The sequence below is a fragment of the Daldinia decipiens genome (genome assembly GCF_022478715.1).
Source record: "Daldinia decipiens strain CBS 113046 unplaced genomic scaffold F4813scaffold_2, whole genome shotgun sequence".
NCBI lineage: Eukaryota > Fungi > Ascomycota > Sordariomycetes > Xylariales > Hypoxylaceae > Daldinia > Daldinia decipiens.
The window spans coordinates 7365-462412 of NW_026054545.1; the positions used below are offsets into that span (position 1 = coordinate 7365).

Sequence of the window (455048 nt, forward strand, 5' to 3'; positions counted from 1 at the left end):
CTACTTTCAAAGTCATTTGATGTTTCAACACCGAACCCTAAAATGTTGAAACAGTTTGTGCAACAGTTTATTTATACAGTCTGTTTCTACGTCTGAAGTAGATACCTACCTAGGTAGATACCTAAGGTTACCTAAGGTATATGTTGGGCCTATGACTACTTGTAATGTTCTATAACTAGGCCCTTACATACCTAAAGTACGCATATCCAGCACATCGATGGGTAAGAGATGCAGATACATGGGTATGGATATCTAGGTGCTGTTTAACAAACACGAGGTTCCAATCATAGAATAAGTAAGTATAGAGGATTAGGTAGTTATTTTAATAATCAATGTTGATAGATGATTATACTTGTCTTAGTCCAAGTAATACCATAATAGCAAATAGAAGTATGTCTTCCTTTCTCAGCTCGAATATAGCGAATATCATGAACTATCATAGGTAAGGATCGAAAGAAGATAAAGAATTTCATGGTCATCCCCTAAAACAAGTCATAGTATCACACCCGTGAAATAAACCTCATATTACCATCTCTACGACCGCTATAAGATATCACGTTTATTTCCTAAGTTTTAAGGCCGTCGCAGGAGGCAAGTAGACCTGCTTTTTAGTGACCAACAGTCCTGTCAAATCAATGCCTCTTCTACATATGAACGCCGGGCTTCATGACAATCATCCTCGACCCGTCCCCGTAATCGATTCCTTCATCTACTAGGACTAGGCCTAGGTTCTCATTCCTCCATCGTCTTGACGCATTCCCATTCGCCTCGCAAGTTCTCCTTCCATAACGAAACCTTATTGTCGCCGCCGCTAACGGCCAATACGTTCCCGCTAAGACTCCAGCTGACGCGCCACACCTCTGCGTCGAAGTTCAAGACCTTAGACGACCACTGTCCCTGGCTAGCATTATCGCTCGTCCAGATTCGTACCGTCTTATCTTGCGACGCCGATGCAATATAGCTCTTCTGCAGTACTGTTGGGCTCCATGCCACATCTCGTACCCAGTCTGTGTGCCCTGCCAATGGCTCCCGCTCCTGCTTGTATCCTTGCGAGGCAGGATCGTAGGCCCACAGCTTAAGCACGTTATCGCAGCCTCCCGTGACGAAACGGCGCTGGCCAAGAGCACCCGGGCCTGGAGGTGCGGAAGAGACGATGCTACCAGGCGTTGTGGCAGGTGCCCAGGAAACCGAGTTGACACCAAGGCCGTGTGCCGGGAACGAAACGTGGGAGAAGTTGTTGTCCTTGAACTCGAGCACGGACACGTTTCCGTCAGATGACGCGCACGCCAGAAGACAGCCTGATTCGTGCGGTGACCATGCGACCATATTCACCGAGGCTTTATGGAGAGCAAAGTCGAAGATTCTTTGCCATTGGTTCGATTGTTCGCGCCAGATAAAGACCTTGCCGTCGTAGCCTGCCGAGGCGAGGATGTTGCCGTACTTAGGATGCGCCCACGAAACACACCACACTGCGCCTTCGTGACTATACCCACGATTGTTAGGGGTTCTGTTATTTTGTCAGGGAGAAACAATCCATACCCTTTTAACGTCTCAGTCAGCCGTTGAGATTCGCCTTCGATCTCGAATATCTTAATCGTCTTGTCCGAGGAACATGTTGCAAGCCGTCGGCCATAGTAGTCGAGGACAGCATCATGCTAAAGGATGTTAGCGAAAGCTTTAGTACGACCGTAACAGGGCGTTGAGGGTAGAGCTATCGTATCGAGTAGATTCGAGGCGCAGTATGCATTTTGCTCGATGTTTTACATACAATCATGTCATCGTGGCCAGAGTTGGTTATTACTTGCGCCTGTAGTAGAGCAAATGTCAGTAAGTTACAGACTAACAGCTACAGATTTGACTAGCCAACGTACCATCTTGAAAAGAGAAACCTGTAGAGAATATAAAGCTCGGGACTCGAACAAGGAGGGCCGTGTTGTTGTTATCTGATTTAGGTCTTGATAGGATCACCTTGGCTTTGAATCTTTGATGTTCAAGCTGGCTGTCAAGTCGCCTATACCTTCAACTTGGCAGCTGAGGTAAACAAGTGGTACACTACCTACAATCCGTACACCAAAGATCAATGGCACGCATTCAATGTTACTGGTTGGTTGCTTGGTTGGTGGAACAGTCCAGATTTCATTAAGCTGAGCTCCACTTCAGCGCTTTTTCGGATTAATATTTTTCATTTTTCAATGGCGTAGAACAAGGGCCCCGGCAAGACTGGAAGGGTTCCACTGGCATGCACATGGCGGGGTCCTGTGGGGATTTTGCTTGTAGGTACGTACCTGCGTTAGTAAGGATCTTGAGCCGATAAGAGAAGAATTGACATCATGGTTGGGCCGGTCGGTACGGATTACATGTATATTGAACCGTGTCTGCCGAGGCTAAAGCTTACATCGCAAAGAAACTCCGAACGGTACCTTTCCTCGTGATGCTGATTTGAATCACTTCAAATTCAACATCTACAATTTGCGAGAAAGAGTTGTCATTATTTCTTCAACTTCGTCTCTTCCCCCAACGTGTATTATTAGTATACCTGCGCGCCTGTCTATATTGCGCAACTTCCCTAACAACCTGACTCAGTAACCTAGGATATCAAGGTTCTGACCAACTCAGAACGCTATTTTCGTCTGTTCCTTTGTCTACGAAATACCTGGCAAACATCTTTTAGGTCACCACCGCTTTCAAGTTCCACGCGCACGCACATACACACACACACACATACATGCCGAAATCTTCGCCAATTCCTCAACTCTCTTCTTTCCTCAACTAAACTCGACCTTCATTCAAAAAGTTAGCGACTAGCCGAGTACCACACCCTCAACCACAACCTCAACCACAACCAAACCTCCATATCACATCGCCACCTTGTACCATTCCATCAGAATGGCGGACAATCTCTGCGGTCCTTCGACTGCTCCCAAATCGCTATCCCGACACTTTGAACAGGACCGTTCTCTACAGCAAGACCGATTCGCTTCTTCTGCCGGACCCTCGAGCGGCGTTCACGATGCGACGCAGGTTAGTATTCATCTTAGCTTAGCTGATTCAACGTCTTCGTCTAACACTATCACAGCGCTTCCGCAGCCTTAACTTGGGCGACAACAGATTCACGTCGGAATTCTCGGAATTCCAGAATGCATCCTTCATTGATCTCTCCCCTGACGTTAGAAATTGGAACCATAATCACCAATTAGTCCCTTACCCATCCTTTGGTAACGACGATGCCTTCTCGCCCATTGATCGCGCCAACGTTTCAACGCGCCCTAGAGTTGCCGCCGAGCGCTTCAATACCTCCTCCCGAACTGGCGCTGCCGCCGCCGCCGCCTTCCCTACCATGCCCATCATGTCTACCCCTGTAGGCCCTCCCACCACGACTCATGTCCCGAACCTCATCGCTCAACGTCGTACAGACTGGGCCAACGAGTTCAATCAGAGGATGGCCGGTCGCAATTTCAACCAGATGAACCAAAGCTTCGGTCCTCCCGGACAGGCATTTAGACCTACGAACATCTATGATGAAAACATGTTACGACAGCGTATGGCCATCCGCCCTGATCAGGTCCCCGGCTTCAAAGACGATCTCGACTTTGACGCCGAGCTACGCGCCTGGGCAGCTGCCAACAGTCCCGAGACGCAAGCTCAAGCCAACGCGTGGCTTCGTGTCGAGGATGCCTCTGCAGACAGCCGTGTCCGCAACACCCAGGCTACTACGCAGTCGGCTGATTCTCATCAACTTACCATGCAGAATCTGACTGCTCTCGAGCAAGAGTCTGTTCCGGCAGCCGAGCACACCCGGAGCAATTTAGCCGAATCAACAGCTGAGATGGAGAAGCAGGCTCAGTCTCGAGGAAAAGAGGACTCGGAACTAGCCATGGCCGCGCAGCAGATCCTAGATTCCGTCTCGGGGGACAAGTCTGATAAGTTTAAGAACTCTGGCTTCATTCAGATGATGCAGAAGATTGCGGCGCAGGAACTAGTCGTTCGGGATAACAACTTAGTTGAATCTTCCCAGACGATCGCTAACTAAATTGATATTGATTGCTAATACCGACACCGAGGCGCCGCCACTAAAAGAAAAGGTGGCGTTGAAGCCCGTTGCTGTCGAAGACTCATTTTCATGAGTAGAGCTAGGACTGATTAAGGAGCGAGATGCTTTACAGGCACGCGTTGATTTTTACCAGTATGTAGAAATAACATACATTATGATACCCTACAGTGTTGTATTCTATTACTAGCTGTGCATGTTTCCCTACTGCGAGTCGTAATTCATAATTTCCTGTAATAAGCATATACATAGGTTTGTCTGTACTTCCCATCTCTTCTAGCTAGCGCTATGATATATAGGCCACGTTCACTCCTTAATTCTACCCTTATGCTTAAAGGAGAAACTTGTCTATGACATATTCAAATATCACTTTTGCGCTACCGATGCTCAGGAGCCGTAGTACTCGGGGTAAGGGAACGGAAAAGAAGGCGTTGACGCCAGCCCGAGTTCCCAGGATCCCGAATAAGGGGTAAATATAATCCCCGTATAACCCATTCACCCCTTCCCCCATTGCAGAGGCTGGTAGCCAAACAAAAAAGCACAAGAGAATCCATACCAATAAAAAGGGTGGCTGTGCTCATAATAAGAATCCAATGAAAGAACACATACCAACCCGGATCGCAGCCTTTCGTCATATCCGCATCGACCGCCCCGGGTCCGACCGTGCCGCAATAGTTCACATACGCCTACGAGACAAGGCAACCAATGCGGAGCCCGCGGACCTCACCGGCGGTAAGGCGTCCACCCAAAATTCAAATACAAGTACAATATTCGCCACGCGGGTGCGGGCGTCCTAAGGCGGCTGTCTCGCGATTCCCATCCCCGGTTAGTTGCCGTGATTCCTGCAGGCGGCTTACGTGAACACTGGAGAATAAAATAAAACGAATGCCGGGTACCTACGTATGATATGTATTTTAGAGTCGGACTTACGGGAGTTGAATGCATGTATGTCGATGTTGCATACATATACTTATATGCACAAGATCTACTATAGGTACATGCCTACGCTTGGTATGATGTCGAAGAGGTTATGAGCAGCTGACGAGAGCCGCTACGTAATACGGACGGCGTGTGAAGCGGCGTTAAGGTAGCCGGCCATATCGAGCATTTCCACGGACGTAGGCCACAACGTAGTAATATGCAATGCCTTCGTAACCCGACATTGTTAGGCCTATAAGCACGGATGAATTCGTAGAGCACTAACGCGGCTCTGCGCACCTTATAGGATTAGATCGGAGCTCTGCCTAATATGCAGAGAGGCAACGTGGCCTCGTTAAAGAACCCATCTTGGTTTGGCGTTGTGACGAGTGAACCAAGAGTTAGGAACGAAAGAGAAGACCTGTATATGCAGGACTGGGGGTCCTACGTACCTAGGTAGGGCTGACAAGGCGTGCCGTGTCGGCCTGGGAAAGATGCGGATGCGGTCCTTTTTCTCCTGTGATGTCGTGAAATGTCTCAAACATGTAACCTAGACTACCAATGGTTTTATCTCATTTGATATTCGGAACGCATACCATAGGTATGTAATAGAAACGGGTCCTCAAGAACCGGAAAGCAACGGCGTAAAAGACTGCGCCCTGCGTCTTGTAGAAAGGATGGAAACGCACAAACGCATCTCAGCCTGCTATCCACCAATATGCAACCCTACTGTGGATAACCATGCAAGACAGGGTCCCTAAAGTAGGCAATCTTGGTGAGATTTCCGTAAGACACTGGTTTACACAGTATACGAGTCTCTCCGTTTTTGTTCCTTTGCCGTTTCAAATAACCTTTTAATCGCGGGATATTCGTACGTCGGCTCTCCGCGCCGTAAAACACGATATAACCACTTTCGGTATGAGGTGCGGTTAAGAAACGGAAAGAAGGCAGGACATGGCGAGAACCATCCTTGCTGAATAATCTGCCTGCCACTGTTATGTACGATAGTGATTATGTGATTATGGTATAGTCGATAATGTAGTCTAGGTGTAGTCTATAATGTAATGTATGTAGTCGAATGCACGAAGGGTCAAGCGTGAAATCGAGTACCTTATGAGTCATAATCCGAACGACAGGGCTAAGAAATACTGAAACTGCAACTACTATTGTATGTATGTAGGCGTTGGAATTGGTTGATCCGATTGCTTAAAATGCTCCTGTCGCTGATCTATTACCCATGTCGCTGAACCATGGCCTATCCTAATTCAGATTCGATTTCGCCAGAGACAGGGCGCCCATGAACACTGTGGGGTTGAAAAGATGCAAGAATGGAATGGATGGATATTTTAATTTTTCGATGCAGCCCGCGTTGCGCCCGCGTCTGCGAATCTTCAAGTATTCCGTATACGCAATTGGGTTGACGACTGCGCATATGCGAAAAACGTACCTAACAATGGATCCGCGATGCCATGTAAATCCGTATCAAGCATCGACCATATGTTGGTTCTTAAATCTCCTGCGACTGCATCGATGGATCATCGTCAGTGGAGCCAGTGAGATAGTAATTTTGAAATAAAGTGAAGAAAAAGAAAAAAAAGTTAGCGGAGACGGAAATAAGCGAATTGATCAGCATAACAACCGTTCAATGAAAAGCTGACCATTCAAGACTTTAAAAGAAGAATACGGTGCCATATGCTGAGAAGAGGTAGTGTACCGCATGTGATAGATTAATAATGAACAATCGTAAAGTCGAGTTCGAGACCGAAGGCCGCCCGACTTGTATGAGGTAGGTAGGTAGACTTCCATGTATGTACCTAAAGTACTAATGGAATTCAAAGACTCGTAATTGCGATGTAGCTAAGCGTTTAGCTCGATGTTGCATCCAATATCTCCATTCCGGGCCCAATTAAATGTTCCATCTAATACCTACACGATGGATACGTACGCGCTACAATATGTGTAAAGCGGGTTTCTCGAGACATTTTGTCGTCGGTGAATATCACGAGGAGGATAATCTCTGCTTCCTATGGACAAGAAGACTTTAGAAGACCTTTCCTCATTGAGCTGGCCGACGAGCAAAGAGCCAATGGAATTCATTTGCGACACGTAGGAGCGAAAGGACAAGAATAGGAATATCGTAATCCGTCACAAGCCTTAGCTTCAAATGGTTTAGAGTCTTGGCGATGCAGCCCCGAGAAACCGGTAGGACGGACAGAGAGATCCACGGATTTAATTAAAATAGGAATTAAGAACTAAAAACGGTGTTAGCATATGTAAACTTCCATCAGTTGCGGCAAGGTTCATATCTACATACATACGGAGCAGAATTACAGCAGGAAATACGGAAGAAGGCTGTGCGCTAAGTTGAAGGGGGAACATTAGGTGGCAGGGGTCGTTAGTGCAGAACGGAGCTGTGGATCCATCAAGTATGAGTCACACGCTCTCAAGCGAAAGTATTTTGTTCTTTCCTAACTGAACATGTGTTCTATCCGTCAAGCTTGCCCTAGAAGTCGCTTGCAATCAAAATTGTTAATGGTTAGCAAGTGACTGTCAGATCTAACTAGCCGCACCCAGGTACCCTTGGCTCCATATGTACCCACGCGTTACGCCTAACAAGTAACGCTAAGACCCCCCTGCGCCCCTCCCCGTTTATTCCGTTTCTTGACAAAGTTGCAAAGTTGCGAAGGTGCGAGGCACGGGTTTTTGTCTTTTGGCTTTGGCTCTTGGCCTAGGTTAAGGGATTGTTGCCTGAAAAATTACTAAAGTCTCACCTCTCCCACCGAAATTCAGGCACGAACCTTTTTTTCTTTTCTCCCCTCTTCTATTCTATATCCCCCTCCGCACAATTACAGAACCATATCATAAGCAGACAATAAAGCATTCATCAAGATGCGCTAAGCAAACCGGACCTCGTGTCTTCTCTCTTTCTCATGTGCTCCCCGTAGCAACAGTCAAAATTCAGTCTCAAAGGAATAACAACCATCTCCCCACTCAACCCTTCTTCTCAGCTCTCCCTTTCCAGGAAGAACTGAACTCAAACGAAGCTATTCACGGCTCTCCGAGTTCCCTCACTACCGCCAACATTCCTCAGCAAGACTCTCTAGTCTTCACCACGGATTCTCAACAGCAAACATGGCTTCCCTCCAGTTCCCCGAGCCTGCCGGCACAATCCGCGCAATCCAACTTCCCACCGCCGCAACAGGACTTCGTCTTGTTCGATCAACCTCCGCCTCAGAGACAGAACGTTAACCGCTCTGTATCCTCGCCTGCCCCAGTAGCAGTATCAGCCTTTGGATCTCTCAACGTCAACCCTAGCCGCTCTCCGCACATTACACACGGTTCTTCACCTTCAATCCAGAATCAGCGAGTGGCTCAGATTATCCGGGCAACAGGACATCAGACTTCTTCCTCTACGGCATTTACCAATCGGTTTAATTCTTCTGTGCAAAATCAGAGCCTACAACAGTATTACGCATCAGTTTCTCCTTTACCCTCTACCGCGGCGGCGAACCAAAATCGTGCTGTTCGCCCACCCGTACCTCTTTTCACGCAGGGCGGCGGTAATCAGCAGGCGGCCAGGATGGATCTTCAAGGTAATTACTCAACCTCTTTCTCAAATTGCATCCCTGTCTTACACAACCCAGACGCTCTTAGCCTTGAGGACCTCACGGCCTTCCAGGGGCCAACGACTGCCTACTCTTCCCCTGGAATTCCCGGCTACGACGTGAGTGCGAGCTCTGCCTCTAGCACTGCTAGCAACATGGGGACAATTTCACCCCAAGATTTGTTCCTCGACCCCACCACGTCTGCCCCGAACTCCACCGCGATCACGAATTTGACGTCACCTTCCATGTATGACGGGTCTCCTGAACTTCAAGATTATGATTTTGAATTGTCCCCGAATCTCGGTGGTAACAACGATTTCGACCATGGCTTTAGTAGGGCATGGCCTTCTTTGTTTCCTGAGGATAACCCAGTTGTCAATGCTGCCCCTACCGCTGACGAATTGTCACCGGCACAGCAGTCTGATGAGCTAGAGGTGGCGGAACCCGCTTCTAAGCCTCGTCGCAAATCTGGTAACTCACCGTCGTCCGGGAATCATGGCAGACACTCTTCAGTGTCTGGTGTGAACCCTCGTCGTCGGGATAAACCACTTCCTCCTATCATAGTTGATGATCCGAACGATTCGGTTGCGATGAAGCGAGCACGAAACACACTGGCAGCTCGTAAGTCTCGTGAGCGTAAAGCGATACGGTTTGAGGAACTTGAAGCGAAGATCGCTGGTCTAGAGAAAGAGCGTGATTTTTGGAAGAGGAGATGCGAAGCACTAGAATCTCAAACTGGTTAACATTGGTAACATGATGGGATGTGTGTTGCGCGAAACGAACTGGAGGGTAGCCCAATGATGGCGACCCATCCACTTTCAACGAGGCAGCAGTATCAAGTTGGTACTATCGGCGCAATCAGGTAAGACGCCATCTGCCGTGGATATATATTATAGTGAGTTCTTACATGTCGTTTCTGAGCATATTTTTTTTTGGAGTTCCCGCAGTTGAGGAACCAATTAAAACAGGTGGTCGGTATTTCCTAGTGTCTGTTTTCAATAGTCAAGTAGTCTCCGCCACTTCCCATTGGGCTTTTTGGGGCCAGATATCAATACAGCGATTTCAGTATATATGTTGATCATGTCCTTTCGAATGAAGTTAACCAGTGCATTCCGTACCATCGTGATTCGTTCCACATCGTATTAATCTAAGTATCGATCGATCTAAGATCACAGGTAACGTTTCCTAGACTTCGGTTGCTTATTTTATACTTGTATGCCTAGGCGTAGTAGTGTTTGCTCGCTTGCGTCTGCCCTCCGGGCGGGTTGTTGTAGTTTTCTTGTGGAAACGGAAGCAAAATAAGTCCAGCTTGGTCTATACCATGTAGGCGTGTATCTGCTACGTACATGTTTACGTAGATTCATTCGCTTCAGCGAGCAGTTTGTGGCTAGCAATCTTCTGAACAGTTTATTTGCTTCCTTTTGCTCTATTCCGCAGACGTACTGCCGGTTTGTAATTGGGTTTGCTAAGATGGGCTGAAATATACTACATAGTGAGGCAACAAGTAGATGATCTAGATTATTTCTTGGTGACGTTTTGAGACACTTTAGCTTGTGTCGAGTCTGGTGTCTTAGAAAGGGTCAGTGTATAGAGTCCGTCTATAGTTATATAAAAGACACTACATAGGCAGCTTTGGTTTATTTATGCAGAGAATTGATAACATATAATCATAGGTATTCTATCTGAGGCCGTTGGTTTGAGATTGCAGTTTCATTATACAATATTAGAGAAGATTCCTAGCTATTGTTCAGTGATTCCAGGTATAGCACTCGAAAGCGTTATATGTATCCCCCTTAAAACGGTTGGCATATTGCACTTGACCCCTATACAACAAGATACCTACATTGATACATATATACAACACCACTACCCTATGTCAATGTTATCAGTAAAAGGGATATCCAGGGGTTTTAAGGAGGCAAGTGACTGGAGAGGATGGCGTTGTAGCTACAATATTATCTTCTAGACCAGTGTGACCCCTTTAGATGTCACAGAATCAGTTGAATAAAGGGCCAGGCTTTCCCGTCTAAGATAGTAGACAAGAACCATAGTATTGGGCATTGTGTACGGTTTAATGTAATAAAGTCCATAAAGCAAGCTACCTATGAAAAGAACAAGCTAGCTGTTTTATTTCTCATCCGGAAGCGAGCAGGGCGTCCGATGCTGAAATACTTACTCGAAAGGGGAAAAAAAGATAAAAAGCGAAAAAAAGCAATAGAACAACAAAAAAAGACTAAAAAGCAGGCCCCAAAGGTCCAACCCCGGCGCATTTGAACTTAGCAAGAAGGCCTATCTCGCCGCCCTGCGCCGTGCTCGAACCCGGAAACGCCATCGAAAAACCCCGGCGGGCGGATTTTATCTACGCCGTCATACCTAGAAAACCGCTAAGCCACGGCCTCGTTGGGTTGCGTATCTAAAGGTCAGGAGTGAAGGAGGGTTTTGTTAATTGGTCTTTTAAGGATGTTGCGGATTGCTTGGGGAAATGCGTGCTGGTATGTACGTGCTTGGGTTGGTGGTTGGTTGCCTGGGGACGGCGAGGTTGGTGAGGGGCGTGTTTAGGTGGGCTTCGCGCGCGGTTTTGGGTGCTGTGCTGAGGTAGAGGTAGAGGTAGAGGTAGAGGTAGAGGTAGAGGTAGAGGCGTGACGGGAAGAATACGTGAGATGCTGCCAATACTACCTCACTCCTATCTATATGTTAAATACTTCCAAGCTTCACCCCTTCGTAGGTAGTTTAGACACCGCATGTTCACGTAAACAGGCAGTCCCATTGCCAATTTGTACTTATATATTTCTCTATACTTTCCACTTTGATTCGATATCTCAAACGTGTAAGTAATATATATCATCATATCTAAATCATGCTTTTATGCCTTACGATTAGGAAGAGTGTCCCTAACCATATTTCAAACAATACTACGGAAAGGAGGAGATCAGAAAACAGTCTACACTTCTCGTGTGGCAATGATTTAGCATCTCCTATTATTGCTTCAAGAACTTATACAAGGCCATCTCCCAAATGCTGTCGGGGGCGGGCTAGCTAACGGAGATCTTAATAGTATATGTCTTTTGTAAGCCAACTGCTTCTTTCTAGATATATGGGTATAATTACTATCTCTTATGTAGTTGTAGAAGACTATTGATACCTGAAGCTGAAGGTAGACGGATTACACCGTGTCCGTCTCGGAATCAATAACACATGGGATACCAATAGCTAAGCACACAATCGGTATTTTAACATCTCATCATATCTCATTCATATATACCCATCTACCTAACCTATACCCCTTACACACCCCCTTTTATCCTATTCAACAACCCCCTAATGCGCCTTAACCACACCAGCCGCATCCGCCTGCGCCGCAATCCTCTTCTTGTACGCCTGTACATCTCCAGGGAACTTCCAAACCGTCCCATTTTCACAAACCCACAAGCTCGTGCACACCGTCTGCAACATCGTCACGTCGTGAGAAACCATGAGCACGCCTCCTTGGAACTCGCGCAGCGCCTCGGACAAGGCGTCCATGGCCTCGATATCAAGATGGTTAGATGGTTCGTCAAGAACAAGAATGTGCGGCTGCGTGAGGGCCAGACACGCGAACGCAACCCTCGACTTCTGACCTCCAGATAATACGGCCATCTTTTGCAGACCGGTTGTGCCCGTAATGCCGAATGCGCCGAGTGTCCGGCGGTACTCCTCGTCCGTACGGCCAGGGTATTCTTTAGACATGAAGCTGACGGCGCTCACGGTGAGGTCGAGCGCGTCCACGTGGTGCTGTGCGAAGAAACCGATGCGCAGGCGCGAGTTCTGCTGGATGAGACCCTTGGTTGCCGATAACTTGCCAATAAGTAATTTTAGGATGGTGGTTTTACCTGCACCGTTAGGCCCAACAATACCGATACGTGAGTCCAGTTGCACGTCCAAGTCCACGTTACGTAGTAGGATATTGTCTTCGCTGTACCCGAATGTGACCCCTGACATTTGCACGATTGGCGGCGAAAGCTTCTCCACCTCTGGGAACCGGAACTTGACACTGTATTCTGTCTCTGGCGGTTCGAGAATAGGCATACGCTCCAGCTTCTTGATACGCGACTGTGCTTCGGCAGCCTTGCCAGCGTTGTACCGGAACTTGTCGATGAAGGCCTGCAGATGGGCGCGCTGCGCCACGTTGTTTTCGTACTCTCGCTTTGCGGTCTTCTTACGCTCCTCTCGGGTGGCGTAGAAGGATTCGAAGTTAGCTCCTCTGTAGTAATCCAGCCTCATCGAGTGCTGGTGTATAATATCTGTCGCGACTTCGTTTAGGAAAGCCCTGTCGTGACTGACTACCAAGACGGTGCTCGGATATGTGAGTAGATAGTTGGAAAGGAAAGTAATCGAGGGGACGTCCAACATGTTGGACGGTTCGTCGAGCAGTAATAGATCAGGCTCGCAGAAAAGGGCTCTGGCAAGGGCTAGACGCATACGCCAACCACCGGAGAACGTCTTGGTTGCGAACTGCTGGCGCTCGGCGGAGAATCCCAGACCGGCTAGAATACTAGCAGCTCTGGACTCTGCCTTGTCTGACTCCATTTCGGCCAACTTGGCCTGGATTTCTCCCAACTTCTGGTCAAGCGCTTCTCGGTCAAGGTCCAGCTTTGCAGCATCTACGGCAGTATCTGCCATAGACGATCGCTGTGACTCGATTTCGGCAAGACGAGCTGTTATCTCCTAGAAACAAAACATTAGCGACTGCTACTAGAGTCATGGAAAGGACAACGTACTGTTTGCTCTTTGAGTAACACCTTCCGCCAAACGTCGGCATCCAAGACGGCCTGTAAAGCGGATGTGTCATCACCGGAGATCTGACGTATATTAGCATATAGGGCGTATTATTTAGCTGAGATGGGTGACATACCTCTTGTTCGACGTGGAGAATAGAAATATGCGTAGGCACTGGTAACTCTCGTCTTGAGAGCGCTCTGAGCAGCGTAGATTTACCAACACCGTTGTGACCAACTAAACCGTAGCGGTGCCCGTATGCCAATGTTAAGTCCGTATCCGCCAAGATACGGGTACCACCAATGCCGACATCAATATTTTCAATTTTGATATCTTTCGTTTTGCCGGCGCCGCTGCCAGAGCCAAGTTGTAAGGGGTTGACAGCCATGTAGAACTCCTCATAGCTCTGAGCATCCTCGGCTTGGTTGATCAGTTTAGATGCTTCATACTCAACCGTCTTGAACTGCTTCTTGCTCTGCTTGGCGGCGATTTTGCGCTCTGCCTTCTCAAGCTTCTTCCGGTCAACCTTAGACTCTACCTTACGAGCGTTGGCAGATTCAAGATCGACACTCCCGGTAGCCACAGCTAGAGTCGAGGACATATTTCGCTGAGCACCGACCTGGATGGCCTGGTCTAGCCGCTTCACGGCGGACGGACCCCGTCTCTCACCATTGCTGCTGTTGACTTCCTCGTACTTGTCAACCCACTTGGAGACTATGGATCGAATCTTGTCCTGGTTGGACCCAGCCGAATCACCGGAGGCAGACAAAAGGAGCTCAGTGACAGCAGCAGCGGCCTCGGCTAGCGGAGACAGGCCAGAGGATTCCTCGTCGCCGACCCACGCGGTGGATGCATGTCTAAGATAGCCTACCGAATATTCGGAGACAACGGGATCGATATCCGGAATAGCGGCTCTGATATCGGCCTCCATTTTAAGAGACGGGATGGGACGGGAAATTAGCGTGGAGGAATTATCGAGGAATTATCGAGGAATTATCGATCCCAGCGAATGGTAGTCCGTGGTACTTCTCGAACGGGACTCAATTTGCGAAGACCTCAGCCTGGTTCGTTCCCCCCCCCCTGGGATCTGGAATTAGGTAGAAGAAACACGGGCTTCTAACAACGTTGGATCCCTGGTTGTAAGATTTAATTTCCAAGGTACGGCGGGAATATCCGATCCAGTATCTTGTATACCTAGTTGCGGATGTTCCTTTTGCTGCCCCGAGCGACGGTCACGGATTGAAAGCTTGGACTACGACGATCCGTATGTATGACCATATGTATGACCATATGTATGAATAGGCACAATTGTCACAAAATGAAGTCTGAAATGTATGGATTAAGAAAGAGTGGACCCGGATACAGCGACACAGTAAGCAAATAGTCATTGATATATTAATAACACTGTACTAAGTATATCGCCCATATAAATATGTAATTCATGTGCATAGGTACCTAGGTACCTACATTATGTAATTAATTTTATTCCATGCGTTTGTTTGTACCTATGTAACTAACCAATATACAAGTACACAGGTACATCACATGTAGAAGCGGCCGACTTTCATGTAAGTGTCCGTGACATGAAGTATGAATTCAAATTTTCTCGATCGTTTGAATAAGAAAGTCGATCAATAATAATATTCGGCTAATTAGTCAGAGTCATGTTTGAATCAACCGGCGCTACAACGTTGACCTTTAAGATCACGACGCTTCAGCCATACCAAGTGCCTTCAGGGGTATCCCCTTGCCATAGTACGATGCTGGAAACCTATCTTATTCTTCCCACTCAGTCGACGGCTAGGTCCGATTGATATATGCTGGGATGACTTGATATGATAGGCTACCGACGTGAGGGGATAGGATCCGGCTATATCTCAAAGAGTGCTTAACCAAGAAATCCCAGCCAATAAATCAACACATCGGCAGCAAGGAGACGAGAAGCGCAAGGCTAGCCCTAAAAGCTTAAGAACAAAACAAAACAAAGTCCTAACTCTCGGAGTTTACTATGCTAAGATATATATACCTATGTAGGTATGTATATATATATTGTGTTGTCAGCGCCACAGTGATCGGCGAAGCTTAGTACTGCTGCGTCAGCGTCGCAACTGGAAAAGGCTTGTCGGATCGATCTCGTCCTAATAGTGTGTGTACCTACGCGCGTGCCAATAGGATATTCTGTCTATCTTGTCCCGGTTGCCGTGCGGAGTGAAGCCAAGCGAAGCGAAGCCAAGCGCGTGGGATGACGCGACGCACCAACCGCAGACGCGCTCTGGGGATCGGAAATCGTAATCCTACCGGGTGAAGCTTGAAACGCGGCGCCATTCCGTCGCGCCCAACATCCCCGAATCTTATTGGCTGTTCTACGCACTTGGCTATCGCAAGCCACTGTGGGATTCTCCAGCTGGCCAATGTCTCGTCGTGCCCTATCATTTCCCCTGTGGGCAGTTGCGAAGCCTTGAGGGGCTTATTTGAGTAATGGTAATGCTGGTATGCGACTATTATGCTGGTCCCTATTAGGTTGGATGTCCGGGGTAGGACGAAGCTGGAACTATTATACCTTTAATGGGTGCAACGTATCGCATTACACGCTTTTCGTAAGTATATATACTACGATATCTTCATTTTCTTCTATTGAGTCGTAACGAAATGTGTGATATCGGTAATATGTGCCCCCTTTTTCTCGCTGAAAGAGATACGGCAAGCGACACACACGAGTAGGATTGTTATACGATTTTCTTGCCACGCCATAGGTGTTGCGTTTTTAATATACATATCCCCGAACACGTCTGCTCGTGTGGGGGTTACATTTCGCCTCTTGGGGGGGATTCAACGTCATATCATCAAGCAATAATCGATTTGAGACATAGCCGTAAGTCAAGCTTTAAGCATCCGGCTTGTATTGTCTTGCTTAAGCATGTGAGGCTTGTTTAGGGTGTTTGCTATGGCGACCGAGTACGAGCTGTGGCGGCTCATCGCCAACAAGTAGGGTATTGGCAAGTAGGCATTCTGAGTTAGCGAACCGCCAGTCATGTCCTTGCTTTTGTTCGACATGGCACCAGCTTGTTCATAGCATGATCTCTCCGGCCCGCGCTTAGATAACGGGTCTCAACACGGCATAACGCCGCCGTACCTGGGAGGATTTGGTTTCACTTCTGTTCTGTTGGGTGGCTCGCAGGTGACGTGATGCTGCGGATAACTTTTGATTAGCCGGCGTCGGTACGCCGCCCGGTTGCATTGTTAGGAAAAATGAAGAAGGTAGCTGGGCTCGGCCGTAGGTCGACGAGTGACCTACCTCCATATCTACTGGTATAAGCCAAGAAACCTCAGCAGTATATCTTAACCCGTTGCCGTGTACATGTAACTCGATATTTCTGCACCGAGAAAATATGAGGTCAGAATCAGGCTTTGGCGTTTGGTTGACAAATTTTGATCCAAGGGTCTCCCGTCTAATACTAACGAGTAAGAGGCATCTCGATATGCTCGTAGATAATTTCCGAGAGAAAACTACTAACTAACCTAGTCACTTAGCACTTTACTAACCGTAAGCCGTTTATTCTCCACAGCGATCTCGAGAAATCGGATGATTTCTACCGAGTGCTAGACTGGATAATCATATTTATGGACTGATGTATTCGTTTCTTGTTTTACTGTTTCCATGTATACAGTTTCTTCCTACATAATGTTGCAAAAGAGGGCGGACACTGGCGTTTATATAGACCAATTATAAGAAAAACTCCTTAGTTGTCTCTTATACCTGGTGTAAGTAACTTCTTATTGTTATTGCTGCTGTTATTGTTGCTGTTAGTGTTCTTGATTTCGGTCCCCCGCTTGTGGAGTATGTGGCTCGACTTGGCTTCATGTTGGTAGACCCAAGTTCATGGTGTTTTTGTCAAACTGGCCCACATAATGCGGCATTTTGCGATTATATACATACGAGCCGGCTGTCCCATCAGAGGCGTACTTAAGTGATATATCATGCTACACTTGCTCTCTTCCTTTTACCGAGTTTTCGGTCTCAAATCAGGTTCTTACAAAAATGGGGTTGAGCAGGTTTTACTTATAAGCCACATCACGTCAAAATATCTTCAGCGTGCCAGCAGTCGGACTCGAAAATTAATGGCCGGGTCTTGGCATTTTCCTTTGAAAACAACACCATATATTATATGCAAACAAAAAGCATTGTAATGCGAAATAAAAAATTGAAAAAATATTTACAGGTTATTTAGCCATTTTAACTGTCCTTTGTACTTTTTGTAATTTTTATCCTTTAAAACTGGTCAAATTATATATATTAATATTAAGTGTTCAAATGCCAAGACCCGGCCATTAATTTTCGAGGCAGGCTGGCCAGGTACACGACGGGTCAATGGCATTGATATGTAGGAGGTGAGGGGTAACTCGAGGGAAAGACTAGGTACCTAACTGGTAGCTATTTTAAGGATGAATGGATCTCCACATCTCCAGCTTTCATCATCACACGGCTGATGTAAGTGTTTTTGTATGTATTCCGTATTTATTTACAAATCCAACTGAGGTATAGTATTGTTATGCTAGTAGCTATGTAGATAGTGCTATTCACTACCTAGTCTGTAGCGAACAGTCTCGATCCTTGCCCGTTAATAGGTCGTTTCACGCGCTCAGCATTTTACTAGGTTAGCTAGGTAGATAGCAGATATCTACCTACCTAGGTAGTATTTTCTTGGAAGAGGTCAAGTGCCCAGAGGAAAAGGGGGAAAGGCGAGCTACATTGTAAATATATGTGCTTCGGGTGTCAAATGTTTGCATCCGTTCCGTTGTGGTCTGAATAATTTAGAGGGATTCGAAAGCTTCCACTATCACTCTTGCACCGCCTAGGAGAAAGGCGGGCTCTGGAGTTTTGCGTGGTTGATAGACCGAGGTAAAGGAATAAGCGACACTACATAGGCACTACATGGACATAATAAGACGGCTGTAATTCGTGATAGGAGCCGTCGGATCGTGACGGCACGGCAAGACGCCTTATCCATGACAAGCAAGCAGGGCCTTGTCTCGTGTTTCAACCTCGATTGGCTCTAATGTTCATGGGCTACTATTCTACAATACACAACTGGGATGCGCCGCAATCTACTTAGGTAACACTCGTATGCGTGTCTCGCCACCCAGCAGCTTTTCTGTCGTTGCTATCTATCCTTTGAAATAACTGAGAATTATAAGTAGGATTAGGTATTGTGATACGTGGATAAAAGAAGCCTTTCCACGTTTGTCTTCATTTGCAGACTTCCAGTAAGCCTCTCCGGGGGTAGGAATACATAATGGTAGGCCGGAGAATTACGAACAAGGCGAACCACGAGCAGAGTTTTCCCTAGCCGGATGGATACACAAAAGGCGATGGCAATTAGATCAATATGTAGGTGTAAATGTGATGTGTAATTATGGGATGACAGGATGTGCCAGACGCTATTGATAATTGGCGGTACGACCTGCTTGTTCCCCATGGGCACAGCTTGCTCATGTCGTGATTCGTGGCAGCAGGCGATGGTAGACGGTAGACGACTAGCTACTGGTCGCAATAGTATATGGTTGGGTACGGGGTTTCTCAGAAAGGAGTACAAGCATTTACACTGAAGCGGCAAGCGTCAGTATGGATGTTAGTACGGCACCGACGGCGAATATTGCGAATATTGCGAATTTAAAAAGAGTGACGGTGAGGCCTAACTGCTGAGATGGTTTGCGTTTGGTGGTCATCAACTACCTAAGCGTGTTAGAGTAAGAAATGCGAGATATCTCGCAAGTTCTTCTGCTTTCCGGATTTAATGTATGCCGGACGTACAAAGCCGGGCGAGCTCGAATATTTAGGGAGATGTCCTTATTATATTATGACAAGTATGATAAGCCTGCCTTGCTTGTAAGACTTGGAATAAGCACTTGTGCAACTAAGGTGCAGTTCTTGAGAGTTAGTTAATATATATTATGGGGTTATGTTTTCTTATACTTATGTATGTATATCTTTTTCTTCAAGAATCTAGGTTAAGTATGTCAGTATGTCAGTATGTCAGTATGTCAGTATGTCAGTATGCCATTATGCCAGTGAGATAAGAAAATATTGCGTGTGTAATGTATTACTTAAAGGTAACTCGAAGCACACGATGTACACGATGTATCCGACTATTGTATATAGTAGCAACTGTAGCATAAATCAAGAAAATGTCGTATACTTGCAGTAGTCTGCACAACTAGCGGTACCTAGGAGGACTTGTTATACATACCTAACCTACAGACTTGTTGTTATACACGAACCGAACATCTGGAACTACCGTACTTAGACACAAGGATCATATATGTAACTAATGCATCACCATTTAGGGCTGTAATTTCTAACCGCGGAGTGCTTACATGGCGTTGTTCATGGTATCGTTCATATTATCGTTCATAGTATCGTTAGCTCGCTATCCCGAAATGCCGGTTGATGCAAGTTCTAGAGAGGGTTATAAGAGATTTGATTAAGAGGCTTTTCAAGAATCAACACCGACCAACACAACACCGACCAACACCGAAGCCTGCTTAGGATCCAGCTGGGACTGGCATGTAAGCTTAGCTTAGCTTGGAAGCCGTTCAGTGCCGTAGTACGTTTCGTCGTTTACCTAGGTAGGAATCAGTACACTAGCTAAGGCCAATGAGAGACGACTACAGGTCTCGGATAGTGAAATGGCGCTAGCAAGTTGCATTGGTCCCATCCAAGACTCTCTACTAACAACAAGGGCGACAATAATAAATAATAACAACATCATCGTCATCATCATCATCATCATCATCATCATCACCATCAAGCAACATGCGGAGTTTCGCGCCTGAAAAGTGGGCAAAGGAGAAAGTCCATTTTGCTCTTTGGGGTATGATTTTGATAAGGGTAAGAGAAAGAGAACAAATATATTGTATGATATTATGCATGTACCTATGATTTCGATGCCCAGAAAAGAAAGCCAAGGAGAATTAACTTAAGCATAAATAAATTTAAGTCAAGGTCATCTTACGTAACATGGGATATACATAGGTAGGTACCAGATATGTAGGTACCTAGGTAGATACATGCTTTTTTGATGCTTCCATTTACATGAATAATATTATTAACAAATCGTATTGTTAACGTTGAATCTCCTTATGTAAGTCTTTCGCGTTTGTTGGATCCATAGCATTAAACATCTTAAACAGAGCCTTGTTCTTATGCTTCTAGCTTCGAATATCCCAAACAATTCGTTATGCACTGTTGGCCGGGCCATGTATCGTACTGTGCGTGCTAGGAAACCCGCATTGCATATTGCAGGACAGACACTTACAGGCCTTGCCCTTGGCACACGGCCTCGCCGTCTGTTTTGCTGGTTCTGTTAGGAGTCTCAGACGATTATGACACTGCTTCGCACGGTATGCACTGTACGAACTATACCTTAGGTATGTACATAGCGTGTCGTGTAACCGGTACATCGGTACATGATGCGCGCTCTTTCGAAAAATAGCACCCGCATTTACATACATACATAACATGTAGTATGGCCTGGAGAAAGCCTGGCTTCCATGGCCGTTACACGCCCCGAGTATACTGATAACCTAATTAGGTAATATACATGGAAGGGTACTCGAAGATGGGTATCTGGGGATACCTTATTTAAGGTACATGACAGGGTCAGCATATGTACCTACTTTTAGACTTTCTCATTTTACTGGGGAATCCGTGGCTTTAATCTCAGATCGTCGAGTGTACTTGCAGTAGGCAAATGTACTTCAAGTACATACCTCTTACATACTTGCAGCTGCCAGCCGGGGCCGCTTGTAGTATCCAGCTCCGTAAACATCCCAGGGACTTTATTTTTTTCGGTAATCAAAAGAACCCAATCCTCGCTCACCAATGTCTTCTTTTTCTCGTTCCAAGCAAGATTCAGGCTTAGTCCCATAATAATTACTACAGTACCTTGCTATACAATACCTTGTATGTTTCTGTTGCTGCAGCTTACCCTCCTGCCGGGATTGAGAGGTTTTCTATGCTCTCTTATTATTGTTCTTCTTCTTGTTGTAGTTGGAGGAGAGGTTTCTTCCTTCTTCTGTTTTGCATAGGGAGAGAGATATGCTATTAGGAGTTGTAGCAATAACGACGACTACGACTACGACTAATTCCAAACCAGCAGCAGCAGCAGCAGCAGCAGCAACAGTAGCAGCATCTTAACTGCCTTAATTTTATTATTTTCAACGCATTTACTTTTATTTTGAGGGGAGAGGCTGCAGTCTTTACCTTATATCAGAACTATCAGAACTATATAATTTGGAGTCGACCAATTTGTCCAATCGCTCTTCACTGGGCCATCCGTAGGGGCACCCAAAGTAAATATTGGCCCATCCCATACGCACAACTGCCAAATCGTCGCGCCAGGCCACCAGACCTTCGACCGCCGACCTGCTATTTTCAGTGTATACGCATTCGATACAGAAGTTTTATAAAAAACTAGAATTTTTTGTATCCCCGGGTCTCTTGAACACCAAATATCCATGTCTCGATGAACAATGGTCACGAGAGCGTCACTGAGAGTCGACTTTTCTTCCCTCCGCCTCTCGACAGAAGGCAGCTCTCCTCTGTTCTCCTAACGCCTGTATTTCAAGATGCAGACCGTTCCGAGTGTAAGTCTAACCTGTTTGCCCATGTAATTCACCAACTACATTCAACCCCTTGTAAAGGACCAGTGTATTGCAGATATCTCCTGAGTCACTCGTTGCTATGCGAGACTACTCGATTTGTCGTCCCTCGACTCTCCTTAGCGTTGCCCCGGCGCCCCTCTGGTTTGCTGGTTTGCTGGTTTCCTACCTCTTGTCAGGCTTATAATTGGGACCGTTACTGACGTGAATTAGCTCATTGGAGCCGGTACTGCGGTTGCCACCGCGGCAACGGGTCTGGCACTTGGTGAACTGACAGATGAGCAGCCTCAGCGCCCAAACACGAGCAAGAGAAGGTCAATGATAACCGACAGAGACTTCCTAAGCGTGTTTTCATCTCGACCTGGGACAACGAGCTCCGCCATCCCTGCTACCTTTAATAATGACTTTATGCAAGACTCGAGCCAACAATCCTCATTATTGAGTACGACGAACCGATCGCGAAATCCTCGACATTCTTCACACACCCAAATAATACATTCCAAGTCTTCCTTCGCGAGACACTCATCTACTAGACAAGGCGAATTTGCACCTGCGACGCCTATCGTCGAAGATTCACGAGATTCCCTGTCCTCGAACGGTTCTTGGATACGAAGATTATCTATACGACCGCTCTCCCAGCACGGAAGCTTTAGGTCGAGCGTCGGCCCCGACTCGCCATCTATAACCTTTTCCCACGGCTCTGCGGCGCCGATTCTGTCGCCTGTGGGACATCCACCTCCTCAACCACCTCGGAATAAACTGGTCAAGCGTGCATCGGCTGTCAACGGTGGAAATACGGGTCCTTTAGTGCGGCGAGGGTCAAAAACACAGATGACGCTGCGCAGACCGGCTACGAGTCACCAGCGATCCGCTACATTACATCAACAGATCAACAGCGAAACCTTACAGCCGTTACCAGATATAACCCTTGACCAGTGTAGTCGTCCTAGGGCCCAGACGCTGACCAGTCCAGTTGAGCCTAATTTCGGTGCCAACAATAGGCCATCGAGGTGGAAGTCGTTTTGGCATTCTCGAATATTTCGAAGCCCGGCTAAATTATCGCCGCTGAGAGGTAACGACGGCGCTGGTGCACCCGGTATAAAGCGAATCTGTGTAGATCAACAAACTCGTCGACGAGTCTACTTAGTGGCGCCAGAGTCTCTCGCCATAGGTTCATCCACTTTGGAGGTTCCAACCGGTGACCTTCCTGCATCAGAGAACCAGTCTAACACCGACAGCAGTCCGCAGTCCTCGACCAAGTCCTCAGAGTCCCCCGAAGGCACGCCCGCTAAACAACCTCGACGCTCTATTTCGATGCACTTCAGTCCAACTTCGAACTGGATACCGAAGACTGGGAGTATACGACGACGTAAGCGTGGGGAGACTGTGGGTGAAACTAAACGGCACGTGTCTGCCCCAGCCGCAACAGGCACGGACTCCTCAGCTTTCTCCGATATGGCTGGTCATGGAGAGCTTTCGAAGGATGCCGAAGACCTGGATCACTCCGGCACAGAGTTACCTGTTGCACTTCAGCCAGCAATCCGCAAGCGAAATATTTCGTCTCCTCTGCCGCCCATAACAAGGCTTTCGAGTTTCCATATTGATTTGAATAAATTCGGCTCATTGTCACCAGACCTGCAGTCCCAATTTAGCGAATCAGCAACCAATACAGCGATAACCCCAAGAACTGTTTCTAATACATCACAGGCTCGGACATTGGAACGGGCCTCTACAACTGGTAGCTCTGAATACCATCGCGGCTTTACATCTGGTGATGATGACGACACAGATTTTAAGACGGATACGCCATTTGACTCGATACGGACGGCAGCATCAGGATGCCAAAGAGGCGTCGATAGCCCATTAGAGTTAATGTTTGACGAGTCGCCCCCAAGTACTACTAGCCATAACAGCAAACCGAAACGATTGTCGATCCAAGATATTCTAGGTCCGTCTTTTAATGGCGGGAATAAGATTATGGAGGAGGATGAGAGCATTTCTACGCCTGTTCGGGGAGTATATAGTGCAGCCGAATCACGATTTCTTGCAGCGGATATTGAAAGCCGGGATGGTTTTGACTCTATGCCAGCTTCTCCCAATTTCACTACACGCAGAGATCTTTCTCGATTTTCGCTAGACGACGATGACGACCTGGACTGGAACAAGGAGGAGGATAATGGAATATATAACCACCTATCTCCTCCCAGTTCCATGAATTCTAGAAAAGGTGGCCCAAATGCTCGAACTGCATTGTCCAATATCAACGGCAATGCGAGGCCCAAGGCACGGATCGATTCCACGAGCGAACGACCTAGGAGCACCGTTTTTGACTGGGCTGAGCCTGTGGCCCATGAGAAGCACGACGGTATTGGTAATCACATGAGACCAAAAACCGTTCATGGTAAGCAGGAAATCGATATTAGAGGCGGGCGTACTGCGAGCCGTAGGGGTCCTACTCCCGCTCATGTGAGAAGTCAAAGTGTTCCCCTCGTTCCGGAATTGTTTGAGACCGCGACCTCGACTCCTAAGTTTGGAACCTGGGGGCTAGGCCAGAAGAACGCGAGCGAAGACTGGGATGATGACTTTGAATTTGAGGAAGAAGATATCGATGGATTACTTGTCGGGAAAAACGAAGAGTCGAAGGTCTCAATGGTTGTGCCTGCGTCGATCCAGGCTACACAGCCTACAATCAAGGCTCACTCTGGACAGATCAGGGAGCTTTCGCTTCTAGTTAACGATCTAAAGCGATTGTGTCGACTTGGTCGTGACATGGACATGCTTGGTGGATCGTCTGTAAAGCTTTGGCGAGAGGCTGAGGGCATCATTGCCCTAGCGTCGCCCGACGAAGATCCAGCAGAGGTTGCCGATTTTAAACCCGATTCTTCTAGCACGCCTACGCGATTCGTCGACCAGGACTTTGAAGGGGCTATGCATGATTCAAACGGACCTGCTAGGGTAACAGAGAGCCAACGGAATGCGGTCGTTCGCGATCGTCCTGCTGGCCGCCGTCGATCTGTCTTCTCACCAGAGGATGATATCTTCGGCACTTGGGATCACGCAGATGAGCCGGTCCCTGATCGACCGAAGACCCCCGAGAACCAAGTCGTCAGCCCCGAATTCGGATCGACCAGTGTTGCTAGATCTGTTATGGAATCTATGCAGCCTCGACATTCAAGGACGAACCTGGGCCGCGAGTCATCTGGAAAACTGAACTTTGATACGAACAGTCTCAAAGAGCTGGTCAGGCGTGCGAGCGATTTGAGAGATGGTTTATCCGATATCGTTCGCAAAGCAGATCACCTTACTCAGAGCCCTGTACGAACTCCGAAGCACACAAGGCCAGACGGAAGCCCTGCATTTACGCGAGTTTTTGACGACCCGACGTCTAGTCCTTCGAGGCGGATACCCCATAGCCAAAGCAGCAGCTCGATTCTTAGCAGCGGCTCAGTTGGGGCGTCTCCGTCTAATGGACTAAACCAGCGCATGCAGATGATGACGGTTAGCTAAAAAGCCCGTACTAAGAGTTCGCTCATTCGACAAACTCCCCGATCCTCCCCATTCTCGAGCCCTCGTGGTCTAATTACAATGGGGAACTGTGTATATGTGAAGACGCATGTCTGATTTGCATAGCGTATGGTCGGTTATCAGTTTTTCTTTTATTGCAAGATTACATACAAAGGAGACCTTGCATTTCCGCTTAATTACATCGAGGAAACGCCAAACGAGATGTCTGTTGGCCTGATGTCGGTTATCAACCCGACCTGAGTACCTGTGCTTAGGTTTTCCTACTTTATTCATGTTCCCTAGGTCTGAACCTGGATATACACCTTAATGCGGATTCCTCGAAGGATTATTAATATTGGCCGATGTTTTCCACCACGACTCCGAATGCATTGGCGTTGGTACGTCTGCGAATGACGATATATTACACCTATAGACTCACGGAGTATTATGACGAATAACGACAGCTGCATACCTGGACCATGCTCGCACAATTCGGCGGTTCGATCAGCCGCAGTGCACGAGATGGATCTTTCAAGGGATCTTAATTCCATACGTAGATAGGGACTGTAGGTAGAGGCCTAATCCCAATAACGCAGCGAACAATTTCGACGGGATTTGACAAGTTGCCTCCGCCTCGCATTACGCATAGCCTTTCCCCAGGCAGATGAAAAAGGGGGTGGTACCGAAACCGGGATAACCTCCAATGATATATGCGTTCTCGTTTGTCTAAGACATGCCATGAATTTTTGAACGTCTCGACCTTGCGATGTCCACGGTGCCAGAAAACAGCTCGGTGTGACGAATCACTTTGTATTTGATTTCAGCATGGATGAAAGAAAAACGAATTGATTAGTTCTTTTTTGTTTCTTTTTTCCGTAGTTTTTAAAAGGTTATGGCATTGGCATGGCACTACGGTCTGGCACAGGCATACGGCATCAGGAGTGCATTCATTGTACAGGTAGACAAGGTCGGCTTGGGTTATGGCAGGCTGGCTGGACAAAAACAAGTAGAAAAATAGGAAATACCGGGCGATCGATTTGGTCGACCTTGTTAGGAATTCCGCTGCGGTCCTCCCATCTTTGATATTCGAGATATGTCCCGCTTATGTATCACTCCAGAGTGTTTTTGGTATGATATGATAGGATCGTATTGTCACTATGGGGTTTAAACCCACTCATCGTAGGGACAACCACGTCCTATATAGGTGCCTACACCGCCAGATATCGTGGCAAGGATGCTGAAGTTGAAAATTGATTGCATAGCTACATACCTACCTATCTCATGTACGTGTTCATTAGATACTAATTTATAATCGAGGAGAATCTAGGCAACAGAATAGACAATTGGTTCATTATCGTTGCTTCTGAGATGCTCACATCTAGTTGAATAATTCGCCACACGTATAAATATACCTAATTTGAGCTAATGTTACTTAAAAAATCTTAGGCAGCAGGATAACTACCTTAGGTACCCAAGTGACTGTATCACGTATGCCGTATGCCCCCATATTGATGCCACCGCGTTAGTTGAAGTAGTGTTAGTATCAGTGTTAGTGTTGTTGTTGTTGTTATTGATGATAAGGAGATGGCGGGTCTAGAAAGATGGTTGCCAAGCGCCCGCAGCTACGGTACACAATACATGGTAAATTACAAGTAATTAGACTAGCGCGTATGTACCTTGTACTTTCTCCGCCTCCATACCGGGATGTGGTCCGTGCGTTATTATCCCCTTAAAGCAAATGCAGCAAGCGCAGTGGGAAAGCAGTAACCTAGCAGAGTGGGCAGCATTGAGGAAAAGAGGGGCACCCCCTTGTTAGGTTATTGGAGCGATTGGAGCGATTGGAACAATTGGAGCGACCCTTTCCGTTTTGGAAATCTACAAGCAAAAAAAGCTGCCCTCAACTTTCTTCCACTCAAAACCGCAAGGCACAACACAACTCTCTCTCCCTCAAACCACACACCGCTCCTCTTAGTTTTCCTCCCTTAAACTTCTACGACTACCATTCTCAGGAACGCATCCTTTTCTTACCTCTTCCTTGCTTGCCAGTTTCCCTCAGCCGTGTTCGTTACTATCATAATCAACCACCGTCAAAATGCGTGAGATTGTAAGTCATATCAAATTCTTGTTTACCCCTAACCGAAGCCCAGTTCTCAGTAGAGAGAAACCCCTGAACGCGTCCGAAAAAAAAAACCTCCAAACCCCCCCCTTAGTTCTGCCCCTCATACACACAACACTACCGCATCTACATTTCATATTGCAACTACATCAAATTGTACAGCAACGTGTCGGAAAATTCAAAGCTAACCGTGTTTCTTCAATAGGTTCATCTTCAGACCGGCCAATGTGTAAGTAACAGCGATGATGGAAGAACCCATGGATATAAAATACAGCGGGGCTTACATGAAGATGATAGGGTAACCAAATTGGTGCTGCTTTCTGGCAAACCATCTCCAGCGAGCACGGTCTCGACAGCAATGGCGTGTATGTATTCGAGTTATCTATTCCTATTACCGAGAATCAAGAATATCAACTAATCATCAATCAACAGTTACAACGGTACTTCCGAGCTCCAGCTCGAGCGCATGAGCGTCTACTTCAACGAGGTAGGAATTTATAAGAATAGGAATAAATAAATGGAGATAATTGCTAATTGTCTCCATGCGTGCAGGCTTCCGGCAACAAGTATGTTCCTCGTGCCGTCCTCGTCGATCTCGAGCCCGGTACCATGGACGCCGTCCGTGCTGGTCCCTTCGGTCAGCTCTTCCGACCCGACAACTTCGTCTTCGGTCAATCCGGTGCCGGAAACAACTGGGCCAAGGGTCATTACACCGAGGGTGCCGAGTTGGTTGACCAGGTTCTCGATGTCGTCCGTCGTGAGGCTGAGGGTTGTGATTGCCTCCAGGGTTTCCAGATCACCCACTCCCTCGGTGGTGGTACTGGTGCCGGTATGGGTACCCTGTTGATCTCCAAGATCCGCGAGGAGTTCCCCGACCGCATGATGGCCACCTTCTCCGTCATGCCCTCACCCAAGGTTTCCGACACCGTCGTCGAGCCTTACAACGCCACCCTCTCCGTCCACCAGCTGGTCGAGAACTCCGATGAGACCTTCTGTATCGACAACGAGGCTCTGTACGACATCTGCATGCGCACGCTGAAGCTGTCCAACCCCTCGTACGGTGACCTGAACCACTTGGTCTCTGCTGTCATGTCCGGCGTTACTACTTGCTTGCGTTTCCCTGGTCAGCTGAACTCTGACCTGCGCAAGCTTGCCGTGAACATGGTTCCTTTCCCTCGTCTCCACTTCTTCATGGTCGGCTTCGCCCCCCTGACCAGCCGTGGCGCTCACTCTTTCCGTGCCGTCACCGTCCCCGAGTTGACTCAGCAGATGTTCGACCCCAAGAACATGATGGCTGCTTCTGATTTCCGTAACGGTCGCTACCTGACGTGCTCAGCCATTTTGTATGATGATATCCCTTGTAAATATTTATACGTTACTTGTTTGCTAACTTGAATTCTCTAGCCGTGGCAAGGTCTCGATGAAGGAAGTCGAAGACCAGATGCGCAACGTTCAGAACAAGAACTCGTCCTACTTCGTTGAGTGGATCCCCAACAACGTCCAGACCGCTCTCTGCTCGATTCCTCCTCGTGGCCTCAAGATGTCTTCTACCTTCGTCGGTAACTCGACCGCTATCCAGGAGCTATTCAAGCGTGTCGGCGAGCAGTTCACTGCTATGTTCCGACGAAAGGCTTTCTTGCATTGGTACACTGGTGAGGGTATGGACGAGATGGAGTTCACCGAGGCCGAGTCCAACATGAACGACTTGGTCAGCGAATACCAGCAGTACCAGGATGCCGGCGTCGACGAGGAGGAAGAGGAATTCGAGGAGGAGGCTCCGTTGGAGGAGGAGTAAGCGCTCCGTCATATACCCCATATCCATAAGCGGCAACCTACGGAATGGTGGCACGGCACGGATGGGTGACTAAGGCATGTCACGGTTTTGTGGTTCCCGCTTCCCTATACTATTCTCACGCCCCCCTTCGTTACCCAGACGTTCAATGGATATAGTAGTACCTTAATAAGAAATTGATCAACCGTGGTCAATTGAACTGTCTGCGGGGCTTGTTAGATATACCTCTTTGGTGTGCGTCTGGAGAGAAAAGGAAAAATTATTCATTAGTAGTAACAAGAACAATAATTGATCGTCTTGTACTAATTACTTGCTATTCTTGGCCTGAGTTTTTAGTAGGGCTTGTAATACAGTTCTATTCTGACTTGTGAAGAAGAGTTGATGTGTATGATGTTTACATGACTGACTTGAAGGATTAATCCAGTCTTGAGCAGTTGGGTATTAATGTTGATATGGCTCTCATACCAACACAAGAGTCTTCTAGTTGAACTAAAAAGAATAACCGTTTGGTTATCTAACATAGTGCTTACAGGTGCGTAAATGCCTTGGATTCTCCCGGTTTATTATTAATTACAAGTCTGCTATCGAGCACTTCCATGACGCGAGGCGATCTCGGGAGAGAAAGGCGATTCTAGGCTTTCCAGATGCTTATACGGAATCCTTAGATCCTTAGGAGCTATCACTAAACACCGAAATTTTAAATTTTGAATCCAACATCCTTAGTTATTTACGCTTGGAATAACTTATATCCCATCTCCTTCCGTCTTGGTTGACTATAAACTCCGCGTCGTGATAACTTATCGGGGTGTCTTATTCCCGATTACTGTGCTGAATAATAGAGACGCGGAGGGTGGAGGACGAAGGACGAAGGACGAAGGACGAAGGACGAAGGACGAAGGACGAAGAACGGCGTAGCAGGATGGAATTGTGCTGGTCTATGTAGGGTGCTGCCTTGCTATATGCGGGTGTGTAGATAGATAAATAGAGCTCGTTGCTATTGTTGTTATAAGTCGCGGACCGCTCACTACCCAAACTTACCCAGAGTATTATAAACTGAACTACTCAGAGGCAGAGAGAAAAAGAGAGAGATATCTTTTACGACCATGGCTTCCTCTACCACCACCACCACCACCAACGACAACTCCCAGCCCAAGCCGTCTCACTTCCCCTTGGCCGGGGGTGACAACGACGGCTGGTCCACCGAGGACGAAGCTACGGCGACGTGCTACTGCGGCGCCGTGCAGCTGTCCTTTGTAAGTCTACCCAAGCCCATCCACCTTGCCCATCTCGACATGGTTTTACCTATAATACATCTCACTCTAACACTACCAAGCCAACCCACGGCCCGGGTCTAGTCGACGTGTTCGTGTGCAACTGCTCCGACTGCCGGAAGATCACGGCGTCGATGTTCACGACGGGCTTCATCGTCGAGGACACGCACTTGAAGCACGTGCGCGGGCGGGAGAAGCTGAAGACGTACGGACAGGATAGGACTATTGCTTCTGGACACACGTGCGTGTTTATACCGACAGCCTGCCTGATTACTTGCATGGATAGATACCTACCTAGGTAGATATTCGGGCCAGACTGACAACTCGCCACAGCACGACCAACTACTTCTGCAGCACCTGCGGCTCCCTCATGTACCGCGTCAGCGCCGGGCTTCCGGGCCACAGCGCCCTGCGCCTCGGCACCGTGGACGACTTCGCGCTGCACGAGACGAAGCTGAAGCCGCGCGTGGAGCAGTACGTTAAGGACCGGGTTGGTTGGCTGCGCGGTGCGGAGGGCGCGAGACAGGTGCAGGGGAGCGCTTATTAGGTGGATGAGTGTATCGTGGAAAGAGAGGGCGTTGGTGGGATGGGATGGGATGAGATGAAATGAGATGAGATGAGATGAGATGACGAAAAAGAAAAGAATATGAAATAAGACGTATATCATATATCTACCTGGTTACCTTTTAATGCATCCCCCTAAAAGCCAAACTCATACTCATATTTCCAGTCAAGGACATCTCCGAGTCGTTCACCTTTACAAAAAGCCTCACAAATCAGACAATAAACCCAAATACCGAACGTAGTCCGTAAATAAGCCGATACATCGATGATCCACGCATAATACTATAACATAATAACATAATAATAATAATAATAATCATACTAATAAGAATAATAATACTCATAATAATAATAATAAAAGCCCAACATCTTTTGTTCTAAGCTAATACTCGTATAAGACGAGACGGCAAAACATGTATAAATAAACGAACATGGCCGGAGATGCAGAATTCCTCGGGCAAAGTTGACCAGCGTTGAGTAATAACAACAACAGCGATAATACAGACCCAGCAAAAAAACCACAGCAACGAATCAAGCCGCCGCTATCTTTCTCCGCGGCCATCGGGGCCCTTTTCATTGGTCAATCGCGTGCTGCCTTATCGAAAGGTCCCCCTTTTTATCAGGTAGGTATCTGTCTGTCTATCGACATACGATGGAGCAGAGCAGCATACCTAGGGACCTAGGAGTCTAGGGCCTAGGAGTCTAGGACCTAGGTAGTAAGTGGCCGGACGAGAATAGCGCGCCGTGTTCTTGAAATCCTGGATACATTAGGTAGGTAGCTATAGGTTTAACCAGTTAAGCTCCTGTATGATATAGCAGTAGCTACTGGGAATATCCAATGGGAATCCTGGGCGTCTTGGCTGTAGTCAGCTTTTCTTACCTACCTAGGTACCAGCGATAGCATTCGGAGATGCACATATCTCGCTGAGCAGCGTATACATATGTCTGTCATACCATGGGATGTGATCCCGTCGTCTATTTTGTCGTTGGACAACCCGCCTGCTTTGCCAAAGTCTATCCTGTTCCGTAATACCTCATCTTCCATTCTTAAATATCCTTGATCGTGTTAGCGACGCCGACGCCCCTTTACATATTGTAACACGGCATATGCAAGCATAAGCAGAGTTGGGGTTTGTGACGTAGTGGTCGACGAATCCATCCTATCTGCTTCAACTTCAACATGGCCGTCGACAAGAGGAAAACCCTGGTTGTTGTCGGCCTGGGAATGGTCGGCATCGCCTTCGTGTGAGCGACTACTTGTCTTAAGAACTCGGCATCGTATCAAGTTTCTAACCGCCCAATCTATAGAGAAAAACTCCTGAAGCTCGATGCTAGGACTCGCGAATATGATGTTATTGTCATCGGCGAAGAACCCCACCTTGCATACAATCGAGTTGGTCTCACGAGCTTCTTTAGCCACCGGAAAGTCGAGAACTTGTATCTTAACCCAAAGGAATGGGTGAGTCTCTGCTATAAGGCGAACCCTTCGTCTAGATACGTTGCTTATAAGAAATCCAGTATGCGTTGCAAGCTCCAGACAACAAATTAAGCTATCACTTGAACACCTTGGTCACTAGCATCAGTTCTACAAACAAGACGGTATCCTGCGCCAACGGTGACGTAGTCTCATACGATATCCTGGTTCTAGCAACCGGTTCCGATGCCGTTCTTCCAAGGCATACTCCGGGCCACGACGCCAATGGGGTCTTCGTCTACCGGACCATCGAAGACCTAGAAAAACTCATCACCTTCGGAGAGTCTCGTAAAGGGACAGTCGGAGCCGTGGTCGGCGGTGGCTTGCTCGGCCTCGAAGCGGCGAATGCCATGATGGATCTGCAATGCTACGAAAAGGTAAAACTAATCGAGAGGAACCGATGGGTTCTAAGTCGACAGCTGGATGCTGATGCTGGTAACTTGGTCGTTGAAAAAGTTATAGCCTTGGGGCTTGATATATTGCTAAGCAAGAGGGTGGGAAAGATAAACACAGACGAGGAAAATAATGTAACAGGTGTTATATTCGAGGATGGCGAACAGATGGACTGTTCTACTATTTGCTTTGCCATCGGTGTACGACCGCGGGATAGCTTAGCAAGAAGCGCTGGTATCAAATGCGCTGATCGGGGTGGTGGGATTCTCGTCAACGACGACTTGAGTACGAGCATTCCCGATATCTACGCCATCGGAGAGTGCGCGAGCTGGAAAAACCAGACGTTCGGTCTCATCGCCCCTGGTGTCGAGATGGCTGACGTGCTATCATTCAACCTAACACAAGCCAAGCTTCACCAACCGAGAGCTTTTAAGAGACCCGACCTGAGCACCAAGCTGAAGCTCCTCGGAGTTGACGTCGCCAGTTTCGGCGACTTTTTCGCCGATAGAGATGGCCCCAGTTCCTTACCAGCCAAAGCAGCGAGGAAAAAGACGGACGACCAGAGCGCCATCAAGACAGCCGTCAGCGGGCCTCCTCCGCCGCCGGTCAAGGCTCTTATATACAAAGATCCGTTCGCCCAGGTATATAAGAAATACCTATTCACCCCCGATGGAAAATACCTGCTCGGCGGGATGATGATTGGAGACACCAGCGATTATATAAAATTAGTGCCTATGGTTAAGAACCAGAAAGAACTCGCTGTTCCCCCAGCCGAGCTCATTCTCGGCGCGAAGAAAGAAGGCGATGACGGTGCCGACGACCTTGATGATGACACGCAAGTCTGCTCTTGCCACAACGTCACGAAAGGGGATATAGTCAAGAACGTCAAGGACGGCACGTGTAAGACGATAGGGGATGTTAAAGCTTGCACCAAGGCCGGTACGGGTTGCGGTGGTTGCGTGCCCCTGGTCACGAGTATTTTCACCAAGACTATGACCGACATGGGCGCCGAGGTAACAAACTACCTGTGCGCGCACTTCGACTACTCCCGTGCCGATTTATATAACATCGTCATGGTCAAGAAACTAAAGACTCTTCCCGATGTGATGCGAGAGGCAGGAAACGACAAGAACTCGGACGGCTGCGAAGCCTGCAAGCCCGCCGTAGCAAGCATCTTTGCGTCGTTATGGAACAAGCACGTCATGGACAAGACTACGCACGGTCTGCAAGACACCAACGACAGATTCTTGGGCAACATCCAGCGAAACGGTACATTCTCGGTGGTCCCTCGTGTTTCTGCTGGCGAGATCACGCCGGAAAAGCTGATCATCATCGGAGAGGTCGCGAAGAAGTACAACTTATATACCAAGATCACCGGTGGACAGCGGATCGATATGTTCGGTGCTAAGAAGCAGGATCTGCTTGACATATGGACTAGACTAATAGAGGGTGGTATGGAAAGTGGACACGCCTATGCTAAATCGTTACGTACTGTTAAGAGCTGCGTTGGAACGACGTGGTGTAGGTTTGGTATGGGAGATAGTGTGGGCATGGCGGTGCGCATAGAGGAGCGGTATAAGAGTATACGAAGTCCGCATAAGATAAAAGGGGGCGTCAGCGGTTGCGTGCGCGAGTGCGCCGAGGCTCAGAACAAGGAGTAAGCATCTCACCTAATATCGCAAGTTACCATACTAACGGCTCGACAGTTTCGGGCTCATTGCCACAGAAAAAGGATTCAACATCTTCGTCGCGGGCAATGGCGGCGCGAAGCCCAAACACTCTGAACTCCTCGCCAAGGATGTCCCGCCGTCAGAAGTCATCCCGATCTTGGACAGGTACCTGATGTTCTACATCCGCACAGCAGATAAGCTACAGCGTACGGCGCGATGGCTAGAGAATCTACCAGGCGGCCTACGTTACCTAAAGGAGGTTGTGCTGGAGGACAAGCTGGGTATTTGCGCTTCGCTTGAAGCCCAGATGCAAGAGCTAGTGGATTCCTTTTTCGATGAATGGGCCGAAGCCGTGCGGAACCCGATCATCGCCTCCAAGTTCAAGCAGTTCGCCAACACGGACGACACGGTCGAGACCGTGGAGACGGAGAAGGACCGCGGGCAGACACGTCCCGTGTACTGGCCCAAGGACGCAGCAGCCGAGGACTTCGCCGGCCTAAAGGACCGCTGGTCATCTACCGCCTGGCAGCCTGTCATCGAGGCTAGCTACTTTGCTGGTGCCGATGCCACGCCCAACGGAATCAGTGCGAATATCAAGCGCGGCGATACCCAGCTTGCGCTTTGGCGTGTTAGGGGGAAGTATTACGCAACGCAGCAAATGTGTCCGCACAAGCGGTCCTTTGCGTTGTCGGACGGGCTCATCGGGCAGGACATCTCCCCGCCATCACCTCCGCCATCACCGCCCTCATCCCCTTCATCCGATCCTACCTCTACTAAAAAAGAGCCATGCAACGACCCCAAAGCACCATGGGTCTCATGCCCATTCCACAAGCGCAACTTCGACCTGGGCTCCGGAGCATGCCGCAACGACTCTTCCATGTCTATCGCTACGTTCGCCGTGGAGGAGCGCATCGACGGTATGGTGTATCTAAAGCTGCCCCCAGTTGAGGAGCTAGATGCGGCGCTGGGAACTACAAAGTGGATGGTGCGGAAAGAAGACGGAGGGTTGGGTCAGTTCGGCGAGCTCGACCGCCGGATCGGATTCAAGGGGCGCCGGGGGAAGAAGCCGGAAACGACGGGTGACGCAGAATTGTCGATGCGGAAACCTGTGAAAGTGTTGCCGAGCGGTGGGGGTTGTGGTACTGCGCCGGAATGGTAGTCATGTTGTCTATCTCATGTTTGTATATATTTTATCTGTACGCGTGTTATGTATAGAGCATCTTTGGATACCTACCTACCTATACATACGGCCAAGACGACATTGCCCGAAGTTTATGGCATGGTTTTCAGCTGTTGGAGAACGCAATCTCGCGTTATGATGTTGGTTTAGTTGTATGACCAACGTTCGACTGTAGGCGAGCTTCAGCTGTAGGATGGGGCTGAAGCAGGGCTACACTACACAGCACACGAAGGATGGCAGTAGCCTCTATTCTTTCTTCTAAGATTACTCTTTACAGTGTCGGGTGCGGCGTAGTAACGATGATAGTGACCTATTAACTGCCTATTTTGGTCACAAGATTAAATTACCTGTATGTAGGGTAGAAGCTTGGGCCCGACTACCCCAAAGTCCATCGCGATGGGAATGGTGTTCCTTTGTTTCTAGAACACGAGATGGACTGTGCCCGCGCGGGATTGGTTTCAGAAGTCGCGTGCGCGAAGCCATGGAACGGCGCATTGGTCTTCTTTCATCCTTCTAGAACAACTCCCCACGATCCTACTTGGACATTTGGGTTCGGCTTTGCGTCGTCCACGGGGGGACAGTCATGAAGGCTCTCAGACGGAGTATCATTCTGATACTGAATCGGGAGAGTACGGGAAAGCACCTGCTATATATAGCATATATAGCGTTGCCAACCTTTACTTTGGACTCCATGGTACGGCATGACCGAAAGAGTAACAATTCGGAAAGACTTACACGTGGCGGCTGATTTTTGATATCTTGCCGGCCACGAGGCAACTAAAGCCGAGGAGCCGTGGAGCCGTGCAATCCATGCGCATGAGCACGAGCACAAGCACGGAGCACAACGTTCGACAGCTGCTTAATCCAGTGCTCAAGGAGCAATCGAAAATTGATAGGTTAGATACTTATCACCTTGACAAGCCGGGTTGACATTGACAACTTCCAAGCTTCCCAACTGCCCAGTTAGTAGTGTATGTAATAGTGTATGTACATAGACAAAAGCAAGGACAAGGACAAGGACACGGATAGGATGTCTGGATGTTCAAATTTGCCGTTGATCATTCATGGCCGATCGGAGCTAGCCCGTTTCTGCATGTTGGTTCCAGTGACGTGCGTGGATACGGGGGTTGGAGATGACATTCTGGAATAGTTCCATGTCTTGGTAGCTTTGAGACTGTTTCAGGTGGATTCCGCCTCGCGATAATCGTATACGTAGTAATGGATGTAGAGCGCGCAATTGTTTGCAATTGTTTGGAATTGTTTGGATCCTGAGTAGTTAGTATATACCTACGTTAGGTTAGATACGCAGCGGCGGGATTTGAGTGCTAAGGCTTAAGGAATTCTGACCATGATATTCCGTAACTAGACCAAAATAATATAGGTATACTATTTTCTTGGAGTATGTATGTAATCTGCTGAGGCTTACGGGGTGAAGTCCAAATAAGTTACGTGCGTTAGGATGCATCATTAGGATGCATGGTAAATGGTCTGATGGTGAGAATCGCAGATGCGAAAATAAGAGATGGGATAGGGGGGAGCAGGGGAAAAGATAGACTAGCCACGCAGGAAGCCACAAAGAGCGGATATCTCCTATGGTTTCCTTCCTATGGATATCTCCAGACTGAAACACTGTTCGACATTAGAACCTTGCCTATTGAGGCTAGGTCAAGATGCATGTATGTACTCTATCTCCGTGGCAAGTGCGTGGCCTCCCTGCCTCCCTACCTCCCTGCCTCCTGGACCTCAAGATGAAGGTGGAGTTAGGAAAGCCACACGTTCGAACGCACGAGGCAGCAAGCATACCATGTATGGAAACGCCCGCAGCTGAGCAGCGTCGATCCTGCCATGTTACCTATCAGCAAGTCTACATGAGGCAAAGTCTAAAGTAGGTACCTAGGTAAGGTCTAAGATGTCCCCATAAAAACTCAGGTTTCTCATTCTCATGTCATACGCGAGTTACAGGCAATAATGACTACCTACCTAACCTAAGTGATTGCAGGTACAATACTATGGTGCAAGTCCGGTCCCCTAATCCCCTAATCCCCTAATTACCTGCGCTACCTACATGTAGGTAGCGGGCTGCATGCCCATTTTGTATTACCTAGGTAGGTAGGTACTAGGTAATATACCAGACTTGACTTAGGCTTATCGGTATATTGTCTATGTCGCGATACGACACAGTGCCGTACTGGTATGCACTTGTGAGACGCTGTCCTGTTCTGCCCGGTGCCGTACCAATTGCCAATCGCCGACGGTACATACATACACGGAGTACATACATGGAGTACATACATGGAGTAGGTAGGTACCTACATGCAAGGAAGCAAGTAAGGTTATTGGATTGGATTCGAACCAAACCAATTTAGTGCTTGTCTTCTTTGCTCTTAGTTCAATCTTCTCCCTCTTCTCTCCCTACCTATTACAATTATTACATACATAACATTGAAACCTTTATTGTTGTTCATTGTCAACCACTTTCCCGGGCCCTAGCGCTGCTTATTATTGCTTCTTCTGTTAGACTGGTTGTTTCTCTACAATTACTTACATACCCTCCTAAAAGCAGCTAATAATAACAATAACTTGCCCGGTTTGGCCAGGCTGAGAATACATTCAGACATTCATAACCTAGTCGGGATCTAAAGAGTGGATCTTTCTGACCTCCTGACATCTCATTCTCCCTATCGTTATTTTTATCTCCTTGCGCTTAATAAATGCTTTATCTTTCTTGGTCTTTTCCAATCATCCATTGTTAAATCGCTAAATCGCTAAATCGTTAAATCGTTAAATCGCCATCTGTTCACCGTCTCCCTGCAGCTGAACACGAGTAAAATTGCGGAAGCCGGGTGTTGATCCCCCCCCTCAAGCTTCCCTATGGGCAACAGTCAAGGCAAGCCCGTTGATCTCAACGGCGAAGGTATGTTTCCCCCCTCCAATGTCCAAAAGGGGTACAGGTTCTACCCGCTGTCTCGGAAGTACTGTTTGCCGTGTCGATATAATAGCTAACCGAGTGCCATCTTCCATTGCTTATCAGTGAACCTAAACCATTTCCGATTATTACGAGTCGTCGGTCGCGGTGCTTTTGGTAAAGTGCGAATAGTCGAAAGAAAAGATACCAACCTATCGTTTGCCCTGAAGTACATTCGTAAAGATGAGGGTGCGTCGACTTTTTTTAAACCCTAATCCTTACATATATCCAAACGATGAGAGAGTCAACGGGTGTTGATATTATTTTGCCTCCATAGTCGTACGATCTGAAAGCGTCCGAAATATTATACGAGAACGACGCATGCTCGAGCATGTGAACCACCCTTTCATCTGTAACTTGCGCTATAGTTTCCAAGATATCGAGTATATGTACGCATCAGCTACTACCCTCAACATAAAAACAGCCCATCTAATTCGATTTACACAATAATAGGTACCTTGTGGTTGACTTGATGAGCGGAGGCGACCTGCGTTTTCACATATCGAGAAAGGCCTTCACTGAAGATGCTGTGCGTTTCTGGATAGCGGAATTAGGATGTGCGCTCAGATACATACACGGGCAAGGCATAATACATCGAGATGTGAAGCCAGACAACGTGCTACTAGATGCCGACGGTCATGTTCACTTGACTGATTTCGTGAGTTGCCTTACCTTTACTCCGCCGTTCGCAACCACTAACAATTTGTTATCTAGAATGTTGCCTCAGACGTTATACCCGGAAAGGTTCTCACGAGCAAATCGGGAACTCTTGCGTATCTCGCCCCCGAAGTATATGCAGGTAAAGGCTACGACGTAAGGGCGGATTGGTGGTCGCTAGGCGTATTGTTTTACGAATGTATTTACAACAAAGTACGAATAACCCCCATCTTTTCGAAACTTAACGATCAAGCCGTGTGCTTACTATGATTATAGCGACCGTTTGAGGGCAATTCAGAATCTAGCTTAACGAATGTCATCCTGGCCGCAAACCCGAAATTCCCCGTCACTCAACCTCCAGTCTCACTACCATGCCTATACGCCATCGGTTCTGCTCTAAATCCGAACCCCGACAAGAGGCTTGGTCACACCTGGCAAAGCTTCATAACCGAGTCCTTCTTTCAGTGCATTGATTTTGAGGCTTTAGAAAGAAAAGAACTGGAACCTGTATTTATCCCATCGGCAGACAAGACCAACTTCGATGCTACCTACGACCTCGAAGAATTGTTATTAGAGGAGGCGCCACTGGAGGCCAGGGCGCGGAGACAAAAACCCAGAGAGAGGTTAAAGGATGACGCCACTGAGAAGGAGATCCGGGAAGAGGAACTATACCGTACAATCGAGCGGGAATTTCAGCCGTTCGATTACACTGTGGCAGCTTATAAGAAGTGAGTGTCTTCTACTACCCAGTTACCCTATTCGCTAACCACGTATCAGGCTTACGGCACAGCAGGCGGATGGAACCGGAGATGATAGTCCTGCTATGAGCCCAGCCAATGAAGAGGGTCGAGCCATCAGTACCGACGAGGCCAAACCAGCTCCAACCAATAGTAAAGCTCCGCAGCAATTATACCAACCTTCCCCCGTACAAAACAACTCCCCGTCAGATAAGAGTGTTACGACGAGTAGTAACCGCGGCGCAGCCAAAAGCGCACCTCGACCCCCAGCGCCGCTTCCATCATATCACCGCACATACAGCAAGAGTGTTTCCCAGTCTTCAAATCTACAAGTCAAATCCCCCAGCGGCGGCATATCGGTCACGTTAGAGGATACAGGCAGCTGGTCGGATCTAGCGCGTAGGGATGCGACGTTACCGGCCGATGCTAATGTCATGAGTGAGGATAAGTCGTCTGGGGGTGGTGGCGTCTTTGGACTTTTTGGCCGAAAGAAGAGGGGTCATAGTCCAAAGCCAAAAGAAAGGGGAGTTTTGGGTAAAGAAGGGGCACGACAGATAATTGGTTGATGGCACCTCCGCACTGGATATTATTGGGTGCATCGGCGTCTTTTGGGTTTTGGGAGTGGGCCACTAGGATTGTTATGGGCTTATTACAACTCAATCTCTTCCGCTCATCGTAGGGAGAAATCCTTCACGATGGTTGGCGTGTCGGCTAAGCTAAGTGTCGTTTTCGAGTCATTCCGATATCACTGGCGAACCATATCAGACTCGTCAATTCGGCGGATTACAGTATTTCCAGCGGCCCCGAGTTTTACGGATGCTATGTGCCGCGGATGAAAACGAGCAAACAGCCTCGTTGAAGCAAAAGCTGTGTCAAACTCTTTCAAGGCGAGTTGACAGACTTAACCGACCCTTTCCAACACCCGCTCCATGAGCCCCTTTAAGTGAGCTCACCCTGGGCCATATTATAATACGAAACTATCGACCAGCGGCCATATTCTCCTTGGGAGCTGATTCGAATTCTAGGCGGTTTTGTCCGCAAGATGAATCGAAGTCAGCGCGGCACATGCATTAGGCACTCTCCATTAGAAGACCTCGGAATCGAGGTTTCACAATTTACTTGGGTGGTATCGTTTATAGCACCCGCCGCTAAGAGTTAATCTACGAGGAATACGAGGCGGCAACGTCCATATTCGAGGGTGGTGGCGAGTACAATGCACAAACAACTACAATCGGTGTTCATAATGGTGAAGAATGGGATATCCGACCCCTACGCTTGATATGTAGAGAACATGAAATATGCATAATTATAAATTATTTGTTTTTATCTATTGCCAGTTACCTTTGAAATATGCTGTAATTATCTATAATGTATGACTGTAGATTCGTGTTAGGATTGGTGTAACTGTTGGCACATATATCGAAGCAAATAGCAGTTATGAGTTTAGATTGGTTGGTTGGTTACCTTGCCTACCTTTTCTAAGTCTGAAACTAGAAACTGATTCTCTTAACTGACTAGCATTTCATTAACAGGTATCTATGCATCAGATTCTTGGGGCTGTGGTATCCAAGAATAACAAGCCATCTAACGTTTTAGCTCTCAATAATATGGAATTAATGACCATGCTTCGATTAGAAGAGCCAGAAGAGACGTCAGTACGTATCAATATAAAATATTCGTTAGAGGTTAGAGAATGTGTTTGATGTGAGTCTTCACAAGCATTAGGATCATGGTTGAGCCAATGAAAGATCCGGCTTTCTATGCATGTACGAGGCGTATGGTCTTAGAATGTGTCGACGCTGAGTTATACTTATAAGTGAGTAAGTTTGGCTCATAGCCTCCTTAATAACTGTCAAGTCAACATAACTCTATTACACCACTAAATACAAACAGCTCTCTGAGGGTCGTATAAGAATGAAGTATGAGTATATACCGCTCGACCCAGCGTCGCAGGACATTCGCTTGGTCACTATACTCCCTGGGAAATTCGACGACCCTATCCAGATCAAAATCACTCACGCCCCTCTCATCCCGCCCAACGAAGATGATAAACCAAAGCGGATGTCGCTGGCCTCCCTACGGAGAACTCTTCCTCAGAGCTGGAATGCCCGCGAGACCTTGGAGGGCCGCATTATCTTTCGGAATTACGAGGGGTGGTGTTCTTCCTGGGACCATCCGGATCCTGATTTCCCGCGAGACAGGTATGAACTTCACGGAGACGGGAAACCGAGCGTCAAGTTCGAGGCGCTGTCGTATACTTGGGGTTCTCCCAAGGTTAAGGAGAAAGCAGTAGTCCGGGGCGAGGAGGAAGCGAGAGGGTTGAAAGCGTTGAGGACGCAGCGTCTGCCTATTCAGGCGAACCTCCAGGAGGCGATACGCCACCTCCGGTACGAAGATAGGGGCCGGGTCATGTGGATCGATGCTCTTTGTATCAACCAGGACGACCTAGACGAGCGCAGCGAGCAGGTCAAGCGTATGGGGTTGATATATACGCTCGCTCATAGGGTCGTGGCATGGTTAGGCCCCGGCTCTCCAAACAGCGATGTTGCATTTTCCAAGCTGGCATACCTCGGGCGGCAAATCGAGCACAACAAAGACGGCACGATGGTCTCGGCACCCGGCTGCACGGAAGACAAGTGGTTCTCGAGCAAGAAGGCGCTGCCCTGGGACGCCGCCACATGGGACGCCATCTCCGAGACCTGCTCGCGGGACTGGTTCGCACGTCTCTGGATCGTGCAGGAGATCCATCTCGGCAACGCCGACTCGGTCCTAAGATGCGGGCGCAGCGAGATCCCATGGGCCTTTTTCCGCCGGGCCGTCATCTGCATCCACGCCAAGGACGTCGGCGTCCCCGAGGCGCTCTGGTACAAGACGCAGCAGATCAAATTCCTGTGCGAGCATCTCGCGTCCATGCCGTTCACGGACGTGCTCAAGAACCACCACATGCGCCTGTGTCTGAACGCGCGCGACAGGATCTACGGGCTGCTGAGCCTGGCGCCGCCGGAAATCACCAGGTATATTACCCCGGACTACAAGAAGTCGCCGCTCGAGGTGTTTAGGGGCGTCTTTTTGGCGTTTGTGAAGCACGAAAAGCGCGTTTCGCTGCTTCCGTATGCGAGACGGAGGGACGCGGCTACGACTGCGATGGCAACGACGACGACGACGACGCCGGAGTGGCCGACCTGGTTGCCGGATTGGTCGCGTTACTTGCACATCACGACGGCTCACCACGTCGGGTTCTGCGCCAGCGGGATCTCGGCCTCGCGCGCGAAATACGTCGATCCCGGGCGTCTCGAGGTATCAGCGTTGTACTTCGCCAGCGTGTCGTGCGTCGGCGCGAAAATCAGCACGGAGAATTTCGCAGATTTCCGCACGACGTGCCGGCGTATCGGCCTCGATCGTTTAAAGGGGGCGCCGTATCCGTCCCGCGGGACGTACCGCGACGCGTGGCTGGAGACGCTGGCGCTGGGCAGAGTCGAGGATCGATGCTATGGTATTGGATATCCCAGCCTAGCCGGCCTGGCGGCGATGGTAGCTGCGCCGGAGGGCAGCGAGGCGGACGAGGAGAAGGCGCTGTCGGATGGGTGGAAGATATGGACTACGGGGCGGATTAATGGGTGTTATCTTTTCAGTACGCAGAATGGGTATGTGGGTATGATAAATGGAGAGCTGCAGCAGGGTAAGCATTGGCAGTCGTTTTGGTGGTATTAGATGGGCTGCTGACACGGGGGGTGTTTAGGTGATGAGGTCTTTGTGGTTCTTGGGTGCAATGTGCCTATGCTTCTGAGACCGACGGCGAGTGGTGAATATGAGGTCGTTGGAGACTGCTACGGTGAGGGTTCCTTATTTCAAACAAACTTCTAGGTTACTCCCTTTCTCTTCCCCCCTTTCTATAAAACTCCTGCTAACTCTGGTGGCTGCAGTACACGGCATCAGTAAGTAATCTTTGAGTTATCTCCCGTACCCCTATTCCCCAGGACGCGGACAGAAAACTCCCTCGTCACGCGTCAAGCTAGCTTACATGGCATCTATATGCTATATCCCCAACACCCCATCCTTCTACTCGTGAAGATGACTAACCTCCCCCAGTGGACGGCGAAGCCCTCTTCGGCTCGATCCCCCCACCCTGGACAGCACAGATAGGACCCGGCGAAGACAACCGTGTCCGAGTCATGTATTACAACGAGAAAACCGGAGACATATACAGAGATCACCAGCGGCTACAGGAGGTCCCGGTGCCGACGGGCTGGGAAGAGATCACCGAATGGGAGAAGTCCCAAGCTGACCCTCTGTATTGTAAGAGATTTTATAATAAGGAGACGGGCGAGGTGATCAACTCGGACCCGAGACTCTTTCCGGAAGCGTTTAGGGAGCGTGGGGTCCCTGTTGAGACTATTACGCTTGTTTGATATCCTCGGTCTATTTGATGCAAACAATTAATAATACCTCTTACCAATTTCGCCGCCGAGACCCCTATTCACCTTGCCTATCACCGAAAAACAACTGGCTTAGTAACTATTGTCATCCACGGCTCTCCATTGCATGTACTGCTAGTGTTCTATATAAAGAGAGACAGGTAGAAATTATCTCGATCTGAAAATATGTTCACGCTAGGTCTCGTGTCTCCAGGAAGATCTGCTTCGACCAGTCTTAAATTAACGTAGATGGTATTGACATGGACAAGAAGAACAAGTAAGCAGGCACATCATACACATCTCTCCCAAAACGTCAAAGTCATCGATACCGTCGTCATCATTCCATCCTTGCCTCGTGAGAATACCTCTTACATTCCCTTTACTTATTTGCTACCTAGGTAAAACTCCTAGTACTTAGCCTTGACTACCTCCGTGGTATGGTCATAAGCTGTCATACTCGTTACCCCATACATAAATATGTCATGTCGTCGCCGCCACGTACTATCCTCCCGTATCAGCGGACGAGGGGCACGTACGGTCCAAGGAAATAGGAAAATAGGAAGGAAAATAAAGACGAAAGGAGAACTATATTTCAGTGATTTTCCTGCCTTTCTCTGTCGCAAATGCATGCAACAAACTCCGATATCCGATGAATAATGAGATGGCATGAGATTTAGATATTCGGTTGTCCGGATATCTCGAGATGTGGCGAATGGCTTCGCACTCTCTTTCTCTGTCTCTCTCTTGCCGTAACCCAGGGGTATTTGGTTTACATTGCCCCGCTTTCGCCGTAATCCCTGTCGCGCCGCCTGATGATAAACCTCCTTTCCGCCGTTACCCAATGATCGGTGATGGTGGTGGCACAAGAGTAGGGAGATCTATTTGTTTTTGTGTGAGAGCCCCCTAACCTCCTATGTTCGTAGACACAGAAGAGTTCTAACAGTGGGATACAAAACTACGCGGTACACTTCCCGGCGTCGGCGCCGAGATATTTGGTCATGACTGCCTTGAAATCATGTTCGTCGACCACGGCGCCAGAGCCACCACACTTGGCCTTCTTCTGCAGGTCAGAGCATAATCCATCGAGGTCGAGGTCACCCGATTGTACCCTAGGACAGGCTTGCAGTTTCTCCCTGTTTTGTGATGTCAGTATATATATATATATCATTGCCGATTTATTTACCTGGCGGGATGAAGGGCAAATAGAGAAGTGGGTTAACGTACCAGATGTTATTACATGTGAGCAGCTTGCCATTGGATAGGATAGTGTCATCCGACTCCTTCCTGGCGTCAATTTCAGCAATCAGGTTTTTCTTGTGAGCGTTATTGTTGTTATTAGACGCCGACGGTACATTGTACGGTGTAGTGAAGTCAACGTCGAAGGCGTCGTTGAAAAAGCTGTCGTCAAAAGTAGCACTAGCCAATATATTGTCCTGAGGCTCCCGGTAGTCGCCGAAGAGCTGCGGGTCAAACTGGCCTCCGTTCTGTTGCGACAGCCAATCTAGGCTTGAGAAATCCATATTGCTCAAGTTGTTGAAATCTACTGGTACGGTTAGCTTACAAGCCCTAGGAATTTAGGCAGTACACATTCAAATATGTAGGTAATACGTACGAGTCATGGAGTCGCTTGTCAGCGACGGTTGCTCCTCGCCGATTGTAGTCAAGGTGTCTACCGGCTTGAATCCCAGCGGTGATTGGGTCAGCGGCTCAGGGGAGGTTCCGCACGAGGAACTGGGCCCCATATTAGAATTCGCCGTTGACGAACAAGGCGAGCCGGTATTAGCTCCATTCACACTATAGTGGCTAGAGTCCAGACTAGTTCTCGATGCGCTGGCACCGAATGTGCTATCGTAGGGAGACCCGGAAGACTTGGACGATGTGTCTTTAGATGAAGCGTCCGAGTTCTCCCGGCTCTTCGTGGAGGTGGGGGTAGCCTGGTCCTTGGACTTGTCCGGTGAGTTGGCCTGCTTATTAGGGCTGCTGCTAGATGGTGCCGAATAATACAAAGAATTGGAGCCATTCTTTGAGGGGTTCTGAGGACCAGGGAGAAGGCCAAACTTGGGAAACTCGAATTGGAAGTTGACATCATTGAGATTTTGTATGGCAGCTTGACCGAATACTGAGCTTCGTTTGGGATTAGGGACCGAATGAGGACTGCTCAATAGTGTCAACTTCTTCTTGTACTCGTTAAGCTCCATTGTCAGCTTCTCGATCTGGGAACGCAGCTGAGAGTTCTCGTTGTTTGTCGCCGCCTCCGCCTTTTCAAGTTCCTCCACCTTCGTCTCAAGGTCTTTCAGGTGCTTCTCCTTGCGCTCCCGGAACGCGCGCTGGGCAGCGCGGTTTTGGGCCTTCCTCTTCTATTATATAAAACGTTAGACATTGCACAATCCTTGGGGCTGCCGGGTTAACGCTTGCGACTTACCGAGCTGGGCTCGTTCGTAAGTGGCTTGCGGCCGGGTTTCTTGGGTATTTTTCCCTCGCTCTCTCTCCGCTTGCCACCTCCCTCTTCCATGTCGTCTTCCTCGTCATCATCCGGATGACTTCTCTTGTCGGGACTATCGTTATCGGGAGAGCTGGCTTTGGAATTATCCTTGGGCGAGGTGCCCGGGAGATCTCCAATCATCTTTGCCTGGCCATCATGCGTAAAATCGAAGTCGAAACTAGTATCGGGTCCCAAGTCGTAGTCATAATCCAAGTAGGGACTCTCTTGGATACCATTGGAGATACCGTTCTGGGTATCGATATTCGGGGTACCTTTCTGATTCTGGACCGGTGACTTTGTTGAAGACTCGGGCGAGAGAGACAGCGCATTGTTTGGGCTGTTGCTACCTCCTTGCTGATTTGAAGTAAGAGCGCGGAAGAGCAGGCTCTGCTGCTGGGGCGTGAGGATGAAGTTTTGGAGAGCTTGAGAATGAGCTGAAGCCATTGCGACGAGCCTTTTTTTTTATTTTTTTATAGAGATAAATTTAAAGAAATATGAAATATGATCACGATTTAGAACGGCAATAAGGTATGAGACAAGGTAGATATGAATTGAATATGTTAACGTCTCTTCTTAACGGAGCAAAGACGTTAATTAGCTCGAGTCGACGCTCCTAACGACGTTGGCTTGGAAGCGAAGCTGGACGTAGGATAGCTTGAAGCGCAACGCAGCGATTGCTGCGCTTAATGATTGGCGTAACTCTTCAAAAATCAGACAAGACAAATTCTAGGAGATTTAGGAGATTAGTAGTCCTGAAGGTCTCGGGTATCCACGACCAGTCTCGTACAATGCTTGTAAGTGATGTTAGATGTCTGAAGGGAAAGGACAAATATTCGCCTCCTTGGTCTTGAGGCTGATGATGGAGGGATGGGAAGGGACAAAACAAAACAGCCGTCTTTTTTTTTGTATATTGTTTTAGAAGGACTTGACGTAGTGACCACCACTTGCTTATGCACACCCCCCTTCTCCTTAGACAGGATAGGAACAGCGTGTCTATGTGAGAGGCGTACGATAGTGTAGGTATGTATGTGTATGCAAAGGGCGGATGTGTGACAAGCGTAGATTGAGTGCACGTTTTCACGATGGAAGGAATTCAAGAGAGGGGGGTAGAAGACAGGCAATTTTCCGATTTGTAAGCGCTACATGGTCCAATATAAGAATAAGAATATGTCAAAGACTGTCATTGTGGCGGGGAACCTTTCCTCGTTCTTTGTACTCGGACTTTAACGGAGCTTACCTTGTGGCTGATCGCGCCCTTTGCGTTAGGTACTCTTTACATATGTATGTTACGTCCACACCATAGTGTATTTTCGTCTAGGTACATAGGTACCTAATGTGTTCCTCAGACCTCAGACCTCAGATAGGCGGACATGTTTCTCCTTGTTCCCTGGCACTGTCTCCACCTGAGGAAGCCTCGAGTTCCTTTGATTAGTGTAGGAACTACATAGCCTAGGTGCTAGCCTATAGTGTAATAGCTTGCATAATGTTATGTATGCATACGATACTATGCACTGATAGGAACAAGGCAGGTTTGGTTTCAAACCCAGTGGAGAATACTCGAGAATACTTCGATGTGCCATACATACACTAACCTACATATGTAATGCTGGGAACAGCAGACAAGCAAGCTTTTCGAGCTGGGCCAAATATTGCATGTAATAATGTAATATTGTATGTACATGCTGTGTGCGTACGTAGGTCGCTAGGTAAGGCCGTCTTGGCGTGAGATTTCTCCAATGAGAAGATGGTACAAGTCGACATGAGGACATGGGGACATGGGGGTCCATTGTGGGACAGAAACGGCTCAGCGGCCACGGGCTGTTTGATGGAACCGAGTCACGTTCCAAGTCTCCTTCTTTACTTCTACATAGGTACATAGTACAGTACAGTAGTAGGCGAGTAGGTAGTGTACTATAGTACTAAATATGTACCTATGTAGGTATGTATGCACGAATTTAGCCGTTAAAGTACTTAGCGGAGAGGCGAAGTTGATTTAGTTTCGCTATTCTTCACTGTGCACCTGTGCACCTAACTGATACCCACCCATCGGGCGTCGGACTCGGAATCTAATGGATATTGGTGTGGATGATGACTCGTTTCCAACCTGGTGCCTGGTGATCAGCATAATACCTTCCTAAGACGAGGTAGGATATGTAGCAATATGTAACAATATGTAGCGATATGTAGCCACCGGCCAGCCCAGGCCCAAAGCAGTGGGCAGATCTGGATAGAGAAGTTTGTAGAACAAGATATGTAAATCGTATGGAGATACCAATCAATGCTGGGATGCCTGGATGCCTGGATGCCCGGATGCCTTTTTGCTTAGGGATACCATGCATACAGTATGTACTTGCTAATGGGCGTTGATACCGAGCTGACAGCCTCATAATGCGCACAAGTACTGCATAATACCGTTATAATACAGCGTAGATGGTAACAACCCGGCCCATCCAGTGTATGTACAGCAAGTTCTCTGCAAATAATTTTCGTTGGGGTAAGAATTCTAGAACGAGTACCGCTATTTTGCAGCATAAGCATATAAGCCCTAAACTGAGTTGCGTTTACTAAGAGTTTTTGGTTCGGGGGGTGGACATGTATGTAAGTAAGTTGTCCACTTTGAATAGACAAAAGCAGCAACTCCGATATCGAGCTGACCGCTGGAATAGCACTTGAGACTATGTATGTATGTACTGCAAATGAATGACGGAATGATAAATGCTGCTTTAATATAAAAATGAGAACTATGCAAGATTATATACGTTAAAGCTTACATCAAAGCTCGAAGCAAATATGCGGATTCTTTTTGCGGATTTAAAAGATGTAGGTTTAACTTACATCCTGTACCGAGTATAGAACTAAACTAAAAGTGTGAGCAAAGTACACTAATACATGTGCATAATACCTAGGTACCTAGGCAAGAGCTGGTTCGGGATTAAGCCCACGTGATACATGGTGATCCTTTTATTTGTAGTCTGACTGGCAGGCTATTTAATATCAAGATATTGGAAATCACTACCGCGCTTACATAGAGTTTTCTACCGTTTCTCCTGCCACCTAAAGGTTCTGCGTACGAACATACGTACATGCAATATGCCTGCCATCAATATTGGTCGCGTAGTACTTACATAGGTACATGTATTCAATTACTTGAATAATCGCGGTGAATACATATGACCGCTATTCCCCGCATTTGTTAGCTGTGTGCCTATCCGCTATCCGACGAACGAGCTAAACTATAAGGGGTAAGCGCTTTCAGGTTAGAAAAGTATCTCGTATCTCGTATGCCAAATGTGCGGGACAGGTACAGAACGATGATTCGCAAAGGGGGGGAAAGACCGCGTAGCCTTTCGATACGTCAATCGGCAGATTGGAAACGGTCAGCCTTGTCACTTGTCACCCATCACCCAAATCCTAGAATACCGACATCGACTTCATCATTCGATAGCAACGGCAGTACATTTCCTCAGCCATAACAGTCATAACAGCATCCCTTGCGATTTACGTAGCACCCCTCCATCTCTATTGTGGCAGTTGTGGAAGAGGGGTCTTACGGGATTACTTGTCTGTTAGTCATTCAAGTTTATACATAGTATTTTATACCCCTGATACCACGCCACCATGGATTTCGCATACGACCACATAGTCGAAGAAACCCTCCCAAAGGATAGTAAGGAAAATAGCAACACTAGCAACCAGGCCGCAGAGTCTTCCCAACAGAAACCCGAGCATACTCTCAATGAAGACCTTCAGGAAGCATACCGTGCATTCTCCAGCAGCTCTTGGGGAACATGGCTTGGTGGAACAGTCGGTAACGTTATCAAACAGGTATGTCAGCTGTTGAATTTAACGAGACCTATTGAATAACCTAGTATTTATTCTAGGGCGGGTCTGTATACAGAGAGGCACAGCAAGAGGTCACATCGCTCAGTGTAGATGCTACTCGAAGCTTGGCAAACCTCCGCGCAAGGGCTCTCTCGTTAACTACAACACCTCCCGTCACAGAGAGGGCGCCGCCGTCTGGTGATAAAGATAAAGATCCGGAGAGAACCCCGACAGCGGATAAAGCGTCTAGTTCCGATGAGACGGCTAAGGACTCTGAAACCGTCATATCACGACTGAAGGCCGAGGCCGCAAAACGCTTGAAGGATATCCAACGTGCTGAGGACGCTGCCGACGAGGCGCTCTTAAAGTTTGGTGGGAATATCCGAGACTTCTTCCGTGAAGCTATCATTGTAAAGCCTGCTTCGGAATCAGGCGACTCCAAGGGAACTGCCCGCCGGTTCGAGAGTAAGGATGAGTCCGGAAAGCGAGTAATTCACACTTCGAGATACGATGCACAGCTTCATGTCCTACACACGACCGAGAAGAGTTTTACAGAAGATCCCACCGGCGCCGAATATGCTGCGTGGTCCATGACTTTCGATGTAGAAAGCAAGACGGAGGCTATCAGCGCTGCCCTAGCTAAGTACCCGGACCTACGAGCGAACATGGAAAAGCTTGTTCCCGACAAGGTTCCCTACGCCGACTTCTGGAGGCGATACTGTTTCCTCCGACATAGTATCGAGACAGCTGAAGCACGTCGCCGAGATCTATTGAAGGGTTCGTTAAGATTTGTATTTTCTTTCTACGCTTATCTATATATAGCTAACAAACTGGCATTTAGCCGCCTCCGCCGAAGAAGAAATTGGATGGGGCGAGGAATCCGATGAGGAGGAATCGGAAGAAGAATCGGAGGAAGAGTCCGACGACGATACGGTGCCAGCTAAGCCCGCGCAAAAGCCGACGGTGAAGCCCGCGCGGCCGGCTTCTATCGAGTCTTCTACAACAATTCACCCGCCAGCGGTTACCACTTCGGACAAGAACCGTTTGAAGCCATCCGAACCTCGTAAGTCCAACGATGAGAAATCTCAACCTGACAGCGATACGAGCTACGATGTTGTAGGCGCGGCGTCCGGAAATCCAAGCCAGGCTCCGAACAGTCCCAAGGAGGCTCGGAAAGCGGATAATAGCGACGACAGCGATGATGATGAATGGGAGTAATGCTGCTGCTTGATCCTTGGCATATTGCCGCTCTCTCTGTTGGCATGGACTGTTCGGATTTGGTGCTCTCATAGGCGTTGCTGGTTTTTATTGGATTGGCTTTGAACGCATGATATATTTGTCCGCCTTGCCTTACCTGTTTATATCATTTCAAGCATAATTCGTCTCGAACTTGCTGTGCCATTACCTGCAACTCTACTCCCCTAGAGTCTGCAGCTCAAAATTTGACATGGCATGAACGTGCTCAGCGCTTCTTTCGTGTAACCTTTGTAAAGCCATCCTCGTCTACCTCTGGGGGTGGCTTCTCCTTAGGCGCTGCAACTAGAGCAGGCGCCTCATCCATTTCAACATCGTCATCCTCATCACCTTCGTCGTCCTCGCTTTCCCAGTCGGTCTCCTGATCTCCGGCATCCACCTCCTGAACCTTGACTGTTTTGCCCTTTGTAGCTAGCCATCTGCGCCTTAGTTCCTCGATGAATTCGAAATCTCCGGCGGCGCATTGAGTGCGGACCTTGACGATGCGCTCGGCCACCTCGACCTCGGAGTCATCGTCGACATTCGTTTCGAACTCGTCCCACATTACCTGCAGCAGGGTGGCTTCAACATCCTCAGCGTCTGGCTCAGCGGGGGGGTTTTGACTGGGCTTGCGCGGCTTGGCGAGGTCGACGAAGCTGGGGAACATGTCGACGATCGCACCGGCGAACCAGTCGCGCTTGTCCTCGGAGTCGGAACCGCCTAGTCCGTTTTGCACCGCGACTGTTAGGGAAAGCCATAGGTGTAGCGAGATAGCTACGCCCTGCTCAAATTGGAGCTGTCGGGTTTCTACAAATTTTGGTCCGGTCAGTATTTAGCGTAACAATAAGAAAAGGGAGATATATCAGACAAATCAGGGAATACATAACATACCCGGCGATGGCCCTGCTTCTGTCGACGTCATCTTGTGGGAACTTTTATGGCGGTAATATGCTTTTCGCTGAACCCTGAGCGTCGCATTTACATACGATGGAGGGGTATTCGCAACTTTAGCCCCGGTGTTGATAACAATTTCTTCAAATTTTTTTTTTTAAAATCGATTCTACCGAGCTTGACCCGCATTTGTGTTACGCAACATTGAAAGTACCTAAGGTAGAGATTCGATATTAGATTTACGCTAACCTTTTGTATCAAGCGCATTCCCATTTCAGGGTAGATTCTCCTTTTAGAGTAGCAGCTAACCTCGCTAAGGAACGGAATAGTCAAATGGTGCAGTACTAATCGTCTGAAACAAGCAGCGCAATGACATCACCGAAAATGACCGGCCTGTGAAATTAAGATGCGTATTCGGGCAACTGCCAAGTAAACCAGAGGTTAATCCAGGAGGTAGCTATCCACTTATTACAGGACAGCAGGAATTGCAGGAAATAGACGTCGAGATATGTACATGAACATAACTTAATCTCTTTATGTACCCGCGTATTCCGTAACCCACCCCTAATCTCACCACAATTGCTTTAGTTGCCCGATGCCTTGCCTCAACTACACGAGTCATCACAGCTTATAGAAAGCTGCTTCTTTACAAGCTACCTATACTTGTAATCCAAGCTAAGCTCGTAGACACGCGACCATGAATACGGCTACCGTATCTATGGCGGTTACGCCAACGGTCCTGTCGACCTTTCTGTCTCACGTAGGTGCCCAATGGAATACCTTCCCGTCCTATTTTTCCTTGTTCGAAGTTGCCTATGTATTATGTATTATACATATTCGTAAGGAGAGTTCATGCTAAGACGGTGATAATGTTGTAGTACCTTAATCGTAAACCGTTACGCGAACGGCCAACTGCCCACCTTTCGTACGACGAGGGACTACACCTCATACGATCTTTCCTTTCGTTCGCGTCGCATCACACGGTCGAAGATATCCAAGCCTTCACTTCGCAATGGGTGCCACACCCGCAATGGGTTAAAGTCGATCAAGTAGAGATCCCCGAGTCCAAGCTTGTAGAAGCCGCGAGCGCTTTGCAAGGGCAGTTGGGACCGGATGGTATCAAGAAGGTTGGCGGTCGGAATTGGTGGCAATGGCGGAAACCTGGCAGCCCCCTCAAGGCGGAATGGATCGAGATGAAGGCTGATTATCATGAGCGCAAGAAGACAGGCGACCCAGGCAAGAGAGTCATGCTCTATGTACATGGAGGTGCCTATTTCTTCGGAAGTGTTGATGAGCATCGGTACCAGATGCAGCGACATGCGCGGAAACTGAAAGCCAGGGTCTTCGCGCCCGAATACCGATTATCTCCCCAGTTTCCCTTTCCATGCGGCCTCCAGGATTGCTTAGCAGCGTATTTATACCTGCTTACGACTCAAGACCCAACTACAATTATTCTTGCCGGAGACTCAGCCGGCGGTGGCATGGTCTTAAGCATGCTGGTTACTATGAGGGACAGAGGCATCCCTTTGCCTGCTGGTGCTATTCTTATTAGTCCTTGGGTGGACTTAACACATTCCTTTCCTAGTGTTTCTCAGGATTGCCCTCTGGATTATATTCCTCAGTGTGGCTTTCATCATAAGCCATCCAAGGCATGGCCTCCTCTGAATGCAGATGAGTACGCAGAGTTGGTTGAACAGGTAAATAAGAACAATAAGAAGGGCCAAACCAAAATGAAACCCGTCTCGGTGGAAATGAAGTCTCTCCCTCAAGACCTCGCGCAGCTTAATGCGACAAAGGCAATAGACGGTGCCTCTTCAGGCGCTACTCTTGCTGAAACCTCATACATATCGATTAATCTCGATGGTAAAGAAGTTAAGCTCAAAGAGCAGCTTCAGGTATGTAATGCAAAGCAAGGACCGACAAATGCATGCTGACATTCTCCTAGATGTATACGACTAACGAGCTCTTATCGCATCCTTTGGTTAGCCCTGTTATGCAGCCTACCCTTGGTGGACTACCACCTCTACTTATCATGACGGGTGGTGGGGAAATCCTTCGAGATGAGCAGATATACTTAGCACATAAATGTGCCAATCCATCCCAGTACCTACCTCCGGAGTCTTCGATGCACGAGTCAGCATACGAACAGTTGAAGCGTTTCAAGCCAACCGATGTTCAGCTTCAAGTTTGGGACGATCTGTGCCATGTCGCACCAACTCTCAGTTTCACCAGGCCAGCAAAATTTATGTACCGCTCAGTAGCCCAGTTTGGTGCTTGGGCTTTGGCAAGAGCCCAGAAGACAGGAATCGAGATCCAAGATGATGATGATATCTCTGTCATATCGAACTCCAGTTTAAGTTCAGATAATGAAGCTACAGACACAGTTACTAAGGAGAAAAGTAAGACGGAAAGTGATGCTAACATTGAGGTAGGCAAGGCTGGGGACCCCTTGCCGCCATTCAAAAATCATATGATCCGCCAACGTGTAAGCCGCCATGGAGTTGTTAGGCACCTGGAGCCTGCCTCCGAGCTGGTTGGTTGCACTATAGACCGGGACAGCATAGGCGTTGTCAAGGAGACACCAGTACGAAGGTGGCTTGAAACGCGAGCTCAGTGGAATAAGCGCTACGGTAGCATCCGTACAAAGATACACAAGAAGCGTCTTAAGGAGATGGCCGCAGGTTACGTAGGGTTTGACGGAGAGACACCGCCTCCAGCTGCTCTTGCTAGCAGGCGTAGGGAAGCCGAGGACCCCGCAGATAAGAAAAAGACGAAGAGTGTAGGTCTTGCTCTATGGTCGCTCTGGGGTTCTAAACACGACGAAGCTACAGTGATAAGAGAAGACGAAGCAGATAGAGCCCCAGTAGTCAAAGTTGCTACTACCGAAGAAGGAGAGGGAGCTCGCTCACCAGATGATCTTCAAAAACAAGGGAAGGAGGTAGCCAGGCGAGAACTTGGACATAACCGAACCCGATCAAGGACGAAGATAGTCAGGGACGAGCAGCAAACTGCCGATGATGATATTAACGAAAGTACCTCCATTGATATGCTTATGGCTCAGCGTGAAGAGAAATCGAGACAAGCCGAGGCATTGCCGTCTCCTAGAGGCAGTCTCCTCCTCTCTCCAGATTACTTTTCGCATGACACAGGTGTCGCGGGCAAGCGGCCTACTGTGGGAGGCATCGCTGTACCTTTTAGCCTCAACAAGGAGGCTGATACGGCCAGCATGATCACATTGACTTCAGCCTTCGACCACCCAGATCGGGTTGCGAGTCCAAGGCCATTGAGTCTAGAGATCGATGCTATGGCAACGACCAGTGCCGCAGTTGTCGCTACTGTCACCGGAAAGGCGAGGGATGAAGTGGTTGACCCTAACTTGCTAAAGCAGCAAGGGGCTAATTCTCATGAAATTGTCCCTACAGCCGCTGACATGGACGACGATCCTTGGACCCCTATGGCTGCTTACCCCACGCCAGGTAGCGAGGCCGCCAGTATGCCAGTAACGCCTCTGGTCATTGTGGACGGTCTACAAAGACCACCACTAGAGACGTTCGTCACCGCGCAGGAGGATCTGCCTACCACGAAATGATCCTTTTAAAATTGAGGTGTTGGTGAGAAGGAAAATAACAATATACCCGGTATCCTATCTTATTTGTCCGGTCTTGGATAGTGTATCGTGTTATCTGATTCTTATTTTTATATACCCTCGTTAGCAATAATCTAGTTAGTAATAGTATTCGAAATTGGACTTGAACTTGAACTTTCAATTTGAAATAATCGCGGTATGTGCTTTATAGATATGTGGGTGTATGTGATTTATACGGTACGGATTTTACATGTAATTTCGGCCTAATATCACCATGACTTTCGTACTGTATAAGTCGAAGAGCACGAAGACTCGTCAACCACCACCATACCTATATCCATATCCATAGGTAGGTAACTATGGCGATTTGGGGTTCGATCAGTCTTAACCGTAAGTCGTAAGCACGTCTCTACCGTTTAGGCCCTCCTGGTCAGCCTGTATAAGTAACCGTTTTATTTTATTTCAAAGTTTTGTTTCTTTCAGGCGATAGACCACTCAGTCCAACCCATTCTCTGCCTTCCACCGCTCCAGGTATAGCTCTGGGCTCTTAGGGCCCATGCGGTAGCCTTCGTACCGACCTCTCGTCGGGCGGATCCTGCTCGTGATGAACGGCGTTAACTATTGTAGTACGTTAGTCTTGTATTCCTGGCCACCCTCTGCTCTGCGGTGGTGAGAATTTATAATATATATATTATACACGAACATACCTTGAAAGCCTCAAGCCCTGCGGGCACGACGTACGTCCGCACCTTGTCCCAGTCGATGACGTACCCTCCGAACTTGGTGTGCTGGCCCATGCTGCCTGTTCGCGTGCCCTTGTAGAAGCCCTTCTTGATATCTTTGGTTGTTAGAGGGAGCTTGCGGTAGCGCTTTAGGAGCGCTTGGGTGGGCTGCATCGTGGGTGATTGTCTCTTCGATGGGATATGGAGAGAAGGAGAGCCAGATTGGATTTATATGTCTGTGGCGATGCGCCCAATTGATCGGTGCGGGCGGGGGTATAAGTAAGTGTTGGAAGCTGTTTTGTGAAGTTCGCGATCTTGAAAATCGGCGAAGTGGGTGGGTTTGCATTGGTTTTGGTTAGGTACCCAGGTACTTACTAAGCTTAAGCTTAACTTCCATGGAAGTTGGTTGAAGTTTAAACTGGACCCTGCAAGTTGCAAGTTAGAAAGTTAGAGCTCCCCCACTATCGCGGCAGAAAAAAAAAGTCTAGACACCGCTTTTGTTTTGCAAGAATTCGCATTATCGATTAGAACTTAGAACCCATAAACCTTGAAAGTTACCTATTCTAGCGACTGAGCATAGCTTCGTCTACACTCAATTTTTGAGACGGAATTCCAGTATAGCGCGCGATCTACTACATTGTAGAGATATCTTCAAAATCTGTGAAATCTTAGGCAAATTCGCACTTTTTCAACATGCCAGGCCGGCAAGCCCACGGACGACCCGTCGGCGGCGGCACAACTACCAACGGCAAAAGTAAGAAGAGGTCCAAGTCGAAATCTACTAAGAAGGCCCTGAACGCTTTCGCCATCGCATCCGAGGAATATGCAGACCGTCAGAAGCGTACGCCCCGCAACCGCGAACTTGATATACCGTTAAGTGGTGGTGGCGGCGGCGGCAAGCATGCTAGAGACGAGGATGATGACGAGGATGACGATGAAGACGAAGAGGAGGGACCGCCTAAGAAGATGCGCCGTGGTGCCGAACGTGATGAAGATGTTGAGTACGGGAGCGATAGCAGCGGGAACGAGTGGCGAGTTGGCGTCGATGAAGATGACGACTCAGAGATAGAAAGTGACGACGCTTTTGGGGAAAGCGACCAGGAACGTTTCGAAGACTACGCTTTCCGTGGGAGTAAAAAGAAGCCGAAGAAAAAGGTAATGGGAGATAACTCAGGTACCTCCTCGATAGCTATAACTAACGCGATTTGTAGGACGATGATGAGGATGACGATAGCGATGAGGATATTGGCGATGCTGACGGTGCTTCTCTCGGGTCCGATGCCATTGATCTTGCTGCAGCTCTAGATATGTCTATGTCGGAGGATGATGGGGAGCCTGGAGCTGACGACGAGTCTGGCTCTGACGAAGAAGAATCTGACGAAGACGGTGCGGCGTCCGGCAACGAATCTTCCGATATTGAAGACGATGAGGATGACGACGTATCAGACTCTGGAATCAATGCATGGGTTTCCAAGTTCGGAGGGGTGAAAGATACAGACGATCAAGATGTCGTGCCAACTAAGAAGCCAAAGATTGGGTTGAAAGATTTAGGCTTATTAGGAATTAAAGATCCCCAGTTAAAGAAGTCCCTTAAGCTCATGACCAAGGAGGAGAAATCGAGCAAGCCGCAGAAATTAGAGGTGCCCCTCGCAAGACGCCAGCAGGCAAAGCTGGATCGCACTGTCGCATACGAGAAGACAAACGAATCTTTGGACCGTTGGACCGAAACCGTGAAGCACAACAGAAGAGCGGACCATCTGGTCTTTCCGCTCCCCCAGACGGAGACCGGTCTCGCCAGGCATAATAACACCGAAATCCAACCCCTGAATCGGAAAGCGCCGGGAACAGAGTTAGAAAAGACTATCCTCGCAATTATGGAAGAAAGTGGGCTTGGACCAAGTACCAAGAAAGAGACCAAGCAGATGGAGGACCTAGAATCCGCAGATGCCGAAGGCTTCTCAGGAAACAACCTCAAGGCCCTGTGGCAGGAGAAGCGTCGCGAGAGGGAACTCAAATCCCGAGAGGACGCAAGATCAAAGCGTATTAAGAAGATTAAGAGCAAGGCCTACCATCGTGTGCACCGAAAACAAAGGGAAAGAGACGAAATGAAGGAGCACGAGGCTATGGTTGCCGCTGGGGAGGTCGATTCGGAAGATGAGCGTGAGGCTCAGGACCGCCAGCGAGCCGTGGAGAGAATGGGCGCCCGACATCGAGAAAGCAAATGGGCTAAAATGTCTAACAAGAATAAGCGTGCCGCATGGGATGACGATGTTCGAGTTGGTATAGCCGATATGGCCCGGCGAGACGAGGAGTTGCGTCGCCGTATCGAGGGGAAACCAGCAAAGACAAATGGCGATTCAGACGAGGACTCCGATTACTCGGGCGGCTCGGACGATGTTGATGAGCGGAAGAGACTACTCCAGCAGCTTGACAACGTTTCCGACGATGACGATGCGCCAAAGTCGAAACTGATGAATATGGAATTCATGAAGAAAGCAGAAGCAGCTAAGAGAAAAGCCAATGATGAACTAATAGCCGAAATAAGACGGGATCTAGCCTCGGATGACGAAGCCGCTGCAGACTCGGACGACGAAGGCGCGGATATTGGTCGACGAAAATTTGGCCAGCCATCAGGGGGCAAGTTGGGGAAGTCTAGCGAGAAGCTCATTAAAGCCAGTAAGGATAAGGTAGAAGTTACAGACCTTCAAGCAGCTAGGGACAACATCGCAGCCACAAAGTCCGGTCGGTCAAAGGGGCTCTCAGCCCCAGTGTCACAGGATGTAGATCCAAGTTCCATAGCGGGCGCTTGGAGTCAGCCTACAGTAGCTGGACCGGCAAGGAAACAAAAAAGCAGGAAGACAGGGTCTAGCGCAGAAGTGCTAGAGCTAGGTATCGACTCGGTGGCTATTGCAGCCTCTGCAGCACCGGCCAAGAAACCCAAGCCAAGCAAGAAACAAGCGATCGCAAACGGCAATGACTCCTCGGACGACGAGACAAGCCACCTGCCTATCCAATTCCGCGAGCAAGATCTCATCGAGAAAGCCTTTGGCGGCCTAGACGTAGTAGCCGAGTTCGAGCAAGAAAAAGCAGCAATCGAAGCGGAAGACGACGACAAGGTTATCGACAACACGCTTCCCGGCTGGGGCAGTTGGGTCGGCGACGGCGTCAGCAACCGCGAGAAGAAGCGGCACCAGGGGCGGTTCCTGACCAAGCAGGAAGGCGTCAAGAAGAAGGACCGCAAGGACGTAGGGATGCAGAACGTTATTGTTAATGAGAAGAGGATTAAGAAGGTATGTTATATTGCCTATTCTGGGCGAGACGAAAGCTAATTGTTGATAACCGTAGAACGACAAGTTCATGGCCTCACAGCTGCCACATCCGTACGAGTCTAGGCTGCAGTACGAGCGCGCGCTGAGGCTTCCCGTGGGCCCCGAGTGGATGACCAAGGAGACGTTCCAGGAGGCGACGAAGCCGAGGATTTTGATGAAGCAGGGTATTATCGCGCCTATTATGAAGCCGACGCATTAAGAAGAGCGGTTGTCCTGTATAGCAGGGTTTGTGTAGCCTGGGTTCGGAGGTTGTGTCTATATCTACATGGCATCGTCAGGAATGGAATATCGTGATGTTGGCTCCAAAAATAAAATAGAGCCGCAGGGCTCGTTGGTCTCTGTGCAGGTATGGATGGTATTGGTTCAACATTCATAGATCTGTCACGAGAGCCCTATACAATAACCCATAAATTAGAACCGCAACACCATGAAAAGGGGGTTAAGATACTCGGAAGAGCTATCTTCAATACCCTACCCGTCTTCCTTATGAGCGCGGATTGCTAGTAGACCATACATCCAACGCGGCATCGCGTATTGTAATATCATGCACAATATCAAGCAAGCACTCTCGGGGTTTGTGGTAAATATTCTTCGTGTGCTTTCTTATCGTATAGAATCGTTCTCGGCGGGGTATAACTATGCAACTACCAACTATTTCATTCCATCATACATATCTTCTATCGATCTATCTATCTATCTATTTCATACCTAGCCGCCCGTCCTTTCGGTAGGTAGGTACCTAGTCTGGTCTGGTCTAGTCCTCTTCGTCACTGCTATCCCCAAATATAGCCCTTAGCACATCGTCCTGCGCTCGCTTGCCTTCTACCGCCTCGTTGACTTCGGCGTTGACCACCGCTTCTTCTGTCTTCGGCGGCGGTGCTTCAATCGCCTTTGGCACTGCTGCTATTGCTGCTTCCGTATTGCTACTGGCCTGTATCTGCGCTGATTGCAATAGCTCATCCAACGTCATCGCACCGGTCGTAAACCCAGGCACACCCACACCAGCACCATATGAGCTCTTCGACGCGGCTGTTGCTCCTGCCCCCCTATCCGACTCCGGCTGCTGGACTGGCTGCACGTGCGCCGGAGGTTTCACATTAAACCTCTTGCACAGCAACCTCGTCGGGTAAAAGTCTCCCACAGACCTCGTCATAGAACCGTACATACCCAAGCTTGCAGCCTGCTCCGCGGGATCAACCGGTTTCTGCGGCGGCACGGACAGTAGGTCGCGGTCCGAGGGGACGGCGCCGGAGGAGCCGGCAGCTAGTTTTGAGGTGGATGAAGAAGAGGTGGTGAACCGCGAGGCCATGGCGCCGGTCATGGGCTTGAAAATCAGCGCGCAGCTGCGGAATTCGTGGAGTTCGCGCAACCAATCTTCCACGCTGACGCTGGGGAGTCGGGACGGTGGGTTTGCGTTAAACCCGGCGGCCCATTCGAGATACGCCCTATACCGCGCGCGCTTCGCCTCATCATCTGCATACGGCGCGGCGCCACCGCTTGCGCCGCGAGCTATCGCGGCCGCGGCCGTCATCTTATCGAGCTCGGGGATCTGGCGCAAGAGCTCCTGGCGCTTTTCTTCCTCGCTTAGGGCGTATCCCTCGGGGATCTCGCCCAGGCCGGGAGGAAGATTAGTCTTTCCGGTTGCGGTGGCGAGGCGGTCGCGCGCGGACGAAGATAGGAAGTCGAAGACGGATTTACCGGGGAGTTGGGTCTCGCCTAGGAGTGCGGCGCGGGATTTAGGGTCCAGTCTGGAGGCTTTGGCAGCGTCGGCGGTGGATACGTAGCCTGCTGCTGATGCATCGGATTCGCGCTGCTTGCTGGATTTCCAGTCTGGCGGTATTTCAGGAGGCGGGTACTTGTTGATTTCGGTGCTGATGGTAGATGATAGGTTGTCTGTCTCGATGCCAAAGACGAAGCCGTCAAGGGGTAGGCGGCCGTCGTGGCATTTTCGTAGATTCTTTCCTGCTTGTGCGAGGGCGTTCTTCCGGGATATGAAAACGGGTGCGGAGCGCAATGCCGGGTTAGCTGATGTCGTTATGATCGCTGCTTTCTTCTTCTTTTTATCCCCTCCTATAACTCTATTATATGATATTCGCGGTCCGATCTCGTATGGATCTTCGTCGTCGGATCCCGTGTCATTTAAGACGCCAATACCAATCCCGCCCTTTCCAAATTTACTCGGCTTCTTTTTCTTAAGCGCGCCTGGGCGTATTAGGGGTCCGTTGTGAGAGCCTTCGTCAGAGCTCGAGCCGGCTTCTACTCTTGTGTCCGACTTCATCGGCGTCAACCTAGCTTCTCCCTCGTAGCCCAATCCTTTGCGGTCTAGCTTCCTCGTGAAAGAAATCAAAGCCACGTCATCCGGCGCGAACAGATATGTCTCCCCCCCTTCCTGAGTAGAACCGCCAGGTTTACTACTGATATCGAGTCGAGCTTTTCGACGGACCTTGGGACCGATTCCTTGGCCGTCCTTCCAACCCATCCTTCGTAGAAGCTTAACACCCATCGTGTCCCCTTGAACCCGGAATAAATCGGCAAGCCCACCGCCTCGTCGCATCAAGCCATCTTCATCCGTAGCTCCTAGGCCGGCAAACCCCTGTGCCGTCTGCAGTTTTTGCGCCTCTTCCGCATCAGCTAGATCCTCCTCGTCCATGAAGTCCTCGAGCCGCTGCTGCTTAGGGGCCGGGTCATCCTTGCGGCGATTCGTGCGCGAGGAGACAAAGGTCGAGGGCGTCCATCCTTCCTTTGAGCCAACGGTGTTGAAGTACCCAGCGCTCCAGCCACCCGTGAAGGCGCCGTGGAGACGCTTTCGACCGCGCTCATCCCGCACTTCCTGCTTCCATACCGGGACGTAAGAACCGTCGTCGCGAACTTCGGGACCGAGGGGTGGCAGGGGAGTGCCGAAGAGGACGTAGGGCGATTGCTGAGCTTGGAGGTCGGCTTCGAAGGTGGTGCGGGATCGCTTGAATGACATGAGGCTAATTAGCTGCAAGGGAGAGTAGAAGGCATTCGCGCAGTTAGTAGGCTTGTTGCTAATTCAGTGACGCGGGCAATCGAGAAGTATAGAAGGTAGGTAGGGAACGAAGTTATCAAATCGATGTCCAAGTGTAAGAAGAAGTATTCTACATAGGTAGGTACCTTGGGTACGTAGGTAGGTATGTATACGAACATGTTGAAGTACCTCATGCGCGTTTGTAGATCTATTAAAGTCTCTTATCGATAAACACTTGTTGATAAGAGATAACTATAACTATCGGTTATCCGTCTAAGTTGTTGGACTACACTAGGTTAGGTTACCTTTCAGCTTTCTTCAACTTCTTCAACTTAACCCCTTTAAGATATTATAATGTTATAATCCCAAGTGTTCATCCGTATACAATAACCCCCCTCGTCAATTGGAATCCCTTTCTTCCCACCTTAGAGAGTTTAGATATATGATAAACCTGGCAAAAATGAAATGGGACTATGGGTCCCTAAAAAGGATGAACACGGTGGATGGACACGGTGGATGCTAGCTACTATGAAAAACTAACTACATGTAAATTATATCAAGCTATTAACCCGCAAGTTAAGCTAAGGAACGGGTATCTGGACGATACCGGGTGAACGACCGATAGCTTCGGCAGTAATTTAAACGAGGATTGTAGCCTCTCCACATAGAACACATACACTACCTATGTAACCTAGTAAGTAAGCCGTCTCTCATGTCTAATTATCAACAAGCTCGTACCACTACTACATGTATCGATCTAGAACCACAGTGCAGGATGAATTTTACATAGTACATACGCCTACGAGATATTTCTCAGGAGACGGCTAATAGAATATGCAAACGTGATGAGAAACGTGATGAGAAACGCATGTCAGATCTCATATCGGGCCATCCCTGTACGCGCCGCTGCAGCTTACTCTGTAGTACAAGATCAAAGGAGCTTCCATACCTATTCGATTTTGAGTACCGCTTCAAGGTTATCCTAGCTCATCATCGGATGAGGAGATAATGTAAGGAGCGTATATTACTATCCCTTCCCTTCCCTTCCGACTCTAGAAAAGAATCATATATTCCAGCCACTAATCGTCTATGAATACATTATCCGTATAATAATAGCTGTCTATTATGGGCGGAAACTCCCGTACTTAATATAAACTTAGGCGGGGAAGTCCAAGGAACAGAAAGGAGTTATCTACAATGTTTAACTTACTCGGCCGAGCCCAGATTGATAATACCTAACTATCGTAAATTAACAACTCACATTGAATACACATCACGTGTAAGTAAGTGGCTGTTAATAGACTTCTCAGTCTCGTTCTTTATTCTTATTTTTGCGCCATAACCACCTAACCTACCAATGCACCCAGTTACTATTTAGAGCGATATGTCCAACTTAGACTCATTGTCTATTATCAAATCATGTTAAAGATATTCCCAAGAGGAATTATTGCGGTTTGGAGTGCCCCTGTTCTACCTGAGGGTGCTCGTTAGCTACATGTATTTAAATCCCTGAAAGCTTCGAGATGAAGTTTGTAGATACAAATTATACGATCTGAAGTTGAGATAGTTATCCTTAAGCTTATTATCCAGTTTGAGATGTATTGAGTTGAAGTGAGTACTTAGACAACGTTTAGCAATAACTAGCTTCTTAAACTTGTATATAAATAGTGGTGTGTTCATAAGATTGCCTGGTTAATAAATATATCTTTGAACAGTTACCGAGAACATGATGATACGTAGGACGTCCTGTTGCAATCCGACATAATGGTGCTTTTCTGCGATTACTTCCTTCGGATCCAACTCGCTACACTGTCCAATCAAGCTCTTCCTATGCAATAAGTTAACGGAAACGGCATGGTCGCCAATATCCAGCCTATCATCATCCCCGACTGATCGAACGAAGATGGGATTATTTTCCTGATCTGTTAAGCTTCGATTTTCTGATGCAACCTTGTCGGCCAGTGGGCGGAAGCACTTAGATATTATCGTCATACCCCTCCAATCATCACATTGATATGTGCAAATCAACTTGATCAACCCGCCATATGGTAAGCAGAGGTAAAAAGAGGATCCAGCACTTGAAACAGAAGAGGTTCCCGAACGATAGGGATCGCTTAATAATTAGGTAGTTGTTATGCTATCTTGAAGTTGATGAAACTGTAATAATTCTTGGTTGAGGCTTCAGCTGTGCGAATTCATGTTAAAAGGTACGGCACAGTCGATATTTTAGTTCCAGGGGTTGAGTTTTATTTCGTCATTCTAAGCCACATTATCCACTAACAAGCTCCTTAAGGTCCGCACTAAAGACATTGTCCATACGCGGTAGCGAGATGCGGCTAGAGACTAGGGAAAGCTCGATGCACTCGATGCACTATGTACATATGTGGAAATAATGCATTAGTGAAGCTTCGGTCAAGCCCAGCTTTTGTTCGCCCAAGTCTCTCCAACGAATTATTGAGTTACTTACCTTATATTTCAACGGAGACGACGGGGTCAAATTTATGGGTGTGACACTCATCCTATCTTAATAAGGTGTTTGGTATTTTCTTTTTTTCTTCGTTCCCCCTCATATGATATCCTTTTTAGCGTCGAAACAAGATATCACATCCGCGTACCGTCAATTGTGATCTTCTCTTTCCTTGCCACTGTATCATCAGACGTTGATTGGTCTCGTGTTCTGGGGGCACGCTGGACGCTAGGTACTATGTATTAGATGCAGGGCACGTAAATCCAGGTACTACCTCACACGTATATTTTGTACTTAGGTAGCTTCTGTACTTGAACGGTCGCCGGTCCTAAATTCGCCGGTGGAGGTTGTCTCTTATTTGGCGTTTCTTATTACTACACGTAGGCAGGGTAAGAGGTACCTAACACCTGATACAAGCCAACCTGCCAGCAAGTCCACCTGCTTTAAGACTGGAGCTAACCGTAAGGTACAATACAATAGATACCTCCTATGCATTGTACATACCGTAGCACACCTACAGTGTCAAGTAACTTTGGTCAATATTGGAAGCTGGCAGACCTAAAGGTAGTGTACACTATTAGCGTATGAGACGCTAACGCATTACACATCCCCCGGGGCCAATTAGCAACTCTTTAAAGGGGGGGGGGGGGGGAGGTAGGAAGGTGGGAAGGCAAGAAAAAGAAGAGTAACAAGGACTACGAATTGATGCGAGGCTTCCACCCGTCAAACCGTCAACCGTACCACGTCGCTCCAGCGGTTTAAGCAACCTTGCAATAATTGCGGCGTACCCCAAGCAAGAACCAGAACCAGAACCAGAACCAAAACCAAAACTAGGAAACCAGGGGGTTCTCTCGCCGCTTGCCTGCCCAGGCTATTTGCCATCTGCAGGTTCCATTTGCAGGTTCCATTTCCAGGTTGGTTTACTCCTCTAACTTGCCCACTCTGCCACTGCACATTGCACATTGCCCACTGTTCACTGTCCACTGCCGTCCACTGCCCGCCGTCCGCTGCCCAAATCTCTGGAAACAACCCAGCAAAGAACCAATTTTCGTTATACCTTTTTATGGAGAAGCAGCATCGGCCCTTGGATAAGGCGCTGTCACATCAGCTCGGTCCCCCTTGTACTTGTTATCCAACAATTATACTGTACAATATTGTTGTAGCCGTAGCAATAACAGTACCAAGCAATGTCCACTTCGGCAACTGAACAACAACACCAACATCAGCATCGTCATCACCACCACCGTCATTCCTCCTCCTCCTCATCATCCCCGAGGTCACACCAAACCCAGCCACCCGTGCGCGCTCACTCGGCTCGTTCACGCCCGACAAGCTCTGCTGCTGCTGCTGCTGCTGCTGCTGCTGCTTCGACCTCACAGCACAATTCCGGACAACCTTTAATTCGTTCTACCTCGGCCTCCCATCATCACCGCCATCACAGCCGTCAGACCTCGTCTTCCGGTCGTCCTCTCCCTGACATCCTACCGCAGAAAGACTATGAGACTTCTGACGTAGCTGCTACTCATCATCAGTCAAAGCGAAATTCTAGCAAAGATCGCCCCCCTCTAATCTCGCGTGGCCACGACTCTAAAGCAGTTCACCGTCGAAGCAGCACTCAGTCAACCCACGCTCGGAGCGATATGGCAGGCCCAACTGCTGTCGCAAACAATGCCGGCCCTTCTGCTATCCCGCCTGTTATGCAAGCAGCAGTAGATGCTCGGGCTACAAAGCAAAAGACTTCGAGAACCTCTATCCCTACCCAATCTGGAAAATGGATTCTAGGCAAGACCATCGGTGCTGGTAGCATGGGTAAGGTCAAGCTGGCTCGTAAAGAAGATGGGACAGAGCAGGTTAGTATTCTCATTTTCCTTTCAAACTTCTAATATATCCAAATCCATTCTCTAACTATGATTACGACGTAGGTCGCTTGCAAAATCATTCCTCGAGGCTCTACCGAAGATAACCACCACAGTCGAGCTGATAAGGAGAGGGCTGATCAATCCAAAGAAATACGAACCGCGCGTGAAGCAGCCATTGTGACTCTCCTACAGCACCCACACATTTGTGGTATGCGTGATGTGGTTCGAACCAACTACCATTGGTACATGCTCTTCGAATACGTGAATGGCGGACAGATGCTAGATTATATCATCTCTCACGGAAAATTAAAGGAGAAGCAGGCAAGGAAGTTCAGCAGGCAAATCGCCAGTGCGCTCGACTACTGCCATCGAAATAGCATAGTACACCGAGACCTGAAGATCGAGAATATCCTTATCAGTAAGACTGGCGACATCAAAATCATTGACTTTGGTCTCAGCAACCTCTTTGCCCCCCGTGGTCACCTTAAAACCTTCTGTGGCAGCCTATACTTTGCCGCCCCCGAACTCCTTCAGGCACGGGCTTACACTGGACCCGAAGTTGACGTCTGGAGCTTTGGTATTGTCTTATACGTGCTAGTGTGTGGCAAAGTCCCTTTCGATGATCAGAGCATGCCAGCACTTCACGCAAAGATTAAGAAGGGGCTTGTGGATTATCCTAGCTGGCTATCTAATGGCAAGTGATTTAGTTTCGGTTAGTTTGTCTTACCTTCTAACATGGGTCCAGAATGCCGACATCTCCTTTCTCGTATGCTTGTCACCGACCCGAGACAACGAGCCACTATGTACGAAGTCATGAACCACCCTTGGATGATCAAAGGTTATGGTGGTCCTCCCGAGAACTACCTCCCCGCTCGGGAGCCTCTAACACTCCCTCTCGAACCAGAAGTCATCAATGCTATGACCGGCTTTAACTTTGGCCCCCCAGACCTGATTAAAGCTCAGCTCACTAAAGTTATTGAATCCGAAGATTATAAACGCGCCGTGACGCTTCTGCAGAAGGAGAAGGAGGTGCTACCTGCACCCAAGGATGTAGAGAAGAAGCGTGGATTTGGATTCGACTTCTACAAGCGACATAACTCCGGGAGTAGCCGTGACAATTTGACGACTCCAAGCTCGGATGCGCTTCAGATCGGCGCCGATCCGCTTAATGCATTCAGCCCTCTAGTATCTATATACTACCTAGTAAAAGAGAAACAAGACCGAGACAAGGTAGATGCTGTGCCGAAGTCTCATACGCCGAAGAATGTGGCAGACTCGCCGATGCCAGAAATCGTCCCACCTCCTGAGGCCCACACAAATACGGCGACTTATGAAATGGCTGGAGAAAAGACTACCGGGGGAAGGTCAAGACCTCGTGCCAGAACTCACGGGGAAGATGATGCCCCGGAAGAACTCAAGAAGGTACCACAGGGCACACTTGCACCTCCGGAGATTCCTACAGATCCGCCACCGAAGAAGGAGAGCACTGCTGCTGGTATCCTTAGACGGTTCAGCACTAGGCGTCGTAAAGAACCAGAGAGGCTCGATAAAGACCGCTCGCATCCGCCTGTGGTCCAGGTTCATTCGCCAGCCGATGCGCTGGAATCACCACGGAAGAGCTTTAGCATACGTAGGTCCAGACGCGATCGAGACGAGAATAAACCGACCAGGTTACGGTCCGGGAGCAGCCAGCCACAGCATCGAGATCTGCTCAGCCCGCCTCTTTCTGCTGGTGCTAACTTGTCCGGGAGCAACAAGGGCCTGGGAAGGTCGACGAGTGTGAGCTCGGCAGAGTTTAGAAGACGACCATTCGGATCTGCGAACAAAATCAACAAGGAGCCGCCACCAACTAGCGGGTCCGATCAGTCGGCGGCCACCGATAAAGTTCCACCGGAGCCGAAGACCGCCTTGCACTCACGATCTGCATCTATGAGGGCAAAGCCATTAAGCCATGCTCGTCGTGAGAGCATCCAGGCAAGGAGATTGCGTAGGGAAGGTGCTCGTGCCGCTGATGTGCCCGAAGAGACAGATCAGGAACTTGGTGAAGCAAGCGGAAATTCAGCAGAGCGTCTAGACGATTCAGAGCTAGCAAAGCCGGTTTTTCTAAAGGGACTCTTCAGCGTTTCCACGACGTCAACTAAATCAGTGCCTGCTATCCGTACAGACGTTAAGAGGGTGTTGAAACAACTTGGAGTTGATTATACGGAGATTCGTGGTGGCTTTTCTTGTCGCCACGCACCTAGCATTGATCTCAAAAAGGCATCGGACGCAACGGGTAGCCCGGTCCCGACGCCTAATCACCGCCGTAGGTTCAGCTTTGGTATCAGAACGGATAAAGAGCGCGAGGAGCTCCGAGACATGGATCGTGTTCCACCTACGCCACGGACGCCAGGAAAGGGACCGGCCGATCGAAGCGACTCTACTTCGGAACTCTCCGACCCCGAAAGCATTCACCGGGATGCAAACACCTCGTCGAGAAGAGTGCCGGGCGAAACAACGACCCACGTGCACAGCGACCTAGGCGGAAGTATGTTTTTAGAATTTGAAATCTTCATCGTGAAAGTTCCCTTACTTTCGTTGCATGGGATCCAGTTCAAGCGTATGTCAGGAAATACGTGGCAGTACAAGAACATGGCAGACCAGATTCTGAAGGAGTTGCGCCTATGATTCGAAGACGTTACTGCGAGTATCTTGCTGAGTCAATAATTCTTTGGATTTGCCGGAGGTGGCCGCTAGCAGAAGGTGATCGAAAGGGCCAGGGCGCATGAATTCCTCTTATAATGCGATTATCCTCTATATGCGGCCCCCCCTATAAAACAAGGGCCGTATATTAGTGTTGGGATACATCTTGATTCTCGATTCATTCCTCTTGAAGACTTGAAGAGTGGGTTGTGTTGCTGTCGATAGGGGCTCTTCGAAGACATGCGCTGTACCTAGAGCCCGTTGTAAGGATATGATGGAATTGGCAGGTTTGGCGAATGGACTTCACGACGATTGATGTTTTCCTAATAGCAGATACAGGTAGTAATGTAGACAGTACATCTTCGGCGACGGGTAGATAAATGGGATAGTGGCAGCAGCCGTTTGGGCTGACGTACGGTGTTTAATCACATTATTGTTATCCGCAATGGACGTAATGTAGTAATATTTTTCTTAAAATGGGCATCATTTGTTTGTTTTTGATACTACTCGGTAGCCTTTTATGCTGACTATCAAAATTAGAGATAGTCATTTTATTTTGTAAGACTAATTTGTACATTGTTTGCCTATACTAATACTTGAGCAAGACTGACTCAATGGCGTTTTTGTTTCTCCATTCGATAATTAGCTGTGTCGAGTGAGTTTGCACATAGGTACTCTGTTAGGAGATGATGTTTGCGTGTTGACGTCAGCTACCCAAGCAACATGGAAGAATCTAGGTTAGGTTACAGACTTTCTAAACATGAAATCCTTAGGTGGGGAGTACCGAAAACGATGTTAATAGGTGGGATGACCTGAGGGGGAATAGGGAATAGGGCCTAATGCATCACATATTATGCATCAATACGGCATAGATATCATTGAATGCATTATCTATGTACCTACCTATACATAGTTTATCTGTGGTCCGTGCACAACCCCGCTGCCACGCAACCTTGGAACCTACCACCTGCAAGCTAGGGCTGAGAAGGTACGTACAATACCTATGTACATGGCCAGTGCTTCCTTATAGACCCCCATTCCGTTCGGCAAATTACGACGCGGTGCTTCGTCGCTGGGAACAGCAAAGCCCTGCAACCACTTCAACTTTCTTCAACATTTATCGATATCCAGATCTGAACCTACGACCCATACCACCATATCCTCTCTTCATAGTGCAACACACGCCCTCTCACGTACGGCACCAACCTACTTGATTTTTTAATTCGTGCGGGAACGTTCGTCTACTTGTCCGAAAAGAGGCCATTAACCGTTGCCCAAGCATACCTGACCGTCAGGTTTCTAACCTGGTAGGTAGTCAACTGTCATTCCAAGTTCTAAACGACTTAACGACACCCTAACGACACCCGAATCAGTTAGCCAACGAATTACAGGTTTACCCTCGTCATACAGCAGTTAAGACGAGCTGGTATCTCTAGACGCGAGACAAGCGCGATCAACCCATACCAACCCATACCCATTCGGTTTATTGATTCTGGATCCGGCCAAGAGCGCAGAGAGCCTGACGCAGCAGGAGTTAAGCAAGGAGATAATACTCAAGAACTAGTTACGCCGTACTCAAAGTGATTTGAGCGATCGCGATCGCGATCATCAACCGCCACCATGTTGCCAAACCCGAACCTCTACAGCCATCACCAATACAACCCACACGCCGACCAGTCATGGATGCACCAACAGCAAAGCCACCAGCACCAGGCCCAACAGGCTGCCGCCGCCGCCGCCGCAGCTCAGCAGCAGCATTATAATCGATTAGCAGGTGCTCATAATAATGTGTCTACGAACATCGGCGCGTCAGTTGGTGGTCATGTTCAGGATAACGGCCTAGAAAATGTATCAGAGGATAACCGCCGCACGTTGACCTTCGTCGCCGACCTGCTTAATGAAAGTACGCGCGAGGCAGCTCTCCTTGAACTGAGCAAGAAGCGAGAACAAGTGCCTGAGCTTGCTCTTATATTGTGGCATTCGTTTGGTTCGTGGCTCTCTACATTAAACCTGATTCCAAGGGCTAATTCTAACCCGAATTTGCAGGTGTGATGACTTCTCTTATGCAAGAGATTATCTCGGTCTACAACCTACTTAACCCATCGCAATTGACCGCTGCTGCTTCCAACCGAGTCTGCAATGCGCTTGCACTCCTGCAATGCGTAGCATCGCATAATGATACCAGAACCTTGTTCTTGAATGGTACGTTGATCTTCAGGCAAGATAAGTATATAACGCACTAACAAGATGAAATATAGCCCATATCCCTCTTTTCTTATACCCTTTCCTGAATACTACATCCAAGTCTCGTCCGTTTGAGTATCTCCGTCTAACATCGCTAGGCGTGATTGGAGCCTTGGTTAAGAATGACTCTAGTGAGGTGATCAACTTTCTCCTCACGACCGAGATCATCCCCCTTTGCCTCAGAATCATGGAGACTGGATCTGAACTTAGTAAGACAGTTGCCATTTTCATCGTACAGAAAATCCTACTGGATGATAATGGTCTGAACTATATCTGCGCCACGTATGAGCGCTTCTACGCCGTCGGAACAGTGTTGAGCAACATGGTTGCTCAGCTTGTCGAACAGCAAACCGCTCGCCTCCTTAAGCACGTTGTGCGCTGCTTCCTCCGCTTGAGCGATAACGCACGCGCTCGCGAGGCTCTCCGCCAGTGCCTCCCAGAACCACTTCGCGATGCCACCTTCAGCTCCGTCCTCCGTGACGATGCGGCGACCAAACGTTGTCTCGCCCAGTTATTGATTAACCTCTCTGATAATGTCGTGGAGTCCAATAGCAACCATGGGCTATAAAGCGTGTTTGGGCCTACCGCAGAGTTACATTGTTCAACAGATACCCCCCCCCCCCCCAACGACAACCACTTCCAGGTCTTTGAAAGCTTGGGTCTCCTATTATCTATTCATAATTAATAAGAGTATGAGAATCACGTGGAATGATGTTCTTCCTGACGACACGGCACTTGTCCCGAATCTTTCAAACCGATCACGAAATTCTACTTGGTTTTTTATCGTTGATATTCAACATCGGCACCTCGACTTAGGACTACCATTTGTTTTGCTAATACCGAGACTTTTCACGGAGTTTGCGCGGAGTCGACCGTCTCACATAGCATATCAATTCTCCAGAAGCCTACTCTACCGATATTATCCCAATCTTGAACCATCCACGTAGTCTCGAGGGGGTATTACATATCTTTCCTGATACAATGCCAATATATCAGGCTGTTGTTTTAGGACAATTTTAACTCCCATGAGCCTTGTCCGGTCTGATTTGAAAAATTTATCCCAGTACACGACTCGGAACCTTTCATTCTCAGCACTCATCGGCAAACGTCTAATAATCTGTCGCCACCCATGCGCAGACTGCCGAAATTTGTATTATGCGCCTCCCAGCCCACAATACTATCCCTGGGTAGGCATTCTCTTTCTAGTAACAGATATCCCCTCGCAATAAAGGTTATCATTTCCACCTCTACTTTAACCTAGTAATATACTCATCAAGGGCCAGGGGGTATCCAGAGTTTTATATCGGCTTTTGACAAGAGTTACATCCATATACAACACGGAAAACTACAATGTCGGTGTAGTTACACTATCCATCTAGGACTATTTCCGGAAATGCAGCACAAATCACGGCGATGACTCGGTTTTTATGTACATGTTTACGCAAGGTTGAGCAAGCGATCCAAGCCTCGGTTCAGTGCGGTGCGATATGAGTCTTCTTTCGGATTTTGGACCCCGTCCCCGGTTGTACGTGTATGGATTTCAAATAGGCGGGCGCGGCGGTGTTATACGGCGAATATGGCAATGAAAAGGACTGGCGGCTTGTTACCAATAGATTCTGTAGAGCTCACGTCTAGTAGCTAATGAATTTTGTTAAAACAAGCATTTTTTGTAAAGCATTGTCTCTTCTACTTGTACTTGTACTTGTAATCTTGAGCTCTTGGGCTATCCTTCTATTTTATGTTTCCTTGTATTTGAATGTTGTTGGTGTTTAATCGGGAGTTTGTTGTTTATTGTATGTCGTGGTGTGAAGTTGGGCTTGTGTTGGAAGTTTAGGATTATACATACTTCCAATGGAAATATGTTCAAGTTAGCAGACTAGTGGAGACTTCAGACTTTAAAGTCAGTCAACGAATAGAAATAGTTGTAGAATGCTTGAAAAATGGGTTAGGTTTGTTATATCTCAAATACCTACCGTTACTATTACCAGACATCCTTAAGCAGACGAAAGTATTATTTTCTTGCATTATCTTTTTTGAAGTTTATAAAAGTGCTTAAGATAAATATATAGACTTGTTGTTATCAATGCGTAGGTAATTAAGTTATGCTGTTAACTTATTTGATTCATAGGCAGCTTGGAAGCTTGGTCAGCTCCCCTTTTCCAGCTTTTTGTCACTTTCTGGAGAAGGGGGGCGAAAAGCGGGAGTGTAGTATGTATGAATTTAGAGATACTATTCAACAGCTAAACTTTAGTAGTGGATGTATTTTACTAGTTGGGTTGTTACTGAGTTTTAATATTGTTAATGTATTAATACTTGTGTGGTTGCGCTTGCTGCTATAGTAATTATAGATATCGGATATATTGCAAGCGGCAGTATTGTAATCGTATTAAGAATATGAGTGTAGCTGGTGAATGACCTCTGTTCTCGGGCCGTATACTATCCTAGTATTATTGGAAGATACGATTGTCTCTGGTATCTAATCACTTTGTAGAAATCGCTGTGTTGTGAGTGGTGCTACAAAAGGGGGGTGATTCAAGCATATACCTCTCAATGTAGATACGTAGACGACCGACCAGTCAAGTTACTATATAAGCTGCTGGTGCCTAACCAATGCCTAACCGAGTACTTGGATGTGTCGTAGTGGCGTTTGCGTCTTTTTCCTTTCAAGAGCAAGCCATCTTGTTGTCCTGATACACATAGAATTCATCAACATCAGCAACAGCAACAGCAACAGCACGATGTTGGAAACACCCACAGATGTAACTTTGACAGAACTGGCGGAAGTTCTTCAAGTACTTTTGGATTTAAACATTCCTGTAAGTGCAATACAATTGCTCGTTTACCCAGCTTATGTACTAATGGGTATAGCAAACCACCATAGATAACTTCGGACTGACTTGGCTACGAAGTTACCTACAGGCACAGCGACCATCAACTGAATACCCAAAAAAACCGCCGAAATGTTTCAGGTGCCTCGAAACTGCTACTAGATACACCACAAGTAAGACAAACACTAAGGGCAACGGAGGTCGCCCATACTTCAAATGCGACCCCTGTAATAAATTCCTCGTGTTCGCTGACTACCGTGGCAACTACCCCCGACACGATCCCCAGCGCGGCCCCGAGGACAACATCTGCCATTGCAGTGTTTCCACCAAACGGTTAATAGCAGGACGCGATAAAAATAACCCCGGACAGGTATTCTACGTTTGTAGACAAGGTACATGTGATGCTTATATTCCATGTGTGGAACTGGGTACGAATAGGGCTATCAAGATCGCGCTGGGACTTCAAAGCGAGCTGGCAGAGTTATGTATAATTTGACGATTATATAACAGACCTATAATGGACTTTCGGGTTCAAGAAAGAGCCGGAATGAAAGAAGATGGAGGGGCGACGTTGGATATGCTCAGAGAATGCTTCTACTCTCGAAGATTGTCTATGCTTCTTTTATAAAGAACGAAACGGTACAGATTGTTATTCAGATATGGGAACTCTACGCCGGTGTCATTTCCTTCAGCAGTTGTCGAGGCGTTGATTTGCTATCTTGATCATGGAAACACTCATTGGAGATATGATGGTATCGTCGGTGAAGAAAGGGGGAGCAAGGAAGAGAGGCAAATTGTCCCAAACTGTCTACCTAAAGGTAGCTTGAAATCCGAATATTGCTATTGGAACAGTACGCCTTCTTAGTTATATTATTCTTAACATATTATACTGTTACTTTTCTTATACCAGATAGACAAATGCTATACTGCTCAAAAGAGAATATCATAATATAGAACCTAAGTAGAACGTGAAGTTAGGAACCTACTATAAATAATGTTAGTACCTACCTTAGGTAGGTAGCCTCTGTTTCCAGCCTCGTCATATTTTATCCTAGGACTACAGGGCCTAGTTTTATCTAGAACTAAATTGAATTCTGGAATATTGTTGTACTTGATGGGATTGAGACCAATTACTTACCTAGATATTCGAATAAAGTGTAAAAAGGCTTTGAAGTACCTGAGATACACAAATAATAGGCCAATCAAATCGCTTTGTTGGTTGCGAGCAGCTACCCGGAGGTAGGCTCAGGTATCCAATGGATTTATTACATTAATCCATGCTATAATAGATAGCCTGGCATCTCATTCGTTTGTAACTGTTTGATTGAGAGAAACCTATCCTAGTTACTATTACCATACACAAACAGTATCATCCAGAAACATCGGCAACTATGCATTTAAATACTCTGGAAGACGTTGTTGAATTCCTCTGCGGGCGAGATACAGGTGTAAGTGTATATCTTAGCCATATAATAGCTTATGACGGCTCTGGTTTGCCTCCTTTATGTTCTAATCGGGTACTATCCTATATAGGATTCCGCTTTAGATGCCCGTGAGAGTCAGGCGCCAAACTGGTCTGACCTGCAATATGTCTTGCGAACAATACGCCCTTCAGCTTCATACCCGAGATCACCGATACCATGTCGTCACTGCGGCTTAACTTCTTCCAAGGCCATCACGTCGTCGTCGAATACAAACGGCAACGCGGGACGCCCGTATTTCAAATGTCCAACGATGGGCAAGTTCTTAGTGTTCGCCGACGCGCGCGGAAACGACCTGACAAACCCAGTCTGTAGATGTGGATTGTCAAGCAAGCGGATAATGTCAGGACTCTATACCAAAAATCCGGGAAAGCTGTTCTACGTCTGCAGAAGCGGTATGTGCGAATACAACCGCGAATGCAGGGATGCGCAAGGAGAACATGTCATAGTCGGCTGGGAGATTGTAGACTACCTGGCATGGCTTGAGATAATCTGATGGCTGTACGTTGGACTGACGATGGCGCTCGGATTTGAGAAGGAGCTGAGAAACCGGAGGGAACAGGCACATGGCACATGGAGGGACGGCGTTGGATATGTTCAGAAAAGGCTCTTGCTTTCAGGGGTGGTTTGGCACTTCTCAAGTTCTCTTATGAGTCACGAATTATGAAATGGCGCAGATTGTGTATCATGAAGCAGGAATTTCGCATGGATATCCTTTTCTTTAGTTGTTGATGTTCAAAAAGCAAATAGGCTATCGCATACTCGAAGTTGACTCTCGATATATGAATTCTATGTCGATCGCCCAGCCTAGTTATTATTGATAAGTACCTCCTAAACAAGCTATATCGTATTTTTGACTCACCGACACAAGCTTCAGTGGCTACTCCTTTTGACCGCTTTACTATTTTTCAGCGAGACAAAGAAAGACAGCGTAGGGTGGGTGTGGATGCTTAAGAGATATATAGCTGACAGCTCAGTGTAATAACTGATACTTATATTTTGCTAGTTTCGTTGTTCCTGGGACGATGGTGTTAAAGTTCCTTTTCTGTAATCCGGAACTTCTTACCCCTTTTTGGGGAAGAAAGGGGGGGGGGGATAGAAAACAATCTGATTCGATCAACAAGTTATTTGAACGAGTCATATATGGTTAATATATACTATTATCCGCCTATATGATAGAGCAGCTCTTGGTTTGCGAGATGTAGACGGGTGGTTGAATGACGTCTGGAAAAGGGGGGATGTGAGGGGACTAAGAGGTAATTTGAATTTGTACCTTTGAAGTAAAAGCATACCTCAGACTTCCACCGTAAAGTTTAGAGCTCCCCTAGAATAACGAAGCTGGTTTCACGCTTCTTGCTCTACCTCATGAGAACATTGTCCCGTTCCTACTATACGCAGATAATCCTATATCGAGAACATCATCCAGTATGAGTACCAAGTATAGGCACCTGACTACCGTAGATGAAGTTCTTGAATTATTTCCGGGTATATATAAACAAGTGAGTGTCGGATAACGGCCTGGTCTACTTTATTCTAATTAGGCATATACAGAGAACCACAGATTTTCCGACATATGCGCCGCTATGTCGTCGCTGCAACAAGCGCGCTACTTCTAAGGACACCAAGAAGGACAATCCTAACGGAAATGCTGGACGTCAATACTACGAATGCCTACCTTGCAACAATTATCTCGGGTTCGCTGATGCTCGTGGGAACGATCGTGCGAACTCAGACTGCAAGTGTGAACCTCCCATTTCAAGAAAGCGGCTATTGGTAGGACATTGGGACGAGTCTAATAAAAACTCAAGAGCTGGGCAGGTATTCTACGTCTGCAGGCATGGAAAATCTGGTTTCCATAAGTTTCATGAAACTACAGAAAAGGAATTCGTCGTAATTGACGGTGAGGAACTTATAGCCGAGTTGGGAAGATAGAATATAATCTAACAGTTATCTAATGAACAAAAGATGGAGTTCGAGAAAGAGCTGAGATTAGAGGGATTGGGCGGGTGGAGGGGCGGTGTTGAATACGTCTGACAAGTGCTTTTATTTCCAAGGATCGTATGGGTTTCTCTTGCGGTACAGGTTGTCTATTGAGATGTTGGAAATACCCACCGAAGTCATTCACTTTAGCAGTTGGCGAGGTACTACTTTGTTATATTGTACAGGAAACCGCTCGTCAGATACATGAAGATGTTCTTGGTAAAGGAGACATGGAGCGAGTTAAGTTGTCATTCATTACCTAGGTATCTTGATAACTCTACATAACTTATAACATTGTCATTGAAATGCCATGGTATTCTACTTAGGTTGTAAGCTTTTTCACATTAGCAAGTGAATTTGCACTCTCCAAAAGACGATACTAGATATAATATAGAGCTTTAACCCGAGCACGCTTGGTTGTAGAGTAGACAATGTCAGGATTCTAGAAGAGACATCTAGAACAAAGAACATGTTCAGTATATAGCTGTAGGCTCCAGTAGTTAGGCTAGAACTCCTCTCGGAACAACAAAGTTGTTTCCTAGGTTTTTGGTCTACCTCGTGACACACTGGTCATGTCCTGAGTGTTGTAGAGATACTTGAAACTTATACCTAACTTATACTTAACTTAGTTATACTTGACTTATACATAACTTACACATAAGTTATACCTAACTCATAGTTGCTTAACTGAGTTATACCTAACTTGTGCCTAACTTATAGTTACTTAACTTAGTTAGACTTCACTAACTTGTATTCGAAGGCTAAGCTGAAGACTATGGTAACAGCACAACTTCGAAATTTGGCCATGGACTGAGAGAAACTTACAGAAGAGCGAACGACTTGAATTTATAATTGACATCGCAACGAGTTTACCAACCAGCGTCGAGTTTCAAGTAGCTTGCGTACCCGAATAGACACTTACGCGAACCTCGACAACTCGAGACGTATCATCTCCGCCAAGTCTTAAACGCCCATAAAAATAGAACCTATCTCGTACGATCATACTTATCAATCTACCTGCTTTATCAATCTACATGCACAAAAGAAAAAAGAAAAAAGACCCTGCCTCCTCGGAAATACCTTCCTCGCATCGTCCTTGGCAGCATTATGGCATGCATTTCAGAACCCGTTTCCACCCGCATCTTTCCTACATAGTACCGCCGGAAGCATGAAACCTAACCTACATGCATGCATAGGCAGTTACCTACCTACCTACATACGTACTTACAAGCGCAGTGCAGTGTAGTATGTATGAAGTAATAGCCAAACTACCTAGACAATACGGCACGTGCCCACATCCCCCATACCACCTTGTCTTGGTAGTCGACCTAAGGTTCTGGGCGTTGCAGTTCTGGGCGTTGTATCACGGCGCGCGGCTCCACGAACTTCTCGTTTCAGGAAAGCCCGGGGCCGGGGGGGGGGGGGAGAAGGGCGGAGGGGGGTTAGCTTCGCTGCACTCTGCAGAACCCTGCGGATCTGGTTCCGGGCTGACTACGTGCATGCTCCCGTGCCACTATGCTACTATGCAATGCAAGATTTCGGAGATAGAATTTCTTTACCCAACTTAGCAGTTCGTTGTGGTCTTTGCGGAATATCAGATGACAAAAAGAAGAGAGGAAAAAAATTATATCGAGTTTAACTTGATCTTGGTATTCTTCCTATGCTATCGTGACCATGTAAATGGCGCACTATAATCACAGAGTAACCTCCGAATTCGCTCTGGTAGTACATTTTTCGCTCCAATGAGAATCGTTAATGTGTTCTGTAGACTCCTCATCACTTGAATTAATCCTCCGACTCGGCCTTGCATTGTCGTCGTCTCTGGAATTTCTTTTTGGCAGCATTTCCCCATCTCCTCGACTCGAAGTCTCGCGGACGTCGGTCGTTCTACCTAATTTGAGGGCATCTCTTTAAAGAGATCAAACCCTCAGATGTTCCTATGCTCAAACCAACCAAACGCTGCATAGATGACGGTGCTAAGACAGGTACATGCGGTAAGGACTGTGTTGTAAAAATTACTCTCCATGTACGGAAACAACTTGTGAGAATTTGACAGGGGAGACCTTTTATAACAACGACTTCCAATATCCTAGCTTCCTGCCATGGCCCGTCACCCTATTATTTTCTACCCGCTTGATGGCTCACTTTATGCCATTCTGTTGAAGTAGCGCAACTTAAGTAGCATAATAATACTACTATGATATCGTGGCTTCATGTTTTCGTTTCCCCGGCTCTTCTCGCGACTCTCGAGGTTGGTTCTTCAAGCAAAGGCACCGACAATAGACATGCCGATAGCTATTTCAAGTTAGCTAGGAATAATTGAAGTAGGCTGTGAAAATTTACCTCCTAATATGACAAACATAAAAGCAACCTTCTTCTGCTTCATCGTCAACACTTTGCTGGATTCCTCGGAGAGGAAGTCTTCAGCGAGCAGGTCAACCAGAGCGGCGTAGATCAAAAGACCAGAAGAGCTGCGATATGTTAGCGTTAAAATCTTAACTGACTGGCACAAGAGTTAACATACATGGAGTTGAAGACACCGACGATAATCAAGCCGAAGGCGCTGTTAGGGTCGTAGCTGTTACGCGCAGCCAAGCCGATGGCCTGTCCAATAGGGGCGGTCGTTCCGAAAGCGAACACTAATAGCCAGGGTCGGATACTGCCCTTAGGGTACGGAACAGCGGCGATACGAGAACCAAGACCAAGGCCTTCGAACATTTGGTGGAAAAGGATAGCGATCAGGAGAACGACAAAGCCCTCGATGGTGATAGAAACAGTCATTCCGACGAAGACGGAGTGGAAAAGGATACCACCCTCAAGCAGTGTAATGTTCATGGACATCCTCCGGTAGATCATGGGGTCAACCGGCTGGCCCTCCTCGTCAAACATGCTCTTTTCGGTGACCACTACGTCCTGCTTGGGATCCGACTGTACTGGAAAGTTGCCACCAGATGCCTTGATCATGTTGACGAGCTCGAGACGCTGGCGGACATATTGCTCGTAGAAAACGACGAACCACGGAGGCATTTCAGATCGGGGAAGGTCCAGGTCGTTCTCGCGGTATGAGTATGGGTTGTTCTCGTACATCTCCTTGGCCATCCTCTTCTCGTATTCTGTGTCTTCGACGTCAAAGCCCACCATAGTCGCATCAGATGGCTGCGCACGGTGCTGCGGCTGGGACTGGGGCTGAGGAACCATAACTGGGGGGGGTGCGTGCTCGAAGCCTGCGGCACCGCCGTGGGAATGTCCGCCCATCTTGTTGTTCATCCACATCTCAATCATAAATAGACAAAAGAGGGAACCCATCATGATGACACCAGGAAGCGGGGGGTATTGCTCAGTAAAGAGATCTGGAAGGCATGGGTCTGAAAGACTGAACCAGGCTGTAGGGAGAAGCTGAGATACAGGTTAGATAGAAATATAAAGATGTTGCTTGGCAAGACATACATGGACAAAAGCAGTTGCTATTAGGACACCCGTTCCGAAATGTTTGCAGGCGAAGAACACCTTATCTGGTACCTTCAGCCAGCTGATCTTCTTCGCGGCTACGGGAAAGCCAGCCCCTAAAAATGACTTGTCAATATTGCGCCACGGATTATGAACATCTGAAGTATTGCATACCGAAGATTGATGCAGCTAGGACAAGGACTAAGAGACTGTTAGCTTATTACGATTTAGATTATATCGAATTCAGCACTTACACAGTCCAACCGTGTGTAGAGGAAGATCGTATTCTCCAGCTTCCTTACCACCGCCACAAACGGGCTTTGCATTTCCCATATCTTCCGACATGGTGTTCAAATACCCAAGTTACTCAGTTAACTACCTAAAACAGAGTATACAAAAAGTGAAAGTATAAAAGTCGAAAATCCGGCGACTATAAACCTGTTGAAGAAAAAGGTATAAAAAAGGGATAATATGAAGCCGTCCGGCGACTCCTGGGGGAATATAAATAACATACGAGAGGCTTCAATCCTCACGCCAAGAGAAGAGAATGTAAAAAAAAAAAAGAAGTAGAAGAGAATGGGAAAGATAACGAAGACCCCAACACTCGACCAGGACACTGCAGAAAAGGATGAATATCGATCAAAAGTCTTGGAAGATTCGGCCGGGCCTTTGCTTTAATATGCATTACTACGACAATACTCCGCCCGGACGATCTCGCCTATGTAAGGACAGGACGAACATCCATGGTACTCGATGTTGAAATTGCATGCATCTGCAGTGTCATGGACCCAGAATAGAAATCCTCGCTCGACTATTCTTGACGTTTTTGCTCGCACATACGTACGGTAGCAACCAACTCCTTGAATCCCTTGTCTTAGTCGACTTCATTATCTGTATTGGATGAGAGATCGGCTTGGTCAATGCCGCCAGGGTTGTTTCACAGCAATTGTCTGTATCGTGCAGAAACCCAATAATAGTGCAATCTCTACTGTATGTAGTGGGCATTCAGATGTTGAAGATCACGCCTGTGCTTGTGAGAGCTTGGCATGAGCCTCACCCCGGAGACTCCACCTATAACTTTAGTCTCATTACTTAATAAATTACTGCTATGTATGCTTCCATGGTTACTACATCGCCCCATTGCTGTTAGCTTCGTCCGGATACTCCAAAAAACTAACCAAACTTCGCGATTAAGGCCAAGATGATGTCAAAAATAGTGTGAATAGTGAATGTTGTAGGATTGAAACGAGGCCTACTACTTACTCCAAGATATTTATATTTTATATTGATATATTAGCAATATATCAGTATGTTCATAGTAAGCTTCGTAGTTACATACATACGAGAGCCGGCTTCCCCGATTAACTCTATAGTATGTGTGTGCGGATGCGGAAGAGACGTCGATGGCTGCGGCTGTTATGACTTCAGCGGGTCGGGGGTTTTGTCTGATAGTCGACATTACCTTGTTAGGAATAAGACTCCTTGAGTCGTATATGTATGGAGGAAACAATTAAGACTCTTGGCAGTATCAATAATTGTGGGTTTACTTTAATGCGGCTTGTGTAGTTATCACGGTAAGCTGGAAGGTTGAACGTTGCCTAAAACAGTATGCGGCTTGGCAGACAAGAGTCCGGGGTAAGAATGGCTGGATGGCTGGTCTCCGGCTATGCTATTTGGTGAGCGAGGAGTGTTTGCCATCTAAGCTGTGACAGATAAGACGTGATAGTCACGGCAAAGGTGAAGTCCGTCTGAATCGAAACAAAATTGGGCCAATGGGGCATTGCCGTATTTGATAGTGATCAGCTGTTTACCGATGCGAGAAATCCCTTGCCAAGAGCGTCGTTGTTTGAGACAGGCAAAAATTGCGGTCTAAGCGGAGCATTTGACAAACCGGGGCCGGCATATCGAATCCCTGTTTGGTTTTTCTTTCGCTTTCTGCGCGGGGGTTTGCTGAGGAGAAACCAGCAAAGCTTTCTTGGCAGACGAAATAACCAGGAAGAGTGTTGTATTTCGTCCAGGTGTCAGTGGGGTCTGATGGAGTGCAATGCAACCTATGACCACGGTTGGCTCCCTCACATTTGTATTCGAGCCAGGTCGGATATAATTATGAGCCGGCTTGCAGCGATCGCCCTCTCCCACTGTTATTCAGAAACATTTTCTGTATTGTATCCTAAAGGCTTTTCAGTGCACAAATTTGAAGATGGCGAATCAGGAAGCAGGAAACACCGCTCAGCCATCAGGTCAGTCGTTTTCTTATTATTATCCTCGTCTGATTTTGTTATGAGGCTCCATGGAAACATCCACATCCGAACGCGCAAGCGTTTTGAATCCTTTTATCCCCAATTGGGAATGCGGCGGAGGACTTGAGACAAGCACACCTACTGACATAGAGGTGAAGACAACATTGCTCCAGCAAGCGCCGGTCCCGTTGTTACTCCGTCTGCAGCTGCAGCTGCAGCTGCAATGCCCAAGGAGGCAAGTGACTTCGAGAAGGACGACGGCTTGCCTTCAACATCGGTCGAGGATTCGTCAGCTACGCAGGCCAGTGGGGCGGGAACGTCTTCCGCAGCCGAAGTCAACGCAACTGACCCCTTGAATTTTGGTCGCCATCGACGTGAAAATGTCAGTCGACGCCAGATGAAAATCGACCACCCCAATGGAAATAAGAAAGAGCTTAAGAAGTTCTACACCCGACAGAATGAGCTTATCGATCAATTCCTGGGTGCCGACGATGAGGAGCAGTTGCAGGTGGAGGAAGACGCCCGAGTGGCTCCGAAGATCAAGTTCGCCGTTAATGCCTCGTTTGTGGCGAACTTTTGCCTTTTCGTAATTCAGTTATACGCTGCCGTCTCGACTGGGTCGCTATCGGTAAATGACCCTGGGTGCGAATTGTCCTTTCATGTGAACTTAGTTGATCGTCTGAATAGCTTTTCGCCACTGCTGCTGATGCTTTTGTTCGTAACCCTCTTAAACTGCTAATGAAGTGCTGCTGGTTGACTATAGAGATAGATGGACCTCGTCTCATCTTTTGTAATGCTGATAACTTCACGTATGGCGGCCAGAGCCAGCATCTATAAATACCCAGTAGTGAGTACTCATCAACAGTATGGCCATCAAGGTTGTAAGCTCATAGCCACGTAGGGCCGCACGAGGATCGAGACCATCGGAATTATCCTTTTTTGTGCGCTGATGACTACTGTTGCAATCCAACTTATCGTGAGTTTACTGCCCCCATGGTGTTTCAGCCCGTCGGGATCTGTGGTTCTAATTCATGACCTATAGATCGAGTCGGCACGTACCCTCGGAGGAGGGCCATCCGAATCGAGTGAGCTGCATATCATTCCCATCGTATTCGTGGGTATTGCCAGTAAGGGAATCTATCCAGATGCTTGTATCTTGTAGCTAACAAGGATTTAGTCTTTGCAAAGGGCAGTCTGATGTTTTACTGCCTTACGTACCGCAAATATCCATCAGTCCATGTCTTCTTCGTATGTAGCCCCTTGCTGATTATTAAAGCAATGTTACCATGTTACTGATTAGGTGTAGATCGACCATCGCAACGATATCGTTGTCAATATATTCGGTCTGGTCATGTCAATAGTCGGTGACCGGTTCGTCTGGTATCTAGACCCTATTGGTGCTATATGCATCGCGCTCCTAATTCTTTTCTCCTGGGTTTCCAACGCCTTCGAGCAAGTATGGCTACTTGTGGGCAAGTCGGCTCCAAAGGAGTTCGTGTCTAAGCTCATCTACATAAGCATGACTCACGACCCCCTGGTACAGAAGGTGGACACGGTAAGCCAATGTCGGCCTCAACCTAGTGGAGATAATAATACTAATAAAAGTTTCAGTGCCGGGCATACCATGCCGGACAAAAGTATTATGTCGAGGTTGATATTGTTATGGATCAAAATATCCCGCTGAAGATCTCACACGATGTGAGCCAGTCTTTGCAGAGAAAGCTTGAGGGTACGTATTCGGAGCCGGGCTAATATTAAGTATATAATATGCTGAGAATTTTCTAGGCTTAGGTGATGTTGAACGGGCATTCGTCCATGTTGACTACAACGACGACCACAGCATCCACGAAGAGCACAAGCCCCTCTACGAAGAGAAAAAGCAAGGTCGAACTTTGAAAGATATACTGCTCTTCCGAAAGAAAGAAGGGGAAGAGGAACTTAGGAGACAAGAGATGTCAGGATAAGGCACCTTCGTCAACCACTTTCATTAACCTTTTTACGCTTTGAATCTCGGGAAATGGGTAAAGGGGGGGAAGGGGGAAAGAGGGGGAGGGGAGGGGAGGGATAAGAGGGTTATGAGGGCCATGAGGGACGAAAAAGAAAATAGAGAAGAGCCGCGGTTTACACCACCAAGTAAAGGCGTGGTGAGGCTATTCAGACAGTGCGAACACCGGTACACGATTAGAACTAGTGCAATGATTTCAGTTTCTGTATAATAGAGCGACAAGCGATGAGCGTTTCATATAAACATATACACCATAAATGTAGTAAGAGAATAATAAAACATGCTAATTACGCAAGATCTCAGCCGCGTGGCGCACTCAAAATGAAAAGAGGAATTGAAAAAGTTGAGAAGTGGAAATTGGGTTTAGTTGATACCCAATTACTCATACTGACGTCGTACAAATTGAAGTTACACTAGCATCAATTGAATCTTTTAGCGGGAAGCTAAACGTCTGGTTACATAATACAACACCTAACCTAGTTATGTATCTCGGTATCGTATGATTGGAAATGAAAACCTTCCCATTTGCGTCTTCAACACTGCTCTCTCCGAGGGGAACAATCCTCACAACACCCCCAAAATGTCGCTTCTTCTCCCGGGGATACGCAGGGCGACGGCTAAGCTGACACCTGGTTGCTTCGTCTGCCGCCAATGCCTCCGCCAGCAGCCTCGCGCAGCTGCTTCGTCGCGGGTCTTCCGGGCCCTCCAGGTGCGACAGGCTAGTACCGGTGCTGTCGGCGAGTCGAAAGCTCGGTTTGCTCGGTATTTTACGTCGGCGGCTGTCTCGAGCGAAGCAACGCAAGCTGCGAAGAGGATGTTCCCTGAGACGAGTTCCAAGGGCGTGGCGTATTGGCTGATTGGGAGTGCTGCGAGTGTCTTTGGTATCGTGGTTTTTGGTGGGCTTACACGGTTAACGGAGTCTGGGTATAAACTGCCCCTGCCCCTCTCCTCCTCCTCTTACCACTTTACTATAGATATTGGGATCTGAGACCGTGGGACTGATTGCGCAAAAACAGGCTCAGCATAACAGAATGGAAGCCCGTAACCGGGTCCCGGCCGCCCCTTACCCAGGCCGACTGGGAAGCCGAGTTCGAGAAGTATCGGGCGTCGCCCGAGTTCCGCATGCTGAACTCGCAAATGGACCTCGACGAGTTCAAGAAGATCTACTTCATGGAGTGGACACACCGGCTATGGGGACGCATCATCGGGTTGACCTTCGCGGTGCCGACCGTGTATCTGGTTGCCCGGCGCCGTGTATCCGCCCGCGTCGCCGCCCATCTCGTTGGTATCTCTGCGCTTATCGGTTTCCAGGGGTTTATTGGGTGGTGGATGGTGAAGTCCGGGCTTAAAGACGATTTGTTTGCGCCGGGATCGCATCCTCGTGTATCGCAGTACCGTCTTGCTACGCATTTGGCTATGGCTTTCGTCTGCTACTCCTGGATGCTGCTCACAGGCCTAAGCATCCTGCGCACCCGCCGTCTCCTCGCCGACCCCGCCTCCGCCAGCAAAGTTATCTCCGCCCTGAAGAATCCTGCCATCGCCCCCTTCCGACGCTACGTATCAGCCCTCACCGTACTAGTTTTCACAACCGTGCTCTCAGGCGCCCTGGTTGCTGGCCTCGACGCTGGACTTATCTACAACGAATTCCCCATGATGGGCTTGGGCTTAACCCCGCCAAAGTCTGAGCTCTGGGACAAGTTCTACTCGCGAAAGGAGGATAACTCCGATTTATGGTGGCGCAACATATTAGAGAACCCGAGTCTAGTACAGCTAGACCACCGGATCCTCGCCACAACTACCTTCTGCGCCGTTCTCGCACTATTTGCGTACTCGCGGTCTGGCCGACTTGCCACCATACTGCCTAAGAAAGTAAAGAATGGCACAACGGGCATTGTACATCTCGTATGTCTACAGGTCGCTCTTGGTATCAGCACGCTTATATACATGGTTCCTATTTCGCTTGCCGCCGCGCACCAAGCGGGAAGTCTGGCGTTATTAACCGGAGTCCTCGTCCTTGGCCATCGCCTACGGGTACCAAAAGCGACGATCGCGCAGGTTCAGAAGAGGTTGGCGTCGGCAGCTCAGCCGCGGTAACCCAGCCATATTCTATGCTAGGCTAACGAATGTACGATGCTTAAGACGTTGTTTATTTACTAGACATATACCATGTATTATACGTAGAGTCTCAACTTTTTTTTTCATTCATTTCCACCCTATGGTGTGCCGATCATAGCATTGATGTTGCCTGGAATATCTAGTTAAGTACTTAACTGTACAAACACCGAAGACGGTATACTTTCCAAGCCAATACCTGCATAAACGGGATTTGTCCTTCAACAATATCGAAGGTTCCTCATTATTTGTGAGCTAGAGGTTGTGGTTAGTTACGATATATCAATAGGTGGAGGACTAAGACGAGCAACACATACGAATTCCTTCGACCTTAACATGGGGTTCCTCCGCACCTGCCTCTTCGATATCGGCAGGGAGCTTCTCCTTCTTCTGTTCGGGGTTCATGAAGGGGAACAGCAACACCTCCTTGATAGTGTAGTTGTTGGTGAGGAACATGGTAAGTCGGTCAATACCCATACCCCAGCCGGCGGTCGGAGGCAGACCGTATTCAAGAGCGTTCAGGAAGGTCTCGTCGATCATTTGGGCCTCATCGTCTCCTTGAGCCTTTTGGTTGGCCTGCTCTTCAAAGCGCAGTCTCTGCTCGAACGGCTGGTTTAACTCGGTGTAGGCATTGGCGATTTCCTTCTTGCAGACGAAGGCCTCGAATCGCTCGGTCAGACCAGGCTTGGTGCGGTGGTCCTTGGCCAATGGCGACATAATCTTGGGGTGCTCTGTGATGAAGGTCGGGTTGACTGCGGTCTCCTCGATGAACTCTCCAGTCAATCTATCGAGCATCCTAGCAGTAGTCTGGGGTTCGGGGCAGACAACGTTGACCTTCTTCAAAACTCCCTTGAGCCACTCCCTTGTCTCGTCTGTGTGTAGTTGGTCGCCAGGAGGGAACTTTTCTCCGGTTGCTTCCTCGAGGGCAGGAATCATCTCCACTCTTCGCCACGGGGCCTCCCAGTTAACTGTGTACGTCTCGCCGTGTTGTGTGGTGAATGAGGTTGTGTAGCTTCCGGTAAGATGCTTCACCATACCAGAGACAAGCTCTTCAGTTCTATTCATGAGATCGTTAAAGTCGGCATAGGCCTCGTAGAACTCACAAGTCGTAAACTCCGGGTTGTGGGTCAGATCGGCGCCTTCATTTCTGAATAGACGACCAATCTCGTAAACCTTATCATACTCTCCAACAATCAGCATCTTGAGGGGCAACTCGGGCGCTATTCTCAAGAAGATATCCATGTTATAGTCGTTAAGGTGAGACTGGAAGGGTTTGGCTGTGGCACCACCGGCGATCTGATTTAGGATGGGGGTTTCGACCTCTTCGAAACCGGCATTGTCGAGGTAATTGCGGATGTACTTGATAATCTTCGTACGGGTGCGGTAGGTTTGAGCAGTCTTGGGGTTCATGATGAGATCGAGGTAGCGCTTGCGGTAACGCTGCTCTTGGTCCTTGAAGCCGTAGTACTCGTCGGGCAGTTGGTGCAGACAGGGGGATAAAAGGATCACCTCTGTAGCAAAGACGGAGAGCTCGCCCTCTTCGCCCTTCTCGAGCTTGGTCTTAGGAGCAGTTCTACCGGCGTAACCAACGACTCCAATGATATCACCACGTCTTATGTGGTCATGTTGCTTCTCGAAGGCAGGTGCTCCTTCGCGGATTTCTTGAGCCTGGCACATGATCTGCACCTTGACGCCATTGTTGCCGCGGATATCGTAGAAGAGCAGCTTGCTACCGGAAGCGCGCTTGTTGTATATCCGTCCAGCTACGCGCAGGGTCTTGGACTTGTCATGCTCTCCAGACTTGAGGTGACCGTACTCCTTGACTAGATGGTTCAGGTCATAGTCGCGATGGAACTTGTGAGGGTAGGGATAGGGTTCCTTGGATTCGATAAGCTTGGAGATGGCGCGGGATCGAATTTCGAAGTATTGCTAATTCCAATTAATTAGTAACAGTACTGTGACGGTGCCAATTGACTAACGTTAGGAGTCAACTCCTTCTCATCAGCTTCAGCATTCGTCTTCTTTGCAGATGCAGGCTTAGGCGGCGCAGCTGCGGCCTTCTCTTGCTTCTTAGCGTCTCGCTCGCGCTGCTTTTGTCTCTTCTTCAACTCCGACTTAGACACCTTCTCTCCGGTGACTTCATCTAGATGCAGGTTAGCAACCTCTGCGGTAGGTGCTTGATCCGCCATGGTGACTGAATGTGGTTGTGATATTGTGATATTGTGATATTGTGATATTGCGATATCGTGTAAGTTGGTAGAATTATTCTAAGTCGGCCCCACGTAGATTTTTTTGAGTTGATGGCGGGGTAAATTTTTGCGAATTGAAATTGAGTCACCGCACCGATTTCGCCAATTGCTATTCGCGTCTAAACGCGGGGCATATTGTATATCACGTGGAAGTCACGTGGCATACATTTTTTATCTTTCGCTATTAATTAACGTTTTTCTCTAGGTTGAATTCAACCAAGCGCGAACCTAATTCTGTAATACCTATCATATCCCTGTTCGTATCTTCAATGGATGATCATTTATTTATTTATCTACCTTACCTAACCCTACCCTATCTTCTCCCAGATCTACCTCTAGGATCACATACAAGGGTGCAATTCTAAACTGTAAACTGCAGTCAGAAAACTAGCGTCCGTATCGAATACGTCTTAATGGAACCCAGTCCGAACTGGTTACTGACTTCTTCACAAAAAGTCCTAATCTCCCTTTGGCGTGCCGCGCCGCGCCCAGGGTGTGATCCTTCGGCTCTCAGGCTTCATCATTACCATGTACGGTCCCACCCAGCTGAATATCCTAGCAGCCAGTCAACGGCCAAGAAAATGCCGTGTAGCTTGGGGTAACAGGATGCTCGAGCGGGAATTTGATAAACTCCAGCTGCCAAGACCCAAGCGTTTGGTTCTAGTGCAAGGCTCATCGTCGTCACCATGGAGCACAGTGCAATAGGAATTTAGCGGTCTGATTGAATTACATTTATTTGTCCTCGTACCTAACTCAAGTTCCCATAACTAATAGCAGCTCTAGTGCACCGTGTTTATCAATCTCAAGACAGATGCGATATCTGGCAGTAGGATACTTAGGTAGCTATTCGTAACCTATCCTCATCTTCGTGGCCGATGCTAGACGTAGACGAGAATGCCTTATCCTTTATTGGTCAGCCTAGACTAGCAGATTGATCGGCAAGTGTTGGCGTTTTCTGTAGGAATAGGTATGTATATTCCTTGAAGTCGAGTGCCACAGCGGTAAGCTGGCCACCACCAAATGCAAGAGCTTTGGGTGTGATAACTTTGAGTGCCTTGTATTGTCTATTCCTGCCCTGTCCTGCCCTGCCCTGCCCTCATGGATTGCTAAGTAGTTCCGAGTTGAGGTTAGCCTTACTCTCGAAGCGAGTAAAGCTGATAACTTTGAATGATCTATGGTATTATCGCGTACCAGCCAGTGTGATAAATATTGGCGGATATGCATGACCTACATCTGGGAAACTTGCGCAAAATGTGTGCCTATTATCATATTATCTGCTTCTCAGACCAGTCTCAACCTTAAGACAGCTTTTAGGCCGTCAAAACCAATATGAGTTTTGGTGTAGGCTTCGGTGATTTGGTGCTCGCTTCCAAACTGGCCTGGAATGTATACAAAGCATGTAAAGATTCGGGCGAAAATTTCAAACGTTTGTCAAACGAAGTGGCCTCCTTACACGTCGTACTCAAAGAGACCGAGGACTATATCGATGAATTTCCGGAGCTGGGCACTTCTCGAAAGAATCGTTTAAACATTTTGACCGATGGTTGCAACGCGACGTTAGAGGATCTGCAGAAGCTGCTCAAGTCATATGAGCGACTTGGGACGCAAGCCCAAAGGACTTGGGACCGGATGCGCTTCGGGCTAGAAGACCTTGCTGATATTAGATCTCGCTTGGTGAGCAATGCAACACTCTTGACAGCCTTTAATAGCACTCTGGTCAAGTCCGTAATGCCAAAACGCGCACACGTTTAAATAGCACTAACACTGGTCAAAAGCTCATCGACGACGAGGATCGAAAAGAAGCTAAATAAGTTCATCTGCGAAGTACGTGCCGGATATCGGGAAGGATCCGTTGTTACCACCCCGGACGTTGTCGAGACGATCGAATCTCCCGATGTATGGGCCCAACTGCGGCGTGAACTTGAGGACATCGGCATCTCGCCGGCCATCATGGAAGAAAATCACGAATATATATCGAACTGGATGAAGTCGGTTCTAGCACAGGGGCTCGTTAATGAGGATCCCGTCGCAGAATTAAACAAGACAGTCTCTCCCGACTCTGGCTATGGCGGTAGTATCATCTCGTCGTCTGCTGATATTATTACAGCGAACGAACAGTTTGAGTTGGACATGCGAAAGAAGCAGGCCGGAAGGCCTCTAGACGAGGTTTTCAAACCACTCACCGTCGAATCCACCGCCCCGTCGGTCAGGAAGAAGTCAATCACAGACCCTACCAGACTTATCCGAAAGCTCTTTGTGAAGGATGATGCACTTGTACAAGCGGCCAGTGATGGCGACATCGATAAAGTTGCAAAGTTGCTCAGCATCGGGTGCAACGTGAATGCAAAAGATCGATGGGGGTGAGTGAACCCCGAAGGTGCTGTTTTGAGACACACTGACGTGTATCATGTAGTTGGTCAGCACTCAGCATGTGTGCGTACGGGGGACATCTCGCCATAGCCCGGCTCCTCCTTGAGCACGGGGCTGACCTGTACAACGTCGATGTCGACGGTGACACACCGATGCAGATAGCTACAACCCGCGGTCACTCGGAAGTGGCTATCCTGTTCGATGAAGCACAGGCCGAGAGAGATCGCCTAGCTCGGGAACTAGATACTGAGCCAACAGCGAAATGAACCAGCCACACCTCAGTAGCGCGGCGAAGGATTTATTCGTGATGTAGCTCGGATGATTCGCATACCCGCTAACACTCGAACATAGTTGAGACATTAGGTATAACTTGAGCTTGTTTGTTCAAAGAACAATTCTTTATATGATCATTATTATTGCTTTATTCATGCGTTCCTTCGTATTTCTTACATTCTTCTTTCGGTTGCCACTTTTCAGTCTAAACGGGGGTCACCGTGGTGGCATGATGTATGATTTATGATTTGTCAAGAGTCCGAGAGTTGGCATTGTGTTATTAATGGAACCATGTCTCAGTCACTACATTAGGTCTTATTTTTGTCAAAAAATAACCGCTGCCTAATGTACACACTGTCTAATATGCGAAGCCTGACGTAGCACCTCCATTTATAGGACCCACGAGCTCAACACCGCCAAGCTATTGCAGAGTTGCATCGCCGCATAGGAGCCGCTAAAGATATGCTAGGGAGAAGCAAAGAAGTAGGGAGTTGGTAAGGCTGACAGTTGTAGTTTTGTATGTAATTTACACAGCTGCAGGGGTCTAGAGCTTCAAGAAACATTCCTTCGCCGTCGATCCTTTCAACTTCATCGCCATGCGCAGCCACGATGGGTCATTTCCCGATCAGCATGACTTTCCGCAGGTTAAAGGACCCGTATCATATACAGGATTGGCATACCGGCTCCTTATGTAGAATGTCGTGGCCGTATATTCCACCTTCTACGGCTTTTAGGATTAGTTACCAAAATGTCAGACTCTCTGTCGAGGAGTTGTCTCGGGCAAACCGCGCTCGTCGAGTAACATTATCCAGGCTCTCACTTCCATACTGTTACTCAAGTACAGTATAACATTTTCGAATTCGACTTAGACTAACTAAATGGTGTTTAACTTGTCTTGTACTACCGACTGGCGATGAATAGGTCTATCACATAAGAGTTGATTTGACACAGATATTACACCGACTATTTCCTAGAGGCGGATCTCGCTAAGGTGGACGCAACGCGAAATTGTCATAATGTCGATTCTCGCCATTCCGCAAGACCCCTTCTTACCTCGAGAGCCATCTAGAGGGCCGCTTTTCCTCGACACGCAAGCATGTCTCTGCGCTCTACGGGGAACAACGAATTCAGACAATAATATAGCATGGCAGTGTATAGGAAACCAGACGCAGGGTGTTTATAATGTGACGACTGGGAAGTGGTTTAACAGTATAGGGCCTTCTAAAATACCCGAGGAGCTTCTCATATCAGATGCAACGAATCATCCCGACACTAGCAAGGCTTTCATGGTAGATAACTCTACCCATGCCTTAATCGATCTCAACTCTAGCAAACTTAGCATCTGGGATCGAGCATGCACGGGCGAGAACCGCACGTCTTTCTCTACTTCTTACTATAGGGCTGCGGCGGAACTCGAAAGAGATGACCCACCTGTCGATGCTGCTCCTTGTTGGCGACCCGGAGCTCTTCCGATCACGATCCAGAATGCGTCGAGCTGGGAGACGAGCGGGTGTAATGAGGGTTTTCTATGTAAGTTGGGGGTCCAAATAGTTTTAAGGCATAAGGCAGGCTGATGAGTGAACTAGGCACTAACAACACCGTAAACTCGTTACCACAATTCTGCCCTCCTATAACAGAGTGCCAGATAGCGAGACTGGCGGGTTTCACTTGCAATTACAATGGCAAAAACTTCGGGATGGGCCCTTTCGAGCCCGTTGTTTGCCAACAGGGGTATTACTGTCCGCCCGGGCGTAACGAAATGATTACCTGTCCAGCCGGCTCGTATTGTCAGCCCGGTGCTCCCTCGCCTACACCGTGCAGTGTTGGAAGTAGATGTCCCGAAGGGTCGTCATTCGAAACATTCCTAATCCCGATCCTCGTCTTAATCCTCGTCGACACCATCGTAGCTATACTGCTCGTTTTATATTACATCCGCAAGCGCTTCTGGAGGGCCCGCGAACAGTCCATCGGCAACAAGTTGAAAAGGAGAACTACCTTCGTGGGAAAGGTCACAGGCTATAGGGAGATCTCCGGCGACATAGACAATGACCACGAGATGGTACCGATGCAGGCGACATACATGCCGGGTCAGGATGCGTGGACCGGTTTCGAAGCTGCGCTGGAATTCCCAACGCCGCAGAGTTCTACATTGAACATTACCGAAAGCGGATTCTCGCCGCAGCTGCGAGCATTTGTTGAGTCCATGCGGAGAGCAACCGACGGTGCTCGTTTCGGTCTATCGTTCGCGTATTCCGACCTCAGTTTTCACCCCAAGGGTAACCCAAAGCCAATTCTGCAAAACGTTACGGGGTCTATCGACCGCGGTTCTTTAACGGCAGTCATGGGTGGTTCAGGCGCCGGAAAGAGTACATTTGTAAACGTTCTTATGGGGAAAACCACCAACACCGGCGGTTCGGTTATGATTAACAACGTGCCTGGGAAGATCAAGAGATATAAGAAGCTCATCGGTTATGTGCCACAAGATGATATCGTATTGCCTGAACTGACCGTCTACGAAAATATTCTCCACTCGGCAAGGATACGTTTACCTCAAACTTGGAAGGACGTCGACATAAAAGCTCACGTCAACTCGGTTATCGACTGTTTGGAACTATCTCATGTCCGTGACTCGCTAGTCGGCAGCGTTGGAAAGCCTGTTATTAGTGGTGGTCAAAGGAAACGAGTTAGTATTGGAATGGAACTCGCCGCAGCCCCCATGGCCATCTTCCTCGACGAACCTACCAGCGGTCTTGACGCCACGGCTGCGTCCTCTATTATGCGAACACTTAAAGCGATCGCACGACTAGGTATTTCCGTTATTGTGATCATCCACCAACCGCGCATGGAAATTTTCGAAATGCTCGACGACCTCATCTTGCTAGCAAACGGCCAAATCATCTACGAGGGACCAGAGGCCGGTGTGCAGGAATTCTTCGAAACTGTCGGATTCAGCTTCCCCCCGCACAGCAACTTCGGCGACGTTGTTACGGACATTATTACCGGAAATGGCAGGATATATAAGCGGACTGGAGACATATCGAAGGAAGCACTGATTGCAAATTGGGCGCAATCGAGTAGAAACGCGTCGATTAAGGAAAAGCATGCTTCGGTCAGGTACTCGAGGACGTCTATCGCGGAGAATAATTCAAAAGGCAGAGAACTGCTAAGGAAGCGAGGTGCGCCGCGTTGGAAACAACTCTGGTTATGTCTGTCGCGCGCTATGCTCCAGCAATGGCGAACAAAGTCGGCATTCTGCTTCGAGATGGGACTGGCTACTGTGGCAGGGTTACTCCTTGGATTGGCCGAGAGCTCGAAAAAGGGGGTGCTATTCACTGGGATCTACAATGAGCCGTATGATGTCCTATCCCTAGCAACGGATATCAAGTCGGTTCCCGAGCTCGCGCTTCTGATGGCCATTGCCATTGGTCTCGTGGCCGCTGCACCCGGCGTCAAGGTCTTTTCCGAAGAGATGCTGCTATACCGCCGAGAATCCGAAGCAGGCCACTCGCGCATCGCATATTACCTCGCGAAGAACATCTCCGTTATACCTCGTATGGTGTTCGGTTGCATGCACTTCTCGACGGTGATCCTTCTGCTCTCCGTACCTATTATCCCGTGGGGCACGGCCTTCCTCGCAAACCTCGTGTACTTCTACTGCATCTACGGCCTGGCTAGCTGCATCAGCATGATAGTCCGACGGGAAGACGCGCCTCTAATAGCGACCATGATCAGCCTGATCGTCGGTATCTTATCAGGCGCAGCGCCGCCTTTATCCAGCGCGAAGGATTGGCACCTGGAGTGGTTATGGCGAGCGTCACCGGGTACGTGGCTTGCCGAGCTGTATTTCGGCCAGCTCGTCAACCCATTTCGGTACCTCTACAATGTGGAGTTGGCTGCGCAGCAGGTGGGTTTCCATCTGGACTGGCATTGGCTTAATTTGGTCTATTTACTTGCTATCGGGTCTATATACCGTGTCCTTGCGTATCTTGGTTTACTTGTGGGAAGCCGGTTGCGCGTATAGAAAGGGTATAGAAAGGTAGAAAGGGGTGGATTAATCACATACTGGGTAGGTACTTATATATAGACGGCACGTGGTATAAAGGGAGCATGTTACTGGAAAAGGCCATAAAACTTGGTGATATTTATATATATTACTCCTCCCTAGTCCATAGATTATCATAGATTATCTTGCATCATAGGTAGGTATTTAGCATATTAGTCCAGCGTTTTATAAAGAAGCGTTTCGTTGTTTATATTTACGTATCTCTCCGTTATTGCAGTGGTCGGATGGGCTATAGCGTCTGATCTAAAATAAGGGAGCTGAATCCTAGCCGAGAATTGGTGGCGTTCACGACCTACGGCAGAATTCAAATAAGCGCCAGCGTTTTAGTCCTATAGGCTATAGGCCCGATGGTCTTATAGGCCCCGAGCCACGCGTAGAATAGGCATAATCTGCCTTGCAAGCTGCCTTGGTGATTCTCCATGTTTAATACTCCCCTTTTCTATCTACGATTAAGAATACTTTATATAGTGGGCAGTAACCCTCAAGATTTATATTTCAGTTTAGGCCGGCAGATAATAAGTTAGTAGACCACGCTCGGCCATGGAAAGCCAAAAAAGCGATAAACCGCACATAGGTATCGTAGGTGCAGGTGTCTCCGGACTTCGATGCGCAGATATCCTCTTATCTCACGGCTTCAAGGTAACCATTCTCGAGGCCAGGAATAGGATCGGCGGGAGAGTGAGTGAACCCCTTATCCCTTACAGCTACTAGAGTAAAAACTAAACGAGTCTATTTAGATATGCCAATCAGACGGGTTGGGCTACACTGTTGACATGTGATTAAACTACGCATCCTCGTGTCTTTTAAAAATACGTTTACTGAACCGATTTTCTCGTTGTCTAAGTATAGTGGCCCAAATTGGATTCACACCTGGGACAGCGGCGACGTACACCCAATCCTAAAGCTTGCGGCCGAGACTCAGACGCCTCTTCACCGTTGGAACGGGAAGCAACTCATATATGACTCGTCAGGCAACAAAGTGCCAGAAGAGAAGTCTGAGAGGCTTTCAACTCTCTTGTGGGAGATAATCGAAAAGGCTTTCAAGACTAGTGAGGCAGCTCGGGAGAAGGATAAGGGTAAGAGCATTCCACGAGAAGAGTCTCTGTATGATTTCGTCAGCAAGAGAGCAGCAGAGGAGCTGGAAGATGAGGAAGACCGACAAGTCCTCACCCAAATGAGTGAGATGTGGGGTGCCTACGTTGGCGAGCCTGTCTGGAAGCAGAGTCTGAGATTTGCTTGGATGGAGGAGTGCTGTGGCGGTGGTAAGATTACGCAAAAGGCGCGCATAGTCCCCAAAATCTAACATGATAATAGAAGAAGTCTTCGTCGAGTCGAACTACTCGGCGATTTTAAACAGAATTGCGAAGGCATCAACCGAACAGGCTGAGGTCATACTCAATGCCAAAGTTATATCAGTTAATACTTCGCATCACGATAAGTCTCAGAAGGTTATCCTGGGAATAGAGCACGGGAATGAGCACAAATTTGATCAGGTTGTGATGACGACGCCGCTAGGATGGCTCCAGAAGAACATGAGCTGCTTCGAACCCGCTTTGCCGTCGAGGTTGAGTTCTGCCTTTCACAATCTAAAGCTCTCGCAACTCGAGAAAGTCTTCATTACGTTTCCTTCCGCGTTCTGGATCTCAGATACAACGACTGACTCATTCCCTGCCTACACAAACTGGCTTACACCATCGTATGCGCAGAATACCAATCCACACGGCTGGCCCCAGGAGATCTGGAACCTTGCCGCTTTCGCTGCGCCTAACAAACACCCTACTATCCTCTTCTACCTATACGGCGACTGCTCACGACACATTGTCAACACAATCTATGGCCGACCGAGCGCTGAGAAGTTTGCCTTCCTGAGGGACTTCTTCCAGCCATACTACTCACGGCTTCCCGGCTACGACATTGCAAGCGAGGTCTGCGTTCCAAAAGCAATCCTGGCTACCGAATGGTTTAAGGACGACCTGTGCGGCAACGCGAGCTACTGCAACTTTCAGGTCGGCGTTGAAGAAGCGGATCAAGATATCCTCGCGATCCGGCAAGGATGTGTTGACCGCGGACTGTGGTTCTGTGGCGAACACGCAGCCCCTTTCGAGGAATCTGGTACTGTTGCTGGCGCGTATCTCTCCGGGGAATCTGTTGGCAAGAGGATTGTGGAATTGTATAAAGGTGAACCAAATACGGCAGAGTAAATATTATAGACTCAAAGAGAGCACGATCTTAGTAAGTTAGGATATCTATATATATATATACACGGACTAAACAGGGACAATGGCAAAGTGCCCTAGATCTTGTGACATCTAACCCAGCCAGCATTTCCAGGACACACTTCATCTACAGAGGTATATATGGTACCTAAGTATACGACTCTTCGTCTTGCATCCGCGAGGATATCATCAGCCGCCTTTTCAGCCAACATATACATCCCCACCACAGGAAACAGCCCCCTATATCAACTAAGATTAGCTTTCCACATACACACGCACATAAGAACGAAGACTTACGGGATCTTCGGGAACACTGACGCATCCACGACTCTCAACCCATCCACTCCGCGAACGCGAAATTGACCATCCAAAACAGCCAAGGGGTCGCCATCCGCACCGATCGCACAAGTACACGAAGCATGATGACCCCACGCCTCGTCGCGCGCCCACTGCTTCAAGTCCCCGTCCGACCGTATCTCAGCAGGCCGTCACACGCGCTCAAACGACTCGCCGGTCTCGAGAGGTGGAAGGGCGTCGAAGACTTGGATCGCTAGACGCATGCCGTCCTACAACAACAACAGCAGTTAGCAGTTTCTTCTTTCGGCAGGTAAGATACTAGTCTGGGAGGTTGGGTAGGTTGGTAGGTATGCATGTCTCGGTAGTAGCTCCTCGGTTATATTGATTGATTGAAGTACCAGTCCCCGAGACAGGCCGAGTAATGTAACAAGGGGCAGGGGAGGAGGAGAGAAAACGCGGTGCTACATACCACCACAGCCTGCAGGTCCTTATCTGCATCCGCCGCGCGAGACGGGTCACCCTCGCCGAAGCTGCGGAACGTGATACGGACCGTGTGCTAAGGGGTCGGAGCTTCGCTGCGTCCATGTTTCGTAGCAGGGGTCGTCGGCTGTTGTGATGAATGTGCAGTTTTTGAAGAGCGCGAATTTACTCGACGATGAGACTGTCACACCAGCTTCGTATCGGTCCTGTAGGTTACCGCCGACGCCGGGAAGGTCCTTGATAACCGGGATACCGAATGTTTCTAGCTCCGCGGCGGGCCCGATGCCAGAGAGCTTCCAGATCTGCAGCGTGTTAAAGGCTCCTCCCGAGATGACAACCTCGCGAGTCGCCGAGACGGATCCGGGGGTACCGGATTTTCCGGCTGGACTAGATCGAGGGTCGGCCCGGTACAGGGCCTCGCCATATAGGTAGTCGACACCGGTAGCCTTAGGTTTATCGCCCGTAGTATCGAAGTCCACCTTCGTAACAAGAGTATGCAACGAGATGTCTTAGGGATACTTCTTCGAGCAGTCGGCGTTCTTGGCCGTGGCTATGTCGTAGATCCAATTCCGTGGCGTCGAGCGCTCTCACTCAGGGGAACTAATAGATAAGGGGTCGCCGCACTGGATAGCCCGAGTGTTGCTATCAGCTTCATATTGCCTTGAGGCTAGGTACGATCAATAGAACCATATGCATCACTTTCCAGAGCATAGGCTTCCGGGCGTTTGTTAACGTAAACCCGAAGGATAACATACTGGAGTTTATTGAAGGGTGGTGTTCTATAAAGGGGGTTGATCATGAACTACATATGGTAATACCAAGTCCAGAAGACGAATCTACGAGAGCTAAATTAGAAGGAAGAGACATGATTCCTACAAGATCATTTACGCCCATCTCGCTTCTGGTATGTTTTATACCGCGCCGTCTTATGATTGTGCAAGCGTCAGTATACTTGGGAACTATACTGAAACATTGCGATCCGAGTAGGTAAAATTAGCGATAATTAATTGATATTCCATTAGTATTTTATAGAACGACTGCAGGTTTAACACAAATACGAATTTTTATTGAATTAAATCAAGCATGTCGAAGTGGCCGTTGCCATCATGTATCATCTGAGACAATGGCTGAGATAACGGGCGCTGGAGCTGAACATCCTCATCAAAGGAGTCTTATCATCCTGCTCTCATAGCAGGTGGTTGTTATCATGGGACTTGAAGTGAATAGGTTGAAAAGGGGAAAGGGGTCAGTAGTTCATGATTGATGCATAGCACCGACCTCTTCGGACTGTTCCTCCGGAACAGACATTTCATCGGAACAGCATGCATTGTAGTGTACCTAATGCTTAGGTACCTAGTTACACTGATCTGCACAGCTGACAGGCATGCCGTCTAGATGGAGAAATAATTTGTGAGGGGCTTCGCGCAACGCGAGAGGCCATTGAATAGAATTGTTAAGATGGGGGTTTAGTTATATTAGTGACTCGGGTAACACGAGTTTATATTCTTGGCTATTGCTGGTTTTGTATCATCTCATCAACATCAATCAGGAACTCTCGAGTATCTTAAGAATAATATTCGAGAAAGATTTGCGGATACTGTATAACTAAGGTATTGACGTAGCATAGCCTATAGTATTTCGTGGGGAAACCAAACTAAAGAGATCCATAATCGAGGCGGAGTTATTTGGGCTTCAACAAGCAAAGACTAGGTTAGTGCCAAGTACTTATATCGTTGCGACTAGAGATAAGTATAGTTAGCGCAATAGTATAGCATCTTTGTTGTTTGGCGGAGAGTCCACAGAAGTTGCGTGGCCGTGAAGGAATGTGTAAAGATGTGTGGAGGTTGGTAGGAAGGAAAGGAAAGAAGGATGACGAAAAAGTTAAATTTAGAGTTAATAGGTAGGTACCTACCATACAGTAGTGTACATGGCTCTACCCGCTTTCCCGCCTCCTTGGCAAATCTGCTTAGAGCGGTTATATTTGAAGTTACGGTCTACCTAACCTACGCTTGCTGTTACGAAGTATGCAAATGACTAACCTAGGTAGGTACCAGGTAATTACCTAAACCAAGCCTTTTTCTTCTCTTCTTCTTTTTTCCCTCCGTCTAAGCCCCTCGTGATGGCGGAAACCCCGAGACCGTGTTCAGCCAGATTCGGTCATATGAACACGGAATACGAAGCTTACCCCGGCGGCATCGAATAGTTGCTTACCATCTTGCGACGTGGGCGGCTTCTTGTCTGTTTATTATTCGGCGACCGCCTATGCAAGTCAGCGCATCTATGCATCTTAGTCTTAGGCTACTTGACAAGTACAAAAAAAAAATAAAGATTTGTTTTACAATTCGAATATGGGATGATAGGAATTCCTGCGTTGTTGTATAATAGTGAATAATAAAGGGCTGTGCGTCCAGGTCAGGTTTCGGAATTGTCGCGCGGTCCCAACGGAAGTAAGTATGGAGAGGGAATCGGTGGATTGATTGACACAATCGGGGGCTGTTTCAACCATAGTGTCGGATCGATATCATAGGTCATAGGTAGCACAGCACAAGTCATAGTCGCAGGGCTGCATGCGCCATCTTTAACGCACGACCGATCGGTTCTCGGTCTGTTTGTGGCGTTGCTTGGCGGTCTGGAGGGGCTCTCGTTAAAAAGATGCCAAAAACAACAACTGGTTGATATTTGTTTCGCGCATTACATTAGGTGCCTACTATGTAACAATCTCGCGTGGAAATTACGAATCACAGAAGTACTATACCTCATTGATATTTCTGAAAAATCAACAAAACTACCTAACCTAATACTATTTTATAATCGGGCTGTAAAATGCGAATGCAAAACAAACATGTCACAAATGCAAAAAAGATGATCCAAGTCAAGATCTGCGAAGAAAAAAGAAAGAAAAAATATTTGATTTCGTCCAGGCTCGAACTGGAGACCTTCAGTGTGTTAGACTGACGTGATAACCAACTACACCACGAAACCGTGATGGAATTTTACACAAAAGATAGCAATTATATAATTTCCTTACAATTTACCCTGCCAAAGCTGTGAAGCTGTCAAGCTAAAACTGTCTGCTGCCAGCTAATTATGCGATAGGCTATTCCTGTGTGATCCCTGCACTATAGCGCGCATTTCATTTGTACCTGACATAAATTACACCATTTTAGGGCATGGTCGCTAGAAGGGGGACCCCTTATGCAGGCTGAGATTTGGCGTGGATTAAAAGCTGCAGCTGAACCCTAGGCTGGTCCCAATAGCTGCCGTATAACCGCAAAACGGTTGGTTCCAGAAACCGCCGCGCCGCAGCCAAGAGCCGTATACACACCCAAGGCAATGCATCTTTAAATAACATTAAGGCCAAGGTGAGATGAAAACGGCTATTGAAGTCGATTTTTTGGAGGAAGGATGTACATATGTATTGTTACTTAGGTAAGTAGTAACCTAACCTAGTGTAGTATTGAACAAGAAGGTTGAATATGGGGAATGGGGAATAGGGAATATGGGGCTGTAATACCCTGTAGTCTTGGGAGGTAGTTTTTATTGCTACCTCGGGTTTAGGAATTTGGGAATTTGGGAATTAGGAAGATGGATTCGGGCGTTAGGTATGTACTGGCAACTGCTTTTCTGGGTCCGGATCAATTAATCTAAGATGATGATGGCTCTTTTCATAGAAAGAAACCTTCCATTCAACTCCTGACAAGAATTCAATAGATTCAAACTTGACCCAAGAAACTTATGGAACCCAGAACTTGCGGCACAGCTTATTGCTTGGTTCCGTACATAGTGTCGGCGTTTCATAGCCTTTTGATTTAGTACTGCGTGTACTATGTAAGTGTTAATAGCGGATTTTGTCAAAAGCCGAATATTAGGCCTGTCCAGTGTCAGGTCAGGTCAGCACTGGACTTCGCCGAAGCGACAACGACATCCTATATCCACTTCATCCCCGGCTGAACGGTTACACTAACATGCGCAACACGCATTGATGATTAACAAGATGGCGAGATATGTCATCTATCGCTTTGCTCTTTGACGTTTTTTTCTTCTTCTTTTTGCTCATCTTTACCATATTTAGTCATCTGAGCAATGTGCGCACAAAGGTCACGATCATTGTTTAACCGCGATGCTATAGAAGCTGCAACGTCACTTTCTTGGGATGGCGATGGGGTGATACGATCTGCTCGTTTATTATTTTTTATTTTATTTTTTCCTAGGCATGTATGTATGTACCTACTGTGACCCATGATAACCCCTAGGATATGTACGAACAGGGGATTATTACGATGAGAGATGATGGGGCGCAGCCAAGGGTACCCCCTGTCACTTTCTAGGACCACCAGCATTTTAGAAAATTGATTGGTTCAGATCGTTCAGCAGAGCCACAAATCTGGAGCACTCCCTGCTGGGCAGTCTCGGTTCTAACTGCCTGTGGACTAGTAGACTTGCCGAGTCTGGACTTCCTAGACCCATCCCAGACAGGGGAAAGAAGAGGCCTTACCTACCCAAACAAGCAGGCTCGGGGTCCTAAAATGATCCAAGACAGGCAGTGACTCGTGTACAGAGTAAGAACGAGAAAGGATATTCAATGGCAAGAGCTGGTTACTCGGTTGTTAACTCGTAAATAAAATCATAGCCGCGCCCACTTCCCTGCAACAAGTCCCCCTTTCTTCCATTATTCCCACACCTTCGTTTACCATACAACACATTCCTCTCTACAGCTGTCTGTCTGTCTTACTGTGCAGCGTGGTCCGTTCCACTTCGTTTTATTAAAATCAATTTCTGTCTCTCGTTAAAACAGACCCCTTCAGCTAATACTCAATTTTTTAATAAATCTACTCCGGTCTCCCCTTAACCCTGTGCTCTTCTGCTCATCTTTTCACGATCGCAGAGACTTGAGCAATCGTAGATACCCACTCGCTTCAGCACCGACCAAAATGTTCTCCAAGCTTTTGTCCACTGCCGCGGTGGTCCTGGCAGCCACCCAGCTCGTTTCAGCTCAGACCTATACCGCATGCGATCCCACCAAGAAGAGTGAGTTCGGCTTCAAAATGTCTAGGAGTATCGTTTTGATTGCTAATTGAATATCAGAGTGCCCCGATGACCCTGCTCTAGGCTCTACCGTCACCGTTGACTTCACCAAGGGAGAGAACAGCCTGTTCAAGGTTGCTGATGGTACTAAGCTTACCTACGACGGCAACGGTGCCGTTTTCACCATCAACAAGGAGACTGATGCTCCTACCATCACCAGCAGCAAGTACATCTTCTTCGGCAAAATCGATGTTGTGCTCCAGGCTGCCCCCGGCACCGGTGTAGTTACTAGTTTCGTGCTACAGTCCGACGACCTTGACGAGATCGACTGGGAATGGCTTGGTGGTGACAAGGCTCAGGTCCAGACCAACTACTTCGGCAAGGGTGATACTACCACCTATGACCGTGGTGCCTACCACGCTGTCGCCAACCCCCAGGACGGTACTTACAAGTACTCTATCGACTGGACTAAGGACTACGTCCGCTGGTTCATCAATGACCAGCAGGTTCGCGAGTTGAAGTATGCCGATGCTAAGGGCGGCACTCGATTCCCCCAGACTCCCATGCAGATCAAGCTTGGTACTTGGGTTGCTGGTCGTTCCGATGCTCCCGAGGGTACCGTCCAGTGGGCTGGTGGCAAGACCGACTTCAGCAAGGCTCCCTTCGTCGCTCACTACAAGTCTCTTACCATCCAAGATTACAGCAACGGTGTCAAGAACGCTGAGACGTACTCATGGGCTGACGGCTCCGACGGTTCTTACCAGAGCATCAAGGTCATCACTGGTGACGGCAGCAAAGATGAGACTACCACCAGCAGCTCTGCCGTCTCCAGCTCTGCCCAGTCTACCAAGACTTCTGAGGCCTCTTCCGCCAAGACCTCTGCTAAGAGCACTCTAGCCACCGTCGTCTCTACTGCTAGCGCCTCTGCTACCGCCACCGCATCTGCCTCCGCATCCGCCTCTGCTACCGCCGCCGAGTCTGCGGCTGCCAGTGGTAGCGATACCGTAGCCGCTCCTTCCAGCAGCAGCAGCACCTCTGCCACTGCCCCTCCTGCCAGCGTGCCCACTACCGGCGGTGCCATGAAGGTTGGCTTCAGCACTGCTGCTATCGGCGCTTGCCTGATGGCCGCTTTCATGCTATAAATGCCTTTTATGTCAAATTTTGCGAATAGCGCCCTTTTAGGCATTGGTGAATTGGTGATCTGTGGTTTCCACTACTACGAACCGGCCGTCTTTATTTCTTCTGAACGATCCTTTTGTACATAGCTAGAGCTCGATTGCTCTCCCGTACGCCTTGTAGAAGGCAACGGGAAAGACGATCCGCTTCTTTGCATCCAAATTATTGCTTATAATTACGGTTCACGTGGATTACCCGGGCTTGACGTCCAACAGACTACCGGCCGCTGTGGCGCTTCGGCGAACGGGATGGGTCAGTCATCGGAACGATTAATTGCATGCATATGGAGTTGAAGATACGATACGTAAGCGGAGGTTATTTGGGGACGAGTTATATATATAGGATCGGGCGGAATCTTGCAAGCTTAATGGCTGAGCTGCCATCCAACGCATGATACCAGGACGTACAGACAATATAAATGTTCATTTTGCAATCATTCTTATGTTCTGTATTTGTGATGTTATTGAAACTTGATGTATCAATTATTGACCAAGTTGCAACTTGAGTTTCAACGTTGAATTTTTCACGGAGCTTTTCTGGACGTCAATACATGACTATGACTGTAATTAGAAATCTATCTAAATAAACTCAATAACCTCTTAACTAGGATACTATTGAATCATTCCTTAGCTCGGCCAAGTAAACTCGGGCTTGGACTTCGTCAAGCTCGTTAAATCGAAGTCTTTAATAGGGGTTGCTTGCCTGTCTGCTTGGTTACTGGAGGTTAGTTAGCTCCAGCGTCTCAGCAGGAAAGTCGCCTCATTATGACTTAACTAACCTACATATTTAGGTGCCTGGACACGTAATTGATCTACGACGACGGCGATCCTTGGCGAATAATTAGGTGGATTGCAATACGAATAGATGGGCAAACGGGTACGGTCTCGATATTTGATTCGGGTTTACTTGGTTTCGCCAAGTTCTTGTATTCGCTTGGAATACTTGGCTGGGACATTCGGTAAGCTGGGACGCGTGGAACGAGTTGGGAGGGATTGGCGCAGAGGTGAGTGGTAATTTCATTCTCGGATTATCTACTTGGGACTGGGACTTTGAGGGGCGGTGTGGAATGTTAGTGACTAAGATGTATGTTTTTTTTTCCTATATTGACTGAGACTCCGGCTTGTAATGCAGTTGGTACACATGGTGTTGACATTGTCGAGTCTTATTATTACTGTTGGTAGGGATGTGATAACTTGCGTGTAAAGCTATTCATCGCAGTGAGTGCTAAACTATATTACGGCAATGCGGAATTATTATTAGTCATAGTCGAGGAACTATTTGCATCTATATCATGCCATGTTGAAACCGTAGAAGCCTGATTCAACAGGGCTTGAACAGGGTGTTGATGAGCTCTTGGGATTCTCCCTCGCTCTTCCCTATTAGAGCAGAGTTGCCGGATGAAGAAGCGTATGGCTTGTTTTTAGCGTAGGCATGCTTCTCGTTCAAGTGATACCAGAGAGGGGCTGGTATGTGTTAGCTAAGGGGAAGGAGGTTGGTAGCTATGATATCTGATGATGCATTTCTTACGTCTCATGTCTTATGAGTTGTACCGAGTAAAATATGACATGGCGTACTATATATATACTTGTTAGAAGTGCATCTAATTATCAAAGAACGAAGCGTTTTCCTCTATCAACCTACGTAGGAGCAAGTCCTCTGATGTTTAGGCTGATGTTTAGGCTGATCCAGCCGGGGAAGTAGTCGAGTATCGAACGCCTTAGATATATTTCAAGACACCCCTTGGAAGTTCCTAGACCTTGTCGTTGTTAGAAGATATATTCAAATGATGGTTTAGGAGATGTATGTTTTCTTTGGCTCAATATCCAAGGTTATAATCAGCCTCAGGTCTCCTCTCTCGACATATGCACTGGTCTAGAAAACCTATGGAACTTCTATAACTGTAGGGACTCTAGATTAACATAAGTAGATGATTATTAGAGTAAAGACATAACTCATTTATGAAGAGCTTACGGTTAGGACAAGCTGAGTATACTGTCACAAGGTGGAATTAAACAGTAGGGAAACAACTTCGTTGTTCCGCGAGGAGCTCTAGTCTATCTACGAGGATCTATGTCTATACATACCTACATAGTAAACATGGTCTTTGTCCTAGATGTCTCATCTAGAATCCTGACATATACATCACGAGAAGACAATAGGGAAATAAGTATAATTTTTACTTAGATATGAACTTTATCCCTATTTTCATTTTCACAGTTGACCTTTGCTTAAGTTTACCCCTGAATTTCAATTACGTTCTCACGTAAAATAAGATGGTAGCCCAAGCAATCCTGTTCTGAAACAATTTGGTACCTGATATATTTAAGAAATCAGTGCTGAGTGGCACTTGAGGTATTGAATTAGAACTCACTGGAAAGTAGGTATGGCCTTAAGTTTTGTGAAGCTGTACTGTCTTTATGTTAAGTCGTATCTAACTTGGTAAACCGGCCTTAAACGGTTATTCAGATAACCTCTACGACTGTCGGTCAATGCTATGGATTTTATCAAAAAATGCAATAACTTTTAAATCTGAGGCACGTATATATACAAGCTCTAGGAAACTTGACCGCTAGCCTCCCAAGTCGAACGACTTAGAAATACTTCCCACCGCACCTTATCTTAAGGGATGTCCTCTTTTAGGCTTGCAGCCCAAATTGCACCAAAAGATACCGTTAGTAACATCGAACATGTTGAAAACACTTTACCGAAATGCTGGTTGTCATCAGCAATGAATAGTGCCACGACGACGAAGATGTTCAACGGGATTCGTAGGATACTGTAAACCTTGGCACGAACATCGTCGTCTACTAGACGTCCTTTCAAGTAGCCGGTACAGGGCCAATACATACCAACGCAAGCTTCGAAAAGGCAGAAGAGCCAGAAAGTAGCATCCTCGGTTTTGGGGCCGGCTAATTTGACAAAGCAGAAATTGGCCATTAGGAGAACTCCAATAAGAAGGCGGGAATACTTAAAGAGCCGTTTTTGCATGAGAATGTTGAATATTAATGCTGCTGCCATTGATGACGCCATGAAGCTGGAAAAGATGTAGCCGTAAGGAAGCTCTCCTGTAGACATCTGTACGGACTTGATGGTTGGTGTCCAGTAGAATACGAAAAGATACATAGATCCCTCGAACATGGTCGAAGCAAAGCCGAGAGCTAATATTGATGGTTGTTTCAATGTAGACCAGAGCTTGGATGTCTTGGGTTTGTCTGAAGACTCGGAAGGCTCTGAAGCTTTTGAACCAAAATTTTCGACCTGCTTGCATATTAGTCTTGAGGCTCAAATTAGTAGGTTAGAGAAATATAGTACGTACCCAATGAGCCCAGATGAGCTGGAGGGCTAGCCAAAGTAGAATAGAACTGAGTAGAAATGGTGCCTTTTTGGTACCAGTCGCTCTCACAAGCCCTTCACTGACAATTCCGCTCACAATTGCCGAAAGGCTGTTGACGATACTAGTGGTAGCATAAGTCCTAGATAGGTCGCATCCATGTTCGACTAGTTTACGTTCCCGGAAGTTGGTTACCATCCAGCTATCGAAGACACTGAAGAGGATGCTTGTGCTGATGCCACCGAGGACACGTCCTAGAAAAAGGAATCCTATGGACGGAATGACGGTAAAAAAGCACGACATGGCGTAAAGGAGGCAAAATATCATACATATTCTCTTACGGCCATATCTGTCTGCTAAGGCCCCGACAAAGTATGCACTGATGGCGCTAGATAAGAAACCTGTGGCGAAGAGAGTAGATACTAAGCGTTCAGACACGCCGTGCTCATCGCGGTACAGGGAATACAGGTACGGTCCCTATTAAGGATCCCAAATTAGCTAATGGAAAGTGGCATACGAGAAACTCATTCCTTTCTAACATACTTGAAGCCAGTCAGCGCCCATAACGAGGGCGTAGGCCTTGTACCAATTTGTTTCAGGATGTACATCATATCGCGATATCTGCTTTCGCGATCCGCCAAGCTTCTTCAACTCGTTCCGCCGGGTGGGCTGAGAAGCAAGCAAGCCTGCACAGAGGGTAAGTAAGCCGTAGAAGCTGGTCTCGTAATAGCCCATGTTGACGGTATTAGGTGTACCTGATATACAATCTACCAGGATTCCGTCAACAAATTGGTTATAACTTGACGCTAATTCGATATATTAAGATGTAAGATATAATGTTGAGAAATGATACTACGACTACCTCTCTTTTATTTCAAGAGATGGCGCATATAAACAGCTACGAAATTGACACTTGTTGTTTGAAATTACCCGGAGGTGAGGGTCGAGCGCAACGCAACGGTGCTGCGACGAGATACGTTCGAGAAACTTGAAAATCTGTTCCATATTGGCGGGTATGCTGGATAGGTATACCCGTGGTCTGATTAAACAAAACATCTAACCTAGGGAAGGATGAGACGTAGATCGCATACGAAATGAGACTCTATTCAACCGGTTATGTCCATGTGTGTGCGTAGCGAGGTTGTAGTGAATTGTTAACTACATGTACTATGTAGAGGAAAGGAAACAAACACTGATGAAGAAATGAAGAAACATGAAATGGACCCCGGAAAGCCGAAAGAGGAAATACGGGGAAGCTCTCGGGCGAACCCCACGGGCGTTAGGTACATATGTAGTACATGTATGGATATATAGTACGGATACATACATGGAACATTTATGTACACTACGTGCCCTTGTACCTACCTACACTAGGTAGGTACCTAGGTACATAATGCATTTTATGTAAAGTACCTACATAGGTACCTAGGTACATACCTGAGGTATACCTATGTATGTAAAATGTGCGCAACGTCCCGCTCTCATGTCCGTACCTACCTTTTCATAAACCAAACCCCCCCGCGTCGGGTTGATACATATGTAGCTACCTCATACCTTAGGTACATACTAACCCTCGGAGTGAGCCGGTCTCTTTAGGTAGGTACTTACTTACTACACGTGGTAATTTAGAAACAAAGCCAATCCCGTCTACCGAGGAAAGGGGATTCACCGCCACTCGTCGAAAATAAAGACGTCCCTAGTAATCGGTAATACATTTAATTGCGCCTATTTTAACTAAATCATTTGATATACCGATGTTCGTTTGCTTTTCGAGGCGATACCTACTGCATAGGTAAGTTTAACGCCCTGTACTACTGACGTACGAGGCGTTAGGTAGTGGAATTACTTACATGTACATGAGGTAACCTGCATGATGTAAGTAGAGGTACGGAATACAATTGGATAGATGAGAGATGAGATACGTCCATATCTTAGCTTAACGCCAATTCCGGATCCGATGATCGGCCCGGATAGGTACCTAGGTAGGTATGTATGGACCTACTTCCATAGACTCAAAGCGAATTCTATCGTAGGTGGATATTTCTAGTATCTCTAGTATCTCTAGTTTAGGAACCGGTCGAACCTTAACTGGGTCTAACTTCTAATCTAACTTAAAGTCATTGATGTGAACAGTGCGTCGTAATTATTTCTGGGTAGACATCAATCTTAGATAATTCACTTTTCTTTTTCTCGATCGTCAAATTGTCAAACTGTCAAATCGCCAAATCCATTACTTCGCAACATCCTGCGTATACCCATACCCTTAATATTCGTCTTCACCTTTCCCTTCTGCGCAGTAATTGTTTGGCAGCTACCGTGGTAGCGGTCATAGCTTGCCATCTTAATACATTGCATTGCATACACTGCACGTTACTTGATCTTCCATCCCGCATATTAATACCATCATTTCGTAATAGCTATTCTCATCCAGTTATCCAGCCGACTTGGGATTATCGAACAGCCCAGACAAAAGAAGCATCTAACCTAAGACTTGTCTGTTAAGCCACATCGTTCATTCCCCCGCCGACACATCTCTTGTCAAACCAGGTTCGAGCCAGGTTTGCAGTACAATCAATACGACTGTACATAACGATATAACGATATAACGACATCACGTAAGGACCTACATAAGGACGTAAGGACCGGTACCAAACGACGGTACTTCAGTACATCATACAACCTGCGCATCTTGCGTTGTATTCTACCTGTGTACGACAATACCCCCCCAAGCCATAATAGCCAGTCCTTCTACTACTCTTACCCATCTTTTCTCCAAAAATCTCAGACCTCCGAGACCTTATCCCCGGACACCCCCTCCCCCGGCCGTCTGGCTGTACACCGACGAACACACCCACGCCCACTTGGGCAGCTGAACAGTTCTGGCTGACAGACGGAATCTTGTCATAGGCGCGACTTAGCAAATTGCATGTACTATGGCTAAGGATAATGACAATTCCGCCGCAAATCCCCCCCAATCAAAAAGGCCGCCAGTCAACCGTCATGACAGCGATTCTCAAGTCAGCGATCATGCATCCCACCAACAACACCGATCCAAACCCCCAAAACACGTTGTAGGAGCCACTGGACGCTTTCATCCTCGCGTACCCTCGTCTAAAACTTTACACAAATCCACATCTAAACTGACACGACGGCCCCCTTCTCCTTCTCCCGAGCGCGCGCCTGTAGCCGCCCAATCACACCGTAACTCCAATTCAGATGTTAAACTGCAGCAAGACCCGTCATCCTCCAATATCAGCAAGAATCCCTCGCAGTCGAGTTTGAAGCGCAACCGTTCGCACGTCGAAATAGGAAAGCGACCCAAATCCACAACAAGCATCAAGCGATCTTCGTCCCACAAGGACGTTGATAAGTTAAAAGGCGCAAAGAACCAGGTCCATTTCGATCTCGGTAGCGAACAAGAAGACGAGTGGGTTGATGCGAGCACATCCGCATCGCCATATTTGTCAAGACGCGGCTCAGCTGTTAGTAGCGACGGAAAAGCGCCGCAAAGCAGCGATAATTCACGACCTCAAACTCCTCACGAAGATATATCAATTCACAAAAAGGAATCTTCGCCGCGTCGCGAAACTGCCCAGCACAGCCAATATTTGACTTCGCGACTATTACAACGTACGCCTTCTTCAGGTGCTCCGCCCCAAATGTCCACTGAGACCGTATCCGTGCGTCATCAATCAGGCTCGCCCGAGTCCCAACTCAGCCGCGGCCAAACAAGTCTGTACGGGACACCTAAGAATACCGCTGTGGTAGGTAGTGGGCAGGAAGAGCTAATTTCTCGCTTTGTTAACGGTTCCGGTCCCGGCTCTGGTCCCGGCTCTGGTCCCGGCTCTGGTCCAAATGTCGAGAATGGGGGTTTCTATCCGCCAACGCGAAATCCGAGCCACCGTCCTGAGGGTGTACGGCGACCTCAGTCACTCGGTAACCTAAACCAAAACTATCGAATCTCGATAAGCGACGATGAGACAGACAGTGCTTTAGCTCCTCGGACAAGAAAGACGATGTACAAACCCGCGCCGGCAGAAAAATCGCGGACGCAGCAAAAACTGAACCTCCAACGAGCGAGCTCGTCTATCGAACCACCGCAACCAGTCGGCGGCGTTGGGGTTGTGGGCGTGGGCGTAGGCCCCTTAGCTAGCGGCTATAGCTACGACAACCGGGACCCGCGCATGGGCAAGCTACTTGAGCGTACGGGTATGGAATACCTTGTGGTCAGGCGGTATCAGAATCCGATCGCGCGTTCACTAGCGAGGTTATCGCATCTACCCAGCGCAAAAAAGAATCAGCATATACCTGATCAGAACGGAAGCAACGGAACAGCAAACGGGAAAAGAGCATCAGGCCTAGGTGGTGCAAGCCGTCTTGGATTAAGTCAGAGCCTTACGGATCGTGTGAAATCGAGACCTACCACGCCGTCACAAGGGACATCGATACGAGTGAACGGGGTGAGTTCTGGTTTTGAGGGTGATGAGGAAAGACTCCACGAGCGGATAAGCGGGTCTAGTTACGCGGATGGAGAAGACGACGGCGTCGCAGGCATCTTGCGAAATCTCTGGGACAAGAGCATGGATCTCAGCGCGAGTCAGGACTGATTTGGGTTTATTGGGGAGGCGCTTGATTCCGGGTATAACCTCGAGCCGGCTGGGAACGCGATGAGACTATTTACCTTAAATTACGAGACGATTCATCAAAAGTGGATTATAATTGGTAATGCTATTTTTCCCAATGTCTGTTGCCCGCATTACATGGGATGGGTCATTATGTTCTTCATTGACCATTTTGAGCCGCTCACTTTTCATGTCATGCACAAGGCGTGTAGTGTAGGCTTCTACATCTGAGGCATAGTTCAAAACGGGTTCGGCTCAAGGCTTATTGTTCGGTTTACCCGTCGATCATTGAATATGGACATTCTACATTGCGACTTATCTATGAATTATTCCAAGCTTAGCTGTATTAAAAATACTAAATACGCATTGCGGTTCGACTAACTAGGGGCAATTTATACTGATCGCTCTTAAGAAAGAGACTAGCTACGAATTGGGATATATCTCTTTTATAGGAGGTAGATATCCGCTATTCAATATCATCAATAAACAGGATAGCCCCAGTATGACTTTGGTCGTCTGTCTCCATCTAGAGCCGAGATATCGAGATAAGGGGCTGCAAATTCCGCAAAATGATAACCGTACCTAAGGCAAGCCTGCACTCAAACACATAATCAGCTCAGTACCACACGAATGTCCATGCAACCGTCCTCACGAATTTTCTCGCACTCATTCCTGGAGCGGTATCGAGCCAGTAGGCGGTTGCAAGCGCGTATATACATAACGAGGTCGCAGCTAGGGAGCCTACCCACATGGCGAACAGTAGCTGAGGATCCCTGTGATTAGTAGTAGAAATAAGGACGAAAATATTGCGATGATATCACCGCCTCCCAAGTCCGAAGCGTATGGCGCGGCGAGGAATAAAGTGCTGACTACCTGGGAATATGTGCACGATGATGAGGGAAGGGATTCTGGCGGCTTTGCGGAAGTCGTTGCTGGATAGGGGGTGGTGGGCTGTCATTTTGGTGTCTATACGTTAGAGGTGCGGGTGTGAGTGGATAGACTGGTACCGGGGTGATTATGTTTTTTTTTTCCACGAGTTCTTCGTGAAGATTCTGGTGGTTCCGTTATGCCGTACTTGAGAGATATATTGATCGAGTGGGAGTAGGAGTTGTTTTGATAGTATGTACTATTGTTGTATAGCAGGAAGAACTTTGGCTGATAGGGGTTGGAGATAAGATCTGTATACTTGCCGTGGCAGTTGCTTGGACAAGGACGGGTTTCGAGAGCGGTGACCTATTCTCGGATATAGGAGGTGTTCCCTCGTAAAGTTTCGACGAACTGTTGGTATTTTAGGTAATTATGTCTATGGGAGGAAACCTCAAGGCTGGATACGTAGGTATACTTCAGGTTTATAATGTTTGTACTTGGCTTGAGTCTTTTAGTACCGTCAAGATTGTTAGTTCAAACTCGTTAGACTATTAACACTGAATGGGCTGTTAGGAGTGGTGGCACTGGTGATTAGAGGAATATGCAAGGATGCGAATAAAATATTAAAAATTTTCTTAAAGTACAAGGAACTATGAATTTAGCTAAGACTAACTAAACTAATGATATTGTTAGGAGTTTTCTATCCAAAATATCCCAATGGTCTCTAAGCACCTGGCGGTAACGCTCAGTATGGCTACCTTGAAGATATTATCCTAAAGATGAACAGATTTAATATGAGGTAGTTGTATATAATTTTGTTTATAGTATGATTTGATGCAGATATAGGGGTTGAAGCTTTCGTTTGAAACTTTACATAGTTACTTGATATTTATAGGGGTTTTCATACGAATGGAAAATACAACTACTTGATATCTTTCTGGATGGGAGGACGTTGACGTACTCTCAAATTACACTATCATAATAAGCGGTCCTCTCAAGTAAGTTTGAAGGGCTGTTAATTTGACTATATGCTCGTTTCGGAGAGATGAGCTGGTTATGTTAAGCGGCTGGGTTTAATATGACTCTATTAACTAACTATTATTGTAATGATATAGTTGTAGAGAAAGGGTTGTAGTCAGTAAGTATTTAGTAACACTTAAACTTCCTCTTAAGCGGCATCATACGGTGCTGTTAGTATTGATTCTTCTTTCTTGTAAATATACTTTACTTTGGCTATGTTAACTTTAACCCCTTTTCACATGGTGTAGGATGATAAATTTCCATTATCAACCGGTATCTTAGAAATGGTTCTAGATGAAATTGGACTCAGCTATGAAAGGCAATATATCATGATTTAGGTACTTAAGACACTATTTTCCTGAAGACCTAGCATTTATACATATATTGACTAGGACTATTCACCTTCCGGGCGTATGAAATTCGCGGAGGATAGACAATGTGTTGAGAGAGAGTTTCTGTAAAGTATCCGGCTTGCTTGACCGATCAAAGACTTATCGTAAGCGACTTCAGTTAATCAGACTCGCAAGTTCTCATGTTGCAACTTTCTACGCTCTAAGGGAGAGGTCGGGAATAAACAGAGAGATAGGATAATGGGAATATTTCTCTCAAGCAGGGCTATCCCCTTCACTACCACTCGCTTATTTCATCTCTGCTAATGGCATCTATTATATAATAACATGAGATATATAATAACATGAGATAATGGTATGCCTTGAGACCGATACATACCAATATACATAGTCGTTGAGTAGGTAGTTGATACGAAACCTGGTAAAGATCACAACCAATGACGACAATTGAGACAAGCCATTAGGTCATTCCATCGTTCATTGAATAATTTTCGCTTCTTTAACTGGCTGGAAAAGATTCCGTGTGGTTCGTCTCTCGTTTGATTTCCACAAGCGCGCATGGGGCTAGAAGTCGACATCTCATATCAGTATCTGGTTGCTGAGGAGGCCAAGAAACCCAAGAGATGGCTCGACCGTCTCTGAGTATAGATTTCGGCAGCGGTGGCGCGCGTGGTAAAGTGATCGCGTCTGATGATTTGGAGACGGGGGCTTAGTAGATCCTTATAGGCTGACGGTAACCAACGTTGCCAACGTTAATATGCACCCCACGAACATACCCCTAAGATGATCAGTCATTCTAGGGACTTTACCGATCCAGAAGGTCGCTGTTGCCAATGCGGAAATGACGGACCGGCAGATGTTCCCATGGATTGCTGTTATTGGAAGCATTTGACTAGCATTGGGTTATGACTCGTAGTAGTAGTAGTAGTTGCAGTAGTTATGACATTATTGCACATGTGAGCCTCTTTATTAATTCGTCTTAAATCGACGTGCCATCATGCCATCATATCAGCATGCCAAAAAAAATAATCAGGCTCGAGGCGTTTCGGATTCCCCACCGGCGTCAGTACCTGAGTGCCAAGAGGCTCTGCGGGCATGGGTCGAGGATAAAATCTCTTTACATACATACCTTAGGTACCTAGGTAGGTATTCACCACGACGTACGTCGTACATAGGTATGTAGTAACAGCGCATCACGAGACAGCACAGAGCCGTCCGGTACCTCGGCGGCGATGCAAGGCCTATGGAGTAAACGACTCTTTTAGGTATTAACGTTACATGTGGAGTCAACCTTGTCTCGCCCTTTTTGTTATATGTATGATAGGTATGCTACTAGTATATGTATTTGTATATGGCCACTGCTCATTGTTCATTAATCAGATATGTAGGTAGGTACCTACCTAGGTTATGAGCCCCGCGGCAGAGGATAGGTTAAAACAAATCTGCGCCGGCCTTCGCAAGCCACAAGCGGGATCGCATGCTGGTCAGACCGGGTTGGAACAGGGTTAGAACTAGGTTGACACGCGGGGAGAAAGATCATAGGCCGGAGATAAATAAAGATGGTGGTTGATAGTGGATCGTGGGGGATAAGTCCAGGGCTGTGAAGGTAGATCAGTTTGTTTAAAGGATGCTAGGGATGTTAGGTACCTACTTATTCTCCCTCGCTTTTACTCTTTTACCGACGATGCGGTGATGTCCCAAGAAAACGCCATGCCTTATTAGGCCCGAGACGGTGACATAATTTATTCATGCCTGTAAGACGCTAGCATTAGGTTCATTGGCTCTTCCGACAATGCAACCGAATCCTCCGGAAGCCAATGCTTGCTGACTTGCAGCCGATGGAAGCTCGTGATGAGTGAGAAAAATAAGAAGGAGACAAGATACGCATGTAAGTCTTGGCTGCGTATAGGTGTTAAGATATTTCTTTTTACTCGATGCCGCTTCTATAGTATATTAGGTAATTTACTAAATTTATAAAGTCAGGAGAAATGGAAATGTTGAGGTTATTTGCCTGCATTGTTTGTAGAAAACCATGTAACTATTTGCTATTTGTTTCTCTGTGATAATTTTTATTATTCAATAACAGGCTTTTACCCCGCCATCAGATCTCTTATACATAGAACCACTTAATATAAGCGTAAGAGATAAGCGATATACTTTTTATTTCTTAATATCTTATAACTCTATAATGTCGGCGACAATTTGTAATAAAAGATAAATACGCGGATGCAGTCTCCGACCGGGTCCGAGCTTTGAGCTGTGGCATGTAGATTGCGTAGGTACCTAGGTACCTTATATACATTATATACATGGCACTCTAATCCGTAAAACGTTATCCTTTAACAATTGACAATTCCCATATTCCCATATTGTCCCACTTGTCTGTTGTTCTTCTCACCCAAGGAACCCTGCAACGACTTGGGTTCAGTCGAACGATTACGTTACATATATTCGGGCAGCTAGCTCGTATTCCACCAAAGACATCTTTTCTATTTGGTAATGGTAGTGAACCCGAGCAGGCTTTGGCCTGTCTCTGAGCTTCCCCTAATTTCTAATTTACCTTTCTTTTTTAAACCCTAAAGCATACCTACCTTAGGTAGGTAGATTAGATCAGTGTGCATAAGTACCTAGGTATCCTATACAGAGAAGGTACGCTGGGCTCCGATCCCATGTGTCCCATGTCAATCGCAGCTTCTTACTTGCCAGCTTGCTTAGTACCTACCTACATTGCTACAGCTGCTCAGTTGAGGCTGTCCCTCCTGCATCCAAGTGCCTTCCAAGTACCGTTTACCTTGCACAAGCTAGCACGGGTAGGGTGCATGGCTCTGCATGGCTCTGATCTAACATCATAGAAGCTTTTCCTAAAACTCTCATCATTACAATTTATTTTCTGTCATTCGATCAAAGATAAGATTATCTCTAGGTTATCAATTACTCCATCATAATTCGCCCGTTTGTTTTTGTTCTCAAGCTTAATGACAAGTCATTTGCTTTTCCTGAACCATAATCCAAACCATAAGTCCATAAGCCCACAAGTCCACAAGTCTAATAAATGGAATAGCATCACTGCGGACTACGGATAATCCTGTACAACATCCACCGAGTGTACCATTTGTGTACCATTTATGTACGATTGGGCGTACCAAGTTGGGCGGTAAGCGTCAAAAAAGGCACGCGACTTTGATCGATCGGTCTTCTGTTGTTCTTCGGAATGTGGATTAAGATCAAGAAAGAAGAAATATCCAGTTCCCAATGACAAGGCTAGTTGCAACTTGCAAGGCCTTCTGCTTTAACTAACGTTGTCTGACCCGCCTTCAAAGTCCACCTACCTAGTCTGAACTTCGCTGCATCTTACCCGGCCGGCATTTACATGGTCCACGGTCTACGGCCCATGGCCCATAGCCCATAGTCCATGGTGTCTGTCTCTTATTACTTCATACGACCTCTTGTAGATAACCTTCCTCCTCAATATCAACTCCCTCACCTTAAAGGCACCTTAAAGGGCTCTTCAATGACGAAAGTAGGCCAAGCTTATTTGATACTTGCGTCCATCATCACCTAGTATCACACAGCGTCGGCAACCCGGAGCAATTGTATCGTCATATCGTTAATCTGGCCTATCGCGCGGCGGCCTTCCCAGATTCTAGGCCCCTATCCCTTAACCCTTAATCGGAAGAATCACGAATTGCATGCGCCATTTGGGTCTGCATGCGACCTGTATCTAGCGGTTATTTACTAGAAACCGATAGGTCCCAGCCTTAAGGTATCTCTGATTTCCCCGGTCTTTCATTTCGATAAATCAGATCCCACCAGACCGGACCGGACTGCTGACTGCTGACTGCTGAAGCACGCGGGAACTCGCGTGGGCTTGCTTAATCTGCATCGCCTTGACGCCTTGACGCCTTGACGCCTTGACGCCTTGACGCCTTGACGCCTTGACGCCTCCCGTGCCACTAACAACAACCTTATCTCCCCAACACCCTCCCTTATCCCTTATCACACATACCTTAAGAGGCTTTCCTGGAGGCAGTGGAGAGCTGTCTGCAGAGATCAGCGTTACTTGCTACGATTAGAGGTCGTACTGTGGCAGAAGACCCTGTCTCTTTTAGAAGCTACCACGGACTGCCTAGGTACTCGGCTACCCTAGCATCCCCTTCCCCTCGCTCACTCACCGTCATTGGGCATCTAGGCGGGCCCCGATAGTGATACAGCGAGGCCGACCTCAAAGGAGCAGATAGCGGCGTTGTGTGTAACCCGCCAGCCCGCCCAATATTTTCAGTCATGTCCAACCCTGGCACTGTTCCTAGGACGGCTCCCATTGCCATCGCGCCTAAACCCTCTCAGCTCTTTTCTAGTCGCCATCCTATCAACGACGCATCTCTGAATAGCATGAACAGTAATGATTCAACCGATTCAGATTCAGCTGTAAGTGCAAACTCAACGCCTTGTGAATATTGTCTAAGAAGGCGACTCAAGTGCGTTGTTGGAGATGACGACGACAGCTGCGTATCTTGCCAAGCCCGTGGGATCCCATGCTCTTTAAATCACAGCCCTCAGCCTCGTAAAAGAAAGCTAGCGCGTGACTCGACCGAAGAGAGAAACGGGAAGAGAGGGTGAGTACTCACCGATATTTTCATTAGTTGAACCCCCAACCTTACGTTATTACCTTGCAGCGTGGTCAACCGACGCAAAGGAGAGAGAGAGAAAATCGCTGACATACTATTGGTTAATGTAGCTCACCTGGCAGGTCTGATAACAGAAGACTGCGGCAACGTCAAGCTAGCCTGTCAAGTACAACTGCAAGCACTTCTTTAATCGAAGAGATGGCTAATTTTGGCGCTTCAACTTTACTTAAGCGCACGCTTGGTCTCCAGGAAGACCGGTATAGCCAGTACATTGGTCCGACCACTGACTTTGAGCCGTCCTTGATCAACCTCTCCCCATTCGACCCTCAAGATGAGAGCCTTCTCGCTCGGGGGACTCTTAGGAAAGTTAGCGACAATGACATCTTTTTGATGTTGCCTGATACTGCGACCCCTGGTCACGAGCGTCAATACGACGATATCGACGAACTCGAGCGACTTGTGACTCCCCACGGCCGCAAGTTGATTGATCTTTATTTCGAAGTTGTACATCCCGCATTTCCGATCATCCAGAAGAACGTCTTCTACGAGAAATACGATCGAAACTACCGGGATTTCTCGCCGCCGCTGCTCGCTGCTGTTTACATCCTCGCTATTAATTGGTGGGATTACTCGGAGGAGCTATCCAAATCCCAGAGACCAAACGTGCGAGGAATTGAGAGGGTGATACGATCTTCTCTGGCTGATGCTATGTGGCGCCCGAAGCTCTCTACCGTGCAAGCCGGACTATTACTCTCGCAACGACCCGAGGGTGACCAGTGGGCCCCGACCGCTCAGATCGTGGCGATTGCTCAAGAACTCGGCCTCCACCTAGATTGTACGCACTGGAAGATACCGCCTTGGGAGAAGGGACTTAGGAAAAGACTTGCTTGGGCTTTGTATATGCAAGATAAATGGGGAGCTCTTGTTCATGGACGGCCGTCACATATCTTCAGTTCTAACTGGGTTGTGCAGCCTCTAGCATCAAATGATTTCTCAGAGACAGAATTAGACGAACAGAATCAAGAGGAAAAGATGGATATAGAACGAGGTCGAACGTTGTTTGTTCAAATGATCTATCTTACACAGGTGCTAGCCGAGATCCTCGAGACGTTCTACACGCTCGAGGCTATGCAGAACGTTACGGATGCGGGACCGCAAGGTACTCACCTTGTTCTGGGCCTGGCGAAACCCATACAGCTTAAGCTCAAAGAGTGGTATGCTGCGCTCCCAGGTGTGATCCGTATGGATTCTTCTTTCCAGTCTGGTACCGTTGCCCCCGCCGTTGCATCCACGCGACTGTCGAGCATCGGATATCTGCACCTGGCTTACTTCGCAACGGAAATCACCCTCCATCGCCGGATTATCCGGTCTTTAGAGACAGATTCGCGGGCGGTTGACCCTTACGTCCAGCACATTTGCCGTAGCGCTGCGAAAGCCCGTCTGATATCCGCCATGGACTTTGTTAATCGGCTGACGCCTCAACATCTCAGATCCTTCTGGTACTTCGCCTCAAAGACCAATTTTGCTTTAATTGGCACCTTTGGGTCACTTCTCTGGGCTACCTCTCCAGGACGCGAAGAGGCAGACTGGTACCGACGCAGACTTGGAGAGTATCGCTGGACGCTGAGCGTTAGTAGTAAGCCCGGCGAATCAAAGGGTCTCACTGAATTTGCGATGGGCATGCTTGATATATCGACCGGACTGTTGAAACAACTCCCCGAGAAGCCGGAACTGAGCCGTAGCGGAAGCGCTATCGAATTCGAAGCTGGCAGGCGTCAGAGCATATTCTCCATGGGTATGGGCATCACTCTGGGAGAGCACTATAGCAGCATGGCCGGCGCCGACATCAGCAGCATCCAGAGTCCCGAAAGTCAAATGGATAGTAGCGACGAGGATTATGATACGTTTGCCCCAATGGCTGGGCTGGCAGGTATGGGTGACTGAGGAAGCCACGCAATCATTTATTATCCTCTTTTTCTATTTTCTAGCTTTTTAAATATCATGGTAGAACGGGGGTCTGCGAATGAAGTATGGATAGAAAGGACTGGGATGAGGCAAGGTCACGCCATAGGCACGAAATCTGACGACTAACCGGGTTCGTGGATACTCCATTATATATCCCTTGGGTACGGACAATATCTTGGAGAGGGGTTTTTATCATACTATTTCCTTATTTCATTTGATCCTGTTTCATATCTTGTCGTCTCTGATACCCTATCTAGAGATCATCTGCTTTGCATTTGTTAGGGGCCGTTCGATATTGTCGTTACTGGATACCCTGCATCGCGAATCGGGTTCGCCGGCTGGGTCGGGGTGCTGTCCTCGACGGAAAAGCAAAATGCATTTGCGAGGTTGGATGGATGGATGGATGAATGAATGAATGAATGAATGGATCACGGACGGATGGTTTTGGGAAGACTGTTATGTAGCAGTGAGCAATCAATTGGACTTGTTGACTTCATATCCGTACTGGCCGAGATACTGTGTGATCCCTGTGGTAAGCTTACTCGACTTTCGCTTTTCTTGAGATTTGCTGACGACAGATTAGATATATGCATTTTCGGTCACATAGAGAGATCTTTTGGTAAAGATGTGATCGTGCGGCATATATCTCCTAGTGACAGACAAGTGTTGCATTATTAAAATGTTATTCGAAGTTTTCTAGGTTAACCTCTCACCACTACAGCCCCTTTCGAGGATTTTTATATGCTGACATTATAGTTTATTTAAGTCGCAAACAGTATATATCAAGCTTATTGTAAATGTGTTTTTAACATCGAAATATGTACTTGGCGCAGTTTTAATCAAAAACATCTGCTGCTAAACTATATACAAGAAGGGGTTGGGTTCTAACAATTACACTATCCGAATTCCCGGTTATTGTCTTACATGATCTAATATAAATCGCTGATATGCGCCTCTAGGTTCGAACTGAAGAAAACAAGGAGAAGAGGAAGGAGAAGGTGATGGATTTCAATCAGGCGGCTCTACGGACCAGAGCTGATGACCAACGGCACACCCGGCAGCGTGCCGCGATCGAAGCTGCACACGTTGGCGCAATGGGAGTACCGCGAGGGCTCGGCAGTATTATTATATATGATTTCGATCCACTGGATTTGCAACTGAGCGCTCTGCCCAGAAGCCATGGAGCCGCTCCAGCCGCTGCCGTCAGACCAGGCGTTGAAGAGGATGGTGGCGGGGTCGACGGGCGCTTGGAACTGGTTGGTGTTGACGAGCTTGCCGTCGACGTACCAGGTGCTGGTGCCGGGGGTCCAGTCGTAGCGGTGCGTGCGCCACGAGGTCCACGCGCCGGGGATCGTGACCTGGTGCGTGGCGTTGGGCCGCATGACGCCGTCGACCGTGGACGGCTGGTTCGTGTAGTGCACCTGGTTGGTCGCGTCCGAGGTCAGCATCTCGATGTCGGCTTCCTGCACGTTGGCCTCGTTGGCCGAGTCCCGGTACGTGAACATGGCTGTGACGCCGCCGGCGGCGCCGCGCGTCCGCGAGTACATGCGCATCGACAGGTACTTGTAGTTGGGCGAGATGGACTGGATCTCGGCCGAGGACTGGAAGTTGCCGGCCGGGTGGCGGTACGTGCGCAGGGTGAGGTAGGTGCGGGAGGCTGGGTTGGCGTCTGTGTTGCTCTCGATGTAGACGTCGTTCTTGGAGTAGGTGTTATAGATGGTGCCCGAGTCGATCCAGTTCTGTATCGACCACGTGTTGGTGAAGTTGGTGCTGTTGAAGTAGGCGTTGGTGACCGGGGCGTTGGTAGAGCCGTCCCGGTTGTTGATGGGCGGCGGGACTCGCGGGTTCGCTATGTTGCGGAAGTCGAAGAACTTTTGGTTGGCGAAGTACTTGGGGGACGAGCCGTTGGTGAGGTAGCAGTGGCAGTTGGGGGCTGCGGCGGCGGCGGCTGCTGCTTGAGGGGTTAGGGACGATAATATCGTTAGGACGGCTGCCCAGAGGGAAGTCTGAGAGGCAATCATGGTTGTTTGGGATCTTGCGTGCTGCCTCGAGGAGAAATATGTATGGAATTACTAATTAAGGGGCAACAGAATGCCTAACCTAGGGTTGTTGAGAGGAATGTTCGAAATTATCGATATATACTCAGAGCAACCATTTTGAGACTCTTATATATATACCTTAACTTGCTCCCTAGTCTACGACGGCCATCCCGTTGTAGTAGGTTGGCCATATTAGTGACGTCTATTCGACCTATGACACCGCCCTGAGAACTAGATCGAGACATTTCGAAGCGGGCGATATTCTAGGGCGATCTGACCTACCTAACTACGATACTAGAAGCTACATTCTACGACTATAGAGCCTTCTTCTGGCCCTAGTTTATGATATATGCGCTTTTCGTGCGGCGATTGGCGATGCGAGTCAGTCGTTATGGCCACCGGGCAAGAATATCATGGCTAATACCGGCGCGCTAGGGATAGCTCATAAAACAGCCGTAGCGGCGATTTTAGATTCTTCACATCTGCGAGGTAGGAGGTTCGGTCTCTTATTATCTCAGGATGTCCCTGTTTGGCCATCCCTTTGTGGGCTGTTTTTTACGGCATGGAGGGATTGTTGGTGTTAGGAGAAACAACATTCAATGACGAACGACATACAGGGATAGCCGCGTGTACTATATCGATTTCTCATACTAAACGCTACATGAAGATTTACTTACTCACGCGTGAAGCTTGAATCCTTCGTCGGCTCTTCCCTTCAGAAGCATCCTTCCCTACCCGTCTCTCATAGCTGAAATAGGCTGCTGTGTCTCACATCCCAAACACCTAGTTGCGATACCCGCCGAAGCCGTTTGCGTAGGGATGGACAACATTGCATGAAGCAAAATGATGCCGGTTACGGAATATTACGGCCAGCCGTACCGGGCCAGCCTCAGGGCCTTTTTACTATGTAGCAATTTAGCCCTACGGCCAGAACAATATCACCCAACTATGCATCTACACATGATCGAAATTTCTCTAGCACCGCTCTACTAGAAAGAGTTACTCTCGAGTCTTGACTACAAGCTTTGCCTAGGCGGTAGGCGGATCATGCTTGGCGACTGCATAATTCTTCCGCTATTGTGATCTCGCGACTCGTCATACGTCAGGGACTTCTCGACAACAGCACTAAAAGCACGACGAAGAGTCCAAATTGGTACTAAGAAGATTCCAAGCGCTGGAATATTTTCCAATTACATAAGAAAGTCCTCCGCTAAACCTTGAAGTGAAAAGAAGGACGCCGAATTGCGAGTCTAACGCGGCTCTAGTTGAAGAAAGATAGTTGGGTTATTTTAGACTGCGGGCTCTAAAATAATTGCCCGGCTGGTTGAGTGGGTGAGTTTTTTGGTAGGAATTGCCATTTAGGACAGCTGCAAGTGGCGAAGTTATTAACTTCGGGTGTCTGTATACGGTAAGAAGATCGAGAATTATATCCAATGATCCTGAGGTAGATATTCGAGTATAACGGCACATATATTCAGGGGGGACTTTACTCATAGGCTGACTGCAAATACCTAAAATTGGGACGTTAAGAGAAATAGATTAGAGGATGTCTTCTTGCAATTTTATGGAAGCAACCTTTAGACATTCCTCTATTAACTATTGCATTACCCTTGCTTGCGATCGCTACCCCTTTCTGTCGCCAGTATTTCATCGCCTGCTTACCTGTCTTATACCCCCCCGAATTCTGCCTTATGGATAGTAAATAGTCGGTAATGCCGGTGAAAGGATGCTCTAGGCGAGTTGATGGCACCCGCAGATATCACCTTCTCCTTGCTGAATAACTACCTAATTAGGCTCTTCACAGAGCGACACATTGCATCTCGTCCCGCCTAGCCTAGCAGCTTACTCTTATCACCGTCGTCCAGCCGCCTGCTGGAGAAGCATTTTCTGTCTTTGGGCCTCGGCGGCCAACATGTTTTGGTTCCGTTGCTGCTCGAGCTTCTGCCGACCAATTTTTTGCTGGAAACTGAGCTCTAGCTGCTGCTTGCGCTGCTGCTCGGATTGGCTGATGAACATAGAACGAGCTTTAGACTGCTCGGTCATGACATTCTTCTCCGCTTGCTGATCTACCTGCCTTCGATGCAGCAGTGCGATGTTGTCCCGTTTCAGAGCGGCCTCTTCACTCTCCCATCGTAGCTTATCCTGATGCTCCTGCTCGCGCTTTCGTCTCTTCTCCGCTTCCGCCCGTATCCTTCTATCCTCTTTTTCAATGTCGTCCGGAAGCCCAATGGCGCCTTGTGGCTGTTCCGCCCCTAATTCTGCATAGTACCGGTCTACGCAATGTTTCGTTCTCAAAAGCCCCTCTAGCTGCTGATAGCCGCTGGTGTGTGACTGGTAAAACTTCATGTACATGGTGGGCGAGAAGAAAAGACGCGTCCCGTTTTGGTCCCAGTCTATGAAAACGTTGTCCTCGTGGTTAATGATAGGCCACATGACAACGTCAAGAAGGGCAAGGGTGACGGCGTATGAATTTTCGAGTGCGAGGAATAGCGGATTTTTGCCTTGCCATTTGTCATAGGGGTTGAGCTTTCCTGCCTTCAACGCTAGAAGTGTTGGTTCTATCTCGGAGGCGCTTCTCATCCCATCACATTTGTACGCTAACTCCTGAATCGGGGTTCGACCGTCGTGCTCAGGCCTGCTGCTGGGAAAGTTGGTACTATACCCTGCCTTTATGAGCGCAGCTACAACATCATCATGGAGCTCTCTAGCCGCTTCGTGGAGACTGCCGTCAGTATGTCTGAATTTTGCCTTCAGCAAGGGCTTGACGGTCTCCAAACTGCCAGCTTGGGCGGCGCAGTATAAGGCTGTCCTGTCCCAATGGTCACGAGCAAGAGTATTGGCGCCCGCTTTGATGAGCTTTTCCACCACATCTCGGCGGCCGTTTATTGCGGCCAGGATCAAAGGTGTTGCCCTGGAAAGAGGTGCTGCAGCTTGCACGTTTGCTATCATCAAATGAGTCATTTGGTCGCAGGGTAGGGACTGGGGATTGTTCTCACCTTTCGCGTCAATCAGTGCCTCGATGGCAAGAGATGATACCGGACTGTCAGCTTTCAAAGACCACATGAGCACGCCGACTGGTTCGGCATGCTTGAATAAGACGGTGTCGCATTTAGCCTCCAGGTCACATCCTAGCTGCGCTAGATGCTTCACGAGCTTCACCGATTCCGGATGTGCAATCAGGCATTCGATGATAGGCGGGGATCGACCAGGTAAAACAGCAGAAAAGTCGGGACGACATTCTGCATTCTGACCGAGAATGAGTGTATTGATCAGACTCAGTACTGTATCCTCGTCTACCTCGACCGCAACCGCTTCAGCAAAAGCATATGTTAGGGTCTCTCGAGTCGCACCGCTGGTAGCGAGCTTCTTCAACAAGCTCACGTTTCCAGCTTTAGCTGCAATCTTGAGTGCTTCCGCCTTGCTGTAATTTACGTCGGCCTTCCCAGATCCTAGTATCATGTCGATGAGGACCTCCGAAGAGCGTCCTGAGACGTAAGCCTGGATCGCTCGGATAAGAGCAAGCATTACTGTCTCGCTACTTGGACCCCATTCTAGTAGGAGCTCAACGAGCCAGATGTTGCGGTCGTCGGGAGCATGCCAGTCATCCGAATGCTCTATTAGACCCTTCAAAGCCTGGTCAACGGCAGCTGGACTGACTGACGTCGACAACAGTTCAATAGCGTCGCTCTCAAACAGCCTCACGGCCTGACAGAACGCCTCGTCAACCAATGGACCGGACGCCCCGTGTTCGAGGAAGAATTGGACAATCTCCAGACCCTCTGCTTTGAAGAGATGATCCCCTCCCGAGATAGCTTCAGCTAATCCGGCGTTAATGGAAGGGATTGACACTCCCGATTGAACTAAAAGCCCTAGAATGTCAAGGTGTTGGAATCTCGCAGCTAATGCAAGTGCTGTAGCCTTCAGATCATCGATAGCCGAGGTATCTTCCCTGGCGCCGGCAAGTATCGACTCGATTATTCGCATTCTCAATGCAGGATCGCCTACTCTCATCGTAGGCTCTAAAGCACTCCTGAGCGATTTTACATGCGGGCGATAGGAGATGAGTAATTGGAGGATTCTCGCCCATCCTTCTGCCGCCGCAAGCGCGAGGGGACGGCCGTCACAGGAGTTGACATCCGCACCCCCTTTTGTTAGAAGGAGGTCGACTAGTTCATATCGAGACTTCTCGTCGCCAACCATCGACACACGATCGAGGCTCCGAACCAGCATATCATTCAAATGGTCGCCGCGTAGACCTGCTAGTATCAGGGGTTCAACCGTTCGGCGTGCGACTTGAATGTCGCCAATTTTTCCGACCTCGTGGAATGCTGTTGATATCGACGATTGGGAAGGATTACCGCAGAAAAGAATGCGTAACAGTTCCGGTTTCCCGTTGCCAAGCGCAAATCTCAGAGCTTCAGCATCGTTGTACTCCACCGAGGCGCCATATCTCACAAGAGTCTCGGCCAATTCGTGTTGCTCCCTCCGTATCGTATGGACGAGCGTGAGAGCCGTTCCTGGTCCTTGTGCACCCGCCTTAAGACATTCTTCAAGGACCCTAGGTCGCCCGTAATTATATGACTGTAGTACGGCCTTGTCGAGCAATTCGGGATGCGGCGATTTTGCTTGATGAGATATTATGATCATGGCGATGGCCTCCCAACCATCCTCGATGGCTGCCGTCAGGGCCGCCCCGTTTCCGAAGTTCACGTCGGCGCCATTATCCAGCAGAATCTGAACCATAGATCCGGAACCAAGCTTTGCAGCCCGAACAAGTCCATCATCACGACATTTCTGGCATGCACCCTTGAATCCGGAAACCAACGGCTTTACCACCCCGTTAACACCAGAGTCAACCGAGCGGAGGAATTGTTCACACAGGGGCCCTGCGTCGGCGCCCTTTATGCGAAGCATCGTGACTTTCTCCTCATCGTTCTGGTTCATAGCGATGGGCAATGCTCGATCTAAGGCTAGCTCATCGGCTTCCATTATGAGGGGACGCAAAATGCCTGAGGAGCAGTTCAGAGTTGCCCTCTCCAGCAAATTGCTACGGATATATTCTTGGTTCCTCCCCAGCATCTTTTTGAGGAGGTTTGAGCTCTTTCGTCGCTCGAAGCAGACACTGGCATCGTTGTCAAGCAGCGCCTGGACCAATCCGGGGGTAGCGTTCGGCACAGTTCCGTCAGCAACCCTAGAGAGTGCTGCAGTGGCTTCTTTATACCCGAAAACACCAGATTTTCGAGCCGAACCGGGGTCAGAGCAGTGTTCAAGCATGAGTCTATCGGCCCACTCGTAATCTTGCTCTGAAGGTTCCCACGCGAACTCGTTTGTATTCTGGCTAGGTCGGGCGAGTGGTTCTGAAGAGAAATAAGACGCTGCGGTCGAAATAGTAGACATGGTGGTATTTGAGTAGTGTGAAAACAAAGTCGACGACGAGCTCGGTGGCGGAGAGCCGCAAGCAGACCCTAATTCGGGGCTCAAAAGTGTTGCCATGGTTGCGTGATCTTTTACACCAAGTATCTTGGATTTCATCAAAAGTCAAGTAATGATCAAGAAGTTCAGGTATGCTGGGAAAATTCCTCTTAGTGGTGTTAGGGGACAAGGCATTACTAGATACCTAACCTAGGTAGGTTGGTCAGGTGTTTTGCTCTCCTACCATTCCAGCATCTAAGGGCTGACCTACCGAGGTTTGGCCCCCTACATTAAAATAAAAGGAGGCAAACCACGAGCTGAAGCAAGACTGTCCATTTTGAGACGAGGCTCTGCCCCTGGTCAAGAGGTCAGTGGAACAGAAGCATGCATATAGGAAGTTCAGAAATAGAAGGCTGCACTAACCGGGGTATGCAGTTGATACCAGTTAGTCCGTTTCTAAGCCTCTCAGCATGACGCAAATTCCACCAATTGATAGGTGCATTATTGAATACTTGAGCGTCATGTACCTTAGCTCGGCCCCGAACGGGGGTCAATGGGGGTCAATGGGGGTCATTACAACATACCTATTTGCAGGCTACGACTGTCAGAATACAACAGCCTTGTATACTCTGAGACGTGGAGGTTCGAATCCTAAATTTAGACAATTATCTGCTTGCAGACCATTTTCCGAAGTCATCCGGTAGAATTATACTCCAAGCATCATCTACCTCTAAGATGTAAGGTAGGTAGGAGTACGTAGTTCCCGGTCCCGGCGAGCTTGGTATTATACATGACAACACCAAGGCCAAACCATTTATCTATCAACTTATCAAATATATGTCTACCGAGGCAACCTTCAACTTCATGAAACCTCCCTTGCTCATATACCTCTCAAGCAGCGACCAATCAATATGACAGAGTCACCGACTCCTACCAGTGCGCCAGGAGCCGCTCTTCCAGGTTCAGCCGAATGGTTGTCGACCCATTTGACTGGCCTCGGCTTTGGATGCAAACACTTACAGAAGTATTCCATCCGTAACGAGCAGAGCGGGCTAGTTTTTCCTAGTCGTCTTGGGTTCTTCTATGCTGCCACCGAAAGCAATATAAGAATCAGCTTCCTTGACACGAAAAAGCTTTGCATCAACTGCCTGGCCTCAGTTGTGCCAGACGGGTACAATTGCTGGTTGACCTGTATGTGCCCACCAACGGGACCACAGCTTGGCAGCTCTCCCCTACTACGACTCAACGCTTCCCCATCTTCAGACAACTTCCCGTTATTCTTTCAAGCGGGGACTGAGGGGCTATTCGATCTTCACGGCGTGCCTCGAGCCGCAGTAAAGTTAGGTCTTCAGGCCACTGCCCCTGTCATAGTTCCCATACCTCAGATTCCCGGACTCAAGGATGCTTGGGACTGGATTCAATGCCAGCGGAAACCATTCTATATCGATCAATTGCATCTCACCAAAGGATGGAGCAGCCTTGCACAAAGGGCAGCAGAGCGCGATTGCATCATTGCACAGAAGCATGGGATCGCATATACCCCAGTCGTCCATATAACTTGCCCTAAACCCGCCACTGATACGTCCCATCCGTCGGATGAAAGCATTCCTCCCGCCGATAAGTCAACGGGGGGTGCTTCCACCAACAAGCGCAAAGTGACGATGAAACCACCGCATCGAAAAGAGCCCATGAAAGCGCCAGATCCAGATACTAGTCTTCTCGAAACCTCCACCAGTATATTGATCAAGAAGCCTCCTAAGGTAGAGAATCCTCTGTCGAAATCTCTTTTGAAGTCCCAGACAACTTCAGACCAAACCAAGGTCATCAATGTACCCACAGCTTCGTTTGGCGATGTCACGACGGGATTAGTGGCGAATGCGGCGATAGAAGCTGGTCCCAAAAAGCCGAAAAGTGACGCCAATAGGGTTCATGTACTGGAACCCAGGGGAACAATCGATCAAGACTTCCCAAGTCATGAGGTCCGGTCACAGTCTTCGAAATCTACCACTAAAGTCGAGAAGAACGGACTTTCGACCATGGATAAAAACACCGAACGGGCTATACCGAACTCGCTATCAATGAAGAATTGGTGCCGGCATGGTCCTATTCCTTTTGACAGCCCTATTTCCACACCGAAGTTATCAGACTTCATGCGCCGAGCGGAGGCTGCCGACGAAGAGACAAGGTCGGTAGCCCATCTTCCACTAAGACACATGCGTGGAAAATCTACCAAGGTCGATGACAGCACCCCACTAGCAGGTCCAGGGTCGACTGCCACAACAGTCGGCTCGGCGATATTCTTGGCTCTGCGCGGTGAAAAGGGGGGTGCAACGCCGGTAGCGAGCTCAAAGTTCATTAAGTCCACCATCCAGGCCTCATCGGCGGAGACTGTGCGACAGCATCAGCAACAGAGAAGTGAGATGCACAATAGCGACAGGGAGATTCCGAAGTCAGTCAAAGAAAAGTACACGCAAGACACATTCAAAAAAGAGAAGTCTGTAGCCACCAAGGTCAAATCCATCGACCCCTACCCTCCCGAGGTGTCCAAGAGTCCCAAGAAAAAGAGTGAGAAGGTTCAAAACCAGAGAAGGCCAAAGCATCGTGGAAGATCTCACCATAAAAAGAAAGAACACCAAGATAAGAGTGAAGATTCGGATGGGCCTGGGACATTTGACTTGTTGGGAACCGCCATAAAAGTCGAAGCTAAAGAAGCAAAAGACCGCATAAAAGAGAAGCTTGATAACCACAACCGCAAGAAAAAGAAGAATCCTACGGAAGACAACCATTCAAGTGAGATAAATGGCCAAAACCTAGACCAGAATCAAAGCGACCAGGCCCCAGAAAACCAGAATCCAGATGGCCAAACCCCGGAGGATGAGGACTCAGTTGACCAAAAACCAATCAACCAAACTCCAAGCAACCAAACTTCAGGGGATCAGAACTCGGACTGCCAAAATCCTGGTATCCAGAGTCCTGACAATCAGAGTTCTGACACGCAGAATCCAGGTAACCAAACCCCAGGGGACCAAACTCCGGGGGATCAGAATCCAGACCCTCAAAACCCAGGGGATCATATACCAAACGACATGAACCCAGGTAACCATCCCCTCTGGGATCATAATCCGAACGACAAGAATCCAAACGACCAGAAGCCAGGCAACCAGGAGGCAGAGAATCCAAGCCCAGATGACCAACATCCACACGGCCAGAATCTAGGCAGCCAAACTCTAGAGGATCGAAACTCGGACGACAAGAATTTAGACTCTCAAACTTTAAAGGAATCTCTCAAGGAGGGCGATTCTAAGGAAGCGGACGTCAATGAAAAGGGGTTACAATTGGATAACCAACAACACGCTAGGGACGAACAAAAGCCAGGGAATGGCGGAACCGATTTTGATCAAGATAATTTTGGAAACCAAGGACGAACCCCTGACCCCACGCCCACGCGGAGACAGGAAGCTGAAGCTCCTTCACCGCTCCAACCTCCGAATCATGAGTTGCGATCCCCAGGCAAAACTTCCATACCCGATACTCCTTCTAGCAGTGCCAGCACTGAAAACATGGCACTGGAAGCCTCGCAAAGGGTAGGACACTCAGCCTCGACGACCGAAAGTACTCATGACAGAGACGAAAAAAGGGACAAATTACCGGGACATTCGCCAAAGGAATTCGAGAACGGAATCATCCCACCTCAATCTTCCAAAGATAATCTTTCCACCCAAGCGTCAACTGCTCCCCAACTCACTCCAAATCGTAATCTGATATCAGTTGACAAGACTGGAGAGACGCCACTTGCGCATGGCTCGAATGCCAGCATCATCTCGTCTAATCCGAACAAGCATCTTACATCAACTAACAATAACTTCCCGGTCGCCGGAGCTACTGCGGCAGCAGTTGGTTTAGCTGTCGGCGCGGGGCTTGTGACAGCTTCCGGACTTCTGGATGAAGGGAACGATAGAGATCCAGATCCCGCATTACCAACGGCTAATGGGGCCGTAGATAACAGCGTATATGACAATGACGCTGACAACTACACCTACAACCACGACAACCCCATCGCTTCCGAAAACATAGCTGATGAGGCTGACGATCCACACCAATATTACTTTGAATTTGACGAAAACCCCGACGACTATCATCACCACTCTGAATCCGAGAATGATAACAAGGAGATACCATTCAATAGTACCGACACCGACGCGTCGAATGCTTTCATCAATCCGAAGAAAGATAGCAACAACGACTCCGAAGATGAACGTAACGCTCCTTACCATAACGGTTCCGGTTCAGATTTGGAATCGGACACCGGCGGCAATGACTCCGAAGATGGCGAGTTGTCCAATGATCATGATGGTCTGGGCCAATACGCCGACGACGCATCTAATAACAGTTCATTCTATAATGACAATGATGACGGAAACGGATTGAAGGAATATAACTCGGATTATGAAGACAACGAAAGCGAAAAAGAAGAGGATGGTGAGATTGAAGAGGAGGAAGAGGAAGAAGAGGAGGAAGAGGAAGAAGAAGAAGAAGAGGAAGAAGAGGATGGTGAGATTGAAGACGAGGAGGAGGAGGAAGAGGATTATAGTGAAGGCGAGTATTCTGGCGGTGGATATTCAGACTAATTTTTTTCTCCCTATGAGCCTCCGAATAGTGGCATGGCGGGAAGGAGGCAACACGGCGATTAGTACAGAGGTTCGATAGATTGATGTTAACAATATGGGGGCGATGGAATATTGGCTTCGAATCTGCGGAGACAGGTCAAGATTAGATGAAAGGAGAATATAGAAAATATATTGCCTTAATAATGATATGAGTACGTAATACTTCCACTTAGCCCTTATAATTATAATGTAAATACCTCCTGCCTTCCTCTTATGCTACTTATGCTACTTATTACATTGTACCGGCAGTACATGTGCTTATCCGAGAATCCGGGGTAGAATTGTAGACCGGCAATTGGCTAGATTGCATTGGTTGCAAGGGGTAGTATCACGTGTATACTCCACATATATATTAAGGCTAGATCCTCCCCTATTCCGTACACAACTTAGACAATACAAAATCAATATAATACCATTATATTGTAATAGGTAAGAGTTCTTTACCAGGTAGGTAGCTTTACAACCTTGATATCAGCTATGAAGCTCCCATACTCCCCCTAGTGCTTTCACCTGCCGCCTTTAAAATCCCTCGCGCCCGTATCCGCTACTCCGTCATGGCAGCGTCCAATCAATCATGGGAAATTGCGGCCACCTATAACTGGTCTACCCGGCGAATCATTTATGCAACTTTATGAATGGTCTATAATCGCCCTTCTCGTTACTAATATATAAAACTAGAGCCAAGGTGTAGGTGTAAAATACAAGTGTAAAGCAAAGCAACGCAACGCAATTCCCTCCGTTTTATCCCCAAGCTCCTTCATATATGTTCCGTTCTACACTGCCAGCACGGCAGGGGGGGCACTAAGGGCAGCGGGGGTAGACCGTCGCCTCGTGCCCTTCGTTTCTTCTCTTAACTCCTCTAGCATCCGGCTTGTCATGACGGTATCGCGATGTGTCTTGCCCAGCACCTTCTCCTGCACCTTGCGCGTGGCTCGGAGCAGCTTCTCGGCGTCGCCGAGCAGGCCCTGGAGTTTGTAGTTCGCAGCCAGCCGGCAGGCCGTCTGGAGCGTGGCCGGGTCGTCGCCCCCGAGTAGCCGGACCTGGGCGTCGAGCACGTTCTGTATCTCGGTGCCCGCCTCCTCCACGCGGCCCATCCCCTCCAGCATCAGCGCCACGTTCTGCCGCGTCATGAGCGTCTCCGGATGGTCGAGCCCCAGCGCGTTCCGCTGGCCCGTGAGCACCACCTCGAACGCCTGCTGCGCCGTCTCCAGGTTCCCCTGCTTGCAGTATATCAGGGCCAGGTTCGTGAGCACTTTCAGGAGCTCCGGGTTGCCCGGACCCAGGTGGCGCTCGCTGACTTGGGATGCCTGGTGATATAGCGCTGCCGCCTTCTCGTATTCATGCCGGTCATCGTGCGCGAGCGCGAGGTTGTAGAGATGACGGGCCGAGTCTATGCTGTCCTCTCCGTATGTTTTCACGGACCAGTCTAGCGCGCGCTTGTAAATAGCCACCATCTCCTCCGAGTCACGGCTCTCCCCGTTCGCTAGTCTAGAGGAGGCGAAATCGTTTGCCGCACGGAGCGCATCCGGATGATCTTTTCCAACCCTCTTTTCCAGTTCTTGTAATTCCTTTCTCGCAGCAGCAGCAGCAGCAGCAGCGTCGTGATCACTTGACCCTCCCTTCGGTCGTTTCGACTTGGATGATTTTATCTGGCCCCTGGCTTTGTCGATTGCCGCCTTTGTCTGCTCGAAGAGTCCACCCCCCTTGTTTTTCAAGTCACCCGAAAGGGAGAAACCTCGTTCAAGATACTCAAGCGCATAGTCGGGCCTCTCTCGCTCCATGAGGTATTCGGCAACCCTCAATAGTAACGTCGCTAGGTAGAGCTTGCCTTGTGCTTCGGCAGGCTGGAATTCTAGCGCGGCGAATGTGGAGGGTAGGAGAGCCTCGAAGATGCTCGACTTCGCGTCGACAAACTTTTCATACAAAACCGATAAAGTTTGCACCTGCACCGACGCCTTTTCTCCGCTTTGGTCGAGCCATGTCTGGATGCACTGTCTAATGATAGGTGTCACAGTGAAATGCACCTGGTTGGTAGATGGCTCGACCATGCCGTAATCAACTAGCCGTGGAATCTGCTTGAAAAGTTCCGACCTCTCGAAAAATACACTAGGAACGCTTTGCACATTGAGGGTACCCATGAGCAGCAACAGACGAGCATCCTCTGGGTGCCGCTCCTGTATCATATCGAAAAGTAGCCGCCAGGAGCACATCAAGCTCGATCCTACTCCATCCGACGACAAGGCCCGAAGTTTACTCTTATAAGCCTTCCAGCCGGTGCCATCTTCCTTTTCTCGGATCTTGCGGTATAGGTAGGCCAGGACCAGCGTACCAGCTGACCCCCCGAGAGTCTTGGAAACCTCGATACTATCCTTACGCCTAGCTTCGTCCGTCGTACGTTTTCCGAGAAGGACATATGAGGCGTCATCGTCATTGAGTCGGGAGATATCGACGATGTATTGGCCTTTGTTCTTCACCATTTTCTTGGCCAGTAGGTTCGATCGAGTGGTGATCAGAACCCTAGCGTAGTTGCTGCTAGGAACTAAGCCCAAGGGGGACTTTCCGAGGCCGGATGATCCTGTGGGATTCAGAAGGCACTCATCGTCTAAGCCGTCCAATATCATGAGCCAATGGCCGCTCACGTCCTTTTTCAAGGCGTTGTGGACTTCTTCCACAATTTCAGCATCTGTCATCGTCTCCTTTGCGAGGCGAAGAGTTTCGGCAATACATTTGTACGAATGTTGAAACTGGGCGGCGCTGGCGGCATTTACCCAATGGACATGACAGCCGGGATGCTCTTCAAAGTACTTGTGAGCATATTCCACCGCAACATGAGTCTTTCTATCCAGTGCCATATTGGTTAGCCCTTAACGTTTCTCGTCGGGTGAACTGGGAGTTCTCTTACCCATTCCCTGAGCCGCCCAGCAGAACTACATTTATCGTAGACCTAAACCTCTCCTCGATTGTTTCCAAGATCTTCCCCCGAGGCGCGAAATGTGTCTCCTTCGCAATAGGTGCCGGTAGGGACGGCATACGAGGCTTAGGACCTGATAATGCAGATTCTATGGACATTGCTCCTGTGAAAAACTTTGTATTAGTGACCACGTCCGAGAGATGCATCATTACCGGGTGAACTTTTCTTCTTACTCAGATTCCGCTTCTTCATCGTCTCCTTAGAACCTTCTGCCATTATTCTGATCTCTCTGGAAACTGATTTATAGTTGTCGTCGCTGCTATCTTCGAACTTGTTCATGCCGGAGTGGTCTAAGCTGAGGCTCTCTTTCAAGATGCCTGTGAGTGTCGCTGAAGACTCGCTCACGACGAATTCCTAGAACACTCGTTAGAGCCATGCGAAGATCGGTCTTAAGGAAACGCGTGATCTTACAGGCGGTGCGCCAGAAACCATACATGTAATAGAGCCGACCTTGCTCGCCTTTGACTCGTAGAAGCAATAAAGCTTTGGCCCATTCTCATTCGCGCTGACCTTCCTTGTGAAATCATGGACTATGGACACAAGCATATCATTATCCTGGGCCATTGTTTTTAGGGCATTATCTTGAATTTGGGTGGTTGATATAACGATGAGGTCGTATATTTGACCTTGCGTTTGGAGCTCGGATTCATTGCGAACGCCATGATGAGGAGTTCCCAGGAAGACGATCCCGGTCACTGAATCGGCTATACCAGGATAGTCCTCGTGATGGAATGTCGCCGCTGTATATACCTGGTAAGGACCATAAGGTTAGTAAACAACTTCAACCCAGATGCGTGAAAAGCGGTTGATCTAGGCAGTGCATACCTGCTGAATAACCAGCCCACCAAAACAGTGGCCAACAAAAATGATGGGCCGGTGAGGGCAATGCGTTCTCGCGTCGCAGAGGGCTTTCAAGAGTTTAGAGGCAACTGCTGGGACGGATTGCCTGATAGCATCATCTCCGAACCAGTACGATTCGTAGTTGTAGGCCATGATACGAGCGTTGGGGACTTTAGTTGGAAGCATAGCTGGATCCTTTAGCCAATGCTTTTTGGTCCCGGTGTGTACCCAGGCATCTTTCGGGTGTATACCGATGCCATGGACCGCAACGATACTACAACCCACGCTGTCATTAGAAGTTTAAAATGGTTAGTTACATGATAGGTAGCTATACGCACTCGACGTCGGTATCTTCGCCTTCGGCAGGCGTTACAAGGATCTTAAGACCTATATCTCGTGGCTGGATCTTCTTTGGCCTGGGAGCCGTCACGGCCAGGACTGGGTTGGCTGGTTTGGTACTCATTGTGGAATTCGTCGATGTTGATTCGCAGTCAAGTTATAAGTCATGACCATGCTACTGAGGTAAAAAGAAAAAGAAAAAACGAAAAAAAGAGAAGAAAAAACCAGCGAGCTTGAAGAGACTGGCATTGATTTACGGTCGACTCGACATGATTTTATGGCATGTAAACCGATATCCTACCCTCATATGGAGTTTGTTTCCAGAAGATGCGGCTTATTGAAGAAGAGAATAGGAGGTACATACTTTCGAAGTACTGTACCCCCAACTGTTCCCCCATATTCCCCCATATTCCCCCATCCCCATCCCTCGTCGCCACTCATAGGATAGGTATGCAAGCTTTACATGTTTAGAACTGCCACGTAGCTATGAAATATGAAGAGGCTATGCATGGTGACTGCATTAATAAGGTAACTGTCGAATTTACAGCCTTATAGCCTCACTTCCCCTGTCTTGGCGAGACAACTTTGCATCTCTTTGTGGAACATATGTAGATGCAGGCTGACAGTGTCAGCCTGACATTTGATATGTGATATAAATTCCTGATAACAGTCACATCGCGAATCTCATCCTTCGGGTTTACTACCGTTTCCGTCATGTGCATGCGTTATGCATGCGCTATTGATTCTGTCTTACCCCCAAAAGTGCAGTATGTATGTATGTGACCGCATTGCAGGCGGGGAAGATTTCTCGGCCCTTATTCGTCTATACCAAGTTGAATACAGTTTCGTATACTCATGCGCCATCGATGATGCCTTGCCTGAAAGTGCAATATAGCTACTATCTTTAGATGGGCATGCCAAATCTGACAAAACCATCCTACAGGAATTAACACCCCATTGCCTTGGCAATTCAGAATGTTAACGAAGCGTTGTTTGTTACTAAATCAGCGGCTAAATATATCTCGTCGTCTAAAAGCAACTAAATGTCGGCAAACGCAGCCTGTTACAGACCTCCTACCCCGATAAGAAGCTCACGTGGTGAAGGTCAAGAAGTAGTAATAGTAGTAGCGTTTACGTCTATTAGTGCTATAGCTAGGTAGCTAGAACGAGCGCATCAATGGCGCTGTTAAGACGTCTAGAGTACCTCCTTCTTATAGGGAGAGACAGAGCTAGAGTTTCGCCTGACATGAGAGATCCTCTACTTCCTGCCTATAGCATTATTCTACCTGGTTAGCGCCGGCGCCAGGTAGCTAACTTTTGATCAGGGGGAAAACCGTCGAACACGCTTTCTTATAATGGAGATGGAATCACCCTCAGTGCCTAGCATTGCCCAAGGAAAAACCTGAAGTCGAACCATTTAGTTAACCACGAAAGTCAAAAAGTGAATTAGTAGATCAGATATAAAATCCACAATTCAATGATTCACCTAGAATATATTGAAGATAACATGAGTATAAAAAGGGAAGGTCTTTTTGTATATTTTAGGTAGTTATTCGGTTTACAGCTATTAATTTAACCCTAATATTTAATATTTAACACATACTTAAAAAAAGACATTAAGCTTTTATCGCATATAATAAGTAATAACATTTTATGACATTACAAGTTAGGTACCTTTTAGTCAAGTGGATAATCTAACAGCTTTTTTAACGATTATTTAATTATTATTTACTAATATGGCGTGGGATTACGTAATTGCCAGCTATACTGAAAATAACTAAGCTCATTAATATTAACTTAACCTAATCAACATCATTTTATCCCCTCACTACCTTTGACTTATATTGTTGCTATTTACTTAAAATCAAAACTTAACTAGCATTGTATTTTAACGTATTTAAGTATAAGTTCGTCACACAGCTTTATATTTACAACAATCGAATTTAATCTAAAAGTAAATACATAACTACCTTAGGTACCTAAGTTTAAATAAGCCACGAAGAGGGTTGCAAGAGGGCACTTTTCAAGGCATATCCGGATTCCAGCCTCTTTAGTTTGTTGGAATTCAAGCAGGCGGGTACCAGAGATATGGGAATAACAAATGAAAGCCGGTCCATCAATCGCCGAAGTTGGTGTTCACGAATCGCCGATCAGCAGCAGAGCTTGTAGTTCTTGATGTTGATCGATGGCTTGAGGGAAGCTTCGCCACCGGAGGCACGACGCTGCACGAACAGGCCTGCGATGCATAGCTGGAGGACAACAGACACGCCGACAACTACCCATTGCAGCTTCTGTAGCAGGGTATTCTGTGTGACAAACACGCCTTCTTGAATCGTGCCGGTGTTATCCTGGGCGGGAAAGATCAGCGCCCTGCATGCTTGCCACGTTGTAGTAGCCACAATGAAGCCAATGGTGAGGCCGTAGGAATTCAGCAGCGCGGTAACGGCAAAGACGGCTTTGTATGTCTTGCTGTGGTTCGAGGATGCGAGCAGAATCCAGAAAGAGACGATGCTGAGAAGGTAGATGATGATGAAGCTGATGGGCACACCAGCTGGGAAGACCTTGCGCCGCAACTGCTCTGCTACGGGGAGGATCTTGCTGAGCGATTCTTCGATGGCGGGGACTCCGGTGTTGTCATTTTCCTCTCTCATCTCTTCCGCGAACTGTGATACTAGGGGCTCATCGTCGTCGTATTTAAGATGTTGGACGCAGGCGGTTTTGGTGGTGTTGGAATGGACATCGTCGGCATTGGTATTGGTAGAGACGCAGGTACCTTTACGATAAACCGATATTAGCGACTGAGTTGTAAGAAGGCCCTGTAGCACAGCAGAAAACTCACCAAAATATCCTAGTTGAACCTGTACAGGAGTCGTGTCATTGCTGTGAACTTGAACGATGTACAACGAGTTACCGTAAAGGCAACCCGCAGCAATGTAGACTATGACCAGGTTAGCTACCTAGGCTATGACTAAACTTAATGAGGTCGAGGGTTTCTTACTACTGATAACCGCAATAATAATCCACAGCATGAGCGAGACACAAAATAGGGGCAGCAAGCTCTTAGGCTTCTGACCTTTCGTCGGTCTATTGCCGGCTCTTTTGTATGCTCTCTTCGGGGCCATATTTAGCTGTAAAGGTAGTAATCTCTACTAAAAAAGTTCAAAAGTGATTTGAGATAGAGCAAGAAAGCGTTTAGCAAAATAGTGAGAGAATGATGTACACGAACGATGTATACCTACGTATCAGGTATGTTATACGTATCTAAGGCAAATAACTGCGATGGCCTCACATTTATAATTACTGGCTGCTTTGAACTTTGAACACTCCCCGCCAGACTTGCACTAATATTATCCCCTAATCAACTCTATACCGAGTCATATTCATGCATCCATCCCATAATAGTAAATATGCGCTCCAGGCAGGGCTGTGAGATGACCATGCATTATGCACATTGGAAACCCCTTTTCATCAGGCGCGGGGGCGTATGGCGGCATTTGATCTTTTGGTTTATTGCACTTTCAACTAGAAGAACCTCAAAAATGATACTCTATGTGTAACCATCGCAATGCAACGCCATGCAGGCTGCAGCCTTTCTCCTTGTGAGCTTAGAGTCTCGAAGGATGATTTTTTTTTTCTTTTTTGCCAAGGAGAGCTGGCAAAGCATGTCAGCAACCTCGCAGATCACTAAATAAAAGGCACCTAAGCCTCAGATGCAAGCTATGTTACCTCGCACAATGTAACAGCACTATTACTTCTCGAGTTGGTTAGGTAGGTATGTACCTAGGAGGTAGGCATTTATCTTGCCCAGAACGTAAGATTCGGAAACAGGTTAGGAATACCAGTTTCAGAATAATGAGACGAACAGAATAGCGAGGAAAGAAGATATGTTCTGGATAAGATACTACCTTTGAGGCCCAATACAAATTTCATCTTCACACACACACACACACACACAAAGTACCTAACCCAAGGTTCTACATGAAGTCTATTGGTCTATTGGATCATTGGAGATCGTCCTCAATTTTACGTTTAAAACCGCTAGGTTTGTAAATATAACAGGATGAAAGGCGGCGGGAAAAGGGAAAGTGAGTAAATATTAAAAGTACTATTAAAGTGGAATAAATGTTATATTAAGAAAGGTTTATAATTAATGGGCTTCGCCCACTAATTTTCAGTATAGCCAGTTAGTAATTATGTAATCCCTCCCACAGTACGAAGGTTGGGTATTTTGTATGTTTTTTGAATTATCGATACTGTATTAGCCACACGTTAAGCTAAAAGTTGGATAGTGGCCTATCCACTGTATTCGGGTGGCTTACCACTATATTTATAGCAATACTAGCCATTATAGTTTAAATAAAACCGTGCAGTCTTTTTTTATTCGCACGTGGCTTTGCCAAGCTTTATAGATGTGCGAAACTTTTGGCCCCAACCTTCGTACAGTGAAAAGCAACCTTTCCTCAACTCTCCAACAACTAGTTTTCTCGGCACATCATCTTCTATATATCAATATTCGGAACGCTCATATGCCTGATCAAGATATCGTACATTTAAAACTACATAGATCGTAGATCCCGCGACTTGGGCTCGTTATGTACATATCTTTCACCTGCACCCAACAGCCGGAGCCCGGGTTTGAAGCCTGTCGCGGTGGTCTCCCCTCAATCTTGCGGGATCTTTCTCGACTTAATCATCTTCAAAATCTCCCTAAGGACTGACCTGTAGTTATCGTCGTCGGAACCTTGGAATTTGTTCATCTGGAAATGATCTAGGGGTAAGGGCTCCTTCCCGTGCCCGTCCAACGTGCCAGACATCTCCCCTACGACGAATTCCTGGGCCCAGAGTTAGGAAATAGTCCAAACAGATAGATTCGATGAACGATGAAATATTACTCACCAATGGGTGGTTATCAAGACCTATAACGCGCCCAATATGACTCCCTTTCTGCTCGTAGAAGCAGCATAATTTTGGCGCGTTGTCCCGTCGGAGTTCAACAATTCGAGTGAAATTGTGCACTGTATTCACGAGGATATCGTTATCCTGGGCGATGGTTCCCATGAGCCCGTATTGGACCTGCACCTTAGCCTCGATAATGGCCTTATATATCTGGCCCTGGGTCCCGAGTGCAGAGCTGTCTGGGACGCCGTGGTGAGGAGTACCCAGGAAGATCATTCCTACAATGGAATCCGCAATTCCAGGATGGTCTTGATGATGCAGTGCGGCTGTATTGTAGGCCTATGAATGATTATTAGGTGTTAGATTGTGCAGCAAGATATCAGCTTCTCTCACCTCCTGAACAACAAGGCCTCCAAAACAATGCCCTATGAGAAGAACTGGACGACTCATGCAATCCTCCCTTTTATCAACAAGGGAACGTAGCAGCTTGATAGCTACACCACTGAGCGACTGCTTGATGGCATGTTCGCCGAACCAATGCGATGCATAATTGTAGGTCATAATGCGTGCTTTAGGGAGTGCTGCAGGTAGCATTGTTGGGTTAGTGAGCCAATTGACTTTGCTCCCTCTGTCTTCCCAAGTGTATTGAGGCTTGGCGCCCACCCCATGAATGGCTACGATGCTATAAACGTATCGGTCAGTTGTCTCGTCGATCTTAACAGACTCTTAACACTTACTCAACATCGCAATCGTCGGGTTCAACTAGAATTTTCAGCCCTATCTGCTGCGGCGTGATAGTCCAGGCACCCTTATCTTCTATTGCCCTTTTAGAAGCAGCCGGCGTGGATAGGTCACCACCCATGGCTCCGCGACCCTTATCCTCTGTCTCTTGATCCCGTGCCTGTTGGACGGTAAGGGTTGACTGGTTAGTACCCATGGCTCCTTGAACTTGCGAAGGATTGACCTTAGACTCTCGAACAATTAGACTCTCGAACAAAAATGAATAGTCACAGGAGAAGTGAAGCAGTTGTATAGAGACGAGGAGGAAAGTTATGTCCGTGTTAATTGGAAAGTAGCAGCATGAGTCATCTCATATAGCCCTTTAAAGGCTACTAGTATCTTAGAATATCTACCAGATATCCAAATCAGTACATTGCTAGCAAGGCTCTACTCAATGCACTTCGCCTCTTTCTTCCACTATGAAGTTGCTTAAACGGGCTTCACCGAAAATGGAATATGGAGGTGGCGTTCTGGCGTCCGGGGGGATTGGGGGCTTAATTTAGGCCACTATATTGCTACCTCACAACAGCTGTTTCATTGGCGGCGGGGATGCTGACAGGCGCATGGCGATGAGGAAATTCCAGATCTGACAATGTAGCCCTACAATTGTTTCTAACTCGACCACGTGTTCGCTCCTCTTAGAACTCTACTCAGGTAGATGCAGTAAGGAGAGATGTAGTATGATTCAACCTGACCGACACGGCCTGGCTTAGGGTTTACTCGCACCTAACTTCGATTGAAGAACTTCAGCTCCCACCTATCCGTGACAGATTGTTGAGCTCCAGTGCTCAAGCCCGGAGTTGTCTTCAGTCTATCTAGAAATTACTACTTGGTATTTAAATATCTACCTTGTATATATGATCGTTCTTAGGTTATTATTCCTGCCATGGTTCGCATAACGACATAACTGCTATAGAAACCGCGTGATCTAAGTCATCAATTAAGTATATGAGATGGCCGATGCAACCGATGTGGCGTCTGCTATTGTGGGAGCTCTCAGCCTAACTATACAAGTGGCTCAACTCACTCAGGACTATATCTCGAGAGTATCAAGTCTGCCCAACAATCTAAGTCTGTACCTTGCGGAGCTCGTGTCTCTTAAAGCGCTGCTTTCGGAGATCCAAGATTCATTGCTGGTCCAATCCTTTACACCAAGCTATATTACTTCCGCACACGTTTCTTTGTCTGCAGAACTCGTGCTTATTCGTGCTGAGTTGGAGGATCTAGATCACAAACTTCGAGATGCACAGCTTTGGAAGGCTTCATTTATGGCCAGGAAGCTCCTCTGGCCGTTCAGTGAGGACGAGACCCTTCACTGGGCTAGTCGTCTCGGTCTCTGCAAAGAGCGAGTCCAAGCAATGGCACTTATAACGGGACTGTAAGGATCGCATTCCCCGCCTTCGCTGTCTTTATTAACGAGAATATACCAGACGGCTCCAGCTATCAACCTTGAGCGAAATCAGGGAGCTGAAGAAGAAGACTGAAGCAGCTGAACAAGGTTAGAGAACCATAATTCCCGAGGTTTCACGATTTGACTATCTAACAACTCATTCGTTTTACTGACTAGCTCGTGAAAAGCAGCTGATTCTGGACTGGATATCCACGGATGATTGGCGGCGAAGACATGCGGACCTTACCTCAACACATCATCCTAACACAGGACAGTGGATATTCGATACAAGTGAATTCCAAGACTGGATGAGCAACAACTCGCAAGTTCTATGGTGTTATGGTGCCCGTGAGTGCTATACGGTTTCTCATCCTGGATAAAGCTGACTCGTAACTAGCGGGTGTCGGCAAAACTCAACTCATGTATGTCGATGCTCGTGTCAGTCTATAGTTGCACCAAGCTGACTCTTTATAGGGCATTGATTGTTGACCATCTGGGCAAGATTGGAAGCAAAGTGTCTTACTTTTACTGCGACTATCGTACTTCTGGTCATAAGAGCATCGCCACCGAAATCGCCGCAGCGATCCTACGACAACTTGTTGAGACGGAGCCTACCATACCTGCAGCCCTCAAGAATACTTACCAAAGCTTAGATAGCGGCCGCAAGAAGCTCAAGCTAGACGACATCACCACCTTAGTCAGGCATATCTACTCGAAACAACCCGACTATTTTGTTATCATAGACGCCCTTGATGAATGCCACTCCCAGAAAAAGCAGGTCTTACAAGTCCTGAGAAAGATTGCCGATGCCTCGGCTCGGGTACTAATATCAAGCCGGCCGCATATCAGAGAAATTTCTCGTGCCTTTAACTCCTATTCCCAGCTTGAGATAAAGACTAACCCCTCGGATATCAGAACCTTCGTGGAATACATGGTAAACACGGGCGGCGAGCTATCAGATTTCGTACCAAGAACCTTACGGCAAGAGATTGTGCAGCGAGTAACAGACCAGTCGTCACCTATGTATGGCCCTTCCTCCAGAAAAACACAAATAAGTTGAAATCACTTACATCGAGCACAGGTTCCTCATATCTGCGCTGCAGTGCAATCGTCTCATCCATGCTTCACGCTTGTCCGAAATTAAGAAGGCAATTTGTGAACTACCCATGGGGCTCGATGCTCTGTACAAGGAGTCAATGGACAGAATTGAACTCGAGCCCCCTGATAGGAGATCCATTGCCATGAGGACTCTATCCTGGATATATCACTCCAAGCGTCAACTCTCCACGGGGGAATTAATACATGCGCTCTCCATAGAGCCTCATGAAGATATCCCCCTATATGAGGATGTAGTGCCCCGAAAGGTCGTCTTGGACGTATGTGCCGGCCTGGTTGTGATCAACGCTGAGCACGATACTTTTCGTTTTGTGCATCAGTCGCTCCACGAATATTTCATGAGAACCAGCGAGACTTGGTTTCCGACAGCACGATTGGATATCACCAAGGCATGTCTCACATACCTGCGTCTATTATCCCCAGAAAGGGGTATTGTGGATTTAGTCTCGTCGTATCCGTTTTTAAAATATGCGGCACAGCACTGGGGAGGACACGCGAGGGACGAATACAGCGAAGGCCTTAATAACATCGTCCTAGCTGTCTTTAAGAACAACTCCACGGTGACCATGGCATCGATTATCCTGGACGACGAAAATGGTACACCCATGTCCTCAAGCCCCAACACTGCCATCCAACTTTGCGCTCGGCTTGGCGCACTGCCGATCATGAATGTTCTCATCCAAAACGGCCTCCAACCACACGGAGCGGATTCCAGGGGAAGGACTGCTCTACACTGGGCCACCAGAGGAGGCTTCGTGGATGTTGTTCACCATCTTCTCCAGTCGGGAATAAAAGCAAATCTTAGGACGGAGAGCGGCATGACTCCACTCCAATGGGCTGCCAAGCATGGTCACACGAGAGTGGTCGAAGAACTGCTCTCTGTGGTTCATCCAGACGAAACAACCCTCGACGGAAGAACAGCGCTGCATTGGGCATGCAGTCGGGGACACCTCTCCGTTGCCAAGCTCCTACTCTCCGACGCACGGGTCGACATAGCTCGCCAATGTCAAAACGGCTGGACAGCCTTACACTGGGCGGCGTGTAGTGGAAACCGTGCCGTAGCTGCCCGTGCAATTCAAAGAGATACAGACGGCTCGAATGGGCCGGCTGGACTTCTCCCTGGCTCCTATCCTATGAACGGCGGAGAGGCTCAACGGCACGAGCAGGTAGTCAGCCTGCTACTTAAATCTGGAGCAAACTCCAATGCACGAAACAAAGACCAACAGACCGCTTTACACTGGGCCGCGGCTTCAGGCAACACGACAATCGTCTGCATGCTTCTCGAGTATGGATCAGATATTGGGGCCCGAGACGTCCATGGCTTCACGCCATGGTATTTTGCCAAAGAAAACGCCGTGGATGACGAGGTTATCAAAATGCTGGACATGTCACACAACTGATAGTTACGTGTTATTAGGGCCTTGATATGAGGCCACATTGATGATGTTCTGATCGTTGGGAGATCGTGGGATCGCGTTATTCACCGCTAATTATATGAAATTAGGGAATCTAGGTCACCTAACAGGGCTGATACGGTTGACCATAGGACTGACAGTAATAAAACTCTTGTAAATTCCATCTTTGAAAAGGAAGAATAATATGCTTTCGGTATGCTTCCTGCAAGATATTGCGTACAATACAACTTTGTACTCGCGTATTTCTACTCAAAATTCATTTGCATACCCGCGAGGATTCGGGTCGGCCCTAGTATGTCTTCTCACTACTGCACAACGATTGAGTTAATCTATTCGGCACCGACTAGATTTATGTATGCGTGTAAATTGCGTAGGTCGCTACTACGGGTACTAAAGATTTCCCTTTCTGGGAATAGAGGGAGGAGGCAAATGTGCTCCAGCTGAATGCACACGTTGTAGTCCTGTTGCTAAAATCGTGCAATGGTGGACAGGTATGTATCATATAAGATTGGGAGATGAGGAGTAAGGAATGGTGAAGATGCTAGTAGCAATATATAATTTGCTACTCATATACGTTATAATTATTCCAGTCCGTTTATGTACTTAATCTTTTAAGGAAAGTTGTATTTTGAATTTCATGCACGATCCTGGGCACTGTTATAAGAGGACCCAGATATGTCCTTGTATAATCGGGACTATATTGGCTATACAGCAGGCCTTGTCACTTGATTGTTGATTCAGAACATGGGTGGCTGATCGTACTTCTCGGCCTGCAACTGAGTGCTAGCTGCCACCGCTGCGTTACAACCGCTCGAGATGGCGCCTGGTATCACCTTATATGGCGTAATGCAATCACCGGCGGCGAAAACACCACGAACGCTAGACTAGTGCACTGGTGCGTCTGCCTGGATATCACCCATGGGCGTAAGGGTGATCCCAAGCTGGCTGACGAAGGGGCCCTGAACACTGGTTTGAGGGTTGTGAACCAAGAACTTCTCCTCTTTGCTGGACCCGTCCACGAATTCTACAATAACTGAATTGGCTTGGGCGTTCTCTCGGAGACGTCTGATTTGGCGAGGCTCCACTTTGAACTTGGAATTGGCGATGGGGCTGAGCTGAGCTGCCATTTCATCGTTGCCATGTGTATACAGGGTGACGCTGTCACTATGCTGAGCCGCGTTTTCTGCCATATGGACAGCCATAGCGGCAATCGAGATGGGAGAAACGGCGAGCACGCCGGATTATGATGCACCGCGATCTTCATAACCATGACAAAATAGGCAGTGAAAGCTAAGAGGTCTGCTATCAGCAAACAGTCGATATCCAACGGGGAGAAAACCTTGCTCACATTCGCTTGGCCCATAGCTGTGCATAACCTTCGATGTCTGGATAGGTATCGGACGATCCGACGGCAAGTATCACTTTACGAACGTTCCACTCCTTCCCCTGGCCGTCCCAGACCCTGAAGTGGGAGTCGCTCTCCTTTTCGACTTTGGTCACTTCGACGTCGACGAACTGGATATTAGCGGAATAACTGGCCACGATGTCATTTCTTGTGGCGCTGCGGAAGTCTTTGGGGTTCCTATTCTCCCAACCTGGGACCATGTGCATCTGGGATGCCTTCGCGTTTCGACAAGTTTTGGAATCGAAAACGACGGCAGTGTGTAACTGACGGGCTAGTGTTGCTGCGGCAGCCCAGCTATGTAGTCCAAACCGTGCTGCCAAGTGCTGACGTACCTGTGGGTGTGACGTTTATCACACTGGTCCAAAATCTCAGTTCGTCGATCTTTGTGGCTGTGGCACAGAGTATCCTATAAGGCGAGCTGCGCTCTCATCTTCAGTCCATAGTTCCCGATTTGGACACCTTGCTCCTAAACTCAGGTGTCGGTGACTTAATATCTACGCTACCTGCAGAGAGCCAGGGGGCAGCAATTGTGGCTTACAGCCGCTCTCTCATACTGACACTTTACATTTCGCTAGCTTTGAGTTGCGCGTCTGCCGTGGGGGCTTTGGGGATTCGATGGGGCTCTATGAAGAAAGGCGCGAGTGAAGCTCTTAATGGTACAGAAGTTCAAACGATCGTACAGCAGATAATGGCAGAAATAAAGAGTGAAGAGCGCCAGATGAACAAAACTAATGAAAACAAGTGATTCAGCAATGCCAAGTATTAGATAATGCATCTGTTTGTTAGAGATGGATATATATGTTCTGAATAGAGTCATTCGATATCTTGGTTAGTTATTAGGTTGCCTCCCTTAACCAACTTAGAAAATTTGTATCATCTAGTTACATTTCCCTATAGTTACATTATATCCATGGTATGTATACATCTCCATATGTTTGACGCCGAGCCGATAAACGGCGTATTATAAAATCCCGATTCGCTAGCACGCCATACAGCCGCCGGATCACGCCTATCTCCCACCTATGTCTACACTGATTGTCTCTTATGTTTGACTACGATGAAAAGAGAAAAGGGGCTCTTGGAGGTTATAAATCTAGGTACATAACCTAGGAACTAAAACGAGTATAGAGGAATAACAAATCACAAAATGGCGAACCTCTCCTCCCTGCTCGAAGCTCGGTACGGCACCACCAGCAGCGGCAGCGCTGCTCCTCCTACGGCCCCCACCGCCGCCAACTCAACCCTAGAAACTCTCCTGCAGCACAAATCCGTCCGCAATTTCCTCCCGGACCCCCTAGCCCCAGGCACCCTCGAGCTCCTTACGGCCGCGGCCCAAAGCGCCGCCACATCATCCAACCTGCAACCCTGGAGCGCCGTCGCCATCACCACGCCCTCCCTCAAATCCCAAGCCGCCACACTATGCGGCGACCAAGCGTTCATCCGCGCCGCGCCGCTGTTCCTCGTCTTCTGCGCGGACCTCGCGCGCCTAACCGCCACGTGCGCACAGCACGGCACTCCCGGGACCGGTCTCGAGTTCCTCGAGATGTACACCATGGCCACGATCGACGCATCGCTTGCCGCGCAGAACGCGTGCGTGGCCGCCGAGTCGCTCGGGCTGGGCGCGTGCTACGTAGGCGCGGCGCGCAACCGGTCGAGGGAGCTGGCTTCCCTGCTTTCCTTGCCGCCGCGCGTAGTCGCGCTATTCGGGTTGGCGGTCGGGCGGCCGGACCCGGGAGCGCCACCGGCGTCGGTCAAGCCGCGGCTGGCGCAGGGTGAGGTGATGCATCGGGAGACGTGGGAACAGGCCGGCGGCGGTGGGGTGCAGCAGCAACAGCAGCAGGAGGAAAAGGCGGCGAACCTGGCGGCGTATGATGAGGCGCTGGCCGACTTTAATGCGAAGCAGGGGCGCGGCGATGCGCCGGCGTGGACTTATCGGTCGGCGCATCGCATAGCAACGGTAGAGTCGTTGCACGGAAGGGACATCTTCCGCGAGGTGCTAGAGGAGCGAGGTTTTGAGCTGAGGTAGGGAATAGACCGAGGCAGATGAAGTTGGTAAGCTATGACACTCGATATATAGATTCCCTGAATAGATCCTTGACAGTTATCATCATGATTTGGGCATGGAATCGCAACAATTTCATCGCACGTTAGGTAGCGACGAGGGGGAAGCCCTGGAAAGCCCCTGATTTGCATTCATACAAGGTATCTATATCCCATCCCTATCAACCACACTGATAGCATTCTCGCGCTATACTTGCTTCTCGATTCGTTCCTAAGATCCTTCCGATGGTACGCAATCTTCACCATTTCCCCTCCCGATACCGCAGTTGTAGGACCTACGTAAGAATTGATTGTGATGGTGTAGGTTTTCGTCAACTGTTAGTGCGTTTAGGTATATTATACTCGACTATGACCTTTTAGTTGTTGCCCCTTTATGCTCTGGCTGCCAAAACTAGAACCACATACTAGTTGTATTCGGGTTCAATAATAGTGTGTTCTCTCCTTATTTTATATTTACACCCTAGGTTGTCATAGGAGCTTTTGCTTGAGCTGATTCCTCTAACCTCCCCTATAAGAACTTTTATCACATTAACTAAAGTAGAACATAGAACCGTCGACCGTGTGTTACACAATTAACTGATTAGAAGTGTGTAATTTTTCTCTAGTAATAACTATTAAACGATATCAATATTATAGGATGTGACATTAACACAATGTGGCTAGCCTGCTCTCAAACATGTGCCCCTAACTAAATCCATTCGGTCTGGCCATACGATTATAAATCAAAAACCGGCCGATACTAACTTCTTTATGTCCGCTATATATAAAGTCGGGGTTGAGATGAGGAGTATACCCGGCCGGCACCGGCCCAAGGGCTATTGCGTGATTCTGGAGTAGTTGTCGCCATCGGGGTTACCATACCGGTGTGTCCGTATAAAACACCATACCTGTACGTATTTTCTTAGATCTTATCTGATATTTAGAATACTGGAATCTCCGGACGTGATAATCAAGATGCCTACAGAATTCATCAGTTTGACGTTCCCGAACCCATCCACGGAGCTCAACCCGCTCCCGAACCCGGCTATTGACCCGGACTTCCTAAAGCGGTATGCCCGGAACCTGGATGATTATGAATTCAACTATACTCTTGTGCCGTACCACTCGTCGTACTTTGACCCTTTCACCATCGGCGCTACTATCGCCGCTGCGACTAAAAATCTAAAAGTTATCATTGCGCTTCGCCCAAACACATTATACCCCACGGTAGCGGCCAAGGCGCTAGCCACTCTAGATCAGCTCAGCCGAGGCCGAGCCGTAGTGCACTTCATCGCCGGTGGCAGTGATGTTGACCAGGCAGCAGAGGGTGACTTCCTGAACAAGGAAGAGCGCTATGCTCGACTTGAAGAGTACATCAAGATCCTGAAGCGCGCATGGCAGTCCGCTGATCCCTTTGACTGGGACGGCAAGTATTATCAGTTTAAGGGGTTCAGCAACCAAGTGCGCCCCGTGAACGGAACCAGTATCCCTATTTCAGTCGGCGGGTCGTCAAACGAGGCGTACCGCATCGGCGGAAGTCTGGCTGATATTTTCGGTCTCTGGGGAGAACCTCTTAAGGAAACCAAGGAGCAGATCGACCGCATCTATGCTGAGGCCGAGAAGGCGGGACGCACTGACCGGCCGCGCATTTGGGTTACGTTCCGGCCCATCGTCGCCGAGACGGAAGAGCTAGCGTGGGCCAAGGCGCATCGCATACTCGACGCCCTAACCGACAACCGGGCTGATGGCAAGAGCCGGGTGCCCGCCGGTGCTCCTCCGCCGCAGAACGTTGGTTCGCAGCGGCTCCTTGACATCGCGAAGCGCGGCGAGGTGCAGGACCGTGCGCTATGGTATCCGACTGTGACGGCTACTAACGCGCGCGGCGCATCGACAGCGCTTGTGGGTTCGGTACAGACGATAGTTGACTCGCTTCTTGACTACGTTGATTTAGGGGCTGAGTTGATTTCTATCCGTGGTTATGATAATCTAAACGATGCCATTGACTACGGACGTTACGTGTTACCTAAGGTGCGCGAAGCGTTGAAGGAAAGGGAGAGTCGCTCTAATGGAGCCAATTGATAGCGGCAGAATATATTAATATATCATGATGAGATAGTTGCTACTATTGCTATTCAGTATCTATCTTAAATTCTGAACCCTTAAAGGGTCAAGTGACACATGTTCTGGCTACAAGTATATACATTAGGTATACAAGTTTCAGTTGCAGATATCAACAACTCAAATATGTACCTATATGTAGGGATATATTCATCATATAACACGTAATTATAGTCTAGGTGTTGAGTAGGGTCTCTTATGGCAACCTATAACAAGAGCATGTAGCCTTACATGTCTTTATGCATATTAGTATTTGTCGATCTTGAATTTGAACTGAACACTTACTTCGGTACGAGAAACTAATGGTGGTATTCATCGCTTGTACCACTAGGATTATCGCTTCGCATCTCAAGTCCATCCTCGAGAGAACGCCCTGAAGGTTTTTGGTGTTATTACACGCTGCTGGACCTAATATAGAGGTGGTTATGTTTTATTGAATCGTAGACTCACCTGATTCACGATGCCTCTGAGCCTGATGGCGATAACATTCCCAGGCAGTCATGGCCGTGATTAAGAATGATAACGACATGCTAACAATAGCCACAATGGTTGCAATAGGAAGAGCCATGAGGTTAGCCGCACAACGAGAGTGTAATAGAATAGCAGGAGTTCGAGGCAACAAATGGGCTGGCTGTTGAATTATCTTTGTTCAAGTGAAGCATAAGGGAAATAAAGTGCTGGTCTCCATCATTTATGATGAAAAGCCTCTTCACTAAGTGTCTTCTGTATGAAGTTTATTGGCAAGATGCAAAATGGGAGAAAACCCGATACATAGTCATCAAAATTTACATGTCCAATTACATACCTTCCCGGTTGAAAGGTAATAGAGATGTAGTAGAAATGATCCCTGTCGTCATAGCTATCCCCTTTAGCATCTAGACTTAATATTTTGACAACGCAAGCACTTGGGGCGCAAATAACGTACTTCCTGGTTAATGGTGGCTGAGGGTTCTCATCAAAATGTTAAGTACCACCAAGTCAGATTGATATTTAGATATCAGCCAATGACTGCCTTGATATCTTCACCTGTTTACATGTAGTCTTGCATAGAAGTGTTACACAAATATCACCTCACCATACGTGTCTTGCATAGACCTGATAGCAGTGGCTACCATTTTCCCATCGCAAAATGCTACAAAGTCCTGACCTCTTGGCAGCAAAATGCTATGAACCAATCAAGAGGCGATTTATCTGCAGGCTGAGGGAGCCTTATGTTTTCTAATTGCCATCTTACCGTAGCTCGGATGTCTATATATACCTCACACGAGGCAATGTCTGATAACATTATCCATCATTGACAGCTACTTCATATTTTGCCTCGGCCTGTTTTTCTCAGTCTCGCTCGCCGAACTACAATGTCCTCCAAGATCACAGAGGCTCAATAGGCTGCTACAAAGCCAGATATCAAGTACCTCTATCTTACCCTCAATAAATCATTAAAGGATGTAAGGACGGAGATGATCCAGAGGAACTTCGAAGCTACGTAAGTGACAAGTCTTAAATTGGAAGCATGAAATTGACCATGAAAAGCGAAAGCCAGTATCGCACCCAGTTCAAGAAATGGGGTCCGAAATGGATCAAGAACAGCAAGGTCGAAGATACGGAGATGCTTTCAATTTTGATACATCAGAGAAAGAGTAATGGAAAAGAAAGCAATGTCTTCGAATGGGGCAAACTGCTAGATAAGGGGGAAGTAAAGAAGAGAGTCGCGAAAAGTACTCCAAACACTCTCCGACGATTAGAACTTATTGGTGAGTTGAATATACTTGTTGGGCATATGGATCTTGATGCTTATCAGAGATGAATAGGAAACCATCAAAAACTTCCAGCACAATTCGTTGTCCGGACGCCAATGGAGGACTGCACTTTCTCATTCACTCATGATCTTCCATTTTTCCAATTCGAAAGGTCTATCTGCGATAGAATGTCGACTTCTGATCTTGCTCCCAACGTAATGGCCAATGCCCAACTTCTCACAGACCAACAAAAAACCCCCGCAAACGCCCTGATTTTACGACAGAAGAGCATCGAGGATATCTCCCAATACTATAGTTCCAGGGGCGAGATATTTTTCACCACAAACACCACAGCTCTGAATACCTTGAATTGTATCATCCCTTGTACAATTCACCAGACAACTATCCTTGGTCCACCATTATACCGCCAAATCCTACACTCCGCCGGGAACAACTTCTCCGGGCTTAGCTCCTTTCCCGTTGAACAAATCTTGCAGATCCTTAGGGAAACCACTAGTACGGATCTCTACTCACTGATTCTTTCTCCGTCAAGACATTCCAGCCGCTATTCTGCTCGTTCTATCGCACAGAGTCTTCTTAAAGGGGCTATCGAAACAGGAGATTCGGCAACTGCAACAGCCATACTTTCGAACAAGTCTTTGGCAATTAATGTCAATCAACAGATTTGCTTCTTCGAGACAGATAAATACACACTCATTGAAAGAGCCTCAATGTTAAATCATAAAAACGTTATTAAGGCTCTACTAGACAATGGTGCAGATGTAAACAAGACATACCATTGCCTTCAGTGCGATGTTTATCCCCAACAGTTTCGGTGCAATTCGCATGGTGCATTAGAATGTGTGCTTAGGAGGGACTACGAATTCGGAGTTGATGTTGAGGTTATCCAGATGCTACTCAGAGCGGGAAGTTTCGTCGATTTGGCGACGGTTGGCGAACTCCTCAGACTGAGGCAAGATGATATTGCCTGTCAAATCGTCTCCAAGAATCTACTATTAATAGGAAATGGACTAGTTCGTCAACTAAGGCATGCTATCGGGTGTATCGATGATGATATCCAAGTGCGTCTTTTGCACATTTTACATCGCAATGGCATAGATCTCACGCACAAGGATATATTCATGACAGTCATCCAGGCAAGAATCCAGGCAAGATCCTTCGAGACGCGTTGGGAATTAGCTGAGACATTATTAGACTACGGTGCGATTCCGGACAAGACCATTCTGCGTTGTCTTATCCGGGGGGATATATATTCATACGAATTTACCGAAGATATATCTGGAGCCTCCCCCACAGAATGCATACAGACTCTCAAAACTCCAGGAAAGATGGCGGTTCAGAATAAGCTGCGTTCAAATAGTGATGTCTTGGCATACCAAGAGTCACCACGACACCTCGATGAGATGTGTACCCGATGGATAGCGGCAGTCGATAAGATTGACACAGGGCTTATCATAGAGCTGATCAAGGAATTGAAAAAACTGAATATTCCATTCACGACCTTCAAATTTCTCTATCACGCTCTCATGGAAGTATCAAGGATTGGAGATTACGAGGCCGCAAGAATGGTACTTGGTCACATAACGCAGCTTGGCCTACCAATAGGTGACCAGGTCTTTCAGGATGCGCTCTCTGAGGCTATTCGAGGAGGTAATGAAAGTCTTGTGCAATTAATTCTTGGGTTTGACTACGACCCATTTTCTGCGGTATTATAAGATTATCATAGGGTAGCAGCTACTCACTATATGCTCAACACCCCTTCCAACTCGAAGTCTCTCTATCCTCCTATTGAGAATACATCACTGCTATTTTGCGATACTAAATATCGATGTCCAGTGGTGTTTGCGGCTTCACTAGGTAAAGAGACGATAGTTCGGACTTTGCTAGAGTCGGGACGATATGGCGATATCAATATTGCCATAGAAGCAAATGATATATGGCTAACATCATTGCTATTCGAGGAACATTTAGATGTGTTCAACTCATATAGCCTTGAGAAGGCCATTCTATGTCGGAACCTCGATATGGTTAGGCTACTCATTTCCTACGGCGCAGATCCCCATGTATCATGTAGGGTCATTCGAAGAGTTCAATCGGAATACAGACCAATGTTCGAATTACTCTTAAAAGCTAACGATACATTTCACGGGGAAGGACGGCAGTCAATGTCGTGTGCGTTTTGTAGTGCTATTCGGAGTCGTGACGAGATTGAAGTAAAATACTTATTGGATCATGGAGTTGATCCAAATAAATTCCTCGCTCACGGAGTATGTTATACTAGGATATTTGACACTCATCAGGAGGCTTTGAGCCCGTTTGGCGAAGCGATTGGTTTAAGCCAAACTGGGAGCTTGTCTTTGGTAGAGCTATTCTTGAATGCTAGGTGCGACCCTAACGGTATAGTCGCGAAGTCGGTATCCTATTCAATGCGTAGGCTTACTAGAATCTCAGCAATCACAGCTTTCCTTGTAGCTATTTGTACAAGAAACATTCAGATGGTGGAATTATTCATGCGGAATGGTGCTATTATCAATCCAACCATGACCAGCCCTATAAAACGTACGCCGTTGCAGCAGGCGGCTCAGATTGGATGCTTTGAGATGGTAGAGTTGCTGCATAACTTTGGCGCCGACATTAATGCACCGCCGGCCGTCAATGGCGGCGCGACTGCCCTCCAACTGGCTGCAATCGGTGGCTATAACCGTATAGTCTGCTATTTGCTCAGTCACAAAGCCAAAGTCGATGCTCCGGCGGCTATGATGAACGGGATAACAGCTCTCGAAGGAGCTGCCTTTAATGGGAGGACGGATACAGTACATATACTCTTAAAGGCGGGCGCGGCGTCGTACGGTAAAGACCACTCGCAGCTCGAGAAAGCAATGGAAATGGCACGCAAGCAGGGCCATTTCCCGACAGCCGATTTAATCCAAGACTGGCCGAATCTACAAGACGATGGAGAGCTACGAATGCTTGATGATATGGAGGATGATATCGGAGATAATGAAATAGACGAATTCATTAATTGGGACGGATAATGCTGTGCCTAGGTAGGTACCTAGATAAACATCTGGAAAGGCTATCGTGTTGAAAGTTGCTGGAGTGTTGACGATGATTTTGTTGGTTCCGGCGTACAATGGGTTTTAGTTGGTGGATTCTTCAAAAACGCAGCGGAGAACTTTTGCTAAATATTCTGTATCTCAATATTTTTTACATTCAATCCTTAAGACCATTCATCTCCCGTTTCCATGAAATGGACTCGCTGAATCTGTCGTTCTCCCCAGAACGTTGCCCCTTTACCAGCTTCTCGCACTACCTGATACAATACTCATCTCCCCCGCACGTGTTGTGGATGTGTTGACGCCGTATATATACCAGTCAGATCCGTCGATTTTCTGGAGCGAACCTTTCGAGGATGAGCCGTCTTTCATCCTGCTTTATGGGTAGAATAGCAGTGACGCGCCTATGGACGGTGGTATTTTTCTTGATATGGTGATATATAAAGCCGTATGGCATGAATGTGATTTTCTGAATTTTCTACCCGCCCACCCATGGTTGCCGTTGGAAGTGTTACTTCAGAAGCCACTTGGGGAAACGGGTAGGTTTTATTGGGACACCAGACAGGATTCTATGGCTATGGCTATTAGACCCTGGACGCAGAACGATGTTGAAGAGGCTCTTACGGCCTGGAACCGACCTCTTTCCCTCTTTCCAGTATTGAGCTATGCATATCCTCTGGAACTGGGAACTCCTCACTGACTTGAGCCTTTGAGTTCCGAGTCGTTGACTCCATTTAACATTAGCTCTTTCGCTGCTGAATTCCTTACTAGAGTGTAATGGCCTGGATTCTCATTCATGGCGCCCGGGATGAGCACTTTTACGCTGGAATCATTCGCCGCTACATATGCAACAGAGGCATTTGAGTTGACGCGCTAGGCACGTTGATTGGGGCACTCTGAAGATGAGGTTTGCCTGGGCCTGTCTTGAGATACTAAACATGCCGAGGTTCTTCGTCATTGGGCATCGCTGGTTGAAGGTGAGACTTGGTCTGTAGACTCAAGTGGTGTTTGCACTGATCATGAGTGGCTCGCCGCGAATATGCATGTGGAATGTTCCGCCTAGTCTAGATTGATATCTTAGAATGCTATGCCAGCAATTATGAGACTGCATCTTGAGGAGCGAATTGTCGCTGGGCGTCTTTCAGGAAACACAAGAAGTCCATATGAACATCCCAAAACAGGCCGAATGGACTATTAAATGCAATAGAGGTCCGCCTAGAACCGGCTTTTCCTTGTTTGTTCCCTCTATATTTTGACTAATACGAACATAAGCTCGATAGCATGGCCAGATGTGATATGTTCCCAACGCGGGTGCGAGTAGGCGACTCGTGTTAGTGAAGCCAGGCTCGAAAAGAACAATAAGACATATGAGATTAGTTGATAATAGCAAGCCACCGTACTGGCGCAGGATGAGCTTTGCTGCCGTGTTGCATCCGGGCAGTTGTTTTTCTGGATTGAATATGAATGACAGAGCCGCTGCCGTCTCAACGAGGACATGTACGGCGAAGGGTAACTTGGTTAGAATCATTGCTACGGGTGGATTTTGGGCTGTATGTGATAAGTCGTCAGATAGTGGGCAGATGTTAGTTGAAGTACGTTTTGTTATGTACCTATGTACCTAGATGTAAATCTTAAAGCCGATTCTTCCTGACTTTAGAAGGGGCATTGACGCACGTGCATTCGAACAATACATGTGAAAAGGTTCTACGGATTGCGCTAGGTATGTACGAGCATATCCCCTGCATAAGCCCTGTCTTACATGTCATTTGCAAGGTGTCTAGATCTTAAGCGACATATACATTTGGTTGGGAATCTGTATTTATCTAGGTATGTACTATTTATGTATGTGCATTAGGTATAATCCACCCTAGCGTATCTAGGATACGAAGTGCTCAACATTAATACCTAGTGCTTATTACGATGTTACCCCAGAGTTGTTTCGAGTCTACAGCTCATCCTAAAGTCATCCTTGACTATCAACCCAAAGTCTAACCCGATTTGGCGAAAGCTGGGACCTTGAATCCAACATTCTGATTGGTTGCATTTGACGGGGTTCGCTTTGGGGTGAGCTTTGTACGACTTTAGGGTAAGTTTTTGGCGTTTTTAATCATTAGAATAGGGCTAAATGCCCTGTAATTACAGCGCATTATAACTACTAAGTTCCCTATATTATAGCGCTAAGCACTTAATATTAAGTTTTTAACGCGCTTTATCTAATCAATTCCTAATCGATTAGGAATTGATTAGATATGCGCTTACCTATTTTTTATCTTTTACTTATTTTAAAATAAACTTTTTATATTTAAATAAAATAAAATAAAAATTAACAGTTAATCGATTATATTAAATTTATTTATATTTCAATAAGTCTTATAATGCTGTATAAAAGCGTATATTTACATACCTAAATATAATGTTAATGAAATGGTAGTTGAGTTTTGGGTGCGCTAGTACTATTATGGTGTAAAATGGTCCACATATGCCTAATTGGGTTAGACTTTGGGTTGATGGTCAAGGATAACTTTGGGATGAGCTGCGCCCTCAGTTGTTTCTTATAAAAAAAAACAAAAAAAAGTATTGCTGTGCCGTCTCATCTCAAAGTAGGACGGGGCACGAGGGTTGTACATAAGAATTACCTAAGGCTCTATTTCCTTCTTTATATGTATAAATGTCCGGGTATCAACGAGGCAACCGGAGGGACTACGTAACTGCCTCGTTCTAGACCGGAGGTCACATGGATATATGTAATTACGGAAGGTAAATTTCTACGTACAATACCTAGGTAGGTACAAACATATGTACGGGCGGAGGAGCGCAATTCGCACGATGCGGGCCAAAATAAACATCTTAGATAATCTTATATCCCGTTCAAGATCGTCAAATCCGCAGTCTTATTGCCTTATATAGTACATATGTATAACTTAGGTAGGTATTCAATACATAATAGTTAGTTATCAATTGTGAAAATACTTCTTTCATCTCGTCCAGGTTTACGAGCTGGACCATGCTAATAACCACTAGCCCTCAACGTATGATGTACGTATGTAAGGTACTTTGCAGGTAGGTAGGTCCAGATAACTAAGCTAGGTACGAACTTGGCAACTGCTTGCCTTCCAAGGTTGTTACCTCGCTGCTACCACCCGCTATCCTCTGTGTCATAGTCGTTTCAAACTCGGACGTCATACCCTAATAGCCCTGATAGTGACCCTGATCAACCATTATACCCTTTAATTGTGCCTCGGGCTACGCTAGACATATTACCTGGGTACCTAGTGTATCAGTAGCACCTGTCGGACGAAACCCCAGACGCTTTAAAGTTCTATTATCAGTACTTACCCAATGATCGACTCTCTCAACTTTCTTCCTCTTTTATTTTAACCTATTATGTGTAAATCATTTACGTATATACCTGTGATATTTGTGGTTAGATTTCTTGGCGTCTCGTACTCTCTTTTTCTTCCATCAACTAGTTTATTAGCTTTTTAGTCTAGCCAGGGGATAACTTACACAATATCTTCGTTCTATATTCTACTAAGCCGTCGGCGCTTAGCGTGACCGCGTTGAAGACACGTTACCGAGGCTGGAATCTTAACCTACGTTCTTCCACTACCATTCGGTTGTTTTTACATCACGATAGATCTCAATACCTAATCGAACAAGAGACGTTGACGCACGACTAAGGGCAATGGCATCGTCCAATACGTTCGGGGAGCTGGGTCTCTCCATCATCGGCTTAGGAGCTCGATACCCTCCATACTCCCTCAAACCAGATGAGGTAGACAAAATCGCAACAAAATACTATCCTGACTCTCCTGCGTAGGTTGCCCCCGGAAATGAATGGTTTTATGTGCTGATAGACGGTTGCTTAAGCATGCAGAAGGTGCTCTCAATAAATAAATACACAGGTATCGACACGCGCTCATCTATTGGCACCTCAGATCATCCTTCAGTAAACCTACCTGAAGCACCATCAATAGCAGAACTCCACAGAATTTTCATGTCAGATGGTGTTCCGCTCGCCATTGAGGCTTCTAGGAAAGCAATTCTAGAAGCTGGCATCAATCTATCCGAGATTACTCATATAGTTTCAACAACATGTACTGACAGTGCCAACCCCGGATTTGATCATTTCGTTGCGAAGGGGTTGGGTATTACCCACCAAGTAGAGAAGGTCTTGTTGCATGGAGTTGGTTGTGCAGGTGGATTAGCAGTACTACGCACGGCTGCTAATTTAGCTTTGGGTCACGCAATGAGACGGAAAGCTGCTAGGATTCTATGTGTTGCTCTTGAAGTGAGCACAACGATGGTTCGCAGTGAGCTGAACAGCATTGATGAGCTCCAAGAAACGCGCATTGGGGCTTGTTTGTTTTCCGATTGTGCGTCCGCCTTGGTTCTCAGTAACGGAATCGGACAGCCAACAGCCGAACCAATATACGAATTACTTGGGTGGGAACACAAGATCATCCCCGAGACCGAGACCGATCTTGGCTTTGACGTAGACGCGGTTGGTTGGAAGGTTGTACTCTCACCTCGAGTTCCGAAGCTAGCAACCGAAATACTGCGCCCGAGTTTCATCGACCTGCTGGAAAATGTTTCTGGTCTCCCTGCCGAATGCAAAGAGGCATCCGACTTCGATTGGGCGATGCATCCAGGTGGCTTGACCATCTTAACGGGCGCTGAAAAAGTAATGGGTATCTCGTCAGAGCACATGCGCGCGAGTTACGACAGATACATGAATCACGGGAACTCCAGCTCGGCAACCATCTTCAGCGTGATGGACCGCCTGCGGAGTAAAGATATGGACGCAATGGCCCCCGGTGGCCAGGTCCGAGATCATGTGGTGGGGTGTGCCTTTGGCCCGGGAATCTCTATCGAGATGTGTATGCTTAAACGCAACATGAGACACCGCGGGGCTGATGCCGTCCTCGAGACAGATAGCGAGGCTAGTAGGAGTGAGGCTGACGAGGAAACCGACTGGGCAAGCATTGAATCTCGGGAGTCGATTCCAGGCACGCCTGGTTCCGCGAATGCTCAAGCTGAACGAAAACCTACACTAGGTGACGATATATTCATAAAAGAAGCGATTGCCAGCGTCGAATTGGATTAAGAACGATAAGGTCTACACCAGCAAATGACGTTAAATTATACCCACAGCGTATTTTGTTTACGTCTAATACACTATTTTCTTTACTACTCAAAATACCTACGCACAAGCGATGTTGTACTTTGCAGCGAAGCACAGAAGTGCCTTTCGACCAAAAGCTTGGTATATTAATTAAAACGGCTTTAAGAAATTAAAGCTTTAGAGGAACATAGCTCACATAGAATATATAAATACGGTAAATGCACATATTAATCTAGAAGATAAATTCTTCAAGTGTATAATTAGCCTAAGACGATGACTGAGTAAAAATATGAATGTAACGACTATGATTGATCGATATCGCTTGCAGGTCAATCGCAGGGGGGCATTCCAAGTGTCTCTTTTCAGTTGCTTTGGAGGGTTAGCTTGATGATACGACTGCCCCATCACCAAATGATAAGAAATTGGAGGAAGCTTGGCTGCTGGAACATTGTTATCAACTTTAATACTACATAGATACCTACCAACGTTGGTTGAATAGGTAGGTATTATATTTTGATGTTGATGGTTTCTTTGTTCAACAGGGCAGTGTCGCTCATTAAATTTTGGTACCTCATCCCGCTGCTTAATGGCCATGATGGCTCACCTCCGTGGAGTTGGGCTGACGTCTCTGATCGCCTGGTTGTCAACATCAATTGTCACCACATGCGGGCAGAATACTGACAATTCACCTGGCCTGCCGATGGTCATTAACACTTGGGGTGGTCCGTTTACTGCAGCTACGGATGCGGCGTACTTATCTCTCTTGAAGACGGAGACATCAGCTCTCGACGCTGTTGAACTTGGGTGTTCTACCTGCGAGGCTAACCAGTGTGATGGGAGTGTGGGCTATGGCGGCTCTCCTGATGAGAATTGCGAGGTAAGACAGCGTATAGCTACCTACCTACCCTTCGTCCGTCAAATGCCTGCCGTGCTAGCCAAACTAATATGAGTAGACAACTCTCGACGCAATGATAATGGATGGCACAAGCATGAAGTCAGGAGCCGTCGCCGCTCTTCGGCGCGTCAGGGAAGCAATCTCAGTCGCGAGGGCGGTGTTGGAACATACAACGCACACGTTACTTGCTGGTGACTTCGCGACTGATTTTGCCGTCTCAAATGGGTTTACTGTGCAAAACCTGACGACGGAGAACTCTGCCGCATCTTGCGAGCAATGGAAAGCCGAGAACTGCCAACCCAACTACCGCATCAATGTATCACCCGACCCTTCGAGTTCTTGTGGCCCTTACACACCACTTACTCTCGACTCAAACTCAACCGCATATGCATCGTCATTAGAACCGCGAAGTAAGCCCGAGGGGCACGACACGATCTCTATGATCGCGCTGCACTCCTCGGGCATCATGGCAGCGGGAACCTCTACCAACGGTGCCGGCCGCAAAGTACCCGGCCGCGTCGGCGACGGCCCAATCACGGGTAGTGGATCTTACGTCGATGGAGATGTTGGCGGGTGCGGCGCAACGGGTGACGGAGACGTCATGATGCGCTTTCTACCCTGCTATCAGGCCGTCGAGAATCTGCGGCAGGGTATGAGTCCGCAGCAAGCGGCCGAGGACGCTGTTCGGCGGATGCTGCGGAAGTACCCGGATGTGCAGAGCGGTATTGTGGTCGTGAATAGTAAAGGCGATCACGGTGGTGCTGGGTCAGGCTGGACTTTTACATATGCGTATCGTGGGGGCAGGATGAATGAGACGGTAGTGGTGAGTGTGCCGCCTATTACTGCTGAAGTGGGTGATTTGAGACGGTGATGAGTATATATGTACCTAGGTTTACGACATTAAGTAAATTACGATTATTATGAATCAGCTTATTATATGATGAATAAGGACGCTGGATTCTAAGATTTTTTTTATATGTTGTCTGTCTTTAATAGTTACACGGGAGTTTTTATAAGGTACCTAGGTACCTACGGTCCCACGGTATTGTACAACTGAAGCCAACTGGAGTAAGTGCGATGGAGGTGGACACCACCTAAAACACTTGAGTTCTAGGTACCTACTACCACTAGGACCCCGCAGTCTTCGAACCTACAGCACTATATTGAAGTCACCTAATCTTTACACAGTCTACCTAACTTGGTCCTTCTTCTCTCATAACTCATTGTCATCATCGTCATCATCATGCAATTGATCCAATACTGCGATATGGTTCTCTCATCCCTTAAAGCTTCCACGAACGCCTATTTTACCAGAATATTTCACATACAGCCTTACCTACGCCACAGCTTCCAGTGTTTGCAGGTTACCTTCAACAGTGTCGCCATCCAAATACAGCTTCCTCAACTCATCTTTCCACTCATCAAGAGACATCCACCTCTTCTCCACAGGCTTGGCGTCGGGAAGAGGTACTGAAGCCTTTGGAATTCCTTTATAAAAGCTTGCGTCGAAAGCGGGCACTTCGACAAAGGCATGCTCCTTCGTACACTTCAATCCTTTCTTCTGTAACCCGCCCTTCTTATGCAGCTCGTAACATTCGCTGTCAAGTTGAATTTGGCCTAAGCAGTCTGCACAGGTGTATAGAGGCACATCGACCACAGTCCACTGCTTGTCGCAGCCGTCACAGCTCACATACCAAGACGGCTTCTCAGGAGCTGTGGCGACATTGTCGTTGATAGCTTTTGATGGCGTAGGCGGCTCGAGCAGTACGCTACTAGGATTATCGCCTCCTTTAATCACACCGTCAATGGCCGCAGAGCTAGAGATACCGTTTATAACTGTGCCGTTTGGTGTATTAACATGATTGGCCGCCCAATCCTGCCATTTGACCAGAGCCTCATGCTGCGCCAAGTTGCGCAGATGCCACAAAATTCGAACACGTCTCGTATCCTCGATAGTAGTTAATAGGCGCTCTAGCAACCAGTATGCCATTTCATCGTTCTCCTGGTCTTCATCCGAAAGAAGTTCGATGCTTGTTCGTACTATCCTCTGCGTCCACTCCTTGGCAAGTTTTGAGCCGCTCTTACGCTTATGGTGGTATCGTACCAGGCAGCATATATTAACGTTGCTCCCCCAAATATTTAGCCTCTCGTTTGTGACATCTGGAAGCAAGTCGGCAATACGAGACCCGTAAAAGTCAACCTTGTCAACAACTAAACCAGGCTGGAACGCTTTACGCAAGTAGCTCTCGGCGAGAGAGTTGGTCATATCGTCTATATCATACCGAGATAAAGCATCGCTGGGGTGAAGCTTAACATCTTCAAGGGCCTTCTCCTGGATGGCGACAACTTTATCTTCCTGTAGTCCGTCGGCGGCGTTCGCAAGCGTCTTTGCAAAGCCGTGCCGGAGAAGGAACAGGAGATCGTGGTTTTCTCGTTTTACGCCCATATCTAACGCCAGGGTGAAGAAAGCCTCAATGACGTCCCAGCGGTTGGTTTCATCCGCAGCTTGGGCTAGCTTGTTAGGATCTGAATCGGTTGTCAGCTCATAGACGAATGCGTAAACCAACTCGTCGAAGTACTCGGCCCAAGTCTCGCTGGTCTTGTTCAACGTCTCGATAAAAGCAATAAACTCGGAAAATGCCCCGTGTTTCTGGTATCGAGTAAGGACCTCGGTATAGTCCGTGAAGCGGACGTAGTCGTACTCGAGACTCTCCCTATGGGTGCGTGCAGCAAGTTGATAGTCCCGAGACAGGTCCCACAGGCGATCTCCTAAATCCAACGTAATACGTGCTAGCAATGCTGAGTTAGAATCGTCCATAATCCAGTCTGGATCTCGAGCACGAATATTGTCAATTTCTTGTTTAGCCCGCGATAGTAGCTGCACTGCTTCTTCGTCGCCAGTGTTCGGCTGCTTTGCGATGAAATGAACCGCGTGCCAATTCCGAGGGTCAAGATCGACTGCCTTCCGTGCTCGGGATTGATAAATCTCGATGGCGCTGGCTTCGGAAGCACATAATTGAAATACAATTAATGCACCATGAGTCTCCCAACTCGACTCCGCTTCCGGCGTATCATTTGACTTTTGAAGCACTTCCGTTGCAAATGTCTCAATCTCATTTACTTGTTCAATAGTGAATTGTGCGCTTTCAAACTTGTCGGCGATGTGCACGTTGCTCTCCTCAGTATATGCAGATGGATCATTTGGCATCTGAGATGCCCTTTCTGGGTCAAGCTAAATAGAGGTTATCAGCTAACACTTCTCGCATGTTACTGACAAGAGGCTTGAAGACTCACTCGTGATAAATACCCGCGAATAAAACAACACGCACAACGGAAATGACGGTTAAGGAACTCCACACGGCGGAATAGATGGTCTGCCAAGTGTTTAGCAGCATACGAGAGCACTGTCTTGTGTAGGTTGGCGGAGCTCTTTACTTCTGCAACAAATGAGGCGCCTGGGTGGTCACTGGTGATGCGCTTCGTCACTGAAGAGTCACGCAGCCAGCGGGAGACCTCCTGGACTCCAGCCGTGGAATAAACCCATTCAATCCGAGTGTAGCGAATATCGACGTTCTCGTCGTCTTCCCAAGTTTGTTTGCTCACGCCCAGCTCGAAAGGCCAGAACAAGGAGTCAACTCCACATTCCTCTGTAAATAACTTCACGAGGAGTGGGCCAACTTGCGCTTTCAAATCTCGATCAGCTGCCGAGAGATCGACCTCTTTTAAATGGTCTAACAGCCAATTAATTGCATATTGACGGAGACCTCGGTTGTTTCTCAGTTCTTCCTCCGTAAGAATGGTCAAGCAGGCTATGGCGGCCTTTATATCAGCGTTATCGGGATCGAGGCAGATGTACTCCTTGTGTCTTGCGCCGAGCTTCATACGGAAAAAATGCTCGAATTCGAACCTTTCGTAGAGCTCGGGAGGACATACATTATTGAGAAAATGCTGGACGATAACAATTTCGGACTCTTGAATTATCTGCGGACCCGATGCGGCAACATCCATCGCGGCATTTGAGTCGGAACCTTTTGATGGGATTCTGTCTTTGATCTCTGCGGAGCGCCAATCGATATATCCTGAATCCTTTACGGCGAATATTGGGTACTTCTCCGCTAGCTTCTGGGCAAAAGGAAGTAGTGATATGGTCAGAGTTTTAGGGGTAGCCTCCTGGGCGATGCTCTCAATGTTTGGCGAGTCTGTCTTTCGTCGCGTAAGCGGGATAATGGGGTTGGGGGATTGCGCGACCGAGCTATTCCGGTATTTCACAGACAAGAGGTCTTCCATCATGTTGATTGTCAACCAACGTCGGCCAGTCTCGATCCATAGGATGATCTCATTTATTTCTTGAATTTCTTTGATGGTACGAGAGGTGTTGAGCCGCCGAAGTTCAGCATCTATCTGATCGACACGAGTCCTATCAGCATCCGCAAGCACCTCGTTGATATCATCAATCAAGTCGACCTTTGCAAGGGCATCAAGACTCGAGTTTAGCTTGAAGTAATCACCGGCACACTTGAATCGTAATGTCCTCAGGATCTTATCTCGCCACTCGGAAATACCTGGGCGGCTAGGATCTTTGAGGATAGGCATATTATCCATTCGAGAAATGATATACTTGTCAATATCATCTTGATTATGCTCGGAAATTGAAATCATGTTGAACTCGATCCCCCTTTCCTCTTCGAACCAATCCGAGACCATCTGCGGTCGGGTGGTCAAGAAGACTCGAGTCTTCTTGCCCATGTGTCCGGAGGTTAGTTTCTCGAGTAGTGGAACGAGGGTCTCGTCAAAGTTGTCGATGAATAAGAAGAATGCCGTATCCGGGTTCATGCGCTCTTTGTTGTTAATGAATAGCTGTTGCCAGAGGTCGAGCGAGCCATCAAATTCGGGAGTTCGCTCAAGGATTTGGTACACGGATTTAGTCATCGCTTCGTAGGCGATCGAAATCTGCCAGAGTAACGCCCGCGAAACTAACTCTAAAACAGTGCTGGTATCTTCATCGTCAGATTTCTTCTTGTCGACATCTACAAAGAAGTAAGGCGTGACAATTCGAGAAGCTGGTCCAACTTGACTTATCTTCCTTAGATATTTCATAGTGTTAGCCATCGCCGACGTTTTCCCAGAACCATTCCTGCCTCCCAAAACCATCACGGGCTTCTTAAAAGATTTAGAGTCCGTCCATTCCAGGAATACCTTATCTTCTAAGATCCACTTGCCAGTGTCATCGACCAGCATGTTTTTGCGAGCATCAAAAGTCTTTTGCCAAGATGGAATCGGCTCTCCGTCCTTGTCTAACGACGTAGGAGGGAAGCCTAGTGCTTTTGCAATGGCCGCCCTCCACTTCTTTGACTCTTGTTCCTTCTTCTGCTCCTTCTGGCCATCAAGTATTAACTTGATGTCTCCGGCGCTATCACTCACGATCTTGTAAGTCTGCGCGTTAACCAGAAGGGCTTCTTTATTATTGAGTCGATCCATGTAGCTAAGAAGGTCCTGAATGCCATTGTCATTCAAGAATAGCTGCTTCGTGAAGGCAAATAGCTTGTTGTGCTTTTTGCGCAGCTTGATTGTGCGATCGCATATTTCAACGAACAGTCGAAGGTTTTGAACCGCAACACGTGCAAGTCTCTTATCCATCTTTCCCTGGTAGGACTCGAGGCGCTCGAGGAATTCTGTACATTTCTCAAGCAACTCGGCAAGGTTATCAAAGATACCTTCATAGCCCTGCCAAGCTTGGATGACGAAGGTGAGTGCGTTGTAGCACATCCCCGCTGGGGCAAAGACCTACGAACCTCTGTTAGCGAGTCTTGTTATCGGTATCAAAGTCGATAGGCAAGATCATAGGCTTGCTAATATGAGTATACTCACGGTTGAGGCACCGTCGGCAACTATTCCTCCAACAGTATTTATACATTGTAACGTTCTATTGACTATATTTCTGAACGTGCCGAATTTCTCGGACTTCTTCTTGCTCGAGGCTTGCACGTCGTCAACGTACTTGAGAACAGCGTCTATGTCGAGGGTCCCTTGAACCCGTCTCGGATCCCCACCAGCGAGCTCGACGACCTTATTGTAGACTTCTTTCCAGATTGCTTCGATTTCTTTTTGTTCGGATATATCTGCCGTTTTTTCAATAGGGGAGCTTATGCTCAACGCACTAACCGAGGTTTGCAATGTTAGCGGTGCCATTTTAGCACATGCTATGTCGTTTATTGACGATATACACTTCTCTTCAGAACTAATGTTCCTCGAAAATAACAGGTTTCAGGTCATAATATATTATTCTACTCCATTGTTCTTAACCACCTTCAACTCGAGCAGCGGGACATTCGATACCCTAAAAATATTTGGACCCCAAGCGGCTCTTCACAGGGGTCCACATAGCCCTGGCTACCGCGATATGCAGTCAGCTCAGCTGAACTAGCCTACTTTCAAATCAGTCAATTCGCCGGGAAATCCCAGTTGGTTAGAGCAAGGAAGAAAGAAAAGGATGATGATTGGTATGTAGGGCAACGTCGCTTATGCACAGCCCCTTATCCCAACGGGGTATTTCGCCCCACGATACCATTTCTATGGGTTGATCGAGGAGCCTAACTACCCAGCCAGCCTAAGCAGCCCGAGGTAGAAGACCATAATAACTGCATAGGGAATATTCGAACACATAAGAAGGCTGAGAGGATAGGATGGGATCGTCTCATCAGCTTGCTTAAATTTCCCCTTGCCTCCCCGCACGGAAGGATTCGTTTGTCTGACAAATCCTTCAGATGTAGAAACATCTAGGGTCAGAGAGCGACTAATGAAACGACTCCCATCCCTCTACTCGGAACACGGCAGAGACTTGCGTAACGGTGGATAACGCCGGTCTATCACCTGCATCCACAGCGACACTTTGTTCAACCTTAGCTCATACCATAATTGACGATATTAATACCACCAGTTTCTTCGGTGAGCACTAAATCGAACTACCTAGCTTACATCCGAAGCACTTATATGTGGCGTGACTCATAATACCGGTATTTCTAGAATCAATAAGTTCTTACTTCGATAACATGATGCAAAAGGTCAATTCCACCACATTTTTCAACAAACACCCCTTAGTGGTCACATAGGTAGATAGGACTCGGTTACATTCAACTTTGTCTATAATTTCCTACTGGACTTATACACATTAACCCGCTTATTGACGGTCGGGATGTGTTTTTTAATGGCTGTCACATAGATAAACATAGATATGCAGGGTTATCTGCTTCCTATAGACCAAGCGGCTAATCAACACCCTCTCTTCATAAGCGACTGTCGCGCTATTTCGAGTCGCTCAATTAACATTGGATAACGGGGACGTTGCCGGGTGCGCTGTACGGCTTACCACCGTTGTCAGGCTGGCCAAGGGCACCGTAGATGTTAACAACGATGCTCGGGTCGTTCTTCTGGTAGGCACCGGGGAAGCTGACGGTCTGGCTAGGCGAGAAGTTACCGCTGCCGCCGACCTTGATCTGAGCGCACGATATGTAGAACTGGGCGCCGTTCGGCGACTTCGCAGAGTGCAGAGCTAGAGTCTCAACACGCATGAGGTAGTCTCCGGGGGCAATGCACTGCGGCAGTTGGAAGTTGACCCAGCCCTGGTTGGAAATCATGTGGTCGACACCCCACTGCTTGCTCGAGGTGTCGAAAGTGTCCTCCCAGATCTTGAACCACTTCAGTCCAGTCTTACTCGCAGTAGCCGCGTTGTCCACTTTGGCGAGCCATGCCGTGATAGGTCCCTTGTGCGACTTGGCAATCTATTACGTAGATGTTAGAACTGCTATCGTTTTTCTTTTTCCTTGGATAGGTAAGGTAAGTAGGTAGTTCTTACTGGGTTATCGGGGTCGTTAGCGAACTGTGCACCGCCGATGACGTGCCCGAAGTAGGCTCCTAGCTTATCGCCCGGAGCGACGCTGATGACCTTGTCGGAGGTATAGCCTTGCTTCTGGCAGATGATGTCTAGAGTGAAGGGTTAGTAATCTTTTCGAATTATTATCCCTATTTTTAATAGAAATTCCTAGTTATTAACTCTTTGTTGCAGCTCCCAGGCAGTCTTACCTTGTGAAGTCACATCGTAGACGGGGTTGTTGTCGCTTGGGGCTCGAAGACCAACTAGAGAGCCCTGCTTCTGGCCGTTGACTGAGACTTCCTAAACACATCATCATTCGTAAGTTATTGACCTTCGCAAGCTGCATTCAAGTTGTGCTTACTTGAAAGATGCAGTGAGCCTCAGCCGACAGGGCAAATGCCGCAACCGTGAACAAAGAGAACTTCATCTTGTCGTTGGCAGGTAGTTATGGGACAGGGTATGTTAGAACGACCCGGCTTGAGGTAGCGAGTTCGCTTTCTTTCGCCCCAGAGTTTCATCGCGCATATATATATAGATGGGTATATAACCCATGCAAGTTTGATGCGACTATATGCCGAACGAAATAAAGTAGAGACAAGCGATGCCGATACTAGCGAACCCCCTTCTACTCTATCTCCGTAACGCAGCAGGTCGCCTAAGCCTTCAATCAAGGCCAACAAGCCACTATTCAAGAATTCTCCGGCATAGGTTAGATCAATATCTGGCTCTGTCCAGATATTGGATGAGATTGTGGTACTCCCGGTGGGCCTGGGGTAATATAGCCGGTAGAGCCAGAGTTCATATCTAGGCTCCGACTGATTGGCTACGAGTCGATCAATATGGAATCAGGCAAGTTCCGTACGAGGACTCCTGGTAAAAACAGGAACGGGTTGGGAAATGGGTACGGGGAAATTATATTGCATCTGCATGGGGAATCCGGGGCGCATGAAGAGCGGACGGGATGACAGCCCTACGATCCGGACGCCAAGCGAGTCTGTCAAGCGCGTATGGCTGGGACGAAGATGAAATATGACAACTTCTTGCGTCCTAAGACATTGGTATTGGTGCGGTAATGGGGGTTTGGGGTGCCAGGTAGGCTGGGCTGGCGTGTCTTAGCTGCGCGGTGAGTATGATAAATACTCGTAAGGCCGAATCTATTCCAGTCGTAGAACTCCTACCCTATATACATACATATGACACAGAAAGGGCCGATTTGATTTGGAATTGCAGGTTTTAAAGCGCCCCTAAATCTATTATTTGTGTTGATGATGCGACCATGTTGTCTTTCGAGATGCATCTTCTTACTCCTCTATTATTTTTCCATGTCAGTCTTCGTCGCCTTGTTGTATCTATAGAGACGGTAATAAAGGCAAAGGCAAGATATGGAATAGAGAATGAGGTACTTAGGCATAACGACCAACCGTTTGGTATGAAGAGGTAACAGTGAGTTGGGACAGTTATGATAGATACATGCGTTATTTCGCCTAGACCACGTTTATCCCTTTCATTTGGGCTACTAAGCGTGAATAGTTCATATCTTGTGTAGTTTGTGCGATCCTAAAGCTTGTCACTAGGGAAGTCTACTAAGAAGTTATAGGTGATAGTTCCCGGAAACAAAAATGTCGCTCGTCTAGGAGGCAGGTGGGTAACTAACATCTACTACTGGGTAATCTAGAAAAATATATCGAGATATATGTACCTCAAGGCATTATATCAGTGTTATTAATGAAGGATATTATTCGGAATTTTATCTCCTAGTGTTGTCAAGGTTATTAGCTTCTCAGGTCCTATTCGCCTTTCACACTCTCGCTGGACAGGGCAAAGAACTTTGGAACAGCCATCAATTATACTTATGGTAGATGCTTAAACTCTATGCATATGAAATCTAGGGTGAGGATAGTCTAGGATGATAGACTTTATAGACCCCGAAGACCCTTCTTGTCTACCCGTTCCATGAACAAATCTAAAATATCACCTAGAACATTTAGAATAGAAAACTAGTAGGGAGTAGGAAGAAAGTTGGTCTTTAGTTATTTCTTAAATATTGTATTCGGCAAAGTGTTGTCGGAATCTTCAACATTGGGCATTTTCCTGATAAGTCCGTTTTCGACCTGACGTTGCCGATATCCGAAAAAGGGGTCGGCATCTATATTGGGATAGTGACCTTATAGGAGTTGGCTGCTTACGGATATTCGCCACTACCTTTAACCACAGTAACGTATAGAAAAGAACAATAGTGGGGATGGGATTGTTTGGCTGCACACTATTTATTAGACTCATTATTGATTATTATGATCTGGAAACATACGTGCAATATAGGCTATGAAGTAGAGCTAGGAGATCACGCTGGTTTGACGAAGGTACTCGAATAGTGCGATTATTGGGCTTGCTTATTTAGTAGCCACCCATATTACTCTAAAGGCAGAGATATGACTCAGGCCTGCCACAGATAAGTATTGGTTACCTAGAGCCTCCGGTTTATCTATGCTACATGACTCGGAAAGGATGGCAAAAGTGTATAGAGGGTGGTATGACGCGAGCAAGGAATGGAGAAATAAATCTGTCGCCTTACGAGAAATTATGGATTTCCTTTGAATTTACCTAAGCTAGGGCTGAACCATTGGCATAGCTGTTCATCGCACATATAATCCCTATTCAGAATCTGATGGTGCACGAGGACCACTCGTCATGGAAGCTCAAGTCCAAGTCACACTTTCTCGCGTCGAACCGTTGGCTGTTTGGAGTAAGAAGGACCGTATTAAGACATTTAATACGCTGTGAGCTCTTCGAGGCAAGCGTTTTAGTAGTCCTTAAACGAAATTTAAATTACATCTAATAAGGTATAATATTGTGGTCACCTGGGAGGTAGGTATATCAAATCTAATAACTCCTGGTCTTATCGTAATGCGTAAAATGAATGGCGGTAAGTTGGGGCTCATTGATAGTAAGGAATAACAGCTCTACCAATGCCCGTTCTTATCATATCCCTAGAATGTCGACCCCTAATATATAGCTGGAGCGCAATAGGCAAGCCACTGCCCGACTTAAACGTCTCTAACCCCCTGACGATAACAAATACGAATTGATTGGCTAACGAGTATAGAGAAGCTGTGATGATCTCCCTCGCGTCGTGAGAATATACGCTGGCCGAGGAAGGACCGCGATGGGATATCTACGCGTAAAGAAGGAGTCACTGCAGAAAGTAAAAAGAGCTATCATTTCAGAAGTTTGGCGTCGCTTAAATAACTCAGGGGCTAGCCTCTTAACCAACAACTCATCTCTGGTTGTTTCTTGTAATAGAAATTTCATACATCTCTCAAAAGTTATTTTGTAGATGTTAGTTTGTATAACTACCTAGGTAGTTGTAGATTAGTTACATGATTATACTGGACCATCCTCATTTACGCGTTGAGGTTCGAAATGCTCGTATTCGGATTTCTCAGCTGGGCACAATACAGTCGATTTAATATGTAAGACGTAAACCACTTCGAAATCCCATTTCTTGACTCAGAATTTCAGGGATCGTTGTTACCTCTCTTGATATATTCCATTCTATTAAATTTTTATCCGCAAACGTTTTTCATGATTATGATCCCCATCCAAGTGCCAACATGCAATCTAGGGAGGGAGGAAGTCTTGGATCAGATATGCTGATATGCTTCTAGAAGGAGGAGAACCCCTGGAGGTTACATTACGCGTAATCTAAGCCCTACGGATGTAAAAATAAGCTTAAAGGTGGCTGGGCCGAGACACTCGGATGTGTCTGAATGGGGACTTACAAGGCGAAAAATGACCAGATTAAGGTAACTCCACGCGGCATTACATATAATGTGCAAATTTGGAAAATCCCGAATCACAGGTTCCAATGTGAACTCGAGCCGGCAAATCCTGCCTTCATTCGAATTTGGGTTTTAAGTCTTCAAGTAGGTATTCTAATATTTGAAATTGTTTGCAACCTCCCTTCACCGTCTCCGCTCGGATTTAGCTACCGTTGGCTTGGTACAGGTAGTATGGTATTATTTTTAGGGCATCTCGAACCAAGGCTAACCCCGGCTATGTACTTCGCTGACCTGATGGCTCGTGCAATAATATGTATTGGACTTGGTAATTATGGGCCTTTATTTATGATCTAAAAGCAAGACATTCACATTCACGGGCCTATTCTTCAGCTGAATTGCTAGTTAATAGAATAGGATCATAATCCAAGAACACTAGCAACTAGATTTCGCCAGTCTTCTGCACTTGCCATATATAGTAGATCCTACGGCGACGATCAGTGACGCTGACCTGTGCACACCATCCTAACCTAGTGTAGTGTCTGGTAAGCAATGCCTACTTCGGTATTCAATACCTACCAGACAGCCAGGGTATTCGGAAGTAAAGAAGTTCCGTGAGTTAGTCAAGGGAGAATACTACTCTAGTTTGATTACATTAGGTAGGTAGGTTAGGTAGGTATCCTAGTATTACATGGTTAGTTGTTGTCGATTTGAGCCATGTGATAAATCTTGTTGTTTGTCATTCTGCTGTGTATACGTAGCACGCGAGATATGCAAGGGATCTAGGTTACATATCTCTCTGTCTCTTCTTTGGTGACTTAAAGACTACCTACGATTTTGATGAGAACCAATAGCAAACAGTGCAAACAGTGACATGGTGATATGCCTTGTAATTATGTAGGTTACATATGTATTATTAGACGTCAGTTCTAGAGTCGTATTCGTTTCCCAGGCTAAGAGTTCAAATGCGATGGAGATAATTGGCCCATAATCCGTAGACCCGTACCCCATCGACGGTACCACTTACACACCCTCTCCCTGTCCCTGTCTCCCTTGCAATTTAGTGGGACGGGCAAGCTCACTCCCGGTTGTAATGAAACCCTTTCCGCGCATCTAGTGTACTGCTAGGTAGACGGATGCATGGTCCCATCATCCAATTATATTTATTTCCCTTGCCCTATGCAGATCACGAAGTGTTGCAGATTCAGAATAAAAAGGACCCGTCTGCTAGGTACTTAAGAGTCCTCCCCTCAAAGTCGGCGGCTTTGGTAGTCGACCTCTTTAAGCACAATCTACACAGACAGAGCTCACCGAGAAAAACGATGGATGTGGCTGCAAGTTTCCTCGAGGAGCGGGGACCTGTCCTTGTGTCCGTCGCTGTTATCGTTACCTCAGTATTCCTCGCTACGGTGTTCCTTGGAAGTGGTAGCAGTACGTTACCGCTGATGGGACTGGAATATGGAAGTGCATCAAAGCGAAGAAAGGCGTTCGTGACGCGGGGCTGGGAATTCTACAAAAAGGGATACGACTTATTTAAATCTACTACGGCATTCAGGGTGACGACTCTTGATGGTACGAAGAGGACCCGTTTCTTAACAAATAGGAAAATGCTGATCTTGTTGGATAGGCGACCGTATTGTCCTACCTCGAAGACTTATGGAGGAAGTGAGGCATCTGCCGGATGATGTTATAAGTCTCGACAAAGCTTTCGATGTTGTATGATATACATAACTATCAGCAATCTTGAGCTACAATCCCAGGTACTAACTTATTGCAGACCAACGAGCACCACCGCCTCGGTATCGGTAGACCGCAAGTATCGGGTTTGGTCATGGCCGTCGTTCGAGGTGACCTTACTCGTAGCCTAGGTAAGCTTATACATTATACATTGAAACTGTTCTGGGATAGCCAATTTAACCGACTTCGAAGTGCGTATCAACCCTCGGCTTTCCGCGGAGACGGAACGTACTATTCGCGAGGAATTGCCGCCATGCGATGACTGGACATCCGTGGTAGTTTACCAGACACTTTTGCGCATGGTTGCTACCATCTCCGGTGCTCTATTCATTGGACCTGAGCTGTGTCGCTCGGATGAGTATTTGCAGGCCAGTATCGGATACACGCTAGACTACGTCAACGGCATCCAGGGGCTCAAGAAGTGGAACCGATGGTTGCGATGGGTTGGCCGATACTTCACACCCGAGGTCACCAAGCTGTTTGAAGATCGCAAGAAGGCGCATGCTTTCCTACAACCCGTTCTCGAAAAGCGCCGTGCTGCTATGAAGGCAGGCGAGGAGGTTTCCGACGATGCTTTACAGTGGATGATGAAGAAGGCCGATGAGCTGGGGTTTACCGACGAAGTAATCGCCGAAGCGCAGCTAAACCTCAGCATGGCTGCTATTCACACCACGTCCCTCTCGGTTACAATGATGTAAGATTGATCCCCATAACCCCTAGTATCTTTCCAAAGCGAACATTGCATTAACCTTTCCCTGCAGCCTTTACGACCTAGTAGTAAGACCTGATATAATCGATGAGCTACGAAATGAGATCAAGACTGTCCTTGCTCGCTACGACGGTGTCACAACAAGTCAAGCTCTTTTCGAGATGAAGCTGCTTGACAGTGTCATGAAGGAGTCGCAGCGGACGAACCCTGCCAGCCTGGTCCGATTTACGCGATATGTCCAAAAACCCGTTACTCTTAGCGATGGTACTTACCTGCCCGCCGGTTACTTGATCGAGGCGCCGTACGCGCTGGCTGTGATGGATCCTGAGTTATACCGCAATCCGGAGGTAAGATTAGCGTGAAAATATCGCGGCTTCTATCCGTATAAACATCAAGAGGCAAAAGAAAGCTGACAACATTATAGGAGTTTGACGCTCACCGATTCTTGAACCTACGAAACGGCACGACGGAGGATACTCTAGGGTACAAGAACAAGGAGCAATACCAGTTCGTGACGGTGACGAAGGACTTCATGCATTTCGGATATGGCCGCCATTCATGCCCTGGCCGTTTCTTTGCTGCCAACGAGATTAAGCTGATCCTCGCGCGCATCCTTCTCGAGTACGACCTCAAGATGCCCGAGGGCCTTACCGAGCGCTATGCCAACATCAACATGGGCACTGACGTTCTTCCCGACCCAACGAAGGAAATACTATTCAAGAGGGTTAAGACGGCCGCGTAAGGAAATTGTCGTAATTCATTGTTACCTATGTTTAGCTGCGCTACTTTGTTAATTTTCATCACCAAAATAGATAAAATAATAAATTACAACGAAGTTCCTTTCAGCTGTCCCAGGTATCTAATATGTAACTTGCTGTGCGTTCAAAAACCTACAGCACAATAAATGTAGAAGGTCTTATGTAAATGAGACATTATATAGCCTCGTGCTTTAGGCAACTATCTACCTACTAGGTTAATGTATATCGAAGGCCACACACGTATTTACTGGGGACGTGACTATCCATAGAGTAGTATTAAATACAAGGTTGGGGCTGACTATCATATGAAAGCTCCGCAATGAACCCGCAACCAGCAATGCATATCGAGCCTTGAATAAAAGGCTCAGGGCTTCCATCTCCAGCCGGGATGCTTCCACTCGAGACTCTCAATCTGCGCCTGTGATAAACCCTCCAACTCCTTACCGATGTCCAGCTTCTCGCGTCGCTTGTTGTCCGCCTTCATCCAAAATAGGGTCACGGTACTTACAATGAGTAACGTGCCGGAGGCAGCAAGGTTCAACCCGTTGCCAATAGGGTAATCGGGTCCGTCCCAGGATAGATACGACCAAGTAGCAATGAGGCCACCAAGGGCGCCGAACGTCATGTTGGTCCCGAGGCTTACGCTGCGCGCCGTGTCGCTGACAACTTGTGCCGCTACCTGCGCATTACTCAATGCCCCAACGGCGAAACAACTGACGGCCGTGAAAAAGGTTGCTGCGTACCTCACCTTGGGGTCGGTGCTTGCTAGGAACATGATGTAACCCATCATTGTCAAGGGCGCGGTGAGGATTAAGAAGACCTGTCGTTTGTCCATTCGCCAGCTAAGAAGCGGAATAACAAGTTCGAATGCGGCTCCGACAACGTACGGTGGAACGGTGTATAGCTGCTTCTGGACCGTCGTGTAATGAGGATAGATAGTGGCTACGATAGTAGGCGTGAAGAAGGCTAGGCCTTGGACTGTAATGCTGTGGTTTTCAAGTTAGTGATCGCGGAAACATTGAGCGAAACGGGATATACATACTTATTAAGTAGGAAGATGAAACTGGTCGATAGGACAACAGGGTTCCAGAAACCTAGCCAGAGTTTCTTGCGGTCCGTCTTATCGAGAACAACAGTTTGGGCCAAACGTTCCGACTTAACACGGGCGACTGCTAGAGTCTTTTCTTCTTCCGTGAGCCAGCGTGCCGTCTCGGGACGGTCGGTAAGCGTGACGAACGAGATCAATGACAGACCTACCGTGATGATGCCCTCGACCAAGAAAATCATACGCCAAGCGATAACACTACCGATGTTGGATAGACTTAAAAGACTGTTGTGCATGAGTTAGCGGCGATTCTTAAGCATCATAGGCAGTATGAAACCTCGATAAAGTAAGTGATTAATCAGAATACGTACCCAGAAGCGATCAGTCCTCCAAATGCGCCAGCAAGTGGTGCCATGACAACAAAAAGAGAGATCCGGAAAACCAGTTCGGAGCGGCGGTACCACCGGGAAAGATAGTAGGACATTCCGGGCATCATGCCGGCCTCGAAGACGCCAAGGAGAAAGCGGACGCCACAAGCCGTCGGCAAATCACGAACGAAGGCCATGCCAAGAGAGGAAATGCCGAAGCCGAGACATAGAATGGGGATAACCCAGCCGGGACCGAGCCACTTGCACGCCAGATTGGACGGGATCTCGAAAAGGCAGTAGCTGATGTAGAAGATGGATAGAAGCATGTTGTAGTCGTTGCCCTTCATGCCCAGGTCCTCCTCGAGACCGGCGAGTCTTGCATTGCCTGCAAGCTGTCAGTATAACTAACGAAAATAGAAATTAAAGCACGCATAGGTAGGTGAGGTACCTATATTCGATCGGTCGATGAAGCAAAATAGATACAAGATAGACACCGTCGGGACTATCATGCAATCTATCTTATTACGGAGTCTTCTCTCGGCTTCCCGGTCGAACTCGGTGACAGACACACCGCGACTACAAATTAGAACTTGGTAAGCATACCCGTACTCTCTTAACCTTGGGTACTTAGTAATGCTCGTAGCACCTCACCTGTCGGTTGCCGCGACGCCCTTCTCGGCGGCGGAATGTAGATCCTTCTCGACACGCTCTTCCTGCGAGGTGTTTCCCTCTTCCTGGCCGGAAACGTTGCCGTCGGACGTCGCCATGTCTATCGTCGTGATTTCTCTGCCTCCCTTTTTTTTTATCCAATGAGGAAAGGAAAGAGAAATAATATATGTATCAGCGGGAAAGGGGGGGGGGGGGGTAGAGAAAAAAAAAAGGCGTTGAGATTAAGCTTATGGGGGGCTGCAGGATTATTTATCGGGGTAATTTATTTTGTCTCTGCGCAGATAGCATTTATACCCTCGTATGTAGGTAGGTTGCTATGCAGGGTAAGGGAGGGTGTCAAAGAGTTGATCCTTTTGGTAGGGAACCTCGGTGACGCAGAATTAATAAGACTTTGTACGCATCTTGGCCAACAACACTACGAGGTTTAATAGGGTAGTTACGAACTATGTTTGTGTTGGTTTCCCTGGGACTATACTGATACCATGATATATACATAACATTAACAAACGTACCTAGGTGCTTTTAGCACACGTACCTACTTACGTACCCCAGTAGGTATTAGAGGGGAAACACAGGGAACCTGGTGTTGAGAGCTTGGACTTGATTGCTGGAGAATTGCCAAATCACTGAGAGGCGGTAGCAAGGTGACATATGAGAATTACCAGGGTACATAACAGTTACATTCGGCATTGGTGCACTATGGGGTCAAGAATGGGGGGGAGGTGTGGGTGTGAGTGTTAACCCCAACCTTGTCAAAGTATGCCGAGATGCAAAGACGTACCTGTGTAAGTAAGGTAGGCAATGGTACTCAGCTTTAACCAATCATAATAGAGACAAAAGATCTATACATTCACTAGTAGTGAAAGAGTCTCATTAATCAAACTAGTTAATCGGATTCTTTGTTGACGTTATGGGGGTTGGTCTCGTCCCCCTAGGAGCTCCATACGTCTTATACGCATCGGATATTACACATAACTATCGGACTTAACACAACTTAAGACTATACACCTATTAACTAACTAACCAAGACATTATAATATTATAGAATTATACAAAATCCCATATTATAACTAAATTACGTAGTATCTTAAGAGGTAATTACAAACATTCTTCAAAGCAATCGAGAAGCGTAACATGGCGTCAAGCCCTACGAGATTTTGATCGTGTGCATAGGTATGTACAACAGTTTAAATTTATTAGCCTGCAGCGGCCCGCGCATGCCAAGCTTCGGGGGTTCAGGGGTTTTGATTGATTGAATCTGATCTACCTATGTACACGATATGTACTATGTAACGGCGAAGCTACATAAATACCCCACATTCCGGTCGTGTTTGGCGATGGCTTCCAATTCTTAGGGTTCTAGGATTAGGGGGCTTGATATACTTATTAACAGGTTCTCAGAAGTGAGTTATTATTGTTTAACTAGGTACCTAGATACCTAGTTGTACATAACAGTTTAATATTAATAGTTAACTATCGTCTCCACGTCATGGTATTTAGTTGCATGCTGGTTTAACAGCCGGATCAACTAGGGTATAGGCTTTAAAGTAACTAAACTACATCCAAACCTCTCCCATTGACAGACTGGATAACCCAACCGCCCATCTGGCCGTGCTGCCTCCAAGCTGTGCTACGTGAATCTTCGGGGGATGCCCCTTTAGTACTTGCTTAGTTGAGCATTGCGCGATGAATTCGCTGCTTTACACTTGAGATGAAGGCATACCGTATACGTGCGGGCTCATGTCAAGGCAAAGGTAGTGTTTACTTAATGCCTGATATTCTAACAACCGTGACACCATTGTCATTGTTCCTATATAAGGTGACTACCCGCGAGCGTTTGATATACCTGTAATATACCTGTAATATAACTGTAGCAAGACCCAGGTTAGACATATTATTTCGCACTATCTTCATAAAAGACCATTGGCCTTTAAAGCCAACGACTGGCCACGATCAGTTAGTTCCCGACGCACCATAGCAAAGCTCATCCAGATCAACGACCGGCTCAAACGAGCCCACGGAAAACGCTATAGCAGAATCTGTCTTTTGGCTCTTTTTCGCCTTGAGCTCCTTAGCTTCCCATTCCAGAATCTCGATCTGGGGATACCTTCTCATCCAATGTACGATCCACTGCTTCCCAAGCTTCTTATCCGACCCCTGCTTCTTCAGCACCCGTTCCGCAAGACCGAACAGTTCGTTCTTAGTCGGCGGGCATCCTAGCGCCGACTGAGCGGTCGCCCAGTCGGCGAGAAGACCTTCTTGCCTGAGGGTCAACCGAGATAGTTCGCTGCGGAGGTTCTTAGGTGCTCTGCCCCGTGTCCGTGCGTTTAGATGGCTAGGCGGGACGCCGAACCGTCTAGCTGCCTCGCCGATCTTGTCCCCATTCTGGACTGCCTCGACAGCACTTGCCATATCGGCCTCCGTCCATTGGTACCTGGTCCGCTGCTTGTTCTCCTCGTCCGACTTACGAGGAGGCGGTCTGGGCCGTTTATCACCTAACCGCTCCGCCAATGTAGTCTTAGGGACGTTGAACCTGATAGAGGCTTGGCGGAGTGATAGACCTTCTTCTGCAATGGCTTGTTCTGCCCTTGCCATGTCGTCTTCTGAGTAGGCCCGGTATTTAACACGGCTCCTCGGGTGGCCTAATAGGTTTGGCGGTACTATATAAAGTGGGATTTGCATAGTAGCTGTATCCGATAGATCCATAGTAAATGTCCATGCATTGAAGATTACGATAAACCAAAGTAATTATTGACGAAGCTGCTCGACAAAAGACATTTATTGATCAAAACGTATTCCAATATGTTCTAGTACTTATTCTAGTTAAATCAAACGGTCAATCGTAACGAAGGGTGCCCCAATTCCTGGTTTTTAGTGATACGATGATCATTTACTAAGGGGGAAAGCCTAGACACGTGAAATTCCGCTTGTAATGGGGTAGATTTTCGTCGTACGCCTTGAGACCTCTTCATAGGTAAGTTGCATATAGAGGTAGGTAGGTAAGTCTTGTACTTTCGCTGTTGGATCTCAAGGGACTTGAAGTTTCTCAAGATTTCTCATCGCAGATAGGGGTAAGAAATTCCCAGTTAACATCATAGCAATTGTATATGTTTTGTCATATTATTTGTTTAACGCTGTAAACATGAGTAGATGGAGGGTACATTGCTCCCATTAACATCAACTTATTTCATTTATTGTCTCACATCCATCCCCCATCCCCCATCCCCAGGACTGCCGCTATCGGCTACCAGTAATAGAATACGTGGTCTGCTGGTAGAATATGATCATCTACTGTGGTTCAACGCGGACTAAATCTTCTATCCGCCATCCTCGACCCTCGATAGACGTCTAGTGTTTCAGTTTCAGTTTCTTTAATGAGCTGAATACCATTTCACGACACGCCTGCCGCCTTGCCCAAGCTACCGGACCCTCGACTGCTGAAGATGCTCATAATACCAAAGCCAACGTAGAATAACATCAACGGGTATGCTACCAAGGCCCTCATTTGCATCATCCGTCCAACTGCGCAAAACATACCACTCGCACTTGTTGTGCACCAAACGATTGCCGCACTGGTTAAGATGTAGCCAAGCGGTCCGTCCATTGGTATGACAATGCCTATTAGACTGGTTATGACTAGCGGTAGCAAACAGTACCCCAGCACGCTTGCGCTCCTTGCAAATGTTAAAGTACCACTGAAGTGTCCCTTAGAATCATCTCTACCGCCCACGTTGGGATCGCCGGGGTAACCAGGGGTGGAAGGATATGCAGCTTGGGCAGGTGTCGTGGGACTGGTATCGTCGTGAGACATGAGTGATAGTATTGTGTGTAGCGCAACCGATCCCATGAGCGCCAATCCGTAGATGTACCCGAAATGTACCTTGCCGCTAAAGAGTAGGAATGTGCCGAATAAGAAGAAGAAGAGGATGGGGCCGCCGAGATCCGAGTCGTCCATGATGTGTTGATCTATACGCCCGAAGGGGTTGAGAACTGCTAAAGTCTGAAAGGGGTTAGTATTACTGTCGAATCAATGGAATGCAAGCCGCTCAGGAGCTCACCTTCATCCAGATGTGGTCGAAGTTGATTCCTAGCTCTTCTAACAACGGCGGTTCCCCATCATATCCTTCTGTAGAGAAAGCGGCGAGCCAGCCCGTCCGCAGGCCACCTTGTTCGCCCATCCTCCCGCTTACACCAGGCGCAGCGCCGAAGCCGTATCCACCAGCGTTAGGTGCTGGCGCGCCATAGCCGTATGATTGCGCTGGGGTTCCCTGGGCTGGTATACCGGGCGAATACGACGAAGGGTAGAACTGAAGGTTTTGCGCGGCCGCCGCACCGCCGAACTGATTTGGAGGGGGTGCGCCGTAGTATTGCGACATGTTTTGCGGACCGACGCTCGAAATAGTTCTTGGATGAGGATAATCGGCTCGAAGCTGCGTGCGTTTAGAGGCAAAGGTATTTACGTTGAAAAAAAGTGAAAACAAGGAAGTTAGTGTAGGTTAAGAGGTACAAAGGATGAAAGAGTTGATAGAGAGAGAAAACAGTTGGAGTGGATATGACATAAGAAGCCGTGAGACGTGTTCGAAACGTTCGTTAAGACGATGATGGAATTCAAGTTGACGGATCGCCAAAAATGAATCTGTCTTCACCGACGTGGCTGCGAAAGCTTAGATCAAGTCCATCTACGTAACTTCCAGGGCTAAGGTTCTAGCTTCCCCTGTATTGTGGCTGGTGGAAACTGTGGCGTTATGCCGGATCTCTGTGACATCCGAATGGAACTGCAGGGGTATCTATGGACCTCTGGCTGTCTGGGTATTTTAAGTTCCGGAGCCCCGGACTCACAACTCCGATGTGGGTTCCTAATCGTTCCGCTATCGCGACAATTTTCGAGCCTCAGGCGACTTTCTTTTCTTCAACACCATCAATAGGAAGCATCTTATCGCCTCGATCGCAAACTTCGATCTACGGCCTTGAGAACCCCTCTAGTATACGGGATCCTGCTGCAGCATTTTATCTTCTATAGGTCCGAAGCTGCAAACATGGTACGTTAATAGAGGGAATTTTTCTAAGCCGAAATAACCCACATTTGCGCCACCGACAATTGCCGCTAACAATTATAACTAGGCGCATCGCATCATAACCCAGATCGTCGTAGTAGGCAGTCGAGTACTCGGTCGCGCCTTTGCCGAAGCTTACAAGCAGGCACAAGCATCCTCCAACTATGCTCGAGCGCAGGCTAAGCTGAATCCGAATGGAGTGTCGGCTCGGGCGAGTCTCTCGAGTGGCATGACTCTAGATGAGGCGTGCAAGATCCTAAACGTCAAGCCGCCGCAAGGAGGACAAGCGAACATGGAAGAGGTCATGTCGCGATTCAAGAAGCTCTTCGATGCAAACGATCCGCAGAAGGGAGGAAGCTTCTACCTACAGAGCAAAGTCTTAAGAGCAAGGGAACGTATAGAATCCGAGGTTAGACCGGCGATGGAGAAAGCTGCGCAAGAAGCGGAGATAAAAGAGGGATGGAAGCCCAAGATGTATAAGGACCGGTAGTGAATTCGGAGTGGAAAAAGAATAGGAGTTTGACCCGGGGGGCCGGGGCGGGTTTAGTGTCGTTGGGAATGGGACACATACTATACGCAACAACCATTTACGAAAGCATCTTCACTCGACTGTAGCATAGCCTGGCGTTATCATTTGGGACTTTTGACGCATTCATGGACCGGTTCGTTCCTAGTCGGAGTTAGACGAGAGACGACGCTGCATGTACTACTGTAATTATTGTACATTATATGTCAAAAAGGGGCGACGAGATATAGCGGTTCTTTGTGTGTTGCATAGGAGCCGGACGGGTCCCTTTAGGACGAGTCTATAAGGATCACATATTGAAATAACTCAAAGTTGTGTTGCACTGCGAATATTGACAGTATGTAACAATCTGAGCATTCTTGATCCGCTCATCTCTATACACTAAGATCGGTTTATTGTAACTTAAAGGCCTGTCTATCTATACAAGGCTCATGCAAATCTTGATCTAATAGTAAGCACCTAGATTTTTCTCTTGACCAAGCCCCTGAAAAAATCAAAGCTATTTTCATCGCTCTGCAATGCCCATATCTTCCCCGTCGGTCTATCATCACTTCCTAGCTCTTCCGCCCTTAGCATACCCCAGTCGCTAGTAATGCCTACGATCCGGGCCTTCACTCCACCCTGAGCCTCGAGGTTGACAATCTGCCGTCCGTGTAGCCAGTGTGCATAGTATGCATTCTCCATATCTCTCGTGAAACCTCTCCTCACGAACGTCTTGTACAGAGCTTCTAGCCGGGCAATGATTCCCGCCATGAGTTTTTCGATTCGGAAAGGGGCGAGGTGTGATGGCAGCAAGGCGTCAAGGGAGGTGGTGGGACGTCCGTTGGTGGCATTAATTCCGATTCCAAGGACAATTTGGTAAGCTCCCGCCGAATAGTTGCAGTTAGATAAGATGCCACCGATTTTGACGTAAGAAGGAGGGGATGAAGAAGGCTGCCTCGGATCTCGCGCATAGATATCATTGGGCCATTTTAGTTTCACGGGGACCTTTTCGTATCCTCGATCATAGTTCTTTACAGCCTCGACTATAGCAATAGCGGCTAGATACTGGATGAAGACGATGGGTCGGCTTGGAGCAATGTGAGCTGGATGGTTGATGACGGTGGACATTATTAGTGACCCAGCGGGAGATACCCAGACATTGTTCCCGCGTCCCCGCCCAGCAACCTGAGTTGTTGCTGTAAGTGTAAACCCCGACGGTAGTTTGGAAAGCAACTTGAAGTTTTTTTCAAGCAGTGTATTGGTGCTTGTGACAACTTCTCCGTACATCAGGAAGTCGCCCCATTCTTCCGCCTCAGGTTCTGTCCGCCGATACTCTTGTAAGCTAGAATAGAATGCGTTGTGGTTGAAATATGGAGTTGCCTTGGCTTCTGGCCAGGCTGTTTCGTGAGTTACAATACGCTTAATGATTGTGCTATAGTCGATTATGCCTTGACTACTTAACTCAGGAGACTTTTGATCCTGGCTACCATCAGGAGTTAGTGCCTCTTTCAAGCCAGTGACGGACCACATGGTTTCGGGCTTCTGTAAATGAAATATGTCGTTTTCTGCTCTTATATACTCTTCGCCATCTTCTTTGCTGATGATATCTTCCCAGGTGTGCAATAAGTCGTCCACGTCGTTACTAGAGATGGACGACAAATGAAGTCGAGAGAGGGATGGCACACCTGTTGTTTCCTGGCTGACCTCTAGACCAAGCTTGGTTAAGCACGCCTTTAGGAAGCCTGTTCGTGCATCGTCATCAGCTATGAGGGTAGCGATGAGGTCGTCATATCCCTCAACATCGTTCTGTGGACTTAGATTTACCGCAGCAAATTCAGGGTGAGGTCCTGTAAGGATAGCAGCACCTTGGCCGACTTTGCAGTACACCAAAGCTGCCTTTTCACGACCACCATCGACATTGAGCTCGTCCGCATAGCTTGCTAGTATCTCAATATCACTGTTTCCATTTGCTGGGATGACGAAGACGCCACCGCCATTGTAGTAGGATGTGAATACCTCTGGGACTAAACCTGCACCCCTGAATGCATCCTTTACAACATTCACTCGGACTGCTCGGGCCCCTTTCTCGCTGTGATACTGGAAACCTTTGAACGCACCACCCCTACACGTGCTAGGGAAAAAAGCTAGCTCTCTAGATCCGACAACTTCCATAGCCTTGTTGCCAACCTCGAACTCGCACCTCTTAGATCCATAGTATCCACCGGCGCAGAAACCCAAGTATGCACCACCTCGACGCACATATTGAGATATAATTGAATTGCCTTCCCCATTGAGCACACGGCAGTAACCAAGATCAGCACCGCCTGGAAAAACAAGCAGCGCACAAGAAGGTGCCCATGGCTCTTTTAGTAGAACAGTCTCGGTGATAGGGATGACTGCATAGTTCGGGGAGAGAAGTCGACGCAGGGAGTAGATTGCATGCTTAACCGATTCAACTGTCGACCCTGTACCCGTGTAGACGAGCACATTTAGTTTTCGCGACGTCATAGTGAGGGAAATCGTCTTCAGCCCGAGATGGTAGGTTGAAGTAAGTAGTACGGGGATTTGTTAACGAGATTTAATGAGACCGGTTCGGATCCCCCCGAATTTCTGCCTTTATACCGCCCTCTAATACCGCTCTCTAGCGTAATTTGGTTCTTTAATTCGCAACACCGAACCGCGCGACTTAGCAACTGTAAGATATATTTTAAGAACCGTCTTAGATTCGCTCCATACGGAATAAAGTGTTGCAAATAATGTCCAAGGACGAAAGCACAAGCCAGCAGACCACTGCTGCTCAAGATGATGACGAGCCAGATGAGTGGTAAGAATTGTTGAAATCAGCTGTTCATAATTGTCAGTCTTCATAGACTAACTCCGTTTTCTCGTCTGATGCTCTAGGGATAAGAGGATATTTAGTACGGGATGTGCAGGTAAATAAGCTTAGGAATAAATCGGTATCTATATGTCAAAAATACTGACCAAGTTAGATGAGAATGCCAAGTTGACCGACTGCTACTATGAAAAGAAGGATTGGCGAGCTTGTAAAAAGGAGGTGCGTAAATAATCGAGAGATAATCCCTAAGAAGCTTGCTTTTCACAGTAATTTGCTGACGGATTTCACCAATGACAGATGGAGATTTTCAAGGCTTGCTGGAAGAAACATAATAACGATCAGAGGACGTCGATGAAGGATGCATGACTGCTCAAGTCAAGTTTACTGAGATACCGTCTAAATCGAGAGGGAACAATCACTATTTGTAAGAATACGGGGGGTGGAGGACAGAGAGTTTGAGGTATTAATATTACACCAATCCCGCTCTTAGAGTCATACGTCTAGTTGATGTTGTATTATACTAGAGACCAGAAACCAGAGACCAGAGACCAGGTAGGAATTATAACGCTGGTTGCGCTGTTTCGCCAGGTCGTAGGTCGTAGGCTGTACCTAGGCCAAAGGCGCTATGTATTAAGATTAATTGGCTATCGATAAGCTGTTCGTTTGTTTGTTATCTTAATTTAGGTGAAGAAACCGGAAGAAACCCACTTTGCTACTCCGTGCCGATACACGGGCAGGTCCATCCATATCGCAGCGCCCAAATTTTTACAACGCCTTATCTTCCTCCCTCTTCGACTTTTCTAACCTTGGGAGGCAACCTCTTGCACAATCTACAACCACAAACCACAAACCACAACCCCCAACCCCCACCTTCAGACAACAATGGCCTCAAGAACGTTAACACCTATACGCGCCGCCGCTCGACGCGCACGCACAATCTCAATTCCCCAATCACAAATCCAACCCTCGATCCGGACTCTCGTTAGTATCTCAAAACCAAAGGCGGCATTTACCCCCTACACCAAGGCCCCCGCCTCCACTACAGCGACGGCAAAGCCCAGCTCGATACCTGCCGCTCCCTCGGCCGCCTCCAGTCCCGCCGAAGCTACACCCGCAGCCCCATCAGGGACACGAACCCCCGTCCCCGCCGTCTCAGGCGTGCCCCTCCCCGACGCACCGAGCAGCGAGGAACCCAACTCCGGCGAGCCAATCGATTGGACGCAGTCGTACCACGGCCTCGGGACCTCGGCGTTCTCGCCCGAGACCGCGACGGTTTTGCAGGCGCGCCTCAACCCCGAAGACATCGAGGTCAAGCCCGACGGCATCATCTACCTTCCCGAGATCAAGTACAGGCGGATCCTAAACACCGCGTTTGGACCCGGCGGCTGGGGTCTGGCGCCTCGGGGACAGCTCATGGTCCACGAGAGACTAGTTACGCGCGACTATGCGCTTGTTGTGCACGGACGGTGAGGTTTTTTTTTTTCTTCCTTCCTCCCGCTTAAGTTTTCTATCTTTCCTGGTTGAGGAACCCTTGGAGGACAGATAGACAGATAAGCCATATCTTGTGTATTTACGAAACTTCGAACGATATATCTAACTGCCGAATAGATTCGTAGCCCAGGCCCGAGGCGAGATGTCGTACTTCAGCGAAGAAGGCATCTCGACGGCGGCTGAGGGGTGCAAGTCTAACGCGCTGATGCGGTGCTGCAAGGACCTAGGCATTGCGTCAGAGCTGTGGGACCCGCGTTACATCCGCAAGTTCATGAAGGAGCATGCTATGCAAGTTTGGGTTGAGCACGTCACCACCAAGAAGAGGAAGCAGATCTGGTTGCGCAAGGATGACGAGATCCGCTATCCTTTCAAGAAGACGTCGTAGTTAATAGTTTCCCATGGCGTATTCTGATATAAGACGATGGGTAACGTTAGGGTTAAGTTCTGTTTGATGGAAACGCTGTACGATATCACGAGGTGGGAAATATACCCCGAAGAACTCTACACTCCAGACACGGGCAGGAAAGCTTGCTACGCATCTCTTGCCCTGAGCTACTACATTCATATGTGGCTCTACAATGTTACGTAAATTAAGACTCTCAATGATAGACGGTTGGCAACGAATATAATGATAAAAGCCGTACGTACAAGATCATGCGGCTCTTAGCTCCAAAGCCTACGCTCCGGATAGGAGTGGAATCCTACGCTCTAAGTCCTGGTTCAACCGCGTCTACCCGTCCTTCTTGATGTACGATCCAGTCCGAAACCCAACCAATAACTCCGTGCGATTAAATATGATATCGTAGGTGTAGCTTTACCTACTTTTGGACTCCAGAGCTGTGCCCGGTGTCCGGTTGGTTGGTCTCCTCTCCAGTACCAACGGTGCCCCAGCCTAGGAAGCTCCAGCCGCTTCTTCCAGCAGCCGGGTTTTCTTCACCCATATGAGCTCTTCTACGTAGGTTGTTATCGTCCTCGGCGCCGCTCTCGGCATCGATCTTCTCGAAGTCGACTTCACTCCGGCTTTTACTCAACCCACTCCACACACTGTGGCCACTAGGTGGCCGTGAAATTCCTTCCTGGCCGCCGTCTAGGCTCATGCTACCTACTCTCCCCGCCTGCTCGGCCCTCTTGCGCTCCTCCTCGGACATCTGTAGCTGCTTGGCCTCCTTGTCCAGCGCGCCCATCATGAGTGCTAGCCTCTCCCTCTGCGCGGTGATGAAGGTCATTTTCTCCTCCGCGCCGCCAAAGTTCCCTGGGATTAGGCTGGCGGCAGACAGTGTATCGGCCCTGGCCGGTACTGTTGTTCCTCCAGGAGTTCTAGAACCGGCAGCAGTGCCGACCGCGTTGGCTAGTAGGTGGAAGAAATCCTGCCCCGTGGTGCCAGTGTTATTGGCAGCCCACCGTGCGGCTGGCACGCTGAACCTAGCAAGCAACGCCTGCGTGTATCCCTGTGGAGCTGCAGAGGCTCTTGTTTCTTCCGGTTCCACCTCTTGCGGTGGCATTCCTAGGATTTGGGTGCGGAGCAAGTCGATAGCGCGCTTCAGATAGGCTATACCCGCTGCTTTTAGCTTATCGTGAGAGCTAGCAATAAACTCTTCGATAGCCGCCTCATTCTCTTCAAGATATGGGTGGAGATACGCCTCGTAGAGCACGCGGGCGCCCTGGGTCTGGGGAAGGACGAGGTAGAGCAGGAAGAAGAGGCGCATGTACGAGTAGAAGGGGATCCACCAGAGGATAAACTCGAGCCAGGACTCAACGAGGAGGGCGCAAGACAGGACGGACCAGTACATCAGCCATGGTGTCAGCTGTGTAGGATCGGAGGTTTTGAGCGCTTTGTAAGAGGCGAAGAGGGGAAAGAGGAAGGATGCTATAGAGCTATTGTTGGGTTAGGCATCAAGAGTTAGCAACGTCATTCAAACTCCAGACAAGGGACTTGGGAACCGTCGGACATACGAAAAAAATTTCGGGATGAGATCGAACATGGTGATAGAGCCTTCACACAAATGAATAAGATATGATAAGTCACCGATTTCTTGTATTCGTCCCTTTTTGGCCGTTTAACCTAAGACTACGAGGGATTTGTCCGAAGTGATACCAAGAGGAGGTGAGTTGTAATCGGGATCGTATCAGGTAAGGACAATCAGTCTGACTAGAAGATATGTAGATCTAAGTAATGTCGCAAAGAAAGGGCGAGGACAAAGAAAGAACCGGAATGTCTCCAAAGACGTCTTGGAGAGAGATGCCCGGGGAGGTAGGGGAGGTGGGTGAGATTATGTAGGTATTCGCAAACGTCTGGCGATGTGCGTTTACCTACCTAACCTGGGACTCAGAACCTGGAATGGGAAATTAAATGCTACCTTGAGGCATGTATGTGAATGCAAATGTAGATGTAAATGTTAAATGCGAGTAAGTTTAAGCTAGAGTAACTAAGGCCGATAAATGACGGTTGAGAGAGATCACGGCAAATGACCCCGCCAGACGTCACAAGCAGCACAGAGTAATCACCTGCACCACGCCGCTTCTTGCTCTTGAAGGGGCAGATAAGCGTTGGTGCCTTATTTAGTCGCGCGGGGCTTGCGGGGGAGCTAAGCCGAGTCGGGTTTCGGGGTGCTGAATAGCGGACCTGTCAACTACTATGTAGGTACCTATCTAGGTAGAAGTTCTGCCACTATTATTAGCCTGCGAATCACTAAGCTAACTGCTATGTTACTACATAGGTACCTAGGTAGGCCGTTTGCAACCGCATAATTCATAACTTTATTCAAGCTCGAGCCACGTTGGGGTGGATATAGTAGTATTCATGTATTGGAGTTGACTTACAATTGATGCGACTGACTTGATAAGGTACCTAGGTATCCTCGGAATTCTTTTGGGCAAACTTGGGACAAAATCTAGTATCTAATACAATGTATGACAATGAAATCATATGAGGCCGTGCTGGGCTATTTAACAAACCCCAAGTCTTGCATGGACACGTTGCAAATCCCGTCTCATACTTTTCTTTTGCGCTGGTGCCTTTTCCTCCCCTAACCCCCTTTATGACGCGTATTTCTGAGACTTTCTGTCTACCTAACTTATCTCCCATCGGATGAGTTGCGAACACGTTTCCATGCTATGATATTGTTTTTTAATTAATCGGGTGATCTGCTAATATACGTATGGATGGTTATAGAATCTAACCTAGTTATTTCTACCTTTAGTTGCTGTCTAAGCTGAACGATGGGATTATTAGAGTTCAGAGGGGCATGAAAGAAGTAGTGTCTAAGCATTGATGAGAATGAAGATTACATATGTAGGTACCTAGGTAGTCTTGATTGTTTGATTGATACTATAATAGGCTAATCGGGCACATATTATATGAAAGTCAATTCTTCTATAAAACCATATCCAGTTACTTAGTACTCTCGTAGGTTAGTCTGCATGAAATTACATGTTATTGCTTTACTTAAGATTGGCGGTGTCAGAAACTCTAGCATCACAATAAGAAGCCATATAAATGGCTCTTCTATGCTATTGAACGGAAATGAAATAAATGCCTGACTTTGTATAAGCGCCTGACCAATTTTTCTATATTTACAGTCTATATGGATTTTCAGACCCCGTCTCTTCGTACTGTAGAGTCTAGAAGTCCCTAGTTAAGTCTAGAAATCACCAAATATTTGCTATGAACTCCTAGTTATGGGGTCGTATTAAATAACTACAATCTGTTAGTATAGCTAAGTTGAATATTATATATCAGTAGAAAGTTAGCTTTCAAGTAATATCAACACGAATAGGAGGAGTAAGATAAATTATACCTGGAAAAGCCTTTTCGAAATATACCGAGACGAATAATCTATCCTCACTCCTTTGAATATCTACCTACTGAATCCCATCTATTTATATATGACTTACATCCATATCATATATAATCCTAAGGGTTAAGTCCCTCAATGGGGATATAGGCTTTGGTACGGGAGTAAGAGATCGAGCCGCTTGCTAACCTTATTATATGCTACGGCTCCTATATTTTGGTGTGTTACTTGATTCTTATACTCTAGCTTGGCTATTAATGGATCATTTGCAGCTTTCTAATGCCTAGTGCCCCCAAGTAAAGATTACTTAGTATCGTCATAAGCCACCATGAAGCGATGCTTTGCTTGTAAATATCGTACACAATCCCTATTTCATAGGCAACACAGGTCATCTTGCGTATCGTACTCACAGAAAGTTTTGATAGGTTTTGTTGCAGTTAGTCTATATTGAATGGATGAAGTTATTCAACGTTCGTCTAGAACAGATTTCAAGAAATTAATGTCCGGCCATCCTGTCTTCTATTCCCTATCCTGTCCCATCTCCCAGACCATAGCCGACCATTTAAGTCATGGTTTTCAAATCATCATTTGCCGTTTCCGGGGTCATTAAAGGAGAAGAAGTCTGGCGGTGACACATATGCCCCTGAGCCACCCCCCTGACCTGATGAGCCACCCTGATTTTCGGATTTGTCCTTGTTTGGGTCCTGATTTTCGTTAGTCCCTGAATAGTGCTTATATTAGACTGATACATACATTTGACTTCTTCTTATCACTCTTGGGGGGTTTCTTGGATTGGCCATTTTTGTCTTCAATATGGTTAGTATTTTGTTCTCTATTCCATTCGCCTTTATTCTCTTTGAGCTTACTTGATGCTGCACCTGAGTCTCCGAAAGTCATTTTTCAGGGTTGGTTGAGTCTTTTCTTAATGTTTGTCGATGAGAAGCTGTTGTTGATGGGCACATCGATTCTTCTCTTGAGCTCACGTTTGACCTTATCCTATGTTTATATAGAATGGCACACCTCGCCTCTCCCATCCTCAATGTGCATTCTCACCTTTGTACGTGCCTCTATTTCTATATACGGAGTAATCGACCGCCTCAGCTCGGCATCTCTCCCCCCCTCTCACGATGATCGTACATGTGCCTATTAGCTCGCCAAATGGATCTGGTGTGTAGTTGGGGGTCGAGGTCATAGTGGGAATACCACGTTAATAAAATTGACTCAATCTGTGCCATCGCCATTTCCGCTCATTGCACGTGAGTATCGTGAAATGATGTCCCTATATGGAAAGTTACTTGCTAATTCCCATCTACTGCTTAGATCTGGATGTAGTCGGGATGGAAATGGTGAATCCTTAATATCGGTTGCCGTAATGCATGCCATCCGGCATTCGATACCCAACCGGCACTTAGCCGCATGCATCATAACGAATGAAGATCTAGGAAGCGATGCTTAAACTAAATTGAGCCGGGTGGTCCGAAAAAGGCTTGATATGCAATGCTACCGCATCTTCCTTAGGGCTGACGTTACATACCTGCTAGCCCTACTGGCGGCTGAGCCGCTTCCATACGGGAACATGTCGTAATGTGGGATGTCTAGATAGAGTATCTACACATTGAGGACGTACACACCACATCTGACCTTTTACCTCCTTTGGATCCTGCTTAGGATAATATGAATCTTGCATAGCCTTTTTTACTTGTCTGGCTCCCGTCTATTTAGAATACCACATATTTGTGTACGAAACATTGATTGGGATATAAGACCTAAAAAGTACCTACCTAACCTATATTTTAAGTGTGCAAGCTCCCTACCATTTTCTGATCGCATCTTAGTTTCTATTTTTGGTCTCTACCTAGTTATTAAGGCGTAGCTTACTAAACCCTTATAGTGGTATGTACTTGGTTGTAAGCCATCTTGTCGGCGCACCGGGTTTGGACCTTCGTATATTGTACGGGGAATAAAAAGTCGTGTTAAGTACCTATTTAGTTATATATTGCTCTTGTTACTCTGCCCCACGGGAACATCCGGGATCATCAAACTTCATTTACGAACGACCGGGGAAGCCTGAGATGCACTAAAGAGGTATACGTAACTGATATTAACTTGGGTACTTCAGGAAAGTGTTAAAAAGGAATCATGTGGGTTTATGCGCTTGTGTGGCCAAGACAGAAATACGTATCTCGCGACCTGCAGCTTGGCTGCATCCCGACCTTGGTTGTGGCTTTTGACAGGTCAAAGGTCCCGCCCAATGCAACCATAAATTCGTGTAGCGCAGACTAATATATATTCCTATGGCTTCTGTACTACCCACCTATTCGAGCACGCTTACACTACGTCCTTTGAGTTAAAGCCAAAACCCACGAAGTTCTATGTTTTGCCGAGTCCGTGGAGTATTGCACCGTCGGCCTCCGGATATCGAATTGCTCGGATGGAAATGCCGGACTTCAGTGGGTCGGACTCGCAGCGCCTACTAAATAGGGGAACCCGAGCCCGAACCCCTGACTCGGGAATACCAAGTCACCTGACTTCTTTGACTGTCTACTCTAAAACTGTGCCTCTTGAGGCTGTGTACCATACTTTAACTAGGCCAACTCTCGATGGATTCAGCTTAGACACTGCGTATTTAGTAAATTGAAACAAGAAATGTAGAGAGAGTGATCCAGCCGCCCGAGATGCCGATATGGCACGACTGATCTCACGGCCAATATAAAAGAGAAGTAGATGAAACTCAGCTTAAGACATTAACTTGTGGCGATAAAAAATATGGAACTTGATTCTTACCTAGATATATATTGCACATTGAAAGGCTGAGCTGAGCGTTGCTTCATTAATGACGCCAAGAACGGGTTGGGAGGGGGTGATAAATAATCGGAAAATATTCCCGAAATGATATAAGGAATGAAATTATAGTTTGAAATTCACAGGGGAGTTAAAGAATCACTGGCCTCGGCTTCTATTTACTTAGATAGGTAGGTACATACTATGGCACCTAGGGCTTGAGCCGTTAAAAAAATGCCGTCTACACAGTGATTTAGTGCCTGGGCAAGGCATCCTTAGGCATTTTTTTGGTACACTGAGTGGTCGAGCGGATCAAATTCCCACTTATTCCCACGTAATGTTTTATAAAATTCACTGGACAGTGTAATAAGGCGACTGGGGAATGTGATTGGCAATGGGTGAGTAGGCTACGAATAGACTATGAGGCTCGGCGGCCAGGATCAATACAACTCTTCCTTTAGCTGCACTAGATTGGACAGATGGCGGGTTTAAGGCTGGGAATCGAGGCGTAATAAGCAGAAAGGGGCCTCTCCCTAGATAAGAGAAGAATCAGGACAATGTTTTCATTACCTCTTCTGTGTTATCTTCTGTGTTATGTAGCGATCGTTAAAATACCATCATTTAAGATCTGGACGTAGAGACATGTTTAATTCATTACTATCTTCATTTATGTTCACTCTCGCACTAAATTAGTCGACAGTATCAGCTGCGGAATCAGATAGACTGCGCTGGCGGATATTGCTGAAACCAAGCAAGTTGGCTAACGGTGCAAGAATCGTCGATCAACTGAGTTTCGATAAGGAACTCGAGGCTTTCCATCCAGTATACACCTACTATTCTCCAAGTGGTATGCTGTCGGCATAAAAACTGTAATTTCCTTCTACTCTAACAAGTCAAATACGTTTTACACAAAATTACTTAACAAGTATAAATATACTGAAACCATTTGTTAGTATAACAAAGCTTTCTGCAAATCTGTCCTCATGATCCACCTCTCTTCGGTATGGATGTAATCTATCAGAGTCTCGTTGCCTTGGACAAGGATTGGCCGACGTGTGCACGTATATAGATGCTTTTCCTTGTGACGGCACGCTTAGGTATACGCCCTCTGACGGAGATGAATCCGTGATTTTCTACGGGCCTGGGAGGTTTCTGCCTAATAAAACAGCTACTCCTTCTAATGTCACCGGAGGTATCACGAGCCCAGTCAGTGGAGCGACGTACACGTGCACACATATGATGGACTTACGCATGCCATGATAGTAACAAGTGTGGAATCACAACCTACGGATGTGGTAAGTACCAGCGACGAGTACAAAGGAGATGATGGGAGCAGTGGTACGGAAACCAAAAACGAGAAAAATGCGGCTCCTTCACAGATGTCTAGGTTAGATTGCTACTTAGTATATGCGGACGATTTCTATTACTGGTCACAATCCTTTTAACAGGGCTAGCTATGAGCAGTAGCCTTTTATAATATCATTTTCAGCCTCGCTGTGAATAAGTTCGGAGGTCAGACTTAGGGCTGCAACAACAATCTGACTCATAGTGATGAAGTGTTATCCCCGAAGCTGAGATGAGCTCAAGAAATCCCAACAGCAGTATCCAATCGGGCTATACATATCATAAAACAGAGTAATACCTAATATGATTGCTCGGGTACATTCACGGATTTCAGGATGGAAAAGGGCGTATGATTTTTGGATATAATATGAAGATAATCAACATCCCATTGTTATTTAACAGGCACGTAACGTATAACAAAACCATACTTCTAATCTTATGTAAGATTGCGACTATGAGCTATTGCTAGCGAACCAAATCCTCGCATCTAGTATTTTCTTACGAAACTCCATCTACCGGTGTTTGGTGAAAGGGAACATAAAACCTATTTCTTACATCTAAGCCGTAACTTATCCAGAGGAGCCACCTCCTAATTATTGGATAGATTAGGTAACCAATCGATTATTTGTCATGTTTTCAATCAAGGACAGAAAGCCTCGTGTGGCACAAAAAAACATGTTTCGCCCCGTTGATCCTTCTTTTAGGCGCGTGGGCAGATCCCGCCACGGAGATGATACTGGGAAGGCCGGTTTTCTGGTCCGCAGTCAATTAAGGGTCGGCCGCAAGCTGCCGAAATGCGGACCAAATAAGCCAAAGTAAAAATAGAAAGGTTTGGTAGAGGAGTAATTAGGTGGGGTTTATCGCTATTGAGATATTTCTCTCTTCGTGCTAGCTAGAGTACCTGAACGATTCATTCAAGCTTTATTGTGGAAGCAGTAGCTATAAGCCCGGGGTTGTTGATATTGGCTTAACTGGATTTAGACTACCCAACATCATCTCCAAGGAGGAAACTTGTGCATATCAAGTTAACTGACAGATTACATACAGTAGAGTTTATAACACCGAAATAGTTGAAGAAACTAAAGCCATATTGTGGCAATATTGATTTCATGTTGGTAACTACCTACCTAATGTAGAATATAGTAGTTCGTATAAGTCAGTATTTTGACGCGATTTACATCTTGAAGTCATCACCTAGCTCTAGACTAACGCTCAACCCGATGGTGATCTACTATTTAAATCATTCTTTTGGGATTTAAATACGTGTATCTAAGGAGTTGGGTTTAAATATTGCTGTCATAAGACTGCGCGATTCTGCCGCCAGTCGCATACCCCGCACGATTCCTTGCTCGCGGTTGTGACCTACCTTCGGCAGGTATTTGATTCGATTGGGGACTACCATTGGCTTATTTAAGTTTCAACACTTCCTGTCGTGATGTTGCACATTCTGCTCCGTCTTTGGACTTAGGGTCTTAGGACTGCGGATGTGATATCAACTATCTAATCACGAACAGCAAAACTAACGACAACGACAACATGCCTGGGCTTATCCAAGAGTCATCCTTCAAGACCATCACGGTCAAGGAGCTGCATCCTACGTTCGGTGCTGAAGTCAGTGGCGTTAACTTCCAAGATCTATCTGACGAGCAGTTTAGAGAGATAATTGCTGCCATGGCTAAGGTAAATAGGATACTTGTCTAACACGGTTATACATAGACTTTGGTTAACAGACCTATAACTAAAATCTGCGGCCAGTACGGTGTGTGCGTCTTCCGGAACACGGGTTTAGATGACATAGCCCACGTCAAATTCTCCGAACGCTTCGGGGAGCTTGATAACATCCGCCGGTATCTTATGGGAGGGCGGAAACCCCGATACGAGCTTTACGAACTGTTCGACGCTGGGAACATAGATGCCGAGACTGGTGGAATCCTCGATCCGGAGAGTGCACGGGCACACTCCAACAGGGGTAATGGGCTCTTCCATGCGGACTCGACGTTCAACCCACGGCGAGCATCGTTCTCTCTCCTACGCGCCTGTGAGCTCCCACCCCCGGGACACGGCGGCAACACGGACTTTGCCGACTCACGAACTGCCTTTGAGGAACTTCCCGAAGATCTACGAGGGGAGCTCCTTTCACACGATTATGTAGGTGCGCATTCAATGGCGCATTCTCGAAAACTGGGTTCGCCTGCCTTCTTCGAGGACGTCGACCCGACAAAATCGCCAATGCAACGCCATCGAATCGCACAACTTCATGAACCTAGCGGGCGAATGAATTTATTCGTCGGTGCCCATTTGCACCATATTGAGGAGAATGGCAAGGAGATCCCGAACTCCTGGGACCTGGTCCAACGACTCAACCAGCACGCCACACAGAAGAAGTATACCACCACCGTGCAGTGGGACAACCTTAGTGATTTAGTTATTTGGGACAACCGATGCGTGTTGCACCGAGCAGGCAGTGGTACCTTTGAAGGCAAATTCAAGCGTGACATGAGGCGAACAACAGTCCACGATGATAGTCCGACGGCTTGGGGGTTGAATTCAAAAGAGATCGCTTGGCAAGGTTTTAACTCACAGGCGAAACCCAAACACGCCGGAGCAGTGGGGGTATAATAATTGATGTTAGTCTTTGGTTTTATTACTCTGATAGGTTGATATTATTTATAGTTCATTTGTTGTAAGAACTACCTACAAGCATGACTGTTGCGGATTACCTTATGTAAAGATAGGAGTTTATAATTGATGCTGGGATTCCTCTATGGCTACTTGTTATTGGTTAAATTTATTGCTGCTTCTTAGATATAGTCTATGTTAATTATCACGTGGGGGAGGGGCACTAGGTTTAATATGATTCATATATCGCGGTTCCGGCCTTGGAATTTAGTCTGTGACTAATTCAAACTTGGCCCAAGACCGCTGTCAAGAATCATATTGCCTAGTTCTTATTATAAAATTAAGCGGATAGGTAGACCGTTTGAATCCGGAATCATCGCAATGGTCCTCGAAACAGAACCTCGTAATTGGTATAGAGATGAGTTTCTAGTCTCAACCGAACCGCTGCTCGTTCAAGTTGATGCAGTAAACGAAGTCCTGAGCTCAGATCTGATGTGGTGGGCACAGGGGCTGCCACGAGACATGGTCAAAAAAGCACTCCATAATTCTTTGTGTTTCGGACTATACGTGCTTCCCAAATCCACTTCCGAGATGGCTGGTAAGTTCTTTTTCAGTCTACGATCCGTAGAGCCTCAGCTTATACACCTTACAGGCCAAAGCAGTCCCAAACAGGTTGGGCTTGTGAGAGTGGTGACCGACGATGTCACATTCGCATATCTCACTGATGTATACATCTTGCCCGATTATCAGGGGAAAGGCCTCGGCCGTTGGATGATGGAGTGCCTCAACGAAGTCATCCAAAGCTGGACTCATCTACGGCGATTTATGTTCTTGACTAGCGATACGATGGATCTATATCGCAAATACCTCGGCGCTAAGGACTGGAGCGAGTGTGACACGAAAGGCATTTCTATCGGGTTGATTGAGGGACCTGCAGCTCAGCATCCGAAGCATGCCTAGCATAGCTCAAGATATTATCTATTCATTCCTTGCTTGTCTTTCCGTAGGCACCCCCGAATGCCTTTCTCATTTCTAGAGCACGTTTATACGGCGGTGCGGTTGGTGGTTGAATTGGGTCTAGGGAGACATGGTCTGGTGGGAGGCGATACGAAGCATCAGAATCAAATGCAGATAAGTCGCCACAAGCAATGAAAGGTGCAATCCATCTGACATCTCCTTCATATTTCGGACGGTGATCTTCTAGTTGAATTTCGGCGATACCGTCCTTATCTATTGCCGAAACAAATGCTGGTGTATTATTCCATGCCCCCGTTTCTGGGTTTTGTAGAATAGTCTTTGTGGTAACGGGTAATACCGCGGAGTTCTGCTCCGTCATTTTCGATAGACGGAATCCAACGCCAAGTGGCTCCTCGAGGCTCGCTGTGAATCCTTTAGGAGGTTGGAAATTTAAGCACACGATGAACGCTTCCACACTACTAGCCCTCGAGGATCTCGGCTTCGCAACATGGACTTTTTCGAAAAATATTTTGAGTTGTGCGTAGAGTACGTCCACGTTCTTGCCTCTGAATATCTTTGCCACGAACTTCCCGCCGGGCTTCAAGACGCATAGTGCTAGGTTTAACGCTGCAAAGAGAAGCTGTGATTGCACATAGATATCTAGGTCGTGCAACCCGGTTACGTCGGGGGCACCATCACTAAGTACTAGGTCAACCGGATGGGCGGCCTGCTGGCTCTTAGTTTTCGAGTCGTATTCGGGGTCCAACGCTTTTAGAAGCAATGGAACAGTAGCCGGGTGAGTAATATCAGCTCGTAGCGTGACAATCCCTGGTAATGGGCTAATAGGCTGCAAATCGATTGAGACAATCTTGACATCTTCACGAGGGTTCGTAACCACGGATGGTTGCTGTGAGCTTAAGGGTTCCGATTTGTTTGTTGTGGGCAGAGACCCGAAGAGTCCCAACATCTGCTGACGGAATCCAGCATCACGATCTTGCCAAGCTGCTCGACCGAATTTCTCTCCCTTAATTAAAACCCTAGATAGGACTTGCGACCAACTCCCAGGTGCAGCGCATAAGTCCACAACTCGAGTGACATTGGCGAATAGATCAAATTCTATTCCTCAATTAGTATCCTTGTCAATAATTTCCTCTCGGTTAAGGGGGAGGGGTTAACCTTCGTCAAGCTGTAAGAGCTTGAAAGCACTCCTCGCTCGCCACCCTTGCTCTTTAGCGAGCCTGTAATATGCATCACGTTTATCCTTAGAAGACTTCCCCATTGTGGATTATTGAACTGGGTGAGCCTTCTGTTAGATCCAAGTGAATTATGCACAACTGTATTGGATCTACTTAAGTACAATATTTTGTAGCAAGAATTGGGGGGCAGTTAGAGTTATTCGTAGGGCTGAATTAAGGTGTGGCCAATGCGCCAATCTCTTATCAGCTACTTCGTATTTAGAAAAATGATCGATAAGATAACTTTGATAAGCACTTCGACAAGGGTCCCAAAAATTTCCAGCATTTCTCTAACAGCAACAGCAACAACAACAACAACAACAACAACAACCACAACAACAAGCAATTAATAACAACCATCTACGCGGCTTAGTTCTCCCGGCATCATGAACGGACCAAAGAAAAGGAAGGCGACTAGCCAAACGTCAAGCGCGCCAGCGGAAAAAAGGGTCAAGGCCCGCCAACCTACCGGGAAATCCACCCAGGCGAAAGCGAAGAAACGTATCACTGCCGACTCTCTACGATGGCGCAAAGCCAAACTGCCCGATATGTTCAACGATTCCGAGGGTTTCTACGGCTTAGAGGAGGTTGACGACGTAGAAGTTATTCGAAATAGCAACAATACTGTTGAATTTGTATATGAACCCCTGACATTTTGGTAGTTCGAGCACTAATGGGAAGTAGAGAGCTGTCGTGCATTCAACCGACGAAGAAAACGAAGAAGACGGAGAAGGGGAGAGTGATGAAGTACAGAGCGATGAAGAATTTGAAGGATTTAACGATGAGCCATTAGCGCAAGCTACTTCAGGAAGCGCACCGCCTAGCCCAACGAACGTCGACGAGAATACGAAATCAGAGACTAAGACTACTCCGAAAGAAGGCGCAAAGGCGCAAAAGAAACAGAAAAAAAAGGATTTAAAACAGATCGAGGATCCGGAGCTCGAGACTAACGTCTTCGCTGGAATGGACTCTGTGGATGAAGCGCAAGATGAGGTCGATCTTTCTGCATGGGTCTCACTGGATTTATCGCCTAGTATTCTCGAGTCTCTAGCCAAGTTGAAATTCATGAAACCTACTCGTATACAAGCAGCTACGATACCTCAAATATTAGCTGGTCACGATGTTATAGGTAAAGCCTCGACAGGTTCAGGAAAAACACTAGCATTTGGTATTCCAATTGTTGAGAAGTGGCTGGAATTATCGGACAGCGACGATGTTTCTCAGGATGCCTCTAAGATCCCGCTTGCTTTGGTCCTTTCACCGACAAGAGAACTTGCGCATCAACTCACAGAACACATCAAGAACCTTTGTGCCGGCTTGCCGAATTCACCCTACGTATGCTCGGTAACCGGTGGTTTATCAGTTTATAAGCAACAGCGCCAGCTGGCTAAGGCAGATATCGTCATTGGAACTCCCGGTCGACTGTGGGAGGTTCTGAGCTCTAGCTCGGAACTGACGAGTAACTTCAGAAAGATACAGTACCTCGTGGTAGACGAAGCAGATAGACTTTTAACAGAAGGTCATTTCCAAGAAGCTGCTGAAATTTTCAATGCTCTAGACCGAGTTGAAGAGGATGAAAATGAAGAGGAAGAAGCTACATTTTCGCCGAGACAAACTCTTGTATTCTCAGCAACATTTCACAAAGGTCTACAACAAAAGCTGGCTGGTAGAGGACGATCCAATTTAATGAGTGAGAAGGACTCCATGGAGTATTTACTGAAAAAGCTGAACTTCCGGGAAGAGAAGCCCAAGTTTATCGACGTTAATCCGGTATCTCAAATGGCTGAAGGGCTTAAAGAAGGGTTGGTGGAATGCGGCGCTATGGAGAAGGTGAGTTTCGTGGGATTAAGAAATGGAATCTCTACTAACTGTTTAAAGGATCTCTACCTATATGCACTTCTGATGTTATATCCAAACGTGCGGACGCTTGTGTTTACTAATTCTATCAGTTCAGTCAGAAGATTAGCCCCTATGCTTCAAAATCTAAATCTCCAGACCAACCCGCTCCACTCTCAAATGCCTCAAAAGGCGCGTCTACGTTCAGTTGAACGGTTCACCGGCGCGAATCAAGGACAATCATCTATCCTCGTTGCAACAGATGTCGCTGCCCGCGGTTTAGATATTCCCAATGTCGACTTGATAGTCCATTACCACGTCCCTCGAGCTGCCGACGTATACGTACATAGATCTGGACGTACCGCACGTGCAAATAAAACAGGTTTGAGTATACTTCTCTGCTCGCCTGAAGAAGTTGTTCCGACCCGACGGCTGATCGCAAAGGTACATTCGAGCTCTGATAAGGGGTCCAGGAAGAACTTCTTCGTGCAGACGTTAGACATGGATCGAAAGCTAGTTAATCGGTTGAAATCGCGCATCACTCTAGCAAAAAAGATTGCCGACGCGGGACTTGCGAAGGAGAAAGGGAGCAAGGAGGATGACTGGATGCGGAACGCGGCAGACGAACTAGGGGTGGAATATGACAGCGATGAAATACGACAGGTCGGCAAGTGGGGAGGACGAGGAGGGGGTCGGAAGGAGAAGCAGGACCAAGCGAGGGCTATGACAAAGGCCGAGCTAGGGGCTTTGCGCGCTGAACTAAGAGAACTCCTCTCCAAGCGAGTAAATGCTGGCGTGAGCGAGAAGTATATCGCGACCGGTATGGTGGATATGGATGAGCTGCTACGTGGTGCTAAGGGGGAGTTCTTAGGGAAGGTCAACGGCCTTGATATTGAAGCATTATAGTCGAGAATACCATTTAAACATGGCTATAAATATTTATAGGTTCCCGACAAGGGGTACGGTTGTCAAACTTTCTAATCTCTAATTAGCGATGCAGGCTCTCATTCAGCTAGAGCTATTTTCTCTGAGTGATCATTCTAGTCTCAACAACAGCTTGATTAAGTATTGTTTTATAGTTACATTATTAACAATCCTCAAACATCGTGAACAATACTTACCAAATCCATGATTAACCGAAGCTGTTCCGTTAGAGTTTAGAGATACGGAATGATCATAGCGTAGATCGTCTTGGCCTCGCCGGTTGAGGTTGATATGTACCTAGGTACCTAAAGTATATAACAGATAGATATCACGTAACAAACCATAGAATGAACGTCTACTACTTGACCGCCATTTAAAGAATTCAGTGTTACCACAGCGCAATGTGGAACCTGATGGCGGTGGTGAATCGTTTATTTACCTGGAGCTGGAATGCTTGACAAGCTTATACGACGAGTGTTCAAAATCTCCGTTCCTGGGTTGATCTTATAAATGATATCCGATATAGAAGTCCCGGTTTAGAAGCGAGGTCTCTTGCAACTGCATGAAACCCTCGGTAGATGTAAGAAGTTCCTTTTATAAAAATCGTACACCCCAGAGGGGACAGGTGGAGGTTAGGAATTCGATCATCGATGTAACAACCAAGCTTGGACCCTTGGTGCTTTACTCTTGGAATAAACTTTATATCCATGCCGTAATTCTATCGAACGACTCTCGATGTAACATGGAAAAAGAAAGTTTCTACTCCGCTCGAATCTGACTCGGTTGAGACCCGATGTGGAAGTATCGTCAACCTAGCTAGTTGATTGTCAACATTTTGCAGATCCATCGTGAACTAGGTTGTCGAACCACTTATGAGGAATGATTTCGCTGCATTGGAAGTTTTGAAACGGGTATTTTCACTAATAAAACATGACGATAAAAAAAGTAAAGTAGAGTGGCAGCATATGAATTCTACCAGCAGTTATCCCCGTTCTCTCGTAAACTACCAAAAGTACTAAAACTAAATCCAAGCGTTTCAATGCTACCGAATAGAGTTCATAGTGACTGAGAACTACCACGATTTTTCAAAGGCCCTAGCATACCCCTGAGCATCGTAACTGCATCAGATGCTCTAGAGCCCAAAAATGGGGTGTCATATAGTTTATAAGCTTTGATTTCGTGAGCGCTAAGCGCCACTACCCTCCTAATGGTTGTTTGAGGCCCTCACATTAGACCTCTCGTATTGCCCAAACTATAGCAAGCTTGGTGTGGACAAGTACCCGAAGTGCCTCACTTCCGGCTCGAGACTTGTCCGGTCTATACGCTTCTCAGGCACAACCAACTGGCGCACACGCCGTAAGCTAAGCTAACTCAAGACACAAGCGAACTTAATACCCCTCGATACAAGCCATAGGCGTGCTCTTGAATAAACTCCTCAGGTTACTAACCTAGGGCTTGGAAAGGGTTGAGAGGTTAATAGCCGGCCTTTATAAAAGCTCACCGGACCGCCCCAACTTCGATTCTCGTATTCCGTAAAATTTCCTCTCTTTTTGCGAAGTTATTATTTCGAGGCAAAAAAAGGGGGAATTTTTACGATAGCAAGAAATTTAGGAAAAGAAATAAACTGCTATGAAATGCTGCCATCCGACGGTCCAAACTCACTCATAGACCAACTCGCTGCTCACTTCAACACGCAACGGCATCTTTAGCAATGTCGTCTACACGACCTCCCGGATCCTCACCAATCCCTCTCCATGACCTCGCAGCCCGGCTCCAGGAGATGATACCGCAGCAAGACCGTGCTAACCCGGCCCCAGACAGCAACCCCAGACCTCAAACCAACCATGTCCGCAACGACGAGCACATCTCGCGAGGCCACAACCGCATCATGCGTACGCTCCGCTGGCGCCGCGCCCGCAGCCAAGCGCGCCGCAACTCGCACAGCGAATTCTCCCGCGTGCTCATCAAGCCCTCGGACTGCGGCACCAAGCTGCCCGTCCGCTGGCCCAAGAAGGAGAAGTGGTACATCCTCTGCGTCATCTTCCTCGTCCAGGTCTCCATGAACCTGAACACGACCCTCTACTCCAACGGCATCCAGGGCATCGCCAGGGAGTACGGCCTCACCTACTTCCAGGTCCGCTGGGGCGGCGCCGCCTCCTTCCTCATCGCCTACGCTTTCGGCTGCGAGCTGTGGGCCCCGTGGTCCGAGGAGTACGGCCGCCGCCGCGTCCTGCAGGCGTCGCTGTTCTTCGTCAACATGTGGGCGATCCTGGTGGGTTTCTCCCCGACCTGGTATGGACACGTCGTCGGGCGGACCCTAGGCGGTCTGTCCAGCGCCGGGGGAAGCGTAACCCTTGCTCTCATCACAGATATGTTCGACCCGCACAGCGCGGAGCACCAGCACGCGACCGCGTTTATCGTGTTCTCGTCCGTCGGCGGCTCCATCCTCGGCCCTATCATCGGCGGCGTTGTCGAGGCGTACCTGGCCTGGCGCTGGGTCATCTGGATCCAGATAATCTTCGGCGTGATGGTGCAGCTCCTTCACTACTTCCTCGTCCCCGAGACGCGAACGACTATTATTATGGATGAGGCCGCTAAGGAGATGCGTGAGTCCGGAATGAACCCCGCCGTATACGGTCCGAACGAGATTTCTGGGGACCGACGCATCAACTGGTCTGAGGTTTGGAAGATTTGGTTGCGGCCTTTCAAGATGTTCTTCACGGAGCCTATCGTCTTAGTCTTCTCGCTTCTGTCGGGATTCTCGGACGCTATTATCTTTAGTAAGTTCATATATAGTGTGTTAACGATTGACTTCGTTTATGTATTTACCTACCTAGGTAGGTAGCGTTTGCGCAAATAAGTGTTTGTGTTCCGGATAGATTATCATATGTGTATATGTCTATCTATATTTACTTGTGTCGGGTTGGCTTCTGTGTATATTTATTTAGATAATGATTAGGACTAACTCTCTCTTCCCCCTTAGTGATGGTTCAATCTTTCGGATTCGTATATTGGCAATGGGGATTCGGTCCCATATTGCTCGGCTGTACATTCTTGCCCATTGGAATTGGATACATGATCGGATATGCCATGGCCTACTACTTCATCGGACGACAGATAGCCCTACGCGAGAGAAAACCACTCTGCGAGCGAGCGCAGTACGAAGCTCGACTGTTTTGGCTGCTTTTTGCGGCGCCCCTGTTGCCTATTGGCCTTCTCCTTTTTGCTTTTACGGCCGCTTATACTGAACATCCTCTTCACTGGATATTCAGCATGATCGCCTCCTGTATGATAGGCATCGCTAACTTCGCTATTTACATGGGTACTATCGATTATGTGCTTAGAGCCTACGGCCCTTACGCTGCATCTGCCACGGGTGGCAACGGATGGGCAAGAGATTTTCTTGCTGGTGTACTTACACCTTACGCTGTTCCTATGGTTAGTATTATATTGCCTTCCATGATACGATTATTCCAAATGCTAATATCTTTCAGTATGTTTCTCTAGCTTCATCCCTTTCCTTCCTCCTCTACTCCCAGCCCCTTATTTCCCCAGATAATACTCGCGGCTGAACACACTCTCGATGAATAAAATAGGTACGAGAAAATGACCATATTCACCGGAACTATCGTACTGGCCTCGATAGGAACTGGCTTGTTCCTATTCATGATTGTCGTCTACATCTATGGACACTGGCTGCGCCGGTGGTCAAAGTTTGCGCAGACATTAGCTGAAGCTGAAGCCGAAGCCGAAGCGGAAATTGGGCCAGAAATCAATGTCGATGCCCCTAACTCAAATCCCGGAAATCCCAATAGCATCACCACCTGTATCAACGGCGAAACCCCAAACGCGGATCTCCTCAGCGTTGATCGCATAGTCCACTTCCTACCCCCTGAGAGCCTGCCCGGTAGCCGAGCCGGCTCGCGCTATCCATCTGCTGCTAACACCCCGACCACAACACGCCCCTCTAGTCTAGACGTAGAGCGTTTGGCGATAAACCAGCTGCATGTCTCTCATTTAAGCCAGCACGGCCAGGCGATGCCAGTGAGCGCGCCAGTCCGAAGCCCGAATGTATCTCCGGTCCCCGAGGCCGGAAGCAGTGACGATATCTCAATGACTTGTAGCAACTGTAGCGGGCAGACCCTTGCAGGGACCTGCACTCAGTGCACACACAAGTCAAACCGTTCCCCAAACAGCGGGGGCGCCTCCCCATCTACGTCGCTAAGAGAGGTCGAGAATGCGGAATTGACCACCGTCTCCGAGGTATTACCCGCTATTTCTCCTCCCGTCAAGAACAGTAACGAAACTCCAGCAGCTGACCAGCCGAAAGAAAAGAAGCACCGATTCTCTGGAACTTGCCGAATGATGTGATTATCGAATTACACTTATTGACTTACTGCGAGGGAGTTTTTTCCCCGTCTTTACATATATTAACATAGCTCAACGGCGTTTCGGAGCCATCCGTGTATCACTGTCCCCTGTTTTATCTACATTCCTTATTATGGTGGCGGCGTTTACTTGTGAGGGATTACTCTTGGATATGATCTTAGCTACATTTAACCAATGCTCAAAAACCAAGCTAGGGAGTTAGGAAGGATTGTGTATGTTTTAAGTAGGGGCTTATATATTCAAATTTAAGTCGAAACGCTTATATACAATAAGAGTGTCTGTAACTATATACAGTGAAGTAAAATATAGGTGCTAGGCTATGAGCCTGGCGAAACATATAGGCAACCACATCTATCCGTAAATGATCGTAAGTATTTAAAGTTCTGTAAATCGGTTTCGGAAATAAAGCGAATGACTATTTGGCGTTAAATCTGAGCAGTAAAGGATGATAACAGTCTTCTAAGACGGGGCGCCAGCCCCCGAACCTAATGACCGCCGCAAAGGTCAGAGCAAGGAGTGTCTGAACAAGGTATGAACCTAGTTTAGGTTATTTTTGATGTTGTCGTACTGGCTGTTAGGGTAGCTGAGGAGGTTCTGTGTCGCATCAAGAAAGCTCGATCCTCCCTGGGCATTGTACGCGGCCGCGATCAAACTGCCGCTATCTGTTCGGTCGCCCGAGGCTTCCCAAAACATCGAGCCACCTAGATTCTTGCTTTGAGCGTACGCGATCTTCTTATTGATCATGTCGACATTATCGTAGCTAATCAGCTCTTTGGCCGAGCTGTCGTAGCTATACGTGGCGCCAGCTACGGCATCGTACACTTCTTGTGCGCCAGCTCGAGGTAGGACCTTGTAATCATAGACTCCAGCTTCCCATGAACCTTGACCGATGCCCGTGTAGGGTTGTCCGATACCATCCGTAGCGTCGAACTATTTGACAGCCAGTCAGTGATTGATTGATTTTGAAGAGACTGTTTGATATTTTTGGACGCGTCTCGGCATCAATAAGTTCTTCGAAGGTACGATGAGAAGGAAACGATACTAGTTATTGAGATGGGGAAACAAGGAAAAAGGGAACGGCTTGAATTACATACCGCGCGACCATACAGTGGTAGACCAAGGACCAACTTGTTACTCGGGACACCGCCGTTGATATAGGCAGTAATAGCGGCATCCGTCGAAAAGGGCGTGGATACAGGGTTCTGAGGGTTAGGGTACAAGTTTGCCTGATGACCAGAAGTAGAGTCCCAAGAGCCGGCGTAGTCGTAAGCCATGAGATTGAATTGATCAAGCAACGGCGCCATATCCGCAAGGTGCAGCTTCTGGTAGTTTGCGGGACCTGCGGGAACCGCCGCAGTAAGGAGAAAATGATATCCATTGGCGTACTGAGATGAGTACGAGTCAAGCTCAGATCGGACTGCTTGTAGAAGTGCAACAAAATTGCTGGCTTCAGTATCATTAGCGGGGTACTCCCAATCGATATCGATGCCATCAAATCCCCAGTCCTTCACTAGAGCTACTGCCGTCTGGGCGAAGGTCTTTCTAGTTGCGTCCGTGCTAGCGGCACTTGCGAAGTTGGTAGAATATGTCCAACCACCAATACTAAGAAGCACCTTGAGGTGTCGGTTGGCCTTCTTAAGAATGTAGAGCTGCTTGACGCAGCCGTAGGCGTTAGTTCCCTGGTCGTTCCATGCTGGACGGTCATGTTAACAAGTGTCTTCAGTGGCGAACTACGTGTCTCATTAACTTACAGTCACCGTCGTAGTGCTTCTCCAAGTCGGACCAAGTGTCCGACGCATACACAGTTCCATCAGACCTCAGATTGGCGAATGAGTAGAGGACATGGTTGATCTGCGAAGCTGGAAGTTGCGCTGGCTGGTAGTTTCGGCCATAGATACCCCTGAAGTAGCTATGTTAGATGACACTATTAATAAAGAAGTTGATAGACTAACCAGTTAGTGAAATAAACCTTGTTCAGAAAGCCAGAAGCCCGCTTCTCGACAGCAGGGGTTGGACTACCTAGTCCAAGGGATGCTCGAAGAAGGAGAGTCGTAAAGAGGCCTTTGACGGAGAACATGATGAGAGATAGCTTCAGAGTAAGGACTGAAATAGGTATTAAGGAATGAAGTGACTAGAATAGTCGAGAGAGTGAAGAAGCTTTGCTCTTGATCGATATCTGGCTTGGTTGTCAAAAAGGTGGACAAAAAATGGACATGTCAATGTATTTATATTATCGACGAACCCAGGGGAGAGACAACTCCGGCCAGGTAAGAGACAATTTTGGCACACTACTATCATGGCTGCGTCTCTCACGTGGTACAAAGATGTGACTACAGGCAAAGAAACCATACCTACTATACCCAGGCAATGGTTTCTCGAGCTCGGAGTAAAGACACCACCACCAAACCTTGGAGCTTGACATGTGGTTAATGGCGACCTGCGAAGCAGAGTGCGAAGCAGGGCGGCAACGTTGCCACTGTTCACCGAGCCAGACACGCCTCCAAACCGGTGCATCCCGTCATATCCCCGGTTGTAGCCTCCTTTCAAGGTTGGTTCCCGGTCATGAGCGTGCTGGTAAAGCTGATGAGAGCTTCGTAAAACTGGAGAGACGTGCTAGAACCCGGCAGCCCTCGTGCTCGCCCTCCCTATTCCGTACGCGGAAGGTGGACGTTGGAATGCGTCTTGCATAGTAGGACCTTGACAGTCGCGGTAATGAAGGTAGTTTTTGCTCAGGGGAAGCTGTTGGCTGTAGCCAATCGGAGGCTGGGAAAGTCAAGATCAGAGTACCATCAAGAGTTCTTTGGACGAGATTAGCACAAGGGTTGATAGCTTATCACAGGGTTGTATGCGCCCATCAAGTCGTAGCTCATACCCCACTATCACTTGACCAAATTAGATCTTGCGACAACAATCATATCGGAGGTGTGCAAGGTGTTGGGAAGCTGGTTTAGAGTAGAGGATCAAATGATTTTGAAGGAAATACATGCTAACGGACGTAAGGGAAATGTGGCAGAGTTTGTTAGACATGCAGAGGCATGCAGAGAAGCATGTTTTAAATAAGACGGAGGAGATAATCCATCCATCCGCCTGAACCCCACCGAATGTCGAGTTTGGGTTATTTGGCTATTAGTTTCCGAAGCAGAAGCCACACCCACTCTACAATGTGCTTAATGTGCTCTCGTGTGTAGGGAGATAAGATGTTTCCAAATCGGGCTTGCTCTTTTCCACTACAGCGCGTCCAAGAACCTGTTATCCTTGTCTCGAGAAGGTCAGGTTCACGATGAGACCTTATGCTGACCAGCTTGGCTCGGCACACCCCGCACCCGCCATACCTCCATAGCTTTGGTTGCATTGATGTAGAATCGATTATTTTGCAACGTTACCGGGTCTAAGGGGATAATATTAGTTTCCTGAGGTGCTTCCGATATCCACGACGTCGTCATGTTAAGAGATATGAAATGCTAATGTTAGGTGATAGCACGAGGGAACCTTATGTGATAGGGTTGTGTGGTTTGGAACTGAGGGACGGGTATCCCGCGAGTGCGCTTCGGCGGTCGCATTTGGAACGCGACATAGTAACCATAGCGGCCGTAGTCACCGAGCGCCAGAAGTGTCGCGCATCAAGATAATCTTTTGAAGGTAAATATCGAATGTAGAATTTCTGATAACCCACCAAAGGCCCGCATGGAATCCACGAGTCGTAGGACACTTCTGTCCTTGACTCCACATAGTACATATATGTAGGTAGGTTATCCTTGGCGGTGTCAAGGTCATCGGACCGAACACCGACCCTCCTGGAGCAAGACTGGAGCAAGACTGGAGCAAGACATCCAGAAACAGTTGACGTCCAAAAACAGTCGCCAGCTAATTCGTCGACCGAGGTATCCTACTAAACTCCCGACAGTCTGTCTAACATGCCCAGCAGGTGAAAATCGGCCATGTCACGTTGTTGTATCCAATAGTGGTGCCTAATGGCTTTGACGGCTTCATACTTTATACAATAACCCTTGAACTTTCAGGAAGCGTACGAAGCCTGATAGTCTGTAAGCCTGGTCCGCTATCTTTAGGTGGCCTAGACAGGTACCTAACCCAGTACACGCCGGCTTGTAGGGTCTTAAACAGATGGGGTCTAATTGACAAGGCCTAGCCCATTCTATTCAGGCCGAGATCAGCAACGCAATCCAGATCGCTGGGTCGCTAAAATATAGCAGATATAATAGGATCTGCAATATAGCGGCGAGGAGCGGAAGAACCTTGAAAAAATGAGGCTCTTCTTCGAAACAAGATGCATACCTATCGCATAATACGAGTTGTAATCGGCATTTTGCGGTAGTACTCCAGGGGAATAAAATCTGGTGAAGTAATCAAGTCAAATTAACGGATAGATTCTAGCGCTAGATCCTTTTCCAGATCGGCAATTTGAATCCCGCATAGGCAGGTGGGTACCCCTTTTTCTTTAGCGGCCAGCTGCAAGCACGAAGCAAGCACGAAGCAACGCCCGTGCTGTACGGGGAAATTCCGCTAATTTCAGGTATTCCCCACCTAAACTTTATTTCCCCTGATGAAGTATGTACATATTGAAGCTTGTAAGACAGGGCTCTTTTATACCTGCTCAAACTATAAATAATCCTCCGTGACGTGTGCAATAATGCACAATGCTAAGACACATGTATCTACCTATCCAAGGCATCTTAAATGAATTAAACATTAGGTACATTTTCAAGGAAATTTTAATCATATGATTTACTTTGCCTCTGAATAACCTCGTAGAGCAGTTGTCTGTCTATAACTCGATATTACATTCGGAGTCGCCTTCTTCCGATATCCATCTCACCTGCTCATATTGACGGTATAAAACTGCGGTGGCTAGCTGTGTTCTTCTTCGTCCGCGTACCCACCATAAATCGTCTGATCACCTCTCTCGCTAAAATATTCTCGTATGTCTTTCTACAACCAATTCCCAATTAGCACCTCAAGGTATGTTCGCAAAGTAAATCCATCGTAGAAGATCATTTGCCATAACATGTGAACATATTCTTAATCAGCCCTGCTGTACTACAACATCCATTACATCTTACATACAGGTAGCTCATCGAGATGATGTACGTTCTCACCGATCTTGCAAGGATGGTTGCACGAAGACGGGTAGAGTGAAGCTCCAAATTGTCCTCGTTGGCGAACCTGACCTGTGATGGTTCGCTAATTTGCTGACTGACTAGATCGAGATAGTCTCAATAGAGTATATCGACTGGGCTAAATTCATTGAAGGTATATGTAGTCTGGTGTTTTTAATATCATTTGAATGTAGCGCCTATCAATATGACATAGCAACCCATGAAGAATTGGGAGAGAACAATATGAGATGTAGTTAAGACTACCAATACCGACGCACCTGTGGTATATGTCCGTCAAGGCGGGAAAAAAGCTTGCGAATAATCAATATAGGATCCCGAAGAGATAAGCCATGTAGAAGATAATGACTCGGACGATGAGCTGCGTGGCTAATATCCCAATAGGCCTCAAAAAGGAAAGAGGATCGGGCGACTGTATAGTGACATGAGATTTAGTAACTGACCGAATCGGTTCTGTATTCGCAGGAAACTTGAATTCCTTTCTTGTCTTGGGTATTAGAGATATGGTAGAGAAACACACCGCGTATCCGCAAGTTTGGGTTCACATCTTTCAAGCCGTTTGGGTCTCACGACCTCTTTAAAGGGCTGGATCAAGGTAAAAGAGTCATGATGTCGAACAAAAACACGAAAAGGGTCTCCTGATAGAAGCTTTCCCTTGCTATCTGAGGATCACGTCAGAAATTATCTTGGTGTTTGCCTGACACCTCGGGTTTTGACATACCGGCTTTTGAAGCACCCATAAAATCCAGATCCAGGGTTAATAACAGGGCGAGTAACAATGTTATTCACTCGGTTATTAAGTACGTAGTAGACGAGCCATAAATGGCAACTACTTCGTAGGTCATCCAGTCGATATGTTCGCATTATCCGAAAAGTTCCGTCGGGGCTATGTTATGAACTAAATTTCCGCTGTGCGTCAGTTTTTACACCATGGGCCAGCCGAATGTTCAGATTTAATTGAATAAAATATCCCACTACTTAGCGTTACTCGTGTTTTCCTATCGTTTTGTAAAGTAAAATGTGCTGTTAGACACCATTGTGATAATTTACTTCGTACTGTAGAGGCCATCTCTGATCTTGAGACATAATGTCTAGAAGTCACCATTTGAGCTTATCCTAGAACGATAGGTACCATACGATAGCAACATTGGGGCTGGATAGATCTAGATATGTTATGGTTCAAATTTTAGTTTCTATATAACTGGTATCCAAAGTGTTGATTATTATCTATAAAAGTATGCCCATATCATCCTATGTACTTGTGCCTAAGACTTGATGCATTTATTAAGTCAATCAAGGTGTGTTTAGTAATATATTGACAAGTAGATCCAATAATGGACTCATATATAAGAATTCATCAAGCAGGATGCTTGGTGGATTCGTTGAAAGAGAGTTCAGACACAAAATCTTCCCATGTCTTCCAGGATACGTCTTCAGAAGAGCCACTATTCCCTCCAGGAGCATCAGTACTTCCCAAGCTCTGACCGTGCAGCATCTGTGGCACGGACCATGTCGACATCGATGGATTTGTTACAGTAGAATTTTCAAAAGACGGGAACAAATTTGCCTCATCGAAATCGAAATCCATAGCGAGTTGAGGATCGAGTTGAGGATCGAGTTGGCTCATAGAAAAGTCCATCGAGTTAGGGTCTATGTCGGTCGCAGTAGGATCTGGTGATCCTAAATGCGGGTTATAATCCGCTTGGCCGAGGCTAAACGAAGGTTGTGGCGACCCCTGGAGAGAATTCTGGTTGCGTAAAAGGACGCTGATCCTCTTCCTAGCCTGCATCATTAATCTTTCCAGCGGCTTTTTAAACATCCCTCGACGGTAAGTTTCCATGTCTATCTTATGGTGCTCAAAAGCTCTCTCAATTATTGGCCAGGCGGTCTGAAGAGTCGCGACATCTGCGCCGACATAACATTCAGCGATAGCGCTCGCTAGTGCGTGCCACTGAATCACCATGTACCATCTAAACCCCTCCCCTCTAGGGCTGGTTCTGATTAGGTGTACCTCATCCAAAGTCTTCAAGGCGTCGTCGAGGATCTCTGTAAACTTTCCACGAGGAGCGGGCTGGTTGGCAACGCGGTGTAATGGCCTCAGAGCTGCAAGACGCATTGATGCTACCTGTGACTGTGCCCCATGGAAAGTGAACCATGCATATGCGCTTGATTCTGGATCGCACAATTTCAAAAGATTCGAAATCTGTTGCTGAAAGAGTGAAGCATGTCTTTCTCGTTCTTCCCAATTGAGTTTGTCCGCCTCCTTACCATGAAAATTCAGGAGTCGTCCGCTTAACTGCGCATGATATGTGACGAGAGCAAAAGTCATATCAGTCAGGCCATCTCTGCTCTGAAGTTCCCCTGGAGTGTCGACGTCAAACTCGGAATCATTGATATTGGCAGGAAAATCCGATGATGTTGCATCAACTTCTATGAGTGGCTCTGTGGCTTCTTCAAGTGCCCCCTGAAGATCTAAAAGACACACCGTGAACCATAGCCGACGTCTCATCTGCCGGTTAAAGAAAGACTCTACTCTTCCTATGTGTATAGATAGAGCTTTTGCTATCCGAACGGCTAACGCGATCATAGTCCAGACGGCGCGGCTTGAATCCTCAGTCCGCCTAGCAGTAAGATATAATACGAAGGCTTGTAGGACAGTGATATCACTCGTCGTCAATAGTTCTGAGCTTTCGAGAGCGGCTTCACAAGCTGCTCTAAATTGTGCCATAAGCGTAAGCTTTCTTGTATTGAACCCTTTTTGGCATTGCTCTTCTGTCATGCTCGACACGGCAGAGAAGCAGACGGCCGAGCTCAAACATATCGTAGATATGTGGTTAGTATCGTATCCCAAATAGCGCTGACCATTTTGCATAAAATTGCTAAGCGAGGGCCGATGCAAAATTTTGATGATGGGGTCTACTTGACGGAGGTATATTTCGCATAGTTGAGCTGTCACGGTAGAGCTTTTTAGATGATCATTAATCGCTGGGAGACCACCATGACTAGATGATCCAATACCAATTACCCTCAAATTAGTACCAAAACTAGAATTCGGGGTTGACCAAACGCTCTCCTCGTCATCCGAGGCCCGCTCGACGATATCACGGAGGCCTTCTACCTTTGTAACATTAGTTGATGTGAAGCATCATAAAGGGACACATATTACCTCGTCTGCAATCTGAGCCCAGAACTGCCACCCAACATCATTCTCAGTATCTTTTCCCACTTCAGCGCTAGCTGTGGTCGTCGGTCCGGGCTCCGATACCGAGTCTTTCAATTCATTGATATTTGAAGCTAGAGCCTCCAGGTTTCGTATTCGGGACATTAACTCCTCGCCGGTATTGAGTGTTACGAGTGACCGGGGGTGGGTATGGCGACCACGAGGTAAGCGCTTGCGATGAATAGGGACGCATACCACGTCGGCCTTTACGCAATTGGAGCATGGATTGGATTTGTCGCACTTGATTTTTCGCTTCCTATTATAGAATAAGTTAGTATCGACCCATCTACGGGCAATATCTTTTAAGTCATACTTGCATAGCTCGCAGCTAAGCTGTGGAATATCAGCCCCCGGTTTGCCGGAGCGGCGACCACGCCAGTCAGCATTATCCGCAGCCTGTGATGTTGATGTCGACATTATTTAATACATAATTACAGTTCTCTTTGACAGTTAATACTGGCCAGATATGAGGTCGTATATAAACTCAAGACGCACGGGTCGCATTTAATATTAATAATAGGCAGCAATCGGTATAGCTCCAAGGCAGATATCTCCATTATGGACCTTTACTAACCTAAACAAGAATTCGCTACCTGTAATGAACTTCATGTTGCATGATGGTAAACATATCCAAGGCAGAATTCCAGGCAGTCGTAGGATGTAAATGGACTACTATTGACTGCTGATTAAACAACGCTGATAAGATGTATTGATTCGAAGGATCCTACTCTAGTAGTAGTGGGGAGGGATTTGGTAATACTAGTAAACCGATCAGAACTTATAGAATACAATAATATCAAACTGTCCTCATTCAAAGCTATCCTCTTTAGATGAAGACTGTTTATACAATCACTACCAAATAGGCAACTACTCCTTAAATGCAGTTAAAAGGCTTGATTTTTATTTATTGGTTGCTTTTACGACCTACATACCTATTGGAAACTTTATTTCTTCATTTGTAAGAAATGGGAATATTATTCGTGCCTGTATGTACAGCTGTGGCTCAGCAAGAAGCAAAGCCGAGGCATACACCCCTTGGATTATTCTACATACCTATAGCATCTTCGTTCAACTGATGCGGCGATGCCTATCTATAATAGAATATTTTGCCATGAAATGGCGAGCATTTACAATATACCGAACCTAGATTGTGAAGGTTCCTGGAATAAAAATATACCTACAAGTCCTAACCAATCTCGGTATTCCAAAACTAAATCAAAAATACTCGAACCCTCATGAATGTGTCTTAAATTCGTGATACTTTATAAACCATAAACATTATATATTAACTCATTGTATAGTCTTGCAATCCCATAAACTGTTAACATACATGAACTATTAGCTATTTTAGAATATTAGGTAATTGGCGAGTCAAGTATTCTTCAACTACTGCCATTTATAAACGCCTCTGATAACATTGCAATGTCAAGTTATGTATGTGCAATAAATAACCTTACGGTTTAATGCTGAAAAGCTTCAGTAAATTTCGGGACACATATTAACTCAACTAGCTCATTAAATCATTCACGAATAAATAAGGGCATACTTGAATTATCTCCCTATAATCTATCCCGAAATACAACTTTAAAATGAACAAGAACATGTACATAAATGACTGCAACTTCATAAGATAAAGATCTCAGGCTAATTCCTCCTTAGCCTCTCTCTATCGTCGTTGATCCTGGCTACTGGAAGTACGCCGATGTACTATTGTTGATATATGCCGTTAATATCTGAAAGACAAAGGTTAATGTTAGAGAGGAAGAGAAATTACTTGGTTTCCTGTTTACATTACTAACCTAGGGTATATGGTTCTGTCATATTACGATTTTACCTCAATCAGATCATCAAATAGGCCTCATATAATATTGTCTATTCAGTACGCATCAGTTGTGTGACAGTAAGGTACCAGTGTTGCTCATTAAAAAGCCAAAAAATTAGCAGATAATTATTATTCCTTATAAACCTCAAAATAGCCACCTTAAAATGGTCAGCCAAGAAGAGCCTCGGACCAGAATGATCGATCAAGACAAGCTTCATACACTCAATCGATTCTTTACTCGAATTTAACAGGATGCTATAACTCTTAGCTTTGCATTGCGATGGTACCAGAAACGAACACAATGAGAACGGTCGCATACGTCGCCCCGGCGAGGATCAATTCCGTCGTCTTTGACTTTGCTAAACAGGAAAGCATGAGAAGATACGAAACCGTAGACACCATAATAATGATAATTCGGACCGAAAAAGTGCTGACGAGATTGCATATCATAACCGGAACCATCAGGAGAAGGGTTACCAAGACGATTAAAAGAGCGTTCGCAGTCCGCCGGACCCAGGGACCCCTATATATATGCACATTCGGATCGGTAGAAAGTTCGCGGGCTGCGGTCTATAACTGTCAGCCAGCCAGTCGTTTGGCGAGATATGGAGACAGATCATTGCAGCTTTCTTACTCTTCGGTACCTATGCAAGAGTCGGACCAATTTATCTTGTACCCACGTTTCGAGTTGTTGAATCCCACTGTCAGTCACTGGTGCTAGACTGACAAGTTCACTCCGGCATGAGAGGTAGGCTGTTTCATCTCTGGCTAGACAGCCGGTCCCCTGGACCCAATTTTGAAGGCTGGCTATGTCCCTTCGAGTGGCAGAATGCAGGCTCAGAATTCGACTGGTTCTTTCGACGAGTTCATCTGACTCCGTTAACGGCTGCGCGGGGGTTATTTGGGATTCTCACCATAGTCGGCCAGAGCCGCTTCGATCTTTGAAAGGGTAGACAACCGGTCTGGGTTCTGGTCGCATCGGTTCTTCCCAAGAAAGAGAAGAGACGTCTCTTGCTTGTCAATCTGGTCTAACTCATGCTCCAGTACGGATAACTGATCTTGTTTTCGCAAGAGGATTCGAGCCCGTAGCTTATCGAATCGACGAAATATCAGCCAGCGAAGATTTGAAGATAGAAGTGCGGTGTACCGAGGATACCCAGGCCGACACTCTTCAACTAGAGGATACAGTCAGATTTCGATCTAGAGAGGGATTGCAATCAGGCACACATACTTTTTCCGGCTTCCGGATCGTCCATATGTCAATGCTTGTAGTAATTTTCTTGCAGGGAATCTGCTAGAATATTCAGCCGGTCAGGGTATGCATTGAGCGTAGCACTGAGTATCGAAGGTGGTGGTGTACGTCAGGCTGGAAAGGACAACTCAATATAAATACCTCACTACCTCCTACTTATATATAATGGGATTATCAGCCAATTACTACTTATCTTCTTTTCTCAAATAGATTTATGAAGAGTGTTGATTTGATATCTATCAACCACCATGTCACACCAAGATAGGTATGTACTTCCTTCCCCCATCTCAGCCTACCTACAGAGGCATCTAATACGTACACGTTATGTAGCAACGATCAAGACAAATTTTTCTTCTCCGATGAGGAAGACCGTCCTTGGATCGACCCCTACGCTGAGGTGAGTAGTTTCTATGTATTAAGACGTCGCCCGGCCCCAATTAAATTCGCATATAGACACCGGAATTTCACGTTGGGGATAAGGTCTATCTGCTAAGCTCCAACGGATCCCTTGAGGGCCCTTACTTAGTTGCATCTGTTCCTTCTAGGCATAAGTGTACCCTTAGCCTAGAAAACGGTCAAAATGCTAAGAATGGTGAGGTGTTCGAAATGGCGGGGCTTCAGGCTGCATGAATGTAGCCACGACCTTTAGACTGACGGTCACGGTGAACTCCTAATGGCTGCCTTCATTATATTAAAGAGGCGGGCGGGGTATGTCAGACGCTACAACGGTGAATGTGGTGTGCCTTATAAGTACGCCTAATTTAGAGTGCTTCAGGCTCTTAGGCACTATATTCACAGCCTTATTATTCCATTTTCTGCCTGACGTGTCGATGTGACAATAAACCATGCTTTTAAACTAGCCTGGTAGTGAATAAAGGTAGTGCTGTTGATATTCGTGTTGATATTTGTGTATAGTAACTCTATCAATCATCAGGGGGTATCACGACAACCCGATTCCACCATGGGTGAGCAGCACACTGCCAATAGGCATTACGCGATCCTCATTGGCATCGATTCTTATCCCGGGGCACCTTTGACGAGCTGTGTACGAGACGTTAGTATAGTTAAAGAATGCCTCATCAACACGCTGCCTTTTGTCAATATCCAAACCTTCACGGCCGGCAGGGATCTTGACTCCAAACCCGTAACGCCGCTCGAAACTCCGAACAGCTGGCCGACGTGCGGTAACGTAATTTCGGCTTTGACTTCTATCACAACCCAAGCGAACCATGGCGACTTCTTCTATCTCCATTATTCTGGCCATGGTACTAGATTGAAAGGAAGTCATCCTTTTTCGAATCATTCAACCAGAGACTTAGCGCTGGTTCTCCTGAAGGGAGATAAGAGCGGCGTGGAACTCTTTTGTGGTCCAACGTTGGCTTCCCTTCTCAAATGCATGGTAGGGAAGGGAGTAGTGGTTACTGTTGTCTTAGACTGCTGCTTCTCTGGGAGTGTATATCGCAATAGCGGCTGCAGCGTTCGGTATCTCCCGCCTAGCTCTGTGACAGCCTCGACGGCTTCATTTGACTTAAACGATAGCCTCACAAGACATGCCATATATACTACAAGCCGAGATGCATCTATGCGAGACAACTGGCTTCTGGATCCGGATCGGTACTATACTTGCCGCGTGCGGACCTCATGAAAACGCTAAGGGGGGAGGAATAGAAATGAGTGAAAAAGGAGAACGATATGGAGCGTTGTCCTACTTTCTTTCCAAAACATTATCCCACTATGGGCTTAGAAGGAAACACATGGACATTCATCGCCATCTGTGTGCCAGATTCTGGGAATCACGCGTGTCACAACATCCTGTTTTGTATGGAAATGGACACCAGGGTTTCTTCGGCCAGGTCGATCTGGATCATGACGTGAAGTCTATCTGCATAACCAAACATGAAGGGAAGTTTTATATCCGCGTAGGCCGGGCACATGGCCTCTGTGACGGGGACCGGTTTGCTATATCTCCCCTAGGATCAGGAAACTTGCCAAGGGAAGAGAGAGGCCTTATGGCGAAGGCGGGAGTCACTTGCGTTGGGTCTCTCATATCCGAGTTGAAGCTTTTGGATGCACCATGCGATCTCCAAACAGGGTGGACCGCAGAACCACTTACTTGCTCATATCTCGCCAAATATCCAGTTCAGTTGGGGACTAATATTTCACATCGTGATGAATGGCAGACGCAGTTGATAAGACGATCTCTCGTCACTTTAGTCGACAGTCGTGATCAACACCCAACGTTCCTGGTTGAGCTAAGCAATAATGAATATGAAATATTTGATAAACCTGGTCAGAAAATTACCAACCTACCCCCAGTCACACTGCAAGATCAAGCAGGTCCCAGCCGCGTTTGCGATATTCTAGAACACTTAGCTCGATTCAACATGGTGAAGGACTTGACTAATGAGTCACCCAAAACTTCTTTTCGAAAGTCGTCTGATATTCAGATAATAGACCTGAATGGAAAGTCATTTGGCCCAGGCGAACAGATAGATGTTCAAGATAATGATGCTATCAAGATCGTTATGAGGAACTTGGGGGAGACGGTTCTGTATGTTCATTTGTATGACCTGGATCCTTGTTGGGGGGTCAAGGGTATGCTTCGTAGCGATTACGAAGCCATACCTTCACGGAATGACGCCAAGGGATTTACAGGATGCTCAACCAAAAAGATCAGAATGAAAAATCCTCTTGCGACGCAGGGGTCATGCGAGGATATAATCAAGGTTTTCATTACGTCCCTACCAACATCGTTTGACATGCTAGAGCTGCCCAAACTCCATGAGCTTGCAAAGAGGAATGTTAGAGATAGGGTCACTCCGAGTTACGATCACGTATCGGAGGATTGGATATCTTTACAATTTCCTATTCGCATATCACTGCCAAACAGTTAACCTGGTTAGCAACTCCTCATTCAACTCTACGAACTGTGTAGTTGTTGGATGCTGACAGTGGCTTACCTGCCTGCCTAGGTACCTGTATCTATTAGATATTAGAGATAGACATGAAATAGGCCTTTCTACTGCAAACCACCTGTGCTTCTTCAGTATTTATATGCTATGTTCTCGATTCCATTGCAAATCTTTAAAATATTATAGCCCCAAGGTCTAAGGACTTAGAAAGGGGATTCTACCTATGCTATCAATCTTACCCTACCACCGTCCTATTTCAATTTTCCGTCCAGCGACAACGACAACACACTTATGTAAAGCCCATAATGAAACCAACTAAACACCAAAATGAATGTAGGGAACCCAGTTAAAGCATCCCGATGCCTCTTCGTCACTCTCCGACTCTATAACTGTGGCATCTCTCATCCTCTTCTTGTACATTTTGATTTCATCATCGCGCAACTGTTTCACGGCTCGATGTAGTCCCCGACAGACCGCGACATCCGTCATCCCCTCATTTCGCAGCGTCTCGTATAGAACCCTCGCTACATCAACGCAGTGACTATCTGATACCTGCCAGAGAGTGCCTACAACGTGTCGAAAGCCCGCCAGTTGAAAGGCGCTCACGAGATGGATACCCTCGTCAGCTAGATCCTCTGCCTCGTTTGATCCAGTCGAACAAGCCGATAGATAACTTAAAAAGGGCGGTCTCTTCTGAAGCTCCCGATCACGCAGATCTTCCACGGTAAGTGGATCGGTTTCCCAGTCTTGGAGAAGCAAACAGCTTTGCGAAGGCTCTGAGGGATCGGATTTTCCATGGCCTGCAAAGTGGAATATCTGGCATTTGGTTAGGTGCTCCATGACATCGCTTTTGCGTGGCACGGGCATAACTGGCGTCAACTGGAGCGAGGGACAGAGATTGCTTAACATATCGGTTTCCCTCGTGGCAAAAGGAAGAAATCCGTTTGTAGTTAGCCCCGGCGTTTGCTTCATGGCTACTAGAAGAGCATGGTTAGATGAAAGTTTTGCGGGATCGTGCGGGAGACGTCGACGGCCGTGAACCAAGGCTTTGATTGACGAGGCATACGATGACATGACTCTGTCCAGTGTGGTCTCGCTAGACCCAGATACATGTCTTCCAGCCGCATGGAGTGGTAACCGACTTAGAAGTCCTGTAGGAATCCACCACACGTGGGGAAGGTTGCCAGAGTTAGGGGTTTTATAACCTAGTTCGTCTAGACATGGGCGGCAAACAACTTTCCACAGCCACTCTAACATTTTGGCTGTAGAGGAATCAGTTTTTCGAGGCGACTGAAGGTAATGAACCCATCTTTTGGCATCGAGCAGATTTAAGTCAGGCAAGTTCAACACCCTGATCTGCGTTCTCTCAATAAGGAACGCATCGCATCGACATGGGCTCAGATTAACAATGACGATGGGATCAGGGTCTGCTGCAGATATCAACTCAGCCCGGTCCGGAGGCAACAGGAAGTTGTGGAACTCAGGATTAGCACGAATTTTCGTGATGAGTTCGTTGAACCTTTCATCCGCATCGCGACGTTGTTTAGCTTTCGATTCCCAGGTAGATGGATCATCGCTAGGTAAGACCGCTGGCGAATTCAGCTCGTCTCGTAGAGATGAAAACTTGTCTGCCAAATCCGGGTATTTCTGCTGGAGATCTGAAATATCCGTGCGCATATCTATCAATAGGCCAGCAATGATACCGCGTCCAAGTTCAAGAAGCCGCAGCGCATTGTCGGCCCCCTTTCCCGCATTTAGAGAAACCGCCGCCGCCAAAGAAGCTAAGCCAGCCAAGTCCTTACCAAGCATATGCTGCTTATCAGTATGCTTCAAAGACCGCGGGCTTATGGCTGGGAAAAGGTGGATGGCTTCCTCTAGAAGTTGGCTGGACTCTTCCCACTTGCATTGTAGTGTCAAGACTTGGGCAGCTGCATAAGCCGCACGAACCCGATCGCGTGCGCCTGCGGCGTGACAGTCCCATTCCTCTTTATACGAGCGAAGCCTCCAGTCCAAATCATCTGCCGACTCGGTCACATTATACCTATGCTCGAGCCATCCTCCAAGGTTGTATGCCATATTCGTCCGACTTGAGTGGCCTTGGGGTGTCACATCCAGTGCCTTGCTCGCCATGTCAATGGCGCCGTTGAGATGTTCTAAATTGCCAGTTTTAAAAAATCGATAGCCTAGGCTATTCCCAAGGGTAGTTAATCCTGAAATTCGATCGATAAGACTTATATGTGAGTTATCCAGTGCCCTCTTTGTTAGTTCTATAGCATGATCAAAATCTTCTATCGAATCTGTTTGCCGGTATCGTTTGTGATATTGAACCCCAAGGTTAATCATGTGAACAATTTGTTGCTCTTGGTCCTGGGATGTAATATTACTTATTGACATTTTTGAGACCTCAATAGCACGATCCAAGTCATTCATCGAACCAGTCCGATCATACCGGTTGCTTAGCCAAATTGCGAGGGTCCCTAACCGAGAAGCTCGATCGCGGTGGTCTAGGGGCGTGGCATCTATGGCAGCATTCGACAGATCAATCGCACGGTTCAAATCATATATGGAGCCGTCTCGCTCAAATCGACGGCCTAGTCGGGATGCAAAATTCATTAATAGAACGGCGCGGCCAGGTTGATCATGGATGGGAATGTTCATGGCTATGTTTGAAAGCTCAATAGAACGGTTCAAATCATCCATCGAACCAGTCTGTACGAACCGAAAGACAAGTCCAGCTGCAAGGGAATCCAGGAGCTTAGATCGAGCAGGATGATCCTCGGGGATTGAGCTGATTGCAGTGTTTATAATATCGATAGACCGGCTCAGATCAGCTATCGAACCAGTCTGCTGATATCGCGAGGTAAGGACCTCTCCGAAAAGTGCTAGCCGTTCGGCTTGGCGAGGGTGATTATGAGGTGTAGCGTCCACCACCGCTGTGGTGATATCGATGGCGTGGTTCAAATCGTCTAACGAACCAGTTCTTCGATATCGAAGACTAAGCCGTAAGGCAAGGGCGTATAACTGTTGCATTGTGGATGGATGGTTTGGCGGCATTCCATCAACAATACCTGTTAGAATACTAACGGCACGGTCAAGATTCTCTATCAGGCCAGTATGGGTATATATTACTCCAAGGCAATTCGCCAAATTATTTCTTACACTTATATATGCACGATGGCCAACAGGCACGAGGTTTGTTGCCATATCTAGCTTGTCGAGGGCGCTGTTAAGGTCGCTCATCGAACCTGTCCGGCTATATCGGTTTACCAAAGCGGTCCCAAGGTTACTCATTCGATTAGCCAGGTCGGCGAGACTATCTTCGTGTGTGGCATCCACTGCCATACTGAACATGTCGATACAACGATTCATGTCATCTTCCGAATTGGTTCGTCGAAACCGGTCACTGAAACAGGACCCAAGACAGTTCAAAGCGGGTGCGTAAGCGGGATGATCTGAAGTTATGCTGTTCAAAGCCCCTTCCAAGATATCGATCGCACGATTTAAATCGTTCATCGAGTCGGTCCAACGGAAGCGATCACACAGTCTAGTTCCCAGAGAATTCAAAATGATAGTGTACTTTGGATTGTCTGAAGTTAGTGTTTAAAGCCTCGTTCAAAATATCGATGGAACGGTTTAAATCGTCCATCGAACCGGTTTGCTCGAATCGAACACCGAACTGGATTCCAAGGCATATTAATGGGGGGCGTCTATCGGGATGGTTTTCCGACATGATATCGACAGTCATTTCCGAAACTTCAATGGCGCGATTTAAATCCTCGATTAGATCAGTTTTCTCATAAAGTTGGTTAAGCCGCGCCGCTAGTCTCACTAGACAATCGATTCGATGAGGATGGTCTAGCGGTGTAGTAGACTCTAGTTGCATATTCAAGGTGTTAATGGAATGCCTCAAGTCGTCTATTGAGTCTGTTTGGTCAAACCGGCGGCCGAGCATCATGCTTAAGTTTCCTAGCCGACATGCTAGGGTGGGATCATCCTGAGGTGTAGTATCTACCATCATGTTCAACACGTCGATAGCACGATTGATATCGTTGGTTGATTCGAGCCGTCTAAATCGATCCCAGAGCATACCAGCTAGGTTACTTAACGCCGTGCTCCTTGGTGCTACAGTGATCGCTTGCTCCAGCATGCGAATGGCCTCGTTTAAGTAATGCAGAATGCCTGTTTGCTGATACCTGCTGAAGACCACGACGGCCTGATAGATCAAACCATCTAGATCGTCAAGTACTGATAGATCTGATCTTTATTGTCATATATTAGCACATGTCATCTAGGTATATAGATCTTCTTTGTGGCGGCTGTGGATAGTAAATACCGAAGGGTATAAACAAAGGACAACAGCCCTGGTATGGAGGAAGCTGGGGATAGGAGATAACTAAAGCCTACACATCTTGGGTATACGAATGTTTAACGTAATCTCCCGTGAAGCTAAGCCTGTTGGCTCGCAGTGATAGCAAATTGAGGATGCTGAATCTTCGTTCGCGATCGTGGTCAAAAAGGCCCAGTGTCGTGATCCATTGCTTCGTCAATTGCATAGCTCGGCGGAGACATTCGAATGACTGGTTTCGCGTAAAGAGAAGGAGAGAGGCATAGACATATAACTCTACTTGGTTATCTATTACCGTATCCTCGTGCATCATGGAGAGGAGGAGGAGCTCTTCGTTGTTCATGTCACCGAGGTCGTTGATGATTTCCGGATCGAGGTGAAATAGTTTCATCTCAGCAGGCTCTATAGCATGCTGTGAACTGTCCACGAGCTTGTCCCTAGGTCTACGGCCTGTTAACTGCCCTGTTACTGTAATATTATAATTGCATTATTATCATCATTGGCATGACGTACATGGAGGTAGACTGGCCGAAAGCCCCCCAGGGCAGAGGGTTTGTAGCCATATGTCTGTTTGTCTTCTCGTATTGTTTTGGATTAGGTAGGTCTCGGAGCTAGGCTGTGTGGATGTAGGGAGATAATACTTATGATCAAACATTCACCCCTAAGCAGGGCTTTGTCTCAGATATAAGTGTGGTCAAGAATTTCCGATGTCAGCACCCGTCTTACATTAGGCACTGTTGCATATATAAAGTAACAACATTTAGCTATGTGATTACAAGATACCTTTTGGCCAAGTGGTCAATCTGACAGCCTACCTACATGTATGTAACCCAACCGGCCAATTAGGTCATCTTACGCAGGATGAATTAACCCACTCTTCTACCGGGGTGCCTTATATGTCTTATAGATTTAGGGTATTTCCTTGACTGACATAAGGCTGAGCTATAAAGCAAAGGCTTCCCGGTGACCAGTTGTTCACTGTTCCCCAATTTTGTATTATGTATATCATATGTGTTACCCCGCCCTGGTCCGTAATATATTAGTATGAGTTAAAGTGGTAGACAAGTAGTTCTTAGGTGTTCGTCAGAAAGGCTTGTGGTCCTTTCTCATAGTATGTGTTAGGTATTATACTCAGAACTTAGACTGACTAGTAAGTTAATAATATACCTAGAACCTGTAAAATGAATACACTGTCACGAGGTGGGACTAAGCAGTAGGGAAACAACTTCTTTGTTCTGCAAGGAACTCTAATCTGACTACGAAGGCTTATGTCTATACATACTAAACACGTCCTTTGTTCTAGATGTCCTATCTAGAATCCTGATATACACAAGGAGATCATCTCTTCTTATATTTATCCTACCTTCCATATATTCTGAGTCAATTAGTAAATATATATTTGAACATCTCTAGTTTACTGATTCCCTGATCTCTCCTGATCGTTAGATCATAGTTTTGGAGTTGTCATCCGTATAGTCCAATGATCGAATCACGTGACCCCCTGCCGTGCCTCTTGAATTCGTAACAATAAGCAGATAAAGGTCTTAGCTATGTACATTGTTCACCAATGATAATAATATGACATAGACAAGGCTTTAGGGCAATATTAATCTTTGTACCTTTCCTCCACTTAAGAATACCCTTGAGGATCAGCAGACAACTCATGCATCTACAACAATTACAGTCGCAATATCTTCCCAATCACAATCACTTCATTTAGAATAATGGTAGTATTACTTGATATATCATGCAACGCAGAATTAAGGCTGCATCAAGTTAACTGCTAGGAGTATAGTCATGAGTTATATCATTAGTTACGGTTCAGCCGCACTACTACTGGAGATGGTGGGTCTCCGTACCAATGTTGAAGTTCTATCCGTTTTGGGAAGTTAAAGGCGGTCCATAAAGCTTACCCCTATTATTTTTGGCATGCTTCCTAGTTATTTAGAGGTCCCGCGATGATCATATGCCACTATTTTCAGATTTTAATAACGCCTGTCGCTTGATACTATAGGTCCCTTGCTATCTGTGTAACTTCATGGCCCTGAAACGGTAGGAATGAGCGGGTGATGAGCTACGTAGACAACCCATAACATGTGATATAGGTTCCCTTAGTAAAACTGAAATTTGTATATAATGGTGCGATATTTCCCTCTTTATGGGACTTAAACTAGACACGCTCACATCACTACCTTCACCACATCAACGGCAAGACACTACAACAATATTCTATTATCGTGAAGCCACGGAAGCCTTGAATCCTGATACTCTTCAAATAAAACTCGAAATATTACAATAAATTTCCTCCACTCCAAGATGCTTGCATACTTCACCGTCCTATTTGCCGTCTTGGGTGTAGCCAGAGCGGCACAGATCACCGTGAGTAGTAATATGAGATACCCAGGGCCATCGATAGATACCATATGTTCCGCTTTAGAACTAACTTAACCATTTCCTCAGGGATCTTGCCCTTCGGGTCAGACGTTGATTTCCAATAACAAGTGCTGCCCTGGCTATTCCATAATCAGCGGCGAAAACCACACAGATTGTTGCATCACCGAACAGGGCAACAATGGCAATTGCCATGGCGTCGGGCTTTGCGGAAATGCCATTGGCACCTGCAAAGCTAAGATATCTGTAGATGACCCTGTACGTAAGCATAAACCGAAACCATATAACTCATCTTCACGTTTCCTATATAAGGGAACTTACTGACTTTTGGTACACAGGACTACGACCAGAAGGTTCAAGATGCGCTCTCCGGTACGACAGCTTCTCAATCTAGTTCATCACCATCCTCATCGGCTGAAACCAGCCCTGTGGCCTCTTCCACTCCCAGTCCCACTGGCTCTGACTTGGCTCCAGGCTCCTCTACCTCTTCCGGCTCCTCTTCTACTTCTTCCTCGACCTCCGGGGCTACCACCACGGAGAATAACAAGGCAATGCTCGCAATGGTGGCCGCTCTAGCCGCTATCCCGCTATATTTTACCAGCTTTAAGGTCGCTAGAGGGGCTTACATAGGTGATGATTCGAGTAGTGGCATATGTATACGATTTTATTCATTCGGCTAGCCCCTTAAACTAGCCTTAATCAGTTTTGTTTCTTTTCGGCTGTCGAGAATTTTAAAGAAAAATCACCCGAATAATTATATTCTGGTACCCATTCGCTTTTTCCTGACATTAAATAGATACCATAGAAATATAGATCTCTTTATAATTAGGCCACCAGTTAAGTATTTGGCCTTTATTATGAGGCTGGTGAAGCTTTGAAGTAATATGAAATTTATTACGTAAGTTCCTATGAAAGGAGATAGTTAGGATTCATATACGATGGACTCAAATTGTTAGAAGATTTACTGAAGGGACGAAAGAAGATGTTCGTCGCGGATTTATTAGCTTTATGCTTCCTCCGCCTGAACAAAGTCCCTTTGCGGAGAAGGGATACTCGTAGCAAAACGGCATCGACCGACCATAGCCTCTGCTGAATTAAGTATAAAACTTTCCATCGCTTTTCTATCTGTAGGATATCTCCCGCTCCCTTTATATGATGCTATTTCCATTAGATTATCAAGTAAGTACTCTTTCTCATTTTCTCCCGCCCCTTCATATGACAAATACATTTGAGGGAGGAATGCGATGGAGGCTACCATCCCTAAGCCCTTGATGAATGGGATGCATGTCCACATTTTCTTACAAAGGTCTCTGTGCTCTTCTTCTAGGGCTGAGTCTGGCTGCTTTAGTATAACTGTCAAGTGGTGCAGAAGTCGATTAAAAACCGTTCGCATCATGACATATGATATAAAACATAACATTCGATGTAAACTGCCAAAATAGAGCTTCACACCAATTGGAGATTTAGGATCTGTTTGTTCAAGTACATGCCCTGCGCTATAGATCCTTTCTAGGATTGGCTCGCCGATACATGTGATATCCGCAGCGAGAGCCGCGACTTTGTCATGAAGGGCCAATGCTTGTATTTGTTGTGAGTTCACATCTGGGTTACTGTCAACACGTCGAAATCCGTGGAGGAGGTCGGGCCAGTATCCATAGTAGTGACCTACGCTATAGCAATCAGCCAGTTCACTTGATACAGAGTGCTCTATAGCTAGGAACGATTGCTCAATTGCCTCCTTCCATGGTGAGCTCAAATAGAAGTTTTCGCCTCCCGCGACAAGCCAATGGGATATCTAAATGGATCAAGTTAGTCAAGCTTATTCTTTTCATGAATGGGGATTTAAAAAGGGGACGGGGCGGGAGCTATTCTTACTAGGGCTGCGTGATTTTCAAATGCTAAATGAATATCTAATTCATCTCGAGGATTCGGTGGACCTCGCTTGATCATCAGAGTTTGGATTCCTTCCCAGTGGTGAGATCGAAAATAGGGGCGTTGCGTATCGAATATAAGCTCGAGCCGTTCTAGAATGGTTGCAGCGGCTAGCGTTTCACTTCTGAGCTGTTGATGAGGGTCGTTTATGGCACGCTGAAGAGTCCTCAGTGCTTTTACATAAAGGTTCGAATCAAGTAGTTTGGTTGTCGTAAAACCTCGTCGTGAGTTGATCCAAGTAGAGGACATTAAAGCAACGCAGTCTCTCAATGCGGCACTTTCGCCCAATCTAGCCGGCAGGTGTTTAATATACCCACAAGAAGCTAGTATATCCCATGGGGCATTTTCGTGGGAGAGATATCCAACAAGACGAGCAGCTACACGCTCCGCCACAGTCGTGAGGTTTTCCCGCGGCCCATCGGGAGCAAATCGGAAATGTCCAAACGAAGCTCCACCTGGCAATCCTCGTTGGCGGATGCTCTCTAGGTTACCAACCGGTCTCTTATGAGTCGTGAGCTGGGTTGCAACCTCATCCCCCCTAGCTTCGTCAGTGGTCGAGGAGTGGGAGCTGGTATGGATAAACTTGGTCAGATTAGAAGGGCCAGAACAATCAACCCCAGCACGTATGCATGGAGTACATGTCGGCCAGTTCTCATCGCACTAAATAAGGTGGATAGATATAATTAGTCTAGCTGGCTCTTTCTTCTACGTAGGTTTATTCCCACCTTAATTTTGATGCGTTTACAGCGCTGACATCGTTTAGATCTAGGTACGCCTACCATTTTTGAAGTGTGTCGATCGATGTTGAAACTGTTTACTAAAAGAGACACAAAATGCGGTCTATGGAGTTTTGGCTAGTCTTTCGTATATAGAGGGACTGAGCTGCAGCCACGCTCAATTGATAAGAGGGAGCATCGCAGCAACATACTTGATTTGGTAAATGAAATGCCCGTTTTCGTCAGAAGATCTCCAATTTTCTTTTTTGGTAAGACAAACCAAAACACCTGTTCCATATGTAGGTAGGCCTTAGCTTTTCAGCTGACATTCATATAAGCGCATGTCAGATTATAGCACTCGGAAGTACCAAGTAATAGGTATGGATAACCTATGCGTCACCGGAGGTGTATAGACTTATAAAGCTAATTTCTAATTAAAACTGATATTCAGATACCTCGCATTCCTGATAGTGCTTCTTCTATAAAAGCACAACTGGATAGGCTGTATTATGAGAATGTTAGTGAGGAAACATGGCTCTACTTTGCATAGACTCAGCTGTGGTAGTCAGCACGACATTCCTAACCAAAAATCGTATAGATGCTGCGATTGGTACCTGTTAGCTATGAGATATAAGACGTATCATTATTAGCTTTTCTAGGCTCCATTGTGGCTGTGTCAATAGAAGCTGGCTCAGCGCAATATTGATTGGAATCCTTCACCGTATCTGTGGTTAACTAGGGGTAGGTAGAAGAAAAATGAGTATCACATCCTTATAAGGCGAAAACAAGGGTAGTTACCTATTCTTTAAAATATCAGATTGCAACTAGATACTATACAACATGAAGACATTGTGTTGTATAATAATGGCTTCGATTTTTCTATAGGTCAAGTACCTGGTACCTACGTCAAGAAATAGGGGTTGTGAGAATATACCTAAGGTGCAACTGTCATGTCTTGTATTACTATACGTGGACGTAACTATATGTTAGGTACCTAACCTACCTAACCTACCTAAATCCACTTACCTGATTACGGCATAGGTATTAATGGCTGGTAGCTACATCACCACAAGGCAGCCAATTAGCAATTAAAGCCAGTAACCTAAGCCAGGTAATTTAAGCATCTATCCGCCCAAGTTTATTGTTTAAAATGTATTGGCTCTACATACATACGTCACCTATTTCCTATTTGTCAAATTAGATGAATATAACAGGTACCTAACCTACTGATAGATAACCCCATTGATTAGATCTTATCAGCCCTTACGCGGGATTCGGCACGGGCCTTAATGAATTAATTACCTATAATATGTAAATGCTGCTTTTAGCTAAGTCTAAAACGGTAGCAGTTACCTTGTTCGCCAAGGACCTGCGAAGCCTCCTCTCTACTACGTAATGCGGCGCAGCGATTTTTCATTACAGCGTTTATTCTACATACATAGTGCTCATGGCTGCTATGTAATACGCAACTCTCTCTTTAATCCTGCCTGCCTGTCCAACTCCAACTCCAACTCCAACTCCAACTCCACCTTCAACTCCTTTAATTCCAGGTAACAAAACTCTACATTTGCATGTAGCGCCCAACCGCACAGCATATTCACGCCATTTTTTAGTGCTTCGTTTGCTTTTTGTCAACAGCGTAATTTCAATTAACTGCATAAAGAGTGCAGATAATTGATATAATTACCCTAGCTCTTCTAGCAAGCTTTACGCGTACCTGCAGAATTTACCAAATAGAGCTTAGTCCCCCCGATCGCGTTCGTCCCGCTTCGACCTTAGACCGTTCGTCCAACTTCGTCACTCCCTCTCGTATATTCTATCCTTCATATCTATCCCGTGGTATTCCAAGCTAGCCAGGTCGTATACGAGAAGGGGAGGACCTTGTCCGTTCTGCTGGTAGGGTCAGCAACCACGGACCGCTTCATGGGTACGGGGTAATATGCTTTTTGGTACCCGATAGTACTTCCCCGCAAGATCGATACATAGATGATCTTCGGTTCGTTGCCTTCCTGGAATTTGTTATATTTCAGCATATCTGGCGGGTGTCACGACTCACCAAGCTGGCATAAAGACGATAGCCTTAGTTGTGCTACGCGCACTCGGCCTGACTTGAAGTCGGCCTATATATCGTCGCCTGTCCGCGTTGATGTGCCATTCCATCAATGCCTAGCTCTATATCATCAGAGAAACGAATCGGCCTCCTAGACGACGATGAGGCTCAAGCCTCGTCGTCTGCCTCTTCCTCTCTTCTCGGAAATGACGCGCGAAAAGATTTAGAGGCTTCATCAGACGATCCAGTTGGGTCTGATCAGAAATGGGATAAACGACTCTTCTCGTGGTGTCTAGCTAGACCGAGAGGCCTTCGACGAAAGTTACGGAGAGGCCCTACGGGTTTGGCTCTCGCATTTCTCAGATACATCGTTATAATTATATGCATACTTTTAATAGGGACGCCTATCTTCGCTCCGTCCTACACGCGACTCCCTCAGCACTACCGAGACATGGAATCTCGATGTCAAGGGCCTATTCGAGAAGCGGGGTGTGCCAATATCAATAATGAGAAGATATTTATCGCCGTCTCTTTATATGATAAGGAGGGTCATCTGGCTAACGGTTTCTGGGGAGAGAGTCTGTTGGAGTTAATACATCTACTCGGTGACAACAATGTCTTTCTGAGCATTTACGAGAATGATAGCGGTCCGGAAGGTGCGGCGGCACTTGAAAGCCTAAGACGGCAGCTAAGGTGCAAGAATTACATTGTCAACGATCCTCACGTGCCCCTGTCGGACTTCCCGACTGTCACACTACCTGATGAAACCAAGCGAGTGAAGCGTCTAGCTTATTTGTCTGAAATGCGGAATCGGGCCTTGCGACCGCTCGACCGATTCGATCCAAGTGTTGGAACTGTTCAATATGACAAAATTCTTTTCCTGAATGATGTTGTATTTCACGCGATGGAAGCGGCGCATCTCCTTTTCAGTACCAATGTCGAGTCTGATGGACGATCACATTACTTATCAGCATGTGCCGTTGACTTCTGGACTCCATTAAAATTTTATGACCTCTATGTCACTCGTGATTACGAAGGTTATTCTGCTGGATTGCCCTTCTTTCCAGTATTCCTCAATGCTGGTGAAGGTGTATCGAGGACTGCCATCCTAAATCAAGAGGATGCCGTTCCTGTCCAGGCCTGTTGGAGCGGAATGGTAGCGATGCAGGCGAAATATATACAGAATATGAATGAGACGTTGCCGAATTCTCACTTTCAGGATATTGGCAGCTATGTTATCGACCCCGCTAAGCCACATAACGTCACGGCACCTGTTCGGTTTCGTTACGAGCCCGAGCTCTTCTTTGACGCCTGTGAGTGCTGCCTATTCCATGCCGACGTGGCCCGAGTAGCAAGGAAAGACGGAGAGAAAGAGTTGGGCATATATATGAATCCTTACGTTCGAGTTGCATATACAGAAAACACTCTCTCCTGGCTGCCTTTGGTTCGAAGATTCGAACGGTTATTTAGTATTCCACACGCCTTATTATCGCATATCTTGTCCTTACCAACGCGTAACCCGCATCGTACAGTCCAAGAAGGTGATATATTCACTGAAGAGATCTGGGTTGGGGAGGGCAACACCGGCCATTGGCAATTGGTACAGCGGGAGGGCCGCAATGGCATGTTTTGTGGGGTGAGAGAAATGCAAGCTATCAAGCTTGGTAAGTTTCCACGGGAACGTTGCTATTTTCTATACTAATATTAAGCTTAGATGAGCGTGATGAAGACAAGAACTGGGAGAATATCAAGATCCCTGCTGGCCAGGTAATGCATTTCCCCACATAGCACGGAGAGGTGCAACGGTCAGGTGAGAAGTGGGACCCAATGGTGAGTTGGAGAATAAGAGAAGAGGCCGAGAAAGCTCGTAAGAAGCAGCAACTCGAATCCTCTTAAATCTCCCAGCACACTGGCAAATCATTGGAAGCTGCCCTTGGTGAGAGCAAGGCACTTTCTTTGGAGTCCTACCAGCTACTGTTGCACCGCAAAGTGTATCAAAGTAAATCGGATCAGGCACACCCCTAAGGTTACAGCTATTGGTTACAAGGCTTGGAGTTGCGATACTGAATTATATCGGCTCCTGGGTTACATATATAAGACAGAATTGCCGAGAAAAATGCAAACTATCCTGGTCGGTGTCGGCCACGATAGTTGATAGATAGGCAGCTTGGATTGTTCGGCATGGACATTGATACCAGCTCCACTTAACTCTCTTATAAGGATGATGTATTAAAAGTCCTGGTGGAGATATTATTATCTGGTCGTTTGAGGAAAGCATCAATAAAGGGTGCGAAATTAGACCGTCTCTAATCAAAACAGCTAGAGAGACGATGTATACTGTATTCAGGGTAAACCATCGGTTTTAATGACGCGTAGAATACAGAGATAGGAAGTAACTAATTATTACTATTGTTCATATGAAATGTTACCTCTTATTCTTGTAAAAAGTATTCACTTGGGTGATATATTTTAACCAAGCTAGTAAGTGTTCAACCCGTGATTAAAGGGCACCATAGCAAGTGAAGTCAACGCGCATACTAAAAGAACAGACCAAAATTTAAGGATGGAAGTTCAATGTCATAAGCATTAGTACCTACCTAACACTACCTAGGTACCTAAGGCAGGTTGTTCCGAGTCAATAGAATCTAGCAATGTATGTGATTACTAAGGCTCATCTTACCCCTTTTCTTACGGCTGCTCTGTCACTTGGTGGAGAGATTCCCCCCCTTTTTGGCACTCAGGGAGATGCCGAGGGGAGATGATAGGGTAGTTGTTCTATAAGAGAGATTGAAAAGAAAAAATAGGTGTACGTGATACCAGGTTCAATCTTGAGAGATACGAATGGGTTACGAATGGGTTTGTCTGTAGAGTTGGAAGCTATAATTCAATTTACAGTTTCAAAGATTCCTTCCTATAGTTAGGCAAGACAGATAATAAATGATCACAATATTTCTATGTTAGATACTTCTTATAATCCCATTCACATATCTGATAACTTGCTCTTATTTTCCCGGTCCCTTTACATCACTACTGTTGTCTTGGTTGCTTAAATGTGTCTTGGGTAGTAAAGCTTTGCTGTAGGGTATTTAGATGCTGACCTTTACATAATAGCTCTATGACTATAACAATAATAGAAAGATGTATGACGACGCAACACAAGGACTACACAATACATATAAAGGTTGAAGAGGTCTTGCATGGACCAGATCGAATTGATTAGGTTTTAGGAACCTGATGAGATCCCCCTAGGACTACGTAACACTATATACTTGCATTGAGTCCGTTCCAATTCTGTGCATCACATACCGAAACACCTGTCATAGAGCCAAGACGCCGGATAGACCGTCAACGTCGAAAGTCCACTGTCCAGTTCATTGTATGAGCTTGCAAATCCACCACATATTAGGTCGGTATCTAATTCCCACACTGATCCTCGGCTGTAGAAATTAGGAAGGCCGGTACTGCGAAGTCGCTTGGCCGTGGCTACATCGGAGATGACTTGAAAATGTAGGCCATTAATAGAATAGGAAGAGGAAACATCAAGGATGGAGTTATAGACTGTGTTGCCGAAAATTCCGACAATCCGGAGGAATTGAAGCAACACAATTGCTGGACCTGTGTTGATGCTGTAAGAGGTAGGGTCACATATCAGCTTAGTCCGATAGAATGAATCCGGTACATCAAACCGGAAGCTAGTAGATGATAGAACCCGGAGTGATCGTCTCACACTGTCGAGTCTATGGTCTGAGCCATATAGACTGAAACCGATAGTGATGAACGACAATAGATCTATTTAGCAGCTGTCTTGGGCTTTGCTACGGTCTGCGAAACGAGTTAATAAGACGCCTGCAGGTTAACTATTGGCTCGGGGAATAGTCACCTTCTTGACCTTCTCTTCTACTTTCTCTACTTTTTCTTCTGCCTTCTTAACAGCGGCTTTAACCTATGGTCAATGTCAGAAAATAGGTCATTAACAAGCGTTTAATAGCGACGTGATTTAACCAAAACTAATACGAGATAATGGAAGGCTTAGGATCCATGAAGGGACGGCCGAGAGTAGTAAGACTGGATGGAAACCTAGCCCACCAGGAGCTTCTCAATAATGGGTGATATGACGCTGTACATAACATGTAAATTTATGATGAAGGGTAGAAAGCTTACCTTAGTCGCGACACCGTCCTTCTTAGGTGCCGCAGACTTCTTCTTGGTCACGCCAGTCGGCTTTGCAGCCTTCACCTTAGGTGCCGGCTTGGTGCTGGCGGTGGGCGACTTCTTCACCCTAGACTTAGTGGTACGTTTAATAGCGGGCGCGGTGTCAACAGTCTGGAAGACGCGCGGCTTTGAGTTGCCGGTGGCAGATCGCGTTCCTTCACGAGGCATCTTGGTTATTTGCTTAAGAGAAAAGTTTAATAAATTCTACATCAAATGTTAGCAAATAACGTAGCGTGATGCATGAAGCTACGAGATGCACGAAGCGACACAAGGCGCGAATGCGAAACGCAATGCGACCGGGAACAGAGATGGGCGCGGAAAGGAAAGATTTTGGGTTGGGCAGCTTACAAGAACTTTTAAGCGGTGAGTGGACGCGAGTGCGAAAATTTGTGGAATAAATTGACTGTTTGAAATTGGCAAATCGATTATGTGGTTTGAATAGGTACAGATTAAAACGAAGAGTAGAAGAATAAAAGTTGTAAAAGGGGAGAAAAAATAGAATCGATGGGGGAGGGTGAGGGAAGATTAAGAGCGAAGAGAGCCAGAAGAGCAAAAGGGCAAAAGGGCAAAAGGGCAAAAGGGCAGCAAGGTGATTAGGGCAGGGCAGGTACCTACATGAGGTGTGTTGTTGTTCTTGCCGCGCCCAGGCACTGATTCGATTCGATAGATCCGATAGCTCCTCCTTCGCAACACCACCCAACCTAGCCGAAATAATACCTCGAATAATACCTTGGAACTTGGAACAAGGTAATAATAGTAATTAAAATCAAAGTGACAGCATGTCGCATAAACAGACCCGGCTAATCAGGTCTAGAATTGGTCCGATGTGATCAAAGGGGAGGGGGGGTAAGGAAAAGAAAAATAGACCAAAAAGATGGGAAGATAGGATCGAAAGGGTTGGGGCGCATGAGTTTGATAACACAATGTCCGTGATTGCTTGAAAATCTTGGATCTTTTATTACTTTGCTGCCCTCATCTTTCCGCAGTTAGGTATGCTCTTTCCGACTTGAATTATATGTAACTGCCTAAGATAGGTACCTACTTACCTAAGATGTATTGTACCTACCTAAATGAATTGATGTTTTCCCCTTCTCTTAATTAGAAATCTATTTCCCGTCTCCCCCCTCCTCTTCTTCTACCTTTTTCATCATTTTATCATTAGCGCACCTGATTGATTTTTATCCCACGTATCGCATAGCTCCCATCATTGACGACACCTGATTTCACTGAATTGAGCTAAGGGCATATATATACCATATATAGGTGCCTTACATAGGTAGGCATCTATTCCACTTCCTACCTGGGTCCTCCAACTCAACTATGACCACGTTCGATCATTTCACTGGTGCGTGATCGCTGCCGCGCGCCTGATATTCTACCTGGTACGATGTAAAGCCATGCGACAAATGAAACGAGGAGCGAAGGAACTGATTTGACCTTCTACCCGATTGAATTTGCCTGGTTATCAATCTACCATTTAATCATTTGTCGTCATCTTGGGATCAACACCCAGCACCTGCCGGGGATAAACAAAACGGCTAGGAAGATGGTACTACTCGGATCTCCTCACCTCTCATCCCTCCATCATCCCTCCCCTGCTCTTTTCGCGCGTTCCAGCAGGGCCTAGGTATTTCAACTGATAGGCCATCCCCAGCAAGCCATTCCAGGATGATCAATTACTGAACTAATATTTATCGCTTTGGAGTATTTTCTTTATTCTTTACTACATCCCTACCTCTAGTCGGTAGTATAAAGACCCCTCTCTTTGCAATTGGTGCAGTCACATCATGCCTTAGCTGTTTTACGACATCTCTACCCAGGTATTTCGCATGATTCTACACATGAGCTTTCTACTGCTATGTTTGCGAAATGAATAATACTATGGCCTTGGGACAGAATTGTACTACCTGATGGCATTGTAGGTATTTTTATCATCTCTAAAGGTGATCGCTAACGATATGTGGTTGGTTCCGTTCTTGGGTGCCATGTGACTACCTACCTCTACCTTATCCTGGGGTTTTCCATCTTCGAACATGCTCAGCTCAGAGTCATCTACATAATTCGGGTTACATACACGCACTTCTAAAACCCCATTATTGTTTGTTTCCAGTCTCCATTTCTTTGCTTTACAGGAACCTCTACACACGCCTGAGGCGAGGGCCTTGGACCCAAACTACGTGTCATTCTAATGAATCTTCTAGTTTGAGGTTGTAGATAAAATCCTTTAATATCGATTAAGGAATTTCCTACTTTCAATCGCTCGGCATTCTTTAATATCTCCGGGTGGGTAGGAAGTAGCCGATCACCCTTTATTGAACCACCTTAGATGTCTGTCGGTACTGGCCCACACTCGCGCTATCTATCAGTCAACCCCTATTCACCTCTAGTGAATTCATCGATATTAGCATCTGGACACTCCGCTTTGAACAAGGCTATCGTCTCATCCCATAACTTCGTCTGAACCTCCTTGCCCTTGGCTGACGACGCGATCCTGGGAACACTAGACGGTTCATTAGTTGGAGAAACACATCTAATACCGCGAAATGGGTTGACTCACGGTCTAATCCTTTGCTCACTTAAATATTCACCGTGGCTATCCGGGTGTCGCACAACAGCATCCGTTAGGTGGTAACCACCCTCGGCGCTACTCCAGGCCAGAAAACTTGAAGCCCATTCTGCGGTCGCATCTACGCGGTGGAACGCACTTTTGCAATACCCAGGGTTGAGAGTATTGAGGATGATATCGGTAGGATCGAGGCGGGCAGCGAGGGCTCGTGTCCACAACACATCTAGCAGCTTTGAAAGGGAATAGCGACTGTCACCTGGGATGAATGAACCCGGATTGTCGAGCCAGGGAATGATGCCTTTTCCACCTTTGGGCTCCAGGATGTCCTGCACGGGGGCCGCAAAGGCAACGCTAGAGGCTGTGATAGTCATTCGACTAGGTTTTCCAGTCTGTCGCGCTGTCCGTCGCAGTGGTTCCACGAGTAGCAGCGACAGTAGTGCTGTGCCGAGATGGTTGATTTGAATGTGTGCCTCGTGACCTGTCGGCGACTGAGTAAATTCAAGCCGCTTCAGCCCCGCATTCAACAGCACAATGTCAAGACGATCAAGCTCGATGCTCACGCGCCTAGAGAACGTCACCATACTTTCCCACGACTCCTGGTCTAGTTTCCATACCAGAATCTCGCATTCAGGTGCCTCCCGAGAAATTTCGGCCTTCGCTGCCTCTCCCTTGGATAGGTCGCGCACTGCCAAAATCAACTTTGATAGTCCGTGAGATGCTAGCTCCTTAGCGGCTTCGAAGCCCAGGCCAACATTTGCACCCGTCACGATCGCCGTTAGTCCATCAAGACGAATATTGTCGGGGAGTGGCTGAGGCTTGAAAGTCAGCTGATACCAGACCATGGCAAGGAAGTTCCAGAGCTTTGACATGATGCCTAAATTTCTGTTAGGGACAACTGCAAGGTAATTCCGGACCCTATGAATAAGTCCTTTAATGCCTCCGTAGCTATTCTTGTAGTAAAGCTTTTGTTTCGAGGCTCGGGCTGTAAAATTCAATGATATTTATCAACTATCTGTTAGTGAGATGCAAGGCCTCCAATTAGTTCACTTAAGATGCCTCGGGATATTGTATTATACGTACCATGGAGGTGCGGAAACGATGGCGTGTTAACGAAGGTCTTAACTCGGGGAGAAGTAATATACTAGGGTGAGAAGCCTATGGAAACAAGAAACTAATCTTACTTACCCGGCCTGTTTATATACATTACCGTTACAGTTCAGCTGTCATCCATAACTTCGTGTAAGCATCACATAGACTTACTATTCCGAGATAGCTCAGGAATGCCAATGGATTGTACTTGCAGGATAAATGGTGATTACTGGAGATAAAATAGTCCAAGTGGAATTAGGATTATATTGGCCAATGGGAATTATTCATATCATGTCTAGTCTCCTATGTGCGGGGAACTTATTCGTCCGTGTCCTGATCCTACGAGCCTAAAGAGGGACTCGCATCCCGATAACCCCTGACAGTCATCGCTAACTCCGGCGACCGTAGTATATTTATATGCAAGCTGTTATTAAATTGTCAGTAGAAAGGATGGTTATGGTAGCTAAACAATGAGCTGAGACGTTAAGTACATTGGTTAGATAGGTAGGTAGGTAGGTATGATAGCAAGCTCTAGGTAAACATATAACTTCACCAGATGCGAGGAAATATAAGACAGGTTTTTAAGGGAATGTTTTTATTCCCCCCCTTTTTTTTGTTTTCTCAGTGACTATTTAGGTAGCTATTAAATCATATCTGCAAACAATACAAACAAGATAACATGCGCACAAGAAATAAGAAATCAATATCAATAGGTAAGATCAGGCTTCCTACGGTAGCGACGGCATCATCAGCCTATTGTCGCTAGTAGTAGATTCTTCCTCGCTTACTGATTAATGGCTGTGGGCGGTAGCTGTACGTTTAAGAAGTACGGTTGGGGCTATCGCCGGTTCGGTGACCAGTATCCCGTCCCGGACCAGGGATCGCCTTGAACAGCCCTCGATATGCCGGTTGAGGGGTCTCCTTTGGAGGCCCAGCCGGATTCACAGGCTGTGGGGGAAGGGTGTGAGGGTTCCGTGAAAATATGGTGTTGCGGGAAGCCGCAGCCCAGGCTGGAATTTCATCGTCTCGAATTTCATCGGGCACTTCTGTCGGCGTATGGACAGGGTCGACAGATGGCCTTGGTCGTGGACGTGGTAGCGGGAATGGTGGTGGGTGATGTCGAAAGACGTCGGGAAACATGAATTCCTGTGGGATTCTACCACCTTCAGGGTTGCGAGAGTGGTCAGGGTTGACATGTGGCTGTGGTGATGGATATGGCCGTGGATGATGTCGAAAGGTGTCAGGAAACATGTGCTCCTGCGGAATTTTACCTCCCTCGGGGTTATGAGAATGGTCGTCGTGACGTTGTTGGCCTTCCAGACCACGTCTTATCCACTCACCAGTTTGAGGATCTCTTATGAATCCATTAGAGTCTCTCTCTTCAGGTCGAGGGAGATTGGTATCAAACGTGTGTCTTTGTGCGAATGGATCATTGTATGGCAAATTTTCAGGGGCATTCTCCTGAAAAATGTCAGGGGAATGACCTCCGTAATTAAAGTTTACGTTGTTTATGTTGTGGATATTAACTGAGAATTGCCTGGCTGATACAGATCCATGTGTGAATCCTTCGTACGATAACGCCGGGGCATCCATATCGACTTCTTCCTGAGTAGTCATCAAATTGGGGGTCGTAGGACCTGTGAATCTAATGTTGTTGGGATCCATTTTCGTTGCTCTGATAAGCTTCTGGTGAATCGAATCGAGCCAATTGTGTATAGATACTGATAAAATTGTAGGAAGTTCTCTGTTATCACTTGATCTTTTGAGTGTAGACAGGATGATGAGGGAAAAAAATCGAATTGCTTGGAGGATGGAAGGGCATTCTTATAGACTATGGCCCAGTGCCTACAATAAGAGAATGTTCATTTCGACACTTGTGTCCCAGAACAACCGGCTTCAAGCGGATTGCGAAATGCGCCGCCGTTGTTAGTTTATTATCACCAAAAAACGGCACAATAGTTTAGAAACGTACTCTAGGCATATAAGACTAGGGTATTATTGCTCTATTGTTTCTGTATAATCTTAATCTTTGTTATTTTAGATTAGAATGATACGATAGGAAATTGATATAAGCTAATAAAATAATTAGTAAATAAACAAAGCATTCAAATAGCCTGCCTAGTAGGCAGGCTAGACCGTATGAATGAATGTGTTACTACTTATCCTATATTAAAGCATTCCGGTGGCTTCTCGTTAGCCCAAATCGTGGTAATTTGGTCTAAATATACAAATCAAAGTTCATGCCCAGTTCTCTCTCTTGGAGTCCTATATAAATGACTTTTACTACCAGTGTACCACTGTTTAAGCCGTTCAATAACCGTGGTGGCCATTAAAAGCTATTCTAGTTCTTTCACGTAACCTTGACCATTAATATTCAGACACCCGATGCTACTAGAAAAGCCGATAAACTCATAGGATCTCTTCGAATTATTTTGTAAATGAGGTCGGTGGGATAAAGTTGAGGGTCAAAACAAGTAATTACCAATTATCTTAATACGAGGTATGTATACTCTCACAAGCTAGTAACTCCTCTAAGGGGGTTTCCTACTATTCAACCTGATATCTCTTATTAGGGCCTGAATTAAAAATTGTATACAGGAAGAATGATAATCCCACTCTACATTATGGGTAGCAAAGGGTACGTCAGCGTAGAACGCACTTATAAAATATTGACCAATAAGGTGAGCTTTTAACAAAGAGTGTCCATAAGCTACTATCTCTGTATTCAGAAGTTGTGATGGTATTTGAAGATCGACTTAATAATGCCTTATTAAATATCATGGCCAATTTCTACTGTCATTCTTTTAATATGTCGTCATTGAGTTCCAGTTTAACTAATTTCGCTGCAGCTGGTACATCTCAAGTTGCATTCGGAATGTCCCATCGGACTATGAGATTGGTAGATAGGAGGATTTGCCGTTGGATATAATGTACGGTATAGGCTAAAGTGGTGTCATGACTATAAACCTGTCGACCTGCGCCGTTGCTCTTGAATTTGCAGTATGATTACTCCAAACCTGGAGGCGCAACCATGGGTCTACTGATGCTTAGAGCTTTCTTTCTCTCTTTATTTGCGCTGGGGGTTGCTACTAAAACCCCCAAACTCATTGATGGGGCATTTATCATTGAGTTGGTGGATGATGTTGAAGGAGATGGGATTTACCCGAGGGATTTCGACCAGCATGCTGAATTCCATAAACACGCATCAAGGCTTCCTTTTGAATACTCTGTCGCACATGAATATCGTTACCCGGGTATCTATTTTGGCTTGTCAATTCGGGTTTCAGGGAATAATGATCTTAGATCTCCCGAGTTCCAGCTTAGGGACGTCCCTGGAGTTGTGTCGGTGAATCCGGTCTACGAGGTGTCTCTGTCGGATCCGGACTTTCCAGGTATTCGCTCAATTGATAACCCCCTCCGATCATATACGAACCCTCCAGCAATGCCGGTAATATTGCCAAAATCTGATGGGGATTTATCTTCGACCCTTGAAATGGCTGGTATAGATAAGCTTCACCAGCTTGGAGTGAAGGGTAAGGGTGTAAAGATAGGTATCGTTGATACTGGCGTTGACTATCGTCATCCGGCACTGGGAGGTGGTTTCGGTCCCGGCTTCAAGGTCGCTGGGGGTTGGTCTTGGTTAGCCGATAACGGAACTGCGTTTGAGCACGACGATCCGCTTATTACGTGCTACGGAGGAGGGCATGGCACTCATGTTACGGGTAAGGGGATGATCTAGAGCTGCGCCCCCCCCCCTTGATTAGCTGAACTAACGCACTGAATAGGAATTGTTGGTATGGAACCTCTTCTAGATGGAGACAAAACATTGAACATATCCGGTGTTGCTCCGGAGGCAACAATTTATATGTATAGAGTATTTGACTGTTTGACTAACGGTGGGTCGACCGATCGTATTATGGCAGCAATGCTGCGGGCGCAAGCAGACGGCGTTGATATCATAAGCATGTCGCTAGGTATCCAGGAGTCATGGCAAGATGGGACTGATCCATTAACAAAAGTCGCCGCGCGCCTTGTGGATGCAGGTATAGCAGTTATTGTTTCTCAGGGGAATGCTGGATCCGGCAGCAAATACGACCCTCAACTTTATCGCACGTCGACGCCCGCTGAGCTACCAAGTATTATATCTGTCGGCTCAATTGCAAATAAAAACTTCCCACTCGTCTATACCTTTACAGATTCCCAAGGCGCTACGCTTTCATATGCGTCTCTATGGCCCATCGAATTCCCTGACGGCTTAGAGGTCTACTTGCTTGACGATGGCTGTGCCGGTACCAGCAAGTGGGATGATGCTGTATCGCTTCTGGAGGATAATGGAAAACTCAACAATACTATAGTTGCATTTCCTATCACTAGCGACTGTCGTGATACTGGTGCTAGGGGCTGCTGCTCGAAGCGCAGTATTCCTTACATAATGGGACTCTATACGAATATGTCAGACCCGTACAATGTAGCCTACGAGATACCTTCCTCGGGCTCCATAGGCGATGGTTCGGTTCAGTACATATCAGTGAGTTTAGAGGATAGCACTACACTTCTGGCGAATATGAACACCACCGGGCCCGAGAAATATAGGCTGTACTTTAATGACACCTCCTATTCGAGCCCTGCACAGGTTGTGGGTGGTAAAATGGACTACTACTCGGCCTTTGGCCCTATCTACCTGGACTACGACTTGAAGCCTCAAATATCGGCACCTGGTGGCGAAATACTTTCTACTTGGCCTCTCGGAGAGCAAGGATACTACTCCCTTCTATCAGGCACGTCAATGGCAGCCCCATTTATTAGCGGTTGTTACGCATTAGTAAAATCCCAGTTCCCTGACTTATCTGTCACCGAAATAATTTCACTTCTACAGTCAACTTCAAGGCCCACGAAATGGGTATATAACGATACTATGACTGCGGGGACCTTTCAACAGGGGGCCGGCTTGGTCAATGCATATAACGCTATCACATATCAGAGTCGCGTGTCTCCAGGCCAACTCCTTGTAACTGATAACACGCGCACTACGTTCGGAGCAGTCAATATAACAATTAAGAACTATTCAAATTCCACGAAGAAATATGAGTTATCCCACGAAGGTGCCAGCTATTCGGAACCAAACCCCCCTAATAACCCCATCTTTTCTCAGGAGAATCAGCTCCCGATATATGGGTCTGCCGAGTTTGAGTCATCAACCATCGAAGTCCCAGCAGAAGAATCTACACTTGTATCTTTTAAAATCTTACCTCCCACCTCGGGTCTCAATCCCGAACGACTACCAGTATTTGGTGGCTTCATAAAGGTGACCAGTGACAACGAAGAGTTCAGTGTGCCATATTCTGGCCCTCCTTACTCCTTATACAATGCCCAGTACATTCATGTCCTAAACACGAGCACGTCAGTGCAGCCGCAAATCTCGTACAAGTTTCAGGACGACTGGTTTATTAACAAGGGCTTACTGGAAGTTAATTCTTCTATGCTGTATCGCTCGCTTATCGGCCGCGACCAGTTCACTCGTGGATATCGGATTGATCTCGTACCTGCTAATATTAGTATAGAACCTGACTTCTATGGCTATGATCCGGCCGAACCGTATGAGTACCGTTCCTCGAATACGATACCGCCGATATCAGTGTTCGGGCTGCCATCCTACGGCACTCTAGTAAATTCTACCGAATTGCTGTCTCCGTCTACTTTTAACTGGCCCCAAGGAACCGGGCTTAAGGCTACTCTTCCTAACGGAACCGAATACTCACCCGGCCCGGGAGACTACCGTTGGCTTGCTAGTGTGCTACGTTGGGGTGGAGACCCCGATATATTGGAGGATAATGAGACATGGCTTTCAGGGGTTATAAGATTCGTAGGAGATGGGCCTGTAACAGAGCCTATCTAGGTAGGGATATCCGATGTACTTATGGATGGGATAGTAGATATGCTTCAACAGTGAAACGTATATGAATTAGTTACTTAGGAGCTATTAACCTTACATAACTGATTTCGCCCCTAGGATATGAAGATAAATGGTACGCTCGGGGAGAGTGTGGGACAAGCTATGTGGATTTAAAGTGGAATCTTAAGTCTGGTATGCTGAATTCTTTTACAAGACCTCCAAGTTAATTATGTAATAACTTCAATCATTCATTATTCTATATCTTGGTGTCCTTACAGCTCTAGAGATTCTACTCTACCTCTTTCAAGTTACCGAGGTCTGAAGAATGTGCTCGGGTAGGAACCATACCCCATCCCCGAACACATTGATTATTTTGCGTTGCTCCAAGCCTTGTCGAAACTGTCCAAAGCTTTCTTAGCCTTCCCTTCATAATACTCCTTCCTGTTATCTTCCCCTTTCTTAAATTGAACCACACCGGACACTCGCTCGTGGATATTTGGCTCCGCGTTGAGATATGTCGTTACCATATAAGATACTTGACTATCCTCCTGGCTAGTGATAAGTTAGATATATATATCTGTAAGATTGTTTGACAATATAGCACGTACATTGCGGTTCCTCCTGGTTGGTCGCTTAGGTGATTTGAAGACGAAGACATAATTAGGTGATTTTAACTTGAGAGGTCTGGCGCGTGTATTTCAGTGATTTGAGATTTGAGATTCTTGACTCGGTTTCGCATTCGACTTTATGCTGAGGTTTGCAAGAACTGTGAAGAAAAAGTGAATTGAACTCTGGAACTTGACATGTATTATATATTTATATTGCGCTACCAGTTGCCCTTTGAGCCAACTACTTCACACTCAATCGTTTAGTTTACCGCAAATACTCACTAGGCTCTGGGTAATAGAGGTTCTGTATGTACGTTGCGGCATTGCCTTAACCTGAGCCGCCGATTGATCTATTCGTCGTGTGTATGATGTATAATGCCATATCCTGAGCCGATACTTTACAGGCCCAGGTTATGACATCCTTACTAACATTGTAATAGCAGTCTTAGTTTGTGACATAACCTAGCCAAAGTGGCTGCTGTATTACCCTTCTCTACTGGGTAACGTATGAGATAAACAAAAATGCTACATTTTCTATATTTAGGGCTGTTATAGTGTGGGTAGTATTGGGTATAAGCGCCCTCGGCTTTGTGTACTCTCATTCGTTCCCCAATGAAATGATCATGACTTATGGGCTAGGCTTCGTTTTGTACTCTTGCCCATTTCTTCCACGTAAAAGTACATAGATACCTTAGGTACCTATCAACGTGGCTGTGGCGTTGCAGTGTATTGCCTACATACGCAGGAATCGCCTAATCCGATGCCCAGGCTCTGGCAATCGAATTTCGGTGAGCAGTCACACTTATGCAGGTTCTGTCATTTGCCTACACTGCATATTACACGTCAACTGCCCTTACAAAAGTCAGGCAGGCTAGAAGTAGCTGATCGGCAAAGCTTGAAGGAGGTCTGATGCTACGCTTTGCGCGACATAATCTGGGCAGCCTTGAGAACTCTCTGGTTTATTACTTCTTCATCTATTTATACCCAACTTTCCTCGAAAAAAAAACTCGTGGTTTATTCACGAATTCTGTATTCGTTTCTATGTGTTCAAATAATTCTTCCAATGTCTTCAACAACACGAATAGTGAAGATTCCGGATACCACATGGAACCTTCATAAGGATGATGTTTTGAAGCTCTACTTAGACGATGGTCGCTTTTTGAGGGACATCGTTGATATCATGAAGACTGAACATGGATTCGAAGCGACGTGAGCAAGCCTATCCTATATTCTACCATCGTCTGCTAATATATCAACAAAAAGGATTTCGCAGTACGAGGCACGATTTAGAAAGTGGAAGGTTCGAAGAAATCTGAAGGTCTCAGAATGGCGTCGCATTTTCAGCACGTTGGATAGTTTGCATCCCGGTACCATAAGCCGAATCATTCTATCGGGCAGGATCGTTGATGAAAAAACAATCCGTCGCGCTAGGCGGAATTGTAAAAGTAAATCCACGAGAATCGAAGACAATTCTCAAATGGACGATCTCTTCAATAATGAGGCCCATAACTTCTCTATTGAAATCCAAAACCAAGACGGCACTTGGTCTCAATTCCTGGGAGGTGATGGTGTCGATCCAATACTGCCCTCGTCTCATTCAAGCTTCGATAACCTTCACGTCCCTCAGGACCTTGTACCAATGGATGTAACAATGGATGAAACTTACGATGTTGTGGAGAACCAGATGATCAGATTACATGACTGCCTAACTGACAACATGCCTTTGCGTGCGCCTACCGGGGCTCCTATAATGCCAACCAACATTGACGACAGTGGACATGGTGATTTCGTTGGATTCTTAATGAATAATCCCAGTCCTATAAATTGGCCCTCCCCAGGAAACTCGACGGCACAACCCTCTTTTATGTGGGAGAACTCTGGTATCAACTTAGAGATATTTCAATTAGGATACTCTTTGGGTGACCCTTACAAATGGCTCAAGCGTCTGTCTCTCGGCACAATTAGCAAGCAGCTCGCATCATGGAAAAGACACTTCCCTACGATCCAGAACGAAGTCATAAGGCCATTGAGGGATATGCAAGCGTATATGGACGTTTCCGGGTCAACAACCCAGGAATTCTCCCATTCCAGTTGCTATTATCAAAATCTCCAAGCATTGGTACCGGAGGGTTTGCTTCCAAAGCAACGGGGAAATGAGATGTTCGTGACAAGCGCCAGTGAAACTCTTAACGATGAGAGTTTGCTCTCAGGGCTTGTCTTTACGATGATGAATAGGCTAATTGATCTAAAAGATATTCCCATAGGATCGATACTGAAGCTATTCGCACATTCCGGGAAAACCAATACAATGCCGACCCCATTTTCGGAGGCCAAATACGACCACGCTACAAGAGCGCTTGCGGAATTCCTTTTCGAAGCCGCAATAGAGGAGGGCGAAAATAGTGTTCTCCGTATACTCCTACGCACAGGCTTAGTTAGCGCGAATCAGACTATATCTACCAAACGAGGATCTCAACGTAGAGCAATTGAGCGTGTGGCGGAGCTGCGCAATTTGACCGCTATGGAAATCCTACTGGATACAGAAGAAGACCTTACTCAAGCAAACCAAAATAATCTGATAGATATCTACACTAGATATATAAATTTTGTTGACGAAGAATGTGTCCAATTTTGCCTATTGATACGAAACCGTTGGCCTAATGCAACTAGTGAAGTATTTAGGGACGGCAAATTTTGGACCAAAGAGGCAATTCGATTGTCGCTCACTTCATTCACACCTCCTGAGCACTCAATGATGATTGAATATGGGATTTTGCACAGCATACCAAGCGAAATGGAAGGCGGCGAGGCAGTAGATGCTGTACGCCTCATCCATGACAACTGCAAGAAAACGGGGTGTGGCTGCTTTTACCGCGATCCTATAGGGCTAAAAGCTGCTTTGCTTATATGTGCTGAAGATGGTCACTACAAGCTTGCTAAATTTCTACTCCCGTTCTGCCGCCATAAATACCTGCTCGAAGCCTTGAGCGTCTCGATTAGATCCCATTGGGGTAATCTGGTAGCCCTCCTTATGAGAAATATAAAAGATGATTATTCCCAGGAATATGATTCCGATGAAAGCGACGACGAGTTTTACGACGGAAGCTACGATTATCTTCTGGCTCCTTTAGCTGAGGCTCTCTTATCAAACGATACAGCACTAGTTAATCGCCTTGAAAGAGCAGGTGCACTATCTCGCACTATTCTTGGAGACGTCATGGCCGCAGCTGTGGAAATTCGAAACATTGGCTATATAAAAAGACTTCTGGACCAGTTCGACCCTGTACGCCCGAAAGATTTATCAGCCGCACTTTTCATAGCAATAGAAAACGGGTTTGATGATATCGCCTTCATCCTCCTAGACGCGGGAGCTAGTGTCAACCACGGAAGCGAGATAGAAATGAATGGGAAAAAGTACAATGGTCTGCCATTGAATGCAGCTATCAAGCGAAGGAATTTTCAACTTGCGCGTACTATATTAAATGCAGACATCGGACCCGAGGGAATCGATGGTGATACCTTTCGGATAATTTACAAATCAGATGCAATATCTATATTTAATGAGGTCATACAATCTATGGCGGATATATTTTCTAGAAGCCCTTATGCGCTAGACACTCATGGACCACTGCCGAGTCTTCTTTCCGATTTGCATGAGGCCGGGCAGTACGATCTGTTAAAGATTCTTCTATCTTCACTGAACAGAGTAAATGACGGCATAAATAGATCTTTCGATTACGCGATTAGAACCGGCAATATTGGATTAGCACAATTCATGCTATCTCATGGAGCAATCAAGTCACTCATACCCTTCCTGGGGTCTGCAACCGTGATGGGCCAAACTGCTATACTCCGGCAGCTCTTACTTCAAGTGCAAAACAATGTTACACCTGGTTCAATACCTTTCCCATTATATTCTGCGATTCACGATGATCAGAACAACATTCGTTTCAATTTTGAATGTCTAGATATTCTCTTCGCATCGAACATATTTGACTTTGAAGTTGATTACAACTGCAGTGGATCACCGCTATGTATGGCTATTGATATTACAGATAAGCATCCTGACGGCAGATTTTTCATCGTGAAGAAACTTCTAGAGGCCGGCTGTAATCCGAACACTATAGGTACTACAATAGCCATTAATGGAGCAGATGTTTCTGAAACCGCATTGTTACAGGCTATCAGCAAGAGAAATGAGAGACTTGTCCGACTACTAGTACGTTGGAAGGCCAATGTTCACGGCACTGCGCACCTTCTTACTGTACGGCGAACGCCGTTGCAGAAAGCTGCAGAGGTTGGCGACTTGGCTATTGTCAAGTTTCTTCTTGAGCACGAGGTTGATGTGAATGCTCCCCCGACAACACGCAGCGGCGGAACGGCTCTTCAATTTGCTGCAATCAGTGGAAATTGCAATGTAGCGGCTGAACTTCTAAGTCACGGTGCGCTTCTGCATACACCACCACTATCAAAGGCCAATGGGCGATGGCCCATTGAGGGGGCTGCGGAAAACGGTCGCTTTCACATGATTGAATACCTCTGGATAGCTAAGGAAAATACATTTCTGCCTGATGGCTGCGAGACTGGCTTCGAGGAGAAGTATTGTCGTAGAGCGATGAAGCTTGCTGAGAGATATGGACACATCGCATGCCGGGATCTAATTGCCGAAAAAGCTGGGTTGAGTATCGATGATGAAGAAGATGATGAAGAAGATGATGAAGATGATGAAGAAGATGATGAAAAGGAATGACTTGTATTGAAAGTGGATGATACTATGTAAAATGGGTGTGTGCGACCATAAATGGTACTTATACTAAGAATATGATCACATGATCAGGGTCAAAGTCACCTGATACCCCAGCACCAGTTCAATGATATTTAGCTCACTCCGTTTTTCTATTTCTACTATGGGTTGGGATATAGGCGTTGCAACTATTCTTATCTTGTCGGGGTTATTTTGATGATATTTTCTCTAATACAAACTAATTACAGTATAAAATGTGCCAGTCGAGAGTCGTATTAAGTACTTTCATAGGCTAGGTACCTGATCTATCAGCCTTAAAGTTTCTTCGGACGCAACATTGACGCCGCCGACTGCTTCTCTACGATAGCAGACACATCTTGCTCCACGTAACCGTTTGCTTCGTAGAGTGGCTTTCCGGCAGGACTGGCATCTAAGTAGCACTCGACTCCTAACTGATCGGCTAAATCGGTTCCCCACTTGACCAGCGCGGTGCCATAACCCCTTTTCTGGAATGCCTCTATCGTACCAAGCACTTCCAAGACTACAATTTATATCATAGTTAGCCCAATCGCCTCAATTTGGATCATATAAGGTCGAGGTGGAACTTGGAAGACATTTAAAAGTACGTAAGGCACTTACAGACATGACCACGGTTGCCTAGAACGTGAGTATGCGCCTTTTCCATAAGACTAAAAAAGCTGTCCACGGCGGCATCGCTGAAATCCGGTAAATCATCAACGGCGGGCCACCTTTCGCGCCATGACTGCTTCGCTGCGTCGCAACCCTCTGGTACGATGCGATATATAGCTATCGCAACAGGGATACCTTGAACAAAAACGCTTTAGTAGAGAACATCTGAGCAAAGAACCGCGCCGAGTACGTACCGGTATCCGGACTGCGGACGATCAGACACTCGGTCTTCAGCTCATCAGGTCCCGGGGCGGGCCCAAGGAACTGCTTGAAAGCGCGCTCGAGCCATAGCCTGCCATCGGGCGTCTGCGGGAAGATGCGCTGCATGTGTTCGGAGCCGAACGCGCCCCACCAGATGGTGATCAGCTCCGGGATGTCGGATACCGAGGCCCGCTCCACAACGGCGGTAGTGGGGCGATCTGTCGAAGCCATGTTTTTTTTTTCTCCGAAAATTGAAAATTATATATATTAGGTTTGAGCAATGGAGGGAAATGTCTGAAGTTGTTTGAAATTGTATAGTAAGCAGAAGAAAACACGAGGTTGGAAAGAAATAATATCGGTAAGCTTAATCAGGGAGAAGGTACTTCCTTTATGTATCCCCCGAACCACCAAGAGCGGGGATATTGGCCTGAAGGTTGGACGTACGGCGGGGGATTACATAAGCACTAACATAAATGCATATAACCGTGAATATTGTCTAATCTTGTAATCATCTTGAACATCGCTCATGTCGAGTATGCGACTCAACTTAATTTTGACACTGCTCTATCGTAGACAGGAATTATTGCTGCAACAAGGTGGTAGCAGGATAGGTACCTAATCTTGAGACTGCAAGTCATCACAATACAAAAAGTACCTACCCAGGTACCTAAGGGAATAGGGGTAAGCTATGTGTTAGGTACCTACACGCATGTCAGATCTAAGACACAAAACCAACCACTTTCGATAATAAGAAACCCTTGCTCGTCATGCACTACTGAGTTTATATAGGACTAATTAAATACCGTCTTAGCTAATCAGCAGCTGCATTGGTAAAGTTTTTGGTTGACAGGGGACGGAATTATTTCAAGGTGCAGTGCATATGTTCTTAGCGTAGGATTTTGTACAACTAGGCCTTCCCTTTTCACTTAGACAACCAATAGAATAAGTAAATGTGCAGGATGTATCTCATCCTTATAGTGTCCTAATTACAATCCTTAGACTAATCTCAGGTGGACATGATAGGAGCAACGTTCCATAATATAACCCCTACTTTCCAACAGTATTATCTTTGTCCAATGCCTTCGAAGCTCTATCATCCCTCTGGATCCGAAGATCAGGCCGGTCGACTCTTAAGAACGAGGCGGGTTTTATGACTGCGCTTGGCTTCGCTTAACTGGTGCGGCCTTGACAAGACCAAGTTTCCCACGTTCCATGTTGGGATCTAGTCCATCAATTGAGTTAAGGGTGAAGATGACAAGACTAATCGAGTCTTCATTCCTTAACATTCGCTGGCCACGCAGGATATTTAAAATTTGGGATTCCTCTGGGGTGAGATTCTTTTCTATCTCTTCGATGACACGTAGACTCTCCTCATCGCTAACTTCACCCTCTATCCCGAGACTTTTAAGTTTCTGGATAAGAGAATCCTTTTGCTCCGGGGGAATATCAGCTAGCGATTGAAGCCAAAACTCCACAGTCTTGGATTTTTCTTCTTGTACTGGCTTTACTTTGACATTGGCATCGACAGTGCTATGGATGACTAAGAACTGGGACAGTTAGTGGAAGTTATATTGGAAGATTCAATATTAAGGTTGCCTGGACGGAATGATACATACAGTATCAGCAAGTCAGAATATGCATAAAACACGGTGCTGGAGATATAAACATGTGGAAGACTTTTTGGCTTAAACTTTTGTAGCCATTATATATAATGCCTAGGTACCTGGTAACAAATTTGCCAAGATTGCGTAGGTGATATACACATATTATAAAAATTAGAAAATTATTTGACGGAACTACGGAGATCGTGAAAGGCTTTCCAACTAAAATGAGTAACGTTATCAAGAAAAGAGGTATGAGCGATGCGTTAGGTACTTAGGCGTAGTGGTTTAGGTGCTAATAACCCGGTCTCCAGGTAATGTGGGTATGGCAGAAACCGATAGAGTGGAACACTTCGGCTAAACGCTCGCGGGAAACCAATCAGTGTCGACATGAGTTGCCCAATTAGGCATATACCTAACTTACCTAGGGTAGCGCTTGGAATGCCTGAGTTTTGCTTTTGTTATATGAAAACGGATGCCATACTACGGGCAATGGAACTAATTTTTAGTCACAAGCGAGCATTATTTTTCAATGGCGATAATAAGATACGCGAAGCTTAAAACCGTAGTGTGCCAATATACAGATGGCGTAATCAGTACCTAGCTGGCTACCTATGTAATATTGTTTATGACATGGAAGTGATTGCCCAGCAATATTCTAGTCGAACTAAATAAATAGAAAACCAAAACCCCTTACCGCCCTGTGACGGATATCATATGAATATAAAATTGTTCAAGACGATGTAACTCTCCACCGCCCTAATCGTACACTATTTAATATGACATGCGGTTAATAAATAACATACAATGTTGGAAATCAACCTGTTTCTTGAATCCTAAGTATCTGCTTCAAAGACTATTCTCCGCCAGAGCTGAGATATATAATCATTTTCTTCTTCTGGTCGATTAGGGTAAGCCGTCGCCAGCTTACTGGCTACAGCAAATCCTACTTGGTTACCTATGTCCCATAGGCTAGGACGGTCTGTGGGCTCGGTCGCCAGACACCAACAGACGAGTCTCCCTAACAGCGGGTCGAGCAGAGGGTACGGTGCGCCGGGCTCATCGAGCGGGAGGATTTTTTCGGCATCTGTTATCAATATTATCCCGCGCTCGGGTAGTGCAATTGCGCTCGAACCCACGTTTACAACGTGAGGGCGTTCATCTAAAGTAATCAAACTAACCATGAGCTGCCACATTCGTCAGCTTATGATATGTATGCTGAATTAGTATCCTAAGTAGAGTACACACCTTGCCTACGTCCCAGAGATTGCTATGTGTAGTTGTGCCCGTAAACTCGATCCAGGCCCACTCTCCAGCATTACCGAAGTCAATGACCTTCAAAATTGGCGTGATCGTATGCTCGAAATCCTCAGGGGGCTCTCCAAGAACAACTTACTAATGTTAGCTCAATATCTATTATACCGAATACTCGTGAATTTTTAGGTAACTCGCCTACCATTACCGTTATGGAGGTCACTGTGCGATATACCGTCTTCTGGAAGTTGGCCAAATACTCTTTCTCTCTCTACCCTACCATCACTACGGTTTGGGGGGTCCTATGAACAATACGAGATTAGTCCTAATTATAGATACGAATGCAACATGTATTAAAATACTACCTACCGCCATGGCTATACAAGCTCTTATGACTATATGCCTATTTATTAGCTCAACAAATGCGTTTAACCCACTAGACATTGTGTATAGTGTAGGAAACTAGGTACTCAAGTGATAGGATCACTAGATAAGCAACCATAACCCTAATGACTTACGGCATAAGAAAAACCTCCAAAGCAACCGATTCGGCAACCGATCTACTTTCTTCCTCGCCTTAACGATGAAATCCCCCATTGAGCCACAGGGCAGCCATTCCATCGTAATCCACTCTCCCTCGACGGGGTTTACTTCTAGAGGATTGTTATCAACCTCCAGGATCTGGACGATATGTAAAGCACCGCGAAGTCTCTGTGTGTTCCATAAAGGTTAGCTTATTGATACTTATTTTCCTCTGCGCACTTATAATATCTTCCAATTTCTCATACCCTGAGGTATTCCCTTTCCTTCCTCATAGCCTCTTCCGCAGCCTCTGATTGAAACGCCCTCTTCACTACAAAGTCGTTCCAGACTCTTGTAGCCGGGTTCCGGTACCGGACACGACTCGCAGAGCCATAACTTCCGTGGGCGATGAAACCTATGAAATCGAATCTTTCGTCGTATGAAAAGTACTTTACAAGATCGTCGACGTCTTGCCTGGCGCTATCCCAAGGAAACATTTTTTATATTTGTAAATAGTTAGTGAAGAAAGTCGTATTGTTTTCGATACAGGGGTTTCCATTAGCCGTTATCTTTTAAACGATGATTGCTTAATATTTTATCGCGTTTACAAAACTATTATTTGCATTGTTCTCGTCATTACTAATAGGCTAAAGCTAATACTATTGCGGCCAAATCAAAGACATTTCTTTATATGAGAAGTTGCTTTCATTTAACCCAATGCATTCTTCAAGGGGTCACTGATTTCAAAAGACTGGTCCACTTTTCTGAGAGTTGATAGTTAATGCGATAATAACAACTTTTAATAAACTGCTATATATTACTGCATCACGACTACTAACTGCCTGCGAGACTCTTTATATATATGCTTAAATTCATCTAATAATACAAGGAAGAAAGAGTGCAAAATTCAATATGTGTGGTGGTGATCTCTTCTTATGTGGACCAGTAGCCCTAGAGAGCTTACGTAACACTAATATACTATGACATTAGGTACTTGATATGTGTATCTGACAAAAGAGCTTGCCTCTAAGTCCCATAATATGACGCTCATTATAATTTACGCTTTGAAATGTTTCACTACTAAAACTGTCTTGTGCACTTTGTATGAATGATCGTATTTCTACGTGAGGATATCTTTGTTGAGTCATATTTAAATAATAGCTCAACTAGCTGATAGGTGTATAATACGATGAGCTAAGTTACTGAGACTAGTTCCGTGACATATGTTATTTAGGTGCCGGGGATAGACCTTCGAGGGTGTGCTCTTCAAATCATTTGAAGATAAAATAGCTGGTATTTATTATAGTATTGGACCGATCTACGAAATAAGCGCCGCAAGATGCAGGTCGATTCAATCCCTGTTACTAAATACACCAAGCTAGTATTTTCTTACATGATGCAGAATACCTACTATCGTATAATCGAAGCCACCCGTCCAGTCGTTTGAACAATTAGCGGTGTACTTGAATGTTTGCATGTTTACCAATGATATCCTCGCCCTAATCTTAGTAAATCTACGCTCAGTCTCGCCCCTTATCATTTTTATAGTTTCTTGTAGATTTAGAGCAGTAGTATTGAAAACTACCCCTAAGTCTAATAACCATCCCACTTGAAGTTCTTAAAAGCCATCCTTCCACTATTGACCTCCGCCGCATGCCATAAAACTCGTCAGAATGGCATCCGGATCAGACATAGCCACAGCCGCAAAGACAGCCTGTGGGCTTTTAAACTCCGCGTTCCCCGGACGCGTGACAGTTCCATCCCATACTCAATACCAGTCTCAGAAATGTCAACCATGGTAAAGTAATACGACTTATTTACCAATATCTAAGCTAACTAAATGCATATAGGTGTCAGAATTGCTGGCTTCCTGCAGCTTGCTTTGTCCGACCCCAGAACAGCAAAGACGTTGCGGAAGTCATCAAAATTGTGAAGAAAGTTGATGCTAAGTTTGCGATCCGTTCCGGTGGTCACAATTTCAACCCTGGTTTCAGCAGCATAGATAATGGGGTCTTGATCGATTTGAGGGATCTTACTACTCTAGAAATAGACAGTGATGGGATCTTGCGGGCTGGTGCTGGGAATACATGGGGTAATATATATACTTTTTTGGAGGGAAAAGGACTCTCGGCAATAGGCGGGCGCCAGAGTGACGTTGGAATATCAGGTTATCTTCTAGGGGGCGGGATGCCAGCATTTCCCAATCTCCATGGGTTGGCGGCTGATAGTGTGAAAAACTTCGAGGTTCGTACCTAAAGCATACCTACATGATCTTACTATGTTGCATTCTAACTAGGTTCCTTATAATCAGGTCGTGCAAGCCGATTCGACTGTTATCAATGCCAATGCTCATGAGAATACGGATCTATACCGGGCTTTGAAGGGTGGTGGTTCCAACTTTGGTATTAAAATTACAATCCTTCATACTCTATCTGACTAGGTACCTAAGGTACTTTACGTAGGTGCTAATGCGAAACGATAGGTATTGTGACAAGATTCGATATACAGACATACCCTGCTATACAACTCCAATACAATGTCCTCATGTACCATCCCTCGGGATTCGAAGAGGTCCTCCATGCTACTGTTGAGGCCCAAGAGGCAATGGAAACGGATCCGAAGCTAGGCATGTTTGCCAGTGTCAATCCAACATTCATTGCAATTGGAATTTATTATGCCGATGCGGGGGCAGAACAGCCAAAGGCTATTGAGACCTTCCTCAACTTAAACAGTCTCATGCAAGCTCTAGTTCCAACGACCAAAGGTACTATTAAGTCTTTGGTCGAAGCTATCGGGATTTTAGGTCCCTCTACTAGGTATGTTGGGTACACTATTTAGCCTCTGATAGAACTTGCTTAATTATAATTGTCAATAGGCGACTTACGGCAACAACCACTACAAAAGTCTCCTATGACTTCTATGTACAGGTCCATAATCTTTGGTTAGATTCGGCAAGAAGGTATACAAAGATTAGCAATCTATGGTATAATATCCAACCTACATCTACAACAGCTGTACAGATTGGAGAAAACCAAGGTGGTAATTCCTTAGGACTCCAAAAAGTTCCTCAGACATGTCAGTCTCACTTCCCATCACTAGCCTTCTATTAGACTCACTGGCTAATAAACTAATGTAGGGTGGTCGCTGGTCGCAGAATGGTCTGAGGAGTCTGACGATACGGCAGTATCCCACGAGCTGGAAGAATTTACCGAAAACGTCTCAAGGCTCGCTAAGGAGCAAGGACTATATCTGGACTTCAAGTTCATGAATGATGCCGAGTTTTCGCAAAAGGTACTCAGTAGCTATGGCGCGGATAACATGAAGCGATTACAGGAAGCTTCCGCTAAGTACGACCCTGAGCAGGTGTTTCAGAGATTACAGAATAGCGGATTCCTTCTAAGAAATCTTTGAAGTATCAGCGGATTAGCTGAAAGAATCTATCCTGGAATCCTTAAAATTAGTGCCTTGTGCAAAACTGTCAAGGAATAAGCTAACCGCTGCTTCTGTAGACATGGTCTGAAATAAAAACCTTGTGGCCTCTTCTGAATATAACGATTAGTAATATTCACGACGATGTTGATAGATATCTGATGAGCAACAATTTATTTATATTCTTAACTAAACCAACATGCCACGAGTGCCGCGAAGAGTTGTTGAAATTATGGGCTGCGAAATACTGTTTTAAGGACCCTAATTCATTTTCAAGTAAAGGGTTGCTTTCCATCCGGGAGAGAGATAAGGGTAAAGGGTCACTCTACCATGCCACCCTATTAAGCGCATTTCCTTACCTCTGCCTTTTTTTGTGCTTTACGTCCCTGACGAGCGTCTTTACCTTTTGCAATATAGATAGTGGTAAAGTAACCAACACGCTCGTACATGCCCAACGCACTAGTTCCATTACCCTCGGTTACGAGTCGTAGTACTCCTCGGCCTCGTCCAGCTCCAGCTTGGTGGTCCCGTAGCCCGGGGTTAGACAGTCGAAACCGAGGTCTTCGAGAGGGTTCCCGGGGGTCTTGTCATTTAGATCGATCTTGAAAAGCCACTTCCCGTCCGGACCGCACATGCTTGCCCTCACTTCCAGCCGTGTGACTTTCTCCCAGGCCAGCGCCGCTTCGTGCGGAGCGGTACCCAGGACGGCGAGCGGGTCGAAGAGCGAAGCGTGGATGGAGCCCTCGATGTAAACCTCGGCGCAATCCTTCGTTAGCTTGCGGAGGGCAGGACTGATGGAATCCGGAGAAGAAGCCGACCCGATGAAGTTTGGCAAGATATGGAATCTACTAGGTTAGTTCCTGGCAGAAACGTCTTAAAGCTGAACTTCTCGACGTCCTATTGAAACTTTTGCGGCACAGCCGCGATAGCTAGAAGCGCAAAGAGAAGAGTGCCATGGTCCCAAGGTGGTAGGAATTCCTCGCCTATCCTTCTGCCTACAAATTGAACGATGCGACCGTGAAGTTCGAATGGTAGTTTGTTCATCTTGATGAAGTGACGAGATTACTTGATCAAACGAGAGCTGACGATGTACTGCCACTCACCCCTCTCCTGCATCCTCCTGAAGATGTTGTAAATTGAATCTAAAACATTATAAAAGATAATATTTAATATTTAACCCTAAATTATAAAAGGCGCACGCTATAACCCACTCTATGCTCAGCACTAAGCTAATACTATAATACCTATGGTCACAGCTAGGGAGTTACAGAAGGGCTTCCGTGATGTTACAAGTTTTCGCAACTGACTGGCAGGTATCATTAGTCTGGATGGTATAAACCGAACAGGTATTAGTTAAGCACAGTGACCCTTCGGACGGGAAATCTGTACAAAACGATGTCAGATTATTATCTGACAGGAGTCATGAGGTACATAGCAAGGTAGCAATCCCCTGAGAGGCCGATATGCTATGACAATCATCTCCGGCCTGAATTTGATATGTCTTGCCTGCGCACGTAGGAGGAGTATCGCGACGACGCGCACTTTCGGGCTCACGTTGCGGGACGAGTTGCACGCACGCTGGTTTGGGTTCGGCATCATCGTCTGGCTGAGCGAGATGCAGTCGCTAGGCCTCGAGGGCCGTCACGCACATCGACGACCACCTGCCCGAGCTGAGGGATGCCTACATCAGCGATTTCAAGAGGAAGCAGGCGGAAAAGCAGGCGGCAGCAGGTGACACGGGTATTGTATCGTCGAGGATATTGAGACTTGAGTTGAAGCATGGGCCGGAGTCGAAACGATGATAAGCTCGGGTGGACGATGGCTGGCATTATCATGTCACGGGATAGACACGTGACCTACTTCTATAAGTCGACATTATGGCTCATAAGGAGGCATTGTTTAAATTTCTTCTTTTAATATTTAAATTTTAAGAATGTATAACCAGTTTATAAGTTACATAATTGAAATACGAGAGTACGATAAGTCCGAGATTAGCTATATGAGCGTCTGTCATCTGGGTTGTCTCTGCTCCTTGCATCTAAGATGTTAGCACGGATTGTCGTGTACCTAAGGCTTAGGTCCTAAGCCTTAGGGAATACTTGATCGAAATTGCACCAAGGTTTTACTAATAGATAACTAAATGCTAGCTTCGCATGTGGAAAGAATAAGTTGAATAAGAACCACGTGTTGCCTTACAAATTCTAATAACTACTTAGGTAGGTACCTCACTAAGTGGCACGATAATTGTTCGCCTAAGTTCATATATAGTCTTTTCAGCGGTGCCAATATTACAAGCCAATGCCGCTCGGGAACGGGAGTCGTCATATAGTACGTATTGGCTATACAAAAATATTTATTGACACGTGGTTTATGATCTGTGAGATCTATCTGGCATCCGAGGTGGGTTTTCTTCCATGTCTGATGACATACATACAAGCGGCTATGGGGTTAGCGGGAGGAAATTTGGTAAAATTGAGGAGCATTTCTTGCTTTGGCTAGTTAGATAGGTACCTACCTCCTAGGGTAGGGGGCCTAGAACGCCAGGGCATAGCTCATGATACATACAACAGTCTCCTCACGCTAAACCGAATACCCATATCGCGTCAAACTATGCAGGTGTTCGAACAATGGTCCACTAGCCAAGAGATAATAGAAGATGAGGGTATATTATTAGTATTTACCAGAATACAATCTTGTTTCAGCCGAGATTAACATTAAAAATCGCAGCGGCGACAGCGAGTTCTAGAAAACAGAACGAGAAGGTCTGGTTATAATAACTATGGTTTAATGATTTAGATCTAACACAAACATATCACAGTTTTTCTATGATATGATATAGAAAAGTACCTAACCTAACCTAGCTATTAGACGAAATATAAGTAGTATAGAGATACTTGTATACAGAAGAGATCAAGTTATTACGAGCTATGACTTCCGTCAGACGCCTTAGAAGAGCTATTACATGAATTAGGTAAGGACGGAACATAGATTGTACTTTTACTATATTATTTATCGAAATGTTCTATCCCCATGTGACCGAGTTAAAGACTCGGGTTTAATCTCTTCCGTAGTTAATGATATTTCTACGGTCTTTTTAATCGCAATGGATGATAGCGGCATAGGTAATGTTACCAGTGGTATTTCATCAGCACTGGATGAGTTCCCTCCAATCGACCGTCTGATCTCATTCGTAGGTCTTTGATTTTTCGAACGACCGAAACTCTTGTGTAGGCTATGTAGGCTAGAACCAACGTTCGCTCCAGACTCATTAGTACTAGCGCCGCGACTCGATATTTTCCCCCTGGCTGCCCTGAAGAGGGGACCGAGAGTTGGGAGCGAGGAGCAAATTATTAGAATATACCCTTCCGACATGCCCAAGATATCAAGGTAAGGGACAGGATCTAAATGCGTCTGGTTAGTATTTGCTATTTGAAATCATAAATAGACGGACCAACTACTCACAGGTGGGATCCGTTGTAGATATAGCAAAGGCTTCTCCAAGGGCAGATATTTTGATAACTGATACAACGAATGCTAGGGAGCTTAAGCTTAGAGCTCCGACGACAGCGATGCGACTTCGAAGTGGCATGTTTAAGCGCATAACGAAAGGGATTGGATAGAATGCGAAGAAGATATCCAAGAAAGCCGAATAGGCCGACGTGAAATATGCGAGCCTTGACATAATTCTGATATCTGCGCAAGTTCCCCCAGCAATGGTTTTATCCCATCCAAACTCGACAGGATCGCATTGTCTAAACCACCAGATCGATACAGCTAAGACGCATGCTTGAGAGGTGATTCCAAGTGCCCAGAATAGAACCGCCGTCTTTATGCCGTAATTAAGAATTCGTTTTAGAATAGCGATGATAGCAAACTTCGGTAGCGAAAACTGCCATATTAAGACCGCATTGATGATAGCATTATATTTAAGGGCATTCGTTTTTTCGTAGTGGCTTAAATCGTATGCATGCTTCCCGAGGCCAAAGTCCGTTGCTATTGTGACAAGAATGCACACGACAAGACTGAGGACGAGACAGAATACGGTGATGTAGTCGTCCAAGCCGAGCCCCGCCCGCTGATACGTCCCGAAACGCAGACGACATATGATCCTCAGTCCGACTATGACTATATATATGGAAAGGCAGTAAGAATCGAGCGCTGGTAAAGTGGAAGGTGTTTAACGTACTTGTTGCGATTGCAAAGAGAGACCATAGGACTTGGTTGGCGAAGACATCGTAGTCATCTCGTCCAAGCTCAATCATGTTGATAAATGCGTACCTAACCAGGTCTTCTGATTGCCGTAACTCATCAATGGCGACTTAGTAGTCAGGAATGACTCTGTCGCAAGTTAAGACGATAGAGCAATGCGTCGCCATACATCAGGTAAACCAGCGGGTTGCCCACAGCGTACCGCTATAACAATGAACTTAATAGAAGTGAATCCAGATACTAATAAACAGAAACTTGATATTGTAAAGGATTATGACGATTTGTGATAATATCTGTAGTTCTGTAGTTAATCGGCCCACAATATCGGCATTGGCAGTTTTATGTGATCCCAAGTGAATGGAACTCGACTGATTCGCAGCCGGGATCCCTTTTCCAACGTTAGTTGCACACTAAACTCTCCTATATCTCGAAATCCACACTTGGCTTGTTGTAGAACTCGGAGTGTCTTTACACTATTTTTCAAGTTCGCAATTGTCATGCCTGTCTCTTGCTATGTATCGTTCAAATAATCGGCTGATGGCCACCCTAAATGTTTCCATATGTAAGCTACGTAGTGGGTAGTAATTAAAGTGCCCGGCAAACCCCTTGCCAAATAGAGTCTAGGACCGATGGATAGATGTCTGTTCTACGCTTAGACTCCGATATCCCAGTCAACTAAGGCCAAGAAGGCCTGATCCCGATTGGGCTATCTTGGACATAAGTCAACCAAATTCCAATCTACCTTGGTGATGAATGTACACGGTAAAATCCGATTCTGGCCAGCCTACATTTCATTGTAAATATGTACATAAACGTCCCTAACCAGAGGCAAAGCCACCGTCAAACATGCTCCTGTCGATAGCCCAGTCTAACGTGGCGCAGTGAGCGGATACAACCACAACATCGGTAACACTAGACGACACGCGTTCCTGAAATAATAGGTACCTACATTTTTACTACACGAGTCCACCCGAATCCACACGAATCCACACGGTATTGGCGTGTGATAACTACTGCAAACATCCTAGACCCTGAGATTCTGGGTAAGCGGCACGTGGCCTCGACAAGCTTTCGTATGTATGTGTGTTTCGTGATGAAATTGCGGGCATCTATATGTAGGTATGGATTTGTGTATCTTCGAAAAGGCGCTACCTGGTTTTACGTAAATCTACGAGTTACGGGATCTTGACCTTAGGAGTTTAGTGGCCGATGATTATGGGTTTTGGCCCTTGTCGCGGATTTGCGTGAACTTCTGGAGCACCTAGAACAACACTGCATGCTCGTATTTATATACTACTTGGTTAACTTCTAAAGCTTAAATGGTTACATCGTATTCTTTGTTCTTGTCAATCTATTGGTGCGGTTCTTATGCTTCCAACATATGGAAGATATGCTCGACTATTAATCCATACTCGGTACCTTTCTGTAGACAGCAAGTGGTGAAAGAGATGACCTACAACTCCAATATTTACGTGGGAAACAGATCAATATTGAAACCTCATCGGTTTAATCTACTTCTTTTTAGATACAACACAATACCAAGGATACGACTTTTTCATGGGGCTTCATCTTGGCATCGTAACAAGCTCTGACCGCTGAAGAGCTGCAAGGAAGCCCCTTACTCGCGTAAGATTCCTTAACCGTAAATATCGTAAGACGCTTTGATCTCTTCTGTTGCAACTTCTTTGGAATTGCATCTAACTAAGTTCCAACCATACAACGTGATTCATGTAGTATGCAGTACCTGCATTTGAAAAACGTGCCAGTTATCACGTAGGCAATCAATAATCACATGTACCTTGTATTGAAACGACCTATGGGAATCAGCCCAGGGGTTCAACCCTGTAGCACATTGCGCTCAGATGGGGAACCATGAAGATACGGTTACATCAACACCCACTTATTCCAGGTTTTAGGGCTTGGAAACCAGGAACAGAGTGAAGTCTGCAAATTTTGATCAAAGGGGAGAGTCGTCAACTCTGGCCTACATGTATCAAAATATGTAGCATTTTGTCATAATCATGACATTTTTCTTTAGGGTGTTTTTCCAGATCCAAAAAAGAAAACACTTAGAACGTACAGAGGACGGCACTCAAATTAGGTAAAAAATATCGTTTGGGTCATCTCTACCCTGGCCTTCTTGTCGGCATTAAATTATGTAGAGGTATTTACACACCTCAGCCAAGATAATATAATTATTATATCTAGTATACTTATCAGCCATAAGCCAGTCGAGGAGAGAATACCAAATCTAGGTTATTGCTCGAATGGAAATTACCAAGCTTTCCATATGTCTTCTGGATACATTAACTTCGATAACTAGACCAAATAAAATCGCTAGTATCCCCAACACTATAATAAGTCGCGCGATCCAATAACTACAAGTACTTAGGTATACATGCCTTGAATTAGGCAACTCCGGATTTAAGTTCCTTAAGCACTTAACACACGCCATATTCTTGATATAAAGACATTTATTTCCCGATGAACTGCTCTCCGTAACCTGTGCCGGACCCGCGGGAAATATTTACTTCCGTAGCATGGCCACTGCGAGGATAAATATTAGCAACTGCTCTCCAAAAGTTCGGAAATTCGAGCATTTTCTCAAGTTCAATATTTCTGGATGGCACTTACTATTCGCAACCACCCCAAAAACGTCCTTCAAGAACAGGCGCAGGCCTTTCGACGGCGGCTTTCTGTAACCTTTCTACACTTGCGAGGAAGCGGTCAACGACTGCGGCATAGTTGTCGTAGGTCAACTTTCCGTCTCGTTTCTGAAATTTGCCGTCCACTATTACGTGGTCGATATCTCCAACGTTTGCATGCAAAATCACTGCCGCAACAGGATCGAGCCATCCTAACATTCCAGGCGACCGGCCATTGAAGACGACCAAATCCGCCTTTGCACCAACACGAATTACGCCCAAGTCGGGGCGTCTAAGGGCGAGTCCGCCCTGTCGGGTGGCCATCAGAAAGGCTTGGTTGACGGACATTGGGTTATTTTTAGGGACCTTCCAATCTACGAGGACTTGGTCGTAGACCCTAGAGCGAGTGCGCTGGAGCCAAATTCGCGCCTGGGTTATTAGATCTGATGAGAAGGTGAAGAACGTGTCCACGCCAAGCGAGCCTTGCTCCTGTATCAGATGCGCATTTGGGTGAGAATGGCCATAGTGCATCTCCGACTCGGGCGTGATTGAGATGAATTGGTTTGTCGATCGAAGAAGATTGGCCCCTGCCGGCGTGATGGCCATAGAATGGGAGAAGACGACTGCCGTCTCAGTGTCTAAAATTCCGAGACGGTGAAGAAGTTCCGGTGAGTTGTCAACTGAATTCCATAATCATTAGCAAGTCCCTGTGGAAATTTGTCTACCCAAGCCGCATATTTTTCCTGCAATTAGGACACATACTCGACCACGGACCCCCTAAATGGTGGGTTGTCAACACCGGAATTTTTAACTCCCTATGCTTCGTTAGTGATATAGCAACGTCTTATCAGGCACCTGTTCTATCCTCGCATACTTGATGACAGAAATCACAGCTTCAACATCCTCCGGCGAAGATGTCACCCAAAGATCGTATGCGGCGCCTACAGTGGTTAGACTAGACGCCGAATTAGACTTAGCTAACTCTTTGAAATTGGCGATTTGGTCTGCAAGCGAGTAAGCATCGCGATGAGAGAATGCATGGCACCAGTACACCCTAGCGCCACTGTCGACGGATGCTTGAAACCCAGCATTTGTTCGCTCTTTGCACCAAATACTGTGAGCATGATCAAGCGTGGTTGTTACACCTGCGTTGAGAGCCTCGAGCAACCCTGCGAGTTGTCCGATGTACACATCTTCAGCTGAGTAGACAAGTGCGGGCATATCCCCGGCATATCGGCCTAGATAATCTGGTAGAGTGGTGTTGGGGGACAAGGTCTTCATAGCCGTTTGCCAGCCATGTCGGTGCGTATCGACGAAGCCAGGAGAAATGATCTTATCCGTACAATCGACGATTTCTATATCCGAGGGTAGATTGTCCGGACGAGCAGCATCGTAAATTCCTGCAATGCGGTCTCCGCTAATTAGCAAGGAGCCATTCCGAACTACCTCGATAGCCTCAGTCTCTTCGTTGAAGGCTATGATAGTTCCACGGGAGAGGAGAACTGAGCCCGAGGGAGCTGTAGACATGATATCAATAATATAACTCAATGAAAGACAAAATTATTCTATTGGCAATGGAAATAAATATATTGAGACGAGGAGAAATAGTGGCGTTTCCAGGAAAGGGTCTCGACATAGAAATGAGGTTTATATTGAAAACGATCTGGGTCGCGATACTTGGATTGAGTACCTGATATGGGATTACAACATCGCGCTTGATCGCGAGCCGATGATTAATAAGTTGACTCCGTCAGGATTACAGAATAGTTATAAGCGATACCTGCTATCTAATCTAGCGCTTGGGTTACTTCTCTATTGCTACGCTGGTTGGAAGCACATGTCTATGACCGCTTCTCGCGTCTCTCGCGTCTCGCGCTCTTCAAACTGACCGAGACACGAATAGGATTCTTTACCCGGCGTTGTATAACCACACTCTATGACGAAGAAGGATGACGTGCAATAACTTAGGTACTCTCGTAGTCATTAAGAGTCTTAATCTAAGAAAGCATATTTACGAAAAGGCTAAAGAATAGCACCTACAGTAAAGACGGGATGTATTATTACAGGCTAAGTGGGGGGTAACTCATGACCCCTCTACCCTCAAGATTATTTGATATTAGACAAAAGTATGAGAGACAAGTTATACAACTTCTTTTATAATAACAAATTGAAACCTAGAAGGTTGTTAGTATCAAGATTAAATATTATGCCTTTTTCGCATTGATACTAAACCGCCCGATTGTCCTAAAGAAAGGGTGATTAAGGCAATACTATAATCTAAGCTCTAATCAACGTATTACATATAGACAATGATAAACTATTAAAATATGACCTTGACTTATACTAACAGACTCTTTGCTTCTGTCGTATTACTTGAATTGTCACTTGTAAGCGTTTCCTTTCTTCGGCAAGACACTAGAAGATCGCGCAGCTTATTTTTCTAGTACACTTCGGGATACTGGATGAGAGACCAAGTACTTCTGTGCATCACACGAACACGACGAAGAGGATGATATGATGATGATAGCTCGAAATTTACCAAACGGTTACTTACACGTATTACCCAGAGAGATAGACATAGCTGTGCCGCGAATGATGACGTATCGGGTTGATGGCGTTGAAGAACGCATAAAGATCTGTAAGAGGATCTTTTAAAGAGAAACCGTACTGGATGGTAGGATTGATATGCTTTGGATGGATTAATGAGCATATATACTTATATTAATCGTTAAATCCCAAGTGTTGTACTCGTGGATTATAGTATCTATCAACTTGTTGAATTATGAGCTAAAATACTATGGGGATATTTACCTATTAATAAGGTAGGTCTCGTTATCTCTTAGCCCAGTCATATCTACTTCACTTATGATATAACATTTGGGGAGGGTTTTCATTGTGAATTTTCTATATTGTATAATATTTATTTATGAATATATACTATTAGACCTGATCCACCTCGACTTGTGTGTCGTCCACCCTATTGCTTCCAAGACCCGTAAGCCAAGAACGCCTGTGATCAGGAGAGCCTCGAGCGCTAAAAGTCCTATCCAGAGCTCGTCTAGAGTTGTCACCTTGTAGTTTCCCAGCCAGCTCTGAACGTTCCACTTGAGTAAGTGGCGGTAAGTTAGCTGTAGCATTAGGAAATGGTGTTATGTATTCGGCTCGTTATATGTGAGGTAGTGCCAATTTGATCTAGTTGGTTAATACTACAGGTACACAGAGGACCTTGTCATATAAATTCAAGCTCGCTAGAAGTGAAGGTATAGAGACACTTACTTAAAGCTCTGCGTCTAATCGAGGAGGTGAGTTTTCTATCGCGAAAACTAGTACCTGGTTGAGGGACTAGATATTCCGTACGACAGACTGAAGCTTGGAAAACCCGGTTATGTTCGGAAGAGAGTAGGAGTATAAGAGAGCGTATAGGGTAATCTTGCGCATGTAATACACGAAAAGAGCCAATGGTTCAGGCACGATGCTTAAATATGCGTGAGCTCCCGCGGGTTGTTACAATATGTCGGAACTGGACACGTTGAAGGATCTTGGTAGGATCTGAATATGCCACGGGAATCGACGGATGCGCGTAAGGGAATCTGCGGGGAATTAACAAGCCAAGGGGTTGGAATGACATTTATAGTAACAACCACCTATTATTAATAAAATTTAGCAATTCTAACATGCGTCTAGAACTAGAGGCATAGATGGGACTTTATTGTAGTGCCCAAAGAGTTGATATGCCGCGGCAATTTACCCGGTTTATTACATAGTATCCCCCAGCGGCCTTTCACGACAAAAATGTATTACCGGAGGAAGACGTGCAACACGGCGTTAGCGTTTGCTACGTCGTTCTCAGCCTGCATACTTCATGCCCTATCAACTAAAGATACCTACCTCCTAAGTATACAAGTTATTTGTTGGAGTTTGTCTATTGTTTAGACACGTAGTCTATTACTCCTACTCTTTAGCTGAAGAGGGGATGGTAGAGGCTGCGAACTATGATACAGAGGAAAACAAATACTTCGTGAATTTTGAGGAATCATGATGCGTCGCCAGGTGTCGCAAGAACCGTTGAGCCTTCCCTTATAGTACATCCCGAAAGGTAAGCCAAAACTCCGTGCCTAATCGACATCAATTATAGTCGTAGTCGTCACATATATAGCCGCTTTACCCGTTCATCTTCCTTAGTTTTTCTTCCTCGCGGGCGTCACCTCCTATAGCCTTCCACCATACGTCGCATCCCCATCTTAATGCCCTCTCAGCCGCTCCACTCGGTGTCATGGCAGGTCGAACGTCAAGGAAGAATACTGGCTCTCCCGTAGGCTCAGGTGGTCCAGAGTAGTAGTCAATAATATAACGAACTTCTTTCCGTCGGCCGTCCGTATCTCGGGATACGTACCAGTCGTGTCGATCGAAGGGTGGCTCAGTACTATGAAGTGGGTTAGTTTGAAGCTGTATCGGCATAAATACTAGAATCTTACCCGAATGCCGCAGGGTAGAGCCATCCCATGACTTGAAACATAGTAGCCTTAGGTGTCATGTCCTTTGGCCGCCCTTGGAACCTGACAAGGCTCGGGCTTAAATCCTCCATTTCCTTCTCATATCCGTATTTTTTCGCCATATTCTCAAAGTTCTGTTCGCCATGGCTGCACAACTGCCATCCCTTATATAGACCTCCCGCGAATCGCTTTTCCCAATCCATAATTTCGGCCCATGCTCCCTCGTTCAAGAAATTGTGCACGCTCACCATGCTCTCTATCGCAGTAACATCTGTGTCTGTGTAGCCCTTGCGAAGGAGAGCATTGTACATCTGCTGGGGGGATGGGTACTCCCAATTACCGTCTCCATCGCCTCTGGGAATAGTTGAAGGTTCTCGAGAGGTAGGAAGAGCTTGCGTTTGGTCCGGAGCCGGTACTTGCGAAAGGTCGCGAAACATGTAATTTAAAGGGTTTAGTTTCGAAAATGTCGATTGTGAATCGCGTTCTTCTTTCCAGCCACCTCTAGACTCATGGGGCACAGGGCATGCCGAGGGAGGTTTGGTGGCATCGGCGGTATGCTTCACCGGACAGGCGGCTGGAGGAGAAGTCAATGCATCGGCTGACTTCTGGTGTTTATGCATAGGACAACCTGGCTATATATGTCGAGGATAATTAGAGTGTATGTACGGCGTCTAGGGGCTTAAATATGGCTTACAGGGGGTATGCGCCCTCCATCTTGGGATCCAAAAGAGCGATGCGATAAAGGCTGTAATTGGACTTTGCCCTGAGGACCGTCTGCCCAAAACCAACCCATGATGATAATTTAAGTCTAGAAATAAAAGAATATAAAGGCAAAAAGCAAGATTGTAGGATATTTTGAGGCGTGTGTAATTGTATGAAATAGGAATTGAAGGTAGAATTCCAATAAATGGCTTGTCGCTGAGGGGCTTATCGCCTTCAACTTCAATAACTTTTTTTTTATTTGCCGCGTCGGTTTCTATAAGGCTGAGTCAGTCGCGGGAAACACCGATCCATATGATGACCGGGGCAATGGGAGTCTGAAGCTATTACGTAATAACCGACTGCTTGGTATGTATGTACATAGTACATACATGTACCCAATGCCGGGGTTTTGCCAGGACTTAACTAGCTAACCTACTATGTATGTAGCTCAAATCTAAATTTCTAGATCTACTACGTCACACCCGTTAATCCCGAACCCGTTGTTTGCAGTAGCTTTCCGAACCACGCGATTCTGTACGACGCTAACCTACCCATTTCACATGCGTCAATGATACGAAGTTCTCTCATTCAGTACCTAAGCAATCCCACTAAACTGATCAATACTCTACCTAGGTTATGGGATTGCCCATCATGCCAATCAATTCTTCCCCCCCTTTATAAACACATGCTTCCTTAGATATGCGACCGGTCATTTTATTAAGCCGGTTCTGCGCTCGTCGAGCTCCCCAAGCTCCGAAGACTCCTGTGAACATCGCACGATGGCATTCGACATTCCGAGCCAGAATACAACGTCCTCCTCCCTGGAGGAGCGTACAGGTTAGCAGCAGAGTACTTAAAGCGACAGCAAATGCTGCTCTTGGAACCGCCGTTTTTGTCAAGTTATCCGAAGACGATAATGGAGAGGCGGAAAAGACAACCGAGGGCCGCATGCTCGAAGCGTCGCGAGAGGAGTTAAGAAAGATAGTCCGCGATGACGAGAGAGGAATCTACCGCTTGGGCCATAAGCTAGTCATATTTTTGGACTCGTATTTCTGGGAACCCCTCTGTACTGGCCTAAGATTCATCGAATTGGTCTTCATATTCATCCCTGTAATATTAACGGTGCCGGCTATATGGGTTGGGAGTCGCCATGCGCACCGCGATAATGAGCGGTCTGGTACATTATGGTGGTATAAGTTCCTAGTCAAGGCTATGGAGGCGGCTGGGCCAGCATTTATTAAGGTTTGTCAATGTTGTTGGTGATGATGATATCGTAGTATCTGGGCTAACGTAGGGGCAATACAGCTTGGCCAATGGGCAGCTTCGAGAACTGATATCTTTCCGACAGAAATGTGTAATATCATGGCTAAACTGCATTCTAATGCTCCCGCGCATTCCCTGGAAGCGACGATGCGGATAGTAGAAAAGGCATTCGATGGGAGGAGATTTGATGATATTTTTGAAGAATTTGAGCAATCCCCTCTTGGTGTTGGAGCTATCGCGCAGGTGTATAGAGCAAAACTGAAGCCCGATCTTGCTGCGCCAGGGGACGTCGATGTCTTAGAGACTCGTGGCAATCTTCGGCGACAAGTTCGACGTAAAGTCGATACAGTTTTGAAGAGTGTGCCAAAGCGCGTCCCCTCTTCTTACGTTGCTGTTAAAGTATTGCACCCACGAGTCGAACGAACCGTTCGGCGTGACCTTCGTATTATGGGCTTTTTCGCTTCTGTCCTCAACATTATACCAACGATCGAGTGGTTATCTCTGCCTGACGAAGTTACGCAATTCGGAGAGATGATGAAGTTACAGCTTGACTTACGTATAGAAGCTGCCAATCTTGCCAAGTTTCGAAAGAACTTTAAAGACCGAACGACGGCCTGGTTCCCGTTTCCTTACCTGGAGTTTACCACGCGAGAGGTTCTAATTGAAGAATTCGCACAGGGAATGCCCCTGGCAGATTTTCTAGAGAACGGCGGTGGAGTCTTTCAGCGGGATATTTCACAGGAGGGTCTTGATGCTTTCCTACGTATGCTGTTAATCGATAACTTCGTGCATGCTGACTTACATCCCGGCAATATTATGGTTCGCTTCTATCAAGCGGATACACCTGGGCTTAGTTTGCGCCAGTCAAGTGACGGTCAAACGCCTCATCCTCAAGAGCACGCCGACGTGACCGAGCAAGTCTTGGCCCGCCTTCGTCCATACCGCAAAAGAAGAGATTTTGCAGCGTGGGAAGCGGAGCTGAAGAAGATCGACGAGGAAGGTTTTAGACCGCAGCTTATATTCATTGACACTGGGCTCGTGACTGAGCTCAACGCCACGAATCGCCGCAACTTCTTAGACCTCTTCCGTGCTGTTGCTGAGTTTGACGGATATAAAGCTGGCCACTTAATGTGTGAACGTTGCCGTCAACCTGACGCGGTTATCGACAAGGAAGTCTTCGCCCTGAAGATGCAACACCTCGTCCTAAACGTCAAGAGCTCAACTCTCGCTTTGGGCAGCGTCAAAATTGGGGACATCTTACAACAAGTCCTAGACATGGTTAGGCAACACCATGTAAGGCTAGAAGGCGATTTCGTAAACGTTGTGATCAGTATCCTGCTCCTCGAAGGTATTGGTCGTAGTCTCGATCCCAACGTGGATTTGCTGAGCAGTTCGTTACCGATCCTTAGACAGCTGGGTGCGCAAGGTGGAGCCGATATGATCAAGGGCGGCGATTTCTCGATGTTTTTCATCTGGGCAGGACTGGAGGCCAGAAGATTTATGCAAGGTAGCATCGAAGACGTGAGTCCAACAATTTCTTTCTTCACTATAAATATAATACTAATTACCCTTGCGCAGGTTGAGAGATGTGTCAAATACGATTTATTATCACCAAATATTTAATCCATATACAGGTTTACGGGTAGACATAGAGCTGCATATATAGACGTCGGTAGACGGAAGTGGCCACGAGTGCATGAACAATACAATATCTCCCTAAATATTTCATTATAAACGTTTCCTAGCCAGCTCAGCTAGGTTTGACGTCTTGCGAATAATGCGAATGTCATGTACAAATACCAGTACTATTCATTAATCCCCCTTCAAGGCATCTAGCTCAGCTGCGTCGCGAGTTGCGTGACCTGGTCTAGCAGGTTTGAGGCCTCCTTAGGTGCGTTTTTCAGGACCTTGTCGCGAAGGTGGTCGACCTGGAGCCCAGCAGCAGTCGGGGGGTTCCCTTGAGCGGTCTGGATTCGTGACACCTGCATCTCAAGGAAGAATTTTGGAACTTTAATAGCTAAAGAACCACCGACGCTACGGATACCAGCTTCAGTAGCCTCGTATACGTTAAGCATGTCCTGGAATGTCTGCAGGTCCGTGTTGGCAAGAGGTTCAGCTGTTGCGAACTGCGACAGCGCGAACTGGAGTGGAGTCTGCTTAGACTTGCTAAAGTCGATGGACGAGAAGGTCGTCGATCCGGATGTAACGTCTGGCACACCAGAGAGTGTTTTGACGGAGTTGTCGCATGTGACAGTTGAGGCCAGGCTGGCGGCGACATCGGCGACTTCTTGGGGTAGCGCTGTGCTGCCGATGACGAAGCAAGCTTGCGTAGCACTTTGTCGTCGGCTAACCTCTGCGATCGCGCTCAATGCGCCAGTGGCGCCATCTTGCAGCGGTATCACCGCATTCGTAGTGACGAAAGGAATGGTAGGGGCCGCGACTGCGGTGCCAACAAGGACAGCGGCGATAGAGAATGAGGTACGCATTATGATGGTTTGACGAGCGCGGATCGTATTAATAGGGATATATGTACGAAGTGATATATGTACGAAGTACGAGGGAGAATGCCCAGAACCAGCTAAGAACGAATGAATAGAAGATTACGAATGAAGCAAGGTCCCTTCACAGAAGGATGATAGAATCGAAAAGTGATAGATGAGCAGAAGAATGGCGATCATATTGAGAATGAGATCTTTGACGCTTTTTATCAAAAACTTGCCCGTCGATCAACACGGGGGTGTAATGCGGAACGTCGAACCGTCAAACAAATACCAAGGCCGAGTTAGCCGTCTTTCGTCTCATGTCCGAAATGCTTCGGTTACTTTGGTTTGAAAGTCGACGGGTCGACGGGGCGTTAAGCTTAATGGAGACGAGGGTCTTCTTTTCCCATTGGCCAATTGTAGGGTATTTGTAGGGTATTTGTAGGGTATTTGACGTTGCGCAAGGCGAAAGAGCCTCAATGAAGATCTCCTTTTCAGGGGATGCCAAGTTTCACCAGGAATATCAGCCAATTAAAAGATGGGATGTTGTGTCAGCTACTCTATCCCTGCTTTATCCCTGTCTTACCGCACCCCCACTAATACCCCCCTATATTCCACTTTTTGTATTTTGATACTATTTCGCGAACTCATTCTTATCATTAATATTACAGTGTCACCGATATGTATGAGGAACTCGCCGGAAAACTGAAATTGGATTCACCAATATTTTTATTGCTCATGGCTCATTAAGTCAGCACTTGTGCTCGGTAAGTCTAGGACTACCGAGGAGTTCTCGTCTATGCCTATGCTAGTTGCTCCTTGAGAGAATATAAGTTGGACGAAAAGACAACAATGACCCAGGACGCCAAAGATGTATACCTTCGACGCTAGCGACAACAACTATTAGAAAATAGATGCTCCACTTCTATACCTCGGTCAAGTGAGTGTTTTTTCGCTAAAGGCCATGCATAAGTCATTTATGGGAGGAGACCCAGAAGACCAAAACCGACAGCCTTAAGAAGGTCATCAGCGATAAACTTGACTGCAATAAGTAGACCATCAACCACCTTGTCGAGGGCCTTAACGAGCTTGACAAGAGCGAGGATGAGAGGAACCAGGTGGATCAAAACGGGACCTGACGTTATCCGTTAGTTTGACGCGTGAAAACGTAGCAGCGAGATTATCTTACCGAGACCAAGCTTGATGAGAATAAACTTCACGGTACCAAGGAGCTCAAATAGGATGAAAGAAACAGTCCTGAAAATGTCCTCCTTAAAGAACTGGGCCTCAACAATAGCGCGCTTAGCGATGATAACAGACTTGTCAAGAAGATCTGCGATCGCGTCAAGCTGAGGAGCGATAGACTCGGCAGCAGCCGAAGCATCAGCCTCGGAAGCGCCATCAGCCACGGGGGTGAGAGTCGAGTCTAGCTATTTGTTAGATCATTCTAGTCGTCGGCCCCTCTCAATGATCACTCACTGATTATGGCGGTCTGCTCCTGGATCTGAGCGTAAAGGGACTCTAGACTTGTCTCGATAGTATCAATGTCCTGGCGCTTCTCAACGCTAGTTTCGGCATTGATCGGGTTAGCGATACTGGTGGCGATAAAGCCGCCGACGGCGAAGAGGGTGAAAAGTGTGGCCTTCATATTGAAGATGAGTCGAGGCTAAGGTGCTGAGGTTGAGAGGGGGGTTGTAGAGAAGCCGATTATATCGATTGCGTTGTTGCCGCTGATGAAGAACAGAAGAAGAGCATCATCTATGGGGTCGACGTCCCTTATTTATACTTTTTATGACAGCCCCTTTCCCACGTCCCAGCTGTTCACCGATCAAGATTGCGTGCTTCGTCGAAATTACAATTTCCACATGCTTTCGCATCCTCGCTTTCCTCAAAACGGTCTTCAAGATGTCTGTCCCACCACATGAAGACTGCCAGCCCTGCGGGATGACGTCGATGTTATCGAGCAACCCAGTTAACTCTTCATGAATCGCTGGTTCGTTCGTTTAATGAAGCAAACTCAATATAAATTGATGAATTCAAACTACCGAAATACGGTTATACCTTTTCATTGGGTAACTAAGTAGGCTCTGCTTTCGTTGACGGATATTGTGTCCGCAAACCGAACGATAGTCCCATAGTATCGGAATAGGCTCTACGGTATAAGTTGGAAGGCCTTCTGTTCCTGTCACGATGAAGGAGGTGTGAATGACTCGTGCCCTTATTGGCTATCGCCTGCCTACCCCTGGCTTTGCGTGCTGCTGCGCAATTTTGACAACGTCTGTGTTGAGTATAGATGTCACCAAGAACTAGCCTAGAAATAAACCCATATCATTGGCAATGGGAAGCCTACGTGGCATCCAATTTATCTGTTAAATGTTCGGTTGTGCCAAGATTTATGCTGAGAAATATGAAGTTATCCTCATTTTCTTGCCGACATCGGCTCAACACAATGGAATTGGGACCTGACGATCGCAGCTGTCAAATTTTAAGCTTATTTACTCCCTAGTGGCGATCACGTTGTTTTCTAGCTGATCAATTTGATTCCTGATTTATGTGACTTGAAGATCATATTTTTAAACGAGAAAAATATGCCATCGTAGTCGCTTAGAACATACTCTAGACATCTAATGTCCTTATAGATGAACACTATTCTTCCATATTCTTGGTACTACAGCGGTAGAAACGCAATTACTTAATATCGCCACCTATAGCGGCCATCTCCGGGCCGCCAACGAACCTCAAAATGTGAAAATGCAGCTAACCCCTTTACCCCTATTTCATAAATTAACGGAACCAATAACCATAACCAAGCGCAGCTAGTTGCCGCGTCGTATTATATTATGAATCTAGTACGTAATGAAATCAAGATATATATATACGATGCCTAAGAGCCGCATAGTGATATATGCACGTTATATAATTTATCCAGCCCTTTACAAGTGGAATTTATGCGGGGTGCATCACACTAGAAGGTAAAAGCAATGTCAAAACCGGTTACACGAAGGTTCTTTTGTACTAAATAGACCGGGTTAAAAATGTTCTTTGCCGTACCACAATTTGCCGACTATTGGTTCCAAGCACGCCTTGCTTCTACGGCATTACATCAATTCAACTACAGCCTTTTATACGAAACACGTCAGCTAAAGAAAAACGCCACAACGGGGTATTGATCGATTATGAGAGGTTGACCAACCAAGCATTTCATAAGATTTTCAATTTTCTGGATATACTCTGAGTCCGATTTATAGGTTTCAGACAGTTCTCATAAAAGTTATTAGTGAAGTTTAGCAGCATAGAATACTGTGTATGTATAACGGCGGAAGACAAACTACGGCTAATATCTATGTAGCGGAGCGGCTAACAGGGGCCCACCCCAGAAGTTATCAACTGATCGACAAGATTTAAATCGGCAACCAAATGGCTCATGCCACCACTTATACCATTTCGTACTAGCATTATTCATGGGGGCCCCTATACCTTGCAGGACGAGGGATAAGTTACTATTTCCGGCTTCATGAATTCAACTAACAATTGCTTCTAAGCTAAGTTATGTAACTATTATGCACGATAAAGCGGCATCCCATAATCTATCAAGAGCCGGCACCTAACGCTTGCTATACACTTTGGCTCACCTTCGAAAGACTTGCATTGGTTGGAACTATGTAGAGAGATGAATACATAGGATTTTTACATCTACGTAGTATGGTCCAGCCGGATAAAAATCAAAATAGTAACAAAGTCTTGTCACTGCAATAATACCTAGTGTAAGGTGCCCAATCCAATCAACCATCATTTTCAAACATCGTGTCGGACGATCTGCTTCCATTCGAGAATGGAAAGCAAGAGCATTGAGATATTGCTGCCTTATTTCGAATAGCTTCTACTGTGGAGAGATAGAGCGCCGTCCCCGCCAAATTATATCTTCCCCCCACATATCATCCGTTAAAGGAGTTGACATTGCTACGTTTATGATATACACGTCCACAATATACTTCCCCTCTAGATTGATCCCTTTTAGAATATGTTTCTAGCTGATTTTATTATAACTTATTCATTAAGACCAACACCCAGCTCAGATTCTGCCTAGTTCGTATGAAGCCTCATGTCGAAACTTCCTGAGCAGCCTATACTACTTGATCTTATCAGGGGCTAACGCACTAGGGCGGCATGAACAAGACCAAGTAGGGGTATTTACAAGACCTTCTACATATACGATGATGATTTAAAAAAAATATAATTATATTAAACAGACATGTAACTACCTGGCCACCTCTTTTTAATGACCAGTATTAAACCATAAACAAACTCCCCAAGCACCAGATTCGTCGGTGTGTTTATATGCCCTACATCAAGTGAGTAAAATGCCTCATTATGACCATTGTTGGTCAAGCGTATAGCCCTACCTAGTTATGATATTACCACCCAAAATATACCACTAATCATGATAGACCAGTCAATAAGCTAAGATGACCCCTTACCTTATTCATAAGAGTAAGGTGTATACTCTACATGAGTTCCCTATTCGCGTCCTACCATTGCCTAACTCGCTTTCGTATGATCCATCTTAGTTTAAATATTATAATTACTTGAGCGATCAGAATCACTCAAGTAATCATCGCTTTGTTCTTTCTCTTCCATTTCCTGCTGCAAAGCCCACATGCGTAACCACCATATAGGTATAAAGCCCCGCGAATACTTCTCGACATCCAGACCCCTCGCCCAAACCACCCTAGAAAACAGCTCATTCTTCTTCTGGGTGACCTTGTTCTGGATATTAAGTATACTGGCTTCCGCGATGGCTATCCGAGGATCTCCTCGCGGCAGGTTATTAACAAAGTCGCGGTAGACCAGAAACAGCGTCTCGGCATCTTTCTCTAGTTGGTAATATTCCTCGCACGAGAGAAACAGCGCGGTTGCAAACTCAAAGAACTTCTTCCTGTTTTGTCGGAAGTAAGGAAACGAGATCTTCTCGAGTTCCTTTATGCCTTCCTGCCAAGTTGCTGGGCAACCCATAGGGTAAGACCCGGGCTGGCCGAGGTATTCTAGAGGTTTGTGTCTGTGCTCTTGCATGAAATACGAGCAGTTCTCAGGTTGAGGCTCGAAATCATCTTCCGAAGAGGAGGTTTCTAATAATTCATTGACGAACTCGGAGCAGTAATGAACCTTGTTGAAAACTTGGCAACAACTATGGTATTCGCATGTTGGAAAAGGGTTGTTAAGAAGCCACTGCTCCGGCAGTGGGGTATCTATCTCACACTGATGAAAGACTGTATGTAAAGGGTTAGCGTAAACAGCTTGGTTTTGATGATCAAGATTGGTTATCATGAGTTGTCGCACATCATGATGCATGTAATGGGTACAGATCTTCCGGCACATCTTGTTCAAGTATTTACCAGATTAGGTAGGTACCTAGGTAGACAGCTGAGTTGATTTTCTGAAATCACTGGCATCAAAGTAAATCTACCGCTCTCAGAGTAGTTATATCAAGACCGGCTTGATAATAGTTCTGTATTAGGTAGTGTGCTGTCTTGATAGGTAGGTACTCGTAGGCTGTTCAACTTGAATATTTCCCACCTAAGGTATCTCTATATAGTGAGAAATTTACAAGATGTCGGACTTAGTTGTTTGAAAGATGAAATGTATGGAAGCTAGATACTCCATACGCCAATAGTGAATTCATGCGACTTTAACCTGAGCTTTTACATAATGGAATTCAGGTTCATAATTCAGTGACAATGGCCCCCCTTTCGGGAATTGTTCTTAAAATAGTGCATGTCTTATTGTTTTATAATTTGAATGTTCTAAGACTGAAGACAAGAGGATTGTTTGACAAAGTTCATTGCTAATTTTATAGTGAAACTCAAAGAGGCGGGTTCACAATAAGGCGTACTTCAGCCTCCAATACAACCAGTCCGACCTGATTGGCAACGTTACCAGCAGTATTTAAATTCAAATATAGGAAAAGAGACATCCTAGGTCAAGATATGGCCATCCAACTTTTCAGGCCGGAAAAAGCTAATGGGGATAGTATCATAGGGAAACATAGCTAGAGGCAAGGGAAGTATCAATCTAGAGCTTTACAGCAGGTCAAATACATTGCATTGTTTGGATAGCCAACGTAGGTATCTATACATATACTTGGCAAGATATTACAAAGGCTGAATAAAGGATAAAGGTACGGATAACAGAAATTATAAATAATACAAGTGCCCACGGAACACAAAGAAATAGAAACTGAAACCTATGTTTAATACCATATAACCGCTATTAAGTTCGGGTCGGCTTAGCAAGGGCTGATACTGGCAGCGCTCGCAGCATCCTTCGGGATAGCGCCAGCAGCAACAGCAGACTGATAGCACCACCGCCACTCGTCCATACCACCGATCCAGTTGCACTTCCACGTCCAGAACACCCAGCCTCCGGACTTCTCAAACGTCTGCGCCTGCGCGGCCCAGAACTGCTTGTACCACTCCACTTGATCGGGCCTGTTATCGATCTGGAACTCGTCGTTGAACTGGACCGAGTCGGCGACGGAGATGGACCACTCGCCCACGATAACGTCGCTTCCGCCGCGGTTGTCGTTGCACGCGGCGGAGATGTAACCGTCTTTCGTCGTCTCCACTGAGCCGTCCCACTTGTAATACTTGTGGTCGTCGAAAAGCGCGAAGGTGGTGTCGGGAATATTGCTGGTAGGGTCACCTGAACCCCATGATTTATCCTGTGGTAGGTATCAGCATACACGAGCTACGTCGGGGGAAGTGAGTCGGAACTATACCATCATCTGGATGTGTAGGCGGTCATTTGTCCCTACTCCTAACTGATCCTCGCGGCTGCGGATGCGATCCCATGCGTTGGGGTAGTAATTCGCAATCATGTCTGCAGCTTCGGAGCCGTAGTCTCCAGCGTGGACTGGCTCGTTCATGACCTCCAAGGTACCGACGGTGCGGTAAGTGTTGTTGGTGTGTATTCTTTCCGTTATCCATTCAAGGAACTTGAATGCGCGCTCGTAATTGTCCTGGTTATAAAACCCGGGGTAGTCTACACCATGGCCAGTGTATTGCTGATTGGGGAATTGGGCTCCAGGTCCTCCGTGCAGATCCATGATCACGTAGATCCCAGCGTCGGCGCACCAGCCAACGAGCCGATCGAGATATTCGAGACCACCACGTGGGTAATGTTCCCCTTCGTTAACAAGATCTTCGCGGATCCAAAAACCAACCGGGATGCGCACGGTGTTTAGACCCAGGCTCTTGATCTGCGTGATGTCGTCCTGCGTAGTCCACGTATCCCAGTGCTTCTTGAAAGCTGCATCAGCAGCGTCTTGTCCTAGTGCTTCTACACATTGCCATTCGTCGTTGGCATTTCCGCAGCCCACTGGAAGATTAAATATTAGTTATTAACATCTAGGACATATGGGACGAGAGAACTATTAAGTGCACTATCACAATGAAAGTGCCTAGCTAGCGTCGATCAAAGTCACTTACTGCTGGACCATTGATCATGGGCCATCCAGGGCTCGATAATGAATTGCGATCCAAGGTTAACACCGCGGATTTTATCGGCGCCTGAAATCCATCGCTTGTTCAGTCGCGTAGACTCGCTAGAAGACTCAAGTGCTATGAGCATGTTAGTAGAGTGCAATGCATCGGCCAAATTATCACTTACGTATACCGTTGACAATTCCAATACCAGCTAAAGCTAGGATGGTTGATGAGACTGACTTCAACAACATTTTGATAAGTTAATGTTTAAACCACCAGAGATAGGCCTGCTTTCAGATGGTATTATATAAAGAGGAGGGTAGGCAAGTCTTGTTGAGAACATTACTGAAGTCCGTGGGTCGGCTTCGACGCTGACCTTTTAAAGAGTTTAGAAGCACGAGATGAAGTATTCATGTATACATCAAGTACAATATGATTCTTCCAATTTACTTCATGCGGCGATCATAACATTTCAAGATCTATGCTGACATCAGCCATATCAGCCAAGCCCCTGAATCTCAAATGAAAGGGCCGCCATCATACGAAGTACATAACTTCATTTAAACCCGCAAAATTCTGGCGTTGTGGGCAATTTAACCATGACTGTTTCCTAGCTGTGGCCAAACCAAGAATATAGGATCAGATAGTGGGTATAAAAAGCAATGAGCGCTATGCAGGAGACACGATGGCTGATGCAGAACCGACGACAAAGATTCTATTTTTGTCAGTTGTTTTTGTGTAACGGTTTCGTTAGTCTGAGCTACCTGCTTCATTGAGATGAATCGTAAACTTAATAGTAAGCTCGAATTAAGCTGATCTCTACTCGTAGGCTGAGAAGTTTCAGTTATTTTTCTTGTTAACTAAACTGTTCACCCAGGTTACCTTAGATAGGTACCTACCTACATAGATACTTTATAAAATATAGGTATATAACTCGTACTATAATAAATGTGAGGATATTTGATACAAAAAATAGAGACCAGATAAGTACCTGACTTTAGGTACCTAAGGTATGTACCTGATTTCAACTATAGCGAAGATCTTTAATGTTTTTTGTCGGTAAGCCATAAATTCCAGGGGACCCCTGAATCCCACTATCAATCCGATTGGCTGTCTGATAAATGTGGTAATAACTTTAAAGCTAAGTCTATTTTTGAATGGTTGCATGGGATCGTCATTGTGCCAAATATAAGTATTTCATCCTTCTTTATTGAGGAAAAGACTTCGTATCGTGGTAGTCCATTTTATGAACTGATCTAAAGCTAAACCAGAAGACTTCGAGAAATCTTGAGAGTTATATAACTTCAAATCATGAATCCAGCCTGAGTCAATAATCTATTACCGAGTCGAAATAATATATAACAGGCTTCGTTATCATTAATATAAGGACAGAGTCTTCTAGATTTACAGCTAGCTTTGAGCTCCCCGGCCTATCTAGTTCTAACATATCGATATAATACCTAACAGTGCCATATAAACTAGTAAGTAATTAGTTTAGAGTGTTTTTAGGGCTAGAGGACTGGGGTTTTGGTAGAGTTTACCAGTATAAAGTGATCCCTGGCGGCCTATTTCCTACGATAGCTTTATCTTTATCAATCATCAATATATTATAGTATTGTCATAAATGGAAGAGATAGCTACTGATATAATCAAGATTGGCTCGTATATTGGGTATCCTATCTACGGATAGCCACGACCATAGCTATATATTGTACTAGAGTGTTGATGAGCGCATGTCCCTAGATTGCATTCTCGAACACCACAAATATAACCTCATCATTAGCAAGTGAGAACCGGCGGGCCAGGAATCTTGTACTGCTGGCCGCCCATGTATGGGTTTCCACTGTTATCATAGATGTTTACCTGAATACCGGGGTCGTTTGATTTGTATGCCCCAGGGAAGCTCACAAAGTTTGAACCGGCATTGGTTCCAGAGCCAGTAACACGGATCCTACCCTTCATTAGAAATCTAACCAAAACATAAGATATAGAGAGAAAGGTTTGTCTTACTGAGCGCATTCCATATAAAACTGAGCTTGTCCTGACGTCTGCGCACCGTGGAGTGCGATCAACTCGACTCGCATGAGGTAGTCACCCGGCGCAACACATGTAGGCAATGTGAAGTAGTGCCATCCGTTATTAGCGATCATCTTGTCGACTGCCCACTGTCCGTTGCTCAAGCCATCTTCAGCAACCTTGAACCACTTAAGACCGGTCGGTTGGGCAGTAGCAGCATTGTCTACCTTAGCGAGGTAGACAATGATTGGTCCTAGTAATATGAGATTTGATCAATAGATGAGACCGACAAAGACGTATTGATGCTAGGGCATACCTTTGTGACTCTTCGCGATAGGGTTATCGGCGTCGTTGGCTGACTGTGCTCCTCCGATGACATGACCCCACCAAGCTCCGACTTTTGCTCCACTCGGAACGGTGATGACGGTGCTGTCGAGATGTTTGAGGTCCTTGTTGCAAGCAAATGAGCCATCATTGACATTTTGGATGGGATAGTCACTATCCGGTGCGCGAACACCCTTCAGCTGACCCTGATCAGCTCCGTTGACAGACACCTTCTGAAAGATGGTATGGCCAGAGGCCAGAGCTGTAAGACCGAGAATAATCGATTGCACCTTCATGGTTGCGCTGGTTCACGTTTGAGGCAACTAAGACGAAATCATCGAGGCAACAGTCCTCGTATAATCTCGGAGTCTTTCGTTCACTTATAGGCGCAACCCTATGACACCAATCAGGGAGGGCGGCGCTTACAGATCCGTGTCAATATAGGCAAATTAAGCGGCCAGTAGAACAATAGCTTCACTTTAAACGGAGTCACAGAACGCCGTACTTCATTCTCCATGTGGTCGGTAATCGATGATCTATGTCTGCCCTGCAATTTCAGTCCTGATGAATATAATAAGTACATAGAGTCTTCTTGAAGAATATATACATTGCTTGCATAGTTAATGATAACGGCATATGTAGGGCTTTAAACCAGGCTTCCCCTAGTTATATTTCAGGGTTGTTTCTAAGTTGTGGAACAAAACAATGTAATGAGAATATATTATCATATATCCAATATTCTAAGGCCTGAGCCACGCTGTCCTTATTTATAAAAAATAAATAAAAAAATAAGGCTGCATTGTGACTCGAGTATGTGTTCACCTCCTAAAGAGGTAGGAAAGGTCCAAGATTTGGACAAGTTTTGTTGATGACAAGGTTGCCTCAGGTAAATCAGGAGAAGGCACCTGCGGTTGACACCGTGCGGGGAGTTAACCGAAGTTGTCCCGAATGATTTATGTAACCCTAACCAATTAAGGACTAGCGCAAAGATAGTTCAAATGCGGTGTGCAGAATTATGTAATAATTGCCGGGTACCACGAGTTAATCGAATTTATCGCATCGGACTCTAAAGCGCGAACCGTCCCAACTTATTTCCTTAATCCTAACCTTCCTTCCTTCAACACAAGGTTGGAATTGGAGAGCATCAATTTTGCCCAAGATGTATAGAAATTCTTATAACCAGTCATCATCGTCTAACCCTCCCCTTCCCTCGGGTTACGATAGCTACGGCCGACCGCCTCAGTCTCCGTATCAGCGCACCGATGAGCCGCCTCGATCATGGAACGGCTATTCACAAGAGCGTCGCGATAATTATCAGTTCCAAGGTCCCTACTCCGATTTACGTCGCAATCGCCCCGATGATCACCGCCGAGCTGATGGGGAACATCGCGACCACTATCGCGACAGCGATAATTACCGCCCTCCTCAAGGTGACTTCACCTTTCGCGTAGAACGCCCTACCGGTATCGACTCATATGTACCATCGGACCGAGAGCAACGAGCTCCTAGAGAGTATGGCTCATACCGCTCCCAGCAAAGGGCTTGCAGTACTCATCATGAACATAGTTACAGCGACGGACGAAGCGCACCCCATCAACCGCGTCACGACGAAAATGGAAGATCAACCGGCCGCGATAGCCGCCCACGCCGTAATGACGATCGCAGACGCCATCAACCTTATCGAGACACGCGAAATCGCACTCAGGCTAGACAAAATGGCTCCTACAAGCCACCAATACCGGCGACGCGGCTACTCTTGCTTAAGAAACATGATGATAACCCAGAATTAATGTTGGGCGATACAGCCGGTCGAGCTACTTATAGAGATGTTGATGAACTGTCAGATAGTGACGAAGCAGAGATGGATATTTCGGACAACTCCGATTCAGATGTGGCCGAACCTGCAGCCAAGCGAATGCGAACATCCGAGACCAATGTTACAAAACCAGAGCAGGATGCGCCGAGATGGTCTAACCCTGACCCGTATACTGCGCTGCCTCCCCCTGATGAGAGTACACGCAAAAAGAAAGACATGGTACAGCTGATCCGCAAAGCACGCGTAGAAGCGGAAGCAAAGCAGCCTGCAGCGCCCGTGGAGGGGCTAGATTTTATTTCTTGCGATTTCAGTGACAACGAAGGTGAAGGTAAGGCAACTGCGGACAGGCAACAGGGATAGTACGAATAGACAGTTGCAATGGTTAACCGGCAAATAGGTGACAACCGTCGCGAAGCAACATCAACACACCCGGCAACTTATTCACACAACCCTCCTACTGACGAGACTCGAATTAAACGCACAGAAACCCAAACCATCAAACCTAATACCAAAGGCACTAGCAACAACCCTATTGACCTAACAGCTTCCACTTCGCTCGGTACTCGTAAACGCACTTTTGACGATACAATCAAGTTACCCCATACGACTTTGAAGATCTCGATGAAGTTTAGCGGCGGTGGAAATGTTTTGCCAGCATGGCAACCTAAAGATGACAATCCATGTCCTTGGGCTATAACTGATCATTCGACAACGCCGTCTATGGCCACGCGGTAAGTGTGTCCTTTCTTCTTCTTCGAGGATCCGTACTTACTTGCTTTAGGTTGCATAAGGAGATTGTTGATTTCTACCTGTATGTTCGTCCTCGCGACTTTGAAGAGCGCGTCCGCAACGAGATGCTCAATAATCTCCGGGCGGTGGTTAAGAAGAAGTGGACTGATGCTGAGGTCTATCCCTTTGGCTCCTTCATGTCTGGTCTCTATCTGCCTACTGCAGATATGGATGTCGCCATCTGTTCCAACACATTCATTAATCGTGGCATTCCGCGATACGATAAGAAGAAGGATCTGTGGGCCTTCAAGACACACCTCATACATCACGGAATTCCCTACAAGAACGACGTTGAAGTGATCGCAAAGGCCAAAGTCCCACTAGTGAAATTTGCTGACCGCGAAACCGGCCTAAAGGTTGACATCTCGTTTGAGAAGATGAATGGTCATCAAGCCATCAAGACATTTTTAGACTGGAAAGAGAAGTACCCAGTGATGCCAATCCTCGTTGCCGTCATCAAGCATTTTCTGCTCATGAGAGGACTCAACGAGCCTGTCAATGGTGGCATTGGAGGCTTCTCCGTCATCTGCATGGTTGTCAACTTACTCAACCAGATGCCGCAGGTTCAAAGTCGTTCTATGAAACCCGAGCATCATCTTGGAGAGCTGCTGATGGAATTCCTGGATTACTATGGTAATCATTTCCAGTACAGCACAGTCGCGATTCGCATGAACCCTCCCGGTCTCGTTTCCAAGGTGAGTTCTAGAAAATCCATCTCGTGGTTCATGCTAATTAGGTATGTATACTTAGAGCAAAGTAAACAACGTCGTTTATCGCAACTTAGATCGATTATCTATTCTCGATCCCAACAACCCCGAGAATGACATTGCGGGCGGATCTAAGAATACCCCAACCATCCTAGCCCAGTTCTCGAAAGCTCATTCGACGATCCGAGCGCGTATGGCTGAGCTTGCAAAGGGAACTAAGACTGGAGGCGTCAGTAACACAATCCTTGAACCATTATTTGCGGGCAACTATTCTATCTTCCAGGTCCAGAGAGACTATTTAGAACGCCTAGCAGCACAAGGGATCCCCGACTACCAAACTCGGGAACACGACTCTGGTGACGTTGTTTGGTAATCCAGTGGTATAATACCAGCCTCACCATTACCCTGGAGCTCCACTATAGAAATTACAAGATGCTACTCGTAGTAGTAGGCATTCCGGACAATCCTTGATGATAATCATGTGGTTATGAGACCTATTATTAGTGTTTGGTTCGAGGCGGCTAGTCATGTTAGAGAGTGCACCGACACCGGAATCTCCTTAGGTATCATTAAGGTCCATGGACATACGGCGTTCCGGAAGACGGCCAAGTGCACAGATACCGTTTGTTTATCTTGCTTTTCAACCACTTAGGTGCTCGACAGGAGTCATCCATTCCGCCGAGGATGGCACAATGTATTTTAGGAGCCGAATGCTTGGCCGACGCATTCCCATGTCGTTGCTAAGCCTCGCTCTGCAGTCTTGACGTACCCCCCTTGCTCCATTATGCCGGCCAGCTTAGATGGCCTTTAGCCAAGTGGCAAGGGAAAATTCAGATTCACATTTTTTACTCTTTCTTTACCTGATACTGTCTCCAGTGGAGAGCTTAATGTGACCGACCCCGAATAACCGATGTTACTCGCTAACTGGGAATAGGACTAAACCAATTCTACCTTAAGATAGATTTATTACTCCGGTAGCTGAGGCTATTTCTTGCTAACAGTTCACAGATGACATGGTTTATTAGAAACGCATACACGTCTCGTTCAACCGAGTCGTGGTAAGCCAGGTGGGTTGATATTGCTTCTAGCGCGTCAACATCCCTTATTTTCTCACCTCGCACTGGGCTTTATGCCGGGTCGCGGAGAGGATTTCGCTTAAGACTTGATTTCAGGCACATATTACCACTTCTCACCGCCGCAATCATAACCCAGCAAGCTATGAAGGAAATAAAAGGCAATGGCTGATGCTTCGTGGTGGCAATTCAGGGGGATACGGTTACAGCATTAATTGCGTACCCCTATTATCTTCCAAAATTCGAGTGAGATTATACCAATATGGAAGCAATAATACATCGTTTGCGTCTGAATAACTACATATAGAATACCCATACATCCAGGTCGATCAGCCCTTGGGTATCATATCAAAGTATCAACTTTTCCCTATTACTTTACATGAATGGTCATCATGCATCCAAGTGCTACACCATCTAATGCATTGTATCCTTTCCCCATACTGATCCAAATTTGAGCATCCACAAGGGAGACTACCCAAGACTTTACCGCTACATCCTAGCTCGGACGTGCCAGAGAACCTTATCCATACTATCGATAGATACCGTCATTTGGAGTTGATGTATATACAGCATTAGTCTCGTTATTTATTATGGGATATATCGTTAGCGATGTACACAGGCATCTTTGAGTAACCAAATTTTCTTACTTACTCTTTATTTGCCAGAACTCTGGTCTTAATCCTACCTCACTTGCATGCTTGATCCAGCCAGTGCAGTCGTCGGACCCGAACTCAATCGCTAGGAAGTCCTTTAATGGGTAGCAGCAGGACGCTAACAATGAAATTGCTATCATTAAAGGCCTCATGATCTCCTATTTAACAATACTTAGGGCCAGCTCCGGTCGAAGGTATTATGAATAAATGTAGGACTGATGGATAATTATTCTACTGTCGCAAAAGGCAACGCCGCCAGTTGAGAGCACGCAACCAGGGCTTATCTCTTATACGTGACATCTACGTAATCTTATATAATACAATATAGTCATCAATTATCGCCTCTAAGTAAGCTCTGTTAACTTCGGTATGCATGCTAAATAACATATTTTAACAAAGGAGGTCTCGAGGTCAATATAAAACGGTTAGGAGTTATCAAATTCGCGTAGAACGAATGGCCTGAGGGCTCGTCCACGCTACGGCCTGGCCCCAGAGTGCTACTGGTAATCTCACGAGAGACGTCGATTTTGACAAGTAGCTTAGCATTTCGTTATATTAATAATAGGAGGGCTCATCTTCGAAACTGAAGAGGCGAATCTCAGCGGAGCGAATATGATTTACCAGGTATGGATCTGTACGCCATGACTTGATTAAGGTATTCATCCGCTTTATCTCCTCGTTATCCATACCTATATCGTTCATTAAGAAACAGATGTTTTCATAGAGTACACGAGTCGCTATTTCTAAGAAACGCCGTGGTGTGAAGGCGAGAGAACAGAAGTCGGGATAACGATTGTCTGATGGTTCTATTCCGGCATCACGCTTATCCTCAAGAAAAAGAGAGAAAATTTACGGATCTGTACCGTGCACTATATAATAATCCTTGTAAATCTAAATACTGAGCGGTGTGAACGACTTGATTAACTGGACTTTTATATGAGTAAAAGAAGCCTGACTTTAGTAATAGCAGTGTCTTTAATTAAGTACTAATTTCAGCATACCTTAAGTAAGGTATAACCACTAATGGTAACTCATTAATACGTAGGTAGGCTTAAAGAAAGGGAATATCTTGACCTGATATATTCCCTATTTCGTATAGCAACCTTAATACTTGAGGCAATCTCAACAAGTATGCATTAATCAAATTTTCATCGTGCCTTTTTTTCTTTTTTCTTTTTTTCTTCAAATTTCACATCCGAGTATATCGTTTATTGTTCAATTATAATATTAGCAGCTAAAGATGATATGTCATGAGTTGATACATTCGTGCACTTGTATAAATATTCAATAAACCTCAGTATTTACTCAATTATAGTTGGACAAAAGAAGCCATAAGATCTAGGTTAGTTAGTTGAGTCTTCGGGAGATATTATTAACCAAACACTTCCCCCCCAAACTCTTTAAGTCTTAATTAATAATGACAACCCCAACTCTCTCATAAGCAGAGAATCATCTTTACACTAGTTTAAGTTTTGCGTCGAAAGTTTATATTTCTATGAAAACTCAACGGCAATTAACTCGGCTCAAGAACTTAATATTATCATGTGCCCAACTAATTCCCACGTCATCACCATATCCGGGTATAATTCCCCCGATTGGGCATTCAACATCATCTCCAAAATGAGAAAAAGCTCATCGTATTTGAAGTGTCAAGTTGCGAAATAACTTGGATACTAATCATATTTTTAACATTTTAATGTATTTCTATTCTAGTTGCATATGCCGACAGAATGATACTATCTGCTTCTGGATTTATCGCCCAGCTTCACGCTCTGGTTCTTGATCCCACACCGCGACCAGGTCTTCATCCCATACCAGGAAGCCAACCTCTCACGTTCAGCGCGGCGGTAATGCCGCCGCTGACATATTATGTCGCTCTCCTTCTCCTTGCCCCACCGCCTCCGCCAGTTATCGACTCCGTGTATGTCAAAGGAATTCGCAATATACTTGCTTTGATTTCCGGGGTTCTCTTCTTCCGTTTACCACTTGCATACCATGTTCCGCAGAGCATCGGACTCACTTATCAGCTTGGCCTCGTCGGCCTTTATGGCGGGTGCAGAGTGATAGACGCCTTTTTTATAAGCCCCTATTTCTTCAAGCACATTCCCCGGCGAGTTAAGTATGTGCATAAGCCGAGAGTTGAAATATCTGCGCCCGCAGATGCTACCATGGCGAGAGCATGGTCCGACGGAGGGGTTAAGGAGCCATATTCGCATAAGGAGAGAACCATAGCTGGTGACGAAATTCCAGCCAGAAAATCAACCCAAGTCGAGGTCGTCCCAAACCGTAGCTCTACGCAAACCAGAAAAGGAAGGCGTTCAAGCTTTCCCATCGGTATTAGCCACGCAGCCCGCAGGATGTCTAGTTCAATTCCCGACGCGGCCTGCGACTCATATTACGCCGTGCAGCGCACGCTACACGGGCCGGATCCACAACCTGTCCTCGAAACGGCGACAACTGAATGCGGCTGGCCGCGAACTCTCCGCGACCGCGCCTCCTGGGCCCTCGAGCTCGAGCTCAGCATGCGTGGAGTCGGCTTCACATGGACGACGGCCGATGTGCGGCACACGCGCAGGACTTGGCTGCCTACGGTCGGCAACCGTGTCCACAGCATCCTCGTACATACCACCCCAGTCTTATTAGCGAGTTGGATAATCATCAGGGCTACATATTTACGGTATCTTGCTACGTCTATAGATCTGGCATGGTCTAGTAGTGACGAAAGACAATCTCGCGAGCTTTTCGACGAAGCGCTACCGCTGCCAGTGCAATGTCTACTCACGGGTGCTTTAGGGGCATTTCTTATGGCAGCATTCTCGTTAGGCCATTCGCTTTTCGCAATAATGCTTAGCCCGCTTGCGCCTAGTCCCCTGGCTTTCTTCCCACCGCTATACAGTACTAGGATTTGGGATATCACGTCGGTGCGCGGGTTCTGGTCTTACGGATGGCATCGACTATTTGCGCGCCTGTTTCTTGTATATGGCGTCTGGCCTGGGGAGTGGCTTGAGAGAAAGCTAATGGGGAAGTGTAACGAGGATTCTGCAGACGTGGGTAAGGTCTTAGGTGGTTTTCTTTCTAGTGCTTTTGTTCATTCTTTCTCCGTAAGAGGAGTTTTAGGTGGCGATTGGCATAGCGCTGCAGGTGAAGCCAAGTTCTTTGCATTGAACGGTCTCGCTGTTGTGGTTGAAGGTGTAGTATCGAGAGCTGTGAGAAGCGCAAGAAATAAAAGGGGTCTAAAAGAGGTCATGTGGTATGATGGATGGATTGGGAGGATATGGTGGCTTATAGTTCTGTTAAGTTTAGGAAGAAACTTCGCAAGGGGTTGGGTTAAGTCAGGCTTGGTAAAAGAGATTGCAAACCAATAGCTGTTTACTAGAATTATTGAAATTTATTTATCACGAAGGTAAACTCGAAAGATGTTGTTTATTAAAAATCCTACATTAGGAGATTTAAAACATTAAATATTTACAATAGGGTATTATTAATTAGCACAAAAAAACACTTGATTTCTTTTGTAATTGTTAATACATAATTCTCTCCCACAATCTTAACAGTCAATTTATTGTTCATTGTTAGAAATTTCATCAATTAACCTCTTTGACATCCTAACCAGTACGTTATGTGACACAACGTCGAATTGCCAACGTGGCTATAGCAAACAACTATATAACGGAGTTTAAAGGCCTTACCCTTACTAAACTCCAATTCTCCTTTGTGCAACAGTAGTTCTATTTACTATATCTTGATTCCAAGCTTATATAAGCCTAACTATAACATATCATTCCACAGCTTGTTCGGATAGCTGCATTGATGTTATGGCACATGTACTGCCCATAGGCATGTAGATAACATGGACTAATCAAATTATGCAGATTTAATATATTATTTCAAAGTGCAAAGCTAACAGTGTGAGCTGATGTACAAGTTCTCGGCCGTTTAACGTTGGATCAAATACACGAAGGAATATGGTATGCGCTGTAACCCAATCATTCATTTATTTTTAAATCGTGGCCTTGCGTAGAACGAACACAAAAATGCCTAATTTATTAGGACTGCTGCTCCAACAGCTCCCAGTTACCAACATACATTAGGTATTCAATTTGTTGGTCAGATTGGCTGGTCTACACTGAGGGGGCGGTACTTGGCAACAAACAGATCCGGAAGCTCCTGAATCTTATCTTCAAGGATTAAACTTGGATGCTAACTAAAATATAGGTACCTAGCTTATCTATGTTTAATAATGCTATTCTACTAACCTAGGTCTCTAGGTTACCATCATGCCATTTTATCGACGGCCGTATCAACTTTCTTATATTTTATTAATACTGTCATAGCTTTTCCAGCCAATAAAATCCTTAGAATCGCCCTGCAATTAATAACCTTTTCTTTTGTGATTATATCTAGAAATTTCACGCAAAACTAGCTCTATCAAACGATACTAACTATTAAAGCTTTTGTATAATAGTATAGCAGGTAAATTGATTCTACCAAAAGTCCATCGGACGTGCGCTGAGGTGTGGCTAGCCAATGAGAGGCCAGGCCTATATGTGGCGTGAAAAAGTATAAGAAAAATATCACATAAAAAGACTTGTATCATACATTAACCTCACTCCAAACACCACCTACAATGTTACCTTATATCGGTCCTTGTTTGGGATGATAGTGGGAAGTGCTAACAATTTTCGTTTCAAAGCCATTTCCATCCCATGGAGCCCTTGGGACTCTTGGGGTCGGACCCCCACGTGCACAATCTTGACTTTCGTCGATTCTATCGTAGTTAACTTTCTTACCACTAAAGCCATTTTGGCGTAGATTTGTCAGGGCATATGATGCGGAGCCAGAGGAACCATGTGAGCCGGATGCTGGCTTGAGCTTATTGGCGAACACCTGGCCGTAGACTCGGAAGAGAGGAGCCAGCGTGGGAATACAGGCAACAATGATACCAATCCATAACTCGAAAAAGCTGATTAGACCGATCAAGCCGAGGTGTAAGGTAAAATCAGGGTCGGCTCTGGTTTGAACAGTTTCCGTGATCCTCCATATCATGATTGCAATCGTGCTGTAAACGTGTCAGTGGACTCTGGTTTCTCGTAATTATCCCGGCGGCTATGGACTGGGAAACCACCTACGCAAGACCAAAGCTGAACATAATCGTCACTACAACCTTTTTACGCAGAGGGAGTTTCAAGCCCCAGAGCGTAGGCATGGGAAGTAAAATTATCGCTAGATCGAGTAACAAATTGACGGCGACGGTAGAAAAATCGCTGATTTGCATATCGCGACAGTGGCCGTCCGGACTCGGGTTCCAAAGTTGGTCCACTGGTGTACAGTTGGTGAGGTATACTGTGATGAAGGATATACCGTAACAGCCGTTGATTACTATGAGAACCCAGCACCAGCGTTCGAACTGTCTAATTGCGAAGATACGTTTGTAGAGCCAAAGAATGGACATCTTAACGAACACGCTCGCAAGTAGCCAACACAAATCTGATGTGAGGATGAGCTAGCGCCGCAGAAGTTAGCATGATACTTCTAGGCGCCATACCTGTTCCTACCTTTGCGTTGATAACGACTTCTTCAGGAGATAGCTCCGCTCCTGATTTGCCGAGTCCGTTAACTGCGGCCCAAAGGCCAACACCACCGAGCGCTATGCAATTTGCCTGTGATTCCATGGTAAACTTCGCGTTCATTGTATGTGTTGCTTGGTAGAGACTTACATAGGCGAAAAGGATGAACGCATCATCGAGATAGAGGGAACGGTGCGACAAACGCGCAGCCCATACACGGAGCAAGATAAATATACCACAAATAATCGTGAATACTATAACGAATATGAAGAAATTTAAGCCACTAGAGCTGAAGTTCGCCATTATCTAGGCAAAATGCGCGTATTATACAGCAAGGTCGTAGGTACTCAAATATACCGGCGTTTGCTTACGCGGGATCAAAACAGCTAGAAGGACTGGGCAAACTTATTGTAGAAGACGAGGACAGGCCCTTATGAAACTGGCCTGAACTTATTAGCAGCATAGATGGCGTTGGTGGCATAGAGAACGTTGGTGGTATAAGGGGTTAGTGTGGTATAGAGAGGGGGGTGGCATTAACACAGCCTGCTTGATTGACTTTGGTTAATATGTAGGTACCACCCCTGAATTATGCATCAGAACGTACCAACAGTACTGTGAGGAATTTAGGACAACGATATCACAGACTGCTATAATCCTTCGGTGATTTCTATGTAACATAGGTAGGTACGCATAGTGCGTTGGTAACATATACCCATTGTGATGCTACCAACTTATCAGATACCACCAAGTAACTTCCATATCATGCCAGATTGTGCCAGAAAATATTGTCATGCTTGATATTTTGGACCTCTTAGAAATCAGTTGGCTGTTCGAGCTTGATATCTACAATTTCATACTCACAGCCCCTAATATACGCCTATTCATAAGCCCACCGCAGTCATGATACCCGCCACATACCTGAAACTCTCACAGGGGGCTTTTCAAGCCCCCTCGCTCATTTGGGCTTTTACTGAAAGCGATTTTGCTACTTTTGTTATCCCAAACACGGTTTTTGGGATACTCGGGGCTGTTGCAACTTCCCTCTCAAAAGGGGATCAACCATCTGGATTCGAACTACTCCAGCGGTTCTCAATAGTTGTTGCCTATAACTGGAGCAACGTGCTCTCGTTTGATCTCGCGAATCAAAGAGCTCCTGAATCTGTTGCTGAAGACTGCATCAATAAACCTTGGCGGCCTATTCCTACCAACAGAATCACCAGCGACCAGACTCGCCGCGTGATGCTTGTCTCAATACCCCTCACCCTCTGGTTCAACTATTACCTCGGGGTATGGGAACAAGGGCTAGTCATCCACATCACCACCTGGCTTTATAACGACCTGAGGGGGATGGACGAGGCTTTCGTCCGCGAGATACTGATATCCGTCGGCTATGGCATGTTTAATAGCGGCTCGCTACAGATTGCCCTTGGAGACCAAACCGGCATTAATTGGAACGGTATGGTTTGGGTATGTATTATAAGTGGTGTCATATTGACCACCATGCAAATCCAGGACTTGAAAGATCAGGCTGGAGATCGCCTTCGGGGACGGAAAACAGTAGTCTTATATCTTGGCGAGGAAATATCCAGGTGGTCAATTGCTTTCTTCGTATATTTCTGGACTTGCATTTGTTCCATATTGTGGGACCTTTCAGTATGGTCCTGCGCTGTACCAGGAATTCCTGCCGCCGTGATTATGTGGCGGGTACTAAAGATGCGGAATCAGAAAGACGACCGCCGAAGTTGGCAATTATGGTGTCTTTGGCTGCTTAGTCTCTATTCACTGCCCTTGCTTGGACGGTCAGATGGCTTTAAGTCGATTCTATACTAGGTCAGAATTGCTGTTATGAACTTGGGCAAATTGAAGTCTCAGCGCTGTAACGTTAGTAAAAGCGGCGAATAAACAATATCATTAGTTTTTAAAGTGCACATCGCGTTGATATATTAGAACGTTATGATTATCAAATATTCCTGTATTTCTCAATGCTAAGTCGCTCCCAGTATACTCATCGCAGCTCAAAGCAGAGATGTAGGCTTCCTGGATTCGGTACAAACTGGTCTTTCAGATGCTCTCCCATGCCGCTTCCATCTTCACCCGGAGCGAAGCTGAACTGGTATTTCTTTACCAACCGTGCTATTACGAAGCGTAGAGAGTCTATGGCAAGAGGCCGTCCAACACAGCTTGTGTGACCCGTCCCGAAGGGCTTGGTAGCTGAAGGGTTGAGTAGCATCTCTGGGGAAGTCGTCCATCGCTCGGGGACGAATTTCAAGGGGTCCACGAAGCAATCTTGCCCTACAGGGAAAGAGAAAACCCCACCCATGATTAGCTAGGTGTTTAAATCTAAGAAAATGCTAACGTCGGGAGGTAATAGAAGGAAAGGTAATTGAAAAGGTGTCAAACATACTCCGAGAGATGAGATATTGAGGAGCTACGATGTTGGTATATGGTGGTATGAATCTCCCTGCAATAGTCATACCCTTCTGTGTGGTCATACGTGTTCCGCCAGTCATGAGGGCAGGGTACAGACGCAGCGTCTCGTCAATGCAGGCATTCAGGAACGGCAGATTAGCTAACACCTTAGTATCAGACACATCAATGTCCATGAGCTCATAGTATAGCTTTTCTTGGGTAGTGTGATCCCTTCCCAGCTCGGTGAAAGTTCCCAACAATGCATTTGCGATTGGCCCACTGCGTGAGAGTTAGTATATTGGCATCCCAAGTGGCAAAATATGAAACTAGGGTTATATTGCCCACCTTCCGGCAACAATTGCTTGTAGGCTATCCCCGCTCAACCACGCCCGAGCGTCGTCGATTATCTTCTGGTTTTCCACGTCTTCCATCATGATGTAGTGCGTGATATCCGGCTCCTGATAACGGGAACTGTCCTTGATTCGCATATCCATCTGCGTCTGACACCAAGCGACCATGTCAAACCAGTCTTTAAGCTGTAAAATCCGAGGTGCCAGTTGGAAGCCCACGTGTATTAGCCATGGAGCCGGACTCAGAGGGCCCAAAAGTGACAGGGCGCGTTGCAGCCGGAAAATAACGTGATGCCATTCCTGGTTCTGTTGCATCCCAAAAGATTTTCCGAGGACAAAGTCCCCCATAGCGTCAAAGGCGAACCAGTAAAACAAATTTCGGGCGTTGGAGACACGCCTTCCCTTGGCCTCCGCCTCGATATGTCGGTCTAGCTCGTCAAGATGGCGCATGATCTTGCGGTCGTGGAGCTGGAGGGCTATGCGAAGCCAAGTATAATTCCACAGTTAGCAGAGTTCGGCATTGGAGACGCATACTATTGCCTGCAATTTATGGGATAGGCACGCAACGGACCTTTAGTGGAAAATGCACGATTCCACTGCCGTCGGCGGACAGCATGTGTCCCTCTGTCTCTCGCTGTAACAAGGGCCAGATTGGGTATCAAAAGATCATACCACTTCAGACATAGTTAGCTCAAAATTTAGAAAGGAAAACAGCGAGGTAGGCCTCACATCTGACTTCATGCATTCAGAATGGGGGCCATCCAGTGCCATAAAAATCTCTGGCCGGAATATGGTGAGCTCGCTAGGTCCTACATAGATTAGGTACTCGTCAGTTTCGTATTGTTAATTTTCAATATTTATATTCATATCACTTACCCGTTCGGACGAAGTCGCCGTACTTATTTTGCAACCTGTTAAGCACTACATGATTTTTAGAATCACGGCATGCCCATACATGCCATAGTTTCGTGATGCGTGCATACCAGGGCCCGGGGAAGGTGGTCTGGGTAAGTTGGTGAAAGAAGAAACGGTAAATAATGATACTAAACAATAATCCCGGAAGGTAACCAGAAGACATCAAGAGAAGCACGTCGAAAATTTTGCCGAATCCATGGCCCCGAGTTATATAGCTTGCCAGAGTCAGGACAAAAAAGATCCATAAATGACCCACGATAATTCGAGGTGCTTGTATATGCCATTCGCCCTTTATGAAGATTCCATGATGAGCAATAAGACCACAGACAATGCCGACCATCCAAGCGTCAAGTGTTGGGTTCCCAGAGAAGGACATATTAAGAACTTGTCAAATTTAGTCTGTTACAGTAAAGAGACATGGAAAACTGGATACATAGGTAGGTACCTAGGTTAGCTAGGTATGTATGCTTCAAGTTGAGAAAAACTGTCATTAAAATACCCATATCTTCGCTATGTTAGGTAGGTAGTACCCATTTAGATCAAACTTACCAAGAATACTATTAGATCGCCTAAAGTCACATTAGCGATAGGTACGGCTTACTGGTGATAGATTATTGTTCGTAACTTAGACTTACATGTTGCTGCACAAAAAATGAAGATGGGTGTGTATCTAGAGAGGTAGTTGGCACTTGGCTGGTGTGCTCAATGCACGCATAGTTCATAATTATTGGACAGGTTGGAAGGCTTTCACATTACAGTATTGAATGGATACGACATCGGTAACAACAACATACATAAAGTGCAAAAATATAGCCAACATGCGCCGCGGCGTAACTATGTAGGATGCTACGATGCAAGACCCACCTAGAGATACCATCCGTGAACCACTTAGACTATCAGTATCTTAATAACGCAATGCATGAAGGTTGGAAGGTTTTCAGGAAATTAAGAAGCAAATTCAACATAAAGAATGCATTGCATAGCCATGCACGGAAGAGGACATCCTTCTCGAGCAAGGCTCACCTATGCTAGTCAAATAATGTTTACGATATGGATGCGCAACATAGGCTCTATTATTCCTAATGTAAACTACCCTGCTAAAAGGCATACATCCACACAAGGACGAATGTAGAAATTAGATTTTTAAAGCTGAGATTTTGAAACCACCGGGGCACAGGCGCTGGAAGACGCCTTCAGGGTCATATTTCCACGCCGCCTCTCGGATCCTGCGAACGTTCTCTGGACCGTAACTCTGTAGAACCTCCTGACTGGAATGGGAGTAATTGAGGTACATCCACGGCATGACGCCACCCTCGATGTTGTTGGCGAAGGCACGCACTTCATCAACCAATGCGCGAACCTTGGGACGAGCCCATGCCTCTAACTCGGCGGTACGGACACTGACAGATGCTTGGATCACGATAGCATCGCCGGTATTTTGCTCAAGGCCAAGTACATTACCACTACTGTTAGCAACATGTGACTTCTGCACGAATAGATAGGGCAATGGCTGAAAGGAGACGTGCGAGGCGAAGTCCTGGTCGGGAATGCCTGCCTGGAGCTCCTTCGCCATTTGATCATGCAACTCAGCAGCTTTTAGAATGATAGAAGCATCATTCTTGATTGTCAAAGTGAACCAGATGTTGCTAGAAGGTAGGTAAGAATTAGTCATAGTTAACACGAGTAGTTAGGTTGCGATGCTTAGATATACTTACTAGTAGTTGGGCGGGAGCGAGGAATATGTGATAACTTCCTGAAGCGTGGTTGTCTTGTAATTGTTCATAATTTCAGGCAATGCTAAAAATTTCTGTAAACTAGGAGGCTTCTCAATAGCAGCCATGTTATTCGCTATGGTAAGGCAAATGTTGCCCCCAAATCTGGGTAGGTAGCCGACCACAAATTGCATGTTGGTGTACAGATCGCTTGCATTGTTGGTCGTGAAGTCAACTACACCTTTGACACCGGCCGGGATGACATCTAACGGATGAATAGCCAGTCCACCCCATACTGGGCCGCCTGGTATAGTCCGCATGGTAAAACGAGTGACGATACCAAAGTTGTTGCCTCCGCCTTTCAAAGCGCAGAAGAGGTCTATCGATCATAAGTCAGATCTAACCAAGGCCACAGAAAGGACAAGTGAACAGAAGCTGTTTACCGGCATGATCACCCTCTGCTTCAGCAGTGATGATTCTCCCATCGGCCAGGACAACATCGTAGGCTATAACACTGTTGCAGGCCAAACCATAAAATGATGCGTAGAACGTGTTTCCGCCGCCTAGTAGGAAACCACCTACGCCAACATCTGACTCTCGGCCGCCAGCGACTCTACGGCCATGTTTCTCGAGCTCGTCGTAGACATCTTTCCACTTTCCTCCAGGTCCTAGGTGTACAATCTGGTTAGTATCATCATACTCGGTTGAATTCAAGAGACCCAAATCTAAAGTAACGCCGTCAGTGATGTTGTTGCTGCCGGCCCAGTTGGTATGACCACCAGAACGGATAGCGAAGAGTTGATTCGCCTTTGCAAGGGCGACGACCGCTTTAGACACCTCTTCTGCAGACTGTGGCTGAACGATACAAGACGGTCGTAATTTTGCGCTATTACACCAGTAAGAATCAATCCGGGCGGCGTAAGCAGCATCGGTTGGCAATAATACGCGGGATTTGAGACCATTTTGGATTAGGGGTTCAGCCTGTGAAGGATAATGGAGGCTATCAATGCTCGCCATTTTGCGGGTGATTCGTGTTAGCGGATGGGTTTTACCCAGCACAAATAAGACAAAGAATGATGCTGATTTATAATGTGCCAATTCTTGAGTAACTGCCTACCTACTGGGTAAGTATAATGTAGGTTAGGTACCTAGGTAGGTAGGAGGCACGGACTAGGTAGCGTCGATAGCATTGTTGGTTACACATGGAAGGTGCAATTAATATAGGTGCATGGTACCTACATGCAGGTTGGTAATAAATGCAATTACCTAACCTAGGTAGGTAGGTAGTGTAGCATTGCTAAATAGGAGAGTTGCCTCTTCATACATAAGGTAGGTAAGTACCTATGTACATAATTAAGCAACCTAGGTAGGTACCACCTAGGTAGGTAGGTATGTAGGTAGGTATTTATCTCCCAGCCTTCAGCCTTTACCAGAGAACTACGCACTCAACCACTTTTCTTCATATTCGTCTTTGCAGAATATTCTTCATCATGCCCACTATCCTAATCACCGGCGCTAACCAAGGTAAGTAGCAGTCTATGTAGTCATATTCCTAGCAGACTACTACTGAATTTCTTGTCCTAATGCTAATATACTGTAGGTATTGGGCGCGCACTTGTTGAGGCTTACTTGTCACGCCCAAACCAAACCATTATCGGCGCCGTCCGCAATCCTGAAAGCACCACGCTCAGGAACATCAAGCCGGCGGAGGGTAGCAAGCTGCTGGTCGTCAAGATCGAAGCTACATCCGAGACAGACCACGCTGTAGCAGTTGACCAGATCAAGGCAGCCGGCATTAATGCCCTCGATGTCGTTATAGCTGTGGCTGGCATCAATCCATCCAGTGCTTTTGCTGACGTCAAAGACATGGACATCAATGCCTTGCGTGACATCTTTGATGTCAATACATTTTCCTTCGTGAGACTTTTCAGTGCCGTGTACCCGCTGCTCAAAGCATCAGCTAGGTCTCCAAAATTGCTAGCCATCAGCTCCAGTGCCAGCCAGATTGTCGAGATGGAGCCTAATATCTCCGTAAAGGTTGGCGTCTATGGTGCCAGTAAGGCAGCTCTCAACTACCTCGTCCGGCGTGCGCATTTCGAGAACCCATGGCTAACTGCATGGGTCATGGACCCGGGTTTCGTGCAAACGGCGACCGGGAACGCCCATGCCAAAACTTGGGGCATGGGGAAGGCACCCTATTCTACAGAGGACATTATCCCAGGTTTGATGGGGAAAATTGATGAGGCTACGCGAGCTGAGACGTCGGGAAATTTTTATAACTTCGATGGCACGCTCCTAGCCTATTGAGGTGATGCATCAAGAAACCCACCTATATTCAATATTGGAAAATGATAAATGAGAATGACTTGGATCGACCACATCTATCTGCCCCGTAAATTCTGATAATTACTTGGCTACTTACAGACCCCTCAACTACTCGTCCTAGTATAGCATAATCTAAGTTCCGTAATGGTGGTCTGAAATCTAGTTCACATATAAAATACCTTAGGTACATAATATATGCTGAATTGTTGACACTGTCTAGAGCCTTACGGACTCCAACGCAGATCGCATCCCTTTACCTAGAAAACTTTGATCAGTAACCGAAGAGCTAACGACTTATACCGCCGGCCCTATGATAAACCAAGCTATCTATGCCGTATACTACCTTGTGAGTTTGAAGGATCGATGCCTTCATACCTTCACGCCTCTACGCCTCTACGCCTCTACGCCTCTACGCCTCTACGCCAATGCGTCTTCCAACCAACAAGCATACGGCTTACCACATGGTACGATAACACGCGAACTGAAACCAACGATACTTTAGACTCTTATAAATAGTTTACTAAATAGTTACCCCGAGCTACTGTCGCAGTCGCGACTCTGAACACGAGGACATTTCCATTCTCTCTCACTTGCATTCTAACCAGTCACACACACAACATACATACCACTAATTTGCGCCATGGCCATTCAGTCGCTCTTATCTATAGTACCCATAGTCCTCGCCGCCAGTAGTTTCTCATTCGTAAAGGCGGCATCCAGTACTTTTCCCAACCCGCAGCCCCCAAATGGAGACAATTGTCGATGTTTTCCCGGCGATGCGTGCTGGCCGACACCAACGGAATGGTCCTCGTTTAACGCAACGGTGGGTGGTCGTCTTATCGCTACGACCCCCATTGCTGCATCGTGTCACCAGTCGAATCTGGCCAATTACGACGCCCAGGCATGTCAAGCCTTGCGTGATGTGTGGTGGTTCCCCGAGACACACCTTGCGACGCCCTCGTCTCCCATGGCCCCTTTTTTTGCTAACGCCAGTTGTGATCCATTTACAACGCCCACGGACCAGTGTGTTATTGGCGCGTATGTCCAATATGCTGTAAAGGCCGCCGATGTCGCCGATTACCAGGCAACGCTCGCCTTCGCAGCCGCGAAGAATATCCGCCTTGTGATCCGCAACACGGGCCATGACTACTTCGGGAAGTCGACAGGAGCCGGGGGGCTTGCCCTGTGGACGCATTTCCTTAAGGATACAGAGCTAATCGATAACTATGAGTCAACGGCTTATACTGGAAAGGCTCTGAGGCTTGGCGCTGGTATCGAGGCTCTTGAAGCTTACCAGGCCGCCGACAAAGCCGGGGTTGCAATCGTTGGAGGTGGTTGCTCCACCGTAGGTGTTGCTGGTGGTTACTCCCAGGGTGGCGGCCAAGGGCCCCTGAACTCCGTCTTCGGCCTTGGGGCCGATCAGGTCCTGGAGTGGGAAGTTGTCACGGCCGGGGGCCAGCACCTCGTTGCCAGCCCGGCTAAGAACAGTGATCTATACTGGGCACTATCGGGTGGTGGCGGAGGCACCTATGCTGCGGTTATCTCGATGACGGTGAGGGTACACCAGCTTACGAAAGTTTCTGTTGCGACCTTGAATTTCACCACAAGTACGAACGTCTCCGCGGACCTTTTCAATAGTGCCGTGCAGACTTTCCTCTTGACGCTGCCCAGACTGGGAGAGGCAGGTACTTGGAGTGTCTGGCTGTTAGCAACTGGTGTGTTCTCACTAAACCCTATCGTCAGTCCTGACCTGGATAAAAACCAGCTTCAGGCTCTTCTTGAGCCTACACTATCCTTCTTGGATAATAATGGCATTCCATATAGTAAGTAATCTCATAACATGAAGAGACATTGCACTTGTACTGACAAGACATTCAGACTACCAGATTCAACAATATAGTTCTTTCCTGGAAGCATACACTGAAATGTTTCCCGTTGATAACATTACCGAGTACAACATCGGTGGGCGATTGATCCCAAAATCACTACTCGAGACCAATTCTTCGGCAGCGTCATTTTTCGAAGCACTTAACTTCATTACCTCTCAAGGCGGAGTCGTGTCCGGAAACTCATTAGATGTATCAGGCTTTCCGAGAACCGGTGTCAATAATTCCGTAAATCCCGTCTGGCGTACTACCATCTTGAATATAGTCTTTGGCCTGTAAGTACTCCCGTGTGTGCCTATATGACCCTAGTGTGGTTTCCTGTCTATCTTTTAAGCTCATACTAACCCCCTTTCTTCTTCACAGGGCCTACAACGCCTACGACTTTCAGGCTAATATTGCGCTGCAGAACGAGGTCACTAATACCCTAATGCCGCGACTTGAGGCGCTGACGCCCGGCGGCAGGGTGTACCTCAACGAAGGAGATTTCCGCGATCCCAACTGGAAATGTAATTTTTATGGTGCCAATTACGCACGTTTATTGTCTATCAAGGACAAGTATGATCCTGATGGTTTATTCTATGGGCTGACGGCTGTTGGTAGTGATAGATGGACTGTTCAATCAGACGGAAGGCTTTGCCGGATATCATAGGTCTTATATATTTGACATATATGATGATAGATTATATAAGATTCAATTATAAAATATATACCAATTTCTAATCTAGAAACTTATGGAAATTCAGTGTGATAGAAAGAAGGGCATTTAGAAGGCACCCACCCTGCCTTAACATACACCACTTCTTGACCTTGACATATTTTCCTACCTGTTCACCAATAAACTACTAACATCTATATTGCTTTCTGGTTGGCATAATTTCTCCCGCATCTTCCCCAGAGCCACTCATTGCCGCCGGTGTTATTTAATCCACCTATTCTAAGTCAAATGTGAACTCCCTTGCCGTCGATGAGCATTAGGAAATAGTGGGCGCCGATGTGTCTACCCTATCCTATAATGCTAATAGAGACACTCACATCTAGTTATGCCTTGAAAGTATACAAGGTTAGTCTAGACTTATTTCTTTACAGCTACCACTGTTATTACTCCGCTGTCCAATTATAGCCCATATGTGCATCCTCTTAGCAGACCAACCCTCGTCTAAATAAGTTCGAAGCTTTGTTCTATCGCAAATTTTTGGTATTCTGAAAGATGTTAGGGCGCAACTCAGCAATACTCCAAACGAACCGACAAAAAGCTCGCTCCTGTTTGTAGGGTCAGTGCCAGGGGATAAGTGAAGCCAGTATGAATTAGGTATAGATCTACGTAGAATAGATATATAAGGGGCGCTGCGCGCCCTCATCAGAGTCTAGAAGGTCAAGCGTTAATAGATTTATATTAATATACGGCTACTATACAGCTGCTTCGCTTCTGCTTCTAACATTCACTCTACATATGACATCGATCAAGGGGTATCTCTGGCAGTCAGGAACCGGGATTTTCCCTCGTCCTTATAGTAACTTCAAAACTGTCATCCATATAAGGATGGCGCTTGGTCAAATAGTATTTGTCATGCTAAGAATATTTTGCGTTAGTTATCTATATATCTTCCCCCTTTTTTTGCTTTTTGCTTTTTGCCTTCGGTAGGTATCATAGGCTCTTGTTTGCGATTATGCGTCGTTTATAACCATTTTTCTGACCTGTCTTCTGGACCCTAATTTTTCGCAATGTTTGCGTCGTTATTGTGTCTTTTATATTGAAGGGTAGTAGTCTGATAGAGTAATAAGGGTGGTTTGAGTCGTTAGTTGTAGATGGGCGTTTTGTTCCGCGCTCACCTCATTCCATAGGTAGTTAGATTAGTTCTTGTTGCCAGTTTACTACTTGAACTCAGCATACCCCTCCTCCGTCATACTATAAATTTCCCTGAAACTTGGAATGAGGGAGTTAAGAATATAAAAGGAGGTATTTTTAGTAACTCTAACCCCTATTACCCCTTTACGTCCAGGTCAATACGGAATTATTAAGTGCGCACAGGGCGAAACTATAATTGTTTTAATAGCACTGAAATTAAAAGAAAATAATTTCAAATACAATGTAACAAACCTTGCTTGATAGCGAAAGTGGAATGTTGAAATAATTATGCCCAAGGAGTATGTCTGTTGTATAAATCTATAGTATTGGGGATAACCTGATTCCCCCATAGAACCACAAAGTCTAGATAAATATTCTGGACTTTCATTAGTATTTAGGTAACCAGCAAAAGGCCGAATTTCCGAAACTAAATAATGACTGAACTATTCGCTGCCGCCACAATATAGTCGTACATTCCCTATAGGGGAACAGGCTTAACTGGCTCTCTAAAAGTTTACGAGCAAATGGGTCGCATTAACTCGTTTGGCACGCCCCTACTTTCGAATGGAACTTGGGCGGTGGACTCCTCGAGTCTTTTATTGACAAAGGGCCGAATAGCTAGCGGTCCGGACTTGTAAAAAATACAAGGCAAATAAAAACAAGCATAAACCAGTACATTGGCTTTATACTGGTACTTTACTAGGATCTAGCGGTCAAAACCCTGATTCAATAACGTGCCTATCTCCTCTTCTATCTTTCATATGCTCCTTGACGAGATCAGGGCTCATTTGTCTCTGCAGAACCCACATGTCCTCACTCTCTAGGCAACAGTTCCACCCTACACGATACTATGGCTTTCTATTCCGTCTCCGGGTACTTGAAAACTTCAGCAGTCCTTCACACCCGAGTAAAAATAATCATACTCTACCTCAAACTTTTAGAGAACCTCGTTCAAGATACTTTCTCGAGACGCCCACCAATACCTGCCAATGTCTAACCATCTAATAAGGAACGGATTCCCTCCCCACCTCCCAGAAATGTAATTGATAGCATAACTTAGATTGCTACAGGCGTTAACGAGTACTAGTTCGTCGGGATTGGCATTAGCGGTTAGGCTAAACGGACTGGCTGGAAGCTCAATAACGCCTTCTATCGGTTCTGGGAGAATCTGATCGTTCCGAAGAGCTGGAGCGGTACGAGTATATGATCCGGGTCCTTCAGGGCCCCGCTTCAAAGAAACCGATCGTCCGGTCCCACTATAAAACGGAGGGCAGGTGCTTACTTACACGGAAGGTAGCCGGGGTAGACAGAACCCGGAAGGGTGGGTCCACATTCCGCCACGACGAGTCAACAGACACGGCCGTGCTGCATGTTCGATATTGTATATTTATTCATCATCCTTGATCGAATCAAAAATCGTATTCCTTTTCCAAGTTCGACGATATCACGCGCTTCCATCAAGGCCGTGCTTTATCTGTTCTATATATATACCTAGGCAGGTAACATTATAAGATAAATGTATATACAAGCCCAGGTATTTATTGGAATAAATAACGCTATCAGAAGCTTAGATCTCATAAATAGTAGATAGGACGTAGTTGATCTCCCTCGTCAGCCTCTCTCTAGAGCCGATATAGCCTCTTGGTCTGAGTAAAAGACGTTGGTGGGACTGTTAGCATACTAAGTATGCGCTATAGCTACGATGGCCAAGGGGCGAGCTCTGTCTCTGCCGAGAAGCGGACCATCCCCGCGAGAGGAGCCTCCCCATATAAGACTAAGGTTTGCGTTCTCGCGACTGACCCACTGAAAAGCGGCATTAGCTTCTCTATGGAGTGGAGGATGCCGTCAGTTTTTGGTATCCAAGCTGCGGGGCCAGCCTCTCAGCTGTCCGTTCTATGATTGCTACCATCTTCCTTTTGCGGATGGAAAGTAGGTTTTGAATCGCTTTAAGAGCTCAGATAAGGAGTGACCAATGTAAACATCGGACTTACACGCATGGACCACAGTAAGAGAAGGGGATAAAGATAGGACGTATGGCTAATATCGACCTCTTTTTGCGCACTTCGCTTCGGTAGCTAAGTCCTCTGTTTAGTAACAAGAGGATTGCGAACCTCTTTTACTATGGTTAGGTAGTGAGGGTCACTTATGAGCGAGGCAGGCATTAGATAGTTTCTAGATAGACCTTTCACTATCAACCATACCATCGCCTACCGTATTATAGACATTTTAATATTATAATTAAAGTAACAAAAATAAACAGACACTAGCCAACACACCCAGGCCCCCAACTACGCTGATAACAGACGGTGAGGTAATCAACTAAATTACTCGTATCATTCAAAGAAACACGGCCAATATAATCTTTAGGCGTTCTTCTCTCCCCGTGTCCGAAGATTACAACTTCCCGCGCCGTTGGTGGAAAGAGGCACAGTAGGCCACTTAGCACTAGTCCCACCGGAGCTAATATCAAGTTACTATAAAATAAGATGATATATATTAAACTTCATATAGTTCTTGCTAAGTCTCTCCGTGCCATTAAACGGGTCGAAAAGTCGAAACGCTCGCTAGCAACTTACCTACCCCTGATACCATACATGGCTGTCTTGCTATCCCACGCGCTAATATTATTCTCGAAGAAGCTATGCAAATTTACAGATAAGCTACTGGATACCTACCTAGTCCCCTGGATTCCACAACTACTCACTATCGAGTATCTTACGTGTGTTAGTAAATCCCTAGCCTACAGCCAACCTCCCCAGGAAAACGCCATTGCTTTTTTTTCCCCTCCCAACCCCAGGCCAAGAAAAGCATGAAGTAGGTAGTGCCGTCTTAGCGCGCTCCGACTGGACGGATCGATCCATTCATTGCTAGCGCGCCCACCTAAGGTGTTCCAGATCTCTATGGTGAATTAGCTAGCTGAAGGATCATTGGCCGAAGCTGAATAGGTATCGGGAGTTTTTACAGTAAGGTCCAGAACCGAGGTTTGCGGATTGGCCAAGATACGGGTCTGTGCCGCATGGAGGAATCGGAGATATAGTACCTACGCTTAGACGTCTGTGAATTTCTGATTACTAGTTGGGCGGGGAAGGGAGGGTTCGTTAGGTTTGGAGATTTACGTACCTAAGGTTAGTCAGTTACCGTAAGTTCGTTGATGCTTTTTCAGCTAGGTTGTAGACAGCCTAGCGAGGCATTTCTGGATGCCGAGATTATGCGGCTGACTTGGTTTGGGAGCTGAAAGCTACCTAGCTAGTATAACTTGGGCTGCCACGTAGGACTCGGACGGAATATGTAGTCAGACTCATGATTTTATTCGGATCGATGAGTCGGGCTTATTCAGTGCTCACTTTGAATGAATATTCGAGTTGGAACTTGCTTCGTAGGTATGAAGCCAGCTTAGGCTGAGATTATGATTATGAGTCTCACCTTTTTGTTTACCTAGGTACACATCTACAGTAAGCCGTCAAGCACAGGCCAACGTCATCTTCTCTTCTCTGAACCTTTCGGCCCCCAACGACGACTGTTATTTCGGATTAATATCATTTATGTAATACGGGCGCATCGCTTGTTAGTCTCGTGTCCGCTACCAGAGACCCGGGACAGCTGAATATATTGTTTATTGGTTCTACAAAAGCACACTATCATATTTCGTCACCAACTTCGCCCGTTTGTTTGTTTTGCGATATAGTTCCTCATTACAGTCTTTTGTCATCGCCCTTACCCTTTGAGGCTTGTGACTCAACTCTTAATAGCAAACACAAGTCGCGGCGGAGTACATAATCCATCCTAACGTGGCTGTGCTCTCTATGCAATTCTTCCTGCTTCCAACGCGACGAGAAGCAACTTTGCATTGAGGCCAGCTTCATACTGATGACCGGTGATTTCAATATGTTTGTTTATGACGAAAGCTAGGGGAGGACACGCTTCCTAGGCCGCTCTATCGGCCGCATGGCTTCGTCAAAATAGGGGCGCGATGTGCAATAATGCAAACAAATCCTATTCCGCGTATCCTTGATGGCCCAGACGATGAAGACCATGATTCCAGGGACTGACATCCTAATGACTCTTGGGAAGTGGATTAACTTAGTATTGCTCTCTTTTCCTCTCCCTCTTTGAGTTCATCGTGGAGTATCATCTAGGCCTGGTATTCGGTATTGTCCGATTATATAATTAGGATAGAGGGAATTGGCGGATTGCAACGAGTAGAAATCCACCAATTCCCACTGAGGCGAAATACCGATCCATGGGACCAGACAATCATGCCGCCCAAATAGGCGAGTATACGTAGATAAACCCAGCTCAAACATAGATGGATTTTTCTATACTCGGCCGAAATATGTGCATTGGCGCATCTTGTCGTTGAGGCCGAATTCTTTTCACCTACTTATCCCATTTCGTGCGATGCCTCCCCCCTCCCCCTCCCCCTCCCCCAAAAGAGCTATTTCGCGGCTCCTCGAAACGCGGAAGGATTCTTCGAGGCCTCTCAACGGTTTCGAGAAGCTTCATCTATTCACCTAGGTCATCCTCATGAATTTCCCCATACAAGGACTAGAAACCCATCGACCTGCCTTTCTATTCTTCCAGTTCTCCTCTACCCTAATATGGCAGTGTTTGTTTTGCATCTCTCGACTTTTGTGGAAGTTGAGGAACCCCGGCCGCGGAATTCTGCGCGCATCCGCTGTTGGCTTGTGCGATGAGGCCTGCTCACCGTGCCACGCCGTCAGTGCGTTTATAATACTCCACGTAACTCCAGGGCTGGATTCCTCCCTCGCATAACACCAGCTTGACGCGCGCTAATACATGCAATACGTACATACACAATACATAATTCAATACCTATACAATAGTTATATATTCTAAAAGTGGCACAGTTGCGCAGCGATGCGCCCAGGTGCTAACAACATGCCTTCCACTCCCACGCGTCAAAGGAAAACGCCAAGTAATTTCATTTCGCTGTACGAGTATATAGAAGCACCAACTATTAATGTCCTAATGCACAGGTAACAATAGGCTATCGATATTTCCAGACGACATTTCAGGTGCATATGTTTATATACTACTACGTCACCATGTCATAGGCTATAGACCCCAACCCCCCAGATGCACCTCTTACCTATTTCTGGAATATTTGCCGCGGCATGGGATCAGACTACAAATACCGGCGGTCCTGCGCTGAGGTAACGGGTCAGTGCAACCGCACAGACATTACCGAGAGGCGAGTTGATTGATAGGAAATTATTAAGAAAGGACCGATGCAACTAAAACGATCTTGCATATGTAAAATTCTATAAGTGGCATCCAAATATACCTAGGAATTAAAAATGATTAGAAACGTATTATGTACACCCTCTAGCGCTTATTGGGCACGAGTTTACTCGCAAGTACCTAGGTTAGAGGCGAGGAAATATAATCTACGGCTGTGGATCCTGCACTCGTGTGCCGCCGTATCTTTGCCGTTCGTGTATTAATTGTATTAATCACTCTAACAATCACAGTCAAAGAAAGAGGCATCCTTTTACCGAATGTTGAATTTCCATTTCAGTAAATTAGCTAGCTATTGGTCTCTCCGTCGGTCGAGCCGACAGATCCCATCAATGCTTCGATGTCATTAACAATCCCAATACCCGTAGTACCCAACCCATGAATTCATTTTTTGCTTCCCCTTGAGACCCGGAACTCCAGTGATCTGTATATTCCCCTTTATCATTGTGCCCCACAGGCAATCAATGCCAGAATGCATGCTACCATCCGCCACTCTTCCGTAGTACCTATTATGCCCAAGCCCGCCCTGTATCGCACCTATTGTCCCCATCCTATTATTAAGAAATGCTGTGCGTGTAGGTATAATGACGACAAGGTTCCACCCACTCTATGGGGAAAGCGGCAACAGTAGAGGTAATAATTCTTCAACCTCTTTTTGGCGTCTTAATACCGCTCGTGACAATTTGCGCCTTTATCCAAAATCCGTAACTCCTGGCTATAATGCACCGAAGCAAAACAAATGAAATAATTATCGTGAAGTGATGCCACCTCCGAACATGCGGCCCCACACGCCCCTTCCGGTCCTCGCGCGCTTTGTTTTAGCACTGCCGTCCTGAAGAGTTCGTAAATCATCCGCGCTAATCTCATATGGAAGTAGCTGCTTGGCATCCTTGCTGCGGTATCCCCTAAGGCGAGCCGCTGGCTGCGGCATGTCGAGGACCACTTCGACGGGAGAATCGTAGAGCGAGCCGTCAACGTAGGAGACATATCCGTCCCCCGGCTCTGATAGCGGTGTTGAGGACCGCGAGTGGTGCAGGGAAGAGACGGAAGAAGCGTAAGAACTGCCACTGCTGCTGGCTGACGAGCTGTAAACCAATCCTGGTGGCGTAGAAACATCCTGCACCATGCGGGCAGTCTCGTAAGGTAGCGCAGCTTGCCTTGATCGTGAGCTGTCGCGTGAGCTCGGCGGCGACGGGAGCTGAGTAGCAGCCCACTCTTCGGCCTCTTGTTGCTTCCGTAGCTTTTCCTTGCGCTGCATGCGACGGGCGTGCGAGGCCTCGATGTTGTCGCGGATGGGTGCCAAGAAGAGGTCCAACTCGCGATAGAGGTCCTCTTCGGTAATGCGCAGCTCCCATTCTAGTAAGAATAGTAACTGCTTCTCCATCAAATTAACTTCCGTCCGGCTGAAACCGAAGCTGTAGTTATCAGTGTTTATGTGGCTGTAGCCAGCCCAGTGCTTGTTCTTGGGTGAGCTGTCGTTAAGGTACTTCGCAGAGAGAATGAGCGCAGCTAAGAAAATCCGGTGGGTCGTGCATCGTAGACCCTTGGCCATGGGCTGCAGTCGAGACTTTAATCGTGTCAAGTAGACCAGCGTAGACATCAGAGTGGGCACCTGCACGTTTGAAGAACGGACTAGTTGTGTGATAAACTCTTCTAACGTCGGTAGGCTGCTGTCGTCGCAGCGGACAGCTTTTGGTGATGGCGTTCGCGGTGGTGTAAGAGATTGCGACTTGCTCTGAACTGGCGGGGGCATCATGGTGGGATCGCACTGGATGACATCGCGTGCTGCACGGGCCAGATATGCGATCATCGCCGGGCTTACTGGCTTATATACAAAGTGCTCAAGAGCGGCGGCGTTGAGCTCGCTCATAGGTATCCTAGATGTCGAAGACATTATGTGTGATGTGATGCGCGTTGCTAAGATGAAATACCAAATGTGACGATATCCGGCAGCGACTTGATATATTCCCAAGTGCAACAGCTAAGGGAAAAATAAATCCGGGGAAGCAGAGACGGGTGTGGTGGACAGTTGGTAATATATTAAACAACAACGGCGTATGACCGGGATGTTTGGTTGTGTGAGTGTGGAAGTATGCAATAGGATGGAGGATGTGGAAGGGTGTATCACGAGGCGGAGCCTATGGTCATATCAGACTGACAGACTGACTAGTAGGCGCAACGCTGAACGACCACCTAATTCCCACAAATTACTGTGAAGGGGTACGTCTGTGTGTGTGACGTGAGGATGGTCGAGGCTGAGCCAAAGTATCTAAAGTACTGGGATACCTGGCAAGATCGACGGCTGACGTGCCAAAAGACTAAAGTCAACTGGGCTTGGCTGGACTCGGAAAAGAAATGGGTATGTACCCAAATTGTGTCCCCAAATTGTGTCCCCAAATTGTGTCAGGGGTTATGTTGATTAGTGCAAAGCCTACTAAAAAGGAGGTGGCAGCAGCTAGTGGCAGGTGCTTGAATATGCAACTGCTTGTGCGGGTGCCTATGCAGGGGGTAGGAGGGAGGGGTCAGGTTCCCTATCTGGACTCCGGATTTGACCGGCAGGGGAGTTCCCAGTTGCCTAAGTTGAACCTTCAAAAGTGAAGGTACGTTACTTGTTACTCGTCCGTAAAGCGGGACTCCCGGGTCTGCCTCGGAATATCGGCGCTCGCTTCGTTAAAAGCTGTTAAAGCTTAATGAACTGTGTCTCGCCTCTCTCCGGACGTGGAGCAGATGGAATCGAATCGTTGCAAATTGCAAGATTCAATTAGTCGCAATATATTATTCTTTCCTTTTCCTCTTATGGATTAGGACTGGGATGATGAATCAATTGCCGCTTGTACGCGTAGTTGATATGTGGCTTCACTATTAAGAGTGGATTTCCTTTTTTCCCTTTCAGGTTGTCGAATGCGTATCGATGCCGTACCGATTGCGCAGACGATTTTAATGAAGATTAGTGCCTACGGTGCTTACGTGGATGTAGCTACCAGAAGGCGTTGAATAAGATCGGAAGACTGCCGAATATTTTGTAGGCGATGGCTCAGTTAACTAACCGGCTAGGCTTGAAAACTTGTGCTGCTCAGTAAAGAGTGGCGAGGGTGCAAAAGAAGGCAAGGTTCCCGAGCCGGCGGAAGACCTGGAGACTACTAGATTGGTTGGGAATGATCGCAAATGTTCGACTAACTCGAACCGCAAATAACAAGTGAGCCTTGTGGAGGAAGTCCTGGCAAAAAAATTATCTCCGGATGAGATGTCTTGCGTAGGCTGAATGGCCGTTGATGTGAAAAAAGACTGACGAATCTCTGGCCGTTTGCTGACGACTAGTGAAAAAGTGGCTCCCGATGGCTCCGAGCCTTAAGGCGCAGTTGGTTCGAGGTCTGGCGGGGTCTTATAAGAGTTGAATAAAAGACTTTTAGATGGATCGAGTCACGAGGACTAGTAAGATGACGCGCAAAGCCTCGTAACACTAGGAAGTGAATAATAATTCAAACCAAAACACGAAAAACTGCAACTTGTCGTCGGGTAGCGGTGTGACTAGCTGTGTCTTGTACTAGACTGTGTCGTGTCTTGTGTCCCAAAATATTACTTGGGTTAGGCTTGGGTTAGGGTGCAAGGCAAAGCCTGATATATAATACGATCTACCCAAGTGCTTTTTTATTATTAAGACCCGGGGGAGGGGGCAACTTTGTCGATCCTGTCAAGGAGATTGTCGTAGAAAAGAGGGGCTTTTCAAATGGTAGATTGAAGATATGCGATAGCAATTAATTGCCGAATAGTCCTGTTTGGGGGGAAGGCAATGATGATGATGATAGACTAGCCGGAGTCTAGAAGTGGGTTTCGTATCGTCAAAATCTCGTATCGGTCGTCAATGTCAACGTGGGTAGCTATCTGTCGTAATGATAAATAATCGGTTCCCTTCAATACTGTCGAAACAAAACCACACTTATTCCACACGGTGGATTTTCTTTTAGGCTGTCGACTAGCGGTGCTCTATATGATGAAAGGGAAGACTGATGGAAGGGATCTGGAGGGGGAGCAAAAAGGAGTGTGCGTCTTCAGATCTATATCTACTTTTTCTTGGTCACCTTTATACAGGGGGTTTTCTAAATAGGGTTCATATGATGGGAATCGTAGGTTCAGGCAAGGTATGCCATGTACATAGTGTACGTATAGATGGCTAGAGATGGCCAGAGATGGCCAGGGACCCAGTTCAACAACGTATCTTGCCTATTCGCTTTGTCTATTCGCCCCTAAGTTGGGATGTTTACAAACGTAGACCCCAAAAGGCTGGAGTCGCGATGATGTGAATGGCTGGCGGCTTACAACTCATCTAAGACCCGCCCGCCTACAGTATGCGCCCGCATATTCCCTTAGATTGAGACGGGTTGGGAATGACGGGAATGATAGAAGCGGGTGAGTGGTTCATTGGTGTAAGTGGTTCAGAGCTTAAAGACATGAAACAAGCGAGAGGGGTCGGGACTTAGGAAAGACTAGCGTACTAGAGGAGGCTAGCAGGCCAATCGCCCAGGGCCCCTGCCACAAGAAACAATGTAATAGCTGTGTACTACATTACCTAAGGTAGATAGGTATTGTAGATACATAGGTACAGGTACCTACGTACATATTGTAATAGCGCCTAGTTAGCGCTAGGAGTACCTGAAGAGGGACCACAGGCATTCGTCAGTGAGACCTTCAACATGCACATCGAGGTTCCAGTTAGCGCAATCATCTAACGGTACATACAGCCCAGGGTTTGCTGTAAGCCAATTGTTCAGTCCCTTTCAACCAATGGCTATAAACCATCCATCTTAACTTAGAATCGAAACAGCCCAGACAAACCACGAGCGAATGATGGATGGAGAACTGGTCGCTTCCGTTGCGACCTTTTCACCTTTTTGCATGGTACTTTGTTATACGCGTGTCTTGACAGTTGTCCGCACGTTTAACCATGTTTGTTGTTAGTATGTATGAAAATGAAAATGAAGATGAAAATGAAAATGGAACTAAACAAAATAAAAATAATGACCTACCAATGGACCTGCGTCGAGACATGGATCTGGGAAAATAGGTCAAAAATAGCTTACCGCAGTTACACCTGACCGAGGCCAATCAATCTTGCATAACAAGAAATAAGATAATATACCAAAATATAACTCGACCTTGGTAGAATATTGATTCACTGTACTCCGTTCATCTCGAAGATATCGTTGTCTATCTACAACATCTGCAACATCTGCAACATCTACAACTTGCTATGTATCATCGTGTTATCGTGTGTGGATTCGAGATCGACCTCGAAACGAAACGAACATGGGTTTATCACCCCGGGTCTTCCCCAGTTTTCTGTTCTTCGATGCCCAACTTACATAGTACGTGGAGAGGCCCTTGTTTGTGAGATCTTTGACCGACTCTTCCCACCTCCCACCTAGGTAAGACTTTGATGCATCTTCAAGCAGCGAGGTGTGCATATCGATACGATATCGTCAATCATCAATAATTGGTGGAATGCATCACCAGGATGAATAACACGATTATAGCCAATGGCGTGCTCTATGCGCTACTACGTCGTGGCAAGGCCCACGCAAGGGGCAAAGAAAACATTCCAATGACTAACGATAACATTATCGCGAGTGGTCTTGTAAACCGGGCCTGATATCGTTGCTACCATCTATAGACGAGCTCGTCACTCCGGCCCCTCCTATTTCCCTGCACGTATGTTCGTTTTTGATGATTTAACTAGGTTAGGTATCTCTTAACCCAGGTAGTTGTGGATTCAAATATGACTTTTACAAATATGACTTTTACGTATGGTATGGTATGGTATGGTATGGTATCATGACATAAAATCAACATATTAGTCGTGTTCATACATTGGGATTTACACATCTGTGCAGGCCCCTCCAATATCATCATTATGTATTTCCTAATTTGGACAATATGTCGCTGCTGTGGCGTTTCAAGATTTATCCGAAATCTCACTCCTACCCCTTGAATATCAAAATCGACATCACCAGTGACCACCAATATCGTTGGAATGAAGTTCCCCTCCAGTTAGTACCTAACTCCTTGATTAGGGAGGGGCTTTTGTACATAGATAGTTTTCCCCTCAGTCCCCCCCAAAGCCACACATTCTATCACTCAAGGTTCTTACATATGGCCCAGATGGCCTGGGGATGTTTTATCCAGCCCTAGCCAACGATCTTGGCCAGTGTCACAAGCGACAAAGCCCAATCACAATTCTCATAAGCATCGTCATCATCCCTGGTCTCCTAATTACCGCATCTCTCAACCAGGGTATTGATGAACGAACGTCGCGATGACTTGGCAGGCAGTAAAAATGCATACATACAGACATATCAACAATATCAGGTCATCGTATACATAGCACCCACAAGATTTTTAGACTAAAATGATTCGAGTATCCAGCAAAAAGAAAAAAGAAAAAAAAGAAAAGGAATGCATCGCATTTGACCGACAACTCTCAAGACTATACGCCGCACTCGGGCCGATCCATCCACAGCAAACCTTGCAGCTTTGAACAGAACTGTTCGGGCCAAGACTTCACCGCCGTTCACCAACATCTGAAAGACAATATATTTCCGCTTACAGCTATCCGTAGAAGGAAGCTGAAGATTACTGTACGTGGATACCTACTATATATGCATGTATCTGCTATAACCGTCCGTATTCCTGCCGGATAGCTGCCGGGCTGGAAAAGATGCAGGGACCAGAGTTACTCAAGTTCGGTCATTGGTTGCAGCCGCCTCGAATCGAAACAACCCAGGCCAAGTAGACAATCCAATGATGGAGAGTGCTTAGCCATTATACGGAAACTAGCAGTATTTCATGCCGTGTGGCTGATGAACCTAGATGACCTAGACCCCTTATTCTCCGGACCGGTAGGGATTGGTGCTCGGTAGACCAAATGGGAGGTGCAGATGGATCAGCCACGTATTCCGTACATCATGCCTCGGCCTCGCGAGGCGATAGACAGCGCATTCATACATAGTACATACATATTAACTAGTATGTATGTATGTTACTTAGGAACACATAAACAAATGAGGAAATCAAAAATTAATCTATCGTTTACACGTTGCACGTACAGTAGCTATTGCCCGCAGCTAACGGACGTGACGTTGCGACGATTTAACAGAATTATGCCTTGGATTAGAATAACAAAATCCCACCATCATGGCCTGATGATCTCAGCTGCTCTTACATCTTCGGCAGTATACTATCTATATAGGGAAGAGCATCGGTCGGAGGTTTACATCAAAAATGGAAACCAAAGGTGTGGCTCACGCTCTACGCAATGCAATCCAATCATCCCCTCAGTCAGCAGTCTGTTGAACCCTCCCCCGCTGAAGAATCGTCGATCCTCTTCCCCAAGCGGGAGCCAAGGCTGTGGCTTACTGCCTTACGATGTCTTGCGAGTCCCGCTTGGGAGGGCCTGTTCTGCTATTGTTCATCCCAACTCGGGCCTATCAATACCGAGAGCATCAGTTGAGCCACTGCATGTCGTAGAATTCTCCATGTCCGATGATATTTTAAGCTTGCCGCGTAGTAGATGGTGTAGTAGATGGTGCGTCGATGCCCCTCGTGAGTGGCTACCAACAACTCAGAAGCCACACACATGTAGCTGGGACGACATACCTACTGCATGTATGTTTCTCTCTGCCACTCGACTCAACCCGTGATTGCTCCGCTCCACCTATCGGCCGATGTACATACACACACCGCCGACACACTACACCCAAATGTTGAATCTCCGGGTGATTACATCACTGCAGCACTGGGGCATAATAAGCGACGATAATATTAACTGTCTCTCGCTCTGACAAATAGCCATTCCAGAAGGTCCCACCTCAGTCCCTCCGGCTGAGCTGCATGTCTCGACGGAATGGAAGGGCAGACTAGGCTTAGGTACGTAGTAAACAGGTTTGATCTCGCGTCTGTGCGTCCAAGTATCGATCACCGCGATCACCAGCTTCAGACAATAACAAAACAATCCAAAAGATATGCGTACGTGTCTCTGAAACACACAACATATGAACACGAGTCTGCTACGCTAGAAACCAGTGCGGCACAATGCTTCCAAACGGAGGCCTGGCGGCATTTTCGAGGCTGAGCCGGCTGCCGGCTTTGACAGCAGCAGCGCGCGTCTACCGGCGTATCATACCGCGGCATCTCTACGCGCCTGTCTATCGCCGGAAAGCAGCTATCCCGCCCGAAATGCTCCGTAATTAATCCAACTTCATCTCCCCTTCCGCCCCGCCTCGTTTCAGCAAGCGCAGTAAACAGATGCTTCCGGATCATTTCATTAAGCGCCGCGCTTCGATCCCATCTTAGCTATGTACATTAGGTATGTACTTAATACACGTACGTGCGCATGGAGCTTGCCGCCGAACCCCAGATTCCAGATTGTTTATTACCTAGGTAGTTATCCATACTGTTCCTACATATGTATGTATCCGGCGGGCGGATCCGCCCCCGGTCTATGCGCGCTTAATTCCCAACGGAACCAATCACGTAGTCTCCTTCGGTCCAAAAATAGCATCCCGCGCTTCCCCCTACGCAAGAGTGCCGGCGGTTCTAGTATGCTATGAAAAGCAGTGAAATCATTAATATAGGTAGGTAGAGTTGTAAAAATGGGCTCTTCGTGCAGACACCCGGATCCCTTTACCCGGCGACGCTCCGCTTCTTTACCCTCGGATATCTTCGCTGCCGGCAGACGGAAGATGCGCCTCCCGCTGGGCGAAGGTTGGTAGTCGTGCGCAGCATGTGGGAAGCTAGGTACATAAATATAGCGGTACGCGTACGTGGAAAATAAACGCTACGCGGGAGATGTCTAATGTATCTCGACGCGTCGCTTTTGTAATCCGAAATTAGACCCGGAATAGCTTAAGAAAGTAAAGCGTTGCGTAGATCCGCAGTCACATGCCTGCATTAGGTACCTATGCATAGTCTCGAGGAAGATACCTACAGGAATTGTATCGGATTTGCCATGATAGTGCCGGACTTATGAGTACGGATTTATCTACCTAATCAGGCTGACCTAACATCATATCGAGGAGCGACGTCCGGATGTCATGCCGTAAAAGTGGATCTCACCCGCTATCTGCCGATTGAGGCACGGCGGGAAGGCCGAATCTCGCTCCTATCACAACCATAAGCAAGAATTTCTACGTTCCATTGTCCTGAGATAGTGGTTTTCATAGTAAGCCTAATCGATGCAACGCATTTAAGTAGTGAGCCTTAGAGTCAACCTTGAGTCTAGACTTTTTCGAAGTTCTGAATGTGCTTACTTATGAAATTATTTACGACGAAAATGTCACGAGGTGGAGCAAGAAACATGGGGAAAACGAAGTTGTTCCGTAAGGAACTCTAAGAAAATTTTGAAAACCTATGGCTATGTATATTAAAAGCATCTTTTGTTCTAGATGTCTCATACAGAAGAGATCATAAGCATAGGTCAGACGAACGGTCGATACCAAGTCGGAAATGTTATATATTACCTAAAGTAACGAAATCAAATATTGGCAAACTAGAATTAATACGTCGAAGTATACCTCACTTGTAACTATTCTAGTAATATTTGTAAAATCCCGTACGTGAATAAGACAACTTACCCATATAAACCTAGTTAATGTCTCTCACCCTACGCAGCCCAGTGGTCTAACCTAAGCATTTAGCAGGCTGCTTTATTCATAATGAAGTTGAAAAATTATATAGGTACCTAAACACCCATATACAGAAGGTATACATACATGAAGCTATCCCCTAAACTAGCATAAAACAACACCGCCTTTAGTAATCGGCGGAGTACTCAATGTAGCGTTTAACGCGACTTATTAACATAAGGGGAAAACTTGCGATATGCCCCTATAATAAATACGATGGGCCGATTTAATAACGTAAAGCCAGTTTCTTTCCTGGTCCCTTTCCCTTAGTCACTTTCGATCTATTAATATTGAAAATAATAGAAATGCTGTCTTATACCAGTTTGGGGGAGAATGCTCAAAACATCGTACATCCCTATAAGAAGTAAACTGTGCTAGAATTAACAAACTACTTCCAAGGGGTTTTCATCAATCAAACTGCAAGTCCACCTTACTTATAAACATGACTACTACTAACTCTGTGAGATTACCTATTCATTCTCTTTCACGACGAATCATAGTTTCAGCAGTATGTGTCACTACACATCACAGCTTTCCATCAAAACCATTCATTTAGTCAAGACTTTTATTAGACTATTCTTAAACCCATATTTACAACGCTTAAATTGAATAGTAGTGCGCATCAAAATCGTTGATTGCAAGGTAAAACACCGCTTACACCAAAGTTAAATCATAAAACCCTATGTGGAGAATAGAATCTAGGTATCTCAAGAACGAGCCAGGTATTTCTTAAGCAATCTCATAACTGCCGTCCTCCTTTCCTGTCAGCCCTTATCACGAATCCGAATGCGCCCATCCCATGTCTAGCTGATCTTAAGAAGGTGAGCTTGGAAAGCCCGTGTCACCTTTTTATTCCTTCATCTTGACGTAATTGCTGGGGAATATGCCATGTCTTGAGCCGATCATGCCAGTCCTAAAACTATGTATTAGTACCAAGGCTTTAGTGAGCCGTACGGGCTAGTATGTTCTTACCACCAATCATTAGCACTATCAGTCTTTTTTAACACTGTAATAACATCGCCCTTTTTGAAACCCAAATCGCCCGGCTGGTCCGGTTCGAAGTTGTATAATGCAACGGCCTCATTCTTCTTCATTAAAGCCTGCTTACTTGTGAAATTCGGTTTCGGTGCCGCGGGTCTACCGGGACCGACCCGTCCCCCTTCTGAGTAACCACCTACAGGGGCTGAGGCTCGAGCGTTCACGGTGCCGGATCTAGCCAGGCTACCACCAGCGGCCGGTCGATCGTACACGTCGTCTTGCCATGTATTTGCGCGCTTCGGGGCACCGAACTCTTCCTGACCATTGTTATGCTGAGGTTCGCCGTAAGCACTCCCTCGTTGGCCATTCCATACTACGTCATCATGGCGATCTTCATAAACTGGAACGTCATTGTACATGGAATCGTCCATGGTACCTTGGCGCACGCCTGCAAATATTCTGGAATTGAGGACGGACATTAACGGCGCGGCTTGCGGTGGCGGTCGTACGGAACCTGTAAGGAGTTGTGCTGCTGTCCAGCGCTGACCGTATAACTTTTCGTTCGCGTCTCGTCGTTCCACAATCGCCGAGCCCTCTAGAGATACTCCAGCAAATAGACCTTTCGTTTTGCTATAACTGAACACACCCGCTACACTCCTCAGAGATGCGGCACCCGCGGCCTCTGCGTTTCTGCCTACCGGTCCTGCCGCTATAGAGACATTCCCACCTAGTGTAATAGAACCTTGCTGGGAGAAGGTTTTAACGGCGTGAGAATCGTTGAGAATAAAGACGAAATCGGTCAGTTCGAACCCGATCTGGCCACCGAAGCCGCCACCCGCGGTGATGATGGCCGATGGCGCAGACCACGTGCCGTCGGGCAAGCGGGCGACGACAAGCCCAGAACCAAATCGTGCAGACCCGAGGAAGCCGGCTTTGATGACAGTAAGGATCGCAAGGCCCTAAATATTTGTAAGCTACGACCTTTGCATATACGAATCAAGATAGCATCGCTCTCGGACGCCTCGCCGGAATGCGACGGTAGCTCACTCACTTTAGCATTCGCTAGGACCGACGGAGGAATTATCTTGTCGGGGCCGAACGCTTGGCGGGGATCGATGAAAGAAGTAAGAATCTTGCCACACTTCTTGCATTCCGCTATGGGAAGAGTGTTAGCATTTACTTTATAATCGTAGTAGCAAGTACCCGATCGCGCGAGAATGCGCGTATTCGTAGCTAGAAACTTACACGCCATAGACGACGGGATAGGGTTGTTAATACCCATCTTGAGATGGTTCTTAGTATCTCAAGTCGGAAAGCAATCTAATCCGGAAATTCCGAGTTTAAAGCCTTCTTGCAACGGTAAGGAATTAGGTATATGATGGTGAGTTGCAAACACCGACTGCGGGGGTTAAACTCGTCAAGTTAAATTGGACCTGTTGAGAAGGTGATTTTAAATGACACAATGTATTGTTAGGAGTATTGTTAGGATATATGAATCTATAACGCGCAACTGTTGCTACCTTATCTTTTGGACGTGGAGAGATGAATAGATAGGTACCTAGGTAGGTAGGTAGGTAGGTAGTAAGTAGGTGCCTGACTAAGGCTGGTATGTAATATTTGTAGGTATGAAAAACAACCAATATTAATGTCGTCAGCTGCAGAAGCTCTGCCACCTCGGCGGGGCAGGCGGCAACAACGGCAAAGCTCCAAGGCGCCAAAGACAACGCAAGGCTACGCACACAACCTTAATATGTATGCATGTAGGTACCTAAGGTACCGAGGTAGTACCTGACATAAATATTTGGGAAGGTACACTACTAGCATATACTTAGCGAGTACAGAATGATGAGGTCAGAGTTAGGACGGCCCCACGTACCACGAGTAATGAATTCCGAGCTGCCAGGCTGCTGGAAGCTAAAAGCTAGGTACCTAGGTAAGCTGGGGTAGATGCTATGTAATTCAAATGGCAGACGGTACCTATTGTACAATCTTGGTACCAATACAACACTGCAAGGATCCGCGGCACAGGGCTACATATCTGAATGAGGTAGAACGCTAAAGTCACCAGCCACAGTCTGCGTCATCTCTCCAACTCGCCTCCTTTTCTTGTCACGGAACCACCAAATTATGCTCCCGTTACAGCCGATTTTTGGGGTAAAAGAATAGCAATAATACACTTACGGAAAACAAAGACGACAATCAATCCTCGCCCACTCGGGGCCCTTGAGTATTAACGAACCTACAAGTAAAACCGCTCATTTCACGATCCTTTTAGCAGCGCATCGCAAGACCGAAAGAGAAAGCGGATTCCGATTCCACCGTGTTTCTACTACTTCAACCATCGAGATCAACATGTCGGAGGCGTACGAGCGCGAGCGTCAGAACAATGCGCGCCTGGAGGAGTTGTCCGCAAAGGTGTCGTCGCTGCGCGGCGTAACGGTGGATATTTACGACAACGCGAGAGCGCAGGACGTGATCGACAATACTGTACGGATGACCGCTTAACATCTATCTGCCCTTTAGGTACAAGGCTAACACTCAGCTTCGCATCATGTAGTCCGATACGTTTTCCTCCATGTCGTCGCAGCTGAAGGGATCCGCCGGTCGATTGGGTCGTATGGCAGCGTCGGGGAACAAGGTCGCTATTCTGAAACTCTCGGGCATTCTCATCGGCGCCTTTCTCATACTATACTATATCCTCAAGTGGATTTTCTGATTGATTACCCTACGGATGAGCACGTCAATATATGCGAACCGGGAAAAAAACGACCAAACTCTTGAGGGGAGCCAGGTAGGCTATTGTCGAATGATATGGTATACCATTAGTCCTTCACGCGAGCGCCGCGGATGTGGACCCTTTAGATTTACAACCCTTTTTGGATGGTGTAGGGGTTCATGAAATGAAAGTGGCGGGTGATTGCATTGCACTTGGCTAAAATGACATGGATACACACGACTTAAAGGCAATGCGATGGACCTGCAATCTGTGACGGCATGCCCAGACGGTATCGGCAGCAAGTATTTAATAAAACGGAAACACAAGTCAAATTATTGTTTATTCAATATGGAAGACTTGCAATTCTTGTAGCATAGCACAGGCGTTACGGATTCGGCCTTCTTGGTGTCAAGTAGGTTATTAGCGAGTAAGAATTGGTCCAATAAATTTATCTTAATTGGCTTTACCTTATGTGTAAAGCTCGTATTTGACAATTAGCTTTGTAAGACCATGCATAGCGAGCAGTCGTAGCGATGGCCAACTTAAAAATTGACAAACCAAACCCCTATTCCGTCTGATCTCCTAGCATACCGGGCAGCCGACCGGCAACTTACTGCCAAACATTAGAGAATAGATCATCACCACCAAATCCCCCACCAGGTTTTGATCCGCCGTTGTTGTTGTTGGAATTTCCACCTGTGCTACTAGTCCAACCTCCGAATTCCTCGTCCGCTGCCACCTTTGGGGCAGCAGTAAACCCTCCAGAGGTACCAGGCACTAAACTCTGACTAGCAAATGATCCGCCGGTATTGCCCCAGGCGCCAAAGTCATTACCGCCGCTTATAGGGGACTTAGCTGCTAATGGACTCTTGGGAGCTGCAGCCGGACTGGGTTCAGGAGCACTCCACGCATTCCCCCAGACATCCGAATTGTTAAATGCAGATGTGCTCAAAGAGGCGGTCGTACTTGTAACTGGCACTGGTGCGGGGACCGGCTTTGATTGGGTTGCGGAGAGGTTGAAGATAGAGCCAGTAGTTGATGAAGGTACAGGGGTTGGCTTAGACGGAGCTGGTTGAGCAGGAGCAGACCAGTCAAAGAGATCGCCCAAAGCTGCCGAAGAAGATTGTGTTGGTTTTGACGGAGCAGCCGGTGTACCAAATGCGCCGAAGCTGTTAGATGGCGATACTGAAGGCCTCGGCTGCTGCAGTACCGATTGAGCGGGCTTGGGGTCAAAGAAGCCACCCCCACTGAGGCCAGAGAAGGACGAAGCCGCAGGCTGGGGGGTAGATCGGTTGCTCGATATGTTCGATAGACTAGCAAATGCATCATTCTGTGGACTCTTCGGCGGTGGTACTTTTCCAAAACTCAAGCCAGCAAAAGCGTCTTCCAGCCCCCCACCGGTTGACTTCTGAGGTTGGTGTCCCATTGTCGGGGATTGCAAAGGAGATTGCATCGCTCCAAACCCCCCGAATGGTCCAGAAGAGGAGTGTGACGGCTGCTGTGGCGCTTGCTGAGGCCGTGGGGCCGAAGCATAGAGAGATAGAATAGACTGTTTGAGGTCAGGCCTCGATTGACTGCCTGTTCCACCCGCGTTATTCGTACTTGCTGGGCGCGGAGGTGCAGCCGGCGCTTCGCCGAAAAAGTCTAATCCCAGGAGAGAGTCTTTAGTGTTCACTGCTTTTGGAGGAGCTGGTGCTGACTTGGGAGGAACTTGTGAAGAAGCTGGGCCGGCGGTACTCGCTCTCGGAGGGATATCGTCGCCACCAATGAGATCTGCTTGGGGAGCTGGAGGTGCTATACCACGCGGCGCAGCTTGTTTCCCGACGGAGCTTTTCCGAATTGACTCCTTTCTGTCTAAACTTTGCTTCTCTTTCACGATGCTTAGTGGAACGTCGTCATCACCTTCAACATCTAGGCTCGCAGGATCTGGCATCGGCCCATCCATTACCCATCTCTTAAGTTCGTATTTGGTTCTGATGAAGTTCTCGATCTTTGCTTCGGAGGGGACATGGCCAGTAGCCAGCTTCGATTCCCAGTATTTGTTGGCGCGCGCATTGCCCCAATTCAGGATACTCTGTAGTTGCTCGTCTGTCCACGAATCCAGATCAACAGACTTGACTCGCGATATGTGGGTACCCATCCCTCGATGAATTCCTGAGCAGCGAATGCAGATAAAGACACCCAAGTTCCAGCTCGCCCATCGCGGATCTATAATAAAGCGTGAGTCCGGGAGGTCGGTATTAGTAGACGAGGCATATTTAAGGGGACACACGTTTATTTCGTTTGCAGTCGGCGCATATCTTGTTGGAGTCTAATTTCAAGAGACTCTTAATGGTTTGTTGATTTTGGGCTGCTCGTTCAGCAGCTGGGTTGGGAGGCCGTCTAGACATGGCGTGATCGTTACCGACAACGAACAGGAATATATGTGAAATATGCGAATTATCAAGTTGGCAACTTTGTGGACCAAAAGTAGAGGTATGGAAGTAGGTGGCTGGAAAGGGGTGCCTGAAAGCAGAGTTGAAAGGGGATAGTAATTGATCGTGTGGCAGTGATATGGAATTCTAAAGTGCAAGAATGGAACGAAGTGCAATGAATGAAACTGTGGCTTTCCTCGATTTGGTCTTGGTCTTAGTCTTGGCCTTAGTCTTGGTCTGAGCGTTCAAGTACCTACGTAGTTATTACATAATAGTACATGCCCACCTAAAGAGGTAACTGCCCGCACACTGCATATCGGAAACCGCGGTTTTGAATTAATCCGTTATCTTTGTTCTTGATATCTAACCGAGGACCCTGCTCATATGTATGCACATGTAGTAAGGCTGTGGGGCGCTTCATGCACTAAAGCATTCGAAGGCAGGTCGCTGACGACATCTGCATATGTAATTCCATCCATGTCTTCGGTAGCGCGGCTTTAAAGCATTTCTTATACTACAACTCATACTACAAACTCAACTTCCTCCAAATAGCGAAACCGTGATTCCAAATCATAGCATCAACTCTCACATAATTCTATAGTATAATTCCAATTATTAATGCCATCAACGGATATATAAACCTATTCTCATATCATCACAACTAATGCGATTATCCCAATTCTCCAACTTATTCCGAGCTTTCTTTGCCTTTTCTACCCCGACTAGGCTTCGTCCTTTAGCTCATCAATCACTACGCCACAACACAACACCATTGAAGTCTATGCCGACTATTCCCTTCATAGGAAGTCTGTTCGGCTCAAGCTCTAGCCAATCAAGCAATATGTCGTATCCGGACCAGAGAACACCTGACGAATGGCGCGCTGTTCTTACTAAAGGTATATCCGGGCTTCTCCCAGAATGAACATCGCCCCCATCCGCGCTCGGGCACTTACTAACTTACCCTTCCCAGAACAATTTAGAATTCTTAGAGAAAAGGGTACCGAGGCGCCAGGGTCTGGGAAGTACGATAAATTTACCTCCAATTCTGGAGTATATACATGCGCAGGTTGTAATGCGCCTCTATACAAGGCAAATCACAAATTCAAGTCTGGCTGCGGCTGGCCGGCATACTTTGACAGCATTCCCGGCGCTGTAACAAGGCATACTGATAGCTCATGGGGTATGGAAAGAACAGAGATTTGCTGCGCCAATTGCGGTGGTCATCTTGGCCACGTCTTCAAGGGAGAAGGATATCCAACCCCAACAGACGAGAGACACTGTGTTAACAGTATCAGCTTAAACTTCTCTCCAGAAGATAAACCGACTGAAGGAGGAGAGAAATAGAATAGGGTCAGTATCTTGGAAGTCATATTGAAATTCTCTCCTTGTTTTTAGGGAGTAAATATATAGTAGTCGAAGGTATAAGATAGATACGGCTATTCAAAAGCGATATTACTATTCGTATACTGCCTGTATTTTGTATGAATAGTTTAAATTTTCAATCTGGAGTATCGTGTGTCTTTTGCTGACAAGATTAGAGATAGGGGCGTGTCGGGTGCTCTTCCTGGGGAGCTTGTATAGCGTTTGGGCCTCTTGCATTCCCAAATATAGTTAAGAAAGGCTTATTCGGTTGCTGTCAACGGTCAAGGCTTTTACATACTTCTCACCACCTACCAAATCTTCATCTTAAAACTTAAAAGAATGGTGAGCTTACTCGTATTCGTCGTCTAGCAGTATGAATTATTTTGAGGATAATGACTAGAAACGGGGCATCGCAAAGTGCCTTCTGAATTTTATAGTGCTTGCAACCGTATAATTCTTATCTATGCAAAAAGAGAGAACTTCCGGGAGCAACTTCTGAACCTAGCACACTAATAATCATAATAATAAACTTTCATTTTGGTCCCAAAGTCCCAAAGCTCCAAGCCCTAAATCAGCCCGAGCTGTTTCTTGCCCTGTCTCTAAACAACAGAATAATTTTCCTTCATATAGGGCATAGCAAACCTTCCTCTCTACATTATCTATCCCGACTCTTAGAAGTCATATCTCTATTTTTCACCCAAACCAAACATACTCATCATTCAAATATGGATAGCCAAAGCAGAACCGCGACTCCGACCCCCAGTCCAACTACTGATTGGACTCCCAAACTATCTCCTACCACGCCCGATCTTTTCTTTATTCCTAGCAAACAGTCTCAGGTGAAAGATAGCGCTCCAGGGGCATCGGCCGAAAGCACTCCAGTGTCCTCGTCAGGTGAATCCATCGCAGACACTGCAGTATCGACACCGTCGCGGTCACAGCCATCTCCAGAACGACATGGTCTAGCATCGGCATTGCCAAGAGTCATTATTATTTATCAGAATGGTTGCCATTCGAGATTGCGCTCCATTTACGACAAGGAGGATCGCGAATACATCTACCATTACGACAGAGACGCGGATAAGCCGATCAGAATGGCATTTGTGAAAGGCCAAATCGAGTCCCTCCAGGATGTCCACACCGGTCGTTTCCTATACATTCGCGGCATCACACATAAAAAGCAAAACTAGGCGCCAACGACAGTATTATTCTCCTTACTCTACAAAGAAGCATTAGGTACTTAATCCTCCCCCCTGAAATGCTTGTGAGTCACCAATACGGCGTATACTGACTACACATCGATTCAAACTTTAGCGAATACAGTCATCAGCTATACTTTGGCTTGATATTTTATACTTCGGATGGAATCTGTCATTTACATGCACACATCGTGCGGACGCATTACGACTAGCATGGACCATCAAGCCTCGCATACCATCATATATTCATTTTACAATCACCCCAAGCAGTGAAAACTGGCGTTGGGGTTTGTTTTGGGGGGGATTGTTGATAGCACGAGGCCCAAGCCTATGGAGGCGTCAAAAGCGTTAGATGAATATGAATGGGTATTCGTTATTGCACATGGATATCTTGAACCTTTAACCATAGCCAAGCAGTTTCTTAATATAGCATTTCTTTTTAAAGTCTTTAAATTCTATAAAATCAAACTTAGCATGCGAAGATTTGTCTAGGCAAATCTAATCCATTGTCTTGACTTATACTTTACACCAGTAAAACTGACACCTATCAAAATGCTCACTAAGATCCTCACTTGAGCGATTTTCACTACTGCAGCAACAATTCCAAAGAGTGCGGTAACATTATCTACAGACTATATCTGGGGTATCCTTAAGTGGCAAGCTGGGCAGTCTCGCGGCGCCCCAACTGCACCGCTGATAGCACACTACGGCGAGTAGCTTTGATTATCCGACCTCAGGCCACTGATCTCGAGACGGTTTCGTAATTCATCTGTGCTAAGCATTGACTAGGCTTCAATGTATTTATGTCCGAGTACGGTGGCGGCCCGACTCGAGTCCCAACTTTTTGTGTGCATTGCGCTGGACATGCTGATGGGAAGCCCCTAAGTTCGGAGTACACGAACTGTGGTGTGGGAAAAGTCGATGAAACTGCCAGCGGCAAGACCTGGAGCCCGCAGCCATGTTTATTCTCTATTTCTTTCCATATATAATACTTATAACTGTTGAAATATAGATCTACCAGAATTATGGTAATTAACTCTAAATATTTTTAGTTTACCAATGACATTGGCAACTATTCGTTCTAATATAAGTATATAAGTACATGCCAAGATAAAGAACATACCTATATAATAGAAGTTTTCTGAATCTCTTGGCTCTGGTGAAACATTACAGCTACTAATCGGACTGGAACTCACGCAACTTCAGTAGGCACCACGGTAAAATTATGAGGCGGCCTCTCCCTTGCCCAGTCTGCCATAATAACGACAGTAGAGTTATGCCGTGTCTGACTATAATATAGAGTATACCCGTTGCTATACATAGCTCCTATTGGTATAAACAAAGTTTTCCCCGTATGATATTGATACAGTAACGACTTCCAAGATAATCTTATTTGTTGGCTTTGACCGTAACAGAAACTGATTTATCTCCAATATGCACTTTCAGTTGTGTCACTTCTGTTCGGCTGGAAGTTGGCAGAGGGGTGATGGTTTTCTTACTGTACGTACTATAGCTCGAACTTACAATCTTAGCCATCACACTATTACACACACTTAGATATTTGGCACTTAGGTATATATGACAGATCGTACCTTGCACGCGATAGATGTCTAATTGGGGGTTCTATCTACTCTTGAATTCTTTTCATTGCCCCAAAAGGCCGAAAACGACCAAATATCTCAGGTGCGCAGACTCCTTAACCGCCCAAATTACATCCGCAACGCGAACACAGTAATACTTCCCAAGACCAAAAAAGCCTCTGCCATCGCGGTGACCATTCCGATCCGCAGGCTACCAGGTGCCTGCGACCTATCATCCTAGCTATTCTTGGGTGCTCTACCGTTGTAGTCGACACCCGACTCGGCAGTGTAGTCGCCGAAGCAGTCGTAATCGTAGTCGATCTCGTCGATGCGGTCCTTGAGCACCGACACCACGTTGTCGAATGCGCAGAGCCCGTGCGGGTCGACAGGGCAGCCGGGGTGGGTATCTGCGACGGGGATGACGGCGTCGTTTCTAGGGAATCTATGAGCATATTTCGTTGCATGACAATATAGATATTGATGGAAAGTGGGGGGAGACTTACACGATGAACCTGATCTGCTTGGTAGGTTGGTAGGTTGAGCATTCGAGAACCTGAGTGGTGAAGTGAGTAGCGAATGGAACGAGCTTGCTGGATGAGAAGCTGTTCTCTCTTTGGTTTCCTTTGGGGTTCAGAGGGGGTCCTTTGAATAATGCCGACAGGTTGAAAGCGGTGAGGGTGTCGAGGACGACAACTTCGTGGGTGGCATCGGCATAGATGGACTGGTTGAGGGGGAAGTAGGTTGACGAGTTGTCGAACGTCTGGTTCAGGGCTGACCAAGCCTCTGGGTATTCACCTGTGAAGCGCGCGACGAATTCCTGTAGGTAACCTTTGCCCTGGGCAGCCGCAACAGGTGATCCGGGACCGTTTTCGTAGTAGAACATCTTGGATGGGTTAGTATACTTCGTTGCCAGAAAGTGGTGGGGAAGAAGGTCGATATGTTACGACATACAAGATCATAGTAGTACTCAAAGTTCAAGAAGTCCTCCTGGCTAAATAGTCCACAGAACGCAGAGTACCCAAGGGCATTGGTTTCATAAGCGCAAAGCTCAAGCATCGCAGTGATGTCGCTGGGAGTGAACTCGATACCGGAGACCTTAAACATATCAGTAACCTGTTGCTTCCTTTTATCTTGGAATATTTAGTAGGCTCACCTGTGAGTTCAGACGAGCAAGGGTGGCGTTGAAAGCAGTTTTCGCAAATTTCGAAGCCATGGTGGTCCCAATGCTCCCTCGACTAACGACATTGGCATTGTCGCAGACATAGTAGGGGGCACCCGAGTTATTCACGCCTGGTGCTTCTACAAGAATCTCGATGTTCACCTGATCCAAGTACTCAGGTACACCGAAGAAGCCGGCGGCGAAGTTCTCGGTAGACTTAACCATACGGTCCTGAGACTCGGTCCGGAAGACGGGAATAGTACCAGCTTCGGTAAAGTTATTAAGCAGGTGGCCGTAGAGTTGGCGGTGCTGAATACCGAGGAGAAATTCCTGGCTCCTACCGAACGGGGAAAGTAGTTCACCACCCAGCTTATAGGTCCAGTCGGATAAGAATGTTAAGTCACCCTTAACCTGCAGCCCTTTCTTAGTAGCATTCACAATCTTGTCCGCGAACTGGGCCGGCGCGGCGCCGGTAGTGGGGTATCTGGCACCATGGCGATACAAGAGGTGTACTTGAGTGACACTGCAGCCCGGCGGTGCGAGGGGGCTTGTATCTGGCAAACCAAAATCGGCAGAAGATAGGGAATACCAAGGTGACAAGTTGCCCCAATATTTGGTGATATCGAACTTGTCCGATGTCTCACTTTGGCCGTGAGGCTGCGGTGCGATTAAAGGGAACTGGTTCGTCGGTCCCCGATTATACGGATAGGCCGCCGCGGTTTGAATTGCGGCGGGTTCGGCACCTGTTGGTGTCGGTCCTGGGAACCCGACTTCAGCCTCTGGTGGGAAGAGTGCAGAGTCGGCCGAGGCTTATCTTTTTGTTAGGAACTAACCGACTACATACCAGGGTATATATTATATACATAAATATTATATACCTATGTAAGGTAGGTTAATGAGATTAGTAGTACGTACTGCTCGGTGGTGAAAAGAGGTCCGAAGTAGCTGAGCCGGCGTGAGGGGAGGCCGTGACAAAGGCGGTATCGTCAGCCGCGGTACTGGATCGAACCAGCAGGGCTGACAAGATAGCGGCGGTAGTAACAAGCTGCATCTTCTTGTCTTGGGACTTAACTAACCTACTACCTAAGCTCTAGCTGAAATAACAGGAATGCCAAGTGACGGGTTATTAAGAGCTTGACTAGAGCTGCCAAAGCTTGATTCTTATAGGTGTTGCGGGAAGAGCACGCATTATCATCGATTGGCCTATCAACAACACGGATAAATACGTGTGCTTGGCTATGCGCCCCTGGATGTTGATCCTTTCAATTAGGATAGGATCTGATTGTGAAATACGGGCGTTTTTGGTCCAATAAGAGGCACAGCATCGTTCCGATAGTGCGGAACGGAACCCAGCTGAAAAGGGACATATATGGGGAACTGCTTTGAATCTTGCATGGTATGATGATTTATAGTTAACTATGACACATTGACGATATGTTTATTTACCTGTTAACTACCTGTAGATAAACAGGGTTGGGTAAATATGTGTAAGTTGGTTGCAGAAAGAAGTGGAAATTTGATGATATAGGTTAGGTACATAGGTAGGTACCTAGGTATTAATTAAAGGAAGAAGAGCTATAATTGCTTCTTCTCTAACTAGAACTAGCAGGCGATTAAGGTTATATCATTTTACCTAGTAAGATCGGCCTGAATTCTCCCCGGAAGATACCTAGGATCAAGGTATCTTGTAATGTCATAAATGCCATTACTTAATATATGCGACACTTATCTACGCTACCCCGGTATTCCTCATATCTCGGACCGACGTCATATTCCCGTGCCTATCCCGAGTGTTAATCGTAAACGCTATCCCACACTGGGCGCTTGATAATTCATTAGACAGTATAAACGCAACGTTGTTTTTATTTTATTGTCAACTGCATGTTCTATATACCGGCTAGTTCGGTCTGCCAAGCTAAATTTGCAGTCGGACTAGACTACCCTTGCAATTGTTGATGATGGCAACACTCCAGGTCTGAGCTGCCCGCCAAGAAACTCCTTATCTTGTGTAAAATCTTACAAGATCTGGTAGTTGTAATACTTCTGGTGGTTGGCCTGCTTGCTAAGTGCCCATTCCTTTTGTCTCGCCGCCTTATGCTCTTGCTTACGGCTTCTCTGCTCGGCACGAGCCACTTCCTTCTTCTTCTGGTCTGTCACTCCCGACATACCACTTCCACCATTCGCTCGGCTTACAACGGCACCGTCACGCCCGCGACCTTCACGTCGAGAAACCTGGCCGTTGCTGTTCTTGGCATCGTCGTCAACTTCCATGGCATCACCCTCAGATGAAGCTGCTTCAATAGCGAGTCTCTCGGCACGTTCCTCGGCTGAAGGGTGGTTGTGTAGGTTCTGACGATAATACTTAGCCAGAGATCGGTGGCCCACCGCACGGCCTGAAGGAAGATGTAGCTCGGTATCATCGTAAAAAATGGCTCGATGTTTGTGAGCATGCGAGTGCCATCCATCCATTTGATGATGATGTCGCGGATCATGAGATGAGTGGTGAGGATGCTTCTCCAGCCGCTCGTACTGCCGATAGTGGTGGTCGACGGGAATGGGGCCCAGATCTTCAGACTTGCAAGACGAAGTAGAGCTGTCCGTTTCCCAGCCCTCATCCTCCATAATCTCGTCTCCATTTTCTCCTACAGCTTTGGCTGATCGTCTAGCCCCAAGCTTAGCTCCTCCGTTCTGCTTACCATCGTCTACTGACTCATCTTCCGAGTCTTCGCCGTCTGAGTATGTGCTTCTGAAGTCATAATAATCACCAATGTCAACCTGCTCATCTTCCGAGGTATAAGGTATCTTGCAATGACCCTTATCACGCATATGCGTTTGTACAGCAATTGTGCTATTCTTAACTTTCCCGCAGTACAGACATTCATGGAATTCTTGAATCCGCTGTTGTAATGCGCCAATAAGGCCATCCAGATCAACCAGATATTGCTTCTCAGGAATAAACATGCTGTGGATGCGCTCCATATGGACAACGTTTAACGGGACGGTTGGTGAGTCATAATTACAGAATAAGCATGACTTCAACGTAAGATTCGGAACCGGGGTTGAAGTGCCAGACGCAGCCTCGCTAGGATCTTCCGACACAGGATGTTGTCTCTTGTGCTGTGCCTCTGCTGAAGGATGGGGATTTGATGGGCGCTTGACTGGGGAAGGACGTTCTGTTAAACTAGCCTTTTGAATGCTTTCAACTACTTCATTAAACTCATCTTCAGCAACAGAGTCAACTTCCTCGCTGTTATTTGAAGGTACAGGGTCGCCGAGAGAAAAGGTAGAGCTCATAACGGAACTAGCGTCATCGTGATTAGGTCCCCGGTGTTGCACAGCTGCCTCTCGTGCCTTGTGTTTCTGACTCGAAATATGATTTCGGAAAGAGTTCTCGCTGTAGTAAGTCCGTTGACAGACCTCGCAAATTTGTTGAAATCCGGCACGATCGGCTTCAGCGCTGGTTGCAGCACGGGCTTGTAGGACCTTTTCAGTGAAGACCTCAGATGTAATTGGAGGCAGTGACGCAACGCGACGCTTAAGGTTATATCGACTATAAAAGTAAAAGCATGATACACGTTAGATTAATCATTCCATGGATGTAAAAGTAGACAAAGGGGAAAACATACTGCCAGTCACTCTTCATGTGACCTTTCTGTGTATCGGCAAAGCGGAAGGCTACTTGGCATGTGTTGCAAGTGTATTGATGGGAAGATGGCGCGGGTTCCTGCTTATTAGACAGAGCCGTGCCTGCGGGTCTGCTCCCCGTGATGGTAGCCATTGTGGTTGGGGGAACACAAATGAGAATCTTGTGATTTGATTGCAACGGTTACCGGAGTAGGTTATGACGAAAACCAATGCTTCTACGAAACACGGGAGATGTCAACAACGGAAGTGCCGGTTGGTGAACTTTTGTGTGTAGCGCTCCGATAGGGAGGGGGAGGGGTTGATGAGGCTTTAATTTTGATGCGACTGGGTCACAGCGTCTCGGATTTCGTTGTACTAAAATAAAATCTGAGTGATTTCAAATCGCAATTCGGAGAAAGGAAGGCCAAGAATTTTTTATTTTTATGGAGGGAATTAAACAAATCCGGCTGTAATAGATTTTGAATTGTTTGCAAAGAAGTTGTGGCCTACTAATCGGACTGATGTGTCATAAAAGTTGCATGCCAAAGTAGAAACGGAATTGATCAGAGTTACAGAATTGCAGAATTGCAGAATTAAATCGTTGAAATTCTGCTTAGATGGAGTGGCGTTGGTGGGGCTATTTTTACCCTCTTAAGTTCCTTTTGCCTTACCACTTTTTGCCGAGAAAATTATTTTAAGTTGTACTCATACGTCAGTTCTAGAACCATCCCACAGGTATCGAGGCTGAGTCTTGCAGGTACACTGGTATATTGTACAATACTAAATCTGACAAATGAAAGCCGATAAGTGCTTGGCCAATCCCTTTCTTAAATGCATATATGCCTTAGTCACTCATCTTATTTGTAACTAACAGAAAAGTGGAAGTTATTTCATCTTTAAGCAATCACATTAAGGATTAACCGGAATGTAAGTGTACCTATGTATAATTCACATCATCTTTACGTTAAATGTAAACTTGCACAACAGTATATTTGATTAGTTATGGGTATATGTTTAGTTATATCTTTTGAAATAATGAATAATACTCTTCTATTGACCTAATACTTGATCATATAGCAATAGTTAGTATCACTTTATATCAAGTTTTCAAATACCTACAGTATTAAATCCGAGCAGGTCTAGTCAACAGCCTTCAGTGAAAATAAAAGAATACAACTGTGGCTAATGCATAAAGACAATCATTAAATATATCGTCTTAACAGTTCGGAGGCACTATACTCGAAAGTTACCTAGGTTCATATACCTAGTAGGTAGTGTATAAGCTAACACTACATAGGTAAGCTTTACTAAACTTAGCGCTAGTGATACAATACATTCTTCTTCCCGTTATAAGTAAATATCGGTATTGAGAAAGCTTCAGATACACGTTTATATGTAAAGAATTACAATATATGTATTAAAATAATAGATTACATACATACCTAGGTACCTAACACATCTATATCCTGGGATCTCCCGCTCATTGGATGGGATGGGGCTGTGGGGGAAAATACACCCATAGGTAAAATTCATGCATATGTATATCCAGTGTACATGACGCTAGAATAAATAGATAAGCCAATAGAAGGGAATGGGGATGCATTCAGCCTTGGAAACTTCATACGTTCTCGTTGTTGCGTGCGGCTCGGAGTTGATACCCACTAGTGCTACGATATTACGACCGCCTACCTATCTACCTCATTTATATCATTTATTACTATCATTTGTATCCGGTCGCGTGTGTCATTGACAGTTGACTAATAACTTCATCTGATAAACTTCAATACACCTTCCTTCGTTATGTTGATGACCTAAGCGTATATATACATACATATACATACCTACCTACCTAGGTTAGTAATAACCGAGGATTGCGCGATCTTAATTGCCGTATTCTCTACCTTATACATACCATACCTAACCTTCTCTACCTTACCTACTTTACATACCTTACATAGGTACCTACCTACATGTAATCTATCCTTCCTAATTTCCTCCCTGCACTTTCGAACATTTAACGCCTTCGATTAAATCCTACTGCCGGCTTTCGCGACCTCAATAAATCTCCCCCGCCATCGAGCCTTACCATTGAAATCTACACCTATTACGATCCGACGTTCGCTTCCTATACGGGGGGCTTGTCTATACCATATGTCATGACGCGGGAAGTAAATCGGCCAGCGGACGATGATCCTGGCCACAATATCCTCGAGGTTGACATCATAGCCGCTCTCTGGGAACAGGTCCCCTTTCCACGGTTACCCGCAGATGCGCCATCCGAGATCAAAGAACTCGTTATCGATGTCGAGAATCCCAAGAGGGTTTACGCCATCTATCGCGCCAGTCGTCGCCATGATCTCCAGTTACTAGTCGAGAAGTAAGTCGTCCAACTTTGCGCATATTCTCCAATTACTCTTCTAACTTGCTATAGGTTCATAGCCCAACTGCGTTATGGATGCGGCTTCAGTGCCTGTACTACCCCATCGTGTTTTAGTTGCCGAAAACGACTGGCTGGTAAAGCCCCGATTCGCCGATATAATCCTACCAGTGCAAGGACTCTGGCCATATTCATGGCAAGCCAGGACGATGCCGATAGTCGAGTCTGCCCTCATTTACACCCTCCAGCCGGTCCCACAGATGCTATAAAACCACTCATACTTAGCCTAAAGCGTGTCGCATCTTCCAACGATACAAGCGGTCCGACTTACACGGGCCTAGGGCCCAAGACGAAGGGAGCTCCAGGCCGAGTAGCGTTGAAAAGGGGTCAATCACCGATAGCAAGCTCCTCGCCATCTGCACAGATGAATCGGAAGGAGACCAGCCAAGACCATAACAGATCCCCGGAAGTTGAAGCGACGAAGACTGAGCCACTGTCACCACTGGGTGGTATTGATAGACTACAGATTACCGAAAAGTCGGCCAGCAAAGATTACCGCTCATTCGCTGCTAATATGTTTGGGTCTGTCGCGTTTAAGATGTTAGAGTGGTTAGCACCGAATAATATGGAAAGTATGTCAAAGAGAGTCACGGCCGTAGATAATACACTAAAGTCTATTGAACGGCTTCGAGAAGCCGTATCTCAATTAGGAGGACAGAGCGGGAGGACCAGTCCAACGTCTACTCCCTCAAGGCCCGAGTCGGAGAACGAAGTCGACCCTAGGGGGGCTTCTGAGGTTCATCGATATACCACACGAGCACTCTCACCTAATAACGAGGTTACTGGGTTCTACCAACGAGTACATTCTGATCGCTCGCCAGTTTCTAACTCCACTCCTCAAACCCTACCACCCCATCAAGGGAGGACTTCTAATACCCGGATTCGTCCATCCTCCGTTTCTAAAACTCAGACTAAAGTTGTGCCCGAGCCTCCGGTCGACTCTATCGTAGACGAAACAGGGCTCATATCGCCTAACATTCCTACCCAGCCAGAAAAAGTATCCAAAGGACTGATTCGACCTCCGCCAGCTATAGCGCGACCCGCATCTCAGGTTATGGAAAGCGATGTTCATACACTACCGGAAAGGGAAATCGTAGGGCCTCCTAGTCCTCACTCCTACATAGATGATCACTGCTTTCAATTGGATGGAATCAATGGCGAAGAAACATCAAGCAGTGCAGAGACTACGCGGTCTTTAGACCCTCTTGATGACTCTCAAGACGCTCAAGACGCTCAAGACGCTCTAGAAACTACCGGCAAGATAGATCCAACGTCCGAGCTGGATTGCTACTTACCACAATCGTTGTCACGTTTCAATGTCCAAGCAATCAATTTCATATGCGACGTTTTACAAGAAGACGCTACCTCTGAGAGGCATCTCCTAGAGCCACCGACCGTCGATGAATCTATTAGACGGTCGTCAAATAGGCTCAAGCCGTGGAAGAGGAAAAGGAAATCCCAAGCTTCTTATCCACAAGATCTCAAGTTGCAATGGAAGCTGTTTGTCGAACAGAGTATATTCCATGTCCTGAGTGACCCTCAGGCCGTATTGGACTCGTTTACCAGCGCCAATGGTACTATTGACTCGCAAACACTATGGTACTGCATGTTACGCTTGACAAGAGTAGCTCCCAACCTCGTCTTCGACAGCCTCTGGATTGCCCTGGCGGCTCTCTTTGCGCCCCCGAAGACCTTGCAATCTATGAGGTCGCCGACTTCAAAGATGTTCCTTGGTGTTAAAAATTCATTTACTAACGTAGAGGCTGCATCGCTCATGTCTGTATGCTTTCACGCTCTGGTCGCTGCGGCACCATTAGTAAACGATTCGAGACAATTAAATGACATGTCTCGTATTAGAGCTCACGGGCTTTCTCTCGCTGGTGGCGGTACAGTTGCGAGGCAGCCAACTCCCTTATGTTTACAATATGAAGACGCCTTTACAGATAGCATGGCTCTCCGGTTAGCAAGGAGGCTGCTTAGGGTGATCCCAACACGCCGATACTTCGACGAGCTGATTGAACTAGACTTAGATAAGGAGGATGGAGTTAAAGAACCTGATGTCGTTGAGTTATTACTATTACACCTCGAGTCTTCTACGCAGTCGACATTGCATTTTTCAAAAGCTGAGCGAAGCATGCACGAAAAACGAGTTCCGGTTTTACTTTTGGATTGGGCAAGAGCTGTGATGCTTCATGAATGGGAGGGCAAGCCAGATATTTCTGGGGATGGCCCCTTTGGTGGTGCCCTCTCGCTGATGACGGCCATGTGTTAGTATTCCCGTGCGATTTTATAAGAATTTTAAACTGACAGTCGAGTAGACCAGAAGCGCCAATCTCTCCTCCTAGGCGACGTGCATTTCCGCGCCGAATATTTTGGCGACCGTCTCGATCCTATTCAGATGCCGGTTTCATGGCTATCCTTTACCTCGACTAGGCAAAAGGTTCATATATTGGATTATCCGTATATTTTTAATCCTACGTCGTTGGTTTCATACTTCAGGGCTATCAACTTCTCGCGGATGAGTCGTTCCTACGAAGAGTCCACCTCGTTGCAAAGGCGAATCGAAGCCATCATCGCCGCTGACAGCCTCGTCACGGAGTCGCACCAGAGAAACGTACTTCAAGATCTATTGAAGATCCCATCGTCCAAATACCTAATCCTTGACATCAGCCGTAAAAACGTGCTCAGAGATGCCTTCGACCAACTCTGGCGACGGCAAGAACGCGAACTTATGAGGCCGTTAAAGGTTCATCTCGGAGAAGACAGTGGGGAAGAAGGGTTCGACTCTGGTGGCGTGCAACAGGAATTCTTCCGTCTCGCCATTGCCGAGGCTTTAAATCCTACTTACGGCGCCTTTGTCATCGACGACAGGACGCGGATGACCTGGTTTCAGCCCGGTTCTGTCCAACCGGAATGGAAATTCGAACTAATCGGGCTGCTTATGTCGCTGGCCGTTTATAATGGACTGACTCTTCCAATCACGTTCCCAAAAGCCCTATACCGCAAGCTTCTAGGTGAGCCCGTCACAGAGCTGCATCACATCGCTGATGGGTGGCCGGACCTCGCTAATGGCTTGACCAACATTCTTGAATGGAATGAGAAGGATGGCTCTATAGAGGACGTCTTCGTTCTAACTTACGAGTTTTCCACGTCCATGTTTGGCCAGCCCGTCTCACGCGAAATGGAGTCGTCGAATTCGATATCCTGGCCACAATTCTCCAGTCATCCGGAGTCTACTCCCCTCTCGGCATCTAACCCGAGCGATGCACCACTAGTTACAGGCGACAACCGTAACGCTTATGTGAGCGACTACATCCGATACCTAACCGACGTCTCGGTCGCTCCCCAATTCAACGCCTTTGCTCGTGGTTTCCGGGCTTGTCTGCACCCAAAGTCTCTACAACTCTTGACGCCATCACTATTACAAAATCTCGCGGAAGGTACGCAGGAGATCGACGTCGGAGAACTTCGCCGCGCGGCACGGTACGTTGGTTGGGACGGATCACATCGTACCGTGCGCGACTTCTGGTCTATTGTTAAAAGATACGACAGCCGTATGCGCCGCAAGCTGCTCGAGTTTGTCACTGCTAGCGACCGCGTGCCCGTCGGCGGTATGGCCAACATCCAGTTCGTAGTCCAGAAGAACGGCGAGGAAGAAGGCGAGGGCGGCCACCTACCCACCGCATATACGTGCTACGGTACCCTTTTACTCCCAGAATACCGTGACAAGGAGGTGCTCCGAGAGCGCCTGTCCATGGCGCTCGAAAATGCTCAAGGGTTCGGGTTCGCGTAAACCGCGCCGTGTAGCTATGTGGTATGGTATTACATCGTAGGTCGAATAAGGATATCCGATAGGGTAGTATTGAGATTGGTGTGGTGTAGTGTATTTCCAACCGATCGATTGGAAATGCTGTAAGGAGGATAGAAAGCACCTATGTTCGACACGTAAATATATAGGCCTGGACAACCTAAGAAAACAAAATTAAAGAGAAGGCATAAGTAAGAAACTGTCTCTTTTGAAGTATATATATATATAAGGAGTGAATGGGAGCGGGGCGTATAGGAAGGCAAAAAGGACTCCCTGGCTATAAGTAGGACTTGGAGGACGGGATATCTCCTACTTACTTACTCACTTCCATCGCCTACTACACGTTACGCGGTGCACACGCCGTTATACTACTTACCTCGGGGTCGGGGTATGATGGACTAGTTAGGGATATTGGGGGTTTGTTTAGGGGACTACTGTTATTAACCCGCCGACTCACTCGTGTCGTTTATTCGCCTACCTGTCTACCGCGGGCACTACTAATGTTGTCCCCGGCACTCGTCTACGGTGGTATTTGGTATATAGTAGGGTATCTGTCTTTTTAGCGTGCGTGCAATAAAAAGTTGGGGGAGCGGTCGTTTTCGGGTTCATACCCCATATACATATTGAAAATCTTCTTACACTACGCGTGCCTAATGCATTCATAGGAGGTATATAACGCGCCGCGGGGATGTAGATAAGATATACATACCCAAGTGCACATATATAAGCTATTTCGGGGCAGCAGATTTTTTTCTTATTCTTGTCTCGGCTCTCTAAAAGATAGGGGTAGGTAACGTATCGTGACTCTTTGATGTTAAGTCCTTCAACTGCCATTCCATAGGTACATACATAAATGTACGCATCCACCATTCATATCTACAACCTTAACGACGCGCCTCGCCACTTTCCCCCACGAGAACATGAGCATTACGAACACAGCACGTCGAGATCTAGATCGACGCAGATAACAGGTAGGCAGATAGAGCGAACGAATAAGCTTCATCTTACCACTTAATAGTCCTGATCCCCAGAGCCGCTGACAATAACGTTGTTGACCTTGAGCACCATACGGCACAGCTGCGTAGCAAGCATAAGCTGCTGGCGCTTGCCGATGAGAGGATCGATAACAAAGGCCTGCTTCATGTCGTTGCTGCCGCCGTTCATGCAGTCAACACCAAGCCTGCCGCGGCCCTCGGGGCCGGCCTTGACCTGCTGCGATTTGACCTCAGCGAGCGTTGCGATGGGGTTTAATCCGCTGTTCTCTGCGAGCGCCATCGGCACTGCGTCTAGCGCCTCGGCGAACGCCCGCATCGCGTACTGCTCTAACCCGGGCGTCTTGACAGCCGCGTCCTCGACCGCGAGCGAGCAAGCGATTTCAGCAGCACCACCCCCGTACACGACACGATTGTCGCGGACTAGGTTTCGTACGACACAGAGGGCATCATGAAGAGATCGTCGGGCTTCATCGATGATCTAGTAGTGGATTAGTCACGCTCATACTTTGAAAGGGGGTGAAGGAAAAGTTACCATCTTGTTGCTTCCTCGGACAAACACCGTCACGGCTCTTGTGTTGGCGCACTCCTCGATCACTAGCATCTTTTCTCTCGTAGTACCGAACGTCATCTCTCGCACAATACCAGCTTTGCCTAGCTTCTCTGCCTTCAGGTCCTCAAATCGAGGCACTATCCTACCATTCGTAGCAATGGCAATAAGTTCGATCTCCGGACCGCCTACCCATCTTACCGCGGGTAATTCGTTCTGTAGTAATAAGTGGTTAGCTTCGTCGTCGAAACCCCACTGACAGATAGCCAGATTAGCTCCGGTATCTTTGATCTGTTGGATCATCTCGATGAACTTTTCCCGTTCGTAGTTTTGTAGCTTCTTGAACTCCTCTACCGAGGTAATCTCTAGCTTATGCTTGGTCTTGGGCTTCGGCGGCTCGAACGCACAGGTGAGAATGGCGATCTTGGCGTCTCTGACTTCTGACGGCATTTGGGGATGCGAGAAATCCTTGTCGATAATTACACCCTTAACCAGAATGGTGTCTTCCAACGCGCCACCAACCTTACCATCCACCTTGATCAGCTCGAAGTCGACATCTTTTCGTTCGAGGTCGGCGACGGAGAGAACAGCGTCTACAGCAATGTTGGCGAACTGGTCGTGTGCCTTGGATACGATTTTGCTGCCTAAACTTGTCCGAGCTACCTTAACTAGGTTCTCTGTTGATTCCCGGCTGAACTCGATGATATCTGATATCCGATCTAACTCGGCCACTGCGATATCACAGGCTTGGTCGTAGCCGTCTGCTATTCGGATGGGGTGGATTCCCTTGTCTATAAGTTCGGCAGCCTGTTCTAAGAGAGCACCGGCTAGAACAACCACACCAGTCGTACCGTCACCAATCTCATCGTCTTGAGACTTAGATAATTCGACGAGGAGCTTCGCAACGTGGTTTGAAATCTCCATCTGCTGTAGGATGGTAGCTCCGTCGTTGGTCACCGTAATGTCACCGTCGGGCGAAATTAGGATCTTGTCGAGGCCACGAGGACCTAAAGAGGTCTTGACAATATTTGCAACGGTTCGAGCGGCGAGGATATGCGATTTGACAGCTTCGTTGCCATACTGGCGCTTCTTCTTGCCTTGACTGAATAGAGGAGGTTAGATTTGCTGTATAGCTAACTGTATTAACATAGACGGCGAAACTCTCAATACTCACTCTCTAACAATGATGAAAGGTCGCCCCTGTTCATCTTTTATAACAGAAGCTTTATGTAATATATATTAGCACCTGGTGTATACTGTATATAACTGCCATAGATTGTATTCTTTAGCATACCGTTCTGGAGGTCGAGATCTAAGGTAGAAAATATTAGTAAATTATCAAAGTCATGGCGGGGTTATTGATTGCATACTCAACGCCATTCTTGCCGGTTTCTATAGCTCAGGAGAGCTTTCTGTGGTGTATAGGATAATATCCCGGCAGTTTATAGCTTCTCTACTAAGTTTTGACAAAATACACGGTTGTATGTTGTATAGAGTCGTTAACTTCGATGTTGGTAGAGTTCTGCCTTGTTAGTGGGACGGGTTTGTATTGTACCTAACCTAGTTAGTTATCTCGAAATTCTGAAATTCTAAAAGATCTAGCCCCACATTCTTCCAGATCGGAAAATTCACATTGCCGACGTGCTAGGATAGGTACCTACCTACCTACCTATTCCGCCAGAGCTTTTATCTTATCTATCATTGTAATATGTAATAAATCTTATCCTGCAAACTACCTAACATAACCTACCTACCTACACTACAATTGAGCTTCTCCAGTGCTAATCGCTGACATAAGTACACGTATCTACCTTAGGTACCTAAGGCATAGGCAATCAACAAAGTCCCCTATCTCTCTTTTGTCCATTGGTCATCTCGTAAATAATAATTACATCACATATCGGTGATATTGGTGATTCTACACATGTACGTAACCTTTGCGAACTAGGTCTGAGGTTACCTATACCGCAGTAACGATCAAGAAAATTTTAATATCTCGGCCCCCTACATATACATACTCGGCCGTAATATGTGAGGACCTAGAGGAAGCAAACCACGATCATTTGACCTACCTAGGTGATGACCTAGGTGATTACGCATAATATCAATTTTCGAGCCGAGGCACGGGCGACCCGGACACCCTACATCCTCAATACCCCTTCACATTAATGTGTATAACAGCCAGCAATAGCCAGCAATAGCCAGCAAGATCCATATAATACCCATAGAAATACAAAAATATCATACTCTCAACTTCTAATTCTAGATACGCCGCGGAACGTCATTTTCGATACCCACATATCAAAAAATATATTCCTCGGCATCTCTAATAGAGAATTAGCCTATTCACTTATACCCTGACTGGTGGAACCCAGCGCCCCACAAGTACCTGGAAATGGGTGGTACTTGGCCTACCGGTGGATTTGCCCCGCTGACGTTTTGTAGAGGTACCCCTACCTGACCTAAATGACCTAAATGACCTAAATAAATTCAACTTGCAAGTCTACATAACTACCTTTGAAATATTAAGCTGGAAGCTACAGCTCCCCCAAGCTTCGACTCCAAAACCAGTTTTGATCTCCAACTTTACTTTCCTTCGCGTTCAAGAACCAACGTTATTATCCCTACCCTCTACATAATACCTACGCTTGACATAAACACTACACCCCATAATTATATCCTACTCCCCATCTAAATCATGTCCCTCCCAACTCAATTCGAGGGCGTGCTTCCTCTCTACAGAGTCCAGAAGCCCCCTTTTATGGTCGAATCACCTGACGCCGAAGAAGTTGAAGGAGAAACGAAGCCATTCAGGCACACCAAGGCCAAGGACGGTCTTATCACACGCCCCGAATCTCACATCGCCACTACTTATGACATCTTAATCGAGACTGCGAAAAAATACGGCGACAAGGCGGCCATAGGTACTCGTAAACTCATCAAGACGCATACCGAGACTAAGAAAGTACCAAAAGTTGTTGACGGAGTCAAGACTGAAGTTAATAAAGAATGGACTTACTTCGAGTTAACCCCGTACACATTCCTTACTTACAACGAGTACAAGACTCGAGCTCTAAACGTAGGCGCCGGTTTGAAGAAGCTAGGGCTCGAGACAGGTGACGTGTTACACATCTTTGCGACAACGAGGTAGGGAATATCCCCTTCATTGTAAAGAATAGCCAACGGCTAACCATTTATGCAGCGCCAACTGGCAGTGCACGGCTCACGCCTGCGCCTCGCAATCCATCACAATCGCAACCGCGTACGATACTCTCGGCTCGGATGCTGTCGAATACTCCCTCACACAAACGAATGCGAAGGCTATGTATACCGATCCCCATCTATTCAAAGTTGCCAGTCGCCCTTTGAAGAATGCGAAAGATGTCAAGTACTTGATCTACAATGACACGACCAATATCCCCATTTCTGACGAGGAGATGGCCGACTTCAAATCCTCAAATTCTCACCTTACCATCATCTCCTACTCTGACCTGATTGCCCTCGGTGAGGAGAACCCTATAGACCCCGTACCGCCGAAACCTACCGATCTGTGTTGTATCATGTACACTTCTGGTTCTTCTGGAACTCCCAAGGGTGTCCCTCTTACCCACGAAGGTGTTGTTGCGGGCATCACCGGCCTATGGACTATTGTCGCAGAGACTGTTTCACATCGGGACGTTATACTCGCGTATCTCCCCCTTGCTCATATTTTGGAGGTGGCTGTGGAGAATTTAGTAATGTTTGTTGGCGGTACGCTCGGCTACGGATCCCCCCGCACGTTGGCTGACTCCTCTATGCGCAACTGTGCTGGAGATATGCGAGAGCTTGCACCTACCGTCATGGTTGGTGTGCCCCAGATATGGGAGACCATCAGGAAGGGTATTGAAGCCAAAGTCAACTCTGGTGGTGCCTTGACCAAGAATCTTTTTTGGGGTGCTTACAACCTCAAGAGCTTACTCGTGGCAACCGGCCTGCCTGGGAGTGGCTTACTTGATGCCATAGTATTCAAGAAAGTCCGGGAAATGACGGGCGGAAGGGTAAGATTCCTCTTCAACGGTGCCAGTGGTATTTCGGATGGCACAAGGCAGTTCGTAAGCTTGGTGCTTGCGCCAATGATTACGGGATATGGTCTTACGGAAACAACCGCCAATGGCGCCCTAGGTAACCCGTTGCAATGGACTCGGGATGCCATCGGCCCCGTCCCTGCGTCACTTGAGATCAAGCTCGTCAGTATACCTGATCTAGGATACGACGCAAAGAGTAATCCTCCACAAGGTGAGATTCTGCTGCGGGGACTTCCAGTCTGCAAGGAGTATTACAAGAACCCCGAGGAGACCGCGAAGGCGTTTACATCGGATGGGTGGTTCCGAACAGGAGATATCGGCGAGTTCGACTCGGTAGGCCACGTCAAGATCATCGACCGCGTCAAAAATCTCGTCAAGATGCAGGGCGGTGAGTACATCGCGCTCGAGAAGCTCGAGGCCGTCTACCGCGGCAGCGAATTCGTCCACAACGTCATGGTGTACGGCGACAGCGAGCACCCTCGCGCCATTGCCGTCATCAGCCCCAACGAGAAGTCGCTGAACGACCTAGCGAAGAAACTAGATGTTGATCATGCCCACGCTCACGGCGACCCCAAGGTCTTGGAGACAGTCCACAAGGACTTAATCGCAGTGGGCAAGAAGGCCGGCTTGACCGGGCTGGAAATGATCGTTGGCGTCGTAATAGTTGATGAGGAATGGACGCCCGCTAGTGTAAGTTTCAACCACATTCCATAACCACATTCCATCTCCCCCTATCCCAACCTAAACCTCCTAGACCTAGGATTAGCGCTGACAGGCATAACAGGGTCTCGTTACAGCAACACAGAAGGTGAACCGGAGGGCGCTCAAGGATGTCTACAAGAAACAAATCCAAGAGTGCTTTAAGCGGACTTCGTAATCTGTAGTGTCGTGTTAATGTAATATGCGTCTGTTTCCAGGTATTGTGTAATTTGCTAACTGGCTGGCTCTTCGGCGAGTTGGAAATGGGTCGGTGTAGCATTAGTTATACACCTTGTATTCCGTATGGCGTGTTGCTTCGCTTTTTTTGTTGTATACGCACAGGGAAGATTAAGTAAGGTATATTTCACGTAGAGTTAATGATTATGTTTTCCCTCGTTTTTTAATGAGGAAGTATTAATTTATTATGTGAAAATCTAGAGGGCTGATGAAGAATCGTAAGATTGTTCAACTGGGTACTAGACTAACCTACCTAGATATATAAGGTAAGAAACGTTGAGGTTGGCCAAGAATGCGTATTCGTTTAGTCGACTCCCTTTGTTGAGTTTATCTGGATCCTCGGGTCCCGAGTTTGCATGTGAAAGGAGTCTTATAGTCGTAGTCAGTGCTGGATATATCTGGATATTGGCACCCAATGGCCCTATTGCTCTTAAGCCTTTATTGCCAAGGCAGATAGTAGCGTACCTGAACGAAAAAGTATCGGAGAAAGGTTGGCTAATATTGCCCTTCTACATACTAGGTTAGGTATATACCAACTCTCGTCGCCACCGCTGTCTAATACCTATGTATGTAGATTATAACAGGAACTATAATAACTAGGCTAGTTTTTTCATCATAATCCTCGACTTATTGATATAGCAATAACGTTTATTTATTAAACCACCTATAGTATATATTGCACTACACCTATACATATGACCACATATAGCATAGCCAAACTCGAAGTCGGCAGAGAAAAAAGAGAAAAGGACGGTAAAGAAGGTAAAATAAATAAAAAGACAGGAATTCAGTGTCTAGCGTTCCCTCTACAACGCCGCGCTTCCAAATATAATGTAAGCGTCCATCTACCAAACCCCCAAAACGTTCTTCCAAGACCATCTATCTACTAAGGTAGTGGGGGGAGAATACCAATATATTTAACCCGTGGCAGTACCGATCCGAGTATTCAAAGCCGCCCTTCAGCGTATCGCTTATGGCAGTAGTATTCTTGCTGATACGACACCGCGTGATTTGCATCTTATAATTATTAATATTCCAGAAATCACAATTGTCTAGACACCTCATCTTTCCCTATATTGGTCTCAAGTGAAGGGAACATCGATACGCTTATAGTGCAGCTGGACGGGCGTCTCGTTATTGTGGCACTGGTACATCCTATTGAGCTCCCTTTTCCAGGCATCCCCAGAGTACGGCGTTATGATGGTGTCGTTACATTTAATCCACGTGTCCTTCCCCTCGCCCCTGATCCAGGTCCAGTAGTGACCTGAGGTGGAGGATGCGCCAAGATGTACTTGAATGGCGTAGAGCTCGTACTTAGTAGGACATGAGAAACCCTCACTAAAATTTTCACCTAGAATTTTAGCCGCCTCTTCTCGCGCTTGTGAATCGAAGCTGTAAGGCCCTAGGTCAAGCTCAAGGGGGAAGGTGATAGGTTTAACATCCTTTTGGGGGCCATTCCTCCCTTGTCTTCTTATATATAGGCGCAGTAAGCGAGGCATCCTCGCGATTTTGGTGGTCATATGAGCTTTTGGACCTTTGCATTTGATTGCCTTATTGCCACAATTCATGTCGATTTGTTCGGGGCCAAAGGTGTAGTGCAACATGTCGACAAGTTGAAGCGGTCCATAGGAATATTGGTCTGCATCAGTTGCTACCATCAGGGAACGGTACGTATCTCGACCATACGAAAAATGTCCACACGTATCGCACTTTCGTTCAGCCAATAGAAATAACAACCAATAGGCATCAATAAAGGATTGAGGTTGGGTCTGCCTCCATTGTTTTATATAACTTTCCACCAGTACTTTGACATCCGCGCGCGTCCCGCTCGGTACCTTGATTCTCTCTATTGAACGGACGAAACGATGGCTCACGTTTGTTTCAGCTGCAACTTGGTCAAAGACGAAATTAAACATCTCGTCGACATCGTGTTGATTATGATCTCCTAGTTTGAGAAGCCTGCCATCCGCAACGTATCCTCCGCTGACAGAACGCATATATTTCTTGTGCATACGTGAGCAAAAAACTGCCCAAGGTAATATAATAAATAGGTAGGGGGATACGTACCAGAAGTGCATCAGGTGTCGCTTCTTTGAGCCGCTTCTTGTGCAGCCACATAAACGTGTTTTTTAAAATCTTGGACAGTAGCTGTGCTGAAGCAGGCTCTCTCTTGCTTGTTTCTTCGTGTGCTTGACGCCAATCTAGAGGCCATTTATCATCCAATACATTGCTGATGAACCCAGGTGAAGCAAGTAATACTTGTAGGGTTGAATTACAGTAGCATGAGTTTCCAAGGTTCCGGAGTCCAGTTATAAGTTGGCCAGGCCCCAATCGTTCTGCGGGTGCTGCCGGCATGGCAATGCCACCAACACCCGAGTCGTCATCTCTAGATTCTAAGCCACTGTACCTAGTTCTTGGGATAGCAGGTGCCGGTAGCTTAGGAGGTGTGGGAGCTATGCTGGCTAGGAAGTCTTCCTGTGAATCCAAGTCCTCCTTGATAGAAGTCATAGATTCAGGGTCGCCTGTTATACTAGGATAACGACGGATAAAGTCTTCCCTTGTTTTGACATAGTCGAAAGTGTCAAGTCCCATCTGGTCAGTTTTGATCATATCCTCGAATTGACTAATCTCATCTTGATTAAGGGTCTTGGTCCGGGATCGTTTTCTGTCGCCGTACCTTTGCCTCGAAGCCGTGCTTGGAGACACGTAGTTTGACATAGTCTTGGAAGCCTCAAGAGATTGCTCTCCAAATTTGTCCACCCACGAGTTCAGACCACCGCTCAGCAGCTTTGGGGCGCGTTTGAGCGGTCGGCTATAGCTATAGTACGATAGGGCTTGTCGGATATTGTACAGGACCATTTCTAAAGAATCTCCAGTTATCCTAGACGATATTGAAGCGCTATCCTGATCGTAGATAACCACCAAGTCAACCTTGTCGCGTTGCTCAACCGCGAGCCTCTCACTTGGAGGGGCAAGAACCATGCTATCAGCAATCTCATCTGCGGATATGTTCTCTCGCATAAGAATCTCAGGCTCGATACAAATCGTCTTAGCTGATTTGATATGTCCCTCGTCAAAAGACTCACGATCCCGAACATCAATTACCAAAACGTCAATCTGAGGGTACTTGTTTATGAGACCTTGAAGTGTTTCGGCTGTGATGTCGTCGCCGTCTGGAATTTGAAATTCCGTTAGCGTAGCTGAGGGTTGGGTGACCCGATAAGAATGGGCCGCAACAAACTGTTCTTTGCTAAAGGCCCTGATGGCGTTTTCCGTCGATATGCGAGCTGAGACGCTGGGGGCCGAGGTAATCGAATTTGTCCGACTGAACATACCACGAGGGGTGCTGGATGGAAGGTTAGCGATCTCACTAGTCACGGTACCTCTCGCGGGACTATAGATGGCTTCCGGGAGCTTTGGCATCGTTAATATAGATGTATCAACTGAAGGCAAGGCCTGACTTGGAGTGGACTCTTCAGTACCGGCCGATTGGGCCTGGTCGAGTGCTTTAGTGGCGTTTCGAGGCTTTTGAGTATCACGCAACCGCGCAAACCTATTTGCAAGATCTTCGGGGAGGTCTTTTGGGGTCTGCTTAATAGCTTTTCCATGCAATGCTTGTGGTTTTGGTTGTATCGTTGGCTTTCGCCTACGTCCCCCAGCCGCGTTGCCGCCAGCATCGTCTGTAATATCAACTCTATTTAGAGCTTCTACTTCATTTATAAGTCCATTATTTTGGGGGGCTATGGAATGGTTCGCCTGAACCTGCTGCAGCGTCGAAGATGGGCTAGGCCAGTTCAAGCGGGCGAGTTCGAAGGGACGCTTAGAAGATATTGTTGGCTGCACACCACTCCGCCTATTATCCTCTTTGATTTCCTCCTTAATCTTGTCGAAAGTAGCTCCATTGGTAGTTATTTTCATCTTGAGGGCTTTGTATAAGCGGTTCAAGTCTCCGCGGTCGGAACTCATCGAGGGATAATCTTTGTGTTTGGGTACTTTATCGACGGCGATTGTAAATGCTTTGATGTACTCCTGCAGTGCTAAATCGGGGCGGCGGAAATCGCTATAGGTTGTTGCCTGCCGCATATGAGCATCTCCAAGCTCAAGGATCTTTCGTAGAGGGGTATGAGGGTCGAGGTCGACGCCAACAGACACCAAATCATCTATGTGGCGATATGGCAGCTTTCCTGCACCCGAGCTGCCATTAAACATGTTCGTACTGGTTTCCTTCGCAGACGACCAGTGGTCATTACTTGTATTAGAGGACATGGTGCCATTCGTGCCCAGTATTGGAGTGGTCGAAGTCCTTGTGAACGTTACAGAACTCATGTTTTCATCAGTGCGATACCCAAGATGTGCAAATCGAATCCTGGACGGCGAGAAATGTAGCAAGGCGGGGGATAGTCAGAGACGAGAACTTTATGTACCACAATTGTTCTGAGGGTGAGGACTGGAATGAGGTGGCATTCTTTCAAAGAAGCGCCGGATCTGTGAACGGCGCAACACTGGAGGTTGAAAAAGTGGGAGAGGGACGAGAACGGAATGTTGAAAGAACATGGACAATAAAAAGAAGAGAAAAAAAAAAGGTATTAAATGCACAACAGCAAAATTAAATTGTCCGCATCTTTAATAGTATATATGAAGAGAAGGACGTGGCGTGTTGGCCAACTGCTTAGTTTCGTGTGTATATAACATGTATGAATGTGTTTGTGTGAAGGCGTCGTTGATATTTAATTGATGCGAAGTAATGTGTATACATACCTCTATGTAATGTACAATACTTATCTTGAGGTGGGTGGAAACTCGGTGATTGATATACCTTATGTACCCGCCCACATGAGATTTGACGTATGTACATGTAGATATGTACATAGGTACCTAATGTACCTCCTTACATGTACCTATGTAGTTATAGGCGCTCCGCATTTTTAGCTACGGCAGCCTACACTAGTGGACTAGTGGTTAGTAGGTATTGTAATAATACGTAATCTCGGCCTTATGTTAGGTATTGTATTGTACATACTGGAATATTTACACTCTACATACACCCACATGCACACCTACCTAGGCATACATAATATCAATAGACATCCCGATGTGTACCCACGCAATTCTCCCATAATCAGGTAAACAGGTTGACAGTCTAGTTTCATACCATCCCATCCCATCCCTCGCCTCTGGAGAGCAATAACCACTTCCGAATCGTATCTCATATCTCCCCTGAATCTCTCGCGCATCATGATGGGAAGTTGGTGGTCGTCCTCGGCCAACAGTGCCTTGGACGAACAGATTGATAAAGCAACCGGAAGTAGTCTGTATGTCTATTCTACTAATTATTCCACCAATGCTTCACTAGATTACTGATGTACGATCTAATAATCTAGGGAGGATATTCCTCTTAACCTCGAGATCTCCGATGTCATTAGATCCAAAACGGTCCAACCTAAAGAAGCTATGCGCTCGCTGAAACGTCGCATCGGCAACAAGAATCCTAATACCCAGCTGAGCGCGCTAAACGTACGAACGCTTTTCTCGGTCGTATAGATTCCTATGCGCTTCTCCCAAGATGCTGACATGTGGCGTAGTTGACAGACACTTGCGTCAAGAACGGCGGTTCTCATTTCCTCGTCGAGGTTGCTTCGCGAGAGTTTATGGATAATTTAGTATCTCTTCTCCATGCAGTTGGCCCCGCCGAAGTTAATAGCGAGGTCCGAGCCAAGATATTAGAGTTGATACAGTCCTGGGCCGCCGCTACCGAAGGTCGCTACGACCTAAAATATATTGAGGAGACCTACAGAGCTTTGCAAAGAGAGGGGTTCCAATTTCCTCCTCGAACAACCGTAGCAAGCAGTATGATCGACAGTAGCGCCGTATGTATTGTATAATATCAAGTGTTCCTATACACGCACCGCTCCTGGAGAAGACAAGACTAACCAGTTTATGATAGCCCCCAGAATGGACCGATTCCGATGTCTGTATGCGGTGTCGGACCCCATTTACCTTCACGAACCGTAAACATCATTGTCGGAATTGTGGTAATTGTTTCGACCAACAATGTTCTACCAAGACGCTTCCTCTACCGCATTTGGGTATCTTACAACCCGTGCGGGTCGACGATGGCTGCTATGCCAAATTAACAGATAGATCTACTAAAAGTAGCTTCGGAAGACAGGAGCGCTCTCCCACAAGCCCTTCCTTTCCTCATAAAAACCGCAGTTCGTCCGCCATGTTGCCTCGAAATGCCAGAGTTGACGACGCCTTCGACGAAGACCTCAAGAAGGCCTTGGCAATGAGCCTAGAGGAAGTCCAAAGTCATTCCAAGGGCTATGTCCCTCCAACAGATAACACCCCTCGACAATCATATGCGAAAGCCAGCGACCACTCATCCACACCAATAGTTGCACCTGCAGCCGAGGAGGAGGATGAAGACTTGAAGGCTGCCATCGCAGCATCTCTGGCAGACATGGAAGAGCAAAAACAAAAGCATTCCGCTGCCTTGAAACAGCAGACAAACATGGTTGAAAACATCTCAGCTACTTCATTCGCGTTGCCCAAGAATGATTACGAGCTCACTCCAGTCGAGGCCGAAAATATCAACCTTTTCTCCACGCTGGTCGACAGGTTGCAGACGCAGCCCCCCGGTACGATACTGAGGGAGCCACAGATTCAGGAGCTTTATGATTCTATCGGGGCGTTGCGACCAAAGCTAGCGCGCACATACGGCGAAACGATGAGCAAGCATGGTAAGCTATCTTCTGAAGGTTTTAGATGCCACCTCCAGCTAATCACAATTCAGATACCCTGCTCGACCTACATGCTAAGCTTTCCACTGTTGTTCGATATTACGATAGAATGCTGGAGGAGCGCCTCTCAAAAGCTTACAGCCAACATAATATTGGTAGCTACGCTTTGCCCAGCTCCGGACAACAGACCGGCCCATATCCCTCAATAGAATCTACTACCGCCAGGGCTTCTACGTCAGCAGAAAATTTCTATACGGGCGACCCACTTACAGATCCAAGTAGGAAGTCTGCAAGCCACCAATACCTCCAACATGTCCAGCGAGGTCTGCCACCACAATTTACAAGCTATGACAAGAGAGCTTCGGTGTCGGCCCCCTCGAGCAACCAATATCCGCATCATGCAGGACAAGGAAACGAGGGTTGGCAAAAACAACAAGGGCCATCCGCACCAGCTCAGTATCCTAGTCAAGCAAATTTCACACCCAACGACGTTCCCCCTCAGTCTAGTCACGTATCCCACCCCTCCCCGCAAACTCCCCTTAACAGAGCCACCGAGCCAGCAGCGACATCAGCGGCCGACCCCAGTGCGACGTATTATTATAACAACCCTCAGTCGAGCACTGACCATGCCACACAGGGTATACCTCCAGAAGCGTCACCGTCACCGTATCCAAACCTTCAACACAGCTTAAGCTATACCGGGCAGCCCATCCCTCCAACACCTGCCTCTATTCCTGCGCAAGCATCCCAGCCCCCACAGCATTATCAGCCACCCAACCAACAAGCGCAACAGCCATATTGGCAACAACAATATGTGGACCAGGCCCCTCAAGCATATCAGACAACCGGGGGATATTCAAGATACAGACAGGACTCGTTCCCTGCTGTTCCCCAACATACACCTCAGCAGCCTGCCATAGAAGAAAGTTTGATTGATCTATAGGATAAACAGGATAAAGCAGGATCGGATTGTGTCACATGAGTGGAATGAGATTAATAGTAGCCAACTCGATGAGAAAAATTCCTTTGCTGAGGGGTGCATTGCATGAGACGTATGACAAATTACCTACCTAATCTTTTATTTTATGCTGTGCCTGACTTCCAGGTATTTGGAATATGAAGCTCCAAATGCAAAACTATGAAAATGTAGCTGAGAGGCTCAAGGAATGGAAGCTGTTTTATGTATTACGAACAACAAGGTGTTGCGAAGAACATCGTTTATTTATTACCTACCTATGGATTGAAGAAAAGAACCATGTTGTGTTAATCCGACTAGGTGCTTAAACACCTGAGGCTCAATTACATACATACCTACATAGGTACCTCAATTGTACAGATACCTGAGTACATTCCATAATATACATGGATGTGGTACGTAAGTTATGTACCTACCATCTAGGCTGTTAAATAAAGTACCTATAGACTTCCCATATTCACATACGTTAGGTACCATGTACGAAGTACCTGCGATTCAATTGTATGCATGTACATATGTACGGAATAGCTTATCTGAACGCAAACCCCTCTTGCCCCTCTTTTGTTACTTTCTCTCACTCAAAATAAAGCTTCTATCGTCCTTTGGCTCATACTTTAGGTTAGGACAAGATATAGCTAAGGTATGAACACGGTAATTATCTATAAATACCCCAAAATTCATCAAGAAACGATATTCTTTTTTTCTCAAGACTTATAATCTTGCTTAATAGACGCAATGTCCCGCCACCAAGCATATCGTAATTACGACTACGAGAACGACCTCGACGAATATGAAGCAGACGAATTTGGAGATGAGGAAGAGGAATTAAGCTCGGAGGATCAAGGTACATGAGTTGCACATATCATATCCTATCAATTCCTGCTAATAAGCCAATGAAGCACAAATGAACGTCGGTACTGTCCAAGTTCGAGCCGCTCTCGGTGTCGAATCATCCAAGGTTACCACAAAACAAATCCAAGATGCGCTATGGCATTATTATTACGATATCGATAAATCTGTGACTTATTTAATGACTAAATATGTTGCACCTTCAACCAAAAAGAAAGGAGGAGGTAGGTAGCCTATTTTCTTATTCTGTATTTTCTTATTCTGCCGTTGTCCTCCCAAGCCACCCAACATAGCACCTGTGCGAAGGTCTCGGTCGCAGGGCAGCAGCATTTCATGACCCCAGGTGCGTCTCAGTGTGAATATATCGGAAATCCAGCTTGGTCGTTTGGCTAACACCGAAGCTTGGGGTTGGTAAAGGTGAAGCACATGCACAGCACGTCTCATTTGCCGGCTTCTTTAGCGACATGCCGTGGTTGAATATCCCAAAGGACCGACAAACTACATTTATCGTACCATTACAGCCCCGAAGCGGACTGCTAGGGGGTGCTAGCATAGACGGCAAGGTTTCTAAACTCCAAGCACTGGCTGCTGCTCGCAAGAAGAAAGCAGAAGATAGGAAATTGGACGAGAAACAACTACAAGATGCAACATCGAAATTAAGCAACCTCTCTACCACTCCGACGCAACCTGAATCTAGTAAAGAGAATGCACGGCCGACCGCGATAACGCCAAGGGGAGCTACGGGTTTTACAAGCGCTAGTATAGCCAGTATATCCCAACGGATAGAATCTAAAAGCCCAAAGGTTGTGGAGGACGAGGTTCAAAGCCAGCCAGAAAGAAATAGTACCGAGCCAACCAACCCTCCGAGATTTGCGAAACCTTCACAACCAGCTATACCATTTGAGGCTGCTGCGCCGTCTCCCTTCGCTCAGGCCCTTCTCAGCTCCATTAATAGTTCTATTAATTCCGTGCCGAGAACTTACCCGTTTCCTTATATCAATTTAACTTCATCAGTAACTGACGCGTTCTCAGCGCCAAGCCCAGATGATGTAGTCTTGGCAGCACAGTCCCAAGGTTCGCTCTTAGCGAAGAAGGTCGTTAAGTAAGAATACTAATAATTTGGGATCAGCAAGCAGTAAAAAGATTGCTGCTAATACGACTAAGAAGAAGGCCAGCGCAAGAGGAAAAGTCGAAGAGGTTACGGATGGTGTGAAAGGCCTTAATTTACCTGATACGCCATTGCCCAAAAGCAAGAATGTTGACGTGCTTAAGGAATTTGAGAAGACTAAGAGGAAGAAGAACGCAAGCTTCGTAGTTGTTGGTAAGTATTACAAATAAGTCTCGGTGCGTTGGTATTCATACTAATTTGACAAGGCCATGTGGACGCTGGTAAAAGTACACTGATGGGACGCCTGTTGCTCGACCTCAATGTCGTTGACCAGAGAACGATACAGAAATATCGCAAAGAAGCCGAAAGTATAGGGAAATCTTCGTTCGCACTTGCGTGGGTGCTAGACCAACGATCGGAGGAGCGATCGAGAGGCGTAACTATTGACATCGCAACAAATAAATTTGAAACGGCAACCACATCGTTTACGATTCTAGATGCGCCTGGACATCGAGATTTTATCCCCAACATGATTGCCGGCGCGAGCCAAGCAGACTTTGCGATTTTAGTAGTGGACGCAACAACTGGCGCATTTGAAGCTGGACTAAAGGGTCAGACAAGGGAGCATTCTCTTCTCCTGCGCAGTATGGGTGTCTCTCGAGTAATTGTCGCAATTAATAAGCTGGACACGGTTGGATGGTCTCAAGAACGGTTCGACGAAATTTCGCAACAAGTATCCGGCTTCCTCTCGGCAACAGGGTTCCAGCTCAAAAATGTTAGCTTTGTCCCCGTGTCCGGCTTACATGGAGATAACATAGTAAAGAGGGCCACAGACGCAGCAGCCAACTGGTATTGTGGGAAAACGCTCGTCGAGGAATTAGAGAGCTCAGAGCCAATGGCTCGAGCATTGGACAAGCCTCTACGCTTAACTATTTCCGAAGTTTACCGTACAGCACAGAGCCCGCTTACGATATCCGGGAGGATAGATGCAGGCTCGGTGCAAGTGGGCGATGCACTAATAGTTCAGCCTAGCGGCGAGAAGGCATACGTCAAGTCTTTAGAACTTGATCATGAGCTAGTGGACTGGGCCGTGGCGGGACAAAATGTCGTTATTCACCTCAGCAATATCGAACCGATCCACGTACGCGTTGGAGACATTATCTGTGATACAAAACAGCCAATCGAATGTATCGACATATTCACAGTCAAGGTACTGGCGTTCGACATCCTGATGCCGATGCAGGTGGACGTGCACAGGGGCCGTTTACACGCCGCGGGTCAAATCCTAGAGATACCAGCCTTGCTCGACAAAACTAAGGGCACCGTGCTGAAAAAGAAACCCAAGATCGTAAAGCCAGCAAGCGTAGCGAGAGTGGTGGTCAAGATGGGAACGAAGGTGCCGCTTGAAGCAGGGCAGCGTGTTGTATTGAGAAGTGGAGGCGAGACAGTTGCTGCCGGGTTATTAGAATGAGAGCACGGCGTTTCCTACGGTTACGAGTCGTGGCGGGTAGAATATACCAAGCTCATGACGTCGGCTACGATACTGTAGACAGCTTTATCAGGTTTATCTTGTAGAATAAGTGGCAGATATAGCGAGCAGTCCATGTATATCTACCCGACTTAGACTCGCACTTGAAGTTCGTAGCAGAAGACATAAGGTACTTATAGATAGTGTAGTTATATAATGCAGTGCCATGTTTGAGCCTCTTCATATCAGCACAAGCTTGGCTGCACTTTATATAGATGAAGGATTAGGTATCTCGCTAAAATGGATCCTGGATATGTAGATATTAAGCGCCTAACGTATGCCAATTCGAGAAGATAAAGTGGACAGATGTCTTATTGACAGATATATAGAATATCTTATAATGGAAATCTGGCTATCTCGATCTTACCCTAGTGCTTAAGCAGCTAGTAAGGTACCTAACCTACTATATCTGCCACGTTACCATATGTAGGTAATATGTGAATCTATACATAGGTAGGTATGTAACCTATGTAGAGGTTCCTTATGGTTTATGTATGTAGTTACAGTTTATATACTAAACTGTCATAGCGCTGTGACCAACTATAAGGCTAGCAGGGATGTCCCGCATTAGGCGGGGCTGGGGCTCTAAAACAGAGTTGGGACAATCTGGCTTTTGCGCCAGAGAGGCGAAGAAGGTTCCAGTGACTACTAAAGTATTCAAGTACCTTTCCAGCAGAAAACAGCTGGGGAGATACTTCCTGACTTCTAAGGCTTTCCCACGACGTACATCTTTTAACTTCTTCCGAGACCCACCCATCTATACCCTTAGGCGCTGGATCGGCAGTACTTAGGAGTACCTATGCACTTACAGCTTTGGCAGATAAAAAAGACCAACTCCCATAGCTTGGCAGGTAGCTAGATGTAGCTAAATGGGGTCATGCATCAAAAAGAGCATCTGCGTGACCCACACTTTATTGCAATGTGTTCTCTTGCAAGCTGGCAACATCAACTTAATCATTTTCTTCTACCCATATAAGAATTTCTCAGACACACCATTGTGCGTCGACAAATTCTCCTTCTCTTATTCTCCTCATACCTCACTAGTTTCTAGTGTCATACCAACCGAGCAGGAGAGGTTGAAAGGCACTCCCAGCTTCAGTGTTGAACTTTGAACTTTCTTTTCCCTTTTCTCTTTTCTGTATCCTAGTTTCTATTTCCATCTAGTTAACATCTTACCACGCTGCTTTGTTACTGTTCTATCTGCGACAAACACCTTCCCGCCATGGCTCGCTCTCAGAGCTACTGGACTATTGCCTTTGGCATGATAGCCTGGAGCCTTCTTCTCTTCAGCCCTCTGGCATTCGTCGGAACTGCGAGAGCAGACGACGTCGCCGACTATGGCACTGTTATCGGTATTGTAAGTCCCCCCGCTCCCCCCCCCCCCCCTCTCTCTTCCTAGCCTAGTCTTGCAATTTCGTTCCACCATTTCTTGCTAACAATATTTTCCTGCAGGATTTGGGAACTACATACTCTTGCGTCGGTGTGATGCAACAGGGCAAGGTTGAAATTCTCGTCAACGACCAAGGCAACCGAATTACCCCCTCATACGTTGCCTTCACCGATGAAGAGCGATTGGTAGGAGATGCTGCCAAACAACAGGCAGCTTCCAACCCCAGGAACACCATCTACGATGTTAAGTAAGTCAAATCCTATCGTGATTTAAAGGGCAATATCGACTAACTGCCACCCCTACTCTAGACGATTTATTGGCCGAAAGTGGAGCGAGAAAGAGGTCCAAAATGACATCAAGCACTTCCCTTACAAGGTAGTTGAGCAGGATGGCAAACCCGTTGTCCAGGTCGATGTCCAGGGCGCCAAGAAGAAGTTTACCCCCGAAGAAATATCAGCCGTCATTCTTGGCAAGATGAAGGAAGTTGCCGAGTCCTATTTGGGCAAGAAGGTTACTCACGCCGTCGTTACTGTCCCTGCCTACTTCAATGACAACCAGAGACAAGCTACCAAGGACGCCGGTATTATCGCTGGTCTTAACGTTCTCCGAATTGTTAACGAGCCTACTGCTGCTGCTATCGCTTTCGGTCTTGATAAGAAAGGTGACGAGCGCCACATCATCGTTTACGATCTTGGTGGTGGTACTTTCGATGTATCCCTTCTGTCCATCGAAGATGGTGTGTTCGAGGTTTTGGCCACCGCTGGTGACACCCACTTAGGTGGTGAGGATTTCGACCAGAGGATCATCAACCACTGGGCCAAGAACTACAACAAAAAGAACTCGGTCGACATTACCAAGGATCCTAAGGCCATGGGGAAGCTCAAGCGCGAAGCCGAAAAGGCCAAGCGAACTCTGTCCTCCCAAATGTCCACCCGTATCGAAATTGAAGCCTTTTTTGATGGCAAGGATTTCTCCGAGACTCTTACCCGAGCCAAGTTCGAGGAGCTCAACATCGACCTCTTCAAGCGAACTCTTAAGCCCGTTAAGCAGGTTTTGGATGACGCTGATATCAAGAAGGACAAGATCGATGACATCGTTCTTGTTGGTGGTTCCACTCGTATCCCTAAGGTCCAGGCTCTCCTTGAGGAGTTCTTTAGCGGCAGGAAGGCTAGCAAGGGTATCAACCCCGACGAGGCTGTTGCTTTCGGCGCAGCTGTTCAAGCCGGTGTTTTGTCCGGTGAAGAGGGTACCACCCATGTCGTCCTTATGGATGTGAACCCATTGACTCTCGGTATCGAGACCACTGGTGGTGTCATGACTAAGCTTATCCCCCGCAACACCCCCATCCCAACTCGTAAGAGCCAGATTTTCTCGACCGCTGCCGACAACCAGCCCGTCGTCTTGATCCAGGTCTTTGAAGGTGAACGATCCATGACCAAGGACAACAATCTGCTCGGAAAATTCGAGCTCACCAACATTCCTCCGGCTCCCCGCGGTGTTCCTCAGATCGAAGTCGCCTTCGAGCTAGACGCCAACGGTATCCTGAAGGTGTCAGCTCATGACAAGGGAACCGGAAACACCCAGTCCGTTACCATCACCAACGATAAGGGTCGACTCAGCCAAGAAGAAATCGAGCGCATGGTCGCTGAGGCTGAAAAATTCGCCGAGGAGGACAAAGCTACCCGTGAGCGTATCGAGGCCAGAAACGGTCTAGAGAACTACGCCTTCAACTTAAAGAACCAGGTCAACGATGAGGATGGCCTCGGTGGTAAGATTGACGAGGAAGACAAAGAGACTGTAAGTTAAAGCCTTTTGGTCCCAGATACACCCATATACTAATCTGTACCTAGATCCTCGACGCCGTTAAAGAGACGACTGACTGGCTCGACGAGAACGCCGCTACGGCGAGTGCCGAGGACTTCGAGGAGCAGAAGGAGAAGCTCTCGAACGTCGCCTACCCGATCACATCTAAGATTTATAGCAACGCGGGAGGTGCCGCGGACGACGATGAGCCGTCAACACACGATGAGTTGTAATATGTTATTGATAGATAGATCTGCTTTCCATTAGCATACCCGGACGCACGAATAAAAAAAGTTAAATGAAATTCCTCTTACACCATAATTTTATGGTGCCGAGAATTATGAGCACGATGAAGATGAAGCATATATGTGTGGCTGGTTTTTTGGTGACTTATGTGATTGCGATTCTTGATAGTTTAAATGGTAAGTTTTTTTTCTTTGGCTGAGATCGAGTCTAATTATTCTGTCTATGCTATGTAGGTACCTAGGTATATATAGACTCCATATCAAGACCAGAGGAAGGCGGTAATATCTTAGGTGGGTAGAGATCCAACTTCCTTTGAACGTTCTCTTATCTTTCCCTCATCAGTTAAATTAACGGGCGACTAGAGAAATCGACAGGTATACCTATTAGTGAGAATAAGCTATTCTATCCTATTGTCCTCTACTCGTTATCCAGAATAAAACAACGGTCTAGCTTTCAGTCTAGAAAAGGGGTGTCCAACATAACGCTCAACTGACAACTGATTAGCCTTAATCACTCAGCCTTAGCCATGTTGATGGTATTGTCCTCGGATTCTACCGGCAGGGATTCGATGCTCTCCCCTTTCTTCAAGCCAAGTTGTCTCGTATCCCAGCCCTTGCTCTCCAAGTACTCCCTAAACTTCGCATCCTCTTTGGTAATGGTATCCTGGTCAATGTTAGGGAGTAGGAGTGCAAGCGCAGCTGCAAAGATACACAAGCTGGAGCTGACGTAAAATTTGTACTGTGCCGATTTGGTTGCGTCGCCGTCTGGCGAAGTTATATGTTTGAACACATATGTACCTACGAAAGCTCCGATCTTTCCAAGGGCAGCAGCGATGCCGTAGTATTGGCCTCTTACACCCGTGGCGCAGGTTTTAGCAGCTAGGAGACCAATATTGTTTCCTGGCCCTAGCTCGCCAAGAGACAAGAAAATGCCGTATACTACTGCAAATGCACCAACTACAGAAGGGTGGGATAGCCTGCTGTAGCAACCAGCCATAATAAAACCCACAATGGCCTGTAGAACCTGACCCAAAATAAGGGTGTAGCGAGGGCCTAGACGGTCACTAATTGGTGCTCCGAGCATAGTCCCGGGAATGTAGAACAAATTGATAACTGTGTTCCATCCGAAAATAGTGGTTAGGACACCAGTATCTCCATATATATTAGAGAGAATGGCGCTCGAGTAAATCGAGAACGAGTAGGCAGAGAACTAAGGAGGTCAGGAGAAGATAGATTAGCTGGGGGTAGGGGTAAGAAACTTACATCATATATGAACCAGATCAGACTGACGATCAGCAATCGAAACCCGTAGTATCTTATCACTAGCAGGTACGGAGTCTTGACACTAAAGCGCGTATAATTAGCAAGTTTCTATTTACAGACTATGCCAGAGCCACTTGGCGTTGTAAGTTTTGTTCTATATGCTAGTTGCGTGGCGCAGCTGGAATAAATCCTCTGGGTTGGAAAGAAATACTTACTGCTTCATCGAGTTCCTTGAGAATTCCTCGGGTTCCTTAAGCTTAAGACGTAAGACGAAGAGAACTAATGGGAAAGCTACGCCGATTCCCAAGCTTGTTCGCCATATTGTGCTGTAGTAAATGTTATGAGCTGCAGCGGCAACGACGTATGGCACAAATGCCCCGAAGACGAAACCCCAGTCTATCATCGAGTTTGTGAACAAGATAAACCAGGTATTCCGAGTGCCGTCCTTCAGCTCGCCGCTGGATTCGGCACAACTTACGCTACCGGCCGGATACTCGCCTACATTTATGTTTTAGTCCAGCACTAGTTACTTGATTTTGGCCGTATTCTTACCTCCGATACCAATGCCAACAAAGAACCGCCATGCGGTTAAAATGTTGAACATACCCACGGGGTCGCCATGGTAGTAAGAACCAGCAGCGAGGGCCGTAAATATAATCAGGATGATGGTCGATATAAGGAGAGAGTCTTTGCGCGACCACTTGTCGGACAGGTACCCGAAGAAAAGTTGACCGACCACCTGGAGATATAAGCTTAAAAATCTAGACCAAAGATCTTGGCGGGGCTCGTACCGTTCCCGCGAACGCGATAGCCGGTACAATACTAGCGGCATTGGAGTTGCTGTAGACGTCTCCATATTCACGTTCTAGCACCGTGTTTACGGAGCCGATGACCTGCGTAGCGCAAGGTAAGTGGATGGCCTATGGTTAGAGAATAAAGAGCGAGGAAGACTAAGGGAGAAGGGAGAAGGGAGAAGGGAGAAGGGAGAAGGGAGAAGGGAGAAGGGAGAAGGGAGAAGGGAGAAGGGAGAAGGGAGAAGGGAGGCAGTGGTGTATACATTATTGACGTAGCCGTCGGAAAAGAGACCAGCGCCGCAAGCAAGGACGGGCCAGATGACTTGCCAGAAGGGTTTCTGGTCGATAGGTGGTGTTGCATCGATGGGAACCTCCGAGGATACTGCTTGCTCCTCTTCTTTCTCCTTGCGCCAAAACATTCTCTATAGCGACAGCGAGATGGTTGTAATAAGTGTAGAGAGTAGTTGGTAGCAACACGAGGGTAGGGAGGTAATTATTACGCGCAGTATGTAGTATTAACGGATTAAAGGGATACTATCTTAGGATCTGGCGAAGAGGACTACCTGAAGCTGTCGCCAGATATCTCGGAGCTCGACGAGCACGCCAGAGAAGAGAGCGGAAGAGCAGAAGAGCAAATAAATAAGAAAAGATACCTCAACCTTGTAACGATAAGAAAAATAAAAATAAAAATACGTACCTATACCCAACGTAGGTAGCGCCTGCAGGTGCAGAGGTGCAAGAACAGGAGCTCTTGCCGGGTTACGAATCCTTGGCTTGATTGGGACGAGATAGCGTGCCTCCCCTTGTTAACACCATTCGGCCTTCCCTATCTAAACTACCTTTTCCTGATAAGGTTAATTGACGTCGTTGTACATATCGAGGGCTCTTCGGTGAGGCACGTACATAGTGGGTTTGTGAGAGAGGTAAAACACGCTTAACTTAACCTTATTAACTGTCCGATTACCGATTAATAAACGTCAACCAAACAATACGACGGCTCTGATAAATATTCGCCTATGAGAGTTGGGTGTAAGTCGTCATCGACCAATTAGATACCGAGAATCTACCCCGTGCCAAGGTCCCCCTAGAGAGCTTGTCTTTTCTAGCCGAAAAGCGAGTCCAAATTCAAGCTTCAGTCTTTGGCCTTGGCTGCAGTGGCCTTCCGTAAGATACGCGGGGAATCATTCTTTAGTCGCGTGTCTTGGATATTTTTATTTTTTATTTTTATTTTTATGTTTTATTTGTGCGGCTCCCCTTTCCTTTGGAGACCTCGGTGTGATAGGACTGGGAAAGCAAACTTATGACTACCTACCTATGTACCCTACCTAATTAGTGTTGATATGGCTGCATATCTCTCTTTACTACCCACCCCATAAGGTCACCACGTTTGATAATTTTCAGCCCTTGGACGGAGACACAAGTATGCATCGACATATGAACCCTCGCATGTTGTAGCGAAACAACCTTACAGAAGACGTCCAGATGATATCGGTCACGCCGAACTTCCAAGACATACAGCAGCACTACTCCTGCGCTTAGGTACATAGGTATGCTATGATAGGGCGATTTACTCGCCGTTGGCTTAGTAACTCCGTACCGGATACGTACCTATAAGATAAGCAACCCACGTCAGCCATGACAGGATGAAAAAGGTTCGAACAGAGTTACGTACATGCAGTACCTAATGTAAGTCTAGATGTATTGGCTGTACTAAAACCCGTTGATTTGGGACTTGATGTCATAAGCTGCATGTGATGGGAATTAATTCTCGAGTTTTCGACTTAGACGATTGAAGGTAGTTAACTAACTTTTATAACAGTCTGCTTTTGTAAGCATCTAACCTAGGTTAACATTCTTCCGATCTTCTGTAAAGAGAACATACGGAGAAAATATAGCTTGAAGCATGATTATATAGTCTTCATGAAATATTCCTTAGCAATGGTCTTCGTTTAGTAGCTTACTTCTCTACAAACCTCATCTCATGTAAGTGATATTTTTTTTTATACAAAAGACCAATACTCTACCACAGCAACAACTTTCAGCAACACACAATAAACTCCAATTTCAACATCGAACATCACGTTAGTTAATCTTTCTAAAAACTAGAGAAATACTTCCATCAAACTCGGATCAAAATTCCACCAGCTAACTCCCTACGTCACAAACTCCTCTCTTCCTAGCTCGATATCTATCGTCTAGGAATCGGATTTGGAACTGTTAATTTTGTACACTTGTGATTTTACCCTCGTGCATCCGGTAGAAGGCCTCAAGGTTGCCGCTACATATTACCCAGATTCCTGGCATCAACATGTTCTTCTCCCCGTCTCTCAGTGATCGTAGACTCTCCCCCCCTCCTCTTACGCCGTCTTCTTCCACTGCGCGTAGACGCCAATCAAACTGCTCACCGTACCCGCCAGACCGACAAACCCATCATCGAATCCGACCCAACCCAGCGCCGCCGTCGGCGCCGTGAGATCGCACAGGTCCGAGATGAGCTGGATGCGGCTAGCATCGCGTTCGCTATTCCCATTAGTCAGTCTCGATCCAATCATTTCTTCGAAAACAGTTTAAAAGCAAGAGCGAAAAAAAAAAACACCACTTACATAGCAATCCTCTTGCTTTCTACTACTCCCTCGCCCTCCTTCTTATCAACCTTGGCCTCGCGCTCCCGCAGCCTGTACAGGGTATACGTCTGGGCGACGATACTGCACAAGATGCCGATAGCCCAGAACCGATAGGCCTCCTTCTGCGCCCTCTTCGCGCCGGCCCACTTGCGCGCGCCCAGCGCATCCAGGATCGTAGCCGCGTCGAAGGTCAAGTAGCCCGCGTAGCCGAGCTGCCTGCCCACCGCAGCGTACCGCAGCACGGGGTCTCCGGCCTGGGCTCCTCCCGCTTTTATGGCGTCGGCCGCTACGGCCGCGGCCCGGAAGTGCTCGACGTTCTTGCCGAGACGCAGGAGCTTGCGCGCCAGCCCCAGCTGCTTCTTGAGGGCCTCGTACGGCGCGATCTCCCCCCGCGTGCCGTTCGTGCGGTACAGGTACCACGCGTAGAAGCGCGCGAAGTACTGCACTGTGCGCAGGAGCTTGTCGCGGCCTGTGGTTGTCGCGACGAATTTTAGGTAGTGCGACACCGTGGGGTGGTAAATTACTGCGTCGGCAACCATTGTGGCTTTGTTTTTTTTGTGTATGCTGTTAACACTATTGTAGGTGTCGAGGAAGAGGGGTGAGAAAGGGGACGACGATTAGTGATGTGTTGAACAATCAATCAATTGTATGTGGGATACCAGCTTGTAGTGATGTCTACAAGGTACGTTTGCGAGAATCGCTCGTTCTGCGCTATATTTCGGGCTCGGCCGGTGCGGTGGTAGTCGAAGTTCCCTTGTCTGTCTGTATAGCCGCTGTGCCGGTGTAGATGGAAAGGAAAGAGTTTAAAGTTGTGGCTTTCCGCAATGAATATTGAAGTTCTAAATCTCACTTTGCGGACGTTAGTCACGAATTCAATGCGGATTTTGGAGAAATGGACGGGACAATGCCTACCAACGACCTCTGTTACAGCCGGCGGTATGGGGTATGGGGTATGGGTAATAAGTGACGGAATAAAGCTGGGAGATAAAGATACCTAGGCAGTGGACCGAAGAAGCACATGCCGAGGTCCACTGAATCATAACTCCAATTGCGCCGGCAATTTCACCCTACGTTTTGCCGGGCATACAATAGGTAGGTATTGTACCTACACTTGATACCCCCAGAGTTTAGTGTCCTTTCCGTATCTAAACGATGTTTGAATTGGAATCTCTCATTGGTTACGGCTGAATCTAAATCTAAAACGGAGTAAGTTCAATTAGGTACAGTAAAGTCAACTGTGTTTGACCTAGGTAGGTATTGTACCTACATACATACCTCAACTGCCAACGGAAGCTCATGTCTAAAAAACGGTGAATCACAACTTCATCTCAACTACCGTTTCATTCAACATCATCTATCGATAGCAGTTGGGTGTCTACTCTTTCTCCAAGACATTGGGTATGAACTGATTCTGAAGTTACAAACTGGCTCTTAAAGCATTTCCTTTAAACATGATCTACACAATCTTATTTTCAGGCATATTCATCTAGTAAATCTAATTCTTTTTATTAAAAGTAATCTCATGATGATGTATCCGGTCAAGTCACCCTCGGTCTATGTATATCAAAATACGCAACCCCGAAATCAAATCTCACCCTTTAGTATATGAACTAGTATGTAAACTAGGACCTTATAACACCCTATACCCGTACCTATACATAGGCAGCTGTATAGTAACTTAGCATCTCCGCATCATCGTGATAAAGATTAACCACAATGCAAATCACAGACGGAAATTTTGGTGCAGGTCGGCATGGCATTTACGATCCTCAGTGAGGTAGGCTTGTGAGAAGGTTTTCTTACTTTCCCGACCTAGAAACTCCTCTCTATGAGATGCTACGGTGTCCGTGAGAACCTCCAACCATTACCATAAGCGCCCAGTCGCAATAGGCAGACGGTAGGAAAAAAAAGTAAACCAGCTAATAAGTGCAGCCTACCTTTACTCGGAGCCATAGCTGGTGGCTGAGTGCATTCCATATTAAACGAGAGACGATTAAAACTGAACTTCGAGGCTCAGGTCCAAATAATTCCCCCAAACAGGAAATGCGTCAACTGTATCGTCGTGGCCACGAAGGATTCGTCTAATGGTAAAATGCGGCCTGTCATACTCGTCATTGGTGTCCTGGCAGACTGTCTCCGCAATAATAACCCTACGCAGTCGGTGCGGCCCTCGACGATTGGAATATGAGACATCACTTGTCGAACCCCGAGGCTGCTCAGTCATATTGAAACAATACGCTGATGGATTCACCGTGGTGGATACGACGGATGGCCTCGGCAAATATAGGTGCCACGTCTAGTACTTCGAGCTTAGGACATAGCCTCTTGTGCTCGTCCTGAGGAACCGAATTGGTCACGATCGCCTTATCAATGGCTGAAGCATTGATGCGCGCGATGGCGTCACCGCTGAATACACCGTGGGTGAGGAGCGCGTAGACAGCCGTGGCTCCCTCCTTGCGCACGAGCTTTGCGGCACGTGTAATGGTGTTGGCGGTATCGGCCAAATCATCAACCAGTATACAAACTCGGTTGGCAACATTTCCCACAAGCATCATCGTCGCATTTTGTCGATCCGTGATCCGCGTTGGTCGTCGTTCCTAGTCGCTGAGTGAGTTTCAAGACGTGTACCGAACACATTCACCTTACCTTGTGGATGAGGGCAAAGTCCATGCCCAAGCTATCAGCGATGGCAGTGGCTCTTTTCGCGCCACCGGCATCCGGACTCACAATCACGGCTTCCTTATAGTCGGGAATATTCTGCTGGATATATCGCTTCAGCAGGGGTCGGCCGTACAAATTGTCCATGGGGATGTCGAAAAAGCCCTGGTATTGAGGATCATGAAGGTCTAGAGCAACAACGCTACAGTTTTAAGTTAGCTGACATCCAAACAATAAAACTACCTAGTGGAAACAAAGTTACTGGGGTTTCAAGACAGAAGACCCCAAGTAACAATAGCATATCCACCTTCGAGCTAAGGAGACACATACTGGTCCGCACCGGCACAGGTCAATAGATCTGCCACCAGAGTTCCAGCCTGCGCAACCCATCTCTTATACCCAGGCTTGGCCTGAAAGGTAGAGATAAGTGCGGGATTCTCATAGTCGTGGGTAGTGTAGCTTCCTGTACGCGAATGCGTGAGGTAGTTCTGAGCCGAAGGGATGTCTCCATTCGTGCTCCCGTTACCGTTACCGTTACCATTAAAATAGTGTTCACTGTGAGTACGAGGTAGACCATTCGTGATGCCGTTAGAAAGGGAAGTTTTGCTCATAGCCCTAGCAAGGTCGGTCTCCTTGCTAAAACTGGCGCTCTTAATGATTCCAGGTGCAGGCGTGGCTGGGACGCTCTCAAACGTATATTTGTCCTTGTGGACTTCAGTTGGAGGTTTCGACAGAGGTGCCCCGACCTTATTATAAGGCAGGTCGGGTTGTCGCGAGTAGGGAAATAATGGAAGCACGGCTGTGACACGCTTTGCCGAGCCAGTTTTACAGGCAGATATCACTATTTTACCCTAGTTAGTTTTCGACATGTATGAGGACTCGGGGTTGAGTTATGGTTATGGTGCGTACTAATGCAAAGCTCTATTAGGTGGTCATTCACGGAACCGCCTCCAGACTGGATGATGAAAACATCCTTGCCTCTCACAGAGTCCTGAATCTCGCAGCGAGTCTCGCCGACTGAAAATTTGCTCAATATACGATTTCCAGGGGGGATTCCAAGCATATTGCACACGGACTCCGAGAGGGCTGGGTGCGAGTTCCCGGAGAGGATGACAATGTTTCTAACCATCTTGGTGATCTAATACGAGAAGAAAAGGCGGTGTCGACGAAAAAGGTTGACCTTTGATAAAAATATATGGCTGGTTTATAGAGGAGGGTTCAACGGTGTTATAGGTGGCGTCGTATGCAGTAGCTGCCGTGCTTGAGGATAGGTTCAAGGTTTATTGCTGCAGAACGATCCCAATTTTGGTCCGATTGCGGTGGTAGTCCTATGTATAGAGGCGGCACTGTGGTCGAGCTTCAGAGCTTGACGGGAGGCGAAGAGGTCACAAGAGGTCACAGAACACGGAACCGAAGAAGGAAAGCGAGACAAGACCGGGTCTCAAGCTGAAGGGATGGTGAACAAATTCGCAAAAGAGATCATGAAACCCTAGAGAAGATCCATGGTATAAAGATTGTAAGATTGTAATAACGAATTTTAGATGGAAATGTGCGCGATCGTACTTATCGAAAGTCTGGTTACAGCTGCATAACAGGAGAAGAAAGATTGGAGGGATGGTTTTCCTTGAATCCAATTGACCGCGGGGCTCACCACCTGCAACGGGAAAAAAAAAAAAAAAATTCTGCCGGATTACGCAAACGGAGTTCAGTGATGTTAGTGGGCAATTGTGGGCACTTATTTCGGTGGCAACCACTGCGCAGTGCGAGCTAATGTCAGTACCACCTTATAGGTACATACCCATTTACGACCTGCTGCAACTCCACATAACCACTAAGGTTCAGGCTTGTCAGCCGCTGTCCCAGAAAACCCCCCCGCTGTGTTTCATAGGTCTGTAATGGGGCGTTACCGCTAATGTTCTTTATTTGGGGGGTAGCCGTTATTGGCCGAACATCTCCTAGATTTGCCGACTTCATGCCAGAATGTACCATACTTGCTTCCGCTTTACCTTGGTACATACCTAGTTCAGCCTAGGTAGGTAGGTACCTGTCTGCTTCGGACAACCTTGCGAACTAACCCGTCGTCATTTGAAGCTAATATCGCAAAATGCAAGTGCTTACCTGACATTTATAATTTAAGGTACCTATGGTACATTCTTATCAAATCCTTCAATGTTCTCTCATAACGAGAATCCAATGAGACATTTGATATTTGTAACTTTTAAATCCCTCTTATTGTCGATTCTTGATTTTAGCATTGAGATGGTCACACTACATACATAGGTACCTATGTAATTACCTATTCATCTGATCTCACCGCCAAGAAGTCGAGGCCATCAGATCTAATTAATAAGTCAGATGGCCAGATTTGAAGCCACAGGATCAATCACATGAGGCTGAGGCACGTACCTTTTTGTTTACCTTAGGTACATTCAATCTACCTAGGTTAGGTATCTATTAATCATTATTTATTATTTATTATTTATGCTACATGTTAGAGACAAATTTATAACATCTAGTTCTAAGTTGATGGAAACTATTGGATAATTAATGAAGTTGTACTTTCTTGTAATACTTACACATATCTGCTTTTTAACCTTTTAGTCTTTGCCATGCCTGAGATTGCCGAAGGTAAGACTGGAAGCTTATAAGGGTTACATTGTATACCTACCCCGGACGCGTATATTATATTAACGGTGTAAAGTCGCTCGCGTCGTCCATTTCCTCCGCATACATTTAACTGGCAAGACCATCAGCAAGGTGATAGCTCCAGACGATAGCAATGTATTTGGGAAAGTTGGGACGAGCGGCCCGGCGTTTGAGACGGCTCTCACGGGGAAGAAGGTCGTAGAAGTCGGGAGTCAGGGGAAGTATTTTTGGATGGTACTGTCTAAACCGCCACACCCGGTTATGCATCTAGGTAAGTCAAAACAACTACTTAAAATATTAGATTTCATATTAATGCCTAGGTGTTTAATAGGAATGTCCGGTTGGGTTCAGATCAGGGGCATACAAACAGGATATACACGCTACATCGAGAGGACAAAAAACGACAAAGAGCAATGGCCCCCCAAATACTGGAAGTTCCAGCTTGAGACAGACAGCAACCCCAAAGTAGAAGTTGCATTCACCGACTTCCGCCGTTTCGGCCGCATCCGTCTTGTAGATTGCCCCGGAGAGGAAATTAGAAAGCACTCGCCTCTAGTTGAGAACGGGCCAGATCCCGTTCTCGACAAAGACGTGTTTACCGAGGATTTCTTGCGGCAGAAGATGAAGCGTAGACACGTCCCTATCAAAGCCCTGCTGCTGGACCAAGCCACGGTCAGCGGGATAGGCAATTGGGTCGGGGATGAAATCATGTACCAAGCTAAGCTCCATCCGGAGCAGTACTGCGACGACTTCGACGACGCCGACATTAGCACATTATACAAGGCTATCAAGTACGTGTGCGAGACCGCGGTGGAGAAATTAGGAGACTCGGACGAGTTCCCGGAAGATTGGCTATTTAAGCACCGCTGGGGCAAGGGCAAGAAAGACTCCGCTACTACTCTGCCCAACGGCGACAAGATCACCCATATCACGGTAGGCGGACGGACAACCTGTGTGGTTCCCAGCGTGCAGAAGAAGAGGGGGCGGGCTACTATCGACGATGTCAAGGAGGAGTCCGCAGAGGGGGAAGTGGACGATGGGACAGAAAGCCGGTTTTTTAAGGGCAAGGGGAAGGGTAAAGGCAAGAAGCCAGTAAAGGGTAAGGCGGAGACAGAGGAAGAAGTAGAGGAACGATCAAGTAAGAGGGTCAGGACTGCGAAGGCGAAGTCAGCCGCACAGGTTAAGAAAGAGGAAGAGGAAGAGGGAGACGAGGATGAAGAAAAGCCAGCCCCAAAGGCGTCCCGGAAGTTGAGCAAGCAGAAGAAGGAGGGTGCGAAGCCAGTTAAGCCTGAGCCTGAGCCTGAGCTTGGGAGAAGGCGATCGAGTAGACTCGGCCGTGTAGTGGCTTAATCCAAAAATACGGGAAGCCGAGAATGTTGATATTGTGTATAATAGCTGATATTAGTATACGAAATACACACTACAGCTGCTCCACGAGTAGAGTATGTATGATTACAAGCATCAACACACAGTGCGTGGCTTTCCTTCGAGATATAATTGAATATAGCAGGTAGTTAAGTATTAAATTAGATCTCAGTAGACATGGGCTTCCATCACATCGCTATTCCTACACCCAACGACTACTTAACATAGTGCCTAACATATAAACACGCAGCCAAGTATAACAGTAAGTAATTTTATTAATAATTACCATGCATCATGAGTATGCCCCTGCAACATAACGCCTTGCAATAGATAGATATGCTAGACACACCTCGAGGGGTATCGGTATCAGCAGAACTGCTCCCCTATTCTTCCGCAGCTGCATCTGGCAAAGCCCATACTACTACTGTTCCCTCGTAGTTAGTTCTAACCCACAGCTCGCTGCTATTTGTCCTCTCCCACAACTCCTTCTTCCCGCGACGTCTTGCCGCGTCTGTACGGCACGACTTGAACCTTACTCAATGCTCATGCGCATGAGTCCGTCATTCGTATCCACCATTCCCTGGAACCCTACTCGTCCCTTGCCATTAATCATCCTTCCTCCCCCATTTCCATTTCCGTTCCCGCCGACGCTCCCATTTTCGCTTGGCGTTCCCGTCCCCGACGTCTTATCCCTCTCCCTCTCGGCGCCATGATTACTTCCCGGTCTAGACCCGGGCCCCCACGGTCCCCCGTCCCTCTGCAGCGGGCTCTGCGTCACTGGCGACCCGTGGACACTGTTCATGCCCGGGCTGACTGCTCTTCGCTTGAGTCCATGCGTGTCAAAGTAGTCGTCGTCGCGCCTCCTTTTGTTGTTAATGCGCCGCGTGATCTCAGCTGCAGTTGGTGGTATACCGCCTCCTTGCAGCATAGACGGCGGGAGAGACGACTGTTGTGGGGTATCCGATCTTTGGCCCTCGCTTCCAGATATCGCGCCGGCATGTTGGCCTGAACCGAACAAGCCTGGGCCCGCTGAGAGGGATGGCGAGTCCATATTTATGTCCTCGCTCATCCCGGACGATGAACCCCTAGGCATGAGGGATGAAGGCGGTGGCGTAACCCGCGTACCTGCGACGCTGCTTGTCTCGGAGAAGGTTTCCCAGAAGTTTTTACCTTTTGAGTTTTTCAGGGCCTGTTGCTTGAAGCTGCTTGATAAGGCAGAGTCGGTCATCATATCGTCTTCCGGTATGTCGTCGAGAGAATCTTGTGCGGTCCCTAGGATTGGAGAGGATTGGGCGGTAGAAATGTTGGGAATATCAAGAGCCGAGAGCGGACCAGGTGGTACACGGGGCTCAAGGTCCATGTCGCTTTCGCGGACTTGACGAATAACTTCCGCCTCTCGACGGGTCTCTGAGTCCACCGGGGCGCTCTCCTCCATAAGGGCGGCACGAATACGCGCGAATCCCTTCGTTTTTGGCTAAGGGTGTGCTTAGCAGACATAATTTTAGTACGAGATAGATAGCAAGAAGCAAGACTCACTAGTAGGCTGCCCCGTCGTGTGACGGGTCGCTTAACAACGCCCCGCGTACCATCTCTAGATAGGGTATCGCTTGTGTCTATAGACTTGTCGTCGCTCTCGCTACCCGAGATATGCAACTGGTTGGCAGCCCAGCTGATGCTTTCTCTTCGGTTGTGGGGAATAGAAGCGTCCCTAAGATCCTTGACGACGTTGTTGGGTGGCGACTTAGAGAAGGAGGGTGGAGCAGAAGGGCCGAAGCCTAGTCCAGCTAGACCGCGCAGTCTTTTCTTGGGATGCCTGCGCGGCCGTGTTCTAAAGCCCTGAAGACTATTGGAGGCTGGCGATGCCCCTGGCATCCACGGGACGACGTTGCTACCAGACCCAAATGGTAGGTTCCTAAGCTGCTGGCTACCCTTAGAGACTTGCGGTGTGCTGAAGATAGCATCCTCCATCTCTTCATCCATGAGGTCGTCATCACCAGAGCTAGAGGATGAATCTGACGCCAGGTGGTTTGCGCTGCCGACGGAGCTAGAAATATTCATGCGCTCTTGATTACCCATCATGGACCACAACGAAGTGGAGGGTTGTTCTTGACCATAATCACCATTCCCGCGACCGGGAATATTCATGGCGCGTCCGCCGATAGTGGGCGAAGAATCAGGAGAGGATTGTTCGGCAAGGGTGGAATGATGTAAGCTGGTGGCGGCTCTGGAAAAATCAAGGCCACGAGAGCGACGAGGTAGGATGTTGGTTGGTGAAGCATAGATCTGCGAATGATCAAGTTTAGGGGAAAGAGGGGCAAGTTTGACGTGGTTGGGTGTTTGAGCGGGCGAAACAGAATCGCACTGTGGCATTTGTATCGACAATCCGCGCATAGGAAACTCTGGTCGTCTAGGTGTGACTGGAGTAGTAGCAACAACAGCTGATACCGGTGTCTCTTGGTTTCTATCCTTAACTAGAGAGCTGTCTGTATCGTCTTTTGACGTGCGCCTTGATGCTTCAAGTATATGTGGAGATGGCGATAATTGTGTGCCTCCGCCATCAGATAAACTCCGTGGTTTCGAGAGCGGTGACCTTTCGATATTTCCAAATCCATGATTCCCCTGGTTGCTGTATCCCTCACCTTTCATATCTTCATCCATCACTGCTATCTCGTCATATCTATTTGTAGCCATTCGAGCCTCATCAATCCATGTATTTTTTATTTTTTTATTTTTTTATTTTTTACACAGGTATGCGGCAGCTAGCGCTTACAGGAGTTCGTTGGTGCGTTGGTTTCGGGTGTCAAAGGATCGTAACTCTCGCGCAGAGTATCGAACTAAGCTGTCTTTTGCGTCGTAGTGATGCCGGCATAGGATAGTAGAGCATCGCTCATTCGAGATGTGCACTTCGTACGATTGAAAAATATGGGGGGAATTAAGAATGAGAGTGGAAATTGTGACGTCGCGTCATGTCACGGTAGACGCGGGCAGCGATCTCAAAAGCTTATCGATAATAGAGTTGCACGAATCATTGCGACTGCCGAAATCTATGTATTAACCGCCAATCAGTGGTTCCAATGCTAATATTTACTGTATGGAAAGTATATTCTATAAATAGATGCTTGTATTGCTGACTTTGATATATCTTTGATCTATAAAAGCCCTAAAGAGACTAGTGAAGTGTATAACTACTAACTATTTAAACTCTAGTTACTTGTTACACAAGCTTAAACTAAGATAAGATCTTAAGATCCTAGAGCTAAGAACTAGACTTTCCACATGTTAATAATACGGTGACTAGACGAATCCCTTTATTATCACATCCTTTACTAAACAATGTCTCACAAGTATACCATTGAACAATAAGCCAACATAAGACTTATTCGACCATTCCAGCTTAGCTAAGCTCGAATCTAAGTGCGTCATACTGCAAGTATATCGTCCCCGGCAACAAAGCCGTCTCCGTATTCGTCGCATTAAACGGTAGACTCAAGACAAGCTCGTTGACGCCCTCCTTCAGTAACCCCGTCGAAAATTCAAATTTCTTCCCGAAGTTTTGACAGACGACGCTACTTCGCACTCCACAAGAACCGCTACGGTACGACGGTATGATCCACGTCTCCACATCCCGGCCGTTTGCGGCAACGGTGTACGGTACGTTGGAGTACTTCTCATTCGGGAGCGACGCCCACTTGTCATTCCCATTGGCCGTTTTCACGCCCGCGAGGTCGATCGTGAGTGTCGCCTTCTTGGCGTCAGCTAGCTGATCGCCGGTGAGATTGAACTGGACGGTCCAATTGTTCACGTTTTCGTAGTACGGCTGCGAGCGGAAGAAGTTAGATTTTCCAGGGAAGACACTCCAGTGTATGTAGTTGAAGTCTTCGGCCTCCTTGCTCTCTCCGATTTTGAATCGAACTCCGTCCGGGAAGTCGGTCGGGAAATCCCAGTTTGCCCAGTACACGCGGTATTGCTCGGGTTGCAGAGGCTTCGATGTATCCGGTGCGTAGCCGTGCTTATATTCACCTGCTGACTTGTCAGGCGTACCGATTCGCCAGATTTCTTTCCCTGCGCTTTCGGGTTCCCATTGAAACTTGAAAGGGGTGCTGCTCCCGGATTTTGAGACTTCGACGTCGTCCTGGATGAACCACCCAAAGATCCCATCCGCATACACAGTCAGCCTATAAGTGCCTTCTTTCACTCTAGGGATCTCTACTACTCCGGTATCAGGATTTATATCCGCCCAGTACTGCAGGCTAGACTGGTCAAAGACATTCAGCTGGAAATCTTGCTTGTTTTCGGCGAGAACAGCAAGGGGCCGCTTTGCGCCCGCGGGCAATTCGATCGTTGCCTTAAACGTAGTTCGCTTAGATGATGGCGCGTAGTTAGGTACGTACTGGGCAATGCTATCATAAAACTCGCTGTTCCATTCCGGATTTGCATATTGCGCCGCGTCGGCCCTCAGTTCAGCGAGGGTTGTCTTCGGTCCACCCTTGTTGAAATGATAATACTGCGGCCCCCAGGTGCGATCAAAACCATGAGTGATGTTAGGAACCGGCGCGCCATGATGGCCAGCCACCAAGTAGTTATACTACAAATATGAAAGTGTAAGTGTTATCTGTCTCACGAGGTTTGAATCGAAAGAGTTGGGAGTCTTACAACTATGCCGTCTACAACTAGATCGGAGTGCAATGGACCCCCGTAATATGTCTCCCTCGTATTGTGAACTAACCAAGCACCGTATGTATTTCCGTCAGAACTAGTCGATCCATCCGAATACTGTCCATGAACATCATGATCACGCCAAACCTCGGCAAAGGTGTACTTCGTAAAGTAATCCGAGTATTGCTTTACATAGGGATCATTCGTCGAGTTGCCGAGGTAAGTTGTTGCGTCCTGGACCGTGATAGCTTTACTGTTAGCGTCAGCAGAGGGAATCGGCGCCCAATTGCCCTCGCTTCCGGAGAGGTGAGTCCATAACTTTGTGCTCGGCCTGAAGAGTGTACGTAGCTCGCCAAGTCCTCGGAGGAAAGGTGTCGCCTGGTTGAAATAGGTAACTCGAGAGAACATATGTAAACCAGTTTCGCCTTCTCGCAAAAACCAGTACTGCTCTAGTGTCTGATTTGTAGACGCATATGTATCGCTCATCACAACGCCGCCATACGGTGTCCCGGTCGAGTCGGTACCCTTTATGAGCTTGAATCGAGCGGTGCCACCCGGGGTCCAGAATCCGCTAGGAATACAGGAACAATCCAGATACGGCCCTCTCCCACTCCCCTCCCCTATTAAGTCCTGTTTTCCCAGTGAGAGCTGAGAAACTGCCCCGCTACTCTTGCTCACGGCCACTGACAGGTCGTCATTTCGTAGGATATATTGGCTTGTAGTCTCTGTAGCCTCCAGCAGCGCCTTTACCCGGGAGGCTAGAATAGCGAAGGTCAACGCCTTCAGCGACACCATTTTAGCAATAAAATATTTAACTCGGGTTATATCTCACGCCAAATCGCGTGTTAGGACTGAGGGAGACATTGCAAAATATAGTGGGAATAGTGCCATGTCACTCTACATAAACGTTCGGGTATCGTCACCAATTCTTGCGAGGTCTGGACTGCCTAAAAGACCGTACCTGCATCAATATAGATATTTCGGTCTGTCTTGGACCGAAACAGTAGGTATCTGCGGAAATATTATCAACTATTTTATATAGAATGCGGGGGGATCTTGGCTGCGCACTGTTACATGGTAGATTGAAATAGGTTAATTGCTATGGCTCTTGGTCCGCAGCCTCTTATGGGGTCATGTATTTTTGGCAAAGTGGAAATGTCAACTGGTCGCCAAGTCGTATTAGTCCGACCAACTAAAGTTGCAGTATAAATCTACACAACTACCTAGTTATTCATCGTGGATATACTCCTCAAAGAGAAGACAGCGAGATGTAGAAAGAAAGATGGCCGTGCCAAACGTCAAACTACACTTAAGAAGATGATTCATATTGATTCTAGAAGAGTTAATGTTTCTTCTCAGCTAACCTAAAGTTTTGATCGCTCATTCGATTGAATGAATCGTATACTATTAGTTTGCCTTTCTTAGAGTCTTCCTGTTAAACCTAACAGCAAAGACGTCTCCCATCGGTACTATCATGACCTGTATAGTTCAACTTAAAGACACAGTCAACAAGCTCCAGCCTCAACAACCCACCGGTTATATGCAAGGAGTGTTATGGTAACTATCTTTCATATTAGAAACTCCCACCACTCCCACCACTCCCACCACCCCGCTCTTTATCGTTCAAGTGCGATTTATCCCGTCAATCACAGCCTGTTTCCAGATAGAAGACAATGTTTTCAGCCCTACCGTAAACAACAGGTTGCTCGATAGCTCAATCTCACATAAAGCTGCCCCTGAAGCCTTATTTATAGAACAACTGTTTTCCTCGTCAATCCGTAGCTAGTCATAAACCCCCAATAAACGTATCCCAAGTCGCCGAGATGCTAGCATCTAAAGCTATTCTCATAGTAGAGTTTATTTCTACCTGCTTTGTTTCGTTAGCTTTCGTAGCCGGTATATCAAATGCGGCATCTATAGCACCAGTGCTCGAACGTATCTGTAGGTAGCCAGAACATATTACAAATAACTCCTATTGGGATCCTTTCTAAATACCCAGTAGCTCCCGCCGAGGGCTTTTCCAAGAATGCCAACACTGTTGATGTGAACGCCACGGAGCCTGCCATTGATGACTACATTATATCACAATCTCCCATCAAGGGGAAATCCGTCCACGCAACCTTCAGCGCAGCCATCGCCGCCATCCAGAAAGTGTCGAGCACAAAAGCCGTAACTGTATTCGTTTACCCCGGCACCTACAAAGAGCAGATCGTCTTCAACCGCTCCGGCACCACCATCTTCCGCGGGTACACCGAGGACACATCCTCTAACAAGCACAACCAAGTCACCCTCCAGAACAGCCACGGCGTCGACACCCAAGCCGACCAGAGCAACTCCGACTCCGCGACCCTGTACTCCCGGGCCTCAGACATCCAGCTCTACAACATCAACCTGAACAACATCTTCGGACAGACCCGCAACTTCGCATCCCTGGGCTTCGCCATCGGCAACAACGGCCGCGCCGCCTTCTACGGCTGCCAAGTCACCGGGAACCAGGATACGTTCGACACAAACGCCGGGACCAGCGTATTCGCCTACAACACGCTGATCGAGGGGTCCGTTGATTTCATCTGGGGCGCCGGGTCGGTTTATCTCCTCAACTCCACAATCGTGCCCAATACCAAGGGCGGGTACATCGCGGCGATGAAGCGAGCGTCGGCCAGCAGCCCCGGCGGCCTCGTGTTCGACCAGTCTACCATTGCCGCGGCCGCGAACACGGCTGCCGGATCCGTGTTCCTGGGCCGTCCGTATAGCCAATACTCCCGGGTCGCGTATATCAAAACGTACCTGGACGGCTCGATTGCGCCGGCGGGGTGGTCCGTCTGGTCGAAGACGGACCCGCGGACCGACGGGGCTCTGCTTGGCGAGTATCAGAACTATGGTCCTGGGGCCGATACCAAAGCCCGCGCTTCCTTCTCGCGGCAGCTTTCTAATACGGATGTCGCGCAGTTTCGACTGTCCAGCTTTTTCTCTTCTCAGGGGACATCATGGTGAGTCCTATAACTTGGTATTTGAATATTTCATGCATAACTAATCGTTGCGGTAGGATTGATATGACACATGTTAAGACTACCCCGTTTAGCCTCTAGTTTATAGTGATATATAGGGATTTTGATGCTTTGACTTTATTGTCCTGTTTAATAGTGTGATTATTATTGATGTTAGGTTCACAAGCTACCCCTTTTCAGCGTTCTCGACGGACGAAGAAAAGCAAGCAAAGTATGCGACTTCATCGAGCATGGATGACTACCTGATAGAAATGATATTATATGATTAACTGATCCATCATAGTTTCAGTTAGTCTATTCTTTTCCCCGGGAAGTCCTACTTTTACTTTGCTTCTCGTAGTTGGGTACTTCATATCTTTGTTGCATCACGCATGTTTCCCCCTTATTACTATTATACAATACCTTATTACAAATGTTGCTATATAGGGATATGTATAATACTTAGAATAAAAAGCCATAATATTTTCCCCAAAATGATAAGAAGGAAATAGGGCCCGCCATTTTATTAATACTAATATAGAAGAAACAAATAGGTATCTACAAGAAGCCCCTATATTTAGTTATATCATCTATTCGCTCTCCAAAGCGATTTCTTCGTCACTTTGGGACTTTCTTCCTCGCTGTAAGACATATCCAGTGACAAAGTTCTTACATCGGATGTAATACATATTCAATATCCCCGGAACCCCATCGTTCTGGAACAATTCACGGTACGATGATTCTAGCCACCGTCCTTTCCAACTAAAACTCGTAATTGCAAGTGCCCCAAGCGTGTATGTCACAGCAGTAATACTTCCGAATACTTTCCAGAAACTTTTCTGGGTTTCGTCAATACTGCCAGCTCCGTCGAAAAGATGCATCCCATAAAATGTCTGCCTAAGTCAGATCTATAAAATCACACTTATGTATAGGTTGGATGAAGAACAACATACCGCCACGAAGCTCGGTGGAAGAAAAATAATGGTGATAATCGTAAAGACAAAGAGGTATCTGTTGAGCTGTCTGCTCCTTACAGCTTCCCGAACTGATTGTGCGTTGAACAACTTTGGGGCACTAATATTAGTATGTTTTTCAATGCAAGATAGTAATATATTGAGGCCAGATTGGTCAAACTTACACCGTCCCGGAGACTTTTTATCTGATCGGTTTTTCGTGTGATGCGGTCGGTTAGGTCTTCCTCAATGGAATCTAGTCTCTCAAGGAGAAATTTCCAGTTATGCTGGACGGTCGAAATAACCGGGTTTAGATGTTCAATATTCATATGCTGTTTTTCTTGCTTGATAATGCCGCACCACTTATCCGTACGATGTATCGCATTTTTTAGCATACTTGTATCATCCTGGATACATGTAGAGAAGATGTATAGGAACTGGAGCATGCTAAAATACAGCTCGGACCTTTGCAGGTCGTCGTCATCATACATAAGATGTTTACGAGACGTTTCTTCAATGATATCCTGGACCTGTTAATAAAAGCACGCTCAAGATTATTAGCATTTCGTCTTGCTATTTAGGTAGTAAATGTGTGGATCGCACCTTGACTATGAGGATTTCATCCAAATCAAGCAGAGTCTGAATCCAGTGTCCATGCCACCTGTTTAGTAGACGCATGCTGATTTCCTGGAAGAGAATCACTTCTTGTGCTCCATAGACCGATTCAATGACTTGTTTGGGGATATCGACACGATCCGCGCTGTTGTCGTGGCAGATAGTAATGACGAATGCACCTGCTTTAGAGAAGTCTGTCAAGAAGACAACCGAAGTACGTCTTTCTGAGATTTTTAACCTCTTGCCCGAGAGCCGGAGAGTTCCGCCCTCTCTATCACAAGGAATCCCAAAGTCCAAGCTTTCTAGTGATCGGTGTAGATCAATCGGGAAATAGCGTAAATGATATTGAAGGGTTACAATGTTGTTTTCCATGACAGAACCATCACCTATAAGTTTCAGTTGTTCCACATCGTAGTGTCGAGAATAAAGAGTAACAAAAGTGTATAGAACATTCGAAAGTGATCTATTACCACCTTTCAAGAATGCATTCATCCGTTTATTCTTTAACTCGGGTTGGAAGAGGTTAAAAAACAGCGCCAAGTCCACGTAGTTTAAAATACCCTTAGCCGTGCCTGCCCACGATGGTTGGATACAACTTCATCACATTAGCCATAAACATAATATATGAAAGATCTCAAAAGAAAATTCTTGCAATTAGGCTGGATAGGCCACTCACTAAACAATACCACTAGGAGCGCCCCCATGATCAATAGGAACAAGGGGTTCGCTATTAGTTAGAGACTCGGATGATACCAGAGCATTTGTTGGATCGAGAGAATATTTGAATATGGCACAACCACTAGACGTGCGGAGTTGAGAGACTTTCTGTAGCCATTCGAAAGACCTCGCTCCTGTGTATTCTCTAAGCTCACTGGAGGACATATTCAGCGTACCGTCGATGAGCATTTCATCGAGCATTATGAAGTCCGGTATAACACCGAGGCTGGACGCTACGTTATCAGTGTTGGGATATCTGTCCTTCCAAAAGGAAGCCAAGAGAGATGCGTCATCGGGCACGGAGGTTGTCAAGGGTTGTTGTGAAGAATCGGTCTCAGCTCGTCCCTCATTATCTGTAATTTGGGGTGTCTTTGGCATTGTTCTAATCAGCTTTGCTCTGATCGAAGTGAATACAAATAATCTCTCTTGGGAATTGACTTACTATATTATCACCAGCTAGACTCGCTGTTGCTGCCATACCTAATGACTAACTAAGGTAGGTAGGTCATAGATTATAGATATGTAACTCTCCTAGAACTCGATTGTAAACTAAGATAAAGGAAGCAAAACAGAAGAAAAGAATGTCGAGCAGAGTTAAAAAGAAGGGAAAGGGGAATATGGTCATGGTTCTAAGTAGGTAAGCTTTCGGACTTAAGACATAAGACTGAAAGAGTTATAATTGCGGCTGAACAGCCTCGAGTTACGAATTTCCAAAAACATTCTGGTGTGCTGCCCCATGCCGGAACTTGATATGCACTGCCCCTCTCGGGAGTCGCAATACGGCAGCATGGCGTCCAATTATTGATTTATCATTAAGGGATGCTGCAAGGCTGTACCCATTTAAGAAGTTGTATCCCGTCTCGCTTATATGCAGACGTCAGCTTTCAGGAGTTATATTTTCTGACAGCCGCGCGAATTAAATTTTTATTTCTACAGAACAAAGCGTCATACCTGCAAACTCCGTGCTTCATATATCGAAGAAACCACAGATATTTTGAAAAGGAGAAATGGAAAGATAGACGACAAGCGATCTAGGGAGGCGCATAAAACCCTAAGAGACGCCACGCCAGAGGTTATGTATGATACAGCGATTAGAGGTTGAGCTGCGCAGTCTCAGTCTTTGCAATGAACTCCCTGTATGGCTCCAGCTTCTTCTCAATTTCTCCACCTTTACCACAATACCTGTCAACCTATTGTTCATAATTAGTAACAGAACATGTAGAGCGTGTATATAGTCCAAAAACGTAGGGACACCCTTATGAGTATGAAGCTCATAAGCGCCTTCAACGGGCCCTATAATATAGACGCTAAGGAAAAATAAACACATACTATCGTGGTGCTTCGACCGATGTAAAGCTTGGGGTCTAGCATTGCGTCGATATCGTCCCAGATATCTTTAAAATACTCGTCTTTCTTCATACGCTCGATAAGGTCATTATTGCCACCCTGTACTGTGTTAACTTTGTACGTAATCAATAGCCCACGGCTCTTGATGATGTTTAATTTCAAGAAAAATGGGGTTTAAATCCGTCTATATCAAAGGTTTACAACGTACTATGAGTGCTAGTTAGTATATATTCAGATGCATAACGAGCGACTCGGGAGGTGAAAACCAAGGTTATGATATGTTGTACGTACCCTCATGCTTGACGACATGGCTAGCTTCGTGAGAAAGAACTCTGACTTTCTCGTGCGCTTCTTGTCGGGAACCTCCTTTAGAAACTATCTTCATCAAAATAGCTTCGGTAATCATCTATAATACCCGAAATTAGTAGACTGCCGGTAAAACATTACGTCGAGATAGCCTCTATATCAACGCTCTTAAGCAAGCATCAAATAGGGTAATTCCTGGATTGTGATGGACGTACGAAGGGAAGCTCCTGCTTGTTCCGCGCATCTATTCGCTTTGGGTAAACAACCAAGCCATTGGTCACGTTGTCAAGGCCGATTAGTATAGCATCAGCTAATAGGAACTACGAATTATCAGCTCTCAATTTCTTCCGGATGAAGTTATGGTGTCGAGTCTCACCATTTCGGGGATGTCTATGCGACGAATAGCTATACAAATTTATACATTAGTGGTATATACTAAACGCGGAAGAAGCCGCTGCTCACCGCTGTCACTATAACACCAAAAGTCAGCGATTAATTCTCGGAGTAAGGGAATCAAAGAGCTAAGACCTGTCTTGGGGGTAACTACTTTCAAGAAAGCTTGATAATAGAGTCTTGGATCCCAAAACAAGCGAAAAGGGTAATGAAAGGGGGCTGCCTACTCTAGGGATCTTTCGAGCCACTGCGCCGAAAATGTGTTGGAGAAGTTGACTGGAAGGCTCGCAAGTTTACGACCGAGCGAGCAGATACGTTCAGAACTAAATTAAGTAAATTAATACCATATTGTGTAGCGGAAATATCAGAACTTTTCACTCGGATACTCCAGTGGGATAGTAAAAGTAGCGAGATTACACGTACCGCATGGGGTTTCTCTTGTATGCCATGGCAGAGCCTATATATCAATGTTAGCTACTGTAAATTATATTATTTGAATCGGAAGTGTAACTTACTTCCGATCTGGTCTTTCTCGAATGGTTCTTCCCTGATTATAGTGTTAGCTGGCGGCGACATGATCCTTAAAGACAGCTTTTTACGGACAATTCCTTTAGATTCGCAAGATGACGGACTAATGAATGTTAGTTCCCAGTATAGCACTGTTAGCTTTATAGATTGGTAAATTGCTTACTGTCAGATGTGATACGTTGTGCAGTAGCACCCAGGCCCGCGATAGCATTAGAGCTATAACCATTAGTCAGTAAACACTTTTACGGTATATAGATAAATCTAGTATATTTTAGAAGCGATGGATTCGTTGTTGAATGTATCAAAATCTCTAGCTTTTCGGATATATTAAAGGAGAAAGAATATCTCAACAATACATACATGCGAAGATCGACCTTTCTTGTATATGTCTGTGTAGATATAGAGTAGCACTGTAATACCTAGGGTTAGAAGATTTTTCATTATGGTTGGGGTTCCCACTTACGCTGGGGAATCCAGCTTTCTCGCAGAGGAGAGCATTTAGTCGATCGACCTTAGCTTCGTCGCCGTTAAAGAGCTCAAGGAATGACGCTTGGGTACCCGTTGTCCCTTGACCTCCCCGAAATCGAAGTTCTTGGCGGACATGTTCGATGTCTTCAAGATCCATGACTAGTTCTTGGGTCCATTCCGCAGCTCGCTTACCGACTGTAATCATCTGGGCCTGGTAATACTTAGCGATGGCAAGATATGATAAATTGTCTTTAAAAACGCTTACAGGCTGATAATGCGTGTAGCCCAGAGTTGGCTCCTCTCGCCACTTCTGTGCAAAGTTGGATAAGTTGCTACGAGACGTTAATATCCCTTAGAAATAGTTCTAGGTCTTCATTTCACAAACTATATGATATTAGTATTATAATCTGACAAATATGAGCGCCTACGCTTCTATATATTGACTTACCCTAATGACCTTGGCGAGCTTAGGTAGAATAAGATCTATCGCATCGCGCATGAGGATCAATTCAGTGTTATCGGTAACTACAACAAGGTTAATAATGATGCTATAGACAAGGGAATACGTCACGAGTTACCATAACATGAAGTAGCCTATTGGGGGTCATTAGCATTTATATGGTCATGCAATAGGTATTTATAAGATGATCATACCCCAGCGTGGATAATACCGGCTGCGGCAGGCGCTACAATACCATAAGCATGAACGTGGCCCATAACATCGTGACGGCGACGACGTTCTTCTTCTATAGCGATGTCGAAGTCATCATTTGTCACGGTAAGGTGGGCTCGCATCTGTTCGAGCGCTTCGTCCGTGACTATGGCATTTAAGTCAATAAAGGTAATTATTACGGTATTAAAGGTTATAAGCCTTTAGCAATGGTATTCTATAAATTTACTATGGGGGAATATTCAAATACGCAAGTAAGAGCTTAGAGGCAAATAAAAGCAATCGATCACTTACTAGACTCGAGGCCGAGCTCCTTCTCGGCTTCGGCAAGCCATAGCCAAAGTTGGCGCCAAGTGCTGTGTCTGCTCCTCTGGCTGAACAACTTCTTCATTTCCTCGCTGGAGTAGCGGGAATCCAGAGGCGTTTTGTAATAATCGTAGCCCGCCATTGTGAAATACCGTTGTGCGAAGCCACTCGGGTAGGTTGATAAATATGATAGGCGTCAAAGTATGATTTTATCGCGCAGCGAGTTGTAAACGTACCTGGTGGGATAGAGGCGCACAGCTGGAACTTATGAATGAAGAAAAGGGGTTAGATAACCCGAGGTAAGAAAAAAAGACCTAACCTGATCAGCCCAGGGTAAGATCACAAGGCACAAGAAGAAAATAAAATAGCTTGAAGAATTCGTGTTATAGGTTTATGTAAGGATGCATCATGCGCGGAAGACGAGTATACATGTACAATACGAATGTTTGTCCTAGGGCCGATAATTTTCATATTGCCATTTGGCGGGGTGGACGGCGTAAAAAAAACTCTATGGAGGGGTAAATTGAAACCTTAAATAGAAGGCGGTGAATATTGAGCTAAGACGTAGTTGCAGCTATTGGTGTGGATTGGCCAATTGATGTCAGGCACAAGCATATGAGTGCATACAGTGCATACAATACCCCATATGTAGGTACCTAGGTACTTACTTTGCTGATGATTGAGGACGATCCTTTGTTATTTTAGCCAATCAGAGGTTTTATAATCTAAAGGGCATTACACTCTCGTGTAACCAGCTCCCACGCCGAGAGGACTTAAAAGACTTAAGACTATAACTAAACCAGCGCTACAATGCATATCTCTTCCTTCATTATGCCTTGGCTATCGTGACAAGAATGACTTAAATTACAATGCATATAACTTGGAGAAGACTAGGAGGCAGATTAGATTAGATAGTGGACATTACAAGACTGTTCACTGCGTATCAGGTGGTGGCATATCCCAACTTCTTATGGGTTTTCCGTTTTTCTTTCTCTTCCCCAGGGCCGCGCCCCCATCTCCAACGAAATTCATAACCCACTCTCGTACCCTTCTTGTTTTTAGCAACTGAGGATGTGCTGACTTCGTTGATGACAAGTCTCTCATACTATATAATCCGCCTTGATCACCTCTGTCCAGCTTTCTCCTATAGAGGAGGTCGACCTTGGTCAGACCCTTTCTCAAGCTGTGTCCGTGCACCTTTTTCATGAAGACGCTTAGCGCGACATTCCGGAGAAGCACGATGTCCTGTCTGCGAAGTTCTCTGAGAATCTTGCTAGATGATTCGCTAAGCTCCGATGAAAGCCAGAAAGTGATGCTGAAGCCAGATTTGGTTTCATCACCAACGAGAAGCTCAATTAGAGAATTTGTTGAGCCCCACCTGGTTCTCACGGTACGTGGTTCAGCAATGGATATTATGCCGACGATCAGGTTGACAGTCATTGTCTGAGGTGTGATGGATTGCAGATGCGACGCGCTCGGAACATCTTCGAGATCACTGAGATGAGTTGTCTGGGCAATTAGAGGCTGATCCTGGCGGGTGGATGAGTTACTACTCCGGATAGAGTCATATAAACTTATGTCCTCGGTGGTGTTCAACGAAGATCCGTCAGTACTGAAACTCACAGGCAGCTGAGAAGATGGCATATCATCGTGGACTGCTATTGAGTGGTCGTAAAATTGCTCTAATAACTCCTGGCTTGCTTTGCCGGTTCCTGGCAAGTCAGAAGTAGATTCGAACGAGGGCGTAAAACCCGTGAAAAAGCCATCGTCTCCATGATAATCTTGCCTCACTTGATGAAGCTGAGAGAAGCCAGTTGGTAATGCAGTTCTTTCTAGAGGTATCGATCTCCAGACAGCAACATCTGGGGAAGGTCCTATAGCAGTACTTTCGGTAACCGAGATTGGATAAGTGTCAAGTCGAGCAAACTGTGATATGGGGTCTAAGAACTGGTTTAAGAGACCTGACTCTTTCCAGTCCAGCTTATGACTTTCTGGTGCACCTGCGAGAATTAAAATTCTCCGCACCATCACGACCTAAGGAAAAAGCATCATGTCCTCAAAGAAAGAGCAAATATCGTGCGAGTTATATGAGTAGAATTATGGTATAAATAGCGAACAAAGTTGTCGTCGCAAAGCATGAGCAAGCATGAGCAAGCAACGTTCAAGAATGACCATCAATTAAGTAGCAGGCGACGTTTTAGGTAACAATTAATAAATTCTAGGCAGTCAGTTAGCTAATATAAATGCCAAGAACAGCCCCGTCGCCCCACATAATTTAGGTACTTTAATTCGGTTTGTTGATGCAGTCTTAGTCGGACCAATTACAACAGTTTGCGATTTGTTTACATACTTGGACCGGGGGGTCTTGGGCACTGACCAAGCTGCATGATACAGAATTGAACCACTTAAATTTCCGCTTCTATTTCTCCAATACCCAATACTCAACTAACGACGTACAACCCTTTTGAAAGCTTTCTATATCATTAGGCCACAAGCATTTCTCTTTTATACTGGAACACCATGTCCCAGGAGACGGGACTCTGGAGTGTTCGGCGACCACGAGAGGTATGATACATGATGCGATGCGATGCGATGCGCCTAATTTGTAGCCCCTTTAGCGCGACGGGAATATATTACATGTATGGACATACCTTAGGTAGCTAACTAATTTTCGCTAGACCCTTGGTGGCATCAATCCTAACTCTGCTATACCACAACCCGCGTCGGCAATGAAGAGATCAAATTCAATCGGACATGGAGGGGGATTTGGAGGTAGCCATATGCGATCCGTATCGGGATCTAGGCAATCCCTTGCGCTCGGGCGTTCTAGTCAGCATATGTTCTCCCGATCGTCGTCCGGTACGAACCTAGCCGACATGGGAATGTCTTCGGTGAAGCGCTCCTCGTTCCAGAATGTTCCCGGCTCTACAATAAAAAGTTATGCGTCCGGTGGCGTACCGATGCGAAATTCGGAGAACGAACGGAGGAGCAGTGTCTATCGTTCCCGAACCTCGACAAACGGCCCTGGAAACCACCAGAGCTTTTTCCAACAGGCGCCCCAAGCAGCTGGTGTACCGCGCGATCCACGACCGTTGAAGGACCGCTCATTCCAAGCGCGAATAGGCCAGGAGCTTTTGGACTACTTATCGCAACACAACTTCGAAATGGAGATGAAGCATACTCTATCACACAATATAATCAAATCGCCAACCCAGAAGGACTTTAACTACATGTTCCAATGGCTATACCACCGTATCGACCCGAGCTATCGCTTCCAGAAAAATATCGACCAAGAGGTCCCTCCGATTTTAAAGCAGCTGCGTTATCCTTACGAGAAGAGCATCACCAAATCGCAAATCTCCGCGGTAGGTGGCCAAAACTGGAGCACATTTCTGGGATTACTCCATTGGATGATGCAGCTAGCACATATGCTTGAGGGCTACTCGTCTAATCGCTACGATGAAGCTTGTATAGAGAGTGGAATAGACGTTATTAGCGATCATATTGTTTTCGACTTTCTAAGCTCAGCGTACCGGGATTGGCTTGCTATGGACGAGGACGCCGGTGACGATGATGCCGAGAAAGTACTTGCACCCCATGTGGAAGATATGGCGGGGGCTTTCGAGAGATCTAACTCCAAGTACCTATCGGAACTTGAGATGCTCGAAGCGGAAAATGCTAGGCTGCTCAAGGAGATCGAGGATCTCGAGAAGTCTACTCCAGATCCCCGTGTTCTCGACAACCACTTCAAAATCATGGAAGAGGACAAAGTCAAGTTCGAGGAGTATAATGCATTAGCTTTATCGAGATCTGACAAATACGAAAGCCGCATCCAAGTTTTACAAGAAGAACTTGACAAACTGATGGAGGAACTGAGGGAAGCAGAGGAAGAACGCCGCGCATTACAGAAGGAGGTTGACGACCAAGGTATCAGCATGCAGGATATCGACCGCATGACTTCCGAACGAGAAAGGTTACAAAAAGGTATAGAGTCCGCCACCCAGCGACTTGACGAAGGCAAGAAGAAGGTAGCGGAGAAGGAAATGGAAGCCAGCCGTAAGCTCGACGAGCTAGAGAGGCTTGTTGACAAGTACAACACGCTCGCTTATCAAATCGGTCTCATTCCTGCGACGGCCGTCAATGCCAAGGGCGTTGCATACGAACTAGCAGTGACTGTCAACGAGTCGGACTTTACAAGCTCTATGATGAAGGGATCATACTCGGGCGGAGGGGGAAGCGAACGTCTACTTGCCGATCCTGTGACAGGCTACCAGCCAGCACATATCCTCAACCTGGAACTGCGCGGACACGTTAAGAACAACTTCCTAGCTTTGCGCAAGGAGATCTCGGAGCGACGGACTGCGGCTATGGATGCCATGATGAAGGATCACGATCTGCTTGACGGCATTAAGGAGGCAATCGAGGACAAGCGGAGCGAGGTCGAGGCTCTGGAACACAGAGTCAGGGCAGCAGAAGAGGAGTATGAGAAGACAAAGGAGGTATGCAGATATCATGGCTCATACCTCGACGACTACTTGCTAATAGGCGCTAGGTCACCACGACGCAAAAACTTGCCTCCGATGCGCAGATCGAAAAGATGGAGAAGGAACTCGCCAAGATGCGAGCTCAACTCACCGAATCGGTACAGCTTATGGAGCAGAGGGAGATGAACACGAACATTGAGTATGTCTTCCATCAACTTAGAGCCATTTTGTTTAGAATATATATATATACTAACATTAAAATCAGATACGAGCAATTAACCCTCCGGGCCAACGCGCTACGCGAGGAGCTGCACACAGAGATCGAGAGGATGCTCAACGACATCATCAAGTTCAAGGTGCACATCCAGAAGAACCTGGAAGACTACGAGGGCTTCGTAACTGACGAGCTCGAGAAGGAGCTCGGCAGCGACGAGATGCAGGAAGATACCCGCGGTGTTGATATTTGATTTTGCCCGGCTGAACTTGCGTTTGAATTTTCACGATGCTATGCTTTACGGAGTTCGGTTGGATGGGTGCGATTGATGACCGTAATGAGGATTCCGTGGACGTTATTGAATACGGGTGGGAATGGGTGCCTGATGTATGTATGTCCGCGTGCTCGTGGATAGGACAGAGCGCAGGTTTCAATATATGAGTAACAACAGAAATTTGATGTTTTGAAGTTGCCTTGAAGGGATATTTATTCTGACAAATGGGCTTGAGATATCCTATACTAATAGGTCCCTTATAGCCATATATGAACAATACCGTAGTATTATAATGATTATATGCTCATTCCCTACATATGTTTTCAGTATGCATCTCGGTGAGGTAAATGTCGTTAGCTTAAGACCACCTCCAACACTAAATACTACTTAACCCAATCGGATGCTCATAAATATTGTAACACTTATTATAAATGAATAAGATGAAATTGGCATAATGCTTGGAGGATACCTATGATATTAGTAACTAGGTTAGAAGGTCTTATATTGTAGATGTAGATAGCGAGTTGCTTACCTAATCGGAGTTTAATAGCTACATAGCTCATTCACATGCGAGCATGTGAATCCATAGTGGGGTTCGAAGCTCCAGGGGGAGTACAACAGCTTGGCTCAACTTAGAGCCCCGCCAAGCATCGGTTCCATATCAACTTCCGCCGCAACAACTCCCGCCGCAACAACTCCCGCCGCAACAACTCCCGCCGCAACAACTCCCGCCGCAACAACTCCCGCCGCAACAACTACTATACCATATCATACCAATTCACAACCACATCCATCCCTAATCTACTCAGCCCCTTAAACCAACACTCCATCCATCCATCCATCCATCCATCCACCCACCCATCTCACCATGTCCTCAACACCCACACCCACCACCACCACCACAATAACAAACCCCCCCTCCCAACAACCGCCCCCCTTCGACTTCCCCCGCGAATACCACTTCCCCCCCTTCTTCACGCGCCAGACAAACCTAACAACCCACCACTCCCAGCTCGAGAAGTGGTCCTCCCTCGTCCTCTCCTACGCCCGCCAGCACCGCCTCTTCCGCCTCTCCCTCTCCTACGACGGCACCCCCTACGAAGACCTCTTCCGCAACCGCAAGCTAGGCCGCTCGCTGCGCCTGTCCGACGCGCGCCAAGTCTTCGAGTTCATGCGCAAGGAGGGGCGGGCCGAGCCCGTCGCGACGGGCACTGGGACTGGGAATGCAAATGCAAATGCAAATGCAAATGGAGGCCCTGCGGGCGATCTGTACTGGGTGTACTGGCGGACGCCGGAGGAGTGGGCGGCATTGGTCGAGGCGTGGGTCGACGAGACGGCGCAGAAGGGCGCCGTGTTGACGTTGTACGAGTTGACGGATGGGGAGGCGACGAGGGGGACTGGTGAGTTTGATGGTCTCTTTTCGTATATGCCTAACCTACCTCCTTATCCTATAATACGAAGGAAAAGAAATAGGAACATGGTAAAAGCTACGAGTATGAAAAGTCTACCCACGCTAACACACACAAATCACAGAATTCTACGGTCTCGACCCCGACCTCCTCCAAAAAGCGCTACAAGTCCTCGTCAAGCGCGGCAAAGCACAAATCTTTGGACAGGAAGACCAGCAAGGTGTCAAGTTCTTCTAAACACGCACCAACCCAAGTCCAAGTCCAAGTCCAAGTTAAAGTTAAACCATGATTTGCTCTACTAGTAACTGCTGTGCTCAAGTATATGTTCCATAATATATACAAGACCCAGCAACAAGCAAGTCCCATCCTGCTTACTTGTATGGGTACGAAGCTGCTACTTGAAATAGCATGGCGCGGTGGATGGGATAGATAGGTTAGGTAGCGGTACTTACCCCTAGCCGCGGAAAAGGAAGAACAGTAAAGATGCGAGAGAACATGCTCCAAAACGCCACCCCGACCCCGTCCAGAACCCCTAGCTATGCAGCGGAAACGCGGAACTCATAACGCAAGCATTACAAACAGATAAAACACAAAAATGGTATTCGCCGCCACAACCACGAACCAACGCCTAGCCTCATTTTCATGCGAAGAAGTTCGTCACCAGGTACCTCTCGTCAAAGCTAACCTGTTGGCTCATAACAATATCGAGCAGCCAATCAGCCGCAACGATACGCGGCTCCATGTTACCCTTGCGCGCCATGTCCTCAAACTTCTGCCATAGCTTCTTCTCCTCGGGGCTCGTGTTGCTAAGTAGGTACACCGGCTCGGGCTCCCCGTCGTCGTCTTCCGGCGCTGTGGGTTTGATCGTCGTCCCGCTGCGCGCACCGTACACCATGAATAAGGCGCCGTTGGCCTCGGCGATAGCTTGGTAGCCATGTGGGCCGTTCTTGATGCTAGATGTGCAGTATATGGGCATGCCCCAGAGGAGCTTACCCTTGTTCGTTCGCGCTCTCTGGACCGAGATCTCGAGCTTGATGCCGAATTTCCTCTCGTTCTCCTTGTCTTTGAGGATAAAATCCAGAGGGTCTAGAAGCTCTTTTGTATCTAGACATTCTTCAATCCAGCTCGAGGACACAATAGTAGCGCCCTTAGATAGATTGCGAAGGAACTTGACTGTTCGTACTAGATGTGGAGCTACGAGATAGTCGCACTGTTGACCATCTGTTACCACGGCAATGCCGAGGTCGCGTAACTTTTTCTACTAAGATGTTAGACAAATATAAGATGAGATGAGCGTTCGCTAAACTTACTCGGTCCGCATCCTCCTTATATTTCTCATTGACCCACCGCTGAAATCCGGTGAGAACTACCCTCATACTAACATCCGGGAGAGTCGGTCTTGCTTTTTTCGCGGGCCGCCTCTCCAACTTCATCTGTTTCTCTTCGCCTCCTGTACTTGGACTCGAGAGACTATGGCGGTTTAGATTTTCTCGGTCGATATAATCAGCTGCCCGTTTGCCACCCCAGAGGCCATGGCCATCCTTAAGCCCTCGTTTCTTTTCCTTTTCGTATAGAGCAATGTCAGGCGCTAGGACCGATAACCTATTTAATGCCTTATCCTTGGCGCTTCGGCTTGAAGAAACTGTAGAAGGTGTTTCGTTTTCTTTACCGGCACGGACGTGACGGCCCTTAGCCGGAGTCTTTAGCTCGGACGATTCTCTACGTTTTCGCGGTGCTGGTACTCCAAATACTTCTGTAGTTTTTTGCGCGTATTCGGCATCCGTATCTTTCATAACGTCAAATTCCTTGTGAGCTTGGCGACCAATCGCAACACCTTCAGCCGGGCCTTCGGAGAACGAATTCTCATTGGCCATCTCCAAAATCTTGCGCTTCCGCTTTGATGTTGGCGTAAGCTGCTCTGGGCCACCGGGATAATATAACGCTCGTAGTTTCTTCTCATCAAAAAATGTCTGGCCAATGACCTCGCCAAGATTCGTACGAGCCGGGAAATGAGTATACTTGGGTATTGTTATGCTTTGCATCTCGCACTTTGCGTAGCTCTCTTCGATCCAAAGGTGATTGACCATATTGATGTTCCAATCTCGAGCAGCCTCACATTTCTCGCTGTTATCTCGGGCAGTGATAAGATGTGTGTTATCGGCCTTCATAGTCTTCGTATACATTGCGCCAGCAGCAATGATCAGATTCTCCAGGTATATACGAGCTTCTCCTCCGTAGTTTGACACCGTAATCCGCATGTCCTTGAAACCGGGGATACCGTCGCGCGGAACAGGATAGTGGAGAAGACGCCGTAGAGGGGACGTCCATTCGTTGTAGGTGATCAGATAATATAACCATGACAGATTTCCAACGATCTTCCCAGCCTGCGCGGCGTGTATGTATTGGGGCCCATCGCGATATTGACAGATGAACCAGTCACACTCTTTGACATTATCAGTCATCTCACCCCCGCCATCGTTAATAAGTCCTAAAATAATATCCCTGAGCCGATTCCTAATCGACAAGTCTGATGACAACATGATCTTTTTTCCGTCAAACACGGTAAGGCTCGGACGAGATCTTAGAGCGTCATCGTCGGGGCTGGGTAGATAGTCTGGTCGAGCAGAAGTGGCACCCTCAAGGTGTTGGCTTGAGGGTACTCGGATCGCATCCTCGGGATTGGCACGTAGGTACTCCGGGTCAGGTAAAAGATACGGGCTCTCGTCAATTCGCTTTCCCAGCTTGAAACAGTCGTCGAACCTTGATCAGGTTAGATCTATCACCTCATATATTTAAAATGCAGAATATGCTTACCAATGAGGAAGAACAATCTTGCATTTGAGCCTCTTATCCATAGCCAGCTGGCATTTAGGATGGTCCATGGAGAGAGCACAGATATGGGTAGTAAGCTTGGTGACATTCTCCGAGTCCATTCCTCCCATGGCCATTGTAGCACCAATAATAGCTTCTTTATCGGTAGGCGGGATATCAGCGCAGGACAATACCACGTCGGAGAAGATCATTCGAGGATCAGGCGTAAAGGGCCGTATCTGAGCTTGCTTCCCCTTGGCTAAGGATGCCGTGATCCACTTAGACTTAACAACGGGGATCATCATACCCGTCGCGTCGGTATACTGGGGGAAATCGATCGAGTTGGCGATGACGTGGGTCACTTGCGAGAGTGGCAAGAAACCATCACGTTTCGCCGCCAAGACTGAGCCACCAAACTTGACGAGACTTTCGGAAAGCTTTAATAGTGAGTATTAGCTGTCAACAATGGATTCATCAAGAGCCACGGCGTACCTCGGCGATCAATCCCCCATTTAACTCCTTACTAAGGACGAAAGTAAATGCGCAGAGGCTAAAAAGCCCACCGGACTCTTCTTGCTCCGCCATATTGAAGATATTCAACGCGGATTAGTCTTATGAGGGGGTAGTGTCAGTAATTCAATGTATTCCTCATGAATGCGATATCTTAAAATTATGAGACGGGAAAAAAGAAAAGTGTAGAATAGAACGAAGTATCTGCACCAGCGAGTACTAGTGGTTGATTACCTAGGTGAGCTGAGCTGTCTGTTTTATATCAAAGGATGGAAGAAACGGATTTGACATCAGACCAGCAAGAAAAAAGGCGGGACGGGTTGTTTTCTAGAATTGCCCGACGCGTTTTGGGGCAACGGGGCAACGTACTTAACGCGAGAAAGAGTCGCGGTCAGCTGATTATAGTGGTTCTCTTACGTGCATATCCCGCTATGGGATCTATACATACCTAGGTATGTATTGTATTGTACATGTATTATCGAGACCGGCACTACGCCTCTTAGGTTAGGTAGTTAGTCCTTTCAACTTACAGCTTTCAGCAACGATAAGAATAAGAACAACATGGAATCTAAATCTAGAAGAACGAGTGTCTTTTTATATGTTTCTAATTAATTAAAATGGCGTGATATAATAGATATATCAAGCCGATCATGAGTCATAAAAAAGTATATTTTGTTCCAACAGACATTATCTGGTTTTATCATTGGTGCGCATTCCTCAGTGTTACATTGGGTCACGATTCTCTATACATACATAGCATCTTGGTTCTCCTGCAGAAAGGCTTCGTAGGCGCTTCTGCCTGCAACACCGCACATCTCCAAGAGGCCTCCTAACTGACCTCGATGCGATGCTGCCCACTTGCTCCCCTGAAGATGTACAGCTGCCTATTTCCTTTTGTTTCGGCAGATTTGCCAAGATTCTTTGACATTTTCTTTCCATCAATCAACAACACCTTATATTTCTCGTTCTGGTTGGGAGTCGGGAGTACTAGCACGCCAGAGGTGCCCTCAGGCACATTATAGTCTAATGTATAGCTGCCGTTGCTATTTACCGTCCAGCTTGCGAAGTATTTACCCAGACTGGTTGTGAAGCCACCTTCAGCATGTGATAGATCTCCAAACTGAGGCGCAATTCGCCAAGTCGAGCCCGCGAGACCAGTAACACTGAGACCGAGTATGTATTCCGTCAACGCCGTGACCGGTCCGGTAGCCCATCCATCTAGAATAACGTACCGTCAGTAATTATTACTCTTTTCGAACCCCCTTTACTTATATAGAATGGGGATAGGAGGGTCAACTTATAAATTTAAGGAATTAGGTACTTACGAGAGTGGGAAGTATACGAGTAGTTCTCCTCATATCCAGCATCGTGTCGGTAGCCCCAAGTTCCATCCACCAGATAACCCTCGACCATGGTAGACTGCGTGCCATTTTCATTGCTTAGGTACCAACCCCAGCTAGTACGAATCAAATCCAAAGCCCGCTGCGCTTGGCCCGCCAACAGATGCGCTTGGATTTCAAACGAAGATATAAACGTCGACACTTCGCCAGTTAATTCCGGACTTTCTGCTCCGATCGGGGTCCAGTTTTTAATCAAGGAGGACGATATATCCTGCGCTTGATCTGAAGTGGTGTTCACCACATCGAAAAGCACTGCCAAGGCATTGCCATCTTGAGGATGTAAGCCAGTATTAGTCCCCCGAGATTCGAGGCTGTCGTGAAATGCACCAGACTTCCCGTCCCAAAGTTGCGCATTTATAATACCTCTTAATTTTGCAGCGGCTTCGAGCCACGTCGAATTCACCTCAGTTGTGTCGCCGACCCAAGTAGCAAGAGCAGAGCCAGTTATCAGCGTCCGGTAATAGAGCATTTGCGCCGAAGCCTGCGTACTACTAACATTAAAGCGACCCCAGTCGTCTGTATAACCCGTGATATTGAGCAAGCCCAAGGACGAATCGAGCTGGTTAGTAACGAAGCTCATTGCTAAGAGATACTTGGTCCATATTCCTTGAATGAAATCCACGTCTCCAGAATAAAGGACATAATTATACGTCCCGATCATCGTCCACCTAGAGAAATAAGTATCTTAGTGTAAGTCTTTCGACGAACCGCCAATATATGAGGTCTTACATGTGGTACGTATCGCTATTTTTAGCGAGAAGTGGCGGGCCGGAAAACGGGAGCAGGCCGTTTTGTTCCTATACGTACGGTGAGATTGAGTTCACGCGAAGAGAATTCGCGTGGGCGAATCTTATATGAGAGGTAGTACCGACCTGGATACCATACAGCGTCGTCAATGAGTTTCTTACGCTCCTAAATACGATGAGCAATACTCCAGAACTATAGGGAGTCTAAGACTAACTCGATATCGCCAGTGCTATAGAACGAGGCAGGAATCGCAACACCCATGTCACCGGGCCAGACGGTCCTGTCACGCTTTGCGCCATCGGTGTTGATAGTGTCGCCTACGCCAATATTCCCGTTATTCAGCCATTGGCTCTCCGGGGCAGGCCAGACTCGCCCAGTCAAGGGATGAAGAGCATTTGTCTGCAGAGTCTATAGAAAGTGGAGTTAGCGATTATACAATGTCTTATTATACGATGTCTTAGAGAAGAGCGTCTGCATTTTACAAGACTCATTCCACGGGCTCCTAGGTGGTAGAAAAGGCTGGTAGCGAGGATAGGGAATCCATATACAACTAATATATACTCACATAGGCACCGCTATACCATATTTTATTAAGCAGGTCGTCACTGCTATGAAAATACCCCTGATATGCGCGGAGGTTCGACCAAGTTGGCTGGAAGGATATCTCTAAACTGACACCGGTGACTGTAACAAAGGATGCGGCCCCAGTAAGGAACACTGTCATATATCGAAAACCCCCACGGAGTTGCTCAGTCGGCATTTCATACGTATGGTTTCCGGCTGAGGAAAAGTTGGCGTATAGTGCGCCATCATTCCTTTCAGATATGTCTGCGCTCTTGTCTGAGAACGGTCCAATATAATCTTTAGCTTCCGTAAAGGCTATGCCAAGAGCTCCCTCGCCATCAGTAGACGACACGGAGTACTGAATCGTAACAACACCTCCAACTTCGAGACCGAAGTCGTAATAAATGCTTGAGTTGGTGCTGGTCAACGAAGCTGATTCTATCGAAATGTTTTCTCGAGTGTCCAACCGGAAGACGGCCTTAGGGGTAACGGTGCGTGACGAGGGAGCAAACATATTTGATTCCCATTCGCCAGGGAATGCAGCTGTCTCTGCGCCGGTGCATTTTGTATCTCGCCAGCAGGACTGGGCGCTAACACCTCCTAGGGACACCAAACCCCAAACTATAAGGCCGAAAACAAAGAGGAAATGAGACGCCATGCCGAGACACAATATATAGGTAATTAATCTATTAGATATACCCTAGCCCATTAAGACCCAACCCTATGGTAAAGGGATCGGGAATAAACTGAGACTATATTTATAGACATCAGTCTTGTATGTGAATTGGGTCGCATAAGCGGTGATGCTATAAGCTCGCGTGATGTAAACAGTACAGTAGTGAATGTGCATTACATAGCATTGGGTAGCATATAAGACGGGAAGGTATGCTCTGCTCGTCCCATCTTCCTGCCGAGATCACCGCAGGCAGCCCCGCCTGAACCAGACCTAGGCCGATCGGATGACAGCATGTTGGAGACTATTAGAGACCAAAGACAGGAAAGACCGGATGAGGCATGTGTCGAAAGCCGCTCATTTGTCAACAACGACTGTTTGTATGCATTCTAGACACAGCTAGGCTTGTTTGTGATCATGGGGTTATGCGGGGGGGTGCTTTGTTCGGTGGCTCGACAGGGCCAGCAGGGCATGGGTATTATTCCTCCGCCGAATATAAGCCCGCTATAAGCCCGCTCCGTTCTTTGATCCACTTGTCTCCGGTATTCTGGTCTAGAACCCGTACGGATTCCGAGATGTCTTACAAGTAATCAATTATCTAATAACTAACTACCTAGTTATAGTAGAACTTTATATTACATAACATCGTCGTTGAAATCTTACACTTGTGGCGGATTAGTTCAATACGACTTTACGATTTTATACAAATTCCTAATAAGGTATGTGCCTCCTTTAGCTAAGGTAGCGTGCGAAGGACCAAAGGGCCCTGCTGCATGCAAGATTAGGTTTAGAGACATCCACGCTGCCGGATTTCGTGGTAGCAATCGCTGAATAACGAGCTAATTGTCTTAAGAGTTTACCTACTCGTCCGATGTATTTTTCTTCTTCTTCTTCTTCTTCTTCTTCTTCTTTTTTTAGTAAATGAGGAGATACTATACTTCGAGGTATGACGAATAATTGCGCGTTGGCGAACTGTAAAAAATATCATCGCAGGGTAACCCAGGTCGCAGGCTGATCTAGCAGACAAACTTTATCGTCTAGCTGGATTTTACCAGACGATTTTACCAGACGATTTTACCAGACGAATTAACCACGCACCATGAAGCCTTCGGATATTTCGGTAGGTTCGACTCACGGTTCCATCTGCGAGCCGAGGCGTAGATAAAACCAAGCTCGGACGATATAACGAAGAATATTATAGTGGCTAGATATTCCGCAGTTTGATCGTAACTAACCTACGTCGCAAAGTCTCAAGTTCTTCTTTCTGTTCAATATGTATACGCTCAGATGTCCTGTCTCCAGCGTGGCGAGGCTGAATAACCGGGATTGAAGAGCCCCGTGAACATGGGGTTTTAGATTGAAGGTGTGTGTGTTTCTGCGGACCCTAGTTGATGTACATATCGAAGAAAGCAAGTAAGCACGAAGTTATTTCTGAATATGGCGAAAGGGAGGAAGATTGCTAACTAACCGACTGAGTTGGGCCCCTATTAAGTGCCATTCGGGGCATAATAGAAAGTGAAATAACATATTAAATATAAGAGGAGTATATTAAGAGGAGTATATGGCATTGGCCTTCCCAACTTTCACCCTTCACAAGGAAACATCATCTCGGCGAGTGGGTTGGCCGGGCTTAAGCTAGATCGAGAAAACATTCCCGTTGCTAGTTTGTCGCTATTCAATTTATACGAATATGTATAACACATTAACTAGTTATATATTATAGTCATAACAGGTTTCTATTTACTCTGACCGAGCTATCAAGTAGAACCCCTTGCTTAGATCTCCTCGATATGTACTGCACGAAAGGCAGATCGTGAAAAATGCATTGCTAATCATTTATTTTAGGCTTGCACTAAACTTGTAGCGGACTTGAATTATGATGCAGTGGGTCGCGGGAGCCGGGATGTGTTCTATGTAGTATGGCTTAGGTAGGTACAATACCTAGGTAGGTACCGAATAGCAAGTTACATAAACCAGCAAACCAGCCGACCAGCCTGCCAGCGCTTGATACCACCTACTTTAGTGCCAATTAGTACTGTGTAAATAAGCTCTTTAGTGGGATCAGTTCCCTATTCCAGGTGTCCACACGTGACAATACCTAGGGTATCCAGGGGGGTTTACCTGCTGTAAGATAAGCCCGAGGGGAAAAAAAAGAAAAAGAAACGATGGCCAGGCGCCGGGCTCCTGATGGCGCTAATGCAGTGTTCTAACTTCTTAAAAGAGGGACCACAATGGGGACGTCGATGACTGGACTGGAAAGCGAAGAAGAATTGGTTATCCTTCCATCTTATGTACCTACGTATGGAATGGATGGATCTGAATAACCATTAAAGCCATTAAACCATTAAACCATTAATACCACTACCAACCACCATAGGACTTTTGACTTTTAGACCTCTCCCTTCTTTCTAGGGAATTTAGGGAATGACTTGGTAAAAGAAAAAGAGCGATTGATAGCGATGAGACCATGATATTTCATTTCAGGTCATTCAAGTCATGATATTTTCGGACCCAAGCACCGCTAACTTCGTTGTCTACCTAATAAACATCAACTCCGGAGCCCAACAACTCTATACTTGCAGCTTTGGCCGACCGCCCCCTTTATTTACCTTAACCGTCAAACTACTGTCTACTGTCTTAATGTCCATATTCGTTCGATCCCGCTCCCACTTCCACGTCCACGTCCAAACGCTATAATCGCAACAACGACAACAACGACAACATCTTGTCACCTCCTTCTTGCTCTCCCTCTCCCTCTCCCGACGCGAGCCCGCCCTCCGATTCCCTCGACTAAAGAGAGACCAGACGCAAATATTCATACTTACACCCACACCGTAACCGACCGGCCACACTCTCCTGAACCGTCCCGTTGCATGCATCCCGGACATCTTTTCATTGGATATCGGACGTCAGCAGCGATCTTAGAAATCCGCCCGACATTGTCACCTCCATGATAGTGCCGCGATTCGGACGAGATTCTGCTTCGTGCAACCCGATAATATTATAAGGGGATCCCTTAGAGGCTTAGACCTCGCACGAGGTCGCTACGTACACCCTCGATGATGGTAAGCCCCTTTGTCTACCTGGGATAACATAGTCGCATATCCTGGAACCGGCCTTTGGAATACCATATATTTCATCCCGTACCCCGTGAAGCATATACCAATACCACCGAGTCTACCCTACTTTTATCCTTGGCCTATTCCTTCTATGTTGAGACCATTCGCAACTGACCTGTGCTCCTATGCTTAGACCTCTCAACGGCCTCGCGATGTCGGTGAAAGCTTTTCGAGCCGGCGTGGCCATGCCAACCAGCTCTCCATATCCGATCCGACCCATCACATAACCGAGACCATCGGGACCATGTACGGCGATGACGACGACTACCCGAATAGTGATATACGTCCTATGAGCTTTATCGCAGCTCCCGGCGGTGGCGAGCAGATAGAAGAACGTCGACTTCCACTTATCCGGACGACTTCGGATCACACTGGCTTGCAACCCCCATCTGGTCCTACAACAAATGGGAACTCCGTACAGAAAGCGCAACCCTTCCCCGGTCGAATGTCAAGTCAGAGAAGTACAACGTCGAGAAGCAGTTCATACGAGTCGGGCCCCAAGTCTCCTATTACTCCCATGTCGCCTACACTTCGCGACATGCGTGAAGATGCCCAGCAATATCCGATAACTAACATTGATAATCCGAACGATATTGCCCAGGAGCTAAGCAACCTACAAGCCTTACGGCGCATGTCGATGGATGTTTCTAATAATAGCGACCCTGACCTGCTTCCCTTCCAGGGAATGTCTTTAATGGCAATGCCGTCGATAGCACCGAAAGGAGACGACGACGCAGATCCTTCGAGACTTTTATGGGTTCCCGCCAATGTCCATCCAGAGCTAGCTCCGACTGAGTTCAAGAACTTTGTTGAAAAGAGGGTACAGACCATGAAACGGAGGTCTGCCGAATCCTCGCTCTCCGTAGATGGTTTAGACAGGAGCAATTCGGGTGGATTGCGGAGGAAGAAGTCGATGCTCTCCAGGCAAATTGACAACGCAGGGGGTCATGGCGCAGAAAGTTATATGGATGGTGCCGAGAGGCTAGAGAGGAATAAGTCTCTAAGACAGCCAGGGCAAGGCCCGTCAGAGCTTAGCATCGACGATTTGGTAAACGACCCGTCAAAAGTTGTTCAACAGCTCGCTCTCGACTCGCAACGCCAGGATGGAGGGGGTGAAGTGCCAAATGCGGACGATATGCCTATACTTCCCGTTGCGCCAGGTATGGGTTTGCGTCGATCAACCCGTACCACGTATCGAAAAGGTGGCAGTCTCAAGAATCGGCAGAGTGGTTCGCTCAGGTCCGACGAGCGACTCCCTTTCTCGAAGCGCATAGCAGCAAAGAAAGCCGAAGAAGACTCTGGCGCAATGCCTAATAGTGAATCGACTATTGAGGCACCACCAGGGCACGGTTTAACCCGTGTGCAATCAGAACCCATCTCAGATAGCTTTTCGCGACCATCAAAGCCTATGCGGCGCCAGCAAACCTTTTCCAAAGATACAACGCCAGACTTATATGAAGACCCCGAGCAGCAGGATTTTCAGGAGCCAAGTCAAGCTGTTTCCGCTAGACCGGAGGGGCCAACCCGTACATCCTCTGCTGATGCTATCGGGACTTTGGGTTCGACAACACAAATTCTCGAACAGCCCGTGGCAGAAGAGGATCATTCTGGAGCGCAGGCTATGGAAATCAACCGGCCCTTCCCGGAACGATCGTCTTCCCAAAGAAATGCTGTCCAGTCCTTATCTCCAGCGCCACCTGCTGAGCCTCCAGCGCGTTCAAGTAAAAGACCGAACTATGGTCAACCGCTCCAAAGCTCTTCCCAACCGCAAGCAGCAGGCCAGACTTCACAGCAAACTAGGACTCCGAGTGGCTCTAGCCGACCTCTTAACGACATGTCGCAAAGTCCTTCGCCTTTCCCGGGTAGCAGCGCCACCAGCACCGAGTCTCTAACTTTTATTCCCACATTCAACCCACCCGAGGAGAGGAAACCAGAAAAGAAGGGTAAAAAGGGTGAAAGCGAAAGCGAAAAGTCCAAGTCTACATCCTGGAAGTGGTTCAAGAGTGACGACAAGGAGAAGAAAAAGAAGGATGACGAGAACAGGAAGTCCAAGACTAAGGCACTGGTAGAGAAAGCCCACGACAACGTTCGTCTCGACGTCCTCCAGACCTCGATCGATACAGCCATCCACAAGGGACGAGAGAGCCTACTACTCGACCGTGAAAGCGTCGACAGCAGGCTAGAAGAAGAGAGGAAGAAAGATAGTCGAAAGTCTACTGATCAAAAGAAAGAAAAGGATGGGATATTTGCCTCATTCTTTGGAAGTAGTAAGAGAAGAAGCGAGAGGGATTCGACCAGTAGGAAACATCAAGCTCAGAGATCATTATCACCAGAACCAGCCCCATACCGACCCCAGCGGCCCGATGTCGACTATCACTGGACTAGATTCCCTCTCTTGGAGGAACGAGCTATCTATCGAATGGCGCATATTAAGCTCGCCAATCCTCGCCGTGCCCTTTATAGCCAAGTACTGCTTAGTAATTTTATGTATTCATACCTAGCAAAGGTCCAAGCAATGCATCCTCAGATACAAGTTCCCCAGTCCCCTCAGCAGAAGAGGTTACAGGAAGAGGAAAGGCGGCGGCGCGAGCAAGAACAGCAGTACTTGGAGCAGCAACAAGCGCAGGAGAGCATGGATCAGTACAATTTTGAATACCATCGAGTGAGTTCTCATACAGAATCCGATGAATTTTAGCTCTAACCTGACCTCAGTCATCGAATCAGCAGCAGCAATACGGTGATCCTGGTATGCAACACGAAGCAGGAGATTACCCAGAAGCAGCTGAGATCTACGACTACGATCACAACAGCAAAGACCAAACGAGTCACGACAATCAGGACGGCTACAACAGCCAGGATGGGGATAAAGATTACTACTCTACTTATGTGCAATACCATCACAACGAAAACGGCCGCCGCCAGCAGCAGCAGTCAGGAGAGGAAGAAATGTGGTGATAACCCTACGTATTAGACAGTGATCAACAAGCACACCGACGTGGTGACCATATCAGTGCATTGCCTTGGAGTTTCGGTCACAGGAAGTATTTGCTACAGGTTTCGTGCAGGGCAGCCCATCAGGAGCCCGACGAAAGACACCAACACACACTTCCCCCTTTCCTATCCATATAAACCCGGCGTCTCCCCCTTTTCGGGCGGGTAGCGGCAGCATCACTGGTGGCCAAGGTTGGATTTTTGAATGGCATTTGCAGCGGGGATATGAAACTGACTAACCAACTGGCCTTTTTTGCTCTCCAGAGTCTGTTCGACTATCTGCTGCTACACAGCTAGGACCCGGCGCGAGCTAAGGCAGGGAAGGAAAATAAAAATTGAGGGTCGGGAGAAAATACATATATTCAGTGCATCATCTACTAGGACGTTTCTAGGGATGAAACGAAGCATGGCACGAACTGGCCTGGAGCGTAGATGGGTATGGACGTGGGTGTGGTGTCGTGGAATGGGTGGGGAGAATAGCACCCGTGGATCATAATAAGAATAAAATCGGCCTTCGGGCACAAATGCGTGTTGTTGTCGGCTTGATTGATTGCGAATTTTGTGATGTCGATGTGATTTCTGCGGGCTGTTGATACGATAAGGCACATACTTGTGTTTAGAGATAGGGGTTGAATTTACTCGATCAACGCCGGGTATTACGGGTTGGTGTTGGATATCTGTAACCTAGTATAATACCTCCGACGCTGCTAACCTTCACGCAGGATTCGTTCGACGGATGGTGTGGTAGGTCTATTAAGGATGACAGTGCTACACTGTTGGGTATGAAGTTTTATATCACGCAGTTGTGTCGTCTAAGGAGTTCTTAAATGTAGTTTCAGCGAAGTACGGAAACTTGAGAGGTTGTCTCTCCAGCATGGTGGGGACTTCAGGTCCTTTGCGAATGGAAAATCTTCGTAGTTCTTCCCGTAGTTCTTCCCGCATTTCGGAGATGTGTTGGAAGTAATTTCCTCTGGCTGATAAATGGGACCAATAGGGGGAAATATTTCTTATTTAATTTCCGCTGATTGGTTATGTGAGGATGTCTTCGTGTACTGCATGATAGAGTGAGCGATGGACATAAGCTTTGCGTTAATATAAGTACTGATTTAACTGGATATATATTTTCTACTAGGGCGCTTCTAATCGAGCGATGTGTTTGCTTGTTGACTTGAAGTAGGTAGACAATATATAAATACGTAAATTATATAAACTCGATTCCGTATAAACCTGGCTTATACAACTCAGTATAATCTAGTCTCCTATGCTATAAATTATAAACTTTTATAACATTAGGTATTTTCCGACGCCTTTCTAATTTGCCTTGTCAAACAGATATCCTCGTAGGCCACCAAACCTAATTAACAATCATCTTAACTGGTAATTGGGTATGTAAGACAACAGGTAGAAACCCACAACCGTGTACTACCAACCGTACCTAATGTGACACAGGCGTTTGATAGGCGTAGCAAGAATATATGGACATCTAGACACTTCTATCAACCGAGCCATATAGGTGTCTAACCTATAAATATCCGCCTATATAAATGCGTGCTTAATATAGAAAATATTATTAATTCAGGTTAATTCAGGTTAATTCAGGAGATGTCTTTAACACACACGTATGGAACTTGAAAACATAGTAATGACTATATGAATAGTTACATAATATATGAAGACGTTTAGGTACCTACACTAAGGTTAGGTAAGGTTAGGCATTAGGTCCACTACGTGCACTACACAATTGAGAAATACTTCAAGTACCGTATACCTTGCTCCCCGCCAATCTATGACCGGGTTCTTGAGTATCCCGGTACATGCAAATGATCAAGTGGATCGAGGCTGAATATTCTAGCCAATCATAATTAATAAAGCTTGTGATTGTCGCGAGTTCCTTACTAGGTCCTAGTCCAACTTTTTTCGGCGCCCCAAACCTTCGTACACTTGCTGTCGCCGCTGAAAATCCAAAAAGTTACCGACCTCACTCATCACCACCTTCCGATACGTAACATTTCTACTGGCAAACGGCCGTCTACCTCGAGTCTGCATCTTCGTAGGTCGTGCCAATATCAATTCTTGATACATTGTTCATTTTAGATACCCGTTCTGTTCGTTTGCCATTGAACTTACGACTCGTTTAACGTCGTCGAGCCACCTGGCCATCTCGATCTCGAGGCCTTCATACACGCGCCTCATCTCCGACTACCCTTCCTCCTCCTCTACGGATCTATACCTTACCGTAACCCCCGGTGACGGCTCTCAGGCTACGACAACTCCTTCTCGGCACATCTTCGACAGCCCCCATTACCGCGGAGACTGATTGTCCATGGCTGTGAGTGCTTGTTCTAATTGTTTCCCAATCATGCGCGTACAACCTGCACTTTAAAAGACAGGATAGTTTCCTTCTTCAACTGCAACAATCACCTTTGAATTTATTACTTGAACTGCACCTTCTCAAGATTATCATCAAAATCCTGGAATGCTTTCGTAATGTATCGTATTCCATTTCCTCCCCCCGAAAACGTCATGGCACCTCCTAGTGGACCTGAAGCTTTTATGCTTCATCAACCTCATCCGCTTCATTTGCCTCCACTACCTCCTCCCCTGCCGCTGCCGCTGCCGCCGCAGTTACAGCTACAGCAGCAGCAACTACATCCCTTCCAACCTCAGCACTTTCCCGCTCCCGCTATCCAGCACTGCCAACATTGTGAGCACTGCCAGCAGCATCAGCATCGCATACTTCCTCTCCAACAACACGGCTTGCGGGACGGACCAGCTTTCATGATGCCTCCTCCAGTTCCCCCCAATCTACCTAACGGCCAGTCTCACGACCATCATCGCGCTATTGATCGCCTTCACTACAGTATCTTGGGCGGTAGTGATCGCTCTCGCCAGCAGTTACCAGGCGGTGTTCAGTTACCTCGCCTGCCTTACTCTGGTCGCCAACTCATTCCAGAACCCAGAACTGATCCTCGATCACTCGCGGCTAACCGTTCTCAGCAACGCTCTTACAACAGCCAGGGCTATATGCCCAACGGCGCTCCCAGTAGCCACCCGAACCCTGGCCAACCTGCGCCAGGTGCCGTCCCTCTTCTACCTAACCAAGGCCGAGTAGTCCAGTCTGGGCCGATTCGAGTTCTTTGCATAGCCGACGTACGAGGTAAGATAAACTTGTTGATTTTGATTAGCAGCGGAATGAAGCTAACATTTCCCCGATAGGCAATCTGCGATCTTTAAACGAACTTGCGAAGACAGCGCGAGCCGATCACATCATTCACACTGGAGACTTTGGCTTCTATGACGATACATCTTTAGAGCGCATTGCGGAGAAGTAAGATTTGTACTTGTTATTTTGATTTTGTGAGTTGAACAGTATTCTGACTGCATTATGAAATAGGACTCTGAAGCATGTCGCCCAATACTCGCCGTTGATATCCGAGGAAGTCAAGAAGGGTATCAGTCAAGGTGGACCGGGCTCAGTCAAGGCGCGATTCAACCCTCAGGATCTACCCTTATCCGAACTGCCTATACTCATCAGCGGACAAATCAGACTCGAAGTTCCGGTTTACACCGTTTGGGGTGCCTGCGAAGATGTACGCGTGCTGGAGAAATTCCGATCTGGCGAGTACAAGGTACCGAACTTGCACATTATTGACGAGGCTCGATCTATGCTCTTGGAAATCGGCGGCGTTAAGCTGCGACTTCTTGGCCTTGGCGGTGCGGTCGTCATGCACAAGCTGTTTGACAATGGCGAAGGCCGAACTACTATTGCAGGTGGACAAGGCACTATGTGGACTACCCTGCTGCAGATGGGCGAGCTAGTTGACACTGCGAACCGTGTTTATGACCCTACGGAGACTCGTATCTTCATTACGCACGCCTCTCCCACTCGTGAAGGTATACTGAATCAACTATCAGTTAGCCTTAAGGCCGACTTTTCTATTTCGGCCGGCCTACATTTCCGATATGGTAGCTCTTATAACGAATTTAGCGTTAACCCAACTCTGGACCACTACCGTGGTAAACTTGCCGCCTCTAAAGCTTCGTTCAGCGATGTATGGGAGACTGTCAAGGGCGAAGTTGAGCCGGCAATTCAACAAAACGAAGCCCAGCAGAATTTGCTTAGGAACGCACTTGAGCTGGTTGACAAGATGCCTAGAACCGCAGCTGGCGGAAACCCCTTTGGTGGCCCGGTCGGCGGTCCCGGCGTACAAGGTCAAGTTGATGAAAGCGCTTTCAAGAATATGTGGAATTTCAACTTGGCAGACGCCGCATTTGGTTGGCTAGCTCTGGAGATTCAAGATGGCCGCATTGGTACGGAGATGCGAGCACAGGGGTTCAACTTTTCGCACCGTGGGGCTAAGCAACAGACTGCGATACCTCAGGGCACACCTTCACCGGCGGCCGGCGGCAGCGGTCTACCCCCCGCTGCTCCTGCGACTTCTGTGACGCCTGCACCTCCCGTTGCTAGTTCTCAAAGAAACGCCTCGGCTGGGGCGCAACCTTCAAAGCCTATCGCAGCTACGCCTCTCCAGCCGCCTAAGCCTGCCACGCCTAAGCCGACGGCCTCATCCCCAGCTCCTAGCACGGCTGCTGGAAAGGAGAACGACAAGCCTGCAGGTGCTAATGGATCAGCCAACGGACCGGAAACTGTACCATCGCCGGCTCCTCGAGCTTCTGCGGATAGCATCATCGGGCTCTTCGTTATGAATGTCCAAAGTGACGAGCAAACTCGGGAGATATTCCCTGACGAGCACAAGGCCAAGATCGCCAAGATCGAGAAGTGGGGAAGCAACAGTAACAATAAGGTTGTGCATTTCCACACTATCGAAGATCGAGAGGCTGCTTACTCTAGTCTCGCCGACGAATTCAAGGTCCGCCATTCCGAGGACCGATCGAGACCCTTAGTGAAGATATTCCAACCCCGCGAATCCAAGCAGACATTTGGCGGTCGAGGAGCAGGAACCTGGGGTAGTGGCCGAGGAAGAGATAACGCAAGCGGATACCGAAGCGCCGGTGACCGCGGTACTCTTAGCGGTGGTGAAAGCGGTCCCGAGACCGGTCGCCAACGTGGTGGTCGAGGTGGAGCGCGAGGAGGCCGAGGCGAGCGTGGTGGCCGAGGTGGCAGGGGCGGTCGTGGAGGAGTAGGCAAAGGCGAGGGCGGCAGCGCTTCTCCGGCTCCCGGTGGCGATTCGTAAAAGAATCGTCCGACGTAACGGTTCTACCCACTTTGTCACCCATATTCTACTAATGACCTCGCGTGGCCGGGCGCGAGATAACTATTTTTTTGCTTGTATTCTGGCACATCCTTTCCGCGAAGCACAACTTTTCCGTCGTTAACCAGGTGGAGTTCAGAGATTCTGTCGGCCTGCGAAGGGAAGAGTCTCGGAGTGAAAAGAAAATACCAAGTGTCGTTTTCGTCATATTGAAGGGGAAGGGGGGAGTGAAACGAGGCCAGGGATTTGAACGGTTGAACGGACGGATGGACGGATGGACGGATGTATATGGTTTGCACCGACGTAAATCTGCCAACGTACTTCGTACGAACGTTCTTCGTTTCCCTCTTGGTGACCCAACCTACTGAGATGAATAGTTTTTTTTCTTCGCGTTGATACTGATGGCTGGTTCGTATGATGACTCGATCGATGGAGCTTGTTCGTAGGGACATACCCTGAACTTGCCCAGCCTAGTCCGGACTGAAACAGACCAGACAGGATCGGATTGGATCGGACGTTGTTATAGGCTTTTGCTAATGCAACCGAATGAAATGAACTCTGAAAAGTTATGATATCTGTGCCACTGCTCGTAGGGACTAAGGACTGATCTAAAGGGGTCATAACTCGTAGATATGGTGGAGTGAGGCCTCTTTCGGTAGATTAAAGTAGGGGGTCTATGATTAAGCCGGTGTGTGTCCTTTGAACACGAGGACTCGTAGGGCGAACCGTGCCATTAACAAGCCTTAGGGCGGGCTTCTCTCCTCGTCAACCTAACTGCATGCAATGGTTATGTCGCATATGCTACTTAAAGGGGGGAGTCTACAAGTCACGCGCACTTGCGCTGTATTGTGTATGTATGGTACAATAAACCCAGACTCGGACCCCCGCTTCGTTTCGTCCAACCTTTTTTTTCTGCCTGGCCTCGATGCCGTCACGGGCCTATCCTCTCTACGGAGTAAATGCGGAACATTGGTAGTAGTGTACAAAGGTCTTCCCCTCCCTCCTCCCCGTTTCTCGATCTACAAGCGGGACCCGGACGAGATGGGATTACAGGGGCTTCATGCCCTTGTGGATCGCAGCCACGCCGCCCGTCAGATCTTCCCAGCCCTGGCCGCCGACCACGAAGCCGGCGTCCTGAATCATATCGCGGAACTGGGTCTGGCTGGGGAAGCGCTCGATGCTCTCGACGAGGTACTGGTAGGAGTCGCGGTCGCCAGCGACGAGGTGGCCGATGAGGGGGATGGCGCCGAAGCTCCAGCGCTTGTATAGGGCGTCGAGGAGGGGGTTGGCGACCTTGCTGAACTCGAGGCAGGCGAAGACGCCGCCGGGCTTGAGGACGCGGTGGGCCTGGGCCAGGGCGGCGGGGATGTTGCTGAAGTTGCGGATGCCGAAGGCGACGGTGTACAGGTCGAGGGAGTTGTCGGGGACGGCGGCGGGGGGGAGGGAGGTTGCGTCGGCTTCGAGGAAGGAGAGCGCGGCTTGTTGGGAGGCGGGCAGGGAGAGGGAGCGCTGCTTGCCGACTGCGAGCATGGAAGGGTTGATGTCGGAGATGGTGACGTGGACGTCGGGGTTGCGGTTGAGGGTGTGCGCGTGGTGCAGCATGCGGAAGGCGATGTCGCCTGTGCCGCCGGCGACGTCGAGGATGCGTTGGGGTTTGGGGGGTGTGGAGGAGGAGAGGCCGGGGTTGAGGGAGGAGACGAAGTGGTCTCTGGTGGTGGGACGGGGTTAGCTTGGATTCTGGGCTCTATTCTATGTTTTGTGATGGGGGGGGGTTGAGGGATAGGGGGAGGGAGAGGGAGGTAAGAAAGGGGAATACGCACTTCCAGACGCGGTGCCAGCCAAACGACATAAGGTCGTTCATGCGGTCGTAGGACTCGGCTACGCTGTGGAAGACACCGGCCACGCGCTCCGTCTTCTCGGACTCGGAGAGGCCGTCTTGGAAGCCGAAGTGTGTTGTACTATTTCTACCACTGCTACTGCTGGCGCCATTCTCGGCAGCGGTGTGTGCTTGGGAGGTAGAGGTAGAGGTAGAGGTAGAGTTTTGAGAGAGCTCAGGTCGTGGGCTACGTATCGTTGTGCTGAATAGTCGGACATGGCGGGAGGAAGAGCAAAAGGTCGGTCTTGATACTCGTACAGCCGCGCGCAGGACTGATTGCGGGCGGGCGGCCATGGTTCTGCGCTGTTTTTGGCCGTCACCTGGGTTTGAGGAGGGTTTCCTGGGAGTATGTGTTAGAAGCGGTAGCTAATTAAGCTCGAGTAGGCAGGTAGGAGGTAGAACAGCCGGCCCGGTCGAGGTGAAGCTACGGGCAAAAAAAAAAAAAACTACGGATCGGACGGTCGACGATCTCCGTTCGGCATGTTCCCATGTACCTATGTGGGGGTCACTCGGGTGGCTTCCGCGAAGGAGCACTAGCCACAGTGGGCTGGCCCTGTCAGACTTGACCTTTTTGGGACATAGATCCCGATATCTGGGTCCAGGATGTTGGCTTGACGCTAAGACATTTAGCTTTGATGTCTGGGGTATTTGAGATGATTGGTTGAAATGGGGCCATCCATCCCATCCATCCATCCATCTTCAATGACATTACATACATACATGTACATATAATATCAAAGGCATGTGCTTTCCCGCAACACAACGAACAAATATAGGTAGGTAGGTACTTACCTCGTTAAACCGCAACCGCAGCGTCGATAGACGAGTCTTGTTCTTGGGCCGCGTGTCGCTGCGCTTGCACGTGGGCTTGGTGATGCTGCGTCGAGCGTCTCATCAGCGCGGCAAACTTCTCGGATGCCGAGTAGCCCCAGCATATTAGGACTGCGGTGAGCGGGACGAGTATCATGACAATTATGCCAATTATGGTGGGTTCGTTCATTGTTGACATTACCGGGGATAAGTCCGTGCTGAGGATGGTAGGTAGCGCTTTGGCCTGGGGACGTGGGGTGGTAAGGTTAATAATTGTTATTTGGAGTGGGATGTTATGTTATCGTAAGGTAGGTAGGTACGGTACGGAAAGAGGGAAACACGACAAAGCTTTGTTTTTATTATTTTCTGCATGAGAAGTTTGCTGCTTTGGCATGATTCATGTGGTAGAGAGCTGTTGCTATGGCGGCATGTACGTTGGGAGTAGCGCACATCGTTTCTCGAGCGACGCCAATGTTGGAAATGTCACTTTGTACCTTAGGGACGTACATGTGGGTGAACTTAATTCTTAGGTGTGCTATTTGTTATTTGTTTACAGATATATGTGCGCTTTTCTTGTACTCGGACTTGATTGTTTATATTGTCACATGGCTAGGTTAGGTCTCTCAGGCACGGTATTTTCATCTCTAATACTTGGTAGTCAGAGTTGACAAAATAGTTTTTAAAAATCTTAGGATCTTAGGCTTGTTTAAATATTAATATGGTAATAAATTCTAATTCTATCTTGCTATATGAAGACTATTATACCAAGAGGAGTGTATTTTCTGTGTAATAAATGCAATTGAGATTACATAACAGGTAACTACCTTAGGTAACCTTAACTATGTTATTAGGAGAAGTTGTTTTATGCTTATGCTTATGTAATAAATTCGAAAAGCTGGGGAAGTTAGCTTCCCCTCGGTCTAGACCCTTCGCTTTACGCCGGCTTAAGTGACGTCTTTAGCCTCGGAATCCCGTCTCACCTACATAGAATGTCGGGGAGTAACTATGCAGTCAACTTTTTGCTACCAAATCTTACTTCCTCACTCTATGTAAGGCTCAATTGCAATCTGCACTGGTGAATAGTATATAAGATGCTATGACCAAGCTATAATGAGGTCACAAGTACTCTCTCTCGCGTCGCTACGAAGGGCTGCGGGCTCTGTACTCCGCGCTCCCCGTTCTCCCAGCTTCCAACAGCCTGCTCGGTTAGCTGGCAGTATATCGCAACGCCCGGGTTCGAGCCATGTGTCCTTCCCTGGCGCTTTGAAAAGCGCATTCACCAGCGACCTCAAATTCGTTGTGCCCTCCGATTATCCTGCCTTAGCGACATACCGAGCGGTCGACCAAGATGGCAATATCGTTGACGATTCATTCAAGCCGGATCTTAGCGATGAGGAAGTTATAAAGCTATATAGAGATATGTTAACCGTCTCAATAATGGATCCGATTATGTTCGACGCACAGCGACAGGGTCGTCTAAGCTTTTACATGGTGTCGGCTGGTGAAGAAGCTATTAGTGTCGGATCTGCTTCGGCACTAGACCCGCGAGACGTTATATTCTGCCAATACCGTGAGCAGGGGCTCTTCGTGCAGCGTGGATATACCTTAAAAGACTTTATGAACCAGCTCTTCGCGAATAAGCACGACCTAGGGAAGGGTAGAAATATGCCCGTACATTACGGAAGTAAAGAACTGAACATCGTATGCTGTGCCTATTTATCTATATCTCGTTGGTTCATTGCTAACCTTTTTTATATAGCATACAATTTCATCGCCTCTAGCTACCCAGATACCACAGGCTGCTGGGGCTGCGTATGCCCTTAAAATGCAACATATCAATGATCCAACTGTACCTCCCCGCGTGGCTATAGTCTACTTTGGTGAAGGTGCTGCTAGTGAAGGAGACTTCCATGCAGCGTTGAATATCGCTGCAACACGGTCCTGTCCCGTTATCTTTATATGTCGGAACAATGGATACTCTATCTCGACGCCGACCTTAGAACAATACCGAGGCGATGGCATTGCTAGTCGAGGGATAGGGTATGGGATTGACACTGTGAGAGTGGATGGGAACGACCTGTGGGCGGTTAGAGAGGTTATTAAGAAAGCTAGGGAAATGGCTCTTCAAGATGGAGGCAAGCCAGTCCTTGTAGAGGCAATGAGCTATCGTGTTAGCCACCACAGCACGTCCGATGATTCTTTTGCATATCGAGCACGAGTGGAGGTTGAAGACTGGAAACGCCGGGACAACCCTATTGCGAGGCTGCGGAAGTATATGGAGGCAAAGGGATTCTGGGACGAGTCCAAAGAGAAAGAAGCTCGGGAAAGCATCAGGCGGGATGTGCTGAAGGCATTCTCAGAGGCAGAACGAGAGAAGAAGCCACCTATCCGGACTATGTTCGAAGACGTTTACGAGGAACTAACCCCTGATTTGAAAGCCCAAATGGAGCAGCTGAAGCTCCATCTTGAGAAGTACCCTGACGAGTACGACTTTGCCGAGTATGAAGATGGTATTAATAGTTTAAAATCATGAGTAAATTACCACCATTAGGGGAATACCCTTCAATATAAGAAGCATTTATATTTAATTAAGAGGTTGCAAATCCGATCTTGATAGCTGCATTTTGAAATACTACAGAATTGCAAAGAAGATACAAGAATGACTATGGATGTATGATAACGAAATGTGAAAATTCCTATCTACTGATTGGTAGATGCTGAGAAATAGCCAACGCTTGTTAGCCACGTCGGACAAAGAAATGGAGAATGTCAAAATTTTTATAGTATATTTTATATGAATTTGCCAATTAGGTCCAGTTGGGAGAGCATAGGAACTTCTCTTACTTTGTCAGATCTACTTATATGAAGGATTTCTAATATGTATCATGAATGTGTCAAGTTGTATGGAAATTGAGTGTGGAAAGAAAGTAAGAAAAAACCGGTGATGTCATCGCTTAACTTAGTGTTGCTTAGGTAAATATCGAAGCACAAGCATTAGGTCATTATAAACATTAACTAAGGATACATAGTGGAATTTAACTTTGACTATTAACGATAACATCAAGATAAAAATGTAGACAGTTCAAAAAGAGCTGCAAGAAGTGAATTTTTATATTGATGATCAAACAACTCAACGTTATTGCTTGGTGGGCATTACTACATGTAGTACATACTACCTAGGTAGGTATTCCGTACATGCATCAAAGTAGTAAAGATTTAATCGCACCCCTGCTCATCAGTTCTCACCTCATCAGAATACCAGAATATACAGGTACTTTCAACTACCTAGGTAGGTACATGTAGTACATGTAGGTATATGCACGTATCTTTACTAGGTAGGTCCCTTGTAGCAAACAATACATCCCTGCATGCAGTGCTTTAGTGGTTTAGTTGACTGCCACTATCGACACGCCTGTTACGCCATCAATAAAGCATCACTAGCGTACACGCCCTACCCGCACGAACTGCTACAGGGTCTTATAACACGGCTATAGACAGCCTGGCATCGGGTCTACTATGGTTTAAGTACCTAGCACACACCCGCACAACCCACCCTACATACCTTTCGCCCAACCGTCTAGCCGCCCGCCGACGCATTCGAATGAACCTCCTCCGATAGAACCTCCAACTCCGATCCTAAAGCTTTGACGACAACAACAACAACAACTTTGCCGTCTTGGTTCCATCATTTCCATTGTTCAAACTGCAACGGCATCTACGGCTTGTTAGTTGCTTTCCTGTATATCAAGTCGAATAAGGTATTAAATTGAATAGTATCCTTCCCAATTAATCCATCTCGACCGACGTCTCGTTTCACTCCTGTTCCCAAGTTCCCAAGTTCCCACGAGTAATTTTTAAAGGCGGAAGAAAAAAAAAAGTTGAGCGCGTGGCCAAGGTCTCGAACTCATCAGAAAACTTCAACCGCCGCCGTGCCTCATGGCGTAATCCATGGCAGAACGAAAACCCTCTGCTGCCAACCCGCGCTCTCGATCGGCAGTCGATAACGATCCTCAAGCGCGACTTCCTTCTATTACAGATTTAAATCTAAACTTGAACTTGCGATCGACCGCTCCTGCCTCGTCGCCGTTCTCCTTATCCCCCAGGTACGATACACATACAGTTCCAGCATAACAACATACATCTACGTACATACCTACCTTCTCCTACACTCACATACATAACCATAACATACACCTTACCTACTCAACCTACACTATACGATACCTTGGTACAACACAACGAGTACCACTTTATTTTTTTTTCTCCCGTATCAGGTCTGATTGCTCTTCATCAACCTCCTTCAATCAGCCTAACAGTAACCTCCCCGTTGCCTACCATCGTTCCTCCTCTTATCACATTTCTACTTTGTTGTCAATTGTTCCCTCCTTAGTCCTTTATCGCCGATACGTCTAGGCTAGTGCCTTGTGGTTGACGGGCACATTTTCGAGGGAGGGGTACGAGTTCTGGTCTTTCAATATATTCATATTTGGATGGATGCCTCGATTCGTACCTAAGTACAATACCCTCTTTGTATTGTTGCCCCAGTCACAGCAATCCATCTCCAGCCAACGTCGTTGGTTGCTATGCTAGTCGTCATAAAGGCAGCCAAGTACAGCTCATGACAAGTGTAAAGGTGCATTTGACGGTGCTTGCAAAGCGTCGACATATTTAAACCTAAATCTCGTTACTATTGTTACGAGAGCCGTCCCACCGTCAAAGCTTCCCGCTTCCCGAGGCCAGGCTTATCAAAACCCTCTCGCCTTCTTTTGAAGTCTCTCTTGCACTCTCCACACTTATTTTTCGAGTTACCCTACTTACCTATTTACCTCTTTACCTCTTTACCTATTTTTATTTCGCATACCCCCCCAGGAACTACATACTCATGTCTTCCAGAGTCACACGCTCCTCTGCGCGCAACGCAGCGAGTCAAGGAGCATCACAGGGAGATATTAACTCTCCCCAAGCTTCTGTTGGCCATTCGCCTGCAACCGCCGGAAATAATACAAGTACGAACCAATCCGCTCAACCCGTCCAATCTTCATCGAGACCGACGTCCTCGCGAAAGAGAAAGCCAATATCGGGTGAGAATAGCTCGCCAACCCAGCCTCCACCGAGCGAGCCAGCTGTATCGGCTCGTCGATCCAAGCGGCAGAAAGTTTCAGAGCAAGCTCCACAAGCTCCACAACCTCCACAACTTCTACAACCTCCAGCTGTACCTATACCTGTTCCTACTGCTACACGTAAGCGGAAAGGAAAGAATACGGCTTCTATGTCTAGCCCAGCAGGGTATGTTTCGCAAAGCGCCACTTTAGTATTTTAAATGCATAACTGATATTAATATTTGCCCACTGCAGTTCTGACCCACCCCCACCCGCCAGGATGCAGGACTCTACCAATTTAACTTCAGCCTCGTCAAGCCGCAAGTCGAGTCGCAACAAGAAGAATAGCCAGGCAGCCCAAGGTATGAAATAGCCCTACTACCATGTCAATGCGTCCAATTGTATACTAACTTTATGAATAGAATCTCCTGCGACAGGTGCGTCTAGCTCTACGCGCCGCTCGAAGCGAACATCTAGCAACCATCCGCCTCATCCTGACCAAGATACTACTATGACGGGTACCAAGGATCACGAGGAAGAGGAGGAAGCGCCACCCCCTCCGCCGCCACCTCCGCCCGCGCATGATCCCGACGAAGACAATAGCGACGATAATGACGACGATGATGATGAACCCCATCGCCATTACGACGACGATCCGTTTGGCGGATTCGGTGTGCCTCCGGGATCGGGATTATCCAACACTCTCAGGGCGCTGACTGGTATGATGTCTGGACTATCGTCTAGGCTACGAGATATCCTCCATCACCTTCGACAGAAAGAGGACCCGTCGGCACAGCTGGTGGCTCTGCAGGAGCTGGCTGAGATTCTTCTTGTTTCCAACGAGGATAATCTGTCGGGGCATTTCTCCCCCGATGCTTTCGTGAAGGAGTTGGTGACCCTAATGCAGCCCAATGAGATTACCGGCGAAGAAAATTCGGAGATCATGCTTCTTGCTTGCAGATGTCTTGCGAATTTGATGGAAGCTCTACCGGCTAGCGCTGCCAACGTGGTTTATGGTGGCGCTGTCCCAATTCTGTGCCAGAAGCTCCTAGAGATTCACTATATTGATCTCGCAGAGCAAGCGCTGAGCACATTGGAGAAGATATCTGTCGAGTATCCCACAAGCATCGTCAGAGAAGGCGGTTTAACCGCATGTCTTACTTACCTAGACTTCTTTCCTACGGGCACTCAACGAACTGCTGTCACGACTGCTGCCAACTGCTGTCGCAACATCCCGGAGGATTCGTTTAACGTGATCACTGGAGTTATGCCAATTCTCCTAAACGTGTTGAACAGCAACGACCAGCGAGTTGTAGAACAAGCATCGCTCTGTGTTACTCGTATAATCGAGAGTTTCAAATATCAGTCGTCGAAGCTGGAGCAGCTCGTCAGTGTGGATTTGTTGAAAGTCATACTGCGGCTTCTGGTTCCCGGAACCACGAACCTCATCAGCGCCAATATTCACACCCAATTCCTCCGGGTTCTAGCTATCACGGCCCGTGCAAGCCCGAGCTTGTCGGCGGAACTCTTCAAGTTAAACGTCGTCGAGACTCTCTATCAGATCCTTACGGGTGTCTCTCCTCCTAGTGAGACGGAAGACGTCGCTTCGAAGCTTGATAGTGTGGTTATCATGCAGGCATTGATCCATCGGCCACGCGAGCAAATTATCGAGACTCTTAACGTCGTCTGCGAGTTGCTCCCAGGCCTGAAGTGGACTGACGGTTCGGGCCTCCCGATCCCAGCCGATCTTGATATTGCTGAGTCCGTTACCCCATCCTCGTTTGGGTCCCGTAAGAAGTCGTCTAATGAGAAGAGACTCGAGCTGCTCGACGAGTGCAAGGACCAAGTTCGAAGATTCGCGTTGATCCTCTTCCCTACGCTGACGGACGCATTTTCAAGCACGGTAAACTTGAGCGTCCGACAAAAGGTACTCACTGCTCAGCTGAAGATGCTATCGAATTTAGATAAGGATATTCTCGTCGATGCCCTGAAGGCTGTTCCCTACGCCTCGTTCTTGGCCTCTATACTATCACAGCAGGATCATCCCTCGCTTGTCATGTCTGCCATTCAGATAACGGAACTTCTGCTGAACCGGCTGGATGACATCTATCGCTACCAGATTTACCGTGAAGGGGTTATTATTGAGATCATGAAGTTGGCGGCAGATCATCAAGAGCCCGAGAACAAGGCGGCTGAGACACCGGCAGATCATAGTATGGCATCTGGAGACGAAGGAGACAGGGTCTCGATACATAACGGCTCTGGAGATGAAGAGGAGGAGGACCATGAAGAGGAGGATGATGATGACGAGGAGAACGACGACGAGGACCAAGAGAATGATCATCATGACGACGAGATGTCCGGTTCGCCTGCTAGTTCTGACGGATCTACTATGTCTATTGATGGGCCGCCTCGACCCTACGTGGGGGATATCCCATCTATGAAGACCCGCATCGCCGAGACCGCCAAGAAATTCTTAGAGACTCACGAAACAGAAAAGCATAGTAAATCCATGAAGAAGAAGGCCAAAAAGATCCTGGATAATCTTGAAGCTCTTGCTTCTGGGATTGAGGGATTTTACCTCCGAAGAACTGCCAAAGATCTATCTCCTAAGAATGGGGCCGTCCTATTTGAAAAACTAGCATCCTATTTCGATGCTGACGTCTTGGACAGCGTTACAAGCGCTGAGCTGCTCTCTTCAGGGCTCGTGCGTGTTCTAGAAGAGGTCTTTAGCAACCCCGACGAGATGCTAGCAAATGCCGCACGAGCCGCATTCCTCGAGGTCTTCATGGGTCGTTATGTGAGTTCAAAACCGAAGACCGCAACCGCAGATTCTCCTGCGACACCCTTCAGTATCTTGATCCACAAACTTCAAGATCTACTTAGTCGGTCGGAGCACTTCGAGGTTATTACCGTCCACCATAGCACGTTTGATGGAAATCGCAGCAGCGCGGCCTCCATGTTGGCAAAGCAGATTAGACTGAGACTAGTTGCTGACGAAGACTCCGACATCCCTCGCTCGTTCCGCAGTATCAATGTCCACATCCATGCAATTGCAACCTTTAAAGCTTTAGATGATTGGCTACGACCTCGAATTAGCCTACACGAGCGCCCTCGTGGCCCGAGACCCCGTGACGGATTATCTCGAGCTCTCGCCGCGATGGCTAGCTCGGCAGGATTATCGTCAGCCGAACGCCTCGCTGAGCGGTTGGGATCAAGCTATTCGGCTCCTCCACCTCCGGTCCCGAACCAGGCTTCCGGTTCTCATCAGCCGCGGAGATCTAAGTCAAAGCAGCCGGGACAGTCCGATACCCCGTCTACTCCGGGTTCGGTAGCGGGTTCTGGCCGCGAGAAGGCAATTCTCCGCAGATCGGCGCGACGTCAACCAGCTCAACCAAGCGAGTCTCATAACCCCGCACCGCCTCCTCCGCCGCCGGAAGATGACGAGGATTTGCAAAATGCATTGGAATGCGCCGACGAAAAGCCGATCACCGATGAGGATGAAGAAGTTGAGGCTGCTGATAGTAGTGCTCTCGATGCTATAGTTGGCGAGTTGGACGAAGATATGGAAGATGCCCCTGCCCGCGAACCATCCGCAGTGAACCTAGTGGAGGCGGCTGGAGGGAAGATCACGGCCAGGAAAGAAGATGGAACCCGGGTCCCTACTCCAGCTCAGACTGGCGGTACCAATCTTCCAAGTCGCAGCGCGCCACCTCAGCCCCCAGTATCGCAGCAGAGCACGCCAACCCCAACTCCTAGCGCTCCGTCGACCTCTCGACCACTTTCCTACGCAGCTGCCATCCAAGCCGTACCCCAAGATTGGCATATCGAATTCAGTCTTAACGAGCGGGTCATTCCAAACGAGACGACTATTTATCGGGCTGTTCACAACAACTCGTCGCCTCCTGACGATCACGTTAACCGCAGTGTTTGGTCAACCATGCATGTTATCAAGTTTCGTCGTGTGCCAGGGCCTCCTCCCGCGGAACCTATCGGATTCGGGCCTTCATTTGACGGCGCACCTGACGTTAACGGTGTACCTGCCTCGCTTACGAATAATCCTACAACGGCGTCCATTCTCCGCCTATTGAACATTCTACACGATCTCAATGCCAACATCGATGATATTATAGTGGAAAACAAGAACACTCTAAAATTGAATGTTGAGCCCTTATCACAATTTGTCAATACAAAGTTGACTGCCAAACTCAATAGGCAACTGGAGGAGCCTCTCATAGTGGCTAGTAACTGTTTACCGAGCTGGAGCGAAGACCTAGCCCGACTATATCCGTTCCTCTTCCCCTTTGAGACCCGCCACCTGTTCCTGCAGTCAACATCATTTGGCTATGCGCGATCTATGAGTCGATGGCAGAATGCGCAGCTGGAGGAGACGTTGCGCCGTGACCGGCGTGATGACAACGTATTCCTTGGCCGGCTTCAGCGTCAGAAGGTACGAATTTCGCGATCCAAAATTTTGGAATCAGCGTTGAAAGTGATGGAACTTTACGGCAGTTCGCAGAGCATTCTCGAGGTTGAATATTTTGAGGAGGTTGGGACAGGTCTTGGACCTACTCTCGAATTTTATTCAACTGTTTCCAAAGAATTTTCCAAGAAGAAACTCAGGCTCTGGCGCGATATGGATTCCAACGACTCGGACGAGTTTATCTCTGGCCCTGCTGGATTATTCCCTCGGCCTATAAGCGATGACGACTCAAGCGCGAACGTAATTCTGCAGCTGTTCAAGATGCTTGGGAAGTTTGTTGCAAGATCTATGATCGATTCGCGGATCATCGACCTTAACTTCAATCCCATCTTTTTCCGTATCGGTGAAGGCTCTTCGAGCGTAAAGCCATCTCTTGGTGCCGTCAAGATCGTAGACCCTGGGCTAGCCAATTCACTTAAACACATCAAGAAGTTTGCTATGGCAAAGAAGGCTATCGACGAAGACCCTAACCGTACTGCTGCACAGAAGGTCGCCGACACTGAGAAGATTGTGGTGGATAACGGAACATTAGAGGACCTAGCATTGGACTTCACGTTGCCAGGCTATCCCGAAATTGAGCTCATACCTGGCGGGTCTCATATCCCTGTTACCATCTACAATGTCGAGTCATATCTCGATAAAGTCACTGATCTAACTCTAGGCCGCGGTGTTAAGCGTCAGGTCGAAGCGTTCCGCACCGGCTTTTCCCAGGTATTCCCGTACTCTGCCCTAAGCGCGTTCACGCCGGATGAGTTGGTGGCACTATTCGGTCGCGTTGATGAGGATTGGTCTCTAGAGAGTAAGTTGTGTTCATTCATGAATGATATCAGTGAAGCTAACCTTTTTTTTTTTTTTATTAGCTCTTATGGACTCCATAAAGGCAGATCATGGCTTCAACATGGACAGTAAATCCGTCAGAAACTTGCTTCAGACAATGAGTGAGCTTAGTCCTGCACAGCGCCGTGACTTCCTGCAATTCACTACTGGCAGTCCAAAGCTTCCTATTGGAGGTATGTATTACGATTCCTTATCTCGTCGATGTGTTTCTAACCGTAGCTACAGGTTTCAAGAGTCTGACCCCTATGTTCACTGTGGTGTGCAAGCCTAGTGAGCCGCCCTACACATCTGACGACTACCTTCCAAGCGTTATGACTTGTGTCAACTACCTGAAGTTGCCCGACTACAGTAGTATCGATAGCATGAGGCGACAGTTATTCACTGCTATCAGGGAAGGTCAAGGTGCCTTCCATCTGTCCTAAATATCTATATCTACCGGTATAATGGGCAATGAGAAAGCGCAATATTATACGCGTTAATATTGCAGTACATGGATGGCATTGATGAGCAAAATGAGGCATTGATTTATTTATTTCCCCCCCCTTTCGCCTCCCTAGCGCAGCTGACTAGGGAGCGGTTGTTTTTTTCTTGGCAAACCAACCATAATTCCTTTCTGATGCCCCATCGTGACTCTTGACAAGAAGGAAGTTGGCAGCAAGCACAAGAGAAATATGGACGGGTTGCGAGAGGACTTTGTCTGATGCATGGAAAGGTTGTTTCGGCGTAGGAATGAAACATGATTCCCGGCAGGATTTGGCATCAGACTGGACAGCCCTGACAGAAGGCTTAGTGCTTACTTTGTTTTATTTTCGCAAAAGGAGTGGCTTTCATCGGTAGATAGACTGGCCAATTTGTCTAGGTATTGGCTCACAACTCGTTCGCCCTTGTGCTTTAGGTAATAGTGATTTGCTACTTTGCTACTTTGCTACCTTTACGGTCTTGTGTGATAGCCCTAATAATGAAATTTCCAATATCTATAGCTAATACATGTCGAGCAAATGCTTACTTCGGGCATATACTTTCGTCTTAAACCCCTCCTAGCCAGAGCATTTGAAAATAATGCAGATTAAACACTGTAACTTCATTCTTATAATTTAGACCCCGAACCAGCTGCAGATCCACTCTTCCTCAGCGGCGGACGACCGACATTATCTAGGAACTTCTCACTTAATGTCGTCTTCTCCTTGACTGGCAGCTTGACCCACTCCTCATACTCACGCTCCTTTTCTCGCCACCGCACCATCTCTTTTCCTATCCACGCCGCTGCATGTTTCGCGCATTCATCCGGGATCTCCATCGGAAATAAGTGGCCGCGGCCTTCTAAGACGACCTGGTCCACCCGCCCCAGCTTAAGACCACCGCTACCCCCATCTCCAATCCCACAGGTTTCCGTTTTCAACTTGCGGCCTTCCGGAGCGCCTAAGTCGCTGTCTCCACCAAAGACCCAGAGCACAGATGGCCGCACCTCAGGTATATGCTTGAGGATGCTGCCTCCTTCGGACCGGTAGAACGGGAACACGCTGGCCGGATCCCGAAGTTGATCCTGCACGTCCGGGTCGAAGTCCGGGGCCCCGTCGCGGTCGACTTCCCGGGTAACTGGGTCGAGGTACGGCCACAGCGGGCGGAAAAAGGTAAATACCTCCTGGTGCTTCGTCGTGCGCAGGGTTGCCCCGCCGTCTTTCTCGGGGTTGGGGAATAGCGCGGTGGGGGTGTCGCGCACGGCATGGGCGATCCAGGCGTCGAGGACGCGCGGGTCCCAGGCCCGGTAGAAGGGGCTGCGGCGGAAGGAGTCGGCGGCGGCGGCGCGGGAGGGCCAGGTCTCGCGGCGGAAGGTGGAGGCGCGGGCGGGGGATTTGCCGGGGCCTCGGCGCTGGAATGTGAATTCTGTTACGGTCGGGTCGAGCAGGACTATGGTGGTGAGGAGGCGCGGGTGCAGCAGGGAGAGCTTGGTTAGCACGGCGCCGCCGAAGGAGTGGCCTACGCCGACGATGGGGCGGGGCATGGAGGCGCGGAAGACGTTGGTTAGGTGGAGGAGGTCGCGCGCGTGGTCGTTCCAGGAGGGGTCGTTGCCGAGGGTGGTCTCGTTGATCTGGCCGCTGTAGCCTTGGTTAGACACGTCGGCGATCCAGACGCCGCGGATGCGGAAGCCGTGCGCCTTGGAGCGGGCGTGCAGGTCGGCCCATAGCGGCTCGTAGAGTTCCTTGGGGAAGCCGTTGGCGTGGGCGCCGAGGATGGTCACGTCGCCTGGTTGGGGGGTGGGGTTGTCGATGGGGGTGTATTGCTTGATGCTGATGTAGAGGATGTCTTCTTGGGAGTTGGACGTCGCGCGGGGGAATTCGCGGATGTGTTGGGAGGGGATGGTGTGTTCGGTTATGTGGAAGGGGAAGGGGTTGGGCGTTGCCATGGTGGGCGAGTATGGAGTGTATGAATGTATGAGTGTTTGGGTATAACGTATGGATGGGTATATTGCCTTTGGATAGATGGTGGTTGATCTCTTGAGACTTGGTTAAGAAGATGGGAGTTCTAATAAAGCCTGGTTCTAATAAGCGGTGGGATATATTGTTAACCTAGGACTGAAAGCATTGAAACATCTAAATAGAGCCTTGTCCAAGGTCTTGTCGTCGATGAGGTAGGTAGGTATTGTTATATTTAGCCGAGGCTGTCCTTTATTATAGCTCCCAAACCAAGAACGCCGGGGTAGATGTCGCTCGTATAAGAAGAAACAACCAATTAGGACAGATTAGGACGGATTAGGACGGATTATTAGCTAGTACTCAACTAGACTGTATTAAGCTTGCATACAGAAAAATACAGAAAATCTAAAGACACGAGTATACGTCTAAATATAATACACAGAGCCAACTTACGGATTTAATGGTTGTGATGGTCAAAGCCGATCGATCTGTTTATGCACAAAAGCTGCAGGGATAATGAATTTACATATACCTCGGCCGATGCAAGGGGCGGGGGTTTATCGCGGGGGCAGATAAGTTGATGCATTTATCAGGTGTAGATGGCATTTCGAGCGGTACTTCGCACTTTAATTAATTGATATGCACTTGACGCGATAGTCACGCCATGCAGTCCACATTTCTACCTTAACCGCGTTCATGACGCATTCCAACCATTCCAACATCTTATCTGCCTAATTAAATGGGCTTGAGTAACAACATCTCAACTTCAACAAGGGAAAATAAGAACTACCTAAGGTTTCCAAGATAACTACTAACTACATCCACTATAATCGACGGAACGCTGACGTATTATCTTATCTGTCTTCAAGCTTTTACATTTTACAACTGATCTAAAAATACTGGGCGCATACTGGGGGAATTGCCCAAAAGGTCCACTTGGCCATTGCGATCATGGCGCCACAGACGAGGTCCCATGGCAACCCATCCAAGCCGTCAGAGGGCAAATCATACAGGTCAACTTCTGCAGCCCCCAAGCAACTATTATTTCCTGAGCGTCAGCGGAATGTCAAGACGTATGGGAAAACTTATGGAAAAATACATAGACGTCCTCGCGCTCCCAAAAAGGAATTAAAACAGGGTACACTAACCCAGATGGATTTCATATCGCCATCAATGCCTAAGGATTTACTCAAGTCTGAAGATGAAGAAGACACCGAAGATGATGATGAAGAGCCCGAACCCCCCGCGCCTGTAAAAGCAGTTAAATCCAAAAAGAGGGCCCGAGTATCTCGACGCAAGACTGCAGGAGACGAACTAGTCAAGAATGAGAACCCAAGAGATACCAAAAGACGGAAGACTTTGGGAGATGCACCCGGCTCAAACCCGTCGAGTAGCTTCCATACCCAGACTTTAACTCAATTATTGACAGTTCAGGGTGACAATGATGATGAGGATTGGCAAATCAATGACTCGGAAGATGACGATACTGGCTTCATACTGGAGACTCCTAAGAAGGCAAAAGAGCCTGTCCCTTCCAAGGCCAATGAGCCACAGTCTGGAATCAGATCCTCAGTTCCAAGTCTCGTCGAGTCTGCCACCCCAACCAACCGTCGGACGAAGACAGTCATCCCATCTTCTACATCGCCAACGACACCGATGATGATGCGATACAGTCCGGCACCGCACAAGTCACCTCTAGTGGTTAAATCTGCCAACTTGACAGGTCCTTCTCCTATTCTTAAGAAGATTAGCAAGACGTCAAGGGATCGAGTGATTCCAGACTCGTACAATACGGTTCTTAGCTCACCAACTGTACGAGCCCAGAACTCTGCCATCAAGGCCACACCGGTCAAGAAGACTCGTTTCGAACTTCCTGAGGATAAAGAAAATATCACGCCAGGAAGGACTAAACCAAAGAGTCCAAAACCGCTGAGGAAGACACCGGCCCGGCCAGCCCTACGGGAAGTACCTGATTCCGATGACGATATCGATGGAACGGGAGACGTCGAAGATGAAGATGAAGATGAAGAGGCCAGTACAGAAGACGAGAACGCTCCAGCAGAACGAAAGGTAGATGAGGTCCCGTCAGTAGATGATCCTGAAGAAGCAGAAACCTGCTACGGCGTTATCGGAGACGAAACACAGGCCGAGCTCCTTTCTTCAGCGGAAGAAATCAATCGCCAGCTTGAGGAGAGTGATTCCGCAGAGTCAAGTCGCTCACGCTCGGCTACTCCCACGCCAAACCCAAAGAAAATACGTGTACTTCCTAAAACACAGGTTGTAAATAAATCTACACCTTCTCCGGTTTCTGTAGCAGAGAAATCACCGACGTCGTATCCACAGAAAGGTCAATCAGACGAAAGTCCATCGAAGGCACAAACTCAGATATTTACTCAAGGACTCGAAAGTCAACGACTCCCCTTGGAAGTCGTTCATGCTCTTGGCCCCCAGACTGACAACTCTGATATCATGGTATCTCTTCACCCTGAACCCTTAGCAAAGATACTCAACGGCACGAAGAATCACGAATTCAGGGTCTGGAAAATACCACCTACCGTAACCCGCGTCTGGATTTATTCGACCAGGCCGTTCTCCGAGCTGAAGTATATGTGCACTCTTGGCCCCCCTAAAGTACCCGGAGAAATCGAGGACAACGAAGGGGTTGGAAATGTCGAGTTCAACCAAGGGAAAGCCGTTGCCAAGTATGCATACGAGATACTCCAGGTCTACGAGCTCAACGATCCGGTTCCCCTCGACGAGATGAAGAAAAAGGGCTGGGTAAATGCTGCCCCGCAGAAATACATATGGGTTCCTCCTGCAGTTATCGGAGAACTTACGGCGAATTTGAAATGTGCTCTGTTTGGTGAAGATGAGGAAGAGCAAGAAGCAGAAGCAGCGTTGGTGCCAAGCAGTCCGAATGTTACTGAATCACAAGAACTCACAGCCCAACTACAGGATGATGCTGAATTCTCAACCCAGCATCAAGCTGACAACGTGGGCGAAGTGATTGTTTCGAGCCAGTCTACGCGTAGATCTAGTGGCAGAGGCAAGAGGACTCAACCAGAAAGCAACCAGGGATTTGCAAAGCCCACGCCGCCTAGATTACAGTCAGGTTCTTCAATTCAGTCACTGCCAGCACCTCCGAGCCAGAGAACACGCAGTACCGTTAGACCGTCGCAGGCTACTACAGTCTCAAGTCCAGCGCTATCTCCTGAGAGATTACCCCCTCAAATAATATCCATCGCCAGCGACTCACCCGCCGCCAATCTGCACAGCAGCCCGACGGCGTTCCGGCATGCGCGAGATCACTCTCTAAGGTCCTCGCAGTTCCTAACGCGGAGCCAGATATTACCGGATAGTCTGATACACGACGAGATTCAGGTGCCGCCGCCCATTGTATATGATTCTGCAGATGAGCAGTCGGATTGATGAATGATGATAAAAACTGCATTGACGTATGGCGTGTTTGTAAGATACTGGATTGGCGTCGTTGCATGGATAGGTCATGTTACTTGGCTTGGATGGAAAGGAATGTTGCTAGGTATAGCTTGGAGTTCTAGTACGATAGGGTATGATGCTCAGGTCCGTAGAAGTATTACGGATCAGTCACGTTGTGATATAGCGTTATATAATGATACAAGTATTTCTTATATGGCATTCGGGCTGATACTAAGCCCACAACTCTAGCCTAGCAGGCATTCGGTTCATAAACTAGTACTAGGCAAGAATCAACGTAGCATCCCAATCCGTATCCCTTTACTTCAGCCTACTAATTAGCCAGCCAACTTATAAATCGAAGCACCACAATTTTTAGGTATAAATAACATTAAAGCAGTCCGTCTTCTTAGCCGCAAAACACATACATCCATCTCTGCCCAATCTCGACTATGTTAGGTAGCCAATATGAACATCCCCAGCTAATCAATCTTCGTCATAACCAGGCTCGTAAATGTAGCGAGTCCTCATATTGTAGTGATACATAACCATAGCGAAGATGATTATCGAGAGAAAGCCGCCGGCAAATATCAACGCCAAGGCGCCGTATTGCTCGCCGGTTTGCTGGCCGCTCTGCTGGACGGGCCTGTATCGACCGGCAGTAGTCGGGTCGGCGCCGAGCAGGGGCGGGGGACAGCCGTGCTGGAATATGCTTTTGAAGCTGGGGTCTAGGTCGCAGAAGTTGTGGTTTACGAGCTCGTATCTGTTGCGGAGAGGGGAGGGAGGGAGAGGTTGGTAAGTAGGGTGGTTAAAGGGGGAAAGGAGAGGAGAGCTTACTGTTCACAGGCAGGTCCGTCGGTTAAATGTACGGACAGGCTGCCGTCTAAGTTGGGCACTTCGATCCAGCAGCTGCTGCGGTCGGCGACGAAGTCGCGGCGGATGGCGCGGTTTATGGGGAGACTCGGCATTTTGAATTTATCGGGCAGGGGTGCTTGGCTGTCGCTTTGTATAGGGAGGATCTATATCCTATATATGACTGTTCCGGGATATTGTTTATTCGCGTGTGTAGTGGTAGTAGTAGGAACACCGGCAGTAGAAACGAAGGTGGGTGTGGTGGTGGTGGTGAACAGAATAGGGGTGAGAGTATCAGACAAGAGATCCATGCTTCTAGCTGCTATTGTCTGACTATAAGGTATATATAAGGACTCGTTTCGTATGATGAGTATTGGGATCTGAGTTAAGCTTTGGGTAGTATCAATGCTTAGCGTAGAAGGCCTCATGGCATAGGCACAAGCTTTTGCCTAGGCGTTTGGCTTGGACGTTTTTTGGAAGTGAGGCTTTTGGGGGATTTATATTATCATGGTGTATATATGCTACGGGTTCTAATATATTATCACGGCCATCATATAGGGGGGGTTATAGTTCTACGTGAGTACTAATTGTATATCAGGCTGGTTATTGTCAGGTATCCGGTAGATTCTTAAGCTAATAGTCATGAAGGCTAGTTAAGTAGGACATGTCTAGAAAAGGGGCACGTGGCTGTTAAATAAGGCGCGAACTGGGTACATTGTCTAGAAAGTACATACTGTGGTTTATCTAAGCCGTCTGAAAAGTTGAATATAAAACGGACTTTACTGAGCACGTTTAACTAGTAAGTATCTCCTTGACACTTAGGAGAGGATAAGCATTTATGTATGCGTGTAAATCTGCCATGACAAACAAAAAGAAAGGAAAAAAGTAAAGAAAAAAAGATCCTTTAAATGATGGTTATATTATACTATTTACTATATAAATGTGTGAGTTGTATAAAGTATCAATATGCTTGTTAGATATATAGCGTAGTTTTAAAAATAAAAGGGGAATAAAATTATATATAAAACTATATACTAAAGTATAAATACCAAACAACGTTAAACCTTAATTAATTTGATCTTATACTTCAAAGTACTAATTATATTTAAAACAATCCCCTTTAAACCTATTTCGAAGAATCGTACTAATTTAAACGTATTGTGTAAAGAAACCTTCCTCACAAAATATATACCAATGTCTAACCTAGCTGATTCTTTGATTAGCTAGTTAGAGGATTGCTCTAAGGTAATTAACATGTCAGTAGATAAATACCTCAGCACTTCCATCTAAGCGTTTAAATTCGATAGGAAGCGCATAGATGTGGTACACAGCAGCGTAGTTTGTCCATCACGATGACATCATTGCAACGACAAGGCGGGTGTTATCTATGATTCAACGTAGCGTATTAGTGGCGTTGATTGTGATAGATAAGGAGGGAACATATGATCATACCTTTACGAATAGGCCTATTATCAGGTGTAGCCACAAGCAAGCGTGATAACATATCACATCGGAGCAGATACTACGCCATGTCCTCGTTATTCCAGCAGGCCGAAGCAAACAGCACTGACAAGCCCTCTTCAAGTGAGTTTCAGCGTCTTGGTACATCTACTACGTAGCAGGCTGATACCTCGCAGCCAAGTACGGTCATAGTGCACCTGGACCAGGTAGCGGATTAGACGAGAACCCTGGTACTCGGTCCGCGAACCAGCCCCAGGGAAGTAAGAAAGCTGAGGGTACCACCGACCAGCAGGCTGGGACGGTGAAGAAGTCGATGTCTAATGCGGCTAAGACGCGGAGCGGCATTGGAGGAGAGGAGCAGAGTGGCATTGAACACTTTGAGACGTAGGTACGAGGGTTTGTAGGAAAGTATAGTAAAGTATAGTGCGATACTATTACACCCCCGACTTACAACAGCCTAATAGAGAATGTCGTATGAGGCCTTTGCCACCTCAAGTAAAAATGCACCTGTGCTTTGGTCAATGTTCTTTAATCTAACCTGTACAATAATGTGGCTAGAGTGCCAAATAGTAATAGCGTCAATTGCGTCACAGTTATGTACAAGCCGCCTAACTGGCATCTATTTCTTAGGCTCCTCTTTCTTCTCTTCAGGCTTGGGTGTGGGTAATTTGAAGGTTTCGGGCGTGCGGTTGTCACCAGGACCAACTGGCTCCCAGGCTGTTGAGCCTCCCTCGAAGTTACGGAAGGCTTGCGTCAGCTCTAACGGCTCGGTGACGATGCGCTTCTTCTCTTCGTCGTATCGGATCTCGGTGTATCCTGTCAACGGGAAATCCTTCCGCAGGGGGTGACCTTCAAAGCCGTAGTCGGTCATGATTCGGCGTAGATCCGGGTGGTTGAGGAAGAAGACGCCAAACATGTCGTAGACTTCTCGCTCGTACCAGTTGGCGCCATCGTATAGAGGGGTGACACTCGGCACCGGCGTCGCCTCGTCGGCGTACGTCTTGACTCGGATTCGTGCGTTATGTCTTACGCTCAGTACGTTGTAGACAATCTCGAATCGTTGGTCCCTAGTCGGGAAGTCGACGGCCGTAACGGTGGTCATTTGAGTGAATTCGGCAGCCGTGTTGTCTAGCTTTCCGTCAGCTAAAAAGCTCATCCCTAGGCGGATATATCAGCCCGGAATATGGATGCGTGTCTTACACTTGAGGAACGAGAAGACAGGTATGACGCCGGCGGGAGGGATATATATAACTAGCTCGTCCTTCCAAACGGAGAACTGCTGGATGTACTTGGGCAAGCAGCCCATAAGCCAAGCTCCGTACCGGTGGAGGTCGTCGGCTTTGGTGGAGTACTTGTCTGCAGGGTTGACGATAGGCGCCTTAAGTTCCTTGGGGTGTTCTCGCGGCGCATGCCTCATATTCGGAGCATCCTTAGGCATGTTGACATTTTGACGAGCGGTCGCAGAGATGCATCGGACGGCGACCTGCTCGGTACGGGACGGCAACGGGGGTTTCGCAGGTCGCAGAGCTGAGGCAAGAGCTCTGCTTCGGCAGAGCTTTGTCGCCATGGTCGACAGACGGTGGCAGACGGTGGCAGGAGAGCCAATTGATTGTAGAGAGATTATAGTCTATCGAGGTTTTGAGCTGTCTATCGAGGTTATTCAGGAAGTTCATGACCTAAGAGCCGGGCCATTATCTAAATACAGTGCAAGATAGATCGGGGAACTAGTCCAATCAGGTCGAGACAATTCCCAATTCGCGGAACAATATTAAGGCACCCTCCGACTATCTATCTTGGGTACCTAACCTTAGGTACCTAGGTACCTATTGCCCAGGCTGCCAGGGCACTTGCCTTATATAGGTCATGTACCTCTCTTACCTCATGTACAATACACACGTACCTGCTGTCTTACCTTATGTAGGTACATACCTAACCTAAGCCTTACTAACTTCCACTTAGATGGCATCTGGCCAATGATATACGAAATCACATATTGCCGAATCCGTGACGTAGCACATGACCTTTGTACTTCTAGTTCCCAACTATGTTATTAATAAGTGTTCCTATCCCTCGGATTTACACCAGACCAAGAGAGAAATTCTCAGAAAAGTTGGATGCAGCTTATTGCAGCGGTGAGACTGCATCAAAATGCGCTATTCGTAAACACCTAACAACCGCCAGTTCATATTTAAAACCCCCGCTGTTACCTAGGTTTTGTTTCCGTTTCCTACGGGAAAAAAAAGATAAAGAAAGAAAGAAAGAAAGAAGAAAAAAAAAAAGAAAAAGGTCGAGCACAACTTATGTAATCGGTACCCAGCAATCTGCCCCGGTGCTCTGGCAAACTCAGGTAGCAGGGTACACAGCCTTGAACAACAGCTGAGGCAAAAATCAAAATTGACGCTAAGACGCTAAGCCGTAACAGGCCATTGCAGTTTCCTAGCACGAATCGGGTCAACCTTTCCTCTCGGCGCTCTGAACCAATCTTTCTGCATTAAACCTCCTTTGCCTTTTCAAACCTTCACCTGTTCTTACCTTTACGCCATCACCGCAAACTGACTAACGGTCTGTACCTCACGTCCGCCTCCTCTCCTACCACACGCGACGTTACAGATACGCCAGTCATTTTCACCTTGCCTCTAATCTTCCTCGGTCGCGTTTTCACAAGGGGTTTCGCATGTTTTTTACTCCCGCTATAATATCCATTTCTTTTCACCTGCATAATCACCCGATATTTCAACCCAAACTTGACACATAGACACGACGCACCCTCAGTGCACGCACGCACACACTTGCCTTCGCCTTACTGGTCTCTGGTCTTAGACAATATAATACTCGAGCTGAGCGTCGCTGGTCTAGCCCAGTGCTGGAGCTATTCTCTCAACCAACCACAAGTTTCTAAGCCAACTCTCCACCCAAATCAATATGGCTCCTCAAGATAGCTTCATCGACGATGAGGAGGATACATGGTAAGCATATCCTCCTACACCTAGCCATATTCTCTACATTATCAAGGTAGAAAGCTGACATCTCGTATACAGTCCTCTATGCATAGAAGAGTTCGATCTTTCAGATAGGAATTTTAGACCATGTCCCTGCGGATATCAGGTACGAACTTGGCACGAGTCGTTTTATAATAATTGGATAGGGTACTAATGGCTCTTCACTAGATTTGCCAGTTCTGTTACAATAACCTGAAAAACAATCTAAATGGGCTGTGTCCTGCATGTCGACGACCTTATGACGAAAAGGATATCAAGTGGAAGGTCGTCACACATGAAGAGTATGTTCGTAGTGGAGAGAGAATATACAAGAATGGCGTATGGCTAATTTTATACAGGGAGGCAGAGTTTCGCGCCAATATCCAAAAGAACCAGAAGAAGCGAGCATCGGAACAACGTCAGAAGGAGGTCCAGAAGCGCGAGGCCGAGAAGGAAAGTCGCAAGAATCTCCAAGGCGTCCGTGTCGTACAGAAGAACCTTGTGTACGTAACAGGTTTAACGCCTACCGTACGAGAGGACGAGCTGCTCAAGACACTTCGTAAACCCGAATTCTTTGGTCAGTATGGCAATATCCAGAAAATCTCGATTAGTAATCGCAAATCTGCCGACGGCCAGCCTCAGTCTCTAGGTATCTATGTAACTTTTGAGAAGAAGGATGACGCTGCCCGTTGTATACAAGCTGTGCACGGTTCACATAATGGCGATCGCGTCCTCAAGGCCCAGTTAGGAACGACAAAGTACTGCTCAGCGTGGTTGAGGCACGAGCAATGTGGAAATCGACAATGCATGTTTCTACACGAGCTAGGCGACGAGGAGGACAGCTATTCCAGACAGGATCTCTCGTCTCTGAACAGTGTTCATACCCAACGTCCACTATCGAATGCCGCCTCATCGTCACGTTCTGCATCTCGGCAACAGGTTTCCCACTTACCCGCGGCTATCTCGCAGCCTATGGCCCGCACTGCTAGTAAAGAAGGGTCAGATTCCGGTGACGGGCCTGCCCTGCCACCTTCGGCAAATTGGGCACGCACTACTCAGCAGCGTAGTAGAAGAGGTAGCCACGCCACGAGCGGTGCAGCTTCGAGTCCTGCCATCTCTACCTCATTACCGGTTGCTAGTGAATCAACACAAGAGGCTGTTGAAACCGCGGTGACAGTAGAACCGCCTCCTACAGCTAGCCGGAAAGCAGAGAAGCAGCCAGTAGCCGATGCTCCTGCCAAGTCCGAACCCGCCAGCACCAAACCTGCGTCCGATCCGGAAGATGAGGCGCCTGATTTCGGCGAACTTTTTAAAGTACTTGCCAGTTGCCCTCCTGAGGCGTTTCTACCCCTTAAAAACAAGGATGACTCTTACCCCCCCTTATTCGACGTAAATGGTGGTGCGAAAAGACGAGCTATGAGGGAAGAGGAAGAGAATCGCTTAGGTGACCATGAAGAGCAAGTCGACAACATAGAGGCGTCAGAAGGCGAGCCTGAGAGCGGCAGCCTCGCGCTTGGTGGAGAACCAGAAGATAGAGACCAGGGCCGCGATAATGGCCGCTATGACCAGAGACGAAATCCGACGCAACCTCCGATCCAACGAACTAACACGAGCGAGCTGTTTGGACCAAGCCTATCCGGCTACGCCCAGAACCCCACAGCTATCGGCTCTATTGGCGGCCGTACGATAACGCCACAACAACAACAGCAGCAGCAGCAGCAGCAGCAGCAGCAGCTCTTCGTTCGTCCTCAGGGTAGCTTTGCCGACCAGATGCCGCCGGGCATCTCGCCACAGTCCTCGCTCTTCCAGGGCCAAGGACACAGTCGTCAACAGTCTAGATTTAGCTTTGCGAACGAGAACAGCTCTAGCTCGATCAATGTGAAGTCAACTGCTGACCCGCGGTACATGGCACAACAGTCATCTATGATGCCGTCTACGTATCGCTCGCAGCCAGGCAACCAGCTCTATTCTTCTATACCAGGGCCCCCGCCTGGACTCAAGTCCGCTGGTTCAACGCCCGTTAATGGTGGCATGTTTGGCCAGGGGCATTCGTTTGGAGGATCAGCGTTTGGCGCGGGATCGAAGGATAATTCTAGTGAACTCCTACAGTCTATCATCCGTGGGAGGGGCGCGGGCAGCACCCAGGTCCACGAAGCGGCAAAGCGTGAGTACTTCCCTTTCAGTAATCAATACCCACCCTCCACCTCCTCCACCCCAGCTCCTGCTCCGGCTCCGGGCCTTCTGGCATCGCTCCATGGTACCCAGCCTGGGGCTTTCCAAGATTTCGGACCTAAGCAGAAGAAGAAGGGGAAGAAGCACAGACACGCTAACACTTCCTCCTCTGGGGGGAGTGGCTTAGTAGATCTTGCGGACCCGAGTATCCTGCAGGCGAGAATGCAGCACCAGCAACAGGGAACCAGCACCGGAGTCGGACAGGGGCTGTACGGAGGACAAACCCAAGGTGGGTACAACCCCAGCATGGTATATGGGAACAGCGTATACGGAGGCAGGTGGTAGCTGCTTTGTAGCGCATAAGGAGTATGGCGGCGCGTTTGTTTTCTTTTCTGCTTGGCTTCGCCAGGGGTACGTCAGGGGCGTCTAGGTTTTCGGAAGGGGTCAAGGGAAATAATCGGAATATTCCACAACATTGTTTGAGCGAGCATTGCAGAGAGGCATGGCCCAGGGCGGGTCTAGGTTGCATTTGGCGTCCCCATTGCTCTTGGAAACGACGAGGCTTCGCGGCCAGTGCTTTGCCTTTCAGATGATACACACTTCTTTTCTGGCACTATTCTGTTGTTTGTTCCTCGCATTATTCGGTCATATGGTTACGCCAGGCAAGCCATCGTCGTCTTCCACAAAGTTCTTCATGTACGTTAACACGCAGGTCGATCCTCCAGACCAGGCCTGAGAGGCTGCTCAATATAGCATTTCTTCCTCGTACCCGATGCTCTTGTCATATATAAACTTGTGGAAGACGACGATGGAAACTCCGTGATGCGTCGCCTGCTGTTCCTGTCTCCTTAGTATTGTAGTTCATCGCGTATATTAGTAAGAGTAAGCTAACGTACCGTGTCTCTTAGACGATGACCTTTTACCCCTCGACGAAGTTTCCTCGTCGGTGGATGCTCTTGTTGCGGATCCCGACGTCTCCGAAGAACCCCATTTACCCTTCTTCAAAGACGTAAGGATACCGTCTGTGCCACCCGGGCTTGGACTCGGTCATTCTCACCCTCCGGCGCAACTTAATGAAAGGAGCTCAACGCCCGTGCCGCATGGCCAGGGAAGCCAAAATGCAGCGATATCTGGAAAGTCGCCCGCTATTCCGCGACCCGTGACTCCGCTCATACCTAAAACGCCTGTGAAGCCAGCTTCAACTAAGAAAGAAAGCACTCCTGCAGTCGGAACCGAAGCGAAGAAGAGCATCAAGGAATTGGCGGCAAAGAGTGGCTTGTCAAAGGACATAGCTGCTCAAGCGTCGAAGTCTAAAGGAAAAGGTGTCCTTCAGGAGGAGGATTTTCCAGCTTTGGACTCGGTCAAAGCGAGCTCGCCCCCCAAAGTAACTCCAGCCTTGCCGTCCAAGCCACCGACTACTACCAAAGCGTCCCAGAGTAAGAAGGCTTCAAACGATAATATAAGCAAGGCATCGCCAGCAAAATCCACGCCCACCAAATCTGATAAACGTCCAGTTCCTAGCACGCTTGACATCGCAGCCGCTACGAAGACTATTTTACAACCTTCTGTTAGCGAGACAACAAGTGGAACAGATAAACCTCAGCAAGTCCCTACTGGTATTTCCCAAGCCAGCAAAGCCCAGGGAGCTTCCGCTTTATCTACTCCTACGCCTACGACAGCATCTGTATCTTCTCCCATAGCAAAGGTTGCACCAAAAACACTCCGTCTTGTCCATACACCAAAGGCAGAGGCGTCGCCTATTCTACCCCCCGCAGCTGTTGCGTCGATTCGAGCCGCTGGAATGGCTGGTTCTGCCAATCGACCTGCGACGCCTGCGAGCGAAGCCATCTCTGACACGGCGTCCATCGTTAGCGCGTCAGTGTCCGTGTCACGGACTAGCTCTCCGCCACCCTCGAAGATTGGCTCCGCTTCTGTGCGCGCAACTACGAAGAGTCAGCAACGCAAACAACGTAAAGAAGCTTCGAAGGAGGCCGCCGCTCATATCGCCGAGCCAAAGCCCATCGAGCAAGAGGTAGAGATAGCTCCCATCCTTGGCAGAAAGAAGAAACAGAAGAAAGAGAAAAAGACGACCGGCGTAAGCCGCCCAGACACGCCTAGTGGCTTAGAGCAGCAGCCAGATACACCAGCGCCTCAGAAAACTACTGCTACGGCTCCTGCAGAAGTAAGCGAGAAGACCAGTAAAGCTAAGAACACTAACTCGGTATCCGAGCCACCCAATGCTGCTGGAGTGCAGAAGAATAAGCCGGCTAAGAGCCCTCCCAGGAGCCCTGTCACGATCGACACTTCAATAAGGTTGAATGAGTCGACGAAGACTACGGTTCTTACTCCTGATTACGTCGGCCACGCCCCGGAACCAAAAATAGAACAGCCCATGGACGAAGATGTTGGCGACATTCCTAACCTGCGTGATGTCTTTCGAAGTGTCATGGAAAGCGGCAGTTACGCCGATGCTGAGGCGATTAGTTTCTTCAAGCCCGCGCCCGGCTATCGCTCGGACTTTCCTGGTAACATTCCCACAACATTACCACCGACGCTAAAGACTATCGTCACTAAGGAAGACGAGGACAAGCTCAACGCATTCCAGCCCGTCCAAAAAACGGTGAATGAGCATACCGTACTCCTGACTCCCAACGGAGACTGTCTTCTCAACTTGACCGAGGAAGAAGCAGAGTTATTCCTCGAACTACAAGACCGCATAAGAGCAGACAGCGCTCTCCCCACCGCCTTTTCAGCACCTCGCCACACTCCCGCCACAGGATTCAGCCTGGTTAAGAACCGCGCTGTACCCAACGGGACTCCGTCATACTTCCCCTCCGGACCAGACAACTACCCCAGCGACCCCGTCGGCAAGATGCACCGCGAGGAAGCCATCAGCTGCATCAACCAGCACGTCCTGCCGTCCCTGAATCTCAGCGGCTACAAGACCGGCCCCGGCGGCGGCCCCAGCTCCACCACCGGCCGCAACGTTAATCTTCAGCAGCTGGCGCCGTGGATCTGCCCGTCAGTCGAGAACGCCGAGGAGCGCGGAAAGATGTTTGGAGGCCGTGCGGGCGACGAGTTCGTCGCCGGTGGTGCTGGCGGCGTCGATTATACCTGCCACGACCACGTCCCCGGCGTAAATGCTAATGGCGGCCCGGCTATCGGCAGTGCCCCGTTGATGAGCGTTGAAGATGCGGAGGCGGCGCTTGTCTCTGCCAAGAAACAGCATGAGGTCCTCGATAAGAAATTCAGACAGCTCCAGGCTAGGAACAGGCGCCTCGTAGGCCTACATTGACTGCCTGGCTCCGCGCGCGATCCGTTCGCGGGATATGCGGCGGTGATGGCGGTGTGGGTTGCGAGGGTTGTGGCGGCTGCTTTTGTGGGCGTTGTATGCTCTATGGTGAGGGCGGTTTTAGGGGGCGTGGAGGAGATGTGGAGTTTTACGCAGTATTAATTTTGATGCATTTGTTTGAGGGAGTGAGAGCGCGGGAGTTGACCGGCTTGACTACGTTATGGTAGTTGGCATTCATTCGTTTTACTTTCACACAAGAGGGTAATAAGATGGATGGGTGGATGGATGGATGGATGGCTCCGTAGCGAGTGTCAAGTCGGGGTCAGTCAGCGTAGAAGACCACCGGTGTGTGGCCTTCCTATTACGATATGATATTTGTACGAGTACCGTTTCTTACCAGCGGAGTATCTGTCTAGACGTCTGCATCGCAGCTCGGTACGCTATGAGCCTATGAGCCTACGAGTGCCAATTTGGCTCGGTTTGTGGTATTGATAACAGCAACGGCGTTAGGGGGCAGGCATACATACATAGGCATGAGAGACGGCGCGCAAGCATGTTTGTTTGCATTGGATTGCATGCAGCATTTGACCTACTAGGTCGCAGGAGCTCGATAGATTATGATAGGCTCCAAGAGCCTTGCACGTTTTGATCTTTTTTCACTTGTGCTTTACCTAGTATGTGACCTAGTATGTATGTTATAGTCTTATGTTCGTCTTAATGGCATTGTTAATGACATACATACTAAGTAGTTAAGTGTCCGTTTGTACGCTTTGTGTTAGGTTAATAATGATATTCTAATGGCTACGAGTTATTCTATATGCTATGCTAATCAGTTTTGTGTTAAGACGAGATTTGTGGATAGAGAGGTATGTATTAGAGATCTCGTTAAGAGGGACTTTTATTATATCATTTCTGATAGCGATGAAGTATTAGTAGATACTTAAGGTATAGTCCATTTCTATAATTATTCAGTCAAGATAACAGTCGGTTTGTGTAACGGGAGCTATAGCCTGCCTTTTTTTTTTTTTTTTTTTTTTTTTTCAAAGCTGAGATTTGAAATCCAAGAGAAGGCAGCCTAAAAAATAGATAAATTATTGGTGACCAACTTGAGATTACTGATGGAGGGGGGTGGGGGGGAGGCTGTACCTAGCCGTCTTACCAACAAGGGCGTGATATAAATAACTGCATTAAGATGCGAGTATATCGATACATGAATAACCAATTACCTGTCTAACCTAAGGTATGAAGGGAGGGCCATATGCTGCAAGGGAGACAGGAAGACGACTGTCTGGCTCAACCTTCCCAGACTCAACATAACAGTGGCTTTGTTGTGCCACTGGTAAGCCTGCTGTTCTGCTATTCTGACTTATTTTTCCCGGCTCGCAACTAATAATACCTCTCTCTTTTCAATATAGGCTCTCTTTTACTTCAGCCACCAAGTTATATTTCACCCGCTAAGGGCCTACCCCGGGCCACTTATCGCCAAGTTCACCAACGCCTACGGGGCATTTCATGTTGTTCGTCGATGCATGCATCTTGCTACGTATAGCGATCATTTACAATATGGTGAGAGTTCAACCCTCTCTCTTCAATACCCTATTAAAGACTTGCTAATTCAAACTAGGCTCTGTGGTGCGATCAGGGCCTAACCGTCTTGTGTTCAACACCGCAACGGCAGTACATGGTGACGCTACTTGCAACCACTGTTCATTATTGTGAGTACGTACTGATAATTAAGGAAGATATCTACGCAAATGCACGTGTCAACAAAGGACATTCGTACTCCTATGTAAGTCGCAGTGGAAACCCCAGTATGTGGTCCACCCTGGACAGAGAAGCACATCACCGGAAACGCAAGCTGGTCGGACCCGTCGTCTCAGAGCGTTGCGGGCGTCTTGCCGTTGATATCGTTGGCCTACTGGCATTTGGCTATCCGCTTAATACCCAAACTGAGGACACCAACAAGCTCGTTCCCGAATACTTTCCATCCCCCTTTGCTTTCCGGCCCGGGCGCTGGTTGGCGCACGAACACGAGATGGACCAAGAACGTGAAGTGCGCGTTACCACGAGGCGCGCGTTCCAACCTTTCTTGCTGGGCGATCGCGGCTGGGCGGGAAAAGCTATGGCGTATTTGGAATTGAGCATGGCGCTGGCTAAGACGATCTGGTACTTTGACTTTGAGAGGGTGCCCGGCGAAGCGGGCAAGGCAGGGGAGGGGATTCCGGGGAGTGACGGCTGGCGCGGCAGGCGAGATGAGTTTCAGTTGTACGACGGCGTTGTTGTCAGCCACGACGGTCCAAACCTCGTTTTCAAGACGCGCGGGAGGTATTGGGAGGACATGGAGGCGAGTGAAGCACGTTGATCTGCTCATATATATACGCGATGTTAGGTAGCATGTGCATTTGTCGCCATCTGCATAGTTGAGATCTCGTTAAATAAACTATGTAACAAAATCTTGTTGGTAGTAGAATAGAACGAGGAGACATAGTACGAGAGTTAGAAGAAAGTAAGGAAAAGAAAAGACGTAACTAGCGATACAACGTGAATAGTTCAAGTCATCTCTGGTCTCTGGCTACTAAAAATAGAACCCTACATTAGCTAAATTCGGATTCTATAACAGTTTGTTCTCTCCTTATTATGTAAATTTTTATTTTGTCTATGCTAATAGAAAGTAGGTAGTCAAGGTAGTATAAGCATGTTTATAGAGTGGCTGAAGGTTAGCCTTCAAATCCAAGTTGTAGGATTTGTCACTAGTTTCTATTGACCCGGGATAGCTTCTCGAAAAGGCTGCCACCTTGGGACAGTAGTTTATCAAACCCTACATTATAAAATGGTGTAGTGGCTAGAGAGCTTGGTAGACTAATGGCTTAGATGTAGAGCGCTACTCATGCCCACCACGATCTAGGCTACAAGGTCTGCATCTGTCGCCAGTAAGTTTGACAATATTCTGTTTTGTGAACTTAACCAGATCCCCCCACCCCCCCTATTCGTCATTGCATTTAAACGACTAGATATCACAGCAATTACTACCTAGCTTGAAGTACGAGTAAATCAGTATCTTGCAACACGAAAAGACATAAATTATATGAGGTTGTAGAGTTTGTTTCTGTTTAAGGCATTATTATAGTAACTCGACTAAACATTGAATTATTTAAGGTAGTTGAACTATTCCTTCTTCGACATAATATGCCGTTAGTCGGCCCAGACTTGTTTTAACAACCCGACTGTTTTGATGTATTAATTGGAGCAACTGTTCCATCATATTAAATTAGAAATATTATATAACTAAGTACATGTAACTTCGGACAATTTGAAGTTCAGATAGGTGCTTAAATGCCATTGCCATGATTCTTAAATGTGGGTTATAGTAATTAACTAGGTCGCTAGGGGAGAACTCCAACCAGTCACGATGAGAAGAATCATGCTATAGTAATTGGTATATTTTCGAGGTTTCCTATGCACATCTCTATCTTGACTTGTAATGCCTTACTCTACTCTAATTTCAAAGCATCTTAAATCATACACTACTTACGAGATGGAACAAAAGTCTAAAGTTTAACATTTGTTGTTATGATTAAAAATAAAGGTACGTCTTTATTCTTAAACTTGCCGAAACCTGCAGTTTTATAATGATTATAAGAACAACAAACCGAAGAGACTATTTATGTGACAGAAACGCATATGCAGGCGCTTACTTGACTATTGGATTGCATTGGGGTTGTTCAGCTACGGCTATCTTTGTATCGGTTTTAAAAAGCAAAGTCTGTACAGCGTCAAGGGATCACCGGGATCGACCATGGTGCTGTAGAATCGGATTTTTAAAATAATAGGTACCTAGGGGATTTTAAATCCGGCAAGACACAACACGTGTATAATAGCTTGCAATTTATAAAATGCGATGAATAACTGTAAATTTCGATTCTTGCTAGTGCTATTATTATGTCTCAAAAACTCCCTTTCTACAACAATATATTGTCTCAAGAAAACAGCCACAGCCACAACGACAATAATAGTACGTACGGCATATAACGTCGAACTTGATTTATTTTCGGTGGTGCGTCATCGAAAATGGCTTCTTGCAGATCATTATATACATATGAAGACTTATACGCTTACACGCTTACGCGCTTACACGACAGTCACGGTTGAATAATGATGTTGGTCACGTGGAGGCCGGGCTTTGAGGCTGATTGAAACCGGCCATGTGCCGATGTGCCGGGGGTTAGCATCGGGCATGCCGCACGGACCTAGTGGATTTATTAATATTACTGGCGGATCTGCATGAAGGGAGCCCCCACTTGGCTTATAGCTTAAAATTCCCGATCCAATAACGATGACGATGACAGATTCTTTTAAGATCTCGACAGAAACCGCTTCTGCAGCGATCGATGCGTAAATATGTACATCGGGTTAACCGATGTAGCACAGCTCAACAGCTCAACAGCTCAGCAGTCAAGTTCGGTCTTTATCCATTTTCCACTTGCCAGAAGCATCTGACTATTTACTTTAGGTAATTTTACCTGCATTGACGCCCAAGGCCAAGGTTTGAGAATTGACCGTTGCCACATCGCCATCCGCCCTAAGAGCCTCCATCAAACCGGTCGAGGCTTTTATGCGGTTAAACTAACGTATGCAACGCCCAAATAGTGAGTATGTTGGCACATTGCTCGTTTACGAGTTGTGGTGAATTCTTGATGCCGTGCAATGTAGAGCAAATGGACCCCGAGACTGTCTACCACTAAGAACAAGCCATTTCTCCTAATAGCAACGAGCATGTCTAAGAAGCGTGTCTAAGGAGCCTGTCTAAGGGAGCTTAACCATAGAACGTGAAGCGTGATATCTGAGACCTAAGACAAAAGATGTGAAACCGAACAATTGGATAAGTTTGAACCATCGGATTTTGGGATTCTGATCACAGATGCGCAAAACTGTAATTAGACTCTGTTTTCCCGAACTAGAATAGATCATGATCGCGTTCCCGTTA

The 455048-nt window shown here is 47.0% G+C and overlaps 145 protein-coding genes and 1 non-coding gene across 146 annotated transcripts; 77 read left to right on the forward strand and 69 right to left on the reverse strand.

Moving 5' to 3' along the window:
- Positions 1 to 336: 336 nt before the first annotated feature.
- Positions 337 to 2204, reverse strand: F4813DRAFT_343017 (WD40 repeat-like protein). Its single transcript, XM_049241485.1, has 4 exons — positions 1872 to 2204; positions 1769 to 1807; positions 1540 to 1655; positions 337 to 1483 (listed from the first exon to the last, which is right to left on the reverse strand). The coding sequence occupies exons 1-4, from the start codon at positions 1872 to 1874 to the stop codon at positions 733 to 735; spliced, it is 909 nt and encodes a 302-aa protein (XP_049103930.1). The 5' UTR covers positions 1875 to 2204; the 3' UTR covers positions 337 to 732.
- A 276-nt stretch (positions 2205 to 2480) lies between these two features.
- Positions 2481 to 4228, forward strand: F4813DRAFT_94293 (uncharacterized protein). The gene is made up of 2 exons (XM_049249068.1): positions 2481 to 3021; positions 3077 to 4228. The coding sequence occupies exons 1-2, from the start codon at positions 2887 to 2889 to the stop codon at positions 4028 to 4030; spliced, it is 1089 nt and encodes a 362-aa protein (XP_049103931.1). The 5' UTR covers positions 2481 to 2886; the 3' UTR covers positions 4031 to 4228.
- A 2471-nt stretch (positions 4229 to 6699) lies between these two features.
- F4813DRAFT_384682 (uncharacterized protein) lies at positions 6700 to 9314 on the forward strand (the record flags this gene model as incomplete). Its single annotated transcript, XM_049246127.1, has 2 exons — positions 6700 to 6745; positions 7912 to 9314. 2 exons carry the CDS (start codon positions 6700 to 6702, stop codon positions 9312 to 9314), a joined length of 1449 nt encoding a protein of 482 aa, XP_049103932.1.
- A 2351-nt stretch (positions 9315 to 11665) lies between these two features.
- Positions 11666 to 14656, reverse strand: F4813DRAFT_343024 (P-loop containing nucleoside triphosphate hydrolase protein). The gene is made up of 3 exons (XM_049241486.1): positions 13463 to 14656; positions 13329 to 13409; positions 11666 to 13275 (listed from the first exon to the last, which is right to left on the reverse strand). Exons 1-3 carry the CDS (start codon positions 14255 to 14257, stop codon positions 11890 to 11892), a joined length of 2262 nt encoding a protein of 753 aa, XP_049103933.1. The 5' UTR covers positions 14258 to 14656; the 3' UTR covers positions 11666 to 11889.
- A 7028-nt stretch (positions 14657 to 21684) lies between these two features.
- Positions 21685 to 25642, forward strand: F4813DRAFT_94477 (uncharacterized protein). Its single transcript, XM_049249069.1, has 2 exons — positions 21685 to 21972; positions 22201 to 25642. The coding sequence occupies exons 1-2, from the start codon at positions 21955 to 21957 to the stop codon at positions 25492 to 25494; spliced, it is 3312 nt and encodes a 1103-aa protein (XP_049103934.1). The 5' UTR covers positions 21685 to 21954; the 3' UTR covers positions 25495 to 25642.
- Positions 25643 to 27335: 1693 nt separating this feature from the next.
- On the forward strand, positions 27336 to 29774 carry F4813DRAFT_343033 (beta-tubulin). Its single transcript, XM_049241487.1, has 6 exons — positions 27336 to 27595; positions 27813 to 27836; positions 27905 to 27972; positions 28040 to 28094; positions 28160 to 28950; positions 29012 to 29774. Exons 1-6 carry the CDS (start codon positions 27584 to 27586, stop codon positions 29400 to 29402), a joined length of 1341 nt encoding a protein of 446 aa, XP_049103935.1. The 5' UTR covers positions 27336 to 27583; the 3' UTR covers positions 29403 to 29774.
- A 728-nt stretch (positions 29775 to 30502) lies between these two features.
- On the forward strand, positions 30503 to 31217 carry F4813DRAFT_378409 (Mss4-like protein; the record flags this gene model as incomplete). Its single annotated transcript, XM_049245331.1, has 3 exons — positions 30503 to 30652; positions 30733 to 30911; positions 31004 to 31217. 3 exons carry the CDS (start codon positions 30503 to 30505, stop codon positions 31215 to 31217), a joined length of 543 nt encoding a protein of 180 aa, XP_049103936.1.
- Positions 31218 to 32414: 1197 nt separating this feature from the next.
- On the forward strand, positions 32415 to 35930 carry F4813DRAFT_384687 (nitrite reductase; the record flags this gene model as incomplete). Its single annotated transcript, XM_049246128.1, has 4 exons — positions 32415 to 32479; positions 32543 to 32693; positions 32753 to 34758; positions 34808 to 35930. The coding sequence occupies 4 exons, from the start codon at positions 32415 to 32417 to the stop codon at positions 35928 to 35930; spliced, it is 3345 nt and encodes a 1114-aa protein (XP_049103937.1).
- Positions 35931 to 38822: 2892 nt separating this feature from the next.
- F4813DRAFT_384688 (kinase-like protein) lies at positions 38823 to 40876 on the forward strand (the record flags this gene model as incomplete). The annotated part of the gene is made up of 7 exons (XM_049246129.1): positions 38823 to 38865; positions 38983 to 39105; positions 39194 to 39305; positions 39370 to 39574; positions 39631 to 39786; positions 39850 to 40301; positions 40351 to 40876. The coding sequence occupies 7 exons, from the start codon at positions 38823 to 38825 to the stop codon at positions 40874 to 40876; spliced, it is 1617 nt and encodes a 538-aa protein (XP_049103938.1).
- Positions 40877 to 42119: 1243 nt separating this feature from the next.
- F4813DRAFT_94619 (HET-domain-containing protein) lies at positions 42120 to 44926 on the forward strand. The gene is made up of 4 exons (XM_049249070.1): positions 42120 to 43989; positions 44050 to 44142; positions 44234 to 44245; positions 44400 to 44926. The coding sequence occupies exons 1-4, from the start codon at positions 42225 to 42227 to the stop codon at positions 44717 to 44719; spliced, it is 2190 nt and encodes a 729-aa protein (XP_049103939.1). The 5' UTR covers positions 42120 to 42224; the 3' UTR covers positions 44720 to 44926.
- A 610-nt stretch (positions 44927 to 45536) lies between these two features.
- On the reverse strand, positions 45537 to 47772 carry F4813DRAFT_94641 (PAP1-domain-containing protein). The gene is made up of 4 exons (XM_049249071.1): positions 47148 to 47772; positions 46338 to 47082; positions 45950 to 46265; positions 45537 to 45858 (listed from the first exon to the last, which is right to left on the reverse strand). Exons 1-4 carry the CDS (start codon positions 47649 to 47651, stop codon positions 45681 to 45683), a joined length of 1743 nt encoding a protein of 580 aa, XP_049103940.1. The 5' UTR covers positions 47652 to 47772; the 3' UTR covers positions 45537 to 45680.
- A 3053-nt stretch (positions 47773 to 50825) lies between these two features.
- F4813DRAFT_384691 (BSD-domain-containing protein) lies at positions 50826 to 52247 on the forward strand (the record flags this gene model as incomplete). The annotated part of the gene is made up of 3 exons (XM_049246130.1): positions 50826 to 51032; positions 51089 to 51806; positions 51871 to 52247. 3 exons carry the CDS (start codon positions 50826 to 50828, stop codon positions 52245 to 52247), a joined length of 1302 nt encoding a protein of 433 aa, XP_049103941.1.
- Positions 51784 to 53332, reverse strand: F4813DRAFT_343068 (Pre-rRNA-processing protein TSR2-domain-containing protein). Its single transcript, XM_049241488.1, has 2 exons — positions 53154 to 53332; positions 51784 to 53069 (listed from the first exon to the last, which is right to left on the reverse strand). The coding sequence occupies exons 1-2, from the start codon at positions 53182 to 53184 to the stop codon at positions 52492 to 52494; spliced, it is 609 nt and encodes a 202-aa protein (XP_049103942.1). The 5' UTR covers positions 53185 to 53332; the 3' UTR covers positions 51784 to 52491.
- F4813DRAFT_343069 (alpha/beta-hydrolase) lies at positions 53333 to 56907 on the forward strand. Its single transcript, XM_049241489.1, has 3 exons — positions 53333 to 53913; positions 54032 to 55048; positions 55099 to 56907. Exons 1-3 carry the CDS (start codon positions 53851 to 53853, stop codon positions 56740 to 56742), a joined length of 2724 nt encoding a protein of 907 aa, XP_049103943.1. The 5' UTR covers positions 53333 to 53850; the 3' UTR covers positions 56743 to 56907.
- Positions 56899 to 57857, reverse strand: F4813DRAFT_343070 (uncharacterized protein). The gene is made up of 2 exons (XM_049241490.1): positions 57447 to 57857; positions 56899 to 57357 (listed from the first exon to the last, which is right to left on the reverse strand). Exons 1-2 carry the CDS (start codon positions 57633 to 57635, stop codon positions 57235 to 57237), a joined length of 312 nt encoding a protein of 103 aa, XP_049103944.1. The 5' UTR covers positions 57636 to 57857; the 3' UTR covers positions 56899 to 57234.
- Positions 57858 to 57920: 63 nt separating this feature from the next.
- Positions 57921 to 61309, forward strand: F4813DRAFT_343071 (small-subunit processome). The gene is made up of 3 exons (XM_049241491.1): positions 57921 to 58616; positions 58673 to 60751; positions 60807 to 61309. Exons 1-3 carry the CDS (start codon positions 58155 to 58157, stop codon positions 60987 to 60989), a joined length of 2724 nt encoding a protein of 907 aa, XP_049103945.1. The 5' UTR covers positions 57921 to 58154; the 3' UTR covers positions 60990 to 61309.
- A 54-nt stretch (positions 61310 to 61363) lies between these two features.
- F4813DRAFT_343072 (DUF1604-domain-containing protein) lies at positions 61364 to 63969 on the reverse strand. The gene has a single exon (XM_049241492.1). The coding sequence runs from the start codon at positions 63759 to 63761 to the stop codon at positions 61545 to 61547; it is 2217 nt and encodes a 738-aa protein (XP_049103946.1). The 5' UTR covers positions 63762 to 63969; the 3' UTR covers positions 61364 to 61544.
- A 3917-nt stretch (positions 63970 to 67886) lies between these two features.
- Positions 67887 to 70772, forward strand: F4813DRAFT_378416 (Pkinase-domain-containing protein; the record flags this gene model as incomplete). The annotated part of the gene is made up of 3 exons (XM_049245332.1): positions 67887 to 68096; positions 68169 to 68799; positions 68851 to 70772. The coding sequence occupies 3 exons, from the start codon at positions 67887 to 67889 to the stop codon at positions 70770 to 70772; spliced, it is 2763 nt and encodes a 920-aa protein (XP_049103947.1).
- A 1432-nt stretch (positions 70773 to 72204) lies between these two features.
- On the forward strand, positions 72205 to 73880 carry F4813DRAFT_94977 (cell differentiation protein rcd1). Its single transcript, XM_049249072.1, has 3 exons — positions 72205 to 72774; positions 72834 to 72989; positions 73046 to 73880. The coding sequence occupies exons 1-3, from the start codon at positions 72408 to 72410 to the stop codon at positions 73597 to 73599; spliced, it is 1077 nt and encodes a 358-aa protein (XP_049103948.1). The 5' UTR covers positions 72205 to 72407; the 3' UTR covers positions 73600 to 73880.
- A 1807-nt stretch (positions 73881 to 75687) lies between these two features.
- On the forward strand, positions 75688 to 76769 carry F4813DRAFT_94991 (uncharacterized protein). The gene is made up of 2 exons (XM_049249073.1): positions 75688 to 75847; positions 75900 to 76769. The coding sequence occupies exons 1-2, from the start codon at positions 75770 to 75772 to the stop codon at positions 76353 to 76355; spliced, it is 534 nt and encodes a 177-aa protein (XP_049103949.1). The 5' UTR covers positions 75688 to 75769; the 3' UTR covers positions 76356 to 76769.
- A 481-nt stretch (positions 76770 to 77250) lies between these two features.
- On the forward strand, positions 77251 to 78090 carry F4813DRAFT_396667 (uncharacterized protein; the record flags this gene model as incomplete). Its single annotated transcript, XM_049247851.1, has 2 exons — positions 77251 to 77307; positions 77393 to 78090. The coding sequence occupies 2 exons, from the start codon at positions 77251 to 77253 to the stop codon at positions 77834 to 77836; spliced, it is 501 nt and encodes a 166-aa protein (XP_049103950.1). The 3' UTR covers positions 77837 to 78090.
- Positions 78091 to 78767: 677 nt separating this feature from the next.
- F4813DRAFT_384701 (uncharacterized protein) lies at positions 78768 to 79272 on the forward strand (the record flags this gene model as incomplete). The annotated part of the gene is made up of 2 exons (XM_049246131.1): positions 78768 to 78839; positions 78892 to 79272. 2 exons carry the CDS (start codon positions 78768 to 78770, stop codon positions 79270 to 79272), a joined length of 453 nt encoding a protein of 150 aa, XP_049103951.1.
- A 1962-nt stretch (positions 79273 to 81234) lies between these two features.
- On the reverse strand, positions 81235 to 83329 carry F4813DRAFT_95122 (Zinc/iron permease). Its single transcript, XM_049249075.1, has 6 exons — positions 83022 to 83329; positions 82942 to 82968; positions 82768 to 82883; positions 81845 to 82716; positions 81664 to 81791; positions 81235 to 81615 (listed from the first exon to the last, which is right to left on the reverse strand). Exons 1-6 carry the CDS (start codon positions 83110 to 83112, stop codon positions 81581 to 81583), a joined length of 1269 nt encoding a protein of 422 aa, XP_049103952.1. The 5' UTR covers positions 83113 to 83329; the 3' UTR covers positions 81235 to 81580.
- Positions 83330 to 84922: 1593 nt separating this feature from the next.
- Positions 84923 to 87055, forward strand: F4813DRAFT_343097 (cation efflux family-domain-containing protein). Its single transcript, XM_049241493.1, has 10 exons — positions 84923 to 85007; positions 85166 to 85635; positions 85695 to 85721; positions 85777 to 85854; positions 85909 to 85983; positions 86050 to 86134; positions 86185 to 86255; positions 86314 to 86562; positions 86619 to 86736; positions 86793 to 87055. The coding sequence occupies exons 1-10, from the start codon at positions 84968 to 84970 to the stop codon at positions 86969 to 86971; spliced, it is 1392 nt and encodes a 463-aa protein (XP_049103953.1). The 5' UTR covers positions 84923 to 84967; the 3' UTR covers positions 86972 to 87055.
- Positions 87056 to 87592: 537 nt separating this feature from the next.
- On the forward strand, positions 87593 to 89106 carry F4813DRAFT_384704 (COX15-CtaA-domain-containing protein; the record flags this gene model as incomplete). Its single annotated transcript, XM_049246132.1, has 2 exons — positions 87593 to 87936; positions 88029 to 89106. 2 exons carry the CDS (start codon positions 87593 to 87595, stop codon positions 89104 to 89106), a joined length of 1422 nt encoding a protein of 473 aa, XP_049103954.1.
- A 262-nt stretch (positions 89107 to 89368) lies between these two features.
- F4813DRAFT_384705 (lysyl-tRNA synthetase) lies at positions 89369 to 91313 on the reverse strand (the record flags this gene model as incomplete). Its single annotated transcript, XM_049246133.1, has 3 exons — positions 89369 to 89379; positions 89442 to 91053; positions 91104 to 91313. The coding sequence occupies 3 exons, from the start codon at positions 91311 to 91313 to the stop codon at positions 89369 to 89371; spliced, it is 1833 nt and encodes a 610-aa protein (XP_049103955.1).
- Positions 91314 to 92185: 872 nt separating this feature from the next.
- F4813DRAFT_396677 (uncharacterized protein) lies at positions 92186 to 94364 on the forward strand. Its single transcript, XM_049247852.1, has 3 exons — positions 92186 to 93094; positions 93149 to 93733; positions 93787 to 94364. The coding sequence occupies exons 1-3, from the start codon at positions 92703 to 92705 to the stop codon at positions 94007 to 94009; spliced, it is 1200 nt and encodes a 399-aa protein (XP_049103956.1). The 5' UTR covers positions 92186 to 92702; the 3' UTR covers positions 94010 to 94364.
- A 1163-nt stretch (positions 94365 to 95527) lies between these two features.
- F4813DRAFT_343105 (uncharacterized protein) lies at positions 95528 to 98371 on the forward strand. Its single transcript, XM_049241494.1, has one exon. It carries the CDS (start codon positions 95590 to 95592, stop codon positions 98035 to 98037), a length of 2448 nt encoding a protein of 815 aa, XP_049103957.1. The 5' UTR covers positions 95528 to 95589; the 3' UTR covers positions 98038 to 98371.
- Positions 98372 to 98431: 60 nt separating this feature from the next.
- On the forward strand, positions 98432 to 100392 carry F4813DRAFT_343106 (FAD/NAD(P)-binding domain-containing protein). Its single transcript, XM_049241495.1, has 4 exons — positions 98432 to 98757; positions 98817 to 98854; positions 98929 to 99341; positions 99394 to 100392. Exons 1-4 carry the CDS (start codon positions 98620 to 98622, stop codon positions 100278 to 100280), a joined length of 1476 nt encoding a protein of 491 aa, XP_049103958.1. The 5' UTR covers positions 98432 to 98619; the 3' UTR covers positions 100281 to 100392.
- Positions 100393 to 100783: 391 nt separating this feature from the next.
- Positions 100784 to 102380, reverse strand: F4813DRAFT_384709 (uncharacterized protein; the record flags this gene model as incomplete). The annotated part of the gene is made up of 3 exons (XM_049246134.1): positions 100784 to 100861; positions 101132 to 101551; positions 102351 to 102380. 3 exons carry the CDS (start codon positions 102378 to 102380, stop codon positions 100784 to 100786), a joined length of 528 nt encoding a protein of 175 aa, XP_049103959.1.
- Positions 102381 to 103980: 1600 nt separating this feature from the next.
- F4813DRAFT_t18 lies at positions 103981 to 104054 on the reverse strand. The gene has a single exon. It is a non-coding gene; the product is annotated as a tRNA-Val (tRNA).
- Positions 104055 to 105686: 1632 nt separating this feature from the next.
- Positions 105687 to 107893, forward strand: F4813DRAFT_343114 (glycoside hydrolase family 16 protein). The gene is made up of 2 exons (XM_049241496.1): positions 105687 to 106100; positions 106158 to 107893. The coding sequence occupies exons 1-2, from the start codon at positions 106004 to 106006 to the stop codon at positions 107237 to 107239; spliced, it is 1179 nt and encodes a 392-aa protein (XP_049103960.1). The 5' UTR covers positions 105687 to 106003; the 3' UTR covers positions 107240 to 107893.
- Positions 107894 to 109454: 1561 nt separating this feature from the next.
- F4813DRAFT_343117 (DUF791-domain-containing protein) lies at positions 109455 to 111817 on the reverse strand. The gene is made up of 4 exons (XM_049241497.1): positions 111148 to 111817; positions 110590 to 111081; positions 109645 to 110531; positions 109455 to 109586 (listed from the first exon to the last, which is right to left on the reverse strand). The coding sequence occupies exons 1-3, from the start codon at positions 111337 to 111339 to the stop codon at positions 109893 to 109895; spliced, it is 1323 nt and encodes a 440-aa protein (XP_049103961.1). The 5' UTR covers positions 111340 to 111817; the 3' UTR covers positions 109455 to 109586; positions 109645 to 109892.
- A 1720-nt stretch (positions 111818 to 113537) lies between these two features.
- On the forward strand, positions 113538 to 115211 carry F4813DRAFT_384713 (uncharacterized protein; the record flags this gene model as incomplete). Its single annotated transcript, XM_049246135.1, has 1 exon — positions 113538 to 115211. The coding sequence occupies one exon, from the start codon at positions 113538 to 113540 to the stop codon at positions 115209 to 115211; it is 1674 nt and encodes a 557-aa protein (XP_049103962.1).
- Positions 115212 to 121383: 6172 nt separating this feature from the next.
- On the forward strand, positions 121384 to 124542 carry F4813DRAFT_343126 (fungal-specific transcription factor domain-containing protein). The gene is made up of 2 exons (XM_049241498.1): positions 121384 to 122076; positions 122199 to 124542. Exons 1-2 carry the CDS (start codon positions 121745 to 121747, stop codon positions 124030 to 124032), a joined length of 2166 nt encoding a protein of 721 aa, XP_049103963.1. The 5' UTR covers positions 121384 to 121744; the 3' UTR covers positions 124033 to 124542.
- F4813DRAFT_343128 (glycoside hydrolase family 16 protein) lies at positions 124456 to 126214 on the reverse strand. Its single transcript, XM_049241499.1, has 2 exons — positions 124637 to 126214; positions 124456 to 124585 (listed from the first exon to the last, which is right to left on the reverse strand). The coding sequence occupies exon 1, from the start codon at positions 126072 to 126074 to the stop codon at positions 125076 to 125078; it is 999 nt and encodes a 332-aa protein (XP_049103964.1). The 5' UTR covers positions 126075 to 126214; the 3' UTR covers positions 124456 to 124585; positions 124637 to 125075.
- Positions 126215 to 127943: 1729 nt separating this feature from the next.
- Positions 127944 to 131366, reverse strand: F4813DRAFT_378424 (uncharacterized protein; the record flags this gene model as incomplete). Its single annotated transcript, XM_049245333.1, has 7 exons — positions 127944 to 129034; positions 129089 to 129590; positions 129621 to 130061; positions 130098 to 130274; positions 130317 to 130420; positions 130451 to 130717; positions 130757 to 131366. 7 exons carry the CDS (start codon positions 131364 to 131366, stop codon positions 127944 to 127946), a joined length of 3192 nt encoding a protein of 1063 aa, XP_049103965.1.
- A 3279-nt stretch (positions 131367 to 134645) lies between these two features.
- On the forward strand, positions 134646 to 136379 carry F4813DRAFT_343145 (uncharacterized protein). Its single transcript, XM_049241500.1, has one exon. It carries the CDS (start codon positions 135065 to 135067, stop codon positions 136130 to 136132), a length of 1068 nt encoding a protein of 355 aa, XP_049103966.1. The 5' UTR covers positions 134646 to 135064; the 3' UTR covers positions 136133 to 136379.
- Positions 136380 to 136944: 565 nt separating this feature from the next.
- F4813DRAFT_396685 (uncharacterized protein) lies at positions 136945 to 140718 on the reverse strand (the record flags this gene model as incomplete). The annotated part of the gene is made up of 6 exons (XM_049247853.1): positions 140321 to 140718; positions 139968 to 140256; positions 139554 to 139892; positions 139316 to 139496; positions 139074 to 139245; positions 136945 to 139009 (listed from the first exon to the last, which is right to left on the reverse strand). Exons 1-6 carry the CDS (start codon positions 140443 to 140445, stop codon positions 136945 to 136947), a joined length of 3171 nt encoding a protein of 1056 aa, XP_049103967.1. The 5' UTR covers positions 140446 to 140718.
- Positions 140719 to 142061: 1343 nt separating this feature from the next.
- On the reverse strand, positions 142062 to 143937 carry F4813DRAFT_343176 (uncharacterized protein). Its single transcript, XM_049241501.1, has 3 exons — positions 143320 to 143937; positions 143161 to 143259; positions 142062 to 143094 (listed from the first exon to the last, which is right to left on the reverse strand). The coding sequence occupies exons 1-3, from the start codon at positions 143441 to 143443 to the stop codon at positions 142472 to 142474; spliced, it is 846 nt and encodes a 281-aa protein (XP_049103968.1). The 5' UTR covers positions 143444 to 143937; the 3' UTR covers positions 142062 to 142471.
- A 318-nt stretch (positions 143938 to 144255) lies between these two features.
- F4813DRAFT_343179 (uncharacterized protein) lies at positions 144256 to 146545 on the reverse strand. Its single transcript, XM_049241502.1, has 4 exons — positions 145955 to 146545; positions 145611 to 145899; positions 145218 to 145556; positions 144256 to 145153 (listed from the first exon to the last, which is right to left on the reverse strand). The coding sequence occupies exons 1-4, from the start codon at positions 146152 to 146154 to the stop codon at positions 144983 to 144985; spliced, it is 999 nt and encodes a 332-aa protein (XP_049103969.1). The 5' UTR covers positions 146155 to 146545; the 3' UTR covers positions 144256 to 144982.
- Positions 146546 to 146570: 25 nt separating this feature from the next.
- F4813DRAFT_95934 (uncharacterized protein) lies at positions 146571 to 148193 on the forward strand. Its single transcript, XM_049249078.1, has 6 exons — positions 146571 to 147375; positions 147428 to 147495; positions 147565 to 147735; positions 147785 to 147809; positions 147862 to 147985; positions 148041 to 148193. Exons 1-6 carry the CDS (start codon positions 146951 to 146953, stop codon positions 148065 to 148067), a joined length of 840 nt encoding a protein of 279 aa, XP_049103970.1. The 5' UTR covers positions 146571 to 146950; the 3' UTR covers positions 148068 to 148193.
- A 2317-nt stretch (positions 148194 to 150510) lies between these two features.
- F4813DRAFT_343185 (uncharacterized protein) lies at positions 150511 to 152215 on the reverse strand. Its single transcript, XM_049241503.1, has 2 exons — positions 151267 to 152215; positions 150511 to 151208 (listed from the first exon to the last, which is right to left on the reverse strand). The coding sequence occupies exons 1-2, from the start codon at positions 151527 to 151529 to the stop codon at positions 151160 to 151162; spliced, it is 312 nt and encodes a 103-aa protein (XP_049103971.1). The 5' UTR covers positions 151530 to 152215; the 3' UTR covers positions 150511 to 151159.
- Positions 150656 to 151120, reverse strand: F4813DRAFT_384722 (uncharacterized protein; the record flags this gene model as incomplete). Its single annotated transcript, XM_049246136.1, has 2 exons — positions 150656 to 150751; positions 150812 to 151120. 2 exons carry the CDS (start codon positions 151118 to 151120, stop codon positions 150656 to 150658), a joined length of 405 nt encoding a protein of 134 aa, XP_049103972.1.
- A 255-nt stretch (positions 152216 to 152470) lies between the features above and the next one.
- On the forward strand, positions 152471 to 153349 carry F4813DRAFT_384724 (nitroreductase; the record flags this gene model as incomplete). The annotated part of the gene is made up of 1 exon (XM_049246137.1): positions 152471 to 153349. One exon carries the CDS (start codon positions 152471 to 152473, stop codon positions 153347 to 153349), a length of 879 nt encoding a protein of 292 aa, XP_049103973.1.
- A 904-nt stretch (positions 153350 to 154253) lies between these two features.
- F4813DRAFT_95976 (bacterial luciferase-like protein) lies at positions 154254 to 155551 on the forward strand. The gene has a single exon (XM_049249079.1). It carries the CDS (start codon positions 154339 to 154341, stop codon positions 155440 to 155442), a length of 1104 nt encoding a protein of 367 aa, XP_049103974.1. The 5' UTR covers positions 154254 to 154338; the 3' UTR covers positions 155443 to 155551.
- A 1183-nt stretch (positions 155552 to 156734) lies between these two features.
- F4813DRAFT_96001 (uncharacterized protein) lies at positions 156735 to 158984 on the forward strand. The gene is made up of 3 exons (XM_049249080.1): positions 156735 to 156964; positions 157012 to 157232; positions 157290 to 158984. Exons 1-3 carry the CDS (start codon positions 156939 to 156941, stop codon positions 158951 to 158953), a joined length of 1911 nt encoding a protein of 636 aa, XP_049103975.1. The 5' UTR covers positions 156735 to 156938; the 3' UTR covers positions 158954 to 158984.
- A 463-nt stretch (positions 158985 to 159447) lies between these two features.
- Positions 159448 to 160487, forward strand: F4813DRAFT_96023 (ankyrin repeat-containing domain protein). The gene is made up of 2 exons (XM_049249081.1): positions 159448 to 159621; positions 159690 to 160487. The coding sequence occupies exons 1-2, from the start codon at positions 159615 to 159617 to the stop codon at positions 160271 to 160273; spliced, it is 591 nt and encodes a 196-aa protein (XP_049103976.1). The 5' UTR covers positions 159448 to 159614; the 3' UTR covers positions 160274 to 160487.
- A 2955-nt stretch (positions 160488 to 163442) lies between these two features.
- On the forward strand, positions 163443 to 165644 carry F4813DRAFT_343198 (putative type III polyketide synthase). Its single transcript, XM_049241504.1, has 2 exons — positions 163443 to 164110; positions 164165 to 165644. The coding sequence occupies exons 1-2, from the start codon at positions 163980 to 163982 to the stop codon at positions 165399 to 165401; spliced, it is 1368 nt and encodes a 455-aa protein (XP_049103977.1). The 5' UTR covers positions 163443 to 163979; the 3' UTR covers positions 165402 to 165644.
- A 50-nt stretch (positions 165645 to 165694) lies between these two features.
- F4813DRAFT_343200 (asparaginase-domain-containing protein) lies at positions 165695 to 167238 on the forward strand. The gene is made up of 2 exons (XM_049241505.1): positions 165695 to 166296; positions 166373 to 167238. The coding sequence occupies exons 1-2, from the start codon at positions 166006 to 166008 to the stop codon at positions 167183 to 167185; spliced, it is 1104 nt and encodes a 367-aa protein (XP_049103978.1). The 5' UTR covers positions 165695 to 166005; the 3' UTR covers positions 167186 to 167238.
- Positions 167239 to 167608: 370 nt separating this feature from the next.
- F4813DRAFT_96061 (uncharacterized protein) lies at positions 167609 to 172703 on the reverse strand. The gene is made up of 3 exons (XM_049249082.1): positions 172183 to 172703; positions 169609 to 172098; positions 167609 to 169546 (listed from the first exon to the last, which is right to left on the reverse strand). The coding sequence occupies exons 1-3, from the start codon at positions 172501 to 172503 to the stop codon at positions 167651 to 167653; spliced, it is 4707 nt and encodes a 1568-aa protein (XP_049103979.1). The 5' UTR covers positions 172504 to 172703; the 3' UTR covers positions 167609 to 167650.
- Positions 172704 to 173361: 658 nt separating this feature from the next.
- Positions 173362 to 175035, reverse strand: F4813DRAFT_96104 (glycoside hydrolase family 61 protein). Its single transcript, XM_049249083.1, has 4 exons — positions 174546 to 175035; positions 174394 to 174484; positions 174167 to 174294; positions 173362 to 174092 (listed from the first exon to the last, which is right to left on the reverse strand). The coding sequence occupies exons 1-4, from the start codon at positions 174609 to 174611 to the stop codon at positions 173634 to 173636; spliced, it is 744 nt and encodes a 247-aa protein (XP_049103980.1). The 5' UTR covers positions 174612 to 175035; the 3' UTR covers positions 173362 to 173633.
- A 4012-nt stretch (positions 175036 to 179047) lies between these two features.
- F4813DRAFT_343216 (cytochrome P450) lies at positions 179048 to 181262 on the forward strand. Its single transcript, XM_049241506.1, has 6 exons — positions 179048 to 179532; positions 179588 to 179676; positions 179738 to 179828; positions 179890 to 180391; positions 180459 to 180753; positions 180831 to 181262. The coding sequence occupies exons 1-6, from the start codon at positions 179097 to 179099 to the stop codon at positions 181146 to 181148; spliced, it is 1731 nt and encodes a 576-aa protein (XP_049103981.1). The 5' UTR covers positions 179048 to 179096; the 3' UTR covers positions 181149 to 181262.
- A 60-nt stretch (positions 181263 to 181322) lies between these two features.
- F4813DRAFT_343217 (MFS general substrate transporter) lies at positions 181323 to 183429 on the reverse strand. The gene is made up of 5 exons (XM_049241507.1): positions 183229 to 183429; positions 183026 to 183153; positions 182581 to 182962; positions 182207 to 182494; positions 181323 to 182150 (listed from the first exon to the last, which is right to left on the reverse strand). Exons 1-5 carry the CDS (start codon positions 183342 to 183344, stop codon positions 181529 to 181531), a joined length of 1536 nt encoding a protein of 511 aa, XP_049103982.1. The 5' UTR covers positions 183345 to 183429; the 3' UTR covers positions 181323 to 181528.
- Positions 183430 to 186637: 3208 nt separating this feature from the next.
- F4813DRAFT_396699 (Yip1-domain-containing protein) lies at positions 186638 to 188074 on the reverse strand (the record flags this gene model as incomplete). Its single annotated transcript, XM_049247854.1, has 2 exons — positions 187305 to 188074; positions 186638 to 187246 (listed from the first exon to the last, which is right to left on the reverse strand). Exons 1-2 carry the CDS (start codon positions 187620 to 187622, stop codon positions 186638 to 186640), a joined length of 927 nt encoding a protein of 308 aa, XP_049103983.1. The 5' UTR covers positions 187623 to 188074.
- On the forward strand, positions 188074 to 189156 carry F4813DRAFT_343222 (protein transporter). The gene is made up of 2 exons (XM_049241508.1): positions 188074 to 188285; positions 188368 to 189156. The coding sequence occupies exons 1-2, from the start codon at positions 188283 to 188285 to the stop codon at positions 188788 to 188790; spliced, it is 426 nt and encodes a 141-aa protein (XP_049103984.1). The 5' UTR covers positions 188074 to 188282; the 3' UTR covers positions 188791 to 189156.
- F4813DRAFT_96292 (class II aaRS and biotin synthetase) lies at positions 189038 to 191572 on the reverse strand. Its single transcript, XM_049249087.1, has one exon. It carries the CDS (start codon positions 191314 to 191316, stop codon positions 189286 to 189288), a length of 2031 nt encoding a protein of 676 aa, XP_049103985.1. The 5' UTR covers positions 191317 to 191572; the 3' UTR covers positions 189038 to 189285.
- F4813DRAFT_96200 (uncharacterized protein) lies at positions 191441 to 192268 on the forward strand. Its single transcript, XM_049249084.1, has 4 exons — positions 191441 to 191632; positions 191710 to 191741; positions 191799 to 191863; positions 191942 to 192268. Exons 1-4 carry the CDS (start codon positions 191565 to 191567, stop codon positions 192008 to 192010), a joined length of 234 nt encoding a protein of 77 aa, XP_049103986.1. The 5' UTR covers positions 191441 to 191564; the 3' UTR covers positions 192011 to 192268.
- On the forward strand, positions 192251 to 193737 carry F4813DRAFT_96221 (mitochondrial genome maintenance MGM101). The gene is made up of 2 exons (XM_049249086.1): positions 192251 to 193110; positions 193253 to 193737. Exons 1-2 carry the CDS (start codon positions 192527 to 192529, stop codon positions 193518 to 193520), a joined length of 852 nt encoding a protein of 283 aa, XP_049103987.1. The 5' UTR covers positions 192251 to 192526; the 3' UTR covers positions 193521 to 193737.
- On the reverse strand, positions 193737 to 195439 carry F4813DRAFT_96206 (TB2/DP1, HVA22 family-domain-containing protein). Its single transcript, XM_049249085.1, has 2 exons — positions 195089 to 195439; positions 193737 to 195010 (listed from the first exon to the last, which is right to left on the reverse strand). The coding sequence occupies exons 1-2, from the start codon at positions 195115 to 195117 to the stop codon at positions 193954 to 193956; spliced, it is 1086 nt and encodes a 361-aa protein (XP_049103988.1). The 5' UTR covers positions 195118 to 195439; the 3' UTR covers positions 193737 to 193953.
- A 1876-nt stretch (positions 195440 to 197315) lies between these two features.
- On the forward strand, positions 197316 to 198813 carry F4813DRAFT_343233 (uncharacterized protein). The gene is made up of 3 exons (XM_049241509.1): positions 197316 to 197633; positions 197683 to 197735; positions 197796 to 198813. The coding sequence occupies exon 3, from the start codon at positions 197855 to 197857 to the stop codon at positions 198077 to 198079; it is 225 nt and encodes a 74-aa protein (XP_049103989.1). The 5' UTR covers positions 197316 to 197633; positions 197683 to 197735; positions 197796 to 197854; the 3' UTR covers positions 198080 to 198813.
- On the reverse strand, positions 197514 to 197826 carry F4813DRAFT_384739 (uncharacterized protein; the record flags this gene model as incomplete). Its single annotated transcript, XM_049246138.1, has 3 exons — positions 197514 to 197633; positions 197683 to 197735; positions 197796 to 197826. The coding sequence occupies 3 exons, from the start codon at positions 197824 to 197826 to the stop codon at positions 197514 to 197516; spliced, it is 204 nt and encodes a 67-aa protein (XP_049103990.1).
- Positions 198814 to 202422: 3609 nt separating the features above from the next.
- Positions 202423 to 203864, forward strand: F4813DRAFT_96360 (taurine catabolism dioxygenase). Its single transcript, XM_049249089.1, has 2 exons — positions 202423 to 202734; positions 202810 to 203864. Exons 1-2 carry the CDS (start codon positions 202591 to 202593, stop codon positions 203671 to 203673), a joined length of 1008 nt encoding a protein of 335 aa, XP_049103991.1. The 5' UTR covers positions 202423 to 202590; the 3' UTR covers positions 203674 to 203864.
- A 190-nt stretch (positions 203865 to 204054) lies between these two features.
- Positions 204055 to 204633, forward strand: F4813DRAFT_384741 (uncharacterized protein; the record flags this gene model as incomplete). The annotated part of the gene is made up of 2 exons (XM_049246139.1): positions 204055 to 204271; positions 204326 to 204633. 2 exons carry the CDS (start codon positions 204055 to 204057, stop codon positions 204631 to 204633), a joined length of 525 nt encoding a protein of 174 aa, XP_049103992.1.
- Positions 204634 to 204644: 11 nt separating this feature from the next.
- Positions 204645 to 205995, reverse strand: F4813DRAFT_96354 (FtsJ-domain-containing protein). Its single transcript, XM_049249088.1, has 2 exons — positions 205807 to 205995; positions 204645 to 205746 (listed from the first exon to the last, which is right to left on the reverse strand). The coding sequence occupies exons 1-2, from the start codon at positions 205907 to 205909 to the stop codon at positions 204656 to 204658; spliced, it is 1194 nt and encodes a 397-aa protein (XP_049103993.1). The 5' UTR covers positions 205910 to 205995; the 3' UTR covers positions 204645 to 204655.
- Positions 205996 to 206168: 173 nt separating this feature from the next.
- On the forward strand, positions 206169 to 208757 carry F4813DRAFT_343239 (ATP-dependent RNA helicase MAK5). The gene is made up of 3 exons (XM_049241510.1): positions 206169 to 206500; positions 206550 to 207695; positions 207744 to 208757. The coding sequence occupies exons 1-3, from the start codon at positions 206252 to 206254 to the stop codon at positions 208605 to 208607; spliced, it is 2259 nt and encodes a 752-aa protein (XP_049103994.1). The 5' UTR covers positions 206169 to 206251; the 3' UTR covers positions 208608 to 208757.
- Positions 208758 to 210513: 1756 nt separating this feature from the next.
- F4813DRAFT_396710 (MFS general substrate transporter) lies at positions 210514 to 212184 on the forward strand (the record flags this gene model as incomplete). The annotated part of the gene is made up of 3 exons (XM_049247855.1): positions 210514 to 211405; positions 211609 to 212067; positions 212165 to 212184. The coding sequence occupies 3 exons, from the start codon at positions 210514 to 210516 to the stop codon at positions 212182 to 212184; spliced, it is 1371 nt and encodes a 456-aa protein (XP_049103995.1).
- A 47-nt stretch (positions 212185 to 212231) lies between these two features.
- Positions 212232 to 212991, forward strand: F4813DRAFT_396711 (uncharacterized protein; the record flags this gene model as incomplete). The annotated part of the gene is made up of 2 exons (XM_049247856.1): positions 212232 to 212888; positions 212956 to 212991. The coding sequence occupies 2 exons, from the start codon at positions 212232 to 212234 to the stop codon at positions 212989 to 212991; spliced, it is 693 nt and encodes a 230-aa protein (XP_049103996.1).
- Positions 212992 to 213551: 560 nt separating this feature from the next.
- On the reverse strand, positions 213552 to 215091 carry F4813DRAFT_384746 (glycoside hydrolase family 18 protein; the record flags this gene model as incomplete). The annotated part of the gene is made up of 4 exons (XM_049246140.1): positions 213552 to 213944; positions 214109 to 214707; positions 214766 to 214914; positions 214967 to 215091. The coding sequence occupies 4 exons, from the start codon at positions 215089 to 215091 to the stop codon at positions 213552 to 213554; spliced, it is 1266 nt and encodes a 421-aa protein (XP_049103997.1).
- A 4232-nt stretch (positions 215092 to 219323) lies between these two features.
- Positions 219324 to 221920, reverse strand: F4813DRAFT_343245 (uncharacterized protein). Its single transcript, XM_049241511.1, has 3 exons — positions 221680 to 221920; positions 221313 to 221622; positions 219324 to 221264 (listed from the first exon to the last, which is right to left on the reverse strand). Exons 1-3 carry the CDS (start codon positions 221781 to 221783, stop codon positions 219504 to 219506), a joined length of 2175 nt encoding a protein of 724 aa, XP_049103998.1. The 5' UTR covers positions 221784 to 221920; the 3' UTR covers positions 219324 to 219503.
- Positions 221921 to 223169: 1249 nt separating this feature from the next.
- F4813DRAFT_343251 (uncharacterized protein) lies at positions 223170 to 224790 on the reverse strand. Its single transcript, XM_049241512.1, has 4 exons — positions 224420 to 224790; positions 224103 to 224363; positions 223823 to 224058; positions 223170 to 223758 (listed from the first exon to the last, which is right to left on the reverse strand). The coding sequence occupies exons 1-4, from the start codon at positions 224442 to 224444 to the stop codon at positions 223453 to 223455; spliced, it is 828 nt and encodes a 275-aa protein (XP_049103999.1). The 5' UTR covers positions 224445 to 224790; the 3' UTR covers positions 223170 to 223452.
- F4813DRAFT_343254 (uncharacterized protein) lies at positions 224599 to 225204 on the forward strand. Its single transcript, XM_049241513.1, has 3 exons — positions 224599 to 224705; positions 224771 to 224837; positions 224894 to 225204. Exons 1-3 carry the CDS (start codon positions 224689 to 224691, stop codon positions 225068 to 225070), a joined length of 261 nt encoding a protein of 86 aa, XP_049104000.1. The 5' UTR covers positions 224599 to 224688; the 3' UTR covers positions 225071 to 225204.
- A 663-nt stretch (positions 225205 to 225867) lies between these two features.
- Positions 225868 to 227469, forward strand: F4813DRAFT_96450 (uncharacterized protein). The gene has a single exon (XM_049249090.1). The coding sequence runs from the start codon at positions 225991 to 225993 to the stop codon at positions 227332 to 227334; it is 1344 nt and encodes a 447-aa protein (XP_049104001.1). The 5' UTR covers positions 225868 to 225990; the 3' UTR covers positions 227335 to 227469.
- Positions 227470 to 227667: 198 nt separating this feature from the next.
- Positions 227668 to 232088, reverse strand: F4813DRAFT_378439 (CHAT domain-containing protein; the record flags this gene model as incomplete). The annotated part of the gene is made up of 11 exons (XM_049245334.1): positions 227668 to 229409; positions 229737 to 229871; positions 229902 to 230140; positions 230171 to 230318; positions 230349 to 230373; positions 230416 to 230451; positions 230482 to 230815; positions 230892 to 230896; positions 230930 to 231330; positions 231442 to 231611; positions 231757 to 232088. 11 exons carry the CDS (start codon positions 232086 to 232088, stop codon positions 227668 to 227670), a joined length of 3567 nt encoding a protein of 1188 aa, XP_049104002.1.
- A 1925-nt stretch (positions 232089 to 234013) lies between these two features.
- On the forward strand, positions 234014 to 234768 carry F4813DRAFT_384754 (uncharacterized protein; the record flags this gene model as incomplete). The annotated part of the gene is made up of 3 exons (XM_049246141.1): positions 234014 to 234076; positions 234158 to 234346; positions 234427 to 234768. The coding sequence occupies 3 exons, from the start codon at positions 234014 to 234016 to the stop codon at positions 234766 to 234768; spliced, it is 594 nt and encodes a 197-aa protein (XP_049104003.1).
- Positions 234769 to 234931: 163 nt separating this feature from the next.
- Positions 234932 to 236676, reverse strand: F4813DRAFT_396718 (uncharacterized protein; the record flags this gene model as incomplete). Its single annotated transcript, XM_049247857.1, has 3 exons — positions 234932 to 235883; positions 235964 to 236602; positions 236659 to 236676. The coding sequence occupies 3 exons, from the start codon at positions 236674 to 236676 to the stop codon at positions 235095 to 235097; spliced, it is 1446 nt and encodes a 481-aa protein (XP_049104004.1). The 3' UTR covers positions 234932 to 235094.
- Positions 236677 to 238230: 1554 nt separating this feature from the next.
- Positions 238231 to 241209, forward strand: F4813DRAFT_343265 (glycosyltransferase family 69 protein). Its single transcript, XM_049241514.1, has 2 exons — positions 238231 to 240450; positions 240501 to 241209. The coding sequence occupies exons 1-2, from the start codon at positions 238899 to 238901 to the stop codon at positions 240572 to 240574; spliced, it is 1626 nt and encodes a 541-aa protein (XP_049104005.1). The 5' UTR covers positions 238231 to 238898; the 3' UTR covers positions 240575 to 241209.
- A 1366-nt stretch (positions 241210 to 242575) lies between these two features.
- F4813DRAFT_384757 (uncharacterized protein) lies at positions 242576 to 243166 on the reverse strand (the record flags this gene model as incomplete). The annotated part of the gene is made up of 3 exons (XM_049246142.1): positions 242576 to 242608; positions 242667 to 242729; positions 242948 to 243166. The coding sequence occupies 3 exons, from the start codon at positions 243164 to 243166 to the stop codon at positions 242576 to 242578; spliced, it is 315 nt and encodes a 104-aa protein (XP_049104006.1).
- Positions 243167 to 245371: 2205 nt separating this feature from the next.
- F4813DRAFT_384758 (NAD(P)-binding protein) lies at positions 245372 to 246433 on the reverse strand (the record flags this gene model as incomplete). The annotated part of the gene is made up of 2 exons (XM_049246143.1): positions 245372 to 245498; positions 245556 to 246433. 2 exons carry the CDS (start codon positions 246431 to 246433, stop codon positions 245372 to 245374), a joined length of 1005 nt encoding a protein of 334 aa, XP_049104007.1.
- A 1039-nt stretch (positions 246434 to 247472) lies between these two features.
- F4813DRAFT_384759 (uncharacterized protein) lies at positions 247473 to 248318 on the reverse strand (the record flags this gene model as incomplete). The annotated part of the gene is made up of 1 exon (XM_049246144.1): positions 247473 to 248318. The coding sequence occupies one exon, from the start codon at positions 248316 to 248318 to the stop codon at positions 247473 to 247475; it is 846 nt and encodes a 281-aa protein (XP_049104008.1).
- A 1359-nt stretch (positions 248319 to 249677) lies between these two features.
- F4813DRAFT_396728 (subtilisin-like protein) lies at positions 249678 to 252732 on the forward strand. Its single transcript, XM_049247858.1, has 2 exons — positions 249678 to 250375; positions 250439 to 252732. The coding sequence occupies exons 1-2, from the start codon at positions 249685 to 249687 to the stop codon at positions 252547 to 252549; spliced, it is 2802 nt and encodes a 933-aa protein (XP_049104009.1). The 5' UTR covers positions 249678 to 249684; the 3' UTR covers positions 252550 to 252732.
- A 1485-nt stretch (positions 252733 to 254217) lies between these two features.
- On the forward strand, positions 254218 to 257904 carry F4813DRAFT_384761 (uncharacterized protein; the record flags this gene model as incomplete). Its single annotated transcript, XM_049246145.1, has 2 exons — positions 254218 to 254363; positions 254418 to 257904. 2 exons carry the CDS (start codon positions 254218 to 254220, stop codon positions 257902 to 257904), a joined length of 3633 nt encoding a protein of 1210 aa, XP_049104010.1.
- Positions 257905 to 258058: 154 nt separating this feature from the next.
- On the reverse strand, positions 258059 to 259264 carry F4813DRAFT_96718 (uncharacterized protein). The gene is made up of 3 exons (XM_049249091.1): positions 258783 to 259264; positions 258538 to 258723; positions 258059 to 258439 (listed from the first exon to the last, which is right to left on the reverse strand). Exons 1-3 carry the CDS (start codon positions 259018 to 259020, stop codon positions 258213 to 258215), a joined length of 651 nt encoding a protein of 216 aa, XP_049104011.1. The 5' UTR covers positions 259021 to 259264; the 3' UTR covers positions 258059 to 258212.
- Positions 259265 to 260953: 1689 nt separating this feature from the next.
- On the reverse strand, positions 260954 to 262738 carry F4813DRAFT_343310 (kinase-like domain-containing protein). Its single transcript, XM_049241515.1, has 6 exons — positions 262433 to 262738; positions 262163 to 262355; positions 262014 to 262039; positions 261847 to 261946; positions 261639 to 261781; positions 260954 to 261577 (listed from the first exon to the last, which is right to left on the reverse strand). The coding sequence occupies exons 1-6, from the start codon at positions 262661 to 262663 to the stop codon at positions 261227 to 261229; spliced, it is 1044 nt and encodes a 347-aa protein (XP_049104012.1). The 5' UTR covers positions 262664 to 262738; the 3' UTR covers positions 260954 to 261226.
- A 1101-nt stretch (positions 262739 to 263839) lies between these two features.
- F4813DRAFT_396730 (6-hydroxy-D-nicotine oxidase) lies at positions 263840 to 265577 on the forward strand (the record flags this gene model as incomplete). The annotated part of the gene is made up of 6 exons (XM_049247859.1): positions 263840 to 263964; positions 264017 to 264410; positions 264478 to 264568; positions 264649 to 264982; positions 265042 to 265241; positions 265303 to 265577. The coding sequence occupies 6 exons, from the start codon at positions 263840 to 263842 to the stop codon at positions 265575 to 265577; spliced, it is 1419 nt and encodes a 472-aa protein (XP_049104013.1).
- Positions 265578 to 266073: 496 nt separating this feature from the next.
- F4813DRAFT_384765 (uncharacterized protein) lies at positions 266074 to 266639 on the reverse strand (the record flags this gene model as incomplete). The annotated part of the gene is made up of 2 exons (XM_049246146.1): positions 266074 to 266440; positions 266503 to 266639. The coding sequence occupies 2 exons, from the start codon at positions 266637 to 266639 to the stop codon at positions 266074 to 266076; spliced, it is 504 nt and encodes a 167-aa protein (XP_049104014.1).
- A 1718-nt stretch (positions 266640 to 268357) lies between these two features.
- Positions 268358 to 270361, reverse strand: F4813DRAFT_343313 (uncharacterized protein). The gene is made up of 3 exons (XM_049241516.1): positions 269782 to 270361; positions 269058 to 269720; positions 268358 to 268996 (listed from the first exon to the last, which is right to left on the reverse strand). The coding sequence occupies exons 1-3, from the start codon at positions 269855 to 269857 to the stop codon at positions 268605 to 268607; spliced, it is 1131 nt and encodes a 376-aa protein (XP_049104015.1). The 5' UTR covers positions 269858 to 270361; the 3' UTR covers positions 268358 to 268604.
- A 1412-nt stretch (positions 270362 to 271773) lies between these two features.
- F4813DRAFT_343318 (Metallo-dependent hydrolase) lies at positions 271774 to 274248 on the reverse strand. Its single transcript, XM_049241517.1, has 4 exons — positions 273324 to 274248; positions 273212 to 273264; positions 272439 to 273129; positions 271774 to 272351 (listed from the first exon to the last, which is right to left on the reverse strand). Exons 1-4 carry the CDS (start codon positions 273974 to 273976, stop codon positions 272279 to 272281), a joined length of 1470 nt encoding a protein of 489 aa, XP_049104016.1. The 5' UTR covers positions 273977 to 274248; the 3' UTR covers positions 271774 to 272278.
- A 1097-nt stretch (positions 274249 to 275345) lies between these two features.
- On the reverse strand, positions 275346 to 276094 carry F4813DRAFT_343319 (uncharacterized protein). Its single transcript, XM_049241518.1, has 2 exons — positions 275726 to 276094; positions 275346 to 275641 (listed from the first exon to the last, which is right to left on the reverse strand). Exon 2 carries the CDS (start codon positions 275584 to 275586, stop codon positions 275374 to 275376), a length of 213 nt encoding a protein of 70 aa, XP_049104017.1. The 5' UTR covers positions 275587 to 275641; positions 275726 to 276094; the 3' UTR covers positions 275346 to 275373.
- On the reverse strand, positions 276094 to 278044 carry F4813DRAFT_343323 (cytochrome c and c1 heme-lyase). Its single transcript, XM_049241519.1, has 2 exons — positions 276925 to 278044; positions 276094 to 276872 (listed from the first exon to the last, which is right to left on the reverse strand). Exons 1-2 carry the CDS (start codon positions 277560 to 277562, stop codon positions 276611 to 276613), a joined length of 900 nt encoding a protein of 299 aa, XP_049104018.1. The 5' UTR covers positions 277563 to 278044; the 3' UTR covers positions 276094 to 276610.
- Positions 278045 to 278127: 83 nt separating this feature from the next.
- F4813DRAFT_96825 (ABC1 family protein) lies at positions 278128 to 280635 on the forward strand. The gene is made up of 2 exons (XM_049249092.1): positions 278128 to 278886; positions 278950 to 280635. Exons 1-2 carry the CDS (start codon positions 278344 to 278346, stop codon positions 280528 to 280530), a joined length of 2124 nt encoding a protein of 707 aa, XP_049104019.1. The 5' UTR covers positions 278128 to 278343; the 3' UTR covers positions 280531 to 280635.
- Positions 280635 to 281549, reverse strand: F4813DRAFT_96846 (uncharacterized protein). The gene has a single exon (XM_049249093.1). It carries the CDS (start codon positions 281391 to 281393, stop codon positions 280740 to 280742), a length of 654 nt encoding a protein of 217 aa, XP_049104020.1. The 5' UTR covers positions 281394 to 281549; the 3' UTR covers positions 280635 to 280739.
- Positions 281550 to 282051: 502 nt separating this feature from the next.
- F4813DRAFT_396731 (uncharacterized protein) lies at positions 282052 to 283035 on the reverse strand (the record flags this gene model as incomplete). The annotated part of the gene is made up of 3 exons (XM_049247860.1): positions 282052 to 282522; positions 282577 to 282813; positions 282867 to 283035. The coding sequence occupies 3 exons, from the start codon at positions 283033 to 283035 to the stop codon at positions 282365 to 282367; spliced, it is 564 nt and encodes a 187-aa protein (XP_049104021.1). The 3' UTR covers positions 282052 to 282364.
- Positions 283036 to 287392: 4357 nt separating this feature from the next.
- Positions 287393 to 289557, reverse strand: F4813DRAFT_343328 (glycoside hydrolase family 5 protein). The gene is made up of 4 exons (XM_049241520.1): positions 289053 to 289557; positions 288872 to 289003; positions 288163 to 288761; positions 287393 to 288105 (listed from the first exon to the last, which is right to left on the reverse strand). Exons 1-4 carry the CDS (start codon positions 289117 to 289119, stop codon positions 287671 to 287673), a joined length of 1233 nt encoding a protein of 410 aa, XP_049104022.1. The 5' UTR covers positions 289120 to 289557; the 3' UTR covers positions 287393 to 287670.
- A 905-nt stretch (positions 289558 to 290462) lies between these two features.
- On the reverse strand, positions 290463 to 292062 carry F4813DRAFT_343332 (glycoside hydrolase family 61 protein). The gene is made up of 4 exons (XM_049241521.1): positions 291816 to 292062; positions 291201 to 291750; positions 290879 to 291137; positions 290463 to 290819 (listed from the first exon to the last, which is right to left on the reverse strand). Exons 2-4 carry the CDS (start codon positions 291502 to 291504, stop codon positions 290648 to 290650), a joined length of 735 nt encoding a protein of 244 aa, XP_049104023.1. The 5' UTR covers positions 291505 to 291750; positions 291816 to 292062; the 3' UTR covers positions 290463 to 290647.
- Positions 292063 to 292277: 215 nt separating this feature from the next.
- On the forward strand, positions 292278 to 295455 carry F4813DRAFT_343333 (uncharacterized protein). The gene is made up of 5 exons (XM_049241522.1): positions 292278 to 292720; positions 292775 to 293352; positions 293422 to 293755; positions 293806 to 294508; positions 294564 to 295455. The coding sequence occupies exons 1-5, from the start codon at positions 292368 to 292370 to the stop codon at positions 294891 to 294893; spliced, it is 2298 nt and encodes a 765-aa protein (XP_049104024.1). The 5' UTR covers positions 292278 to 292367; the 3' UTR covers positions 294894 to 295455.
- A 2281-nt stretch (positions 295456 to 297736) lies between these two features.
- Positions 297737 to 299715, forward strand: F4813DRAFT_396740 (uncharacterized protein). Its single transcript, XM_049247861.1, has one exon. It carries the CDS (start codon positions 297977 to 297979, stop codon positions 299609 to 299611), a length of 1635 nt encoding a protein of 544 aa, XP_049104025.1. The 5' UTR covers positions 297737 to 297976; the 3' UTR covers positions 299612 to 299715.
- A 983-nt stretch (positions 299716 to 300698) lies between these two features.
- Positions 300699 to 302275, reverse strand: F4813DRAFT_343335 (uncharacterized protein). The gene is made up of 4 exons (XM_049241523.1): positions 301964 to 302275; positions 301802 to 301906; positions 301376 to 301749; positions 300699 to 301305 (listed from the first exon to the last, which is right to left on the reverse strand). The coding sequence occupies exons 1-4, from the start codon at positions 302114 to 302116 to the stop codon at positions 300882 to 300884; spliced, it is 1056 nt and encodes a 351-aa protein (XP_049104026.1). The 5' UTR covers positions 302117 to 302275; the 3' UTR covers positions 300699 to 300881.
- Positions 302276 to 302713: 438 nt separating this feature from the next.
- Positions 302714 to 303727, forward strand: F4813DRAFT_396742 (uncharacterized protein; the record flags this gene model as incomplete). The annotated part of the gene is made up of 2 exons (XM_049247862.1): positions 302714 to 303269; positions 303326 to 303727. The coding sequence occupies 2 exons, from the start codon at positions 302714 to 302716 to the stop codon at positions 303583 to 303585; spliced, it is 816 nt and encodes a 271-aa protein (XP_049104027.1). The 3' UTR covers positions 303586 to 303727.
- Positions 303728 to 303775: 48 nt separating this feature from the next.
- On the reverse strand, positions 303776 to 305946 carry F4813DRAFT_343336 (cytochrome P450). The gene is made up of 6 exons (XM_049241524.1): positions 305449 to 305946; positions 305302 to 305381; positions 305144 to 305246; positions 304568 to 305048; positions 304218 to 304501; positions 303776 to 304105 (listed from the first exon to the last, which is right to left on the reverse strand). The coding sequence occupies exons 1-6, from the start codon at positions 305861 to 305863 to the stop codon at positions 303819 to 303821; spliced, it is 1650 nt and encodes a 549-aa protein (XP_049104028.1). The 5' UTR covers positions 305864 to 305946; the 3' UTR covers positions 303776 to 303818.
- A 592-nt stretch (positions 305947 to 306538) lies between these two features.
- On the reverse strand, positions 306539 to 308438 carry F4813DRAFT_343338 (uncharacterized protein). The gene is made up of 3 exons (XM_049241525.1): positions 307643 to 308438; positions 307203 to 307578; positions 306539 to 307133 (listed from the first exon to the last, which is right to left on the reverse strand). The coding sequence occupies exons 1-3, from the start codon at positions 308214 to 308216 to the stop codon at positions 306623 to 306625; spliced, it is 1461 nt and encodes a 486-aa protein (XP_049104029.1). The 5' UTR covers positions 308217 to 308438; the 3' UTR covers positions 306539 to 306622.
- A 160-nt stretch (positions 308439 to 308598) lies between these two features.
- On the forward strand, positions 308599 to 309520 carry F4813DRAFT_96960 (putative aflatoxin biosynthesis ketoreductase nor-1). The gene is made up of 2 exons (XM_049249095.1): positions 308599 to 308723; positions 308800 to 309520. Exons 1-2 carry the CDS (start codon positions 308690 to 308692, stop codon positions 309504 to 309506), a joined length of 741 nt encoding a protein of 246 aa, XP_049104030.1. The 5' UTR covers positions 308599 to 308689; the 3' UTR covers positions 309507 to 309520.
- A 506-nt stretch (positions 309521 to 310026) lies between these two features.
- Positions 310027 to 312121, forward strand: F4813DRAFT_343340 (uncharacterized protein). Its single transcript, XM_049241526.1, has 3 exons — positions 310027 to 311347; positions 311403 to 311685; positions 311774 to 312121. The coding sequence occupies exons 1-3, from the start codon at positions 310165 to 310167 to the stop codon at positions 312057 to 312059; spliced, it is 1752 nt and encodes a 583-aa protein (XP_049104031.1). The 5' UTR covers positions 310027 to 310164; the 3' UTR covers positions 312060 to 312121.
- Positions 312122 to 318700: 6579 nt separating this feature from the next.
- On the reverse strand, positions 318701 to 320904 carry F4813DRAFT_343366 (cyclin). The gene has a single exon (XM_049241527.1). The coding sequence runs from the start codon at positions 320407 to 320409 to the stop codon at positions 319264 to 319266; it is 1146 nt and encodes a 381-aa protein (XP_049104032.1). The 5' UTR covers positions 320410 to 320904; the 3' UTR covers positions 318701 to 319263.
- Positions 320905 to 325648: 4744 nt separating this feature from the next.
- Positions 325649 to 326511, forward strand: F4813DRAFT_343378 (uncharacterized protein). Its single transcript, XM_049241528.1, has 2 exons — positions 325649 to 326119; positions 326170 to 326511. Exons 1-2 carry the CDS (start codon positions 325670 to 325672, stop codon positions 326326 to 326328), a joined length of 609 nt encoding a protein of 202 aa, XP_049104033.1. The 5' UTR covers positions 325649 to 325669; the 3' UTR covers positions 326329 to 326511.
- A 2217-nt stretch (positions 326512 to 328728) lies between these two features.
- On the reverse strand, positions 328729 to 331091 carry F4813DRAFT_343384 (DUF500-domain-containing protein). The gene is made up of 5 exons (XM_049241529.1): positions 331047 to 331091; positions 330416 to 330987; positions 330222 to 330325; positions 329165 to 330129; positions 328729 to 329105 (listed from the first exon to the last, which is right to left on the reverse strand). The coding sequence occupies exons 2-5, from the start codon at positions 330450 to 330452 to the stop codon at positions 329042 to 329044; spliced, it is 1170 nt and encodes a 389-aa protein (XP_049104034.1). The 5' UTR covers positions 330453 to 330987; positions 331047 to 331091; the 3' UTR covers positions 328729 to 329041.
- A 104-nt stretch (positions 331092 to 331195) lies between these two features.
- F4813DRAFT_97135 (uncharacterized protein) lies at positions 331196 to 332191 on the forward strand. Its single transcript, XM_049249096.1, has 2 exons — positions 331196 to 331657; positions 331728 to 332191. Exons 1-2 carry the CDS (start codon positions 331523 to 331525, stop codon positions 331884 to 331886), a joined length of 294 nt encoding a protein of 97 aa, XP_049104035.1. The 5' UTR covers positions 331196 to 331522; the 3' UTR covers positions 331887 to 332191.
- Positions 332192 to 332352: 161 nt separating this feature from the next.
- F4813DRAFT_343392 (ArfGap-domain-containing protein) lies at positions 332353 to 334458 on the reverse strand. Its single transcript, XM_049241530.1, has 2 exons — positions 334159 to 334458; positions 332353 to 334094 (listed from the first exon to the last, which is right to left on the reverse strand). The coding sequence occupies exons 1-2, from the start codon at positions 334274 to 334276 to the stop codon at positions 332497 to 332499; spliced, it is 1716 nt and encodes a 571-aa protein (XP_049104036.1). The 5' UTR covers positions 334277 to 334458; the 3' UTR covers positions 332353 to 332496.
- Positions 334459 to 334747: 289 nt separating this feature from the next.
- F4813DRAFT_343395 (SelR-domain-containing protein) lies at positions 334748 to 336174 on the forward strand. The gene is made up of 2 exons (XM_049241531.1): positions 334748 to 335196; positions 335271 to 336174. The coding sequence occupies exons 1-2, from the start codon at positions 334965 to 334967 to the stop codon at positions 335642 to 335644; spliced, it is 606 nt and encodes a 201-aa protein (XP_049104037.1). The 5' UTR covers positions 334748 to 334964; the 3' UTR covers positions 335645 to 336174.
- A 213-nt stretch (positions 336175 to 336387) lies between these two features.
- On the forward strand, positions 336388 to 336852 carry F4813DRAFT_384787 (uncharacterized protein; the record flags this gene model as incomplete). The annotated part of the gene is made up of 1 exon (XM_049246147.1): positions 336388 to 336852. One exon carries the CDS (start codon positions 336388 to 336390, stop codon positions 336850 to 336852), a length of 465 nt encoding a protein of 154 aa, XP_049104038.1.
- Positions 336853 to 338409: 1557 nt separating this feature from the next.
- Positions 338410 to 340975, reverse strand: F4813DRAFT_97170 (phosphoglycerate mutase-like protein). The gene is made up of 5 exons (XM_049249097.1): positions 340516 to 340975; positions 339595 to 340409; positions 339393 to 339536; positions 338945 to 339324; positions 338410 to 338874 (listed from the first exon to the last, which is right to left on the reverse strand). The coding sequence occupies exons 1-5, from the start codon at positions 340649 to 340651 to the stop codon at positions 338679 to 338681; spliced, it is 1671 nt and encodes a 556-aa protein (XP_049104039.1). The 5' UTR covers positions 340652 to 340975; the 3' UTR covers positions 338410 to 338678.
- A 641-nt stretch (positions 340976 to 341616) lies between these two features.
- F4813DRAFT_378451 (C2H2 type zinc-finger-domain-containing protein) lies at positions 341617 to 343378 on the reverse strand (the record flags this gene model as incomplete). The annotated part of the gene is made up of 2 exons (XM_049245335.1): positions 341617 to 343150; positions 343227 to 343378. 2 exons carry the CDS (start codon positions 343376 to 343378, stop codon positions 341617 to 341619), a joined length of 1686 nt encoding a protein of 561 aa, XP_049104040.1.
- A 1799-nt stretch (positions 343379 to 345177) lies between these two features.
- On the forward strand, positions 345178 to 349699 carry F4813DRAFT_97215 (uncharacterized protein). The gene is made up of 3 exons (XM_049249098.1): positions 345178 to 345601; positions 345656 to 347928; positions 347980 to 349699. Exons 1-3 carry the CDS (start codon positions 345381 to 345383, stop codon positions 349452 to 349454), a joined length of 3969 nt encoding a protein of 1322 aa, XP_049104041.1. The 5' UTR covers positions 345178 to 345380; the 3' UTR covers positions 349455 to 349699.
- Positions 349700 to 350480: 781 nt separating this feature from the next.
- On the reverse strand, positions 350481 to 352391 carry F4813DRAFT_384791 (chaperonin Cpn60/TCP-1 family; the record flags this gene model as incomplete). Its single annotated transcript, XM_049246148.1, has 5 exons — positions 350481 to 350942; positions 350997 to 352113; positions 352186 to 352234; positions 352306 to 352323; positions 352382 to 352391. The coding sequence occupies 5 exons, from the start codon at positions 352389 to 352391 to the stop codon at positions 350481 to 350483; spliced, it is 1656 nt and encodes a 551-aa protein (XP_049104042.1).
- Positions 352392 to 353086: 695 nt separating this feature from the next.
- On the forward strand, positions 353087 to 356277 carry F4813DRAFT_343403 (long-chain-fatty-acid-CoA ligase). Its single transcript, XM_049241532.1, has 3 exons — positions 353087 to 354158; positions 354214 to 355765; positions 355860 to 356277. Exons 1-3 carry the CDS (start codon positions 353710 to 353712, stop codon positions 355950 to 355952), a joined length of 2094 nt encoding a protein of 697 aa, XP_049104043.1. The 5' UTR covers positions 353087 to 353709; the 3' UTR covers positions 355953 to 356277.
- Positions 356278 to 356580: 303 nt separating this feature from the next.
- On the reverse strand, positions 356581 to 360786 carry F4813DRAFT_343407 (cysteine proteinase). The gene is made up of 2 exons (XM_049241533.1): positions 358079 to 360786; positions 356581 to 358014 (listed from the first exon to the last, which is right to left on the reverse strand). Exons 1-2 carry the CDS (start codon positions 360335 to 360337, stop codon positions 357094 to 357096), a joined length of 3180 nt encoding a protein of 1059 aa, XP_049104044.1. The 5' UTR covers positions 360338 to 360786; the 3' UTR covers positions 356581 to 357093.
- Positions 360787 to 360956: 170 nt separating this feature from the next.
- On the forward strand, positions 360957 to 364047 carry F4813DRAFT_343408 (vacuolar protein sorting-associated protein 27). The gene is made up of 5 exons (XM_049241534.1): positions 360957 to 361323; positions 361393 to 361525; positions 361594 to 361878; positions 361956 to 362751; positions 362805 to 364047. Exons 1-5 carry the CDS (start codon positions 361247 to 361249, stop codon positions 363692 to 363694), a joined length of 2181 nt encoding a protein of 726 aa, XP_049104045.1. The 5' UTR covers positions 360957 to 361246; the 3' UTR covers positions 363695 to 364047.
- A 415-nt stretch (positions 364048 to 364462) lies between these two features.
- Positions 364463 to 367187, forward strand: F4813DRAFT_396762 (P-loop containing nucleoside triphosphate hydrolase protein; the record flags this gene model as incomplete). Its single annotated transcript, XM_049247863.1, has 5 exons — positions 364463 to 364571; positions 364627 to 364800; positions 364994 to 365678; positions 365713 to 365897; positions 365951 to 367187. 5 exons carry the CDS (start codon positions 364463 to 364465, stop codon positions 367153 to 367155), a joined length of 2358 nt encoding a protein of 785 aa, XP_049104046.1. The 3' UTR covers positions 367156 to 367187.
- Positions 367188 to 368302: 1115 nt separating this feature from the next.
- Positions 368303 to 370801, forward strand: F4813DRAFT_97431 (78 KDA glucose-regulated protein-like protein precursor). Its single transcript, XM_049249099.1, has 4 exons — positions 368303 to 368569; positions 368665 to 368849; positions 368911 to 370399; positions 370453 to 370801. Exons 1-4 carry the CDS (start codon positions 368435 to 368437, stop codon positions 370636 to 370638), a joined length of 1995 nt encoding a protein of 664 aa, XP_049104047.1. The 5' UTR covers positions 368303 to 368434; the 3' UTR covers positions 370639 to 370801.
- Positions 370802 to 371161: 360 nt separating this feature from the next.
- F4813DRAFT_384797 (MFS general substrate transporter) lies at positions 371162 to 373126 on the reverse strand (the record flags this gene model as incomplete). The annotated part of the gene is made up of 6 exons (XM_049246149.1): positions 371162 to 371860; positions 371914 to 371995; positions 372129 to 372411; positions 372466 to 372652; positions 372705 to 372806; positions 372971 to 373126. 6 exons carry the CDS (start codon positions 373124 to 373126, stop codon positions 371162 to 371164), a joined length of 1509 nt encoding a protein of 502 aa, XP_049104048.1.
- A 1938-nt stretch (positions 373127 to 375064) lies between these two features.
- On the reverse strand, positions 375065 to 375870 carry F4813DRAFT_384798 (peroxisomal biogenesis factor 11; the record flags this gene model as incomplete). Its single annotated transcript, XM_049246150.1, has 2 exons — positions 375065 to 375227; positions 375311 to 375870. 2 exons carry the CDS (start codon positions 375868 to 375870, stop codon positions 375065 to 375067), a joined length of 723 nt encoding a protein of 240 aa, XP_049104049.1.
- A 1677-nt stretch (positions 375871 to 377547) lies between these two features.
- F4813DRAFT_384799 (phosphoribosyl pyrophosphokinase) lies at positions 377548 to 379118 on the reverse strand (the record flags this gene model as incomplete). The annotated part of the gene is made up of 4 exons (XM_049246151.1): positions 377548 to 377928; positions 377978 to 378191; positions 378320 to 378830; positions 378899 to 379118. The coding sequence occupies 4 exons, from the start codon at positions 379116 to 379118 to the stop codon at positions 377548 to 377550; spliced, it is 1326 nt and encodes a 441-aa protein (XP_049104050.1).
- Positions 379119 to 380430: 1312 nt separating this feature from the next.
- Positions 380431 to 382138, forward strand: F4813DRAFT_343434 (Formamidopyrimidine-DNA glycosylase N-terminal domain-containing protein). The gene is made up of 3 exons (XM_049241535.1): positions 380431 to 380617; positions 380691 to 380906; positions 380967 to 382138. Exons 1-3 carry the CDS (start codon positions 380599 to 380601, stop codon positions 381983 to 381985), a joined length of 1254 nt encoding a protein of 417 aa, XP_049104051.1. The 5' UTR covers positions 380431 to 380598; the 3' UTR covers positions 381986 to 382138.
- A 394-nt stretch (positions 382139 to 382532) lies between these two features.
- Positions 382533 to 384691, reverse strand: F4813DRAFT_384801 (uncharacterized protein; the record flags this gene model as incomplete). Its single annotated transcript, XM_049246152.1, has 2 exons — positions 382533 to 383474; positions 383537 to 384691. 2 exons carry the CDS (start codon positions 384689 to 384691, stop codon positions 382533 to 382535), a joined length of 2097 nt encoding a protein of 698 aa, XP_049104052.1.
- Positions 384692 to 385114: 423 nt separating this feature from the next.
- F4813DRAFT_97689 (polysaccharide lyase family 4 protein) lies at positions 385115 to 387915 on the reverse strand. The gene is made up of 2 exons (XM_049249100.1): positions 386654 to 387915; positions 385115 to 386585 (listed from the first exon to the last, which is right to left on the reverse strand). The coding sequence occupies exons 1-2, from the start codon at positions 387449 to 387451 to the stop codon at positions 385395 to 385397; spliced, it is 1989 nt and encodes a 662-aa protein (XP_049104053.1). The 5' UTR covers positions 387452 to 387915; the 3' UTR covers positions 385115 to 385394.
- A 512-nt stretch (positions 387916 to 388427) lies between these two features.
- Positions 388428 to 390048, forward strand: F4813DRAFT_396770 (carbohydrate esterase family 8 protein). The gene is made up of 3 exons (XM_049247864.1): positions 388428 to 388597; positions 388659 to 389646; positions 389703 to 390048. The coding sequence occupies exons 1-3, from the start codon at positions 388480 to 388482 to the stop codon at positions 389743 to 389745; spliced, it is 1149 nt and encodes a 382-aa protein (XP_049104054.1). The 5' UTR covers positions 388428 to 388479; the 3' UTR covers positions 389746 to 390048.
- An 18-nt stretch (positions 390049 to 390066) lies between these two features.
- Positions 390067 to 393064, reverse strand: F4813DRAFT_343441 (uncharacterized protein). The gene is made up of 7 exons (XM_049241536.1): positions 392880 to 393064; positions 392371 to 392791; positions 391888 to 392297; positions 391200 to 391806; positions 390782 to 391126; positions 390597 to 390707; positions 390067 to 390536 (listed from the first exon to the last, which is right to left on the reverse strand). Exons 2-7 carry the CDS (start codon positions 392404 to 392406, stop codon positions 390234 to 390236), a joined length of 1812 nt encoding a protein of 603 aa, XP_049104055.1. The 5' UTR covers positions 392407 to 392791; positions 392880 to 393064; the 3' UTR covers positions 390067 to 390233.
- Positions 393020 to 396088, reverse strand: F4813DRAFT_384805 (adenylosuccinate lyase; the record flags this gene model as incomplete). Its single annotated transcript, XM_049246153.1, has 19 exons — positions 393020 to 393118; positions 393258 to 393374; positions 393477 to 393482; positions 393567 to 393650; positions 393797 to 393901; positions 393958 to 393986; positions 394044 to 394051; positions 394202 to 394297; positions 394398 to 394431; positions 394490 to 394521; positions 394578 to 394605; positions 394666 to 394718; positions 394863 to 394891; positions 394966 to 395181; positions 395236 to 395280; positions 395419 to 395495; positions 395549 to 395564; positions 395625 to 395788; positions 395935 to 396088. The coding sequence occupies 19 exons, from the start codon at positions 396086 to 396088 to the stop codon at positions 393020 to 393022; spliced, it is 1392 nt and encodes a 463-aa protein (XP_049104056.1).
- Positions 396089 to 396650: 562 nt separating this feature from the next.
- F4813DRAFT_343451 (uncharacterized protein) lies at positions 396651 to 398168 on the reverse strand. The gene has a single exon (XM_049241537.1). It carries the CDS (start codon positions 397972 to 397974, stop codon positions 396880 to 396882), a length of 1095 nt encoding a protein of 364 aa, XP_049104057.1. The 5' UTR covers positions 397975 to 398168; the 3' UTR covers positions 396651 to 396879.
- A 220-nt stretch (positions 398169 to 398388) lies between these two features.
- Positions 398389 to 401347, forward strand: F4813DRAFT_343452 (HEC/Ndc80p family-domain-containing protein). Its single transcript, XM_049241538.1, has 4 exons — positions 398389 to 398511; positions 398625 to 400445; positions 400499 to 400629; positions 400696 to 401347. Exons 1-4 carry the CDS (start codon positions 398467 to 398469, stop codon positions 400895 to 400897), a joined length of 2199 nt encoding a protein of 732 aa, XP_049104058.1. The 5' UTR covers positions 398389 to 398466; the 3' UTR covers positions 400898 to 401347.
- Positions 401348 to 401786: 439 nt separating this feature from the next.
- On the forward strand, positions 401787 to 402564 carry F4813DRAFT_384808 (ESCRT-II complex, vps25 subunit; the record flags this gene model as incomplete). Its single annotated transcript, XM_049246154.1, has 2 exons — positions 401787 to 402318; positions 402452 to 402564. The coding sequence occupies 2 exons, from the start codon at positions 401787 to 401789 to the stop codon at positions 402562 to 402564; spliced, it is 645 nt and encodes a 214-aa protein (XP_049104059.1).
- Positions 402565 to 402967: 403 nt separating this feature from the next.
- Positions 402968 to 405723, reverse strand: F4813DRAFT_384809 (BRCT-containing protein; the record flags this gene model as incomplete). The annotated part of the gene is made up of 4 exons (XM_049246155.1): positions 402968 to 403585; positions 403638 to 405087; positions 405142 to 405575; positions 405631 to 405723. 4 exons carry the CDS (start codon positions 405721 to 405723, stop codon positions 402968 to 402970), a joined length of 2595 nt encoding a protein of 864 aa, XP_049104060.1.
- Positions 405724 to 406211: 488 nt separating this feature from the next.
- Positions 406212 to 409538, reverse strand: F4813DRAFT_343465 (glycoside hydrolase family 78 protein). Its single transcript, XM_049241539.1, has 6 exons — positions 408361 to 409538; positions 408010 to 408203; positions 407921 to 407960; positions 407778 to 407845; positions 406974 to 407716; positions 406212 to 406866 (listed from the first exon to the last, which is right to left on the reverse strand). The coding sequence occupies exons 1-6, from the start codon at positions 409015 to 409017 to the stop codon at positions 406478 to 406480; spliced, it is 2091 nt and encodes a 696-aa protein (XP_049104061.1). The 5' UTR covers positions 409018 to 409538; the 3' UTR covers positions 406212 to 406477.
- Positions 409539 to 412395: 2857 nt separating this feature from the next.
- F4813DRAFT_384811 (uncharacterized protein) lies at positions 412396 to 415106 on the forward strand (the record flags this gene model as incomplete). Its single annotated transcript, XM_049246156.1, has 2 exons — positions 412396 to 414813; positions 414864 to 415106. 2 exons carry the CDS (start codon positions 412396 to 412398, stop codon positions 415104 to 415106), a joined length of 2661 nt encoding a protein of 886 aa, XP_049104062.1.
- A 2359-nt stretch (positions 415107 to 417465) lies between these two features.
- Positions 417466 to 420337, forward strand: F4813DRAFT_378464 (uncharacterized protein; the record flags this gene model as incomplete). Its single annotated transcript, XM_049245336.1, has 4 exons — positions 417466 to 417471; positions 418140 to 418299; positions 418359 to 418470; positions 418537 to 420337. The coding sequence occupies 4 exons, from the start codon at positions 417466 to 417468 to the stop codon at positions 420335 to 420337; spliced, it is 2079 nt and encodes a 692-aa protein (XP_049104063.1).
- Positions 420338 to 421104: 767 nt separating this feature from the next.
- Positions 421105 to 422626, reverse strand: F4813DRAFT_98062 (ubiquinone/menaquinone). The gene is made up of 2 exons (XM_049249101.1): positions 422176 to 422626; positions 421105 to 422063 (listed from the first exon to the last, which is right to left on the reverse strand). The coding sequence occupies exons 1-2, from the start codon at positions 422523 to 422525 to the stop codon at positions 421403 to 421405; spliced, it is 1011 nt and encodes a 336-aa protein (XP_049104064.1). The 5' UTR covers positions 422526 to 422626; the 3' UTR covers positions 421105 to 421402.
- Positions 422627 to 424037: 1411 nt separating this feature from the next.
- On the forward strand, positions 424038 to 426115 carry F4813DRAFT_343473 (thiamine diphosphate-binding protein). Its single transcript, XM_049241540.1, has 2 exons — positions 424038 to 424742; positions 424801 to 426115. Exons 1-2 carry the CDS (start codon positions 424152 to 424154, stop codon positions 425572 to 425574), a joined length of 1365 nt encoding a protein of 454 aa, XP_049104065.1. The 5' UTR covers positions 424038 to 424151; the 3' UTR covers positions 425575 to 426115.
- A 1689-nt stretch (positions 426116 to 427804) lies between these two features.
- F4813DRAFT_98194 (uncharacterized protein) lies at positions 427805 to 433934 on the forward strand. The gene is made up of 5 exons (XM_049249103.1): positions 427805 to 428327; positions 428396 to 428502; positions 428563 to 433422; positions 433484 to 433633; positions 433686 to 433934. The coding sequence occupies exons 1-5, from the start codon at positions 427924 to 427926 to the stop codon at positions 433880 to 433882; spliced, it is 5718 nt and encodes a 1905-aa protein (XP_049104066.1). The 5' UTR covers positions 427805 to 427923; the 3' UTR covers positions 433883 to 433934.
- Positions 433935 to 434372: 438 nt separating this feature from the next.
- F4813DRAFT_98139 (putative toxin biosynthesis protein) lies at positions 434373 to 436347 on the reverse strand. The gene has a single exon (XM_049249102.1). The coding sequence runs from the start codon at positions 435862 to 435864 to the stop codon at positions 434548 to 434550; it is 1317 nt and encodes a 438-aa protein (XP_049104067.1). The 5' UTR covers positions 435865 to 436347; the 3' UTR covers positions 434373 to 434547.
- Positions 436348 to 436572: 225 nt separating this feature from the next.
- On the forward strand, positions 436573 to 439647 carry F4813DRAFT_343478 (uncharacterized protein). The gene has a single exon (XM_049241541.1). The coding sequence runs from the start codon at positions 436826 to 436828 to the stop codon at positions 439301 to 439303; it is 2478 nt and encodes an 825-aa protein (XP_049104068.1). The 5' UTR covers positions 436573 to 436825; the 3' UTR covers positions 439304 to 439647.
- Positions 439648 to 439795: 148 nt separating this feature from the next.
- Positions 439796 to 440400, reverse strand: F4813DRAFT_396788 (uncharacterized protein; the record flags this gene model as incomplete). The annotated part of the gene is made up of 2 exons (XM_049247865.1): positions 440147 to 440400; positions 439796 to 440072 (listed from the first exon to the last, which is right to left on the reverse strand). Exons 1-2 carry the CDS (start codon positions 440275 to 440277, stop codon positions 439796 to 439798), a joined length of 408 nt encoding a protein of 135 aa, XP_049104069.1. The 5' UTR covers positions 440278 to 440400.
- Positions 440401 to 441690: 1290 nt separating this feature from the next.
- Positions 441691 to 442010, forward strand: F4813DRAFT_384819 (uncharacterized protein; the record flags this gene model as incomplete). Its single annotated transcript, XM_049246157.1, has 2 exons — positions 441691 to 441745; positions 441799 to 442010. 2 exons carry the CDS (start codon positions 441691 to 441693, stop codon positions 442008 to 442010), a joined length of 267 nt encoding a protein of 88 aa, XP_049104070.1.
- A 231-nt stretch (positions 442011 to 442241) lies between these two features.
- Positions 442242 to 443189, reverse strand: F4813DRAFT_384820 (uncharacterized protein; the record flags this gene model as incomplete). Its single annotated transcript, XM_049246158.1, has 2 exons — positions 442242 to 442750; positions 442823 to 443189. The coding sequence occupies 2 exons, from the start codon at positions 443187 to 443189 to the stop codon at positions 442242 to 442244; spliced, it is 876 nt and encodes a 291-aa protein (XP_049104071.1).
- A 1254-nt stretch (positions 443190 to 444443) lies between these two features.
- On the forward strand, positions 444444 to 447365 carry F4813DRAFT_98225 (uncharacterized protein). Its single transcript, XM_049249104.1, has 4 exons — positions 444444 to 444588; positions 444661 to 444727; positions 444790 to 444902; positions 444960 to 447365. The coding sequence occupies exons 1-4, from the start codon at positions 444545 to 444547 to the stop codon at positions 447115 to 447117; spliced, it is 2382 nt and encodes a 793-aa protein (XP_049104072.1). The 5' UTR covers positions 444444 to 444544; the 3' UTR covers positions 447118 to 447365.
- A 3917-nt stretch (positions 447366 to 451282) lies between these two features.
- Positions 451283 to 452654, forward strand: F4813DRAFT_343486 (uncharacterized protein). Its single transcript, XM_049241542.1, has 3 exons — positions 451283 to 451630; positions 451689 to 451748; positions 451807 to 452654. Exons 1-3 carry the CDS (start codon positions 451594 to 451596, stop codon positions 452424 to 452426), a joined length of 717 nt encoding a protein of 238 aa, XP_049104073.1. The 5' UTR covers positions 451283 to 451593; the 3' UTR covers positions 452427 to 452654.
- Positions 452655 to 453382: 728 nt separating this feature from the next.
- F4813DRAFT_343488 (uncharacterized protein) lies at positions 453383 to 454506 on the forward strand. The gene is made up of 2 exons (XM_049241543.1): positions 453383 to 454311; positions 454363 to 454506. The coding sequence occupies exon 1, from the start codon at positions 453963 to 453965 to the stop codon at positions 454215 to 454217; it is 255 nt and encodes an 84-aa protein (XP_049104074.1). The 5' UTR covers positions 453383 to 453962; the 3' UTR covers positions 454218 to 454311; positions 454363 to 454506.
- Positions 454507 to 455048: the final 542 nt, after the last annotated feature.

Excerpts from the sequence above, each read along its gene's own strand:
- F4813DRAFT_343017 (XM_049241485.1), bottom strand. Across the intron at positions 1,656-1,768 it reads CTGGCCACGATGACATGATT|CATGATGCTGTCCTCGACTA; the intron begins GTATGTAAAACA and ends AACATCCTTTAG. Across the intron at positions 1,484-1,539 it reads CTGACTGAGACGTTAAAAGG|TCACGAAGGCGCAGTGTGGT; the intron begins GTATGGATTGTT and ends TCGTGGGTATAG.
- F4813DRAFT_94293 (XM_049249068.1), top strand. The coding sequence starts at position 2,887 with ATGGCGGACAATCTCTGCGGTCCTTCGACTGCTCCCAAATCGCTATCC. Across the intron at positions 3,022-3,076 it reads GCGTTCACGATGCGACGCAG|CGCTTCCGCAGCCTTAACTT; the intron begins GTTAGTATTCAT and ends ACACTATCACAG.
- F4813DRAFT_343024 (XM_049241486.1), bottom strand. The coding sequence starts at position 14,257 with ATGGAGGCCGATATCAGAGCCGCTATTCCGGATATCGATCCCGTTGTC. Across the intron at positions 13,410-13,462 it reads TTCTCCACGTCGAACAAGAG|ATCTCCGGTGATGACACATC; the intron begins GTATGTCACCCA and ends AATATACGTCAG. Across the intron at positions 13,276-13,328 it reads TGTTACTCAAAGAGCAAACA|GAGATAACAGCTCGTCTTGC; the intron begins GTACGTTGTCCT and ends TTTTGTTTCTAG.
- F4813DRAFT_343033 (XM_049241487.1), top strand. Across the intron at positions 27,837-27,904 it reads ATCTTCAGACCGGCCAATGT|GGTAACCAAATTGGTGCTGC; the intron begins GTAAGTAACAGC and ends TGAAGATGATAG. Across the intron at positions 28,095-28,159 it reads TGAGCGTCTACTTCAACGAG|GCTTCCGGCAACAAGTATGT; the intron begins GTAGGAATTTAT and ends CCATGCGTGCAG.
- F4813DRAFT_94619 (XM_049249070.1), top strand. The coding sequence starts at position 42,225 with ATGAAGTATGAGTATATACCGCTCGACCCAGCGTCGCAGGACATTCGC. Across the intron at positions 43,990-44,049 it reads AAATGGAGAGCTGCAGCAGG|GTGATGAGGTCTTTGTGGTT; the intron begins GTAAGCATTGGC and ends GGGGGTGTTTAG.
- F4813DRAFT_94641 (XM_049249071.1), bottom strand. The coding sequence starts at position 47,651 with ATGGCTTCAGCTCATTCTCAAGCTCTCCAAAACTTCATCCTCACGCCC. Across the intron at positions 47,083-47,147 it reads TTACGAACGAGCCCAGCTCG|AAGAGGAAGGCCCAAAACCG; the intron begins GTAAGTCGCAAG and ends TTTATATAATAG. Across the intron at positions 45,859-45,949 it reads CTCACATGTAATAACATCTG|GGAGAAACTGCAAGCCTGTC; the intron begins GTACGTTAACCC and ends ATCACAAAACAG.
- F4813DRAFT_343068 (XM_049241488.1), bottom strand. The coding sequence starts at position 53,184 with ATGACGTCGACAGAAGCAGGGCCATCGCCGG. Across the intron at positions 53,070-53,153 it reads AGAAGCAGGGCCATCGCCGG|AAACCCGACAGCTCCAATTT; the intron begins GTATGTTATGTA and ends CAAAATTTGTAG.
- F4813DRAFT_343069 (XM_049241489.1), top strand. The coding sequence starts at position 53,851 with ATGAATACGGCTACCGTATCTATGGCGGTTACGCCAACGGTCCTGTCG. Across the intron at positions 53,914-54,031 it reads TGTCGACCTTTCTGTCTCAC|TACCTTAATCGTAAACCGTT; the intron begins GTAGGTGCCCAA and ends ATAATGTTGTAG. Across the intron at positions 55,049-55,098 it reads AGCTCAAAGAGCAGCTTCAG|ATGTATACGACTAACGAGCT; the intron begins GTATGTAATGCA and ends ACATTCTCCTAG.
- F4813DRAFT_343070 (XM_049241490.1), bottom strand. The coding sequence starts at position 57,635 with ATGCAGCCCACCCAAGCGCTCCTAAAGCGCTACCGCAAGCTCCCTCTA. Across the intron at positions 57,358-57,446 it reads CAGGGCTTGAGGCTTTCAAG|TTAACGCCGTTCATCACGAG; the intron begins GTATGTTCGTGT and ends GTACTACAATAG.
- F4813DRAFT_343071 (XM_049241491.1), top strand. The coding sequence starts at position 58,155 with ATGCCAGGCCGGCAAGCCCACGGACGACCCGTCGGCGGCGGCACAACT. Across the intron at positions 58,617-58,672 it reads AAAAGAAGCCGAAGAAAAAG|GACGATGATGAGGATGACGA; the intron begins GTAATGGGAGAT and ends CGCGATTTGTAG. Across the intron at positions 60,752-60,806 it reads ATGAGAAGAGGATTAAGAAG|AACGACAAGTTCATGGCCTC; the intron begins GTATGTTATATT and ends TGATAACCGTAG.
- F4813DRAFT_343072 (XM_049241492.1), bottom strand. The coding sequence starts at position 63,761 with ATGTCATTCAAGCGATCCCGCACCACCTTCGAAGCCGACCTCCAAGCT.
- F4813DRAFT_94977 (XM_049249072.1), top strand. The coding sequence starts at position 72,408 with ATGTTGCCAAACCCGAACCTCTACAGCCATCACCAATACAACCCACAC. Across the intron at positions 72,775-72,833 it reads TATATTGTGGCATTCGTTTG|GTGTGATGACTTCTCTTATG; the intron begins GTTCGTGGCTCT and ends CCGAATTTGCAG. Across the intron at positions 72,990-73,045 it reads CAGAACCTTGTTCTTGAATG|CCCATATCCCTCTTTTCTTA; the intron begins GTACGTTGATCT and ends GATGAAATATAG.
- F4813DRAFT_94991 (XM_049249073.1), top strand. The coding sequence starts at position 75,770 with ATGTTGGAAACACCCACAGATGTAACTTTGACAGAACTGGCGGAAGTT. Across the intron at positions 75,848-75,899 it reads TTTTGGATTTAAACATTCCT|CAAACCACCATAGATAACTT; the intron begins GTAAGTGCAATA and ends TAATGGGTATAG.
- F4813DRAFT_95122 (XM_049249075.1), bottom strand. The coding sequence starts at position 83,112 with ATGTCGGAAGATATGGGAAATGCAAAGCCCGTTTGTGGCGGTGGTAAG. Across the intron at positions 82,717-82,767 it reads TAGCAACTGCTTTTGTCCAT|CTTCTCCCTACAGCCTGGTT; the intron begins GTATGTCTTGCC and ends CCTGTATCTCAG. Across the intron at positions 81,616-81,663 it reads TATGTTTGTCATATTAGGAG|CTATCGGCATGTCTATTGTC; the intron begins GTAAATTTTCAC and ends AACTTGAAATAG.
- F4813DRAFT_343097 (XM_049241493.1), top strand. The coding sequence starts at position 84,968 with ATGGCGAATCAGGAAGCAGGAAACACCGCTCAGCCATCAG. Across the intron at positions 86,135-86,184 it reads CGTATTCGTGGGTATTGCCA|TCTTTGCAAAGGGCAGTCTG; the intron begins GTAAGGGAATCT and ends ACAAGGATTTAG. Across the intron at positions 86,256-86,313 it reads CATCAGTCCATGTCTTCTTC|ATCGACCATCGCAACGATAT; the intron begins GTATGTAGCCCC and ends GATTAGGTGTAG.
- F4813DRAFT_396677 (XM_049247852.1), top strand. The coding sequence starts at position 92,703 with ATGAGTTTTGGTGTAGGCTTCGGTGATTTGGTGCTCGCTTCCAAACTG. Across the intron at positions 93,095-93,148 it reads TTTAATAGCACTCTGGTCAA|CTCATCGACGACGAGGATCG; the intron begins GTCCGTAATGCC and ends ACTGGTCAAAAG. Across the intron at positions 93,734-93,786 it reads AATGCAAAAGATCGATGGGG|TTGGTCAGCACTCAGCATGT; the intron begins GTGAGTGAACCC and ends TGTATCATGTAG.
- F4813DRAFT_343105 (XM_049241494.1), top strand. The coding sequence starts at position 95,590 with ATGAGTGAACTAGGCACTAACAACACCGTAAACTCGTTACCACAATTC.
- F4813DRAFT_343106 (XM_049241495.1), top strand. The coding sequence starts at position 98,620 with ATGGAAAGCCAAAAAAGCGATAAACCGCACATAGGTATCGTAGGTGCA. Across the intron at positions 98,758-98,816 it reads GGAATAGGATCGGCGGGAGA|ATATGCCAATCAGACGGGTT; the intron begins GTGAGTGAACCC and ends GAGTCTATTTAG. Across the intron at positions 99,342-99,393 it reads GGAGGAGTGCTGTGGCGGTG|AAGAAGTCTTCGTCGAGTCG; the intron begins GTAAGATTACGC and ends ACATGATAATAG.
- F4813DRAFT_343114 (XM_049241496.1), top strand. The coding sequence starts at position 106,004 with ATGTTCTCCAAGCTTTTGTCCACTGCCGCGGTGGTCCTGGCAGCCACC. Across the intron at positions 106,101-106,157 it reads ATGCGATCCCACCAAGAAGA|AGTGCCCCGATGACCCTGCT; the intron begins GTGAGTTCGGCT and ends ATTGAATATCAG.
- F4813DRAFT_343117 (XM_049241497.1), bottom strand. The coding sequence starts at position 111,339 with ATGGGCTATTACGAGACCAGCTTCTACGGCTTACTTACCCTCTGTGCA. Across the intron at positions 111,082-111,147 it reads TGGGCGCTGACTGGCTTCAA|GGACCGTACCTGTATTCCCT; the intron begins GTATGTTAGAAA and ends GATCCTTAATAG. Across the intron at positions 110,532-110,589 it reads AGCTCATCTGGGCTCATTGG|GTCGAAAATTTTGGTTCAAA; the intron begins GTACGTACTATA and ends ATATGCAAGCAG.
- F4813DRAFT_343126 (XM_049241498.1), top strand. The coding sequence starts at position 121,745 with ATGTCCAACCCTGGCACTGTTCCTAGGACGGCTCCCATTGCCATCGCG. Across the intron at positions 122,077-122,198 it reads GAGAGAAACGGGAAGAGAGG|CTCACCTGGCAGGTCTGATA; the intron begins GTGAGTACTCAC and ends TGGTTAATGTAG.
- F4813DRAFT_343128 (XM_049241499.1), bottom strand. The coding sequence starts at position 126,074 with ATGATTGCCTCTCAGACTTCCCTCTGGGCAGCCGTCCTAACGATATTA.
- F4813DRAFT_343145 (XM_049241500.1), top strand. The coding sequence starts at position 135,065 with ATGGCACTGGAAGCCTCGCAAAGGGTAGGACACTCAGCCTCGACGACC.
- F4813DRAFT_343176 (XM_049241501.1), bottom strand. The coding sequence starts at position 143,443 with ATGGCCCCGAAGAGAGCATACAAAAGAGCCGGCAATAGACCGACGAAA. Across the intron at positions 143,260-143,319 it reads TATTATTGCGGTTATCAGTA|TCTACATTGCTGCGGGTTGC; the intron begins GTAAGAAACCCT and ends ACCTGGTCATAG. Across the intron at positions 143,095-143,160 it reads GGTTCAACTAGGATATTTTG|GTACCTGCGTCTCTACCAAT; the intron begins GTGAGTTTTCTG and ends TTTATCGTAAAG.
- F4813DRAFT_343179 (XM_049241502.1), bottom strand. The coding sequence starts at position 146,154 with ATGGGTACTAACCAGTCAACCCTTACCGTCCAACAGGCACGGGATCAA. Across the intron at positions 145,557-145,610 it reads GAGGCCTTGTTGTTCAGGAG|GCCTACAATACAGCCGCACT; the intron begins GTGAGAGAAGCT and ends AATCATTCATAG. Across the intron at positions 145,154-145,217 it reads GTCTTGATAACCACCCATTG|GAATTCGTCGTAGGGGAGAT; the intron begins GTGAGTAATATT and ends CTCTGGGCCCAG.
- F4813DRAFT_95934 (XM_049249078.1), top strand. The coding sequence starts at position 146,951 with ATGGCCGATGCAACCGATGTGGCGTCTGCTATTGTGGGAGCTCTCAGC. Across the intron at positions 147,736-147,784 it reads TCTATGGTGTTATGGTGCCC|CGGGTGTCGGCAAAACTCAA; the intron begins GTGAGTGCTATA and ends ACTCGTAACTAG. Across the intron at positions 147,810-147,861 it reads GTCGGCAAAACTCAACTCAT|GGCATTGATTGTTGACCATC; the intron begins GTATGTCGATGC and ends GACTCTTTATAG.
- F4813DRAFT_343185 (XM_049241503.1), bottom strand. The coding sequence starts at position 151,529 with ATGCACATGGTCCCAGGTTGGGAGAATAGGAACCCCAAAGACTTCCGC. Across the intron at positions 151,209-151,266 it reads CAGCTATGGGCCAAGCGAAT|CTTTCACTGCCTATTTTGTC; the intron begins GTGAGCAAGGTT and ends CAGACCTCTTAG.
- F4813DRAFT_95976 (XM_049249079.1), top strand. The coding sequence starts at position 154,339 with ATGCCTACAGAATTCATCAGTTTGACGTTCCCGAACCCATCCACGGAG.
- F4813DRAFT_96001 (XM_049249080.1), top strand. The coding sequence starts at position 156,939 with ATGATCCAGAGGAACTTCGAAGCTAC. Across the intron at positions 156,965-157,011 it reads CAGAGGAACTTCGAAGCTAC|CGAAAGCCAGTATCGCACCC; the intron begins GTAAGTGACAAG and ends GACCATGAAAAG. Across the intron at positions 157,233-157,289 it reads CCGACGATTAGAACTTATTG|GAAACCATCAAAAACTTCCA; the intron begins GTGAGTTGAATA and ends AGAGATGAATAG.
- F4813DRAFT_343198 (XM_049241504.1), top strand. The coding sequence starts at position 163,980 with ATGGCATCGTCCAATACGTTCGGGGAGCTGGGTCTCTCCATCATCGGC. Across the intron at positions 164,111-164,164 it reads TACTATCCTGACTCTCCTGC|CATGCAGAAGGTGCTCTCAA; the intron begins GTAGGTTGCCCC and ends CGGTTGCTTAAG.
- F4813DRAFT_343200 (XM_049241505.1), top strand. The coding sequence starts at position 166,006 with ATGGCCATGATGGCTCACCTCCGTGGAGTTGGGCTGACGTCTCTGATC. Across the intron at positions 166,297-166,372 it reads CTCCTGATGAGAATTGCGAG|ACAACTCTCGACGCAATGAT; the intron begins GTAAGACAGCGT and ends TAATATGAGTAG.
- F4813DRAFT_96061 (XM_049249082.1), bottom strand. The coding sequence starts at position 172,503 with ATGGCACCGCTAACATTGCAAACCTCGGTTAGTGCGTTGAGCATAAGC. Across the intron at positions 172,099-172,182 it reads TTGCCGACGGTGCCTCAACC|GTCTTTGCCCCAGCGGGGAT; the intron begins GTGAGTATACTC and ends AGAGGTTCGTAG. Across the intron at positions 169,547-169,608 it reads TTCGCGGGTATTTATCACGA|CTTGACCCAGAAAGGGCATC; the intron begins GTGAGTCTTCAA and ends ACCTCTATTTAG.
- F4813DRAFT_96104 (XM_049249083.1), bottom strand. The coding sequence starts at position 174,611 with ATGAAGTTCTCTTTGTTCACGGTTGCGGCATTTGCCCTGTCGGCTGAG. Across the intron at positions 174,485-174,545 it reads AGGCTCACTGCATCTTTCAA|GAAGTCTCAGTCAACGGCCA; the intron begins GTAAGCACAACT and ends TGATGTGTTTAG. Across the intron at positions 174,093-174,166 it reads CTAACGACCCCGATAACCCA|ATTGCCAAGTCGCACAAGGG; the intron begins GTAAGAACTACC and ends TCTACGTAATAG.
- F4813DRAFT_343216 (XM_049241506.1), top strand. The coding sequence starts at position 179,097 with ATGCATGGTCCCATCATCCAATTATATTTATTTCCCTTGCCCTATGCA. Across the intron at positions 179,829-179,889 it reads TGACCTTACTCGTAGCCTAG|TGCGTATCAACCCTCGGCTT; the intron begins GTAAGCTTATAC and ends CCGACTTCGAAG. Across the intron at positions 180,392-180,458 it reads TCCCTCTCGGTTACAATGAT|CCTTTACGACCTAGTAGTAA; the intron begins GTAAGATTGATC and ends CTTTCCCTGCAG.
- F4813DRAFT_343217 (XM_049241507.1), bottom strand. The coding sequence starts at position 183,344 with ATGGCGACGTCCGACGGCAACGTTTCCGGCCAGGAAGAGGGAAACACC. Across the intron at positions 182,963-183,025 it reads CATCGACCGATCGAATATAG|GCAATGCAAGACTCGCCGGT; the intron begins GTACCTCACCTA and ends GACAGCTTGCAG. Across the intron at positions 182,151-182,206 it reads TTCATCTTCCTACTTAATAA|CATTACAGTCCAAGGCCTAG; the intron begins GTATGTATATCC and ends TGAAAACCACAG.
- F4813DRAFT_96292 (XM_049249087.1), bottom strand. The coding sequence starts at position 191,316 with ATGACGTCGCGAAAACTAAATGTGCTCGTCTACACGGGTACAGGGTCG.
- F4813DRAFT_96200 (XM_049249084.1), top strand. The coding sequence starts at position 191,565 with ATGTCCAAGGACGAAAGCACAAGCCAGCAGACCACTGCTGCTCAAGAT. Across the intron at positions 191,742-191,798 it reads ATTTAGTACGGGATGTGCAG|ATGAGAATGCCAAGTTGACC; the intron begins GTAAATAAGCTT and ends TGACCAAGTTAG. Across the intron at positions 191,864-191,941 it reads GGCGAGCTTGTAAAAAGGAG|ATGGAGATTTTCAAGGCTTG; the intron begins GTGCGTAAATAA and ends CACCAATGACAG.
- F4813DRAFT_96221 (XM_049249086.1), top strand. The coding sequence starts at position 192,527 with ATGGCCTCAAGAACGTTAACACCTATACGCGCCGCCGCTCGACGCGCA. Across the intron at positions 193,111-193,252 it reads GCGCTTGTTGTGCACGGACG|ATTCGTAGCCCAGGCCCGAG; the intron begins GTGAGGTTTTTT and ends ACTGCCGAATAG.
- F4813DRAFT_96206 (XM_049249085.1), bottom strand. The coding sequence starts at position 195,117 with ATGTTCGATCTCATCCCGAAATTTTTTTC. Across the intron at positions 195,011-195,088 it reads CTCATCCCGAAATTTTTTTC|CTCTATAGCATCCTTCCTCT; the intron begins GTATGTCCGACG and ends ACCCAACAATAG.
- F4813DRAFT_343233 (XM_049241509.1), top strand. The coding sequence starts at position 197,855 with ATGTTTGTCGATGAGAAGCTGTTGTTGATGGGCACATCGATTCTTCTC.
- F4813DRAFT_96360 (XM_049249089.1), top strand. The coding sequence starts at position 202,591 with ATGCCTGGGCTTATCCAAGAGTCATCCTTCAAGACCATCACGGTCAAG. Across the intron at positions 202,735-202,809 it reads TAATTGCTGCCATGGCTAAG|TACGGTGTGTGCGTCTTCCG; the intron begins GTAAATAGGATA and ends ATCTGCGGCCAG.
- F4813DRAFT_96354 (XM_049249088.1), bottom strand. The coding sequence starts at position 205,909 with ATGGGGAAGTCTTCTAAGGATAAACGTGATGCATATTACAGGCTCGCT. Across the intron at positions 205,747-205,806 it reads GCTCTTACAGCTTGACGAAG|AATTTGATCTATTCGCCAAT; the intron begins GTTAACCCCTCC and ends ATTGAGGAATAG.
- F4813DRAFT_343239 (XM_049241510.1), top strand. The coding sequence starts at position 206,252 with ATGAACGGACCAAAGAAAAGGAAGGCGACTAGCCAAACGTCAAGCGCG. Across the intron at positions 206,501-206,549 it reads GCAACAATACTGTTGAATTT|AGAGCTGTCGTGCATTCAAC; the intron begins GTATATGAACCC and ends AATGGGAAGTAG. Across the intron at positions 207,696-207,743 it reads AATGCGGCGCTATGGAGAAG|GATCTCTACCTATATGCACT; the intron begins GTGAGTTTCGTG and ends AACTGTTTAAAG.
- F4813DRAFT_343245 (XM_049241511.1), bottom strand. The coding sequence starts at position 221,783 with ATGTCGACATCAACATCACAGGCTGCGGATAATGCTGACTGGCGTGGT. Across the intron at positions 221,623-221,679 it reads CTTAGCTGCGAGCTATGCAA|GAAGCGAAAAATCAAGTGCG; the intron begins GTATGACTTAAA and ends ATTCTATAATAG. Across the intron at positions 221,265-221,312 it reads GGGCTCAGATTGCAGACGAG|GTAGAAGGCCTCCGTGATAT; the intron begins GTAATATGTGTC and ends AATGTTACAAAG.
- F4813DRAFT_343251 (XM_049241512.1), bottom strand. The coding sequence starts at position 224,444 with ATGGACGATCCGGAAGCCGGAAAAA. Across the intron at positions 224,059-224,102 it reads AGCGGCTCTGGCCGACTATG|ATGAACTCGTCGAAAGAACC; the intron begins GTGAGAATCCCA and ends TAACGGAGTCAG. Across the intron at positions 223,759-223,822 it reads TCTTGCATAGGTACCGAAGA|ACCGCAGCCCGCGAACTTTC; the intron begins GTAAGAAAGCTG and ends TGACAGTTATAG.
- F4813DRAFT_343254 (XM_049241513.1), top strand. Across the intron at positions 224,838-224,893 it reads GGATCGACCCCTACGCTGAG|ACACCGGAATTTCACGTTGG; the intron begins GTGAGTAGTTTC and ends ATTCGCATATAG.
- F4813DRAFT_96450 (XM_049249090.1), top strand. The coding sequence starts at position 225,991 with ATGCCATATATACTACAAGCCGAGATGCATCTATGCGAGACAACTGGC.
- F4813DRAFT_343265 (XM_049241514.1), top strand. The coding sequence starts at position 238,899 with ATGCCTAGCTCTATATCATCAGAGAAACGAATCGGCCTCCTAGACGAC. Across the intron at positions 240,451-240,500 it reads AATGCAAGCTATCAAGCTTG|ATGAGCGTGATGAAGACAAG; the intron begins GTAAGTTTCCAC and ends TATTAAGCTTAG.
- F4813DRAFT_396728 (XM_049247858.1), top strand. The coding sequence starts at position 249,685 with ATGGGTCTACTGATGCTTAGAGCTTTCTTTCTCTCTTTATTTGCGCTG. Across the intron at positions 250,376-250,438 it reads GCATGGCACTCATGTTACGG|GAATTGTTGGTATGGAACCT; the intron begins GTAAGGGGATGA and ends CGCACTGAATAG.
- F4813DRAFT_96718 (XM_049249091.1), bottom strand. The coding sequence starts at position 259,020 with ATGGCTTCGACAGATCGCCCCACTACCGCCGTTGTGGAGCGGGCCTCG. Across the intron at positions 258,724-258,782 it reads CGTCCGCAGTCCGGATACCG|GTATCCCTGTTGCGATAGCT; the intron begins GTACGTACTCGG and ends TTTTTGTTCAAG. Across the intron at positions 258,440-258,537 it reads AGGCAACCGTGGTCATGTCT|TCTTGGAAGTGCTTGGTACG; the intron begins GTAAGTGCCTTA and ends TATAAATTGTAG.
- F4813DRAFT_343310 (XM_049241515.1), bottom strand. The coding sequence starts at position 262,663 with ATGTTTCCTTGGGATAGCGCCAGGCAAGACGTCGACGATCTTGTAAAG. Across the intron at positions 262,356-262,432 it reads AGGAAAGGGAATACCTCAGG|AGACTTCGCGGTGCTTTACA; the intron begins GTATGAGAAATT and ends TGGAACACACAG. Across the intron at positions 262,040-262,162 it reads TTGGAGGTTTTTCTTATGCC|TCATAAGAGCTTGTATAGCC; the intron begins GTAAGTCATTAG and ends ATAGGCATATAG.
- F4813DRAFT_343313 (XM_049241516.1), bottom strand. The coding sequence starts at position 269,857 with ATGATTGAGCTTGGACGAGATGACTACGATGTCTTCGCCAACCAAGTC. Across the intron at positions 269,721-269,781 it reads TCTCTTTGCAATCGCAACAA|TCATAGTCGGACTGAGGATC; the intron begins GTACGTTAAACA and ends CCATATATATAG. Across the intron at positions 268,997-269,057 it reads ATCTACAACGGATCCCACCT|ATCCTGTCCCTTACCTTGAT; the intron begins GTGAGTAGTTGG and ends AGACGCATTTAG.
- F4813DRAFT_343318 (XM_049241517.1), bottom strand. The coding sequence starts at position 273,976 with ATGTCTACAGCTCCCTCGGGCTCAGTTCTCCTCTCCCGTGGAACTATC. Across the intron at positions 273,265-273,323 it reads GCTGTGATTTCTGTCATCAA|GGAGTTAAAAATTCCGGTGT; the intron begins GTATGCGAGGAT and ends AACGAAGCATAG. Across the intron at positions 272,352-272,438 it reads TTTTGGGGTGGTTGCGAATA|TGGCCATGCTACGGAAGTAA; the intron begins GTAAGTGCCATC and ends TTATCCTCGCAG.
- F4813DRAFT_343319 (XM_049241518.1), bottom strand. The coding sequence starts at position 275,586 with ATGCTACAGCTAACTTACCGCCACTTACTCAAGTGGAACGTTCAGAGC.
- F4813DRAFT_343323 (XM_049241519.1), bottom strand. The coding sequence starts at position 277,562 with ATGCATAAACACCAGAAGTCAGCCGATGCATTGACTTCTCCTCCAGCC. Across the intron at positions 276,873-276,924 it reads CTCTACCCTGCGGCATTCGG|TACTGAGCCACCCTTCGATC; the intron begins GTAAGATTCTAG and ends CCCACTTCATAG.
- F4813DRAFT_96825 (XM_049249092.1), top strand. The coding sequence starts at position 278,344 with ATGCGACCGGTCATTTTATTAAGCCGGTTCTGCGCTCGTCGAGCTCCC. Across the intron at positions 278,887-278,949 it reads CTGGGCCAGCATTTATTAAG|CTTGGCCAATGGGCAGCTTC; the intron begins GTTTGTCAATGT and ends GGGGCAATACAG.
- F4813DRAFT_96846 (XM_049249093.1), bottom strand. The coding sequence starts at position 281,393 with ATGCGTACCTCATTCTCTATCGCCGCTGTCCTTGTTGGCACCGCAGTC.
- F4813DRAFT_343328 (XM_049241520.1), bottom strand. The coding sequence starts at position 289,119 with ATGTTGTTGAAGTCAGTCTCATCAACCATCCTAGCTTTAGCTGGTATT. Across the intron at positions 289,004-289,052 it reads TGGAATTGTCAACGGTATAC|CACTTGAGTCTTCTAGCGAG; the intron begins GTAAGTGATAAT and ends ACATGCTCATAG. Across the intron at positions 288,106-288,162 it reads GCCTACACATCCAGATGATG|GATAAATCATGGGGTTCAGG; the intron begins GTATAGTTCCGA and ends TACCTACCACAG.
- F4813DRAFT_343332 (XM_049241521.1), bottom strand. The coding sequence starts at position 291,504 with ATGAAGGTGCAATCGATTATTCTCGGTCTTACAGCTCTGGCCTCTGGC. Across the intron at positions 291,138-291,200 it reads TATCGCGAAGAGTCACAAAG|GACCAATCATTGTCTACCTC; the intron begins GTATGCCCTAGC and ends TCATATTACTAG. Across the intron at positions 290,820-290,878 it reads TTTTATATGGAATGCGCTCA|GATCCGTGTTACTGGCTCTG; the intron begins GTAAGACAAACC and ends AATGAAGGGTAG.
- F4813DRAFT_343333 (XM_049241522.1), top strand. The coding sequence starts at position 292,368 with ATGTATAGAAATTCTTATAACCAGTCATCATCGTCTAACCCTCCCCTT. Across the intron at positions 293,756-293,805 it reads ACGCCGTCTATGGCCACGCG|GTTGCATAAGGAGATTGTTG; the intron begins GTAAGTGTGTCC and ends TACTTGCTTTAG. Across the intron at positions 294,509-294,563 it reads CTCCCGGTCTCGTTTCCAAG|AGCAAAGTAAACAACGTCGT; the intron begins GTGAGTTCTAGA and ends ATGTATACTTAG.
- F4813DRAFT_396740 (XM_049247861.1), top strand. The coding sequence starts at position 297,977 with ATGATACTATCTGCTTCTGGATTTATCGCCCAGCTTCACGCTCTGGTT.
- F4813DRAFT_343335 (XM_049241523.1), bottom strand. The coding sequence starts at position 302,116 with ATGGCGAACTTCAGCTCTAGTGGCTTAAATTTCTTCATATTCGTTATA. Across the intron at positions 301,907-301,963 it reads CGTTCATCCTTTTCGCCTAT|GCAAATTGCATAGCGCTCGG; the intron begins GTAAGTCTCTAC and ends ATGGAATCACAG. Across the intron at positions 301,750-301,801 it reads AAGTCGTTATCAACGCAAAG|CTCATCCTCACATCAGATTT; the intron begins GTAGGAACAGGT and ends CTGCGGCGCTAG.
- F4813DRAFT_343336 (XM_049241524.1), bottom strand. The coding sequence starts at position 305,863 with ATGTCCTTCTCTGGGAACCCAACACTTGACGCTTGGATGGTCGGCATT. Across the intron at positions 305,247-305,301 it reads CTGAATGCATGAAGTCAGAT|TGGTATGATCTTTTGATACC; the intron begins GTGAGGCCTACC and ends CTATGTCTGAAG. Across the intron at positions 304,502-304,567 it reads CAAGCAATTGTTGCCGGAAG|TGGGCCAATCGCAAATGCAT; the intron begins GTGGGCAATATA and ends ACTCTCACGCAG.
- F4813DRAFT_343338 (XM_049241525.1), bottom strand. The coding sequence starts at position 308,216 with ATGGCGAGCATTGATAGCCTCCATTATCCTTCACAGGCTGAACCCCTA. Across the intron at positions 307,579-307,642 it reads AGCAGAGGGTGATCATGCCG|ACCTCTTCTGCGCTTTGAAA; the intron begins GTAAACAGCTTC and ends TATGATCGATAG. Across the intron at positions 307,134-307,202 it reads TCGCTCCCGCCCAACTACTA|CAACATCTGGTTCACTTTGA; the intron begins GTAAGTATATCT and ends CCTACCTTCTAG.
- F4813DRAFT_96960 (XM_049249095.1), top strand. The coding sequence starts at position 308,690 with ATGCCCACTATCCTAATCACCGGCGCTAACCAAG. Across the intron at positions 308,724-308,799 it reads AATCACCGGCGCTAACCAAG|GTATTGGGCGCGCACTTGTT; the intron begins GTAAGTAGCAGT and ends AATATACTGTAG.
- F4813DRAFT_343340 (XM_049241526.1), top strand. The coding sequence starts at position 310,165 with ATGGCCATTCAGTCGCTCTTATCTATAGTACCCATAGTCCTCGCCGCC. Across the intron at positions 311,348-311,402 it reads TAATAATGGCATTCCATATA|ACTACCAGATTCAACAATAT; the intron begins GTAAGTAATCTC and ends CAAGACATTCAG. Across the intron at positions 311,686-311,773 it reads TTGAATATAGTCTTTGGCCT|GGCCTACAACGCCTACGACT; the intron begins GTAAGTACTCCC and ends TCTTCTTCACAG.
- F4813DRAFT_343366 (XM_049241527.1), bottom strand. The coding sequence starts at position 320,409 with ATGTCTTCGACATCTAGGATACCTATGAGCGAGCTCAACGCCGCCGCT.
- F4813DRAFT_343378 (XM_049241528.1), top strand. The coding sequence starts at position 325,670 with ATGCCTTGGATTAGAATAACAAAATCCCACCATCATGGCCTGATGATC. Across the intron at positions 326,120-326,169 it reads TCGATGCCCCTCGTGAGTGG|TGCATGTATGTTTCTCTCTG; the intron begins CTACCAACAACT and ends CGACATACCTAC.
- F4813DRAFT_343384 (XM_049241529.1), bottom strand. The coding sequence starts at position 330,452 with ATGGGTATTAACAACCCTATCCCGTCGTCTATGGCGT. Across the intron at positions 330,130-330,221 it reads CGGTCCTAGCGAATGCTAAA|GGCCTTGCGATCCTTACTGT; the intron begins GTGAGTGAGCTA and ends ACAAATATTTAG. Across the intron at positions 329,106-329,164 it reads GATAGTGCTAATGATTGGTG|GACTGGCATGATCGGCTCAA; the intron begins GTAAGAACATAC and ends ACATAGTTTTAG.
- F4813DRAFT_97135 (XM_049249096.1), top strand. The coding sequence starts at position 331,523 with ATGTCGGAGGCGTACGAGCGCGAGCGTCAGAACAATGCGCGCCTGGAG. Across the intron at positions 331,658-331,727 it reads AGGACGTGATCGACAATACT|TCCGATACGTTTTCCTCCAT; the intron begins GTACGGATGACC and ends CGCATCATGTAG.
- F4813DRAFT_343392 (XM_049241530.1), bottom strand. The coding sequence starts at position 334,276 with ATGTCTAGACGGCCTCCCAACCCAGCTGCTGAACGAGCAGCCCAAAAT. Across the intron at positions 334,095-334,158 it reads CGACTGCAAACGAAATAAAC|ATCCGCGATGGGCGAGCTGG; the intron begins GTGTGTCCCCTT and ends GCTTTATTATAG.
- F4813DRAFT_343395 (XM_049241531.1), top strand. The coding sequence starts at position 334,965 with ATGCGATTATCCCAATTCTCCAACTTATTCCGAGCTTTCTTTGCCTTT. Across the intron at positions 335,197-335,270 it reads GCGCGCTGTTCTTACTAAAG|AACAATTTAGAATTCTTAGA; the intron begins GTATATCCGGGC and ends TACCCTTCCCAG.
- F4813DRAFT_97170 (XM_049249097.1), bottom strand. The coding sequence starts at position 340,651 with ATGCAGCTTGTTACTACCGCCGCTATCTTGTCAGCCCTGCTGGTTCGA. Across the intron at positions 340,410-340,515 it reads CCTCTTTTCACCACCGAGCA|CCTCGGCCGACTCTGCACTC; the intron begins GTACGTACTACT and ends CAAAAAGATAAG. Across the intron at positions 339,537-339,594 it reads TTGCTCGTCTGAACTCACAG|GTCTCCGGTATCGAGTTCAC; the intron begins GTGAGCCTACTA and ends GATATGTTTAAG.
- F4813DRAFT_97215 (XM_049249098.1), top strand. The coding sequence starts at position 345,381 with ATGACGCGGGAAGTAAATCGGCCAGCGGACGATGATCCTGGCCACAAT. Across the intron at positions 345,602-345,655 it reads CTCCAGTTACTAGTCGAGAA|GTTCATAGCCCAACTGCGTT; the intron begins GTAAGTCGTCCA and ends AACTTGCTATAG. Across the intron at positions 347,929-347,979 it reads CTCGCTGATGACGGCCATGT|ACCAGAAGCGCCAATCTCTC; the intron begins GTTAGTATTCCC and ends ACAGTCGAGTAG.
- F4813DRAFT_343403 (XM_049241532.1), top strand. The coding sequence starts at position 353,710 with ATGTCCCTCCCAACTCAATTCGAGGGCGTGCTTCCTCTCTACAGAGTC. Across the intron at positions 354,159-354,213 it reads CACATCTTTGCGACAACGAG|CGCCAACTGGCAGTGCACGG; the intron begins GTAGGGAATATC and ends CCATTTATGCAG. Across the intron at positions 355,766-355,859 it reads AGGAATGGACGCCCGCTAGT|GGTCTCGTTACAGCAACACA; the intron begins GTAAGTTTCAAC and ends CAGGCATAACAG.
- F4813DRAFT_343407 (XM_049241533.1), bottom strand. The coding sequence starts at position 360,337 with ATGAGTTCTGTAACGTTCACAAGGACTTCGACCACTCCAATACTGGGC. Across the intron at positions 358,015-358,078 it reads CGACACCTGATGCACTTCTG|AAATATATGCGTTCTGTCAG; the intron begins GTACGTATCCCC and ends CGTATGCACAAG.
- F4813DRAFT_343408 (XM_049241534.1), top strand. The coding sequence starts at position 361,247 with ATGATGGGAAGTTGGTGGTCGTCCTCGGCCAACAGTGCCTTGGACGAA. Across the intron at positions 361,324-361,392 it reads AAAGCAACCGGAAGTAGTCT|GGAGGATATTCCTCTTAACC; the intron begins GTATGTCTATTC and ends CTAATAATCTAG. Across the intron at positions 361,879-361,955 it reads GTATGATCGACAGTAGCGCC|CCCCCAGAATGGACCGATTC; the intron begins GTATGTATTGTA and ends AGTTTATGATAG.
- F4813DRAFT_97431 (XM_049249099.1), top strand. The coding sequence starts at position 368,435 with ATGGCTCGCTCTCAGAGCTACTGGACTATTGCCTTTGGCATGATAGCC. Across the intron at positions 368,570-368,664 it reads ATGGCACTGTTATCGGTATT|GATTTGGGAACTACATACTC; the intron begins GTAAGTCCCCCC and ends ATTTTCCTGCAG. Across the intron at positions 368,850-368,910 it reads AACACCATCTACGATGTTAA|ACGATTTATTGGCCGAAAGT; the intron begins GTAAGTCAAATC and ends CCCCTACTCTAG.
- F4813DRAFT_343434 (XM_049241535.1), top strand. Across the intron at positions 380,907-380,966 it reads ACACCCGGTTATGCATCTAG|GAATGTCCGGTTGGGTTCAG; the intron begins GTAAGTCAAAAC and ends GGTGTTTAATAG.
- F4813DRAFT_97689 (XM_049249100.1), bottom strand. The coding sequence starts at position 387,451 with ATGGTGTCGCTGAAGGCGTTGACCTTCGCTATTCTAGCCTCCCGGGTA. Across the intron at positions 386,586-386,653 it reads TAGTTGTAGACGGCATAGTT|TATAACTACTTGGTGGCTGG; the intron begins GTAAGACTCCCA and ends TCATATTTGTAG.
- F4813DRAFT_396770 (XM_049247864.1), top strand. The coding sequence starts at position 388,480 with ATGCTAGCATCTAAAGCTATTCTCATAGTAGAGTTTATTTCTACCTGC. Across the intron at positions 388,598-388,658 it reads ACCAGTGCTCGAACGTATCT|CTCCCGCCGAGGGCTTTTCC; the intron begins GTAGGTAGCCAG and ends AATACCCAGTAG. Across the intron at positions 389,647-389,702 it reads TCTTCTCAGGGGACATCATG|GATTGATATGACACATGTTA; the intron begins GTGAGTCCTATA and ends TCGTTGCGGTAG.
- F4813DRAFT_343441 (XM_049241536.1), bottom strand. The coding sequence starts at position 392,406 with ATGGCAGCAACAGCGAGTCTAGCTGGTGATAATATA. Across the intron at positions 391,127-391,199 it reads ATGAAATCCTCATAGTCAAG|GTCCAGGATATCATTGAAGA; the intron begins GTGCGATCCACA and ends TTTTATTAACAG. Across the intron at positions 390,537-390,596 it reads TTCCACCGAGCTTCGTGGCG|ACATTTTATGGGATGCATCT; the intron begins GTATGTTGTTCT and ends TGACTTAGGCAG.
- F4813DRAFT_343451 (XM_049241537.1), bottom strand. The coding sequence starts at position 397,974 with ATGGTGCGGAGAATTTTAATTCTCGCAGGTGCACCAGAAAGTCATAAG.
- F4813DRAFT_343452 (XM_049241538.1), top strand. The coding sequence starts at position 398,467 with ATGTCCCAGGAGACGGGACTCTGGAGTGTTCGGCGACCACGAGAG. Across the intron at positions 398,512-398,624 it reads GTGTTCGGCGACCACGAGAG|ACCCTTGGTGGCATCAATCC; the intron begins GTATGATACATG and ends AATTTTCGCTAG. Across the intron at positions 400,630-400,695 it reads GAGATGAACACGAACATTGA|ATACGAGCAATTAACCCTCC; the intron begins GTATGTCTTCCA and ends CATTAAAATCAG.
- F4813DRAFT_343465 (XM_049241539.1), bottom strand. The coding sequence starts at position 409,017 with ATGGCGTCTCATTTCCTCTTTGTTTTCGGCCTTATAGTTTGGGGTTTG. Across the intron at positions 407,961-408,009 it reads TATAGCACTGGCGATATCGA|GAGCGTAAGAAACTCATTGA; the intron begins GTTAGTCTTAGA and ends CATCGTATTTAG. Across the intron at positions 407,717-407,777 it reads AATAGCGATACGTACCACAT|GTGGACGATGATCGGGACGT; the intron begins GTAAGACCTCAT and ends TTATTTCTCTAG.
- F4813DRAFT_98062 (XM_049249101.1), bottom strand. The coding sequence starts at position 422,525 with ATGGCCGCCCGCCCGCAATCAGTCCTGCGCGCGGCTGTACGAGTATCA. Across the intron at positions 422,064-422,175 it reads GGCTGGCACCGCGTCTGGAA|AGACCACTTCGTCTCCTCCC; the intron begins GTGCGTATTCCC and ends TCCCACCACCAG.
- F4813DRAFT_343473 (XM_049241540.1), top strand. The coding sequence starts at position 424,152 with ATGAGGTCACAAGTACTCTCTCTCGCGTCGCTACGAAGGGCTGCGGGC. Across the intron at positions 424,743-424,800 it reads GAAGTAAAGAACTGAACATC|CATACAATTTCATCGCCTCT; the intron begins GTATGCTGTGCC and ends TTTTTTATATAG.
- F4813DRAFT_98194 (XM_049249103.1), top strand. The coding sequence starts at position 427,924 with ATGTCTTCCAGAGTCACACGCTCCTCTGCGCGCAACGCAGCGAGTCAA. Across the intron at positions 428,503-428,562 it reads GAATAGCCAGGCAGCCCAAG|AATCTCCTGCGACAGGTGCG; the intron begins GTATGAAATAGC and ends CTTTATGAATAG. Across the intron at positions 433,423-433,483 it reads TGAGGATTGGTCTCTAGAGA|CTCTTATGGACTCCATAAAG; the intron begins GTAAGTTGTGTT and ends TTTTTTTATTAG.
- F4813DRAFT_98139 (XM_049249102.1), bottom strand. The coding sequence starts at position 435,864 with ATGGCAACGCCCAACCCCTTCCCCTTCCACATAACCGAACACACCATC.
- F4813DRAFT_343478 (XM_049241541.1), top strand. The coding sequence starts at position 436,826 with ATGGCGCCACAGACGAGGTCCCATGGCAACCCATCCAAGCCGTCAGAG.
- F4813DRAFT_98225 (XM_049249104.1), top strand. The coding sequence starts at position 444,545 with ATGGCTCCTCAAGATAGCTTCATCGACGATGAGGAGGATACATG. Across the intron at positions 444,589-444,660 it reads GACGATGAGGAGGATACATG|TCCTCTATGCATAGAAGAGT; the intron begins GTAAGCATATCC and ends TCTCGTATACAG. Across the intron at positions 444,903-444,959 it reads AAGGTCGTCACACATGAAGA|GGAGGCAGAGTTTCGCGCCA; the intron begins GTATGTTCGTAG and ends AATTTTATACAG.
- F4813DRAFT_343486 (XM_049241542.1), top strand. The coding sequence starts at position 451,594 with ATGCATCTTGCTACGTATAGCGATCATTTACAATATG. Across the intron at positions 451,631-451,688 it reads TAGCGATCATTTACAATATG|GCTCTGTGGTGCGATCAGGG; the intron begins GTGAGAGTTCAA and ends AATTCAAACTAG. Across the intron at positions 451,749-451,806 it reads CACCGCAACGGCAGTACATG|ATATCTACGCAAATGCACGT; the intron begins GTGACGCTACTT and ends TAATTAAGGAAG.
- F4813DRAFT_343488 (XM_049241543.1), top strand. The coding sequence starts at position 453,963 with ATGAATAACTGTAAATTTCGATTCTTGCTAGTGCTATTATTATGTCTC.